This window comes from Micromys minutus, assembly GCF_963924665.1.
Source record: "Micromys minutus genome assembly, chromosome: 3".
In the NCBI taxonomy this organism is placed as follows: Eukaryota; Metazoa; Chordata; class Mammalia; order Rodentia; family Muridae; genus Micromys; species Micromys minutus.
In genome coordinates, this window is record NC_137972.1 from 89,542,268 (window position 1) to 90,017,889 (window position 475,622).

Below are 475,622 nucleotides of genomic sequence, written 5' to 3' on the forward strand. Positions count from 1 at the left end.
TTTTACTCTAGTTGCGCTGAGCATGTATCCGTGCACTGATTTTTCACTTCCTTCAAACCTAAAATAGAATGGGTGGTCCTCCTCTACCTAGAATCAAACCCAAGGCCTTTCACATGCTTGGAAGACACTATTATTGAGGTATATCTCCAGCCCTTTTGGATCGAGGCAGTGTCTCATTAAGTTGCCCAGGCTGCCCTACTTAGTAGCTGAGGAAGGTCTTGAATTCGTCATCTTCCTGCCTCAGCCTCCCAGATGGAGCACAGTCTGGCCTCACACCCACAATGATTTTCCTACCTCAGCCTCTGGAGTTTACAGGCATATTTTGACATCCTATTGCTGAATTATGAAGGTTTATATATATGAATAAATATGAAGTTGTTATATATATACAACTTTTCTCAGATATGGAATTAGAAAATTTTTCTCCCACTGTGTGGGTTGCCTTTTCACTATTTTGGTAGTATTTTTGAACTGCAGAATTGTGTTACCGTGATGAAACCATTTGCCCATCCCACCCCCAACTTCAGTTCATTCTTTGGTATCAAATCTAAGAGGCTAATATTTGATCCTCAGACATGATGTTGTGTAGGTTTATCTCTGACACTCAGAGATATGCTTTTGGTTAATATTTTTAGATGTGTTTATTTTCTTTTTACGTATATGAGTGGTTTGTGTCTGTAAATGTATTTAACCACATGTGTTCCTGGTGCCTGAGGAAGTCAAAAAATGGGGGAATGGAACTCCTGGAGTTAGAGTTATGGATGGAAATGAGCCACCATGTAGGTGCTGGGAGTGGAAACCAGAACATCTACAAGAGCTACAGGGAACTGTGGTCCTAACACATACTTTGAATATGAATGTTGCATTGTCTCAGAACTATTTATCAAAAAACTACCCCCCCCGCACTAAATTTCATTGGCCCCTTTGTTGCAAATCAATTAATCGCATGTCTAATAATTTCTTTCCAACTCTTGATGCATTTGCATTGGTCCCCACATCCGTGTTGCTGACCTCACCATACGGACGGCACCACAGCACTGTAACCGATTCTGAAGGAGGAAAGTATGAACCTCTCTGCTTCATTCTCTCTCAAGATCGTTCTGCTTTGTTCCTTTTTTGTCATTTGGGTCCTGCTAGTTCTATATGAATTTTAAAATCAGCTTTCAAATTTTGGGCTGGTAGGGGAAGCATCTGGCTTCTGAAGGCATTTGCACTGGAGTGAGCAGAACATCTTCAGAAGCACTGCCACTTAACAATACTGAGTCTTTCGATGCACAAACACAGGGCACCCATTTACTTAGGCCTTCTTTCACTCCCCCTAACAATGTTTGGTAATTATTCAGTGTACAAGTCTTCAAGTTCTTTTGTTAAATCTATCCCAATTTTGTTATTTTTCAATATGGCCCTAAGTGGAATTGGTTTTTTTTTTTTTTAATTTAATTTTAGTATTGTTATACTAAATTTTCTTGAGGGGAAATTAGTTAACAAAAAGTCTGTAAGCCTAAACTACACAACTCTCAGATTGCTCAATTCCCGTGGCGAGCCATGGGCTGGCTAACCTGCAGTAGAAGGAAGAAGGCTGTGACCTCTGAACTCTCACCATTGTAGACAGCATCCTCTCCAGTGGCTTCTTCCCGTGTGGCCCTGAAGAACAGTCGACCAATAAGGACCTCCCAGAAGGCAGATCAGGGTCCATGGAGAAAAATGAATAAAGGACTATTTCCCAGTTGCCTGGTCTAAGGCACTTGGTCCCCTAGGAGGTTGGGAACCCTTGCAATTCTTGCCCAGTGGGAACCTCCTAATTGTTATATATTTTCCATTCTTCTTCTCCAAGCGGAACCTTTAATTGCGGTTGTCTTGGTTCACCCCCATTGTATGTTGCACATGGGTGGCTGGCTGGAAGGGGTGGGCATGGAGACAACCTGCCTTTTGATTATGTGCCACTAGACCAATATCTGAAGTTCATGTAGAGATCATACAATCACCAGGAGGGCCCAGGCTTTGAGCTAATTGCAGTAATGAGTGGACAAAACCAAGTGGGCTTTGAACCTGGGGAAGGATTAGTATATTGTATGCAAGGAGAGAGAGTGTGCAGTTATTTAGGCAGGGATCACTAACGTCAGTATACATATTCTTCTTTCTCGTTAGTGATGGAATATTTTACTGGACGTATTGATACCAGGATGATATTGAAAGAAGAGAGATATGAAAGAAAAGAGATGTCCGGTCATGAGGAAATCTAATCTCCTCACACGGGGCACCAATGATGTGTATATAAAAAAGAAAAGATGATATCCCGGGTTTCAGCACCAATGCTAGGAAAAAGATGAAGAGAGTAGGGGGTGGGGAGGCTATGGCTCATGGAGGTGCAGCGAGGCCTGGGGGGCAAGGGTCTCTGGGGGACCCATGTTACGAATCCCTTCCCCCTGGGGGTCAAGCCACATGACGGTATAGTACAGAATAGAATTTATTCAGGTCATGGGGGGAGTTAAGAGGGTAGTAGAGGCAGAGAGAAAGAAGAGAGGAGTAGAAAAGTAGAGGCTGACCATGAGCATGTGTGGGGGGAGGGAACGGGGAGAGGAGGGGCAAAGGGCTGGGAGAGCAAGAGACCAAGAGGCCAAGAGAGAGAGGAGGAGGCAAGCATATGATTTTACTGCTTTTCTCTGTCCCTAAGAAAAATTATATTAACTGCTTTTTAACATCAGTGGAAGGCCTTGTTCCCCATGTAGTCTCTAGAGATTTACCTTTTCGTTTATCTGTAGCATCTTTTGATATTTCATTCTCTCTGATATTCTATTTATTTATACCTTTCTACTCCTTGTGATAAGACACCGTGACCAAGGCAATTTATAAAACAGCTCATTTAGCGCACACAGGTACAGGGGGCTACAGTTTGTCACCATCATGGCTGGGAGCACGGCAGCAGAGAGGGACGGCATTGGAGTTTACATCTCGAGTCATACGCATGAGGCAGCGAGAGTTAACTGGGACTAGGTGGGCTTTCTAAAGCTTCACATCCAGTCACACACCTCCTCCAAGGACATCCATCCTAACCTTTCCTAAAACACTTCCACCAACCGAGAGTCAAGTTTTCAAATGTGTGAACCTATGCAAGGTTGGCTAAGGTTCATCCACATTGTTTCATGTTATTGTGTAGCTCATTCGATTAACCTAGAATATGTTCTATTGCTTGAGTATACCGCAGTCTTCATATATAAGCCATGGAAGCTGATCTGGGGGAAGAAAAGGGCCGTGAGTCCAGAACTGTTGTTAAGGGCCCTGGGGCTGGGCAGAGTACAGGCTTAGGGGGTGCTTAGAGGGAGGTGAAATCTAGTTTCTGAGGTATTTGAGGCTATAGTGACCATAAAGTCTCCAGGGATACATGTGGCATGAATAGGTAAGGCCAGACTGACAATAATGCCCAGAGATGAAGGTGAAGAAAGCCAGCGGTCAGAGTAAGGATCCAGGCCATTTGTCTAAAATACGCCACTAAAGGTTGGATGCAGCTGGAGCTGTAGTCTTCAGTAAGGGAAGCAGCATGGTATGTCTAAGAGACTGGTAGAGCAGAGAGAAAAAGATGGGCGTGGCCAAGCTGGACGGGGGGGGGGGGGGGGGGGGTGGTCAAGCTGGACGGAGGGGCGGGGCCAACCTGGACGCAGTGGGAGGGGGCATCAGTGTTGCAACAAAAGTAGAGGGCAGGAAATGGCACCGGAAAGTGACACAACTCCACTGAGGTGCAGAAAATGAAGGAATTAACGCCTCTGGAGTGGGCCGCATGGAGGCAAAGGCTCAAGATCTGTGGAGAAATAAGAGGGAGGGATCCAGAAAAGGAGGCAGGCAGTCCAAGCAGTCTCAAGTGGCGTGGGAGCGAGGCTGATTGAGGTGGGAGGGGAGAAATCTTAAGACTCGGGAAGGCCTGTCTAGTGCCTCATCACCAGACAAGAGGCTCTACATGCATCTCACAGTGCGCACGGCTGCAGAAGGGTTAAGGCTCAGCAGCCCTGGTGTCCCTCTGGCTTGAGGAGGAGGGCAGCCATGAACTCATAGTTCTTCCTGAGTCCACTGCTAGTGTCGGGAAAGTCAGTGTGAAGATATGTCTTCTCAAGTTGCCTCTGATCCACTACCATCGTCTTCTAGTCAAAAGCTGAGGAGACGGGTGCCATATTGGTTCTGAAAGTTTCCTAAAAAGAAAGATATTTAGAAGAAAAGAGAGGTGAAGCCACGTAAGAACCAAGTCAACATCCAAGAAAGCCCTGGGCCTGCCTGCCATTGTTTTTTTAAGAAAGAAGGGGAAGGTCCATCCCATAGTCAGCCTGTGTTTCTGTAGTCTGAGGAAATGTTTGCTTTTGAAATTTTCCGGTTGGGCTCAACTAATTATGCATCATGAAAGGGTAGGAATGGGGGTGTGTGTGTCATTAAACATGGCCGTGCAATTATTTTCTGCTGCAGAGTTGTAAGAAGACTCCACCTCTCTCACATCCCTAGGACCCAGGATTACTAAGCTGGTGCTCTCAGTCTCTGGCCCTTTCTGTTCCTCCCTGGGGCACTTGTGCCAAGGAGGAGCTAGGTGACCGTACAGGCATGAGCCACTGTGGAGAGGAAGGACAAGAGGTGCCTTGCAGCAGTGTCTCCAGAGGCCTTCTTCATGTGGTTTGGGGTAACCTGAATGCCTCTGGCTCCCCAACTCAGGAGAAGAGGGAACTATCTACTGGGCTACCCTTACACCAATAAGGCGCACAACTGCTGTTTTCAAGGAAGCCGGGGCAGTGATTTGTATCTTTCTACAGATCCAGCATTCACAGGCCACCTGGCTAAGGACATAACCATGGCCTTCTCTCTGTAGGAGATCCTGCACTGGGCCAGAGACTCAAGCCACACACATGTAGAACAGTGAGTCTACTTGAGCTGGCTAGGGTTTTTTTTTTTTTTTCAGACTGACATAAGCCAGGGTTATCTAGGGAACTGATCTGTGGGCAAGCCTGTGGTATATTTTCTTCATTCATCATTGATGTGGGAGGCCCAAGTCCACTGTGGGTGGTGGCAGCCCTGGACAGATTACATAAGCAGGCCAAGCAAGCCGTAGAGAGCAAGCCGGTAAGCAGCACCCCTTCACAGACTCTAATTCAGTTCCTGTCTTTAGGTTCCTGCTGAGTTCCTGCCCTGGCTTCCCTCCCTCATGGATTATAAGCTGTAAGATGAAGTACACCCTTTTGGTCATGGTGTTTATCACAGCAACAGAAAGCAATCTAGAGTCTGGATATGAAAGGGAGATGAGAGTCTCCTACGTGAGGCAGAGCTGCACAATTTGTCTGACCACACTCAGCAAAGAGATGGCTACAAACGGGCTGTGCCAGTGTCTGTGTGTGGGTGTGTGCCCATGGATGCAGGTACCGAAGAGGTCAGAGAGGTCAGAGCTCCTTGAAGGTGGGGTTATACAGGTGTTCTGAGCCGCCTGGTATAGTTGCTAAGAACCAAAGTCCAGTCCCCTGTACGAGAAGTAAGTGCTTTCAACCACAAAAACCATTTCTCCAGCTCCACTGTGAGAGAAAAGGTAACATTGTTAAGGGGCCAACTAGCAGCTGTGCCACAGGAGACCCCATGGGTACAGCACACAGATCCTCATATGTGTCTGACAATGGGTGGGACAAAAATCTGGAAAAATACATCAACATATATCCCTGGCCAGAGAGCCTGGCCTACCTCTGGTCACATGGTTTGAGAGGAGCCCATAAGAAGTCCTTACAAACTTTCTAACCAAACCCAGTGACAAATGATAATATTTTCTCTCTAGTCATAAAGCCATGAGGATGTGACCCTGAACTGGGTGCCATGGTTATTTTTCTCTCTAGGTTGGGAGGGATGCGTAGCCCATCTATCTACAGAAGAAAGGGCACAGCTAGCCCCTGAGACACGTAAGGAGAAGATGCAGAAGGGGTGCCCTTGCCAGTGGGTTGGCCTCAGCCTCCCATCCTTCCCCATCCTTGCCCCACTTGAGGAATTACTCAAGACGTCTTTTCCCCCCAAGCTGATTCAAGTTGAATTGGGGCCCTTTTCAGCCCAGAGTCTTGCCTTAGTACTGAGAGTGGTGTTTTCCCCCTGGAGGAATGAATGGATTTGTGGGTTGAGAACACAACTGACACTGAACACAGGATAAAAAGCTTGTGGGTTTCCCCAAGCTGACTCTTCTTGCTGCCTGCTGGCCCCACCGCACCTTCAAGTTACCACAGAACACACGGGTGCAGGGTAGGCTGTTGGGCCTCTCTACACTTTCCCAGCCAGCCCTGCTTCCTGACAATCAGCCCCACCCTCAGGCTTGCTCCAGCAGGCCCAGCAGTGAGGAGGGGGCGAGGAGGGGCAACCGTCAACAGGGACTGTGTTCTGCTGACTGTTATCAGCTAAGCCCGGGCTCTGACTCACCTGCCTCTGTGGGCAGCCTGTGGCTGTGGGTGGTGTTTGATTTGCCTCAAGGTTTCCCTTTGCCAGGACCTGCTAGTGGAGGTGGACGCTAAACAGAGGCCCATTGTTTCTTTCCCCTCCGGAGTCGGGCTCTTTCCAGGACTTCCCTGAGCTGTCTTTTGTTGCTCATCCTCCTCCCTCTGGCCCCCAGCCCTCTGGCTTCTGGCTTCTCCCTACGAGTTCCCCTTACCAGCAGCTGGTGAAGGCAGAAGCTACCCATGGGGTGGATGTCCAAGCAGTCAGAAGGAAACATCTGAACCCATGACCTTTGGGCTCCCTGCTCCCTTGAATCCTCCAGAGTCCCCTCTACCTGCTGTAGATAGGAGGTAGGATACATACCACAATCTCCTTTCTCCCTTGCAGGGGCTGGGGGTGCTTTTTATTTTAAAGCACCATCAGTGTGGTTCCGCATCTTCGGCCATCTTTTAAACTCAGGTTGTAGATCTATGGACCTCCTTCTTTGCTGCACTGTTCTGGGTCTGCCGCTGCTGCTCCAGAGCCTTTGGTTGTATGGTCTGTTTACCTGACTGAGGTGAAACCAAGGATACCTCCATCTCCAGAAAAGAGCAAGCCAAGAGTCAGAAAAATAAAAAGGAATGATTCTTTGTGTCTTATGTCTCTGAAGAACATTTGGTCTTTGCCTCCTGAAGGCCGTTCCCATCACCCCCTTCTTCTGAGAAGAAGCTGGCTCTCCTCTGAGCACCAGTCTCAAAAACAAGCAGACTTGCCCTGATCCCAGTCCTACATTCCACCCTTGCTGTGGATTGTCTCTTTCCTTAAATAGATGTGGGACAGTCCAGTTTGGAGTTGGCTCAAACAGACATTTAGGGCCAACCTGATCATAGGCCGAGTCTTTCTTTGCGTGTGCTCATGTGCAAGTGCGTGTACATTTAAATTTCTGAAACAGGGCATTGTATGGTCTAGACTGGCCTTGAACTCACCGTATTACCTTGAACTTCTGATCCAGGAAGTGGCTGCCTCCACTTCCTGAATGCCAGAGTCCCAGGTACGCACCACTAACCACACTCAGTCTCATGCAGTGCTGAGAATCTAATCCAGGGCTTTGTGCACACTAGGCAAGCACTCTGCCAATTGAGTCGTTGCTCCATCAGCTAAGGAACACAGCAGACTGGTGGACTGGGCCAGCGGAGTTACACACGTTCAAAGAAAAGCTAGTGAGGCTGGATGATAAGGTGCCCTTGGGCACACAGAAACAAGCAAGGACTGGGGGGAGAGTAGGGGGACCGAGAAAAGCAGAGGATTAGTGAGACATGTGAACAGAGGCCCGTGGAAACACTGCCGCACTGCTCAGGATCAGGCAGGCGATAACACCACATCCCGCCAAACCAATATTTGCTTACTGTCGGTTCCAATTCTAACATGAAGGAAATGATTTCTGCCTGCGGAAATGAGGGCGTAGACAGAGAGGAGGGCGCCTGCTGACTCCACTTCATCCCCTCGGTGAAGTTCAGCTGCCCCCCCCCAACCACACAAACAAAACCTCTCTAGAACCCGCTGAAGCCCCTTAGAGATCAGCTGTACAGTGCTCCTTTCTTGCAGTGGGCTATCTGGCCCATGGCAGAGTTCCCGACATGATTTTTCTTCCTCATCTTACATCACTAGTGGGTCACAATGTCTCACAGAGTTGGCGTCTGCCTGACAGTGACTACAGAGTGTTCCGTCTCGCTTCATCACCCCGCTTCAAAATCTCTAGTCCTCCTGAGGAAACAGAGGCCGAGGACAGTCGAATTTCATTTCATCCATCTTGCTCCAAGGCTCTGGCTTTCACTCCCCTTGAACATCCATGAGGAGACAGGAAGACCATAGTGCCGGAAGTGGGACCTGTATGTGCGGTATGAGGTCACAGCAAGAGCTATAACAAGCCAAGTCAGAGACACAGTGACAGCAAGGAGAGAGGCCGGGGACCCCTCCCTCTAGAAAACAGTGCGAGGGGAAAGAAGAGAAGACACCGGTGTGGGTTCCCCGTATGTGCAAACCGAAGCCTTGTGGAAAACTGAGAGAAGTCTCAATGCAGCCAGGCCAGGACCCCTTCTCTATGTCACACACTACACGCTAGGAGGGGCGCTGCTAGAGCAGGGGGAACCTAGGTGTGGAAGAAGCCTGGGGACCTTTCCGTGTGTAGTCTCTCCTTCTGCACCGGAGTGGAAGCTGCAGGAAATCACATGGGCCAGGTGAACGTGGAGCTCAGAAGCTAACCCTGAAGGCTCCTCTTCTTGCCTCCTCTTCCTCTCAGCTCAGCATCACAGACTCTGGGGGCTGTTCCTGACTCGACCAGCAGAGGTCTCCAGAGCAGAGGGTTAGAGGGTTTGGGGGCAGGGCAGACTGCACCCAACTCTGTTCACAGGTGTCCACATGCATGGGTGGTCTTTACTCACGCATAGGTGTGTCTGTGCTTGTGTGTATTCTTGTGGGTGGGTGTAAGATGAGTGTATCTGTGTTTGTGGGTGGGAATCTACAAACAAGACCATGATTGCTGGTCTGCATAGAGGCGTCCTCTTTGCACATGTGGGCACTGTGTGTGCACTGGGTACCTGTATAACATGTGTATAGTCCTGCATGCTTGGGCTTGTAAGCAAAGGGGGAAAATAAGTAACAGGAGTTAGGTGTGGTGTGCACGCCTGTAATCACAGTACTCCAGAGGAAGACGCTCATGGTTTCAAGAACCCTGTCTGGGTTAGACCCCTCCTGAGAAGCAGAGGAGAAGCAGGGTGTGGTGTGGTGGTGCACACCACTAATACAGGCTCCTTGGAGGCAGAGACAGGCAGACCTCTGAGTCTGAGGCTAAGGTTATATTGCAAGACTCCCTTGTCCCCCAGTCCCCCCCAAAGGAGAGGGGACAAAGGATTCTGACATCTCAACCCAGCCCCTGAGTTTCTGTTAGAACCCCTTAGTCAGCAGCTTAGGCAGAGCTCCGGTCCATTCTGATTCTATCTGCAATCTGTAGCTCTTGCTCTTTGGGAACACCAACTGTGGGTAGCCACTTCTCTGGCCTGTGTTAGAGTTTTACCAGGGTTGCTGAGACAGGTCAGACTGGTGACTCTCAGCCTGTGGTCGTAAGCATGTCTGGCCCAATGGAGTGAGGGGGAGTCTGGGCCCCACTGCAGGAAGCTGAGTTAGTGTCCAGAGCTTCTATAACAAATTCCACAAAGAGGGGCTTGCGACATGTCTCATCACAGCCCCTGAGGACAGCTCCCAAGAGCAGCATCCTTGGACGCAACTGAAGAGTCTGCAGGGCTGGGTATGCTGAAACAAGGTCCCTTGCCTTTCCCAGGTTCTAGGGCAGCCACACTAATGTATATGCTTCTTTCTCCTGCCTTCAAGTCAGCCACAGGCAGCACAGACAGATGGACACACACACACACACACACACACACACACCACTGCTCCCAAGAGCCCTCCCTACAGCCTTTGCTTGCTGCCCTCTCTCTTCTGAGAACTTTTATGAAAACAGGGATCGCCCCCACACACACACATAATCTTGACAATCATCCTATCTTTAGAGCCTTACTGCTGCAATTACACCCGCAAAGTCCCTTTTGCCTGTAAGGTGACATGTACATAAGTCCTGGGAACTGGGACAGGAACAACTTTCAGGTGGAGTTTATTATTCTGAGTATCAAAGAGAATGGCTAACAGAATGGGGTGACTCTTCTTCTTCCTCCTCCTCCTCCTTCACCTCTGCCTCCTTCTCATCTTCTTCCTTCTCCTCCTCTTCCTTTTTCTCCTTCTCTCCTTCTTTTTCCTTCTTCCTCCTCCTCCTTCTCTTCCTCCTTCTCCTTCTTCCTCCTCCTCTTCTTCTTCATCCTTCTCCCCGATCTTCCTCTTCTTCCTCCTTCTCCTTGGAGTTAATAGGCATTGAACTCAAGACCTGATAATACCAGACAAGGGCACTAACACCTGGCCTATATTTAAAGATGGTCTCACTAAGTTGCCCAAACTAGTCTTGAATTCACTACGGTAGCCCAGGCTGGCCTTGAATATGCAGTCCTCTTACCTCAGCCTCCTAACTAGCTGACTGTCACAGGCTTATCCTGACAGGCCTGGCTGGGAGTTGGAAGGGGCAATTCTTTTAGATTTAGTTTTTAAATGTTTAGTTGTGTGTCTGTGTCTGTCTGTGTGGGAGTAAGTGCATGTGAGTGCAATCAACCACAGACACAAGAAGAGGGCAGAAGATTCCCTGGGCCTGGAGTTACAAGTGGTTATGAGCAACCTCAAATGGGTGCTGGGAACCCAGCTCAAGATCTCCCTAAGGACAGGCTCTTAACCACTGAGCCATCTCTCCAGTCCTGTGACATTCCCTGAGACACTCTTCCAAGCTGAGAACACCCCTTTGTTGAGGATTCTCTGACCTTTGTGGGATTGTGAGCAGCAGCCTGGTTCTCCGCTGAGCTAAGACTGGAAACCCCGGAGACCCTGAGGGGGCAGTGGCATTTCACCTGATTCTCAGGCACCTGGCTCCTATCATTAGCCACAGCCCCACATAGATTTGTAGCCATTAGTCACCTAAGGGCAACGCCCCAAACCGCTCCACATGTAGAGGATGTGACCACAGGTCACATAGGCTCAAGACAGATCTCCATTTTAATGAGATACCTAAAGGCCTGGAGGCTTAGCCAATAAGCTTCCCTTCCCAGACACTCCTTCCTGCAAAAGGTATTTAACCTCAGGTCCACCCTGAGAACAGGGGTATGGTTCTATACATCCACCTTCCGCCATAAAAATTAGTGTCTTAAAACCATGGCCTGCCTCTTCTCATCGGGATCCATTGTGGGGAGTCATGGAGAAGGCCTTCGCCTACAGAGCTGCCACCTAATCTCCTGTAGAAGGCCTCTCTGTGCTCCCAGCTGCGGCTGCCACCAAGCCAAGCCCAAGCTTCAAGCCCTCAAAGCAGGGACTCATCCCCAAGGGACCAGCCAGAGCTCTCCCCGCTTTTCCCCTCAGCCCCAGGCTAGATCCAGCCCATGGGGGAGGAAGCACTCCATTCTTGGTTCTTTTGTGGCTTCCAGCAGCGCCTGGGTGTCCGAGAGCCTGAGAACCAAATTCCTCCCCCCCCCGCCTCCACCCCCCCACGCCCCCCCCCCCCGTCTCATTGCAGGCCTGGGAACCCCACTTCCACCCCTGACTGTCCCATGCCTCAGATTGTGCTTCCCCACCCCTGGAGCGGTGTTCTAGGGCTTCCCTACGGCCCAACACCCATCCAGCAACAGCGTCCCGCCTCCCCAGCGGACAGCGCTGTGCTGGAGCAGACCTGGGACCCACAACCCTGCAATGCTGTCTAGGGAACTGAACTGGCCCGAGCACTAGGAATCAACTCTGACCAGAGAAGAGCCTTCCTTTTATCTTGCTCTCCAGCAGCCCAGGGCCAGGAACTCATTATTACTAGATATTCACTCTTGGGCCCCCTCTCCTTCTCTCACCCCTACCAGCCCACTCCATACCCACCCCTACTGGGCCTGGGTCCACATCCTTGGAGTCCTTTATTTTATTTTATTTTATTTTATTTTATTTTATTTTATTTTATTTTATTTTATTTTTGTTAACAGCTTTGGCCCCTCTGACCTGCTGTGCTAGGCCACCTCTAGCCTACAGTACTGAAGCTGTCTGGCTACACCTCTCTCCTTATGGTAAAACCCACCTATCCCATGGAAAACCCAACCACATAACTCAGCATGAGGGGGACATGCATGACAACATGGGTCAGCACTGGGGGGCCATGGAGTCCCCCGGCTTCCCAGATGCTTCCCAAAATGAAGCTCCCCAGCCCAGTCAGTGCCACATCTGGAAGCAGGCTGGAAATTCCAACCATGCTCCCCTGCTAGGAAATGTGTCAAATCCTCCCAGAGACTTCATGGAAGCAGGAAACACTGGTGAGGGGGGGCCGGCTCTGCAGGACCCTAAGAGCTTTGGAGAAATCCAGATGTCGCCAGGAGTCCACAGTCCTTAGCCCTAGTCCCTGCCTGCCCCCAAGGAAATTAAAGAGACCTGGAGCAAATGACAGAGCCTGTGTCTCCTCGGGGACCCACAAGCCCATGTGTGCGTGTGAAACGCTGAGTTCTTGATACACACTGAGTTATTTTTTCCTGGAGAGAAAAATGTTGACATGCCTTTGGAGGGTTATTTGCCCAGAAAAATCTCTTGATGCATGAAGAAGGCATGGTCTCTCTTCTCTCTGACACACGCACACATCTCCCAGAGGCCCCAGGGCATCCATTCCTCAGAGCTGGGCTCACTAAAATTTGGCCACTGGCTCCTCTTGCAGCTCTCAGCAAGTGTAACTCACCAGCGAGCGCTGTAGCCACAGATCAAATGGCTGGAAACAGCAAGCACTGGTTCCCCTCCAGTTCCGGAGGCTGGAAGTTCAGATTCAACACCACTGGCCAAAAGTTGGGCGTCTACAGGCCGAGGCTCTGCGGCGAGCCCACTTCCTTGGCTTGCTCCGTGTCTAACAGATGCTTGTATACCTTGGCCTATGGCCCTTCCTCCACCTTCACAGACCACCTCTCATCCCCTCCCCTTGTCACGACACCAGCCCTGTCCCTCTTATAATAAGGCACTGTGATTAGACTGGACCTGCCTCATCAGCAATGACCACCTCAAGATACATAACTCGGTGAAACCCTTAAAGTTCCTGTTGCTGTGAGGATAAGACTTGCACAGACGTTCAGGTCCAGCCGTGCCCAGCAGAGGCCCCTTCCTGAGCATCAGGTTTCTTGTTCTGAGCCTAAAATGAAGGACCTCTTTCCTCCAGTTAAATGGGCTCGGCCTCTCTGCTCCCTGCCCAGAGCAGTCTCTGAAGCTCATGTCGCTTTCTTTCCATTGCTGGAAGTGAGGCTTCTCTACCCTGCCTTCGGTACCCGGAGGCCGTGCCCCATGAAGGGCTCTGTACCTACACCCAAGCGACAGCCTCCACCCATGAAGAGTTTGCTCTCCTCAACCCGTGTGTAGTTTCGGATCTTAGCTCTAACTTTCTCCGGGGCTGGCCACGCTTGCCCATCTGTTGTTTGGGAAGAAGAATCCCGGAGAAGTAGGGAAGACAGGTGTGTGGGAAAGGGAAGGGATGGGTGAGGACACTCCCCTCCTAACACTGTTCCCAGTGCCTTGGTCTCCCAGGACTTTACCCCCATCTGGTCTCCTCTGCACTGTGCTGAAATACCCAAGAGCCCTTGGAAACCTTGTGAGCTGCTAAGGCATCCAGAGGGCCGAGGCGGGTGGTGCTGTACTTTAAGCCCAGAAACACTAGAATTTAGAGGCTATAGCACAGGCCTGTGAGGAGATGCAGCCACGACTTAGTCCATACATGGTCCTTCCCCCAGTCTGTTATTTCTGACTAACAAGCCACCTCCTGCGAAAAGCGTCCCATCAAGTCTAAGGGAGCTAAAGTTTCTTGATGCTTCCAGAACTGTGGAATGGCTCCCTGTGTCCAGAACAGGTGCTGATTCCATCCTACAGGTGTATATCCCCCGCCTTGGAGGGGCTCAGAGGAGAGGGGTGGCATCTGAAGAGATGGCTTGGAGCTCGGCTCAGCCTGCCCCTCCAAAGGAACCTCTCCTCTATGTGACTGCGGGATTTCAAGCCAGCTTTCCACAACCTGGAATCATGGAGAAGGGGGGTCTCAGTTGAGGACTCTCAAGGTCAGGCTGGCCTAAGGGAATATGTGTGGAGGGGTTGTCTTTATTAACTGAGGTGGGAAGACCCAGCCTGGATGCAGGAGGCTCTGTGTCACAAGCTGAGCCCCACAGTGGATGAGTGACGAAGGCTGACTAAGCAGAGCAGCCAGCAAGAGCGGATCTGTGCATTTCTCTCCCTGCTCTTGACTGTGGGTGTGTGCTTTTATGTTCCCTAGTACCACGAGTTTCCTGCAAAAATGGACAGTGACCTGGAAAGGCCAGCCAAATAAGTCCTTTTTCCCTTTTTATGTCATATCTTATCATAACACCCGAAATGAGAGTGAAACACTTTACCTCCAGCAACAGGGGGATGTCCCTGAGTTAGTTAGATTTCCATTAGAGTGACAGAAACCAAACACAAGTCCGAGATGATCAGCTTGAAGGAGAAAAGTGGTACCTTGCTCGTGGTTTCAGGTCTCCATCCATGGCTGGTTCAACGCAGAGGTCATGGTAGGAGCATGGGGCACTGAAGGCTCCTTTGTGGGAGCCAAGAATCCAAGAGACAGGGATCCCCTTGCTGCTTCGGAAGACATGCCCTCCCAAAGACAAACTTCCTTCTGCTAGGCCCCGCCTACTGAAGGCTCCATCAACTTCCAATGCTCCTCAGGCTGGATCCAAGCTTTCACCACAAAGCCCCTTGTGGTGAGAGGTTGTCTGACTCCTTCCTAAAGTGAGGTCCCAGGGTGCACCAGCCTCCAGACCTAGGACAGAACAGATCCAGACATAACACCCGGAGGCAGGACCGGCACATGGCTCTCCTGGTATGCTTGCCGCCTACTGTCAGTGCACCATACTGGAGCTCCAGACCTTACCAGAACTGTTCAGTGGCTCTCACTACCTTCTCTCCCTCTGTCCCTGCCCACCCGTGAGTTAGTGATCACATGCATTTCAAGGGTTTCCTGCCCTACTGAAGAGAAGTACATTCAAAGTTCTTATAAGGTCCTTGGGTGGTGGAGTGCCTGACGCCCCACAGATAAAAACAAAGGAACCCTGATCTGACCCTGGCCTCTCCAGGGACAGTGACGGCTGCCTTCCAGCTCGCTCTCTGCTGCAGCCTCTCGTGTCTACATCTCCACCTCAGGACCCTAGCGCCTCCTGCCCTCTCTTCACACTGCCGGTGTTCATTTCAATTTCAGATTGTTTCTAAAGAGGAGTGGGCTTCAGCCCTCAGTCTAAATCAAAATCCTCTCCACCCAAATCCCCCTGCAGAATTGTGAGTCCCTACTCTTTCTGCCTCTACTCCTTCCTCCCCACTTCTTCCTCCCCCTCCTCCACTCCTTCCTTCACTCCTTCCTCCCCACTTCCTCCTCCTCCACTTCCTCTTTCACTTCCTCTCACTCCTTCCTCCACACTTCCTCCTCCCCCTCTTCCACTTCCTCCTCTACTGATTCCTTCACTCCTTCCTCCCCACTTCCTCCTCCTCCTCCACTTCCTCTTTCACTTCTTCTCACTCCTTCCTCCACACTTCCTCCTCCCCCTTTTCTACTTCCTCCTCTACTGATTCCTTCACTCCTTCCTCCCCACTTCCTCCTCCCTCCTCCACTTCTTTCTTCACCCCTCCCTCCTCCACTTCCTTCTCCACTCCTTCCTCCCTAACTCCTTCCTCTCCCTTCTTCCTCCTCCAGTCCTTTTTTGCTTTCTGCCTTGTCTCCGCTGGGCTATAATATCCATGAGGAAGACCCCTTCTTAACTTCTTGGCTGTTAGTCTGGTACCTAGATTACCATTAGGTCCATGATACTATGGCTTATATGTGAATGTCACCTCACAGAGTGCCACTGTGTGCCAGGAACTACTGCGTACGTGCACACACACATGTACATTTGTGTACTCAGGCATGCAGAGGCCAGAGGTCATGGTGTGTGATATATGTGTCAGTTTGGTCATGCACATGCCACAGAGCCCGTGGAGATTGGAGGGCAACTTTCAGGAGTGAGTTTTCTCCTCCCTTTTTGAGATGGGAGTTTCTGCAGTGGACTTCAAGATGGCTGTGCTTGAAAGCTCCTGTGCGAAGCTTCCGGGCTTCTTCCTCTCACCTCAATAGATGAATGCTGGGCTTATAGATGCATGCAGCCATACAGATGCATGTGACCATGTCTGGCTTTCTCACACAGATTGCAGGGGTCAAACTCAGGTCATCAGGCCGTGTAGCAAATACTTTGACTTGGTGGAGCTACCGTCTCAGCTTCACCTTGATTTTGAGACAAAGTCTCTCATTGGCCCAGAGCTCACCCAGATAGGCTAGATTGTGCAAGACAATTTGGGTGCAATATTCACTTTCCTCTACTTCCTTTGTTCTGGAATTACAAGCATGTGACACACATCTGGCTTTTTAAGATGAATACTGGCAATCAAATTGAGGTACCAATGCTCGGACAGAAAGCACTTTGCTGACAAGCCACCTATCTAGTCCAAACTCTGTACTTTTGGGGGAGGGGACTCACTATGTAACTGTGGGCAGCCTGGAAATCACTCTGGAGAGAGAAGACTGCCCCTGCCTCCCAAGTGCTGAGATTAAAGATGTGTACCACTGTGCCCACCCAGTTTCTGCTAGCTTCACCTAGACATGCCTCATCTGCACAGGAACATCTGGGAGAGGATACAGCAGACACCTGGAGGTAGGAAGTGTCTCCACGGATGTCTCGATCTGGCCTCAGACTGGCCTGATCCCTAAGAGAACACTAGGACTCCACGCTGTTGAGAGAAAGGCTCTGGGTCTCTTGTCTGTGCATGTGGTCATTTCCTTCTCTGGAAAATCGGAACAATAGCTGGACACCCCTCCCAGGTTTGTCTCAAAGACTAAGAAAGATGAGACCTGGGGTCCTGACAGAGATGACAGTATTAATAAGCATTACTGCCACGCCATTGTTTTCCATTCCAGCTGCTTGCTCATTTTTAAGGGTCTGGAATCAGGAACAAAGTCTGATTAAAAAGAGTCACACCCATTCAGTTCAAGACTCCCAACGAGATTCTAACTGATCAGGCAGGGGTGTTCTGGCTAGTTTTACGTCAATCCGACATAGGCTAGAGTTATCTGAAAGGAGGGAAATGTCTCCATGAGATCCAGCTGTAGGGCATTTTTTTAGTGATCAGTGAGGTAAGGTCCAGCCCACTGTGGGTGGGACCACACCTGGGCTAGTGGTCCTGGGTTTTATAAGAGAGCAGGCTGTGCAATCCATAAGGAGCAAGCCAGTAAGCAGCACCCCTCCATGGCTTCTGCATCAGCTCCTGCCTCCAGGTTCCTGCCCTGCTTGAGTTCCTGTCCTGACTTCCTTTGATAATGAACTATGATGTGGAATTATAAACCAAATAAACCCTTTTCTTTCCAACTCCCTTTTGGCCATGGTGTTTCATCACAGCAATAAGAAGTGACTAAGAACTGTCCCAGAAGTCTTTGTTTATTAGTATATATTTTAAATACATCTCCTTATGAGGACATGGATTGATTGGTAGAGTCTTGCCTTGCATTCAAGCAACCCTGTGTTCAATTCCCAGCACCACATAAACCAGGCATGGTAGCCAGCCCTTGGGAGGCAGAGACAGGAGGATCAGAAGTTCAAGGTCATCCCCAGCTATGTAATATATGACATTCTGTCTATAAATAATTAATAAACAGACCTCCTAGGTGGCCCTGGAATTTAGAGCCTTGGAAACCACTAGAATAAATGATGCAGAAGTTTTATTTTAATCAAAGCCAGCTTGTGTCCTCCAACTAGAGGTCCAGCTTGAAGGTACCTGCCACTAGTCATAGAAAGTAAGGCCACTGGTTAGCAAGGGGAGGCTGGCATTCTCCAGACAGTCCCAGGGGAAGGGACAACGCCCTAGTCCCCTCCTGCAGCTGCCTCATCACTGTGGCCAATGGAGCTCACCATGAAATCAGTTCTCCATACCTCCCAAAAGCCAAACCAGGAGGCATCAAACTGACGTCATGGATCCCACCAGAGGAGAGGCCTTTGAGAGCCAAGGGAATCCAGCCACCCCCTCCACCCAGCCCAGGTCTCTGCCAAATCCTGTGCCCTTCCCTCCTGATGGGGACACTTCATTTGGCCTAAGGAAGCTCCTGGCTCTTACATTTCCCAAATTAAACCAAGGCTGCTAGCCTGGGTGTGGGAGATGGCCACAGCTGGTCCCTTGAAGCCTGGAACAGAGTCTCTCTGGAGTGCAAGAGGAAACTGAAGATATAAAGGAGTCAAGGCTGCCATTGGTGAGCCTGGAAGGGGTGGGTCTGACCCTGCCTCTGGTGACCTGGCCGTGATACCCACAGGGAAAGTGCATCGGGCAAGGCTGACTGAGGAAGAGGAAGGGCACAGAAAGATAGTACCAACCTCCAGCAAGGACTCTGGACTTTGTTGATGTGGGAGAGACAGGTCCACTCAGCCGTGGTCTGGCTCTGGTCCATGGTGAGGAGGAAATGGTTTCCACTAAAAAACAAAGTTGAAAAACAGTTTGCAGAAGGGGAATGAAATAGGAAAGGGGGAAAGGGAGGGGAGGGGAGGGTTAGCTCAAACTGTCTGCTCATCAGAATCACCTGGGCAGCTGCTAAAAACACAGATTCCGAAGGCCTTGCCAAGTCAGTAAAATGTTATTCTTGGTAGCCTGGCTTTCTCTTCCTTACGGTTTAAAGGCATAGACTCAACTTAACCAGCTTGGAGGACCTGGGGTTGGGCGTGCCAAGGTGAGGGGCTGGCTCACAGTCCTTAAGGAAACGCCGAACCAAAGAGATCCAACCTGACTCAGGAAACCCTCCTGAAAGCTCTCCACTCCTCCCAGCCAGCCTGGGGCTCCCCAAGCTGAAACCCTCTCCTTGCTGTTATTTGTGTTCCCAGGGGAGGGTCTCCAGGACTCTGCCAACACCTTCTTCTTGCCCCTGCCCCCCCCCCAGCCCCTGGCTGCCTGTGGAGGGCTCAGGCATCTCCACCTTGCAAGTCTCCTAACGGAGGACTTTGCACTTTGCTTAATGAGGGACCTGGATTACCCAGGTGGGGTGTCTTTGTAAGAGGTACAAATTGGAGTAGAGAGAACAATAGGATGAGGAGGAGAGGTCTTTGCAGATCAGGGGCCACAGACCAAAGGACACAGCTCAGCGTGAGACACTGGAGAAGCAAGGAATGATTTCTCCCCAGATCCTGCGAGAAGGACCTGCCCTGGAGCCACACTGATTTTAGCCCAGCAACACTGATTTGGACCCATAGCCTCCAAAAAGAGTACATGCATGTTGTTCCCAGCCACCTGCTTTACAGAGCCCTGTGTACCCAACTCCAACAGGCACCCCACTTCACCAACCAGCATGAGGGACTGCAGGGTCCCCACAGTCCCTCAGCACCCAGCCTTCTTCCGAGCCTCTCTAGACTCCTCAGGCATGTTTTCAATATTCCTCTCAGCTCCCTTATGTTTCAACAGTCACTACACTGCCCTTCTTTTCTCTCTGATCCCACCTTGGTGTGGTCATGTGGTCAGGGTTCCTTTGTCTTCTGTTACATTGACTCCAGGAAGTTCTCCCTGACTGCCATGCCATTTGCTCAGTGCAAAAAAAAAAAAAAAAAAAAAAAAAAAAAACTGGGGCCCTGGGGTTAGCGGATCAGCTTTTAAGGAGATAAAATTAACCCACTGATGGTTTCCAATTAGATGGCACTATGGAAAGGTGGAGGCAGCTATGGAGGTGGGGCCTGGATGGAGGAAGCGAATTACAGTTCCCTTCACCCCAGCAGGTTCATTCGTTCATTCCCACAGGGCTACTTTCACACTTCACTCAAACCTCTCCGCAAACCTGTCAGCCCATCTACTAGTTACCTCCCCATTAGTAGGCTCTATCTTGTTCCTGGTCCTTCAGTCTGCCACGAGGGGCGCTCTTACGCTCCCTACCCAGCATCCTGTGCGCCTGCCATCCTGCTCCAGCTCACTGGAACGGGCAAACAGCAGTGCAGCTCAGCATAGATGACATCTCCGAGACCAAATAAATGCTTCCTCCATTTAAATTGTCTCTCTCGGGTGTCTATCACAGCAACACATCTGACGAACACACTGAAAATTCCTTTTTATTATATTTGTAAATATATGGAGGTGGGGTATGTGCACATAAATACAGATGCCCAAAGAGACCAGAAGAGGGCGTTGGAGCTGCCTGACATGGATGCCAGCAACCAAACTGGGGTCTTCCGGAAGAGCAGTACGTGATCTTGTGAACCCTCTTTAGCCCCTCAAATTTACTTCCTTCCTTTTCTTCCTTCTTTCTTTCTTTTCTTCCTTTCTTCATTTCTTCCTCCTCTTCCTCCTCCTTCTGAGTTTCGCTTTATTTTTATTTTATGTGTATGGGCATGGATGCTGTGCACCACGTGTGTGCAATACCCGTAGAGGCCAGAAGAGAGCATCAGAACTGGAACTGTTACACACAGCTGTCAGCCACCCTCTGGGGACTGGGACTCAAACCCAGGACCTCTGGGAAAACAGCCTGTAGTCTTCACTCCTGAGCCGTCTGTCCAGTCCCCAAGACCTGCCATTCTTCTTGTGCTGTTTACAAAGAAAACTCAGGTCCTACCCTGTATATGTTTGCATATACATGCGCATAATATTACCTAAATTTTATTTAAATATGTGGGTATATGCTAATAATGGGTGTCTCATCTCCACGAAGTGTGATGATTATGGGGTGTGTTTTTCAAGATTCATTTTATTTTTATTTATGTATGTGCACCTGTGATCTCTCCAGTGTTGGTGCTGGGAACCAAATTTAAGTCCTCTGAAAGAATAAATGTCCTTAATCACCAAGTCATCTCTCCAGCTGCAGATAAGGGTCTTTTGTTTTATTTCATTGAAACTTTTAGATGTTTTAAATCTTATTTATTTGTTTATGAATTCATTTATTGGTAGTGCTAGTGTTGGTGGTGGTGGTATGTGTGTGTGCACATGTATGTGTGTACATGTGTGTATGTGTGTGTGTGTGCATGCATACGTGTGTGCACTCTTGGTACATGAGAGTGATGGTGAGCATACCATAGGACAGCTTTGTGCAATCAGCTCCCCCCTTCAACTTTTACATAGGTTCAAGGATCAAACGGTCACCGAGTTTACCGAGGACATGCCTTTACCCAATGAGCCATCTCTCCAGCTCCCAGTGTGTAGCTGATCTTTGCTACTCTTCGGGTTCTTCTTTTCCCTTCCCTCCAACCCTGTTTTCAACCCTGATCACTAGATAGGAGAGAGGGAGAGATAAAGATTCCTGGATTTAATCTCTTCCCTTTTGTTTCATCTTTGAGCACACTACTAACAAACCACAGCCAACTCCCCTGAATGACCACAACCACCAGCCTTGCCTATAAGGGTACATTTATGTACCCTCTGAAGAGTTCCCAGAATTCCAAACATCACACAACTGTAGAGACTATCTAGACCCTGGACCCAGCTCAGCTCCAGCTGCAGCCTCATGAACAATCTGACGCCCCACTCTGGAGTAGAGTGCTTTCAGGTGTTTCTCCTGGTACTAAGGCTGTAAAGAAGGGTGCTGCTCTTTGGAGGAGTTGGGTACCTAGAGGTGTACTCCAAGCTGGCTTTGAGACTGCAGCCCTGGGGACCTAGCTGTATCTACAAGGGCTTTGGTGCCAATCTCCGAGGGTTGCTCAGGCCTCTCCTTGAGCACACACAGCTCTCCCTGATCCTGTGACTTTAGCCCTTGTTTAAGGCTGAACACACAATGCTTTGGGAACTCTCGTTGACCTTAGGGCTCTTATCCTCAGCTATCCAGAACTCACCTCCTAGCACCACCCGCCAACAACTTTGCCTCTCCTTCCCACCCACAGTGTGGGCCCTGGCCCCAAGGTGGCTCTAAACATATGGCTACCTGAGGGCCTCTCTCCTGAGACACAAACTGTGTTTTCACACTGGGTGGTTCTCCTGGCTTTCAAACAGAGCTATCTCCCTGCCTCAGCTCTTCACTGATGTAGGGCAAAGTCATTTAACCCCCACAATTAAGCAAGCCCAAAATAGTGATTCAGGGGGAACCTGGCAAGGGACAGAGCCAGTTCCTCAGATAAGTACTTTCAGGAGGTTGGACAGCCCTAGGGTCCCAGACAGGCCTCAGTCACACAGGGCCTTCCTGACAATCTCAGTTCTGAGATGCCCCAGGCACTTACTTGCCAGGAATATGAGTCTGGCCTGGTGGCTTGTGAGGGTTTGTGGCTAGAACAATCAAAGCCACTGTCCTCAGCTCCCTCTCCACTTCCTCCATGGGGCTCTGGTGCACAGAGAGTGTCTACACCGCTCCTTCACACACACCCCTGCCTTGTTTCCATCACCTCCTGCAGCCCAGGGCACTTGGGAGGGTAGGACAAGCTTTTCTATACTCCTGTGTCCTCTCCTGCCGCAGAGACAGAAGGCAAACCTCCTTCTTCCTCCATGGCCTCAGGGAACCTTCTTAGACAGGTGTGGGTGGTAACCCCACAGACAGCCTGTCCCATTCCAGCTATGACTGATTTCTACATGTTTCACCATAATGGCAATCTTGTAAGTAGACAACAAAATGCATTCTCCATTTTGGTCAAGGGCAAGCCCATCCCTTCTGCCGCAGGGACGCAAACTCTTTGAGGCACAGCCCTGAGGTCTTTCTCACAATCCAAGCAGTGGATTTCGTCCACTGGATCCCACCATTTCCCAGAACCCAGCCTCCTCACCTCTTTGGCTGCCATGTCTCAACACCCCATTGTGGTCTTAGTGGGTTTAGGGTAGGGAGGGCCTGGCAGAGCTGAGTTGGCAGGTGATGAAGGAAAGCCAATACTACTCCAAGGGTAGATGATGCCAGAATCCCCTATGCTGGGAGCCTGCCTGCCTAGAACTGGTCTCGTCCTATCTTAATAAGAAAAGAGAGGGCTGGAGAAAATGGTTCCGCAGTTAGGATCACAGGTCCATTCCAAAGCAAGGCTAGGAAGAGGCCGGCCATCCTACCCAAATGAGGGCTGGAGAGGTCTATGGTGCAGAAGATGCTGAACATACTCACCCAGCAGAAGGGGCATCAGATCCCAGGACAACTTCACAGCACAGGCCAGGGGACCAGCCAAGCCAACAGCATGTACTGACTAGGTGTGAAGCCAATAGCCTTCTTCGGCACAAATGAGCCTGACGCTAGCCAGGACCTCTCCCCAGTGCAGACCCAGGCTTCACAGGTCCCACCACCCCACAGGGGTTTCTGTTCCTTTGGCCATCTTGGATATCTGCCAAGATTCTCCTCCTTTTGGCCATTCCTTTTGTAGGCTAGAAAGGGAATGTGGATAAGAAGGGAAAATCTACTCTGAACCCAGCCAGAGCTGCTTCCAGCAGGCAGTTTAACCCCTCCCCAACACTTAACCCCCCCCATCCTACCCCACCAGCCCATCCCTGCTTCCAGCCCTGACTCAGCCCATAAATTACCTAGAGATGGTAGCTGACTCAGCCAGGAAGCCCAGCGTCCCCAGCCCCAACCCTAGGCCTCAACCCCACAGATGGCTCTCATTCCCAGAGTGCAAGCCCCTCCTCTCAGGAAATTCCTGGAAAATATCAGGCTTCTTGGAGGGGAGATCTCCTAACCACAGCGCCAGCAGGGACTGAAGCCACCACAGCCCATCCATCATTCTGGCCCTGCCCCTCCTCCCCCAGCCTGTGGGTTTGTGTGGGGCTGAATGTGGAGGTGTACCACAAGTACCAGACACACAGTCCTGAAGGGAACAGGGTGCAGAGTACAGCATGGGGTGGAGCATCCCAGAGTGCTTTGGGGTGGCAAATGACTGGTCCAGAGCAAGGAAAGATGTTGAAACCTGATCGGTGAAAAGGCTTGAAGGGTGTTCTAGGCTCCGAGGCAATGTGAGCAGGCTGGGAAACACACTAGTGTGTGTAGGGGCAGGGAGGGAAGGAGTGGTAACCAGGTGAAAGGGCTCCTGGGAAAGGGATGGGCTGGTGACTCTAAGAGCCAGGGTGCCATCAACATTCAGAAGCTGCAGCAAGTCACGAAGGCAAAGGTCCAAAGGTTCTGGGGGACTCAGGGACACAGGACAGTGATGGATTGGCCAAGGATCTGAATCATCTAGTCAACAAACCCAAGGGAAACACGGTCCTGCCAGCAACTCAGATGGTCTCCTTAGGCCTGGGGGACAGAACATAGCCCCTGTGTCATCGCATTAAGTCAGATGGTGAGTACGGTGTTTTGCCTGCTAGGAGCCCAGACAGAGGCAAGAACATGGCCTCTGGGAGCCCCAAGCTGCAAAGAGAATTAATCACTTCCTTAGGGCATGAAGAAAGATTTCCAGGTTCTTTTCCCTGGGTCTTAGGGTTCCTTGAATCCCTTCCTCAAAAACCCCATTCGTTCTGTGAGGGAAATCCAGCCCAGAGAAGTTTCCCTTACAAAATAGGTCTTTAAACTCTGGAAAAGCCTGGCCTACTTTCTCCATTAGGAATGCTACAGTCATAGAAGAGGGAAACAAAATGAGGGGCTCACTTGAGGATGGGCAGTGTCCAGAAGCCGTTCTGCCCGAGGCCTATTCTATTGGGAATAGTAGTTTTCCAATATCTTGACCAGGTCAAAGACAGCCAAAGACACAGCCCTCCAGACAAACCAAAAACGATGTAAAGAAAAAATAGTGGCCATGGGTTGAGATACCATGAAAGCAAGGTTCTCAGTGTGTCCTTAGCTTTGACGGCTGATGGGTGGTGTCTTTGTAAGTCCCTCCTTGTATCCAGCTGAAGTCAGGCCTTCCACAGCCCCAGCATCAAAGCTTTAAAATACACCATGGATGCTCCCAGGCTACCTGTTGAGCCACCCAGCTCTGAAAGAGCTTTCTGTTTGGGCACTGAGACAAACCAGCCCCAGGCAAAGTCCTTCCAATGTACTTCAGTTCAGCTTGTAAAACAAAGATGGAAGGAGAGAGCGGGAGCAATCCAGAAGCTTTGGCCTCGAGAGGTGACCAGGGTGACCAGAAGAGCTGACCCTCCTTCCTATCCTGCATGAGGCTCTGTTCAGTACCTGGGGCTGAGGGACGCTTCCCACTGTGTTGGGGTAGGTGAGGACAACTAGAAAACAGGGTGGGGACATCCTGCCTCATTGTTCCTGGTCCACTTGTTTTCCAAAAATCGATCCCACCATTCAGAAGAGTAAATGGTGAGATCAGGGGCCTCCTGACTGGGCAAGAGGCTGGCTCAGCCCTTAGACAAAAATATGTCAGGAAGATCTTACAATGGAACTGGGACCACCAACACCATGCTGGGCCAGGCCACGCCCCTGTAGGCACAGCAGAAATTGGGAGAGAAAGGCCTGGGAATGATTGGACTCTCCATGGGCCTTTCGAATTCTGGCACCAATGAAGACTGAAAGTTATATGTTTAATCTAGGGCAGTGTTTTGATGGTTGTGCCTATTTATGTAGATAACTAGCCTGCCAGTAGATCCAGTGGCATAGGAAAGTATCCATTGCTGTGAACAGACACCAGGACCAAAGTCACTTTTATAAAGAACAACATTTAATTCGGGCTGGCTTACAGGTTCAGAGGTTCAGTCCATCATCATCAAGGCAGGAGCATGGCAGCGCCCAGGCAGGCCTGGCCCTGGGGGAGCTGAGAGTTCTACATCTTGTTCCAAAAGTAAATAAGAGAAGACTGTCTCCCAGGCAGCTAGGACTAGGATCTTAAAGGCCATGTCCACAGTGACACACTTCCTCCAACAAGGCCACACCTATTCTAATTAAGGCCATGCCTCCAAATAGTGCCACTCCCTGGGCCAACCATGTTCAAACCACCACAAAAGGTGTACGATTATTTTTCTCCAATAAAGTACTATCTATGCCATTCTCTGCTCAGCACTAGCCTCAGGGGTGGCCATTGCTTTAGCGAGTGGTCTTTCACCCTGATACATCAGTCCCCTCTTGAGGACTCTCAGGGCACACATAAATACTCCCATCTTCAAGAACTCCTGAGGAGACCTAGCTCAGTTTAGATGGTTTGTTATTTCTCAAACATATTTGACCACAGAACCCCTTTGTCACAGGATACATAGTTATGAAAATGTCCCATATGTTTTGGGAAACATTACATTCAAGTTCTTCATAGGTAGTGTTTGTTCCTGTCCAAGGCACCCCAAAGGGAGCCGGAGGAAAAGAGGAAGAAGGAATGGTCTGAACTCTGTGTGCATTCTGAACATATGCACCCCATTTCAATCCGAGGATCCTTTTTTTCTTTTCCTATGAGAGTCTGCTTTGAGTTTCCAACAATGCATTTTTTACTTGATGAAAGGACTTTGATGCTAAAACCAAGACTGAGGACTGCTGTGGTCTGTACGAAGATGTGCCCCTGAAATTAGTTCCCTGACCAGATATCTGGCTGTCCTTCCCCAGCACCTTAAATTTAAGAGAACAGCTGCTAATCACAGGAGGCTTCCAGATTCAGGGAGGAGGCAATGGTGGCCAGCACAGAATCAACACGGAAAGTCACCTGTGCCTCAGTGCAGAAAAGAGTCCTGGGTGTGAGCTGCAGACAGTCTAGAGAAAGTCAACTGGGGAGCAGAGAAGTGAGCACTCGCTGCAGTAAATACTAAAAGGATGTTTTAACCTGTTATTGGACCGGAGGTCTCACTCCAGGGACGCCACTAGTGTGGAGCCAAGCACACAAACTCTGTCACTTGGTCCGAAAGCCACCCTGTCCACTCGGTTCCCTTCCCAGGCGGTTCACCCTGCCCGCCCTGTTGCTTCTGTCCCCAGTGAATGCAATTGGCCCAGGTGTGTTCCATTCCTTCAACGCCCAGCATAAACGTGACTCAAAAGCCTGGTAGACTATCAAAGCAGGTTTATATATTAAATTCTCAATCCACAAACCTACACAATAAGCTTATATCCAATGGACAAAGATACAAACTGCTCTTCTATATGAGATAAAAAAGACCCATATCTACCTATCGCCAATTAAGACCACCTGGATCTAGATCCTCCTTCTCCAGCTCCATCTTGATTCCTTTCTGAATCTTCCTTCTATCCTCTTCCATTTTCCTAGCCTTTTCACCACCTATCTCTCCACTGTCCATTCATGTATCACCTTAGCATAAATCTACACATAATCCTTTCTGTTTACTTCTGTAAAAAAAACTTTAACTTTAAATGTAAGCTGTATACAACAACTATTACCACTTGAAAATATTCTAAATGACTATGTTTTCTCAAAGTTAATTATCTTGGATAAGCTATAAAACTAAATTAGTCTTCAACTCTGTCAGAAATCTGAGAAGGACCAAGTATCTAAAAACATAAGAAGTCTAGCACAGTTTCCAGCAGTCCCCTGTTAGTAACATGTGAAAGCAAGTCTTCAGCCTTCTGACCCGGGATCACTGACATATTTTGAAATGCAGTAATCTTAAAGGGCTGATAATTTTGGCTCAGCAAAGATTATCAGTCGACTATTCTGCATAATGTGTCCCTTTCTGGACAATATTAGTCTGTAGATAAAATCTGAAGTTTCTGCCCAGTGGCTGCCTAACCACACAGTATACCTCATCTGGAGGTAGAGATGCTCAATTTCTTTGTTAAATTCACCAAAGAGGAACTGTAAGGAGCAAATATGTCTCAACAAAAGATAAATAACATTAAATATCATAATTTATGGATTTCTGATGTTTATTTTTTTAAACCATCTAACTACAGAAAGCATTTCTGAACTGTTAAGTCTTGACTACTCTTGGCCATTTTTAACTGAAATATCTCAACATTACTCAAATTACTGCAACAGGCGCTACCTCTGTGCCTTCTGGAATAGCAACAATATATGGCCCAGGCCCCAGCTAGTTCTTCTTTGTTTCCTTTACTTCCTTTTTAAAAAAGATTTATTTAATGTATATGAGTACACTGTAACTGTCTTCAGACACACCAGAAGAGGGTGTCAGATCCCATTACAGATGGTTGTGAGCCACCGTGTGGGTGCTTGGAATTGAACTCAGGACCTCTGGAAGAACAACCAGTGTTCTTAACCTCTGAGCCATCTCTCCAGCCCCCAAATAATCTTATGGTTGAGTTTCATGACAAGGGGTCACAGCATTAGAAAGGTCAAGAACCAAGACTCTAAACTATTTCTTTTTTGGCAGTACTGGGTCTTGAACCCAAGACCTTGAGCATACTAGGCAAGCACTCTGTCACTGAGCTGTGTCCTCAATCTCTCCTTTACTTCTTGGAGTTGATCTTTTGTTTCTCGGCTACAGAGATGGCTCAGCTGTTAAGAGTGCTTGCTGCTCTGTCTTGAGGACTGTCATTCTGTTCCTACTTCACAAACGCCTGTAACTCCAGTTCCACGGGATCTGGTGCCTTCTTCTAGCCTCTGTGGGCACTGCACACACATGTGCAGAATCACTCACACAAGCACACATGCTTGCACACACACATAAAAATGAAGTAGATCTTAAAAAACGAAGAAAAAGGAATGTTTGATGATGTTGCTCTGCAGATCTCGGTTCTTTCCAAGAGCACATCAGGAACTCCGCTCAGAAATGGCTGCATCTCCTGGTTTTCCTTCCAGTATTCTCAAATGCTCATTCCTACCGTCTATGCATTTACCTCCTTCTGCTTCATCTGTGTGAATCCTCAGACCCTCTTTCTACCTCTGAGTCACCCATCGTGTGGAAATCTCCAGTTATCACTTGCTGTTTGAGGATTCAATAGTCTGGCCTTTGAGATTCAAACTCCAAGAACTCTTAAGTCCATTTCTTAAAGTAACAAGTGCTGGGGGTCATACTTGGGATTGCCAGAGTCCATGGGCTGCATGAGAGTTCTGATTCTTCTAACACCCTTGGGTGGCCCCTGGGAACCAGCCTAACCCTCACTAAACCTTGGTTACTCATGTGAGGCTGTGCCACTCAGGAATCTGGATCTCCTCTCTGGTCAGTCCTCTAAGCTTCCCTTCCCTTTCTATCTGCCTTTTCTTTTCCTTCCCCTTCTCCAGTGAGGGGTCTAGGCTGCCCCATGCCTGGGTCTAGATAAAAACTGAACAATGGCTGTTAAAGCTGAGAGCTAGGGAGGCCGTGGGAACAGCTGAGGTTCTGGAGTGAGGGGCCGGAAAGGGGGAGGAGGAAATGGGCAGTTAGGCTGGGTGTCCACCTCCAGCCCTGCCCTGGAAGCCCCACATCCGAAGCTGATGGAAACCAGCCTGTTTCCCTTGGATGGCTCCCGCTGGGCCTCTCATTCATTTAACAACTATTTACTGGACACCTACTAGGTACCAGGCTCTAAGCCAGGAACAACCTTGTCCCGGGGGACAGTCCCTTAAACTCTGAAAAAACATTCCCCATGGCTGGCCCTGGACTCACCCCACAGCAGCAAGGCAGAGGTCAATGCCTCCTGACAACTCAGAATGGGGCCCAGCCAGCTGCCAGGACTTCTGCAGGGGCTCACAGCAGGGCTGGCTTTGTCTCTCTCTGTCCCCAAGTCAAATCCCCTGGGCATCTTCCTTAAAGGCCATTAGCAGAGGTTACTTTGCCTTCCTCTTTCCTTCTCCCTCCCCAAGCTTAGGCTTCTCATATTTAGGACTCCAGGGTGGTGGAGCAACCACCTTTACCCTGAACAGTTGTTCTAGAAGCTTTGCTGCCTGTAATCAGCTAAGTTTTACTACCCTTCAGCCTTCCCCTAGCTTCCACGAAGTTCCCAAATCTATCATGGCAATTGCTCAACTTTCCGCTGGATGGCCATTGGGACTGATTTGCCATTATTGCTGAGAGGCAGAAAGGCCTGGAAAGTTTGATGAGTGATTTTTCTCAGAAACTGCAAACTACATGCTTTCAAATCCCGCTCCGTGAGCTGGCAGCTGGCTTCTGCTGGACTCTGGTCTTTTTGTTTGTCTGTGCTTCACGGGGTAAGTAAATCGGACTCGAGAAATTCCCCGTTTCCATCAGGAAGAGGAAACCCAAGAAAGTGACAGGGCTCTTTGCTTTAATTGTCCTGTAATGCCCCTACTATGAGCTGTCTCAAATAACAAGGTCACTTTGCGTCATCGCTGGCCCTGTTCAAAATCAGTTGGTTACAGAGAAAGCTGCCAGATGGTTCTTCAGAATACACATATCTTACTTAGGTCACATGCACATACAGAAGGCACATAATCACTCTAGACTACGATTGGTTTGGTTTGGTTTGGTTTGGTTTGGTTTGGTTTGGTTTGGTTTGGTTATGTTCAGTTCTGTTTGGTTCGGTTTGGTTCTGCTTGGTTTAGTGAGACATGGTTTCATACACCCCAGACTGCCCTTGAATGTAGTCAAAGATGATCTTAACCATCTGTTCCTCCTGCCTCCAGATTTCTGGGATTACAGGTGTGATGCCATGCCTGGTCTATCAGAATGGGTATTGACTCTTGGGACTCTTGTATGCTAGGCAAGCGTCCTACCAAATGATTTACATTTCTAGCCCCCATAAAATCTTTTTTACATGCTTCCCACAGACAGTTATGCACACTTCATATATGCATGCTAAATGAATACATAAACATCCATGTTCTACAAACATACCTGCTATATGCCACATCTACACCATGCCATCTTTATTCTATATGAACATTCACTTTGGAGATGTACTATAAGTATGCACAGCAATCAAGGGGCTGGAGAGATGGCTCAGTGATTAAGAGCACTGGTTGTTCCTTTGGGATTCAATTCCAAAAACCCACATGGAAACTCACAAGCATCTATAACTCCACTTCTAGGAAATCCAGTGCTCTTCTCTGAGGGCAGCGACATACAGATTAACATTCATGCCAACACACCGACACATGTCAAATGAATGATTTTTAAAACTAAGGAAATACCCACACATTTTGCAAACATACTCTCGTTTTCTGATTAAAATTCTTCTCAGAGTTTGTAGTTCTAAACCAGATAAGATCCCAGCACTCAGAAGGTAGAGGCAAGAGAATCAGAAGTTCGAGGCCAGCCAGCTATGAGGTAACCTTAAATCTCAGAACTCGGGAGGTAAAAACAGGCAAATTCTATCTGAGGAGGGATGGGGCTAGAGATGGCTCAGTGGTTAAGAGCACTTGTTGCTCTTTCAGAGGACCTAGGTTTGATTCCTAGTACCCCCCATCGAGGCTCACAAGCATCTGTCACTGGGATACTGGGAATCCAATGGCCTCTCCTGGCCTGCAGTGTGCTCACGTGTCACAGAGCCGTACATGCAGGCAAAACATCCATGTACTTAAAATAAAATGAATGATTCTTAAATTTTTTGAAGAGTTCAAGGCTATCCTCAGCTACAAAGCAAACATGAGGCTAGCCTGGGCTACATATGACCCCATGATACAACTCATCAATTCCCCTCAGTCTGTTTTCTACATTTTTTTTTTTCTGTTTCTAAAACAAACAAAACAACCAGCTTTGCTCCTTACTACTGATAAGTAAATGCAGCTGGGCATAAATTTCTTAAATTCCAGAAAAACAAATGGATTTGGGGGTGCCTACCCTTCCTCTTTCTCTTGCTCATGCCTTTGTTTGCGTGAGGCCAGGCATCAGATGCCTGGAGACACCTGCCTTCCATTAGATGTTTGGCCCTGAGGGAACACACAAGATTTGTCATGGTAATGGGAGTCATTTCTCACAGAATGTTGGTCCTCCACCCACTGTTGGGGCACAGGATATCACAGAGGGTGTAATGACGTGGGGAGAGACAAGGCTGTAGCACGCATCACTAATTGATCATACCATCTGTCTGGCTGAACTTGGTTTTGGCTCCGTAGTCTTCTGCAGAGCTCCTACCTTACCAGCTACTTGAGGCTGGCAAGAGAGATGGGAACAGTGTGACCCCAGTGAGCCCCATGCCCTCATTCTCTCAGAGGTGATTTTTGTGTGGTCATACTCCACACTGCCCAGCCGAAATAAAGAGACCCTCACAGAGGCTCCTGCCCACTGGCCTCCGAAAGGACAGGCACTTCCTGAAAAGAAAAGTCACAGGGCACCAATGTTGTTAGAAGATGACGTCCCAGGTTTCAGCACCAATGTTAGGGGAAGGATGAAGAGAGTTGGAGGCATATGGTCCATGGAGGTGCAGCGAGGCCTGGGGGCAAGGGAGATGCCTCTGGGGGGCCCATGTTGGGAATCCCTTCCCCCTGAGGGACCAGCCACACAACAGTATAGTACAGAATAGAGTTTATTCAGGTCATGGGAGAGTTAAGAGGGTAGTAGAGGCAAAGAGAGAGAGAGAGAGAGAGAGAGAGAGAGAGGAATAAAGGAGTAGAGGCCAGCCATGAGCACGTGGAGGGAGAGGGGGAAAGGGAAGGGAAAGAGAAGGGGTAGGAGTGGGAGAGCAAGGCTGCAAGAGGCCAAGAGGCCTAGAGAGGCAAGAGAGGAGGGGTCAAGCAGCCCCTTTTATAGTGTCAGGTCACTGGGGCAGAGCATACCTGGCTACTGCCAGGTAATTGAGGGGTGGGGTTTACAGAATCCCAACACTTCCTGTGAGAACAAGAAATGAAGACACAGGAGGCCAAGCAGGCCTGAAACTCTCCAGATATGGCCTTAGTGACACCTTGGCCATTTTCACTAGGATGAGCTGAGGGCTTCCACTCGCTTCATGCACAGGCCTTCAGACCCTCAACACCAGCCCTCTGGCCTTCAGGATCAAGGTGGGATTGGGCGCCCTTCCGAGGCTCATGCATTCTCTTCTGAGCTGATTATCCTTACTTCCTCCCATTCCTCCCCCAAGCTTTCCCAGGTCTACTAATCTCACAGCGGCAGCAAGTGGTTATCTTCGTTGTGGAGTTATTCTCCTGAGACCTATTCCTGATAGTCTCACTTCCGTGTTTCCAGGAATCTCTTCCCATCAGAGGCAGAGACTAAACTGATTTCTAAAATATATCATGACTGAGTAAGTCATTTCTTGCCTCTAGACTTTTTGAAAGAGCGTGTTGCATTTTTATGATCAGAAAAAAAGATACCTTTTGTGTATACTAATCCTTTCTACCTTATATCCTGTCCACTCACAAACTGAATGATTCGGGACAAGAATATGGCAGGTCATGTCTGCGGGTGGATCTAAGCCGCACTCAGCAAGGAATGAAGCCAAGTTATTTCTGCCAGTGCCTATCAGTGGTGCATCATGGGACTTCGCTCCACCCTTGGCCCAGCCCATCAGTGTTGCATTGTGGGACTTCACTCCACCCTTGATGTTAAACATCGAGAACCAGTTTTACGGTTGGAGATCGCCTCTGAATTCATTGATGATGGTGATGCTATCCATAAGCAAGAGGGACCTGAACATCTGTTGCCATGGCAATTACCATACATCTACTTCCCACCTCTACCTGTGAGTGATTACATCACAGCCTAAATAAAAGGCAACCCTTCCTGACCTTCACCCCTTTTTCCCTCTCTTTTTCCCCTCCATCACTCCTTTGTCCTCCTCCCCAATAAACAAACCTCTTTCATGTAGAACTGTACTTGCCTGGTGTGGTCTGTCCACACACAAGCCACGATTCTATCACAACATTGGTGCTGAAACCTGGGAACCGTAGCCACCATTCTGGGACCTCAAGCCACAGCCCCACGAGGCCACCGCCACCCAGCTGCAGACCACTACTGCTTGCCACTACAGGACTCACAGACTTCCACCTTGTAAACTGCTGCCACCACGGGCCACCACGTGGGCTAGCTTCTGCCACGCGGATCACTTTGTTGGACAGGCCCCCACGAATCATACAGTTTCACGTTCCCTGCTCACAGACTCAAACATCGGCAGATTGGTAAGGTTTTGTCCTCAAGTTGGCGGAGAGGGCCTCAATTTCCCAAATAGTGCCTGGCCAGCCTTTATGGGCTAAGGGGTTGGTGTTTCATGGCCACAGTCCTTATAACCAGCCTCCTAACTGACATACAAGATAGGACTTTGATCCTTGGGTGACTGCACACTCAAAAGCAGCTTCCACACCATTTCTTCCAGCTGCTGCAGCCATTCAGGAAACCCTAGGCCTAGGTAGAGATGATTTCTGGTGAGTCTGGGATTCACCATGTAGCCTCTAGAGGGTCCAGGTAACAACTTGGACATCTAGCCTGGCTCAAATTTTGTTATTGAAATTATTCTCAGGACACCAAAATAAATAATCCAATAATCCCCCAATGGGTGCTTCGTTGTCTTTGAACGTACCTCCAGGCTCCCCACTGGGATATCTCCAGAAAAATCTCAAATCGCTAAAGTTAATGCTCGACTTGAGGGCAGCAGAACTAATCCACTTCTGAAATAAGGTCTGGACTCAGTAACCATTAGACATGGCTCCAATGACCACTTAACGGCACACTAGATCTGATTATTTCACGGGATCTTCATACATACTGCCACCATCTTGGCGAATGGAAAGAGGTTCCCCATGCCCAAGCTTTTACCTGTCTTAACTCTAACCCCTCCCTGTGTTCTTCTTGTTCCCCAACCCAACTTCTCTTTGCCATGAAACCCCACCAGATGATGCTACAACCCTCAATCCAGCTAATGAACTGCCTCTTTTCCACCACAGGCCTGTTTCCACACCTCCAAAAACCCAAACCACCGCCTCAGTTTCTCCTTCTCACCAGGCTACCCTGGAGTCTCCTTGCTTGACCTCTCCAGACCCCTCCCCTCCTCCTGTGCCAGCAGCAGGCTGCCCCAATCACCCTGCATTGGCACCTACCTTCACCCCCCCATCACCCTAAGGCCACAGCCAAACCCCAAAGTCCTTCTCTCCCAGGAACACCTGACCCAGCTTCGGTCCTTCCTTTAAGGGAAGTTGCTGGAGTAGATGACCTTGTCACAGTACATGCTCCTTTCTCGCCGAGGGAACTTTCTCAAATAGAAAGGAGACTGGGTTCCTATACCTCTAACTCCTCTGTCTTTATTAAAGAGTTTCTACGCATTACTCAGTCTTATAGCTTGACTTTCCACAATGTACGTATGATCCTTACTAATATTTTACTTCCTGACGAATGCAGGTGAGTTTGGGAACAAGAGAGAACACATGTAGACAAGACTCTTGAGACAGATGGAACATATCCAACTGGATCGGAGGCAGTACCTGACCCAGATAGACCCTCGATGGAATTATAATTCCGCAGGTGGTATGTTAGCTAGAGACAGATTCATAACCCACCTTCTAGCGGTCTCTGTAGGGCAATCTTAAAACCAGTAACTTTTTAAAAATTCCAAGAGGTCACCCAGGACAAAAGGAAAACCCATCTCAATTTTTACAATGGCTCGAAAGGCTTTATTATAATACACTAATCTGGATCCTGAAAAGCCAGAAGGTAAGCAACTTCGGATGACCTACTTCTTTTCCCAGAGCTACCCAGACATAAAAGCCAAACTTAGAAAGCTGGAGAAGGAGTCCTTAACTCCACAGGCAGAAGTTTTGACACTGGCCTTCAAAGTATACCATGAGAAAGATTAAAAATAAAAATACTATATGCTGGCAAAGGCTGTCCAACCAGCCCCAGCCACTGGCCTGGACTCCTGGTCTTCTAAGGCTCAGAGACCACCAGGCTCCTGCTACAAATGTGGTCAACAAGGTCACTGGGCAAGGGCTTGCCCTAACTTCAAACCAAAGGGGCCATGTCCTAGGTGCCATCAGAAGGGACATTGAGCTGTCGATTGCCCTCACATTGCACAGGACAGAGGGACATCACTTCCAGTTAACCCTCCAGCTGATCTCCTAGGCTTGGCTATTGGTGGCTGAAGAGGCCCGAGCTCCCCTGACCTGACACTGCCGTCACCAGCAGGGAGCCCTGGGTAGTCATCATGGTATGTGGGCGACCCATCTCCTTCCTCTTGGACACTGAGGCCACTTACTCCATCCTGATGGAGTTTTCGGGACCCACTTCTCCCTCTTGTTTCCCTGTTGTCAGGGTAGGAGGACAACTTTACTTTCCTCCCCAGACTCCACCACTTAGTTGCATTTTTAGGGGTGTACCTCTCACCCTTTCCTTTTTGGTAGTGCTGACATGTCCTGTCCCCTTATTGGGAAGGGATCTTCTAGGTAAGTTGGGAGCCTCTATTTCCTTTGCTCCCCCTTATTTGCCTAAACTGAGCTCACCCTAAACAACAACCCCTCTGCTCCTTCTTCTAGCCAGTCAGCCTACTAACACAAACATGTTGTTTCTTTTACCAGCTTCTCAGGTAGACCCCTGAGTCTGGGGCATCCAGAACCCCTCTGTTGCTCAATATCATTCTCCTGTTGTCATCCAATTACTGGACCCTACCAGGACCGTGCTCCATTAAGCTCCAGAAGATGTCGAGACCACCCACCTTGTCCCCAATCCCAGAAAATGAGACTCCACTCTGGCAGCTACGCTCAACTCCACTGGATTTGACATGGGCTTCTTATCCTCCCCCTGCTGTTTGTTTCTATCCTGGGTAGCCCTTATATCTGCAGATTCCAGGTTCAAGAAATCCCCACAGATAGCAAACAGTCTTTCCAAACAGGGTCAGGAAACTAATCCATAGCCGGATATCAGGAACAGATCCAAATTGCTGTCAACCCTGCATCTGTTGTCCCATCTAAATATTATGGTGTCTTTGCTTGCTTTCTCTTTGACTAGACAAAAGATGATTGTTAAAAAAAAAAATGGCCAGACAAATATGAGGGCTGCCCATATTGGTGCTGTCAGATACACATGCTAGGATCACGGACTCACCACTTCTACCAACAACACAAAACGCTCGTTTTCTACATAGAAGACCCATGGGATCCCAGGTGGGAGACAGGAGCTGTGGGTAAGCTCTACTGTAAAACTCAACCTGGGTCTGCAGTAAGTCCTATCTGCACCCAGAGAAAATACGTCTCAATTGCCAAACCTCTAGATATCGGAAGAAGTAATCAAACACTACTTCAAGGCCCTTACCTCCTTGACATCCCCTCTCATGAATGACATTAACTTGTCACTTCGCCTGTTGCTTCAGACCTTAACCTCAGCATACCAACTCCTTAGTGTCACCAGACCTGATTGTCTTAAAGATTTCTGGCTATGCATACCCCCTGGAACGAGGTCACAATCGCCACTTATAGCCTCTCCGGTGATACTGCCAAGTAACCTTACCTCACCCTTTGTCAGCTGCCCTGACTCTGAGGTCACCGTGACTCCGTACCTTTCGGCTATCCCTCTCCTTGGCATGGCAAACTGTTTTAAGACATTCAGGACACGGTCTGTAGGAACACTGGGCTCCCTAGACTGCAATGGAACCACAGCCCTTGATACCCCATCTCTGCCACAGTGCCCTGCAGTCCAGAACACGTCAATGCTCTGTGGCACACAGGTATACCACTGCTTGACTGCCAGCTGGTCAGGAGTTTGCACATTGGTTCTCCTTCTCCCTGAACTAGGGGTAGTCCAGGGAAACGAGCCCCTGCCAGTCCCAGTTGTGGGTATGATGGCTGCCCAACATAAGAGGGCAGTTCAGGTCGTGCCGCCCTTGGTCGCTGCAGGAATAGCCGTAGTGCTGGCACTGGGATAGCAGGGATAACTACTTCCATGACCAGATATGGTAAGTTCACCTCCAAACTTAGCACCAGTTTTCAAGAGATGTCTGAAACCACGCTTACCATCCAGAAACAGATCGAGTCTTTGGCAGCTGTGGTGCTTCAGAACCAACATGGGCTAGATGTCCTGACAGCTAAGGAAGGCAGTCTTTGCCTGTTTTTCCAAGAAGATGCTGTCTCTACGCCAACCAATCCAGGATAATGAGAAGTAAAACCCAGGAGCTATAATCAGACATGCAGAATTTCAAGGTACATGAGGCCTCCAATTCCTGGATTTTCGAAAATCCTCTATGGAAGTGGGCACTCCCCTTCATAACGCCTTTCCTAGTCATCTTCCTGGCGTTATTATTTGCTCTCTGCCTCATTAATCTTGTTTCTACATTCCTTCAATGACAAATATAAAAACATTTCTAACCAAGCTATTAATCAGTTCCTGTTACAAAGTTACCAGCTGCTGTCCACAGAGGAGCCTGATGTGAACGTTTACCAAGTGGGACCCTGTCTTAGTCAGGGTTTCTATTCCTGCACAAGCATCGTGACCAAGAAGCAAGTTGGGGAGGAAAGAGTTTACTCAGCTCACACTTCCACATTGCTGTTCATCACCAAAGAAAGTCAGGACTGGAACTCAATCAGGTCAGGAAGCAGGAGCTGATGCAGAGGCCATGGAGGGATGTTACTTGCTGGGTTGCTCCCCCTGGCTTGCTCAGCCTGCTTTCTTATAGAACCCAGGTCTACCAGCCCAGGGATGGCACCACCCACAATGGGCTGGGCCAGGGATGGCTCCACCCACAATGGGCTGGGCCCTCCCCCCTTGATCACTAGTTGAGAAAATGCCTTACAGCTGGATCTCATGGAGGCATTTCCTCAAGGGAGGCTCCTTCCTCTGCGATAACTCCAGCTGTGTCAAGTTGACACAGAACCAGCCACTACAGACCCCAATGGTGAAAGTCAGCTACACTCTGAGATTGATGATGCCCCTAGACAGGAGGAAAGAGACACACAGTTTAAGTACACGACACCCCTTTCACCATCTGCTTCCCATTCCCCCCTTTTTTTCTTCTCTTTATGATAAGAAAAGGGAGGTGTGTTGGCATTAAGAACCATCTTTACAGTCAGGAACCTGCTTTGTGGTTGTAGATCACCTCTAAATCAAACAATGCCGGTGATTTACTCCCTCTCCTGATCCATAGTCCAGCAAGGCCCCTCAGTGTCCTCTCTACCAATGCCTCTCCATCTGCACAGGCAACTGTTCTAGCCTTAGGGTGCCTCTCCCTGGCTTAACTTTTATGTAAATGGAGTCCTACACATATCTTTGTATAGTTTCCATCCTTGTTTTTTAAAGGTTTGCCCGAGTTGGCATTCTTTTCTTATTGCTGTGCAAATTTCCATCTTATAAAGAGATGTAGTTTGTCTAGTCCTTCTCTTGTCGGCGAATATTTGGAATTGCAGATTAAAACTGCAATCACCAAAGAGCCAAAGTGAAATAAGTTCACATTACTAAGTATTGGCAAATATGTAGCAACCGGAGCCCTCACTATGTGGGTGTGGGTGTGTGCAATGGAGAAGTGTCAGAGCATCAACTCAAAATGAGCACACACTCCTCTGAACCCAGCAATCTCGTCTATACCCAAGAGAAAGGCAGCTTGTGTCAGCTAAAGGACATGTGCCAGAATGTCCTTGGCAGCTTCATTGACAATTCCACACTGTGTGAACACCATACAAGTTCTCCATTGTGTGACTGTTCCAGTCTCTCACGGAGCAGCATCAGCCCTATAGGAGGAGGAGGAGACAGGGTGTCCTGGTGCACACACCTTGTCTGAACTCACTATTTTTTCCTCGGTGTCAATTCCCAGAAGCGACTGACTCCTGTCACAGTTCTGAAACTTCATTACACATTACTGAGCTGCTCCCAGAATCCCCTCCTCTCCTCTTCACCTGTGCCTGGTGGGGGGAGGGGTCCCAAACTCCAAAGCCACCCTGCTTAAATATACCCTGCCCCCTCCCTGGGACCACACAGCCCAAGCTTCCCTAGAAGGGAACAGAAGGAAGGTATGGTGTTGCTACACTGAAAACACCATGGCCACAGCACCCAGGATTGGGCAGCTGCGTCAGCAAGGCCTCCTTCCTTCTGCTGCTGACACCAAGCTTATCCAAGTAGCCCTGGCCAGAGCATCTGTCTACTGGTGCTGGCAGCCTCTGTCCCTATAGTGTCCCCACAAGCCAGGCACAGGAAGTGTGGCTGAAGCATCAGAGTGAGCAGCTGCATGGGCCTGGAGATGCTGATGAAGGCCTGACCAAAGGATGTCAGCGGGTCGGTCCGTCGGTCTGTCGGAAGAGCAGCCAATGCCTCCTCTTCACAGGCCTTGGTTTTCTCCTTTGGTCCCCAGCCTCTTTCAGTTTTCCTTCTACAGTGCAGAGAGGATGTCATGTCCCCATGATGTTCAGGCAGGCAGTGGGGGAGTGGGGGTAGGAATCAAAACAGCCTAGTGTCAAAGGCTTTCCTTCTTTGAGATCAGGGCAGGGTGATGTAAGGGACTCTGAGAAGCCCTCTGACTTGACAAGTTTCCCAATCTTACCAGTGGCAGTGCCTGAAATGTCCCCAGTATACCCCTGCCTTTGTGCTGGATACGGCTCCACCCAAGCTGGCTGGAGGCAGAGCGGCCAGAGGGAGGGAAGTTATAATCAGAAAAGGGGAAGGGAGGCTTCCTGCCTCCCCAGCTTCCCAGCCCAGCTGCCCTGGGGTGGGTCAGGCCAGCTGCCCTCAGCCCTTCTAACAACCCAGTCTTTCTCCAGATCAGGGGAAGACCAAGACTTCATGGCCTCCAAGTTCTTTGCTGTCAAGTGTCTGACCTCTGCCATCAAAAGATACACACACACACACACACACACACACACACACACAAACAAAAAACAACAACACACAACACAGGATGGCAGGAAACAAACCTAGTCAATGGCCGGGCAGTGTCAAGGACATACTATGTATGAGTTTGGTAGAGGAACTCAGTCACTGACTTGACCCAAAGGTTGGAGAAAAAAAAATTTTTTTTTAATTTTAGTCTGGGGTCATGGCTGACAGTTCAGAGAGATGGGACAAAGAACTGGCTCCTGGGGCCAGAATAAAGAACAGAGGGAACAGGGCACCCAGACATGGTCCCTCTTGGTCCCTTGGTCCCCCACCTCTCATCCACATAGAGATCTTGACCTTCTCCAGCCTCACTTCCCAATCCCACCCCTCGAGCTCAACCTTAGCCCTGGACCCTGGTGCCACAGCAGCACCACCCCCTGCCCAAGAGTTCTTCCCCGGGTCAGATGCAGAGTTAGGAAAAGCAGGAAGCTACAAGTTCTATTCAGACTGTCCCAGGGAGCTAAAGGCAAAGGGCCAGGAGATACCCTGGGTCAGAACGGGGAGAGATGGGATGGGACTGTTGGGCCAGGAGCCCTTTCTATGGGAGAGAGTGGCCATGAGCATCCGACAGTCTCCCATGCAGCTAGGGTGTGTAAGTGGTCACCACAGCAACCATTGTTCCACCTGGATCAAACTGGGGAACCCCCATTTGGCCAGCTAAGTACCAGCCTTCATACTCAAGCACCCTAACTAGAAAGGATGAGACCTTTGTCTCCTGACAGGATATGGAGGCCCAGAGAACACAGAGGCTGAGCCCAAACCCAGGGCAATCACAGGGGTCTTGAACTTGGGCCATTCAGTCGAGCCTGACCTTCTTGGTTCATGATATCTGTGGCTGCATACGCTGGCATTTCTGCACAAAGAATCCACAGTTCCACGGAGTCTCAAAGCCCAGAACTAAGCTTGCTGGTATTACCATCTGTGTGCCCACTGATAAGGTACTGCCCAGTCAAGGGGGTGCAGTCCAGAGAACCGGGACCGGCCATCTCCAGATCCCTTCCCTCCAGGGCCTGACGAAGAACGCCACGGGCTTGAAGGGGAACGCAGCTGGCTTGGCACCCAGATGTCGAGTTTAGCTTTTCTTATCTGGAACTAGGGGTAGGCAATGCCTTAGTCATCCACAGAGATGGGGGGGGGGCTAGGATCAAACCCCACAAACTGTCAGAGAAAGATGAAGCATCTATCCGTCCAGTCATCGTTAAGAAATGGTAGTCTAAATCAAGGAAAATAAACCAAGGAAGAAATCGATCCCTCTAAGTCGGCGAGCATCAGAAAGGGCTTTCAGGGTGGGCCTGGCTCTGGCCTCACCACACTGTCACCCATGCTGACCCTGGTTGGCCTAGACAGTCCCAGATCAGGCAGCCTGCTCCCTTCCCATGGCCTTTCTGCCCACCATCTTTCCTCAGTCACCCAGAGCTGTTTCCAGGGTGACACCGGGAGCAGAAAAGGGCTGGGACAGGGGGCTGAAGACGCTGAAATCCTGAACTAGGGCAGGGCTGGGGCAGCATCTCAATGAAGCTGCTGAGAGATTCCAGGCCTCCCGCCAGCTGCTGCGTGCAAGACCTACAAGGGGGACCTTGTCACCTCCCTGCTCCGAAAGCAGCGGGAGGCTGAGCAGCTTGAGAGGCCTGCGGAACAGAAAGCTGGAGCCAACCCTGAATGCAGGGCACCTTGTGCTCTGCTGGGGGTGGGGTTGGGGATGGGGTCAGCAGCAGCTGACTGAACCCAGCCTGGAGGACACCGGTCAATCTTGTGTGTCTCTGCTCCAGTTCTAGCCGCTCAGCCTAGTATGCCTGAGGGCCAGGGTCCTTTCTGCTCTTTGGAGTCATCTAGACCTTAGAAGTAGCCCTGTTTTGGCGTTCGCACTGGCTCTGCAGTGAGTAGCCAGTGTGGGACCTCACTGGATTCCTTTGAGAGAAAAGGACCACTGCGCTTGGACAGGCCTCAGAGAGCTCCTTGCTGATCATAGGTTACAACGTATCAAAGGCCCTGAAAACAAACAAAAACTGCTTTCCTGTAAAAACTGTTCAGGGGTGGGAGGGTGCGCATGCGCAATGCGCATGCGCAATGCTAGTCCTATAGGGTGTGCACAATGCTATTCCTATAGCATAAACAGAATTTTCCTGAAATCATCCCCACGGTGAATGGCAACGTATTGACTCAAATTTGCTGTTCTCGCCACATGTGTCCTCGAAATACTAACTCAGAAGCTCCAGAATATCACCAGAAACTGGAGCCTGGGGTCAGCTGGCCTGCTCTGCACACAGTCTCCTGGCTACTCTGTAGTTTGCTCTGAAGTCCCCTGCCATGCAATAGGCCTGCCCCTCCTGCTTCCCATAGAGGCTGCCAATTCTCTAGGTCTTCTTTCTTTCCAAGTCCAAATCCTATGGTCATCAGCGATCAAGGCCAGCAACACAGTTTCCCTAGCATGAAGAAGGGGGTCATTTCTTCCAGGCCCGGGCAAGAGCTGTTAGAGGCTAGAACACATGACCTCCGCCTTTTGGGGGGTTAGTGATTCAAGCTCCCTATCAAAGACACTCGCAGCCCAGGAGAATTTCAGTGTCCATCTTGGTTTGAAAAGCTCTAATTTGAGGTCACTATATCCCCGCAGCCCCTGGAGTTGGTGATACCTGAGTCCCATGGTATAGACGGATGCAAGCACTTCTGAGTTCTCAGAACCTGTACAAAGATACGTGGGAAAGTCCCGTCGAGTACATTTGCTTTTCTCTGGCTAAATCTAATTAAGACGAAACCTGAGCTTTCTCAAGAACTATTCCATGTCATTGGGCACTTCTTAGAAAAACCAAAACTCACCTACATCCCTCAGCACCCCTCTCTGGACTCTTCTTTCAGCAACAAAATCCATGTCTTCCCACGAGATAGATGGGAAGGCTTCTGTTTCCCAGTGAACTTAATAAGCAAGAATGGCCACCCTACCCCCACAAGCAGGCTCTCTCTCCACTGTCACCTGACATTCTTTCTCATTTCCTAGGAGTCCAGACAAAAGGAAACCAATCAGAACCAGGGTGTGTGAGGGAGGGCCCAGGGGCCCAGAAAACACTATGGGGATGAACAAGGCCAGTCTCACAAGCAGAATTTGGCCCTGCAGGCAAAGTGATGGGAGTCGGGCAAGGATCACGTAATGCAGTGGAGGGCACAGCAGGCAGCAGGCCCGCACCCCAGAACCCAGAAAGGCTGACACTGCAGCTTGGCAGAGTGACCATGCACATGGCAGGTGATTCCCATTTCTCCCTCCCTAGTAATTCCACATGGCTGCCATTCTCCCCACTTTCCAGATGACTTAGCCAAGGCACAGAAATGCTAGTTAGCTTGCAGAGAATGGCACATTTCGTACCTGGTCGAGACAGGATCCAAACTCAGGCAATCTGGCTCCAGGCTCACTTCTCCACCACACCACACTCGAGTACACAGAGGCCACCAGGGCCTGCCATCAGATGTTCAGATTGCCATGTAAAACTTAGTAGCTTGATGCATCTTTATCACCTCCCGAGTCTACACTGGGCAGGTCATAGTGAGAAGGTGTGACGGTTTGTATATGCTTAGACCATGAAATGGCACTATGAGAAGGTGTGGTACTGCTGAGGTGGGTGTGGCCTTGTTGGAGTAGGTGTGTCACTGTGAGTGTGGGCTTTAAGACCCTCATTCTAGCTGCCTGGAAGCCAGGATTCTGCTAGCAGCCTTCAGATAAAGATGTAAAACGCTCAGCTCCTCCTGCACCAGGCCTGCCTGGATGCTGCCATGCTCCTGCCTTGATGATAATGGACCAAATCTCTGAACCTGTAAGCCAGCCCCAATTAAATGCTGTCCTTATAAGACTTGTCTTGGTCATGGTGTCTGTTCACAGCACTGAAACCCTGAGACAGAAGGATTAGTTTCTGCTCCACAAGATGGTGACTCTGGACTACTCTTCTGCACATGGGAGGATCCATTTGCAAGATGGCTTACATGGTTAGCAAGTGAAGGCTGGCTGTCAGCTGGGAACACAGCCAGACCTGAGAGTGGGAGGCCTCTTCCTCCGCACAGGCCTCTGGGCCTCAACCAGCTGTGGCCAATCACTTGGACTTCCTCTCAGCATGGTTTCTTTGTGCCAAGGGTGAGAAATCCTACTAGACTGGAAGTGGACGTTTAACAGTTTCTAAAAGCCTAGGTCTGCACACAGCATCTCTTTCCCCAAGGGTATTAGTCAACACAGCCATAAACCCCCAGGCCCTGCAGGAGAGGATTTGAGACCCATCTTTAGATGGAAGAAATACCAGAATATTTCCCCATCCACTCACTTTCAAATTCCCTCCCCAAACAGCGCAGAACTTCAAGGTGACTTTCCTGTAGCACCTCTTCTCAGGCCAGGACCCTGGTGAAATTTCTTTGAACCTTCTTGAAACATTGTCAGAGCATGCTTCCAATTTCGGCCGTCTCCACCATAAGCAGAAGAACAGCACAAGGCCCCCAGCTTTCTACACAGCATTTCTATTTTGGTAGAGTTTTACATTTAAGGGGGCAATCACGAAGATGGTAGGTTCCCTTTCTGTCCCTAGGTGTCACCTCAAGCTGGCAGGGCTCATTTGTCAACATCTCATGAGCCAGTGTGGACACATCCTGATCCGATGGGTGATATTATAAACAGCGTTACTAACTATAAGTCCACTTCATTCCGTCACCTTACCTCCTTCGCCTAACATCCTTTTCTGTTCTGAGAGACCCTCTGAGTCATCATGTCTCCTGAACTGGGACAGCTTCTCAGACATCCCTTGTCTTGGCGGTTTTAAGAACTGTGGATCAACCTCAGCTAGAACTTGTCAAATTTTTTCTCATGGTTCAACTAGACTTCCAGGTTTGTAGAGGAAGATCACAGAGGTAAAGTGTCCTCTTACTGTGTCACATGGAGCACACATGGAGCGCACAGCGTGGCGATGTTAGCGCTGACAACTGGCTAAGGGAGGCTATGCCTCTCTGCCGGGATGAAGGTCTTCCTTCGTCTTTGAAATCTGTGCTCACTGGAAGTCACATGGACAGCCAGTTCTGAGTTCTCTGCCTCAAACAACAGCAATTCTGCACTGGGGCTGTCTATCTTTTCCCCAGTTTGTCTGTCCTTCCTCTATGCAAACACGATGCTCAGGTCTTGTGTTTTGGGTAGCAGTCTGGTGCTGTTGTGACTGTGTGCATGCATCTGGCTTTAGCCAGGGGAGCTTTTGCGTGACTCCTTTGTTCCTTTGACATACTCCCCCTGTTTGTGCGTTTGTAATTCCGTAACATTATGGTTCTAGAAGATACTCCAGGATGCACTGCTGAATCACTAACCTCACCAGGGAAATTAGGAGTTTCATGCTTCCACTGACTGAGCTAGCCCAGTGTCCCAAGAATGAAATCAACAACCAAGATCTGGACATTAGTACGTCCATTACTACTGTCTCCTACCAGACTCTCAGCTGACAGAGCTTGGAAGTGCAGTGGGCATACTAACTACTCAGACACACAAATACACCACTGCTTCTGTAGCCATTCATCTGTATAGATATAAAAGAAGCCCCGATCTTAAGGGCTTTCGAAGTTCTAGGTCACCGTCCTAGGGATCAGGATAACCTGGGGTCTTTACTTCACAGCAGCCTCTCACTTCCACAGTGAGAGACCGCACACCTGCCATTCACCATCCATTTGCCTTATTCAGTTTCTACGCTCCTGCACACTGGCTTTGGACCAGCTAATCCTTGCTCCAAGGGAAAGTTTTATCAACCGGAGACAGCATAGGCGTGGCTTCTTTTGTCACCGGTCTTAACACATTTCACTCATTTTCAATGTCGCTTAGGTCAGAACTCACACTCGTGTGCACATACACACACATTCACTTAAATGAGGCTGCCTCAAATTGATATATATTATTATTATATTATATATTATTTATTGTTAATATGTGTATGTTCTTCAGTTAATTCTGTTCATTTCTGCAAACATCATCATCTAACCATCTAAGTCATTCTTGAAATTTTCATAAAGTCTCACTCCTTGCGCTACAAAATACTGTGGGTTTTTTTTTTTTAATTCACTTTATTTTTTATATATATACTGTGTGTGTTGGGAGGAGGGTGTGTGCCTGTGTGGAGGGTAGGAGTGGGTTCCCTCCTCCCACCATGCTGGTCCTGCACATTAAACTCGGGGAGTCATCATGCGCCCTGGCAAGCATTCTGAGCCACCGAGCCACTGAGGGTTTTCACAGATGTTGGCGAGCACGAACAAGTGTCTCATATCATGTCACAGCAATGCAATGTAAAATACTTACCCTGGCCACAGGAAACTCCCTCCCCTCCCCCTTCCCTCCCATGTGTTTAAACGTTTACTTCAGAGCTCCTCTTTTGCACACGGTATCAACCGCCAGCGTTGGGAAAAGCAAAGAGGTCCAGTCGGAGAAAAGAACCGGTGCTCCGAAGTGCAGCAGGCTGCCTCGTGCCTCTCAGCTGGTAGCTCCTAGACCAAGCCTGAGACACCTGAGCTCTCTCATTCTGGTTCTGACACCGAGTGGCTATGAGTCAATCACTTCCCTTGGCTGGCTTACTTGTCCCTACGAGACAAGGTGCTTCGGAAGGCCATATGTCTAGCTGGTTGTGTCTAGCTGGCATGGTGCTGACTTACGTGCAGGGAGATTTGAAGGGCTCACCAGAAGGGAAGATGACTGGGAAAATTGGGCCCGAGAAAACTTCAGGACTTGCAGAAGCAGGTCCAAGCCCAGTCAGTGGTGCACTGCCCAGGAGTCAGGGTAGATGCACCCAGGTAACATCTAACCCTGCCCCATGTGTAATGAGCACACAGAAACTTTACAGTCCATTCTGAACAGCAGTCCCAAACCCCACGGCCTATGACTTGCCACTTTTCAAAAGCAGAACGAAGAAAAGCAAACGAAAAAGCCAACCGAGGGGTGAGAGGCGCCTGGATGGGGGAGGGGCAGGGATATGAAAAGACTCAGATCCAGTCGGAGTTTCCTGTCTTTGGTCCTATACAGAACCTCAGCATTTGCCTGCTTCCCCGAGCCACACAGCATGGCTTAGGGAGAAAGGTCCAGAGTAGAGGTTGCCAGGGCTCCTGACCCAAGCCCACCTCACTGAGGCTAGGCACACTCAGAGATAATCTAAGCAGAGCCGGGCTCCTCTGGATTTGTCAGTAGTGAGCTGGAAAGAAGTGGAGATTAGCCATCAGCCTCCTCTGCTGCCCTGATGTACTACATGTAGCCAATACCTCTCCACGCAGCACTCCGCTGGGGCTCTGAGCATCCTCAGGTCCTACTATGACTCCAAATGTCCTGTTTTCTGCCTCCCACCTTCTCCTACTCTGTCCAGGTCGATGTGAGCTTGCCAGAGGTCATACCTTGCTGCCTATTTCCTGTCTCCTGATTCAAACACCCACAACCCTACACTAGCTGGTGATTTACTACCTCACAGCAAGCACGCGAACCATTTCTCCTCAGCCACCGGGATATAAAGAAGCCCTTGGTTTCCCCTCACAGAGGAGGATCTTACTTTTCTGTGGAACACACACCACCAGTTCATGCCGAGGGGCCTTTCCCCAGGACTGACACCTGTGTGTTACCTATGGTCTGTTTGTTCAAGGATTCCCATGTCGGAACACCCCTGGCAGAGGGAACAAAGACAGGAAAACTGAAGGGTGAGGACTTACTATAGCCCAGGTTTTCTCACCAGCTTTTTCCTGCTGCTATCCAAATGCAAGCCAGGCACCTCTCAAGCACCACCAAGTATCCCAAAAGACCCACATGGCCGCCCTGGTGGGAACCTGCCTGCAAGCCTGTTGGGTTCATTGCCCTGGAAATAGCACCAGAGCTCACTTCAGGGTTTCACTGAAATGCCACGAACTCAGAAAAGTCACCATACTTACCTGGTTCCCAACAGCTCTTTGCATCTTTTCTGAGTGTGCTACCCCATCTAATAGCCCGGCTCCCAGATTTGTTTTCCCGTGGCCTCCCCAACTAGAACACAACACGGCGATCTTCACACCACTGTGGCTTTTTTCAGCCACTGAGAATCATGCCTGGCACCGAGCAAGTGCTTGGTATGTATTTTCGGAGAAAAACAGGATGAAATTCTGCTGAACCTGTTGCACACCTTTAATCCTAGCACTCAGGAGGCATAGACAGGTGGAACCTTGACTTTGAGGCCAATCTGGTCTACAGATCAAATTCCAGGACAGCCAGAGATACAGAAAAACCTTGTGGGATGTGGGAGTGGGGGTGGGGGTGGGGCTCTTGGGTCCTAAAATATCCAGAAGTAACCAACTCATGGCTTACCCAGCATTCTTTGAACATGGTCTCCTACTGAGTTCTAAACAATGTCCAGATCCAACAGTGGCTAGAACAGACTCTCCTTGGCCACCCCAACTGAGGCTGATGGCAATTGCCTCAATGCTAGGAAATGGCCACCATGGAACCTCCAGGGGCTCTCTGCTATCCGGTGAGCTCACACACTGCAGTAAAAGCCTGTCTGTGTGCGCACACACCTTCCCAGTCCAGTTTGCACACCTCAAATGCTTCCTTCTAACTTGGAGCTCTCCTCACTGGAGGGGGTCAAAAGCTCCACCCAAGGCCATTCACAAGAAAGCTGGGCCCCCAGAATAATTAGTTTCCCTCCTCCCCTCCTTCCCTCTCGTCCTGGGAATTTAACTCACACACTTATTTTGTATCCCCAACTCTCCCTAGGGCTTTTCCGATTTCCTTCCATTTAGGAGGATGGGCCTCTGCAAGGCCCGAGGGACACCTGGAGCTGCTGGGCCAGAGCAGCTGAAAGTCAAGATAGTAGTAGGGAGAATGGATCCCCAGATTGGGGAGGTTGATCCTGGCGTGAGAAAAGTTTAGGGGACAGACACATTAAGCCTTAGAATGGACAGCTCTAGATGGGAACACCTAGGAAAACACAGACCAGGGAACGAGCTCGGGAGACACATAGATGGAGCAAAAAAGAAAAGAAAACACAGATGGAGAAAGAAAGGAAATCAGAGCAAACAGTGCGGCGTCTGCGCTCAGCCAGACAAGGACAGGCAGAGGTCGCCGGCAGAAGACACAGAGGCCCAGGGTGGCAGAAAACGCTGAATCGCCCTCTGTTCTTCGAGCCTCACTGAGGGGCTTTCTTCGCGGCCGTGGGAAAGTGGTGGGCGAGCGCGCGCCCCGACTGCCCTGTGGACAGTAATTAGCTGGATTAGGGAACTGCGCGGCCCTGCAGGCCTGGCCCCGGGAACAAAAGGCCCCTTTGCCCTAGCAAACATGGGTCATGGGGTCATCGGGTAGGGTCCCCCAGGAATGGGGCAAGGGGACACCCGCCTACAAAATAAGGTCTCTGTGCACCTGAAGAGGAGCATGCTGGGTGGGAACCCTTTAGGAGGCTGCTGCCCAGCGTTGGGGTTCCGACTTGGGGACTGAGAAGAGAAGAGGAGGAAAAGAGACACAAATATTGTGAACAGGGGGCAGGAACCTAAACCACCTTCGTTATAGCTATCAGGCTGTCTGCGATTTGGAAAATAATTTACACCAGGTGCCCAAACCTCCCCCAACCCTCCACCCCAGACACACACACACACACACACACACACACACACACACACACACATCTCATTAAGGTTCTTGGAAAGGCTGTTGTGGTGCCAGACACCTGTAGTCCCAGCATGAAACAAGAGGACTGGGCATTCTAGACCAGCCTAGGCTACTACTAGTGAGACCCCAGTCCCAGTGTGACCCTGTTATAGCCATGGATTTTGCAGATGATCAAGGTGGGGTGCAAAGAGATTTTACTGAAGGAAGGAGTGTCTTAGACACCCACTGACACACAGTAGGCATCCAGCAAGTGTGTGCTGGGTGTGTTACAAGGTTGGCAGTATCTGGAAAACAGCTCGATGCATAATGCCTTCCTCCCTGGTCACTTCTAGCCTGTGAAGTTTGGGCAGTGGAGTCTCCAGTTCATACGAGGTCTCTTACCTTCCAGGACAGGAATGGGTCAGTGCTTGCACCCACCGGTGACAATGTAGGGACACCAGAGTCAGGGGACAGGGGGTGGGGTGGGAAACGGGACTAGTTTTGTTTCATTCTGTCTCGAAGCTCTGTGTGCAGCCATGAAGAGGCCCCTGCAAGGCACGGATTTAGGGCTCAGAGGAGGAAGAACGCAGCCTTTTCCCTCCAGCAGATCCAGGGGATACTGCAAGGAGCAGCCAAGCTCGTGGATGCTGTGCCCTAGCTGGCCGAGAATCTCTCCTCACAGGCGTCGGGCACCAGCACATGCCTGTCCATAGTAGCAGGGAGGTGACAAGAACGGCACTGAGGACTGTGGGGACTGAAGGCTGCGTTGCACGTGCCATGGGTCAAACCGATCAGATATGGGCTTTCTCAGAGAAAGAAGAAACCTGGCTTTTCAGGTGAGATGTCCAAGCAGGAAAGAGGGAATGTGGGTCACGTTAACATAGGTGAAGTTCGGTTCTGCCTCCTTCTGTATTCTGAGAATGTCCAGGGCCCTCCCGCTAAATGCCTCTCACCCTTGTCAGTGAGAGCAGGGTGTTGAAGTGTGTGATGTTGGATGCCAAGCCCTGGCCAGGTTCTCTGCATCCTGCTCTAGGCTGTCCCAGTGCAGAGGACACTGTCTGGGTTTCTGTGGTGGATGTACAACAGGCATCACGCCAGGCAACAGATCCCACTGAGGGGTGGGGAGCGAAAGGCCACCTCAGAGCGGGAATGAGATAGGCAGACAGACAGATGGACAGATGGACCGAAAGACAGAGAGACAGAGTGAGAGAGCTAGCTGGCTGAGAAGGTGGGGGCCTTTTAAAAGTACACATGCCACATCTGTCATGGCTCTGAGGTACTGCAGGCAGGCTGGGGCTAACATAGTACCTGCTCCGGGATCTGCAGGCCAGACGGTGTTCAGGCAGAGGGTTTCTAGATAACTTGGCTCACAGTCGGGAGACAGAGATCCTGACACCCATCTCAGCTGGGGAAGCTCAGCAAACCACGGAGGTCTGTCTGTCTCTTGGGAGAACACCGCTGGCCTGGCAAGCTTATCCACTACCCACCCTTCCTCACACTCCTCTCCTCATTTGGTCCCTCCATGCTATCCCTTTTCAAACCTAAACTTCTCCCCCGGTAGCTCTTTCCTCTAGCCCAGTGGTCCTCGGCCTTCCTAATGCTGTGACCCTTTAATACAGTCCCTCAGGTTGTGGTGACTCCCAGCCATAAAATTATTCCATTGTTACTTCATAACTGTCATGTTGTACCTGGCTGGATGGCTGGAGGATGAAAGGCTGCTGGCCTTGGGCTAGTTATGGCTAGATGTCAGTCTTCTCTCTTCTAGGAGCCAAAGGCCAATGAGAGGCTTAGCTCCAGATTGCCTCTCCTCAGAGGAAGAAGTTCCCTCTCGCCCCACCACCATTGTACCCCCATTTTCCACCCCCTCACAGCTACAGAGAGGAGGGTGATTGGGAGCTTGAACTGTGTAAAGGAGACTATGACAGAGAGGCAGAAAGAGCTCGGGCTACTGCACCAGCAGCTGGTGTGGCCTCTGGGACTGACTCTCCATCTCTTTGCAGAGGTTCCCCCACTCTGTAGTCCTTGACACTTTCAGAGTCGGCCAGATCTCTAGTCATGGTGAATGCTTGCTTCCTGTCCCAGCCCTAACCCACAAAGGTGGGGGCAGGAGTTTTCCAGAGAATGTCCTCAGAAACGTGGTATGTCTTAGCTGACTCTGTCCCTGATCAAAATTTTAAACTCTGTTCCCAACCAGGCCTGGAACAGGGACACCGTCAATGGGAGTCACACACACACACACACACACACACACACACAAACCACACCACACACCAAACACACATTTTATTTTGCAAACAGCCAGCAGGTAGCTCAAGTTCTCACTATTGAAGCCCCAGGCTGCAGCCCAGCTCCTTCCTCCCCTGGAAGAAAAAATTGTATTCCAAGAATCTTGAACCATGAACATTTACCCAAACCTTAAAGGAGAATCACCCAGAATGACTCCCCTTCCCCCACCATCAGCACCTCCAAATTCTACTTCATCTTCTGGGTCACAGGCTTGTCCCTGAGCCCTGGCTTAGATACCTTAAGTGACAACATGGGTACACCAGGACAGACCTGAGTTTATGTAAGGAGGGGCAAGCACAAAGAGATACTGGCTCATCGGTTACTGTTATGGCACCATTGGGGGAAAAGACAGAAGTATTCACTCAAAGCACAATAGGCGGCAAGTTTAGGCAGATCCGAGTGACCAGAGTGTCCTTCTGACAGGACAAGGAGAACACCAGAGTGTGCAGCAGGTCCCCTAACTGAACTCAGAGACTCCTCGAGGGACAGTGGTCCAGACCCCCAGCAGGGCTGTGGATGTCGTTCTGTTGGTAGGAGGCTTGCCTAACTATGACTTAACCTGGATGTAGTCCATGCCTGCCCTAGTTAAACTCAGGAAGCAGAGGCAGGAGAATTAGCAGCTCAAGGGCATCTCCAGCTACATAGCAAGTTCACGGCCACTACATAAGACCCTGCCTCAAAAACCTAGCAGTGGGCCAGAGAAATGGCTCCTGGGTTCGGGTGTGTTCTTTGGGAGAACCAGGCTATATTTTCCAGCACCTATGTACTGTGACTCTTAACTGCCTGTAACCACGGCTTTAGGGGGTCTGACCCTCTCTTCTGTTCTCTGAGGACACTATATTCACATGCACATACTGCCCCTTAACACACACACACAGTCTCACACACACATACACACATATACAGTCACACACACACATACACAATATATACACACATACACAATTATACACACACTCACACACTCATACATATACACTTACACATGCACACACATACACACATATACAGTCACACACACATGCACAATTATACATACACTCACACATTCATACACATACACTTACACATGCACACACAGATGCACACACAGTTTCACACACAGGGAGAGAGAGAGAGAGAGAGAGAGAGAGAGAGAAAGAGAGAACAAAACAGATGGTCTCAGGGATTCCGCCCTGGCCGGCTACGCCCATGCTGACTCTGCTAAAGCATCTTACTTTGTGTTACTGTTGTTTTATAATATCGGGAATTGAAACCAAGTTCGGCAGGGCAGGTTCTCTATCACTAAGTTATATCCCTACAACCCCTACTTTTTAACATACATATGCTTTCATTATGCAACATGGTCTCACTTAAGTTACCCAGGCTGGTTTTGAACTCATTCTTTAATCCAGACAGGCCTGAATTTGCAATCCTCCTGCCTCAGGTTTGTGAGTAGCTAAGATTACAGGTGTCTGCCACCAACCCTGTCTTTATTCGTTTTTATCCATCTTCTGACCATCTACAACCCATGCCTTTGGGACTTGCAGTAAATTCGGAGTCCTAAGCCCTCCATCCTGCTCAGTGAAACCCAGAATATGCATTTTTAGTACAGTCCAACATGACTGTGAAAAGCTCTCAGATCTCCTTCCCATGCTAAGCCCTCTTGCCAGGATCTGCTTCTCTCACAGCAAAGTAAGCCTGGGGGCTGGGAGGACCCTCCCTGTTAGAACCCCCACTGCCCCAGCTTTCCTCCTAAGGGTGAGGACCCTGCCCCTATAAATGGCCTTGTGAGATTTTAGAAGAGAAAGACAAACCAGCTTATATATAGCAGAGCAGTGATGAGGGCTCTGGGTGAGGACATAGGCTGAACTTCCCAGACAAAGAACAAGGCTTAATCATATTGCCCAAGGGCTATGATCCAGCTCTGGCCAGAGCCTTGGAGAGACTGAGAAATAAGCCATTTGTTCCTCTTCGGCGTGGGAAGAGCTCTGGTTAGAGAGGCAGCCTGGTCTGAGCATAAGGCTCAGCTCAGCCCCCCTCCCGCCCCGCCCCAGCTGTAGGACCTTGAACACTGACTTCATCTCTGATGCTCGGCTCCCCCCAAGACAGAAAGCATTCCTCACACAGCTGATATGAAGAATAGACACACAATGTAAGGACCACTCCAGGCTGTTGCCTGTTGAATGTGTAAAATGGAGAAGTAAAAAAGATTTGGTGGGGCTGAGGAGATAGCTCACCAGTTAAGAGTGCCTGTTGCTTTTGCAGAGGACCCCAGTTTGGTTCCCAGCACCCACATAGTTCACTATAATTCCAGGAGAGATCCAATGTCTTCTTCTGGCTTCCAAGGGCAACAGGCATACATGTGATATATGTACACGCAGGCACTCATTCACACACATGAAATAAGATGTGAAAAAGTGGGTAGATGGATGGATGGATGGGTGGATGGGTGGGTGGATGGGTGGATGGATGGATGGATAGATGGGTGGGTGGGTGGATGGATGGGTGGATGGATGGGTGGATGGATGGATGGATGGATGGATGGATGGATAGATGGGTGGATGGATGGATGGATGGGTGGGTGGGTGGATGGGTGGATAGGTAGATGAATGGATGGATGGATGGATGGATGGATGGATGGATGGATGGATAGATGGGTGGGTGGGTGGATGGATGGGTGGATGGATGGATGGATAGGTGGGTGGGTGGGTGGGTGGGTGGGTGGATGGATGGGTGGATGGGTGGATGGATGGATGGGTGGGTGGATGGGTGGGTGGATGGGTGGATGGATGGGTGGATGGATGGGTGGGTGGATGGATGGATGGATGGATGGATAGGTGGATAGGTAGATGGATGGGTGGATGGATGGGTGGGTGGATGGGTAGATGGATGGGTGGATGGATGGGTGGGTGGATGGACGGGTAGATGGATGGATGAATTGATGGACCATTTCTTCTTTCTTGCAGACCATCTTGCTCTACTTCTGAATTGATTATTTTCACCTCATGTGGGAGCATAGTTCTCTGACATTTAGCAGATGTCAGATGTCCCAATTTGGAGTACACAGCATACCCTGTGAAGGGAAGATGAATGGAAAACTTCACCTCTTTCTCTGTTGCAGTCCCTCCCAGTGTCCCTCTCCCCCACCACTGTGCTGATGCCAAGGCATTCTCCTGTGGCACCAGGACTGCTACATGCAGGGTACACATATCCAGGACACAGCAGCAAGCTACTAGCTCAGCTTGGGACACCTTTCTGGCCAGTATCTAGGCACAGCCCTGTCTGCAGACATGTGTGGAAAATCAGTTGTGTGGGTGGGGCACAGATTTGGGTCTTGAGATTCAGAGTCTAGGAAGAAAAGGAGGAGAAAGTTATCAGGTGGCCATTGCTAAGCAAGAGAAAACAGTCCTATGTGGAGTATCTGGAGAAGATTCATGAGGAGGTGACTTCTCGGCCTTCAAGAATGGGTGGATTTGGAGCACCCAAGCTGGAGCACCCAAGATGGAGCCCCCAAGCTGGAAGAAGAGCATTTGAGAGAACAACCTAAGCAAAGGCGGGAAGGGTGGAAAGAGGTAAGAATGTCTGGTAGGAGCAGAGGTAGGAAAAGGGATTCGAAGTGACTTGGGGGGCTATGGCACAAATGGGGAAATGTGCAGGCAAGAACTGACAGATGAGGTTTCAAGCAGAGCTCGAGGCCATGGTTAAGGTCTAGTGTCTCCCACCCCCTTCGAATCGCAGTCCACAGCCACTTTCAGATCCTCTTTCTCCCTTCCCAGCAGGTGTTGGTGAGCCCTAGACTGAGTGAAAGGGGTTATTTTCTGGCTCTTCAGAAATTCAGGATATGGGTTGGTCTCTGCTTTTGGCAGCCATCAGTATTTATAAAGCTGCAGAGACCATCACTGATTAGAAAGGAAGAGATGAAGGCCTTGTACACCCCACTGTGGACTCCGCTGGTGTCCATGTAAGAGCAAGGTGCGCTCAGACTCAGACACATGCATCTTCTTCACTGGTCACAGATTCCCTTACTTCCCGCAGCCTGTGAGTGGCGGGTCTCTCCCCTCCTCTGCACTTTCCCCAGCTAATCCAAGCCACACAGATCACTGCCAGCCAGCGGGTCTTATTTCCCTGGAATGTTGGCATCGAACTCAAGATCGGAAATGAACTCATTATCTGATTATTTTTATTTATGAAAATATAGCTGGTCTGGGAGAGGCCTTTCTTGAACAGTTCTCTGAGTGGATGAGTGATCTCTCCCCTTCACAGACACACACTAAAAGCTTCAAATGTTCAGAGCCCTTTTCATGTACACACATCTGTACTCCTACACATAGGAACAAGTACATACACCCATACACACACACAGAGAGAGGGGGGGGGGAAGAGAGAGAATAGCTTCATGTTGCAGCAAGAAGTTGTCTTCAGGTGCACAGACATCACATGGAGACATGTTCTGGCATACAGTAATCTCTGAGGTCAAGGACTTTGTCTCATCTACTCACTGTGGAAACCCCAGTGGTACATAATAGGCAATTAGTAAATACTTGCAGAATGAATGAACGAATAGCTAAGTAATAGGTGTTTGTATACACAGAGACATTACTCAGACACACGCTTACAAGCATGCTCACCCAGCCTCTCTCCCTTCCAGGAACAAAGGCGGAGAACCCTTCATTTCACAGCCTGAGGTCTTCATACCATGAACACAGTTGAAAGTGAGCCATCCAGAATCTTCCAGGAAAGTTGTCCACTGTCAATTGCTGGGAGGCCAAGACAGTGCTTCACCTGCGCCACTAAGGTCTCCCTACAAGCTCAAAGCCATCCGTGAGCCTCCCAACCTAAGACCAAATGTACCAGTCTTGCCAAGAAAGCCTAAGGGGTCTAGTAAGGGCAAACAATTTTCCAGGAATGTTCTGTGAGAGCTTCCTGCCCTCACCCAGGCTTGGCTGGCTCACAGGCAAGTCACCACCAGTCCCCTAGGCTCCTACTTTGTCCCCTAACCCTATAGCTCACAGTTATGACCCAGGAGATCCACAGCCTACAACTATCTTTCTGGGAGCAGACAGGGCCAGCGGAAGGGCTGGAGGCAAGGCATGGGAGGCAAGCCTATAGAGGAGCTATCTGGAGGCTAATCTGAAAGCAGACTATCCATCTAGCCATCTCCAGAAGCCTCCCCTGTAAAGTCAGCTGAAAGATCTCTGGATGAGAAGGCTGACTTAAGGTGACATTCCTGTTGATCACATGACTTCAGACATGTCAATGGCCCTGGAGCTCCAGCTGGCTTCAGTATCTGGGACAGTTTCATCTTCCTGTCTAGGGTCCTCCCCTTCCTAGACCCTAGTGCTTTCTGACATTCTTTCCATTGAGGAAAAGAATGCACAGCTCAACAGGGCCTGGTAGCTTTAACCCAGCACTAGGGGGTGGGTCAGAGGCAGTCAGATCTCTGAGTGCAAGGCCAGCCTGGTCTACAGAGCGAGTTCCTAGACAACCTGGGCCACACAGAGACACAGAAACCTGTCTTGGAAAAAATAATAATAAAAGTAATGAAATCCACAGCTCTTTCTTGCATATTTTAAGCCTTGTCTAATGATCCCTTAAAAAGATGAGAGCACTCTGGGCCTTGTCATCCAGTTCTTCACACCCATCAATGTGAAACTGCCACCTGACCTACCAAGAAGCTACACCTAGTGAACACTGAGAACAGTGCTGACACCACTCTGTCCCAAAGCCGAGCTAGCGAGGACTCTACTCCACATGTCCTGTACCCACAAGAAACCCATGTCCACGGGTAGGTGTGGACACGGATGTCTTAATCATAGAGGTTCAAATTCGAACATCCCAAATACCTGTGCACAGTGGGTGGTTAAACCAACATCGATGTGCTCATCCACTGGAACACTCCACAGTGATTAAAACAACAAAAAGCATCAGCCAGAGAGACTCTCAAAGGCATTATGCTGAATAAAATAAGCCAGACACAGAGCCACCCTCTGATACCATCTGTATGAAGGTCAACAACCTATGTTGGTAAAAGTCGGACACCAGGGGTGGTCTTCTCTGGAGAAGAGCACGAGGTGGTCTTAAAATATTTGATGTCTCGGTCTGTGCTTATGCAGGCATAGACGCATGAGGGACAACCTAGCCAGATGTGCAGCAAAGCTCAGTGAATGCAATTGCATATAAATTACCATGAGGAATGGATCCAGTCACATAGGCTCTAACCCAAGCAGAAAAGAGGTCTGGGTTAAGGGGAAGAAGAGCCGAGAGGAGCAGACAGTGGGAGAGCTAAGGTTCAGGACTGGTGGGTCGCACAGCATAGGGCTGGCCGTGTCACTCAGGCCTAGAAAGGGAGGAGCAGCCGGAAGAACAGCAAGGACCTGGTCAAGTACCTTCAATGGGTCTCCGGCACAGGGCTGGCATGTTGGGAGCCAAGGCAGAACCAGCTTCCAAGCACGCTGTCTGCCCACCTCTTTTCCCCCGTTCTTACAGCTGTAGAACAAAGGAAAGACTGAGCCCCGTGTCTTGTCTTTTGTTCCAAGTAACAGTCAAACTCAATTTGCTCAAATGCACTTGAATAAAAAGATGCAGGGGAGGGCCTGAAGACATGGCTCGATTGGGAGAGTACTTGCCTTGTATGTGGGTTTGGTCCCCAGCACCACAAAAATCAGACATGGGGCACATAGTATAATTTAAGCACTTATGAGGTTGAGAGTGCAAAATCAAAAGTTCAGGCTTGGGGCTGCAAAAGTAGCACAGTTAAGAGCTCGCACTGCTTTTGCAGAGGACCTGAGTTCAATTCCCGACAGGCAGAGTGGTTAACAAACATCCCCACTTCTGGTTGCAGAGGATCAGAACCCCTCTCCTAGCTGCCTCAAGCACTGCACACACATGGAACATTGGATACTGGTGCACATAAAATTAAAATCTGTTATAGTCTTAAGAAAATTCAAGGTCATCCTCAGCTGCCGTGAGTGTGAAGCCAGCCTTAGCTATCTATGCAAGAGCTAACTCCAAATAAACAAAAGGCGTGTAAGGAGTGAGTGTTGTTCGCTTTCTCTCAAATGAGAGCTCTGGACAATCTGTCCTTAGAGACTATTCTAGAAAACTGCAGGGACCTTGCCGTTGTCTAGGCTCTGTTGAAGGTGGCAGGTGAGCCTATAAACAGAAGAATGAATGTCTAGGTGTGCCTCCTCTTTGTTCTGTCCATTACTTTGGGGTTCTCTGAGCATCTTTACACCCCTCAGAGCTCCCCCCCCAGCTGCTCTTGTGCAGCACTGCTGACCCGTTCTGTTGTAACCTAGCCTTTCCACTGTTCCTTGACCTCTCGCCTTGGACCTCAGATCTAAGTGAGCTTGTTACAGCAATCGCAGAGATCGAATGCTGTCCTTGGTAGATTTTTTTTTTTCTTAAGAACCCAGAGAAGGTGAAAACCAAACCCGAGGAACTGCTTTCAATTCCCAGACCCATTCATGTTATCCCACAGTGTGACGGGGGCTAATGGTGACATTGGGGCTCAAAGTCAGAAAGCTGGGGGTCCGATAGAGGGCAGAACTGCAGGCTCCCTGAACCTGTGTGCGGTGGCCAAGCTATGGGAGACTGAACATCTTCTACACCATCATCCCTGGGATGATGGAGGGCACTACAGGGACCTTAGAGTCAGACTCAGGTCTGTCCTCCTCCCTTACCTGGACAGTCCCTGCTGCAGCCACACTGGTCTGTTCCCATGAAGCCTTCCCCCTGCCCCACCCAGCACAGACCTTTACTACACAGAACCCCAGTGACAGGTGAGTCAGTCACACACACACACACACACACACACACACACACACACACACCCCACCCAGGAGCTGCACATCTTTGCTCAATCCCCGGGTGAGGAAATCTCGGTTGAGCAATCACTGATGTCTCTGGAAGCACATGGCTGATAACCAGGGGATTTGAACTCATTCCCTCAACTCCTGACCAGCCCTGCTCTACAGCCTGACAAAGCAGCTCCAGCAACTTGCCCTAGAGTGTGCTGACCGAGATACAAGCTGAGATCCAGGACACTTGGGCTCATGATCCTAGCCCCTTTCCTTCCTAGGGAGACTGCTAAGCCCATCAGCAGTCTCTCCGTCCCCCCCTCTGCACCATCCAAACTCCGTCCCCCCCCCTCTACACCATCCAAACTCCGTCCCCCCCTCTGCACCACCCAAACGGGCTGGCATTAGAGGAGGCCTCATTGTTGCTTACACAAGTTCTCATGGGCAGTCAAGTCACTACAGACCCCACACGTGGCCCAATCTGGATACGAAGAGCTGGCGAAATGTGCAAAGGAAGGTAAGCTTTCACAGAGCCTGCTCCAAAGAGAGCCACAGGACCAGGAGGACTAGTGCCACACCTCTACCCCTTCACGATAGCCTGTGCATGCACGTGTGTGCGCACGCTCTCTCTCTCTCTCTCTCTCTCTCCCTCCCTCCCTCCCTCCCTCCCTCCCTCCCTCTCCCTCTCTCTCTCTCTCTCTCTCTCTCTCTCTCTCTCTCTCTCTCTCTCTCTCCTGCTCACTCTGGACTCCCAGCCTGCACACCATATATTTCATCTACACCCTTGAGTGAACCCCTATCAGAGTCTCTTTCCTGGATCCCAGAGTGTGAGTACCCCAGGAACAGGGGGCTTATTGTCCACATCCATGTCTCTCTGGAAGCCCCTGACACGGGGCTGCTCCCCATAGCAGGCCTTTAAACCACCCTGAAATGGATGGGGCTGGATTTAGGGGCTTTAACCGTACAACTTCAATATCAGGCTTTTATGGAGGAAGAAAAGGAGTGGGCGGTGTGAGGGTGAGGCTTCGGATTTGGAGGCAAATATGCAAACCACTGTGCAATGACATGCAGATGTTCGTGCTGGGTTTGTGCTAAGGGGTCCTGTGACTTCCCCATTCTGGTTCTGTTGGGCTTTGCCCTCTGAGGGGCTCTGTGTCTGGAGACTTTATAATCTCATGTGGCAATGACAGACATGGCTGCCACAGGTCATCCTGGTGCCAACAGGAATCTTTCCTCTGTGAGGCCGCTCCCCTCCCCCACCCCCAGGGCGGATGAGCTGAGACAGAGGCTGCCTTGAATGAGGGCTTGAGCCTAGTCAGAGCTGGGGGCTTCTGGGTTCTGGAGACACTCTTGGACAAAGCAAAGAGCATTCCTAGGCTAGTTTTAAGTTTTCAGAGTGCCCCGTAACTTTGTGCTGTAACTCCAACTGCACACTGCCCACCAGTCCTGTGCCCCAAGCAGGCAGCAGACCACGGTCCCCAGAACACATAGGGCCTCCCCAGCGTTGATAACTACCATGTGTGACACCTGTGTGGCCACTTCAGGTGCTTCACCAGGTTGCGTTATTTAACCCTCAGCAGATCTAGGCAGTACTGATAAGTTTTCCACTTAATTAAGAGTAATTAATTTAATTAGTTAATTAATGACGATATACAGGCCAAGGCCACTCAACACAGTGGAGCTGGAATCCAAGTTTAAGTCCGGCAAGACTAGTGATTCACATCCTTGTAATTCCAAGGACTCAACAGGCTGAGGCAGTGGACTGCTGTGATGGGCTACACAGCAATGCCCAGGCCACCCTGAGCTGTACGGTGAGACCCTGTCTCACAAAGCAAAGAAGCTGGGCTGCTGCTGTGGCTCTGCATGAGCACTTTCCTCACACCTGACAGCCTACGGCTAATTCCAAGGTAGGAGAGAATGAGTCTTCTCAGGTTGTCCTCTGGACTTTACATACCTACCATAGTACTTGTACACACACACACACACACACACACACATACTCACACTCATACACACTCACACACACACACATACACACTCACACACACATACTCACACACATACATACTCACACACACACACACACTCACACACACATACACATGCACTCACACGCACTCACACACTCACACACACACACACTCACACACATGTACTCACACACATACACACACACTCACACACATACACACACTCATACACACTCACACACAGCCTCACACTCACACACACATACACACACACACACACACACACACACACACACACACACACACACACCAAATCTGCCATACTCCACAAATGGCCATCTTAACTACTACCTGCCCTCACGCAGTTCTTCAAAGCCACTGAACACCCATCTCCAATGACAGTCACAGGGAAGAGAGCAAAGTTCAAGTCCAGTGCAGTGGCTGAGTCTCCTCAGTGTAAGGTCAGTTGGCAGGCACTGAACCCCATCCTCTAACCTAGCTCTCCACCCAGTGCTACCTGTTACTCCAGTGCTAGAGTCCCCTGCCTTTGGGACAAGCAGCTGCTTTCTGCACCCTCCTAGATTAAAACACAGATCCTACCGGAAAAACAAAGAGACCCAAGTCAGCCTTCGGACAGCAAGGTCAGGTGCACTCAAAGGTGAGCTTAGCCAGCAAAGGGAGCCATCTATTCAGCCATGGTGTGGCCTGAAATGATGACACTGGGGACAATGCCTTCCCAGGGCACCTCGTACACTTGTCAGTAAGTCCCAGCAAGAGACCAAATGGATATTAGTTATTCTATAGCAGCAGTAGGTGGGGAGTCCTAAGGTATAGAAACAAACCAGGGTCCAAAGGGAGTATAAGTCGTCCAGAACTGATGGAACCAGTTCAGTTGGAGACGAAGGTTACATCTTCAAAGTCATGCTAGGTAGGAGGAGGAGGAGAAAGCAAGAAGAGGAGCCAAGAGGAAGGCCCAGGCTCCTGGGAATCTCCAAGGGGCTTTGCAAGGCAGCCCACAAATGGGGTTCCCACAGTGGCAGGTGGGCATCAAGCAGGCCAGGCCAGGCCTGGCACCAGCATTAGCAGGGGAGAAGGTGCCAGCTCTCACCCGGCAGCCAGCCTGCCAGCTGGTGAAGCTTAATTAGAATTCCTCAGCCCTCCAACCCATTTCCTTCCTGGCATACAGGACAGCTAATGGCTTCTGTCGCCTGCTGCCAGGGTGAGCTAGGCCGGGCTAGCTGCTCCAGGCTGAACTGGGGGTGTGGGTGACCTCAAACAAGCCCAGAATCATTCCTTTCCGCTGCCTTGGAGTAGGGAGCAACCCCTAATGTGACTTAACGTTTCCCCAGGTCAAGAGCCCACCTGCCTGACTCTCTGTCCATTCCCCCAGGGCCCAGTAGTTGCTGAGTACAGACAGAGAGACAGGGCTGTGGGAAGCGTTAGTGATTAATGGGTGATGAAAACCAGACTCCAGCAGGATGGGGGTGGGAACAGAGAAGCAGAGAGAGGCTGTCTGTTTCACACTTGGCTCAGCTTTGAGCCCATAGTGGGGGTAGGGGCCACAGCTGAGGGCAAGGCCTGGCCCTGGCCTCCAAGTGCCAGTCTGAAGAGAAGGCCCCTCTATGGACACCAACCAGCACCAACTTAGACTCGGCCCTCAGGGGACTCTGGGAGTTTGCTCTTAACCCCCAGAGACCTGAAGTTACCCTTAAACATCCTCTTCACCCTTAGATAGATCCTCCACAGGTAAAAGGCAAGAAGAGCAACCACACACACCCCATTCCTTCCTCTTCCTCACAGGGGACAAGAAGCTCCCCCCAACCTTACTCAACACGACAACTGCCATGGCTTACACACAACACTAAATCAACATTGTCCCTGGGGCCCAGCCTTCACCTGGTAAACTCTGGGAAGTTTAATTAAAGTGAATTCCCCTCCGAAGAGAGACTGGACAGGAAAAAACTTCTCTAAGGCCCCCAGTGATGAATATAGACAGTTGAGACTAAAGAAACCGAGGCACGAGCAGGGCCTGTTACTGGGGTGCTCACGGGCCCAGCACATAGGCCCTCGGGGATTCTTAAAGCCTCACCTTCCTCTCGTATGCCTAGGAATGTCACATTGGATACCTGTCCCAGTACCTAGGAGGACACTGTCAGCTCTGGGTAACCCTCTGTACTGTAAGCATCTTCCAGGCTCTCTCACCCAGCCCCTCCCAAGGGCCTTGAGATCTCACCAGGAAAACCTAAAAGAAACCAGCTACAGACAGAAGTGGTTTTAGGAAGGACGAGAACAAGGGCACGTGCTGGTTGAAGACTTGTTTCTGACTGAAGGCTTGCCACTCGAGAGATTGAAAATTATTTTCTTCTTGTCAAAAAAAAAAAAAAAAAAAAAATCTCCTGGATGGCGGTTACAGACCCACAATCCCAGCACTCAGACTGAGGTACAAAGCATACTGACAGGCTAGCCTGGGCTACTTAGCAAAAGCCTGTCTCAAAAAAAAAAAAAAAAAAAAAAAAATGATGAGGGCAGCCTTCTTCTTTCTCATCATGTGTTTCTCTCTGAAGCTACTGAGGCTATCTGCCTCCCTCCCCCAGAGGAAAACAACACAATGAGATGCTAAGTCTGGCCAACTCAAATCCTCTCCTCTCTGAATCTCCACCCTGCTAGGGGCTGGGGAGAGAAAAACTATTCACCATCTGGGAAGTGTTAGAGAGTTCTAGAAAGGGTCTGAAGTGGGAATGAGAAAACCTTTGTTAGGGTCTTTTAATCAGTAAAGCAGAAACATAAATACAAAGGAGAAACAGAAACAGAAATCCCTTTTGTGGATCCTCAGGAGACACCTGATCATGTGCCCAGCAATTTGTGAAGGAGGCAAGCAAAAATGATTTATTATTGTTGTTCTTGTTATTTCTTCAGTGTGTGTGTGTGTGTGTGTGTGTGTGTGTTGAAGGGCGGGGCAAGATCCACAGATTTGTGTGGAGGTGGGAGGATGACTTGTGTGAACCACCTCTCTCCTCCCACTGCGTACATTCCAGGGATTGAACTCAAGTTGTTAGGTTTGGCATGGAGTGAGAGCCTTTCCCCTCAGAGCATCTCACTGGCCCAAGCTCACGGTTTTAAACATCACCCATCCTGCCCAATCAGAGCCAGGGTGGGGGAGGGGTGAACTTTACTGAGCTTTGGATCGCAGTTCCTGTCTCTTGCCTTCACAGAGCCCAGACTAGTCATCTGAGAGGAAGAGGGAGGCTGGGGGAGGTTACTCCCCTCCTCACAGCTCAGCTCTTCCCCAGGGAGGTAACTGGGCTGGAAGAGCCTTACATCCTGTAGGCTGTGGTCTGGATGTAGCTGAGGGGGGTCGTGGGGGAGGGGTCCAAAAGAGAGAATGTGAGATGCTAAGGGCAGGGGACAAGGCACCTTTGACTAGAGCCAGTGTTTGCGAATGCTGGGACTAGCTGGCTGAGGCCAGATTCAACAACCAGATACCTGAAGTTGTCACTAGCCCACCTGCACCCTGGGAGTCCTCAAGCCTCCAGGACCCTTCTAGGCGACTGTGAAAATGTGGGAGAGTGATCCCTGTCTGTCGATATAGGACAAATTACCTACAAGTTAGCCACTTAAAACACCTGTTTATGCTTCTCAGCCCTGCAGCTCAATGGTCCAGGTGGGCCCACCGGGCCGGCCGCGCAGATGGCAAAGATTCGGGGCGCTGGGGCTGTTTCTAGAAACTCTGAACCAACTTGCGCTTGGCTGTGGCCGAAATCAGCTTCTTCAGTGAGAGGACAGAAAGTCACAGCCTCCTGCTGGTTTCCTCCATGTCATTCCTGTCTTCAGATCTCACCATCAGATTCCTGTGTTGGTAACCAAGGACCTCCTGTCCTGCTGGGTAGAGATCTCTGCTTCCGAGGGGGTGGTGGGGTGAGATTTGCCATCCTTTCGCGAGCTCACCGTTTCGGCTTTAATTACATCTTCGGCATCCCTTTTGTTTCCTGGTATCCCTGAATTATGGGTTGCATCTTGTTCTGGGAAATCTCAGGAATCGCAGTTAGAATTCTCCCCTGACAGGGAACCAGAGTGCTGTCCTGGCTACAGTGCTAGACCAGGAATTGTATGCCTGGCTTTCCTCCACCCACCCAGGAACTCAGAGAACAGGACAGGCCCTTGATCTCCTCCTGAGCCAGCCTCTGGGCTTCCTATGACAGGAGAAGGAACCCCACTTCAGCACCCAAGGACTTTGTGTCCCTCACATCAAGGCTCCTTCCATCCTGACTGCCAGCCTTTCCTTTGCGCTCCCCAGACACCTTAGAGCTACATGCCTTCTCAGCCATACACACTTCCTTCCCACTGCTGGTGTCTGGTGTGAACCAGCCCTCAGCCTTAACCTGCTCTCTCCCTTACCCTAGTGGGCACCAGCCAAGCCCCGTGTCCCAGGCACTACCGTGATGGCTGGGGTGGAGTCTGTTTTGGACCCTGCTCTGTTCCCAACACTTGGCTCGGGGCTAGGAGTTTAGCGGACATTCTAGCAAACTAATTTGTGGTTTCTCTGGGTTTTATCTGTAGGGTCCATCCCCTGACAGTCTTACCACTGTCCTCTCGGCCTGGAAAACCTGGGTCCTGCTCTCCTTCAGACTGGGAACAAAGTAAGGCTGAATGCGCAGTCCGACGGGATGAAAAGTTGCTACATACCCTGCCAGCCCCAACTGTGCATCTCACACGCACAGAGAGAACATACACTGTGTTCTCTCTTGGTTTGTGGCTAGGCGGGCAAGAGCTACCTCCTCACAGCTTGCATACCTGGGACACCTTCAGTTAACCTCTATGAGTTTATTCTGCAGGACTTTCTCATTCCATCCCTGAATTTGGACCCGTGTTCTCTCCCCCAGTGACCCACCCACTTCCTCTTGGAAGACAGTGAGGTTTGAAGAACATTTTAATCCCAGCTCCGAATGGACAGAAAATGACTAGAAGCCCTGGAATGCAGAACCTGCTGCTTCCTGCGGGGCATTCTGAATGAAACCCAGTTTCAGGGAGACAAGAAGCCTCAGAGGGATGCCTCCCAGACTCCAACCAGGCGGAAGCACACAGCAAGCAAGCAAGCTCTTGACGAGGCCTACGCCCCAGCACCCTGGCGACCGCCCTTCCTGACACCAAGCACATGTTACTGTTGGTCTTATTTAAATCCCCCCATTCCCAACACCTAAGTGAATGGGAAGGAGGAGACACTCCCGCATACCACCCTCAAAGAGCACTCCAGATGCCCCTCTCTGTCACCCCAGAGCAGGGCCCCACGTCACAACTCGGGTCACACCGTTTCAAGAGAAACACCAACATGCTTCAACCGTCTCCGGAAAAGTCGAGATACACACTGGTCTCGAAGGCACAGCCCCATGGACTTGTGCCCCATCTGCATGAGGCACAGAATATTCCCAGAATGCCCCCCGAAGGTCCTCTGGGGCATCCTCTTGTGGGTGTCATCTCCCTCTGGGTGACCACACAGATTTCTCTTGGCATTGCTTCGCCTGGTTTTGAACTTTGCTCTCGTAGGCTTGCAGATGTTACCTGTGCTCCTGTGCCCGATTCCTGCTGCATATCTCAGACCTGCCTCTGGGCTTTCCTTGCCCTGGGTGAGAGTCCTGCCTCTGCGAGGGGCCTTGCCTCCTGTTCACCTTGACTTCTTTCCAGAGCTGCAGCCACAACATCCCCAGGTCCCCCCCCCCTCCCCCGGGCCTGAGCTTCCGTCACGTTCCCTTGGCACTGTAAATATACATGACCTTGTGGCCAAGGACACTTTCCTACTCCCCTCTGATCACAGACACACTAATGGTCCTTTGGCATTCACTGTTGCCCCAGATGGATATGAGGTCCACTCCTTGTCCATTTGATATCAAACTCATTTGATTGATAAGGAAGCTAGTTTGTTATCACATCATGAGGGTGTGGGCCAATTAACTCAGGAGCACTAGGTGTCGAAGGAGAAGGTTTGGGAAGAAGAGACTCATTCATCTAAGTTAGAACGGTTACTAAATGGATCCTAGGGCTGGAGAGATGGCTCAGTGGTTAGAGCATTGACTGTTCTTCCTGAGGTCCTGAGCTTAAATCCCAGCAACCACATGGTGGCTCACAACCATCTGTAATGGGATCCAGTGCCCTCTTCTGGTGTGTCTGAAGACAGCTACAGTGTACTCATACATAAAATAAACAATTCTTAAAATAAAAAATAAAATGTGTCCTAAAAACCAAGTTCTGCCTTCATCACTGGTGGAGGTCAAAGTTCAATGCTTTAAAAGTTGGTTCTTAGCTCCCACCTTGTTTAAGGTGGGGTCTTTTTTCTGTTCCTACCATGCTGCAAACCCTAGGCTAGCTGGCCACTGGGTGATCCTCCTGGTGAGTCATGACCCAAGCCCAGCACTTGTTTCTTAATAGTCTGCAATTTTATGGTAAAGCACACTTGGGCCAGAAAAATGGGTCAGTGGCTAGAAGCACCAACAGGCAGGCCTGACAACCTCAGTTTAATCCCACAACTCCAAAGGATGACAAGAGAGAATGAATTCCCAAGAGTTGCCCTCCGACCTCCATAGGTATTATACACATACATATACATATATATGTATATATACACTCAAATACATATATTTACACATAATTACACACATATATACATATACACTCATACGCACATACACACATACATGCATGTACATACATACACATAGCACACATAAATATACATATATACATATATGCATATATACATACTCATGCACATACACATACATACTCATGCACATATACACACATACATATATACACAGACATACATATACTTATACATATATACACAGATATACACACATACATACATGCACAGATACACATACATATATACATATATATAATATACACATGTGTACACATATACATATATGTTCATACACATAATTCGCATACATACATACATACATACTCATATACATACACACAAACATATACACGCTAACTAAATTTTTAAAAAGCACACTAAGTTCAATGTTTTAAAATTAGCCACAAACACACATTATCTCTCCTTGCACCCTAAGTGGCTGAGCCGATTGCTAAGATTGTCTACAGATCTCACTGGGGGGCAGGACATGTCTCTCATGGCGCTGTAGGCAGACAGTAATTGCAGGTATCTAGAAGCTTGACCCAGACTTAAGTTTGGCATGCTGGCCAGGACTCTGGAAGGTTAGGCTGCTCCTGCATGAGGAACTCCCTCTCTCCACAGAATCTTAAGGCCTCTCTCCTCCCTCGGCCTTCCTGGTCTCCTCTCTATGTGGATTTCTCCAGGAGAGGAGTTACCGTCCTGGACACCTTTGGTTAGGTGAGTCAAGTCTCAAGCCCGGGCCGGTGGAGAGCTGGGAGAGTCAGGAGTTGACCAGTTGGCGTCTTATTTTCACTCTCCCACCTGATTTCCCATTTGGTTTTCTCAAACAAGGACTTTTGTAGCCCAGATGGCTTCAGACTTGCTATACAGCCAAGGCTGGCCTTGAACCCCTGATCTTTCTGCCTCCATCTCCTGGGTATTGGGACTACAGATGTATATCACCACACTCAGTCTGGTGTTTGCTGTGTAACTCAGGGTGGCTCAAAGTTTCCCAAGGACTTGGATAATGGGTGTGTGACTCTGTACACGGTCTCCAAGTGCCCAACTAGAGTGTGCTTAAACTGAAGGCCATTTCCACAAACTCTCCAACAGAGGAGTTTTTTTGTGGCAGCGTTTCAGACTGGCTTCAAACTCAGAGGCATCCTCCTGCCTTCGTGTGTTGCACGATAATATCCGCCATTACAGGTGTTAGTTCTCCATCTGGCTCTGAGGTTTGCACAGCCTTATGGAGCTCTGGGTTTTATTCTTGACCTGGAGCCTTTTCTTACTTTGAGCATATTTTTCCATTTGTGGAGGCTGAAAATGAGAAACAGACTCACTTTCAAACCCCGCAAGTCCTTGGCTCTGTTATAATTTCTATAAATTTTATTTGAAAGTTAGCTTCCTTTTTAATTCATTGTTCTCTTCCCTGCCACATGCAACTCAGTAATCCACACTTCCAAAGTCCATTTTAAAGCCTCTTTAGCTTAGCTGGGTAGAGTACTTAATGCCGAGTACTTAATGCCGAGTACTCAGGAGGCTGAGTTAGCCAGGTCAAGGGTTCAAAGCCAACAAAACCCTGTCAAGACAAAGTCTCCTTAGCCCAAACCATTAATTCCTCAGACACATTTTTTATGACACAAGTCACTTCAAGTGACAATTCTGTTAAGCTTTCTTCTACTATCTAACAAATATCCCCCATTTGCCCTCCCCCATGGCTTCCAACGACATCTCCCTCACTTCCTTTTAATCCCTTGCCTGTACGTGCCTAGAAGACCATCCAGTTTCCAGTGGGAACAGTAGACCTTCAAAGCCCAGAGAGCTGCCCACATCCCAGCCCTAAAGCCACAATTAGGTTTTGTTACTGCAGCAGGTCTGCCTCCAAGAGTCTGTGACGCTTGGCTTATTTCTGTGTGCCCTAAAACACCGTCCCCAAACAGATGCTTAGAACAATGGCAGCCATTTCTTTTGTGTATGGAGTTGAGTGACTGGGCTAGCCTGGAGGTCTGGGGTTTGAGTTTTTAGTCAGGGGCAGGAAAAACTTGCAGGCCTTCTTCCTTCACACACTGAGGGCTCCATCAAGGCTGAGTGGCTCAGGCTGGGTGACCATGGCTGTTCAGGCATCTGAGATTCTGGGTTGCTGGCTTTTTCCTGTGGCAACTGAAGAATCCCAGTGTGATTGTCCTAACAGAAGCCACTGATGAGACTGGAGGTCACTATGTCACTTACTACATTTAGAGAACTTCTGCTGTATCCAAATCTCCATCCAACTTGAAAAGAACAGAACAGACATGGTTTCTCCCCACCCCACCCCCTTTTTAAAAATTATGTGTTTATGTGTCGCAGCGGGGGCACCACTTTTATGTGTGTACCTAATCCCAGAATAAGGCATCGGAACCCCTGGAGCTGGGGTTCTAGGCAGTGGTGAGCCTAGATGTGGATGCTAGAATCAAACTTGAGCCTCCTTCCAGACCACTCTCCAGGTCCAGATCTAAGTGCTTGATGGTAGAGGAGCCAACCTGATAAACCATAATAACACGTTTATTAAATTCCCGTGGGGGGGGGGGTGGCGTTGAACAACTGAGCCACAAAGGCAGGAGCCATGGCAGGTCTAAGGAGCTAAATACTCTCCTCACTACAACATTCCCATTCAAGCAAACATAGCAGCATTTCCCAAGCTCCACCTCAGGTCAACATTCCACCATCTTGAGATGAAGAATCTTAAGGTGGGGGTGATACTACAGTACACAGCAAAGGCCAGCGAGCCCGGTGTGTGCCGTGAACAAGAGACACAGCCAAGCCAGGTAGAAATGAAGCTTACACCTGAGGTTTCCTCCTTCACATATGTGATGTTGTGTGTAGACACACACACACACACACACACACACACACACACACCGGCACATGCATGCCTGTACACACGTGCGCACGCACACACCGGCACACACAATACTACAAGGCAATACTTTTCTTTTGCTTCACTTCATCACATCACCTCACAGCCTCTGCAGTGTTTCAGGGGTGAGCGACTGCTCTTGCCCTCGGTGACCGTCCTCTAAGGAGAAGAATGTGAGTTTGACTCTCTGAGCACTAACAACACTGTTACACAAGAACTTTGGTGAGTGGCAAATGTCCCCTGTAGCTGCATCTGGAGGGAGGGGTAAGATGGCTGAACACCCAGCAATCTCCTTTGTGAATGCTCACATCAGGCTGGCCCCTGAGGAGTCTGTGGGGAAACCATGACCCGTTGGCCTTCCTGGAGACACAAATCCTAAACAAGTTATGGAATTACTGTAGCCAACTCTCAGAGCACTGCACAGCTCACAGTTGGAACCTTTACTCTGGGGACCACCCTGATGCCCATGGGGACTTCTTTCAGAGGGCTTGACCTGCAATTCTCATGCTATTCAATCCTGGGCTCCGCCTCCTCCAGGGAGTCCTCTCTGACCACCTCCCTCCTTTCTGGATCTCATTTAATTACATCTATTTTCCTTCTCACTCTCCTTGTCCCTCTCCCTCTCCTTCCTTTTTTTTTTTTTTTTTTTTTTTTTTTTGGTTTGTTTGTTTGGTTTGTTTTGTTGTTTTGAGACAAGTTTTACTATGAATGGCCTGGAACTCATTACATAGATCTGGCTGGCCTTGAACTTACAGAGATCTTGCCTGCTTCTGCCTCCAGAGGGCTGGAACTAATTGCATGCTGGGCCAATTATACCTAGTTATATCTAATTCTAGTCTCCCTAAATTGAAACCACAGTAAGGGTAAAACTATCTCTAGGTCTTTTAAAATTACATTTACTTAGAGTGAGTGAGTGTGTGTGTGTGTGTGTGTGTGTGTGTAAAGGGAGAACAACTTTCAGGAGCTAGCTCTTCTCTTCTACCATGTGGATCCCAGGGATCAAGCTCTGATCATCGGGTTTGACAGCAGCCACCTTCACCCACTGAGCCGAGCCCAACCCAACATGGTACCTTTCAACACTTAGTGTGGCAGACTCTTAGAAGTCTAGAGAAGAGGCTTGGAGATGAGCCAGCAGTTAGGTAGGCTGCTGTTTTTTCAGAGTTAGGTCACCAGAACTAACATAGGCAGCCTTTGCCTCTGACTCTGGCCCCTAGCTTGCTCTATATCCTCAAGTGAAAACTACGGTGCGTACACAGATATGCTCTTATGAAGCAGGGGAAGGGGGCAGGCACACCTCCATCCTGGGAGACTTCTCGAGAACTTTCCGTTCTAGCCATCTCTTTAGCTTGCCTTTCTTACGTACTTTAGAAATGGAGTGACATCTGGATGGTAGCATGCACCTTTAATTTAGAACTCTGGAAGACGAGGTAGATGGATCTCTAAGCCAGACTCATTCATCTCCAGAATGAGTTCTAGGACAGCCAGGTGTGTCTGGGAAATCAACAACAACAGGAATGGAATGAGAGGGGTAAAATAAAGCAGGATGGTTGCATAATTAACCCAAAGCACACCCAGAAGGGTAGTTGTTTTGACTGGTTTTGTGTGTCAACTTGACACCAACTGGCATCATCAGAGAAGAGAGAGAAATGCTTGCACAAGATCCAGCTGTACAGCATTTTCTTAATTCCTGATCTATGGGGGAGGGCCCAGCCCATTGTGGGTGGTGCCATCCCTGAGCTGGTGGTCCTGGGTTCTATAAGAAAGTAGGCTGAGCAAGCCATGTTGAGCAAGCCAGTAAGCAGCATTCTTCCATGATCTCTGCATCAGTCAGCTCCTGCCTCCAGGGTTCTGGGCATGCCTGGGAGTGAGGGAGTATCTTGATTGGGTTAGCTGAGGTGGGAAGTCCACCCTAGAAGTGACACTACTCACTGTGCTTGGTTCTTAGCATCAAAGGGAGAAAGCTAAACTGGGTTAGTGGTGGCACACTCCTTTAATCCCAGCACTCAGGAGATAGAGGCACAAGGATTTGCCAGTTCAAGGCCAGCTCAGTCTCAAGAGTGAGTTTCAGGCCAGTCAAGGCTAAATAGAAACCTTGTCACAGAGAAAGAAGGAAAGAAGGAAAGAAAAAAGAGAAGGAAGGAAGGAAGGGAATAAAAGGGGGAAAGCCAGCTAACTCGAGAATATGTTACTTTCTGCTTCCAAAGTGCCGAGTGCCCAGCTGCCTCATGCTCCTGCCTCCAGGAGCTCCCCACAACAAACTGTAGCTGCCTCCAGGAGCTTCCCACAATAAACTGTATTTGCCTCCAGGAGCTCCCCACAACAAACTGTAGCTTGGAACAAACCCTTTCTTTCTCGAGTTGCTTCTGTTGCTTTTATCCAGGTATTTTATCAGCAGTAGGAAAAGTCACTAAGGCAGCATCCAAGAATGTGATCTCAAACCTGATTGTGTGGTTGCTTAACTTAGGGATGGGGGCCCTGGGTGGTAAATGAATAAATCAGTAAGACAAGTAAGGGTGTTTGTAGAGAAAAGCACACAGTGCCATTGAAGGTCTGCACCCTGAGGGTCAAACATAACAGGAAGCTGAGGCTAAAATCCTTTCTGAAGGGCCTGAGGAATATATCAGGGAAGGGTGCTTACCTAGAATGAGCAAAGTCCTGGGTTCAGTTCCCAGCACCACACACAGACAACAGCAACATCAGTGACAACCACACTTGGAAGTATCACTAGCCAGCAATCCTGACTGTGGGGGGTGAGGGAGAAGGTTACAGGCAGGATTTATCTGTAGCTGGTGAAAAGTTAGCATCCATCACTGAAGGGGGTGTGGGCTTTGATTAGTTCTTTTTTGCACATCGTAAATATATCACAAAACTTAAAGAACACGCTGAGAGTTTAAAACACAATGCTGCAAACGGAGCGGGAGATGGCTCCGTGGGCATGCGCGCTCCCAGAACAAGCACAGTGACTTGAGTTGGAATCCCCAGAGCCCACCCCAGGTGCTTGTATCCCCAGTGTTAAGAGACAGAGACAGTAAGATTCCCCAGAGCACACTTACTGGATGTCCAGCCTGACCCAAATGGCAAGCAGAAGGCCCCATGTCAGGGGACTGAAACAAAGGGGGATACAGGAAGACACCTAATGTCCTCCTCTGGCTTTCATATGGGTGTGTGCACTTGCACACACATGAGCACATGTACATATAACACACACACACACACAGAGAGAGAGGGAGGGAGGGAGGGAGGGAGGGAGGGAGGGAGAGGGAGAATCCTTGGAGCTGAGGCATTAGATCACCGGCTCTCCTAAAGAAAAAAGAAAGAGGAAGAAACCCTACAGTGAGATTTCATGTCACAGCGGTTAGAACAGCTGAGCTCAGAACCATTGACAACGCCAAGCCCTGACACAGATGGAGAGTAACTGGACGTCCAACACACTTCCCATGCGCTGAGACGCACAGACTGTATGTAGGTGCTCGAGAAATTAAGCCAACTGCTTTCTCTTTCAAGTAAGTGCCTTCCCCACGACCCAGAAGCTCCACTTCTAGATATTTCCCCAAAAGACACACATAAAAACGTGTATCACAGCGGCTTTTCTTACAACAGCCACAACACGGACTCGGTCTAAGTGTCCACTAACCTGCAAAGGAACCGTTTAAGAAAGGAAACTTGCATATACCCTGGACGGACCTCAGCGAGAAATCAGAGATAGAACACCACAGGCTGCGGGAGTCCGTGGGTCCTCAATCCAAAGCCACAGGAAACTTAAGGGGCATGTCACCATCAGCAGAGCCTGGAAGGGTGGGGGTTGTTAGTCAGGGAACATTCTGGACTGATGATTGTTCTGCCAGTCTGCTGCGGATGACACAGGGTATCATGTGCACACAAAAGAATAATAAATTTCGATGCTTTTCAAACAACTTTAATATACATTTTGTTTGACTATTTAACGCTAGGTTTAAAACAAAAAAACAAAACAAAACAAAAAAACAAAAAACAAACCTGTATCCGTGGCGCTTAAAGAATACTCTGCACAAACTAAGACAGTCCTGAGTGTCACCCAGGAATCTGCACTCTGAATCGGTTTCCAACTTTAGAGCCCTAAGGTCCAGGTCCCCAGGGGTAAAAACCACTCGCCCCCTCCCCCACTTTGGTCCCGGACACTTCCAACTGGGCAGGCTTGGCATCCCCCACCCATCCCAACTCCAAGCTCCCAACCCCTCTGCCTAGTCGCCCCTAGCAACCAAGAAAGGACTTGCAAATCCTCAAAGTGCAGCCGCCCGGGGAGGGGCGGCGTGGTGTCAGCGAGACAAGGACACATCCAAAACGCTGGGTAATTGCCGGGCTGCTAATGCTCGGCCCTTTGTGCGTCGGCGCGGAGCCGGCGGGCTGCGCTCCCAAGCCCCGGCCTTTCAGGGCGCGCAGGGGGCCGGACGGCCGCACTCCCGCGCTCCGCGGCGCATAATTAATCGGCCTTCACAGAGTCGGGGACAAAGGCGCCCATTCACCCCGCCGCTCCTCCCTCCCGGGGATATTGTTATTGCAAAAAACTGCAGCCAGCTGGGCCGCAGGGCAACGTCAGCGCCTTGGGAGAATGGACCGCAGCAAGGAGACCCGAGTTCCCTCTCCTCCAGAGCTCCCTAGGGGGGATCAGAGCGGCCAGAAGCCAGGGTGGGCAGGACGCAGGGTCCCTTCTGCAGGCTGCGGGACCCTGAAAGCCTCGAAGTTTCTCTGGGGACGGGGATGTTATGTGGGGGAAGCCCAAGAGCTGGAACTATGGGACTGGGAACAGCACGTGCCTAGCTGGCTACTAGGAGAGCTTAGATGGACAGGATTGCTAGGGCTAGAGCCCTACCTGAGTCAGCCCCTCCTCAACATCAAGAACGGGTCTGTAGTTAAAGTCCGGGCTGCCCCTTGAAGAGTGTTGGGGGAACCCTGCCTGGGCCCCCTGTGCCTTCATCAAATCTATGTTATCATAGATTATCAGGGGATAAAAGTGCTTGCTTTTAAACCTGGAGACTCCACCCAATCCCCGTAACCCTTACTAGACACGGGAGGAGAGTCCTCCATATACGCGCACCTCCCCTCACGCACTTCCCCCAGCCCAGGGTAAACAAAATTGTTTTTTAAATGAAACGGTAGCCTGGACATCTATCTGTGTTTCCTTGTTCTTCGAGTCCTCTGAGGGTAGCCACAGAAGTGGCTGAGTGCTGCACCCCAGTTCATGGGTCAAAAGACTGTCTACAGTGGTGAATGGGCTAGCCCAAGGTCACAGAACTGGGCTGGCACTGGACCCTGGGCACTATGGTTGTGTAACAAGCAGAGCAGAGGACTGTAGAAGCCGCTAGAGATGGGGGCTCTGGCCTTCCTCAAGCCTAAGCCCTTCCTGACTTCGAAGTCCTGGACCAAGTGTTTTCCTAAAACCCTGACCTCTCCTTGTACTGTAAAAGACTCTGGCATGCTCTGTTCATGGATCCTCTGGGGTTTCCCTACCAGCTCCATCAGGGGCATCTTTGAGACCAGGCCTCAAAGCTTCAGGGCTTTGTCAAGTCCACTGCCCACTAAACCTCAGTCATGGCTGGCCATGGCAACAAAATCTCACCATTCATAGGCCCCGGCCTGAGTGCTCCAATCCTCTTCAAAGTCAAGTGTCCCTTCAGGTCCAGCAGAGGCCCTCGTTCCAGGTTGGCAAGGCTGGGCTTCACCTTTCCCACTGAACCCAAGGCCTCAGGCACCAGGCCATTCTTCCTCCTCAAAGTAGCAACAGCTGTGCCGAGCCACCACGGTTTTCCAAAACCTCAGTGTTCTGAATGGCTCCCAGAACAAGCAGGGGGTTCCAAGCCCTGCCTGCCCAGCTCAGCCCAGCCCAGCCCAGCCCGGCCCAGCTCATCTCTTTGAGACATTCTGTCCCTCAGTTCAGCTCTGGAAAATGTTTCCTTTGCCTAAGACTTCCAGTCTTGAGCAGGACCACAGGACAACAAGCCAGACACCATAGAGCCTCAATCTTCTTGGCAAGATGGAGCTGGGAAACCTTTTTTGTTAGTTATGGAGCCCATTCTAGCCTCCAAGTCACAGAGGGTACCCGACCGAGCTAATTCTGTAGCCAACATACCATGTTAGACACTGGAGAGCCAGCGTCATATACCAGTCATATCTGTGGGTGGGGAAATGCACAGAAAATTCTAGAACAAAGTGGAGGAAAACAAAATGAAACAGTTCAGCCAAGGCCCAGCCAGGCCTCTAAGAGTACAGGCCAGCTGTCCAGCATAAAGCAAATTCACGTGGGACTCCTGAGGTCAACACAGTTCTGACAAGACTTGGGGCTTAGGCATTCCCCAGTGGTCAGGACATCAGCACAGTATCACACAGAAGGATGGCCTAACTGACTCCCACAAAGTAAGCTTTATTTACAACCTGGAATAGCCCTCCAGTGTCTGGGATAAGGCTTAGCTGAAAGGAAAGCAGGCGGTATTAAAGAACATCCTTGAAAATATATGCCCTGAAGTAATTAAAGTAAAAAGGTCAAGATGCCTAACTTTTCCTCGGATGTTTTTAGAAGCATGAATAATGGGTGAATCTGGGGAAAGGCTCTTCAGTGATCCCTGTGCTAGCCTTCTGAAGTTCCTGGGCACCCGTACGTACCACAGCGCCACATTCCACACTCAGGCACCCACCGTGCCTGCTCTCCCGTTGCCTGCAGCCCGATCCCCTAACACATTCCTGCTCAGAATCACCTGTCACTGTCTTTTTGTGAACCCCAAACTGGTTTGACAATCCTAAGGGAATGTCCTGTGTCACTGGTCAGCTAATGGCCTTGTGAATATTGACCGTTCCCTAACCCTGGGATCCAGTCATTTGCCATGGCTCCCAGCGCTGAGGGACAGAGAACTAAGAAGGGAAATGATCAGTGGGAGACTAAACAGAGAAAAACAGGAGGAAACGAACAAACACCAGGTGTGGTGGTGATAACACCGGGACTCAGGATGAGAAGGCAGAGGGATCAAAAACTAAGGGTAAGCCTTAGCTTCACAGCAAGTTAGAGGGCCAGCCTGAGCTACAGAACTTTACTCAAAAAATAAAATGACAAAAGCAAAGCTAGTGGAGGTCACATAGGTTTTACAGTCCACATGTCAGTACTACATGTCAATACTACATGTCAATTTACATGTCAGTGCTACATGTCAGCACTACATATCAATACTACATGTGAGCAGTACATGTCAATACTACATGTCAGCACTACATGTCAGCAGTACATGCCAGCACTACATGTCAGCAGTACATGTCAATACTACATGTCAGCACTACATGTCAGCAGTACATGTCAATACTACATGTCAGTGCTACATGCCAGCACTACATGTCAGCAGTACATGTCAATACTACATGTCAGTACTACATGTCAGTACTACATGTCAGCACTACATGTCAATATACGTCAGCAGTACACGTCAGCACTACACAAGTACCCCACACTCAGGCGAGAGCTAAGGGTTTTCTTTATCCAAGGCTGGTTAGTGAGCAAGCAGTCAGGCCCCCTTAGAGCCCCACGGTCTGAATCTTACCATGTGTGCTTCAACAGGTGCGTAGCTCTCAAGCGCACACTTCTTAGCACTTGCCTCTGAGTGTCGCAAGTTGATGAGATAAATAAGACGGGAGCCTCGCTTGCTCCTACCTTCACCTGGATGTGCTCACAGCTTGGGAGAAACACTGACCCACATGCCAGCGAACCCTGAGTAGCCTCTATCCCCATGAGGACTGGAACTGCATTGTCTTCCCTCCGGCACTTAGCAGAGTCGCTGACACACCACTGGCACTGAGCCTGAGTTGGGTTAAGGTGAGCAGCTGTCCTCACCGGGCCTGTTTGACCTCAGATGGCCAATGGCAGGGTTAGCACCCAGGAGCCCTTAGCTCCAACCTCAGAGCAGGCCCTTCCTGCTAAGGCTTGGAGAAAGGTCATGGCCCGGCCTCTGTGGCTGCTGTAACTCGCCCCATGCTGGGGTGGGGTCTTCTCCTGGTCCTGGGCACAGGACCCCCTCTGGAACAGCAGCTCTGCCCAAGCACGGCACAGTTCTGGTGGGGTAAGAACCCTCTGTAAGAGTTCTTGGTTAAATTGATGGTTGCCCCATCCCTACCCAGCACCTCCCAGGCTCCAGTGCTTGAGCAGGGAATTCAGCTGTCAATAAACCATCCCAGTTTGGGTGTTTTATGATGGTCACCTGAAAGTCCTAAGAAACAGAGGAGTCTGGCCACACTTTGGGGGAGACGCCCAAAGCTTGCCCCCTCTGAGCCTCTGTCCTATGTATCCCTCTGTCCCTTAAGGGGCAGTCACCACCTGGGCCTCTGAGGCAGTGGGGTGTGGGTCCAGCACATTCACCCATTGCTTCCAGCTGGTGGAGGGCTCCTCCCCCTTTCTTTTCTTCCTCCCTCTTCATTCTGCCCCCTCTCCAATCCTCTGGCTGTAAGAGCTTCCCAAGTTTTGGTATGTGGACCCAAATCAAACCTTTGCCCTCAGGCCCCTGCTGAAGCCTTTCTGGCTGACTGCCTGCCTTCCTCCCCCAGCTCCTCCAGCCAGCCTCCCTCCAGCCTTCCTCACCCCACCCCCACCCCCACCATTCCTGTTTGCGGACAGCTTTCTAAATACAGCCAAACTTCCCCTTTCTGTCCATAGAGCCTACAGAGTAGCTACAGCAGGTCACTGCCTCGGCAAAGATTCTCTTGCAAAGTTTGGCTGAGAACCACACCCTCTAGTTCTAGCCACAGTTTCCCCATCCAGGCTCTGGAAGAAACCGTGCCCTCCAAAAACAGTCCCCTACCATCTGCCCATCTCATTCAGAGAAGGGCAGAATCTACAGACAACTCGCTGAGGGTGATTGGGTTGTAGAGGAAAGCAGACCAGCAGTTGAGTTGGCTTCTCCCTGCTGCTCCTACCTCCCTGCCCCTGCCCCTGCCTCTGCCTCTGCTCCCTGTCCCCTACCTCCCTACCCCTGTTCTTGCCCCTGCCCCTGCCACAGTGCTGGGAGGCCCCAGGTGGTTACCAGTTCCTTGTAAAACCCTCTTGTTTCTGAAATGAAGGGCTAGTGTAGTTTTTCCTGGCCCCTTCTCTTTCTTGGCCGTTGCTCCCCAAGGTATTCTTATCCAATGACTGGAGAAACCAGGTTTGACCAGGACACTCCACTACCTGAGGGTTGTCACCATTCCAGGCACAGGTGCTGTATGTACCCAGTATTCTGTGTGGTACTCTTCCCTCAATCCTGGCCACAGATCACCTGGGAAGATGTTACACCCCATCCAGTCCTCAGGCACACGGCACATCAAAGAAGTCAGTCAGTCTGAACGGGTCAGGCATGAAGGCCATTGCAGAAAGGCTCCCAGCGGCTAAGACAGTGCTGCGAGCCAAAGGGAACACTTAGCCACTGAGACCCAGAAGCCTCTAAGAATGAGGTAGGAGGTCAGCTTCCAGGCTGTGGTCAGCAGGGGGGGGACCATGTAGAGATTGAGAAAGGTAAAATAGAGAAGGGAAACCGAAGCGGGGCAAAGGCTGTGGGGGAGATCAGGGCAAGAGGAAGGAGATAGGATGAAGGAGTCTGTGAACATGTGGACATCAGAAACCCTCCATCCTCTCTCACTGTCTCCCCTCCATCAATCACTCCTGGTGAAAAAAAAAGCACTTAGCCAGCAAGACAGAGGATACAACACCCTGTCAGGATCCAGGACATGTCCCACCTCCAAGCCTGGGAGCCCTGCATGTCTTTGTTGAGCCAACCCCCCCCCCATATACATCCATACAGAGATGCTGCCAGATACCCCCACCTCAGTACACCAGAACCATGGTCCCTTGCAGATACTGAAGCACAATAATGTGGCCATCCCTAGGCCAAAGGAAATGTTAAGTCAGATGCCAGAGACACCGGACATCAATCACATCAGGGGCCCCAGATGCCGCTGTGGTTGACTCTCTCTGATGGCGACCTCTCTTCCATGCCTCTTGATTGTCTCCTCTGCCCTCTGCCAAGACATCATGTCAGGGGAGGAAGGTCAAGGACTGTTGCTAGCCAGCTCTGCAGCTGTTTCCTCACCTATCCAGTGAGTGAACAGACATGATAAAGGAAGACTACAGAGAGCACAGCACACCCCTGGAATATACCACTCATCTCAACTCTACAAGGGCTGGCTGCCCTTGGCAAACTTAAAGATTTAACCTCCATAGAAAATATATGGGAAGTGCGTTTGGTTAGCATATTTCCCTGAGATGCCAAAGGAAGAGCAGGAGGTAAAGGCAGAGAGAGAACTGAGCTGCAGGTGTGTGCAACAATGATCAGATCCAAAGGGATGCATGCAACCTGGAAGCTATGGAGGAAGCTCACCCGAGAGAGGTTGTCATCAGAAAGTGAGGTCCCAGGCATGTTCTCCATCGAGGGACTTTTATCTTCCTCCCTTCACAGGACATTTGACAATATCAGACTATATTTCTGGTAGTCTCTATGGGGGGGGGGGGAGCTGCAGCTACTCACACAGTAAGAGCGACCAGGAAGCCTGTTTAATGGGTTACACTGCACAGGAAAGCCCCAAACTGGCTGGCTCTAAAAAGTCAGCTGTGTAAAGTGAAGAGACTGTGGCCTAGATAAATGGATAAACAAACAGATCTACACAGTCAGACAATTAAAAATTGAAGGGGAGAGGGCTGGCAAGATGGCTCATCAGGTGAAGGTGCTTGCTGCCAAGCCTATTGACCTGAGTTCAGTCCCTTAGGATAGGAGAGAACTGACCCTCAAAAGTTGTCCTCTGACTACACACACACACACACACACACACACACACACACACACACATTTGCATCATATACCTCTACATACAAAAAAAAAAAAAAAAAACTTGTTTGGTTTTTTGAGACAGGGTTTCTCTGCATCTGGAATTCACTATGTAGACCAGGCTGGCCTTGAACGCACAGAGATTCTCCTACCTCTGCCTTTCAAGTACTGGGATCACAGTCATATGCCACCACACCCAGTGTTTTATTTTAAAAGAGGGAGTCTTGCCTGGGTAGTAATAAAGTTATATCAAGAGCTAAGGCATAAAATTAATTTAAATAAATAAAATGAGAGTACAGTCAGAGCAGCTGTTAAAGAAGCTGTAGCCATTCTTGGATCCATCTCAACTCCTTCTGCTCTTTGCTCCAGCACCTATCTGGGGTCTCAGGCCAGCCTGAGGGAGCCCTGTCTCACCCAGAGAGGGAGGAACCATTTTAGTACATAGCTTAGCAGGCACCTCTGCAACCAGACAGAGAGCAGGATGAAAAAAATGTTCTCAGAAAGAAGGGTGGGTGAGACGTTTGCAGTGACTAGGAAGAGGAAGAGAAAGAGGTGCTGCAAGTTTCAATGTTTCACAATGTAACAAAAATACCAGACAGCCTGGGGGCCACAAGGGACAACTTCAAGTTGAGCAACAGCTGAACTACTGCTTCTAATCCATGGAAAATTCCCTTTTCATTAGACCCCCTGCTAGAGCAAAGCCAGACCCTTCATTACCAGTGACTGAGAGAGAGACATTTGTCCCATAGCCACCAGGCCCCTCCTTGTTCTCCCACACATCCAGGTCAATGCTCTGCCCTGACTGAGCTTCTCGGGATGTCGATCACTGAGGTTCACTGACCACCACTCCCTCACCACCACCCCCCAACCCCCTGTCTGGCTTCACTGAACTCCAGAAAAGGATACACACAAAAGCATCCTTAAAACAATGTATGTCTGGTCAATGTCTGGGGGGAAAAAGCCATCTCCCTCAAATGAAAGCCCAAATGGTCCTCTTAAGAGTCTTAAGGTAAACCTCAGATTTGCCTGAGGTTTCCTGGTAACCCAGATGAAGAAAAAGTTGTTGGGCATCAGCCTCACAAGTCTTGGGGTCTGCACATCGGAATCCCCTGCCCCCAGTTTGTCAGCAGATGCAGTGTTCTGCTGGAATCCAGAGTCCAAAATGTCTCATGCTCACAGTCTGAGGGGAGACCATCTGGAGAAGAGCATCCCAAAGTGTACACTGCTGGGGGACTGGATTCCCTAAGTCATAAGGGACGGGTGAATAAGGATTCTCTGATGACCAAGAACAACTCAGTTTCCTGATCCTCTGACTGGCTGTGGGTAAGATCTGGAAGAACGGATGGAATGTGTGGCCTTTAAGTGACCCCCCCTTGAACTGTATTTCTCCCAACTGAGCCTTTGATAAAACTCAAGCAGCAGGAGGCAGTGGGAGGGTGTAACCGCTGACTATGGTCTTGCACGGGTACCCTGGCATGAGGCAAGGGTGGAGCCATGGGATCCTGGCACCTGCAGAGACATCATTCATGAGTTGAACTAGTCACAGACTCCCGGAAAGACCCAGAGCATTGTGCTCTGGTGAAGTCCCTAGAAGAGGTAGAAACAAGACAGAGACCCCGTGGGAACTGTGAGTCCACACTCCTCTCTGAGCTCCCTTTTCTTTGGGTTGTCAAGAGGGTAAAACCACTCTGACTTTACACTGCTCAGACACTATGCCACTGTCTCCAGTTAATCTTCACGAGCAAGCTATTAACCCAGTTCTGTGCTTGTGTCCATTTTTCAGAGAGCAGTTTGGCCAGGTGCGAATCAACTGTGAAGACTCTGTTGCCTGCTCAGATCTGTTCAATTCCAAAGATCACATCCTTTCAAGGGCTACCCGTGAGACTCTGCCACACAGAAGAGATGAAGCCTGTCAGGAAAGGGACAAGGTTGTTAATTCTCATCATGAGACAGAACTCAAGAAATAGTGATGGGGGGGGGGGAGGTCAGAAGACACAAAAATCCTTCTTCCGCTTGTCCCTTCTGGTTCCAGGACTCAGATATTCAGAGGGATCAGAGCCACAAGGTGGGAGTCTGAAATGCCTGAGTCCTGCCTGGATGAAGGTTGCCTGCCCAACCAAAGCATCTTAAACCTTTATGAGGAGCAGAAGCACTATGTGCACCCTAGGTTTTGGAGAAATTATGCTATAATTAATAATAATAATAAATTGGTGTGTTATGGTTTGGGTAAGAAGTGTCCCCCTAAAAAGACTTGCTTCCCCAAACCTGTCTTCAGAGGTGGAGTTTTCAGGAAGTAGTTGAATCTTTTTTTTAAAGATTTATTTTTTTAATGTATGTGAGTACACTGTATCTGTCTTCAGACACACCAGAAGAGGATATCTGATCCCATTACAGATAATTATGAGCCACCATGAGGTTGCTGGGATTTGAACTCAGGACCTCTAGAAGATCAGCCAGTGCTCTTAACCACTGAGCCATCTCTCCAGCCCCCAAAGCAGTTGAATCTTGACAGTGCTAACCTCATCATCAGAGTCTCCATTGATGGATTCCTAAGTAAACAAACAACCTGCTGGAGATGGTGGGAACTGTGAAGCTGAGCTTTACTCTGAAGATGTTGTTGAAGGAGTGTCTGCCTCACACCTGGCTGCCTGGAGGTGAGCAGCACTCCTCCATCATCACACCTCTGCTTTGTCATAGACATAAAAGCAAGGGAACCACCTGGTGCTCCCTACAGAGACCCCTCCCACGTGCTGTCCCTTCCTCATGGAACATCTTAGTCTTCCCCTAACCTCTTCTCAGATCTGTCACTTCAAAAACTCTTCCTGGGTTTCTGGACTAAGTGGCTGGCATTCTGCTATGGCACAGAGTACTGCTATGCTATACTTGCTTGCACATAGTCCCTCACAGGGTAGGGCCTGTATCCATTCTGCTTGCATTATGCCCAGAGTCTTAGTCTGTGTCCAACACACAGCAGAACCTACATGAGAAAGAATGCAGGCATCTAAGGACTAGAACTGAACTCTAAGTCCTCACAGTCCCCAAAAATTGTTGTGGAGCTCATAGCATGGACAGTTCTCGGCTTAGGAATTTTCAACGATGGTGCAAAAACAATATGCTTCAAGTTTTGAATTGGCTTGCTCTGGCCACAACAGCTGGCCCCAGGGTGGTTGCTATGAGGATACTCTCCAATAATGCTGGTCAACAGCACTGAGCCGCCACTACCTGTCAGCCTATGGATGGATAGCTCTCTCTCTCTCTCTCTCTCTCTGTGTGTGTGTGTGTGTGAGAGAGAGAGAGAGAGAGAGAGAGAGAGGGAGGGAGAACTATAGAGTATTGACTCAGCAATTACGGAGACCTGCAAAATTTAAAACTTGGAGGACTAATATCTGTTTAGTACAAAGTAACAGGCTGTTACAGGACCATGAAGAGCTGACATCTCAGTCTGAAGGCTGCCTGATGGGGGGCTTCTCTCTTTTGGGGTTAACCTTCTGTTCTATTCAATCCTCCCATTTACTAGATAAGCCCCACCCACCCTTTGCAGAGTAATCTGTTTCAAAGGGTTTAAATGTTAATCCTATTAAAAACACCTTTATAGAAACAGCCAAGATATTTGGCCGACTATCTGAGTACCCCAGTGACCCTGTTGTGTTGACATATAAAGCAGAGCTGACAGAAATCATACAAGAACAAAGATGTGAGGGGCTTCATAAGGATGGGAGAGCAGCGAGCCACTGAGAGCAGGGTAACATGGGAGTGAGTCACCCGCTCATTCCAAACGAATTTATCAAATGTCCATGATAAGATCCTCAGCCCTGCAACAAACCACTCCTAAACCTAATGGCTTAAAATAACACGGCTATATTTGCTTACAGTTTTATAGGTCAATAATTCGGGAAGGGCTCAGCTTGGAGCTCATTCTGTTTCCGGTCACTTCAGGTTGAGTTAGCTTGAAAAGGCCACAGCGAATGATCTTGTTCCCACACTACGTGCTGGGTGATCTCATGAGTCTACACCTTCGTCTTTTTGGAATGGTGGCTGTCTCCCCTGAGAATGTTCCAGAAAGACGGGTATGGGGAGAGGCAAGGCTTATCAGAACTATTCCCCGCCATAGTTGCCATGTTACTAAAAGCAAGTCACATGTTCGTGGAGGAACAGAGCTATAGGAGAATTTGTATCGAAGGGTGTGGTTCGCTGGGGGCTGCATACACCTCTCATCCCCAGGACACAACAGACTCTCTTTCCTCCTGTGCCCCAAGGATCCTGAGTCCCCCGATGTCAACACCACTTAGGACGCAAACAAGCCCAGCCGAGTGTTCCTGGCATGTTCACAACTCTGTAAGAGCAGAATGACACGGCATTCATAACTTAGCACTTTCTCTTGAATATGTCTGCTTTCCTTCAAAATATCAATTTAACTTAATTTTTGAGACAGATTCTTTCTTTTGATTTTTTTTGTTTGTTTAGTTTTAGTTTTTTTTGTATTTGTTTTGTTTTTTCTTTTTTCTTTTCTTTTTTGTTTTATTTTCTTTTTGATTTATTTTCCAGGCAAGGATTCTCTGTGTAGCCCTGGCTGTCTTGGAATTGAATTCCTTGTTGCCTGATAATCTGAGTTCAATCCCTGTATACTGCTGAGTTGTCTAAAAAAATACTGGTACTACTTGTATGTACTTGTGGGAAAATACCTAGAGATTAAAATGTTCTAAGTGCTGCTTTGGGGGAAAAAATGTTGTTGGTGGAGGTGATACAGGCCTTTAATCCCAGCACTCAGGAGGCGGAGGCATACAGAACCCTGTGAGTTCTAGGCCACCCTGGTCTTCAGAGTGAGTTTGAGGACAGCCAGGGCTACACCAAGAGATCCTGGGTTTAAAAAACAAAGACAAACAAACAAACAAACAAACAAAAAAAGGAAATTGGATTCTGTTTCCTGGTGGGAGGAGACGGAAGGAAGAGGAAGTTTAGGAAAGAGGCAAGAGGCACAGATTTCCAGAAACTTCCTCATAGCTTCCTCTCAGACAGCTCATCCTGTCTATGCCTACCCTTCAGGGCAAAACCCAGCTCTGCCTTGCCTAGTTTTCTCCTTCCATGCCTCCCTCCCTCTCCCCCTCTCCTTCCCTCTCTCCGTCTCCCCCTCTCCCCTTCTCCTTCTCTCTCTCCCTCTCTCCCTCTCTCCTTCTCTCCCTCTCCCCCTCTCCACCTCCCCCCTCTCCCCCTCTCTCCCTTCTCCTTCCCTCTCCCCCTCTCTCCCTCTCTCCTTCTCTCCCTCTCTCCCTCTCCCCCTCCCCCCCTCTCCCCCTCTCCCCCTCTTCCCCTCTCTCCCTCTCCTCCCATTCCTGCCCTGGTTAGGTGCACGGTGGGCCAGAGTCTCTCTCTCCTCTGTGCTCCAGGTCCTAGTCTCAGGGCAGGTTGCTGAGAATAGAAGAGTCTGGCCAAATTCTCAACACTGCAGGACAAGGATGTTCAAAGGCCCAGCTTAGCTCAGGAACCCATCCAGCAGGATAGCCAGTCTTGGGGAAGACCACAAGACTACTCACTTCCAGCACCCACACTAATCCACGCCCTCAGGTCACCCTCTGCCCTCCATATTTCAGCATGGGCAGTGCTGGCCTTCCCCCACCCCACCCTGCCACCCCAAACCTCTAGGCTTCCCCCTCAAATAGTCCTCTTACCCTCCCCATCACAGGTCTGGAAAGAGAACAAAGAGCCCCATGAGTTTGGATAAGGATGTGTGTGTGTGTGTGTGTGTGTGTGTGTGTGTGTCAGTGTGTGTGTCAGTGTGCATTTGTGTGTATGTGTAGGCACTATTACTAGCTTTTAACTTCGAGTCTGCACTTCCTGTCTATGTGTAGGAAATACTTACGATAGACACAGATCACTTTAGACTTGTTGCTGACCTTTTAAAAAGCTTAGCTCACCACCGCTGCAGAACAGCCACCAGTTAAGAGTTGCTCGAGGGCAGGTGAGATGGCTCCGTAGTTACTGGCAGGTAATGCTTGCTGCACCAGCCTGATACCCCGAGTTGGAACCTGTCATCTTCCTAAAATGTGGTGGCTCAAGTCTGAGATCTCAGCGCTCCTCTGAGGGCACAGGAAGCAGAGATAGAGAATAAATAGTTTGTGGGCCCTTGTCCTAGAGAGTAAGAGTAGGAGGAGACAGAAGATGAGGGCGAGAACGGACTCCAGCAGTCATCCACTGGCCGGCATCCTGCCGCCAAGCCTGATGACATGAGTTCAAATCCTGGAACCCATATGACGGAAGGAGAGAACCAAACCCCTCAAGCTGCCCACCCACTAACCTCTACAGAGTGTCAAGCACACACCCACACACTCAAAAACACAAACACACACACACGCACACTAGATTAATAATAAATAAATTGTAAAGTATTAACCAAGAAGAACCTCAGGGGACAGGGGCTGGAGAGATGGCTCAGAGGGTAAGCGCACAGGACATGGGCTCAATTCTCACCACCAATACCCCAGCAAACACATATAACACCAATCTCAGGGGATTCCACACCTTCTAGGTTCTACAGGAACTGCGTGTGTGTGGTGTATAGACATGCATGTTGGCAAACACCCAAGCATATAAAATTAAAGGTGAAAACCTTTTAAAAGAAACACTCTCCTATTCTCAGAGCTGGCTTCCTGGTTGGAGGCCTGTGTTTTATTCACATTGTTTGCTTTAACATGTTTGGAACAAACTCAGAGAAGGACCCACAGTTCTCCCCAGATCTCATAGGGTCCAGAGTACACGGAGGTCAAATTCTAGGTTTGTGTGGTCAGCATACAAAGCCACACCCTCTGAAAGTGTCCCCTGCTAGCTTTGCATTTCTGATGTTCTCGAGATGGAGAAGCTTTGAGGGCCGAGAACTATTATGTAACACGGCTCTCTTGGAATGAATGTCCACTCGATTTACCACTACAGTATGACTTGGCATTTGCAAACCAGGCCAGTCTGCTTCCAGAGCCTCCTGGAGCTGCCCTGACCACTGTTTATGGAGTATATGGACCCACCAGGTACACACTGTGAGCCTCGGTGTGAGCCACACCCAGCCTGAGCCAAAGAAGGCACAGTCATCAAGTACAAACTGACTGGAGTGATCTGAGTTGGCTGGCTGTCTTCCACTTCTCCATCACCCCCTTACCTCACCTAGGTGTGGACGAGGAAGCTGAAGGACGCTGCCTGGGTAAAGCGGAAACAGAGGGGACCCACGTATTTATATCTGTGGCAAATAATAAATAACTTTTTAACATAAATACCTCCCAAGTAATATTCAAGACATGTCTATCCTGAAAAAAAATTGTGTGGTGTCTGTCAGAAACCTGCTTCTTAGGTGCTGCACCAGGTGAAAACCCGACGGAGCCAAGAGAGCATAGGAAGTAACTAAGAAGAGCTGAGCTCAGAACCATTGACAACGCCAAGCCCTGACACAGATGGAGAGTAACTGGACGTCCAACACACTTCCCATGCGCTGAGACGCACAGACTGTATGTAGATGCTTGAGAAAGGAAGCCAACTGCTTTCTCTTTCAAGTAAGTGCCAGCCAGGGATGGAGGAACACACCTTTAATTCCAGCAGAGTTCAAGGATAGCCTGGTCTACAGAGGGAATTCCATGATAGCCAGGGCTACAGTCCGAGAAACCCTATCTTGAAAAACAAAGTAAAACAAAAAATAATCAGAAAGTAAACAACGAAAGAAAGAAAGAAAGAAAGAAAGAGAAAGAAAGAAAGGAAGGAAGGAAGGAAGGAAGGAAGGAGAGAGAGAGAAGGGTAAAGGATATTTCCTAAACCAGCACAGCCTCTGAACCCAGTGCTCCTGGCGAGGGCAAGCCTGTGGATGCCTTCATTCCACTGGCATCCCTACAAGACTTACAAGTCTGTCAGAAAGGACCCAATGGCCATTTCCTCAGCACATGTGGAGACACCCTCACTTAGGGAAGTTAGGCCATCAGATTGTTAAACACGCGCGCGCGCGCACACACACACACACACACACACACACACACAGAACCATCCCACAAAGGCGAGATCTGGGCCCATACACCCACACCAACACCCACGATGAGCTTGCCCACAGCCTCACTGGGTTATACGCTTGTCTCACACACACATGCTCAAACAGATCACGAACCACAGTCGCCCACCTACACACACTGACATGCACAGCCCCTTAACGTGACTGGAACTCAGCCAACCCTAGCTGTGTCCCCAGATATGCCACACCTGCAGTTTTCATCCTGAACCCAAGTGCCTGGAATGTTTCTAGACCCATCTCGCCCAATGGCCACACCTCAGGATCCCCAGAGAAAGGGCTTCGTTTCTCACTCTAAGCAAAAGCAATAGGTCACCTTAAAACTTCATTCTAGGCAGTGCCTTGGAGGTCCCTTGGATCTGGGTCATACTTCAACAGTGTTTGGATGGAACAGACCTGGAGACTCCCACTTTATTAGCTTCCAGTCACTTTACAAGTCTGTCCAGTTGTAGCCTCCGGGAAGAACATCTTGTGGCCTCCGGCTCCTAGGACCAGCCAGTACCGGCTTCGAGGTTAGCCCCGTGCTCCGGATCAGCCGTGACCTCTCAGATTCGTCAGGATTATTCCACCGAAGTGGAAACTGCTGTGAACCCCCTGGTCAACTTGCACCCGCGGGCCTCTTACACCTACCTCTCTCTGGGCTTCTTTTTTGATTGGGATGACGTGGCTTTGGAGGGCAAAGGCCACTTCTTCCGAGGAGAAGCGCGAGGGCGCCAAGCGTCTCCTCAAGTTGCAGAACGATCGTGGGGGGCCGAGCACTCTTCCAGGATGAGCCGAAGCCGTCTCGAGATGACCGGGGTAAAATCCAGGAGGCCATGGAAGCTTGGATCTGCATGCCCTGGGTTCTGCCCGAACAGACCCGCATCTCTGTGACTTACTGGAAAGCCACTTCCTGGATAAGGGGGTGAAGCTCATCAAGAAGATGGGCGACCACCAGACCAACCAGCGCAGACTGGCGAGCCTCAGGCATCTCTTGGGGAGTATCTCTTTGAGCGCCTCACTCTCAAGCACGACTAGGAGGCCCCTGTGCCTTCCAAGGGGCTCCTCTGTTCTGCACCAGACTCCTCAGGACCTCCACCCGAATGAACCTCTAAAGCCACTAGGCCGCTTTGTAACCGCCCTGGAGCCTCTCTCAAGTCTTGGACCAAGTTAAAATAAAGCTTTTTGAAACAGAAAAAACAAAACAAACAACAACAACAAAACCCTTCATTCTAGGAACTGAAATGGCAACTGTGAAGACTATAACACTAGATTATATATTATATATGTATATATTGTGTGTATATATATCATAACCACATTTGCCAGCATGTATTAAACACCAGCTACACACATACTCACTCACTCACACACGTGTGCACACACACACACACACGCACACACACACACACACAGAACTATGCTAAAGCCTTCCTTTACCTTCCCTCCAACTCTCCCAACAACCTAGAGCATAGAAAGTGTCAGTAAACTCATTTATGGATGAGCAAACCAAAGCTTTGGGGAATTAAAGGTTTTTTTTGTTTGTTTGTTTTTTGTTTTTTTTTGTTTTGTTTTGTTTTGTTTTGTTTTTCCTGTATATTACAGCATCTAGCTCCAGGACTGGCCCCAGAACATTCCCTGACCCACAATGCCACGGAATAAGATCCAAGGACATTGGGCCTATTCCCATGCCTCACGTACATGTATGCTCCTCGCCCTCGGGAGATGCTGTGGGACTTAGCTGTGGAGACTGTGGGAGCAATGTCAGGGCAGCTTGGCTTCCTTTGCTTAGTCAGGTCTGGGCCCTGGGAGTAGACTTGGGGGCGGCCCTTTGAAAGGCAAAGCAGGCTTGAGTCCTCACAGGGAGGTAGGTGCTCCAGACCTTCATGACTTGAGAGGATGAGAGAGCCTCCCTCCCCGCACCCTCACATCTCTGCCTCTCCTTTGGAGCACCACCCCCAGGAAATGGGAGCCAGGCCCCTACAGAGTTCTCCATGGGAGACAGCATCTTCTGTGTGGGCACCAAGAACCCTGGACTGCCCACACCCACCTAGAACTGTGCAGAAGAGGGTTGTATCATGAGGACTAGCCTCTAGGACACTCCAAACTCCAGTTACAGGGGGATGCCTTCCATGGCCCCTGCTGTGGCACTGGGGCCCGGCCAACAGCTGTTCCTGGCTGAAGACTCACTGCCCCACCCACCCAGTCAGTTCCTAGGAGACGTGCAAGCGGCTTTGATGGGCTTGTCAAAGCATTCTGACAGCTGTTTCCCTGGAGGGCAGTTACTGCCACAACCACCTCCCACTTCTGGCTACGGGAATAGTGCCTCACCCACCAGCAGGCACACAGGGACAGCCGAGGACCTCAGCCCGTTGGGACCGAAAGGGGTCACTCCATCCCCATTTATAGATGAGGTCAGGCACTATCTGCTCCCCAGGGCTGGCCACACTACCCTAAGGACTCTAATTCAGGTCTGGATCCTCTCCTTGGCTCGGGCCCACCTCCACTTGCACAAGCCACATTCAGACCAGAAGTGTTTCAGGGCACCCAGAAGTACAGAGGACAAAGAAGGAACGGTTAGAGTGGACTCAGAGTCCTTGCTCTGTCCTCTCAGGGAGTGATCATGTCTCCTTTGGGACCTGTTGACCTTGGTCACTATAGTAAAAATACCAGATCTGAATTTATTTCAAGCAGCGTTCATAACCTAGTTCATAACCTATGCTGTTCTTTGTGCCTCGTGGGACAGTTACTGCATCCCTGACATTTATTCTAAGATGTCGTAGCATCCAGCCCCCACCCACATCCCCAAACGTTATCAATAGACATTGCTAATGTACCCCAGGGGCAAGACCACACCAATCAGATGACCTTAGGATTACTTTAAGTCCAAGCATTTGTAGAGCTGAGACAGGAGAACAGTAAGTTCAAGACTAGCCTGAATGTGAGGCCAGTCTAGACCATGTGAGACCCTGTCTAAAACAAAATGACACCTATGATCTGTCCCTTGTACCTTCCCGGAGCTCCAGGAAAAGAGGCAGCTTTTTTCAGTACAGTGGTCTGAGCTTCTAAAGATACGATCGGATAACATACACAGCACAATGCAGTATGTGTGAGAAGTCCTGCAAAAGCCTGGGGCCATCTAGGAAGGCTTCCTGGAGGAAAGGGGCATTTTTATTTGGCTGTAAAGAAAATGGTGTAGGGGAAGTCTCAAGAGCAGTAAAAGGTGCTCACGCTGGGGTGAGTTTGCTGCGGCTTCCCCAGAGGCGTTTGGAGTGTCTGACAGAGGAGATACACAGGCAGGGCTGAAGGTCACCCTGCCTTCTGCTTCCAGCTACTGCAGATCTGATGAGGGCCAGGCCCGGGGTAAACAGGGACGATTCCTCGTTTTCCTCAAGCCTGCTCCTGTGTGATGTCCCGCACCAGTCCACGCAGGCTTGGGCTGGCAGAGACTTCAAAGACCCAGGAGCCTACTAAACTTTATCCTGGGGGCCCCAGCTCCCCAACTCCACCCCCAGCCTAGGCTTTCGGAGAGCACTTTTGATTTAAAATGGTCTTCCAGAGGGCAAGACCCCACCCGGGGTCAAAGTGAAGGAATGTGAGGTTCGGGCTGCCCACAGGGAGCTTCTGAGAGAGCCCGCCAGCAGGGGGCGCTGTGGACTCAGGCACATGGCCCAGACTTGGGGAGGAAGGCGGCAGCCACATGGTTGAAACCTCTGAGCCCAGCTCCAATCCAGGGAGCTTGCCTGCCTGTGCTCAGCAGGGTGCCCTCTTCCCTGCTTCCCAGGCTCACCCACCTTCCCCCCTCGTCTGAGGAAGGAGAAGCGACTCTGCCGACCATTTGGCCGATGATGAGACCAAGGTCAGAAAGTGCAAAAGACCAACGGGAGACGCAACAGCCTGCAGCAGATGCAGGTTGACCGACACGCTAGTGTGCCTGCCCCATGCGGTTGCGGAGACCTTTGCACCTTGTTGGCAAGCCTGCCCTGTCCTCACGCTGAGGCTAGCGTGGACAACCCCACGTCGTGAGAGGAAGTGCTGGCCAGGGGGAAGATGTAGATTCAGGCCCAAGTCAGATGGAGCAGAGTGTACTCAACTCAGCAGGCAGAGAGTGACAGGACACTGTCCTATGTGAATTCTCTCTCAGCAGTTAACTCTGACAACAATAAGCCATGGATACCATACAGATGTGTGCACGCGCGCGCGCGCACACCCACACACACCCACACACACATATTGATGTGTATGTGCACACATGTGCACACACACACACACTGCCTGGGGAGCTGGGTGCTAAGTTGAGTACCCATCTAAGAAGCAGGTGTGGCTATGAGCCCATTTGACAGATGAGAAAATGAAGGCTCAGTAAAAGTAGCCTTGGAGAGTTTCTCAGGCTCCTAGGCGGAAACCGGCACACCCCAAGTCGGCCTGGCACTGGTAGATCTAGAGGTCTAAGTAGAGAAAGTATGGAGCCTAGCCTGTGGTCAAGGCCATGGCTGAATCTGTGGCTGAGGAGGGTACCACTGAGGATGGAGGGGAGAGGACAGAACCTCCTAGAGACCCAGGGAAAGAGCCAAGCAGGCCACCTGGCTGTCTCTAGTCAGAGATCCTCCTGGAGGTGGGCAAGCCTTGAACAACAAGGCTAGATTCCCAACAGGCTGAACAAAGACAGACCATCGGTCCACACCAGCCATTTCCACTGGGCCCCTGGCTTGCTGGTGCCCAGCAGCGTCCGGGTCCAACTAGAGAGGAAGGCAGAAGCTGCCAGAAAGACAGGGTACCAGATCTGTGGGTTCCACTGGCCGTTCTTGGTAGATGCTGACTGGGCTGTTAGGGAAATGAGGAATTGGGTCTGGAAGCACACACCAGGTTTTCCCTACTCAAGAGGCTGAGGAGGGGCAGGGGTTGAGTTCCAGAGCACTTGGGCAATTTAGAAGTCTTCTTAAGATAAAAATAAAATAAAATACATTTTTAAAAGAAAAACTAGGGATAGCAGGCATGGTATTATAAATCTATAAGCCTATAAAATAAAATTAGTGTTTGCTTTTGTTTCTTAAGACAGGGGAAAGAATTCAAAAGACAGGCAAACCCAGGATGTGCTCTTGCCAACGAAGACAATCAGGGTTGAGTAGAATCCAAACCAGGTCTGCAACCAAGGAAGGGGTAGAATGGTTGGAGCCCCACGAGAGCTGGCTAGGGTTTGGGACTAGAACTTGGAAAAGGATCCAGAGGACTGGGCAGACCACAATCAAGAGTTCAGCAATGGTGGCAAAACCTGAAGGAACATAGCTTCCCGGGAGCATTGGTGAGAATTCAGAGGGCAGAAGGGGCTTAAGAGCTCTGAGGCCTAGTCAGGTGGCCTTAACCCAACTAAGGAGTAGACTTTTCTCTGAAGTTTCAGCCACTGCAACCTCTCAGGGGCTCCGTGTGACAAGGGAGCGCTGGAGTCAGGGAGGCCGCAGCCTCCTGTGGGGCCACTGCTGCAGAAGAGACAGGAGGGGAGACAGGGGGCTCGTCAGAGCTTGGGGCTCCGGTGCACCCGACTGCTCCTCCTCAGCTGAGGGTGAAGATAATAGAACCTAAGTGGTGGGCTCTCTTGCTTTTGTGGTTTCCTTTTTCCACCTAAGGAACAATTTCTTTTGTTCCAGATAGCTAAAGGAAACGTGGATGTTGTTTAAAAGTCTGTACTTGAGGGGCCGTCTCGTGGGGCTCCCCAGAGGGTAGGTTGGTGGGCTGGCATTTCCCCCTGCCTGTCTACTCACACCCCCCCTGCCTCCTTGGCCTGCCAAGCTCAGGTCAGCCTCCTGGCATGGGGGAGGGAGTGCCTCGAATGAAGCTCTCAGCTCCCTCTTGTTTTCCGGGTCCATTGACAGGGAAGACAGGTGTGGACCCCTCCCCCATCCTGCCTCTAACATGAAGTCCTGCGTGCTGCTGGTCACTGCTCTACTGATCCTCTGGTTCTCCCATATGGACTATCCACAGGTCACCTTTGAGAACAAGGACAAGAAGGAAACAGATACAGAGCTGACCTCAGCTCCCAAGAGGCTGCTGGCTTCACATGGGCAGGGGAAGCAACAGTAGGAACCCAGTAGTATGACTGTCCAAAGGCCAGCAGGATGTCACAGTCTGAGCCTGGGTGAGCTAAGAGACCCAACAACTCCATTCCAGAAGCACCAGGCCAACACTAGGCCAAAGTTGTAGAACCCAGGCCTGGGCCACAAGGTGTGGGATTCAGGGTTTCCATCCAAGAATGCGATTGGAATCCTTCCTGGGAGATACTCAGCTGAGGAAAGAGGGAATAACTATGGAGCAGGTGCAAAAGGGCCTACTGTGCTTAATCCCAGCTCGGTAGCTTATCCCTATTGGTAGGTGGGGATCTACACAGCAAAACCAGGGCTGAGCTGAACCTCCAAGAGGCCCTGGACCTCTAAAGGCCCCTGTGGAGATACCCTGGTGGCCTTACAGGCCATCTCTCCCAGGATACGCCAGGGCACTAGGCTATGGTTCGGTGCTGAGAAGACAGAGGTGGGTGATGTCACCCAGGAATGAAGCAAGCAAGGTTACTGATAACATCACCACTTGGGCTCACTGTGGGCAAGGTGACTCATCCAGACAGCCACAGCCACCAGGACATTGTTGTTGTGCCCAGCCACTAGGGCTGGGCGGAGTGGCTCCTGCCGCTGGGACAGGTCCCCACTGAGGCCTCTGGCGAGACCTCAGAACACCGTGTCCCCAACCTCCATTACCCCACCAGCTCAGGAAATAGCCCTCCCCGGCGGTTACCATTATCTCCATCCCCAGCATTTGGTGGGTGTCTGTGGGGTGTGTCGGGTGATTTCCCTACCCGCCCACTGAGCACAGCAGGTACCAGAGATTCTAACAGCACACCAGTTGCTCCCCCTGGGTCGGACAACTGTCTTTAGAGACAACACCGGATGGTAAACTGCTAACCATAACCACGTGGCACTCTCATGGAGGGTACAGCCTGTTCCTCTTGCTGAAGACACCTTAGGCCTTCCCCTAACCCATGCGTTCTTACTACCTCAGAGCCTGCTGAGGCCAAGGCTGTCCTTCCCCACCTGTGGGGAGTACCACGGACTGCTGTCCATGTTGAAAACTGAACAGCTGGACAAGGAACCATTGAGGTCACATGACTACACGTGGTGGCCTCGTTCTTCTCGTTTCTAAAGTACTTCTCCTTCTCCTCAGCTTGCCTGTAGTAACTTTACCCTCCCCCTGAACTTTCCCCCACTTAGTTGTTGTCTTCTATAGCCAGACTTTCTTCATTCCTTCCTTTACCCATCCCATGAGACAACAGCTGAACTAGCCACTCATTTAAGCAAGGAACCAGATAGACAGGACCTCAGAGGATCTTATTCTAGCTGGGCTAGAGTAATGAGAAAATTAACTGCATGGGTAAACTAAGCAGACAGCCCTGGTGGCACAGGCCTGTGATACCAGCTACCTGAGAAGCTGAGGCAGGAGAATGGGCCGTTCAGGTCTTGCCAGGGCCATAGTGTAAACTCAAGGGAACCTATGGGGAACTTGCATCCAGATGAAAACATTAGGACACCCTGGATGGTGGTTCCCAGCTTAAATACCCCCCAACACACACACACACACACACACACACACACACACACACACACACACACACTCAGGAAGCAGAAGCCTGCTGAAGTCCTGGGATGTTTGAGGCTAGCCTAATAATCTGCATCACAATTTCCAGGTTAGCCAGGGCTACCCTGTGAGACCCTGCCTCAAAAGAAAAAGCAACAACAAAACCAACAAAACGAACAAAAAAGGAGCCAAGGAATGTTGCTTGAAGCCAGAGTATTTGCTTGCCCGGTGCATGCAAAGCCCTCAGTGAGGTCCCAGATACTGAAAGAAGCAAACCAGACCTACAATGTGGTGGTAAAAGCTAGACAGAGGGCAGAAAGCGTCAGGTCCTGCTCAGCTCAGGCTTTCTGAGGAGAGCCCTGAGGTAGTCCTCAGGGAGCTGGGAGCCTTCCCAGCAAAGCCCCTCCCACCAGGTTCCCTTGCCAAGGAACATTCTCCAACCCACTGAGGTTCTGCCAGGAGCCCATAGCATAGCCTGGGGCACTTGCTTCCTTCTCAATAAACAGGAGGCCTCTGAGGACTCCTCCAGGATGAATGAACTCTCTTACCCCTCTACACCCCAGCTAGCAGGAAGCTGTCAGCCTCCCCGCCCCCACCCCCAGGTGGGAAGGCCTGCTCTGCCCTGTGTAAGTTACAAACCAGGCAGGGTCCTAGCTTCACTGGGATGACTTCCTCACTTGTAAAAGATGAGGGTGTCATAGAGATCTGACTATGAAATTACCTAGCCCATAGTGGGTGCAAAACAGTATTTCCCAGGGTGGCACTGGGGGGAGGGTAGTCACGATTGGGGGTGGTAACGATGGGCTTGCTGGTCACCCAGAGTTTCAGCCAGTACAACCTGGTGCCCTGGTCACTACCCACCAGTGGCTGGGGAGGGACGGGGTGGGGGGTGGAGAGGGTAGGAGGCAGGCCTGAGGCCCTGGAACTATCACACCACAGTCTAGCTCTGACTTCCCCTAGGCTGGGCACCAGCAGGCAGCCTTTTTTCCCAACCTTCTGCATTCAGAAAGAGTTACCCACCCTCCAATCTAGTGCTGGGTTGGGATTTGGCTCCCTAGACCACAGGGGGTTGGGAACAGTATGCTCAGATCCTGGGGGCAGGCTATGACAGCCAAATACTATCACCTGGCGTTGCCTGTGCTGTGGGGATTCTTGTACCCTTCACCCTTGAGGAGTTCAGGGCCTCAAGGAATAAAGGCCATGGGTTTCTGGCATCAGAGAGGCCTGGCAGGGTAGATGCTTGGAGAGAGGTAGAAGCTGGGGCCATGGTAACAGGACCAGCCTGGGGCTTGGTGCAGAGAGTCTGGGTGGGTTTCTGTCCCAGACGATGAGATGGAGAAACCCTGTCAAGCTCCCACCCCTGTGGCACCAGGTTCCTGTGAGGTACTAGAGCCCCCATGGGAACCCAATGTCTTAAAGGTTTGCTGGCTGGGGCTGCTGGGCCAGAGCTGAGAGGTCATGACGAGTCTCTTCTAAGCCTGTTGCCTTCGAAACCCACAGTGATGACTGCTGTCCCTGTACGGTAGACTTCAGGGGGCCTCACAGAGCTCTGCAAGGAAGGAATGACACGGAGAGGCCAGGTGGCCTACCTCAGGCCCTGCAGAGCTGATACTGAACATGGACCCTTCCTCCCAAGCGCCCCCCTCAAAGCCAGGAAGGCTGGAGTAGAAAAGGTAGCCTGCAGTGCGCATCAACCTGGGGTAGTCTGGAGCAGGTGAATTTCCAAAAGCCAGGTGGGTTTCTGAGCATGCCCTCAAGCTGGCCGCCATGGGCACTCGCCCCTGTTGAACATGGAACAGCAAGCTGGGCCCCACTGAGCGCTAAGTGTGGAAGCTGCCTATGGGGAAGTGGTTTTGACATGAGAAGGCAAAAGAACATGCTTCCCCCCCAAGACCAAAGCTGATAAGCAGCCGGGTACCCTCTGTGAGGCACAGAGGACCAAAGGTGGAAGTTCAGAGGCAGGAAGGTGCCCCAACCGCTTCCTCTATCTCCCTGTACTCCAGCACGGTTGGTGCCAGGTGCTGTACCCAAGGTCTCGGGGTGGCCGGGCCAGAGCAGTTGTCTGTCCACATGTGCGTGCACATGTGCATGCTGGACTATGCAGGAAGCACAGGAAGAGGGACTGCTGCTCTTTGTGTGTGTGTGTGTGTGTGTGTGTGTACACATGTGTACGGGATCTGCTGTCACCCCCACCTGCATCATAGCCTCTGAGGACAGGACGCTCTGTCTCTGGTCTACACCAGGGGCTCCAAACCACAACCACGTCAGCAGCACATGCAAACGTCTGAGAGGTGGGGCCACCTCCACAGGGTTCATAGCTTGGCACCAGCTTGCATGCACAGGGTGGTATGCAGGACCGGCACACCCCCATTCTTCTGCCCCCTCCCCTCCAGGCCTCACTAGGGCTTTGGGAAGGGAGATCCGCATTTGTACACTGAGAGCTCTCTCCTCCTGCTTCCTGTCCAGGTAGCAGCAGACTCCGGAACGCCATCTGTGGCCAACAAGGTTCTAGATCCCTGGTGACACCAGGGAATGGTAATGCTCCCTGAGCGCAGGCCCTGTTTATGTTAGCTAGAGTCTAATGGGACTGAGGCAAGAGTGGCCAGTAGCAGCAGCAGCAGGTAGACCAGATAGCCCATTGTGAAAGCGCCATGTTGATACTTTGGGAGAAGGAGACATACAGGGTGTGGGGAGGATGTTCCTCCGAGCCAGTGTACTACGCTGCTCCTTTCTTGCTTTTTCTCTTCCCTCTCTCTGCCTTGTGAAGGTCCCACTGGTCTCCCAGCACCTGATGTCACCCTCCTGGCTCCTTCTCTAGGACTGACTCAAGGGGTACCTCTGAGCAAGATGTCCAAGCCACACCAGCCAATGAAAGACAGCCCCGAGTTTTCTCCTTTGCTTCCTTTACCCCCACCCCTTGCCCCACCCCTTACCCCCCACCCCTTACTTACTCTCTATCAACTGTTTCTCTAAAAATGAACTCTGGAAAAACAGCAGTAGTTGCTGTCTATGGTCTGCTATGATCCCTGGCTTCTGGAATGGTGTCTGGGTCAAAGGATTCAAGAACTTTAGGATGGATGGATGGATGGATGGATGGATGGATGGATGGATGGATGCAGGTAGGCATCTATAAAGCCAGGCCAGGGGACAGGAGCAGGACCAATCCTGAGCAAGCCATCTCTGTCCCAGGATGTGTTGTCCCCATTGTTTCCTTACCATCACACACAGGACGGTTTTTATTTTACAGCTAGAAGCCTGAGGACCACACAGGTCATGACCTAGGGTTGCTGGGCTGTCTCAGCCCTCCTTCCCCTCTCTGTGAGGAAGGCTCTTCTTTCCTCAGAGCCAGAGTCTGCTTCTTCTCCCTCATTTCCTCCCCACTGCAAGGCTGGGGGCTACCCTTGTGATCTGCTGCAGCCAATGGAGTATGGTACTCCCATTGCCACTCAGTTACAGGTGTAAAGCCAGGCTCGCACACACACAAGTCTACACACACCTCACAGTCACATGCACACACATATACACTCACATATACACACAGGCACTCACATGCACACACTCACATGCTCACATATACACATTCAAATATACACTCACAGGCATGCACATTCACACACACATGCTCATATGCACACATACACTCACATATACATATATACACACAAGCATACACACTCACATGCACACACTCACATACATACTCACATAGACACATTCAAATGCACACTCACATGCACACACTCACATACATACTCACATAGACACATTCAAATGCACACTTACATGCACACACTCACATACATACAGATACATTGCAATGCACACTCACAGGTACACATACACACATGCTTATATACACATATACACTCACATATACAAATATATGCACAAGCATACACACATACACACACATGTTCATACGTGTATTCACATGTACATATACACATACACACACTCACAAACACATGCTCATATACATATATACACTCACATAAACACATATACACAGAAACACATACACATTTACACATACAGATTATTACTATCTCATAATATCCCATATAAATTAAAAATTTTTAAATACTCCCATACTTATAATCTCAGCACTTGGAGGTAAAGGCAGGAGCTCAAGATCATCCTTAGTTACAAAGCAAATTCAGGGCCATCCTGGGACACACGAGAATCCATCTCAAGAAAGAAAGTGGGAGGGGGAGAAAGGAGGGAGGAAGGGACAGGGAGAGGGAACTACTTATTAGCATGAGTGTTGTCCCTCAGCTTTGTGTATACCAATGGCAGGATTTGATCGGTTGGTTGGTGGCACTGAGTGCTCAGCTAGGGTATGACACCCTCTGGGCAAGGGCTCCCCTCCTGGGCTGCACTGAAGTCATTTTCCAGTTTTATTTGAGGCAGTCTCCCTAAGAGGCCACTCTTTAGCCCAGACAGGCCTTGAACTCTCAAGATTCCTATCCCAGCCTCCCAAAGAGCTGGGGTTACAGGCCTGGCTCAGCAACAGCTTTAAATGCAAGAGCATGTGTGTCCTCTGGGGATCCAGACAGTAACACGGTGACCAGCTGCCGAGCTTCCTTCTCCTACTTCTGGAGGGGTGGCAGAGCCATGCTGACTCCTGGCCTGGTCTGTTCTTATCCATCTACCCGCAGATGAGAAAGAATGGAAGGAAGAGGGGAGACTGGGAACAGGTCACCCTCGGGTCCCACCCTCCCCTGCACCACCAGACTTTCTGAGACAACGTCCTCCATGTATAGACTACATGAGCTGTCCCCAACCCTCCCTGAATGTCAGAGCCATGAGCAAATGAGTTTCTCTTTTGAGCAACTAAGTTTCTCCTCCTCCTCCTTCCTCCTCTTCTTCCTCCTCCTCTTCCTCCTCTTCTTCTTCCTCTTCTTCCTCCTCCTCTTCCTCCTCCTCTTCTTCTTCCTCCTCTTCCTCCTCTTCTTCTTCCTCCTCTTCCTCCTCTTCTTCTTCCTCCTCTTCCTCCTCTTCTTTCTCCTCCTCTTCCTCCTCTTCTTCTTCTGTTCATTTTTGAGACAGGGTCTCATGTATCCAGACTGGCCTCATCTATAGCTGAGGATGACTTTTTTTTAAAGATTTATTTTAAAACACTAAAACACATAATAAAAGAAATAAATCTAAATTTTAAGGGGGGGGGGCTTAAGAGGTTGCTCAGCAGTTAAAAGATGTATTTGTTTTGCAGAAAAGGTGGCACATACCTTTAGTCTCAGTATTTGGGAGGCAGAGGCAGGTGGAACTCTGAATTTGAGGTCAGCCTGGTCTACAGAGCGACATAGGTGACCCTGTCTCAGGTAAAAAACAATTTTTATTATATGAGTATTTGCTTAAATGTGTATCTGTATGTGTGTCTGGTACCTGTGGATCAGAAGAGGGCTTCAGATTCTTTGGAACTGGAGTTATAAATGACCATACACTGCTGTGTGGGTGTTAGCAGTTGAGGAGGGTCCTTTGAAAAAGCAGCCATTGCTCCTAACCACTGAGCCATCTCTCCAGACCCCAGAAACTTGAAAAAATAAACAACAATTTATTAATTATGCATATGTGTTCTGTTGTTGCTGCTGTTGTTTTAAAATAAGGTCTTGCCATTGATGTCCTGGAACTCATAGAAATCCACCTGCCTCTGCCTCTTTTGAGTGCTGAAATGAAAGGTGTACCCAGCTTGTATGTGAGTGTGTGTGTGTGTGTATACATCTGTGAGTAGTGTATGAATGTGCATGTGTGAGTGTATATGCATGTGTGTATGCACATATATATGTGCATGTGTGAGTATATATGCATGTGTGAGTGCATGTGTATGTATGTGCATGTGTGTATGTGCATGTGTGAGTTCATGTTTAGGTGTGTATAAGTGCATGTGTATGTGCATGTGTGAGTGTATGTGCATGTGAGTGTGCATGAGAGTATGTATATATGAGCATGTGTATGTACATGCATGAGTGTGTATATGTGCACATGTATATGTGTGTGCATGTGTATATGTATTTATGAGTGTATGTATAAGCATGTGTGTATATATGTGCATGAATATGTACATGTGTGTGTACATATGAACATATAAGTGGGGGGAGCAGAGAAAGATCTGTAAGACGTGATGCCATTTACCATGTGAGTTCAGGCTTGGCAGTAAATGGTTTTTACACACTGAACCATTTCTCCAGTTCCAGCCTAAAATTTCTGGTCCTCCTGCCTCCCCATTGTAAGTGCTTACGCTGTTCACTGGGCCTGGTTCATCCGGTTCCGGGGATTGAACCCAGCCAGGGCTCTATGGCATATTAGGCAAAACCTTTGCCAGCTGAGCTACATCCCCAGCCCTTTAGCTACTAAGTCTGTGACGGTTACGCAGTGGGTGGCTGATACAGGGCTTAGGACCTCGGCCTCATTCGAAGCTGTTTGGTCCAGACCCCAAGTTGCTGTTGTGCTGTTGACTGACTGTCCCTTTGCTTCCTCCGAGTCTTCTCCCTGGTGACTTTATAAGTCTGAGGTTGAGCTGAGGCTAAATGTTCCCAGGTTTTGACAAATCCAAAGGATTATTAAAGCATGGAGTCAGCCATAGCTGTCCTTGGCGTGCGGAACAGGGGCTTGCTGGGAGGGTCAGAGCTAAGGGCAGTCCACTCTGTCCAGACTGAGCCTGGGCCCAGCCGGGCTCCTGAGCATCTGTTTTCTGTCCTATGCACTGAATGAAAGCAACTCTCCTCAGCACCCTACCCCGACCCCACCTTCTCCTCTGCTGACCCTGCAGGAAATACTCAGAAGTCTGGCAAACAGGGTGTGGGCCCCTCTGCTGGGGTAAAGGAGAGTCTGGGTGCAGAACCAAGCTGGGGTGTTCTCTTCCCCTCTGAACCAGAGGCCTCCCTTGGAGAAAGAGCATGATTTTCCTCAGCCAGCATACTTCTGCTCCTACGGATGAGCTCAGATGATACTTCTCCCGACTCCATCTCAGGCCTCAGCGATGTTTTTATGACAAGAAACAGGAGATGCCTATTCAATGTCCTTGAACAATAAGGAAAATATATTTTCTCAAAAAATAAGTTCAGAGGAAGGGCTGCATTTAAGACAAGTTGACCTGGGGCTCAGCATCAAGGGTCCAGGTTATTTCCCTTTCCCTGGCCACCTTAATCTTGGCTAGCTCACTTTAGAGTTACAAGATGGCTGCTACCACCCCAGACATCACATCATCATCCAATAATGTTCACAAGCAAAACAAACAAATAGCAGGAAGCATCTTGCCCTCTGTCCACTGTAAGTATAAGGAAGTCTTTTTCCCAGAAGCACTCAGGAAACTGACCTGAGTAGACACTGGCTAGAATGATGCCGAATCTCACAAGGGGGATCTTGGTACTATGGTTGCTTCAGCATTGACTTCTAGCTGAGAAGGGAGACAGATGCCTGGAATAATGTGGACTCCTAGACATCCAAGAGAGTCCAGTGTGGGCAGGGATCACTGGGGAGTCCCATCCACTCTGTGCAGCAGGTCGGCGAACAGCACCAGATGACAGGCTTCTACACAGGGAGTCCAGCTTCTCCTGTGTCCCAAGTGTGATTCAGGGGCTGTGCTCTCCTGAGAGATGTAAACCCCAGGAGTATACAAAAGCCTGCAACTGAGGCAGACACTCATCTCTCTTTCCCTGACCATGGACTTTGTCCTTATGAGCATTGGTGTTGAAGTTAGGCTCAGACGTGTTTTCCGGTTCTTTTGTTTTTGCTGTTTTGTTTTGAGACAAGGACTGTCTCCCTTTATATTGGATCTCATTATGTACCCCAGGCTGGCCTATAATTCACAATGTAGTACAGGCTGGCCTGGAGCATGCCACGATCTTCTTGTCTCAGCCTCTTAAATACTGGAGTTTCAGGAGTGAGTTACTGTGCCTGTGGGTTCTGAACTTGCCTTTTTCTGTTCTTACATTTTAGGTTTGGGAGTCTTGATTTCAAGATTCTCTTGCTTCTGTGCCTGAGTGCTGGGATTATCAGAAATTCTTTAATTATTCTGTACCACCATTTCTTTGTATGAAAAATAAAGGTTAAAAATACCCAACTAACTAGGCACACACCTTTAACCCCAGCACTTGAGCGACAGAAGCAGGTGGGTTGCTGAAGTTGAGACCAGCCTGGTCTACATGGCGAGTTCCAGGACAGCACAGAGAAACCCTGCCTCGGGGAGGGCAGAAAGAAGGGCGGCGGGGTGTAAGGAAGGAAAAGAGGAAAGCCACTAGGACTGACCTAATCTGGCATTTGACTGAGTTTCCCAATCCATGGAGCAGGAATAGGCCGCCCCGGGCAGGGCTCAATGTCTGCTCATGCCCACGGTGGATTATCAGGATTCAGGAAGGTTCTTGCTCTGATTCCAGTTCCTTCTACACCGCCGTTCTGTCCTGGAAGTGTGGCTGTAGTCCTGAGAGAGGGAGGACCAGGCAGGCTCAGACAAGATGCTGGGACCGGGGGCCCTCTGCCTGCTCCCCCAAGGATACATTCCTTCAGCTCCTCATCCCAGTATGTCCTTTGAAGCCAGAAAAGATGGCCAAGAATTAGTCCCTGAGGCTACTAGAGCTGCAAGAGCACTTGCCTAGAGTGTGACAGGCCATGGGCCTGGGACTTTGTCACCAGCACTAAATGCACAATTTCTTTTCCTCCCACCCTCCCTTCCACTCTCCCTCCCCCTTCCTCCTCTCCTCCCCCATCTCCATCCTCTTCCTTTTCTCTCTCTCCCTTCTTCCTCTCCCCTGCCCTCTCTCCCTCTCTCTCTCCCTCCCTCCCTTCCTCCTACCTTGTTTGAAGCCTGGTCTCATTAAGTAGCCCAAATCTATTAATGCAGGAGAATTCAAGCTGTCCTGTACGAACCTACTGAGTACCAGTGCCTCAGACCTATGCCACCACATCCAACTTCATATGACTTTTAAATCCTAACTATATCTCTCTTTTGTTATAAATCTGGTTGGAAAAATCAATAAATGCATATGTAATAGAAGAAATTAAAACAAATGTCAGAAAGGATGGACGGACAGATGATTGACAGGTGCCGTCTGTAAGGAGAGAGACTTTAAGGAGGGCACAGACAGATGGAGCCAGATTCTATGGGAGTGTGTGAGGAGTCAGGAAGCTCTCCCAAGAAGCCTAGAGCACTGATAAGGCTCAGCAGAGGGAAAGGTGGGTTGGTGGGTTTCTGTCCTGGGAAGGCTGTCTCTATCCCTGACCCCACTGAAGCTCCTTCTAGAGTATATTTCAAACCTGGAAAGTCCCAGGTACCGCCAGGTACCCAGTAAAACCAAAACCAAAAAAAAAAAAAAAGAAAGAAAGAAAGAAAAGAAAAGAAAGAAAAAAAAGAAAAAGAAAAAAAGAAAAAGGATGGATGGACAGACGGAAGGACGGATGGATGCAATGCAGTGTTAGTCACCCCTTCTCCACAGAAACCTCCCTTCAACTCAATAACTCCCTAGGCTGCTACGTCCAGCTGTGCAGACTGCTCACTGCCCGGTGCCACACACAGTCATGTGAATAATGCCTCCTAACATGGGGGATGGGGTGTGATTACAAAACACAGCTTCTTCCTCTTTTGAGCTCAGCAAAAGCAGAGTCGCATCAAGAAGAAAAGGGGTCAGGGAACCTCCCCAATTCAGTGCCATGCATGGGCTTGGGCTCTTCCTGATTTTCCTCTCTGGCTTCCTCTAAAGCCCCAGCCTTTGCTTCTTTCTAGTCTGGGTTTGAGATGGCTTTAGGTCAACAGGCCAGTGCTCTGTTCTAGACTTGTGAGCCCAAGGACATTGCTGCCTCGCATGCAGGAAGCCCTGGGTTCCACACACGTGCCAGGCCCCTGACCCTGTGTCTTTCAGCCACAGAGCAGCCAGCCTTGTCAGGGGAAGCAGTCTGATGAACACTAGGACTCAGGGTGTCAGTGCTGGGAAAGATGGGGTTCCTGTGATCATACTGTGAAACTGTTTTAAACAGATGGATTTCTCTCTTGCCTGTTTTCTTCATTTTAAAAGGAAACAGCTCATTGTTGGAAGAGTCAGATTAGGGAGCAGAACAGTGCTGAGGATTCAGGATTGGAGCCATGAGAATTCCAGGCACCTGTGCCTTCTGTCCTCACTGTGCAACCCAGAGGAGTGTCCCAGCACCCTCCTACTTGGTGGGCATCAGAACCTGCTCATGTATGTACACCTACACTCATGTTTGTTAGTCTCCACCCACTGATGCTAGTCTCCACCCACTGATGCTAGTCTCCACCCACACTCCTGCTAGTCTCCACCCACACTCATGCTAGTCTCCACCCACACTCCTGCTAGTCTCCACCCACACTCCTGCTAGTCTCCACCCACACTCCTGCTAGTCTCCACCCACACTCATGCTAGTCTCTACCCACACTCATGCCAGTCTCTACCCACACTTCTGTCAGTCTCCACCCACACTCCTGCTAGTCTCCACCCACACTCCTGCTAGTCTCCACCCATATTCCTGCTAGTCTCCACCCACACTCATGCTAGTCTCCACCCACTCACTTCAGTCTCCACCCAGTTTTGCTAGTCTCCACCCACACTCCAGCTAGTCTCCACCCACACTACTGCTAGTCTCCACCCACACTCCTGCTAGTCTCCACCCACACTCCTGCTAGTCTCCACCCATATTCCTGCTAGTCTCCACCCACACTCATGCTAGTCTCCACCCACTCACTTCAGTCTCCACCCAGTTTTGCTAGTCTCCACCCACACTCCAGCTAGTCTCCACCCACACTACTGCTAGTCTCCACCCACACTCCTGCTAGTCTCCACCCACACTCCTGCTAGTCTCCACCCACACTCCTGCTAGTCTCCACCCATACTCCTGCTAGTCTCCACCCACACTCATGCTAGTCTCCACCCACTCACTTCAGTCTCCACCCAGTTTTGCTGGTCTCCACCCACACTCCAGCTAGTCTCCACCCACACTACTGCTAGTCTCCACCCACACTCATGCCAGTATCCACCCACACTCCAGCTAGTCTCCACCCACACTACTGCTAGTCTCCACCCACACTCCTGCCAGTCTCCACCCACACTTCTGCCAGTCTCCACCCACACTCCTGCCAGTCTCCACCTCTTCCTAGTCTATATTACACAATTAACAAAGTCAAACACAGTGGAGGTCTATGCAGTCCCACTGAGCTGCAAGACTGAGAGGCTCAGGTGGGAGGAGTCTGAATCCTACCTGTGCTTAGTTTTAGCTGGATAATCATCGCTCCTCTGAGCCCAATGTCACCATTTTCATAAAGAGCATAAAGAAACCTCGTGCAGCTGAAATAGAAGGCAGAGGCACACTTTTGACTCCACCCCTAACAGCTGGACCTAACTAACTAACTCTAGTTCTCTGACCTTCCTTCTCAAGTTTCACAGAAAGAAACTGGCTTGAGCAAAGGCTGAGACGCAGCTTGAGTACTTCCTGGCCTGACTGAGGGCTTCCTAGAAGAGGAGGTGGAATAACTTATCTGTCATAGTCAGGGTTACTAGTGCTGTGGTGAAATATCATAACCAAAGCAACTTGGGGAGGAAAGCTTATTTCACTAACGGTTTCATTTAACAGTTTATAATCCAGAGTCGTGAGGACAGGAACTCAAGCAGGACAGGAACGTGGGGGCAGGAGCTAATGCGGAGGCCATGGAGGAATGCTCCCCATGGCTTGCTCAGCCTGCTTTCTTATAGAACCAAGGCCCATCAGCCCAGGGATGGCCCTGCCCACAACAGGCAGGGCTCTTCTCCATCCAAGACTTCTCCATCAAAGAAAATGCGCTATAGGCTTCCCTCAGTTGGATCTTATGGAAGCGTTTTCTCAGTTGAGTCTCCGTCCTCCCTCTGGAGACTCCAGCTTGTGTCCAGTTGATTAAGAACCAGCCAGCACATCACCAAAGAGGATTTCAAGCTTGTCTTCCTCCTATGAAGAGCTCTTCAGCAGAGGAAGGTTGCTGCGAGGTGGTCGCCCTGGTGCTGTTTGTATTTTGATGTTAATTCTGCTTTCTCAAGAGGGGCTGCCCCAAGGAGGAGTGGATGACATACTCGGGTGATCTCATGTGAACCTTCTCCCCATTCCAACTGGTCAAATAAAGGCTGGAGCTGGTGATTGGGCAGTGGAGGGGAAAGGAGGGGTGGGAGGTTTTAGAGGGTAAGGGAAGGGAGAAGGAAGGAGACCACGGAGGATGAAGCAGAGCCATGTGGCCTGGAGAAGCCACAAGTAGCAGGGGTCTCATAGCTGGGGGACAGGTTACTGTAACGGTGAATCTGCCCCATTACTGTAAAAAACACTATAAGTAAAGCTTATAAACATAATACCTAAGTCGTGTGCTTTCTGCATGGGCTTATTGGGGTTGGAAGTTTACTGCAACAGAGGGCCCACTGTCTGGATTCTGTATGTGTCTGTATTCTACAGGGAATGGATTCTGGATACAGCTCAGCTCTGCCGAGCATCCCAAGACCATCAAAGGCCAAGGACCCAAGTGACTAAGGACTCTGGGCCAGGCTAGATCTCCTTTAGACTGTCCTCACTGGGGGACTGGATATGTCATCTCACTACGCAGTGTGTGGGGGAGGATTTAGGATCAGGAAGTCTCCGAGCTGGCCGCAAGGGATGCTGTAAGGAAGGGTTCATGGGCATGGTACACTTGCTGAGTCCCGGAGAGCTCCACAGCTGGGCCTCCTTCAAGGCACCAAAGCCTAGGAGATAGGAGGTGGACCTGCAGATGTGAGCGGGGATTTCCCCACCTGATCAGCAGATCTGCAAAGCCTCAGTCCAGCCCACCCAGGTGAGTGAGGCCCAGAGACTACTCATCCACCCGAAGGATGAGATGCCTGCGTGGCAGACAGCTGTCCTGGCCGACACAGGTTTTCTCTACAGGTCTGCTCCCTGGGTCCTCTCCAGCAGCGGGCACCTGAGCAGGTGTGCAGGTGGGGGCTACAGGCTGACACTTCTAAAAATAGAGTCCCAGAGCCTGGGAGTCAGTCAGGTGTGTCTGCCACACACACTTTCCAGCACAAACACCCGGTACAGATCCAATGGCCGCTGACCTGGGTCTGGCCCTGTTGATGGTTAGGCCCTGTTATCCAAGCCCCCGAGGTCTCCCGAGGACATCAGCTGGGTTCAATCCCCAACACTACAAAAAGCTGGGTGTGGTGGCTTAAGTCTGTAGAAGCAGGAAGATCAGAGGTTCGGGGTCATGCTTGGCTACATAGAGAATTTGTAACATAAGACATTTCATCTCAAATACATTGAATCAACAATGTATGTAGGTGTCTTTCCAATCATGTCATGGGGTCAGCAAGTTGGTTCAATGGCTAAAGGCACGGGCTGTAAAACCTGACTACGTGAGTTCAATACCAGGACCTGTGTAGAGAACCAACTCCTAAAAGTTGTCCTCTGACTGTCACATGCCAACTAACTATGGCACCAGCACACACAGGTGAACACAATAAATGAATATAATAATTTTTAAAAATTATCTCGTATGTCCATGAAGGTGTTAGCTACATTTTACAAAATGTCAGCTCTCCAAAAGTGTGTCCATAACTACCAGTTACTTCCTGGATCCCAAATGTGTCACTTTTCCATGTAGACTGGCTCCTGAAACATGGTATGCAACTGTAACACCATCCTTTAAGACCCGAGGGTAGAAGGCTCAGAAGGTCAGGTTTAAGATCCTCCTCAACTACACGGACTTCTAGGCCGGCCTGAGGCCACATGAGACCCTGTCTCAGAAAAAGAAACAAAGAGAAGGCTGAAGAGATGGTTCAGCAGTTAGAGCACCCACTACTCCTCCAGAGGAGGTTCCCAGCACCCACACTGGGTCGCACACAACCTCCTGGAACTCCAACTCCAGAGGATCCGACATCTTCTGGCCTCCATCGGTACCTGCGCTCACGGGCACAGACCCCCACACACATAATCCTGCACATACACAAATAAAAATAAGTCTCTTAAGAAGAACAACAAAGAGGACCCCTGGGTCCCTGTTCCTACTGCACTGTATGCTCAGCACTCCCCAGCCGTGACAGAAGGGCACTAACACCCGGATCCACGCAGCAAAACAAAGTGCAGATCAAGAAAAAAACTCCTCCATTAGAAACCGAATGTCACCCTGGCACACGGTCTGTGTTTGGAACTCTTCAAAACCCTAGTTCGGGCCCTTTTGGGCTGCCCCTCTCATCCAGAGTGCAAACAGCTTCGGGGGAGGGAGGTGTACCCAGGAAGCAGGAGGGTTTTGGGGAAGCAGCTTTGATCCTGTGTGAGATGAGAGGATGCCCACATTTTTGACAAGAAAAACCTCCCTAACCAGACGCACTCAGATCAAATGGGTCTGAGTGGTAGGAACTCCAGCCTGCTTTTCTACCATTGGCTCATAACTTTAACCGGTGGGACCTAAGGGTGCCAGGGCTCATGGCCCATGGCTGGGTGGCCAAGAAGGCCCTTGGAAGAGAAGAACCGCAAATGCAAAAGACCACAGAGCTTTCTGGAAAAGGGATGGGCATAGAAGAAGTTGTTGTTGGATAGGTGTTTCACTTTGTCGTATTGTGACTGCCTTTCATTTCAGAGCTGACCAAGGAGCCCTATCTATGCTGGGGCCTCGTGACACCCACTAAGTGGGCCAGGACTGAGCATCAGGGAAGAGGAGGATGTTGCCGTGACCAGGGCCCAGTCAACCCGTCAGGCCCTGATCTCATTTTGCACTGGATGACTGGAGAAAGGTGTGCACGAGGAAGCTGGTGAGGAAGAGGAAGGAGCCAACAGGCACCACTGGACTGATCAGAATCAACTTAAACACTGCAGTCATTGAAGGAAGCCACGGCAGGAACCTGAAACAGGGCAGGAACTTGGAGGCAGGAGCTAAAGCAGGGACCCTGAGGAATGATGCTTACTGGCTTGTTCTCCACGGCTCCCTCAGCTTTACTTCATCATGCAGAAACTCAGGACCACCTGCTTTAGAGGTGGCGCAGGCCATGTGGTCTGGGCCCTCTTGCTTCGATTATTAATAAAAGATAATTTCTCACAGACCTGCCTACAGACCAGTCTAATGGAGTCATTTCCTCTGCTGAGGTTCCTTCTCCCTTGATGACTGCAGCTTGTATCATGTGGACATAAAACAACACAAAATAAAAGCGAATCAGTACAGCGTGTTTGGAGTTTGCGTACAATATAGGTGTGTGCATGTATGCACTTGTGCATGCCAGTGAGTACAGACACATGAGTGCCATAACACACACACACACACACACACACACACACACACACACACTAAGAAAGTGTCTTCTTCTGTGCTATGCAAGCCAGGCTAGCTGATGCATGGACTTCCAACTGCTGTTTCCTAGAGGCACCCACTGGCATCACAGCCCCCTGCCCCTGCTACATCCAGGTTTCTGTGAGTTCTGAGGATCAGAAGCAATGCTAGGGTTCCACAGCAAGTGCTCTGCTCACTGAGCCATCTCTGTCCCGCTCCCCTCCTGCTTCCTAGTCAGCGTGAGGTGAATGTCTGGGCTGCCAAGCCTCCCACCATGAGTCCAGGTAAACCCTTCCTCCCTTTGTCAACGCAAAGGGAATTCTGACTAAGACAGGCGGAGGTCGATCACCCCCAGTTTCCCTGCGTGACACACAACTGGGCCTCCAGAATTGTTTGTTGACCAGATGAAATCACTGGAGCCATAAGTCAGTATGAGCAAGAGACCCAGGCTCTAGTCAGTGCAGGGAATCCCCCCAAGAACGCCCAGGCCACTGCATTCCAGGCCCTTAAGCCTGTCTGTGCTATAGAAGTAAGGCTCGCCTGGGCCAGACAGCGGTGGTGACAGCTGTGTTCAGCCAGGGCTGGGGTCCATGTCTCCTGCTCTCCCTGCCTACCACACCCTGGGAAGGACAACACTCCTCTAGGCTTTGGGGCTAATAAGGTCCAGGGTAGGCTCTCTGCCAACTCAGCAGGGAACTTTGGATTTGCTGACAGTGGTCACTCTACCTATGCCAGAGCTGTGCACCAGCCCGGGCCTGGGAATAACTGGATGTCAACAAGGACCAACACACACGTGCATGTGCGCGCGCACACACACACACACACACACTATGAGGCGTTTGATTATTGTAACGACCCTATGAAGGAGATAGTGTTCCTGTGCCCATTTAATAGTTCTGGAAACAGAGCCAAAGACAGATGAACTAAGTCACATGGTGGGTAGTCAGGTTACTAAGTCACACAGTGAGTAGTCCTCTGGTTTCAAGCCCAACTGCCTGCTTCAGGCTACATTTTTGCTTTCAAGTCTTAGACTATGCCGTCAGTAAGCTTCAGCTTCTTCTTCTTCTCCTCCTCCTCCTCCTCTTCCTCCTCTTCTTCTTCCTCTTCTTCTTTTCCTGATTCTTCTTCTTCCTCTTCTTCTTCTTCCTCTTCTTCTTCCTCTTCTTCTTTTCCTGATTCTTCTTCTTTTTCTGCTTCTCCTCCTCCTCTTCCTCCTCCTGTTCTTCTTCCTCTTTTCCTCTCTCTTCCCCTCCCCCATTCCTCCTCCTGAGACAAGACCTCACTGTGTAGTCTGGCCTGACACACATTCTGTAACCTTGCCTTACCTCCTCGGTGCTGGGATTACAAGCATGTACCTATCTGTAACTGTCATGTCCCAGCTTGTGTGGCCTGTGTATCTGTGTGCTGTGTATGTGTTGGATATGTGTGTGGTATGTTTGGTATGTGTATGTGTATTGTTGTATATGTATGTATAGTGTATGTGTGTGGCATTTATATGTGGTATGTGAAGCATATGCTGTGTGGTATATGTATGTCATATATGTTTATACAGTGAGTGACGGTAGGTGTATAGTTTATGTGTGTGTGACCTATGCATGTTAGGTGTGTGTGTGTGTGTGTGTGTGGTGTGATGTGTAGTATATATGTATGTGTGTTGTATATATATGTATATATGTGTATGATCAGTATATGTGTATGTGTGTGTGTGTGTGTGTGTGTGTGTGTGTGTGTGTGTGTGTGTGTAAAACCTCACCTATGTGTACAAATGTGGAGATCAGAAGTCAACACTGGGTGTTTCTCTCTATGGATCATGTCCTGGCAAGTTTTTTGGGGTTTTTTTGTTTGTTTGTTTGTTTTTTAAGATTTATTTATTTTATGTATGTAAGCAAACTGTGGCTGTCTTCAGACACACCAGAAGAGGCATCGGATCCCATTACAGATGGTTGTGAACCACCATGTGGTTGCTGGGAATTGAACTCAGGACCTTTGGAAGAGCAGTCAGTGCTCTTAACTGCCGAACCATCTCTCCAGCCCCATCCTGGATAGTTTTGTGTCAACTTGACACAAGCTAGAGATATCTAAAAGGAGGGAGCCTCAATTGAGAAAATGCCTCCAGAGATCCAGCTGTAAGGCGTTTTCTTAACTAGTGATCAAGGATGGGAGGGCCCAGCCCGTTGTGGGTGGTCCCATCCCTGGGCTGGTATTCATGAGTTCTATAAAAAAGCAGGCTGAACAAGTCATGGGGAGTAAGCCAGTAAGCAGCACCCCTCCATGGCCTCTGCATCAGCTCCTGCCTCCAGGTTCCTGTCCTGCCTGAATTCCTGTCCTGACTTCCTTTGATGATTAACAGCCATGTTGAAGTGTAAATCAGATAAACCCTTTCTTCCCCAGCTTGCTTTGGTCCTGGTGTTTCAACACAGCAATGGGAGCCATGACTAAGATCTCCACCTCACTTTTGAAGCAGGTCTCACTGCCTAAGGCTGCTAAGCAAACCTTAGACCTGCCTGAGCTGTCAGCCAGTGAATGCATTACCATCTCTCTATAGATCTTCCTGCACAAGTCTTAGATTCTCCTCGGGGCTTGTGACTCCAAGACTCAACAGGTAAATTTCTCCTCTTTGCCAGTGCCCCAGCAGCCCCACCTCCTCATTTTGCTCAACTCAGCTGCCTGGCAGCTACTGCTGTGCCCACATCATGGTGGGTTCTGGGAGAAAGGGCAGGGAACTGACCTGGCTTTAAGCAATCTGGTCTAGAAATGCCATATGGACTGGTGAGAGTGATTAACAGTAGTTCTCAATGACCATCAGAAAAACAGACATTTACATTATGATTCCTAATAGTAGCAAAATTACAGTTATAAAGTAGCAACAAAGATAATGTCATGTTTGGGGGTGGTCAGCAGAACATGAGGTTATAGCATTAGGAAGGCTGAGAGCCACAGGATTAACAGTAAGGGGGGCTGCTGCCAAACCTGAGGACCTGACTTTGATCCCTGGGCCCCATGTGGTGGAAGAGGAGAACTGATTCCAAGTTGTCCTCTGACCTCCACACCCATACTGGGACGTATGTGACCACACACCCTCTCACAAGCTCACACCCAGTGGTTCTGACAGTATGAAGTGTCCTGCCGTGGGCCTGAGGCAGCTAGGAAGGAGAACTGGGCTACTTAAGAACAGGGTGAATGAGACACAGCCTTCTGGGTTGGTCGCTCACAGCAAGCTATGCTCTCCCAGATGCTGAGGGGTCATGGCAAGGGAACTGTGGACCCTTTCCTGGGGAAGGCAGCAATTCTGCATATGTGCTGGCCTTCAGTGGTTTCCCGTCTCTCTCCTCTATACATACCCCTAGACCCTCTGTGACCCCCTCAGCACCCCACTCCAAGGCCTGTACAAAGACCATCAGGGCCAGAGAGATAGCTTAGTGGGTAAGGATATTTGCCACCAAGCTGGACAACCTCGACGTGATCTCCAACACCTACAACAGTAGAAGAACACAAATGAGTCACAAACGTTGTCCTCTGACTTGCACATGTTTGTTGTGACACACACGCACCCCCGCACACGTGTAAATAAACAACAACAAACAGCTAAAGAAAGGTTATCCAACTGTCTCAGCGTTAGATCCTCCCTCAGCCCCACAGTCTGGCAGCCAGTTTTAGAGGCTGTCCGCCCTGGAGAGCCCCACTCTGCCCCAACACCACTACCTCCGTGTGCTCCATATGCCTTGAGCAGTCCCCTCCCGACACTATTCCCAGGGTGGCAGGCTCATCTGCCTTTGAATTCCCTTGTTTTTTCCATGCGCTCTTTGCTGGGCCCCAGACAGCTCACGCCCGCCCACTCTGCCATAACATCATACGTTGTCACCCGCCGGGCCCTCTGCCCTGAGCACACTGATTCATCAGCTTCTCGCAAGGCTTGAGAAGAAAGTATACCAATTACACTCATTGTTTAGAGCCTGAAGCCGGGTGGGGATGAAGGGTGACACATTTCTACCACCTGCTACTCTCCCAGGGTTGCTTTGGGTATTCCTTTCCAAGGACTCTCCCTTCTAACCCAGCATACACCAGGCAGGCAAAACCTTCCTCTTCCAGCCACCGCCCCCGAAGGCACCTCCTGTGACCCTGTTCTCAGAGACCTCTGCCTTTCTCTCTATGATACAGACTTGCACTTGATCTCAGCCAAAAGGCCGAGAATTGAGATGGCACAGACTTGCAAGAGCTAGGTTTGGGCTTGATCTGAGTCACCACCCACCTGCACCAGCATCGAGCTAGCAAGCTGACCCCACACACCTGTCAGACCTTCTCCAGACTGTGTCCTCACCCCTGCACAGCAAGGCCACATTACTCTGTTCTTGCCTTGCTCTATACATTATGAAGGGCAGCCATTACTGGGCTCAGTCTGCCCAGCACCAACTCCCTCCAGTTACCTCCCCAGCTCAAAGTGGCTTCAGCCTGACCCAGCACCTGGTCACCTATTTGGGCATAATTAAGTGAGTCTGGGACAGTGTGATCAATTGGGGATTCTGTCAAGTGTCACATGCCTACCCCTGCGTTGCCGGGTGGCTACAGTAGTAGGTTTTGTACATCACAGATGGAGGTATTTTCCAACACAAAGTGTGGGCTTTAGCCCACATCAGAATGTAGTAGAGGATGACTGCGTACTTGGCCCATTGCGCCACTGATGTCCCGAGTAGGAGACTTATGTTCAGGCAGATGTCCACTGGCTCAAGGTTGCGTAGAGAGAGACTAGAACGGGGCCTCCTGGTCTCTACAGGTTGTGCTGTTTCATGTCAATGGGATCAGATGTCACGGACTGGAATATGTTTAATTTCATGCCCTGATGTCAGCAGTGGGGATGGGAGGGGCTAGGAATGAGGGGTGGAAATAAAGAGGTAACAAAAGTGAGGCCGATGCACAGACAGGGAGCTCCCTCCCGCTCCCTCCCAAGAAGTCTAGTCAGGTGTGGCAGGTGCGGCCAGGTTCAGAACCCAGTGCCCTAATTAACTCCTGGTGACAGTTTCTAGCTTGTTATCACCTTGGGCCTGTTGTCTTTATCAGAACCAAAGGTTGATTGGACGCTCTGGCCAGGGCTCAAAGCAGCTCTGGTTCCACAGAGCATTTGTGATTACAGTTGAATGAACAGTAACTCTCTCTCTCCCAGACGCAGCTGCCTCCCAGAAGCCTCTGTTGGCTCCTCAACTCGATCACTCCCTTAGAGGACCAAGCCATTCTTTCTTATCTTGCCACTGGAGAACAGCAGGGCCCAGGCTGAGCTGGCTGGGACCCAGATTCCTGATGGCTACATGCAGCATCCCACAAGGGTGCCCTCAGCCATGGACGTATCAGAGGCTTCCAAACTATCCCTCGGTGCATGCTCCCCAGCCTGTCTCGCTGGAACAAAGGTTCCGGGCCTTATCAGCTGAGAAGTAGAACATTAATCTGGCCATCTCTGCCCCAGCCCTGACCCCTGATGGCCGGCCACTACTCTGCAGAGGATGAGTGTCAGCACCTCAGGCTGACTGAGATAGATAGATGACCTGAATCAGACCTTTCCTGTCCCTTCATATCCCTGTTTGGACCCAGAATCTGTTAGCAGAGAGAATACCTGAGTTGTCTTTCTTGCTCATCCAGCCTCTCTACCTCAGCCCTATGTCAATCCCATACACCCCAGACCTCTGCGACATCAGCACAGGTTGTGTGATCTTTGAACTGTGGCCAGATCCTTGTTCCTCTGAGACACGGCCCCTGAGCCAAGTGATACCTCCTCTCCTTCCGTAGACCCTGGGTAGAACTCAGGGTTTACACCCACTGAGCCCCATCCACAGCTTCTGGTCCAGAGATCACTTGGTGAAGCAGGGGTGCCCTTGCAGGGGTGTCTTAGAGACCTCAGCAGAGGCAGGTTCCCTTTCTTGATCCTTTCTAGGAACGTGTGTTTGTGCATGTGTGTGTGTGTGTGTGTGTGCGCGCGCGCGCACAGGTATGTGAGCCCGTGCCTACAACACCCTCCGGAGACATTCACTGTATAAAGTATCACAGTCCGTACACCAGGCGGTTGCCTTTATGGCCAAGCATAAAAGGTAATCATTGACCACTCAGATACCACCCTGCACGTCAGTCACCCAACCTCCACCCTGACAGGCCCTGGATTATTTTACAGTCACATAAAAGGAGCCTCCAGACTGTTTGTTCCCTGAGGACTTTGGCCCTCAAGGGGGTGGGGGTGGGGGAGTGGTTCCTTGGAGACAACCCTTTCTTATAATATTTACTTGGCCAGAGAGGAGACCCATGCCTTTTAACAAATACTGGGATTGTCTCAGCACAGCCCACTGAGCCACACAGCCTAAATACACCTGCCTTCCACCACCCGCCTCTTCCCAAAGGACCTTACAGAAGCTCAGACCCATCTGGCAGGGCCCTGCCCACCCTGGAGCTTAGGCAGAGCTGGGAAGTGTCTCCCTTTGCATGGAGTGTCTCAGTGAGTCCTTGCTGACCTGTGAGATAGGCAGAAAAGCCTGGACTCAGAGAGGTCAAGCGACATGTCCCTGTCACACAGCTTCGAAAGAGCCAACCCTGACAATACCACTGTTTCCAAACCCATCTATGTGCTGCTACTGTTGAAAACAACTCTTACCTGGGCTTTAATCTGTGTGTCGGCCTGTACTCATAAAGCATAATGTCAGCACCCAAGTGCCGATGCGCAAGCCAGGTCAACCCAACTCCACCCTTTCCAGTCTTCAGAGAAGTCTGGGCTCAACCTGGGAGGGAAGACAGGCAGGTACCATGCTATGAAAGGACATTCCCATAGAAGAAACTACTGAAGCAAACCTCAGCTGGCACCGAAAGGCAAGGAGGGCTTGGCCCAGGAGAAGCCCCGGGGACTCGGGTAGACAGAGACTTTCAGCAGAGGCTAACATTGTCTGCCTGACAGTGTCAGACCTTGTCCAGACTGTTGCTGGGAGCCACAGAGTGTCTGTGACTAGAAGTATGACTTTACCAGAGCTGGGTTCCAGAAACTTCTCCCTAGCTGCAGAGAAGAGGATGGATTGCAATATTAGAATAGTATTTTCCGAACTTCTGAACGCAGCTCCTGGATGGGGAAGGGCGTGAGACCAAAGGCTGGCTGGGATAACTTCCCCTCTGTCTCTAAGCATCCACACTGGATTTACCAGCTACCCAGCCCTGGATGGGCTCTGCTACCTCCGTGGCTTTGGATTCTCACCTACACATGGAGAGGACGGCAGTTCATAACCCATAGCTACCAGGCAGAGCCGCTGTAGCACCTCCGTCCTAGTTACTGAGATGCACCACGCCCTTCACTCCGCTTGGTGGTTCAACCCAGTGCTTCACACCCGGCTCACTTTCATTCTGAACACCAACATTCTTTCTGCTTTTCCCTCCGGGCTTGCCCGGATCTGGAGAGCAGAGCCCCGTTTTCAACACGGACAGATCTCTGTCTAGTCTAGGATTCCGAGTCTGAAAAAAAGCCTTCCACAGGGTTAGGAGCCTGGCTCAGTTGGCAGTGTTCTTACATGATATAAACATGATATAAACCAAGCCCTGGGTTCAGTCTGAATAAACCGTGAAGGAAGGTGCTCACTGGCAGTCCCAGTACTAGGGAGGAAGAGGCCGAAAGATCTGAAGTTCAAGGTCACTGTCCGCTGTAAATCAAATTGGCCAATCTGGCCACTTGAGTTTCACACTGAGAACCTAAGTAAAGGTAGAAAAAAAAATAATTCTAAAGTTGTTCTCTCTCTCTCTCCCTCTCTCTCTCTCTCTCTCTCTCTCTCTCTCTCTCACACACACACACACACACACACACACACACACACATGCACTCATACACTATGTATACAGACACAAACACACAACCCAACTCCTTGTGAATTTCAGCGCACAGGAATGTCCACAGCACACAGTGTGTCCTTCACTCGCTCTCTGCTCAGAGCGAGGAAGGGGAGGACCTTGGGCACCTTTAAGCAAAAGGTTAGAGGCTGATGGAGGGGGAGAAAAAAAAAGGCAGAGGTTCAGACAGGAAGTTGCCCAGGGAGACATAGGCAAACTGACAGGGTGGACGCTGTCCAAGCTCAGGAACGGGGGGGCAGTCAGAAGCAGCACAAACTGGTAGCCTCCTGCTTACCCATGCCTCAGTTTCCCACAGGTTTCAAAAGGTCAGTGCGAGCCTGAAAGTCACAAGGCTGCTGTAGGCATGAGTGCGCTTGTAATAGAAACTAGCACAGGCTTGACCTCAAGGTGCTAAGTAGACAGAGCCCTGCCCTGCCCGCTAAGAAGGTAGCTGGGCTTCCTCTTGTGCTGGGGTAGGCAGGGTGTGGTCCAGTGAGCAATCTTTACTGTCTTGGCCTGTGTGGTCTGCAGAGATGGGGACAGATGTATCCAGGAGAGTGGAGTGCTGATGAAAATCTGCTGCCTAGACAGCAAAGCTCAGGAAGAGCTTGTCTGGTCTCCTGAGCTCTGCTCTCCTCCCTGTGGTCCGCCTCTCAAGACTTTCTGGGGCTTATGCTGGCTTTCAGAACTGGAGGTCCTAGAGCCAAGTAAAGAAAAGAGCACTGTAGGGGCTCCCAGGCTGGTACAGAGAATAAAGGGGAAGGGCCAAGTGGAGGCACGGAGGTGTCGGAGCCGGCGTGCTGTAGGGTTGGAGAGGGTGTGGGGTGCACTACGCATCAGAACTGTGTCCACAGACTGTGAAGCAGGTGTGTAACCATGAGGATGCTTCAGAAAAAAAAAAAAAGTGGCTGGGCTGGCTGTGGCACCTGAGAAGCTGAGATTTGGATAAACAGAAGAGGCCATGTCTGGTCAGCCATGGGTGGGACAGTTCTGACACCCAGGTAGTCGTGACCAGTGTTAAGACAGACACCGGGGATCCAGCATGCTAAGTTCACTAGAGCAGCCACCACCAAGTGCAGACACCAGCAGCAGCTCTAGATCAGTTCCTAGCTCCTCTATCCAGCATGCCTGGGGGTAGTTCCCCACCACCATCACAAGCCTCGCCCCAACTGTGTTGACAAATGGGCCCTTCCTCCCGCCCCATGGAGCTGAGCCGTGACATTGTGAAGCTGGAAGTGAGTCATAGGAGTTCTTTCCTTCCTTCTCTTCCTCTCTTTCCCCTTTGCTTACAGACACCCCTTCCATTTCTATTCTCTCAGCCATCACACCCCAGCTTTTAAACCCACACACTATATATAAGCAGCCAGCAACATAAATGCCCCGATCCAGGCTGGGGGTACTGAGGGGCTTGTCAAGGGCTCTGAATGTGGGGTCTGTGTACAGTGTGGGGCAGCAGATGTCTGATCTTGTGAGCCTGCTGATGTCAATAGGGACATGAGACAAGTCTTTCCAGGAGGTTATGGTTGGGGCAGGAGTGTCTGGGGGCATCGTTGGAACTGACACGCTTGTCACGTGCTCTACTAGTGAAGGGTGCCCCACGTGTGTCCTTGTGACCATCTGAGACGTGAGTGTGGGAGAAGTGGTTACCCTCTGTGGTGCAGGGGACCCTTAGAATGTTTCTGTCCCTGGGAAGGGAAGGGGATGGAGATGCAGGGCTGGGGGTCTGTAGCGAGACAGCCTGCCTTGGCCTTTGGTTCTGCAGGATGCAAGCGGACTGTTTTTGGATTGAGCCTAGCATCACACCCTACAGTCTTTTTCCCTCGGCAAGGCCAGAGTGTCAGTCAGTGGTGTGGTTGGAGTCTGTGTCACTTTCCCAGGGGATTGAGGCAGGTAGGGAAGCTCATATCATATCCCGAGGTTCTTGCAAATACCACCCCCCTCAGGCCTCCCTCATCAGAGCTCCACGGGAGAGAAAGGTGACCAAAAATGTGGGACACCATCCAACAGGACCTTTCTCCTCACTGCCTCAGTCTCCCCCAAGTAGAAAAAGCAGGACAGTCGGGAGACCAGCACTGAAGACATGTACAGGAAGCATTTTGCTACATGTACTTGAGAAGGGTTATGTGGCCCTGTCTTTTCCTTCAACTATATTCTAAAGTATCTACACACAATGGCCAGAGTCACCAAGTGTCCTGCCAGACAGATCGCAAGCACATCTACAGACAGCTCTTACCTGCCTGGAGTCAGGGCCTGCAGGGCGCTGAGCCCAGCAGGTGAGCTCTCTTGTTTTACACACCCTCTCCTGAAGAATTTTATCAACGACTCCCCTGGCTGAGTGCTGCAGGTCCTTGGGTTATCTCCAGGCAGTACTGACAGGCAGCCAACCCAAGCCTGAACCTGTCTAGAAATGAAATGGAACTCTTAAAACTCATGGCAGGCCTGGGGGAGGCAGAGAGGGGCTTAAGGAAGTTCACTGGGGCCTGGCAGGGTCTGTCTGTGGGATGTGTAACTTCTGACATCCCACTGGTCTGAGGAAGACCAGAGGCCCTCTAAGGATAAAAGCCCAGGGTAACAGGGGCTAGAGTCACAGCATCACCTTGTCCCTGGAGGCTGCCCTCCTGGGGTGGTGGATGGGATACAGAAGTTGGGTGTGTGTCCTTTCTCTCTTCAATGCTGATCCGTCAGTGATCCAGCCATCTTCCACCTCAGCCCCAGGGGCTGGCAGCAGGTCCACTGATAGAGCCACCCCATCGTCTCTCTGGAGGACTCTCTAGCCTTCTAAGCATGGCTGCTGCCTTTTCCTGGGATTTTGCCCATGGTACCTAGGGTCTTTAGAACAAAGCCAGCCACTCCCCAGGCTAGAGCATCCCTGGGTGTTAACATTGCCACAGTAGTGGCAACTCCAGGGTCTGTATTCTGAATTCCGTGGGGGGTGGGGGTGGGGTGGTCTCAGAAGGAGTCGCTCACCCCTGCACTGCCCATTCATAAAGGGCATCTGTGCCTAGGCAACACCCTCCCACCTGGGGCTGCTGCTGACACAGTAAGGCAGCGAGAGGACAGACGTGCCTGTGTGGGCCTGGCTGAGGTGCAGAGGGAGCAGGGCTGGGGCGAAGTGTTAATGGCCTCCTTCCCGCCTAGCCTGAGCCAGCTCTCCCCGACTTGTTCCTTCTCCCCAGAAATGCCTCTTCCTCTGCCAGGTCCCAGCACGCTCCCTCCACGTCCCTGGCTGCAGATCTGTCCTACTTTGACAAACATCCCACTCAGTCCTTGGGTTTATGGCTTTGCCTAGCGCCTTCCTTTATGTGGTTGGGAACCTGTACTGTGGTCCCGGCAGAGTGGAGGATTCTGGGATGGGAACAGGGGCTGGGTCCGGCCAGCAAACCACAAGAGGAGGGTTGGGTGGACAACATGGAGAGACACACTTGCTGGGCTAAGCTGTGTTTACGGACAGAAGGGGAAGTCCCAAGAACGTGCTGAGCCTGAAGGGTGGAGGGGACTCTGGAGACCATTCCTGAAAGGGACAGCAACGGCAAGAGTTGAAGCCAGGTTGTCATGGGTTGGTTTGTTTGCTTGCTTTGAGACAGGGTCTTGCATATTTTAAGCCAGGCTGGGACTCACTATTACAGCCAAAGATGACCTTGAACTTATGACTCTGTTCCCTCCAGCTCCCAAGTGCTGGGATTATAAACATTTACCAGCACGCCTGGTTTTATTCTGTGCTGGGACTCAAACCCAAGACTTCATATATACCAAGCAAGTACTCTACCAACTGAATTGCACATTTGGCCCTTTGGTTTGTTTTGAGATGTAATGTTTGGTAAGTACCTATGTCTCATGGATTCTTTATCACATGTCCACAAAAAAACTTGTAAGGAGAATCAATGCCCTTTTGCAGATGACAGCACAACACTGGAGCCCAGAGAAGTGAAGTAGGACATGTGTGTTGTAGACGTGCAGACGGTAGAGCTGGTTAGCGGCCAAACAAGCTCTCAAGCTCAGGCAGGTGGCTAAGGAAATGCACGGTGCTGAAGAAAAGCCACCACACTGCTCAGTCTTGTCAGGAATTGTGAAGTGTTCCCGGAAGGCTAATAAAGGCTCATCCTATACCAGAACTTTCTGTATCCTTTGCTACCCCAGGGTCCCTGGGAGCCTTGAGTCTCTTAACTGTCAGCATCTTCCATGCTAATTAATGTCTGCCACACAGGGTCTCACATGTTCAGAGTACATAGAAGTTACTGGATAGAATAAACACTCTAGGGTGGGGGTGGGGGGGCTCAATTAGTGGGGTGCTTGCCTAGTATCCATAGAGACCTGGGTTTGGTCCCCAGTGTCACATAACCAGGCTGGGTGGTGTATGCCTGAAATCTCAGCTCTTAGGAGGTAGAGACTGGACAGTAAAAAGTTCAAGGGCAGCCTTAACTACATAGGGAGTTTGAGGCTAGCCTGGGCTTTATAAGAGACACTGCCCCAAAAATGAGTAACTAAATGTACCACTTCAAATGTGTTGCTCACTTCATACCCTGCGCACAGCTCTTTCAGGATGTTGAAGGAACCTGGTCTGTTAGCCATGCTCGCTATGAAAGAGGATTTTTAACGTAAGGACTCGGGAACCGCTCTACAGAGCAAGATACTGAGGTAACACTTGGAGCCACGTTTCGGAGCAAGATGGGGTACGGTAGGAACAATCGGAGCACCTGGGGCTCCTTCTGGGTCAGGACAATGGAAACAGCCCGGCTGTGGTGGTACATGCCTGTAATCTCATGCCAAGAAGGTAGGAGAAGCCACACAAGCTTGAGGCCAGGCTAGACAGCAAGAAGCCTTGGGGGGGGGGGTGTTCTAGCACTCAGGAAGCAGAGGCAGGAGAATCCACTTAAGTTCAAGACCAGGCTAGTCTCCATATAGAGTCCCAGGCCAGCCAGGCAAACATAGCAAGACACTACCTTGAGAAGGTATGGTAATATAGAGGATATGGGGTGAGGGGGTGGGAGGTGGGGGCTGCAGCGGGAGGGAGGGAGGGAGAAGGAGGCATGTCATCCTATCTCCCAACAGAACAAAGACAATTCCAGAAACCAAGCAGCTACTGGACTCATCTGCCGACTGTCTCTTGTTTCTCACACTTTTTAGGAGTCTAACGTGGCCAGGTTATCGTTTGCGGGTCTGCTGTGTAAGACATCGTATGGAAAGACGAGAGGACCCCCCCCCCCCCGCTTTCTCTCCCCACTGTGTGCTGGACCAGTTTATGACCCCAAAGGGGAAAAGCAAAAGAGAAAGCCTTTTCAAACACCTACTGCATGTCCAGTGCAGTCTTCTGTGTTTTCAACTTTGTTTTTGTGGGTTTGGGGTTTTATGTTTTTTTCGGGGGGGGGGAGCCACTTTTTTTTTTTAACCCTTGGCAACCTTGTAAAGGGAATAATCTGAGGATTCCCAATTTTACTCGCAGGACTCAGAAAAGGCAAAGCAAACTCAAAGGTGGAGGTAGCCCCTCAAACCAGAGCTGGGGGCAGGGCGGGAGGAGAAGGGCTTGGCCGGGAGCATCCTCCTGCGGGCCTGCCTTTATTGTTCACAGAACCACAGAACCGAAAAAGTGATGATAGCTTTCCTTCCTGTCTTTAAGAAAACAACAGAATCAAAACAAACAGAGAAGGGGAACTCCCCTCCTCCCGGGCCCTGGCAGAAAAAAAAAAAAAAAAAAAAAAAAAAAAGGAAGCTCTCCTGCCGGCAGCGACCTGCGCTACTTCATGCTGGGACAGAGGCTGCTAAGCCAGCTAAGCCAGTACCCACACTCAACCCCAGGGCTGCCTGGTTCCCTGGGTACCGAGTCTGGTCTTAACTTACCTCCAAGATAGGACACAGGCACACAGGAGGCACCTGAAGCTCCCAGGAAAAGCTTTGTAAGGCCGGGGCAAGGAGGAAACGGAAATGTACAAGTCCAAGATCTAAGACCAAAGGCTCTGGAAATAACCCCCAGTTAGTTCACTCCCCTGCCTCATTTCTCAGTGCCCAAAGTACCCACACTTAATGAATTTGGAAAAGGAGAGTCACCCCTTAAGGTCACATCCTCCCTGCCCTGCATTTGCCTGTGTGTGCCTCCATGACTTAGAACAGCCATAGGTAAGGTAAGATACCCTCGCCTCACCCAGATCTCTCCTACTTGGCTCTTTTAGTCCCAGATAACTGGTTGTCTAAAGTCACTGACAGCCAGAGTGATTTCTGCCTCTCCAGGCAGAGATCCGAGGCCTTAAAAGGTAACGGTGTCACCATTAATAAGCCCACAATGACAGTGTTTTCACAGTACATGTCCACTGGGTCAGCCTCTGCTTTACGAGGTGCTCTAAGGCCATCTGTGCCCGTTGAAAACTTTAGTTCAATTTGTCTGTGGTCAGGGCTCACAGTGAACTGGTAGCTGAGAGAGTGGTTATTCTCCATTGAGGCTAATTAGTCTCAGGAAACCATGAGTGACTATTGCATTCCACACTCAGGCCTTTTACCTGCACCTTTGGGAGATGCTAGCCTTCTCCCAGGGCCTGAGAGAACCCGTGGTGTGTGGAGTTTCTCCCAGAGGGAAACTTCTCAGGGGCTGGACCAGGTCGACGTTGCTGTTGTTGGACAATTGCTGCTCCCGACCGCCAGCTAGCCTGTTCCTGTCTCAGTCCCGCACTTAATGTCCCTGGGTTGATGTCAGCTGAATGAACGGCCACTACCCGAGCTTCACTGGCAGTGGATGGCCAGAGGTCAGAGGTCAAGGAGGGGGTTGCTCTTTGAAGACCAGGCCGGAGCAGAACTGAAGCTGGGACCTTTCGAGGCACAGTCTCTTTCTTGGCGTCCCCACTGCCTGAGGCCACTGTTGCCTGTTCTCTTTCAGACCTCATCTCCCTTCCCGGTCTCTTATCAAAGCTAGCCGGAACCCTGCCCCCCTCCGGAAACCTGCCCTCCCCAAAGTTTTTGCTGGCTCCTGGTTGCTCGGTGGATAAATTCTGGTCCTGGGATTGAGGGTTAACGTCCACTTTCTTGGATCCCAGTCCCTGCCCTGCAGCTGGATAGGCACATGGTTGGAGGGCGGATGCTCTGGGATAGTTACCCTGCATGTTGCCGCCTCCCCAAAGGCTCCGTTCCAGTCACTGTAGGCATCTGTCTTTCCTGAGTACCGTGATGCTAGAAATTTGTGTATACTGTGCAAGCCACCCTGAGGTTATAGACCCGCTGTGCAGCCCTGACCTAGCGCTTTCGATAGAGCAAGCTAACCTCACATTCACAGAGATCTGCCTCTGCCTCCAGTGCTGGTTAGAGGTGTGCACCACCCACCAAGTCTGGTTCCAGGTCTTTTTTAAGATAATTACAAATCTATCTATCTAGATATTATATATAAGTATACTGTAGCTGTCTTCAGACACACCAGAAGAGGGTATCAGATCCCATTACAGATGGTTGAGAGCCACCATGTGGTTGCTGGGAATTGAACTCAGGACCTCTGGAAGAGCAGTCAGTGCTCTTAACCACTGGGCCACCTCTCCAGCCCTCCAGGTCTTTTTTTTTTTTTTTTTTTTTTTTTTTTTTTGAGACAGGGCCTAAGTTTCCCTAGCTGGCCTTGAATCCTCCTGCCTCAGCCTTCCAGATAGCCTAAGCCTAGCTAACACCCAGCTCTCTCTACCGCCTCTAGAAAACCTCCCGACCCTCAGGCCTCTCGGCATCCTCCCTGCAGGGTAGATAAGGCTCTGTCAGGTCAGGCTCTATTGTAGAGCGGTTATCTGTTCTCACAGTTGGCGCTCCAGATCCCGGGCCTCCCCAACGCCCCATTTCTGGAGTCTGACTCAGTGGCACCCCAGGAAGCTTTGCATGAATGAATCAATTTGCTCTGTAACTTCTCCTCCTCAGATTCCCTCTGCCCGGCAGTCACCAAGAGAACATTCTCTCCTGGGTAATGGGGTAGAAGTGGCTGGCCTATGGAGGGCGGTGCAGGAAGCACTGGGGTAGAGGCTATGCTAGGCATTGGTACTGTATCCTCATGTGGCTCCGATGGAGACCCTAGGACTACATGGAAACGCATGTACCTTGACAATTCTTTATTATATAAAATATTTATGTTATTATTGTTGCTGTTGTTTGAGACATAGTTTGAACTTGCTTTGTAAAGCAGGCTGGCCCCAAACTCATACCTGCCCCTTGCCTCCCTGAATGCTAGGATTCAAAAAGCACCACCGCCACCCAGTTTTGAAATCTTTTTAAGAAGTGTAGGGGTGTATTTCACAGGTAAGGCACTTGCCTGGCTTGCATGAAATCCTACATTCCAGCCCCAGCACCAGATAAGTAATAAGTAAATAAATACATAAATAAATAACTCTAAACAGGAAGTCTGTTTCCCGTTTAGGGAACGTGTCAGTGATCCTCCTACTGGATCCGTGAGCTCCAGCTGTTCCTCACTCAAATCCCCACCTCGATTAAAGGGGTTTCAAGCACCACCCAGCAGAGCCTGGGATGGGCCCAGGAGGAATCCTGGCTAGCCACCCACCTCCCACTGCAGCGTTGGTACAGGCCACTAGGTTTCAGGTTTCATTGTTTTCCTGTCTAGGGCACTTTCTATTTTTCAATACTTTTCCTATCACAAATAATAGAAAAAGGAAATTGATTGAACTTTCTAAAGACAAGGGGGTAGGGTATCAGGGGGCAGTGGAGGGAGGGGAGGAAAAGGGGGGGGGAAGGCCAAGCTAGCTTGGGAAAGGCTGGAGGCAGGGTTGCTGGGTACCACTCCTCCCTCCCTTTCCAGGCTGACTCACACCCACTTCTCCTTCCAGGGCTGACTCATTGTTTCCCTACAAACAGCAGGCCTGCCAGGCCTGGGTTCTTTCTTAATGAACAGCCCCAGAGCCTGCTGGATGTCATTCTGGCCTCCCAACAGCTGGGCCAGGCCCAGAGCAACTGAGTTATCTCTGCCTGCACCCACTTCACGAGGGACAGCCACTTGGTCCCTCCAGGGACAGAAGAGAAGGGCGTGGGCAAGGCAGTGTCCTGGGAGCAGCGGTCTAACCCGGCTCAGGCTTCTCAAAGAAGGGGGTGAGGGAGTGACCGAGCAAGTCCCAGGCCCCCCATCTGTAAAATGTTTGGAATAGTAATTCCTCATCTTAGGGGTGTTTGGTGAATCAACAACTTCATTTTTATCCCTTTGCATGTACAATGTGCATGTGAGCATGTGTGTCATTCAGGTTAAGCCTTGTGTTCTGCAACCTGACCCTAAGGATAACTAAAATTTCTCTTTTTTTCTTTGTGTGTGTGTGTGTGTGAGGTCTCATGTAGCCCATAGCATCCAGAATGGCCTTGACTTCCTAATCCTCCTGATTTCACTTCCCAGAGTGCTGGAATTACAGAATGACACCCCCCCCCCCAGTTTTATGCTGCTCATTTCTAAGAGATCTATATGTGTGTTACAAGCTGGGGGTGGGAAGGTGTGTGGGGAGCTAGTCCCAGGCCTAGATCAGAGGGGCTATTCAGCTGTGGGGGTGGGGTGAGAGTGAGGGGTTACTCCAGGTCCCAGCAGGCCCAGCTCCTTCCCTCAGCACCCCTTCAGTGAGAGCATTGATGGTTCCCAGCAGGATCTACCCAGAGCCCCTAAAACCCCTTTCTCATGGAAGCTGTGGTGGGCAATCCTCCTGAGAGCTAGGCGCCAGCTCCAGCTGATAACCTGCCCACCTGGGCCACTGCTGAGGTGGCTTTGGATTTCCATCCAGAGCTTTTGAAATTTCAAAAAAAAAAAAAAAAAAAAAAAAAAAAAACCCCGATGGGCCCACTCAATGGGTGGGGGCAGTTGCAGCCCCTACTCTAACAGTGAATCATGGCTTATTTTGTTCTCATCTGAATTAACCATCCAAATTGCTGGAAATTCACCTCAACAGAGGTGTGTTGGCCTGGCATGGCCAAGGCCCTGAGTCCAACCCCTAGAGTTATCCAAAAAAGGAAGGGAAAAAATGAGTGGAGTTGGTATCCAATTTCTCTGGCTGGAGTTGTTGATGTGAATTGGGCTGGACGGTTCCAGCAAGTTCTTGCCCATCTCTGACCTTCCACTTCCTTGTCTGCATTAAGAGTCCTTGCCTTGAGCGTTAAGACAAAAGAAGGCTCAGCATTTACTTTCGCTTTACTTAACAGTTTTCCCTTTTATTGGAAACAGATTCCTTTCTCATAACAAAGTAAAGGGTGGGAAGGATGTGGGAGGAAGAGAGGAGGAAGGGGAAAACGAGGAGCAGATTTGGGTATGGGAGGAGATGGAAGAGATGTAAAGAGAGTCAGGAAAATGAACAGAGGTGTGTAGCAATGGGGGATAGGGAACGGGGATAGCCAGGACCCCACGGGGATGAGATTAGCTGAAATACCCCACAAAGGGGAGGAAGAACCTGTAGAGACCATATCCAGAGGCTAAGCACTGCTCCTGTCTACCCCTGGTTGAGGGATGGGGCCACCAACCCATCTCCAAAATTTTAACCCAGAATTTCTCCTGTCTAAAGGAAATACAGGGACAAAGAATGGAGTAGAGACTGAAGGAAAGGCCATCCAGAGACTGCCCTAACTGGTGATCCATCCCACATCCAGACATCAAAACCAGACACTATTGCTGATGCCAAGAAGTGCTTGCTGACAGGAGCCTGATATAGCTGTCTCCTGAGAGGCTCTGCCAGATACTGACCAATACAGATGCGGCTGCTCAAAGCCAACCATCGGACTATTCACAGGAATCCCAATGAAGGAGTTAGGAGAAGGACTGAAGGAGCTGAAGGGGCCTTATCTGGCATCAGTGGGAGAGGAGGCTCTTGGTCCTGTAAAGGCCTGATGCCCCAGTGTAGATGAATGCCAGGGCAGGGAGGTGGGAGTGGGTGGGAACACCCTCCTAGAAGCAAGGAAAGGGGAGGTGGTATAGGCAGTTTGCAGAGGGGAAACCACAAAAGGGGATAACGGTTGAAATGTAAATAAATAAAAAATCCAATTAAAAAGAAAAGACAAAAGAAGGCTCACCAGACACAGCTAGGTGGCTAGCCCAATGCAGAAACAAGCTTCTTCAGTTCAGCAGGCTTCCCTCCCTTCCCCAGATCCTAGCCTTGTGCCTCAACCACACTCACCCTCCAGCTGTTCACGGGTCACAGTTTGGTGTTTATGCTCCTCTTCCTAGCCTGACTCCATTCACAGGGGCCCTGTGTCCTTCCACCTGCCTTATCTTTTTGACTGAGTTTTGGGCCTGCGAGGCCTGGCTTCTCAGGCCTTCTGTGTGGCTCACTTCATGGGGCCCACACTACAGAGATTAACAGTGCTCAGCTGGCTACTTATTTATACCTTTAAAAAAATTATTATTTTATGGGTGTTTTTGCCAGAATGTATGTCTGTGTGCCATACGCGTGCTCGGTAGCCAGAGAGGGCATCAGATTCCCTGAAACTAGAATTACAGTGGTAAGCCACCATGTAGGCATAAGGAATTGGAGCCAGGTCTTATACAAAACCAGCCAGGGCTCTTAATTGCTGAGCCATCCTTTCAGCCCCAAGACCTATTTTTAAACTTTACTTTAGAGAGAAGGTCTCACCTACTGTGTACCTGACTGTTCTAGAAATTGCTCTGTAGAGCAGGGTAGCTTTTAAACTCAAAGAGATCTGCCCGTCTCTCCACCCTTCTGCTGGGAAGGGTGGGCACTGTTGGTAAAAGATGATGTCTCGGGTTTAGGCACCAATGTTAGGGGAAGGATGAAGAGAGTTGGGGGGATATGGCTCATGGAGGTGTGGCGAGGCCTGGGGGCAAGAGAGATGCCTCTGGGGGCCCCACAACGGTATAGTACAGAATAGAGTTTATTCAAGTCATGGGGGGGGGGTTAAGAGGGTGGTAGAGTCAGAGAGAGAGGAATAGAGGAGTAGAGGCCGGCCATGAGCACATGGAGCAGGGGGGGGGGGGAAGGTGAGAGGAGGGGTGGGGATGAGAGAGCAGGAGAGCAAGAAAGCAAGGACACAAGAGGGCAAGAGAGAGAGAGAGAGAGAGGAGGGGCAAGCAGCCCCCCTTTACAGTGTCAGTTAACTGGGGCAGAGCATACCTGGCTGTTGCCAAGTAACTGAGGGGTGGAGTTTACAGTATCCCAACAAACACTTCAACATGTGTGTGTGTGTATGTGTGTGAGAGAGAAAGAGAGAGAGAGAGAGAGAGAGAGAGAGTGTGTGTGTGTGTGTGTGTGTGTGTGTGTGTGTGCACCAGAGCAGGCCAGAGAGATCTAATTCTCTGATCCTCCAGAGCTGAAGTAACATGTGGTTGTGAACCACCCAGTGTGAGAACCAGGAACTAGACTTAGGTCCTGTGAGAGAGCGTAACCTACTGAGCCACCTCATCAGTCCAACAATGGCTAATTTAGGGCCCCAGAGATTAGGGTGTTGTCTGGGCTTCTCTGTTGACTAGCAGTGCAATCCCACACAAGTCCTGATTCATCCTGGGGGCCGTGGTGAATGGTGCACGTCCAGGTGAGGAGCTCTGAGGGAGGGCTTGGTCAGCCGCACCTTGTCTCACACAAGACCGAAGCTCCGACTGGCCTTAAGCGAGGAAAAACCCATTCAGTACATTCTGAGAGCTCCCTCCAGTCAATGGAGAACTCTCAGCACCAAGCCACATGCCACAAGGGATGCAAGCTAAAATGCTCTTGAGCAGTGCATCCAAGTCACAGCTGCCTGGGAGAGCTCTATGTGACCAGAGTAGGGTGGCCTTGAAGGGAGTTTCCTAAGAATCCTTCCTACACTGCCACTGACGAAGACCAGCGTCACAGGACTTCCTTGGTTTCATTCAGTCTCTTTTCTGTACAGTGGAGGGGCCTGTCGGTCCTTCAGAGTACCCTGGGGACAAGCTAAGAGAACAAATGTGCACACGGAAGATTGGGGGGGGGTGTTGATGTCAGACCAAACGACCAGAGAGAAGCCTGCCATTTGCTGTCCTCTAGGGACTCCAATTTAAGGAGAGGGGTTCTTGTTGTCAAGTATACACATGCTGTAGTAACTCGGAAAATAAAGAGACTGCTGTCCACAGTCTAACCCTGCTCATGCTAAATCTACACTTGGTCTTGCTTTGGGGCTACGATGGAGCCTAGGGGAAGGGTGACAGAGATACAATGCCTCCCAACCATGACATTCCCTGGACACACACTGTGGAGTGAATCCTGATCCCAAAGAAGTAGTAATTCTTGTTACAGCCATCTGAGGCCTCTGTCTGAGTTGCAGGCTCAGGTGGTGGGACTACATGGGAGAAAGATAAGCAATAGGAACTCCTCCCAGCCCATGACAGCTTCTGGAGGATCCAGGAAGAGGCCACTTCCCCAAACCATGGAGATCCCACTGGACAGAGTGGGGGAACACATCTCAAGGCCCAAACCCTCTGGAAGGGGATGGCACAGGCCCTATCTGAAGAGGCAGGGAAGGTCTGGGCTTGTCCAGATCAAAGCAGACTCCACGGTCTTTGATTCTCAAACAAGCCCTGTAGGAGGGTGCTTCAGGAATTGGAGACCACTGGCCTTGGGGCCCAGGGAAAGTGGTGAGAGATTGGTCCTGGCCGGCTCTTTTTACATAACAGCTTGGCTGCCTAACAAAAGGGCAGTCCTTAAAAAGGCCGATAGGGTTGTTAAAAGCGTCCTGGTAATGGTTTAATTGGGGGCGATTTAAAGTGTCCTCCTCAGGAAGGCTAGCCCTTCAAAGGCTGGGCAGGCCTGGCTGTCCTGTCCTCAGCATCCACCGGTCCCCCAGAGCTGGATCTGTCCCAGCCTGTCCCTCCCCCAGCTCCCTGCAGACCTGGCAAGTCAGTGGACAGACCCTTTGGCCAGCCTGTCTGAGGGGATTCCGTCTTGGCCCCCGGGCCAACAGCACCATTTGTTCACACAGTTTGGCCTCGTAGCTGGGTCTGGAGCCTGAGGAAGAGAGGGAAGGCTGAGCGAGACACACACAGGAGTTGGGGTCACTCAAAACATCTTGCCTGTCTCCCCTCTCGCCACCCCCTTCCCTGCACGCCTCTTCTCTCGGCCACAGTTTGGAACTTCATGGCCACTGCTGGGGGTCCCGACTCCATGTTAGCCCTTAGCCTTCCAGACATGACATCTGCTGAGCACACTAACTGGATGGTCTTGATGAGTCAGAAGTGACCAGACGTAGACCAGACCAGTGGAGAGGGAGATAAGAGGCAAAAGCCTTAGGGTGTGAACCGCACAGTGGGGCTGCGAGGGAGGGGCAGGGTTTCTGGAAGCACAAAAGGCCCGGTGTTAGAATACGACCAGCTCTGTAGGACCATTGGCCAACCCCCGATGTTAACAGCAATACCGCAGCCATCTTGATGTCCTGAGAGGGGATGTGGAGGTGACATTTAGCCTAGAAGTGTCCTTCTGAGAAGCACAGCAACAGAACACACAGGACCCAAGTCCTTCCTCCTTAACGATCAGCTGCGCAGCCACCTCCTTCAAGGAGCCCCATCTGCCTCCCCTCCAAGGCTTGCCTCCCCCTTTCCCATCGAGGGATGTTCTGAGCGTCCATACCCAGGCTCAGGAAATGCACAGTGCTCAGGGCTGGGAAGCGGAGACTCCTACCCTCACTGGCTGTGTGATGTAGCCATTGCCAGTGTATACCTGCATGGGGACTAACTGGAGCATGGGACCTCTGCACCCTTGCAACAAGCTGTGTCTGGGGACTCTGTGATGACACTTTTCGTCCCGCGCTCCAGCGCATCACGGCTCCTATTCTTACAAACATGCCGCACATAACTCCTTCTGACTCCCATTCATCTTTCAGGAACTTTCCTCACTGACTCACCTCTGAAGCCTTTGCTCATCCTCAGCCCACGCTGTCCTTCCTCCTCATGCCTCCAGCCTGCTCACCCTATGACTCTGACCTCCTAACCTTCCTTACTAACACTGCCTCTCATGTCCTGGTTCAGCCCTGGAGCCTGGTCACCTTTGCTCCCCCTAAGGCAGGAGAGGTTGACTGTTTGTTTGTTTGCTCGCTTTGTTTTGTTCTTCTTCCCATTATCCCTGCAGCCTAGTTTGGGACATTAATAACCATTTGATTACCCGAATTAAAATCAGCTCCACAGAGAAGAGCATCATCTGAATGGAAACATTTCTTCTTTCATCTTTGCGCCTTTACGACTCCCTCCTCCCTATCTGCTTTCAACTTTGCACCTTTTATGGTGACTGCCCTTTTCTGTAGCTGGTCTCTCAGCCGGTTGCTACCTCAGTCTTCCGTCTAGAAAGCACTTCCTCTTACGCTCACATCTCCTGCAAATCTCATGACAATCCTTCAAGTTGCGAATGCATTTCCTCATTGGGAGAAGAAGAAACTGAGGCTCAGAGAGGCTGTGGGACCTGCCTGAAGTCACGTGATGGCCTGGAAGAAGACAGCAGGCTTCTTCGGAACCCTCATACTTGAATGGATACCACTCCCAACCACTGGCCCCCTACAGGAGCCCCTGGGTTAGGAGATTTGGGGTTTCAAGGGGGATCTTTCTACTGTATCCATGCCCTTAATTACCACAGAAAGAGCCACACCAGGCTCTCCAAGACCATGGGTGAGCCTCACCCAGCCAGCACCCCCAGCCTAGCCGGGAAAGGCGAAAGAAATCTGTGGATATTGTTCCCGAGGCCTGTGGTTACTGATCTAAGGACAGCCCTGTCCTCCCCAGCCAGCCAGAGAGTTAATGATTAAGGAGGGATTAAATATTAACCACCTGTCGGGCTGTGGCGTAATGTCTCAGTCTTGTACCTGAGCCTATCTAAAAATACCTGCCCCTGCTGCGGGAGGGCCCCACACGGGGCCTCTAAGCCCCTGTGGCTGGCTACCTCCTGAGGCACCCCATCTGTAGCCCTGAACCTGCCTTTAGTCACCTGGTCCTAGGCTAGCTCAAACTTTCCCTCTGCATTCAGTTTACACACACAGCAGCTTGACACTGCTTCATACTGCCCAAGGCACTCCTGGTGGGCTTTCTGGAAGGGCCGGCTGCCATTGTTCTAGGAGGAGGGTCAGTAGGTTACATTCCTATGTGGGACCTGGTTTATCAGCATCCTTATCTCCTCGATCCCTCTGATCTCCACATCTCAGGCTATCGACTGAAGAATCACAGAAAAGCTCTTCTTGACCTTCTTCTGGAAGTCAGGACCTGGGTGGCTGCCTCAAGAAAGTTCCTCATATCAGCTCAGGGCCTCGGGTCTCTGTAGAGCTCATTCTCTAGGTTTTTAGCTCTGAGAGACTCAGGGCTGCTCAGCTGCAGGAAGCTATATCTGTTAGAAGGACCCTCTGAAGTTCAGTTGAGCAGCCTGGGAGCCTTCCACAGATTAGGGACAAGACCACCTGAGCCTGAGGCCTTCAGTGGCCTGCTTCCCCACAGCAGGAATAGCAGGGCAGGGTACACCCGGTCTTTTTCTAGAAAAATGCCCTCTTATTCAAGTACTGATGTCACACATTAGCTCTTCTGTGCCCTGGGGAGCCCTAAGGGAGCTGAGCAGTCTCAGCCACCCTCCCCACCTGAACCTATGCAGCAAACCTAGTTAAGCTGATGTTACAGATCATTTGGAGAGGAAGCAACTGAATCAGGCAGGGCCTGCAGGACTTAGCTAATTTTGAACAGCCAAGAAGGAGCAGAGGCTAGCCCATCTGACTGGAAATCCCTAGGACATTTAAAATACTGAAGCCCTGCCTCTCCCACAGCTGCTACAACCAGACTTGGCTCCTCCCCTTAGCTCCCAGGTCACCCCTGCACTCCATCATTGTACTCTTGATCTCAGTGCCAAGTATGTGGCCTGAGGACAGACCATGTGGAAACCTAAGGGCAGAAAGATTTGTGACTTTTAGATCCTTCACTAACCCCTGGACACTTCTAAAGGACCTACTGGGACCTGAAAGATGGCTCAGCAGTTAAGAGGATGTTCTATTCCAGAGGTTCTGGGTTTGGTTCCCAGCACTCATGACTGGCAGCTCCCTGTAGCTCAGCAGGAAGAGGGGTACACAACATCTCTGGCCTCACAGCTACCTCACAATGACCTCTCTACACACAATTAGCAAGGATAATAATGCATCTTTACAAGGTTCTCTGAGCCATTCGGTGGTGGCGCTCACTTTTAATCCCTGCACTGGGGAGGTAGAGGCAGGTGAATCTCTGAGTTCAAGGCTAGCCTGGTCTACAAAGCAAGTTCCAGGACAGTCAGGAGTACACAGAAAAACCCTGTCCTGTAAAGAAAGAAAAAAGAACTAAAAACAACAAAAAAAAAAAAAAAAAAAAAAAAGCAAAAAAGGAAAGAGAAGGAAGAGGAGGAGAAGGAGAAGAGGACAACGACAAGGAAGACAAGGAAGACAGCTGTAGTGGGGAAGCCTCATTGGCAAGCCTCTCCCCCTCCCCCGAGAGTCACTCCAAGCAATATTGACATTGGACAAAGGATGGTTTCCAGGTAGCCCTGATGGACTATTCCTTTGGAGTCACGGTCTTGTATCTCAGACTCAGAGCTACCCCCAAGTTTATCCTCACAGCTTTAAGTTGCTCCCCTCTGCCCCTGCATCCTGGCAGTGACTCCAAGGTTTCCAGAGCTCAGGAAACATTTGTCAGCCTCCCCATCCCCTTCCCCTCATCCAGTCCCCTCCTCCCCACTCACTTTCACCAAGTCACAAGTTCAGGTGACTCAGGCCAAGCAGAGAGGGAAGCAATGCCTGAAGGTAAGTTGGTTTTTGTCCCAGATGTCGAACTTGATTTTGGTATACATTTGCACAGGCTTTGCTGAATGTTCCTCATTTCCCCAGGAGTACTGAGCGGTCCCCTGGGGGACACTGAGGCACAGCAGGGTCTGGGTCAGAAATGAACAGAACATCGGTTCAGTGGGTCAGTGGGGAACGAGGGAGACACAGTAGCATTTAGCCTGTCTGGAGGAACCTTCTGGTGACATGGACTCCTGCTCTGGATACCCATCTAGCCACAGACTACTGCCCAGCCAGACTAGAGGTAGCAGGCATGGAGTTTTTAAAGGTCAGAGCACGGTCAAGTCTAGCTCAGGGAGGTAGAGATGAGGGTGGGGGCAGAGCGAGAAAGGAAAGGAGCCAGGGCCTGGAGCCTATGGGGTGAATGGTGGCAGTGCAGGTCCAGTGCTTCCTGCCCTCTGGGCAGTGTCGGTTTAATATTCCTAAACTGTAGAGAAGAGTCCGGGTGAGCAGCCTTCTCACCTGGCTGTATACCCACCCTTATTGGAGAACCAGGGCAAGTCCCTTCTTTCTCTAGGCTTAGCCGTCTCTCTAGTAAATGAGGAACAGGTAGGTGGCATTCAGCAGGTACTCTTGGGCCCAGCCTCTCTTTCCTGTAGCTCAGGAAGAATCTTTCACATCTCCATCCCTTGGATCCTTGCTCCAGCTTCTTTCCTTCTTTCACTGGGGTCCCCGTTATAGCACACTTGTCCCCCTGTAAGGACAGCTTCACGGACATGCTTACTGGGTAGGCTCTTGGGATCCCAGGCTAGAAAAAAACACAGAGGCTACTCCTTGAGCTTCCTCAGCAAGTACTCTACTGCTGAGCTGCACCCCGCCCCCTCTGAAACATGGGAGCAAAGCCCCAAACACTCTGTCTTGTTCACTCACACTGTTTAGTTGACATTTTAAATTTTTCTACGCACGAATTTTTATAAAATTCTTATCTGTTTGTTTATTTATTTACATCTTGAGATCAGGTCTGATTATGCAGCCTTAGCTGTTCTGGAATTCACTGTGTAGACCAGTCTGGCAGGAACTCAGAGATCTGCCTGCCTCTGGCTCTCAGCTGCTGGGATTAAAGGCGTCCTCTAATCCTCTGTTTTCTATTTAGTATGTTCACTCTGGTAGTTCTCTCCCAGAACTCCTGAGGTACACCTCCCTGTGGTGTCTTCACAGATCCTTTGAGGATCTGACAGCCTGCCCACGGTAGAAGCAGAGGCCCAGAGCACCACAGGCTCCGCCTTACGTTAATTGGGACAAATGCCCAGAACTGTCAGGAGGAGTAGAGAAGAGAAAGGGGCTTTCTTAGGGGATAGGGCTTCTGCTAGAACACCTCAGAACAGAGGCCAAGGGACATCACAGGAAGGTCATCACAGGGCGAGCAGGACTACTGTGGTGCCTCGGGCAAGCATGTTTTCACTTTCTTGCCAGAAAGAGGAGAGATCATGTGGCTGCGTCCCTGTGTCCCTATGTCCACTGTTACCTGCAGAATGTTCATGTCAAGGCACCCCTGTGTGTAACCCCAAGTGAAGTGTCTCTCTTCTACTCTCCACTGAGCACAGGTTACCTCTCCACATTGCAAGGCACCATCTTTCAATGCTCACCTAGTGTTTGCAACCTTCTGGCTGCAGCTGCCCGCCTCCATCTCCATGGATCCAGAGGCTGGGCTCTAAGAGGCAGAACCTGCCATTCTTTATACCGCATGGTCTCTAGGGGCCATGTGAATGGTTCTCCCCCAACTCCCAATGACCTCAGTCTCCCTTAGAGACTCACCTTTAGAGGCCAACTCCAGACATGCAGGGGCTATGAGCCTATAGATAGATCCCAGGGAATACAGGCCTTAGTCTGTGTGCAGGACCCCTGAACCTCCGGAGGACTGCAGTCAGGTTGGGATGGGCAGACTCTGTCCTAACTAGCTTTAGAGGATCCTGTCCCAGTTGCTTCTTTAACTGCACCCTGTCCATGCCTCGTGCTCTCGCCTCCCCATGGGCCTTTGTTACAGAAACACCCTCACCCCCTTTCCAAATAACTCTATTCATCCTCTGAATTCTGACCAAAGGACATTTCTCCCTGGCACCTAAGTACTCCCGTGTACTCCCTGATGTGGGTACTTAGCACCAAGACTCTGTCTTCAACCTCAGCTCAGAGCTTCCTTGGGGCAAGCAGGGCTATCCTTGACCAGTGGAACCTGGGGTCTAATCTCTGAGTGGGAGGGGCATCAAGGCTGAAGGAAGTAAAAGGTGGGGGCTGGTAGGTGGTGTGGGAGAAAATGTACTCAGGGTTGCCCTTTATGAACCCAGGCCCCCCAGGAAAGCTGGGTCTCGGCTAGACAAGTGGCCAGTAGGAAAGTCTGCCCACAGAGGGAGGTGATAATGTTCCAGGCCTCAGCTGCCTGGCTCAGACACAGCCTTCGGGAAGCCAGGGCGGACCACTCGACCACTCAAAGGCCGCAGGTCTGAGGATTTGAGTATTTACGGTTTGCTTCCATACTTGCCAAGCTAATGCCCCCCCCCCAACCCACTCCCTCTTGAGTGGCTCCCTTACCACCAGGCCAACTGGCTTGGTTCAGCTGCAGAAACGGCCAAACGGTCTCTCTGGAACCCAAACAGGAAGCTGAGGAGAAGGGGGCCAACGGCTGGGGATCTTTGAGCCTCCTCCAGGAAACTGTGGGAGACAGGAGGGACAGGCTCGTCTCTTACCCCAGTGCTGGGAGTCCCCCAGGGTCCCTTGCTTCCTCAGCTTTCCCCAGTAGCCATCCCCAAATCCAATTCCCCCAGCCACAGGGACCAGGAAACACTTCAGATGAGATCACACTGACAAACTGTCACTCAAAGTCCATAATTTACACTGGGGCTCACTGTTAACTGGTGTAGTCTGAGGTCACTGTGGTACCACCATGCAGAAGTTTCCTGCCCTAAAAGCCCTCTGGGCTCACTTGCTCGGTCTGCCTCTGCCCTCAGGCAGCAGCTGAGAGTTGATCTCCAGGGTCCTTTCCCAGAATGCCATGCGGCCAGCACTATGATGTAGCCTTTTCAAATGGACTTCTTTCACTTGTCAGTATACAGAAAGCTAGGTGATGGAGAGGTGGCTCAGTGGTTAAAGGCAACTGTTGCTATTCCAGAGGGACCCAGGTTCTATTCCCAGCCCTGACATGTCAGCTCACGAGCATCGGTAACTCCGATCCCAAGGGATCCAATACTTCTGAATTCCAAAGGGCCCAGGCACACATGTAGTGCACATATATGTGCAAGCAAAAGACTCATACGCATAAAATAATACTTTTTTTTATGTATTGAAAGGAGATGGAGCTTCTTCTTTCAGTCTGATAGCTGAGCAGTATTCCATTGATGGATGTACCATGTGACGCCTTGAAGAACATCTTTTCTGTTTCTAAGTTCTGGCAAATAAGGATATAGCTGCTTAAACCTTTATGTTAGGTTTGGGGATGGCTATTTTCTCCATTCATTTGAGTAAATGCCAAAGAGCACTGTACGAACACATTTCCTTGCATAAGGAATTGACAAGCTACCTTCCAAAGGAACTGTCCTACCTTGTACCCTACCAGCAATGGATCCTTGTATCCTGGCTAGCATGTGATATGACTGCATTCTGGATTTGGGCCATTCTAATAGGTGTGGAGTGGTATCTTGTTTGTTTTGTTTGTTTTGTTTTATTATCCTTTAAAAATATGTATATGGCCAGATATGGTGGTGCAGAGGCAGAGGCGATGGATCTGAGTTCAGAGCCAGCCTGGTCTATGTGCCAAGTTCCAGGTCAGCCAGAGCTACACACTAAAGACCCAGTCTCAAAAATAGATAGACGATGGATAGATAGATGGGTAGTTACATAGATACATACATAGATGGGTAGATGATGGATAGATGGATAGCTACACAGGTAGATAGATGGTAATTAGACGGATAGATGATAGATGGATAGATGGATAGTTACACAGGTAGATAGATGGTAATTAGATTGATAGATGGATAGATGGATAGTTACATAGGTAGATAGATGATAATTAGATGGATAGATAGATGGGTAGATGGATAGATAGATGGGTAGATGGATAGATAGATACATAGGTAGATGACCAGCTGTATATGTTGAGTGTGGGCCTGTGCATATGAATGGAAAGGCCTGAGGAGGTGAGAGGAGGGCATTGGATCACCTGGAGCTGAGTCCCTGGGTGGGCAGGTGTTGCTGGGCTCCTGACTCATGCGGGGATTGAATTCAGGTTTTTTGCAAGAGCTGTCTGTCTGTCCTTATTGCCGAGCGATCTTCCAGCACCTTCTTATGCTTACTTTTTGTGGTGCTAAAGTTGGACCCAGGGGCTTAGAGATAAGCTTTTTATACTAGGTACATCTCCCATCCCCCACACATCCCAGCCCCATGACACCCCAGCCCTGCTGTTTGCTTTTTTACTACTCGCTCCTCTCTGCCCTGCTGGGGTTTTGTTTGTTTTTCTTTTCTTTGTTGACCCAAGATCTCTTGTGGCCCAGGCTGGTCTTGAACAATACACTATGTAGCCAAGGATAATCTTCATACCTGCTTCTTCAGAGGTTCTGGAATTACAGGTGTGTGTACCACCATACTGTTTTTGTGGTGCTGGGGATTTGAACCCAGACCTTTGAGTTTGATCTAGTTACTAAATACTGTACATACTAACTGAGCCACATGCCCAGCCCTGGGGCCTAATTTTTGAATTCACAGTTCCAGAGTTACGTTTGAGGTTATCCGAGTCCTTTCTTCTTGGAGCACCCTGGACGCCGACACTTTAGGTCTCAGGCCTGGTCTAGCCCTAGCTCACCCCTGGCTTGATCATCACTTTCCATACCTGGGCCTCAAGACTCTCAGCTTATGAAGAAGCACTCTCATTTGGGAGTTGGGGTGGGGTCTGCCCTCGAGGGATGTCAGCAGTAACCAGGGACACGGAGATTGTAACCAGCTTCATCTTGCTGGGCCACCGAGGACAGCAAACTAGGGATGTGGGCAACCAGAACTGAAGAGAAAGTTGGGTGTGGCAGCTGTAGCTTGTCATCTCCCACACATTCAGAAGTCGAGGCAGGAAGATCTAAGTAAGTTGGATGCCAGCCTGGACTTACAAGTGTGTCTGAGACCATTCGGAGCTAGAGAATGAGACCCTGTCCGCAGAACACAGAACCAAACCAACCATTCAAAACACAAACACAAAACGAATAAAACAAAGCCGGAGGGGGGAAGAGGTCTCAGGCCCCAGGGTTTTCCCCATTGTTGGTGGGGACCTCAGATCTACCACAGAGATGTGGGACAGGACTTGGCACAGGGGCACCTGGCCACTGTCCTCAGGCAACACCGACCAGGGGCTCAGCAGGCACAGACAGGTAGTACAGCAGGTCTGAGGCATGGGGATGGGACCTGCTGCCAGGTGGAGGTGGCACACAGCTTTGATCCCAGCACTTGGGAGGAAGAGGCAGGCAGATCTCTGAGTTCGGGGTCAACCTAGTCTATAGAGTGAGTCAGGACAGCCAGGGCTACACAGGGAAAACAGGCAGACAGACAGACAGACAGACAGACAGACATGGTGCCTGGTTCTTTCCTCATAATAAAGGAATTAAAACTCCTGGAGGTACAGCTCATGCCTGAGAGCAGATCTCAGAACCTAAGGCCTGCCCTGAGTCCCTGGGAGACCGTCCCAGCCATGACTAAGAGAATCAGCTAGGTGGGACTATGTCCTCAATGTGCTGGCTCTTTCCAGCCCCATCCAGGTCCCTCCAGCCTCTCACCCACAGGCAGACTCTCCCTGTCCTCAAGAGCACTATCTGACAGAAATCACACTCCATCCTCACCAACTCTCAGTTCCTGCTTCCTTTCTGACTACAGAGAAAGACCAGAGAGACTCAGATAGCATCTGTTGACGTTTAAAAACAGTAAAAACACACACGCACGCAGTGAAACAGTCAAACAGAGGAGAAAGGTTTTGAGTAAAAGGAAGTATCTCCCTCCTGCTTGCCCAGCCTCGATTTGAAGGGGACCAATTACCAGCTTCTAGGGTAGCCTGCTGGCAAAGCAGAGATGCCTACCCTGCAAACCGGCATGTGAATTGTCTGTTAGATGCATGTCTTCTAGCACCAAGTATCAAAGCCCTGCTGGAACATGCTGTTCTTCCTTCATTCTTCTTGAGTAGAGGCCCAGACACCCTCTACTCAACACCAACAGCCCTACTATTCCCTGCCAGGAACCCATTTCACACTCTAGCTGTGGGGGCTGGGCCCCTGCAAACAGGCCTCTGTCCGGTGACCCGAGAGAGTATTTTAAATGTCCACTTACCTCTTTCCTAAGCACCCTTGGGCACTTCTGGGTCAGAATCTAGTTGGGCCCCTCAGAGCCCAGAAATCTGAGCACAATTAAAGCAAGACATGCAGAGAGTCCCTAAGGCATGTGCCCAGCAGTCTTGGGAGTGAACCTTGCCTTACTGGATTCTGGTTCCACCTCTGTAGCTTGGGGCAAGCCATGAGATTTCAAACAAAATAGTTTAGTGAATGGGCTGCTAGACCTTTCTGGAACTTACTGGCTGTTTGATGAAATCTGTACACCTGTTTGTAGAGACTGGCGAAGGCAGGTGGGGAATGAAATCTGTGGAACGTACCTGAGGACGCAGAGTTTATCTCTGGGAAGCCAGAATGGAAGCCAAGCTGTCAGGATCCAAGGCTACATTCTGAAATGTTGGATGGGCAGTTCTGGGAAGGCAGGAACATGCAAATGTGCCCAGGGATGGCCAAAGTTAGGAAAGCGGGGACAGCGTGTGGACGGGAGTTAGAACAAGGCATGGACATGTACCCCCATATCCCCCCAAACATCCTCTCTCCCAACAGGCTGGGCAGAGTGAGATGTTCACAGCTTTCTCTAGGGGCCAGGAGGAGTTCTGTGGAGTCCAACTGCAGGTGAGAAGTGTCAGTAAGGTTTGTGGGGGTATAGCCCCATGGAGACTGGGGAAGGCCCCCACATATACCTTACCCTTAAAAAAAAAAATCTCTGCTTACAGACTCCTGATACAGGTTAGCCATTCTAGTTCCCGGGCCATAGCCTGCTTCCAACACAAAAAGCCCTTAAAAGGGTGTGATTGTGTGGGCCTGGCCGTCCCAGAGGAATAGAGGAATGAAGACAGTGTGGCCTGGGTCCCCAGGACCTCCCAGGCTACCAGCCCTGGAGGATGCTTCATCTCAGGACCCCGTTCAGGGGCTTCCCCTTGAGCCCTTCCTTTCCTGGTGCAGTGTCCAGAGGGACCACAGGGGTCTTCTAAGTCCTTGTCACAGTCTCAGGACCCTGCTCAGGTCACTTGTCATTTTCCAGCTCTCTGGCTTTCACTCCTTTGCCTCCCTGCTTTGGAGGTCTGTGTTGGCAAAGAGAATTTGGTTTTTCTCTCTCTTTCTCTCTCTTGCATTAGAACCTGAGCCTTCTCAGGGAAGGGCTCACAGTGAACTGTACTGGGAACCTCTGGCCCTCATTTTTCTATTTTTATCCTTTTTTGGCTTTTTGAGACAGGGTTTCTCTCTGTAGCCCTGGCCATCTTGGAACTTGCTCTGGAGACGAGGCCAGTCTTGAACTCAGAGACCTGCTTGCCCTCTGCCTCTTGAATGCCGGGATTAAAGGTGTGTGTTGCTGCTACGGTGGCCACTGCCACCTCCACCAGGCTGCCTTTGGCTCTCTTAATGGCCCCAGGATGGAGTCTTGGCTGCAGGTCTCAGAGTCAGAATCCAACTTTCCTGGGGCCAAAAAGGCCAACTGAATTACAAGGTGCCATCTCCTACATCACTCCCACAATGCCCTGCCACAGGATTGGCTGAAGACTTCTTTGAGTTCTAGAGAAAAGCTTAGGCCTCTTCTCTTGCTCTTAGGCTAAGCTGGTGGGAAACAAGAACCTTGACTTCCTAGGGGTGGGCTGGTCCTTATAGCTAACATGGTACCTCTGAGATTTGTCCCAAGAGAGGGGAGGATAGACTATGGCAGGTGTAATCCCAGAAGTCTTCCTGCAAGAGGCAGCATGGTTCAGGTGACAGCATCAGGAGGTTGTTGCTGTCAGAGACACTGGGGCAGGAGTGGAAACAGTTGCACTGAATCCGACCATGGATGGATGGAGAACCAGCAACCACTCCTTCAGTTGCTTCTAAAGCATCTACTTTGTGCAGGGCTGTTTGAAGAAATTGGAGGGCAGGGGTGAGGCTCAGTGGGAAGAGGGAGCACTTGTCTAGCGTGTACCGGGCCCTGTTACTGCTGTGCAGGATTGCGGCCAACAGGTTGAGAACCACCGCTCTAGGAGCTCTTGAGAGGACCTATTCAGGGTGTCTTGCCCATCAGCACCCTGGAAAGGACTGCGCCCATCCCCAGAGCTGCAAAACAAAGTACTGGGGACACAGTAAAAGAGATCTCCCGGCCTCAGCGGTTAAGAGCACTGACTGCTCTTCCAGGGGTCCTGAGTTCAAATCCCAGCAACCACATGGTGGCTCACAACCATCTGTAATGAGACTTGATGCCCTCTTCTGGTGTGTCTGAAGACAGCTACAGTGTACTCACATACATTAAATAAATAAATCAGAGATCTCCCTCTCTCCTGGGCGCGGTTCTCCTCTCCTGCCCCTGATATTTTAAGTGGAAACAGACTTGAAAAACAAACGAATGGCTAAAGTATGTCACGCGTTAGGGGGTAGGGGGGAGCGAGAGCCAGGAGGGGAGAGGTGAGGGGCAGGGGTCGAGATAGCAGGTGCAGAAGCAGGACTTGGCCAACCAGGAGCAGCACAGAGGAGACCTGTGGCTTTCAGTCCTTTCCAGGGTGGGCTGATGGGTAAGACACCCTGATGGGTACTCACAGCCTGCCCTTGAGGGGTAGCGCATCCTTTATCCTGCATAGTGACATTTACACTGTGGTTCACACCAGTAGGGACGCTGTAGTTGTGGAACTGCAATGAAGTAATTTTATGGTTGGGGGCTCACCACACTGAACGGCTTCTATTGGAAACAGTGGGGGAGCGCACTGGCTAGCCTCATTTTGCACTTGAGGAAACAATCTCAGAGACACTTGAAGGGAGACAGCGTTGGAACTCGACTGTTCTTTACACGCCATTCAGATGTGTCCTGCCCCATCCCCATCTCCCCTCCTGCGCAGACCAGTCTAAACCGGGGCCATGTGCATGGTTGGCAAGTGCTCTACCATTGAGCCACACCACCACTTTCTCCCTCTTGAGAATAAAAGATCTCGGCTACCTACTAATCACAGAGTTAGTCACAGCCTCCGAGAATATAGAGGCCAAAGAGATGGGCCTTAGTCAGGGAGGGCAGGCCTGGAAAGAATTTCCTGCCTTCATGAGCCTGTAGGTATGAGGACCCTGGGGGTTACCCACCGGAGCTGCCAGCCACTTGTACAACTATGGCCATGTAACCATGGTGTCTCCGTAGGGATCTTGCGCACACTAGCAGGAAGTGCATTGGTAGGGTTGGTGTGAAGACAGCCTGCTCTAGTGAGGGCACTTCCAGGGACTGGGTTTGGCTGAGCACGGCCATTATTATTATTATTTAGATTTGTTTATTTCATGAGTACTCTGTAGCTGTCTTTAGTCACAGAGGGCATCAGATCCCATTACAGATGGTTGTGAGCCACCATGTGGTTGCTGGGAATTGAACTCAGGACCTCTGGAAGAGCAGCCAGTGCTTTTAACCACCCAGCCATCTCTCCAGCCCCCAGGCCATTATTATTAAATGAACAGCTGGAGAACCAGGACCGGCTGGGCAAGGCTAGATGTGGGCTTCCAGAGGTGCCCAAGGAGTTCAGAACACCGGTGGAGTCTGTGTGTGTGTGTGTGTGTGTGTGTGTGTGTGTGTGTGTGTGTGTGTTTCCAGGGCTGCAGCCTACATACAGCACTGGTTTCTGCAAGGGGAGGCCTCAGGTGTACCGCCCAGGGGATGGAAGGGAGGCGCCAGGCTGGGGCAGTGGGAGCTGGGAGGAGACGCCAGCCTGCCCGTGTTTGGGAGAGATAGGGTGGGTAGGCCCCGGGGGGTCACAGGTGCAAATGGGTGAGCTCCGGGGTCACCACTGCTTCATGCAGGTCAGTGAGGTGATTAGCTCCAACGCTGGGGACAGGCCTAGTGACCAGGAAGCCCCAGAGGCTTTAAAGAGAGGCTGTAATCAAACGCAGAACTGCAGAGTCTCTCTGACCCTTAGCCTGGACCAGAGTACCCAGAGCAGCCCTCGGGCGCTTGGGCGGGGGAAGTAGGGGACAGGAGGAGCCTGGGTGTCCAGGGCTGCCTGCGGGAGGGCAGCTGGAGAGACCGGGCCTCACACTGCCTCTCCTTTCCCTCCCCAGGTGCCTGCCGTTACCCCACTGTGGTTTGGTGGCCCAAGGGAGCGCCCTCGAATTATGCAATGCTGGACACAACCGCTCCTAAAACATGCACATTCTCACAGGTCACCACAAATGCTGCCTCAGTCGCCTGACTCACACCACACTCGCCTAAGCGCAGCTACACACACCCTCTCACAGGGTGGCAGCAATGTGGCCCTCAAAGATCTGTGAGGTGTCTTTCCAGTCTTTGTCCCCTAGGCTCCAGGAGCCCCCAAGCCCAGTGAGACAGGTGTTCCCAAGGCAGAGGCAGAGAAAGATCAAACAGACGCCAGGGTGGTGAAGTTGTCCTGTAGACTCCAGACCTACAGGGAAATGAAGAGGAAGGGAGAATGGAGGGGGAGGGTAGAGGAGAGGCGTGTTTGAGGCACGAGGTTAACAAGGCTCTTTTAGGAACTGCTATTCCAGGGTCTTTGTTTTTTTGGAGACATGGTCTTTTAAAGTCCAGGCTGGTGGATTTGAACTCAGGATACTCTCGCCTCCGCCTTCGGAGCGCTGAGATTACAAGCGTGGCTCTTGTGTCCTGCTATTGCTTGCCCCCCCCCCCCCCCCCCCCGGCCAGGCTTTGAGCTTTTGAAAGCGCATGCGCTTTGCATTACAGCCGCAGAAGCCTCACCTTGAGACCTGGCATAGCAGGGCGAGAGCTCGTGAGACCCTCGTGCTTGCATTAGGGCCGGAGGTACAGCTGCGCAAGCCCTACCCCAGTTATACAGGAGAAAGCATTGGAGGAGGGGCCAGCGAGTGTCCGTCTCCAGAGTCATCATCCTAAGCATGGTGCCACAGTGAGAGCTCTCGCTTGCTCTCCTTCCCTCCTTCTCTTTGTGTGTGCTTGCCTGTGTGTGGTGTGTGCGTGTGGCTGTGTAAACACAAGGAGGTAGTGGTGGAAAGAAGACTTAGCAGTTAATACTTCCTGCTCTTGCAGAGGACCAGAGCTCAGTTCCTAGCACTCAATAATGGGAAGCACATAACTAACTGCCTGTAACTCCAACCCCAGGGGATCCAACGCCCTCTTCTGGCCTCCATGGGCACCTGCACTCACGCGCACACCCCCTCCCACATATACACATAATTAAAAATAATAAACTTTTTAAAAAAGGTGGCAGCATCGCTCTCAAACCACATGACTGCCAACTTCCCTCCTTGGCTGAGCTGAGTGGGGTGATTATGTATAGAATTCAGTGTTTGCTGTCTGAGACATGAGGAGAGAAAAATTGTATGTTTCCCTCTAGTGAAGAGCTACCCTCTCTGCCCTCTCTCTGCGTCCGTGGATGGGGGTCAGGGGGCTTCACCGTCCCTGAGTTGAAACACTTTGGGCAAGTGTCTCCCCCTCTGAGGTCCTGAGCCAGCGTTGGAGTAGGGGTGGGGCTAGTGCTATCACGTGGTGTTAGTGAAGCGCTGGGGTGGCGAGAAGGAATGCAGGGCGCTTAGGAGGAGCTCACAGGCTGGAGAGAAACACAAGCAGCCGCCATGGACAGGGTGATGGAATCCCAGAAAGGCGTTCGCAGAGGGTCAGGGCAGGCCCTATATAGGAGTGACTTTAGAAACATGGTTCTGGTAAGATCTAACCAGGCAGAATTCAAGAAAAAAGGGGGGAGCCCCAGGATCTTAGGACCCCTGGGTTGCATGGTCAGCCAAGAGAGAGGCTCGCAAGCAACTGGGTCTCACAGGATTCGTTGGAAGCTTTGGTTTGAGGTTCGGAGACTAGCAGCTTTCAGAGGGTGCCAAGCATCGAGCACCACCCTTCTGAACCTTGCTTCAGGAGATCACTGGCTCCTGGCTCTGCCACGCTCCAGCCCAGCACAGGGAGGCCTGCCCTGCAGAGGCAGCAGGAGCAGAGAGGGGGAGGGGTGGAGTTCTGGCACACAGGACAAAAAGGACTGGAGGTAAAAATGAAGAGTGCCAGGGACCTCGGAGGGGCAAGTGCAGAGGGCGTCTGGAGAGAATCGCTCAGGTACTGCATGGAAACATGACTTGCCAGTAAAAAGCTGATGGCCTATTGGCTGAGGCAGGAAAAAGAAGGTGAGACATCCGGGAAAGAGGGAAGACTCAATCCAGACTCTTGGACACATGAAACTGAGGAGAGGTAACTAGCCATATGGCGGACATACACTAGAATAAATGAGTGAGGTATGTTTCAAGCTAGTCAAAAAACGAGCCAAAGCCAATGGCTTAGGCATTTATTCATAAATAATTAAGTCCCAAAGCCCTTATTCTGGGAACAAAGAGACCGGGTAGAAAAGCTTGAGGATACAGGCGTTACACACGTGGGCTGACAGGTACAGCCCAGGCTGGCCCCTTCACGGGACAGCATGGTCTCTGGGCTGAGGAAGTGGGGTTCGAGATTCTCTTGGACAGCAGGAGAATCACCGAAGGCTTTGTGGTTGTGTCCCAGAGCGTGCTGTGACGAAGGACAGTTGTTCAGAGGCAGAGTGACAAGTTACTGTTTGCACCTATTTTATTTCTTCCTGTTTGCAGAGCTGGGGTTGAATTCAAGGCCTCAGACATGTCAGGCAAACTCTCTACCACTGACCCACACCCCAGCCCCCACCAAGAAACAAACCAAGTTTGGTTGTGCTTCGAGGCAGGATCTCATGCAGATTAGGCAGGTGTTGAATCTGCTGCATAGCTAAAACTGGCATTGAATTGCTAATCTCCTGCCTGGGCCTGGGATTACAGGTGTGCACCGGCGTACCCCACACTTCATTTAAGCATGGGGAACTGCTTGGTGTCAAGCCTCTGGTATAGATGCATGCTCATGTGTACTAGAAGTGCTTGAGTTTGTGTGTGTGTGTGTGTGTGTGTGTGTGTATGTACAAATGTAATTTGAAAAAGTAAAAAAAGGAATCATTTAGGTAACCATGTATAAGAATTTGGGGTACATGTCATAGGTCCTTCCTGACACCTCTCAAGTTGGATATGGAAAAAAAAATAAACCTAGTGATTGTACCCCAGTTTTTCTAGGTTGGTTCTTTTCCTGAACCTTTTGAGAAAAGTCAGGGTCCATTGCTGTGAGGAAACACCATGAACAAAGCAAGCTGGGGAGGAGAGGGTTTATCTGACTTACACTTCCACATTGCCGTTCATCTTCAATGGAAGCCAGGACAGGAACTCAAACAGGGCAGGAACCTGGAGACAGGAGCTGATGCAGAGGCCATGGAGGGGTGCTGCTTACTGGCTTGCTCCCCATGGCTAAACAGCCTGCTTTCTTATAGAACCCAAGACTACCAGCCCAGGGATGGCCCCGCCCACAATAGGCTGGGCATTCTCTCATCAGTTACTAATTAAGAAAATGCCTTACAGGCATCTTCTGGAGGCTTCCTCCCTCTCTCCCTCTCTCTCTCTTCCTCCCTCTTTTCCTCTCTCCCCGTTCCCCCCACCCCCAACCCTGCCTTTGTTTTTTGATACACAGTTTCTTTGTGTAGCCCTGGAACTCACTCTGTAGACTAGGCTGACCTTGAACTCACAGAGATCTACCCACCTCTTCTCCTCAGTGCTGGAATTAAAGGAGAGCTCCACTGACTCGAGTCATTTTCTTAGTTGAGATTCTCTCTTCTCAGCTTCCTCTTAACTTGTGTAAAATGGACAAAAACCAAACAAGCAAACAAACAAAAAACCAAAACAACCATCCAGCACAGGCCCTGACACTCAGAAAACCAAGGCACAAACACAGTAGTCTGGTTGGCAAAGAGATAGAGACTCCCACATTGATCAGGAACAGAGCTGGCTCTGCCCCAGGTGGCCTGGGCTGCTAACCACTGAACTCTGTAGCTGGGATGCTAACGGAGGATTTGGCTAAACACATTACACTTGGAATCTTATTTTGACCTCAAGGGCACTTGGTTCCAGTAGGCCTGCATGCCCCCTGGTCAGCAGGAGGAAACAGGCTCAGAGACTGGTTGGAAGTTACAGGGGTAGGGAACAGTGTGGTGATGTTTGGATACAGCTCTGTGACAGCCTACTGAAAACCTAGGCCTCCACAGCACAGGTGAGGCCTCTCCCAGCCCCCCAGCAGCTGAGGGGTAGTCATAGACCTGTGATAGCACGCTCTGCCCACTGGCCCACCGGCTACCCCTCCCCAAGCCGGGTCCCTGGACAGAACACATAGATGTAGTCAGAAGGGAGATGTGATGTGGAGATCCTGGGAAGACTTGCCAGGTGGAGCTCGGGGGTGTGGGGGGTGGTGGTGGGGCTAGCCTGGCCTACATAGTGAGTTCCAGGGCAACTAGGTTACACAGTGAGAACCTGACTCAAATAAATCAGTAAATGATAATCATTGTTGCAGGATTACAAACAAATAAAAACCCCAGCAACAACAATGACAAAAAAAATCCTAAAACCTCATAGGAATAACCCGTGAGCTGACCAACCAGAGGAATGAACCTAGACCTGGAATATAAGGTCATCTCTGGCTACATATGGGAAATCAAGGGTAGCCTGGGCTACATAAGACCCTTTCTCAACATAGAAGAATGTTTTGTGAAACTGAGCACAGTGCACCCAGAGAGCTATGGCAGAGTCAGCTGACTCCGTGAGGACAAAGCAGGGATCCCCTGAGGTGGTGCCTATCTCCCTGTGACCTCCACAGCTTCTGGGAGCGTTTCCTCACCTTTGAAATGAGAATAGTGACCCAGCCCCAGTTAAGGACCTCAGGAAGAGCGTTATTAACATATGTAAAGCCTGATTTAGAGCTGTGCTTCTGTAAGTCCATGGAGGGAGGGTGCTATTACAATTCCCAAGGCCTTCCAAGGCCTTTCTGGAGACTGATAGACTTGAGGTGGGGGTGGGGAGCAAATCCAACACCCCGGTATTACCTCCAGCAGCTGGCTGGTCCTCTAGGCGCCCCGTCACTGCACGTAAGCACCTATTCATTAACCCTGAGAGCAACTAAGGATTAGTACAATTGGAGAAACCGAGGCTTTAAGAGACTTCTCCAGGTCATCCAAGCTGTCTTGGCAGCACCTGGGGCCCTTCTCCTGGGTGGCGGGGAGTCCCAGCTGTTCCCACATGCAGTAAGTTCTGTGCTCTGGGACGAGAGGTCCAAGGAAGCCCTCTAGATGGAGGCGGAAATTATTTCACACGTGAGTGCTTATCTGCGTGTGTGTGTGCGTGTGTGTGTGCACCACTGGTATACAGTGCCCCTGGAAGCCACAAGAGTGCACTGGATTCCCCAGATCTGGAGAATTACATACAGGCAGTTGTGAGCCACCATGTGGGCGCGTTGAGCCCTAGTCCTCTGAAAGAACAGTCAGTGCTCTGACCACTTAGCATCTCTCTGGCCTTGTATTTGTTTTTAAATTAACTAGTTAATTATTTTCTTTTGGGATTTTTGCTGTTGTCCAGGCTGGTCTCAAATTTACAGCATGCCACAATTAAAAAATATTTAATTATTACTACTATTATATTTTATATCCTTTATGAGTGTTTTGCCTTCACGTATAGATACGCACCATGTGTGTTCCCAGTGTCCTTGGAGGCCCCACGAGGGGTCCGATTCTCTAAAACTGGAAGTCATTAATAGATATTCAAGGTGGTTTTTTTTTTTTTTTTTACCCCAAGACAGGGTCTTATGTGGCCAAGGCTAGTCTCAAACTCACCATGTAGCTAAGGATGGCCTTAAATATCGGACTGTCCTTCCTCTGCCTTCTAGAATGAGTGCGAGGCACCACACAGGATCAACCCCAGGCCGAGACAAGCCCTCTTCCCAGTGAAGTCCATACTTGGGTTCCTCGTTCTACTTTTTGGTTATTAGGAATAAAGTTTAAAAGTTCTCTTTCTTGCCTCCTTCCCTCTTTCTTAGACCAAATCTTGTTTGTCCTGGGACTCAGTTTGTAGCCAAGATTAACCTTAAACTCATGGCCTTGCCCCTGCCTTAGCTTTCCGAGTGTACACCTGGCTTTTCAAGGCAGGGTCTCTCAGGACCCAACCTAGCCTTGAACTTGCTATACGGCTGAGGATGCCCTTGAATTCCCGATCTTCCTGTCCCTATCTCTCAAGACCAGCTGAAGTGAGTTCCAGGCTAGTCAAGAAAACCAGCACAATAAAACCATTCATAAAATACCTAATCTGGCTAGGGATGTAACTTGAAGGTGGAATGCTCCCAAGCCTTAGACCTCAGTGCCACCGAACAGCCCAAATGAACAAACAACAAACCAATCTAACCTATTACCTTGAAAATGATGTGGGCGTTCCCTTGAGTAGCCATGAACCTGGGGGTGTGGCTCAGTCGGCAGTAGAGCTAGGTCCTAGCCCGTGAGAGCCTCTGGGGTTGATCAAAGGTGGTATGGTCCAGAGATTCTACTCACCCGTTTGCCCCACAGGGCTGAAACCGCACATTACAACAAACCTGGACCTGTTTGTTGTACCATGAAACACTACGCGTCCACGGGCTCATGACTGGTAAACGGATTGCTGGGTATCCATACAAAGGGATTCTTCTCAGCTACAGAGGGAATAAGGTGTGCGATGTTTGATATCATCCATGGGCCAACCCCGAAACCCTCTTTTGTACTTCCCTAAGAGCAGGAGCTAGCGCCCACTCTTTACCACACACTGGTAACTCTGTGTGGGACGAAGGACAGGCCCCGCCCCACTGCCGGGTGTCCAGTGGGTGAGTCACAGGCCGCTCTGCCTCTCCCTGTGTGTACACTCTACAGGTGTATCTCTCAACCATTAACACAACTGGTGGCTGGGCATTTCTGCCGGGTTCCCGCCCACCTCTGGGCCGGGCTGGGTGGAGAGGTACTGTAGGTGTCCTAGGATATTGATCTCCCCGATTCTCAGGGCTCAAGGGTCTCTAGGTCCGGGAGACTAGGTAGAAATGAATATCATTGTACCTCCTCTACCCCGCGCCCCTTTTGTAGTTTGTTTTGAGACAGGATCTCACTATCTCCTGAATCTTGGTGTCTATAGAACTGGCGGCCTTTGAATTTACAGAAACCTGACTGTCTCTGCCTTCCGAGTGTTGGGACTAAAGCCAAAAGCTAAACACATCCAGCCTACGTGTCTCTCTTGAAGCGGGCCACTGCCCACGGTGTTAGTGGCACTGAGGGTGTCTGTGGATTGGGACAGGAGCTTTCCAGTTACCCCGAGGAGCCTTAGTGCTGGAGATGGGTTTGGTGGCAAGCACTGGCCCAACACTGACCAGGCCCTGGGGTTCAGCAGCAGCACAGTAAAGTGGCAGCAATAACAAAGTACTCTGAGCTTCCTTTGGAGCCTGCCTTGGCTGCTGCATCTTGCAGACCAACCAGACTCAGTACTCTTCTGGATAAAAACGGGCCCTGAGCCCAGTAGAGGGGACACAGGCTGCCCACAGCTGGCCTGGCCTCCTGCAGAGGGTCATTGGGAATCCTGTGTTTCATCAAATATTGCTGGGCTACAGAGTTTTATTTGAAAATAATTTTAATGAGCCGGAAACTAGGCGTTTAATAAACGGAAAACAGAACTTTCCAAGGCCACAGTTGGGAAACAGTCGCTTTTTAAAATAAAATTCCGCCTGGCTTTCCAGGTCAGCTAAGCACCCTGACTGAAGGACCCTGAGCCAGACAGATCCACAAAAAAACAAAGCTTATTTTTAGAGAAATATTTTAAACTTGGTTTCAGTGATCTCAGGAGTTTCCCTCCCTATCCGTCCTGGGTCCTTACATCTTCCCTCTATTTTGGGGCGACCTCTCTGGGTGAAGAATGAATATCTGGCAGGAGCTATTTCTGCCCAGATGAAAAGGAAAGGCCCCTCCCTCAGCCCCCAGAGAATGAATTGTTGCTAAAAATGTCCCTGCAGACAGCAAGGGGCCCAGGAAGCCCTAGCCTTGGCAGGTGTGCCCAGCAATGAAGGTGGCTCTGGGGTCCCTGCAAGCCTGGAGGCAGTGGTCACCCTCCCACCGGCCTCCCTTGTGTCCCCACCCAGCAGGAAACGGAGGGCAGTTACTTCCGGGTTTTGAAAGCAGTTTTTAATTTGAAAGAGGCCTGATAAGGAAGGCTGCTTTTCCTTTGTAGGTGTAGGTGCCCCTCCTCCACCTCCACCCCCAACTCCTCACCGGTGAAGACACACTCCCACACCACCGCTAACACACATAGGCCTAAACACAAGCTGAACATTCCTCCTCATACACTGCAGGCCCACAAGCCTGCCCCTACAGCTGCAGCCGTGTATACAGACACGCCCAAACCCACATTCACACACAGAGCAGGGCACAAGGGCACACCCACTAGAGCAACACATACACACCCACATCACGACACCCATACCCTACCAGAAATACCCACAGACCCCCCCTCATACTCTGAAACCCTATAACCCTAAGTACAGGGCACAAACCCAAATCTACACTGGGTCACACACTGATCCACACACCCTCCTCAGGCAGTCTGAACATCACAAGACACACACTCAAGACCCGGAGACCCTTATACTCTGTGTATTTATACCCTCCTATAGGACGTATGGAAACACACCCCCACCAACCCTTCCTGGATCCGTTACACGTAACGTAGACCCTGAACACTGTGCAGAGCCCAACACCCGTAAACACCTGTTCAACCAGACAACCCAGAACGTAGAGACACAAATCCACCGCCCGCATGGCACCCCCACACCTTCCTTCAGAGATGCCCTGCCAAGCACAACCCCAAACACGCTCGTACTTTCTGGCTCCTCTGGCTGTCTTCCTGCCTGTGCCTCAACTTCCTCTTTTCTTCTTTTTCCTCCCTCTTTGGTTTGCAAGCAGCTCAGATCAAGAAAGAACTGCCTGCCCTGGGTGTCTAACGCTCACTGCAGCCTCCGGGATAAAAACCGGCGAGATGAGATTTACAACGGGGCGTTGTGCCGCACACCTGTAGTCCTAACTCAGCTGGAGGCTGAGGCAGGAGGATCTGCTGTTCCAAAGACAAGCAGGCAAAGGAACAGTGGTTAGGAGCTTGCCTGGCCTCAGTCCAACAGCTGGTCAGCTTGAAAGGGCTGCAGAGACCCAACTTCCGGCTTAAAAAAAAAAACACTGGGTGCGAGTCAGTCATATCCGCTTTCAGCTTTCATGTCACCATAAACTAAGCAGGAGGGCAGAGGTGTGTCTGCAGGTGGCTTTTCTCCTCGGGTTTAGCGTTCTCCAGCAGGCTTTTCTGAAGACACCCACTCCAGGGCTTTCCTGAGACCCTTCCTCAGGAGCAGACCTGGCAGTTCCAAGAGCCTGCCCAGCATCTGTCTTCCCTGCACCCAGGACCACCCAGGCTTGCTCACAGTCTTCCATATCTCCTTACAGCTCAACGCAGAGCCTCTCAATGGTGTGTGCTGCTTTCTACACATAGCCGGAGATTCAGACAGCAGGGGCGGAAGACCTGTACGTGTATACATTGCCCTTCCGGGATGATTTATAAGGTGGATTTATACTATGTTGGGTTGTTTGAAACCCACCCAGTCTTTAAGCCTTCAGCAAAAGGGCTTCTTGGAATCACCAGGGTCTGGACCCACAACCACCCATGACAGGTCCCATCAAATTCCCCCTGCTTTTAGCCCCATGCTGACGCCTGTGACGGCGAACCCTACTTTGTCCTTACTTGGACGTTTTATTTCTAGATCCTGGATGAACAAGAATACCGTCGTAAGGGTGACCAAGTAAACGTTGTTCATTCTGGGCGCTGCAGAGGCACACTAACGCATTAATGCCTCCACTGATGTATTAGAGAACTTCTGAATGGCCACCTACCTCTCCAAGCCCTCCACGCTCCAACACATTTCAAACACGAAACTTCGGGGCCCTAGCTTTGGGCTTTCAGAACAGTTTTTAAAAATGAATGTGGCTTACCCCAGAGAGGAGTCCAACATTCCAGCTGATTCAAAAGTACTTGTTTAGAAAAATAAGTTTGAGAATGAAGTGGAAACAAGGTCTTTGAAATGAAGCCGGGCCTAAATAGCTCCACTGAGGGGCCGTTTCCTCCCCACTGCATTCTTTATGGCCGGGAGGCCACGGAGCTGCAGGGGCTCCTTCCAGCCCCAGGCCTTCTTGGCCTCTGGCTCTCTCCACCCTACAAGGCCCAGCATCTGGGACAACTTTGAAACCGTTTGGCAGCAAGTACCCCACCCCCGCAAAAAAAAAAAAAAAAGTACGCTCCAGGGAACGCCAACTCCATCTTCCTTAACTGGAAACAGCTGCCCAGCTTGGCGCATCCCTCAGACAGCCTCCCCAACCCCCCACAGCTGCAAGTCACAGTAGACCCTGGCCAAGGCAGGGCCAACCAGAGGGGGCCAAGGATTGGCTGATAGAGCCCGGCTGTTGTCGATAAGAAAGCAAACTCTTGCCGGGTCTCTTGCCTACTTTGAAAAAGGTGTCTTAACTTTATGGGAGTGGGGGAGAAAAACCTAACCGTCCCGGAGTTTAAAAGATTGCTTTAAAATGAGCAGGGTAAAAGCAAACCATCCTCAACAAAAGAACCAAAAGCAACAAATGACTTTACTATTTCTTAAGCTTTGGGAACCAGGCAGAGCGAGGCAGCCTTGTTTGCCTTTGGTAGAAGCCTGGATGAATTTGCTTTCTGGCTTCTTCCTTCTGCATAAATAGCCTGAATGTGCTCATTCCCAGAGGAAGTTGTCTGTGTAAACAAACATCACCCAGATAGAAGTTTAACCGGCCTAATCTTCCTTCCTCCCACTCTGAAGGACATAACCCAGCTTCCCGAAGTCCAAGAAAAATCCTAGTCGAGCTCCCAACAGCTAGCCCAGACCTCACTGTCCGGGCTCCCTGATCGGGCATACTAGAGAAAAATCGGACCTTCAGCAGCCAGAGCAGCCACGTGACCTGCTGGGTGACTCACAGGCCGGCCACACCCCTTGCGGTCTCCCGCCGGGCCTGCCACCAGCCAGTCGGCCAACACAGGGATGCATCTTATTACCAAAGGGAAAGGCTAACAAATGCCCTTGACAGCCAAATCATTACTTTCTTTCAGCTGAAAGGACTTGCCATGAAATAAATACAGGTACGAGTGGATGCAGGTTCTTCTGAGACCTGCCAGCCCACCTCCCTGACACACCCCTTCCCAGACTTGCACAGACCACGGGAAGTCAAGAGACCTAGTTTAAAACAAAAAACAAAGCAAGTCTTTTTTTTCCAAAAAATTTTATTGGGGGAAAACTACAAAACATTTACAGTACAATGTTTACAGTCATATTTGTAGTGAACTGATCCCCAAAATATATTACAACTCAAGTTGACTTAATCTTGTTACATTCAAAAACCTACTTCTGTCAAAAGTAGTCCAGAGTGCACGCGTGGTGCTCCAACTGTACCTACACATAAACTAAGCGACTGACTGCTCACTCATCTGCCGTCCTGGAGAGCCGGGAGACATTCCTGCCTCTTTCCATTGAAAAACAATAGTACAGGTTCTGGACTCACTAAACAAGGCATATCATGTGCCACCAACACTTCGACGCGAAGACCTGGTCTCTTCACTTCATAGTTATAGTAAAGAAAAGTGGTAAAAATCTTTTCCTTTTGTGCAGGTGAACCCATCCGACATTCAAACTCTCAAGCACTAATGAAATACTTATTTGGTTGAGGAAGATTTAAGGCATGTTCGGGCCCTAGGAAGGCACTGAGACCATCTCCCCATTATTGCTACGTGTTTTTATATTCAATGTCACAGTAGAGCTGGTGGAATCAGGAAACTTTCTTTCCTTGCTGGTTCGTAATAAAGCTGGGACTAGAGAAACCACGACCGCAGTCTGGTCACTCTTCTCGTTAGAGCTGGATAGGCTGCAACCATTATACATTCTAAGAAAAACTCAAAATGTTCCTCAAACTACTTCCACAGCATCAAGATAGATTTCTGTAAAGAAACCATGCAGTCTTTCGAAATTTACGTAAACACAAGGAAAGAAATTAATGAAATAAATATTACTTACAATCTCTTAAATTAAGATTTTTTTCTTACTCATTTACAATAAGATAGCCGAGTGAAGTTACAAAAGGCATATATTACTGTGAAAAGAACACACTCCACATTTTGCCGATTAATAAAGGCAATTATAATTTAACATAATAAAAGAATATATATCTATTGCTTTCATCATACTCGATAAATACAGTATGAACAACATCCTCAATGTATACTTTTCACAAGATAATAAATAAGTTAAATAGTTTTTCATATTGAGTTGTGGTGCGGATCAACTCAAAACAGCTAAAAATGAAGCACTTACTTCCCAACAACTATGAACTGAGCTCTGCCCAAGGCTTCCAGAGAGCAGAGGAAATGGTTCTAAGCTAAACACCCACTGAGTGCTGGCAAAGATACAGTTACCAAACTTTGGAATGCAAGGGCTCCCCCACCCCAGGCATATAGAACTTTGTTAAAAAAAAAAAAAAAACAAAAACAAGGTAAACAACCACCCAAGGAGGCCGAGAGCTACTCCTATCAAGGCATGTTCTTGGCATTACTTTTAATTCTAGAAGCTTATGGTTTAGGGAGGTGGCAGCCGGCTGGCTCACACTGGTCTTGGAACCCCTTTCAAAGTAAGAGTTCTCACATCTGGACTGTAACTAAGGCTTTCCAGTGAAAGAGGAGATGGAATGGTGGTTGGTAGCTGCTGGTGCTGGGCTGATTCTTTTTCTTTTAAAGAGAGTTTCAAACTCATCTGAGACCTAAACAAGTGTTTGGTATCTTTTGTTCTTTCTGCATCACAACCGCCCTGTTGTGGCTATTTTGTTCATCCATACGAAAAGTTCGTTGGCTTTTATTTCAACAAGAACGAAACTTTGCAATAATAATAATAATAATAATAATTATAATAAAAATTAAGGAAAAAAAAAACAACGAGAAAACCGAAAGGGAAGGGTCCCCTTCCGGCAGAGTTCGAGTCCAAGTGCTCGGAGGGGCCTGCAAGTGGCCCGGGGCAGTGTCACCCCCCTAACCGGTGCCCCCCGTAGCGCCTCTCCCAACCCCTCGCGGGCGCCCCCTTGCCTCAGTCGTCGGAGATGGAGAGACGGCTGAAGATGGGCAGGCGGCGGCCGGGGTCCAGGCTGGGGGACTCGGAGCCGCTGAGGCTGCCCGAGCTCAAGGAGCCGCTTAGGTAGCTGTCGCGGTCGGACAGCGAGTCCGGGGGGCTGGGGGGCGCGTCGAACACGGGCGACTCGGACAGACGGCGCGGCAGCTGGAAGCCGAAGGGCGGCGAGGGCGGCGCGGGGGCCGCGGGGGGCTGTGCAGGGGGCGGCGCGGGGCCCGCCAGGCCCTGCTGCTGGCTGCGGTAGTAGGCGGCGGCCGCGGCGGCGAAGCTGTGGGTCTGGATGGCGAGCGGTGTGATGAGGTTGCTCAGCTCCGGGCCGAAGGTGAAGGCGTTGTTGGCGCACGAGGTGGTCGAGCAGGTGGCGCACGGCGCTCCGGGGGCCAGCAGGTCCTCCGCGCCCCCGGGGCCGTAGAGCAGCGCGGCCGCTGCAGCCGCCGCCGCCGAGGCGCAGCACGTCGGGGCGCCCGAGGGCGTGGAGGCCGCGGAGGCGGAGGAGCAGGAAGAGGCTGACGAGGAACAGGACGAAGCGGAGGAGCAGGAGGGCGGCGGCGGCGTGCGCGACGTGGGGCTGTCGAGCAGCAGCGGCGACTCCAGGCTCCCCGGCGGCTGGTGGTGGCCCGACGGGAAGCCGGAGAAACTGAGGCTGTGGTGAAGCTTGGGCCGCGGCTCCCGGGCAAAGCCCAGGTGCAGCGCGTCGCGCGCGCCGAACGCCCGCAGGTCCCCGGAGGCGCCCCCCGACGGCGCGGGCCGGCGCTCGTCTGCGTTGTGGATGAAATGGCAGCGCGGGCCGTAGGGGCAGAAGCCGATGGTGTGGAAGGTGCGGCACAGCTCCGTCTTGTACTTGGGGTGCCGAGTGAGGCTGCGCAGCTCGTGGAAGCCGTGGGCGAACTGGCACTTCTCGCCGTACTTGCACGAGCCGCTCTCCTCGAAGGGCCGGCACAGCTCGGTCTTGTAGCGCGTGGAGTTGACCTGGGAGCCGCTGCCCCCCTTCTGCTGCTGCTGCAGGTGCAGGAGGTGCTGGCTGCGCTCGCCGTTCTCGCTGAACGAGCGGTCCCGGAACTTGCTCTCCTTGTTGACCAGCGCCGTGCCGCCGCCCCCTGACGGCTCCTTGAGCTGGCCGTAGGACGGGCCGCCCGCGCCTGCGGGGCCACAGCTGCCGCCGTTAGGGGCGCCTGGGAACTTGGGCGAGCAGCTGCCCGGACTGGGCACGGGGTGAGCGAGCGCGTGTAGGTTGCTGGCCGAGTGGCGTCGCAGGAAGCCCGGAGTGAAGCTCGAGCTGGGGGAAGCAGCCACGGGCGTCCCCACCGCCTTCTTGTCCAGCATGTTGTTCAGATTGAGGTTTGCCAGGGATTTCTCCGTCTGCCAAAGGGAGGGGAGCGGGGATGGGGTGAAAATCGGATGGGGCAGAGTTGGGGCGAACTGCAGAGTGAACGCCTAGTCTCAACTGCCCACTTGTTGGGGTTTCTTGTGGGTTCCAATTCGGCCTCCACCGCTGCACTCGCAAAACGCAGGCCGGAGGGAGTAGAGGACGCCCACCCCGGCCGCTCCGGGGCTAGCCATGTGATCCTGGGCCCGTAGCCACGGGGTGGGCGGTGCAAACACTGTCCGGGAAGTCCCGGCAGCGTGGCCGCGGTCGGCTCGGGAGGAGCACGGCTGCTCCAGCCGCTACTCGTTCCCTCCCTGCTCTCCACGCCCACAGTTGCAAGCACATAGTCCTGCTAACTCCAGGACTTCCCTCCACCCGCAAAGTCAACTTGGAAGGGTCCCTCCCGCCCCAGCCCGGCCCGGCTCGGCGGCCAAGTCTCGGAACTCCAAAGGGTTCCAGGCCGTCCGCCATCCTTTCCCGCTGCCGGCTTACCTTGCACAAGAAGTCGATATCGTAGAAAGCTGATAAGAGTGTGGTCGACATTTTTCTGGGTCCTGTAAGGGTCGGAACTGCAAGCCGGGAGGTTGGGAGGAGCCCTCGGTGCGGCTCAAACCACGACGAATAACGGGCGAGGGACAGGGAGGGACGGAAAGTTTGCTTGCGGGGCCGAGGAGGAGAAGAGGCCGCGGCGCGGAGTGGGGGGCAGAGGAGAAGCGAGAGCGCAGCTCGGCGCCCCGGCCTGCCCCCCGCGCGAGCCGTAGGCAGCTCGCGGACTAGTGGAACTCCGAGACCCGCGAGCGCGCGCCCTATATACCGCCCGGGAGCCGCGCGGCGGCGGGGCAAAGCGCTCCCGGGGAGGGGACTGAACGCTGACCGGTCGGGGTCTCCAGGCAACGCCGCCCGCTGGCCCGCGGACGTCAGGCCCCTCCTCGGCCTCTCATTGGTCGCCGCCAATTTTTCCCCTTCGGAGGCGGGGCGGGCAGCCTGGGCGTCCCGGGCGGCGTGGGGAGTGCGGCCCCTTCGGGTGCTGCTGGGTGGCGGCGGCGGGAATATCTCGCTCTTCTCCGCCTCTTATTACGTTGGAAAGCACTTTCACGTTCTATCTGACCCGGACCGGGCTACCCCGGACGTGCCCTTTCCCGCCCGACCCTGCTGGGCGGACTGGCGCAGCTTTTATCTCCCACTCTAGTTTTTGTTTGGCGTGCGGGAACTGCGAAACGCAACAATATTGCAATGGTGCGCGTTGCCAAGTTGCTGGGGACCGGGGGCGGGGGTCGCGGCCTGTCTCGTAGGTGGCAGCTCGGGCCCGTCTGCACGTGGAGACGCCGTAGGGGTGGGGGCGGGAGCGGCCAGCCTGGAGGAGCTTTGGCGCGTTTCTCCGCCCCTCTCCCCGCCCAGGCTCAGTAAACAGGACTGGAGCGCTGCGGCCTGTGGGGCAGGGCTGAGTGTCTGAGGACAAGGCGCTGGCTTTGCTAATCACATCACAAGACCTTGAGCCTGAGCCAAAGGCACGGAGTGGCGCGCGGGGTGTCCGGGGCGGGAAAGCCGACTCTGGGGGACTAGAGGGAAGTCGGGGGAGCAGTGTGGACATGGAGGAAGTCACTTCCTTCACCGTTGTGCCTGTTGGTTGGCCTGGCCTCTCTACCAGTCTCAGGGATGGGGTTGCAGCTGCTAGCCAAGGGTTCCAGCCTGTACAGCCTTGGCCTGTCGAGTCCTGCAACCCTCCTTCGGCTGTGGGAGGCACCGCATTGAATCTAAGCTTTGTGCTGGCTGCCGGAGGCTGTGGTTGCTGAACCACCACCCAGGTTGGGGGGAGAGGTCCTTATTCTGTTGCCTTTAGCGCAACTTCCACTAGCTTTCCATAGAAAAAGTGTTTCCAAAAGGCCCAACTCTTTTTAAAAGGGGGAACCCCCCCCAAACCTAGCGCCCAGTGAGGCTACCCTCCACCCCCAGTTTTACTCAGCCGATCTTGTCAGGTCCAGAACCCTTTATCCCTCCCTACACTGAGTTTATAGTGGCTGCCAAAAGCTGGAGTTGGGCCCATGATTTCACCCAGCTGGCAGTCCAGGCTGTCCTGGGTGGAAGGCCCAGTAGTTGCCAGGGAAGGACACTTGACCAGCTACATCCTTCCCACGTTGCTCTTCCTGTCTGCTTGCACTCAGCCCAGCGTGCACTTGGGCTGTACCAGTTAACCTGGAAGCTAAGGAGGTAGATCTGTCACTCAACAGGCTCCCGAGTCCAGGCGCATTAGGCTGCATGCTGCCCCTGTAGGTGGAGCCCACGGCGGAGCTGGAGACTGTAAGGTCAGTAGTGCTAAGTGGGCTCAGTGGTTCATGCCGATAATCCTAGCAGACAAACTAGTTTTAGGCCACCCTAGAACAGCTTAGTGTGAGAGTGAGACCATACCCTAATAAAGGAAAAAAGCCCCTACCATCTTAGATATTAAAGCAAACTGGCTTGTGGCTGTAGTCTAAGCCAAGGGGCTGACGTTACACAGTAATGAGTCAGGGGCCACCCAAATCTTAGCATCCTCAAGAGTAGTGACTTAGGAAAAGATGGCTGCTTCACTCTTCCCACCTATGTCGCTCTTGCCTCTAGTACTGCTGGGCAGCTGCGGCTGAAAGGACCCCACACATAAGCATGGTACTCTGTGTTCTGGTTTCTCTCAGGATGCCTCAGCAAAGCAGTCGTCATTCCCCTACTGCCAGTAGGGTTTCAGATACAAACCTGTGCAAGTATCCATCCTTCCTGCCCTCCCAGGCCCATGGCCAGCCAAGATCCAAAGCTGGGGTAATTCTCAGCAAACAGCGTGGAGAACACTGCTGGGCAGACTTGGAGATAACATAAACATGGTACATGCTTTGGTACAGCATGCCTGCTAATGTGAGACGGTTTTATTGTTATTTAAACGCTTTTATTTCATTTTAGATGAGATGGGAGAGGGAAGGTTGGGCCCTGATCAGGATTACTCTCACAAGTTTATCACCACATTACACCACTAGCCCCCTATCAGCAACTAGATCTTAAAATAGTGTAATGCTGGGTATAGTGCTGTGTGCCTGGGATTCTGGCACTCCAGAGGCAGAGGCAGGGGGATTATCACAGGTTTGAGGCTAGCCTGTTGTAAATAGCAAGCCTGACTCATTAAAATAAAAGCAAAACCCCAAACAAACTAAAAAACTAAAAGTTTTCAACTTTTCATCAGTGGTGGGGCCACACACACCACAGGGTGCTGAGTGTTTGTAGGACCATGTCAGCATGTCCTGTTCCTCTTCATGGACAGGACAGACATCGCTCCCACCTCCCCTCTTCCTTTGCACAGTTCCTCACTCCAGCAGAGCTGTGTTTTTGTGGTGTTGGATGGTTTTCTTCTCAGACCAGTTACATGTGAAAGGTCAGATTCTCTACAAAAGACAATCGCACGTGAACTGCCTCTCTGATCTGCACACTCAGTCCCCTTCCCATAATTCTAAGTGACTGCTCAGCTGAGAAGTATCTGAACATGTGCCTCACTGTGGCTGGCAGGGCCTCTGGATAACTAGGAGTGTGGGTCACACCACAGTAGCAAGCCCACGCCATGGATTTGAAGGCAGGTGTCTGGGTGTACACTAATGGTGGTGAGCTGGGTCCCGATGCCATGGCTCAGCGGACAGAGGTGTCTGCTATGCAGGGTCTCCGGAACCCATGGAAATGTGGAAGAAGAGCTAATGTAAAGCCGCCCCCGACTTCCTCAGATGTTCATGCTGTGGCCTGGGTGCCCCCTATCATGCACATGCTGATAAACCAAATTTTAAGAGTAAGCGGAAGAGCTAGGCCAGCAGCATAATGTGTGCAAGAGCGCCACCTGCTGGTGCCTAAAGATGCCAGCTGAGTTGGGCTTGAAGTGACAAAACCCTTAGGGTTTCTAGATGGAATTTCTGAAGTGAGGAAATGTGGTTTTTGGCACCTGAAGTAAAGATGGTTTTGTCGTTTCCACCAATCGCAGGGCAGTAAACAGTGAGGCACAGTGAATTAAGTGTTTGCTTAGGCTTCTCTTCTCCCCAAACTCCTTCAAATAGCTGAAGCCAGTGAGGGGCGACAACCAGGTCTCCTGGCCTTTGCAGGCATTTCTGGAGAGACAGGAGGGACTCTTAGGATGGGCCCCTGAAGGACTTAGACAGGCAGATAATAAAACACAAGAATAATAAAACGCATGTTGTGAATTCTTAATTTTTCCAGAATCTAACACTTGGAATATATTTTTTCTTTACTAAAATGGAATAAAAGTTTAGAAATATGACCAAATAGGTATTTGCTAAGTAATCAGCATCTATACACAGCTCAGACAAAACCAAAGAAAAGAGCACTGTGTGTGTCTGAGTGACATGTGATGAAACTCAATTCAGTGTAGTCAGTGTGAGGGGAGATAGGCTCTGGCTCTGGGATGGAAAAGGCCGACTGAGGCTTGCGGGTGGCCTGCACCTGGAGACGGTAAATATTCAAAATAGCGGCCTCACTTCCTAGGTAGCTGCGATTGATTAAGCTGCCTTGAATGAGTGTGCTGGAGACAAGGTCCTCTGTAGGAAGGGACAGAGGGCTAGACTCCCAGAAGTGGGAGGTACCAGAGGAAGAGTCTCACAGATGTGCACCCGTGTCTTGCAGACCTGAGTAGGGGGCTTCTGTCTTCAGCACGCTGCTTCTGCTCTTGGGCCCACTCCTTGTCCCCATTCCCTAGGACAGTCTTCTGTCCGGAGAGCCTCCTGTCCTTCCAGGCAGGCCAACAGCCTTAGGACGGCCAAAGTCCTTTCCTCCTGAATGCGCAGCCTTGTGTATTCCACCGTCTTCAGAAACTCAGCCGAGAGTGGGAGTTCTCTGAAGAGTTGAGAGATTAGCTGACGCTGCTCCGATGCTGTCCTCTGCAAGTGGCAGAGCTTCTGGGCGTGAGGGGACGGACAGCCAGATTGGCAGAGATAGGAGAGTTGCCTACACAGGTATTTCACGAAGGTGAGAGTCTCAGCCCAGAAGTTGACTTCTGATTTCTCAAATATGTGCTCTTCTTCCACCTACAGCAAGTGAAAAACAGCCAAGGTAAGCCTCAGTCCTGTGGAGCCAGCGCAGCACTGGGTGTGGGGGCTGTGTGTACCCTGACAGAGGGCCACTTGGGCCTGTCAACACCATGTCACAGCACCTGCTGTCACAGCACCGGCAGCTCTGAAGGTCACCTTCCACTTTGCACCTCTCTGCCGGGGAGGCGTATTTCCCTTAGCGCAGTGGAGCAGCTCCAAGCCAAGGTATTTGAAGTGGGCCTTAGGTTTTAAGGTGAACCGAGAAAATTCGGAGGCAGCACAAAGGAAGGGTGGGCAGCAAAGAGTTATTGGGACATGTGTGACAGCAGCCTTTAGAGACCAAGTTTCTAGAATGCCATGGGTGTTCAGGGTCATTTCATCAAAAACACTTTATTACACCTCTGTTTCCTAGGCCCTGACTGGGTTTTGAAGAGCTGGTCTGCTCAGGACACTAAGATAGCTAGCAGTCATCTGTGGGGACGGACTGCTGTTTTCCCAGTGTCCACGTTACCTACGCAGTCTTCAGTTTCCAGATGTGTGTGACTGCTCCCTATCAGGGAGAGGGGTCAGGTGCCATGTTCTCAATAGTCAATGTGCATTTTCAAAGGGCCCTTCCTAACTTGTACCTTACGATCAGGAACCCCAAAGTTCTGTGAGCTTCTCCAGGAGGTTTTTTTCCTAGTCAGTCTCTACTCAGCCAGGGACACACTTCTTACTACGTAGAAACTCCTCAGGCCCTCAGGGCTCCATCTCGGGGATCGGATGCTCTGTCAGCCCCCAGCTCCCCAAGTAACAGGGATTACCTGGTGTGGGCTCTGCCCAAAGCCACTGAGGTCATCAGTCTCTTCCAGCATCCATCCCAGAAGAATGGGCAGTCCTGGCCCCAGCTGGTCCCACTGCCGGAGCAAGTCACACAGAACGGCTAAGGCCAGGGTCAGAGCAATGGAGGCATCCACCTGGCAGAAGGCAAATTCTGTAGAGACAGGAGTGAGGCAGTCAGTGAGTGTAGCTTAGGGCCAGTCCTAAGAAGAGGAGAGGGAACCTGTCATCTCAGGGCAGAGCGGCACCACACTTTACCTCATTTGTTTTATGTGATCCTGATTCAAGCATTATAGAGACAAGAAAGACGGTGGCTGTGTGCCAACAAAATGCTATCTGTGCATGCTGCCTTCCAAATTTCACATGTAAAAACACGTTTCCCCTTTCAACTCCCCCCCCCCCAAATACAGGGTCTCATGTCTGGCTGGCTAGCTTCAAACTGGATATTGTCAAGGATGACCATGATGTCTAATTCTCTTGCTTCCTCTTAGACACGGGGTTACAGACATGTGCCACCATGCTTGATTTGTAGCCAAGGATCAGCTTGAAGGTTAGATATTCTCTGCCTTTGTGTACCAAGTATTGGGACTCACGGTGTGTGGTGTCAAGTCCCTCCAGTTTAGGCAGCACTGGGTAAGCACTAGCACCTGAGCAGGTCCCCAGCTCCCACACCAGTGAGAAACGTAAAACCGCACAAATCTCACAGTCGCAAAGGCAGGGGGTGCACCGGGTACTGGTCCTAATTTTTATGTGTCAGGTGAATTCTCTACCATTAGCCTAGGATTTTGCTGACATTTTGTTGCCGTTGTATGAGAGTGAATTCCTTCTTTATCCTCTTGACTTCCTGGCTTTCTGAGAGTGAAGTGCTGAAGGAGCAAGTAAGAAAGAGGAAGTAGCTATCTTGGGGACCTGTTTATTTGACTGTCTGGCTCAGGCCTAAATGTGGAGTTCTGAGCATTGACACTTTTACCATTGCTCTAAGCCTTCTCACTTCAGAGGGAGCCTGAGCCTCAAGTAAGGCTTTCAACTCAGAGTAAATTTCTGTGGACACACGGGTGCCTCCATTTACGGATGGACTTCTACGGAGTCTTCCTATCTCCCAAACCCAAAGTTCCAGATCAGCCCAGAGAATGTCCTTGGCCATCTGACGACCAGTGGAACCTGCTCAGCATGCTCAGAAAGAACTGACATGTGCACTACAAGGTCATGTTTCCAGGTGGTAGCTGGGGCTATAGAAGGTCTGTGGTACTTCTAGCCCTACTGAGTGCTTGGTCTCCAGTCCTTTCAGGAGCTTTTTTTTTCTTTTAGTGGTGCCAGGGCCTTATGCATGCCAGCCAAGTGCTCTGCTACCAAGTCACATCCTCAGTCCAGCCCCCAGCATCTAAGGACTGGGTGTTACTAATTCTTTCTCACACACAAGGATATCAGAGCTGAAGGTACTACTGTTCAGTCACAGAACTCCAAGTAGATCTGAGGAAACAGAATTGCCAACAGTTTCATGTCACATCTGAAGCAAAGACTAGGAGATCAACAGGAACTTGCAGAAGCATGATTTTTTTGTTTTTGTTTTTTGTTTAAAAGGTAAGATAGGCAGGTTAGTGGTTGTCAAGCATGACCAGCACTGCTTGGAGGGAACAGAGCAGTGCTTCGACTCCCTCAGACAGGCACAGAGCTGATCCCTCAACTCTCAGAGCCTTGACTGTCTGTTCTGCACACTTCAGGGAGGGGGGAGAGAGGTGGGGAGGGGTGAGGGAGAGGAGAGGAGAAGAGAGAGAACACTTCTCTGAAGTCGGTGGAGGTGAACATGCTGGCCTTTTCACTTTTACTCATTAAAAAGGCATGCATTTAAACCTGTATTATGGGATCAGCATTAGGTCAGCTGATCTTGAGATTTCAGAAAAATTTACCCTCTGTCTGACTTTTCTGCCCTCCTCCTCCTCCTCTTTCTCTTCCCCCTCCCTTGAGTCCCCTCCTATCCCCTTGATCTTAAGGCAAGGACTAAAAACTCTGCAGGAAAGATAAAAATTTTCCCTCAGGTCAGGTATAGAGGTACCTATCTTTAATCACAAGTCTACACAGAGAGCCCAGGCTAGCCAGGGCTATGTATCATTAAACAAAATTCTCTTACCAGTAAAATCTGTGATTTTAGCTTAGATGACACATCTGTTGGGTCTAATAAAGAACACATGGGTGTGAGCGGACATGCCACCAGAAGGGACAGGCTGTTACACTGACAGCCAAATGGCTTCCCCCTGTGCCATGAGTCATCTTTAGGAAGGGGTAGGAGAATGACAGGCACAAAAAGAATGTGTGTGGGGTGGCTGGATATGAACCAGGAGAGGATCACAACCACCAGGGAGGATGCCAGGAAGGTAGGATGCTGGCCAAAGCTATGGAGATCAAGGCAATGCAGAGAGAGATGGAGAGAGGGAGAATGCGTTTGTTTGTGCACACACGCATCTGTATGTATGTACATATGCAGGGACTTGCAGAACCAGAAGAGGGCACTGGCTACCCTGGAGCTGGAGTGACAGGGTTATGTCCTGCCAGGGGATGCAGTCTATGTAGATGGTCCTGAAGCTGTTGTATTTTAATGTTAACTTCACTTCCCCAAGAAGTGCTGCCTAGTCATGTGACTCCAACTGAACCTTCCCATTTTAATTACTAAAATAAAGGAAAGACAGTGACTGGGCAGGGCAAGGGAAGTAGAGAGGGCTGAGAGCTCTGAGGAGGTCAGAGGACGGAGATTGAAGGCCATCGTGACAACATGGAGTTTCCCAAGGACCAGCTAGACCTAGGTGATATTAATTGGCATTAAATAGCTATGAACATTAAGGATTTTATAGGTCTAGCATCTTATATGAAGGGCAGTTTGTATCTTTGTCTATTTGGTATAATCTTGTTGTGTAGAGGGTTTGTGGATTGAGAGTTGAACATATAAACCTGTATAAACAGCTATTGGGCTATAGAGTTGTGTTTGTGTGAAATTCTGGGGTACAGAAACACCCTGGAACAGAGGCAGAGAACAGGTGGTAGTAAACCTCCAAGGGAAGGGAGTTTTGAGTTGGGCCGTGGTGGCTTGGACCAGGCTCCAGAGGTGTGCGTGGCTCCGTATCAGAGTCAGGCCTGAGGAGTGAGACCTCTGGGCCGGTAAAGAGATAAACCGATTTTTCTTTTTTAATATTTACTGCAACAGTCTAGAGTAAGGCTGGGTGGCTTTCTTTCTCACCCTGCCCGAGAGGTCAAGTAAGCAATGGAGTGCTGCTCAGTGGTGACAGCCTAAGTTGTTTCTTTCTGTAGCTCTGGAGAACCTTGTCTGAGGCATCTGTGGGAGCTTGTATGAGCTTTAGGGGAGTGGCCAGGGAGTTGGGGGCCCTGCACATTAACTACCTCTATTCCCAACCCATCCATCTAAGTAATTTCCACTCACAAATGTGTACTGATCAGCTGCTACGTGAGGAACAGAGAGACACCAGAGGAAAACCCAGGCCCATTCTCAGAGGGGGAAATGCTCAGTCTGAGGGAAAATGACACATTAGTCTGGTGTGTGGGGAAGAGCAGTGGCCACGCCTCATGGCAGAGAACTGTGCACCCTACTTCTTGCTCCCTCACTACTATTCACAGGGGTGTGTTCTTGCCCTGTCCATTTGTACAGTTGGCTACGTGATCCTCTGAGGAACAGCAGGGCTCCACGTCAGCCTCACCATGACAGGTGTGGCCACCAAGACCTTCAGTCACAGTCCTTGTCTCACTTCCTCCTTCTCTTCAGCTTCAGTCTGCTCCATCTGCTATACTTTTTCTCCTTCTTACATTAGTCAGAAGTGCCTCAGGACCCTTACAGTGATTACCAGTGGAAAAGGGGATTGATCCATGGCTGAAGCCTATGGCTCTGAACTCCCTTCAGCTGTCCATTCAATCGTTCTAGGGAAGGGCTGGAGATGTAACTCCATGGGAGGAGGGCCTGGGTTCAATCCTTAGGACTTAAAAAAAAGCAACTTTATGTCTATGTCTCTTCCTATAGATATGGATAGATAATATATGGAGAGAAAACATGCTTGTGTATACTGGGTTTCTAACAGATACCAGCCATTACTGTTGGATTACAGTCTCACATAGACAACCTGCTTGCTTTGCTTGTGTCTCTCTAATGGAAAACTCCTAGACGGCAGTGCTGCCACCATCTGACCCTGGAGGAGCAGAGGTGGGGACCGCACAGGCAGCAGGTAACAGGCACAGCCCAAGCTCTGCCTCCAACCAGTGCCTTCTTGCCCTTAGATTTGTGTTTTGCCTTTTGCCCTGCCTGATGTCTCGGGATCTTGATCTCTCTGAGTCTATTACCCAGGTTTCCTTGCTACTGGGCTTCCAGCTGGATTCCTTCCCTGGGAAACAAACTCTGGGATGTCAGAGGGGAGGAAGGAGGAGAAACTGGGAGTACCTCCTGTCTGAGCCCTTCTCCATGACTCATCAGGGTCTGGTGGTGCCTAGGCACTGGCTCTGCCCTCCCCACACCAGCTCTTCCAGGCCCCCCTCCTCTCTGTGTGAGGGACAGCCATATTTCTACCATTGCTTGTTTCTGGGCGCCTCAAGTTTCACTCCTGGTTCTCTTAACCCAGTGAGCTCCCCTCTGGGGAGGAGGCTGCCTGCCAGTTAGGAAGTGGTGCTGTTTGCATGTGATGAGGTAAGAGAGTTAGGGATGCTGTTAACATTCTGTAAGGAACATTAGTGTCAGCAGGGCCCAGAGTAAGGTCTTTTCCCCACCCACAATCTCACACAACACTTTTACTAAAGTTTATCTTAGTATAGCAAATAAACAGCCAAAGTGTCTTTAGGGTCCCAGTAATGACAGGTTAGGTCTCCAACTGGGGCAGATATGGAGAGGTTCCCCCTTTTCTAGAAGGCATCCCCCAGGACATGCCCTCTATATCCTTTGGAGAGAAGGAAGTAATAGGCCACAAGCAGCCATTTCCCTGGAACAGCTGTCTGTAAGGTTCTTTCTGCCCAGAGGAGGAAACGTGTCCAGGTCTGAAGGGTCTCATACTGCCAGTATTTTGACATTTAAAACATATGTGGTACAAAAACATTTTCAAATATTACACTTTTAATTTTGCCTCATTTTCTACTTTTTAAAAAAAATATATTTGTTTTAATGACACAAATGGCCTAGGTTCCCAAAAGTTTCTGCAGTCCCTAGTGTGACCTGCATAGATGTGCTGATCTGGCATTACATATATGGCTGCCCAGTGGGAAAGGCTTTGTTTTTAATCTGTAATGGAAACCAACTGCCCTAGCAACCCCTCCCTCCTCTTTTCTTCTTACTGTTTTTTGTTTTGTTAAAGACAGGAGCTCACTGGCTCAAACCATTATGTAGATAAAAATGGCCCCAGGCTCACGATTTTTCCACCCCCAGCTCTAGAGTTGGGATTACAGGTGTGGTCTATAATGTTTGGTTTCTTTAATTTTATTTTAAAGACCAGATTATTTAAAAATGATTTTAAAGAAGATTTACTCTTATTTATGTATGTGTTTGTGAATGTGTATGTGTGTAAGTAACTGGGTGTGAGTGTGTGTGCATGTGTATGTGTCCATATGGGATTTAAATTGTAGGCAGTTAGAGTTAACTGTGAGGGCCCAGCATGCTCTGGAAGGCTGCATGTGGCTCAACCATTGAGTCACTTCTCTAGCTGGCTCCCTGACAACCCTTTAAATGCTGAAATAACAACTTAGAAAAGGCAAGTTAATTGTAAACATCTGAATACGTTCATTTCCCCTTCAATTTTATTTATTCTTATTTATTTAATTTTATTCTTTATTTTTGAGACAGGATTTCATTGTGTTGCCCTGAGTGATCTGGAACTTGCTATGCACAACAGGATCACCTCCCTCTGCCTCCAGAGTGCCTCTCAGTGTAAAGAAACAGATGCTGGGCTGGAGAGATGGTCCTGGTAAGCAAGGGACTGAGCCAAACTCAGAATGACTGGGCCCACATGACAGGCAAATCTGTCTTGAATCAGTTCACCTCCTTCAGGTGACTATCAACTACTCAACCTCTGGTCACCAGGCCTGCTCCTTGGTGGCTTCCTTCTGTTGAGAACGCAAGGGTCATGCCTGCAGCTCTGAGGACGGTAGATGGCTTGTGATAGGCTACTCTGCCCAACAGTGATGTCCCTGGAGGGCAATCTGACCCCAACCTCATGAGCCAACAAGGGCAAGCTAATGTTTAAAGACCGGGAAGCCCTTCCTGTAGGATGCCAGGAAGACTTGGGCTTCCTTCTCGTTGGCTGCCTCTTGCCTGGCCAGGACAGAGCTCAGTGGCTCTTCACACACAGTCTACATCCCTCATTCAACAGATACACTGACATATTTCTTTCCCATTCCGTGAAGTCTGTTCCATGAGTTCTTTAGCTGATTTCACAGTCTGAGCTCTTAAGACTGAATGTCTCTTAAGAATTTGCAAAGCCTCTCTGCCTCCAGTGTCACTAAAGAGCCCTTGTCTCCTTGACTGTCACACAGGCACACACATACTCACACTCTGGAAATAAGTGTAATAAAAGGATTTAGAAATACGGTTTGAAATGTGAAATACCTACGATTCTGGTCTCTGGAAACCACTGCCCCGCCCCCCCTCCAGTTTTAGCTAGAGTTTGTAGATGTTGGCAAGTGACCCACCACTAAGCCATATTCTCTGCCTTAGGAATCTTCTATTTTGGAACAGAATTCATGCTCATGCCCTTCTTAATAACCTTATCTGTCCCATGTCACCCCCTATTCCTAGCAGCTGCCCTGAAAATATAGTCTCCCTCCCTAAGGCTTGGTGTCTACCTGCTGACAGGGCCCTAGGCTGAAAGTCTTAGGAGAGGAAGAGAAGGAAGGAAGACATAAAAACCTTCTAGAACAAGACATGAAAGAAATACCAGTTCAGAGGAGGGCAACAATGAGGCCAGCTGAGCAGAAAAAAGGGTCAAAAGGTTCAGGGTGCATGCGTGTGTTTACGTGTGGATGTGCTGTGGTGTCCTCCCCTTCCCCCACACGTGAGATCCAGCTCAGCGTTCTCAAGGGCTACTGCTTGAGGCTCTGGCCGTAGCTGCCTAAGACCTTGTGTCATATGTAAATTAATCATACCCTGCTTTAAGGATGGGTTTAGAGTAAGAAGGGTTCAGACACTGCATCCAGTGAAATGTACCCCTTCTTCCTATACTGCGTTGAGAGAAGCAGGTTGTTTCTAACTGCGACCATGGCACATCACAGTCCCAATGACCAGAAGTAATTTTTTAAAAGATTTATTCATTTATTTTATTTATATGAGTGCACTGTAGGTGTCTTCAGACACACCAGAGGAGGGTATCAGGTCACATTGTAGATGGTTGTGAGCCACCTTGTGGTTGCTGGGAATTGAACTCAGGACCTCTGGAAGAACATTCAGTGCTCTTAACCATTGAGCCCCAGAAGTAATTTTAATAATGGCAATGAAGCTAACCATAGCAGTGTGGACCCAGGGCTGACTTGGTGGAAAAGAAAATAATATAAGTCAGATACAGTCCACAACTAGGAGCGGGAAAATTGTTTCTTGACTACAAAATCTGACAAAGATAACATTTTCCCCTTACTGAATTTACACACAGAGGAGGTGCTACTTAAGACTATGAGAGAAGACCTGAGATTTGGTCTCATTTCTGTTCTCTATAGAAATCTGATCTAGGAGTTAAATTGGCCTCATGAAGTTATGATGAGAGTCATTTCTTAAAATTACTTAAAAAGTAATCCATGTTAGTATAATTCAGGTTATAATTTATTTTGATGAAGTCACAGTATTGTCTAGGTCAGTGATGAGGTTGAATTCACTGATGTTATTCTGGAATGTGTGTAGGCTTGAAGGAGGGAGGAGGCCAACTTTGGAAGGGGCAGCCTGGCCTGCCCCACAGCCCTCCTGTCTTGGCACTCAGGACTGCTAGGCTCTACAGGTGCTATTTGGAGCTCTTTGGGACTCTCCTAAGCCCTCGCTTCTACTGCCCTTTGATTTGTTCTTTCCGTGCAGTGGCAGTTTCTTTTGTCCTGGCCGGTGTGTTTCAACAATGAGTGCTCCGCAAACTCTGCAGGCGTGCCCCAGCTGTCTCACTGAGGCTGCTTTGCCTCTTCCTTGCTCCTCCTGCTCCAGGAACAATGCTAGATTCTCACCAGCTTCCTGGTTTCTAGATCAGCCCCCTTGACTCAAAACTATTCCCTTTCCTGTCAAAGTAGCCCTGACCTAGCTTGTGAGACTAAGGTGGGAGTACCAGGAGTTCAGGGCCAACTAGGGTTACATGAGACTACCTCAAAAACCAACCAACCAACCAACCAACCAACCTCAAACCCAACCCAAACCATCCCATAAACAAAAGCAGCCCTGAGCAAATTATGCCTCACTGAACGTCAGTGGCTGCTCTTACTATGAAACTGTGTTTGTAGCTCTCTGGGCTGTGAGCCCGTCTGCTGCTCAGTTCAGCTCCTCTGTCCTAGTCAACCTCTCTCCAGAGACTGCACATCATCTCAGCGTGCTGCCTCCCACCTCTGCCTTGTCTCTGCTTACTGTCATCTCTCTGGAGCTTTTTCACCTAAGGAGATTTTGTAGCTTGCCTTTAATCTTTCAGGTTCCTCCTAGATCTAACAGTTAGGACAGTGTGTTGACTCCCAGTGTTTAGGGGGTGCAGAGAGGTATGTGCCTGCTGTGCTTTGTCAGAGCTGACTTATAGAGAATGTCCATGGAAAACGACATCCAGTATCCTGCAGTAATTAAAACTGCCATATGATCTGAGACTCCACTCTCAAGTACATACCCAGAAACCTGGGACTTAAACAACAGTATGTACAGGGACAGTCAAAGAAACACTCTTAACAACCCAATGTCCATTCATTGGCAGATGAATATATAGACAAAATATGGAAAAGCTCTACAATGGAATATCACTTAGGCCCAAAAAGAAAGTGCTTGATTCAGGCTACAAAATGGGTTTGCCTTACGCAAACATTCTAAATAAAGCCGAGCACGAGTGCGTATTCTATGGGTCAGCTACATGAAGTGTCTAGAAAGTAGACTCACGGAAACAGGAAACAGACTGCAGGCCTTTAGGGACTGCTTAATGGCTGTATTTTTTTCAGAAGAGTGATAAAAATATTTTGGAGCTGGACAGCAGTGATGACTGTGTAATACTACAAATTCATACTCTTACACGGTTAATTTTGGGCTGGTGAGATAGCTCAGTGGATAGAATGGCTTGCCTTAAGCTTGACAACCTGAGCTTGATCCCTAGATCCCACATAAGGGTTGTCCTCTCCTCTCCACACGCAGGCTATGGCCTCAATAATAAAGAAAAAAAATTTAAATGTTTAATCAAAATCATATTTTAGATTTAATTTTTTATTTTTAAATTATTGATTTATTGTATGTATATGAGTAATCTGTCTTCAGACACACCCAAAGAGGAAATCAGATCCCATTACAGATGGTTTTGAGCCACCATGCAGTTGCTGGGAATTAAACTCAGGACCTTGGAACAGCAGCCAGTGCTCTTAACCGCTGAGCCATCTCTCCAGCCCCAGATTTATTTTTTAATTTTACATGTATGAGTGTTTTGTCTGCGTGGACATGCACTGCATGGGTACCTTATGTGTTGGCTCCTTTGGAACTGTAATTTCAGATGGTTTTGAGTCACCATGAGGGTGCTCATAACGGAACTCGGGTCCTCTGCCAGGACAAGTGCTCTTAATTGCTAAACCATCTATCTCTCTAGCACCTAAAATGGTTATAATTTTGTTATGTAATCTACATCTCAAACAAAGAAAGGAGCTGTAAGGAAATGGGAGCATGGCTAGAAAAGAGAACTCCAGGCGATTAAAGTCTGTACCCTGAGACACTCAAGGAAAATGGGTGTGTAAGAAAGTGCCCATCTAATGAACACTGCTCCTTAGGACAGTCCTAACCCTCAGACGGTACAGATAGGGCTAAAAGGCAGTAGTCTGGGTGTAGAATTTAGAGGTAGGGTCTGCTTAGCAGGCATGATATTCTAGATTCTATCTCAGAACCAAAAAAGAAATAAAAATGGGGGGGGGGGTGGGAGCATGTAGAATAAGCTAACCCTCCTCCTTGATAGCCAGGACCTGGGCTCAGACAAGAAACAAAGTCTAGCGGTTAGAGGGACTAGAGTGTGTGTGAGCCCGGGGGGGGGGGTAGTCTGCATAGCCTGGAAGCAGAGCTGTTTCACCCCAGTCAGGAATAAAGCAGGGCTTTCACATCTGAAATCACCTGTGTGGCCAGCCTCAGGTGGAAACGAGCCCCGAGGAGTGGAGCTCCAGGCAGAGAGCAGGGTTGAATCACAGAGCTGCAGGGAACAGTCAGTCAGTTCTCCCGGACGGTGCAGATGCACTTGTCTGGTTTCTATCTCACTGCCCCACTCTGCTGGACAGCTGGCTTTTTTCATGGAAGCCTGTAGGAAGACTATTGCCTGACGTCACACACACAATGTCTGAACACAATTTTGAGAGGCAGCCTTGAAGCTGGCTGATGTCAATTCTTTTCCTTTAGAGCCATCTGCTGCTGCTGATCCTAAGCCTTTGGGTCCTCCCTCTGTCACATTAGGTGTTCAGTAGCCTTCATCTGAACCACACTGAAGAACTGCATGCTTCAATTCAGCCAGAGTCCTGTGAGTAGGGCATTCTCCCTCTATTGGCATTCTCAGGAGTCCACTGTTAAACTGCCTTTCCACATCCTAGTTCACTCTGCTTTTAGAATGTCCCCTGGCCTAGAAAACAGTGATCTTAGAAGGTTACTATTACACAAGAAGGCTCACTATTACACAAAAAGGGCCTTTGCTTAGCATGTGTGAGGCCCAGGTTTTTATCTCAGGGTGGGGAAGGGGGAGCACACTATGAAAACAGTTCTCAGTCAAAATCTGTTCTGCTGGGAACACATCCATTTCTTTTATCATCTTTTCTGTGTGCCCCCTTCCTCCTGGCAGAAGCCACCTTACTCTTAACTTTGTAGTCAGGGCTGTATCTTCTTCTTTTGGCCTCTGGTTTGGATACCCTGGCATTCTTTTTTGGCCATTTTCAGACAACCCCTCTTCCTTTGCAATCCACTCTAAGCTGGACTCTTTTGAACCTGATCAGCAAACCTTCCTCTGTAAGTTTAGACATCCGCATCAGTGTCTTTAACATCCTGGAAAATACCCTGCTGGCTTTGCTCTCACCATCCCTCACCCTTTCAAATCCAGTATTCTCTCCTCCACTTCCTGTGCTCTCAGTAAGTCCTTCGGTGTCTCTGTGCTCCTAGTGACCACCATGGAGTCTGGATTCTGTGTTCCCAGAATCAGAGCACAGTCATGGTGGCTAGGTTGTTTTGGTTTATGGTCCCAGAGGCTTAAAGTTCCCAATATTAGGGCACACCAGTCGCTAGCGGATCATAGTTTGCTGGCACAGCAGGAAACAGGGAAGTGGCAGTGGGATGAGGCTAGCCCATAGGGCAAGCCCTTCCAGTGATGCACTTCCCGTTCTAAAAGCTCTATAAGCTCCCCAAACAGCATTACCAACTGGGACCATGCAGGAGCCTCTGTGGAGAAATATTTAAATTTATAAATTTTTTCACAACACTGTATTCGGTTTCTTGTTGCCATAGGCTTGAGACCATCTCATGATGCAAAATTATTTTAGTCTAACTTTAAAAGTCCCCAAATCCTTTAACAGCTTCAATTCTATTCAAAGTCTCTCTTAAGTCTCAAGAGAATTTCTTGACTCTAACCACAGTAAAATTAAAACACAATGTATGTGATCCTAACATAGAATGGTACAGAATATACATTCCCATTTGAAAAGGAAGACAATGGGGCAGAGTGAGGAAGAGCTTCATGTCTGGTGTCTGGGGCTCTGGTTTCAAAGGGCTAGGTGGCTTCTCCTCTCCATCTTTGCTGCCTGGAACATGTTCTCTTGGGCTGGCCCTATCACGCATGTAGCGCTCCTTGGCACAGGTCCTATAGCTCTGGCATCCAGACTTCACCTTCACAGCTTTATGCAGTGTCCTCTCCTGGCCTTGCAGGGACTCCAGCCCTGCTACACATAGGCCCTAGCTGCTCTTGAAACCGTGGAGGGAGAATCTACAACTTCCTCGTTCTTGGATCTTTTAAGCCTCCAAAGATGGAGACACATGGACAACACTGACATGTTTGACTTGTCTCTTGGGATGAACCTTCATCTCTTCCAATCATCCTAGCAGCTAGCTAGTGTATATACAGTAGTCTGTAAAAGCAGAAAACCTTTCTTATTGTCCCAGTACAGCAGGGAGCAAGCACAGACTGTCTCCCAGCCGTCTCACTGCACCGTTGAGCTCCAGTGTCTTTTCCTCTGCAGGCTGTAGTTTGCATTTTTTCCTGTCCCACTCACCTACTCAATTTAGACCTGCAGAAGAGTCGTCAGTGATGGGCAAACCACAGACTCAACATTATCATGTTGGGATTTCATTAAGAATATTAGCTCATTATATTATTATAATGCTGACATTTCATTAAGGACATTAGCTCATTACATTTAAATTTTTTCAAGTAAGTTCTTAGTACACGGGCAGAAAGCAACCAGATTCTTTGCCGCTAGTCTAGTTGTGAATAAAAACCTGTTCTTGTCTAAAATCTCTGCATCACTCGCAGCACAACTAGGCTGGCCTGTTAAGACAGCTTTTAATTGCTTTTTAAATCTACAGTTCCAAAATCTTACCCATTCCTCAAAAACATAAAAACAAAACAACACAACACAACACAGTCAAGTTCTTCACAGCCACAACCCTGCTCTCTGGAGTCAACTCTGCCTTACTTTTTCCTCTGCTGCTGTGATATAACACCAGAAGGAAGAGTTTGTTTTGCTTTATGGCTGCAGAGAATTAGAGTTCATAATGACCTCCATAAGCTTGTGTATTTTCACACTTGGTCCCCTGTTGCAGTTTGCTCTCTCTGTTCTCTGGTGTACCAATGAAATGTGGTCAGCCAGCCCTCTTCTGCTCCTCTGTTCTCTGGTGTACCAACGAAATGTGGTCAGCCAGCCCTCTTCTGCTTTCTCTGTTCAGGTTCAGCTCTAACATACTCTCTTCTCTACCGTCCTCCGATGACAAAGGTTTGTCCAGCAAACTATACAAACCGGGATCCCAGGTTCTACTGCTGCAGAGACCAGGGCTTCCAGTACACGCTCTTCCTCCTCAGTCCCCAGGGCCTGGACTGCTCTCCCCACCCTCTCACTTATTCTGGCTTCCCATGTTAACAGCCACACACCACACGACTTCTGCAGTTAGCACACTGCTTTGCCTAGAATGGTGGTAGATTTTTCAAATAAAAATCTACTACTGCTGCTACTACAACTACTATACCAAGAGCTACTTACTACCACAACTACTAAGGCCAGAGAGAAAGGAGAAAGAGGCATGTGGCCTTTTTCCTACGCACTAATAAACTAGGCACTGTACAGTGGGAAGTGTCAGATTCCTCTCTGAAAACAAGTTTCAGTTTAATGTAGGTGCAGGTTATTTTATATAAACATATAAATATCCTACCTTTGTCTGAGGTGCCTATTTGCTCTGCACAGGGGCCATTATGAATACAGAAAAGTATTCACTGTTAAATATGGCATGCTAAATGGTTTTGCTTCCTGGCACAGCTCCAAACCATAATTATTAAGGGACTACAGCTGCTGAGAAATTCTTGGTTACAGTAGGCTTTGATCCTAATCTGCCTTCTACCCCCAGCAGGAATTTTCACAGGTGTGGCTGTTGCCTAATGCAGGCACTTTGGAGGAATTGGTCAGGGTTAGTACTAAGTGTAAGGTGAACAAGAGCTTTTCTCCTTAGACTTTGACCACCAAGAGAAAGCTCTGCTGCCCATTCGCCATGCTGAGACCCTGTAATCAAGAGGATGTTCAAATGAGTCCTGTGTGGGAACTGGGATGCTGTGGCCTCTTCCCTTCGGATTCCCACACACAGTGGCACCTTGGGTTCTCAACCTCACTCTTAGTTTCCAGGGAAGTGGAGCACTAGCCCGCTATGTAGGACTTTGTTCAACAGGAAGCCTTGGGCTCCCACTGAGTCAGGTGGTCATTTTATTCTCATCAAAGGCAAGAGAGCTGCTGTCAGATTCTCTAGGAAATATGGCTGTTTGGCAAGAATGGCGCTCAGATTTCCCCAATGCCTCTTAGGATCAAAGCGACAGCTTGTGACCATCACAAACATCAAGTCACTGAAATACAGCGAGAAACTGAAGAGCACACCTAGTCTTTCAGCCCCTTCAACTCTTTCCTGCCTGAAAGAGACAGGGACAAACATCCAGAAGTCCCTAAATCCACAACAGAAACAAAGGAGACCTCCAAAAAGTATGTGCTGAGGATCTCCACTCAATCTAACAAACAGGAGTTTACAACAAATAGAAAAGCCTTGACCTTTCAGCATTGACAGATACCATGTGGCATTTGGATTGGAGAGGGACCCTGTTTATCTTTTAATGTTTGTTTTTTATTTGTGTTTTAATGCAGATGTTCTGTGAGATATGGAGCCACCCCGTTTTACAGATGTTTAAACTGTAAAATGATGCTAACTAGGTCAGAAGGGAAGTAACTTCTGACTGCAGGTCAGTATCCTGTCTCCATGATGGTAGCACTCTGCAAAGCTCTCCTACACTCCCCTCCTCCCTTACAGTCTCCACCTCCACCTTCCCCAGTGGCATCTGTTCTAGGAGATGCACATGAACTCACCCTGGATATGGAGTATTCCTTCCTGCTCAAGGTGAAGGTCAATGACTCACATGGCTAAAAATGAATCGAAGGCCGCTTACCAAAAAAAAAAAAAAAAAAAAAAAAAAAGCCACCATGCTCTCAAAAAGTTAGATTCCCGTGTCAGTACAAAATCTTACCTAGTAATTATATCCAACACTCAAATATGTACATTTTAATTGGGAGTGAGGGCAAAGTGAGGAGAAAGGAGAGGTGAGGGGAGGAAAGGCAGGAGTAGGGCCTGGCAGCACCCTAACAATCCTTCCTGCTGCTGTGGGCCTTTTCTTGGAAGCTTCCAGAGAAAAGGGTACTAAGTACAGTACAGGACACTGAGCAACATTTGAGCTTTAGGTAAACAGTCGCTATGGCTGTTCACTGGAGCAATTCAAGTAACACCAGGCCACGCTTTTCACTGTTTCTCAAATTTACCTGTTTCCAGTTTTACACAATCCATGAAAGACTGGACACTTGGGATGACTGTCACAATGACCAGGGCAGTTCCCACTGAGGGTCGGGGTGATGTGGTTTATGAGTGAATAGAAGCATCCCGCCAAGACATTTTACTAAGTTGTGGAGAAATCAAGTCAGAATGGGGACAGGGTGGATTATAAACCTCCTGCCGTGGTCCTCTCAGACAGCTCTTGGTCTTTGAAGACTGAGACTTCTCTTCAGCTGAGACTATTTTGTTCCCAATCTTTGGCAGGGGTTACAGAAACTAAAACTTAACTCTATAGGCCTCCTACTGGACTCTAGGGAACATGGCCCATGGAGGCTTCCAGAAGGTTTTGGAGGTTCCATGGTAGGAAGTAAGGTTGTGGGAGCACAACAGAACCCTCAACACTAAAACAAAACATTGTTCCTAAGTCCTAGGGAGTTGAAAAAGGAGTTTTAACTTCGATTTGGCCACCACGAAGCTTTCTGAGTGGAATGGCAGAGGAAGACTTCAATTAGTTGTGACAAGTTCACCCCCCACTTGCTGAGGACTCACAGTGATAGTGACATGAACACTGAAATTTGTTAAGGTGCCAAAAGAGGCTGGCTTGAGACTGTTCATGAACCCCAAAGTCCAGGGAGTCTTCACTCATGGTGGCTGGCTAGGAAAACCTGGCAAGGTCACACCTCACGATTGGCTCCAACTGTTCACACCTGTGATGGCTACAGACCCACGTGTTTGCACTCCTTGTTAGGCCCCTTCAGGCAGAGGGATGGGGATGGATGGTATAGCTTTCTACATGTAGAAAACACATACCAATTAACTGTCATTACAGCTTAAACTAGAGCCATTTTAGATTTTGACTTCCAAACTAACTCTCCTTTCACTTTCTTTTTTTTGAAATTAAAAAAAAAAAAAAGAATTGCCTTTATTTTGTGAGCATATGTGGATGTGTGTGGAAGAGTGTGTGCTACATGCATGTGTGTGGAAGCAGAGGAAACTTGTGAGAATCTGTCCTTCTACCACGTGGGGGCTGGGATCTGATTCAGCTTGTCAACCTTGCTGGCACATGTGTTTCCCAATGAGCTGCCTCACTGGCTCTACTCCTTTGTTTGAGCCGAGTCCAGGCCATCCTTGAACTCGACCTCTGACTTCTGAATGCCAGGATCACAGGACTGAGCAGTGCTCAGCACGCTCTGTTCCATTTCCCAAGCAGCAGTGTTAGTTCATAAGTTACTCCATCATTTTAGACAGGATTACAATTCATGTAATTCTTTGATGTATACTTGAGCTGTTTTATCTAAGCAAAACAATGTTAAAAGGCATAAACTCTTAGATATACTCTTGTACATGAGTTTAAAACTCTATTTCTATAGGGTTATTTCTAAATGTTTGAGTCCCAGCTCACTTGGTACACACTGTAAATTTCCAGAAACACTACTAAATTGCCTCTAGAAATGTGACCATTTTCAGTTCCCCTGGGTCTGACTGGTATTGTCCTAGTTGGCACTGTTGTTAGTATGGGTAAGGCAGGGTTTTCCTCTCATTTGTACTGCTCACATCGAGTCTGGCTTTACTACCTTCTTCTTAGTGTGTGTGTGTGTGTGTGTGTGTGTGTGTGTGTGTATGTATGTATACAGGCAGAGACTGATGTTTGATGCCTTCTATTATTTTTTTAGTATTACATGTATGTATGTGTGTTTAACTATGTATGTATATATGTGGGCATGTGCATGTGCGGGATCAGAGGACAACTTAAAGGAGTAAATGCTCTCCTTCTATAGTGTATACCTCAAGGATCAGACTCAGGAAGTTAAGTTTAGTGGCAAGGACCTTCACCTGCTCAGATCTTGACAGCTCCACCTTATTTCTGAGACAGAATCTCTAGTCTTTCAATGAGTCTAGTGCTCACTGATTTCTGATCCACTTCAGTAGTAGGATTATAGGTGGGTGTGCCATGCCTGGCTCCTTACCAGAGCTCTGGGGACCAGAGTTCAGGTGCTCTCTCAGGCTCGCACACAATCACTACTGACTGAGCCACTTCCCCATCCCCTGATGAATCTTTTTCCATCATTTTCATTTACTGATTTTTTTCTTTGTGTGTTCTGTATAACATGTATTACAAGTGTTTCCTCTAAGAAGAGCTTCACATATTTAAACCTTGTTGCTAGAGATGGGGTCCTACCTTGTTGCCAGATTAGCTTTAAACTCATGGGTTCAAGTAATCTCTCAACCTGAACCTCCCAATAGTTGGGACCACAGGCTCCCATACTGTGCCTGTTCACCTAATTTCAGTATTGATGGTGTTTTCAACTATTTGGGCCTCGAGGGAGTCTTTAATTTTGCATGTATGCTTGCATGCCACGGCTCATGCCCCATGTGTGGAGGATGAGGTCAGAGGGCAAGGTTGGGTGTCAGTTTCCTTGCACTGTGTTTAAGACAGGGTCTTTGTTGTCTTTTCCCACCTCACCGGTGGTATTTGGTGCTGAGACTAGAACCCAGGTCTTTTAGAACAGCTAGTGCTCTTAACCACCAGTCCATTTCTCTAGCTCTATTACTCTTCGTCTTACACATTGTAAATCTGTGAAAAGTCTTCTTGGTAGGGCAATACATCACTGTGATCTGTGAAGTCAAAATGAGATCAACACCCTATTTCTACCTTTTGAATCATAATCTCTTCTTCCTGTTGCTACTCACCTGGAACAGTTCTAAGCAGCCCTTTATTTCTTTTTTTCTTTCTTTCTTTCATTTTTTTTTTTTTTTTTTTTTTTTTTTCTGAGACAGGGTTTCACTCTGTAGCCCTGGCTATCCTGGAACTTACTCTGTAGACCAGGCTGGCCTTGAACCCAGAGACCTGCCTGCCTGTGTCCCGAGTGTTGGGATGAAGGTGTGCCACCCAGTGCCCAGCACTTCTCTTTATTTCCAGAGATTGTGTTACTTAAGGAGCATCTCTTGTATCAACGTGACAGGAAGGCACATGTGCACATATGTTCCTGTAGGAAGATTAACTCTGGGTAATATGCCCAGCCCATGTCTTCCCATACCTTGTAGTTAAGTCTGGCCATGCTATTAAGTGGTAGCTGATGAAACAAGTGATATGTGCCACAGGACTCTGGGAGACTCCTTACACAGGAGAAGGTGTTTGCTTTCCGATGTTTTTTTCTTCTCATGTGCAATGAGTCTGGCATGATTAATGCTTCTAACAGCAATAGTGGTTCAAACAGTAACCTGGTAAGGGGGATATTACGTGCCAGAAGAGTAAGGCAAAGAGAGAAAAAGTTTGGGTTCCTCCTGACAGAGGGTCCAGTTAGTCCTTGTTGCCTCACTGTGAGTCATTGTTTGATTTGTCTATTACTTGCAGATATCAAGATTACCTAATGCTGTATCAAATTCTTAAAAAAAAAAAAAAGGCCCATGTTTGTGATGTAAAAATGATCAAGAGGCAGAGGCAGGAGACTGCTAGTTTAAGGCTCGTCTGCTCTTCAGTGAGTTCTACTGGAATGAGACCTTGTCTCAAAATAAAAAGAATCCGAATCCTGGGATGTAGCTCAGTGATAGAGGCCTCGCCAAGTACACATAAGATCCTAGATTCAATCCTTGATAACAAAACCCCCTAACCTTAGAGTCCAAGGGATTTGATACCCTTTCTAGTCTCCATGTTGCACTTTACTCTCTCTCTCTCTCTCTCTCTCTCTCTCTCTCTCACTCACTTTTAAATGTATTTTTAAAAACTTAACAAATCTGATGAACAAGTATTTTTCCAAGATTACTCCCACTATTTTTGAGACAAGGTCTTAGTAGCTAAGGCTGACCCTGAGCTCCCTGTGTAGCAGAAAATGACCCTGAATCATCCTCATACCTCTACCTGACAAGTGCTGGGATTACAAGCATTGTCTACCACAGTAAATCCAGGACATCTTTTTAGGGTCTTGCCACACTCTTTCTACTACACTGAAAGAAGTTTTATGCAGTGTCTTCCTCCTTGCAATCTAGAGAGGTTGGAAAGCCAGCATGTGGGCTCTGGGCATACTGTCCAGTTGGCAAGGGTTACATGGAAGCATGAGAACATGGCCTAGACCACTGGGACTTAGATAAAAAGTTGGGCACAGTGGCATTCACCTGTAGTCTTAGAGCTGGGGACAGATAGAAGACTTCCTGGGGTGAGCCGGCACAGCTGAACTGGGAACCTTGTTTAAGTAAGGTGGGGTACCATTGAGGAAGACAACTAATGTCAAACTCTGGTCTCCACATGCACGACCCCTCCTCAAAAGACAGAAAGAGTAGCTGGCCGTGGAGGTCCACACTTTTAATCCCAATACTTGGGAGGCAGAGGTAGTCAGATGTCTGTGAGCTCAAGGCCAGCTTGGTCTCATCACAGGTTCTAAGACAGTTAGAAATACAAAGAGTACTTCTGTGACTGGGTTACTGCACTCAGGATGATAGTTTCTAGTTCCATCCATTTGCCGAGGAATTTTATAAAGTCAGTTTCTAATAGCTGAGTAGTACTCCACTGTGTAAATGTACCACAATTTCCGTATCCATTCCTCTGTTGAAGGACATCTCGGTCATGGTATGCACTTACTGATAAGTGAATACTAGTCCCCCAAAGCTCTGAATATCCAAGAAACAATTCACAGACCATATGAAGCTCAAAAAGAAGGAAGGCCTGAATGTGGATGCCTCAGTCTTTCTTAGAAGAGAGAACAAAACACTCACAGGAAGAAATACAAGGTCAAATAGAGGAGCAGGGATTGAAGAAATGACCAATCAGAGACTGCCTCATCTGGGGATCCACCCCATATACAGCCACCAAACCCAAGTACTATTGCTAATGCCAAGAAGTACTTACTGGCAGGAACCAGATATGGATGCCTCCTCAGAGGCTCTGCCAGAATCATACAGATACAGCTGAGGATGCTTGTAGCTATTGGACTGAACATGGGGACCCCAATAAAGGAGCTAGAAAAAGGACTGAAGGAGCTGAAAGGGTTTGCAACCTCATGGGAAGAACAACATTATCAACCAACCAAACCCTCCAGAACTCCCATGGACTAAAACACCAACCACTGAGCACACATGGAGAGACCCATGGCTTCAGTTGCATATGTAGCAGAGGACAGCATTGTCTAGCATCAATGTGAGAAGAAGCCTTTGGTCCAGTGAAGGCGCGATTTCACAGTGTAGGGCAATGCCAAGGCACCTTCATGGAAACAAGTGGAGGGGGAGGGGAGATAGGAATGGGGACCGGGGATAACACTGAAAATGTAAATACAGAGATTATTTAATAAAGTAATTAAAAAAATACGAAGAGTGACCTGTTCTGGGGTCAGGGGAAAGACTGACAGAGACAAAGTCAGAGACATCATGAAGACCATTCTTTGGCTGAGTCTGTATCTCTCTCAGCTTCCTTTTTCTTCCAACCTGCTCCAAATTTACCCTCCTTTCATCTTTCCTCTGGTTGATTCAGCAGGGAACTAAGATGTACTCTAGCTCATTAGAACGATGTATCCCAAACTAAGTCTTTCATTTTAAATATCATTCTTGTCTCTTCAAATCACCAAACCCACCAAGTCCACACCACTGTAAAATATAAATAGTAGGAGTTTAATTCCCTATTTTCCATGGTAAGAGCCAGCAGCACCCCAGACAAACCCTTTCTCTCCAGGTGGCTGGCCTTGAGTCTAGGAGGCTGTGTCATTGGGCATCATGCCTACTGGGTACTCATTTAAAAAAATATCTGTGGTTTCTGGGGAATAGATGTTGTGAAATGGAGTGAAAAGAACTTGCAGTCTGAACTAGTGGCCTTTCCCTCCCCTCATGTGTGAGTAAGGACTCCCTGACAGAGCGGCTTTTTCAAAGATGAAAAACAACTGAGATTTATGGACAGTCCTGTTAAAGAAAGGCCAGAACTTCTGTAGCCAAGGTGGAAGGTCAGGTGATTCCTAGATCTCTTCTAGGTTGGCAGATAAGGCAGACGGGAAGGAGATGAGAAGAGACAAGGCAAGAGGCCAGGGTGGGGTGCAGGGTATAGGCAGGCTGGCCCACTCAGAGACTTCCTATGAATACTTGAGTTTTATGCTAATCTGAACATAACCCCTATGTCCAGCATAAGATGGCCAGTGAAGCCTGTGCTTACTTCAGGGTTATGTGCACACAGTGAGGAAGATGGAGATGAGTGGATGGAGAGAAGGAGCATTTTCTCTGAAACAATTCTGCTTCTGAGGGCCCTGACTACTCACTGTGTTTGAGGAAGCCACCATAGTCAAATCCAATTTTTGGCCAGAAGCCTACTCATGTTTGGACCAGTGTCTTACTGAAGGGTGAGGGACAGCTGGAGGCACACACGGCCTAAGGGTGACACTGCACATGACTGTGTCCCGAGCCCTGTGAGAGTGCAGAGCCAGTGATTCCATGTGTGGATTTTATAGGTATAAAGTAGAGTGTGGACTATCAAACAGGTCTCCCCACCACTCCCAGGCTGGAGAGGTCAGAGGAGTTACGTCACTGTGGTCTAGTGGCAAAGGTTTATAACACTAAGGATTCTTACTTTCTGATCGGACAGGACTGAAGCACCTGGGGAGCCTGGCCAAGTCAGTTTGACTTAACCCAGTTCTTCACAGCTCGCTCACAGGGGGCCCTTGGGTTTACTGTACCACCCTGAGGTCCAGATCCACAACCAAAGAGAGCTGCAGAAGCCAGGACACAGTCTGATGAAGCCACTCCAGTGCTAACATGCCAGCTGCCTTGCTGGTGCCACAAATCTCTGTTCTTTAGCTTCTGGTGTGGGTGAGTGGGTGAGACTCCTGACCAACAAACACCAGAACTGAAGAAGGTGGGTGTGACCAAAGAAGTCAGAGTGCTGATGTCTAAAAGGCTATGTGGAAAGGAGGTCCAAGCAGCTGGCTGGGTGTTAGAAACCCAAGACTAATGGGTTGAGCTAGCAGAGGCTGTGACAACACTCCCACAGACATGGAGTAGGTACAGGGTGGTGACTCTAAAAGGACCTGCAACTCTCTCTCTACTCAGTCTTGGGTCCTTCCAGGGTTACTCTGCCCTGTCCTTCCATTCTTTAGACTCTCCTAGGTACTATCACCCAACCACTTCTCTTCCCGTCAATTCTGACTGTATGCTGACGTAACTGCAAGGTGTGCGGCTGGTCTGCTAAGGAAGCCTTTACATTTCAGGTGATAGATGGGGCCTAAAAATGTAACATGGGTCCACAGTCACATTTTATTTTATTTTTTTAATTTTCAAGACAGGATTTCTGTGTAGCCCTGGATGTCCTAGAACTTGTTCTATAAACCAGGCTGGCCTCAAACTCACAGATACCCACCTGCCTCTACCTCCCAAGTACTGGGATTAAAGGCATGAAAAGCGACAATCCGTCAATCAAAAGTCTCACATTATTTTCTTTTCTCGTATACTTGGCTATGTGAGTTGCTATGATGAAATCCACATGGATGCAGTGAGGTAAAACCTATCTGTGAATGGCACAGCACTCACGAGCAGGGGTTCTTTTTTTTTTTTTTTTTTTTTTTTTTTAAAGATTTATTTATTATATATACACACAGTTCTGCCTGCATGTATGCCTGCAGGCCAGAAGAGGGCATCAGATCTCATTACAGATGGTTGTGAGCCACCATGTGGGTGCTGGGAATTGAACTCAGGACCTCTGGAAGAGCAGTCAGTGCTCTTAACTGCTGAGCCATCTCTCCAGACCCACGAGCAGGGGTTCTAAATGACCAAGGCCAGGGGCTCATGACCATCCATGTGTGAGCCCCAGCTGCTACTGTGAATGCACCTAGCTCTCCTCAGCACTAGAGCATTTAAGAACAAGAGGATGGCAAGTGAGAAGTGTGCTTCTATCTTCTCTGTAGACTCCTCCTGTCATGCAGAGAAGGAACTTTTTAGCTGAGCATGTTTCTCCTTGGCTCAGATGGACAGTTCTGGGCCTCTTCTGAGAGCTGCGGAACACGAGCAGCTCCTGGTTGCTAAGGTAGATGTAACGTCTACAGTGGTCTTTCCTTCCTCCTAGTCACCAGACAGTGCGCATGAAGTGCAGCTGGACAACAAGAGGAACAGCACATACTGAAAGTGCAGAGCAGTAGGAAATGTGTGGGTCCCCTGATGACAGGGCCATCGCACAAGCCTGCTGTGTCTTCTGAGTTAGGGAGAACAGCTGCTGACTTGTGTAAATGACTACGAACATGGTCTATTTGCTACAGACACCAGTGGTTTCAAGCTTGAAGCTGGAGTCCCTCTCAACACAGGCCCTGCTGCTTCTACTCTGGTACTGTGGGTACTCTTGCTGGAGGCGTGGGGGAGGCAAGATCACAGTGGAAGAGAGGAGCACAGGGAGAAGGTCCTGTCAAGGTTGGGTTCTGATTCTCACCTCCTGTTTTCTGCCTTCAGTCCTGAAGACCAGCCTCATTCTGTTTCTTTTAAAGGCAGGCTCTCGCCATTTAGCTCCAGCTGGTCTGGAATTCAAAGATCTGCCTGCTTTTACCTCCCAAGTACCGGGATTAAGTCGTGTGCCACACCACACCCATTCATTTTGACAAGCTCCCTCAGAACACTCACTGAAGATTTCTTGCCCTTTAGACATGATGGACACTTCTTGCCTCAGAGAGCTTTGGGATATAATCTTCTCAGTGATCACACATAAAGACATGCCCAACTGCTGTCCTGTGTTCTGTTCAGACACCTGAGAGGCATTAGATTTCCAACACAGCACTCTACCTGAGTGCCACACGCTCTCCCAGCATGGGCCCAGGTAAATTCCTCTGCACCACTTTCCCCTATGCTCTGCTTTGGAGAGCTCCTGTCATGTGGAATAAGACAGCTTAGGCTAGCCCACTTCAAAGAGAAGCTCAGAACAGGATTCAAAGGATCTTGTGGGAAGGATGAGGGTTTCCCAGGTCTCAGACAGACCCTTGTACTCTTACTTGGATAATGGTAGGATGCTGAAGAACAGGGGCTCCATTAGTGGCCTATGCAGGCCTACTCTTGGGCTAAGCTCTTGCCTTGCAGAACCTTTCAGGCTACATAGTGTCTGACAACTGTGTGTAGTTAGTATTGGTAGAAGCTACCTGGGGCCATATAAACACACACACGTACACACGGGATGTGTAGACCCTGAGTAGGAACCGAGGAAGAGTTACTCACCAGTAAGCTCCTTAGTCATCTAAGCAGACCAGGAGTCAATGAGACCATAGCCCGGCCCCTTCACTCTAATTTCCTCACTCATCTTAGTTTCAAAGAGGAAGGCTTGGGAAAGGCTCAGCCAGTAAAGTGCTTGTTATGAAAACATGAGGACCTCAGTTTGAGCCCCAGAACTCACCTGAAAAAGGTGAGCATAGCAGCACAACCTGTAATCTTGGTACCGGGGCTTAGGGAGAGAGAGGTCCTTGGGGCTCAGGGGTGAGTCTAGACTAAGCAAGTAAGCCCTATACTGCTAGTGAAAGATTGTTGTGGACGGTCCCATGCCTGCAAGCAGACGAACATACATGCACATACAGAAGGTGACTCCCCTAGTGAACTGATAAATGGTGCATCCTGTGTAGCCCTAGAATGACAAATGGAGGCTTCCACATAGAAGGGAAGCCAGGAAAGGGGGCTGATCCTTCGGGTAGGGCTACCCTTTGCTAACAGGGACAGTGAGACCCTGCCAGCTGCATCAGCACTAGATGGCTAGGCCCTAGACCAAGGGTTTATCACCATCCACAGAAGTCAGTCACCTGGCGGTCAGTGAGCTTGGTTATCAGAAACAGTATTAGTGAAGGCAAAATGATTCAAAAATGGATCTCATGTCCTTGAAAGGGGCTTGTTATTGTCTCTTTGGGGCTTAGTTACTGGGAGGCCATGGAAACAATCCAACCATCCCAGTAAAAGGCTCAGCTAGAGTACTCATGAGGCCTGCAACCCACTCCTAGATTTAGATGTGAGCATTAGTTTGCATCGGTTTCTATACAGCATGGAGCCAACTGTTGGTGACACGCTGGCTAAGCGCAGGTGTACGTCTCGGGACGAGGCTCTCTGGGAACAGTGACAGTTGGCAAAGGCAAAGCAGTTTGTGGTCATTGGAGCTTCACTGTGACAATCCCCCACAGGGGATTTGGGGAAGGGGTAGAGACTGGTCTACCTTGACCAGATGACTGTGACTTGAAGTAATGAATGAGGAGACAAAGACTATTTCTTCCCTGGCAGATCACAATTCCAATCTTTCTGAAAATAGAGAGGAATGCCCTGATAGCAATGGAGCAGGCCCAGAGCTGGCCTTGGGGTGGTTATATGGAAGGAGATAATGGCTTCATAGCACAGTCTGTTCTACCCAGTGCTGCTGGAGTTCCGCCAAATTCTCTTCCAGGCAGTATTTTTCTTGTGGCTCAGCTCCTCTGTTCCAGGAGTCTACACTGGCCTTTGAGGTCATACTTACATTTCTGTCACTTCCTCTATGAGAATCAAGGTGTCTGGAAGGGGAGTGAAGTGCTTTCTTGAGCTCAACGAGACCTGTGTTTCAGATCGTACTTCCCACTAACAGTGGGATTCAGGGTCTCTTACCTGCCTTTGCTCGGAGATCCCTATCTGTGATCACAGGCTGTGGCTCCTCCAGCCCTATGTGGTCCCCTCCTTCTAGGAAGGGACCCAGAGGGTAGGAACACAGCAGCAGCCTTTGGTGCAGGAACGTGTGCTATTCCTGGAAGGGACACTGCCTTATCATCATCCTCTCACTTGCCTCGGCTCTAGGCCCCCAAATCTACTTTCTTAGCATATAACTTTAGTATCTTCTATCAAACATGCTAAGTGGAATTTGGATATGGTGGCACATACCTATAATCCTAGAATTCTGAAATGCCAGGGAGAGGGGAGAAGATCAGGAGTTTAAGGTCATCCTGGGCTACACAAAGAACCTGAAGCCAGCTTGGACTACAAGAGAAACATCTCAAAAAAAAAAAAAAAAAAAAAAAAAAAAAAAAAGCCAAAAATAAAAACAAAAATAAACAAACAAACCATGACAATTCAGAAAATCTCCACCATCCCCTGCACTATCACACACTCCTGTGGTCTGGCTTGGATTCCTTTCACTGTCTCAGAGGGTCTGAAAGAGCAAAGCTTCAGTCTTCACAGGGTCCTGGCTCTAAGTTTCTAATCCTCATGGTCCACAGGACTTTGGACACATTCCTAACTGTTCAGAACTGTATGAGGGAAAGCATAGATGTTCTCCCAGCACTGAAGGATAATGTGGAACGTTCAGAGGGCAAAGACCGTACACTGCATCTGCTCAGAAACAGGAGACTTGAAGGACATGTTCCCTCACTCAGAACAGCTGCCACTGAAGTCCCCAGGAGGATGTGTGTGCCCTTAGTCCCTAAGCTCGGCCTTCCCAGGGTGTGCAGGGTATGTGTGTATGTGTGTGTGAAGCTGGAGAGAGGGCTTAGTAGTTAAAAGCACTGGCTGTTGTTTTTGCAGAGGGTATTGGTTACTTATAAATGAATATTAACTTTAATGACTTTATTTTATTCTTAGCTATATGGGTGTTTTGCCTGCACATATGTATGTGTACCATGTGTGTGCAGTACTCTCAGAGGCCGGAAGACGGTGTCCAGATCATCTGAAACTGGAGGTAGAGAGAGTATTGAGCCACCGTGGGGGTGCTGGAGGCTGAATCCTGGTTCTCTAGAAGAGCAGCCAATGAGGGAGTGTTCTCTCCATCCTCATAAATCTTTTTTTGTTTTGTTTTGTTTTTTGTTTTTTTGAGACAGGGTTCTTAGTTGTCCCTCTGTAGACCAGGCTGGCCTCTAGCTCAGAGATTCATCTGCCTCTGCCTTACAAGTGTTAGGATTAAAGGCATGTGCTACCACTGCTAATAAGTCTTAAAGGAAAAAAAAAATCCATCCTGCTTGAGAAAGGAGGGAATGACAAGGGAGGGAGCAGATAAATCTAGATCTGTCAGAGGTGGGACTGAGTAGGTGCTCAATCAGTTCCTTACTAGTGTTTCTAAGAAGCAGTGGCCCTAATGTAGCTTACACAATCGGCTACAACTTAGATGTCCCACCTTAACTTTTTATCTTTCTCTCTCCTTTTTTTAAAAGTTAATTTATTTTATGTATGTGAGTCCACTGTAGCAGTCTTCAGTCACACCAGAAGAGGGCATCAGAACCCATTACAGAGGTTGTGAGTCACCATATGGTTGCTGGAGATCGAACTCAGGACCTCACAAAGAGCAGTCGGTGCTCTTAACCACTGAGCCATCTCTTCAGCTCCAACTTTTTCTCTTTCTATCCTTTCTTCCTTTTTTTTCTTTCTTTGTTAGCCCTGGCTATTCTAGAATTCCCTATGTAGACCAGGCTGATCTTGAACTCACAGAGCTCAATAGAGCAATTTCTTAACAATTTAGAATCTAAAGGGCTTTCCTTCCATCTCTCCCACATGCAGTCAGTGTTGAAAACTCCAAATCCTAATTATCTGAACTATTTAACTAATACATTTTCCCATTTATTCATTCATTCAACTGGTTACACAATGATTTTTAGTGGATGCCAGGTTCTAAAAATTAAAGCAGTGAACAAAGACAAAAACCCTACTCTATACTGCAATTGGGAGACTGAGAGATTACCAAGAGTTTGAGACTAGCCAGGCTGGGCTACAGAGTGAGAACTCTCAAATTAAAAAAAATGTAGGATCAGTAAGATTGCTTAGTGGTTAAAAGAGCCTGCTGACATACTTGATTGTTCAAGTTTATCCCAGGTAGAAGGCAAAGAGCTGACTCCTGCAAGGTTTTCTGATTTCCACCATGTAGCACACTTACACACACACACACACACACACACACACACACACACACACACACACACCATGAGGGCAGCAGGGGAGGGTCAGCCAATGACTGGGTGCTCGGCACAGTCAGGGAGGCCAGGCAGCCGCGGCAGTACTGAGGCTAAGATGGGTAGGTAGAAAAGTCCACTGCAGGAGGAGTAGGCACACACAGCCTGTGCAGATGCCAAGGTCCTGAAGCTGCCGTGACAGAGCTAAGGGAGACCAGGTGAGAGCAGGAAGAGAGAGAGGCAGGCACAGCAGGTTCAGGTTGGTGTGCTTTTGGTGCTGCTGAGGGAGTCTGGGTCTTAGAGTTTGGGAAGTCAGGGTAGGGAGTGGGCGGAGCATGGAAGGCACTCAGATGAGCTTCTCAGGAGCCCATGGACAATCCGCCTGGAGGCAGGAGAGGAGAAGCAGCCCAGGAGAGATAATGGACTCCAACACAAGCATGTGAAACTCGAGGACAGGGCTTTGTGAAGGCTTGGTGGACATGTCTCACCTCTGTGCCTCACACTTGCAGATGCTCTCTTTGCCCCAGTGCTTCTTGGCTTTTATGGCCCTCCTCCTTCGATTCATTTTATTGTTAATTACATATATACCTGTGTGTAATACGTACACATGACTGTAGGTTCTCACGGAGGCCAGGGGTGCTGGATCTCTCTTAGACTGGATTATGGTAGTGAATGGTGCTAGGCATGGATGCTGGGAACTGAATTTGGATACTCTGCAAGAGCATTCTTGCTCTTAACTGCTGAACCATCTCTGTAGCCTCTGGTCTTTCCCTGGTCTTCAGAAAAGACAGATAGTACTCACAGAGGACCGAGTCTGGGACTTAGCAGAGGCTGATGGGCAGCCTTTGAAGGTTCTGGAGGTGGAGCCGTTGGTGGCCCAGCATAAATCCTCACAGGCCTGAGGCTCTGCTGACTGAGCTCTCACTAGGAGGCCACTGTGAAATGTCACCGTGACCTAGTACTCTCTCCTCTCCTCTCAGGTCTTCCCTGATTACTCAAGGCTTGGAAAATATGAGGAGTGTTCATACTTTCTGCGGGCTCTACATAGATGGCCATGGTGCACACGTGTTCTATGTGTTGGGTGGGGTTGAGCAAGTGTGGGTTTCCCCTCCTTTGTTGCTCAAGGCTACTGGGCTGCCTGAACTTGCTTTCCAATACCACCTGCCCTGCTCCGGTCTCAAACATTCACCTCATATTTCCTCCATCCCACATACGCTTCCATTATTACACTACCACTCACTGCTTTCTCTGCCTAGCTCACTGTAACTCCAGTTTTTACTGTTACAACAAGCCCAGGAGGCTTTGTTAGTATCTCCTGGCTAGCCTGTGTCCATGGCCTCTATTACCCCAGACTAGCTCCCAGCCTCACAGTCTGAGCCAGGTCTGGAAGGAGGACAGGACCCAGGACAGAGCCGGCAAGCTGCAGGCAACAGCTTTGTAAGTCAGTGCCAGATGGCTCTTCAGCTGCTGGTTTCAGAACGGCATTCTCAATTTTTATAGGCAAATGGATTGGCTGAGCGGAGACCGAACCACTGGTGAAAACGGCGCATTCTCTGTACACTAGTGGAAGACATAGTGGGAGCTGGAGTACACCAGTGAGCTGAGCACTCAGGAAGTGTGGACCAAGAGTTCAAGGTTAGCTTTTATAAGCTAGAGGAGATCCAAAACAAACAACAAAACTCATTTTAAAAAAAGCCAACACCATAAAGAAGAGATGACCTCTAAGCCATGGCTGCCTGGACAGAGACTCATAGCATGCGGAAAAGGAAATGGCTGAAGAAAAGGAAGGCCAGGGTAATTTGGACGACACGCTCTGAGGAGTCTGGAGGCAGAGGCGGTAGGTGCAGTGCACTACAACCAAATGTACTCTGATGGAGGAAGATAAGGTCTTATGTGATCCTTGGTGGCTCAGAAGCCTAAGAGGGTTAGACCAGAACTAGTGCTCTAGAGAGATGACAGAGGCAGGCATATTTGCCTCTGTTTATACTTCTCTGTCCCTCTGTTCCCTAAATCTTTTTAAAATTAGGTCATATATGGCTCTGTATGTCAGACTGGCCTGCCTCTGCCTCTTCAGTGCTAGTATGAAAGGCATGTGACTCCATGTCTGGCTCTTTACTAAATGGTTTCTACATTTTTTTTCTAGGTATAGTTCTCCTGAGCCTTCTTGAATCTAAGCACACAGTCTCCTTAAATAGCTCCCCTTTCTTATCTTCTATCAAGGCAAGCAGATAACAGAATTTTCTTTAAAATCTGACATGTCAGTCTAGAGAGAGCCCATGTGATCAGGAGGGAAAGCCTGAGTAAAGCTGAGAGGGTAGAGGATGGCCCAGCCAGGGGAGAACGGCTCAGGACGCCAGCCCTTGTCTACTCCTGACCCACAGCTCCTGCAGCTCCCCAGGAACCTTTGTTCCCACCCAGAATGCTGTCTAACTGGAGTATCAGACAAACTTGTATTTTAAGCTTAAATATTGTTCCATATGGAATCCAGTCTGGAACATGCACAGGTGAGAGTAGGCTGTCAGGGTGAGGAGCTGCGAAGATGGCTCAAGGTATCTCTTGGGAACTAGAGCCCTTTCTTGTGCATTCCAAGATTCGTCTCTTCATTTTTTTATTTAGTTTTTGCTTCTCACGGCAGTGTTCTTTGTGTAGTCTTGGCTATCCTGAAATTTGCTCTGTAAAGCAGGCTGGCACAGAAAACTCAGAGGTCCATCTGCCTCTGCCTCCTGAGTGCTAGAGTGTGTGCCACCAGTAAGAATAAAGGAATGAGCGAGGTGTGGTGGAGCACACTTTTAGTTCCAGCATCCAGGAGAGAGAGCTAGCTCGTTCTTTCATACCCGTGTAGGCTGGGTCTGGCACAGAGTGGAAGTTAGAGGTAGGAGGCCTTGCTTTCAGACCTCTCTCTTTTTTTAAATTATATTTTTAAAGATTTATTTTATTTATATGAATACACTGTAGCTGTCTTCAGACACACCAGAAGAGGGCATCAGATCTTATTACAGATGGTTGTGAGCCACCATGTGGTTGCTGGGATTTGAATTCAGCATCTCTGGAAGAGCAGACAGTGGTCTAACCACTGAGCCATCTCTCCAGCCCTTAGGACCTCTCTTAAGTTCATATTGTGAAGGCTGAAGGAGCTCTAGGCACTGCTGCCGGCAACTGAATTTCGTCTTTCAGGCAGCCCAGATGGAGTGCTGCAGATAGAGAGCCAAGCAGCCTAAACATGAATGTCTCCAGGACAGCTATCCAAACACTGAGTTCTGTGCTCTGCGTTCCTGTTCTCTCCTCCTCCCTCCCTCCCTTCCTTTCAATTTTAGGTGATCGAGAGCTTCTCTGGCCTGCATATATGTCTGTGCACGTTGTGGAGGCCACATAGGGTACTGGAGCATCTGGAACTGAAGTTAAGTTACAGATGGTTCTGATGCTGCTGTAATCAAACCTACGTCCTCTGGAAGAGTCAGTGCTCTTAACCACTAAGCCATCTTTACCAGCACTCTGAGTTAAAATTCCTTTTGGGCCTTCCAGAATCATTAACCAATTCCTACTACAGATCTCCACATAAGTGTGAAGGGCATGAGAAGGTGCTGTGGTGTGAGGGAGCAGAGAGATCCAATGGTAGGACTGTGCTGTGCAGAGATCAAGCTAGAGTCTGGGCACTTCATCTGCTCCCACTGAGTGTGACAGTTCTGTCCTTCCCTCCTGTTCCTAGTGCTAAAGAACACTTCGTTCCACATCAGTGCTTTCCCACCACAATGGTAAGGCTGAGGATGAGGCTAAATGGTTAATTAAAACTTAAAATATTCACCATGTGGCATCTTACGGGAAGTTTACCAGCCCTGGTTATGGAGCAATACGGTACGGTACAAGGTGACAGACAAAGTACCTGTTGACTGGCAAGTGTTTCCTTGTGACATGGCTGTTGTCACAATTTCTGTGGCTGCTTCTCTGACGGGTTGTTCCTCACTCTGCAGAAGGGTGAGAACACACTTCCAGAGAGAAAGTGTGTCCTGCAATTCTGTGAAGAAAACCAAAGGGAATTAATTCATGTCAGCTGTAGTACCAGCACTAAGCATGCAGAAACACTGCTTCAGACTCAGGTGGGAGGAAGACATTTATGACGAATCGACGACATTCTTTTTTTTTCCTTGGTGGGGTGGTTACTGTAAGACTGGAATAATACTGGAACAGAGAGGACTCCACTGGGGAAGTTCTCTCTCTCTCTCTCTCTCTCTCTCTCTCTCTCTCTCTCTCTCTCTCTCTCTCTCTCAAGAAAGCCTTCTGTAGTCAACCAGCCTTAGGCACTCCAGAAGGTGCTGTCTGGCCTACAAGGCTCTGGGCAGCTCTCTCCAGTGTCATGATTTATGCAATAAAAATGTTTGTCATGTCTTTAATCCCAGCACTCAGAAAGCAGGCAGATGTCTGTGAGATCAAGGCTAGAGGTCGACATACAGAGTTCCGGGATGGCCAGGGCCATATAATGAGAGCCTGTGTCAGCAAGAAAAGACAATGGAAGGCTGGTGGACATACAGTTGTCCCAGCCTTGGCTATGTAGTGAATTCAAGGCCAGCTTGAGCTACATGGGGAGACCTTGTCTTAAAAAACCAAAGTGAGCTTTGTACTTTGCAGAAACTAGTTTAGTGTTTGAGAGATTGTGAGAACTTATCAATTACGGAAAGCAAAGTGTTAATATGTCTGGGGACAAGAATCAAAAGTGGGAAAGGCACATGGAAAAGGGCCACCCTCAATTACATGTCTCTGGGGCCCGCTTTTGCTACTGTTGTCTCTTAGCACCTCGTCTGCAGGTTACCATGTGGTACTGATATGGACAGATGGAAAGATGGGATGTGCTCTGAGCAGCACCAAGGGCAAGTCAAGTAGATTAGTAAAAGGTTAAAATGGAGCCCAGTGCTGCAGGAGCCGTGGGGATGGGCTACAGAGAGACTTTAGGAGAGAGAAGCAGCAGAGATGGCGAGGGCAGGTCTGTGGAGGGTCTTGTTTGAGGGCAGTGGTGGAATCCACCCAGCATGCTTCTAAAGGCAGCAGTCTGAGCGCCCCGCCCCCACAAACAGTGCCATCTAAAGTAGCTCTCTTCACCTCCCAGGTCAGGCTGTAACCTTTACAGACTCTACACTTCTATCCTTTTAATTTTGAGACTGGGTTTCTAGCAGCCCACGGTGGCCTCAGATGGCCTTGAACTCCTGAAATCCTCCTGCTCCTATCTCCCAAAGGCTATGACTCCAGGTGTGTGCCAAAGAATCCATCTTGAGTTTTGTCTGTACCACGGGCATCTGACCCCTAGACTCCTCTCCTCAGTCCACTTCGGCCTGGCTGGTTGCAGTTCCCCATGTGCACACGGCCACCCCCAGGACCAGATGCTGACACAGACACAACTCAATTCCACACAAAACTTCAGGTCCTTTTACACAAATTTACTTGTTTGAGTGACAGAGTAACCAAAGTTGTACAGGAAAATGTGCTGCAAGACAGCATTGCCCTTACTGAGAATGCTTGACCCAAGAGAGAACAAACTGCCCCCGAGAGAGGAGTTTCACCGCGCTGTCTAGGCCAGTTCTCTGGCCTCAGCCTCTCAGGCAGCTAGCCTGACCTAACCAGAGTCTGTTAGCCTTTTCTCCCATCATTAAGACATAACAGGAGGGTCGCTGATGATGTCACTTCCCAGACAAAGGCTGCGCTTCGTAGGTCCTGACTGTTCATGCTTGCTGTTCAGTGTTAACACCTGAAAACTGATTCTTTCCCCAGCCCTACAACAAAACTGAAAGCTCCTTGGAGCTGGCCCTGCCTGATTCTTCAGGGTAAGCATGGAAGCATAGAGAGAGACAGACAGTGATGAGCTGATGGGAAGTGAGCACCTCATAGTAAGTAATGAGTCCACATGCAGAAGAGGGTGGGGTCTGTGCTGGAGCTAGCTCTGTTCCTGGTTTTCCTTTAACTAACCCTATGTTTATAAATCAAAATGACTCCAAAGCAGCACAATACAGAAAAATCACCCCCCCCCCCCCCCGTGCATCGTCTCCAAGGCTTTCCATTTTCCTCAGCATGGTTGGCACAAAGCTTTCCGCATCACTGCTCTCTGGGTATGGAGTGCAGTGAGGGAGGAGCCAGTTTAGAAGCCATACGAGAGCTGCACAACACCTGACTGAAACAGTGCCTTTTATATTGTATTTCAGGGCCGATTTCAAGTTCAGTTCAGCAGCAAAGGGACCCAGCAGCCTACAGGGACATCAGTTAGAAGCCTGAAGTCAGCATCAGCACCACAGAGACTACTGGACAGTACTTCCTGGTGTCTTTCAAGGAAGTCCTTTCTGGCTTCCTGGAAGTGGCTATGTTTTGAAAGGTAAACAAGTCAATCAAGCAGGGGTTGTTTATAGAGAACTGATCCCTACTGAAGACAAATAGGCCCGAGGAAGAGATAAATGATGAGGCAGTAGGGTGGGCCAGGGGTAAAACAGAAAAACAGAAAGGGCCTAGTGAGCCATGTTAAAGGATGTGTAGGTGGAGCCTGAGACAACAGGAACCCACTCAAAACTCTGCAGCAGCCGAGCAGGTTGGTGTACACTGATAATGCCAGTACCTGGGAGGCTGAGACAGAAGGAATTTCTCAAATTCAAGGTTCTCATGGGCTACATAGTGTCACTGTCTCAAATGAAGGTTTTAAGTAATGGTCTACCAAAAGGGTCAAAATTACAGATAGGAAAGACTGCAAAACTCATGGGTGCTCTGAAAAAACTGTATGTAGAATGGCTTGAGTGGTAAGAGAAGGCAAAGAAAAGAAGCAGCCATTGGTAAGAAATATTCAGAGTATGAACTACATGGATAAAGTACCCTGGAAACATGTAAAAGCATCACACATGATACCATTCCCTGCCCCTTCAAGACAAGGTTTTTCTGTGTAGCCCTTGGCTCTCCTGGAACTTGCTCTTAGACTAGATTGGCTTCAAACTAATAGAGATCTTCCTGCCTCTGTCAACTGAGTGTTGGGATAGAAGACATGCACCACCAGCACCTAGCTAAGCACCCCTTCTTTTAGCCTGAAATCTGTCTCTTCTTGTGTTCGCTGAGTTGGGTGCAGGGGCCTTGCTTAGCACACTTACCTAGAACAGGATAGGGACTGGTGAGGAACAGGGGTGTGGTACTTGTGAGGACTTCAGCAACAGCCAATCTAGATGCAGTAGGAAGATGGTCTCCACAGGACCAGACAACCACCTGGACCCACTGCCTTAGCTCAGGAGCAACTGAGTCCTTGTTCTGAAAACACAAAAGGAGAGAAGGGTTCCATGAGTGGTACCTACAGCCCCAGGAAGCAACAACATCCTAGTACCCACTGGGAGTAAAGCCCTACTGTTTTCAATAACAGGAGCTTTTTTTTTTTTTTTTTTTTTTTAAAGATAAAAACATTATTACATTAAATACAGGTTTGTTGGGAAGCTGCTCTTGGGCGGGCAAGTTCACTGGTTCAAAGGACTGAGGCTAGGGAAGTGGCCAGGGGGAGAGAGAAGAGGAAGTGGGAAGAGAAAGAAAGGCCACTAGTGGGGGGGGGCAGAGAGGGAGGGAGGGAGGTGAGAGAGAGTTAGTAACAAGAGCTTTATTGGTGCATAATGCACAATTTTCTTTTGCACCTCTGACTGACACCTCAGACTGAACGTGTCTGTGGCACCTCATGATGCTGATTTGTGGTTTGTGTGATGTTCAGGTCAGGTAAGCACAGCGACTTCTGTAGTCACCTTCAGAGCACTTACTGCCACTCCCCATCCTCTGTCCCCTTAGCTCTGGTCCTTATTCTCTGTCTGGCTCTATGGGTCTGCCTGATTCTGTGATCGTCTTTCTGTGAGTAGCTTCTTTTTTACACACCGATGTCTTCCTTTCTTCTAGAAAGATCTCATATAGCACAGGCTGGTCACAGACTCTTTATTCTGCCTTCTGCCTCCCAAGTGCTGGAATTACAGGTACACCACCAACCCAGCACTAAGAGTTCTAGGCTTTATTTCTTTTCAAGGTCAAATAAGATTGTACTCTGAATTTTGGCATTTGGTTTATTTTCAGTGCTTACACTCATTTTTACACTCACTTTTCCTAGAGAGGAGATTCTCATTTCATGTGACTTCCTGGAGCACTTTGGAGGTCATGCTGAAATCAAACTGCTGTGGTGACATGCTCTTGAGAGTGGAGCCCTTGTGAATTCATGGATAAATGCTGTCGTCTCCAGGCTGGGCTAATCATGACAGGAATGGCTCTGTTGTACAAGTCAATTCTCCCATCTGTTTGTCTGTCTGTCCCCTTTCTTCACACGTTCTCACATGTACCACATTCTGCCATATCTACGTCTTATTAGGCAGTGAAAAGACCCTCTATGGAAGTCTCAAAGTGGGAGAAAGAAATGTTTTCATTCATTAAGTCCACCACAGGAGAACAAGAGAGCAGTATTCCAAGACACTTAAAGGGAGCTGACGGTCTTTAACTGTACCACATGAGCCTACGATTTCTCTGACTGCTCTGGAGCAATGCCTCTATGGGTCTGAGCTGAGGTTCTCAGCTGCTGACACCAGCTCCCTCCCCAGAGCTTCAGTGTTTCTCCATGTCTGTCTACTGTTCTGTGGATTTTTCTCTCCCTAGAAAATGTTCTCAGTTTTATGGGCTAATACTTGATTCCAGTTCCAAGCAGCTGGATGTAGACACAAGTGTGGAGAGGGCTGCAGACTGCTCTCTCCAGCTTTGCTTCTGTGTCTGCACTGCTGCCTTAGAACTCGGGTTTACTGTGGTTTGCTGTTGCAGTTTGTTTCCTGAGACAGCATCTCTCTGTGTAACTGCTTTTTGTGGTCTTTATGCCTCAGCCTCAAGAGTGCTGGAATGACAGGGGTAGGCTTTTGTTTTGTTATAGTGCTGGGGAAGAAACCTGGTGCATGCTAGGCTACTTTTGCTACTGAGCTATAGTCCCAGATCTCTTTATCTTTTAAACAAATCATGTCTTTCCATATCTCTCCTACCATTCCAAACAGGGTTTCTTGCTTTTTTTTTTTTTTTACTTATTTATTTAAAATTTTTTTTATCTCCTGTGACCTAGGTTTGATTCTTGGTCATGCCTTTAAATGACAGAGCTAAGGAGTCTTGCTTGCTAATGCTAACCCTGGGGTTTTACCCTGACCCAACTTTGGGCAATCTGATCTTAAACAACCTCCTCTCTCCAGTGCTCCTCAGCCAGCAAGCACTCCTTCCTTCCCCTTGGGTTCTGAGTCCCGTCCTTTGCCACAGTGACCCAGCAGTCTCTTTCTCTCAGTAGCCTGTGCATCTCCGCATCTCCAGCATGTGACTTGGTGCTAGCTTCCCTGTGACCATGCAGAACCCAGGAACACAAGAGACGAGGTGCTTGTCCTGCAGACTGGCCACTGTCTACTTCTATCCTGAGACTGAGCTCTCTTTTTAAATTAATAATTCAATAAATTATTAATTTAAATTGATATAATTTTCTATATAATTTTATAGGTGTATATAATGCATTCTTATTGCTTTCATCCCACTCTCTCTCTTCTCCTTCCATGTTCTGTGCCCCCCCTTCTTCCCACACCTGAGATTTGTTTTATTTGTGTTCCCCTGGGTTTGATCAGTACCATCTGTGTGATCTTAGTACTGAAACTATCCACTGGAGTCTGGTGGGTTCACTGTGCCTACACAACTTAAAATGAGTCTACTTTAAAAAAAATTAATTAATTTATTATATGTAAGTACACTGTCACTATTTTCATACACACCAGAAGAGGTCATTAGATCTCATTACAGACGGTTGTGGTTGCTGGGATTTGAACTCAGGACCTCTGGTAGAGCAGTCAGTGCTCTTAACTGCTGAGCCATCTCTTCAGTTTATGAGTCTACTTTCTCAGAGTCCATTAGTAGCCTATGATTCAAGGGATAGAGCCCCTCCCCTACTCACGACTGGACTGCTATGAGGACTTGTTATGCAGGCCTTGGATAAGTAAACGCAGCTACTGTGGGTTTGGAATTCTACTGCTGTGCTGTGTCTGGAGAATGGGTCTTTCCTGCCTTCTGTCTTGCAGCTCTTACATTCTTTCTGCCCCTATTCTGCAATGATTGCTGAACCTTGGTACTATGCCTCTCATATACATGTATGCATTTCCTACAAAGCTGTTTTGCTTACTTTGGCTCCCCTTCACCTTCAAAGAGCATGTGGAACAGGTAGGACACACGTGGAACCTGGTTCAAATACTGCCCAGCTACACAGTAGGACACCTACCCCACCTTCAGCCAGTGTAAAATATCATCAGACTTATTAGTTTATAAATTGTAATGCTAAATATTCTTAGAATTGACTCTATGAATCTGAACTGAGGTTCTCAGCTGCTGATACTAGCTCCTGAGTACAGTCTAGTACAGAAATGGGGAGGAAGCAATGGCCGTGTGTGTGCTGGGGACTGTCACTCTGAAAGGCTCTAGTCAAAAATGGCTAAAACAAGAGAGAAAAAAACATAAGTTCAGAGTCCTTGCACGTGATTCCCAAAGTAAGACTTCAGCACAAGTGACATTTCTACGATCATGCCTACTAGGATTGTTACCTTTTACTGATACCCTTGGGGTAAAATCCCAGGCCTCAGGACAAGTACAGAATTAGCCTCACCTTCTCACAACTCTGCACATGGTAGGCAATTATTTTGGAGGCAAGCCTCAGAGATACACCTTGGATTTCAGATCTGGAAAATAGAAGAAAATTAACACATAGGCACACACATGCCCACAAATTCTCAACAACTACCACATACACAAGTCAGGTAAAACACTTAAGATGAGAAAGGGTATTACATAACCCAAACTAGCCTCAGACTCATTGTGCACACAAGGCTGACCTTGGACGTCTGATCCTCGAATCTCTACCTCCCTCTGTACTGGGATTGCAGGTGTGTGTGCTACTACTCTGATTTTTGTGGTGCTAGGAGTTAGCTAGGGCTTTGCAGATGCTAGATAAGCACTCAGCCAACTGAGCTATATCTCCAGGCCCAAATTTAACACATTTTATGTACAAATGCTTATGTGGACAGTTCATGATATTTGTAGATTTGTTTCCTGCTTCTACAACAGCTTATACTTTTTGATTCCTAGTGTGAAAACCTGACACTTCTGTCAGTAGAGTTTAGAACACAGCTCCTAGGCTGAGGCTTAGAAGGAAGCTCAGTATCTGAGCTCTTAGGGAGTACAGTGAGCAGGCTCCCTGTATAATGACTGAAGGGATATAGTATACCAAGACTGCACAAAATCCCTGGGGCAAACCTGTCATTGGAAGCAATATCCATAGTCCAGATCAGGAACTCCTTTGGGGAGAGGTGAACATAGCATTCTGTTTGGGGAAGCCATTCACTGGGATTCAAGTGATAGAGAATCTTCAGGACCTATGAGTCAAATGCAAGAAAACAAGGTAAAGAAATACACCGGGGAAAGTCTTGTGCTCCTAAGTCAAGATTGCTTTTAACAATAAGGAAGGGAGATCTAGGGGGAATCTATTTTCAGAAGGCCACCAAATTTCACTGACTTCTTTCCTTCCTAACATCTTTGAGAAACTGAGGAAGGGTAGAGCAATGACAAGCCTGAGGGTCCTTGGTGACCCAACATCAAAGATAGCTGCCCATACGGTCTCACATATGCTAGAGCAAACAGATTTCCTTCCCTCCTTTTTACTATTTAATTTTGAGACAGGGTCTCACTAAGTACTCAGGCTACCTTTGAACCTTTGAACTTGTAGCTCAGTTATCTCCCAGTCTCCTTAATATCTGAATTGCACGTTCATTTTAACTAGACTTTCCAGGTAGCCGTCTGCCTGTAAAAAAGACCCCTGACCTGTGTGCAGCTAATGAAGGCCAGAGATGGCATCAGTTGTTTCCCTTCACCATTCTCTGTGGTCTCTCACTGCCCTTGGTTTGGCCAGTCTCTCCAGCCAGCTTTCCCCAGAACCCCATCTTCATCCCCGTGTGCTGGCATAACAGGTGGGCTGCAAACCCAGTTGGCATTGACATCGGTGCTGGAGATCTGAATTTTGGTCCTCAGGCTTGTGTGGAAGCACTACCCACAGTACTGTCTCTTCACCCACACAGGCAATTTCCAATGACTTTCCTGAAGGCAGAGTGGTTTGACCTATCACCAATAAATCTTTGTAAGTACCACTGGCATCTTAGGGCTCTCTATATAAGCCAAGCAATGTATAGAGCCCTGATCTTTGGGATGCTAAGCTACTCTCTGTTGCCCCAGATAGTACAGGCCTGACTTGATCTCATTTGTATCTTCCTGGTGGTTTCTAAAATGTAGGACAGACGGTGTCAGTGCAGCAGAGAGCCTACCCTGCAGAAACATCCTGGGTGGTTTTCCTTCATTGCCAGCAGCAGGAACTCCTCTCCCATACTGTAGAGCAAGGGAGGCGGCCCGTTCTGTCCCTGTTCAGAGGATGTTGCCCTCTCCAGCAGAGCATCCAGGGCTAGCAGGCGCACTTCAGGAAAGGAAGACTCCAGAAGCTGAGAAAAGGAGAGAGGAATGGCAGTTGCCTGCCCTTGAGCTTCAGCCAGCGATGCCCACACTTCAGGGATGGCTAGTTTGGTAAGACTCTGCAGGTACTGGGGCAGGCCTGGAACCTTGAATGTCCAGGGGAACCCCGTAATCAGCTCTGATTCCAAGATAACTCTTCTCACATCTTCCCAGAAGCCAAGACTCTCCAGAGCTAGAAGTAAAAAAGCAGAGAAAGAAGTAGTAATTTCATTTCTTTTCTTTTCTTTTTCCAGAAAAGGATACACGGGAATGGGAACCATCTTAGAAAATGATCCCCCTGCACCTCTTCTGGACACCCAACAAATGCAAACCTTAACTGAAAGCCCCAGAAATGCCCAGGGGAAAAGTCCAGACTTCCTGTAGGACTTGGGTTCCCCTGTAATGCACCAGAGGCTCTGGGTTGGATCCTGCAGTGCCCTGAAGCTCACAAGACAGCACACTTCACTATTAGTACCTGTCACACAGGTTTTTCTAGGACTCCACAGAGTGGCCCAATTGTGCCCTTTTCATGGTAACCCTAGAGGCATCTGAACACCATTATTTTACTCTCTCTGTGTTCTTCAGATGAAAATCTCTATTTCCTTCCCATCACAGGGGACTCCCCTTCCTGTTCCAGCTGCACTGTGATGGGCAGATCTCACCCTCTTCTAATTTGGAGCACAGAACTGTCATATCCTGCATTATTTATCCAGCAGGGCCGTTAGCATCTCTGGCTCACTGTTGAGCCTGATGCAGAGTTAGTAGAAGTCACAGACTCTCCCATGACCACCGAGAGGGGAGCTGCCTTGTATTTGGGGCTTAAGTCAGCTTGTTCTTTTTATTAATTTCTACTAAACCTTATCTACCTGTTAAGTTTTATGTTCTGCTTTTTAGTTGTGAAGATTAAGAAAAGTCTATTCAAGTGCACTCTGAGTACACCCAGGAATGAAGACTAGAAGGGCTGGTCACACATGAACTGGCTCTGGGTGCATGTGAAGTAAGGTACAGCTCTCCTTTAGTAAACTGTCAGGAATAATCCCTCCCTCTTCATCCACTGCACTGTGTGGACAACATTTCACTGACTAAAGTCAGAAGCATGGCTCAGAGTTCTGCTCCTTACAAGGGCTGAGACAGCTTAGAGAGAAGCACATGCTGGTCATGCAGAGACCCAGGTTTAGTTCATAGCACCTATATACAGGCTGGCTCACAATTTCAGTTCCAGGAGCATCTTCTGACCTTCAAGGGCACCAGGCACTTATATGGTGTACATACATGCATGCAAGAAAAACAGTCATATGCATGAAATAATCAATCTTTAAAAAGTGTCATAAGAACTAAGTTGGTAGTACTTGACTATCATCCCAACAGGCTGGAGGCTGAGGCAGGAGGACAGCAAGGTTCAGGCCAGCCTAGGCCACATAGAAAGATCCTCTTTCAGAAAACCATACCAAACCAGTAAACCCAAATGTAATTAAAACCCAGATCTGCTTGGACCAACTTGTATAATTTTTCTGAGTAATCTACTGTCTGTAGGAGATGTTCCAGGCAGAGCATATGGTCTCCTGGCCTGCAGAGCGGGACACACAGAATCAGCTTGCTTTCCCTGGGGTCTTGAGAGGGGAACATGTTTGAAGGTCCCTTGTGTACAGACACTTGGTGTTCCATGGAGCTGGTGCCCATGGAGTACTCTGGGACATACAAAGATTCAGACATGACAAGGAAAACTATCTATTAAATAATATACATACAGTATTTTATAATGATAAAACTACATGATAGGCAGTATGTACCATGGTTCCTATGGTTGACTCACTAGCAATTTTAGGACAGTAGACATCTGAGACTTTTTACAGTTGTCTTTTGCATACTGTGTGGACTGTGGATAAAATCTGCTATAAAGTCGACACTGGTGGGTGTTCCCTACCCATTTAGCAACTCGTGAAAAAAGCAGCACCACTATTATCATTCCCTTTTTACAGATGAGTCAAGACAGAGGGTAAGTTATTTGTCCCAAGTCATCAATGAAATGAAAGGTAATAAGCTGGTTAGTCTTATGTCAACATAACACAAGCTAGAGTCACTGGGAAGGAGGGACTGAGATTGAGAAAATACCTTTATCAGATCCAGCTGTAGGGTATTTTCTTAATTAGTGATCCAGAGGGGAGGGCCAAGCTCATTGTGGGTGGTCCCATCCCTGGGCTGGTGGTTGTGGCTTCTCAAAGTAGGTAGGTAGAGCAAGTCATGAGGAATAAGCCAGTAAGCAGCAAGGTCCTGCCTCAGCTCCTGCTTCCAGGTTCCTGCCCTGCTTGCCTGTCCTGACTTCTTTTAGTGATGAATAGTGATATGGAAGTGTACATTGAATAAAATAAACCTTTTTCTCCCCAACTTACTTTGGTGATGGTGTTTTATCACAGTAGTAACCACCTAAGATGGGTAAAAAAGCATAAAAGCTGGAAGAAAGACCAACAAGAGTGTAATAGGTACTGCCAAGAACAGTATTAAAAGTATTTAAAGTATTAAAGTATCTTTCAGGGCTGCAAAGAGCATTTGCTGTTCTTGCAGATAACCCGAGTTCAGTTCCCAGCACCCACGCCCTGGATGTGGATCTGAAACCCCATTTTGGCTTCTACAGGCACCATGCTTATGTGCCCACACACAGAGAGGCATACGTTAAATAAAATGAGAGCTAGGTGAGAACAGATGGAAGGAGGTCTCTAGGACCAGCCAAGGGTCCTGCTTTAGGTCTGTACTATGAGGGAGAAAAGCATCAAACTGTTCATGTCACACATTCTCTAGACTGCTGCTTAGAAAAAAATAATATGTGGTTCAACAACTATGACAGAAGAAGGCTTTCCTCAGATCTCATTTCCCTTATTACCATGTCTGGGTGGAAATGCACAGGACACCAGTGGAGCCAGAGGACAACTGTGTAGAGATGACTGTCAACGTTCACATTTACACAGGTACCAGGGATCAGATTCAGGTCTGTGAAGCCAGCACCTTTATCCGTCTTTGTGGCCCAGGCAGAATTTCTGAAGCACAAGTGTGGTTCCCCTGGAGGGATCAGACTTACTTTGTTTTAATAACCAATTAATTAGCTAATTTCTGAGATAAGGTCTCAGGTAGCCCATACTAACCTTGAGTGTGCACAGGGCTGAAGATGAGCCTAACCCTTCTGACTGCTGAGAATCAGCATCCTTGGGTTATGTAGTGCTACAGCCTGAGGTAGCGATTGCCTGAGGTAGTGTAGGCAAGCCTCTACAAACTTAGATTTAGCCCAAGCACATTTTGGATTATCCCTAAAAGGCCCTGGTTGGCCTAGATCTTGGTATGTATCTCCAGCTGGCTATACATTTGTGACAATTCTCCTGCTTCAGCTTCCCACTAGAATCACAGGTGTGAGCCACCATGCCTGGCCAAACCACAGACACGATTCTCACTGAGGAAGTCACCCCTCTAGCCCTTACAGGTGCTGCTATAGCAGTTGCTGACGCAGGCATTTTGAAACCACAGCCCTCAAGCACACGCACATGGTCCTAGTAGGTTTGGATTCTGCTGGTCTCAGGTCGTGCAGATTTCTGGTTTGTTAAGAAGCTGACAGAAGACCCTGCTCCATGTCCAGGCACAGTCACACTCTGGAGAACTCTCCCAGGGTTTTCTGGGTTTAAGATTGGGTAGGTAGAGACTGCAGCTAATGCTGGCTTAGTATTTCCCTATAGGGTAAAGGAGGTTCATTCACCATTTTCTCTTTAGGGAAGACACTAAAGGAGTGTGTTACCAAGAATCCAGAAGAATGAACAAACATGTTCAACTGCCACAGGCAGGCAGGCAGGCAGGCAGGCAGGCAGGCAGGCAGGCAGGCAGGCAGGCAGGCAGGCAGAGGGGCCTTTCATAGCATAATGTTGGCTCACCATATATAGTTCTGTTCTTGGTCTCTTTTAAGTCTCAGATGTAGCAGAGAATTAAAAAGACCAGCTTCTACTTGCACGGAGGTCCCATGGGTGCAAACTGTAAAACCACCCTCCCCACTGTGCTCCAGAACCCAGTGAGGAGTTAGGGGGGCCTCCAGGAGCAACAGGAGGCTAAAGGGAGAGTGTGCAATCTTTTAAATATGAGCAACTGCAGAGATAACATGGAATTCCTTTCCTACTGTGGTTCTCAGCCCAGGGGGTGTGTGAAAATCATCGGGGAGCTTTAGGAAAATGTGTCTAATTTTGAAGTGGCCCAGGTCACTCTGGTACACACCTGGGACTGACAGCTACCAACGGTGCTTCCACATGCACTACAGCACTCACCTCAGGGTTTCCCAACAGGATTTCTCTGACAAAGTGTGTCAGCAAATTCAGTTCAAAGTCTATTTCAACATATGGTAACTTACATTTTTGTTTTTTTTTATGGGTGCCTTTTGATGGCAGGGCACAAAAACCTGATAGTAGCTTCCTGGTCTGAAACTTAATAGCTTTCTCTAGCAGGCAGTAATTTTAAAACTAACTTTTCTGTTTGTCACCTCAAACCTTATTGGGTTTTGCCTCAGGAAGTCATGGTCTCACTGAAAGGACCACGTCCTTGTTTGATTGGTCCCACTGTATTTGTACGAGGGTCAGATGGCTTTGGCAATCCAATTCTGCCTGTGGGGAAGTCTTCACACATTCCCACGAGCACGGTCTGCTCAGTCTCTGAAGAGTGTGTAACTGAGTCTCATGTTCAATATGAGTTCATCTTCAGATGCTTCTGTTTGTTCTTCTCAGCAAAGTACATTTCTAGTCTTTAAGATAATGGCTTAATGGCTGGATTCACATGGAAGGAACTACCTTCTGCTGTGCTATGTCTTGCCTCATTGAAGAAATAATACCCAGAAAAATATTATTGGGTCTGGTGGCTCATACCTATAATCCTGGCACTTTGAAGGTAGAGGCAGAGGGATCACTATGAGTTCAAGGCTAGCTTGGGCTATACAGTAAGACTGACTCTTAAAAATATAAAACAAAATCATAGGTAATGGATCAGACAGTTTTTTTTTTTTAAAAAGATTTATTTATTTTCTGTATGTGAGTACACTGTAGCTGTCTTCAGACACACCAGAAAAGGTCATCAGATCCCATTACAGATGGTTGTGAGCCACCATGTGGTTCCTGGGAATTGAACTCAGGACCTCTGGAAGAGCAGTCAGTGCTCTTAACCACTGAGCCATCTCTCCAGCCTTGGAGCAGACAGTTTTAAGTTACCAATTTAAGAAAGGTATTTATATCTTAAATTATGTGTAAATATGTCTGTGTTGTGTATGTGTATATGAATGCCTGTGTCTGAGGAGGGTAGAAGTGGGCACCAGATCCCACAGAGCTGGAATTACAGATATTGTAAACCACCAGCCGTGGTGCTAGGAACCAAACTCAGGCCCTCTGGAAGAGCAGCATGTGCCTGTAATGGTCAAGCTATTGTTCAGCCCTGTTGCCAAATATTTATTTTGCAAGGTAAAAGTGTTAAAAAGCTATAATCATCCAGGTGTCTATTGGAACCCCCATGCTTGGGAGTAGGCAGGAGAATCAGGAATTCAAAGCCATCCTGGGTTATACCCTGTCTCAAAAACCAAATTGAAGCAAGTCAAACCAAACCAAAAGTATAAAACTCTACTGTTATCTGGTGGCTTATATGTATAATCCTAGTACTTGGGAAGCTAAGGCAGAAGAGCTCTAGGCCAGTATGAGCTGTAGAGTAAGACCTTGTCAACAAAGACAACCAAAGCACAACTACTCCCACCCCATCTCAGAGACGAGGAAATGGGACCACACAGTGCTGCGCAGAGAGTTTTCCAGTTCCGGGGGTTGGACCTGGGGTCTTATCCATGCCAACCAAGCAGATTACCACCAGGCTATAACACCATACGTAAGGGAAATGCAAACAGTTTGGCTTTTAAGAAGGCACCATGAAGTCATCGTGCTATGATTTTACTACATTAAGGCCTGGTGGAGCATCACCAGGACCTGCACTAGGAATGACAGCTCAGGGGAAGCTGAGATAAGCTTCCTATGGGTGGTCCATCTGCAAAGATCAGCTCTCTTGAACATACATTTCTCAAAGTGGAATAAAGGAGTCCACCCCATGAGTCATGCTTGTGTCACGACTTAGCAGCCATTTATCCTGTGTCCTCTTGTGAGCTCAGGTGCACTGTCTGAGTTGGTCTCAGAAAGTTCCCAGGCTGAGGATTTCAGTATTACCTCTCACCCAGAACAACAGTGCCTAAAGTCAGCTTAGAGTCTCAAATCTGCCACTTTTAGCTGGCCAGTCAGGGGCACTGACACCACTAAGTTTCTGAAGGATAAGTAAGCAGCACCTTAAGCAAGTTTGGGAGGAAGAGCTCATCTTTGCTTGCAGACCATCAACATGTCTGAGCTACTCAAAAATGTTTACCAAAATGCCCTTGAGATGGATGTTTCCAAGGTTGGCCTTGAGGCCAACTCCTTCTTTAGCTTCTCAAGTACTAGGATTATAGCTGTGTACCTCTGCCCCTGGCTCAAAGCTTCTTTAAAGTCAGTATAAAGCTGAATGTGGTAATACACACCTGTAACCTCAACACTAGGGAGGCTGACACAAGAAGATCATAAGTTCAAGATCAGCCTGGGCTCCATGGCAACAGCTTGTCTTAAATGTGTGAGTGGATACTGCGAGAATGTGTGAAAACACACACACAGAGACACACAAACACACACAGACACACACACACAAACACATTTATCTTATATTTTTGAGGTGCTGAGTTCACCCCTTCTACCTGAAATGAACCCAAATCAAAGATGCACATTAGTTTTAACAAGGAAAAACTGTGGCTGACATCACTGCCACATAATTATGGATATAACGGGAAGGGGGAATGGAGAAAGAGAATGAGGGAAGAAAAGGAGCAAAAGAGAGAATGAGAATGAATAAATGAGAATACAAACAATTAAAAGACAGAGGTCCAACCCTCTCAGAAGGCTAACATCTCAAATTTTAGCTGCTCACTGCAGAGTTTCTGATCCAGCGAGACCCTGTCAACATGTTTTCTAACAAATTTTTAGGTACTACTGACGTTACGGAGTGGCAGGGGCCACATGCACTTTATCTCTGCCCATTTGAGGTCATTCACCCTTCTCAGTGTCAAAATGGTATCTGCTTTTGCAGTGTACCCTCATTGGAAGCCAACGTCTTTATCTAGTTCTCAGCAACAGAGCTCAGGGGCATTTACAGTTCCTAGTCTTCACTGTTTTGACACTTAAAGTAGCCCAACAGTGCTGGCTGAAATGTCTGATGCTTCCTTGGTGCTGCTGGAGATGGTTATAGTGCAGTTCTAGCAGTCTACTGACAGCAGCAATCACAGGCATAAATGGGAAAGGATCCTCCTTCACAGAGGAAAACGCCAACAAACAGAACGGAGGCTCGGAGTAGCTATGAGCAGATCCCAATGAGACTCACTGTTACTTTGGGGGCTGTCACTGAACTTCAGAGGCTCCTATTCCACTTGCCTCCGTATGTGCTGCTCCCTCACCGCAAACTGAATTTGTCTTCCATATTCTGCAAAGCTCTGAATTCTCTCACACTGCTAAGTTAGTACAAGTTTGCAGACTGGCTGGGGATATGTCTCTGTTGTTAGTGTTTGCCTGCCATGTATAAGTTCTTGGATTGGGTCCTCAGTTCACATATACTAGGTGAGGTGTGTACTCCTGCAATCCCAGCTCTGGAGAGGTGGGGGTAGGAGGATCATATGCTAAAGGTCATTTGACTACAAAGTGGGTTCAAGGCATCCTGGGATACACAAGACCCCTCTCCTGCCAAGTTTGCAGACACAGTAGTTCTAAACTTTCTTCCAACATTCCTTAAAAGAAGGGCTAAGAAAGTCTCAGTGTACAGTGGGGCGTCCCACCTTCTCTCATGTCAGTGAGATCCTCAATCTGAGCCAAGTGAAGTTCTTATCTCAAATGGCTGATAAACTGGGTCTAAAAATAATCTGCCAATAATCTGTACTCTGTAAATGTTAATGTCTTGTTATGCAATTTCTCAGTTTAAAAAAATAATACTTGTACAGAAAGGAAACCATAGGAACTACAAAAACAATTTCAACTGATTTATTAATTTTTGGCTTCTCCTTATCAAAAGGAAATTCCATTCTTCTGTTTAATCCTCCACCTTTCCCAATAAGCTGTAATCCTGACCCCAGAGGCCCTTCTAGTTACAAACATGAAGAAGAACTGGAAGAGGACCTGGAGACAGGTCTTCCCTGAGCTGATCTTGGCTCGCTCTTTCTTGCCAGATTTTGCTTTTAGTTCTCTGACACCTTCAAAGATAAACACAGAGATCCCCATCACCTATATATCCCCCTCTTTCTTTATATCCCCTCTAGTAATATTGTGACAGTTTCATATCAACTTGACACAAGCTAAAGTCATCTGAAAGAAGGGAACCTCAATGAAGAAAAACCTCCATAAGATGACTGTAGGCAAGCCTGTGGGGCATTCTATTAATTAGTAGTTGGTATGGGAGAGCCCAACTTATTGTGGGTAGTGCCATGCCTGGGCTGGTGGGCTGGTGGTCCTGGGTTCTATAAGAAAGGAGGCTGAATAAGCCAAGGAGAGTAAGCCAGTAAGCAGCACCCCTCCATGGCCTCTGCATCAGCTCCTGCCTCCTGTGTGAGTTCCTGTCCTGGCTTCCTTCAGTGATGGACTATGTATAATGTAGAGGTGTAAGCCAAATAAACCCTTTCCTCCCCAGCTTGCTTTTGCTTGTGGTGTTCCATTGCGGCAACAGTTGCTCTAATTAGGATACTCTGGTTGTCAGAATGCTCTCAGAATCTCCCCCCTCATTCCCCCAAATGTCATGCTTTAGGCTGGCATGGAACTCACTCTGTAGCTGAGGATGACTTTGAACTTCAGACCCTCTTGCCTGCATTTCAAGTGCTAACATTACAGGTCTGTACGCCAGGGCAGCTCTGAGACAGGTGTGTTTTAGCAAAGAATCTTTATGTGCTGCAGGGGATGAACAGAGGATGCCCTTTAAGTATACTATTTGAAGAATGCCTTCTTAAGCCATAAACTATGAGCATAACCCTTCTAACTTGTGAGTCAGAAGATTCCAAAATGGATGAGTGCATGGGGAGGGGCCAACATTTGAACTACCTCCTTCCAGCTCTGGCCCACCTAGCCTTTGCTCAACACAGGGAGCCAATCAGGAAATACTGCAGGCAAACACAAGGACAAACTGAAGACACAAACTTGCAGTTCTTTCCCAACATAGACTGCTTCTGCTTCAGAGAACTGCCCTGCACTGCAAGATTTGGAAGGGATTAGCACCATCATAAACCCTGGCACTTGCCACTCTTTAATTTAACCTTTTCCCACAAAGGATTTTAGGTTTCTCTGATGTCTCCAGGCAACAGGAGACACCATGAAAGCACTCTGAGGACTATACCTGGATGAACGTGTTGTGTTAAATATAAAAAATGTATTAGCCTTTTAATCTGTGCTAGGGCTGGCTCCTGTGGAGCCACATGGCACTGTGGAGTAGCTCTCTAACTTTGCAGCTCCATGCCGCCTCTAAGAACTCAGGCAAGGTTCATTCCACCTGACCTTGCGTGTTGTTTTCACTTACTTTCCTCCATCTCCCGCTGGCTCCTGTGGGGCCAAAAGGATGTTTTTGAGATACTTTAATTAGAAATGGCCAGGAGTAGTCACAGCTTAACTGTTCAGAAATGCTTTTTGTAGTTAGATGGTTATCAAAAACGTCAGAAATCCATTAATTATGGTATTTAATGTTATTTATCTTTTGTTGAGACATATCTGCTCCTTACAGTTTCCCTTTGGTGGGTCTGACAAAGAAATTGAGCATGTCTACCTCCAAGTGAAGTATACTTTGTGGCTAGGCAGCCACTGGGCAGAAACTGCAGATTTCATCTACAGACTAATACTGTCCAGAAAGGGACACATTATGCAGAATAGTCAACTGATAATTTTTGCTGAGTCAAAATTATCAGCCCTTCAAGATTTCTGCATTTCAAAATCTATCAGTGATCCTGGGCTAGAAGGCTGAAGACTAGCTCTCACATGTTGTTAACAGGAGACTGCTAGTGGAGATTTGTCTCTACAACCTGTCTAAGTTCTGGAAGCTGTGTTAGGCTTTCTATGTTTACAGATATTTGGCCATTCTCAGATTTCTGACAGAGTTGAAGACTAATTTACTTTAATAGCCTATCCAAGCTAATTAACTTTGAGAAAACATAGTCATTTAGAATATTTTTAAATGGTAATAGTTGTGCACAGCTTACATTTGAGAGAAAAGTTTTTTTTTTTTTTTAAAAAGTAAACAAAAAGGGTGATGTGTAGGATGTCATTATACAACAAAGTGAGTCAAGCCTATCATTGGATGAGAAGGAAAAGTAGGTAGGGAAAAGTCTAGGAAAGAGGAAGAAGAGGAGAAAAAAAAAAAAGAAGATTCGAGAGGAGGCAATATGGAAACAGACATAGATCTTTGTGTGTGTGTGTGTGTGTGTGCGCGTGTGCGTGCGTGCGTGCATCTCTAGATTGATAAGGTTGTTATGATTATTTCTAAGGGCTTCTATGGGTCTATTTATCTTAACTAGATGGGCAGTTTCTATCTTTGTCCACTGGTTGTAAGCTTATTGTGTAGAGGGTTTGTGGATTGAGAATTTAACTTATAAACCTGTTTGTTAAGTTAATGATTGTAGAGTCACGTTTATACCAAGCAGTGAAGGAAAGTGAGTGAAAACAACATGCAGAGGCGAGTGAAGTGAACTGCACCTGAGTTCTTAGAGGCAGCATGGAGCCACTAAGTTAGAGATACCCTGCAGTGCCATGTGGCCCCACAGGAGACAGCCCTCGTGTGGAATAAAAGGTTAAAATTTTTAATATTTACCACAACATGGACAGACTCCTTTCAATACCTTGGCCTATTTTTGTTGCCTCACTACCATTGAGAGGGACTGGGATTAACCAATCTTACCCCCTTGTCAGTATTACAAGACAGTCTGGAGAGTGTGCCTGAGCTCTAAAGTATATACTTTAAGAAACAGAATCTGGGGGCTGGAGAGACCACTTAGCAGTTAAGAGCATTGACTGTTCTTTCCCAACAACCACATGGTGGCTTACAACTCTGTAATGAGATCCGATGCTTTCTTTGGTGTGTCTGAAGACAGCTATGGTGTACTCACATACATAAAATACATAAATTACAAAAAGAAAAAGACAAAGAGGTCTCTGGTATTACTAGATCGCAGACAAACTGCAGGAAGGAGTACTGCAAGGAGGGGCTCCCAGCTGGTGAGCCCAACAGAATCTGGTTGGGCTCCAGAAGCAGTGTAGAAGGAGGAGTTAAGGAACTTCTTCCAGGTAAGCAACAGGAGGTGAGCCTAGGAGGAAGCATATCCAGGGCTACTGTTTGAATGTGTCCACTAAAACTCTAGATAAGGCAGTGAAAGGGTGGGAATTCACACACTGGGTGATGACATACATCAGAGAAAGCTTCAAGACTGAGGCTCTGATCCAGAACAGCAGTTTTATTAGAAGAGGGGAGACACCTGAGCCAGGGCGCTCTCAACACTGTTGCCCTCTGCCAAGGATGACACTGCAGGAGGCCCTCGCCAATGTCAAGCAGATGCTGACATCACATTCTTTCCCTGCTAGAATGGTTAGTGAAAGAAATCTGTTCTTTATAAGTTAGCCTGTTTATCATGTTTCTAGCACAGAAAATGGTTTAAGACACCCAAAGATCAGTGCAAAAGCTCTGTCTCCATGTGATAACTTCCCTTCTTTGCTGTCAATTAACTTCCAGACAGCTATGTTTTACAGCCTTAGCTTTCTTCCCTTTATGATTTTTATTGGGTTTTCACGATCTCTTATGACTCTACCTGATCTGAGGATATTGCCTTTATTTTATAGGTGAAGAACTGAAAGAACTAACTAAGAGGTGTTGTCATAAGCCAGAGAATGTGATTTTGCTTCTGTACTGTTCTCTGCAAGAATCACTATCAACCATAAACAACCAGGAACTGGAAAAGCCATGCCATTCTTGTTTTTACACACTGGATATGGGCAGAGCATATCCCCATGGACAATCCAAAGCCCTAGCACAGGGCTGAATGATGAGATTAGGGTTGGGAGGGCCAGGCTACATTCAGACAGTGAGATGCATTTCTGGAGAGGAAGTGCTCACAGAGTGAGGGCCTGGTCATCAGCACAGTTGCAGGTCGAAGGGTGGTGGGGTCTGGGTGCACATCTCTGTATGTAGAAAGAGAAACTCCAGAGGGCATGGAGGTGAGGACAAGAAAGCCACAGTGGGCTGAACAATTCCTTATGTTTCCCAAGCCTTGTCTTAGTTTTGCTTTCCTAACTGTCCTGTAGACTTTGTAGTGTGGGGACATCACATATATAACAGAGCCATCTGCTTTAAACTAAAGACTCTTCAGACCAAACTTTCCAGGACAAGACTAAAACCACTCCTCAGAAGATGGAAGTGACCTAAGCAACAAAACTGTGCTGAAACAGGTGAGCAACAAAGGGCCAACACCTCCTAGTACAAAGGCAAGACTTTCTGTATTCAACAGTAACCAGCAGGAAAAGAAGTAGGGACATTCATAACAAAGAAGCAGGTGCAGAGATCATATGTGATGAGAGGCATGGCCATGTGGACATCATATTAAATATGCTACGCATGGTGAGGAGTAGAAGACAACTGAGCCTGAAGATGAATGCAGAAGCTGTAAAAGATCCAAAGGAAACTTCTAGAGATAAGCAGCACGGTGTCTGAGACAAAGACACAGTGGATGGAATCCACAGCAGATGAGAACACAACAGAAAAAGACTAGTTAATAGTTATCTGTAGGCATAGAGATAGAAGCTGTGAAAAATGGAATGAAAAGAACAAACAAAAAAAAAAAAAAAAAAAAAAAAACCCTAAGATATGGGGTGCCTGTAGGAAAATTTCAGGTGACCTAACACATGTGACAAGAACCCCTGAAAGAAAGTGGGCAAAGGAAAAAAAGAAAGTGATAATAATATGAGACATTTATCTCCTATCATATGGGAGTTACATAGATGTAGGTCATAAAGCTTTAGAGCTGAGGGTGAGGCTCAGTAGTTGTAAGTGCATGCCTAGCAGGAGGTCCAAGGCCTTGGGTTGATCATAAATCAACGAACCAACCAGCCAGTTAGCCAGCTAACCACCCAATGAATCAATCAAATACAATCCCACTAAGCTTTAGAAGAAAATATGAAAAGAATATAGTTGTGACCGTGAGATAATAACGACTTAACTAGGGTGCAAAAAGTGTTAAATACCCACAGCGATAGTGCAGACCCATCATCCCAGCATTCTGGAGAAGGAAGGATGATAGTTTAAAGCAACCTGGACTCCACAGTGAGTTCTAAACCAGCCTAGGCTATACAAGGAGACCCTGATTAAATCAAACCAAAACTGAACAAAAAGCCTAAGTCATTTCACAAAAATAAGAGAAGAGAGAGAGGGAGGAAGTGAGTGAGAGAGGAAAAAAAAAAAAAAGACAAAAGGGCTGGAGAGATGGCTCAGTGGTTAAAAGCACTGACTGCTTTTCCAGGCAACCTGATTTCAAAACCCAGCAACCACATGGTGGCTCACAACCATCTGTAATGGGATCCGATGCCCTCTTCTGGTGTGTCTGAAGACAGCTACAATGTACTTATATATAATAAATACGTCTTTAAAAAAAGAAAGACAAAAGAAAACAATCAATTGGACGTCATTAAAATTAAGAATGAGGGGCTAGAGAGATGGTTCAGTGGTTTGGAGCACTGGATGCTCTTCTAGAGATCCCGAGTTCAATTCCCAGCAACCACAGGGTGGCTCACAACCATCTGGAATGAGATCTGGTGCCCTCTTCTGGCCTGTGGAAGTACAGGCAGGCAGAATGCTGTATACATAATAACTAAAACTTAAACAAAACAAAACAAAACTGTTGCTCTTCAAAGACACTGTTAAGGAACTAAAAATGTAAGTCAAAGACAGGGAAAAACTATTCCCCAAATGTTTATCTCTATAAACTCACACATGAAATAAGAAACAAAACCTCAGGCCTACAAGATGACTAGGTGGGTAAAGGCACTTGCTGCCAAGCAGATAATCTTAGCGGATTCCCACAACCCACGTGGTAGAAGGATTCCTACAGGCTGTCTTCTTCACATGCCTGAGGGCACATACATGTTCTCATCTCCACCCTGCCCCCACGAATGCACCAAGGGAACTTATAACTCAATGGTAAGTCAAACATCAACGTATAGGAGAACTGTGTAAAATGTTGAATAGATACTTTGCTTAAGATTGCAAATACTGCAAATGGAAAGATGTTCAACCTAATCAGGGAAACGTAACTTCCAGTCAGGAGACACTACATACACTCACTCCAACAACTAAGCTGCCAATGATGATACTAAGTGTTGGCTAGACCATGGTGCAACTGGACCACTCTTCTGTTGGGAATGCAAACTGGGCAGCTCTTTTCATAAACATTCTGGCTGTTTCTTTTTCCTTTCTTCCCTCCTTCCCTTCCCTCCCTTCCCCCCTTCCTTCCTTCCTTTCTGGAACAGGGTTTCTCTATGTAGCTCTGGCTGTCCTAGAACCTTCTCTGTAGACAAGACTAACCTTGAACTCACAGAGATATGCCTGCCTCTGCCTCCGTACTGCTGGGAATAAAGGTGTGCACCCCTACTGCCCAACAGCATTTGGTTGTTTGTTGTTTTTGTTTTGTTGCTTAGGTTTAAACACACACACACACACACACACACACACACACACACACACACACAAAATCAAAGCATTTAACCAAATAATTCTTTGCAGATGTTCAGGGTTCCATCTCTTGACATTCTCTAAACAAAGAGAACAGCACAGGGGAAGCAGACGCAGCGACTTTATTCAAACACAAACCTTTTTCCGTCGAGACACTATCATAAAAAGTGAGAAACATCCCCTATTTCCCCAGAATAGGAAAAAAGTTACAAGTATGGATAGTTTACAAAGGATTGAAATCAAGAATATTATAATTTTCACAAGTATAAAATATAATTAATCTAATTTTAAAGTGGGCAAAGGATGGCTGGAGAGATGCCTAAATGTTTAGGAGCACACGATGCTCTTCCAGAGAACCCAAGTTCTGCCCTCAGAACACACACAGGCAGCTCCCAACCACTATAACTCCAGCCCCAGGAAATCTGATAACCTCTTTTGGTCTGTGAGGACGCTCATGTACATACAGAAACATAGACACACATAAATAAAAATAAATCTTTTAAAAATTGGCAAAAAGTCTGAGCAGACATTTCTATAGAGACGAATAACCAATGAACATCAGGCAAGGTGACACATCCCTAGTCAGAGGGAAGTCAGCACAGCCAAGGCCACTGCACACACAGCACAGCCAGGGCCACTGCACACACAGCACAGCCAGGGCCACTGCACACACAGCACAGCCAGGGCCACTGCACACACAGCACAGCCAGGGCCACTGTACACACAGCACAGCCAGGGCCACTGCACACACAGCACAGCCAGGGCCACTGCACACACAGCAGGCCAGGGCCACTGCACACACAGCAGGCAACTGTGCTCAGGCAGTACCAAGTACTGCAGAGGAACTAGAACTAGGAGCCTTGGGTGTTTTGGCAGGAACACCTCAATTCCTCCAGAAGCTGATATCCAGTCCTCTCCTCCCTTCCCCTCTTCTCTACTCCTCTGTGCAATTTACTCAGAAGAACTGAAAAAATGCCCACAAATATTTATAGAGACGTTATTTACAAAAGACCAAATGTAGAAGCCAACCAAATGTTCATCAGTTGATAATGACTAAAAAAGTGATGCTGACACCGTGGAATACTCTAGCCATAAAATGAAGAGAGTGCAGCTTTAGGCTATGGCATGGATGAAACTCGAAAGCACTGAGTGGAACAGCCAAGACATGAAAGACCACAGGAATGCTCTCCATTTATGCAAAACATCCCGACAGATCTGAAAAAACTGTGCACCGAAATTTAACATACAGGTCAATGAGCTTCTCATATTGTTGATGAAGGGCTGGAGAGAGGAGAGGCAGGAACCAGAGTTCTGAGATCATCCTGAATATTTGAACAGTTCTTCTTCTGGGGTAGGAGTACAAGTTGGAAAGTTTTAGGACATGGTTCTGTCACGGATGCAGACACTCAGTCCAAGTGTCATACCATCACCACCCTTAATTTGAGTCACTGATATGACAGTTGGGTCCTTTGCAGTGACCAGCTGCATGGCTGAGCAAGTCACTCCCTGGGAGAGTCTCCATCTTCCTGCCAACTAGACGATAGGAGGCCGTAGTTCCTAGAGTGGCCTCTGTACAGGGCACTCATCCAGTACCACCCTGCTCTGCTCCTCTGCAGAAGGAATCTACCTGCTTAATGTCAGAGTTCCCTGGGAAAAGCAACAGTTCAGAACACAGTCCAGTGTCTGCCAAAACCAACTAATCCCTTGATGGCAAAACTTGAACAGTTTCCTTGAAATTTCATAGGTGCAGGCTCAGAAATCAAAAGTCCCCAGAAGCCTCTCAAACCTGTTCTCAATTCTTCCTCTCTCTCTCACTCCAGCCGGGTCACATTAGACAGGTCTCCATGCACATACTAAAAGCATGCCGCTGAGGGACAGTACAAATCATGTTCAATTTGCGCAGATGGAACTGGTTACATCTGACCTAATTAGACTGGATAACCAAGGCAGGTGTTTGTAGGCTGCCAATGTTTTTATTCTCTGTAACTGCTCAGCTGCATTTCCTAGGCATGAAGTAAAGGAAGTTCATAGGTCACAAAATCATGGACTGTATTTCTTTACATCATGCATAGTGTTCATTAAAAAAAAAAAAAAAAAAAAAAAAAAGCATTGCTGAACCCGTCACACTGACGTCACCATTTGACCACCCACAGCACCTAGGCTGGCTAGAGGGAAGGCTGGTATCACTCAGCTTCTAGTCTACAAACCTGAGCTCATTACAGAGTGGCCTGTGTTCTTACCCAACTATGATCTACAGAGCATACTGCTTGGCAGTTAGAAGTTAGGATTCTAATTCACGCTTGTGAACTGGTCACTTTTAGGGCATCTAGAAGGAAAATAGTAACAATTATAAAGTAAGATTCCAGCTGAAGGAGTGATTATTATACTTGGTAGAGTGATGAGATCTGACCTATCAATTCCAACTAACACAGAAACTACAGAGCAGTCCCCAGCAGCCTGCTACTGGGAAGTGTTGCTGTGGCGGCCTTAAATATGTCTATTTTGAAGGCAAAAAGGGCAGGTCTGCCCAGAGTGGCAAGTGCTCTCTTTCTAGGAATACACTTGAGACCAGCGCAAATCTAAGACTGTCCCACACTCTCTTAGGAAAGACACTGTAAAAACTGATTTAGAAGCAGCAGCACAGGGAATGTGGCCTGGGTTGTTGCAGGGTCTGGACGGCGGTCTTTCAGACACGCCACCTGTGGGAGAAGGAGAGCTTGGGCTCTAACATCTTAGGAAGCTTACACATGGCTCTAGATGGTTTTCTCTGCCTAGGTGTGAGCAATGAAGAAACACCAGCACCTCTTCCATTCATGCACATGGGATGCTGGTACTTGACACAGAGCTAGCCGTCAACAGCTGGCCGCCATCATTAACCATGACAAGTAAGATGAAACTAAAAATAATGCTTTCTAAAACTGAGAGTAGAACAGATATCCTCATACATGCTAGGTTATCTTGGTCACGGTATCTCTTTACAGCAATGGAAACCGGACGACAATGGGTGAGAATCACACAACCAGATGGCACAAAGTAAAATGGGGTTGGGTGATGGAGCATGCAGGAAGCCAAGTTCAGTTTTGAGCCTGGCTCAAAGTCACCCTTGGTACATAGTGAGTTTGAAGCCAGCCTGGGCTACATGAGACCTATCTCAAAAAGAATGGCAACAACAACATTCAGAGAATGAGACCCTGAAAAAAAAAAAAAAACAAACCTACTCATGAGCTCACCAAGAGAGGGAGGGAGGAAGGGAGGAAGGGAGGGAGAAGAACAGGGAGAGAGGTTAAGTATGGTATTTATTTAAGTATGTAGTAAATAAACTCATTAGCTGTGAAAAATAAAAACAAATTTAAGGAGTGGGTCTACAGGCAAAAAGATTGTCTCTCAGAGCAAACAGGATAAGTATTTAGTAGGTCCCAGAGAGTTATTTTAGCAAATAGATATTTTAGTGGAAAATTTCCTGCCGTAGAACAAGTAATTGAGGTTAGATTTTAGATCAGAACTGAAGTCCTGCCCTTGCACACCTTGCACAGGCCTGTACCTCGGTCACCAGGCTTCTAGATTTTCACTGTCTCTCAGCTCAGCTGGAACTAATTTTCCCTTTTGAGGGTGACTGATGTATGCTAATGATGACAGGAAAGGAGAAAAAAATACAGAGGACTGAGTGTTCTTGTGGGTCTAAGTCCCAGATTTAGAATTTTAAAATGCAGTTAGTGAGTGAAATAGCCCAGACTGATTTAGAACTAAGATAACGTTGACAGGCATGAAGCATGTCATAGGGCAGTCGTTCTAGTGTTTGTTTTCTCACCATGTCCCCAGCCCTTCCAAGGTACTTCTAAGGCATTTCAGAGTTAGGAATGGCCATTCAATGCCACCAACAGAACAAAGTGTGAGAAGAAGGGCAGAGCCTCTTCACGCAAAACCTAACCCAAAATCGCCCTCAAATCAGTGCTTTATTTTAGCAATTAGTCCAATTTATCAATACATTTACTATGTAAATGTATCTGACAAGCAAGGTGGTTCAGAAAGTGAAGGTGTTTGCTCTGAAGTCTGATGAGGTTAGTTTAATCTCCAGAACCCACAAGACAGAAGAGAACCAACCCTAGAAAGTTGTACACACACTCACAAAAATGTAATGAAAATGTATGTTCATACACAGGAATGAAACTGAGGTATGGTATAAAGTTATTAAAATGGAAATAAAAGGAAGAAGTCTCTCCTACCTAAACCCCCTGAGCTATTTTTAGCATGGCTACCTTTCATTCTGGTCTGGGCCCCATTCCCGGTTATTAGGATAACCCTGACATCTGTGAATGAGCTTTCTCTAATGTTAGACTTACTAAATTAAGTTCATTTGTAATCACAGCACTTGGGAGGCAGGGCAGGCAGCTCGCTGTGACTTAAAAGTTCAGCCTGATCAACATGGCAAGTTCTAGGTTTGCCAGGACTACTTAGTGAGATCCTGTTTCAACAAAAAGAAAATGCAATCTGGCAAGATGGCTCCGCAGGCAGAGGCACCTTTGACCAAGCCTGATAACCTAAGTTTGATCCCCAGAGTCCATGTGGTGGGAGGAGAAAACCAAAACTGGAAAGCTGTCCTCTGACCATTTGTACACTCAGGTTGGCCTCACACTTATTATATAGTTGAGGATAACCCTGGACTCCTGACCCTTCTGTATCTACCTCCCAAGGGCTAAGATTTACAAGTGTGTGCCACCACATCTGGCAAGTCTGTATCCTGACAACAAATAGGCTATTTTAAAAATCAATGAGAACTGCATTTACTGCATTCAATAGTTAATAACCACCTTTCATGAGGCCTACTATATACTAGACTACTGCACTACTACAGATACAGTGCTTAGCCAGGCTACAAAGAACCCAAGCCAAGTTTCATCCCTCCAGAAGCCTACCAGAGGAATCTGATACCATGATAGGATCCTGAAACATACTAAATTTGCAGTTTAATAAGGGACCACTTATTTGATGATAGGTTTACCTAGTGTTCAGATGCTGCTGGAGCTGGAAACAATCCATGAATACAAAAGCAGACTTCAATACTGTAAGGTCATTGGTTATACCCTAGAGAGAGCTATCCAGTCTAATCACTGTTTGTTTGATATTTGGTTAGTTATAGAGACCCAAGAAGGAAATTTACTATTTATTGTTTATTTATTTATTGTTACATGAGTATTTACTATTTATTTTTGTTACATTTATTGAAATTTACTATTTATTTATTTATTTATTTATTGTTACATGAGTACATTCTATGAATATAGCGCGCGTGCGCACACACACACACACATACGTGTGTCATATACACAGACATCATGTCTTTTTCAATGAGTAGCTGAGGAGAGATCTTCCTGTCTCTACCTCTCCAGTGCTGAGATACAGATATGGGACACAATGCCTGGCAAACAGGGTATATTTCCCATAAAGCAACATGATCTTATACTTCTGGGTATGGTGAGGATTATGTGTTCTGATTACCTCTGCATGGCCACAGGGACTGTGTGGACTAATGATGTACATTAACCTGAGGGAGGCAGTCTCAATGCCCTTCCCACAGAATACTTTAAACTGGTGCTGAACTTTGACACCTGGACAGATTTCCTGAAGGTAACAGCTCATGGTCAAGTTAAATGTAAGTGAGGAAAGGCCTGACTTCCTCGTCCCCAGAACCTGACTTTGCTTGTATAGCGTACTTAGACATGCCTAATCAGTTAGGAGAGGCTTAAACCAGTTGCAGGCTCATTGTCCTGCATTCCAGTTTGGATGGGTGAAAATCCATTTCAGCCTGAGGCCTGGAACTCATGTACTATACTTCCTGAGATCTCCTATATGAACATACCACATTATTTTTATTTGGGATGCTCTTCCTTCTTTAATTCTCTTTGTGAGTCATATAGAACAATTATATGTGGATCTATAATTAGATACACACATGGCCTAGGGACATATATGAAGTCAGAGACTGAGGGAGGAACTCTTCCATGAAGTAATGAAGGGTAGATTATAATATACCCTTATATATTATAAGGGACTTAAATATACAACAGCAAATGAGCCAGTTCAGCTATCTCTGTACAGAAAATGATGACATTTTCAAAGAAAAACACAGAATAGCAAAAGGCCAAGGTCTTCAGAACACAGAGGGTATCTGAGCTGAGTTCACTCTTTTCTGGATGACCAAATAGAGCATATTTGATGGTAAAATTTCAAGCAAACAAGGAAGGGCCTCATAGATTCTATTGGTCAGTCTCACACACTGAGCTGTGGATGAGCATGTTGTAGCGCTGCTCAAAACTCTACAACGTTCCAGGTAGAATTAGAATTGCCAGTCATACCTGTCTGCTTGCCTTCTTCAGGTCTGTCCAGGCAGCTAGTCAGCAGGAAGAGAATGTCAATATATACAGCTCTGGTCACCAAGCATGGATTCTGCCTAGAAAAGTAAAGAGTTGAGAGTAAACTGCCTGGACCTTGGGAAAGAGAAAATGGGTGTTTTCTACTAGGCGTGTCATCAGGTAGCTGTAGGATACTAAAAATGACTATTTTTGGTGGGAAGAAAATCAGCAATCTGTAAAAAAGTGAGTCCATGAGCCTGTGACAGAGGCTAGGTCTGTGTCTTCCATCGCTGTGAAGAGACACCATGACTAAGGTAACTCTTATAAAACACTTTTTTATTTATTTACTTTTTTAATGCATATGAGTACACTGTCACTGTGTTCAGACACACCAGAAGAGGGCATCGGATCCCATTACAGATGGTTGTGAGCCACCATGTGGTTGCTGGGATTTGAACTCAGGACCTCTGGAAGAGCAGTCAGTGCTCTAACCACTGAGCCATCTCTCCAGCCCCAAAGAAAGTATTTACTTGGAGGCTTACTTACAGTTTCTGAGGATTAGTTCATTATGGTCATGGCAGGGACCATGGCGGCACTAAGGACAGTGTATAAGACCTTTACATCCTGATTTGGGCCCTGTGTGGGCTTTTAAAACCTAAAAGTGACACACTTCCTCAAACAAGGTCACGCTTACTTCAACAAAGCCATGTCTCCTAATAGTTCTAATCCATCTCAAATGACTTGGCATTCAACTATAAGAGCTCATGGGCCATCACTCAAATCACCACGGTCTGTGTGAGGACCAGACAGACAAAAGTGTGTCCTGCCATGCTCCAGATAACCTAAGATGCCAATGTCTCTATCCTACTGACGTGAAAACAGGGAAAAGGCGTCATGAAGATATAGTATTTCCTCTTAGCTAGAGGAAATGGGCTCCCTGATAGCACTCACTGGTTATGAGGTTCAGGTGCCAACTGAAAACAGTCACTGAACAACAGATCAACACACACTGGAGCTGAGGTCCCAATGGGTGAGATGCTTTTCTTTTTTCAATGACTGGCTCATTTAACCTTGGACCTACAGGTAAGGAGCTTAGATTTTCTTTTTAAAACAGTTCTTGAAGAGCCCTGGCTCTGAGCCCTAGTTCAGACTGAGACTATATAGGTCCAGATTTGCTGTGCTAAGGACCCAGCACCTGTGGTAAACTCAGTGGCATAGTGGGGTCTGATAGTTTGTGCCATTTGTTATCTCTGTGACCTGAGCAGACATCACTGTCTCCCTGTGAGTCACTGGAGCATTAAGATGTCACAGTGAACTGGAAATGGCATCCAAGGCCTGGCAGGTGGAGACATCTCAGGGTGGAGTCGGAACCTGGCCTTCCCATCTGTGCACTTGTTCCCACAGCTGCCTCCACCTTTGTCCTAAGCTGCACACATCCTTTTGTTGTCAGACTCTAACATAAAAAGTCCCATCACCAGGTATGGTGTACACACCTGTAATCTACATGTATGTGCAGAAAAGGTTGTTGCCAGGCATCTTTCTCAACTACTTCTATCCTTTCATTTTTAATTTATAAGTATTGTGTCTGCATGATATGGGGGTGAGCAGAGATCATTTGTCTCCTTCCTTCCGCCACCCCGGTTCCAGACATCGAACTCGGGCCATCAGCCTTGGCAGCGAGTGCCGTTACACACTCAGCCATCTCTCCAGCTCCCCTTGCTATTATTTAAAAAATTAAAAATTGTTATTGTGTGTGTTGCTCATGCATATGATGCGCACCATGCCACAGTATACATGAGGTCAAAGGACAGCTCTGTAGAGGTTGTTGTTGTTGTTTGTTTTTGTGGATTCTGGGAATTAAACTCTAGTCACCAGGCTTGCGCAATAATTTTTGCCCTCTGAGCCGTCCCTTTGTCTCTCTAATGTGTTTTGAGACTGGGTACTCACTGAACTTGGGCCAGCAAGTTGCAGTGATTTCTCTGACTCTGCTTCCACAGCACTGGGATTACACACATGCCCTGCCTTGTCTGGCTTTTACATGAGTTCTGGGGTCTAAATTCGGATCCTGACACTTGGGAGGCAAGTGCCCAAGCACCACCCAGACCCTTGTCGTTCTTTCCCAATCTTGCCCATCTTTGCGCTTGTCTTGTCTCTCTAGTTTCTCAGTCACAAATCCTTGCTCCTCTTCCTTCGACCAGTGACAACTGGGATCCATCCTGCCAAACAACTACTCAGGGAACAAAGTCAGAAAATAGGCAGGCAGGCTTGGACAGAAAACTCAATGAACCCCAGAAGCTTTGTGCTAGGGCAGGGAAGAAGAGACAAAAAGAATGGCATTAGGCCTCTGATTAGTTACACAGGGACAACAGAGATCCTTAGATAAGACCCAAGGAATGAAGTGGGAAAATGAGTGGACAGGAGAAATGGCAACAACCTATAAGAATGTCAGTACACTCTGTTTTATTTTCTCTTGTCTTTTGGGGGCAGTACTGGGGATTGAACTTAGGATGTCAAGCATGAGAGGCAAGTGCCCTATCACTGAGCTACAGTCTCAGTCCTCATAAATGAGCGTGGGCAGGGTAAGGTGGGAAAAATTCAGATGGACAAGTTGACCAGAGGGCACTTTGAAATTTGACACCACATGTGGAAGGGGGATCTGGTGGGTCGTAAAGAACCTGGCATGTGCAAGGAAAACAAATGAGTTGCTTCAAATGGGTAATCTTAATGTCCTAAGTTACTGCTGGCTACCATCCTCTTGGTATGGCCTTGCAGTCACAGCTTCTTGCTTTAGTGTTTTCTGGACAAGCTTGTGGGAAAGTGGTTTGCTTTTAAAACTCAGTGAATAATAGGCTTTTACAATGAGACTTTTAGATAAGTTGATGTCCTGTTGTATTATTATTATTATTGCTTATCATTAACAGGACATCACATAGCCCAGGCTGGCCTTGAACTTCTTATGTATCAGAGAATGTCTTTGAACTCCTGATTCCCCTGCTTCCACCTCCCAAATACAGAGAATATAGATCCGTGCCACTGTAAAACCTGCTGGTTTTTTTTTTTTTTAAAGTCAAAATTCAGTATGTAGCCCAGGCTGGCCTTGACCTTGCAGTGATTCTCCTGCCTGGGCTTCCCAAGTGCTACATGCAGCAGCTAACATCCTTTAAAACATTCCTAAATGAACAGAACCCCCTGCATATTTCCTAAGCACACACTGGCTACCACATGCACTGGCTTCCTGGGAAACTGCAGACAGGGCACTCTGGCTGCTTCACTTCGAGGCTCTGGGCCACTTTAGATCCCATGCACAGAGACTCGTGGTCACGACACTGCTGTTCTGGCCAAAGCAGTTCATGGCTCCACCCTCCAGAACAGCCACAGAACAGGCCCATGTAGGTCAGAGAGTTGGGTTTTCTCTGACCTGGCTTCTCAGTCAGAAAAATACTTTTGTCTTTCTTTCTCACTCACTCTGACTTGGACACAGTATATGTGAGTTCAGGGTGAGCCAGAGGTTTGTTCCTGGTCTGTCAAGTCTCTTTGATGATGGGAATAAAACCCCAAGGAGCAGCAAGCCAGCTGGACAGGAAACAAGCCACATGGCTTTGGGGGGAGGCTGGGGATTTTTTCCTCTTTAACATCCAAATTAAAAAAAATCCTGGCATGGGCATTGTCTAATGAAGATTTATAGTGTTTGAAAAAAGTCAGTAGTTGTCGGGGTCTAACAGATGAGCTAAACCCAGCAGAATAGTAGTGTTAGAAGGTGCAGGAGTCAGGCATGAGGACTAAGTTTACATAGAAGAGATGAAATAAAGGCTCTTTTGAGAACCTTGTTTTTCTCCCACCAGTCTTTCTAAAACTCATTTGTCTCTTTACAAACACCCACCAGAGAACCTGATGAGGGTGTCTTTGCCTTGGGAAATTTCTGAACTCCATTACACCTTCTGCCCTCTGTCCTGGAAGCTGGGGGCTGGAGACGGAAGGCAGGACTTATCCACAATGGCCCTAGTGTTTAGAGGATGGCAGGAGCTCTTGGGAAGCCTGTGATAAATTATTTACCTCTCTTGGTCCTTCCGGAATCCCAGAGGCTGCCGATCTGTTCTAACTGAGGCCTATTCATTCAGAAAACATCTACTCAGAAGTTAGCAGGAGGTAGGAAGAGAGCCAGAGTCTGATGAAGATGACACAGCCACTGCCCTCAAGGAACGCAGAACCCTGAGTAGTGGTTCTCAAACTGTAGGATATATGTCCACTTCACCAGCTGTGAAGTAAAGTGCTGGATCCTGGCCAGTGACAGAGACAGGATGGAGACAGCAAAGAGGTCGGGAGAGAGACAGTAAACTCCAAGGGTATTCTAGAAGTTCCAGTACCTTTGTTACAGGACTTCCAGAAAGTTTTTGCCCAGAATGATTAATCTTGTATATCTTTAAAAAAAGATATAATTAATGAAATGCAACAATTTTAGGTAAAATTATTAAATATTTTCCCTAACTTTTAAATTCTTCTTCTAGGTAAAGATATACCTTCCATTGCACTGAATGCATGGTGTCAGTAAGGTTATGGGTATACAGAAGGCTAACATTCCTGAAAACAAATCTGCTGAGTCTTAAGAAAACTGAATTAGATTCCATAGGTGTGTGTGGGTGATGGGGGCATTTTAGTTAGTTAGTTAGTTAGTTAGTTTCCAAGACAAGAGTTTCTATGTGTAGCCCTGGCTGTCCTACAACTAACTATGAAGACCAGGCTGGTCTTGAATTTACAGAGATCCTCCTGCTTCTGCTTTCCAAGTGCTGGGATTAAAGTTATGTGCCTCCAAGCCTAGATGGTGTCTGTGTATTTTTGAGACAGGGTCTTGCTGTATAAAACTGTCTGGCATGGAACTTGCTATGTAGACCAGGCTGGCCTTGAGCTTGTTATAATCCTCCTGGTTCTGCCTCCCAGAATCTGTTGCAGGTTTTTAGAGGTGAGTGTGCAAATTATAAGCTATCGTTCACAATTTCAAGTCATACTAGATTTCACAAGTCAGGGTATATATCTAGTGTATCCATGTGTATCCGTGTACATAGATAGATGCACGCACACATGTGTGCGCGCACACACACACACACCAGCCAACCTTGTAAAAGTTTTTTTTTTTTTTAAAGTGGGGGTATGGTGTTTTGGCTATTTAAAACAAAACAGATACTTGAAATCTATTAGTTAGGTGGGAGAAACATATAGCCTAGCATAGGATGGTGGCTTGAAAGAGGGATCAACAGATTAAAATGAAGGCTGCTAGGAGAGGAGAGAGGCCTGGTGAGAAGTCTGGGCAGCAGGCTGGCACTGACATCCCCAGAGAAAGTGGTACACCTAAAAACTTGGGTCCCCAGCATCTCTGGAGAATGCAGTGTTGAGAGATGAGAAGAGACCAGAAGGGAGTGCCGTGGGAAGGACACAGGGGCCGGGGGGAGAGCTTAGAGCAGAGCTGATCAACTGTAAAGAGCTCTGAAGCCTAAAAGGCTGAAGTGGATCAACCCATCAGCTTGGATGGGTTGGATGTCCACTCAAAACTGTGAATCCACAGGGTCTCTAAAGAGACAATGCACTGTGTTTATGTAACAGCAAATTCTTCCGTAAGAATCCATGGTTATGTGCAGAGAGGGATGGAAACAATTGTCCTGCTTCAAGCTCCTGGTTTTGGTATTTAAGTCTTAGGAAAGCTGATCTAGACTTCCCAAGGAACTGTTCCCCAAGCTCTGGGTGGATCCAAGGCTAACCTCTACTGAACACTATAGGGGTATCCTGCACAAGGATAGGGGGAGGGAAAAAAACAAAAAGCAATGAAAAAGAATCTCATGAAGGAGGGAGGAGGTGCCAGACATATATCAGTTATAGTTGACATGTTTGACGGGATCTGGAGTCTCAGCAAGTGCTCATCCCGGTCTGAGAACTTCAAATTGTAGATCAAAGAAGCCAGCAAAGAGGAGTAGGGGCTTCTGGCTGAAAGCGAGGAGAAGTAGTCCTGCCTTCAGCAGGCCCACACAGGGGCTGTGGTCATAGGGAGGGGTGGCAGGGAAGAGCAACAAGGGCCATCAGATCAGGGAAGAAGGAAGGTGGACAGAGCAGGTGCCAGAGGAAGGAGAGGAGGCCAGAAAGTGGCAGAGAACGTACCATTTATATATAACGTCTGCACACCCTGTTATGACTGGGATCCTGACCTGCTGTGCTGGGCCCTTTATTTAACATTTTTCTCCAAGCTTGTCCTCTAGGGATGCCTTTCCTGACCAGCCTCAGAGGAGCTGTTGTGCTGGCCGACATTCTGCCAGTCCCTGAGTTTCCCAACGGTTCCTCTCAGCAATCGCAGAAGCTCAGCTCGATTGTGGAGGCTGTCCAGAGCTTGTCTGCGCACAGAGCTGCTGTGGCTAGGACGTAGGATCTTCCTTTGATGCAGGCCACACTAAGCCATTCTCATCCCCATCGTTACCATGGCCTGAGCAACCAATCAGCAAATGACACTCGAGAAACAAGTGGAGATTTGTTTAAGCCACGATGCCAAATGGTCATGAATTGCAGAATATGTCATTTTAAACAAGCTACTTCCCTCCATGGTACCAACTAGGATTCAGATTGGCATGCAAGCCAGCTGGCAGCAACATGTGGGGTTGGCAGGCTACCCAGTCCTGAGATTACCCTGCCCTCAGAAGGGGGTGGTGCTGGTGGGCTGAGTGATTACTGCAACTAAAACCACCAGTGCTTTCATACCCCCAATGAAGACACTACCATGTAGCTCTCCATCTTGGGCTCTTAAAATGAAGTCTTTCCCCAGCGCCCTGTTCTGGTGTGGATCAGCCTTCAGGGCATCTGCAGAAAGACCCTACTTTGGAAGTGTCTGGGAAAGTAACAAGTAACAAAGCCATGTGCTTCCTGGGGGACCAGCTTTTCTGAGGGGAGAGGATTCAGGAGTGCTGAGGCCTTTGCCCTCTGACAGGGTCCCGGGGAGGTATTCCATAAGCCCCACTCACAGTCTGTGGAAGGCACTGGGGTCCCCATCTCAAGGTAGGTCTGGGAACACAGCCTGCTCTGACTCCCCTCAGCCACACACAGGGGGAACCATACAGTTGCTTGCCATGGCTTCCCCTGGTACTGCAGGGAGGCTCACCTGGTCTGTAAGGGCCATTAGGGACCCCTTGTACTCGCAGAGACTTCTGTGTTTTTCCATCCTTCTATTATTAATACACTAGTATTCAAGCTGTGTGCAGAGAATGATGAAAAAGAGACCTTGTGTGGGTTTTGGGATTTGTTCAAAGCTGGGAAATAGTTTTATGAGAGATGCATGTTTCCCTCTGTGACTTGTTTAAAAGCAAAGTTTAATATGCTGCCAGAGAAATTGCTGGTTAATAACTTAATAAGCTATGAGCTGGGAATTATGGGAGAGAAGTAGTGTCTAAGAAGACCTTATTTGTAGTTTGGTCTTGGAGGCTGCATAGCATTGAGTATGGGATAGCATGCTAACAGAGCCTCTATCCTTCCAGCTCACTTCCCAGCAGCAGACAAGCAGGATGGGGGGTTTTCTTCTGGCACGTCTGACAAGCTATGGTCATATAAAGTTGGCAAGACTTAGGCTTGGACCTTGGTTCCAGCAATAAGAGCAACAGAATATCAGTATATCACATTCTATGAAAAAGTTATCTTAAAATATTCTTCTTTACTTTTATCTTTTTACTAAGAAACATAGACATTATTTTTTCCATATTTCAGAATCAACAACACTATTCATAGAGCTCGAGTGACCTCCCCAAAATCAGGGCAAAGCCAAAAATAGAGTCAAGGTTTTCCAGACAAACACATTGTATTTATGTCCCAAACACAACCCCTGAAGACAGCGTGCCAAGCATAAAGGGCATGCTGGAGTGCACCCACACAGCCAGTGTTGGGCCTCTTTGCCGCATGCCTGACACGCACCACAGATAAGCTCTCATGTGCTTGGCTCCCACACTGCGGCACCACTACTGCCATGTCTTTTCTAGCCTTCTCCACGTTTACCCTAACTTCTAGTATTTCTTTTTTTCTTCGAGACAGGGTATCACCATGTAGTTCTGGATGGCCTAAAACTTACTCTGTAGACTATGCTAGCCTCAAACTCACAGAGATCTCCCTACCTCTGTCTCCCAAGTGCTGGGATTAAAGGTTTGAGACACCACATAGCCTTGTCCTAACTTTAGCTTTCAACTCTAATTGGAGTTATAGATAGTTGTCAGTTGCCAGGCAGATCCTGGAAACCAAACCCAAGTACTCTGCAAGTATAGCAAGTTGTCTTAAACCACTGGACCATCTGGTTAGCATCTTCATGTGGTTTCTGAAACAGGAGCAAAGCTTCCATCTTTTATTTATATTTTGGCTTTAGAGACAGGGTTTCCCTATGCAGACTAGGCTAGCCTTGAACTAAGCAGCAGTCCTCCTGCTCTAGCTTCCTGAGTGCTGGAATTATAAGGCCATAGCACTGTGCCCTAGAAGTACCATTCATTTTACATTCTCCAGCATGCCACCACATTGTTCTCTACTGTCTGAACTGGAACCGGCTTGAATTCACTGGACATGGGTCAAGAAAGATGCTGCTTTATCTAAGAGACAGAACTTGATGCACATTAAAAGGAAAACAATACTCCACTGTACTAGGGCTTTATGAAGTCAGACCATGACAGTATTTCACAAATCTTCAAACAGCAACATTCCACCCCATTCTCCCAAGGTTAACGGCAATGAGTGGAGGAAGTTATTTCTGTGCCTTCAAATGGGCTTATTACGAACTCCAGGGAGGGGCTGCAGATTTTGGTATTTAAAACGAATAAAACATCTTAAGTTGGGGACTGAATGCCTGGTACACGAATATGTGAAGAGACGATCTCTCACTTTCCACTGCAGTGTGAAGCCCCAATCCTGGGCAATGTGATTTAAGGCTCAGTTAAACATACTAACTGCACCGACTGCTTTACCCTGACTAGCTTGCATAAGCCCAGCTGTCAGCAAGAAATGCTTTAAACTTTTTACACAGCTTGCTCCTTGTTACTTGCAAAGTAGTATTTAATGAAGGGGATGTTTTGTACCCTGTTTCACAGGTTTGGGTTGAGATATAACCTGTTTTAAAAATATAATCTCCTCTCAAGGTGTCATGGCCTTAAACATTTCTGAGATGTCTAAAGGGAAGTTTGGGTCTAAAAATGCACCAATTCCATCTCTGCTACTACTCACCTCTTCACCAGGTTGAAGGTCACTTCAAGTAGGCTGAGTTAGAGGTTAAAGAAGAGTCTTAATGGAAGTCTCTTCTCCCCACAGACAAAAGAAGGGAGGGGAGAGAAGGGTGAAGAATAGAGAAAAAAAGAAAAGGAGAACAAGCCCAGCCCATCCTACACACAAAAGCAAAGCCTTGCAGTCTTGGCAGGGACTACAGGTGATAGCCTTAAAATGCCCCATGATCACTCAACTGCAACAGCCCCTCTGGGCAGGACTCCTGCCAGTGGCACGGAGGTGGGACAGCAAGCTGCAGCATGGCTGAGGGCTGACGCCACATTGTTTCTCAGGTCACTGCAAAAGAAGAAGCTATTTCCTGTGGAGCAGAGCAATCTAGAACACAGGAGACTGGGGAGGGGCTGGGACCATGGGAAAGGAGCAGACCTAAGCCCCAGCCTATCTGTCCTGCCAGTATAGTCTCTCCTGAGAATAAATTTGGTGGGTAGAAAAGAAATGCTGTCTTCAGCTGTTGTGAAGAAATAGAATTCTAGAGCAGATTCTGTAGCTGGCTAGAGACCCCGGGGGAAGACCTGAGATTGCCACACACAAGCAAGTCCCAGCTTCATCTCTATAAGCACATTTTACTCACATTCTTAAACCCATAGGCCCTTAAAGAGAACAGTACTCAGTTTCCTGGGGACTGGTGAAGAAGAACACACATGGTGGCAGGATTGTTCAAAAGAAGTTAAATAGGAAGGGAACCAATGTTACAGTTCCTAGTTTACAAGTCAGAGCAGGCTTGAGGGACCAAGTACTAAAGCTGGCTTCAACAAACACAAACTCCCACACCTATTCCCTTCATCAACACCATTTTACTGAAAACACAAACACACTGCCAACACATTTCCAAGGCTTTCTTACTAACCTTGAGACCTATTCTTGTATTCTCAAGAACCTGTTTTTCTCATCACACTATCAGACTATTATTTTACAAGATGATTTCAAATATCCAACTGCAGGCCAACAAAGCACTGGTCCTCCCACAGGCCCTGAGGCCACAGGGATGGCTGCCTGGACCGAGAAATGTAACTCTCTCATAGTGTCCTGGTACCATGCAGCCCTGATACCTTTGGTAGTCTGTTCCTGCAGCCTAAGCTTCTGCCCAGCAAGGGAGAATGAGGCCATGAGGGCAGGAACATTCCTAACTGGGTTATACAATTACAGTGACTGATGCCTTAGCCTTTGCTAAGCTCATAAACCAAGAACTATGGCCTCACCTGGAGCAGCCCACGTATTTAGGTTCACAGGCCCTACTTCCATTCGAATTAATGACTTCTGAGTATACTTTCTTTCTGAGAAGCTCTATTCTAGACAGAAAGTCCTGAGTTCCCAACATAACAGTGTCTGGACAGATGGAGGCAGTAAGATGGGAAAAAGCTTGACAAAGACTTGGCAGCTGAGTCCTCAATAAATGTTAATTTTCAGTGAGGTCCACTCCTGGTCGGCTATGTGAATGAATGGACTCTCCTGATCTCTGTGGGCTACAGTTCTCCACATGCATAGGGTCAAGGAGTGAGGTTACATTGACTTCGTGGGTTTTCCACATTTAAAAGTCCAAGCCCAGAAGCCTGCATGAAATCTTTCTTTTTTTTTTTTTTTCTCCACACTGAAACTGTGGCTTTAAGGAATAGCTGCAGTGCTAAATACAAATAACGTGACTTGAGTATAGTCTATTCTACTTTAGCCACACCTTAAAAGATGAAAATGTGGCTTGACCTTCTGGGACAATGACCACATGAAGGTCCCAGGCTTCAGTGGACTTGGGAAGGCAAAGGCATTTATTTCTAAAGCAGAGCCTCTTACAGTAGGAGTCAACACCGGTAGGTTTTAAATCTTTCCAGGTAATTCTAGCATTTTAGCCTGAGCATCAGGAACTATTGTTTGGAATGAAAACTTACTACCAGCCAACTTGGCATTTGGTAAGTGCTAAGACCAGGAGTCACAGTCTCCTGTGGAGATCCTAATGGGAGAAGTCCCTGAGAGGACAGCAGTGACGTGTACAAAGCAAGCACTATTGAGAGTGGTGACAGGAGCCAGAGTGGTAGTGTGCCACTGTCATCCCAGCAGCGGGAGAGCTGTGGCTAGACAATGGTGTAACCCGAGGCTGGCCTAGGCTAAAGATCAAGACTCTGTCTCAAAGTAAAATTAAAACAATCACCATCCCTATCCCCATTCCCCCAGAAGGCGGAGAACGAGGCCGGAAATGCAAGCAGGTAATACAGGGAGAAAAAAAGTTCTCATCTTGCCAACAGGATCTGAATAAGCTGTTAATCTGGTACCTGGCAGAGCACACAGCAGGCCCAGGCCCTGGTGGCTCCCTTGGAAAGCCCAGGGGAAAAGCCTTATGAAGCAGAACAAAAGTGTGTTCGTTGCTATGTCAAAACATTAAAAGTAAAAGTTGAAGACGTAACTATACTTTGTTTGACTTATGCCAAACTAAACTAGTGTTAGACACAGGGCGCGTCTCTACAGGAAAGTAAATCTTCTAATACCAAGAGAATTCTGAGATGAACTCATGGAATCAGATATACTGATTGCTTCATCCAGAGCTTGGTACAAAATAGACATTTCAAAAATAAGTTTTAAAAACCTTTAACTTTTGGCCAAGGTCTCCATGTATTGTTTGTGGGAAGAGGAACTTACTGAATGGCAGCTGTACCACAGTGATCTCTCAAGAGACTCAGTCTACTTAAGGCCAGAATTACAGACTGACTCCATGCACACATTCTCTCTCTCTCTCTCTCTCTCTCTCTCTCTCTCTCTCTCTCTCTCTCTCTCTCTCTCTCTCTCTCACACACACACACAGTTTTTTTTTTTACTAGAACATTATTTAGGACATTAAAAAGTAGAGCAATGAAGCCAGTTATAGTGGCATATGCTTTTAATCCCAGCACACTCAGGAGGCAGAGACAGGTGGATCTTAGTGAGTTTTAGGACAGTAAGAACTATATAGTCAGACCCCATCTCCAAAACCCAGCAAAACAAACAAACACAAATAAACAAACCCAACCACACACATACACAGAGAGACAGAGATAGGAAGAGACAGAGAGAGATTCTTAAGCCCACTTGTCAACAAAATAGTCTTTTCCTAATTAAAAAAAAAAAAGCAAAGTTGTTTTTTGTAGGATGGGTAGTGGTAGGAAGACCACCCCCTGTCTCCCACCCCCTCTCCAAATTAAAAAAAAAAAAGACATTGAGGAAATAACAGTACAGAGATTTTTGTTTGGAGTACTTGCTATTTTTAGATGTTTTAAGTATAAAGTTATGATGTTAACCCCAGCACTTCCATCTGTAAAGCTAAATCCTGTGCCATAAAACGACAGGTCTTGGCTCTCCCCTGTCACACGCTGCCAATGGTAGCTCTACTTTCTGTGTCTATGAATGATCCTCTTAGCCCAACCCTCTCTGGAGGCACTACACAGGTCAGCTGTACCTTGCTGGCTGTGGTAGGGCACTGGCCTAGCATGTGCAAAGTCCTGGGTTCTATCCCTGTCACTGGGAATGGGAAATTTTCTTTTAAAGATGAAATAATATCACCATATGTATATGCCATATTTTGCATACACTGGTGGCAATGAGCATGGCTGTTCTGTGGCTTAGTTACCAGGAAGAAAGATGCTGTGAGCATGATGGCAGAGCTAAGTCTCTGCTTTCTCTTCCCATGTACTTAGAGAATTGCAGGATTATATACTGATTCTATTTTCAATTTTTAAGGAACTGTGATACCATTTTCCACAGCAGCCATAAAGTTTTAAGTAATAATAATAGCAAATATTTTCATATTGCCAAGTGAAAAAAAGGAAGCTATAATTTTTATACTTAGTAGAACCTTAGATATGTTAAAAAAAAAAAAAGGAAAAAAGATGGAGTAACCACATAAAACTGTTAACCAATAACATGGTTTCCACTGGACTGTGGTAAGAGTAGATTTAATTTTTATATTCTTTTTCAAATTTGTACTAGACTGTTTTTCCTTGATATGAACTGATAGCCAAGGAAAACCATGGAAGAAGTTCAGAAGACTGAAGGAAACACAAGATAACAAACCACTTCTGAAAAATGTAAGTCCAATATAATTGTAATCCCAAATCCCAACCAAAGTAAATAAGCTGTATCCTCTTAGTCCTGCTTGAAAGAGCTTTTCAAGGTTCTTCCTGTTGGGCAAGGCCTGTGGCTCTGCTAGGACAGCAAGGGCGGCAGGAGGGCCATCCTGGGGGAGTAGACTTCATCCTCCTGTGGCATCCCTAGACAACCTTCCCAGAATGGGGCTCATTATGATCCTCACTTGGTTCCTGACCTGGGTGGGCTTTCTGCCCCACTGGGACCTGGTAACTACTGTCCTCACACCAGGGAAAGGCGGAGAACTGGACTGAGAAGGTAATACTGAGAAAAGGGAGAGGATGGGAAGGGTTAATGAGCTGATTTCTATGAAGACTCTTGACATCCTGGAATGAAAAGCGACCTGGAAGAGCAAACACCATGTCCTTTATTCCCAGCTAGCCATTTATCAGGTATAAGTCCCCAACAACTGTGCTAACCAGCTCATATAAATAAATCCTTAGTAATCTTGCAAAGTCAAACCACAAATGTATGACAAAAGTCTGTGTGCTTTCAACTTCAAAGTCCAAATTTTAAAATTTAGTTGATTAGCCATAGCTCCAATATTTTTTTTTTAAAAGAAACCTTTTGGAACAAAAGGACAAATAAATGGCCCATACCCTAAAATTCTTGAGCTTATTGGACTGAATGAACTCAAGGATTGAACAAACTACAGTGGGAAAAATGTGTTACTGCTAGAACTTAAACCAACAGTTTCTTTTCCCAGCAACAGTAACTAGAGAGTTATAGTGTCCTCAGTAAGTCCCAGGCACATTTATCTTTCATGTGGAAATGTCCAGGAATATTCAGGGGCTTCTTCAGCAGTTGACTCTGGAATACTCCCACAGTAACATCTTTATGGTAAAGCAGGGAAGAAATTCAGAAAATGTTTGCTTTGACAGGTGACTACCATGACCCTAAATGGGCTCATCTGAGCATACAGTTGACTGGTGTAGACAAACACCTCCCACAGCCCTCAGAGATAGGCCCAGGACAGATGATGGTTTCATTACGTACACATATTACCTACGGTTTCCAACTCAGCCTGTGGGTGTTTCTCAATAATGTGGATAATACAGAATGACTCCTGCAGAAGCTCTGGAATAGCCTGAGCTTCTGCAGCAGGATTTCCTCCCAAACTCTATTCTAGGTTCTTGTAAAAAATGCATAGGAGTAAGAGGAGGCCTGGCATTAGGAGCCACCCACTGAGTGGAAGGCTCACACTTGGATAATAGAGAGCTGGCTGTCAGAAACAGAACCATGGCTTTCCGGCACTCTGGGCAAGGAGGTAGAACCCGTGAGCTCATGTGACTTAAGGCTTTATTTTCTAGGCTATGACTAAGGAAATCAGAGGAAAAACTCAGATGTAGGTGGAAGGGATGATGACAACGACAAAGTTGATTGGACAACAGTGACAGTGAACATGGGGATGTCTGCCAAGGTACGAAGGCCCTCTCCAGCTGTAGGTAGAAGTAAGGTAGGTAGAAGTAAGTAGGTAGGTAGAAGTAAGACTTCGCCAGCCATATTCAGGCACTGAGCAAACTGAGGCCATCAAGAGCTGCCGTTCCTCCATCCTTTTTCTCATGCAATAAGAAGGAATGGACTGAGAAAGTAGGTAGACATGACTTCTGCTGAGCCTGAGCAAAAGGGACGGGGACTCCTCCCTTACAGAAGCCTCAACACCAAGGCTTAACTCTTGGTGAGGGAATGGCTAAAATAAATTTCAGCAGATAATTCTTGGAGAACCTCCATTTCCTGATCTCCAGAAGATCTTGGAAGCCTGATCTACTACTTGGTGAAAAGCTAAGGCACAAATGTATCTCCAGGTCTCTGTTCTCTGGAACTATGTCTAGAGAGGCTGAGGGCAATTGGCTGCACAGAAGGCAAGTGATATCATGCTTAGGAAAACCACTTAACAGTTTGCTATAACCTCAGTGGCAATTCAGACAGAGAGGACCCAGCCAGTGAGCGTGCCCACAGTTAATACAGCTTGAGACAGTCACTACACACCCCATCACAACACCCACCACTGTGGGCAGTCACCAGTGGCTCCCGTCACTTTCAGTGTGGCCCGCCCAGTTTCCGCTGCCTCATGGAGGGCTATCACATCACTTCACAGGGCTATCTTAAGTACCTCTGACCTTTTTTTTTTTTTTTTTTTTTTTTTTTGCAAGACAGGTTTTTTGTATAACAAAGCCCTGGTTGTCCTGGACTCACTTTGCAGACTAGGCTGGCTTCAAATTCATAGAGATCTGCCTGCCTCTGTCTCATGAGAGCTGTGATTAAAGGCATGCACCCCTACCACCCACAACTGTCCTCTTTGTAACTGCCATGGCCATAGTTAACTCATTCAGGGGCCTTGAAGAAAGACTATCCCACCAGTATCTGGGGACCTAAACAAAGATATTGAACAGTGTTAAGAGTTTTCTCTTCATATGATAAAATGGAAGATTGTTTTACTCTTTATATCACTCTTTATCCGTTGTATCCTAAGTTCCAGAACAAGCACATATAAGAACGGCAAAATGTAAAAAAAGAAAGAAAGAGGCCCCTCTTCCCTCTGCTTTGGCTGATATAACCCCACTACCCACTGAAACACTGCAATGTTCAGTTCCCTTTTCCACGAAAGTCCCATCTTCTCTTTAGTTCCTTCAAGTCACCCAAGGTAACTTTTAGGCTGCCATGGCTCCTAAGGGTTTGTACAATGCAGACTAGACACCAGGGTTGGGTGGGTTCTTGGTGAGGGTAAGAAACATCTATCTGACTATCTAACTATATCAAACCCCTGACCCCAAAACTCAGCAATTGTAGAAAAACTGTCAAGAAATACTTTTTCCCACCACAATGCAAAGGTCTAAAATATTTTAAAAAGTCTAGAAACTAATATGAATTCTTAAAACTCCTCACAATTAGAAACAGCACTTGCTGAACACACCACTAACCCAATGATGCCTCCTCATGTGGAGGGCTTTTACATACCTCATGGCTAGCCAGAGTCTGGCTTTGGTACAAACAGTGATGTCACTTAGCTCCTGCAGGAAATCTGCATTTGTTCTGTGTCTGGAGTCTGTAATGTAGGCTTGTAACAAATGAAAAACCTGAACAAGAAAAGAGAAAAAACAACATTCGGCTGAGAAAATGGTTGTTCATAAATGCTCAGGCCCTCCCTTTTAGATTTCCTCAAACAGTCCCTCAAAGGAAACAGACTCTGTTTCCACAGGAAGGCATGCTGAAGGCTGCAGGGCTGAATGCTGCAGAGTGGGAGGCAGCCCAAGGCCTGGCCAAACAAATCTGTGCTCTGTGTTGCTCGCTCCCACAATTCCCCAGACCGGGATCACTGTGACCACATAATCATCAGCATCAAGAGCTTCTTAGGTAGAAACAACCTATATGCTGAGTTCAGTCAAGAAGTGGAATTACCTTTATGTCAGCAATCTTACAAGAAACTGATCTCCAAGTATGCATGGGAAGCAACAGAGTCTATGTGGCTTAGACTTAAATCTGGGTTCGTTAGGGCAATGTGGGCTAATGAGGTAGGCACGGCACAGCACGCCTATGCAGAAGCAGGAAGTAGTGTCTGTAACAAATCTTTCAGACTTTTCCTTAGCCGTGAGAAGGGACAGCAATCAGATGTGGTTGTACACTTCTGACACTTACATGGCAATGATATACCAGAATTAAAAGCAGAGTTTGGTGTCTCTCTCAAGTGTTTATATTTATGATGGTGGCATTTATGATGGATTGCACACAAGCAATCCAGACCATGGGCAAGTGTGTGTGGGCCTCCTCAGCAATGGCACCTTCTGTGCCTCTGTGAGGAGCACAAATCTTTGGGGAAGAATGAACGAGGGGGGGGGGGCGGTTCTCTGGCCTGAAAGCCTCATGGCACACAACTCTTTGATTGGTCGGTCACCTACATAAGCAGCTCAGGATGAAGGAAACAAGGTGCCAATAAACACATTAGAAATTAAAAAAAAAATCTATTTTAGTATTTTCCCTTTTCTGTGTATCTTCTGTTAGGAGTGCTGGGATTATAGACACACAAGCTGCCACATCTGGCTTTACGTGGGGTCTCAGGATAAGTCCAAGTATTCTACTCATGGTATCATCTCCCCGTCTGTGCATGGTCTCAAACTCCCTATGTGGCTGAGGATGGCCTTGAACCAGCTGATCCTCCTGAAACTGAAATTACAGGTGTATGCCCTCACACCTAGTCTTTACTTTTTTCCTGAAGCCCTTATATGAGCACTGAACACTTTCTCTAACAAAGGACCTGTTATTTCAGAAGCACTAGTCAGATGCTGTCCCCTCACCACAGCCTGCAGGGACCAAACCACCAGGCAGAGAGCCTGGAGAACCGGCTGGCTGGAGCTTCAGTTCCTATGTGGTGACTGCCAGAGGGAAAATACCTCCCTCGGCCTCAATCCCCACTGTCCCGAAAGAGCTGGCAAAGTCACTGGACCTTGCTTTCTTTTCTCCACAGCTGCACTAACCCAACCACCAGGGCTTTCATGTGTCACAGCGCTGTAATTAATCAGCAGACACCAGCAAAACACACGACTGTGGAATTTACTTGTCAAGAGAGCTGTGAGGGTTCAAATGCTTCTCATTTAGAAGCAATCACTTCAGAAATAACCCCCTGTGGATGTTTAAGCCCTGGTCTGTATTTACTCACCTTGCTTGGCAAAAACAAGACTGTTTTTGAAATGCTTGGTAGCTTTGGCTTATGAATGTCAGCCTACAGGCCCATCAATTTTGTCACCCTGGGCACACACCAGACAATTGTAATCCTAGTAACTCAAAAGGACAGAGAGTGGTCTGTCTGCACATGACCATTGTTTACAGAGGGGCATGTAGGCAAATCTGGTACACACAAGCAAGAAGAAGAGGCAGCGCAATACAAACGGAGCACATGTCAGAGAAGCAGCGGACAGAGCAAGGAAGGAAAGGAGAAGACAAAGCAGAGGGAGAGGAATGGCTAGCAAACAAACGTAAAATAGATTAGTATTCCTGAGAAATTTAATGAAACTATTTGAATACACAACCATCCTCACAAGACATTTGAAAGGCTGGCTGGACAAGAAACCTGAGGCAATCGCTGAGTGTGAAGTTGAGGGAGGTCTGGAAAGAGCCACTTGTCTCTCAGTTCTTGAGCTGGCAGACACAAGGCCACTCTTCTGCATTTGCCTACAGTGCTGGAACTGAGCGTGCTTAGACCCAGGCCTGGGATAACTTGCAAACAGCAATCACAGAAAATCTTGAGCTGCCAGGCCAGTGAAGGACACACCAAAGTGCCGACAGCCATACTGCCAGTTTAGGGGCCCCAAGTTTACAACAGTGTTCAAGCATCTGGTCCCCAAATACTTAATCAACAAGTGTTATTACCACATAGTGTTCTGGGAGCTGTGGCAGAGACCAAGTAGTCTTCTCTCTCCCTCCCCCCCCCCCTTTCCCCTCTGCTCCCTCCCTTCTCCCTCCCCCTCTCCCTTTCCCCTCTTGCCCCCTCCCTTCTCCCTCCCCCTCTCCTTTTCCCCTCTTGCCCCCCACCCCTTGCAGCTTGTGTTCTCGTCATGAGGACTAGAGTAGAGGAAACCGCAGCCTCCCTGATGCTGTATGTCATTGGCATAACCTTGGCTTCACATGGTCTGACGTTTGTGAGTCTAGTACGTGGTAGGAACTCAGCAGTGCTGAATGAAACATATGCTGGTGTTTAGTGTCTTTATTGACAATAAATGTTTCAGGATACATTCCCATGGCGCCTGCACACTGGAGCAGCTACCAACTTTGTGTTCAGGGTAGACACACAGCTGAAAGATACCATTCTCCTCAACTCCCAGGACTCCTGATGTGATGGAGACAGCAAGGCTAGACAAATGGTAAGACTCCAATCACATGGCACACACTCTGAGGGCAAGCAGACATGGTTGTAAACCAAGGGACTAGCTATGTATATCTTTTGATCAACTAAATTAACCTCTGTTTTCCCATGTTAAATATAGTAAGAAAGTCTCCTCTTTCTTTTCAATTGATTATTATTCAAATTGAGTATGTGTGCACCCTTGTGCACATGCGTGTGTGTGTGTGTGTGTGTGTGTGTGTGTGTGTGTCAGTCATGCATGGTACATGTGTAGGGGTCAAGGGGCATATTTTAGAGATCAGTTTTGATGATGGAACTTAGGTTGCCAAACTTGCATGCCAAGCACTTTTACTGGCTTGGCTGAATCCTACTGTCAGGATAGAATACCTCTTTTGGCATCTACAGGCACTGGACACCAACCCCTGCCCATATACATACATACATACACACACACACACACACACACAAAATCCTCAATAGTGGTTAGTCAATTAACAAGTTACCACACTAATGTAAATATTAATAGGAGAGCTTGGGGAGAGGAATAGACATGGAAATCCTTGTGCTACCAACACAATATTCTCATGAATCTATTACTGTTTTAAAACAGTCTTCTAATTTAAAAATGTATTGGGACTGTTCAGAGATCAGCATAGTGTTGGGTCAGGAAGAGAAAGACCTCAGGGCCAATGTGATGGAATCCATCCTGTCATGTGGCCAGCAGAGCCTTCAAAGGGAAAACCAGGGAGGGGATCTGTAACTTGCAGGGAGATGTCAAAGGCTGTTCCAGATAAGACAGGGGGTCCAGACCATGGCAGAAGTCCAGTTAAGAGGTGGTATGTTGAACCAAGGGTTAAAGACTAATAGGCATGTGGGCTACATGTCCTCAAAACATATACAAAACTTCTGTAAAAACATTTAGAAGCTGGGCAACATCATATCAGCCTCATCGATATTTTCAACTTCTTTTGAAACTGAGAAGATCCATTTGTAATGGACCTAACAGCTCAAAAGTTACACGCCTACAGCTAAAAGGTAGAAGTCACTTACTGCCCACTACTGCTCAGGGAGTACTAATGCCATCTGTCACTGTCATTTTTCTTAACTTTGGAACATCAAAACAAAAACAAAATCTTTACAAAGTGCAAGACTGTATCAAAGGTCTGAAATCAAAGGACAGGCAAGGAGGGCATGAGTTTAAATGATTCCTTTAGGTTTTGACCAGGACACATTCTGATTTTGTGGTACCCTCTAAGAACCATATCTAAACTCTAGCAGCAGTGGTAGAGAGGAAAGCTCCCACAGGAGGGCCTTTCTTGGGCTGCCAGGTGACAGCTGGGACAAAGTAGCGGTACATCAGAAAGATACTCTTAACTTGGGAAGTGGGTACCTTTCAAGATCAGATCAGAAAGACATCCCCCAGCAACTTGAGAATGATAGATGGGGACTGGATTGGTCTGGATTTGGGGTGGGGACATTTCTGTGACGCTGGTTTCTCTAGTAAGTCATTTGTTGAACAAAGCAGCAGTTCTATTGAAGCCTAGAGCTCTGCTTATCCACTCTAGAGCAGAGGACAGTCTACCTCTAGCACAGCAGGTCCCTAAATTGGACTCAGAAGTGTCATCAATGGAAGAAGAGAGACAGCGCAGCTGCTTGATGACTCAGAGGCCCTCACTACACCAACCTGTAAGGTGAGTTCAGAACCCAGGTCACAGCGGAAGGAGAGAAGTGACTCCATGAAGTTATTCTCTGACCCTCCATATGAATGCTGTGGTACCCCAGACCGCTAACATCACACATACATGCAACAACAACAACAAAAAGAAAGACAGAAAGAAAGAAAGAAAGAAAGGAAGGAAGGAAGGAAGGAAGAAAGGAAAGAAGGAAGGAAGGAGGAGAGAAAGAACAGTTAGAAGTCTGCTTCTGTCTGATCACAGTTGGCAGCAGCATGCCCTGTCTATCAGAAGCATGGCTGGTCAGCCCTGCCCTAAGGGGTTGCACTGAATGAAGGTCAGGGGATCCTGTATTTCTTACACGGAAAAATAGGTTGTAATGAGACACCACATTGAGAACCTGGAAACAGTTAGGGTCACCCTCTACCCAGACTCTGAACACAGAGACTCTGGGGGTGGGGTGGGGGTGGGAGTGAGCAGGCATCTGTGGGAAGCAGCTCCATATTACCAATGTAATGCATTCTGAATAAATGTCATGCACCTAAAAGGAGTCATGAGGCAATGCCCTGAAAAACCTCACACTGCACTCATAAAATGTGTCTGGCTTTGCTGCTTTACTAAAATAGTGACTTGTGTGGGATAAGATCAAGATGATATACGGCTGTTTGGGAAAGCAATGCTGAGTCGGGTTTCTCCTTCACAGAGCATGGCTTTCAGACCAGTTCCCTCCCTTTAAAATCAACAGCAGCTGAGCTCCAGAAGTCAGCAGGCCCGAGCAGTCACAGGCGGGGTTAGGCAGGCTATGGAAAAGGCCAACTCCAGTAGGACAAGAGACCGTTGCCTCAGAGGTCAGAACTAAACGGGGTGAGTGGATGCAAGCATCAGTGATCATAAACTCTGATGATCAGATGCTAGTCCATTCACTTTTACAACTGGATTTTGCTAAGGCCTTTTTTTTTTCTCTCTTGCAGCACACAGAGTTGGGGAGCACTCTGGCCAGTACACCCACCTTTCTGCCTGCCTGCCTTCTTCCTGCAGCACTCTAACCCCAGCTAAGTCACTGCCACAGTTTCCAAACTCAATGTTTACACAGGATTTTATTTCGGCTGCTAAAACATCTGCATTTTTTAGGGACTTAAATAAATGATCTATGCTGGGAATGCACAGTATAGGGTGATGTCAGCCCCCTCTCCCCCTTTTCTCAACTCACTGGTTAGAACAGGCAAAGATTGTTTCAGCCTGTACTGGGAATGTGAGTATTTATCCTGTCAACTTAATTCATACAAACAGAACTAAAGACAGGCAGGCAAGCTGAAGTATTTTATGGCTTTAAGTCAGACTGAAAAAGGGGATAGGAGAGGAATGGTTGAGAAAAGAATCTAAACTTTCTAATTCACAGAAACATGCCTCTTCACAAAACTGCTGAAGTGGAGATAGCAAACATTTCAAAGGCAGACCACACACATGTGCGTGTGTGCATGTGTGTATGTGTGTGGGTACATGTGCCTGTGTCTTGGGAAAGCCAGGGAGAAAGCCCAGTAACATCTGTCAGTTCCAGTCACTTTAAGATCGGTCAGGCTGCAGGACTGGTACTCTGCTTCAGGGGTACTGACGAAGCCTCAGGTGGACCAGTCTCTCAGGAGCACACTTCCTGCTGCTTGGGCTTGTTGGCACATGTACTTGCTTACGTCATTTGTAGAGTCCAATGACTGGGCTCTTATTGCCAGTAACACTGTCACAGACCTTGGAGGAGTATGGGCTCTAGGCAACACCTTAATGACACTTGAGTTCCTTAGCTGGGTCATCCTCAAGGAGTTGGGCTTGTGTCACCCACAATTATCCCACAATGTCTCTATTAGAAAGCAGGGCAGGAAACATTTCAGGCAGCTGCTCCCCAAACCTTGGTCTTGTTTATGAGATGACAGAATACATCCCTGTGAAGTTCTTGGTAAGTGGTATCTCGTGGAAGAGGACACTAATCCCAAGTGAAGCTACTTTTTGCCTGAGCAGCCTAGGGAGTGAGTCACCGAGAATGCACCATACACTTTGAAGGACTGGAACATACAAACCCATCCAATCCGTGTGTGGAGATTTATTGTGCCCCTCCTTTTTAGAATTCTCCCATCAAGCTGGTTGAGAGCCCAAAGGCCTTGCACCTGGATGATGTCTTTCCTCCAAAACTTATTTTGACATATGGCTGTCAGATTTCCTACAGGCAAGCTGTGAGAATAATGCTTAAGTGTTGTTAAAACCCTCTTCAAGAACTAACTGGGCCCTGAAAGCTTGACCTACATTTCAAGTTTTACCTTCTACCTTCTCTATGTCAGAAGCCCATTCTGTGCCCACAAGAGATGAAATCCCACTCCTGACAACCTGACCATGCTACTTGCTTCAGCCTGGCCCTTCCCATGTTTTCTTCTACTCTTCCAACTGGGCTACCAGAATTCTACTCAAATCATAGAGCCAACTTCGAACATTTCTGGGTTTGCATACTGAGGTCTTTTACTCCCCTAAGGCTCTAACTTCCTTTTTAATGCCTTACAGTCCTGTCTGCACCCCTCCCCGCTTCACTGAAGGGATCAGTGTTGAGGTCTGACCCAGAGCCTCTGCATGCATGCTAGGCAAAGCTCTTAGTTACTTAAGCCACATGTCTAGCCCTCCAATCTGTTGTCAGTTATCAGTTTGCAATGTGCTTTCCTAAAATAGAGACCTTTGAAGCAAAAAACTGTGTCTTATTTGTCTCTACAGCTTCTTGGGGGTCCTAAGGATACAAGATTTTGTTTGGATGAAAAAGACTCACTAAACAGAGGGACTTGTTGATGTGGAATCTACAATACTCACTCAAATGGAGAGGGAGCTGAACTTGAGATTGCATTTGTTTCCAATCATCATGGTGGTGCTACCAATGTTACAATTTCATTAAGAAACCTCAATCTCAAAAGCAGTGCCATAGGCCCTGAGCTTCTAGGTACTGGCAAAGTTTAGATACGGAAGCTACTCACTCTATCTGTTCAAGTAAAAACAAAAACCTTTATCTTTCATTGCTGAGAAATGTGTAAAAATTAAAAAAAATACAGATAATTTGTTTGTAAACTAAATCTTTTAAAGACTCATTTGGTAACCAAGGCTGGCATAGTACTTGCTATGTAGTTTAGGCTAGTCTTGAACTTGTGGCAATTCTCTACCTCAGCCTCTTAAGTTCTGGGGTTATTGGCATGAGTCATGGTGCTTGGCTAGAACATTTAAAATTTCTGTATAACTGGATCCTTAAAAATTTGAGATCAATAGTAAAGTCTGTGATATAGCAACACTTACCAAAAAGCAACCAAGCAGGGTCTGGAGAGATGGCTTAGTGGTTAAGAGCACTGGCTAGTCTTCTATAGGACATGGGTTCAAATCCCAGAACTCACATGGTGGCTCACTATTTGTAACTCTGGTTCTAGGGGATCCTGTGTTCCCTTCTGGCCTTCTGGGTACCAGTTATGACTGTGTTGCATATACGCACATACAGGCAAAACACTCATACACATGAAAACAAAACCAATACCAACCATCCAAACTGAAGTAACTAATAAAAATAACAGATAATTTGTGCAGTTATCTGAACAAGGAGAGAGGTATACTGGTGGTAGCATAAATGAAATAAAATTAATCAAGAATGAGTCATTGCTAAAGTCAAGTCACACCACCAAAGATTCTTACATTATTCGTTTATACCTGAAAAAGAAGTGGGGGTGGGGAGAGAAAGCACTTAGGAGGCTGAGGCAGGCAGATCTCTATGAATAAGAATGACTTATTCAATGAAGTAACAGAAAAACAACCAACCGGTCCTTTGTGATATGCATTAGTTGGATCCCTACCTATTGTATTGGGGACAATACAAACCCTAAAAAAACAAAAAATGCAAAGCTATAATAATATTGGTAAAAATGAGGAATTGAATTATTCTCTTTAATCAAAGGTGTATTTTTGCTGATCTTGTACTTTTTTCCTAAGGAACAAAAAAGTCAGTAACAGGATAAGGAAGGTCAGAATATGATATACCCACATAAAAAGTGGAAACTAAAAATTTTTTCACATTTATTGTCATTTTTAATTAACTTATTTATTGCAGCAGTATGTGTGTGGAGGTTAGAAGACAACTTTCAGGAGTCAGTTCTCTCCTTCCACCCCCTGGGACTCGGGGCTTGAACTCAAGTTGGACAACTTGGCTGCAGACACCTTTAACAGCTGAGCCATTAGCCCCAAACTGGGAATTTTTATACAGCAAAAACTACAGTGATTGAACAACAGCAAGGGAAAACAGGGTAAAGTATTTGCTAATTCATCTCTCATTAACAAAAATGAAAATAAAGAAATTAAATATGGGGTGGGGCTATGGCAAGAAACACTTTTAATACTAGCACTTAGGAAGCAGACGAGGCAGGTGTCTGAGTTCTCTAAGTCAGGACTTAGCCAGAACTTCACAACAGACTCTGTCTCAAAGAAGGAGAGGGCTAGATTTCCAAACCTCCCTAATTTACACACCATCAGTACTGCCATCATTTTTCCATGGTGGCCTCTAGGCCAAAGGGCATATCTAATGCTTTGAATTCATTAGGTAGGTAGGTAACAATACACACAGTCTGAAAGGGCTGGTCTGACTGCCTTCCCATAAGGCTGCAATTCTTAGTAATGGATGTATGTGCCCAGCCTACAACTTCCCATGCCCTGGGCCCCTCTTTTCACTGTTGTTTCCTGTTAGTTTCTTATGACACTTTCTATCATGTTGAGTTTAAAAAGACAGGACAGAAGCTAGTATTTCAAACTGTTACTCTGAGCCAGTAGTCCACATGTCTGACAGATGTCCAGTATCACAGTGCTTTCTCCCTCAGTTTGAAAACACCCTATGCCTTGGCATACCCCTTTGGGAACAGCAAATATTTAGCAAAGAATATAAATAATGTACAGATGACATACAAATAGCCAATAAACATATGAGAAAATGTTTAATCTCATTATGGTTTAAGGACATGCGTAAGCATGTTTTAACAGAAACAGTGGGTTCACAAGGGCACTGCTATGTCCTTCCATCCTGCTGACTCATTACCTCCCTCCTACTGTTGTCTACCTCCTGCGCCCTAAACAATGCATTTTTAAGCCAAAGTAATTTCACAGAGAAATTTTTTGAAAGGGTAAAACTCAATAATTAAGAGCCATGTTTTGCATATTGATAACTTGTTATACTTCGCAACAGGAGCTGGGCAAAACAAGTCCACACCAAGCTTGGCAGTAGCTTTCAAAATGGAAAATATGCACTATCTTCAGTCTCACAATGTCCTAGGTGTTTCTAGGTGTTTCTTTTCAACCACATTTCCATGTATACATGTTCAAGAATGATGATTAACAATATTGACTGTAAGAGGAAAGATCAGGAATTACTGATACAGAACAGCAAGAAAAGCTGTGGCATATTCCTGTGAGTACCATAGCCAAGCTACACAGACATTACAAACTGTGGATTTCCATGTACTTAATTGGAAACATCTCTTAAGTCACACTGTTAGACAAAAAAAGAAGCTATAAATGCTACAGTCATATTTTTATTACTGTCAAATTATCCATAGTGGAGCCTGAAATTCTATATTCAATATGGTAAATTTCTGCTGTCTAACTAATCTAATCTAATCTAATCTAATCTAATCTAATCTAATCTAATCATCTATTTTAGTTTTGGGGGACAGGGTTTTTCTATGTAGCTTTGGCTGTCCTGAAACTTGCTCTGTAGACCAGGATGGCCTTGAATTTAGAGATCTGCCTGCCTCTGCTTCCAGAGCACTGGGATTAAAGGTGGTGCTACCACTGCCTGGACATAAATTTCTGTAGTTTATAAAACTTTAGTAAAAATGTTACTTTTAAAAAGTGTTTTTCTTTTGAAATAATTATAACCCCTTTGTTTGCTAAACAGGGCCTGTGTACCTTCTGCCAAGTTTCTTCCAATACTAACAATTCACATAATTGTCTTGATACCAAACCCAGAGATTGTATCAGAGTCTACAAACTCATGAAACAGTGCTCCTAACCTTAACCAAGTGGTTAGCATTTTACTTGTGCCGAATGTATGAAGGTCACCTGATCTCAGGTGGAGATCTGCAGAATCAAGTGACAGTACTGTTGGCCTGTCACCATAAAGGAAATGTGCACTACTCATGGAGCCAGAAACAATGAAATCAAAATGTATCTAAAAAAAGGAAAGAAAAGAAAGAAATCAAGTGCTCCCCAAACCTACACTCAGAACCAACCCCGGAATGCTAATTATTGAGACAGGTAGCCATGTGGTATTTTTAACCAAGAGATTTAAAAAAAAAAAAATCAAAGGAAAAGAAAACATCTCAAAGATTCAGAACAGGAGGATCTTCAGACAGTCTTAAGACTGTAGCTGTGAGGTTCTCTTCACCTTTGTTTTCTTCCGGATGGCTCAAATTCACTATGTAGCAAGGCTGACCTTGAACTTGGGAAGTTTGCACCACCCTTGGCTCCTGGACTTACCCTTTGACCTTTGAGTCCTATGCCCAGTGGTACTTGAAAACAGGTCAGGAAAAGCACAGAGGTGAAAGGTGATCATAGCATTCTGGAGAGCTACAGTGGCATACCCAAAGTTGTCTCTTTGGTAAGCAAGGCTAACAGAAGTGAAAAGCTGCTCTGTTAATATATGCTCTCTGGACTTTAAAGCAGTGATACCATACCCCTTTTAAAGAGAACTTGTGTCAGAGAAAACAGGTTAGTATTTATTGTCTAGTTTTTTGGGCTGATTAACGAATATTGTCCAAGCCACCCAGTTAGGGAACTGGACAAACTGCCGTAGGAATTCCTAGAAGGCCTTCAAGCCGGCATATGGGCCAGAGCTGAAGTCAGTGTCCAGAGGCTACTAGAATCCCTTGTCCTGTGGTAACAAACAGATTCCTCTTTTTGAAAACTAAAAATAAAATTTCTTTTTTTTTTACATGCTCTCAGTTGCATTTTATTTCAAAAAGTCATCAAAGCAAACAAAAGGGAGAGGATAAATCTTTAAAAGTCAAAAAGTGACAACTGTTTATAAAGTGACTCTCCCATGGAAGAAGGAAAAATACGATTGCTCTAAGCCCCCAGGAATGGAGCTTCAGGCAGCTCCACAATACCCCAACCCCCAGGTTGTTAGCTTCTTTGCCACTCAGCACCTCCAGCAAAGGGAACATCGGCAGCACCACTCTGGAAAGTCCAGCCAATGGCAGGAGTCTGCAATAACCAGGTACTCTGAGCCTCTGAGCCTTTTCACTGACAACTGTGCCTCCACAATCCTACCAAGCTGGGTACTAGCTCAAGTCACACAGGCAGACACAGTGAGTTTTCTCTACATCCCGAGCCCATTGTCACTGGAAGACACTTTCATTTAGAGGTATCCTGTGAGATCTTACTAAGGGAAAGGTCATTGCAATGGATCCCTGTGTGTCTCCTTTGATCTCAAGTTATCAAATTTGACCGAGCTGACCATGAACTCTGGATGGTCAGCATGAGTGAGCTTACATGGATTTCAACCTGTTCCTGGGTGACAATGACACCTGGATGGCCTTGCAATAACCACCCAAGTGGCACTGCTGCATGAGTTAATCAGGGTGCGATCCTCAGTTTAGTATAAAGGCTTCCTCTTTTCTTCTTGTTCATAAAGGGTTACTTCCCTAGCTTCGTCTGGGAAACTGTCCCTAACGATGCCAGGTCACAATCACCTTCCCATCCTCCTGTTCCCTATAATTTATTATTTGAATCACTCACGTGGCACCTAGCCAGTGTTGCCTTGATTACTACGTATCCTTTTATTTAAACCATCTCCAACAGTCTTCCAGGACTGAAAAAGATTTGATTTTCAAGCTAAGGCAATTTCCTTACCTTGTGACTGAGGAAAGCAGAACTCTCACAAGGTTAACTGCAAGTCTTGCTACATGGTGGCACACATCTGTGAGTTCAATGCCAACCTGTGTTACATAGCAAGGTCCTGTCTCTAAAAACAAAGAACAAAGAATCTCCAAATGGGACAGAAGGTAAGCCCGCAGAACTGCAACATACCGTGTGATGGAGAACCCGGCCCATTCTCCTGGCTTGCGGACAAGTCATGCTATTTACCCTAGATCCGCTTTGAGGATATTCAGAATCTTTTCTCTGAATCTACTTCAGCATCCGAAGCTGTTATCTTGGTATTCCTTGCTGGATACAGGGCTGAGGGAGCACGGCTGACTAAGAAGGTATCACTTACCTCCCAGCCCTAAGCATTAGCTCTTCTGGCCTTTTTCCTGTCATTGCTGGGAGGCTGTGAGGACCAACTTGGGAAAGGCTTAATGCTAGTGCAGATTTTTACATAGACAAGCCGTCTCAGCCAGTTATTGGGGCAGACTGCGATGGGGACAAGAAGACATCCTTCTTGGTTCCCAACAGATTCCTACTGAAAAACCTGTGGCTTTGAATCAGTAGTCCTAAATCTACCATGTTACTCCTGGAACATCTGTTCCTGTCTAGGGCATTTCTGGTTGTCATACCCTGAAAACTACCAGTACCTAAGGGTCTAGGGAAGGGATGGTGGTAAAATGTGTCACAAGGCAAAGAAAGCATAACCTTGTATAAAAAACTACCCAGGCTAAAATGGAAGAGCACAGAGACAAACAGCTTTGGAGAACTGTCAAATCAGAGGCTCAAGGCAAGGCCAGGCAGGTGACCTAAGAAAAATGTCTCGCCTTTGAACTTTACTTTTCTCACATATAAAATAGAGCTTGGAAGGCAACTCATGTCATGGGGTAATATGAGCTACTAAAAAGTAGCTGATGTGAGAAGTTCTTGGTGACCACGCTTTAACAAGTGAATCTTTCAGTCAACAAATGCCACACAGGTTTAATTTTTCTGGCAACATATGACTCCTTTTGAAATAGGTATGAAGAGGAAACTGGTCCTACCCCTGGTCACTGCCTAGTTGCTGCTTACTGATGCTGGTCTGTTTTCCTCAGCAGGGATAGGGACAGCAGACTTGTTGCATGCTGACAGTTCCCAAGACATTATGTTTCCAGCCAATCATCCAGTCATAGTCTAGTCAAATGTATGACAGAGGCACATAACTGTCAGTCTGTCTGTCTCCCTCTGTCTCCCTCCCTCCCTCCCTCCCTGCTTCCCTCTCTCTTTCTCTCTGTCTCTCTCCATAGCTAACGTCCTATTAGGCTGGGTGGAAACAGTTAGGCTCTTTCATTTAAAACGTGGAAGAGAGAATGTAGCGTGGAACTGTGTGTGAACACTTCTCAGTGTTTCCCTAGTGTACACTTTGCATTCTCTGATTACAGAAATTCTCATCTACCTAAGGTACATGGTGCTGGAGAGATGATTCTTGATTATCTTCCAAAGGATCTGAACTCTGTTTCCAGAATCCATATCAGACAGTTCAAAGCTTCCTGAAATTCCAGCTCTAAGGGATATGACACACTCTCTCTTCTGGTCTCTGTAACCACACATACACATAAATGAATTTTGCTGTTGTTGTTTTCCTCCAAGACCAGGTTTCTCTGGCTGTTCTGGAACTCACTCTACAGAGCAGGCTAGTCTTGAACTTAGGGTTCCATCAGTCTCTGCCCTAAATACTGGGAAAAAATGTGCCATCAAGCCTGGCTTAAATAACTTTTTAAAAGTATATGGTGAACTATGCATTTCCTTTAGATGACAGATTAACTAGTCCTATAAGCGTGCATTAGTCAAATATTCTTAAAACCCCATCTTAGCCTCTTTTAATTAAAAAGGAAAAGACAACCAGCACTGGATGATTGTAGAGACTGAGTGTTACATGATGCTGAGACACTAGGATTTCTACGTAAACACTAAAGCACATTTACTGCTCTCTTGTCTCTACTGCCTGTTGCTTGGGTAATGACTGACTAGAATCCCTTGTGCTGAATCTACTCAACTGTTTACAACTACCCCCCCCCCCCAACACTTTCTCTATCCTCAACGCCCACAGGTCAGACAACCCATCCATTCCAGCTCTTTCTTCTGTAACCCATCTCTGTAATACTCCAGGTGTTCAGCTCTGGAATGGAAGTCACACCATCGAGATAAGGGTGTCATGGGAGCAAGAGTTTATGTGCACCACTGACCTCCTTGATCCTTAAAAGATGTGTCATATACAAGGAAAATTATTAATGCCATCTCTGCCCATTTCCACAGTGTTTTCTTCATATCCCTTGATCCTGGCCACGAAACACTGTGTTACTGAGCTGTCCCCTGCACCCCTGCCCTGGGTGCTCCAGCCAGCTGCCTTTAGACTTGGAAGTTTTCCTTTTGTCTGCCAAGTGGACACCAGGAGCTATTTCAAAGGCTTCCTCTTTACTCATGGCTCTCTGCCGGCTTTCCACATGAATGAGCAAGGAACACCAACCCTCCCTAAGGTGGAGCAGGTTTGGGGTGGAAAATAAGTAATTAAGTATAATCTGGGAGAGCTTTCTGTCCACACACTGTTCGGATATGGAAACGGCAGGCTTTTCTCACTGCTCTCTGTGTCCCTTCATCTCCAAGAGACAATGCCTACATGTGCATTAGCTGTCACCTTGGACTCAACACAAGGTATCCTCTGTCTTTACATTAACTCAGGTTTTTACAGAGTTCCCCCCTTTACTTCACCTTTTCCCACACTTGGTATGACAAGCACCACTTAAGTTGTTCATTTAAAAAGCAGATACTGGAGTCTGACTTCAGTATGGCACAATCAAAATCTTTAGGAGAGTAACTTGAGACTGTATCTTAAAGCCATGCCAGGAAAGTCTGGGAAACATGACAGCCTACCAACTCTTACAACTTTTCCCCTGTTCTAACATCACAGAGGCCTGAATATTTACAGGGCTGGAAAGATGGCTCAGTGGTTAAGGGTACTGACTTGCTCTTCCAGAGGTCCTGAGTTCAAGTCGCGGTAACCACATGGTGGCTCACAACAATCTGTGATGAGATCTAATGCCCTATCCTGGTGTGTCTGAAAATGGCTACAGTGTACTTATATATAATAAATAAATCTTAAAAAATAGAATTACCACTACAACAAATGTAATATTATTAATATTAATTGATAACTGAATAGTAAACAATTAAATAAAATTGTAACTACATTACATTGAATCAGACAATTTAGTGTTTCTACTTACAACGTAAAATCCCTTCAAAGTGCTCAGTGAAAAAAGTGTGTGTCCGTCAGTATAAGTGTTTAAAAAACAGAGTCCTAAATATGAAAAAAATAATAAGAAAAAATTTCTAATGTATCAGAAATCTCTTCAAATAAAAATCTATTTGAAGGAACTAACATTACTTCATACAGTCAGCAATGAAAGCAGAACAGAGCAAAACAAAAATGGGCTCAAGGTAGTTGAGTGCTTCAAGTGTGAGACTATATCCCCACAGCAAACAGCAAACCCACCAGAGAACGTCCACATGACTATCAGGCAGTTTTTCTCTCTAGAACCTGAAGATGATTGGGAGAGTCACTGGTAAGGAACACCACTGAGGAAGGCAACTCTTTGGAGTTCCAGCATCAGAATCAAACACGTGGCATAGACAAAACATCAAAACAAAGCTAAACTCCTAAAGCAGCAACGGGATTTCCAAGCTAGAGCCTTACCCTTTCTAACAAAGGATATGAGAGCCACAGGTCCTACCCTCTTACCCACCCAAGTTAACACTAATACTGAGTTGGGTAAGTGGCTTGTCACAACTGGAGACTGCTCTGCTCTGCTCGGTTCTTCAGGGCTTTTATATCACCAGAAAGTAAAGTGGCCATGCACACTGCATCCTGCTGTGTCAGTGGTCGCCCACCACTGTGACACAAGAGCAGCCGTCTAAGCAGCACTTACACTTGCCACCCTTTGGCCAGGAAATACCAACACCCAAACTTTCCAACTGAAAAACAGGGAAGAACTTTCATGACCTCTGATTACTCTACAACAGCATTAGTCTGTTCATTCATTCACTCTGACAGTGTTGAGTACTTAAGGTTAAATGCTATTGGAGTATGCTCAAGAATCATGAGTTTACCTTATTTTAAATGCAGTAGACAACATACAGCTTAAATAATAAATGTTGACCCCACTGTCTTAGATCAATTTGATTCATGAAAGGATAGAAGCTCAAGTGAGACAATGCCTTCATAAGAGCTTGCTCTTAGGGCTTTTTCTTAATTAGTGATTGATGGGAGACAGCCCAGCCCATAGTGGGTGGTACCATTCCCAGGTTAATGGTCCTAGGTTCTCAGGTAGCAGGCTGAGCAGGCCATGTGAGAAAGCCAGTAACCAGCAGCCCTCCATTCTAGTAAGAGGCCCCTGAATTATCTCCGCCTCCAGATTCCTGCCCTGTTTGAGTTCCTGTCCTTACTTCCTTCAGTGATGGACAATGGATGTGGAAGTGTGAGCCAAATAAACCGTTTTCTGCCCAGTTGCTTTTGGTCATGGTGTTTCATTGAATCAACAGAAACTCTGACTAAGATAATAATTCAAGAATAAGGACAAGAGGCTGGAGAAATGGCTTGGTGGTTTGGAGTACTGACTGCTCCTACAGAGGACCTGCATTTGATTCCCAGCAACCACAGGGTGGTTCACATCCATCTAATACCCTCTTCTAGACTTCAGGGATACCTGTATGTCCATGGTTAACAGACATACATACTAACAAAACATTTCTACATAATAAGTAAATAAATACATACATACATATATAAATAAATAAATCTTTTTAAAGTTTAAAAATAGTATTAAAAAGAAAAAGAACAAAAGCCCAACAGGTCCAGCATTCCTATGAAAATTCTCAATTTAAAAAGACTTGGGGTTTGGGAAAATATGTTAGTAATAAAGTGGTGTGTTAAAATCCTAAGGGTTCTAGGTTTGTTCTCCAAGATTGCAATATTTTTCCTTTTCAAAACCTATTTTTTTTTCTAGATATAAATCACCTGAAGAAAATACTAGTAAATTTAATACATTAAAAGACATGGTATAATACATTTTTGATTGGTCTTACACTGAATATGTACAGTAATTGGAAAAAGGAGTAACTAACCTGTTTAAAGCCTAATTTTCACCAAGGTAAAATTCTTATTCTTTGTAGAAGAATATAAAATGAAGAATACAAAATGTTTCCTTGAATTCACTAATTAATAAAGGGAAGCACTAAGATGCAATGCAAGGTTGATCCGACACTGGTAGAAGAATGTAATTCACTATTATCACTCAAGCTTAGGAAGTGAAGGTCAGGCTGGGAAGGCAGTGCAGGTGTAGCACTTGCCCACCACAAATAAGGGCCCTAGGTTTGCTCCAGACCTAGGCAGAGGAAGAGAGAGAATGAACTCATTGGCTGTGGAAGGGCAGCTGACAAGCTCAGCATCACCCTCCTTCTGCTTCGTTTCTGTCAGACTCCACCAGACTGCCTGGGCCCAAGTCTGCTCCTGCCTCAGGCTCCTGGACTGGCTCCCTTTTGGACAGAAAGGACTGGAGGCTGGGATGTGAAGTAACTCTCCTCCCCATGTTGTTTTTGGTCATGGTGATTTTACCAGGGCAGTAGAAACCCAGGATAAATGTAAATTTATAATGAAAAATTCACAATAAACTTGAAGTACAATGAAAAATTTTTGACCTGATGAAATGTATCTAAGAAAAACATGTAGCTATATACTGAGGAAAGACTGAATGCTTTCTGCTATGATTAGAAAATGCAATCTTGTTCATTCTGACCACTCCTACTCAATATTATACCGAAAGTGATCAACAGTTCAGTAAAACACAGTAAGACACAGCAGGAGATAAAAGGCATAGTAACTGCAAAGAAAGAAAGAAAGCGCTTTCATTTGTGGATGACACAGTCATCTAGGTTTTAAGGGACACTGGACTAGTAACTTGGCAGGTCACAGCACAAGGTCAGCACATGAAAATTAATGCTACTCCCCATCTAAGCAATGACACTTAAGAGGTAAAAATAGGACCATTTCTAGTAACACACAAGCCATTAACCATTATGGGATCAATCTATCAAAATAAATATGTATCAGACTCATGGATTCTCTTAGGCAGTAGACAGCAAAGTTTTCCTACGAAGGGCCAGAGAGAAATACAATACAAATGTTGGGTCGTTCTTGAAAGCATAAGCAGCTATAGAAAATATGTTTTTTTTAAAAAAAGAGGCAGAGTTTTCAGTAAAGCTTTATTCAAAACAGGATGAGGGCTTGATGTGGCCTTAGAATTACAGTTTGGAACCTTGTTGCAGAGGAATGTACCTCTTGTTGCTAGTACTGCAAACTCGCAGGCTGCTGTGGAATAGAGATGGCAATAATGTCTGCTCAGAGCAGTCAGACAGACAGTTGTCATCACCGAGTGCAGAAACCCGAACATTTATCTGTAGATGCACAAGTTTTCAAGTGTTCACTGAACTAGCCATAAAATCTTTCTCGTTCCTTTATTAACTAATGAATTAAATAAAACTTTGTACATATTTATTTTATATTTGTCTGAGTAATGATTTTATTTATCCATGTATGTATTTTTTATTTTTTTTATTCTGGGGCCATCTATCTATCTATCTATCTATCTATCTATCTATCTATCTATCTATCTATCTATCTATCTATCTATCTATCTATGTATTTGTGAGTGCTTGGCTTTTTTTTAAGGTTTGATAGTGTGCATTACGATCTTACTAGCTACAATGAGCATAAAGTACACATAAAACAAGATGTAACCTGGAATTAGTCATTAGTATTCTCTACTTTCTCTTCTAATAGTTTCAGTGTACCTGGTTTAATGTAGAGATCTTTGATCCACTTGCACTTGAGCTTTGTACAAGGAGATAAGAAAGGGTCTATTTTTTCATTCTTCAGCATGGACCAACACCATTTGTTGAAGAGGCTGTCCTTTTTCCATTGAATGTTTACAGCTCCTTTGTCAAAAATCAAGTGACCATATGTGTGAGGGCTCATTTCTGGATCTTCTATTCTATTCCATTGATCCACGTGCCTATTTCTGTACCAGTACCATGCAGTTTTTAACACAATTGCCTTGTAATATAGCTTGAGGTCAGGGATAGTGATTCCCGCAGATGTTTTCTTGTTGAGGATGGATTTCACTATTCTAGGTCTTTTGTTATTCCGGATGAAATTGCACATTGCTCTTTCCAACTCTATGAAGAATTGGGTTGGAATTTTGATGGAGATTGCATTGAATCTGTAGATTGTTTTTGGTAAGAAGGCCATTTTTACAATGTTGATCTTTCCAATACATGAGTATGGGAGATCGTTCCATTTTCTGAGATCTTCCTTGATTTCCTTCTTTAGAGGTTTGACGTTCTTGTCATACAGGTCCTTCACTTGCTTACTTAAAGTCACACCAAGGTATTTCATATTGTTTGTGACTATTGTGAAGGGTATCTTTTCCCTAATTTCTTTCTCCACATGTTTGTCCTTTGAGTAGAGGAAGGCTACTGATTTGTTTGAGTTAATTTTATATCCAGCCACTTTGCTGAACTTGTTTATCAGCTGTAGAAGTTCTCTGGTGGAATTTTTGGGGTCACTTAAGTACACTATCATGTCATCTGCAAACAGTGATGTTTTTACTTCTTCCTTTCCAATTTGTATCTCTTTGATTTCCTTTTGCTCTCTAAGTGCTCCAGCCAGGACTTCCAGTACTATGTTGAATAGGTAGGGGGAGAGTGGGCAGCATTGTGGAGTCCCTGATTTTTGTGGGATTGCTTCAAGTTTCTCACCATTAAGTTTGATGTTGGCTGTTGGTTTGCTGTATATTGCTTTTATTTATGTTTAGGTGTGGGCCTTGGATTCCTGTTCTTTCCAAGACTTTTAACATGAAGGGGTGTTGAATTTTGTCAAATGCTTTCTCAGCATCTAGTGAGATGACCATGTGGTTTTTTTCTTTGAGTTTGTTTATATGGTGGATTACATTGATGGATTTCCTTATATTAAACCATCCCTGCATTCCAGGGATGAAGCCTACCTGATCATGGTGAATGATTGTTTTGATGTGTTCTTGGATTCGGTTTGCAAAGATTTTGTTGAGTATTTTTGCATCAATGTTTGTAAGTGAGATTGGTCTGAAGTTCTCTTTCCTTGTAGGGTCTTTGTGTTGTTTAGGAACATGGGTTATGGTAGCCTCACGAAATGAGTTAGGTAGTGTTCCATCTGATTCTATTTTGTGGAATAGTTTGGAGATTATTGGTATTAGGTTGTCAATAAATGTCTGATAAAATTCTGCACTGAACCCATCTGGACCTGGGCTTGTTTTTGGTTGGGAGGCTTTTGATGACTGCTTCTATTTCTTTAGGTGTTATGGGATTATTTAGATGGTTTACCTGGTCCTGGTTTAACTTTAGTATCTGGTATCTGTCTAGGAATTCATCCATTTCCTCCACATTTTCCAGCTTTGTTGAAAAGTAGTAGGATCTGATGATTTCTTGAGTTTCCTCAGTTTCAGTTGTTATGTCTCCACTTTCCTTTCCGATTTTGTTAATTTGGATACTCTCTCTTTGCCCTCTAGTTAGTCTGGCTAAGGGTTTATCAATCTTGTTAATTTTTTCAAAGAACCAGCTCTTGGTTTTGTTGATTCTTTGAATGGTTCTTTTCTATTTGGTCTATTTCTGCTTTAAGCTTGATTATTTCTTGCCGTCTATTCCTCTTGGGTGTATCTGCTTCCTTTTGTTCTAGAGCTTTCAACTGTGCTGTCAAGTTGCTAGTGTATGCTCTCTCCAGTTGCTTTTTGGAAGCACTCAGAGCTATGAGTTTTCCTCTCAGTACTGCTTTCATTGCATCCCATAGGTTTGGGTATGTTGTGTTTTCATTTTCATTGAATTCTAGAAAATCCTTAATTTCTTTCTTTATTTATTCTTTGACCCTGCTATCGTTTAATAGAGCATTGTTTATTTTCCATGTGTATGTGGGCTTTTTGTTGTCTTTGTTGTTGTTAAAGACCAGCTTTAGACCATGGTGATCTGAGAGGATGCATGGGAGTATTTCAATCTTCTTATATCTATTAAGGCTTGTTTTGCAACCAATTATATGGTCAATTTTGGAGAAGGTGCCGTCAGGTGCTGAGAAGAAGGTGTACTCTTTTGTTCTAGGATGATATGTTCTGTAGATATCTATTAATTCCAATTGGTTCATAACCTCTGGTAGTTTTACTGTGTCCTTGTTCAGTTTCTGTTTCCATGATCCATCCATTGGTGAGAGTGGGGTGTTGAGTTCTCCCACTATTATTGTGTGGGGTGCAATGTATTTTTTGAGTTTTAGTAGGGTTTCTTTTATGAATATGGGTGCTCTTGTATTTGGAGCATATATCTTAAGAATTGAGAATTCCTCCTGACAAATTTCCCCTGTAATGAGTAAAAAGTGTCCTTCCTTATCTTTTTTGATAACTTTTGGTTGAAAATCTACTTTACTTGCTTCTTGGGGCCGTTTGCTTGGAAGGTTTTTTCCAACCTTTTACTCTGAGATAGTGTCTGTCTTTGTCTCTGAGATGAGTTTCCTGTATGCAACAAAATGCTGGGTTTTGTTTATATATCCAGTCTGATAGCCTATGTCTTTTTATTGGGGGAATTGAGTCCACTTATGTTAACAGATATCAAGGAATAGTGGTTGCTGTTTCCTGCTATTTTTGCTTTTGGAGGTAGAATTGTGCCTGTGTGTCTTTCTTCTTTTGGTTTTCTTGCTTAGGAGTTCTCTTGTTTTTACTAGGATGTAGTTCCCCTCCTTGTATTGGGTTTTCCACCTGTAATTCTTTGTAGTGCTGGGTTTGTGGTCAGATATTGTGTAAATTTAGTTTTGTCTTGGAGTATCTTGGTCTCTCCATCTATGGTGATTGAACGTTTTGCTGGGTATAGCAGCTTGGGCTGACACTGGTGTTCTCTTAGGGTCTGCATGATGTCTGTTCAGGCTCTTCTAGCTTTCATAGTCTCTGTTGAGAAATCGGGTGTGATTCTGATTGGTCTGCCTTTATATGTTCCATGATCTTTTTCCCTTACTGCTTTTAGTATTCTTTCTTTGCTTTGGGCACTTGGCGTTTTGACTATTATGTGTTGGGAGGAATTTCTTTTCTGGTTCACTCTATTTGGAGTTCTGTAGGCTTTTTTTATACTCATGATCATCTCATTCTTAAGGGTAGGGAAGTTTTCTTCTACAATTTTGTTGAAGACATTTACTGTGCCTCTTAGTTGATATTCTTCGCCCTCTTCTATTTTTATTATCCTTAGGTTTGGTCTTCTCATTGTGTCCTGGATCTCCTGGACATTTTGGGTTAGGAGCTTTTTGGTTTTTGCATCTTCTCTGACTGTTTTGTCTATGTTTTCAATGTTGTCTTTGGCCCCGAGATTCTCTCTTCCATCTCTTGTAGTCTGTTGGAGATGCTTGCATCTGTGACTCCTGATTTCTTTTTTAGGTTTTCTACCTCTAGCGCTGTCTCTTTTAGTGTTTTCTTTATTGTTTCCATTTCCATTTTAAATTCCTTCATCTCTTTGGTTCTGTTTTCTTCTAGTTCTTTGAGTGTTTTTCTTGTTTCCTCTTTAAAAGCTTCTAATTCTTTATTCTTTTCCTCCTGTTCTTGTTTAAGGATCTCTATCATCATCTTGAGGTATGCTTTCGGGTCTGTCTTCTTTTTCTGGAGTGTTTGGCATTCCGCTATTCGCTGTGATGGGAGAGCTGGGTTCTGGTGTTGCCAGGTTATCTTGATTTCCCTGGGGTATGTTCTTTTGCCATCTTGTTGTTTGTGATTATATGTGGTCTTGTTGTCAGTGATTGGTTCTCATCTCTCCCTTGTACCTGGCCTGTGTCCCTGGATCTCTGCTGTGTCCCGGCTGGAAACAGACACCCCAAAGCAGGGTACCTGCTTCCCTGAACCAACCAGGAGGGGGTGCACTTTCCATGCGCTCAGCACAGACTTCTCTGTTCCCTGGCTACTCAGAGCACAGTCTCATCAGGCCTGTGTCCCTGGATCTCCACTGCTCCTGGTGGCAGATGGCCTGAGCGCCTGTTCTGCACACACAGGCCGCCAGCTGGAAACACACACCCCAAAGCAGGGTTCCTGCTCCCCTGAACCAATGGGGGGGCACTTTCTGCGCACTTGGCAGAGACCTCTCTGCTCCCCAGCTACTCGGAACGTCCATGTATGTATTTTTAAATTCATTCTGTAATAAATAATTTTATAATGGCATTTTAAGCTTATCACATCATATTTATTGTTATTATGAAAGACAGTTGCTAGCCACCACTGTATTTGCAACTTGCATATAGAATAACTACTTTTTAACTAAAAATATTTGTTTATTTACTCCTTCTGTATGCATACATGTCTGTATAAGTGTATGCCATGTGCATGTGGGTGCTCAGAGAGCAGGAAAGGCTGGAGTTACAGGCAGTTATGAGCAGCATGACATGAGTTCTAGGAACCAAAGCCAGGACCTCTGCAAGAGCAGCGAGTGCTCTTACCCACTGAGCCAGCTCTCCACACCACAGCATCTCTTTTCACAGCAACAGTGCAAATTATAGTGCTTTCTATATCAAAGGACAGGCTATTGTTCAAAGCCTGTCCTGTGTCAAACATCTAGAAAGCAGGGGAAGACGATGTCAAGTCCTCTTCCCATCATACAGTTCTCTAGTTACAAGGCAACCCAGTGCGCTGATGGCGCACAATGACGACAACGACATGCAGTGCTAAATCTCAAACTAAAACCAAACAGGAACACAGGAGTCACAATAAAACGCGCCAATTCCTCTTATAATTTAAAATTTCAAAACGGTAAATACTTAGGGTCCCTCCCTGATTTGATCTTTATCCTTCCAGTTCTTAGAAGACAACAAATAATCTATCTTATGTGAAATTCTTTCAAAGAGTTGTTCAGATGAAGTTCCAAAGAATTCTAACTGAATTTTATACAATGCTTTCCCACTGTTTACACACAAATCTCCAAAGTGGGCCACTGAAAATCTGTACCCTAAGTAATATAATACTGAATATTTTGATTTCCCTCTGTTGGCGATAAGCCTCTTGAACTTCTATTTTTGGTAGCTGTGGTATCTCTTCTGTCCTGTCACAGAACTGCTGACAGGGTGACAGCAAAGGAAGCAGGCTGAGAGCCTGTCCCAGCCAAGGCTCCAGGAAGAGGAAGAAAACAAAGCATAAGCAATCAAATCATCCTCTAAGAGTTTTGTGATGTCTGTGTTAGTGTTCACAGCGCAACTCAAAACTCATCCCTGTGCAAGCTACTGAGGAGTCCATGGCCAGGTCAGCTCTGGTGTAGCCTAGAGCCAACATTACAGCAAGGTTACACTTGTACCTGTAGGAAACACAGCAGCCCTTCTTTAGGTCTGCCTGTTTCCTAACCAGAACACCTTTGGTGTGTGGAGAGACCACCGAGAAAGCGCCTGTCTTTGCCTGCTTCTCTCTGCTTTGCTACATTTAAACCGCCAGGGTACAAGTACTCTGGTGCACAGTCTTGAATTCAGATCCTTCCCAACGAGCTGAGACAACCTAGCTAACAAGTTTTTTTAAAAGTAGTGTCAATTGTTTTTCAAAAATAGCCCTTCGTTTGCTTAAGTCATTTTCAAAGTTCTCTTTGATTTTATAATGAAAACCATACAGAACGAATATCTCTTTCCAAATTAAATTTGGTGCTAGAGGTTTATTGGTTGTTCTCAGACAACTCTCAGTCTCTCTCAGTCTCTCTCACTCTCTCTCTCTTTCTCTCTCTCTCTCTCTCTCTCTCTCTCTCTCTCTCTCTCTCTCTCTCTCTCTCTCTCACACACACACACACACACACACACACACACACACACACACAAGGCCGATATTCTAAATGTTCAGCTCATCCCTGAAGGCCATGTGTTAAGTATGTGCAGTCTAATTCAGTATCACTTTGAAGCAACACAACTTAACCTTGCTTGGAGTCAAGAGTTAGCATTCTGCTGGCTGTTTTCTGATTGAGCCCAGGTGCTACCACCATGAGAATAAAGTCAGATGTTGACGAGTAGGAATGCCCAGAAGGTCTCGACAGAGGCTCCAGCAGCCTAGATATACACAGCATGCCTACCTCTATTTACTTCTACTTCGAGAAAGAAAGCCTGTTCCTCTAAGTGCAAGGACCCGTTTGTAGGGATTGTAGGGTTGGCCAGAAAGACCTTGCTCTGTAGTGGAGGTGAGTATGATCTGTATCATACTGAAATTCACTGTTATATAAAATTAATAGACCCTAGATTTCTTGCTACTTAAGTGAGAGGCGACAGATGAGAAAGTAAAATAGAATGGGCTGGGCTATGCAGTACTGCACTGGAATCAAAGGTATCAGTACTGGCTCCTACTGACTTAATGCAGATGCAGACTTATATAGAAAAATTATGAATGTGGGTTTCCTAACTCTATTTAAAGAGCACACCTAGAAACAGTGGCACCTCAGTAGCAATGAGTATTGTGATTTTGGTGTCTAATAACATTTGCCAATAAAAGGAATCAGGTATTCTTGGAGCGCTTACTAATTCTAGACCTAGGTGAGCCTAAAACATCTTGTAATGCCAGAAAAGAAAAAGCAACAAATCAAATTATGGAAGTGTGTCAAAGAGACAAGAATAAACATGAGTTTACAGTGACTGGAACCAGAGACACCTGGGCAACAAATAAATTATGAAATATTAAATTAAACCTAAATAAAAAGATAATACCCTATATGACATGTATGCACATGTACATATATACAGGTACACATGTGTGTATATATTTGTTGAACTATTGAAATAATTATAAAACCCCTTTAGGAGAAAAAAAAGATAATACCCATTGGGTCCATATTGGCATAAATAAATGGTTGAAATGTTAATTAATGAAGAAGAGACAGATTTTTCACTGTGAATTAATTACCCACTAATGGAGATATCTACCTCTAAGAAATAAAAATCAACTTCTTCTCCTCCACTCCTCAGTTCTGGCTGCTTTCCTCACTTCCTCCCTAAGAGTGGAAAGGGGGGGGTAAGCCTGGCAAGAACCACCTCTGAGCCGTGCTGGCAGCATGCTTGCTATGACACAATACAAATGGCAGCCATCTTTGTGGCCTGTCTCAAACTTAATCCCTAGCTCAGCCACAAAAATCCAAAAGACAGACAAGTTCAAGTGGAGGAACTTTCTGAGCAGCTGTCTATATGTAGGCCATTAGAAACAGGACAGTGACAGCGGGAAGAGTGGGTGGCGGGTGGCAGGAATCCTTTGTAATGTCTGCACCACTTTTTAGTAAACCTAGGCCTAACTCTAACAAACAAGTTCACCGTGAGATTAAACATAGAAACAAGATTAGATCTATGCTATTTAAAGGGCAACTAAAAGTGGACTTTAATAAGAGAGGAGGGATGAACGTTGCGTGTGGGTTTATATATGTACTTAAGAATCTAAGGCAGAAGAAAGTCGTTTAAGCAATAGCAACATTAGACAAAAGTAGCATATAAGCCAAAAAGGTATAAATGGGGATTAAGAAGACATTAGTGATAACAAAACAGCTTAAAAATCATGAAAATTTCAGACATTAAGAACATTGCTTAAATTTTCTTAAACAATGCACATTGTTAAAGTGTTTAGGATTAAATAAAAACTAGAAAAAATATATTGCTTGTCATTTTCAACTCACTTTACCATAAGGCAGGAGAAAAAGAATGTGTAATATTATTGTAGAATAGCCTTCAAAGTAGACAATTCATGAATAATCATATTATTGTAACTCAAAACTGACCTCACTCAATCTCAGAAAAGAGAATGTCACCAGAGATGTCCTCTGAGCATACAGTTCATATTTTAAGAAAAATTAACAATGCTTTTACGTAAATGTTTAATCTTTTAAAAATTCAAGTAATACATTGAAGAAAAAAAAAAGTCATAACAGAAAGTTCCAAATATTTAGATCTGGGCAAGAACGAAAGTACCACACAGCGATGATGTAAGACGGAGCGAAGATGGCATTCAAGGAACACATATGGCCATAAATGAGCACATCAAAAATCAAATGTTAATAAAATATTCACTTAGCTTAAGAATTTAGTTGAAGAAACCATAGAATGAGCTCGGGAAAAGTTTAGAAGAGAATAATACAGATAAAAATATATACTAACAAAAATAAAATTAAATACCACATAGAACTTATCAAGTATTAAAGCTGGTGCTTGGAGCCACCAAACAAAGCTAGTGTTCAGCGCTGGGTGTTTGGGAGATAAAATACAAGGAAAGAGTAACTTGCACGAGCTCATTATTTTCTGGTTGTGCTAGAAGATGCGATGAAAGTCAGCAGCAGCAAACCAGCCTTCTGTTGGTCGTGTGAACAGCATCATCAACACTGCATGCTGGCTTCAGGGTAAGCACCTACCTACAGGGCTGGCCTCCAGCAGAGCATAGTGAAAGAGGTTCGTGTACACTGACACTATTTTTTAAAAGACAGATTGCTGACACTAAACCCTCTGTGCCCGAGAGCAATCTTGAGCTTCTGATCTTCACACCTCCATTTCCCTAATGCTGAATCATCAGCATTAGGTGTGCACTGCCACTTCCTGTTTATAAGGTGCTAGGGATCAAACCTAGGACCTTGCATATGTGAGGCAAGCGCTACAGACTAAGTGACAATCTCTAGCCCTGGACAAGTACCTGCCACTGCAAACAAGCTCTGGGAATCTTGTGACAATGCAGGTTCTGACTCGGAAGTATTAAACTTCTAACAGTTTCAGTGATTTCCAGGACTGTGGTTCCCCTGAAAACCTTGAGAATCGTGAAGACCCTTCTGCAGAAAGTACAGTGTCCCTGTGCAGAGACATGGAAGTCCTGGGAGAGAGGCACAGGGCAGAAGACTGGGGTGAAGAAGCGTTGCTATTGTTTTCAGAAATCTGCCACCTTGTGAGTTATGTTATATCTCTAATTCACTCCACACTTCCTGAGAAATACATGAGCTTAATTTCTGGTGCTAAAGTGTGCGTGTGCCAGCGCATACCCACATAGAGTTTGTATATTCAATCATGAATTTTAATATAAACCACTACCATGTATCTCTGTACTCTAAACCTCTGAAAATCAGACCTGATGTGAGGTGAAAATTTCTTGTCTCTTTAGAGACTCAGTTGCATCATGTGATGTTTTTCTAGAAATTGTCTTATGAGAGGATACTTTTGCTGAAGCAGTCATGTGGAAAGATGTTTTGCTGAGGACAGACATATTTTTCTAGAGGCAGCCTAGAAAAGGGGTATGTGATGTTTTATTAAAGCAGATACTTGAGAGAACACATGATGTTAAAATACATAAATATAGCCAATGGACACTGGACAGGCTGGATGGTACTGGTACCCTTGCTGTCCTTTGCTGGTCACCATTGGGCTTTGCCGATGCTAGGCCCCACTGCTGACACTGACGGCATTTGGTGTGCCTGTCATTCTTTGTTAGTCAACATCTGTCTTGAGTTCACAGAGAAAAACGCACCAAAAACCTTGTAGTGCTCTTCTGTCAGCTTCTTGCTGCTTCTGTGGATTTGGGCCAATTGGCAGAACCTTGCAGTTTCTTCCTGATCAACCTGCCATTGCTGATTCATAAATGATGCTTCCGAGTCCTGCTATTACTGATTTAACAACGGTGTTTACAAGTGGATCTAGCTGCTGCTGCTGATTTGTGTAAACTGTACTTTTAATATCCTGACAGCACAGATTGCATTTGTCTCAAAGAACTCTTTCTGAACAGGCCCACCTCCTCCTTTGCTCTATTAGCCTTTCCTTTCTACTAGTGGTGGGTGGTGGAATAGGAGATGTTAAAACATTTTCTCAAATGAACTGATCAATAAATACTGCCTTCCAGTATAATAACAGTATTGAAAACAATCAGTAATTAACCAGGAACTGATATTGTATATCAGAAACTGTTGTCCAAGAAAGAAAAAATTATCTGCCATAAATGAGCACAAACTTACATGTAAAACCCTTCTCACTGTCTATAACCTATCAAGTCTTTCAAAGACTTAACTAGTGGGGGTTGGGTTGTCAAACAACACATTGAAGTTGTTAATTATACTGATTTCTTTGAAGATTAACAAAGAGGATGAATTCTCTGGTATTTATAAACTCTTCAAAGTCTCTCACACCTTAAATTCATTTCATATAAAGGTAACTCAAAGAAAACAATTTTAGAGCCCTTTGTAGAAATTCAATTCACAGGAAAATATCTGCTTTCTCCAGAAATTTGAACAATTTCAAAGGTACTGCAAATAGCAAGAAAACCAAGATCCTAGTGAGAACCTAAGTACGACCCTTCCCCATGAGTGTCACTCCTCACACACCTCACAGCAGCTTCAGAGCACTGCGAATATAAGCAAGTAACCCATCCATTTGTAACATCCATTTCCAAGCCTCCCCCTCCCCCAACACACGAAAAGCAGAGAACGAAGCAGGAAGCCACTCATCATCTGGCAAACAAACAAATCCTTTAAATATTTCCAAGTACAAATTCTTAGCTCAATTAGCAACCTCATTTACACGAAGTTTTCCAAAGCAGGAACCTATCCAAAGTAAAAGGTCTATTATGCTATGTGCAGGACCTCCCACCTTATGCAGCATTAGAGGGATGTACTTAGAGGCACAGACAAGCTTGGCTGCTGCTCACCCATCAAGTTAACATGCCCAGAACTATCCAACTCTAAACACAAACACACAGAGGGGAGAGACATGCAAAACTATTTGACAATTTCTGAATGAGGTACTAATAATGTATGTTAGCTGGGTGCTTGTGACCTTTGATTCCCAGCACTCAGGAGGCAGAGGCAGGAGGATCTCTGCGTTTGAGGCTAGCCTGTTCTACAGGGCAGTTAGTGCTATTCAGAAAAAGCCTGTCTCAAAACAAAAACAAAAACAAAAAAAAAAAAAAACTTTAAAAGAGAGGAGGGAAAGAGAGGGAAAGAGAGAGAAACAGAGAGAGAATGGGAGAGAGAGACAGACAAAGGAAAGGGGTGAATAGGAATGAATTTTAGTGTTTTAAAGTCTTATTTTCATATATCAGGACATTTTCAAGAACCACGTTACCAATTTACTACCCCCACCATGTATTTTTAGCATCCTTACCTAGACCACTCGTCTCCTATTGAGGTAAACATCTGGGAATGTTTAGGTCCAATTTTGATGTCCTGGCTAAGTTTTTAGCAGAACCTCTACTCTTAAGAGATTTACCAACATGGTTCCCACCTCCTACCCCTAGAAGCTCAGTGAGGTAGATGTTAATCACACTCAGCACTGCAGCCATGCTTCGAGCACAGGAAGTGAGAAAATTTTAACTGTGTTCTTGTTCCAAAGCTCTTCCTGGAACTAGAAAAGCACCAAGATCCCTGAGTCTGGGAAGAGCAAACTTCAGTTTCAAGAAAACATGGTTCAAGTGGACCACAGACAGGCTGGGACAAACATGAAGTAAAGTTTAAAAGTGTAAAAGGAACTGGCTTGTATGCTCACAGCACCTTTGTATGTGTGGATAGGTGGGGGTGGAGGGGCAAGGCCAGGAGGAAAATCTGGAGCTTCCACTGGGGTTTCCAGTCCTACAGAATTCATGCAGTCTGCTGAGCTGCAGACTTTTCCTAGGTCAGGAGTGGAGCTTTCATGATCATGGGTATTTAAGAGAGCTGTACCCAGTCTTGTCTCACAGAGGAGTAATGGAGGGAACCCACAGGTACCACGGAGCAGAGGCTTTCAACGAAAAGCAGATGACCAGAAGGGGATAAAATACAATAGCAGTGTATTACAGAAGAGTGTTTTGACAGCCACATGCTTTAGATCAGGAAATGAGCTTTATTTCCTTGAACCTTTCTTTGTCCCCTAGGCTCACTATACTACACTCGGCCTCTAGGACAGAATGCTCAACCTGTAAGTCTCAACTTCTTTGTGGGTCTCATATCAGCTAGCCTGCATATCAGATTTATGATTGGGGGTCACAACCACATGAAGAGCTGTATTAAAGTGTCGCAGCATTAGGAGGGCTGAGAACCAGTGCTCTAAGGTGACTGCCAAATTATCTTGGCATTCTCAACCACATTGCTTTTAAAAAGTCAACCAATTCCTTAGTAACTCAAATAAACTGGGCATCCTAAATGAACCCAAGGTCTATAGAACAAGTAGACATACTGTACAATTCCTAAATACTGCACCAACAAAACCAATGAGCTGTTACTTTTTGCCTACTAGAGTGGCATCTTCTAAAAAAAAAGCAATAAATAGTATTTTTACTGGATAGGAAACACCCCAAATTTCTATCACTGAATGGGCCCGTAGATGATGAGCCCCTTGATAGGAACACTAGGAAATGACGTCCCACATTGTAGACAGTGCGGCACTTTGTTCTGACGGGTTTCTCTCAAGTATACTCAAAATTATCTTGAGTAATAAAATGTCTCAAAAACAATAACAATGGAAGGACTGGGAGAGGCTGGCAAGATGGGGATGAAAAATGACCTCACAAAAGTACTAGATTACTCTATCTAGGCGTATTCTGTATCTCCTTTCACTTTATGAACTTCAATTTCTCCTCTTGGGATGGTCAAAGAGCTCTTTGTCTGAGACAGTGTACCAGTGTTCGTTTCCAGATTCATTGAGTTTCTGATGGAGTCTGAGGGAAAGGATGTAATTCCAAACAAACCAGGTGTACAGGATAGCAAGCCGATAGGCAGGATCTCCTCTGGAGAAGCAGTGGGAGGGATCCTGGTTCCTGTGAGGGCAGGGCTGACTTAAGGACCCTCTGTGCAGCACAAACTCTCTCATGTGCACTCTCAGCAGACTAGTAGGAATCTGCACATGGTCTACTATTATTTCAATGTGCGTGAATTTTCCTAAAACAGCTATTTTAAAGCTCAAAGCTCTCATATCATTTTTAGTGTTTCACACGTTGACAAATACCTTCCCTCCAATCTTAATCTCGATGCACTCCTAAAAGCACTCATTGGCCAAGCAAATGATCCCCCATGCAAATACTTTCTTACCTGGTTTACCCTAAGCCCCAATGTTTATGAAGTCTCTGCCCTCACTCCAACCCATATTCCTTTGGCACATATCATATGCGGCCACATAACTTCTGCTGCGTAGCTTGCAAAGTGGACAGGTTATTTTTTAGGGAACATCACAGCTTCTTGAGGGTGGGGACCATACTATAAACTAACTCTTCTTTGTGTTTTCTACGGTACCTGCCATAACTGTTTATACTTAAAAACTACTCAGTAAAAATTCACTAAGTAAAAGCAGAGATATTTTCCGGCTCACTCAGGGTCTATCTCACAAGACCAGGTAAAAATAGCACATGAAAGGCCTCACTGGAGGACAGAGGAAGTGATGTAATAGTCACTGTTCTCTTTTCTGGACCCAAGACAGGCCTGACTCTCTGTGATCCTAGAGGGGATTCATTTTAGGTGCTTCTAAAATTGGGTGTCCTTCCTAGTCTTGCTCATCCATTAAACTCACTTTTTTGGTCCTTCTCAACAAAAAATGATCTCAGACACACATCTGGCATATCTGCTTACAAATCTATATGACCAGTGCAATTTGAGGAGAAAAGGTATTTACTTTCTAGTACCTCCTTCAGTCTCAAACATTATCACGTCAACAATGACTGCTCTGACCCTTCATTAATTGCTCCCATTTGCCGTCCTCTCTTGCTTACTCTGACTCCTCAGTCTGCCTGCTCTTTTGGGCCAAAGCAATTAACAGCTCCTAAGAAACTACATAATTTACCTACTACATTGTCTATAAGCTATAGTATTATGCTATTATTTAGTACTTTATCTCCCCCCTACTTCCCTGCTATAAGAATATCAGCTCCATGAAAGGTGATATTTTTGGTTTTGTTGGACTTTGAGACAGGGTCTCATGTAGCCCATGCTGGCTTTGAACTCACTATGCAGCTAAGATGCCCCTGAATTGATGCTCCTGTCTCTAGCTTCCGTGTGCTGGGACTGCAGGTTTTTTCAGTGCTGGGGATTGAATCCAAGTGCTCTGAACATGCTAGGAAAGTACTCTGCCAACTCCGCTCCATCCTCATCCCTGAGAGCAAGGATTTCTCCTTTCTTTGATGAATCTACTTGAGACAAAGGTGGCATTAATCAATAATGCTTGAATAACCCAACAATGCCCATTTCCCTAGTGGGGACCCCAAAGGCCCCACAGTGACTGTTTTTTCTCTAAGAATTTTCTTTTCCTCATTCACAGAAGTAGTACACAACAGTACAGTGTAACGATGCCACATGCGCGCGTGCGCGCACACACACACACACACACACACACACACACACACACACACACGTAATACAGCACAGTACAGTCTAAGACTGTAAGTTAAGAGCACAGCTCCAAAGTTTCACACAAGCCTAGAACTGAATCCCTGACCCATTTGCCACCATTTATAGTTTGTAAACCTTTGGGAGGATCTCAAACTCTTTCAGTCTAATTTTTTTTTTCTTATCAGTAGGGCAGGAGTAACACACACCTTTCAGAAGGGCCTCTGTAGGTACTCAGTAATTAGTAGCCCATCCAATAGATGTATCCTACCCAGCAACCAGGGGAAATATAGGCCTACCCTCTACTTTTCACCATCCTGGCTGGCCTCATTCTAATCCCTGGGGAAACATGAAGCAATCATCCTGTAAATTCAACATAGCCTTGACTTATATTCAGCCTCCCTTCAGAATACTGAAAAGCCACCGGAGGGCATTGCCAGGGGCACAGTGACCATGTATGGCAGGCAGTGCTCTGGGACTTGATAGCTGGGAGATACCTTCCAATACTTGGAAAAGGCTAGCTAAGTAACACACACCAAATAAAAGCTCTTGAATGTTTATAAGAAAGGGATTAATTTATTCCAGAAGTAGCATTTTAATTTAAAATGACTTTTTGGGGGTTTATATCCAGAAAGCAGTATATTGCCAAAGTATATTTTAACAAGGTCTGTGTCTTTAACTCTTACAAAAGAGCCCAGTGCCACCCAGTGCTTTTCGTAAGTCAAGGCAACAGAAAGTCATTGCTCTGCTGCCCTGGGTAAGCCAGATGCCTCCCCTCCAGCTTGGTGACAGTCTGCAGTCTGCAGCTCTCTCTGCCAGGTTCAGCAAAGATGTTGACACATTACAGTCACACCATGAGACACACTGCCACAGCCCTCCTCAGAGTGGGGAGCAACTTTGTCACCCACACATTCTCCTTTCCCAGGACCACATGTCCGCACGAGGGAAGAGACCCTGACTGCCTACCAGTCACAAAGATGAGTGTTTTCAGTGACTGACTCACTCTGGAAACAAACCACACTGACAAGTAATCCACTCAGCACTGACCCTCATCATGTCAGGATTTTGTTTTTCCATCTGAAATCGTATTTTCTGAACATAAAGTAAACAACAGACACAGGGCACCAAATGCGATCCATCAAGTACATTGCTATTTCTAGACAACTTGAACATTTTATATTTCACAATTCTGTACTGTTGAGAAATACGAAAAATATATTAAAATTCTTAAAGCAAAGACTGTCTACCATGGGTATGCTTGTAAAAGATGAAAATAACTCTTATATTCAATTGTTAAGTAGTCCTGCAAGGCTGTCTGTCCCCTGGACTTTCTACTTCCTTCTATTGCTTGGGTCTGGGAAAAACAATGAAGGATGGCTGTGTGATCCCAGCTTCTCCAACAGCAGCGGCTTCACACTTAGGTTAACATTTACTTCTCTCTAGGTGTCTGCTTTTCTTTCCACGAGAGGAATCCAAGACCACCTCTAGGCCAGTTCTCAAGCTGTCCTTGCCAACCCAGCCCACTCTGCTGCTACGGCTTTGTGAGTTCCGGACTCGAGCAGAGACTACCTCTCGGTCTTCTTTCATGGCCGTCTGTTTTTCAGCTCAGCTTCACTCACTCACCCCTCTGCCCCTGCCCAGAGAGCTCACTGAGCTTTGGACCTAAAGCCTTCCCCCAACCCCTGTCCTGTTGCCACTGGGAGGAAAGAACCCCATGGGACAAACTACTCCACTAACTCCAGCGCCCCTAGAACAGGGCAGGCATACTGTGTTTGCTGAATTAAACTCAACTGCCACCACTTCCTTGTAGCCTTACCATTTTCTAGACCCACAACTCCTGCTCAAGTCCAAGGTTGAAGATGAGAGGTGTGAGCACTGACTGAGCACTGAGAGAATCCTGTTGCTCCAGCTAGAAGACTTGAGTAGAAAAGCAAAGAGAAAGGGAAAGATTAGTGGAGGGAGGAAAGGTCCGATGTGTCTTTTCTGTTTGTCCTCTGACCTTTAGTACCTACCCCCAATCTCTAACGCTGGTGGTCTCTCTCTGTTTCCAGTGCTGACTAATCACAACACACTCAATTTAAGGAGACAAACCAACCAGGAACAGATAAAACCAGACAAGAGATGGACTCCGGGCTTAGTCTAGTCACGAAAAGCTGTTACTCTCATCAGGTGCAGGGAGGAAACACATTATGAAGAGAACATAGGCTTGAGAATGAAGTACACTTCTCCCCGACTGGAAGGGAATGCATGAGCGGATTCCTGTCTTGCTACTTTGCACATTTGCTAAGAGCATGGATAAAATCAACGAATGCTCCAAATGTTACCTTTACTTCCATGGTAAACTAGGCTGACTCCCTAGGCCATGTGAAGCCATCTATGGTTAATACATTGCACCACACAAGTAGGCAGCACCATCACCAAGCTCCATGGACAGGAAAGACAACCTTCTCTCTCTTTTTAAAACTCAGAATTCTCAAGGTGGAGAAATAAAGTCTCTAAGCTGGGGAGAAAAAGAAAAGAATTGAAATGTTTGGTGCATTGTTGGAAAAACGGAATGAGCAAGTTGATGTCAATTGGCAGGGAACTCAGGGTGGGCTCTGGCCAAGGGATGGTGGTTCTGGAGTGACTATTTTGATTCTAGACATTTCATTTGAACACACAAATGGTTTTTCACTTTCCAACAAGCTACATCAACTTATGAAACAGCTTTCTTTCAACTTTTACATTTTATATTATACCATCAGAAACTTGCCCAAAAGACATGGTAGATGAACACAAACCCCCAATTCAAACTCTTCCCTCAGATGCTATACACTTCTTTATGAAACATCAAGATGTTAGATAAACACACAAGGATCAGAACAAAGTTTTCCTCAGGCTTGTTAGCCAAACTTGGTCTCAACAAGAACTTTCTGAATGCCACTGCAACCCCTTAGGAGTGGTAGTGACCCTGCTACTAACAGTAAGTTCCCGACAATAAAAACAGACGGTTAATTCTCCTTCAGAGATGGGCGGTCCTGCTGGTGCTGCTCTCGGTGAGGTGGTCCATGGCTCTGCTGGCCGGAAGTCACTGAGACTTCCTGTGGCTACCTTGGGTTTTTCAGAACCTGCTGTATAATCTTGCCTTCCCAGTGTGCACCACTCCCATCTACCTCAGCACTGCCATTGCGAGCCTCTGGCTTTGAACTATTAGGAAAGGAACTCACAGGTTCTTGTTTTGCACACCCTATAGTTTGAGTCTTTCCCAGACCCCGAAACTCCGGGATCAGCACATTTTTGTCTTTAAGGTATACAGAAGAAATACTCTGAGGTTTGATATGTTTATGTTAACATCTTCAAAGAAGTCAATGTATAATTCAAGAAAAATTCTGTGAAAGAATTTGTTTTCTGATTACAAAATGATTTCCTGCTCTTGAAGAACTAACAGTTTTGTATTTACTTAGCTGGCTCTGAAAGTCCCATAGAGAGTATCGCTCCTCTCAGGTCCTTAACATCTCTTTTCCAAGTGCAAGTGTTTGCTGGTTTCAAAGGTAGCTCTATGTGTAGAAGAATCTACAAGACCCCTCCCTGACTTAATTAAGCCTATAGGCACTCACTGATAACACGGCAGACAGACCTAAGGACCCAAGCACCTTTGACTCTTTCTCCACCTTAGTAAGTACAGGTCTGTTACACCACACAGTGAACAGTCAGCACCCACACTGTGACTCCCTCCCCCAATAAGCCTTTCTTCCACTTGGGGCAGACTGGTGCAACAGCCGGGGCCTGCCACGGAGGGGGCATCTAACTGAAGGGGCCCATTAGCACAAGTAAAGAAAGAACGGGGAGGAGTGGTTCCACTGACACTGCTTCTGAGAGAACTGTACCAGCATGACTGTAACCTTTTGTGCTTTGGCATCCTATCTCCTACAGTGTTCACTTTAAAGATTCCGTTTGCCAGTTTCCTTGTCACTAGTTTCCTTGTCCTTTGTCTGTTTCCTTTGAAACAGCAGCAGAGTTCATGTGGTAGTCTCTGTGACTTTCACCAGTGTATCTCTCTCTCTCTCTCTCTCTCTTTATAAAGATTTATTTATTTGTTATATATAAGTACACTGTAGCTGTCTTCAGACACACCAGAAGACGGCGCTGGATCCCATTACAGATGGGTGTGAGCCACCATGTGGTTGTTGGGATTTGAACTCAGGACCTTGGGAAGAGCAGTCAGTACTCTTAACCGCTGAGCCATCTCTCCAGCCCTCACCAGTATATCTCAACCAGGGCCAGAAGGTACAGATGGTGGTGGTACCACCTATCACCCTGATCTTCAGAAACTTGCAAAATAGGCGTGGCTCTGTGACCCAGTAAGTGTGGTGATAGAGGGCTGGGCTTTGATGAGTACACAAACCTCATATTACATGATGTAGAATAAAGTGTTCCCAATCAGAAATGATCAAGCATGGGAAAAGTTGAGAAGGCAGTTTTAGTATTTTTAAAGGTGTTGCCTATTGGGAGCACAGTCGGAAACATTTATCAATATTGTTTTAGAACTCCTTATGTTGTTATCAGGCAACAAAACATGCTATGAGATTGTTTTTGTTACAAAACAGGAAGAAAGAAGAAAGAAAGAAAGAAAAGAAAAGAAAGAAAGAAAGAAAGAAAGAAAGAAAGAAAGAAAAAAGAGAAAGAAAGAAACCAACTAACCTAACTTGTTGGACTAAACCAATAATGACTTTTAGGCCTTTATACCTGCTTCCAAGGCTACGATAACCTGTGCTTCTCTTTAGCATAGGAATGAAGAGAGGACCCAAATGGTGTAAGTGCTTAAGGCTTTATAAGAAGAACCACATGAGACTGGAGAGATGTTTCTGTAGGTAAAACACTCCCCACACACGTGAGGAGCTGATCTGAATACCAGTCCAAAGGTAGAAATCTAGAGGTAGAATGTGAGGCAAAGAATCCCTGTGAGCTTGCAGGCCAGCACCCTGGTGTACAGAGCAGAGATCCTCTCAAACAAGGAAGAAGATGAGAACGAACTTCTGGGGCTGTCCTCTGATGGCCACCTGTGTGCCTTGGAATACATCCCTGTGCTCAAACACTTCTCCCCTCCCAACAAAAACCTGTAATGCACACAACACAGGGCAGATGATCTGAGGTCCACTCTGACTTGAGACCCCAGCATATGTGTGTAATCTTTCAGGAGGCCCACAGGATCAAGCTACTTTAAAATGACACTAAGATGCGTTTCTTTCACTTTTCCTTTATTATGTGCAGGTGAGCTTACTGGGTTTACAAGGATTGTGAGAATATCTTCTTCCCTGGTGATAAAAGAAGTACATGCTTTGGGTTCTTATGTCTTGATATTATCTCATTTTTCTAAGTAAATACTGAAAGGTAAAACCTGCTTGGGACCCTCATTAACTTCAAGTGTGTAAAGTGCTGAGAACCACTGAGGCAGACTTTCAGTGTGACCCAGAAGTTACGTTCCCAGGCATGCTGCCTTCCCCTCCACCTTACTCTACGATGTTCTTTCTGCCTAAGAGACTCCTTCCCTATGTCTGATTACTACCTGCTCTGTGATGCTTGCCTTGATTTCCCCACCTTAACCTGGATGGCCCTGCCATGTCTCATCACCTAGCGAGCTCCCCTGGGACTGCCTACTTTCTGTTCCTGACATCATCCAGACCAGGAATAACGTAATGTTCTGACTACAACACAACAGTGTACAGTAGGCATTCAGTAAACCTTTAACAAATATAAACATCCAAGCCATGAAGACAGAACCACAGACCTACTTACATGTCATCTATGGGAATACATTTGCATCACAGGGCGGAGTGCATATCTTATGCAGAACCAGGCAGTTCATCTCTGGAATTGACACCATGAACCATTTCATACAGTCCTCCATGTTAGTAGTGTAGACTTCAGGTTTACAGTATGTAAATATCATTCAAGGCCAACTCTCATTCTGCTTATAATCTAGCAGCATGACATAAGCTTAAATCATGTCCCTACTCATCCAAGAGGAACATCCACTATAGCCATGTAAACAGCAGACCTTACTAATACAAACCATTGCCAGGTTAAGACTGTTAATAGGACAGTTCCAATTAGTTCTCATTCATGTGTTGTACTTAAGTAAAAAGAACAATACAATTCTATACTTATTTAAAACAAAAGCCAGCGAGATGGCTTGGTTCTCCATTGTGTTGATGAATGCTGTGACCAAAGCAATGGCTGGAAGAGCTTATGTGAGCTAACGGCTCCCGAGAGCTAAGAGTCCTCGATAGCAAAACGAAGGCATCAGAAGACAGGAACAGGAAGCTGACAGTTTATATCTTGAGCCACAAGCAGGAAGCAGAGAGGATAAACTGGAAATGGTATGAGTCAACCTTCCCAAACAGTGTCGCCAACTGAGGACCAGGCATTCTAATACCCAAGACTCTGGGTGATATTTCTCATTCAAACCGTCACAATGTTGAGTAAGGAATGGCAAGAACATTCTATAAATACTTGATGAAAAAGCATGTTGCAAAATTTAATGCATAGGATAATCTGCCAAGTCAGTGTATACTGGTTCATACTTGAGGTGCATGAAGTCATATTTGAGAGGTATCTGGTCGTTAAGAAGTAGAAATAAATAAGTTATACAGATAAACTTAAAAGCCTATGTTATCATGTCTTCACATGCTAAGAATACATAAGAACCAAAATTTCATCTTGTGATGTGCTGTGGAAGTCACAGAGTCACTGTACTTACTTGCAGAAGTGTCCCATGAATATGGTTTTGTCGGAAACACTGCTCAGTGCTGTTGGGGAGTGAGTCCAGCAGAGCATGAAGGGTACTTGGTATTTGGTCTATCATAATAAAGGGGACCAGTGCACGAGCTGCCATTTCACGTGAGCGGTAAATAGGAGAGTGACCACACCTAGGTAGAAATAAAGACATATCATTCAATGCTTGTTTCCACACCTGTATCATTGTACACGTTTATTTACAGGATCAGTAACTCATTTGAAATGATTGTTTATATAGTTCCTTATTCAAGTGATGTTTTTCTTTGTATTTATATCAATTTTATAGTTTACATTGTTTTTGGTGAAAATAACACTAGAATATATAATTCTATCACAGGGAAAAAAAGGTAACAGGTGATAGCAAAAATGGCCTGCTCCTGAATGAACAAATATTAACTGGACACCTACGAAGAGCAGGAAGTGCTGTGTTTAGTGCCATGAATAGCAAGACTATCTCTGAGCAGCCTGTATGCTGGTTGGAAAGACGAGACACATATTTGAAACAAGGAGCAAATCCAAGGCAATCTGTGATCAGAGAAATAATTATGTTTATTTTTACAAACACACACACACACACACTGCCATTTTTTTTGTATGAACAGAATGGCTTAAAAATTCATCATGTGTGTATTGGGACCCAGGGTGACAAGGAGAGAAAGAGCAGAAGCTGAGTAGAAACCACAGTCAGCCTATCTGTACATGATACAAACTGCACACACAGGAAAGACAGTCAAGGCCTCAGCAGGTGCCTGTGAATTTCTTTCCAGCCTCTGGGATGTGCTTTGACCCTGAGGGCCTTGGGAAACATCTTTCTCTCCATCTGAATTTTAACTGGGCACAAGCTCTTTTGTCAACCTTGCCGTAGCACCTCTGGTCAGAGCCTTTTGCTTTCACCCGTGTGCAGTTATTACAAGTCCACAGTCCTTGGTGTCATCACACAGGAAACATCTCATTTACCCTTCCTTCCCACAGCAACCCTGCCCCTACCTAGCCTACTACAGTAAACGACATTGAGGACAGACACTTGAGAGCATACAGGACAGGAGTTAAGAGCATGTTCTGGAAACTAGCATACTTCAGTGTAGATTCATGTACTCTCACTAATGTGGGTCTTAGGGAAAGCCAACACAGTTTCTAAGATTTACTTACCTTTTGAGGCTACCGTGAGCTTAAATGCGGTAATGAATGGATAGCACAGTGCCCACCAAGTGAGTGGTAACCAGGTATTACTATCTGATAGGTAGGATCACTTGAAAACTTAAAGCTGATGTGAACAAGTCTACTCTGTTTTCCTCTAGTCTTCTCTGTGTCAAAACAGGAAACAGAGCCTCGCCTGTACCAAACATATTTCATGTGCTCACAGAGCCCCACCCTTCACTCTCCATCCAAATACGCTGCAAAGCAGAGAAGATGCTTCAGTCTCTCTGGGCCCCCCAAATGATCTCACACCTTTATTCTGCAGGCCTAGAGTGCAAACATATGTTCTGCTCCCCCCACTGCCATTATACCAAAGATGTTTTCCACTGAATGCTGTCCCAAATCTTGCCTTCAGAAAAAGAATCTGGGTGGGCATGTGTGTATGTATAGAAGAGAGAAATATTTAAAGAAAGTTTGTATTCAAATAAATTTAAAATTCTATAATTTGTGAATGTCATCTTCACATTCCCAAAGCGTTCAGTGGTGGTCCAGGTTAACAGGTCTCTCTAGAACCCTAAACCTGTTCCTGATTCACTACTGCCAACTGCACTGGCCTTTTCCTGCCCGCTCATAGTGGTAGCCAGGACTTAACAATTGCACTTACACCCTCAACTCAGTCCATCATGCTTTCTCCATTTAATATATCAAATATAAAAAGATCAGGACTTTGAGTTTTGGAGTTAAAAAAAAAATCCTTCCTTTGGATTAATGAGAGAGGGTTAAGAATAGTAGATACTTGCTAAGCTAAAAACTGCACATTGTCAGGTCTGATGAACAAAAAATATCATGTATCTACAGGGAAGTGGGCAATTCTATGTAAATGAACTGTGATTGACATATCAAAACCTTATGAGTAAATAATAAGCCACAATAGAACTTAGAGAACTACAATGTGACCACTTGGGATAAGGCCAATGCCGGCCCAAGCCTGGGCCTTAGAAGATGCATAATTCTGTAGTTACCTGCTCTCTGCTGCTCAGTTACCAGGCCTAACCCAGCTGCTAATTTTTAAATTGAAGTGGCAGCTGCACATCCATTTGGCAGCACCCAGCCACATCATGTGGCAGAGGTAACAGTGGCTGCTTCATCTTTACCATTCTTGTAAGTGCTGGGCAATGACACAGGCAAGTTCCCCCAAAAGAAGGATGGAAGGGCAGGGTGGAGTATTTAGGTCTGAAAAGCTCTTAGAACAATGCACTTTCATTATTCAGAATTACAATTACTTCTTCAGTAACAAGAGGAGGCATGGCTTTTAAATGCTAATTCCCAGTTCTCTGCTCTTACAAAGATAGAGACAAAATATAATCTTCATATTTCATCTAAAATTTCATTTAAATCATTCATCATTTTTTTGCCAATAATGAATAACATTTGAAACTAATGTTCTGAAATTCCAATCAAGTGTTTTAGACAGCTGGGAAGATTTTCTCTGTATACTGAAATACAGTTTCCCTTAGTAATAACTCTTTCCCAACTTGAGAAAAATGCTTTACAAGAATGTCCACACAAAGACACTGGACACTTCAGACCTAGAGATTTAAGGAAAATAATTTCAGTCTTACCCAAAATAAAAATGAAGTGCTCTAAATATCTAAAGACGTAACAACGGACTGTCTTCCTGCCATTCCATCTGGGAGTTCAGCTCTGAACTGGACAGTGAGCTGCAGCTTGCTCTGGCGTCTCCCTACAACAACTGGAAAAGCATTCTCAGCTCTACCTTGGAGACTCACAGGCTGGAACGAGCTCTGCAGAGGAGCTGAGGATGCAGGTTCTGCAGACTGAGTCAGCAAGCTTCACAGTCCTCTTAGAGGCAGAGCTTTTCCTGACTGCCCTGCTGTCTACAGGGACAAGAAAACGGCGCACCCTCAGGTTCTTTGGTGGTTCTGCACATGTGCTTATTATAGGGAATGACTTTCCAGGTCATAGAGGACTTTGGGACGAGGAACAGCCAGAGGGCCGACTGGGAGGGTGATAATGACTGAATTGTAAAAAAAAAAAAAAGATTAAAAAAATACTGGTCCAAACTCAATAAAAATAAATGCAATCCCCTCCTCTGAAATTCCCAGCCACCAGATATGGGTGCTGAGAATCAAACCCCAGTCCTCTAAAAGATCAATACTCCCAACCACTGGACCATTTCTCTAGACCCCAGGAATACATTTTTGATAATTGTGGGTAAGTTTTACAACATTTCAATACACATTTCTTGCTTTTAAAAACAAATACCTTATTCAGTTGTATTTGTTTTATGTTTATTTTATACTATAGAAAAGATGTTAGAGCAGATTTGAGTAATCTTACAGAAGTCAAAGTGAGTGATAAAGCAGTAGAGATAACTCTCAATGTCAAGAGAGAACTAGACAGAAACTGCTAATGAGTGATGGTCCTACAAGTTTTGCAAAGGAATGGATAACCTTAGAAGTAAGGAACAAGCAGAGCTTGCCTTTGAGAGTTTATGGTGACCAGCTGATTGCAGTCATGGGTGCTGAGCCACAACCACATGAGAAGTTGCTAAAAAAAAAACTCAACATGACCCTTCCAATGTTTGTCTGGCATTTGAAGCACATTAGAAAGGTGAGCTCTCAGTAAATGAATACCCCCCATAATGTTCTTATTTTGTGCACAACAGTGAATGGGTGATGAAAATGGACTGAATATGATAACTAGTGTCACTGAGCCTGGTAATCCAGCTCTGGTTGAATCACAAACCTGCTCCAAACACTTCTCCAAATAAGCATGCACAGAGACTCTCATGGTCACCAAGGTCTGTTTCCAGGCTGACCAACCACAGCATTTAGCATTCCAGTGAAACTCTTACATCTGAGAAGTATGTCAGCTAGCAGAGGAGATGTTCCAGAAACGGCAACTAAGGGCCCGATTCTTCTCCAACAGCCCTGACCAGATGTCACAACCAGTGCTTTAAAGAAAAAATAAATTGGCAAAACTGGCAAAAGAAGTTTTGCCTCATCTGCCATAGTCATCTGACTTCTTGCCAACCAACTACCACTTCTTCCAGGATCTTTACAGGATCTTCCAGAATCTTTCTGTACTTCCACAGCCAGCAGGATGCAGAAAGTGCTCTCTAAGAGTTCATCAAGTCCTGAAGCCAAATGGTACAGGATAAACACACTCTTATTGGCAAATTTGCATTGATCATAATAGTTCCTATTTTGATTAATCAGTTTAATTATGACTTAAAACTCAGTCTAAAACTAAAACTCCTTTTGCACCAAACTAATAAAATTAACCTCTGTATGGAGCATTCCACAGGACAGCTTCAATGCTTTTAAATGTAAACAGCTTGAGTAATTTCCCTTATGACAAGAATTTGTTATGTTTCTGAAAGATTCCAACGCTCTTGATTTATTTCATTGCTTAATCTCATAAGAATATTGATGCTGATAATAAAAATTTTATGCTTAGACCTAACATCACTCAACTTTACTATAGTCAGAGCCAGTTCTCTTGGGCTTGGGCCTCTGTCAGACTTGAAAACAAATGACCAGTGTTTGCTACAGAGAAAAGCCCTTCATTAACTATTGGAACCCTGTCATTAAAGCAATCCTCACTCCTTCCAAGGCCACAACAACCCCACGACCTCTAAATCATCTGGATTCTCTAAAATCTGGTTAATTATTTTGCCTTACAGAGAGCTAAATGAATCTGCCTTACAATACCAACTAAACGCTACTGCTGAAGGGAAGTGTAGCTTTTCTTTTAATGATCATTGCCCTACAGAGATTGCAGTTTGTTTCTGCTAAAGCTAATTAATGCCCCCAAATAACCTTCCTTTTATTTCCTAGCAACGATTCAAACTAAAAATCATGAAAAACGAATCTTTAAAAAAAACAAAAGCACATGGCAATGCCTGAAATTTCCAGAAGGCTGCATATTTTGGCCTAGAGAAATGGTGCAACACAGGAAAGGGACTGAGATGTTAGTTACAAACTCATCTGCAAGAACATTAATTCCAAAGATGAAACAGAACCCATTACACATGAGCATGACCTGGCAGTAATAAAGGGTATACTCATGTTACGAGTATACAATCTCAATTGTGGTTCAGAAGCGTGCTACATCCTTGTATCACTAAAGTGCTCTACTATTAAATTGGGCTACTAATTATCAGGAGATCTTATTACCCACAAGTCCTTCCTTTATGTGACCTTAGCTTTAATACATTAATTTTATGGAGATTGCATTTTTAGGTGAAGGAACAATTTCATGTCAATGAAAAATACTAGTCATAACGTCTAAAATAGTCAGGTATCTTAGACTATACAGCATTTTAAAAAAAAATCACTGCTAATTCTCACCACTAGTTTTAATAAAAACTCTTTTATAGTCTAAGAGAAAGTAGTACTAAATAAGTCTACAGAAGACATGCAAATGCATGTCAATGTCCCTCTTTATTTTTACTCCAGTTACTCAATTCATAAAAGCGGCTTTAATACAGGATCATTTATTTACTCATTTCCTTTTTCTCTATCAAAAATAAAAAAAAATAGTATAGAATGCCTGAGTCATTCTTCAATTCTGCCAAGGACATAACCTTTAACCCCAGATTAAAAATAAAGTAGTAAGTATGAAACCCAACACTGCTTGGCTTTGGTACAGAAGCCTAATAAATGTAGCATTTCAAAAGAAATCAAACAAGCTGGACCACATCCACTCACTTGCATGATTCGTCAATATATTTGCTGGTAGGATTTGGTGTCACTAGTTTACAATCTGAATCACCAGTTTGTACAAGGCACAGAAATACTCTCTCCTCACTCCCTCATAGACTTTAAGCACTTCATTTATTTTCCCAATAGTTATCATGACAAAACCATTAGTTAAAGAGGAAGCAAAGGGATCTACTTTTTTTTTTTCTTTTTTAAAGAAGTCTCTGTGTTTTCTAGGCTCTTCTTAGAAAAATACTAACTTTAAATATGGGAAAGATATTGCTAGAATCCCAGTGACTATTTTGTTACCTTCAAATGATGACAGGGATCAGGGAGGAGAGTAAAAGGTATGTGCATAGAGATACAAGAGCTGTCTTGTACAGTCTAAAAGACAAGGGCTCCACCAGGCATGGTGGCTATAGGCCAGCCAAGGCTACCGACTCAAAGTAAGACCCCGACTCAAAGAGAAAAAAAGTTTTCAAGGTTAAAAAGAGCAAGTGTCTCACTATTTAGAATGAGCATATTCCTCCACCCCTTCCTGCCTTCCTAAAATTCATTACTGTAGTTTTATCACCAGATACCATGTTTATAAGGGTTGAGGTTTTTCTGGTCTGACAAATATGACACTTTAGTCCTCAGAAGCTATGACAGGAGCACCCCTGGGAGGGGGTGTGAATCAGTTTGCAGTTGTCTTATTAACAAAGGAAAGCTATGCTCTGGGCAGAACCTTGCAAGACAACATAAGATCAGTTTCAAATTTTCTTTATCAATAGTAAGGAAATGTGTTTGGTGACTTAACAGTTGCCAGGTCCCATAGATGGTGGCAAGTCATTGCACTCTTCCCTAATCATTGATGGACACTACTCATCCAACTGTGAGAACAGAGCGCTTTCTCCATTGGTTTATCTGTAGGATAGTCACTATGATGGTTTAAATAATCCTTGTAAAGATACAATAGTCTCTTCCAACCCCAAACTTCTTAATACACCCAAGGCAGAGGTTCACAACCTGCGGGTCACAACCCCTTTGGCAAACCTCTATCTTCAAAAATATCTACATTATGATTCATAATGGTACCAAAAATATAGTTATGAAAATAATTTTATGTTCTGGGGTAGTCACCACAACAAGGGGAAGTATATTAAAGAGCTGAATAAAGCATTAGGAAGGTTGTGAATCACTGATCCAATGTGATAGGAGCAAAATGTTCTCTTCACGACTTGGGTTTCTTTAAGTATTAAATATCCATAGTTCTAGAGTTCTTAAAAGGTTAAATAATTTCATACATGCAACAGTCATCATATTCATATTAAGGTGACCACACAGCCCTATTACATTATATTTCCTAGTATGACAAAGTACTAAAACTCTCCAGAAGCAGACACTTAAGGTGAAATACCCCAAATAAACACTCATCAGTACAGCCATCTCATTATGTAGCCCTACATAGCCTGGCATCAAACTCAAAGATCCATCTGCCTTTAACTCTCAAGTGCTCAGACATAAGGAAGATGTCCCCACACCCAACCCAGCCATTTTTAAATGTGTAGATCGATGCTGTCAAAAAGACTTGCCAGGTAGTTTCATTTTTGATTTAACTGGCCTCTGGCCTCAATGTCTAAATATCCTACTTGATATTCACAGCTTCAGATAGAAGCTATTTCCAGGCAACTTCCTGACTAAATCTTCCTACCAAAGCACACAAGTCTGTCCCTTGAGGTGGGGAACTAACTGTTCAAACCAAGCATTTGTCCCTTTCTTTCCAGATGGAAGATAGAGACCTTGATCTTCTCTTCCTTGCCACTAAGACTTTCTGAAATGAAGGAACCCACTATTCCCTGACCTTTGGGAGCTTTACAAACTTTAGACTGCACAGACAAGAAACTGTCCAAGAAAAACATGCCCCAAATGAACAGGATATAAACAGAGCTGTAAGGAGGTAATTAACGGCAGGGACTTGCCTCCTCACTTGCATCTCTGATAACAATCTAGCATTTTATCAGCAATGTCTTTTATCTACAAGGACTCAGTGTGTTCTGCAGCTTGGAACTATGTGGGGAGGACAAAGACAAGCTTTCATCTAGAAAAGGAAACAGAACTACTTCTCTGAATGGCAAGGAAGAGTCAAAGCTGTAAAAGGCTCTAGTGATTTCTCTGACAGAAGAGAGGTAAATGAAAAATAGATGTTACTCAAATCATGGGAGCCAAGTCTGGTGGGAAAAGGCATGGCGGTCCTCTACTCGACCATATGCATCCCCACGCTGCATCTCTGCCAAAGCCTCCTGTCTTCCTGTTAAACCAAAGACACAAACCAGCTCACAGTTAATGACTTAAGAGTCTGCCTCTCGCTGTTCTAGAAGGGATCATAACTACATACTAAATAAATAAACGTATGTCTGGGAACCCCTCAAGGCTCAGCTCAAGATAAAGGTGGCATCTAAGTATCAGGTGGACAGTGGGCACTGTTTAAGAGCATGACTTCCATAGATTTCCACTACCCTCAGAGTGAGCTGGTTCTTGCTAGGGTCTGCAGAAGCTCAGTAACACTTCAGATAGAGTCACTCCTAAGAGAAATGGGGTGGTTACAAGAATAGTAGCTAGTAGCAGAGAGTTCTCTTACTGCTTTCCAAACTCAGTTCACTCCATGGATTGGTTGTGTGTGTGTGGGGGTGGGGGGGACTCTTACTTAGAACTCAGGAATATTTATCTAAGGTTGAGTCAGGGTAGCCATCCATTCTAGAATGCACAGCCTGGTGCTTCCAAACCAGGGCACAATTGCCCAACAGCACTAGCTACCTTTGTCAGGCTGTTGTGCCATCCCATGGAGTTCTCTGGGTTCATATCCAGTGCCTTGTGACATCAATGTTTTAGAAAAGGAAGGCATAAAAGAGCTGTTCCATAGGCTGGTTTACAATGCAGAACTCTATCAAGCTGTGATATTCTAAAGCTACTACGTTAGGGACATGCTCAACCAGACAGCAGGGTACAAATGCCATCCCCCTCCTCTCAGGGTCTATGTAACCCTACTATTCTGAAACTCACTATGTAGCCTAGCTGGCTTTATATATCGGAAAAGCATCACCACACCCAGGAGAAGTCCAATTCTTTAAAAAGTTTCTCTTAATTAATATGGGTTATAATTAGTATCAAATTAGATTTTGCATGTTTATTATTTTGTCCACATTCAAATGAAGCTATACCTTATAGGGAAAAAAATGAATGAACAGTCCAGTAAGAAACAAGCCAATAACATTCATTTATCACCAACAAGAAAAGCTCAAGGGACTCTCTTAGTGCTTTGAAAATATTTCCTACCTTCTATTTGTAAATTATATTTTTGTCTATGTGACACATCTTTCACAGTAACAACTCAGCTTTTTCTTGGCTATTTGAATATATTCCCATGGTCTGTACCAGAGCAGATGGCCTTTTCCAGTAAAGCTGCAGTGATCAAAATTGAGTAGGCTTGCTTACGTGGCAGTGCCTTCTAGACACAATACCTCTTATTGATGCTGTGAATGTTGTGGGAATGAACATGGGGTGCCCCCCTACCCCTGGGGCACCAAACTATGGTTCTGTGATTACTCAGATTAGACTGAATTTAGCCAGTGAAAGACAGAGGTGGGACTCAGTAGAGACATAGACTGACCAGAAGGGGTTCTAACCCATCTCACAGCTTCATATCCACCAGCAGCTCCTGTTAGATGCACTGTGGAGCAATGCAACCCATTTACACACCTTATTCATCCACACGGGCCTTTTCCTGAGCAGGTTCAGGACTGTCAGGTAAGAAGGTATAGGCAACTAAAACAATGGGATGTGCACTGACAACTGTGTGGGTCTGCTCTAAGACAGGAAAGCTGAACAGAGCTGCATGGAGGAGTCCCCAGGCTTTCCTTTACTCTCAGAAACCCAAAATCCAAAACCGTCTAAGTCTTAACAGTGGGAACTCAGGATAACACAAACTTTTTGAGCGCACGTGTAAGCAGCAGCCCACAAGTAATCTCCTCAGGACGATATGCACCTCAGCTCAGGCCACAATTGCTCTTCACCGAAATGTCCTACAACAAGGACACTTTCTTTTGTAAGAAAGTCTCAGTATTTCTCAAGAATCTCAGGACTTCAGCAGAGCCAATTTTATTTAGCAACCTGCCCCACGCAGATGGGCTTAACTGCATTTTTTCTTCCCTTAGTGCTGCTTTCAGATTAGGAAATGCGAGCATTGCCAATGCCGTGCCCAGAGGAGAAACACCCCCAAAAAAGCAGGCCCAACACCTGGGAGATAAAACTGGAGGTTACCTGCCTGTCATGCTCCAGAGACAGTGCATCAGAAATAGGTGGGTGGGAGAGTGTGTTGTTGGGTGAAGAACTAGGAAACCCAAGGCAAATGTGCTCTGGAGCCAGGCCCTGGACTCAAATCCAAGTCTAGCTCACACTATCATATGGCCTAGGGCGGATCTCCACGCCGCTCCTTACGGTGATGGTAACAGCAACAACAAACTCACACTGTTGTCTTGATGATTAAATAGGTTAATATGTAGAAGGTTCTAGAATAGTGCCTTCTCTACCATAGAGCTAAGTATCATTTATCACTAATTAGGATGGGAAAATCTGAACAAAAAGAGACAGAAACATCATAGCCCAGGATTCCTCAGCCGACAAAAGCCCTGTTCAATTCTCCATCCTATTTTGGTGCCTCAGTGGTCTCTGAACATTTCTGTTGAGTGAACAAATAAACAAACTAGTACCTGACTCTTAAATAGTCACAAACTGAGCATGCATTAGACTTATTCTCTCCAGGGCCGGCCATAAAGCGCTGCTACTTGTACTACAAACTAGTATTGATACGTAATGAAAAGAGCAAATCATTTCTAACTTACTACTTGGCTTTCAGAGGCAATGCTCCTGTTAGTGAGCAAGTGTGAACACAGTCAGATCCCTGACACTACACTCGATCCTAAGGGAGGGCTGCTCTGTAGGCTGAGACAACTCCAAGTCCTGCCCTCTGGAGTCTATGGCACAGGCAGAGAGTGACGACTGCTCTAAGAGAGTCTCTGATGAAAGAATCAGAGATCAAGACTGAATCCTTAGTGTAGGCAAGTGGCAAGCCCAGGGAGTGTAAGGGAATGCATGGAAAGGCTGAGGGCAGGGGCAAGAAGTGGAGAATGTTTGAAGAGCAGCAGAGAGGGAGAGTGGGGAGGAATGGGAAGAGGGGAGAGAAGCAATGGCTCTAGGAAGACTCTGTGGAAGTTAGAGTTAGCAAGTGCATCAGTTCAAGATAAAATCAGAGACCACTGCAAAGCATTTGGGGGCTTTCGAAACTAGATGTAGTTTCAGTGCCTGTAGTGGGTCAAGGAGTGAATGGGGTAGGGCATGAAGTATGGAACTATGAATACCAAGTTTTCTCCGAATCCTCACAGAACATGAGACAGCTTTGGGCAGGGAGAGTGCCTCTGTGGAGAGGCACCAGTGGTCTCTAATGGCTCTTATAAACACAAGCTGATCAAGTCGGGGTAATTAATGGGTCTCACATGAGCACAGTAGACTTTGCAAGGAGGGAAAAGAGAGATGCCAACATGAATGGAGAAGACAGGGAAGAGTAAGCAAAAGCATGGAAGTCTCAGTGCCTTCGTGCGTGGCCATGACCAGTGCAGCTGCTACAACCAGACTGCTGTGGGTCCTACTTACCCTGAGATCCACTGTCCATGGCTTCAGTGGAAAACCTGTGGCCTGAAAGTACTTGGGAAATTTCAGGAATAAACAACCTATAAGCTTTAATTCATATAGCATTTTGAGTAAAGTGGTTAAATCTCATACTGTCCCGGCAGTCTCCAGCTCTGGCTCAGCTAATCCTCAGCACACATGCTACCCACCTAGGAGCCACATTAGCTGTCTTGCTTATTTTACTGCTCAGAGAAACAGTGGTTGGGTTCAAGTCACATGTTACCAAATAATACCCCAAAGACAATAGTAGTGATAAGGCTGGTAATTCAGACCTGCCAAGGAACAATTACAACACAGCAAGCTGCAGCGAAAAGGTGAAAACTATCTAGTAGAAAAAGAGGAAAACTCGGTGGCAAACCTAACATTCACAATAAAGACGAGTTTCCTATCCATGCAGCTGTACCAGGGGTGGGGGATTCATGGGGGTTTTAAGGTTGTGCATCAAATACAAAAGCTAAACCTCTGTTGTACATGTCTTCAGTTTTGGGAACAAATACAGTGCAGGGTTCTCAATACTAACTGTTGCTTCATGCAACTACTGGGGATCTAGGAATACATCCCTAAGAAAGATCGAAAACTGCGGTGTAAGGTAAAAGTCAAGGCCCAAAGGCAGAGAGGGACAGAAAGAGGGAAAGACAAAGGGAGGGGCAGGGGCAGACACAGAAACAGAGACGGGGTGGGGGTGGGGTAGGGGATATGGTTGGGGTGGTGAGCAGGCTACAGTGTCATTTTCCAGATCTCTTTACTGTGCTTTATTAGATTCTTACATGCTGCTCTGTTCCCAGCTTATACTTTCTGCCTGAAAAAAAAAAAAAAAATACAATTTGATGTCAAAATGGTCCTAGTACATATAGAAACCAGTGCACATTAACCAGCATGGGCAGGGGCTGTGCAGTCCTTCAAGTTAGCATTAAAAATATCTATTGGCACCTTGGCAATTATTTTTGAGAAAATATTTAGGACCAGAAAAATAAAAGCCTTATATGGAAAAAATTATTAAAGTATTTTAAAATGTGCAATGTTTGTGAATTAAATAAAAAGTGCAGCCTCTGAGGCAAATACTATTCTTTACTAAAGTTTCCAAAGATTTGTAATCCGTCATTTCTCCTGTTAAAAATGCGAACCATTGTCTCTGCATTTCCTGGGTCACTCTTAGTTCAAACAGAAGCAATGTTCCACAGTCACTTGAGTAATAAGCCTAGAGCTACCATAGTTTCATTTATTCTTGCATGAGATCACAAAATAAGGGCCCAAAATGGCAAATTGAATTTGCCTGAAATCTTATTTGTCCAGCTTCTTGGGAAAGCCTGCTAGATTTCTGCACCTCACTAGCCCCAGTACTTAGGGCATGTATCATATAACAACGTGGTTAATGTACACGCAATGGCAGGGTCACAAGCCTGCACCTTATGTCACTGACCTTATAGCAAGCTCTTCAAGGATAAAGACCCCCTTTCCTTCCAGCTCACACAGCTCAGCACACGTTAGATACATAACAAATGTTTAACAAGTACTTGGCTCATCAATCAACTGATTGGATTCTAGCTTTTCAACCAAATGTCACCAACAGGCTATGGATAACGATCACTGAATTTTCACCTATGAATGAGACTGTTTGCAGATCCAATCGCTTGTTCTAACATGACCTGAACTGGCCCGCTGAAGTAACAGATAACACTGAGGAAAAGCTGTCCCTACACGTTCTGTTTTCCTAGCTTGCTTTGTCAATGCATTCCATGAGAGGTGAACTCCTCATTCCTGTTGCTTAAAACATACTTGGAAAAAAAAGTCTTAAAGAGCTCTAGCACCCCAGACTGAGTTGGCCAGACATGCTCTAGGAATTAAGAGAGAAAAATCAATGAATATTAAGGGTGGGGGAGGCATACAAAAGACAAAACATAATTTCATTCCACATGTTCAACTTCAACTACCTCTGGATAGAATCTGCAAACTTCAAAGAGCATAGAACAGCGCTCAATAGAGCTAGATGGCATCACAGGAAGTAGGAGGCCAAGCAGAAGGGTATCAACCCTATTTCATCTTTGCTACAAGGCCTCCATATGAGGCCTAAATTGCTCCCACTAGAGTCTTGGGAGTTAGTTATTTCACATGTACATCTACATATCACAATTAGCTCAGTGAGTTAACCTGACAGAGAGGAGTGGACGCCAGTCTGGTTTAAAAACAAACGGGACAATGAGCTGCTGAAAATGCTCTGAGCAGAGGCAAACCTCTGTACTCTGCCATCTTGTCCAAAGTCAGATATGGCGTCTACAGTTAGTCATACCAGTAACACCAAAGGGAGAGAGTTCTAGACAGACAGGGCAACAGATCCCCTAATAACCCAACTGCCTGCAGATTAGGGTGCCAGGAGTCTTTGTCCCTAAGCCCCTATGAAATTCAGTGGTAAGCAAAGGAGGGCCAGGAAAGGGAAATTCTTCATTTGCAGTTTCAACAAGGCCCAGTGTTTAGGTGTTTCCATGTGCAATGGGCAAGACTTGGGCAATGCCTCTCCCCAGGCATCTCTATTCAAACAAGACCTTTGAAAACTAGGACAACAAACAGTTATTTATTCCAGCCATTTTAAAAAGGCCACTGCTGGCTTTTCAAGACTCAGATGTTCCTTATACTTGTTAGAAAACAAAGGCAACTTAAGCCAACATCTGGAATGGAAGAAATACAGCAACCACAGAAAAAGATAATTAAATCAATAAGGAATGCTTTTCAGACATAACATCACAAAGGCCAAAAGAGTGTTTTCAGAACCATCCAGAACAAAATTACAGAAGTTACTTAGAAGCTAAGTTTAAGTGGACTGATTTCTGGAGGGCATCACTTTGGAGTAGACCACCACAACCATGTGGGCCATGCCAAGATGGCTCCCCAGTTCTCTCCTTAGTAAGACTGAGGAGCATGTAAGGATGTGTACATGGTTGTGAGACATTTACAGGAACACTCACTGTTTTACTCGGCACTCATTTGGGAACTGTGGCTGAGATACTCAGGGTTCTGAAACAAGACATCCCATACAGACACTTTGACAGTTATCCTGCCCAACCTCAGACACATCAGAGAAATCCTTTGGGAAACATGTCCAACACAGGGTCAGTTTTTCTCAAACACTTTCATTGCTGGGCAGCCTTCTATGAGAAAATCTATTCGTGTCTTTGATGGAGAACACTGCCTTTCACAAAACTCTTCTTTGTCTTCAGAGCTGCAATCTCTCCTACGTTCCCACTGGGAGGAAAAATGACAAATTGTGTGCCTTCTGCCATATGGCAGCCTCTCAGAGTATGTAAAGACCATTACCATGCTGGCTTTACCCAATCTTCCCCAGTCTAACTGCTTCCAGATGTCTAGCTTCCTCCACACTGTGGTCACTGCCCCAAATAAATATTAGCCTACCAATGACCCTCCTAAAATGGGGGTCCCAGAGCAGAACAATAAACAGAACAATGTGGGCCTGGCCTGACCCTTAGAGTTCAGGAGGGCCATGGCAAAACTCTGCTCTCTGACAGCAGCAGTGTGTCACACTGCACCCTGTGCTCACAGAAAACACCATTCCTAAGACTTTCTTACACAAAATGACACGAAAGCAAACACCCTACATTCTAATCAGATATAAATTTTATTTATTTTATTGATATGAGTACACTGTAGCTGTTTTTAGACCCACCACAAGAGGGCTTCAGACCCCATTACAGATGGTTGTGAGCCATCATGTGGATGCTGGGATTTGAACTCAGGACTTCTGGAAGAGCAGTCAGTGCTCTTAACCACTGAGCTATCTCATCTGTAGTCTCACGCCACTTTTCTAAGGCTATTTGGAATATATATGTTAAAAATGAAAAGCAACAAAGCTTATTGTGTGAACGTTAGAGGAGAGCTCATACAAGTCAGTTTTCGCCTCTTATCATGAGGGTCTCAAGGATCAAAACCAGGTCATCTGTTAGGCTTGGTGTCAGGGTCTTTACCTGCTGAGTCAATTTGCCAGTCTCTATCTTCAATCAAGAACTATATCAGACTTATATAAAAACATATAGGGACTAATATGGCATTCAACCATCTGTCCAGAACTAACCATTAAAAAAGAAAATGCACATCGTAAATAAAATTCAAGTTCTGAGTTCATGGCTTCCCAGTTGCCTCCATTCCCCAAGCTGCACAGAGGTAATGGGTAGTGTGGATTTATGTTAAGGCAATATACATGATTGGACAGGAGACAGATAGGCTGGAAAGGTTGAGGAGTAGAGGTGGAGAGTGGGAAGATTCGGGAAGGAATCAAAATGGAGCTGGAGAAGGAGGATCTAGATTCAGGTGGTCTTAATTGGTGATAGGTAGATACAAACATTTTAAAGGGATTCTATAGGTCTTTTTATCTCATATAGAAAGTTTGTATCTTTGTCCATTGGATATAATCTTATTGTGTAGAGGGTCTGTGGATTAAGAATTTAATACATAAACCTGCTCGAAAAGCTATCAAACTTTGGAGTCATGTTTGTGCCGGGCAGTGAAGAAAAGTAAGACGCCGGGGCAGGTGAATCCACCTGGGACAGAAGCAATGGGCACCAGAGTTCTTAGAGGCAGCCTGGAGTGCCAAGTGGTGTGAGAACCGCATGGTGTGTGCTTGGAGTGAGACTGTGGGGGCCAATAAAAGGTTAAGCCATCCCTTTAATATTTACGTAACAGAGTAGGGCCTACGCTTGCTTTGCCACCCTGATTCCTGAAGGCTTTGCACTTCCAGTCGTTTCTCTATGTCACACACACTTTCCAAGTTGCAATAGAGTCTGTTTTCATTTAAGTGAGTCAAATGCTGACTGAAGTTACACTTCGACCAGCCAAGGAACGCCATCAAGCAATGAGGTGACTCAGACATGACTTACTCTTAGGGAATCCTTACTAATTCTCAGCAAAAACAGCACAGAGCATTTATGAGTGATACATTTAACGAGCCACTTGAAAATAACTGATATCAATACAACTAACCGGTCATTTAAAAAATTGTTTTCTGCTGCTGTTGGCAAAATATTTCCATGCCCCATGGTCCCCAAAGTGCTGGCATGATCGTGAGCTGACTTTTGGTCCCAAGACTGTCAGTTATTGAGTTCCGGGACAAGCTCTCACAGGACACAGTGCTCTCTCCCTAGAACCCCACCTTCATCTGGCTTCAGGGTTTTCCTTCTAATTTATTGGCAGAAACTCACCAAAAAAAAAAAAAAAAAAAAGTGCTTAAAAAATGCCTGCTGTTTCTGAGTGTAAATGTTCTCAACCCAAGTGATGACAAATGTCTGAGGATGCAGTTACACTGACATGTGGGACACATTATACACATTCACTGAAAAGACGTACTGTTACCTGCCAATCAAACATGTGCCGTTATTATATACCACTGGAGATGAGAGAGACAGAGTCTCTGTGCAGTCCTGGCTGTCCCGGAGCTCTCTATGTAGACTAGACTAGCCTCAAACTCACAGAGACTCTCCTGTTTCTGTCTCCCAAATAATAGGGCTAAGGTGTTAAATGGTATGTACCATTGCCTGAAGTCTTAAAATTATCCTTCTCTATTCTCCTATTATTGACTGTCAACCTCCTAGAATTCCATCACACATAAACTTAGGAGCAGTATTTTGTAAGCTGGACATCTACACTGATGCTCTCTTACCTGGGTTTTCTTGCTGTATTATTAGATGGCTTTCCTTAGATGTCTGGCTTCATTATCTGTATGAGTTAAAACAGAAAAACAGTACTTTGTTGCTTCTTCTATCCTTATCTATTCAGGCTTCTCTCCTTTGACACTAAATCAGGCAGCAGGGTACTTTCTACAAGGCAGACTTTTACAGGGCTTCTCTAAAGGACAGCTGGAAAGGAGTTCATAATCCAAGAAGCTCCCAAGCTCATGAGGCCAGAGAGAACCAAGGTAACATTCAGTCCAAGAATTTAATTTGATCAAAACTTGTTTGAAAAGGAAGTGGAACGTCAGAGAAGTGAATCACAACATAAGCAAATGTCAGAGCTCATATGAGAACAGAGACTTCCTCAAAGGCCAGGTAAAACCTGAAACCCAGCTGAGGCTCCTACCTATATAAATCACAACCGTGGCTACATGTGGTTCCAATAATAAAGGACTGGAAGTCCTTGAATAATTCAGAGATAAACAGATCTGCTCACACACAAAGTTTTGACTCTGTTTTATTTTTACATTACTCAATTTAACTCAGTGTCCAAATTAGGACTAGGTGGGGGGAAAGTACCACAAAACAACAACGCCTGTAGCTGTTTGGCATGGAAGGAGATTAGTTTATGCTGGGGAGCAAGCACTGAGCACGGCAGTACTGTACAGTAGTGATGGACGACAAAGAAGGAGTGCACTTGGAAGAGGAAGGACAGGACTTCCCCCTTGGTGGTCCCAGAGCCACTCTGCTTGCCTTATTGTCCCTTTAAAGCAAGTGTTGCCTTCTGTTTATCTAAAAGGATTTTGGGAAGTCAGAGAAGGTACAAATAAGAGATGGATGGATGGATGGCACATAGGTTAGTTGAAGTCCTGAGTTCCATTCCTAGCACTTCATAATCTTGGCATATTGGCACATGCTTATTATGTGGGTGCTTGGGAAGCAGAGACAAGAGGATCAGAACTACAAGGTCATCTCTGGCTACATACTGAGTTCAAGAAAAGTCTGGGCTGTATAAGACTCCATCTCAAACCAAAACCAGGCAAACACAAACAGACAAGTAAATTCAAAAAACAAAACAGCGCTTTACCGCACAAACTTAAAGGCGAGCTCTTGGTACCAGAATCTAAAGGAAGGAGGAACTCATTACTGTTTCCTGTAAGAGCCACAATACCCAAGCACAGAAGACATGCTGCTTCGTTCCATAACCTGGAGAAGGTACAACGTTATCATCTACATTATATAATTAAAGGGAAACAAGACCAGAATCACAATATTTCCCAACTATCAGAGGACCAACTCTGAGTTGTTCTATTTCCACCTTCCTTTTTGATACGATTGATATAATCCTAAGGGTCCTGAAATATTTTCAAATACATGAAACATAAGCTTTCCTATTCTTTGATTGTTGACTAGAAATTTGTCTGAATGTGAAATGCCCACCCCATAGGTGAATGATTTCTACACGTACATATTTGTTTTGTTATTTGTACTTGTTATTGTCAGGGAAAGAAAGCAAGTAGATTTCACTTTAAACAAAGGAGAACAAATAAATTGGGGAAGAGAGGTACTGAAAACAAATTAAACTAAGCTGGGAGAAGAGGATGCTGAGGGAGGGAAGAAGGACACTTTCTAAGTGCCCCAAACAGTGAAGTGCAGTGAGGAGATTTCTCCCCTGGTTGGTGAGCTGCTGAGCTCTCGCGGGGGGGGGGGGGGGGGGGGGGGTGGGGTGGGGTGGGGGTGGGGGTGGGGGTGGGGGGGTGGGGGTGGGGTGGGGGGGTGGGGGGGTGTTACAGCAGGAGGTACTTTTATTAGATGCGGCAAGGCCCTCCAGAGCCCAGTCTCCACAGCCCAGACCCACAGTCATGGCTAGGAAGCTTGGAACCTGCCTGTGAAAGGAATTGAAAGGCTCCTGGCCCTTTTAGTCTCAGAAAAGACTTTGACCCTTTAAACAGACCACATGCTAGCGAGCTGTAGTCACGTGGTGTCCTGGGCTCTGGAAAGCACCAGCACTCTGCTTCATGCTGTCACAACTGCAGAGTGAGCAGCTGGATGTGAAAGGCACTGCACTGGAGAAAGACAAAATACACAAGACTTTAAGAACTGTAAACAAGATGCTGCTGGGGCGAATACGAGCATCTCTGTTCCCAAATGTGTAACAGTCCTAACTGTGCTCACACAGACCACAGAAATTCAAATCAGTGTAACTTCTAAGATTCAGGCTGGCAAAACAAACAAACAAACAGTAACAGAGAAATAAGCTTTTATGTGTATAGGTATTCTCCTTTCATATATATATATGTGTGCACCATGGCCATGCCTGGTGCCTGTGGAGGTCACAAGAGGTGGCTGGATTCCCTAGAACTGACATTACAGGCAGTTGTGAGCCATCGTATGAATTCTGGAAACTGAATCTTTGTCTATTGCAAGAACATAACTGTTCGATCATCTTCCCGGCCTCTTGAGCAGACTCTGAAATCCACAGGGCTGAGGATGCAGCCCAATGGTAGAGCTTGCCAAGCTACCAGCAAGGCCCTGGGTTTGATCCCCAACACTGTGAAACAAACAACATAAAATAAACCAGCCACGCTAACCCAGACACTGTTCTGAGTACCTGCTGTACATCCTTGCACAGCTTAGGTCCTGGAACCCTAACTAGGTGTAATGAGAAAATGAGGAAAGGACAGACAGACATACAGACACAGAATATATGGAATCAGGTGGTCTAGACTCTTCATAGAGAAGCTGTAGTGTACTGGCGTTCAGTGTGTTTATCATATATAGTTGAACAGGGAGGTGAGGGTGTTTGTTGTACACAGCTTAGCTGAAGAAGGAAGCAGGGTTACTATATACAACTGAAAAGGAGATAGGATTAGCTAATCTTAGTGGGAGTAGTCTTTCTTTGTAGGGGAGCAATCTTTAGGCCATGAACTTGGGCTCACAATGTGGTGGTGGGGAGCAGCTGGGAACACTTTCTGCAAGCACTATTACTATCCCCCCACATGGGTGAGAGGAAGGCTTTGCCATTCTTCTGAATCTTACCCAGGGAAATTTCACCCATGGGTCTGAGGTACTAGTGTCACTGACATGGTCATGCCTATGTCAACAACAATACTTACTAAGGACTTCACTGCTCTATACAACCTGATTTCAGGGTAACAGTTAAATCTCTAATACAGTAATCTTCGACTATCTCTTAGTGCCATGTACATACTCAGATTAAAGTAGTCCATTTAGAAGGGTATTTTCAATATAGCAACTTCCTGTTTCTAGGAGCATCAGATAACAGACTGTTTAGGAAAATTCTCTGCAAAGTGAATGTTCTCAACATAGATGATGATGGTTCACAGCATATCTTGGTCTCTAATCTTGCTGATTCTGTTAGTACTTTTCCCCTTTTATCACCTTCCTGAACACACCGAGTAGCTGCTCCCCCACCCCATATGTACAAGTGTTCATGAAGGAAAACACTGTTAAGCTCTTGAAAGTAAAATTTACCACCCAAATTTCTAAAATGAATCACCAAATCCTGGAGGAGGTAGACGGTAACTTTTTATCAGGAAATAAAACCCAGTCCAGTGAGTCACCTCTGTGATCACAGATAGCACAGCCACAGCCCAGGCTTGGTGGCAAACAAACGGCCACAGCATCACATGTCAGAACCGTGTTTCATGATTTCTCACATGGAAATGCGTAGGCCAGCTATGTGAACCCAGGAAGTAGAGCCCTGGATGCTGCACAAACAACGAACACCCCCGTTTCCTGTTCTTCTACTGCTGATCCAAATTTCAATTTTCAATAGATACATTAAAGGCACATGTTAGCCAAACACTAAAAGGTGACCAGAAGGTGACAGCCACCTCACAAGAGGTAACAGAACCTTTGGTGATACTCCTGCAGTTAGTGTGCACCCGCCTGCAGTCTATGCTTTTGGACCTCTTCTTGGCACCCCAAGTTTGAAAGAGAAGGTTAAGTGGGACAATGGGCTAAGTGGCAGAGCCATAGGCATAACAGTCCTGGTTGCTCTGACTTCTCCAGAGTCAGGAGCCAGGTGCCTTTTAAACCGTAGAGGAGGGAATACATGCTAGAATCAAGCCTGCCCATCATACCTGTGTTGGTTGGCCCAATACTGTTCAATACAAACCATTAGTGGTGTTTTCAAAAGGGGTACTTGCTATCAACACCACACACCCACTAGCTGGTCTCCAATGAAAACACTACCAACACATCCACAGGCTAAGCACCCTCCTCTGAAGCACTGGAGACCAGTCAGGAGTGATAGCAGAAAGCTTCCCTGTCTTGCTCTCACACAATGACCTCCAAAGACAATTTACCGAATGTAATTCCCCAAATAAGAACAAGATAGAGTATTTCTCTCAAGTTCCCTACAACATGACACTACCTGATAATGAAGGGGACAAAAGGGGCCAAGCTGAGTGCAGACGACGTGCCATCCATCGGAGATGGGTAGAGTCTCTCTAGCAGCAGAAGTAAGAGGAACGTGCCAGGGTGGCGGTCAGGCTCTCCCAGGTCACTGAAAGGAAGTCATTACACAGAACAGATTTCAAACTGAAGAAGGCAGGTGCTGCTTTCAAACACATTTGTCACTATCTCCTACTTCACTTTAATGTGCCTGAGAAGTCTCTGGCTAAGCAAGGCTTCTGCACATGCTCCTCTTCTGAAGCCAGTCACTCGAGTAGACTGTATTGTCCAGAGTAAGGAATGCGAAGCTCTCCGTGTCCGATGAGTTTGAGAAAGATAAAATATATCAGGACAAAAGCTCACTGATATGTATTCATTTCCCCATTACAGTTTATATGCATTTGCACCAGTACAAAGACTGCCGAAAAAGAAAATGGTACATTTTCTAAAATAGCCATAGTAAAAATTCTACTGTCAGCCTCAGAGTAAGACTGAACAAAATGATTGCATTTTTCACCACCCCAGGGAGACTCAAAGCCCTTATATGACTCTGCTTTGTGTTTCCAAAATTGTTGGTCCTTGTTGCTCAGAGACCCACATTTGATCACTGGCAACTCAGCTGCTGCAATCAAAGCAGCAAGCTACAACAGGCCAGTAATAAAGAATATTAAGAATCCATTAAGCAAATGTAGTATGTAAACAGAGATTTCAAAAAATAATGAAGACCAGAAGAGAATATCAGAGCCCCAGGGACTGAAATGACATGCATTCTGAGCTGCCTTGACATGGGTAGGAAGAGCAGCAAGTCCTCTGAGTCACCGAGTAATGTAACCTGATGGTAACCTGCAGGTAACCTATGCCATCTTCCAGTCACATGGGCACCCACGTACGTGTTCACACTAACATGCAGACAGACACATACATAAAATGAAAACTTAAAAAATGTTTATTATGATATATTAAGTATTCATAGTGATGGTTAATATAAAATTTCTGATTCTCATTTATGCCCTCCTACTGTGGATCCCCTTATACTTCCATGGCGTTTTTTAAAGTGACCCATAAGTTTCATTACAGTTGCTTAGAGATTTATAGGTAAAAGGTTATTTATAGGAGCATGGGTACCTTACCAATGGCTACACCACTGCCTTAAATCCTCAGGGAGGAATGGAGCCCCTTCACTTTGCTTGGTTTGGGTTTTTGCCCCTCCCCCCCCCGTGGTGGTGGTGGTGGTGGTGGTGGTGGTGTGTGAGCTGGTTCTCTACTTCTACAATCAGGTCTTGGAAATCAAGCTCAGGTTGTCAGGCTCAGCAGTGCATGTCTTATCCCACCGAGTCATTTCATCTACTCAGTGTTCATTTTAAACTTTTTATTTTGCAGACATTTTGCCTGTATATATGTCTGTACATCTCATTGCACCTGCTGCTTATACAGGGCAGAAGAAGGCACTAGATCCTCTGGCACTGGAGTTAGACAGCTGTGAGCTGCTATGTGGGTGCTGGGAAGTGAACCTAGGTGCTTTGGAAGAGCTGATAGTGTTCTTAGCTCCTGAGCCACCTCTCTACAGCTCCCCCTCTCCCCGTGTTTGTTTTCTGGAGATGGGTCTGGTGATGTAGTCCATACTTTATAGCAATCCTACCCCTATCTTCTGAGGGCTGCCATTACAGGCCTAAGCCACCCAGTTTGACCTAAAATTGTGATTAATAAAATACTTCACATTGTGACTGCCCTTCTTCCAGTGCAGTCTCAACTTACCTGTCTACTGTATTGGCTACAGTTTCCAACTGTTTGAGAAGAAAGGGATACAGTTCTGGGAAACGAGAAAAAAACTCTCTTCCTGTCATTCTGTGGAGAGAGAAATAAAAAAGAAAACATTACCTTTAAAAACCTCCTTTAAAGGAAAACAGATATTGAATGTAATAGTTCAAAAAAAAAAAAAAAAAAAAAAAAAAAAAAAAAAAAAAAACCCTAACATCTTACACTCATGGTCAACACAAATGATGTACAGTTCCAGTGCTTTTGCTGTGTGGACTTATTTCCATAGCTAAGGTGAGAAATGGTTACAAATATTTGATATTAACTTCAGGCAGGAAAGAGGATAGATACTGTGAACAAGCCCAGTTTGCACAACTGATTTGAGCTGTGAGTGCAGACAACTGAGAGACTGACTCAACTTCAGTGATGAAGGATGGACTTTAGAACAAGGCTTCCTTCCCAACCATGTAATTTTGGTTGTAACTGTTAAAGAAATGCTCCTAGCCTGCTTGTGCTCCTGTTAATAATGTCCCAGCTTGTTAAGCAGCGGCAGCATTTCTGCAGACAGCAAACTGCCAGTTAGTTTTCACACACACACACACACACACACACACACACACACACACACACACACACACACACACACACACACACCCCACCATTCAGACTCACAATCTCTCATGAAGCTCCTTCCCTGGCAAGATCCTGCCTCCCCAAGCAACCACTGGTTTGGTTTCTATTGCCATAGTTGAGTTTCATCTATCTTAAACTTTCACAAAAATGTAGTGGTACATTTTATATTGGCATAAAGTTGCTGAGACTTGTCCACACACTGGCTACAGCACCAGTTTGACTTTTTTCTGGTAAGCAGAACCCATAGTGTGAACTCCTAAGTTTGTAGTTCATTTTGTTGGTAGATATGGGTACCTCTTATTTCGGGGAGGGGGATCCTGAATACAATTGCTATCCTGATATCCTCAAACAAGATTTTTCTTGATCACATATTCTTAATGATTGACGATGTTGAACAATCTTTCTATGTTTTGGCCTTTGTGTGGCCTTCTATTCAAATATTTTAACCCATTTTACAAATAAACTGTATTTTTCTTTACAGCCCCACACCCTCCCCATAGCATATATTCTTTCCTACCGAGTCAGCTTACTTTCATAAGAATGTCTTTAGATGAGAAAAATGCTAAATATTTGATTAAGTCCAGCAATTTATCAGTTTTTCTTTCTATGATTCATGCATTCTATAACCCGAGAAACCTCTGCCTCCTCCAGAGTTTTGTTTTTTATTTTTTTTTCCTGGAAAGCTTTATGGTTGGCTTTTCACACTGAAGTCTAGGATCCAGGTCCATCTCACATAACATTCTGCATTCACACTTGATTTCTTTTCCTTCCCCCCCTTCTTTATTCCCTTTCATTCCTTCTTCCTTCCTTCTATGATGTGGGTTCCAGAGATTGAACTCAAGTCTTTAGGTTGGCAGCAAGAGCAAACAAACAATAATGATATAATAACTGATACTAAGATTAAAATGGAATCTTACCTTCCTGGTATATACAAAATTAAATTCTACTGACTCTAAGGCCCAAAAAGAGTCATAAAAATACAAAATAATAAAAACATGAAGTTTTTTATTATTTTAGTTTGATTTTTGCTGTATACTTCTACATAATGGTTCATCACTGCAAGAAGTCAAGACAGGAACTCACAGAGAGCAGAAATCTGGAAGCAGGAGCTGATGCAGAGGCACTGGAGAGTTGCTGTTTACTGGCTTGCTTCCCCTGGCTTGCTCAGTCTGCTTTCTTACAGAACCCAGGACCTCCAGCCCAAGGATGACCTCACCCTCAATGGGCTGGGCCCTTCGCCGCTCATCACTCATTAATAAAATGCCCTCCCTACAGCTGGATTTTCTGGAGGCATTTTCTTATAATTGAGGTCCCCCGAAAATTGACATAAACTAATCATGACACTGACCTATGTTGAAAAGTTGAAAAAATTTTCCTGGCTATTGCTGGCATGATGCTTCAGGCAGCTCAGATGCTACAACTTCTATGTACCTAGGCCACAGGGTAATTAGAAGATTCACAGTTAATTCTGTTCAATGACCTAAACTCTAGCAATTAGACTATGGCCAGTAGTCTGATAGTACTGCATATTTTTCCTAAGTAAAACAGTCATAGTGGAAAAGGTGGAAGATTTTATATGAGAATGAAGTGTTCTTCTACTCAGCCCTTCTAGACAATCTTGTTCAGACATGTACTGAGGGGAAGTGAAGTCACAGCCACTGAAATGAGACAGACGCTGCAGTAGCAGCAGCAGAGCAACCCTAGGCCAGGAGCTAGAACAAAGGCTAGAAATGTTTGCACTGCTTTACTCCCCAAGGAAGTCACTTTGTTGTGACCCCACAATCCTAATAATGGCCATGTCTGTCCTCCTTATGGAGAAGATTCTTTAAGCACAATCCGATAGCCTTGTTCAGACACTGGGATGGGTAGGGGGAGCTGGAGAGATTGGTTAAGACCATTTGTTGCTCTTCTAGAGGCCACGGGTTCAATTTGCAGCACCCATATGGTGGCAACTACAGTTCCAGGGCACATAATACGCACATAAACGCCAAATGCACAGAACAGAAAAATAAGAAAATAAAACGTTTTTTAAAGCCTTAAAAAGTCTGTTAGGAAACCAAATGCAATGGCCCTGGACCCAACACTTCTCCTCTCTGTGCACAAGACATCTTGGCATCTCTGGACATCTTCCCTTTCCCTGTACCCCTAAACAGTTATTGCATGGGGCTGGGGATATGGACAAAAGAGGACAGGCTACACCAACTACCCATACTCTCTAAAACCAAAGCCTGAAATCAGTGACAGGACAGGACAGGAACTGTGACATTAAAGTTTACCAGCTGGGCTTTATGCTATGCTAGAGGCAATGTAAACACATACTTCTCAACCAATATAAAATAGTCCTAAAATCTCAGACAAAAGCTTCTCATAAGGCAACACCATGCATCCCCTTGGAATTATACTTTCTTCTGCCTTTAATTTGTTTCCTTCCTCAAAAGTGATGCCTGGAATATTAGCAGTAGAATGTGTAATCCTCTGAAAAGCAGCTGAGAAGATCTATCTGAGATAAGGCTATGTTTGGTTAGTCACAGAAACTTCTGTGAAGAAGTAGCCCAACTTTTGTAAACTCTGCAGTCAATTACTTCTACTGTGAGAAAGATCACAAGGCACAACACACTGCAGCCAGTTTTAACTAGAGTAATCAGCAACACGAAGGTCACTTAGGTCTGCTCTAAAACCCAAGGCAGAACTATTACGCACAGGAAATTGTCTGTGGCTTCAATCTATAGGTTAAGATAAAGACTGTATAATCACGTATACTCTTTGAAGTATCTGGATTAATGCCCAAGGCTAGATGGAAAGGTAGTATAAAAAACCACTGAGAGCCTTTTGGTTTAGAAAATTTTTGGTGCAAATTAGATCTCAGGTGCTAGAGGCTGCAGCTAACGTTAATACTGAAGGTTGTATCCATTTCACTGACAGCAGTTTGAATTAATTAAACGATGTAATAGACAAAATGCATGCATGTAGTCCCAATTTGCCAGTCAGATTGATGAAAGGAACGGAGAACATAGCAAATTAGGAAAACTCACCAAAAGTCAAGGCAACATTAGAAGTAAGAGCTGTGGTATGCATGAAGCCCTGGGTTTGGAGCCCAGCACCACATGAAACTGCATATATTGGTACAAGCCTGTAATCCCAGGACTCACTAAGTGGAGGCAGAAGGATCCAAATTTCAAGGCTATGGCTGACTATATAGTGAGTTGAAGGCCAGCTTGGAGTTCATGAAATCCTGTCTCAAAAACACAGCACCACTAAAAGAAAGCAGTAAGCGATGGTACCATTGGGACACAGTTGTCTAAAAGTTCACAAGACAAAACAACACACACAGCGAAGGAGCAACTGTCCTTTCCTATAAAGCATCCGCTTAGGGATGCTCACATAATGAAGAGCCCTGGGAGGCACAGTGCCTCCTTTCACAAAAGCACTGGCTCCTGCTCCTAATTTCTCTCCTGTGAAGCAACCCACAGCAGATACAAGTATCTGTTCCTCTTTAGATTATGCCATGCTCACTGGAGCTCAATCTGGGCACAAAATTGCTGATCCCTAGTTACTGGCACTTGCTAATACAGAAAAGTAATACTGGACAATTAACTTAAAAATAATCAGCAATGATGCTGCTATACATTTGTAATCCTAGAACAAGGAAAACTAGGACAGGAGGATTGCTATGAGTTTGAGGCCAGCCTGGTCCAAAATATACATACAGAGTTCCAGACCAGCCAGAGGTACATATTTAAGATCTTGTCTTAAAATACAGTGATGATGAAGAAAGAGAACACACACACACAAACACGGGGTGGGGGGAGATTACCCATATCATAATCAGAACCTAAATATTTCTACTTAAAGAAAAGTTAATCTGGATGTAATCAAATTTGTAATTCTAATGCCATTTTACTAGAAATATGGAGGCCCAATAGAAAAAGTTTAACAATATTGCAAGACCACTTAGAATTTTTGAAACTGCATAGGAAAAAACCAAACTCTACAAACAAGCCAAAAGCAGCAGAAGAATATAAAGTTTTACAAAAATAAAAGGTTTTCAAGACTAAAACATTCAAAGAAATGAGCTAAAGCAGACTAACTGCAGTGTGCAGAAGTTGCCTTGTTCTTGGTTCTAATAAGTCAACTACAGAAAGGCCGGTAGAACATTAAAGGAAGTCTGCATATTGAGGAATTAACTTTGTTAGATGTAGACACATGTCCTGCAGAGGACCCAGTTAGTCCTTAGAGCTCTGACCTCTCTTGGGTGAGTGACAAAGACAAGCAGTCTCACTTACACAGGCCACATGCCTGCGATCTAGAAACTGTCCTGGTAGGTTGCTGGGCTCTGTTGCCTATAAGGTTGCTAGACAATGACTGCTGAACTACCTCTTAATGACGAAAGGTTTTAATTGGATTGAAGCTAATTGTCCCAAAGAACAAATTATTCATTCAGTTATCTTGGGAAATATTTACTAACTAGTATGTTGTGCAGATATAAAGTATATGACCTTAAAGCTAAATATTTTGTAAACACTTTAATTGTTCTGTTTCTTGGAGCTTAGTAGTTTATTATATATTTTTAAAAATACGCAATTGTCTCTCAAAATGGGAGAAAGGGCTGGCTCCAGGACCCCTGGATAAGAGAATTTATAGATGCTCAAGTCCTTTACACAGAGTGACACAGTATCCATTAAGTCATCCCTATAATACTTATACCCACACAATATAACTGCTTTGTACATATTGTTCTATTGGACTGTCTAGGGAATAGTCATAAAAACAGAAGGCTGCTTCTGTCCAAACATATGCCCTGTTTCTCCAGTACAAGGCGCTCATCACATTGTCAGTGCTGTCATCCTGCTGTATGTCTATCACCTGTTATAAAAGCAAATACTTTTATTTTCTAAACAGATACTGGACTCTGAGAATTAAAAAATAAAATGTAGTTTCTAATGCAGCTCACTTAAAGGACCAGGGTTCTAATGGCTACCAACACAAAAGACCTGAAGTATTCCTAAAACTTTCTTTGAACCAGACATTCCTACAGACTGGGCTAAATATCTATATAGTGTACCCAAAGGGTATATAACACTAACAATTCATATGCGTTGTCAAACAGAGCTTCGAGAACAGGGGGCAAGAGGGATAAAGTAATAATCTAAAATCCCAACCCACCTTCAACTCACTGCTGACTCAAGTCACTTAGGACCCCAGGTGTCAGGTGACATGCTGATTCTCATCTCCAACTTGTCACACTATCTGAGTCTTTACAGACATACTGACTGAGGAACTACCACTTAGAATCAAGCCTTACTATGTGGAAGTAGGTCAAAGGTTTTGGGATGCATGTATTAGAAGTTTATTTAGAAGAAGAGGTTGAGACAGGGTTTCTCTGTATAGCCATTGCTGTCCTGGAACTTACTCTGGACTAAGCTGGCCTCATACTCAAGAGATCTGCCAGCCTCTGCCTCCCAAGTGCTAGTATTAAAGGTTTGAATCACCACCTCTCAGCTAGAAGCTTATTTTAAAAGACCAAATCCACACACCATTTTAGACCACAGCTGACGTTCTCTTCTGTAAATTCTAGCATGTAAGAGGCTTATCTCTCATTTGCTACACAATGACAACTACCAAGTCACTGAAGTAGACACTTTTGAGTTCTTTGGAAAGTCGGTTGGATGGTGCTTTCCCGAAGTGGACACAGGTGAAAGGCTAAGGCAGACTCCTGAAGGAACATTTCACTGAAGCAGACACAGGTGAAAGGATGTTCTGCTAAAGCAAGCACATGAAAGAGCACGTGATGAAGAATTCTTCACTAACAACACATATGTATTGGTCTGCCTTACACTGCTTAGTTGATCTACATCTGTCAGGACTCCACAGATATGCACCAAAAAAAACTTCTGGTGTTATGCTGAAGTTTCTTGCCACTTCTATGTATTGGGGCTGATTGGCAGAGTGATGTCAGCTGAGACAGATGCACACGCTGAGCAAGACAAGACCCATGGAGGACACATGACATTTGGAGAGAGTATGAACAGGGCTAGACGACAGTGATGGAAGTGGAGCTGGTAGAGCTAGCTGTGCAAGACTTGTTGGTCTCACATCTTCACTTCCAAGAGAGAAGCACTGCCGAGAACTTCTCCTGGCCTCCCTCCTAGTCCCCCCTGCTGACTTGCGCTGAGGCTGAGGCCTGGCTGTCTCTGCTAGGTAGTCCCACTGATTCGTGTTTGCTATCCCAAACTGAACTACTGGTGTATCCGTGAAGTAACTTGTGAAATGAACTCCCGATTTCCAGACAAGGCAGACAGGCGTTTCTCCAAAGAACCTTTCTAAACAGGTCCACTTCCCCAGAATCCTTTCTTTTCCACTACCTCTGGTGGATGGTTGGCTACAAGGGGGATTAAAGTGTTTAAGAACCATCATTAAAAGTAGGTTTTGAAATAAAATTAAAGTTACATGTCTCTTTTTTTTCTCATCAAAGTGGCAAATATCTTTATAAAATTAACTGCTCTTTACAGATTTCTTGCAGAAAAATCTAAATTCATTAACGTGATGGCTGACTTTTTTTTGACATTTCTTTCTTTTCCCTCTTTATAACTAGCCATATAGAATGTCTTTTAATGCCATCAACATTCTGTGCTCTTTGTAGCCTACCCATTGTGCCAAACTTGTACCCTTGCTGGGAATACATCTTCCATGTTACCACCAATTTTGCCAGGCTTATACCAAATGAACTTTTTACCGTGACTGAGGCAAGCTTCTAATAGGACATCATCCCTGTTATCTCAAGTCTAAGGCCGTTTTGTTCACCAAGAGAACAAAATACCTGAGGTTGGGTAGCTAGACGAAGAAAACAAGTTTATTTTGTTCACAATGCAGTAGGTTCACCAGTATCAGCTTGGCTCTGGTAGGACATCAAAGCAGATGTTATCACATCTGTTGAACGTGTAGAAGGAAAAACACATCATCAGACAGGAAGCCAAAACAAATAATAAATCAGGGTGTGCTGGATAGTTTAATGTCAACCTGACAGAAGCAAGAGTCATTTTGGAAGAAACCTCGCCTGAGAGAATACATCCATGAGAGTAGCCTGTGGGCAAGTCTGTGGTGCATTCTGACTAATGATTGATGTAGGACTGGTGGTAATGGTGCTGTAAGAAGTCAGGCTAAGCAAGCCATGAAAAGCAAGCCAGTAAGCAGCTTCTGTCTCCAGGTTGCCTGCCCTGTTTGAGGTCCTGCTCTGATTTTCTCAGTGATGGACTATATTGTAGAACTGTAAACTGAAATAAAACCTTTACTCCCCAAGTTGTTTTTGGTCATGATGTCTTATAATAGCAATAGAAGCCCTGATAAGACACAGAGCTATTCTTACAACTATTTGCTCTTATGAGAACTGACTCAGGGCCCCATTTCTTTGCTCCCTTCAAAGGGTAGTACCCCCAATGGCCTCCCAATGAAGCTTTAACTCTTAAAACATCCTCTTTGCAACAGCTCCATTCAAGAACTTTGTGGGGTTGGCAAGATGGCTGGCAGGGAAAGGTGCTTACTGCCAAGCTTTGTGACTGAATTCAATCAGAAGTAAGAGAGAACCAAGCTCCTCAGCATATTGTCATCTGATCTCCACACATGGTGTACCATGACACAAATTCATATACACAGGCTTTAAAACAAACAAGACATATCCACACCAAAGAATGTGGGTGAGTTATGTTTCCTTGGTTCTTTACTACGACCATGTAGCACTTACGGCAAGTCATTCATGAAACTTCCTAATCACCTGTTCTTTCACCAGAGACTACCTTCCCAGGCAGAGACTAAAGCTATCTTCTTTCTCCTAGTGTATCACAAACACTGCATATGTTTCCCAACTTGCAGCTAGTGTCCAATAAAGTTACAGGGCTGGGACTGCAGCTTGGTTCTAAAGCTCTACTTGCCTAACGTGTGAAGCCCTGAGTTCCATTCCTCGTACCAAACCCCCAAGTAAATGAAGAGGAGTTTGACCATCTGAAGACAAGTAGAAGCCCTAAGAGCTTGCTTGTGAGAGAAGCAAAGGAACAGACAGACAAGGACAATTGCAACATTGCACCACTGTGATAAAGAGAGTAAAGGCTTCTATACCTCACTGATTCCATGCTGAGAGCCTGGCCAATGTTCATACACAAAGCAGGTAGGTAAGAGAGGTTTATTAAAGTAATAGAATGTCTGCTTAGCACCAACTGGCTTTATTTTAAAAGTATAATCAAAATTATGCCAGGCCTACTTCTTTAAAAAAAGATTTAAGATTTTTTTTTAAGTTGGAAAATAACTTTATTTGTTCTAAGGCATTGATCCAAGACCCTTAGAACTTCTGAAACTTCTTGGTGCCAGCAGCTTTGGTGACCTTGAGCACATCGAATGGAACAGTCTTGCTCAGGAGCCTGCACTCTCCAACAGTGACAATGTTGCCGATCTGGACATCCCTGAAACAGGGGACAGGTGCACAGACATGTTCTTGTGACGTTTCTCAAAGCGGTTGTATTTCCGGATGTAATGGAGATAGTCCCGGTGGATGACCATGGTCCTCTACATCTTCATCTTCGTCACGACGCCAGACAGGATGCACCCTCTGATGAAGACATTACTGTGAAGGACATTTCTTGTCTACGTAGGTGCCCTCGATGGCCTCCTTGGGCGTCTTGAAGCCTAGACCGATGTTTTTGTAGTACCGAGGAAGTTTTTTCTTGCCGATTTCTCCTAGCAAGACATGCTTCTTGTTTTGAAAGATTTTAGGCTGCTTTTGGTTAGCACGCTCCGTCTGAATGTCCGCCATCTTCCTGGCAGCCTGAGAAAAGGAGAGGCGGGCACACTCCCGGCTTCCTTACTCACTTCCAAGATTAAGATTTTTAAAATGTATTTTATGTATGTGTATCTGTATTTGCATGCATGAGTTTACATTGGACATATACATATAGCAGCTCAGAAGAGGGTGTTCGATCCCTAGGAAGTAGTTATGGGTACTTATGAGCCTCTATGTTGGTGCTAGAAACTAAACTCAGGTTTTCTACACGGCAGCATGTGCTTTTAACTACTGTGAGCCTTATTGCTTCTGTCTGTTTAAACAGGTACACTATATAACCCTAACTAGCCTGGAACTTGTTATGTACACCAGGTTGGCATCAAATTTCAGAGATCTACTTGTCTCTGCCTCCTGAGTGTTAGGATTAATCTGAGTACCACTATGCTTAGCCCTACTTTCTTTATGGGAAGAATTTCATATAAAAATATTGCATAGAAAAATCTAAAACACAACTCCTGCCCAAGTCTAGCCACCAGTCTTAAGTGTTGACATCTGCCCATCTATAACTCTTGTTATATATTATTCTATGATCTGATTTTTTTATACTTACAAACATATCAAGGGTAGTTTCAGCTGGCTATGATGGCACATTTCTGTAATTCCAACATTTGGGAGGTGGAGGCTGGAAGATCATGAATTTAAGGCCAGCCTAGGCTACACAGTGAAGCCTTATCTCAAACAAAACAAAATACACACAGTTCCACGCTCATCTGAAACCACCTTACAAGAGCAGTGTCTGTATGATGTGCTCTGCTGAGTCTCTCCCCAAGGTGTCAGAAGTTCCTAACCAGGAAACCGTGAGCTTACCCTCTTGGCTGACTGGTGTAGACAGTGGTTTTGACACCAGTCATGTTCCGCATGTGACTTGGTTTGTCTACACATCCCACATCTAATCATGGTATGCTGCAGATCTAGAGCTTGAATTTTGTCAAATCACCCGAGTTTAGGCCACTTGGTACACTCTGAATCCAGCCCAATATCTAACAGCTTTAAAAGACTTGGCCTGGGATTAGGAGCTATTGCTGCTCTCCCAGCACCCAATTTACAATTCCTACAACTAAAGCTGGCCTGAGAGTGTACCCACATACACATAGCATGTACTTACACAGACATATATACATAGATAAAAATTTAAACATTTTTATAAAATCAGTAAGAACATACATTGTACTTATAGAGGACTTAAATTTGGTTCAAAGTACTCATATCTGGCAGCTCACACACACCTATAACTCTGGCTTCAGGAGATCCCAGATACCTCTGACCTCCTTGGTTACCTGTGCATCGCACACACTGAGATGACAAAGTGTATAAAAGCACTTGCTGTGCAAGCCTAACGACCTGAGTTTGATCCCCGGAACTGGCCAAAAAAAAAAAAAAAAAACCAAAAGTCGGACGAAGAAGTACTTGTCTGTAACTCCAGCACTGATACCATCAGATGGAAGGCAGAGACAAGAAAAATGCCTTTTTGGGTCAGCAAACTTGGGAGTATACACAGCAGAAATAAGAGAGACCCAGCCTCTTGTGGGTAAGAATTGACCCCCAAAAGTTGTCCCTCCATACATACATGTTCCCCACAAGTATTTCAATTGAATCAATCTCTCTTAGAAACTCTACAGTTAAGATCTGCTACGTATAGGGAAAGACAAAATGCAGAAGTCTGTCTTTTGGACCTTTAACAAAGGCATCCCTCTGCAAACAATAATGTAATGTAAAAGGGCTTTTAGTTAAAAATGTATTCAAGAAAATGAAGTTATCCCTCAAGACCCTCCCCCCCCACAGCTCACATCCTTCTCAATCATCTCAGAACAGGGATCAGTACAGTAATGTACAAAGGACTAAGAAGAAAATGGAGCCAGGGCAAGCTGAAGCACGCAGGCCTGAGGAGCTGCAGGGTAGACAGCAGCGAAGGTGGAAGCTCTGCCCAGCTTTGAAAAACAGGACTTAATCCCAGGCCATGGAGCAAACACCATAAACTATGTTGTTATGTGGAAGTAAACACTGAAGGCAAAAACATGGAGGTTTGCAGTTGCTGTTTTAAATGGAAACCCAATAAACTATTAAAACAGGGCTGCTCCCTACAGTCTGGCCAATAAAACCAGCCCAGAGGAAAAAATTCAGCTAAGAGTCCGCCTCCTTACCATAGCAATTGCTGATAAAATAGCGAGCATATCTTTAAAAAAAAAAAAAACAGCGTCTTCAAAAGGAAACGAACGGCAAAGAAGACAAAGCATACACTCGAGTTTCAAAGGGTATGATCAAATGCAAATCAAAAAAAAAAACACAAATAACTCATTAAAAAGAGATCTGGTTTAGGATCCCATCTGGAGTTGTTCAAGGTCAGTGCACGAATGAGCGCATTAATACAGTAATTAGAGATAGAACACTGGGTGTGACGGCTGGTGCGCGCCTACAGTCTCTGCATTCAGAAGGTAGAGGCAGATCAATCACCAAGTGTGAGACCATGAAGACCTACCTATATTTTGTCTAAACAATAACAATAACATCAAAAAGAAAAAAGAAACAAAGGTTGTCACAGAGTAACCATCTAAAAGTCAAGGCCAAGGGCAGGAGTAGAGCTGCTGTCTGGCATCCATGGGAGGAGAGGCCCTTGTTCCTTTCAAGGCTTAATGCTCCAGTGTATGGGAATGCCAGGGCAGGGAGGCGGGATGGAGTAGGTGGAGGGGCACCCTCACAATAGCAGGGGTAGGGGGGACGGGATAAGTGGTTTCTGGAGGGGAAACCAGGAAATGAGATACCATCTGAAATGTAAATTTAAAAATCCAATAAGAGAAAAAAAAACAAACAAACAAACAAAAAAAAAAAAAACAGCAGAATACCTGTGTAGCACATATAAGGGCCTGGATTTGACCCTCAGCACCACCAAAGCAAAACCCTCAAGCCTCTGCAATCCCACAGTGGTTCTAACAGAACCAAAGGAAAGCCTTGGGCTGCAATGTGCTTGGATCACATCTCCCATCTCCTCTCCTCTTGTCTTCTGGAGACAGCTGTCGATTCTTAGACTTGCTGCTTCTCTGATCCTTTCAGAAGCCACTCAGGAGACAGTTCCCTCACGGCCATCCTGGCTATTAGATTACTCTATCCAGGGAGATAAGTCTTGGTTCTAAGTGTCACTGGTCCAGGAGTGGGCTTGGAAGCACATTTCTACTTGGTTTACTGCCAGGTGCGTCAGTATGCCTTTCTTACGCTCCCAGTAAGTGCGAGGTTCCTTTTTAGCAGTAGAGCCTTTCTTTTCTTCTTTCTTCCTCCTCCTCCTCCTCTTGTTTTCTTTCTAAGAGATTGTTTCTTAGAATTTCTTTCTTGGGCTGACAAGATGGTTTAGTAGGTATAGGTACTGAGTTCAATCCCTAGGATCCAGGGAAGAAGAGAACCAACTTCCATGAATTGGCCTCTGATTTCCCCATGTACACAAGAGCATATAAGTACCTACCTACCTACCTACCTACCTACACACACACACACACACACACACTTTTTTAGAAGACTATGTTTCTTGTTGAAGCCTATCATCTCAAAATTCTCAGAACCAGGTAATCAACTGGCAGTAGTTTGATTCTGTAATCACTTTGCAATCAATCTGTGCTAGACTGTTTGCAGAGATGAGCAGGCTCCTCCTTTCTCTTGCGAGTATGTTTCTCCTTTCTTTTAAGAGTAGGTTTACTTCCCAAATCATTGTCCCCATAATGCCTTGTGACTTCCTTTAATCAAAGGTCGCAGAAGTGGCACTGGGCTGGTCTGACTTTAGGCTTTTGAGAGGCAAGGCCTGCAGTCATTACTGCTCCCAGGATTCAGATGACATTTCAGATGATGTTACATGGTACAAAAGAACTGTAAGGCTGAATCCAGCCATCCCCTAACATTGTGGGAAATTATAAGCTGCTATTTTAGCCCCTAAATTTTGGGGTGGTTTGTTGTGCGGCAAAGTGCTATAATTAAAGGCATTGAATTAGGCTGTGGAAAAAAGTCAGTAACAAGGAACATACTAGCTCCTTTATTATGTTGAATTACTATGTTCTTGAGGCTAAAAATCTGAAATCAGTACAGATAGTGTTAGCAAGGTCCCTTAGGAGGCTTTGTAAGAGAATTCTACCTTTGTCTCTTGCAGTTTCCAGAAACGGCCAACAGTTCTAGGCTTATGGCTATACTACTCCATTGTCTCTGCAGTCACACTGGTTTTTTCCAATCTGTTTCTTCCTCAGGTGTCTAAGTGACTTACAACACCTCAGTACAGATCACTTGCTGCTCTTGCTTATAGTCTAAAGTGCTTCTGTCCAAAGAATCGTGTTAAAACCTGACTCTAGCTTCTCCAGCCAGACATGGAAAAAAGTAAGTGTGTTTGTGTGTGTGTGTGTGTGTGTGTGTATGTATGTGTACTGAAAAGGTAAGCCTGCATACCCAGAGAAGGCTCATTCTTTTAAAGACTTGAACATAACTTGTTTACCTCAGGCTGATTCCTAGCATAGGCATATCCTTCAACAATCAGAATGCCAGCCCAACCAGCAGCTCTAAGGGATAGGGAGGATATGACTACTAGACTTACACTAGATTAAAATATACAGAGTTGAACAGAAAGAAAAGTCATGAGGGCACATAAAGAATCTTAGAGTATCACCCACTCACAGGGGAAAACCAGAACAAATTGTCCCTGTGGAGACCAGTGTGGTGGACTTGCAGGACAAAGACTTTAAAACAACTGTCTCAAAGGTGTTTGAGGAATTAAAGAAAGACATGGAGAAAGTCAAAGTATGTATTAACAAAACAGATTACTACAGAGAGAAAAACCTAAACAAACAAGAGACAATATCCTAGAGCTGAAAAGGAGAATAACTAAAGTGAAATCACTGTCAGGAAAGGAGAATAATAATCCTGGTGCACACAGGACAACTGAAGGTCTGTGTCTGAGGAGCAGAAACCAAGAGGTAAGAAATGCTGGCTGAGCCTATGGGACCCATGGGGCAGCACCAAGGAGATCACTATAAACACCTCAGCTTCTAAAGGGAGAAAGGGCAAGGATAGGAGCTAAGGGAAAACTATGCAAAGTTTGTAAGTTTGAATAGAGATGAATATCAACATAAAAGCTCAGCAGGAAGAAGCAGCAAACTACATACTAAACACTCCTTCACCATGAAAGGGAAGCAGGCCTTAACTCACAGGAGCCTGAGCCAGAGCCAACAGACACTCTGGAAGCCAGAGTTACCAAAAGCTGAAATAAAACCATTAATCAAGAATCATGTTGTGTAAAACTGTGACTTAAAAGATGCCTTCTTCTGAATATAGTCACAGTGTACTCATATGTGTAAAATAATTAAGTAATTAAAAAAAAAAAAGTAAAGGAGACCTAGGGGGTGATGACATTTCCTTCAACTAGCACCACGCATGGGAGACAGAGAAGAAAAATGACTTCAAAGCCAGCCTGGATTTCAAGATTCTGTCACCAAAAGATAAATAAATTAATTAAATAAAATATTGTGGAAAACCAAACCAAACCAAACCAACCAAACAAACACAAACCAAAGTACACTTCTTATCCTGAGACCTGTCCTGCAGGAATTGCTGAAAGGTACCCTATAGGTTGAAATGAAAGGGTACCCTCACTTGCTTCTGAGAAGCCCAGTAGAGCTGGTACTGGTTGTAGGGAATGCGTGTGAGCTGGCCCCAAAGTTGGGAGTATGGGAGGGCTGGAGTTGTCTTCTATGCATTGTGAGGGAGAGATGCCCTCCTTCCCAACACCCTCACCCCTTGTCACCAATGACAGGTGGGAGAGCTGGTCCCAAGCTCATGAGCATGGGGGAGCTTGCCAGCCCCACAAGACCGTATCAGAGAGAGAAGGCTCTCACTGCATCTTACCTGGGTAGTACAATAGAGCTGGCCCTGCTGGTCTGGGAATGTGTGAGCTGCCCAGAGGGCATGAGAGTGGGAGACCTGGCTCTGTGACCCTTGTAGGCTGAGGCACTGGGTGAGCTACCCAGAGCAATGCTAAAGAGTTCAGTCTGGTAGTGTAGTGCAGAGAGCTGGCGAGCTGACCAACTCAATACCACCCAGGTCCAGAGCCAAGTGTTTGAGTTGGCCATCCTAACACCTACCCCATCAATGAACCGCTAGAGTGAGTGCAGGGGCATGTCATACAGGTCCAAAGCTGCAGGATCTCCATGACACAGGCAACAACAGAATAACTGAGAGGAGTCCCAGCAAGGATCCAGTATTGAGCACAAGCCAGAGACCTTAAGTAAGATCAAATACTCATTGCAATGAACATCTCCAGTATAGAATAGGGACAAAAAGGTGTAATGGGATACACTTGACACATGACTGCTTCTACAATGAGACTGTTCTGTTTTGCTTCAGAGAGGAGGTTGCAAAGGTAAAGGGCAGGTAAGAAGGGATGGGAAGATGAGTGGGACTGTATGCAGAATGTGACATTCACAAAGAACCAGTAAAAAGTTAAATTAAAAAATGACAGAAGCTGGTATTGAACAGGTATAGAAAAGCAATGAAAAGCACCAAGAAAGACCTAAGTCACAACAAGAAGTGTCAGGCAGAAAGCTATATTGGCAACCAAGAAAGCTAACATTTTTGAACTTTATGACTTCACTTTTCTTAAAAAAAATTATTTTTGCATTTGAGTTTTCTTCACTTTGGAATGAGATGTGTAACAGGTTCAAAATTTTGGTTCCTTTTATAATCCAAACACCTTTAAAATGTATACTTTCTTTTTGAGGTTATCACTGTCAGCCTAGCCCTGAACTCAGAGATCCTCCTGCCTCTGCCTCCCAATGCTGTGATGTAGCTCAGCTGGCTCAGTTGCAGTGTGCGCTTGGGTGGGAGACAGCTGTTTTCCAGTGGGGAGGAGAGTCAGAGACTCAAATCCTCCTTGGCCACATGGTGACTTTGCCTCTTAAAAAAAAAAGTGTTAGGTGCTAAAATTGCTGGATTATAAAAGAGAAATCATAAAAAGTCTACCGTCAACCAAGGAATGCTAAGAGTAGAAGAGTCTTTCTCAGAGAAGAACACCTACTGTCACTGAGCTGTACACTTAAAAATGGTAGCTGTCATGATAGTGTGTGTTAGTACACTGAAACAAACCACAGCGCCTCTGCTGAAAGGAGGGTTGTGATGGGTAAGACTCAGCTTGGTCTCCCTTTTCTTACAAAACAGGCCCTGCAACCATGAGCTTCGGGGCACATAAGACTGTAGGATCTGTAGGACAGAATGAGATGGAGAAGCATTCTCTGCTCCCTCCCTCCTCACCTCCCACCCCCATATTTCCAGCTTGTCTGGCTTAAGCAGGATGCCACTCCGTCTGCCACTTTCAACTGCTCTCTCACAAGCTTTAGGTACCACACAATGGAAACAGTGAACAGTTTTTATTGAAGCATTTTCCAAAACGTTGTCATCACTAGAATGTTGGTTCCTTGAGATTCAAAACATCCTTGTTTCTGCTCCAAACCCAGTATCCAGAAGGGCAGACAGTATAACTGAGGCAATTAGCAAAAACTGTTCTCCTTACTGTTGCCTTAGCAATCATTTTACAAACTCTGTCCCAAGAGTGAGCTGTCTTGTCAATCTGAGGGACCCAGTCTCATCCTCCTACCTCTGGATGCACAGAGGATCAATCTGTAACTTGGTAACTGGACTTGCTATTCAGATCCTACTCCAGGAAGGCCCTCAGCACAGACTTCCAGGGGCTGAATCATTTAGCACACTTTCTATTTTGTTCATTAAGACAACAGGTTCAGGGCTGGAGAGATGGCCTAGTGGTTAAAAGCACTTGTTGCTCTTACAGAGGCCCTGAGTTTGGTTCTCAACACCCACACAGTGGCTCATAACCATATCTAACTCCAGTTTCAAGGGATAATACACTTGTTTGACCTCCATAGGTATCTAGTACACACGTAGTGAACATATACATATGAAATCAAAATAACCATACACATAAAATAAAATCTAAAAATTAATTATAAAAAAGAGAATAGATTCACATAAAACAGTATTGTTGTCATATTAAAATTCTATTTTTTTACATTTTAAGTTTATTTCTTAAATCATACAGAAATTTTCACTATGGTTAACACTAATTTTCCAGTTGAAACCAAGTAAGGGAAGAGAAGGTACTACCATAATCCCAGAATTCAAAGACTATGCTAGCACTAAGAACTTGAATTATTAACCATTAGAAGTTAAGTGAGCCTCCCAGGATGGAAATACATTGGGCGTGATTATGAACTAGGCACCCCATCTTTTCATTAAGCTGGTACCCCTACTCCATGCCAGGCAGCTGCTTAGCAAGCCAAGGACAGACTGTGACCCAGACAGGTCAGTTTTCAAAGGACTTCATGCCCCGAGGTTTGCTGTCAGTCAGCCGGGTCCAGTCAGGTAAAAGTCCCCACCTGAGCTTCTTAGTTGTGTGCTCTGAGCCAGGACCACACACTGAATCTAAACAGGGAAACCAGCAGCCAAACTAATCTGTAAAATTCTACTCATCTGCTCTCACGGAGCATTTCCAGGGATCACTGGACCACAGATAACTCCATTTGAAATTAAGAGAATCTGCCAACACACTAAAGTAACTTTGCCTTCCCTTGTTTCTCCCCAAACTTCTATCTTTCATGCACATTAAGTCGGAAAAGGGCCGGAGCATGAATTTGCTCAATGCTTTATTTTCCCCAGTAGGTATTTAAAAAAGAAAGTCTAGGGATTCAAAGACCAAGATTTATTTCCAAACAAGCAAAACCCAAAGCAAACTAAAAGCCAAATGGACACCAGGTAAAAGCTGCCCTACTTCACTGCTGTCCATACCTAGTAGGATGCGATGTCTATGGAGATAATTTCCCAACAACCCAGCAAAAGGCAATTCAGAGTATTCATTGTACAGCATGCTTTTCCTCTGCCACAGAATTACTCAAGTTCCTGCTCAGTGGCGTCTATCTCAGTCCAGAGAACTCCGTCTCCCCACACACCTGTCTGTAAGTGCCCAAAACATGGGATAATGGTCCACAGATTAGCTAGATCTCTAAACAAAGGGAAAAGGCCAGTGTTTGGCAGACTTGGAGAAAGAACATTGTTAGGCATTTTAGCCATTTGGTTTTGAAGAGCCAGAAAAATAATCAGGAATAAGTACAGCTCATTATTGTTATTATTATTGAAAATAAAAAACAAAAATGAAAACACCTAAGCCCTGGCTGGGAGCAAGAAGCAGGGTAGGTTTTTAAATGCTAATAAAATGTATGACATTAGAGATTCTCAGATCAGAGTTTTGTGTTTGCTCTTCTCGTGGGAGTTGAGTTTTTAAAGTGCTCTGAAATCTGGCTGCCGCCTTGTGGATCCCAGAAAACCATCCACTTGTCCCTAAAGCAGCCTGCCTGCCCATTGAGATCATGCAGAGCCCAGCATTGAACATTCTTTATCTAACTAGAGCCATTCTGTTCCCATTCCCTTCCATGTCTGTTTCCCCAAATAACCAGACCCCAAGTCCCTCAAAGGTGGAGGCAGTGTTTTCTCTTCAGCTACATACCACAGCATCCAGAGAAGAACAGGCAAACCATGCATTTCCTACAATTTTTTTTAAATAAAAGAAAGAATAAATCAGGTCTCTTTTCTCTTCCCCTAATTTCCTACTAACTACAATTATTATCTGCCCATTTTTAAAAAGGTAAGAAACAGATAGAAAAACGTCAAGTCTTGCTTATTATAGAGATCCATGCACACATGGATCCCGTGCACACATGCCGAACTGTAGATACACTATCTTCTGCTGTTCTGAAGGAATGGCAAATATAAACCAGTTAAACAATACTGTTGGCCAAATTATTTTAATTGATGTTTAGATGCTATAGTTGCTTTTGACTCAATAGCCCAGCAAAAAAAAGGATTATCTTCCTTGTCCTTACTTAAAACACACATTTTTAAAAATAAAAATATTCTTTTTTATCTTCAAATTTGGCTAATAATTTTTGCCAAATATGAAAAAATGGGAATAAAATTATATATCCTCAGAATTTTAAAGATATTGCTTCATTAATTTTTTTAACTAAAAATTAATTTCCATGTGTCCTGTCTGTATGTCTGTGTACTATGTGCATGCTTGTGTTCATGTTGGCCAGAAGAAGGCCTGGGACCCTACAGAAGCAGAGTTATGATTGGCTGTAAGACATCACATGGGTGCTGGGAACTAAACTTGGGTCTTCTGCAAGAACAAGGGCTCTTAATAGCTGAGTCACCTTCTCTCCAGCCCCACTCCATTTACTTCTATGGCTGTTGCTGTGCGATGCTTCCTTCGCAGTGTGTAAGCTGTTAGTGGTTTCCTCACCACCATTATCAACTCTAAATGTCCTTGGTGTGTGTACTGCCTCCTCCTCCTCACTGTGTAGAGACTCACGCTCCTCGGTCCTGGGAGAGTTTCTTGTGCTGTATCTGTCATAATTTCTTGTCATTTTATTCTCCTTTCTGAATTCTTAAACTAGATGTTGAATCAACTGGAATAATTTCCTCTTTTTCTTCTCCCCCACCTTTCTAGTTCAACCTCTCAGAATTCTCTCTCTGTCTTTGTGAACCTACTGAACTTTTGCATGAAGAACATATTTTGAAATCTGCACTTTCTTATGTTCACATTGCTGCTTTTAAACTCTTTCTAGGTCTGCATGGTGGCACCCGCCTTAATCCTAGCACTCAGGAGGCTAGGGCAAGAGAAACATGACATCGAGTCATTCTGGCTCAGCAAAGATGGAGGAAAGATGCAAAGAAAAAAATCATCTTGTTCTGTTTCCTTTTGGTTCCTGACCTCTATGCATATTTCTGATCAGTTTCTTTCTTAACTTATTCGTTTGTTCTATTACTGTTAACTTTAACTGAAAGTATTTTTAGTATTATTCTAGTACTCATTTCTCCTCCCAACGTATCTATCCACATGGAGGCACCCTGACCCTCCCTCCATTCCCTTTTCACAACCCAAAGCAAACCAACAATAATTCTTTCAGTTAGAAACAGAAACACTAAATGCTATAGTGTATCAAATACAAGCCAAAAATCAGGTTAACAACCACAGAAGGACTTAGATGAAGACCACCCGAATAAGCAGCACACAGCACAGTGTAAGGGTAATCATTAAAAGTTATGTTCTAGTCTAGTCTAGATTTGTCTACACAAATTATCTGCTACGTGACTCAAAAGAACACCTATTCTAAGCACAAAATCAAGTTTTCTTTTTCTTTTTTTTTCATCCCTAGCCCAAATCAGCCATGATTCCAAAGACATGGAGGACTAATAGGAGGGAGACAAGAAGTCCTTCCAGAGAAGCAGGTCTTACATACTGACCTTAGTCACAATGGTATGACTGTATGAGTCTTTCTGACTTCATGACTGGTTACTGAGCATCACCTGTCCTCACTGAGGTCTGGTAGAGGAGCCACGTGCATGCCAAGAGTGCTGCGCACTGCCACTTACCCTTCTCAACAGAGACTCAGTGACACTAGGAGTTTAGTGACTCAGTATACCCAACCTTCATAGGCATTACCTGCTAAATAGTCTAGAAAGACTCCAATCATTAAAAAAACATTCAAAACTCACAAATGTTAAACAAAACAACCATTCTCACTAAATAATTATATTTCATATAAAATGCTATGAGTTCAGGCAAATCTAATAACAAGCCACAAAACTAAGGCAGTTCAAGTATTATATCTGTCTATATTAAGCCTATTCTAATGGCAATTTTTATAAATAATGTGAAATTTTTTTTAGAAAAGGCTGCTACTAACCAGGGAGTAAAATCTGAAACTATGTTCCCTATTTTTTTTATCTGCATTGGGACAGAAATAGGGAAGCATTTGTGGAAAGGCAGCGAAGCCTGAGAGCCAGCCAGCATGGAGGAATAACGGCTCACTACAGCGAGGCTGGAGTGGGCTGCCCATCCTCGCCAGGCGCCCTCCCATCTGCTTTCTGTGAGACAGGAACAGTCATGCCTGCTCCGTGGCATTTCTGCGAGAACAGAGACAACATATCCACAAATCTAACTTTGTTCCTTCTCCACCGATTATAAACCAGTCTTTGGCCTTGGATCCCACCGCCGCCTGGCCTCTTCCCCTTCCTCCCTACTTTGAAGAGAAGATGAAAGGAAGAAAACAGATATTAGTGTAAATTATCATGAAGGCCAATGTACCAGTGTCCAGCAGATCAGAGAATACAACTCACTTGTTTTTACAGTACAGAGAACTTTTCAAAATACATAAAATATAAACATTGAAGATATGATTACAATTTAAGTTTGTCATAAAATTTTACACGGCATTCTGAAAAAATTAACACCTATAATTTTCAGGGATCAAATACTAAATTGTTTTACTCAACACTGAATGTATTAAGTGCTAAAGGCCAGAAAAGGGAAGCTACCAAATGAGGTAGAGTTAAAACTTAAGAAACATGGACACACAAAGACAGACTCACAGACACAGTGACTAAGAGACAGCCATGGTACTCTATGCATTTAATGCTGCTTGTACATGCTTCTGTCTATGAATTACCAGAGAACAATGTTTCCTAAAGACACTTCTGTGTCTGAACAGGCATATAAAAAGGTACAATTATGGTAATTCAATGAGTGTTTATTTTACCCTTGGAAAAGAAAACCATTCTTACATTATTTTATAATTACAATGGACTGACTACCATCTGAGTTTACACTGAAATAATTTGATGTATCACTTTTAAAAGTATTCCAAAATTAATCTCATATTTGTCAGAAAAAAATGGCTTATATAAAGACTAAACAAACAACTAGTTAGTTAAAAGAACAATTTCTGCTAGCTTTAGTATGGCACCTCCTTTATTTGAAATGAACTCTGCTGACTTACTGTCTCATAGGTCAGGATTTTGTGACACACCAACAGCACTGTTTATGACACCATCACAGGGAGTTTCTAACACATTTTTCCTTTTGTCTAATTCAAATCACTATTGCGAAAGTTTTTCCCTCCTTAATTTTGTTCTTATTATTCACTTCCTGTCTACAAAAATTAAAATAGCTATTAAAATCTATTCTATTCTTTCTAGAATTTATATGTACCAAATTTAATCTACAAGTATACCAGGGAAGAGATTTAAATTTTAAAAAATGTTAAAAACAAGACCACGGTGACAGGCTATACCACTGTGCACATTCATATGGCTTCACTGTGAAAACCATCCTCATAACACAACCCAGAAGGATGGCCAAAGCTTATCTATAGGAGCAGCTGAGGAGGAACTGAAAATACAGCTGAAAAGCCACCTAGTACCCTCTGGTCTACTTAAAAGGTTACTCAAGTTCACAGGTTGCTGATGCAGGATGCTGAAAGATAAAGATGAACCATAACACATCACTAAAATCCTGTTTTAGTCTAAGGAAAAGTCATATATGTTCTGACTTAAAAGATATGACTCCTAAATAGGCCAGGTTTTCCTTTTCCTTTCTTCCCTGAAATTGTGAGCAACACCAAAACAATGTGTTCATCTATTGAATGGTGGTTTAGTTCTGCTATTCATCAGATATGTGAGGTAGTTCAGCTTTCCTACTTCTGAATCCAGTTTTCTCTTTTATTTAACCGGGATAATCACTCACCTATACACCCTTTCTAGTTAACACTGGGATCAAATAAAGTAACACATTAGAAAAAACAGATACACACACACACACACACACACACACACCCCTAAATATTTTTAAACTTGGGGTATGTTCCTATGATGAAATACCATTCACTATGCAGTTTAGTGTCCTTCTTTAGCAAAATGAAAGGTTCTACTGTGAAAAAAATTCTATCACACTGAGTCTCAATTAAAACAAATGAACAAACAAACTGCTGGTGTATGGAATCCCCAAGCCTGACTTGCAAAAGTCTATACTGTTCTAACCCGCAAAAACCACTCAAGCAAACATACTGATCTCCCAGCTTCGGCTTCGAGTTCCAATCCAGTTAGTATGTCTCCATTCAGTTGCCAAAATGATCATCTAAAACAAACCTAATCCTTTTAAACCCAAACTTTAGAGCCTTGCGTGGCTCCCAGACCCTCAGCTGGCTGGCCAGTTCTCCATTCATCCCGAGCTGTGCTACTTCATTTGGCATATTTTATTCCATGCTTTGCAACCAACGTTCCAGAGCCTTTTTGCTCTGAGATTCTCCTGATCTCTCCCCACAAGTTCAGATGACAAGAATCTGTGTACTCTCACAGCCATACTTAAGGCGTCCCTGAAGACCCTCTTTCATACATCAAACACCAAACTTCTGAGCTGCACCACACACACCTCCAGGAGTTGATGGCCCACTAAGAGAAACCAGAGCACACTAAAAGCCAAAATAACAAGAAGCCAGTGTTGTGGTGCGCACTTGACTGGAGAGTTAAGAGAAGATCAAGACTTCTGGGCCAGCCTGGACAACAAGAAAACCTGTCTCAACAAAGTCAAAATAGAACTGTTTATCATGGTTTCCCATGAGCCTCCCACTAAAAATACCTCCTAGAAGGAAAAACAAAACAAAACAAAAAAATCCCCAAAAACTGAAGAATGAATATTACAGCAGCATCACGGATGCTATGTCAATGTGAGACTCTCCGTGTGCACAAGTCTACAATGGCTTATTAAAATCCTTCTCACTCTGGTGTAAATAGCTGTCTGAAGTCTACAGCATGCTGTGCCCGTAACAGGAGGTCATTCACTATTTAGACCTGGTTTTGTATTTGGCACACGCTGTCCTTTTACCAGTAATTTTCAGATCAGATGAGTTAAGCACTGCTGTCTTCAAAATCCCAACTTGGCAAGATACACAGCTTCCTCAAACTCATAACACAAAATTAAAAGAAAGCCAGCTCCTTACACAGTCTGACTTCTAGGACAGTGGCTCTGTGCTGTCTATAAAATGCTAATACTGGACAAGTCAATTACCGCCATGAACAGGAACCTTGTCGGATCACTGTCAAGATACAATCCCACCTAAGTTATCACTCGCTGAAGTAAATTAAAGTCAAGAAAGCAAATACTTTATGAATATTCACTTGCCCTTGGCCCAAGAAAAGTCTTAGAAACAAGTTTGCCTTTAATTAAGAATAAAAATAACCCAGAAAGCTGAAATAAGATCTGAGGAATACTAGCCATGGGTCAGCCAGTTAGCATAAGGAAGGGTTGGCAGTGCCCAGGGGAACTCGCTCCAGTGTGTGACGGTGACACCATTCTGTTCATGTGAAGATTTGGAAATTCGGTGTTCTGGACTGAATTAGGTCTAGCTTGTCTACTACCATGCTGACAAGCCAAAAAATAACCCTGGTACAAAGGTGCCCAGTGGTTCTGAAAATGGCTCACTCTCCTCTCACACACTACAAATACATTAAGCCCTGGCCCAAGACACAGAGCCCATAGTCAACAAATGACAGATAAGTACTAATGTAAATGCTCTGGAGGACACTGCTACACACAAGATAATTCTCACCTCATCTCCCAAAAAGTTTAAATCAGATTTACAAAACAAGACAAAAAGCAGAGAAACAAAAGGAAAAAAAAAAAAAAAAAAAAAAAAACTACTGAGAAAGAGAGTGGGGGAGAGGGAGAGGGAGAGGAGGGGAAGGGAGGGGAGGGGAGGGGAAGGGAGGAGAGGAGGGGAAAAGGGAGAGAGTGATAGTATGGTTATGGAGGCCTGAGCAGTGGGCAAGAGCCAAAGAGAAGCTCTCCAGAAAGGCTAGTGTCACATGAGCTGGGATAAACCAAGATGCTGTCAGGCTTCCAATGATAGACTAGACCACACACTGCTTAGATGATGCTTGGTCTTAGAGGTCAGCAAGAATTTACCTCTCCTAGTACTGTTGGGAGGCTGAAGGAGGAAGGAAGCCTTTAGCAAAGGGTATAGCATAGATGCCTTTGAGACCTAGATGCCTTTGGCTTGCCTGCAACAATGGATGGAGGTGGGGGGTAGATGTGGGAGGTCTGAAATGCCAAGCTCATGGATCTGAACTCTTAGTTCTCAAATTCTGGGAAGCTCCCTTAAGTTTGGGCCCAAGTTGCTCTGAAATGTTTTAAGCAAGTATATGGTGGCTACACAAAAGTGGAGAGAGATTTTTTAATTTTATTTAAGGCTGGGAGGAATGGTGCCACACACCCTTAGTCCCAGCATTCAAGAGGCAGAGGCAGCCTGGTTCACACAGGAGACCCTATCTCAAAAATAATATTAAATTATACTTTTAAAGAAATAATTTTAAGTGTGTTTGAGTGTGCTTGCATATCTCATAGGATGTTGGGGATCAAAAGAAAACCTGAAGAAGTTGGTTCTCTCTACCATGTAGGTTCCAGAGATCAAGTAAAGGGCATCACACCTGCTGGTGTCTTTACCCACCGAGCCATTGCACTGGCCTGAGAGAGTTTTTGAAAAACAATGCACTATTAGTTAGAAATAAACATATTTTCATAGTTATCTCTGAGACTGTTTTAGATCATAGAGTAAATCAAGTCACTTGACCAAGTGCTGGAAGAGCAGAAAGGTCCACTTGAAGCAACCCTGCAGTCTACTGTCTACTGTAACACCCTCCTCCTTAATCCTGTAGTTTGCTTTACACACTACAGATTTCCTTATGTACCTCAAAGGAAGAACTGTTAGTCATCAATCTGGATGGTGTAACTTAATAGGGTCTTTGTTCAAAAATTTAATTACAGGCTTGAGCCCGGAATGAATGTAAAATAAAAACACTGGAGGGGACTGGCAGGATCTGTCAACTAGGCAGCTCCAGGGTCCCCCACCTCTACCCCCACCATCCCTGGCACATCTGCTGTGGCAGTTTCTTCACTGGTATTTGCAGCATGGCCCATCTCTATAATTGCTTCTGGCTCCTCTGGCCTGGTCTCTGGCTGTCCACTAACAACTAAGGCTTGAAGATGCTCAGACGTGATTTCAGCCTTTTCCTACCTCTTAGGAAGCTTCTGCCTGAATACAGGCCATATATAGCCTTACAACTGAGCTAGTTTGTGCTGGTTCCTGGCAACCCCAGAGCTTTCCAATCTTTACTCCACAACAAGGTTCTACAGGAGAACACAGTTCAAAACCAAGCTTTAATCCACTTTAACATTTACCAAATAATTTGGCTCTGCAAGTCCCCAAGGGACAATACTGCAACAGGGCACCTGGGGATTACTTATACTCTGCTGATGAGCAGAGACAGCAGTATTTAAAAGCTATACACCACAAGCCCAGCAAACTGCAATAGCAACCATTGCAAATACTAGATCTAGAACTCTTCTGGGCGGAAAGCAAAGAGAAAACCTATTAGTAAAAGGCCTACTTTCTAACCCTGGAGCCAAGCACTGGCACCCTTCCACAGAAAAACTGAGTCACGCCAATGTTCCAGGAGGGAAGAGTGCTGGCCCAGATGGGTAGTGAGCATGAAGAGGACTTGCACACGCATGGAGAGCCCCTCTGAGGGCCTGAAAACCCACCTGCCCTCCGCAGGCATTGTTGGGTGATGATAAACACACAGGGAAAAATCTTTCTAGTTTCAAACAAAAACAGAAGTTACAAACTTCAAACATTAAGTTTCCTAGAGGAAAGTAATATGCAAATGTAATTAATTCATAGGAAATGCTAAGGCAGCATTTAATTAAAAGGAGAAAAGAAATCCCTCAGAATAATTATTTTGAAGGCAAGCACTGCATTTTCTCTTCCTTTCTGTCCTTTCGCTCACTGAAGATTATCCTTGCATGGGGGCGGGGGGGGGGTGGGGGGGGCTTCAGTATTCAGTTCCCCTCAGTATCGGGGAAACTCTAAATCAAAGCCACAGAAGGACCCACTAAAATGCTATTCTGTTTTGAACATGGCCTTAACTGTGAAAAGGCACAATTCCAGTTCAAAATTCAAAGGTAGCTTTCCCAACAGACAGCTGGTTATTTGGATGGAGACATGTGATAAACACTCCCTAAGGAAGGAACAAATGAGAAAGGGTCAAAGGCAAAGGCATGGAAGGGAGAGCCTGCACCGTCTCAGCAAGCTGCAGTCTGAGGGCCCACAGCACTGCAGAAAGAACTGCGGGATAAAGAAACCTCAGTTTCTCCAGGGTGATATCTGTTCTCTTCTCATAACAGCAGCTCAGCTGAGTTAGAAAAATACTCTTTTCTAGAGTTGTTGGTGCAGTTACATGATTTCTCTTGAGCCCTGGCTTCCCTGTGTTTATTCTGCACATCTGCTCTCCAATACCTGATCACACAAAGGTATCATAAAGAGCAAACCAACAGGTATAAAGAGACCAACCCTCAAAACAGATCAAAGCAAACAGCCTGTGGAGTGCTTTGGAAATCTTGGCTGGCAGCTCTTGTAAATAAAAGTGCTTCTAAAGCAGAAAGCATTCAACTACCGTATTTATATAGGGCGTGATTGACAGGTCAGTTATTAACTTCATAAAAACACAGGCAATGTTAACTAGCAAGAATGTTTGTTCTAGCTGTCCTATCTGAAGGAAAATGAAATCCAAGATAGAATGGCTTGCTCTCTGTTTCTTTTAAGTATTTATTTTAGAACCGTGCAGTATAAAAGAATGTTTTTTCAAGTCAGTGAACTTAAGCTATTTTGCTTACTGTTCTGGAATTTAAGTATGTTGTTATAATTCTTTAGAAAACAAATGTTACATTTACTAAAGGCAAATTCCAATGGTGCACCATGATCTTTTGAAGCCCTCAAAAGATTTTTATTCTTCTGAATTACTAAAACTAAAGAAATTTTACATTAAATAACCTCCCTTCCAGTAACTAAAGTGGATCAAGTCAGAGAATCAAAGGGCAAAAAGACTTCCTCTTGTGCTCTGGACTCAGGCATGTGTCCCTTGAGTTACTTAGGCAGCCAAGTAAGTAATTTAAGTAAGTTCTGCCAGGAAGAGGTAAGAAAAAGTTGATGTATGTTTACTAATATTATATTGATATTTTTCATTGTATTCTTTTTTTTAAATTGAAGAACTTTATTTTAAAAAAACAAAGATAAATGTACAAATTTTAAACATTTTTGCATAAAAGTATACGAATACATTTTTGTCATTGCTTGGATTTTTTTTTAAGGTTTGATAGTGTGCATTAAGATCCTACTAGTTACAATGAGCATAAAGTACATGTAAAACAGGATGTAACCTGGAATTAGTCAAGGTTTTCTTGGTGTGTAAGGAGTAACCATAATTTTTTTTTTTCTTTTCTTGAACTTCACACAGTATGTGAGTTTTCACTGTATTCTTAATATACTTTATCACATACAACATTTACCAAAATATTACAAGGTAGCATACTTTATTTTTTAAAATTCTTAGGAAATATTGTCAGCAGCATGCAGATGTTCCATCGGGAAATCCTTTAATACTAAAATCCAATTTTGTATGAAATCTTTGTTTTTCTCTCTCTCTTGAAGTTAATTTAGTTAGCACCCATGCCCACCCCAGCAGGTCCAACCAGAAAAGGCAGCTAACAAGCAAATATGTTTCTCCAACTCAAAGCAAAACTTTTTAAGTAGTAGTCCCGAGTATTTACATAATGAGGGAACCTAAAAACACTTGTGTTTATACAATCTATACTCTTCTTCATTTATAAAATAATTTTTTAATGTAACAAACAAATGGAAGAAAAAGTTAGAGGGGGAAAACAAGTTTTGCTTTTTAGAATCAATAATGAATACTTTTAAGGTTGGAGTCATATGAAGCTGGCATTTCCTAGCCAAAAAAATGCTTATGAAATGAACTGGTGTTTCTGTGAGGATTTGTTTATGTGTACTTAATATCCTCAGGCCTCAGAGTTTTTTCCATGTAAACATAAGTTTTGTTAAATACCGCTTACATTTAATTTAAAAGGTTATTTGTTATCAAAACCTTTCACTTAGAAAAGGCTGCCATCCTATGAGCAGCATCAAACCCAAGAACAGCCCCAGGTCCCCAGGAAACCCGTCCTTGCTCACTAGTACATGGATGTGCCACAGCCCTGCTTCCTTCAGCACTGGCAACAGCAGCCTCTCAGAAGAGAATTCTTATGAAATGAACACTCAGCCTCAGAGCATGCCCTGGCCTCCTCTGCTACCACCCCCCCACCCCCCGCAGGACTGTATTTTCAAACTAGAAGATTTGTTTTGACAGACTTCTGCTTGCTTAATTCTCTGGCAAAGGTTTACTTGTGCACTCCTGGCCAGTAAGAACATTTTGCCAAAAATATGCAACTCTTGGCAGGACAAGAATAGGGGTGAAAAAAACCCCTGCTGGCAGAACCTTCCAGAGTTGAAGAGAAAGCAGGTACAGTGGATAAAGTGAATCCTTTCCCTAACATATTATAATTTTCTCTGTTTCCCTGCTTCTCCTATCATGGGGAGAATGTCACCTGGCAGTTTTACATATTTTCTCTGTACTATGTAAAGCAATGGAAACGACTCCTCCAACCTTTCTAACTCAAGAACTGCTTTTCTAAATGAAAAATGTAGGTTAGCTAATCCCACTCAGAGAGCAAATCTCCCCAAACAATTTCTTAATAACAGTTTGTCTAGAAAATTAAAACCCATTGAACATATTTAATCCTGAGGATACTTTCGTTATTTCTCCAATTACATTTAAGGACTTAACACTCAAAACCATAACAAAGCAAAAAGGGTTCGCCTTCCCCACTAGGTTCCAATGGCTGGGCAAGGAATCAGCAGGGTCCTGGAAGAACACTGAGAGAGTGGGAGAGTAAGCAGCCCCCTCACTAATACCCAGTCTCAGGATGAATAGCCCAGGAGCACATTTCCTCCATGGGTGACTGTGCACTTTGCAGGAAAAAAAAAACTCACTGATCTTAAAATACACAAGCACACATGTCCCGTCTCCAGATCGGATTACTGAAACAGGCTATCTCTGTTGAGAGATTCTACCATATACCTCATTTAACTACTGACGCCTCCTGGATGCCATTCTCAGCTCTTTGGTGAGCCTATTCACTGAGCCATGAAATACCATCTACACATGGAAGACTCCTTTGTCCAAGCCAGGCCTTGCTCCTGGGATCCAGTCCCTGTGTCTATAGCTGCTATGTAGACATGCTTCATTGGATCTCCTTCTAGCAACTCAAGTCTTGTGTCAAAAGTGAACTTTGGAGGCTAGAGATGCAGTTTAGCTAGTACTGTGACTGCCTAGCATGCAAAACCAGTACCACACAAACTGCTTGTGGTAACTCACACCTGCAGTCCCAGAACTTCAGTGGAGGGAGGATCAATGTCATCCTTAGCTACACAATGAGTGTGGAGGTAGCCTGAGGCACAAAAAACCTGGGGCTGGGAAGGAGGAGGAAGGGAGAAAGGGAAGGTGAACTAAAGGGAGGGAGGGGAGTTAAATAAAGATGGAGAAGGCAGGCAGTTTATCACACAGCTCTCCTCAACACCTCTATAAATGATACTATTAGACAACCGACAGTTTTCTTCACTTGCCTAACTTCTAAGCTCAGACCCTGACTTTTACAGGAAGACCTCCCTAACAGATAATCTTCAACTATACCCTGCTTCCAAACCCTTCCCTACAATGGCTCTGAAGCTGGGGATTGCAAATTGGGGTATACCTGCTCTAGTTGACTCTGAGAGTCTTTTTTTTTTTTTAAAATATGTGACTGTGCCTGAATGTATGTATGTGTAACACACCCATGTCTGGTGCCTGCAATGGCCTGAACAGGGCTGGATTGCCTGGAACCAGAGTGAGCCATCAAGGTGTTTATGGGAACCAATCCTAGGTCCTCCGTCAGAAGAGCAAGTGCTCTTCCCCAATCAACCATCTCTCCAGCACCAGACTCTAAAATTCTTAAAGCTAAGGACTTAAATGCTCAGCAAATTACTCTGCACCCAGCAAGGCAACCCAGTCCCCTGAGTAAATGTTTCTAACAACAGCGAAGTGTCCTGTGCTGGGCACTCTTTCAGTGCTCTTCTTATACCTGAGGTGTGTCCCGTTTGATGTGTGAAGGTGCTGACGCAGGGGGGACTGTGCTCCTTACTCCTCTAGTGTGAGCTGATGCTCTTATCGGCAGTGGCCTGAGTAATGCCACTCCACCTCTCAGGAAAGAGGACATAATAAAACCACCAGCAGAACTCTGTTGCTTTTAGAAATAGTGTGCATTAGTCAACAGGAGTCATAACACCAGCTCTGAATCACACCAGATATGAAACATGTAGCAAATTAATCACAGAAACTCCCAAGAATGCCATCTGGAATGGAGCAATAATACTTATCCTACTGGGAATGCCTGGGAACGCATGAGATAAGGTGAAGACAGTCTGTAGGCTTTCTATAAAGCTGGGTACACTAATGTTATTTCAACCAGGAAACAACAGAATGAGAGGACATTTGCTCTGCACACAGCCAGTACCTACAACTGGTCACCATATACTTTTATTTTGATTTTCTCTTTCAAGTAATTGGGAAGTTTTCACAATTGCATAGATTTTTCTAAAAATCTCTGGTAAAGGGAGCCAATTACAGCACATCTGTTTTAAGGTTTTCAGTATGAAATTAGAAAATAAAAAAATACTGAGTACTAATAAAAGTTTGAGAATAGTTTCAAAAATAATACAAGGAGCGACACAGGAAGGAAAGCACCCACACTACAGAGACTATCCATACCCTGTCACTAGTGGAATCCTATATAACGCAGCCAGGGCTCTGACCTACAGACGACAAGCAGTTCAGTAGATAAATCTCAGTAAGCCTCTACATCAAACAGACTGGAAAAATCAAAAGAGCGCTGAGCTAGGCCAGACTAGACTGGTTTACTGGCTGACTGTTATGCTTGGAAAGGCATAAGGCTTAGCTGTGAGGCTTGAGGTATAAGGAAAAAGCACTGTCTTTAATAGGAATACTAATCAGAGCTGGTTTAAATTAAGTGAAGATCTTCATCCAGAATGGTTTTTTGCTGTTTACATTTTAAGTAAAGGAAAGTATTGTGTCACATGGTGACTGGCCTTGACTCACCATTTCAGCTTTTTGAGAATGGTTGAAAATCCCAGGTGTGAATGAGGGAGTAACAGTGCTGTTAATCCAATCACAGGACACTTCAAAGGAGCAGGAATCAGGTTTCTGCTTTCATTTACAGCTTCTTATGGTATTATTAAGCATGGGCTCCTCACAAACATTAGTGAATACAACCCTTTATGGAAAAGTAAAGTCCGGTGCTTTAATTTGGATCCTTTTAGGACCTTCTATAGAATAACTTACTCCACTTGGCTGAACGAGCATCAAAACTCAACATTTATTTTTAATGGAAAATACAAAAATGAGCACTTTATTTAAAAAACAAACAAACAAACAAATACAACACGATCATGTAAATCTGAAAGTGTTAACTGTTTCAAGCTTCCATTTTGGATCATTTAGAAACTACACGAGTTTGTTCCCAGCTTATCCATCACTAGTCTCTACTAAGGAAAATGATTCTAAAATTTAACATGGTTTTCAGTGTTTAAAATCTCATTGTTTGTAGAAAAGCCTAGAAGGGTCAATAGTACGCAACAGCTTCAATAGGTAAGCTAAAGACTCTTAGATATAATCAACTTCACCAATGTCTGTCCAGGTCTGTTTAATATTTACAAGGAAAATATACTCAGCATAGTTTTTTATAAAATAGCAAGTAGAGAACAGATGTAGGAGATGTAGGAGGGAAAGAGAATTTAGAAAGTCTCTTCTGTAACTTTTCCTTCAGAATCTCAAAGAGCACCCATTTCCCTTGTGCTCCTTGAAGCTTTGCACTACACAGGAACTTTTTCTCAAGTCCACTTGTGTTAATGCCGCTCATGCTTGGTCACTGGACTCCTTGCTCCCGTCAGACTCCTGGGTCCCATTTGTATCTTTCACTTCAGAATGTCTATGTCAGTGAATGGTCCCAACTGCCTTATCAGGATCAGGTGTTTTGCTGGCTCTGGGAGAACATTCTCCTGGTAAACTACAGTAAAGGTCCTTGGCTCTGAAGCACCTTCCTTTCACGGCTTCTCAGGCCGCTCAACACTACTGAAGCAGTGTCTACCGTGTGTTGCAACTCACACTATATCCAGAATGCATTCCTCTCTTTGGTATTTATTTGAGAATACGAATTAATTTATAGAAGACGATATACCATGAGTAAGGTATAAGAATGTGGCAATGCTGGCAATGTATTTGGGAGACTGTGGCTTCATGCCTCTCCTGGAGCTGCTACAAAAGGGAGATGCAGACCAAGTGACAGGGAACAGGGAGCACGGGACCTGCATCAGGTCTGCCGCAGTCTACCAGGGAAGACTTCCCAGAGAGTAAAATGTGACCCTGAAGCTGAAGGACAGAAAGCACATCGTAAGAAAAAAGGGACAGGCATTTTAGGGGCAGAAAACAAACAAACCAACCCCACACAAAAACTGGAGGTGGTCGCTCAAAAGAAAAGCATAACATATTCAAAAGAACATTGACAGATTGGTCTGATTAGAATCTATGTATCTGTTACATGGGAGACGGCAGCCCAAGAGTTTAATAAATATTTGTGAGTTTGAATAATAGGAAATAAGGTGAAAAGGTCAGGTGCAAATTATAGAAGGTCCTGAAAGTGAATCTGAAGAAAACACAATTAACCAACAAATAAATGTGGGCAAATGTTCAATCTCCCACTAATGAAAAGCAGAGAAAATTGAAACAACATGGCCATTTTCCTACGACATTCTCTTACACATGCATTGCAAAAGAGAATCACAGCCACTACTGAGAACATTATACATGCTGCTAAATTTGTAAATTGATAAATCTCATTAAAAAAAAAACTTGGCTACAGTTTCATAAAATGTTTGCAATTCTTTAACCCAGTATTCCCATTTCTAATCATTTATTCAAAAAAAAAAAATCCCCCCAAATGGGAAAAAAAAGTTCCAAGAATAATTCTCACACCATGTTTTATTATGGAAAAATGAGGCTGTAAGTGCTCAGTGAATGGCAGGGAGCAGGCAGATCATGGAGCAATTAGAGGAGCAGAAACCGTAGAGACTAGTGAGAGAGATGGCTGCTGTAGACGGGTCACATGGAAACTGCTTTCCAAGATCAAATATTTAAAAATATCTGACAACTACAAACAATCCAAAGACAAGTAGTGTGCAGGGTCCTAGAAACTACACAGAGACGTGAGCTAGAGAAAAGCACTGCATATATTAAAATACTTCTGAATTGATGTCTTTAAAGCCAGCAGGAAAGAAATATTTAGCAATAGAATTATTTGCAAGGAATGGTAGCTCAAGCCTAAAATCCCCGTACTCAGAAAAAGCCGAGTGTCGAGAGCTCAAGGCCATTATTGACAACACTGGAAGTGTAAAGTCAGCCCAGCTCTTAAAGAACCTACTGTGCTCATGCAGTGCGTTAAAAGCTGTCAAGCCGACCTGGGTTAACAGCGTCGCCATGCACACCTGCCATTCCGAGTCCGAGCCTCAGCATTCACAAGGGAAAGAGAGCCGACCCCTCCAGATTTGCAGGGAACAAAGAACACTGTAAGCATCACTCATTACTCCCCAAGAAAGGATACAGGTACTGACCATTATGGATTGTCTGGATTATAAAGAACACATCCAAAGGCCCAGGGATGAAGTGCAATTGTGGACTGCTTGCCTTACATGCACCAAACCTTGAATTTGATTCACAGCAACTACATCCCTCACACACCTCCCCTTAAAAAGGACATATATCAAAATTCACGCTGTCCCTCTAAAAAGTAGCCAAATCTCAAGTTGACTGAGCACCAAATATACATAAATCATAGCATGTGCGTCATAGGAAGAATATGTAAGAGTCATTATACACTTGCCTCCAGTTATTCTAGAACAAGAATATAACTTGATTCTTAATTAGCAAACATTTTCTCATTCTTAAAACTATCATCATTTCATAAGCTAACACTTACTCTTCCTTAATTATTTTGCCTACAATTTTGTTCGAGCTTGTTTTATTGCAAGCACATTTTATGTTCTGGTATACTCCTTAGACAGATGTGTGATGCTTCTTCACACATATTCATCAATGGTATCCGATTATGTGCACAAAGTTACTCCAGATGAAGACAAACTGTTACTGGGAATTTTAAAGTTGTAACGAATAACATTACATACACATATAAGGCTCTAAAAAAATCATTAAATTTTAAATTATTGAGAATAGGAGCAAAAGGGAGTTTTCAGAGAAAGAAACACCACAGAAAAATACAATGGGTTACATAGAATTCAATTTTCCTAGACAAGCCAACTGGCAGTTAAGTCAGAGAAGTTCTGAGGGCAGCCAGGGATGAAAACAGGAAGGACAAAAACAAGTATTTAAAAATGATCAGTCTGTCTGTGGCAAGACTACATAACAAGTGAGAAACAATCTCAGGGATACTCACATTATTTCATGTTATGTATGGTCATTTCAGGCACCCCATTTGAAATGAGGTATTTCACTATTGAACCATTATATTTTTATAATGATAAATAGCCAAACCAAACTGTGACAGTCAGTGTTAAATGCCCAGCTTGACAAGACCTAGAGTCCCTAAGGAGCTGAGCCAAGCCTCTGAGTGTGCCTGTTGAGGGACTGTCTTGACCATGATGACTGACACAGAACCAGGCTGGTCTCTGGCAGCACCCTGAGCTGTGTAAATAGAGGAAGGCAACCGAGTAGCACCATAGCTTCATCGGCTGTTTCAGGTTCCTGCTGCCCTGATGTTCCTGCCATGATGAACTATACCCTAGGGGAACTGTGAACTAAAATAAACCCTTTCTCCCTTAAGTTGCTTCTGTCGGACTGTTCAATCATGGCAACAGGAAAAGACATTAAGACATTAACTTACTGGTAAATAACCAAAATGAGAAAGTACCAGTCAAAGAACTTCTTTTATGTCTGGAGTGCTAACACTTTAGAGAAAGTTTAATTAAATCATTAAGAAAATAAAGATGATGGCTTATACCAGGTTTTTATCTTGGATTTTGTTTTTTTTTTATTAGTTAATTTTTGTTTTGGTGAAAATGGGGCATTTTCTAACTGTACTATCTGCAAAGACCAGTGACGTTGTTTCTTGAAGTTATCACTTCATTTTCAGACATAACTCTGGAAGACAGTGCCAACACTGCTCTGTACTTACTCCTTATATCGCAGGGTAAGGAACTTGATACAGAATAATAGTACACAGGAAGAAAACACAGAGAAAGAAAAGAGTTCAAAGGATGTAAGCTTAAAGACTAGGGCTGTGATCTGCTGGAGGTGCGTTTGGTCAGAGTGCAGAATTACAGTGGGACGGAGACAGAGCCAGAGTGTTCCCTGCTGTGTAGAATTAAGCGGAGGGAGCAGTCCATGGTGGGTCACACCATCACTTTACTTGTCCTTAAATTCTGATCATACATAGAAGTGTCTGAACCTCGTCGGTGCCCGTAGGCTTGAATGGATGGTTTGTAGATATGGTCTCAACTGTGATCGGGGTTGGTAAAGGGACTCAACTGAATAAAGGGGCAGAAATGACACCTCTTTGCACCCGAAGACTCAGATACCTCAGTAGTCACAGAAATAAGTGAGCAAAGATGAAGATGCTACCGAGCTGATTTCACAGAGTGGAAACTCTAGCCCTCCCACCAAGATTCAGCAGCTAGATCAGACCCTATGCAATGCAGCTGGTTTGCCCTAGGCCAGACAGCTCCGTGCCCCTCTATAGATGCAGTTTGTATAGAACACATAGTTCAGCATTTACAGGACAGAAAAGAAAAACCTGGCTGTCAGAAAAACAGAGATTACTCAGGACAACTGGACTAATTTGAGCCAAGGGGCTGAAAATGTCAGATTAAAATACCACATTCAATTTAAAATGAATGGGGATTTGGGACCCAGAATTAAAAATAAATTAAATACCAATTCCAATAAACTTGTATTATTTGACTTCACAGTTTTACCTCCCAACCAAAAAAAAAAAAAATTCCAAAGTAAAATCACAGTTTATAATTAGCTTATAATAGATCAGCAATTGCCTTCCTTTCTTTTCTAGTGCTATGCTAAGGTACCATGACCAAGGGAACTTATAAAACAAACATGTTATTGGAGACTTACAGAGGGTGAATCCATGATAGTCATGGTGGGAACCATGGCAGAAGACAGGCACGCATAGCCGTAGAGCAGTAGCTAAGAGCTTACACACTGATCCACAAGCACGAGGCAGAGAGAGCAAGCTCACTGAAAATGGTGTGGGCCAAGCCCATCTCCAGTGACACACCTCCTCCAACAATGCCGCAGCTCCTTTTCCTTCTCAAACAGCTGCACCAAGGAGATCAAGCATTCGAATATATGAGCTATCAAAGTCGTTTCTCTACAAACCACCACAGCTATGAGGTTGGAAGACATTTCATTTTGCAGAATAGCATTTCCAGTCTCAGAAAGTAACTGTATCACAGTCAGAACCTCTATTTTAGTGTTTCCCACACTATTCACCTGAAAAGCTGTACTTTGTTTCTGGAAGTTAAATACAGGACAGATGTAGTTTGTCCCTCAAAGGTACATATCCTGGAAGTCTGGTGCTCAACATAACAGTTCAGACTGTTGGAGCCAGTATGAGAAGGTGGTAAGATTAAAGGACCATTACACAGTCATGAGTGGACTATGCTGTTTTGAAGGATGGACCACATGGAACAGAGGAGGCTATAATATAATAAGGCTGCCCGTGTGCTTAGCCCTGCCATATGTGGTTGTCTTCCTTTGTCTCTGCTCTGCTGTAAATGCAGACACAGGGAATTCTCTAGAATGCCAAGTTCATGATTTTGACCACTTGCAGCCACCAGAATCGTAAGCCAAACCTTATGCATTACCTAGTATAAGGTAATCTGATTCAGATACACAAAATGTACTAAGACTAGACGGCACTGTCTTTAAATGCAAGCTGATTACAAAAATGATGCAAATAAAATCAAATAAAACAGCACTATTTCAACATTTTATAACTATATGTAGAAAAATAGAATGGGAAAATAAACTTTCCTATAGGCTAAAACAAAATATTGCACATATTATCTTCCAATATTAAAGTCACTATTCTTTTTGATTGTTCTTTTTGTTTTGTTTTGTTTTGTTTCAAGACAGGGTCTTACTTACTATGAAGCTCTGGCTGTTCTGGAACTCACTATGTTGACCAGGCTGACTTCATACTCAGAGATCCACCTGCCTCTGCCTCCATGTGCTGGGACTAAAGACACACACCACTATGCCTATCACTAGTCTTAATAAAGACATTTTCAAAGCTTTGGAGATGGCCTAGATTCTGGACCCTAGAAGAACATAGCAATTGACATCATTAATTACTTAATAAATATTTATCCCCCACCTCGTAATTCCTATAAGTGGGACTTAAGTTTGGTTGGAAAGCCGCCCCTCTCAGAGCAGTTACATGCTTCAAGAATGGCCCAAAGCCTATCTATTTATCTCAGAGATGGCCAACACTGTTCCCGGGCCCATCTGCTAAATTTTTCTCATATAGACACACACAAATCCATGACCTGATCAGGCCCTCAGCTTTCTGATTAGTTCATCAACAATGCCATTACAACTACCAAAATTAGAACATACCAAAAATCAAGACTTTGGGAAAATGAAAGGCATCTCTTTCTAATAAAATGGCTGAAAATTCTAATACAAAATATGAAGCTTTTTCTCTCAAAGCACTTTAAATGTTCACAGATTTGCACGGGCTGCAGTTCATGAGGGACTGTCCAGGGGCCTTCATTGTGTTCTCCAATTCTACCAGAAGTCCCTTGTTTCTCAACAGAAAAAAAAAAATTCTGTCATGAAATTTTTTGATACAAAAGCTTCTGAACAATTCCTAATGCTGTATAACATTCAAACAAACCCTGATATGTTTACTTATAAGCCAAGTGGCCTATCTAGAACAGGTGGCCAACCAATCCTTGTCATATGAACAATGACAACATCTGCCATACCCTTTCTGACCTAGGCCATTCCTCCATCCTTATGTGTACCGTGCAGTACATCATTCATTATGTGCCATATAACACCACATGTAATAATCCCTTCTCCTCTCATATCCAACCCTAGCCCTCCTTTCCAGTCAAGAATAAATTGAACTGCTCTTTGGAATGGCCTCTCCCTCCTCTAGCACTTGTCTCTGACAGTCAGGACTATAAAGTCTAATAATCACATTTATTGGACAAGCTCAAATTGGTCTTATCTTTCACTAAACAATAAGATCCTGGACGTCTAAGACCACGTCATGAGCAGCTTTTGTATACACTACATGTCAAGGTACACAGTAAGTAGTCAATACAAATTTTATTAATTATATTTTAAAAATTTAGTGTGCAACAACATTCAAGGGATTTCAAAGTATCCAGTATTAAAATTACTTGTTTCAGAGGCTAAGTTTAGACCAGAAGGGAATACTTTCCACGCCCTAACAAGGCTGCTCGCTCAGTGTTAGCCTTTTTGACTTGGTCTTCTCATCTGGAAACTAGTTCTGTGGTATGTCTCTACAGGTGGTGAAGGAACAAGTACAGCCTGTAACCCTCCTGATAATTGAAGACTTTATCTCATAGGCCCAGAAGCAACCCTGACAACTTAAATTATATAATCTTGGTATTATATTATATTATATTAGTCCGGCTCATATAAAATTTAAGCTACAAAAATACCAAAGCAAAGAAAAAATATTTACTCATGCTTTTCTAAGATACAGAAAGAGGATGCATGCATTGTCAAAATTCCATAGAGCATGCTCTAGCAAAAACAACACTGCCTTAGTTATTAAAGAAGGCAATGGCCTAAAGCAGTACTCAAGAACCAAGGTTAGTTAGTTAGTCCATGCAAGAGTCAATATTAAGAACACAATGACTAATTCCCACTTCAAGTTCATGAACATATTAATTGTCAATTTAAGTTAAAATTTTTATTTGTGGTGTTCTTACCTAAAAATTCTTGAACCCAAGAATGAACAGTAACTTAAGACATGGAGCTCTACACTGACCCAAAAGGTCAGCACAGACTTCACTCTAGTTGTAAGAGCGACTCAACAACAGCCACACAGGTTGTGAGTCTTATTTCTCAGTCATCATCGGCAGCCACTTCTCTTCTCTGGCTAAAAACTGATGTCTGTAGAGGATGACTAGAAGACACCTCCAAACCATATCACAACATGGGGCTCTTAATTTTTAATCACTGTTTAAAAGTCTACAACAAGTGAAATACCTTCTTGGAAGAATAAAATTCTTATTCTACGAAAGAATCACTGAATCCAGTTTTGTATTATTGTTACTACTAGAAAAATCTGCAATTAAAAAAATGTTCTAGTCAAGCTAATGTGAGCTAAAAATAGCCATTGAATTTTATTGCTAGTGCTACTTGTGATCGTGAACAAATCTTTCCTGTACCTCAATTTTCACATCTACAATGTGTGAAAAGCACTGATTACTTCTTAGGTTCTTAGGATAAGACCAACCAAAAATGATGACTCTTACAATTAAGACTGGCTTTAACTAATGACATAAATGGACTATAAAAATATTTAGTTAAGTCTAAAAGAAATCACATTACAGGAAAGAATTTTTATAAGCCCCCAAATTCCCATCCTATAGCACCCGACTATTGTCAAACATAAAAGTTTTATAGAGTTAATTGTAAAAATGGCAAATGTCTAACAGCAACACTGACACCTGGTTCGGGCAATTTAAACTGAATCCAAGACTTCTACCTTTCTGGTTCTGCAGCATGACACTGGAATCTTTGATACTAAAGCCTGTTCCTCTATTCCTTCCAATAGGCAGGAAGTAAAGGGCCTGGTAAGACCTAGCATGGACCAACACAGAAAGCGTACTGGGCACCAAGGGAACTCTGCCTGCCCTTCAACAGAGACTCACATAGCAGATAATCTTCATCAACCCTTCAGTTTTCCCAAGGACATGGAATATTTTTTGTTTTCTGTGTACATATGATAGGAAGGGGCAGGAGCAAATGTGGAGTTCAGGGAAAACTCTGTAGTCATTCTTTCCTTCAGCTTTCATTGTGGGCTCAAGAGATTGAATTTACATATTCAGGCTTGTGTGACGCATGGCTTTACTGGTTGTGACAACTCCCTATCTCCCCTCTCTCTCCTCAAATTATTTTAGACAAGATGTCTTATAACCAAGGCTGGCTTCTAATTTTAAAGAATATTAGAAATTTTATTATTTTATGTGTAAAAGAGTTTTGTCTTCATGTCTATCTGTGTACTGGTCCTTGAGGTGGTAAGCCTCCGTGCAGGTGCTGAGAATCAAACCTGGGTCCTTTGCAACAACAACAAATGCTCTTGACCAACAGGCCCTAGTTTCTAATTCTTAAGAATGAACTTGAGTTTCCAGCCTTCCTGTGTTTGCTCGTCAAGTGCTGGGACTTTATGCATGCATCACCCCTGGGATGTATGTGCTACTTAAAGCCTGAGCCCAGGGCTCTGTGTACACCATGCAGGCCTTCTACCAACTGAGCTTCATCTTTAGCTGATCCCTGTCTGTATTCTAGTACCTGGCCCAGAGTAAGGACACAACAAATGTTCATTTAGTGAAGAAAATGAGAATTCTTTTTTCTACAGATATTGATATAATCCTGGCCACAGTCAAAGAAACTGTTTTCAGTTTGGCCAAATAAGTACTTGCTGCAAGCTACTACACAGTTCAAATCAAACAAGCTATTGTGAATTCTAATAATTACATTTTCAAAAACACAAAAGCCCACATAGTCTACAGCTCTCAATTTTAGTTTTGAGAATCCAATTCTTTCCTCAACAATGGAGTAGGTAACCACAGAAACTTGTGGAATCTGTTTTCCTAGAAAACATGAAAAACAAAAGCAGTTCTGTCTGGCAACTGCTTCACTCTTGGAAGATGCTGGCATATCTGTCCTACCAAGATAGTTAAAAAAAAAAAAAAAAGGACTAAAATGCTTCTGTCCTTTCCACACTAGAAAGTAAAGTCATGCAGTATCTTCACAGTCACTGAGATCACGGTATCTGCATCTAATAATGCTTATATGAACACATTTTCTTCCTATACTGTACGAAATCTTCCTACGCTGTTTCTTTGACTATGCATTTCTCTTTAACAAGACAAAAATTTTTTAAGTACATAGCAATAGATCAAATTTTTTCCTTTTTAGATTGGCTTTCTCTCGTGTACCCAAATCTACTGTGCCTTTTAAAGAAGCTTTCCCTTCAAATATTCCACTTAGTGTTTCCATTTATGAATATCTACCAAATTCACTACTTGTATCATGATATGTAGAAATTATGGTATATATTTTCTATTTCACCTGATTCTCAAGTCTCAATCTTTGTCTCCTCAGCTGAACTGTAAGGTTCCTGATTACAGGCCAGGCTTCAGACTCTCACGTCGACTCTCCCTGTTAACACTGCTAACACTGAGTTCAGAGTAGGTACTTGCCATGCGCTCAACACTAACACAGGAACGTGCAAAAGCTACCCTAACTCACTCTCACTCTGCACTGCACATGGATGTCACAAGGTCAAAGATGAAGCTTTCAGACTGTTACCACTGACATTGGTTATAATTTGAAAAGACTGCTTGAAGGTGAGTTGACACAGGAATTCAATCAGGGAAGACCTGGAGTTAAAGACCACACATACTTTGCTTTGGCTGTAAGAAATGAAGAATCATCAAGGAAACCCCCTCCATGCAGATGGGGCGGTTTCAGAAAGCACGGCACAGCCTGCGGATCAGAGCTCTGAGTCAGGCTGAGTTTTAAGTTTGTTAGATGACAAGAAACACAAGGAAGTGAGTTTTAGAAAATCTTAATAAAATATTACTCATGAACACACAAGTAAGGGACTGGAGTGATGGCTCAATGATTAAATAAGAGTATTGGCTGACCCTCCAGAGGAAATGGATTCTATTACCAGAACCTATATATATGACAGCTAACAGCCATCTGTACGTTCAATTCAAGAGTACCTGACACTTTCTTCTGGCCTCAGTGGGTACTACATGCACATGTAGCACAGACACATGTGCAGGCAAAACACCCATACACAATATATAAATATGAAATATTAAAAACTTGCCACTCAGTCCAGTGAGGTGAAACTCTGGTTATATACATATATGAATGGTCATCACAGTTTTATTTGTAACAGACCAAAACCACAAACAATACAAGATATCCTTCAACAGATGCACAGCTTAAAACATGCAGACAAATAAAATGTACCAATTCTTCATAATGCAAAGAACACATATAAAACAAGGCCAATGGGCTCAAAAAGTGCATTTATTTTAATCCACTTACAGAGGGAGATGGTCCCTTCACTTCTTTATCTATGAATGTAGGTCTGTTTGTTTGTTTTACCCTGTGTGGCAGCTGCTGCTGGTCTATGTACTAGGAATAGCACTTAACCAAAGTTGCAATTCTAGGAGCTTTATGGGAAGCCTGAGTTTAGGATTTTAAGCAGGACCTAAGGGGTACCCCAAGAACCCTCATTTTACAGGAGAAAAACTCAAGGCACAGAGAAATCAGCTAAACTTGTTTCAGTCAATTGTTACAGACATTTGGGAATGGAAAAAAAAATGTTTCTTCTTCCACCAAAAATTGGTTTATTTATTAAGCAAGTGTGTCTGTTAGTCTTCTACATGCAAGACAGTATGTGAGGCACCAAGTATGCAGAGAATCTCAAGAGACGGACACTGAACTTTTCTCAATGTTGCAGCAAGAGCGCAGGGTCAGGAGGCAGAAGCAAGAAAGTGTGTGTGCAGGCCTCCAACGCGATCAGAGGAAAGGACAGTCCAATGCCTTGCTCTGTGCTCACAGTGACCACCAAGGACGCAGCCTGGGTCTTATATCCCTGGGATAACAGTGCAGAGTGGCTAACGAGTCTATTAAGGTCATTGCCAGTGGCAACAGAAAACCTAGAGACCAAGTTGTTTACTCCAGAGACAGGATTTTCAGAGTTGATGAAAAAGGCAGATGTTCTTCTCCTGTCAACTCATTCCTGACAGGAGACACATTTGTAGTTCTCTGGCAGGGCAGTGACACTGTGAAAGCAAACGTCACCATCCTGTGGGACGTTACCAGGTGAGTTTAGTTACCCAAATGCAAAAAAGAAAAAGGAAAGAGAAAGTGAAGCCATCAGTTCCAGCGGATACCAAACAACAGGCGAAGAGGACTTAGTAAGAACGAGCAAATACGCACCGCAACAGAAAGTGACGCAACTGACTACACCTCAGAGGCAATGAAGGTTTTAGAGTGAAAACCCAATGACGCTGACAAACCTCCACAAGACAAAATAAGGCTCTTACCGAAAGTGACTGTCACATTGAAATAAAGAATCTATTTCCCTTTCCACTGCGCTTCGCCCTCTCTAGGAAAGTTATCATTTCTTCCCCTTCCCCCAAAGAGAACGGATCACACAAGGTCAATGTCACTTTGGTAAAGCCATGCTTGTCACTGCCATATTCTTTCGCCCTCCTGCAACCTGAATGAAACAAATCTCATCATTTTCTCTAGTACAACTATAAGGAGAAATCAATTATCTTCACTCGTATACATATACTTGTACACATATACATGTATACATAGTCTCACATAGATGCACACAGAGAAATTTAAAAAAAAAATAGTCCACTATTGTCACCAAATTCTTAGGCCATTCATAATCACACTCAATTACCTTCCTTTTAAGTAGATAATGAATTTCACAGGGTGATAAATAGCTTTTTAAATTACACCCCAGAATGACATGAAGTGTCACTGACAGTATATAGCTCACAACATTTTTTTTGAGACATGGTTTCAGTCTGTAACCCAGGCTAGCCTCAAATTCACAATCCTCCTGTCTCAGCCACTCTAGCACTAGTATTACAGTGGTGTGCCACAGTGTCACAGTGTCTAGCACAGTTTTTTAATTCCTAAGACTTAGTTCTATCACAAAAAAATATACTCTACAAGAAATCAGCCTAAAACTTGGGACATGGCAACCTTTTTAGATGGGAGGGAAAATTAGGCCTGGATTTACATATAGATTCTCAAGAAAAAGAACACTTAGCCAACCAAACTGGATCCTAAGAAATGGCATGGGAGCAACTGAAGACAAAACAACAGTGACATCTAGTGTTCGTAGTTAGACAAGCAACTCCTCTGCAGTGAAACAGTGCCCTAGTTAAAGCTTCTCTTCTTTAGAAACATATACAACTTGTTCAGTGCATTTAAATTGTCCAAAATCAGAATGTGTGCATAGGTTCATCAAGGATATCTTGTTAGGAGAAAAATATCTGAGGGCGTAAACTCCCAAAAGTCAAAAGCACTGACTCTTCCAAGCAGCCAAGTGTCTAACTTCTCCACATACAAAGAATAAGGAAAGGGGCACAGTGAAGAGACACACAGACGACGACATCTCTACCTGGACACCACAAGGTGACGTGCTGAACAGCATTTTAAATACATCTAGACAGAGAAATCGGGGGCATTTCAGCAATACTTGAAGAAGATAAAAGGAACAGACAGAAGCCTGGCTTCTGTACCCAGATGTGGCCAGCCTGAACTACTGCCCTGCAGCCCAGCCCTGCCCATTCCACAGCTGATCTGCCCAAGAAATAGAACCAGGGTCCTGGCTTAGCTCACTGTATCATTTCTACAGTTCTAGATCACTGAGGAAGGTGAATTGCAGCTATTTAGTCTGGGCAGTCTGTGTAAAGGTGAAGTTGAACTGAGCTTACCTATTTGTTTTAGAAAGTTCATCCTTTCCCCTTTTAACTCCAAAAATTCTTGTGATCAAGGAACTAAAGAGAAGTGTAGATGAATTCCTCACCTAATGTAAAAATAAACAGAAAGTAATAGTTAAAAAACAGTTATGGCATGAAACCCATTTATAATGTTTAAACGAGATATCAAAACCATTATCTAAGTGGGTATGGCAAGAGAAAATAAGGTTTGTGTTCATAAAAAAAAAAAGGCAACTGAAAAAGAACACTTTCTGATAATTCATTCAATGACGTCATCTTAAACTGAACCAGCTGTGCAAATCCAACCACATGCATACAACATAATGTTTCTAACGCCAACTGTTTCTTGATGTATGTGTATACTTCTAAAGAATAAACCGGACTTCTGTATCTCCACATCCAGACAATGAATACACCAGGAAAGACCTAAGCTCCTCCTTTTATTTGTGAAATATACTTGTGAACGATTTAACTTTATAGAATTCATATAATTAAAACATCCAAGACATCAGTTAATATTCAGGATATTATTTATTAATTTTACAATGCCAATAGCCCACTCAAGTAATTTAACTCTGAAAATTTACTTTCTTTGTTTTTAATTTATTTATTATCCACCCCCCCCCCCCCAAGATAAGGTTTCTCTGCATATATATAGTCCTGTCGGTCCTGGAACTTCCTCTGAAGACCAGGCTGGCCTTGAACTCACAGATCCACCTTCCTCTTCTGGTATTAAGAGTGTGCACTACCACCACCCAGCCTCTGAAATCATTTTATGATAATTGATTAGTAAGAAATAAAGCAACCAGTCACGGTAGCACAAGCCTGCAATCCCAGGATTTGGGAGGCAAATGCAGGAGAATCATGAGCTGCAGGCTTGTTTGGGTTATATAATGAGGTTATATAATGCGTTTAAAAGAAAAGGGAGAGAAAATCATGGAGAGATGGCTCAGCAGTTTTACGACTGGGTATTTTTGCAGAAGACCCATGTTCAGTTCCTATTATAATTCCTCACAACCAATCACAACTCCAATTTTAGATCTAATGCCATCTTCTGACTCCTTGGAAACCAGGCAGGCATGTGGTGCACATATGTACAAGCGGGCAAAACACTCACACAAGAAATAAACCTTTTAATAAAGAAAAACTTATGAATAAAGTGTAACTATTACTCCAACATACTAACAAAGCCTATCTTTACTAAGCCATCCTGTCAAGATCCTTTGGAATCCCACAAAAATCTTCACTATCCTAATATTAGCCTTCCTCAATTATCTTATCAGAGTTATACCGGAACCATGAAGAACACTCAGAATCAGAAACTTAAGACTTCTATGACAAAAGCTATATTAAAAGTAGGCATCATCATAATGTATGTCAAGTAATATAAGCTGAGAGATTATCAGAACTAAAAATGTGAGACAGCAAAATGGCTCAACAGATAAAGGAGCGTGCTGCTAAGCCCGAGGACATAAGCTATATACCTGGGACCTATTTGTTAGAAAAAAATGCTATTAAACATTTTCCCACATGTCCTCTGGTTAGGGTTAGGGTTAGGAGAAATGTATATAACTTTTAATTGGATTGTCATTTTATTACTGAGTTTGAAATAATCTTTATTTAAAAACCAGGGCCTAGTACTCTATCACTGACCCATAACCCCAGCTGTTACGTTTTTGTTGTTTTGTTTTTTAGTAAGTTCTTAATCACTATAATGTGACTGACTGCCACACATAAGCTGTGCAATTGCACATGCACACACAGAAGTGCAGTCCATGTTCTGAAGAAGAGTGAAAGCATTAGATCAGAAGGCAGCTTTCTGAAGCCACTGCACTAAGAGCTACAGGCTCAGCTGTCCAGAGTGGTGACAACAGAGACGGCAGAGCACAACGTCTAGGCCAGTGAATAACCAGCACAGGCTGACTAGTGGCCCCAGGGAATAGAAGGCCAGTGTTGCCAGATCTGTGTTTTTCAAGGGAAGCCAGAAACTCCAATATTTATGTGAAATCTCACTATTTGGACATGTTGGCAACAAATTAAAGCAAAGCGAGGCGCCATCTTATAAGCCAAAGAAAGCACAGCAGTGGAGCACATCTGCTCTAATGGCCACCCACTGTCACCTCTGTTCTAGAAGCGTGAATTGCCAATTCATCCATAATCACCGGGAAAATGGGCTTTATAGATATATAAGCACCATTCACAATATAGTCCCCAAACTGGACAGAGATCTACACTCAATAGTCAGTGAATAACAGAGTCCTTGTCATTGTCACCTAATGTCCCCAACCAGCAGCCCACCACTGGTGCCCACCTGGCACTTGCATTACATACAAGTCAGACCTAGATTGCCTAAATACTCAGCGCTGCTGTCGTCACCATTGTCTTTAAATTTTAATGGATGGTTTTGACTTGTTTTTCCCTAATGACAAAATGCTATTAAAAACTTCTCCATGTGTCCACTGATTGCTTTAACACCTTCTTTAGAAAAATGTATGTACCTTTTAATTGGGTTGTCTTTTTCTTTCTGAGTTTGAAATAATCTTTATTTAAAACCCAGGGTTTTGCTCATACTAGGAAAGTATTCCATCACTGACCCATAACCCCAGCTGTTATTTTGTTTTGTTTTGTTTTTTAATAAGACAGGATCTTGTTATGTGACCCAAGCTCTTGTTTCAGTTTCTCAGAGATTGGGATTATTGATATGAACCTGCCATACTTTGGTAATTTGAACATGGTATTAAACAGGGGTTATATAGTTATACAGAAAAAGTTTATTCTGGCCTACAGTTGCCATGGTACAGAAGGTGGTGACAGGAGTGGAAAACTGTTTGGTCACACTGTATACACTGTCAGGAAGCAGAGAATGAAAAGGAAATGGGACAAGGCTATAAAGCTTCAAGACCTGCTCTCAGTGACCACTTTCAAAGGCTCTACCCTGTGAAGTTTCACAACCTTCCCAAACAGTGACACTGGGAGAAGATTCAAATATTAAACACATGATCCTAAAGGGGACACTTCATTTCCACACTGCATGAGGGAGGTGGGGAAGGGACGCAGGGGAAAAAAGGTAGAGGGTAGCTTACCAAAACCAAAGATGTATGAAAAACCTTTATGGAAACCCACCATTTTGTAAGCTAACTTTTAAACTATAGAAATAATTTCTTTAAAGAATTCTGAGCACAAGAAGACATGGGTTATTAAAAATCTCAGTTCTAGGAATAGGATATCTCCCTGTGTATTATTGGTCAGAAGGGCCACAGAAGTTCCCCTAACAACAAAGGTTAGTGCCATAGTTCTTGGTTGTCTACCAGGGCAAAAGGGAAGTCTCTACTGCTAAAGGAACAACACACTTTAGTTAAAGGAATCCACAGACTCTGAAAGATATATTAAGATATTAAGAGTTGTTCTTGAATCATTAATAATTCAAGAGCTAAGAACGCAGCCTTGCAGCAATCCTTGGTATTTAAAAATCATTATGTTTAATCTTTACACACCAAGAGAACTTTGACTATTTCCATGTTACTTTTTGTTTAATATGTACATTTGAAACTAGTAAGTTTTCAATTAATACTATCAAAACTTAAAAAAAATCAAGTACGGACAAAAAATATATTCATATAGTTTTATGCAAAAATGTTTTTAAAAATCTGTACATTTATCTCTGTGTTTTAAAATAAAGTTGTTAAAAAAAAGAGAAAGAGTTGTTCTGTTTCCAGATCATTATTACTAATCATTTTGGAAATACAAATCAAAACCAAAATTGGAGGAACTAGAGATGGCTCAGTAGTTAAACGTGTTGTTGCTCTGACAGAAGAGCTGGGTATGGCTCCCAGCTCCCACATGGTGGCTCAGATGGTCTGTATCTCTGCTTCCAGGAGACCCAATGCCCTCTTTCGACCTCCACAGGCACTAAGTGGTACCCAAACACAAAATATTCATTCACATTTAAAAAAAAAAAAAAGTCTGAAGATTTTTTTAAAAGCCAGAATGGAATCCTATTTCACACTTGTTAGAATGGGCTTTCATTAAAACAAAAGGGAAGAAGTAAGTGTTGTTGATGATACAGGGAACTGGAGCTTTTCCATGGTTGATTTACAATGGCTCTGCTACTATAAGAAATAGGTTCCTACAAAGTGAGGCAGAGTTACCATGGATACACCCACCAAACTGAGAGCAAGGACTCAGACACTATTAATTGCTTCATCATTCACAATTGAAAACTTGGAAACAATCTCATCTTATCAATAGAATAAGGAAAATGGTGTATTGGCATACCAGAATATTATTCAGCCTTAGAAAGCAGAAAAATTATGATCCATGCAACAACACACCCGAAACACCAAACACAAAGGGTCATATGCTTCATGGTTTCACTTATTTGATGGGCCAGTGCAGGCAGACCCAGAGGGAAAGTGTGGGAGGAGCACAAGGAAGGAAAGAAGGAAAGGCAGGAGTCAGTGGACAGTCACAACAACCCTTCTGTTTGTAATGAAAAGTCCAGAAAATTGTAGATTGTCCTAAAGCTGTTTGTATTTTAATGTTAATTCCACTTCCCCAAGAAGGGCTGCCTAGTCATATGACTCCAACTGAACCTTCCCATTATTAATTAGTAAAATAAAGGAAAGCCAGTGACTGGGCAGGGTGAGGGAAGTAGAGAGGGCAGAGGAGGTCGTGGTAACATGGAGCTTCCCAAGGACCAGCTAGAGCCAGGCGGGATTTATTGGTGTTTAAAAGCTATGGACATTAAAGATTTTATAGGTCTAGCATCTTATGTGAAAGACAGTTTGTATCTTTGTCTATTTGATGTAATTTTGTTGTGTAGAGGGTTTGTGAATTGAGAATTGAATACATAAACCTGTATGAAAAGCTATCAGGCTGTAGAGCGGCATTTGTGTGGGATTTTGGGGTACAGAAACACCCCAGGACAGAGGTGGAGAACAGGCGGTAGTAAACTGCCAAGGGAAGGGAGTTGCACAGACGAGTTGAACTGTGGTGGCAGCTCAGACCGGGCACCAGAGGAATGTGCGGCTCTGAACTAAAACTGGGCTTGAGAAGTAAGACCACCGGGCCCGTAAAGAGACAAACCATTCTTTATTTGTTAATATGCACTGCAACAGAAAATAGGCAATGGTGCTAACACCACTGTACTTGATGCCACTGAGCTGTGCACACTTACAAATGGGAATAGTGGTAATTAAAATGATAATGGACTACTGAAAGAAGTAACAGCCTAGTGTCAACTCACTGTACACAGCAAAGAAAAACGTGTGCAGCGGGAGCAGCCCAAAGATGAGAGAAGGAGATGCACACCCGATTAGTAAGTCCTCACACGTTAGATGGTTTATGTTAAAGACACACCAATGCCAAAGAAGCCACAATAAAATCACTATCAACTAGAAGCCAACAAAGGAAATAAAATGGAATAAATGTAGTCAGATCTAAAACATCCCCTGAAAAAATTACAAGCTTATAAAAACCTATTATTTAAAAACATAATTAACTCAATGGGGACACATGGCAAGAACACTCACTGCCCAGACAGGTGATGTAAAGCCCAGAATTGCAGCCTTAGCTCCACCAGCAACATAAGGAATAATGTTTTCTCCCAGACGTGTATCTCTGAACAAGGCTCTGAGGATATTCAAAGCATGAACCTAGAATGAAAAGTTTAAAAATCAGTGGTGGATTTAAAACTATGACAATTCTACACACACACACACACACACACACACACACACACACACACACACATACATATATACACACATACACACACACACACACACACACACACACACACACACATTATGAAGTATATTGGCACACCAATACACTTAAGACCTGAAGACCTATGTAAGGAGCTTATAAAATGGAGCAATGCAACCAAAAGAGTTTCATCCATTGAGCACATGTAGAGTTCTGTGCCTGATACATAGCAGCAGGGTCTTTCCAAAGATACCAGGATAATTTAATTTTTAAAAATGATCCTAAACCCAGCCACAAACAGAATCTCAATAAATATCAACCATTGCTATCTTGTAGATAGATTATGCCCTGATAACAGAAGAATTGGTTAGAAATACTGTTTTAATACTTTTAACATGAATGCATTTTATTTTGCTTCTTGTTTCCCACCCCTCCAAGACAGGGTTTTGATGCATAGCCCTGGCTGTATGAGAGCTTGGTCTGTAAACTAGGCTAGCCTCAAACTCAGAGAGACCACCTGTCTCCCTAGTGCAAAGGCTGTACCATCACCACCAGGCTGAAATAAATACATCTTAAAACGCTGTACAAGGTACTGGAGAGGTGGCTCACAGGTTAAGAGCACTAGCTGTTCTTGCAGAAGACCCAGGTTCAGTACTCACAAGGTGGCTCACAACTCCAGTGACAACTTGTCTAATTCTAGTTCCATGAGATTTGACAGCCTGTTCAAATAAGAACCAGGCACATACATGGTACATATACATGCAGGCAGTTGAAACATACATACACATAAAATAAATAATTATTAAGTCTATTAAGCAATATTCAAATTGTTTTTAACATTTATAGTTGAATACTACAAAGGCTTCTATACATTGACACTGTACAATGTACTAAGTGAAGCTTAAGAAAAGAAACATATACTTTAAATGTATATTTTCAATGGTCCTATTTAAAGAAAATTAAAAAAAACAAACAAACAAATGAATGCTACATGTTCACTTAATATGACAGTAAAACAATACTCAAAACAAAAGGAAAATAAAGTTTAAATCATTTTTAAACAGCAGAATCAGAATTCAGAGCTAATGAAACCTCTGTGGCCAAGAAGACCAGATTCAGGGCTTGCATGCACTAGTAAAAGGCTGGGCCACAGAGCTGCATCCCACAAACGAAAGCTGACTTTTAAAATCAGGTTTCTCACAACCCTAACAAGGAAGAAAGAAGTCACAAATACACAATATTATTGATAAAGAACCTCATTATTTGTCAATGTCCCTATAAACTTGAGTCTTTTTAAAGTGGCCATCCAAGAAAATATAAGTGGTTACATTCTCCACATTCCAATGAAAAGTGTCTTGATGTGGTCTCTTTTTCAAAAGTGATTAATAACATGATAGTTACTTTTTCCAAAGTTATATTTTCCAAAGAATTGTGTTATAGTAATTGGCTGCTGTGTACACTTCAATCAACACTAGACTTTCCCAGTCAGCCCACATGATGGCCCATGGCACCTGACACCACCTAAGACTTACAATCATACAGACTTACTTCTCTTTTCTGTAAACTATAGCGATGTCCCCTACTGGGCATAGGCCTCCCAGTGACACAGGAGCATCCTACTAAAAGGTATTTACTAGAGGACAAGATGCACATATTATCTTCTATCTACTGGTGGAGAATGGTTGTGAGGAGTGTTTGACCCAATCACATATACACGGTAATGATAAGAAATTAAAATATTAAAGTTAAAATATAAAACACTAAAATTCCTACATTACATTTTTAAAGATTCAATTGTTCAACTACAAAATATACATCAACTCAAAAAAGCACACACAAAATGCAAGTGTGACTACATACTCATTTTCAGATTTTTAGGCACAACGTAACATTGCGTAGTACTTTGTCAAATGATTGTTTTCAACAACTTTGAAGATGTCCACTTCCATCACTACATGTCAACCACGGCATGTTTATTTTGTGGAGAGGGAAAAACAAAAAAGCAAAACTAAGCCAAACCTCCTAAACCACTTCCCAGTGTCTTCAGGAGTTCTCTGTCTTCAGCAGGTACTTCAAAGAATAAAGGCAGAGGAGATGTAACTCCTGCCCTCCATCCTTACCTGGGGGACTCTGCCCTTGGAGTCATCTGCAGACAGAGCCAAGGAGATCAGCTCCCTCATTGTTATTCTCAACAAGTCCATTCTACCCTTCTTCGGTTCTGAGGCCAACAACGCCTATGGGGAAAAAAAAAATCCCCAAATCAAGGGGCTTTTATTTTGCACACACCTATTTGTTGGCTTTGGAATCAATCTCCAAATTTAAAATACCTTCTATTAAAAACAAGACTATTGAAGTAAGTGAATTAAGCCAGGCTGCTTTAACAGGTAGCTTAACTTCTCTAGCCTGTTCATGCATAAAATTAGGTTAAGGTGAGATCACGTGAACTCCACAGCCCCTTCTGTTTGGCGGTTAATGACAGAGTAATAAGCAGCTGATGAATAAATGGTTCTGATTGACCACTTTGTAAGGACCAAAATTAGGTAAAACATCAGATACAGTAAGCGAGGCACTTTCAGAGGCAATTTGATCAAATAAGAAAATTTTATTTAAACAATGACAAAAATATACTAGATTAGATTTTGTCTAAAGGTTTACAGGCCCTCTAGAGACTGATCAACAATTAAGAGTCTACTGAAAGTCTAATCACACCACAGCATTTTACACACCACAGGACTAAAAGAAGCTTTGCAAACTCCAAAGGGATTGTGCATTTGGATTTCAAAGAGTGTCTTATTTACTGTGTGACTAGTATCCCACAAACATAATAAGCTATCAGCCCACAGAGGCAATGTAAAAAAAAAAAATGAACCAAGCACTGACATATGTGACAACATGAAGGAACTCTGAAAATACACTGCTAAATGAAAGATGCCAGACACAAAAGACTGAACCCTGTACCATTCCATTTACGTGAAATGTCCAGAACAGACAAATCCAGAGACAGAAAGATTAGTAGGTTGCCTAGGGCTGGGAGGTGGGGTGGCATATAAAGTTACTGCTAATGGGTGGGACTTGGGAGATATTTCAAAATTAGATTGTGCTAATGGTTATCGAGCTCTGAAAATATACTGGAAATAAATGTGTAGCACGCATTAAATTCATGAACTGTCCACAGGTGACTTATATCTCAACAAAGCTGTCAAAGAAAAACCACTTCAGTCACATTCTTGGACTCTCTTCCTTCACATCTGTGTCTAATAAAATGTTGCTTCTGGCTTCGAGAGCCAATGTCTGCAGCTGCTTTGCATCTTCGAAATCAGTGATAAGCTATGCAACAAGAATATACAAGACAAACAAGTAAACAGACTTAAATTCATCATACTTCTGCTCAGAAAACATGGTAGTTTTTTTTGCCACAGCTAACTTTAAACTGAAGTTGTCAGCAGAACAAAAGGTATTACTTTATTTGTAAGTCATGTTAAGAAAAGTAGGATCAGGTTGGAGAGATGGCTGCTCTTCCAAAGGTCCTGAGTTCAATTCCCAGCAACCACATGGTGGCTCACAACCATCTGTACTCTTCTGGTGTGTCTGAAGACAGCTACAGTGTACTCACATACATTAAATAAATTACTTTTTAAAAAGTAGAATCCTTTTGAACATTTTTTCTGATAATTAAAACTTTATTCCACCAAGATAAAAAAGAAAGCTACATTCAATGACTGAGAGGTATTGTTCCCAGACACTTGACTCACCTTGGTCCCACAGAACTGGGCAAACAGTATGGCTATGCCGCCTGCTGGGCTTAGCAAATGTACTTGCTGGTCACTCCATAACTATGACCACTGGGTACGGGTGGCACAAGGTGACTGACTATCTCAGCAGGAGTAAGCACAGAGCACACAGACTGAGCAGGACATTCAGTTGCCTGACATCTGTCCTCAGAGAAGAAGGCCCCATGAGCACAGGTCTGTAGGAACTGCAGAGAGAAAACTAAACCACACTCAACCAAAGTAGCTCAGCTCACTTCTCAGGTCCTACCTAGTAATCTCAAGTCAGTCACTTCTGCAACTGGGCATCAAAAAGTCACAAGGAGATTGGGACTGTGAGAAAGAAAAAACTACAGGGAGCCAAAAGAGGCCTACCTTCCTCCCACTGCACTCACTGAACTACCCATTTCATGGATTGTGTTTTACTATAAACAAGAATGGCAGCTGGTTTAGTACTGTGAGCGCACTGGTGTTTATTCTTCAGGATAATAACAATGACAGTCTCTAGCTTTCTAGCCTGTAATGTATAATTACTTCAGAAAGCAAGAGGTGGAGCATGTTTTCATCTGTGTTTCAGAACAGTATTCATATATAGTCTCACATGAAGATGTGGTCAGGGGTCAGATGGACCAGGCTTAATCCTCAGCAAGGTTGACATCCCTGTGGCCTTTGGCAAGTCACCTCTATATCCTGAGTCTCATATAGAATATTCTTCTACGATAGCTGTACCTATCTCATAGAGTTCAAATAGGAATTAAATGACGTAATAGACAAGACATAGCCACGCTGACTGAGAGCTACTATTGAGATGGTGATTTTTCAGGCTGTGTGGTAGTAGCACACTCCTTTATTAACAACAGTCAAAAGGCAGAAGCAAGCGAATCTCTTGAGTTTGAGGCCAGCCTGGTCTACAAAGTGAGTTCCAGGATGACCAGGGCTATACAGAGAAACTGTCTCAAAAAACCAAACCAAACCAAACCAAAAACAAACAAAAAAAAATATGATTTTTTATAATGGATATTTAATAGAAGGACTCAAATATGGACACTTCCTAAAAGTAAGCAATCACTGAACCCATAGTGATTTCTGAGAGCTGACTACTCAGATGGAAATCCATACTACCCTCTGTTTATATTACAAGGCTGATCTGCTCTACAAACAGATCTGACACAGAACATACCGTCCGCACATTAAAACAAAGTCACCCAGAAGACAGAGCATGACACGGCCAGTAATGATGCTCAGCACCAAATGTTAACAACCTAGATTCAATCCCTGGAATCTGTATGACAGAAGGAGAGAACCAACTCTAGAAAGGTGCCCTCTGACCTCTATGCGTACCAGAGCATGTAACATACCTATATACACACATAAATAAGTAGATTAATCAAATATAAAAATATGTCCCTGTATGTAGAAAGGGATCCCAGCGCTCCTCCTGCTATTAGAAGAGAAAGTACCTGTATGTAGAGAGGGATCCCAGCACTCCCCCTGCTATTAGAAGAGAAAGTACCTGTATGTAGAAAGGGATCCCAGCACTCCTCCTGGTAGCACAGAGTTTGGATGAGGCGTCGCTGCTTTGAATGTCCTCCAGAACACTGCACAGCCACTGCTCTGGCAGCCTTTGCAGACTCTCGTTAGAGCACCTAAGAGGTACAAGGAGTAAACGTTGGAATTATCAGGTACTAAGAGGTAAAAGTGCACACTAATGAGATACATTAACACTGTTAGAAAGAATAAACATTCTATACTAAGAAGACTAAAACTAAAAAGTGTCTTACTACAACCTATTACTATACTACTGCACATCTACTGTATCTGTTAGTCTCACTGTCAGCCTGATGAATCTAGAATCACCCAAGACTTGCTTCTGGGCATGCTTGTGAGGGATTACCTTTACTCGGATGGGAAGATCCATCAACTGTGGACTTGGGAAGAAGTGAGCTCAGCACAGACATCCATCCCTCTTTTCTTTCTGCCTACTTCCTACTTGCGGCTGCAGCTACTTGCAGTTCCTGATGCCTGGCCTTCCCTGTCAGGACATCTGTGTCCATAAACCACATAGACCCCCATCTCCATTAAGCAGCTTTTTATAGGATATTTCAATCACAGCAACAAGAAATGTCCTAAGACACCCTCTTTCCTATGTACCTCAAGACTTGAAGCTACTAACAGTCACAGCTGCTGTGTAAAGCGTGCCCTTGTCTACAAGTGAGCTTGATCACAACGGCCTGCTTCCACACTCACAATGGCTGAGGAAAGCGTACTAAACTCTTGCAGATATTCCAGACTTCAAGACTCAAAGGTTCCAACAAAAACATCACATACAGTTTTCTCTAATTTGTTTTTTACTTATAGAGATTACACACAAAGTAAATACATTTAAACTTACATTTTAATAATTATTTGTATCAGATTTAAAGTGTAGCTTCTCACAAATAATTTTTTCAAATCTGTATTTGAAAAATCACAAATGAAATGTATCTGGGAGCAGGCAAGACAGGTTAAAAGTTTATCTGAACACTATCAAAGGATGTTCTTAAAAGTGTGTGTGTGTGTGTGTGTGTGTGTGTATGAGAGAGAGAGACAGAGACAGAGAGACAGAGACAGAGAGAGAGAGACAGAGTGTGTGTGCTTGTGCATACACAAACAGGCAAGGATGTCTTGTAGAGCAGTCAGAGGACAACTCTCAGAAGTCTCCCCTGCTACCTTGAGGGAGCTGAGGATCAGTTGTCAGGTCTATGTTTAAGCTCCTCTGGCTGCTGACCATCACACTGGCCTACCTGAAGACTTTTGCCTATTGTGTTAGCATCAGCCGAATAGGCAGCTCAACGGCAGGCAAACAACCCCTATGGAAAGAAGGCATCCTGACTTAAGGGAAACGAAGCTAGAGGTTAGACATGGGTTTGAATGCAACAGGCAAAGACTCTTCTGCTGAGCTGGATCCTAAGTCCTCTTCCAATTCTTGTTTTGAGAAGAGGTCTCAATAAGTTGCCCACCCAAGCCTGGAATTTGGCAATCCCATGACTCAGCCTTCCCAAGTAGAAATTAAAGACCAGGTCCTGCTTAACTCACATTAACACAGTAAAATAAACAGGTGTCAAGTTAGAAAAATGCTTTTATTTTAAGCAGATGAAAAAAAGAAAAAAATCATCAGAAAAACACCTGGCTATAATTTGAAGCAGGAGTTACACCTTAAGACACACATTGGGGATTTGTTTTTTCTTTATTCTGTTGAAGAACAGTGAATTTCCATTTCTGACTAAATATTCCAGATAGCAACCAAAATTTAAAAATTCATTTCACAATGACTTAAAATAGAACTAATATTACTTTAAATGGGTGATTTTAAACTTGGCATGGACACATGAGGGGAAAATCTGAATCCGTAGACTAAATAAGAGCCAAAGGCTCAACAATCTCCAACGTGACAGCCTTGTGTAGACCTTGATTAAAACAAATAAAATGTAAGAACAATGCTGCCAAACACTATAAAACTGTGTTCATACTCCAGACACAGCAGACACCCAGGACGTAACAGTGGCACTTGGACATGAGGAAGGTGTCCACATTTTAAGGGACACATACAGAAAGGCCCAGGCATAAAATTCACAAACTGAGATCAATTATTTAATACTTCACTAACTATTGTGTAAAGGTCCAAAGCACATGTGGCAAAGGATCTGCGCAATGAATAAAGGCAGCTTGATCTATTATTCTCTCTACTTTTAAGCATGGTTTACATGTATATACATACATATACACATTGCAATACATATACATATTGCAAGGACTAAAGGTACTTCTTTCTCTATTATTTTAAAGATAAATATCCTATGTTGGCAGTACTGAGGAGGAACCCTGGGCCTCCCTGACAGGTAGTCTTCCAGTAGCTTCATTTCCAGCCACAGCTAGCAATTTCTTTAGCTTCTATCAACATTACCAACTCAGAAGCCCAAGAATGGCTCAGCAATCAAGAACATGTACTGCTCTTATAAGAAGACCTGAATTCAGTTCCCAGTACCCATGTCGGGTAGCTCACAATCCAGAGGGCTCAGCACCTTCTTCTTACCTCTGAAGACACCTACACTCATATGTACATACTCACACGTAAACACAGAAATAAACATTAATAAAACTAACTTGGTATTATCTTTCATTTCTCTACCAAAACAACAACAACTCCAGATTCCACAAATCAATTAAGTGCTAACAACACAGTTAAAGATCGAACTGCTGCCTTCTCTAAGCCCTTTTCATTATTAAAAACAAGAAGAATATATATGAGTTAATTTCACAATAAGTAGGCAAGGAAATTTTTAAAAACTAAATCAAAAGGTAGCATGTCTGTGTGTGTGTGTGTGTGTGTGTGTGTGTGTGTGTGTGTGTGTGTGTGTGTGTGTGAATATGTTGGAGTTACATACAGAAGTTAAGAAAGTCACTTTTACAGTGACGATGTAGAATTATCTGTGAATATCATTTCCTTGCATTTTCTGCTCCATTAAAGAGCTGGCTTAAAGGCAAAGCTGCAGTCTTGTATAGGTGTAGTATCCTGATAAAACCCACTACACAGAGAAACAAGGAGAAACAACGTGCAAAAATGACAGGAACTTGTGTTCCTATCAAATCACTGAAGCCACAGTACACAGCACAAGCACAGCATGTGCTCTGCCTTCCTGGGCTGGCAAATGACGGCCACAGAAGCCAGGCAGGTCTTCAAAGCAGATCAGCCTGTGAACTGACAACTGTTCTACACTACTAACCAAATCTTGATTTAAATGAGAATATTCTCCTTAATTTGAACAGTCATATACAGCTTTCATACTTTAACTACACCAATTCCTACCCAGACACTGTTTTAATAAGGTTCTTTGTCTTTGCTGGCTTCTACAATAGCATACAACACACACATCCAATATGCACACAAGCCCATATTTCCAACTAAGCACCAGTCATATTACAGTCTCTACACACGCTCCTCCTCATCAAACGTGATAAACTTTTCTAACGTGTACGCAGGTGTACAGAGGGTCGGTGTCATGGAGGAACAGGACAGAAGCTAGACTGGGAAAGCTGTTTGGAAGAACGGTGGAGAGCCTGCAGGGTAGGGTGCAGAAAGCAGATGACCAGGCAACAAACATTAGCCAAGGTCCCAAAGACAATTCCCTCATTTAGATTCTTGGCTATTTGAAGTGTAAACATTTAGCCAGGCCTATTTATTCCCTTGGGTATTACATACTAAGGACCAAATGTTCCTTATTAATTTGGGGATTTCCAAAATAGGACCAGAAGAATGTTCTACAAGTTTATAGCTGGCAAAGTATCCTCAAAAGATCTTGTGCCCACTGAAGACCCAGAAACCTCAGGAAGGAGCTCCAAGAAATGCTAAAGGCATTCCCCCCTGCCATTCAGTCCAGACCTTGTTCTACTCTGGAATTCCCCAGCACCGAGCCAGCTTTTCTCAAGAACTCTCTAATTGGCTGGTTTCCAGTCTGGGCTTTGCTGCCTAACTATATCTTTGATTCTCTTGCTTCCTAGCTCTGCTTCTCTCTAGGACCAGAACTCCCAACCCCAACTGCATATAGGAAAATCTGATTTGACAAAACTCTCACTTATAATTTAAATAAAACATTGAAAATAGGTTTGCCTGCTCCAGTGAAACCATGTACTGCATGTCTATTATGCATGTAGCACACCAAGCTCACATGAAATCATGTATTGAATGTCTATTATGCATGTAGCACACCAAGCTCACATACCTGATCTTGCACCATTTCCTTGTAACAAACGCATGAGCAGACAGTCTGACAGATGAAGGTGTGAATACAAAGGTTGTTCACAGACCACCAACCAGGGAGTCAGTCAGGGTAGACTAGTGGGTGTTTAGGAATGTCAACTATGGAGCCAAGTTATGAGGCAAATCCTGTCTGTGCTACATAAAAGCTATGTGATCAAGGATAAGTTACAGCTGTACTTCCCATTTTTCTCTTCCATCACATAAATGTGGTTACAAATGAGTTCACCCTTAAGTTCTTTAGGGGCTCTTTATAAAAATATTACCTGATTACAAGAAATTTAAATTAGATACAACAATTGACTTACATTTGAAAAGGTATCTTCCTACACTGATACAACACCCCCTACTCCTAACAACCAAAATACACAGAGGGAAGCCTTAAACCAGTTCAGCTGAAGAATGAGATAGCCACAGGGAGTCATAAGACATGGGACTGCTGGCCCATGAAAGGCTACAGCACAGATTTAGAAGCAGCAGTGATAGCCACAGAATCAGCTTCTGTGGGGTAACCAACCAATCTCTCCTTCAGGGAAGAGAATCTCTGTGGCTTCCTCCCCCATGAGAGAGGTCAGGGCTAGGGCTAGAGACAAGAAAATTTATAAGCACAGGGAAACTCTGAGCCAGGCTGTCTATCAACTTGTTAAGTTACATTTGTGATATTGCAGTGGGACTAGGAGACATGGACCAAAATGACAATATCTGATCTATCTCCTCAGAGAAAGAATCCAAATAAGTAACAAAGTAATCAAATGGTTCCTAATAATAGGCAGTAAACCAAATCTCACAACACTAAGAATATAAATACATACACACACATACATACATACATACATACATACATACATACATACATACATACATACATATATATATATATAGTAAACTGACTCTAAAAGAAAGCAATTTTATAGGGAAGATTGACAAAGACCTTAACATAACTCGGCTTTAGTATGCAAAAGAAACACTGTAGGAATGGTGTCTTCTGAAGCAGTGTGGGAGCTGGGGATGTAGCTCACTGCTAGAGAGGGCCTGCCTAGCACTTGTTAGGCCCTGGGTTCAATACCTTATGACAATGGAGAAAAACACAAAAGCATATTCACCTGCCAGGTATGGTACACACCTATAATCCCAGAACCTGGAACGTAAAGGCAGGACAATCATAAGTTCAAGATCAGCTTTGGCTACATAGTAAGTTGAAGGCCACCCTCTGCTACAAGAAACTCTGTAAAAATTTTTTAAAATACAAGTAATTTTGAAAAACAAAGTGTTGGAAAAAGAAAACAGGCATATATAAAAATACTAGAAATATCCTGTATCAACATATAATTTCATAAAGAATGACATCAATGCTAAAAAACTTACATTGTATCAAAAATAAGTTTCTTGTTATAACAAGGAACACAGTATATTTAAAATGCGGAAGAATAATTAACCATTGTAGGGTATACACACCACATTAAACTATATTCAAAAGTAGAAGCTAAACCTAGATTGTTTGAGAGGCATAAGGAACATGTTGGCCAGGGGAACTAGATGTCACAGTGGGACCTATAAGGTGGAAAGAAAAGTCTCCTGCAAGTTATCCTCTAACTCTCACATACTCACAAGACAGATGGACACACACACACACACACACACACACACACACACACACACACACACACACACACACACAGAGTTAGCTAATTAATCAACAATAATAATAGTCTCCCAGGGACTCTGAGCGAGAGAAATCCTATAAGATGTACTTTAGCAATTTACTTAAAGTAAATCCAAGTAGTGTGTAAAGAATAACAAATAACTTTCTTCTAGAACTCAGGTAAAAAATCTTGGCATCACTGCTTCTAGAAAGTTTCATATCTAATCTGCCAATACCACGGACATTTTACTTTGAAATGATGCACATCCTGGTCAGGTTCTTCTATCTCCACCATCTTACAAGCCACGGCCACCATCTCTTTTTGAATTAAAATCATACTGTAACTTCCTAAATGGTCACTCTACTCTTACCAGTACCATTTATTCTCAACACAGTATTGTTAATAACCCTTTTAAATGGCCAGATCAAACTAGGTGTAGTATAATTCTAGCACTTGAGAGGCTGAGGCAAAAGACCCTGAATTTGAGGCTACTTTGGGCTAAATAATAAGACCCAACCTTAAAAGAGACAATCCACAAACCCAGATTCTTTCTCAGTCATGTCTCGAATCTATTTACAAACTACAACTATGCATCCCTAAAGTCCCCCAAGGTATAACAGAAATCTTCATTAGTCTTAATCTTGCACAGTCTGTTTACACCATGTTAGTTACACATGGCTTATCCATGTTCCTTCATTTCAATCAGCCAACTACTGTCCCTCAGACTTTTGCAAACTGGGTTTAAAAAAAAAAAAAAGCAAATCAGAAAACAAGACTTCAGCTTAATAAGAAAGCATTACTTCAAAGGAGCTGACGATATTTTTCATTATAATCCTGGCTTGATCTGGCTAGTGACAAGGACACTACCAGCTATTATTATTCTGTTATCTGTTTCAGTTTTCCCTCCCAAACAAACAAACAAGATAAAGCCCATGAAGAAAAACTAGCTGGTTACGTTCCCTGGAACCAAATTCCAAAAGACATTCATTCAGAAGACACTTCATGGTGCACTGTTATGAGAAAAGCGTCTTCCTAAAGATAAAGCAGGAATTATCTCCCGACTCAAGTTTCATTCAGACTGATTTCGCCTCTGAACACTCATCATCAGAGTTACCGTGTTAGTGCTGTGGTCTGGATGCAACAGGCAGAACGCAGCCTGGCAATCAGGATGGCCTACAGAAAACCCGAAGGACCCACTGTGCCTGGCGTGAAGTGAACTATGTCTCAACCGTCTGGAAGCACTCCAACTCCCCGGGAACCTGGGGAGACTTATTCTTGCTAATACGCTACTTTCTTATATTAACTGAATCATTCACAATGGCCTGAAGAAACTTTCACCAGCAAACAGAAAGCAACCACTCTTGCAATGAAATATGAAGAACTCGAAAGCTAATTTATGAAGCAAATTCCCAGAAATGCACCAAGACATGTGCTGCCAAGAAATTAATCATGTACAAGCTCTCTGGCCAAGGCCAAGGCTTGTACCTATACCTTTGTTTACCAAATAATTCACTTACCAGGCTACCATCTCTAAGGACGTTTAGTACAGAAAGGAAGCCCTTCCCCGTGCTCATCAACAGAAAAGTGAAAATTGTCAGACTTAAAAACAGCTCTAAATAAGTTATCCAGTTATGCTATCAATAAATATGAAAATATGTACACAGGCTGATGAAGATAAATTTTCACACTGCCACATCCCTTTACTCCTCTTTCCTTCATTTACCTTTGAAAATAATTTCACTAATTTATTATGCAATGCCAACAAAAGCTTTGAAAAGTGTAATTTGATATAAAATAAATGGTATGTGTTGGTTTAAGTTCAGCATCATCATCTACTCAAAGCAACATGTGAAGGAAAACACAGATTTCAAGACTAATCCCTCAGACCGGCTATTCAGAATACTAAACTTTTAGACCCTAAAGCACTGTGCAAAGATACACCCGGTGTAGTCATGTTGCAGGCCAGTGCCAGGTATCCTCTCCTGGATGCCTGTATAGCAAATTTACTTTGAAACCAAAACCACGCACCTCCACATGCATTTAATCCATTATCAGGCCTTACAAAGCCTTATGAATTTGGACAACCTCATTAAATTTCATTTTATCCATTTTTCTCTCAGGTACTCAGGTACTTATAACCAGTTCATTCCCAGAATTCTGCTGCTTCCACTTTTTCCGATTCTTTCAAATACTATTTGAGTCTAAATGAAAAAAATTACCTTTCTCTACCACCAAACTTTATCACGTCAAAATATACATTATAAATGGGGCTTGGAGGTACACACCTTCAATCCCAGCACTGGAAAGTGGGGAGAGAAGATCACACGTTTAACGGTATCCTCTGCTAAACAGTGAGCTCAAGCCTGGGCAATATGAGGCCTTGTCTCAAAACAAGAAAGGCAGGATAGCCCAGTGGGTGAAGCTACTGCGTTTGCAAGCCTGAACCTCAGCTCTCTAGATGGAAGGAGAGAACTGAGTCCTAAGAGTTGTCTTTTGATCTCACAAGTGCTATCGTGCACACACAGGGCTAGTTAACAGTATGCTATGACTTTCTAAGTGTCCTTTAAAATAAAAGCTTCAAGGAACCAAGGAAATAATCTCTCTCATCCATTTTTAACTCTCAATTACCTACAACAGGGCCCAGCACCCAAGTGCACAAGTATTTGCTGGCTACGTAATCAACTGTGCTGAGCATATCAATCTACTAAAGCAGGCTGACAAAGGAAGCGAGTGAAGAGGATATGGCGACTAGCAGAGAAGGAATGACAGGGGTCTCTCCTGGATGAGGGGCACTGCTAGAGCTGAGCATGTGACTCGGCACTCACAGGCAGCCTATCAGCCGCAATTCTACTGCCTAAAACTTGCCCTCAAAGAGAAGCTTCCTCCAGGGTTCAAGAACAAAACCAAATCAAGTTCAAAATGAAGACCAGTGCATTCTTCTGGAGCACTGTCTAACTGTTGCTGTACATGTACAAGTGGGGTAGACACTGTGCTTCACATGACCAGTGTTTCTGAGTTTTAGCAACAGGTAAAACATGTAAAACTTCCCTTTTAAAGGCTCTTTAAGAGAACTTCTCCAGGCAAGAATTGCAATTATTTCCTGTTTGATTAATTTTCAAACATATGCTCCACCAAGAGTAGCTAACTCCCCCTATTGACATAGCACTGGCTGTATTCCCATAATGCTCAACTTCCAGTAGCAAAAATCAGAATAGTTCCAGGTCCTTCATCTCCAACTCCAACTCTTCTCCCCATCTCTAGACCTATATCCCAACTATCTGCTATCCCTCTAGGCAACCTCCCAACAACCACTTCACACAACAACCACTTCACTCTACAAAGCATTGGACAGTCTTCACCAAGAACTTCTCTAGCTTTTATTGTTGCTCCTGTTGTTAATTGTTCATAATTATTCTTCCCATCAACAAACTGATCTTGGTCTTTAATTTCTGTCCAGTAAATCCTCTACTTTACTTACCTAATCCCAAACATTAAGCTGCTAGGTTGAAAGTTCCTCTATTGGGTGAGGACTTGTCAGTTGGTAAACTGCTAAGCCAACATGAGCACCCAGAACCATGTAAAAGAGCCAAGTGCTCTCAAATTCTCAGCATTGGGAAGGCGGAGAAAGGGAGATCCTTGGGACTTGCTGGCCACCCAGCATAGCCTACTAGGTGAGCTCTAGGTCAATAAGAAACATTTCCTCAAAGAACAAGATGACAGTTCCTGAGGAATGATACCTTGTTCTGCTACATGGTGGGCCCACATGAACACATGCTACTCAAATGCAGCTCTTTTAGTAGCAAAGCTCACACTTTACCATAATTTTACGCTCTACTAACAGTCTCGTGTCACAATTCCCTACATACAGGAAGGATCGATAAGCGTCTCCTCCAGTGTAGCCAAATGAAATACTCACCCTCTCCCCATTTGTATTTTAGTCCTGGTTTTATCAGCTAGTTGTGTGGCAATGAACAGTGTTTAAAAAAGAAAGTCATTACAGAGATGCTTTGAAAAGTCAAAACGCATGGTGGGGTGAGCAAGCTCTTCATCTCAGGACTCAGGAGGCAGAGGCATGAGGACCTCTGAGTTGAAAACCAAGCCTAGTCTACATAGCTCCACCATAGTCAGGCCTTCATAGAGTGTCTCAAATAAGTATTCTTTTACTTCTGTAGTGACTGCTACAAATTAGGGAGGTATCACCCTAAATATATAAAGTACCTAAAGGTCCTGATAAGAACTGCCCCCAACACCTTACCATAACCTCACATAAGCCTTCACACCCAGACTACGAAAGCTCTCTAGGTTCCCAGTTACTCCAGCCTAGGACATCATATTTTCAGTGTTCCAAGGAGCTTGTTCAGTGCAGCATCTGGCACACAGAAGAAGTTCTAGAATCCTTGTTAAATGATTGAATAAAAACAAACCAAACAAGCAAGGTTGGTGACAGTTGCTGCACATTAGCTGTGTCTTCTGGGCACAAAACTGCACAAGGCAGGTGTAGGAAGGAGAGGCTACTTCTCAACATGAGGTCATTCTCAACTCAGTGGACAGAAAGTGAAAACCCTCAAGTTCTAGCTCTTCAATGGGTCTTCTGTCCATTCCCCAGCGAGAGAAGGTTGCTTTATAAGGATGTAATTTCAAAACACCAGGGATACCATTCTGATAAGTATTAAGTAAGAAATTGCCAGGGGGAAGGGAAGACTCCCAAGAACAATCAGCAAATTCTAGTTGTTTGTTTTGGTTCCTCATCATACAATCCAGGGGCAGTAAGGAAAAGGGAAAATATCCTGAATGAAGACATGGTTTCTGCTAACGCTGTGCAGTCACCAACCACAGACAAGGGAAATTCCAATGTCTTGCTTCTGTCAACAAATGCTTCCCAATTAAAGATTAGATACCAGCTTTGTCTGAGGACTCTGTTGCTTTGACAACCTGGTCAAACTCATACTAAACACACCCTATGTTCTTAGCCTCAAAAATATCATACAATTTTAAGTTCCTTACTAAGAAGGGTTCAAGTCTCATCAAAAATAAATTTAGTAGCTAAATATTGTTAATTTACACATACACCTATGAAATCAGTTTACCAATTCTAAAGGAAACTTACAAAAATGTCCCCTATTTTTGACTGTAGAGATGGCTGAGTGTGGAAAAGTATTTACCACATAGCCAGCTCCTACAAGTTATCCGCTGATCTTCTCACACACACACACACACACATACACACACACACACACACACACACACGATGGTGTATACACACCCACACATACACACCACTCGCAAAACTAGAAGTGATTTTTAGAAATGTATCCAGTTTCCTAAACTCTTTTTTTTTTAATGTGGTTAGAAAGTCACTAAAATTTCTACCTTTATATATATATTGTCTATACTTCAAACCAAAGTGGCTAAAATCAAGCCAGGTGATTTTCTTCATTACAATCAAAGTGGGGCCAGAAGGAGGTTTTCATTGTCGTTCTCTTCAAGTTGTATGGCTGAGCCCATACTAAATGTAACAGAGCTGGGCTGCATCTCAATTGTACAGCACATGCCCAGAATGCTAACGCTTGAGATTCAATATTAAGTACTGAAAATAGTAATAATTTTCAATGTTTTTAAATTAGAAAAGTAGTAGAAATGCACAAGGCTGGGGTTCAGGCCTCTCTGTTATTGTGAGCAGAACACTGAAGCTAATTATTGTTCCATAAACAGATTAGTTCAACTTCTATCCACAACTTATCTCACTCCCAGTAGACAAGTACCTTACAATAAGCAAAAACCGCACAACACAAGATCAAATTACATGTCATATACTCCACTAAGTGGTCATTAGGCAATTTTGTGCCAATAAATCAGATTTGCTGAGTACAAGCAGCTTTCCAAGTGCTTCTTCCACCCACCTATGTCCACCATGGCTATTTCCTTGATGAGTCTGAATTTTATTATATTACTTATTAGTTGTTGCTAATCGAGATACTTAACCTCCTGAAACCCTTTTGGTAATCTCCAATTATTTCGTAAGTGAAACTCTTTATTTATTCTTTTTTCAGGTATTATGTTTATTATTTAAAGGTTTATGGTTTTTTTCTTTTAAATAAACTAAACAATGACAGACGTGGACAGAAGACTATATGCATTACAGCAAACTTTCAAAAGGGAACATAACTCTGAAGTATGGAGAAACTTTAAATCTGAAGAGGGATTTGCATATATGAAAGCTGGTAAAAAAGTGACACCATCAACAGAGGACATCTGACCTCCCTCAGCAGCATCAGAGACTGCTGAAGGTTACTGCAGGGACACATCAGGAGACTATTTTGGCCTTCACTACAGGCACAGATGAGTAAAGAAGCCACAGTCAGAATAAGGACGGACTAAAGTGATGGGAAAGAGTGCCCAAAGAGCTGGCTCTCTGTGTTTTTAATATCATTTCTCCGAGAACAAGGAGAAAATCCTTAAGACTTTATTTTTAAAAATCCAGGCTACAGATTACTCAGTGAGAACAAGGTTCTTCTGTTCATAATCTGTTGTTCATAAATGAGAACATATTATGAAGACTTTGAAAACCAGTTATACTTTACAGAAAAAGGAGTATGATCTGTCCAGCCCTAGACATCTGCCTCACAGAGGTTACAGTCACCTCTTTACTCTTGCTGAGGGTGTAGGTGTGGTTCCTAGCACCCACAGGGAGGCTCACAACTGTACCTCCTGCTCTAGCAGATCTGATGCCCTTTTCTGCCCTCTGTAGGTACTGCATGCACCTGGGGAATTTACATGCAGGCGACCCCAGTAAAATAGACATGAAAAACAAAAATTTAAAGGTAACCTAACAAGTCAGTAACACACAACGACTTAGGAAATAAACATTAAGACATTCCAGTTCTCACAAAATCTTTTAAATCCACTAGAGAAATAGAAGAAAGGAGTCAGCAGAGTGGCACATGCCTGTAGTCCCAGCACATGCGCAGCAGAGGCACAGCATCTCTGTGAGTCCTCGGCCAGCACTGTCACACTGTGAGTTTTATGGGCCCTGACTCAATATGCCCACCACTCTCCCAGTTCATACGGCTTTAAAGAGAGATTTGTTTAATTATTTTATGTATGTGAATACACTGTCCTTCTCTCCAGCCCCTCATAACTTATTCTTAATTTAATCATTCACATTTCAAATAAAGTTCAGTGGACATTTAGTTAGCAATAAGTATCTTGTTAAGGAATACTTGTCAAACAAAACATAAGTAAAAGTTTATACAATACAATGTTAATCAAAGTTGAATAAATTTCTTCCCCCAATATATTACACTTAACGTTATATCCCAGCTGCTCAAAAGAGCTTTCACTTTAATTTGCATCATGGGAGCTAAAATTGAGTGGTAGAAGATTAAATATTTACATTATTTCTGACTAATTATTGACATCACAAATCATCACTGCTACTTTGTAACTATCTGCTAGCTCCCAGCAGTTCACTCAGAGGTCAATAATGTGAGCATGGCTACAATCACCAGAGGTTGGTTGCAGAAGGGCCACCTTCAACACACAGAGCAGTTCCCACATGAAGTGCAAGATATCACTAAGTCCTCACAAAAGCCCCTCCTACACACTTAGAGTTCCAGCCAACAATCCCCCCTGGACTTGGATAAATCAAAGTCCTCACTCTAGTTGGAAATCTTTAAATCAAAACAAACATCTTCAAATACAAAGGAGATTTCCATGTATGAATTTCACCAGAAATTTGAATTAATTCCAAATTTAAATACACTTAACCACTCCATTCAAACATTTGGGTAGCTAACTATGTACAGGAAAAAAAATTATAGCTTTAGTGTGTTTTGTTGTTGTTTTGGTTTGGGAGAGGGTCTTGTATGTGGATCCTCCTGCCTCAGCCTCCAGAATATTGAAGTTACAGGTGTACACAATCATACTTGGCAGTTATGGTGTTTTTAAAGAAAGTCTGCTAGTTCATCAAGACCCAAAAAGAACTCACTCTATGAGAAAATCAGATTACAGAAAATTAACTCCACATTTATTGTGTTATACATATAAATATTAATTTTTTAAAAAATTTTCAGAAAGAATAATATCTCTCCCAGTCTTGTTTATCCCAGATAATTGTTTAATAGTAAAGTCAGTTTACATTTGAAGACATTTTGAATAATTCTATTAAAAATCAATTTAAATGATATAGTTCATGTTTAACTCTTCAGTTATTTGCCAATTAATCTTTTTAAGTGCCTTCTTCCTTACCACAGCTGTAGCGCAAAGGGTAGCCAACAACCGGCCTTGATTTCTATGGATTCTCGCCAACACCCAGATTTCTTGCAAATGCTTTCTCAAATGCTCCCTCAATGCCTAAGCAAGTCTGCATGCCTTAAGCACTTACAATCCCTTCCCACAAAAAAAACCTAATGGAAAGAGATTTTCTTTTAAAATTAAAAACAAACCAACACCCCCCAGTCCCCCTCCCACCAAAAAATTGCTACATATGATAGAGATGCTCTGTATAAAACAGTCACATTTGAAATGTTCCTAAAGGGATCAAAACCACTGGACTAAAAGGCATCAGATGAGATCTCTAACAGATAGGTTCTACTCCACCAGCAATGGCCATGAGGTGCTCTCTAAACAGACAAGGAGAGGCCAATATACCAGGCACCTTTCTTCAACTCCCCCTCTCATCTCCTGGGAATGGCTTCTACCACTACACAGTAGTTCTGAAACCGACACCAAGACTTGGCATTTCATTTCATGCTCTGGCTCACACAAAGCCTCTGTCCTTTTGTCCATTCCTGCTCTTCCATCCCTACTCCATAGCTATGTTGAGTACCACTACCAGAATAGTCCATCAATTTTTTCAGTTCTCAGTCGCTGCAGGAAAAATAAACTTACTATTTTTTAAAATTATTTATTATGTATATAGTGTTCTGCCTGCATGTATGCCTGTAGGCCAGAAGAGGGCACCTGGTTACATTACAGATGGTTGTGAACCACCATGTGGCTGCTGGGAATTGAACTCAGGACCTTTGGAAGAGCAGCCAGTGCTCTAACCGCTGAGCCATTCCTCTAGCCTGCATCAAACAAACAAAACCAAGTTTCTCTGGCCTAGGTAACATCAGTTTCATTTTTCTGGTCACTTATAATCAGAGGAACCATCACACCTGCATTCAAGATCACAGATTCAGTTCCAGAGCTGGACACAGCTTCCACCCACATATATTTCCACACAATATCTTGCCACTGTGCAATCAAAACGTGAACTACATCCAGAGAATGTGTCTGGAGCAATGCTGTAAGACTTGTCAGGCTGCTGGGCAATAAAAGATCTTATAGCTTCTGCCCAGAAATTGCTGCTATGTGGAAGTGGTTCAGCTCCCTCAAACAGGTCCTGCAGAAAGAGGCTACTTGTGGTCCCAACTACCAGGTCCAAAGGAAACTCCAATTCCCCAAACTCCAAAAGGCAGTTCAAATATCCAGAATGAGGTTAATCTGGATTATAGGTAGACTTCTGTTAGATAAAAAGCAGCATTCCTCAGAACTTATAAAACTGGTCCTCTTTGCCAAAAGGAGTCATTTCCCTTACCCCTGGCAAAAGGGACACGTACGTGGCTCTCCAATTAACCTCTAAGCACATCAAGGTCCATGCTAGCCTCCAGGTCCCCGCAGTCCCTACTTACAGGTATCTATCTATTCCACCTTTCAAAGCCCATCCCCAGCTCTTCACACTGTTCTCAGCTCTTGCTCACTACTCACAGCCCTAGTTAGCCTCACGACACGCTCAACTTTCTACCCCTGCTCATCTCCCCTCTCTCACAGGCAGCCCTGGCCCTGTCCAGTCTGCTGGCCATGCTTAGTGTACTTCTTTCTCTCTCTGCTCTGGACCCTTCCTAGTTCCTCTGGATATGTTCTCTTATTCTCATTCACAATAAAAAGCATCCGCTTAACCATATGAAGGAATGGTCATGTTGGCAGTTTATATATCCGATACTGAACACTGCAGAGGGGCACAGACAGACCCCTTTCCAAGGGGTACAGCCTCCCTAACAACCCAAGCTGCTGACTTGACTTTCCTAAGGTAAGGATCATTTGTTTCTGTCACCCACCATAGTCGACTCAAAATGTCTGAGTCCTCAGCCTCTTCCTCCCTCCACCTCTTCTCCTCTGGTACTCAGGTGTCACCTTAGAGCTGCTGTTGGAGCCTACTACTACTTCAAAGGCAGCTTCTCTTGCCCTCTGGGTACATACCGCATGGAAAGAGATGCCTCTCCTTCTCTCTGACAAGTCTCTAGCCCTTGCTCCACCCACCTGCCCCCCCCCCCCCACAGACCTGGTTCTGTCCAGTCTGCAGACCATGCCAAGTCTACTTTATCTCTCTGTTCTAGACTCCTTCAGATGTCTCTGACTGCTCTTTCTTGGATCAATAATAAAGTCCTCCGTACCATGGAGTAGTCATGTCCCCAGTTCATAAACCCAATGAGTCCATCTTCTAGCTGTCCCCACTACCCAAGGGGCCAGAAGTGTGCACACAATTAAAAGAAGCCCGCTTACCACTTCATCTGTGAAATGAACAGCAAAATGGTACCAATTAAACTCATTCCTTGCCCTAATTCCTATCTCCTAAAACCAAAAACTGTAATAAAATGTCCACAGTTTTCCTTTATCATTCAATAAGTCATGTGTGGAGTTGTTTTGTAGAATTATTTACATGAGGCCAAATGTTAAGTGAAATAGCCCATCTTTGTTTCAATCTCACACAGAGGAAACTTCCATTACCTCAGTCTTGATTGAGTCTAAGATCTCCCTAATAGTCATCCAAACCTAATGAGCTGAATGTTCCAACCAGAGACTACAACACCTCACACAGTCCTGAATCAAGCATCAATCTCACAGTATAAATCAATCTTATAGTATCTTACATTTGTAGGAAACTATATAATGCAAAAGAATGTTCAAAAATAATTGATTTGCTCTATATAACAGACGCTAGTGAGATCTTCAAATGGCTCTCTCGTTAGCGACGAAGAGCTCAGGAGTGAAAGGGTTAACTGTACATTCTGGCAGCCAGTGGAATGGACAGACACACAACTAAGAGCTTGAATCAGATTGCTGGGTTTTTTTTTTTTTTTTTTTTTAGATTAAAACAAAAGAAAAAAACAAAAACAAGATAATGCCTCTCCCGTTCCTACTACAGCAAATCTAATTGCATTAAACAGAATAATTTGGTATAAATCCATCAAGTTCAGCAACAGCAGCACTATGGAAGTCCATCTGCCTAGTAAGTCATCTTAATCTAGTGTCTACATTTTCTTTTCTTTCTTTTTTTTTACTTTGGTTGTCCTTCTTCTTGAGCTTCATGTGTTCTATAAATTATATCTTGGGTATTCCGAGCTTTTGAGCTAATATCCACTTATCAGTGAATACATGCTATGGGTGTATTTTTATGATTGGGTTACCTCACTCAGGGTGTTATTTTCTAGATCCAACCATTTGCCTACAACTTTCATGAACTCACTATTTTTAATAGCTGAGTAGTACTCCACTGTGTAAATGTACCACATTTTCTGTATCCATTCTTCTGGTGAAGGACATCTGGGTTCTTCCCAGCTCCTGGCTATTATAAATAAGGCTGCTATGAACATAGTGGAGCATGTGTCCTTATTGTATGTTGGAGCATCTTTTGGGTGTCTACATTTTCTAAGAGTCACACCTTTCTTCTCCTGTCCTTAAACCTTTATCAAATGGTTCGCAATCACCTGTACTTCCAGATTAAGGGGATTCAGTGGATTTTCCAGCCTCTACAGGCACTTGCACTCCTATCCACACACCCACAGACAGACAGACAGAGTTAGAAAACACATGCACAATTAAAAATAAAATATATAACTATTACCAGTTTAATGTTAGGAACCTTTTTAAAGTACCATCTAAAGAAATTCTATAAGCCTATAAGACATTTTAGAAATGTTTTACCAGGAGTGGGTGCACCTCACAAATAGACAAGATGTAAATCTCTTACAAAATAAAAGGTTTGCTGAAGCTACGAGACTGGCCACGGCCACTTCACTTCCACATTTCTAGGCAACAGAAATGTTTTCCTGAAAAATGCTACCTTTTCTTTAAAGAATGTTTGCCACAAATACTTAGTCACTAAGTAACTTAAGGTTTTCTTACAAGTCATTTAGAGGAAATCCACTATATGAATGAATGAAATTATCAGTACCCATAAAGTTAAAAATACACATTTGGTTAAATACGAGATTTATCTAAATATTTTCCCCAGGTAAGATGAATTATGTTTCTTTATTGTTATTTTAAGATTTTTCTATAAAACTATAAAAAGATCTTTATGTTATTCCATGAAACACACAACCCAAATTTATTTGATTCCAAATGCCAAGTTACTTTCAAACAGACATCAGAGCTATTTGTGACAAAGTCTTTAGGTCCCTCCCAATCAGCCTTCAGTGCGAGAGCAGCGTAGGTAGACATCGAGTCAGCCTTCTGCAGTCTGTCACACAGAACCTAAGACAGCCGTCCCTCACCAGTGCTGCAGCCAAGCAGGCTTCACTCTCTCCAACATTAGAGGATACAACATCTATTCCATGCACATGGCCTGTAGTCTGCTCTTAAAAAACAAACAAACCAACCAAAACCTACACAGAAGGATATTTACCTGTTTAATATTTCAGTGAGTTTCACAAAACCAGTATAAGCCAGTTCAAATGCTCCTCTGTGTCTGGACTGCAAAAGGTGTTGTTTAAAGTAATCTCCTATTTCTTTAACCTTTAAAAAAAATGGAAAAAAAACATTCAATTTATGCATAATTTATAGATTCATTAATATATATCAGCAATATAATTCAGACCAATGCTTTGATTTACTGCGACTTAACATTGATTTACTATGTAACAAAGCAGGCTTTAAGCACCTTTCTGTTGTTTTTTGAGACAGGGTCTCTGGTTGCTCTGGCTGGCCTTGAACTATGTAATCAGAAATATCCCTAAACTCTTGTTTTTCACACCTCCAGTGAGGATGACAAATTTGTGCTACCACGCCTGCCTTAAGCCTTTTAATACCATAGTGAGCAGCTGCTGACACTATCCATGCAGAGCTTCCCATCTTAAACTGAGACGCCACATCCATTCGCCTTGCGTCCTAGAGACACACTAAGGCTACAAGTGAGGCTTAGTAAAAGGCGTGATCAAAGTCATGAGACACTCGTAGGTCAGACCATGGGCTCTGCCAGAGTACCACACTGTCAATTCCCAACTCGCTGCCTTTCTCTAGGTAAGGCAGAACACAGCATACCAATTAATTCTAAAGACAACAACTGAAAATTAGTTGAGACTGCTGTGCTGAACAAAAAGAGCTGCGGAGCTAGTTAGCCCAACTGGGCCTTATGTTACTTGGTAACAGATTTGGTGGCTGTTGACTTGCTTACCCAGAAACTCATTCATTCACCTCAGCAATGACTGCTGGTGCACTGCACACATCAAGGCAGACCAGAGTGAGCAGTCTCTCGCTCTCCCTCTGGAGGCTGAGAGCACTAATGGCACTTGCCTCATAGGTGATTGTGTTTAAATAAGTTAAATGCCAAGTTCAGAACAGACCAATTATCTATAACCTAATTCAGTTCAATCTGAGCTATCTGTTCTACAGAGAGGGATCTGTTACGAAGAGTGTACTCAATGCAGAGAGAGAATCAGACCAACAAAGCAGCCCTTGATGAGTTTTTAAAAACTATATCCTTCAGCTAAAGCTGGTTTTTTTTTTTTTTTTTTTTTTTTGGTCAAAGCATCATTTCTATCATTACAAAAGAAGGCATTTCAGAACATAGAAAATAAAGACAAAAAAAAAGAGCCTTTTTCCTAAAATGGGGTACAGATATTGTGACATACTCCAATAAAAACAAACTGCTCACAAGGGACTTCTGAGGACTTGCACAAGCCTATCTTGTCCTTGAGCAGACATCATTTCCATTGCTTCTTTATGCTAACTCCCTTCAAGGTGTAATAAACAGCACAACATAAACCCTCAACCCTAGGTAATTCTGACCATAGGAATCAGAACAAATTTCTAAGGACGAGTGATATGTAAACAAATTTTCTTCATATTTAGTCTCCAAACAAATGTGAATTTTTGCCCTTGCTGACTATATAAAATTACTGTCAAGTGTTTTTGACATCCTGTCCAATGCTTTTCTGCTTACTGCTGGGGCAGATGAAAAAGCTGAAAAAAAGCCGTGTGCCCTCCATAGGCTTCAGTGGAGAAATGTATGCTGGGGAGTAATGACAGCTGCGCTGAGATTAGAATGGAGTTCATGCTCACATCTCACACAGGACTTAGAGGAAAGCAATTAGCATATCAATTGTAGCAATTAGGCTACAATAAGCAAATAAACTTACTACATAGCTGCTATGGACCAGATACTTTGCTGGGTCCAGATCTAATCCACACAGGCAAGGGTTGGCAGATTCAGATGAATAACATAGAGGCTTTACACTAGACAACAGTGAAAGCTGGGCATGGCAAGGAGGGATGACTCAAATTCCTAATGGTGGCAAACTGAGCAGAATAACGGGCCCTGTGTGCGGGCAGCTAGACAGAAGGATCCTGCGGACACCCTCTCAGTAGATAACCAGACTACAAAGAACAGAGGTGACAATCAAAAACCATCAAATGTATTCATTTGTGTGCTATGTATGTGTGTGGGCTGCCTATGGAGGGCAGAGGGCAGACTGTGGAAGTCCATCCTCTCCTTCAAGGGTCCCAGGGGGCAACCCTGGCAGAAACCACTGAGCCCAAAACTTCTCAATTTAATTTTTAAAATGAAAAGGTCATCTGAAAATACAATTGTTTCATTAGAAACAGAGTTTCTGAAGGTCAAAAAGTTCTCTTTTTCAGATTTTTTTTAAACAAACTTTTAACGTAAAAAAATAGATTCTCGGGCTGGAGAGATGGCTCAGTGGTTAAGAGCACTTACTGCTCTTCCAGAGGTCCTAAGTTCAACTCCCAGCAACCACATGGTGGCTCACAACCATCTGTAATGGGATCTGATGCCCTCTTCCGGTGTGTATGAAGACAGCAACAGTGTACTCACATAAAATAAATAAATCTTAAAAAAAGAAAAAGTTCAAAAGAAAGAAAAAGAACAGTTTTAAAAAAAAAAGATTCTCCCAGAATATTTTATCATTATTTTTAATTGAGCCAGGATCTCATTCTATACTTCAGGCTGGCTTCAAACTCACTACATAGCTGAGGCTGGCCTTGAATGATCCTCCTGCCTCAGCCTCCAAGTACTAGGATGACAGGCATAAGCCAGCACATACAGATCTCAGGTATTTTGAAGAAAACCAAGGCTAAAGTGAAAAAAAAAAAAACTGATTTCTAATCTTGAAGTTAAACATGGCACTACCCTTTAAATTTAACATCTCCTACTTCTGATTTTTTTATAAAACTCTAAAGCACTCTTCCTGTAAGCGGCCAGAAGTGACCTGTAAAGATGGTTCGCTACTCCCTTGACCCAGAAACCCCACAAAATCATGCAAATCCAGAGGTTCAAACCTTTGTGTTCATTTTAAGAACACCCGGGAAACTGCCCAGGCAATCAAGGGTATGCATATCTGTAAAGCCACCAAGTATCTGAAGGATGTCACTTTAAAGAAGCAATGTGTGCCATTCCGGCGTTATAATGGTGGCATTGGTAGGTGCGCCCAGGCCAAACAGTGGGGCTGGACACAGGGATGGTGGCCAAAAAAGAGTGCTGAGTTTTTGCTGCATATGCTTAAGAATGCAGAGAGTGATGCTGAACTTAAGGGTTTAGATGTAGATCCTCTAGTCATTGAACACATCCAGGTGAACAAGGCACCTAAGAAGCGCCGGTGAACCTACAGAGCTCATGGCCGAATTAACCCATACATGAGCTCCCCCTGCCACAGTGAGATGATCCTCACTGAGAAGGAACAGATTGTTCCAAAGCCAGAAGAGGGGGTTGCACAGAAGAAAAAGATATCCCAGAAGAAACTGAAGAAGCAAAAGCTCATGCACGGGAATAAATTCAGCATAAAATAAATGGAGTTAAAGTAAAAAAAAAAAAAAAAAAAAAAAAACTCTAAAGCAAATTGGCATGTTTTACAGATTTATAGGTCATAAATCCACAGGGAAAAACAGCTACTTGCTATGTCTCCAGGCATCTATAGCCTACCATCAGATAAATTAGCAGTCTACTTTTGGTCTGATATTATACTATAAAATAGTAAGCCTTAATTTAAATCCTGAGATTAAAACAGAACCATTTCTTATAATGTTGAGATTGTCTACAGCTGGAAGATTCTAATTTCATTTATTTACATGGGATACTCCACAGAATTTTTATTAAGCCTTAATAAAAATAACTACGCTTAAAACCAACCCTTCTCCATTATAATGATTTCTTACTAACAACGAGAATTTCTTCAAAATCTAAATATTGTTCCTTTATATCATTATAAAAGTTTTCTGGTGTGCAAACACAGTCTTATCAGAAAGTTTATTTTTCTCCTTGTAGCAAATTCTCAACATATACCATTTTAACTGTTACCCTCAGGCCTGAGTTTTCCAAGTGACTCACTGCTTTGTTTCATTAGGGTATAACTCAGCTCTTTGAGATCAGAAAACCACATCTGAGTCTTCTTTATGGTCCCATAACACCCATGCAGTAGACAGTCAATAAATAGGCGACTAAATGACGTGGTCTCATCTACAGTTCACTGTAAACCTTAAAAGTGAGAACTTCTGCTCATGAGAGTTCAATAGACTTATTTACAGTTCCTAAAACCTAAATAAAACAGGCAGTCCTTTGTGACTTATGAATACTAATGAGTGTAAACTCCATTTGTAATCCATCAGCAAAAAAAAAAAAAAAAAAAAAAAAATGTAAATAATGACACAGCAGAGGAAATGTACCAAACCAATCAGAACCACTGATCACCCAAGCAGCAACAGAATCTAAAGCAGAAGTCTTCTACTAGCTGGGAATGTTTACTCGCATGGTTTCTGTGGGAACAATTACTAGAGAGTATGAGGTAAGCAGGAATGTAAACTTACCCAAAAGCCTGTTTTTAGAAATATTAAGTGAAATCTATAAAGAAACTGATATTCAACAGTGAAGCTGCTTTAAAAATCGGTAGGCATCTAAAGATCAGTGTCAGCCAACACACTGGAAAGAGGGTCAGCAAAGGATCAAGCTAGAAACCTAGACACACACCAGTAAGTCAGGAAACAGTGTGATAAGCTTGTATGTCCTGCTTACTCTTGAAGGGTCTCAGCTTACAGCCATCAAAGCAGCTTTATCTCAGCCACCCGTACAAGACACTACAAAAGAACCTTTCATTGTGTGATTACAGAGCAGGAGGAAAGTCAGACATGCCACCAGGTGAACAATTTCCTCTTGAAGAAGCTGGGGAGAGCATACTGTTTCACTAGAAATGCTCTGCGGGAAGGATCAGGTACTAAAAACTCCAGTAGAAAGTTACGTTTCATTGGTCTTTCATTCCTTGAGAAAACTGGCTTGGGTAATGGAAAGGGAGTTGTGGGGGAACCAACTTACAGAAAGCCTAAATGAGCCACTCAGAACAAAAAGAGCACTGTGCCACGTGAATCCATGAGGGGAAGAGAACTGGGTTCCTGTCTGAGGGAGGCCAGAAATTAGCTTTGTGATCTTTGTCAAACCAGGTAATGAAAGGATGCATTTCCTCATATCTAGGGGAGCTGGGGAGTATCACAGCAATGCTCCTTCAATGAACCAAGCATTTAAAAATCAGAATTACAAACAAGCACCATAGAGCAACAAAGTCCCCAAATTGTCAGCCTGTCTCCTGTCAGCCATTGTAAATCATACTCATGTGTGTGCTATTTGAATGGCCAGCCCTTAACAACCGTTAGAAAATCTGGGTGATCTGGGTGAGAAGAGTAACAGTACCTACAGAACTTAGGAGTGAAAGGTGATAAGAGACCTGGGCTGACTGTCAGGGTTTTAGCTTTACAGAGGGAAGTCTGCTAGGTTCACACTCACCTGGTGAGGTTTGTCAGCATGTTCAGCAAACAGCTTTGCCAGGTGACTATTACCTTGAAAGTAGGGTTTACCTTAGGTACAGCCAGTCACCCTGATGCAAACTAATGTTCTCTGTCATTTCCACTTTTAACTCTTAAAAGTATTAAGTATATGGGACTACTTTTGATTCACAGAAGCAGAACTTAGAACCTGCTGTCATTTGAGCACTTGGAAGGCCAGCCTGGGCTATATGACAAGTCCTTGTCTCAAAAGCAAGTGCGTAACATGAAGAGCTGGATGAGCAGTTAGGAGCACAGGTTCCTCTTCTAAGAGAAGCCAGGCTTCAGTTCCCCGTACCTACACAGTGGCTCACAACCATCTAGAATTTCAGTTCCAGGGGATTTGGTGCCCTCTTCTGGCCTCCATAGGCACTGGGCACACTTCTGATGCATATCTATAAGCAAGCAAACACCCATAAAACAAATCTGAAATGTTTAAATAAAAAAACCTTTATGAAAAGAAGCAATTTTATGTCTAGAAAAGCAGAAATCCTATAGTAATATAAATGACATTACTTTCTGGGTGACAGGATTTTCATGGATTAAATGTTCCTAAGCTAAGACATCAGTTTAAAAGCCAACAAAACCAAAAATAAAGTATTCCACAAGGAACAGTTTCTGTGAGCACACAGCAATTACATATACTCCCCTTTCCTCAAGCCCATAATGTCTTCTCACTCTGGCACACGTGAGGCTGTCATGTAAAAAGCACACTGGAAGACTGGGAAGCTCATGAGAGTGATGCTTTTATGTTAGTGGGCAGGAGTCTGTTCATCAATGCAAACAGTCACTGAAGAATTCCTTAATTTATAAGTGTGTGTATTTGCTATTTTCATTTTCTTTAAAAATGTTCTTTTATATTAGTTCTCAATTTTAACATAGTTATTCCATTTAATTTCATTACAATATATAATCTCTCGGTGTGGTGGGAAGGGGGTCAAAGCAAAACAATTTTCGTAGAGAACTTTCAAGTTTTGCTCATTTACAATTAAAAGCAAAACGTATGTATTTCCTTTCATTTGTCCTTGAAAAGAGACGTTGACAAGTCAAAGGACTTAGCATGTGTTTACTTCATAACAACATGGGGGATTCACACCAATGAATAGCTGATCATAACTGGATTCCTCAGCAAGAAGCAGGCATTGGCACTTTGGTCAGTTGGAATAATGGCTCCAAGTAACACTGGGACACCAAGGCGTATTTGCTCTGGAAGAGACGGAGGAACATGCCGCCCACAATGTGCTGCTTGCCTTTGCCCTGTGCTTTTCCAAGGCCTTGCAACATCACTGGGCCAGCTGTTAGCCAGATGTAAGACATGAGCCAGAGTGTGAGAATAAAAATATTAGCATTATTTCCATGGTGCTAGTCATGTGGTCATTGTAGGAATAATCAGCATTAGCATACTACAATGTTTGTTTTGTTCTCAAATGTTGTAATACCCTGGAGGGGGGCATTATTTTTATTTGAAAAGGTTAAAAATGTAAGCACATACTATACATCTTTGCTGGGAAACTGTGGGAAATGGATTTGTTGGAACCATATGGAAAGGAAGAAGGAATCAATTAAAAGCAGAAATCTAATAAATCTAAAATATTTCCAAATGAAATGCTTGTGGTAAGCTAATTTCTTGTAAACACTGCACTCAATCCCTTGAACAGTTCCAGATGCTGAGCAAACTTTGTGGTCTTAAATGAAAGTCAGCCAAAAACACTAAAGTGACTACAACTTTATTGCTAAAGTAGTGGGAAACACGAGAGCCATGATCAGCTAATGTTACTTTTTATTTCTTTGAAATTTTTAAGAGACCTGTACAGTCTGACAAAATAGACAATTTCAGCTAAAATTCAAATTTATGTATGTTAAAAGAAGAAATAAAAACCTGAATGATATTGCAGTCAAAAAATGAGATAAATCTATAGTTACTGATGTAAAGATAACTCTTAAAATAACATATTTTAAAAATAAAGTGCAACAAATACAATCCTAACATCTTCACGAACCTTTCTCAGTTGGCATCTGTAAAATAAGGTCTAACCCTCTTTTCAAAGCTGCTGTACAAATAACAGCTTATGCCTTGGCCGCAGATGACACCTGGAAGTAAAGTGACCCGACTTACCTGCTGCACTGTTAATAGCCCATTAGAAGGTTCTGGCACGGGCTGCACAGGGAGAAGCTGGCAGAGCGTGCCGAGAAGTAGAGCCACTTCCTTCATGCTCCGCCAGCAGCACGCCAGGACCATCTGAGCAGTTACATCACACGCCTTTTCTTCTTTACCTTAAGGAATAAAAGAAAAGCTACTGCACATTTAGGGCTTCTTAAAGCATCACTTCCCCAAGACTGTCTAAACAAACAAACCTGTCACATGTTCTGTTTACTCAGAGAATACAAAACAAAACGAAACACACTAACATTTGTAGAGCATGCTATTGAGCATGTTGACTTCTTGTTACTTTCTAAAAACATTAAAATGAAACACAGTAATGCCTCAAAACTTGGACTAATATTTGAATGTTAATGAAACAAACTTTACAACTCTCTGTTACCCTTAAAGAATTACATGACTGACTATAAAGAAAGTATTTGATTACTCTGGTGAGAACGGCTGTTTTATCAGTTGAGGAATGGAGAAAGGTTGTATCTCAAACTCATTCCCAACCCTCCTTCCCAAGCCTCCTGAGTGTTAGGATTACAGTGTGGGCTCCAGAATTAGCTGACAGGACTTTTTTTCCTTTTTGATAATTTTATTCACTTACTTTATTTAGTGTAGGGGATGTATACCACATGTATGAGAACACATACATATACACACACAGCTGGAGCTGGCCACTGTGAGCCACCTGACATGATGAGTGCCGGGTGGAAACTGAACCCAGACCCTTACGGGAGCAGCTGCTCTTAACACTTAGCTGTTTCTCCAGAGCCTGGGACAAAACTTTTAATCAGTCAATCTTTCTTTTTTCTTTTAAAAGCAAGCTTTACTTGCATGTATATCTGTGCACATGTGTGCCTGGTGCTCACAGAGGCTAAAGGCAGGCACTAGATTCCCCCGAAACTAGATACAGATGGTGGCAAGCTAGTGTGTGGTGCTGGGACTGAACTCAGGTCCTTCAAAAGAACAGTCAGTGCCCTTAACTGCTGAGCTGTCTTAAGCTCCAACACAGAACTCTTAAAATTAAATACAGAAAACACCAACTATCTTTCAAAATATATTTAAATAACATGGCAAACAAGCTACACATGATCCTACTTATTCTCTTGTCCAGTTTCAGGTATGGTTACTAATATTTACACAGTTCCATCGAGGTAAAATAGAAAGTTAACAAAAATGTATTCTATCTTACTTGCTTTTATGAGAAAAGCTTACCAAGCTACAGGAATAAATGTCCTTACAAGTAAATACACAGCACTCACAGAACAGCTCATACACAAAAAGGGGACAAGCAGAACTGGGGAGGAATGGAGCATGACTTTACTTTAAATCCATATTTCACTGTTACAGTGAAAACATATTTTTTGTAGTTTAAAAAATGGAACTGCAAAGAAAATTTGTTTTACAAGACAATAACCCCACCTTGTGAAGAACATTGTCAGAGGATAAATCACTAAGAAATTACTTCTAGTGATAAATTTTTTCAGTAACAACTGATATAGTAAGATATGCACACTGGAATTCTAGAGGCTTAGTTGTCATGAGAATCTTGATTGATTTCTTTAAAACCCCAGGTGTGGGATATGGGGCTGCTTCACATTGCTCACAGCAGCTGCCTATGACTGGTCTCACGCTCTGGCAGGGGTGTGATTTTGCCAGCTGAAGGTAGTTTATATTTGGAATTCTGGGGACTCTTCAGAGGATATATAAATGCCAGAGTCCTGAGAGGGGAGGCAGCTACTGCTCCACCCTGAGGCTGCTTTGGCTGGTTGCTGGCTGGACATGTCCGATTATGAAAACTGGACTTGCCCCTAGGAACTCAATGCCTTAATCATCAGGAAGTAGTCTAAAGAGACCTATGCCCCTCTCCCCTCTTTCTTCTCCCAGTGTTGGGGGGTGGAAGGGATTGGGGAAGAGAAGGATTGTAGGTTGTCTTCATGCAGGTGAAGGCAGGCACAAGATAAAATAAGGCCTGTCATTGGACGAGAAAAAAAGGTAGGCAGGAACAGTTTTAGAAAAGGGGAGGGAAGCAGGAGAGAGAGAAGCAAGAGGGGGGATGAAGATGAACCATCTCCACATGGCTCTGCATAGCTAAAGATTGTTATGAATATTTAATAAGGAATGGATTTGAGTAGGACAATTTGTCTTGTCTAGGAGGGCAAATTGTATCATACCATTTGGCTGAGTTTATGGTGTGGATGCATGTTTTCTGGAGTGTAAAATATACTGAGAAAATCTGAGATAAAACCATTGCTAAATTACAAGTTTCCGGAGTTTGAATTTGATGGGCTGGTAGGAGTTGTGACGGTGACCACAGGGGGTAGTTGTAAGGAATGTGAGTAGGGTCCTAGACAGGGAGCTGCTGAGACCAGAGGGAACCACAGAGCCATGGGGACACTGGCTGCTGCTGGGCCCTCTAGTCTTGATTTTACCGGGTTGCTGGAATTGAGGCTGGCGCTCTGCCAGGAGAGAAACTAGCCAGAGGACAGCCGCTGCTGGAACCGGCCGCCCTTGAGATAATATGCCCCAATGATGCCACATGGCTCAAACAATGCCAGCCATAGAGAGGGCTGGCGGATCATTTTAATATTTACCACTACAAAGGATAGTAGATATTAGAACCCAAATTAAAATTGCCAAAAAGTACAGTGATACTTGCTTTAACACAGAAGCACGCATTCTGCTCTGCTCAATAATCAGGTTTTCTTCAGAAGGATGCTTACTTCAAGCATTTCCCAGCAGATACCAGTGAATAAGGAAGCAGGGAGATGGTGATACTGCCCAAATCCATCACCAGGTGTCCCTGCTATTCCACCAGCTGGGCTTATGCCCAAAAACTTCGTCTTATAGCATCATCTGTGTTGAAGTAAGGCATGCCATTTTCTTGTAAGGCTTTTTCTTATAAATTCATTCCAAAACCCAAATTAAAAAGAAAAAAAACTTTGTTTTCCAGAAATGTTCTGCAAATCTGCACTTTCTTATATTATCAAACGGGCTTTGTGAGGCTGGAAAGATGATTTAGCAGCTAAGGCCATGTACTACTCTTACCCAAGTCAGGTTTGAAGCATATACATCAGACCACCCACAACTGCCTGTAACTTCAGCTCCAGAAGGTTCTGATACCTCTGGCCTCTGCTGACACCTGCACTTGGGTGTGTATACATACACATAATCTAAAATAAAACAATTTTTAAAAAGAAAAGTCTGTGCATTTTACGTTACTGAAATACTGTGGTCTCCTGGTGTACAATGGTACAGGCTCATTTGTACAACCCTAGCATAGTATGCCTGACAAGGTGCCAACACCACACACACACACACACACACACACACACACACACACCAATGACTATGATATCAGTTTCATATGTCTTACCTTTGATTTCTGCAGAACTATCGATATTTGAGACACTGGTACTCAAGCCCTCCAAATCAAAGCTATCACATTCTTTGAGTATTTTGGCTCGGTTGAAGTAATCATTAGTATCCCGTGGCTGAATCTCATTGAGAATGATGTGCAAACGGCTTGCTGACTCTGAATAAAAGATCAATGTGCATGAATGCCCAGTTCCTGGTCATGCAGATTTTCTCAGACCAACTCAAAGTTGCTGTCATTTTCAACAACAATCAGCTGTCCTCACAAGATGGATAATGTGAATGTTACTTACACAGGGTCTACAGGATACTAGTGTGCACTCTTATGAGCGTACACTGAAAACATGACAAACAGAAAGTCCAAACATCCCCCGCTCCAAGGCTGCCATCGCTGTTTCAGGTGCAGTGCTCAGTCATGTGAAGGAACAGTAGAGCCTATTCCCCTAGCACTCCACATAAGATAGCAACACTGAAAGATAGAACTGTTGTAATATCTAAGACAACTTCTGTAACACAGGTATATAAACATCTCACATTTACTTTAGAAAAGGCCCGGCCTTCTCAGCACGTCGCACAGTGCTAATGTTCTGTGAAGTGTCTCCTTTACTTGCCGGGCACTCACTGGAAAACAGCCTCTGCTCACTGCTGCATCCCCAGTGCCTACAGTGAGCCTGAGTGAACGGGTGATGGGCAGGTAGTAAATCATCCAGGCTCCAGTTTGCACAAAGCACCGACAGGCAACAGAGCACATGGAACCAACACAAAACTCTATTCAGGCACTATGGGAAATACACAGGCTCTAACTCTGTCTGCAGGCACTGAACCTGTTTGCTGCTTCCTTGAAAGTCTGTCAAAAAAGCAAACAGCCAGGAAAAAAATACTACTACCCCCTTGCCATCACCTCCCACAAAGGCCATGAAAAGAGCACAGGGAGAAAAAAAAGAAAAACAACACAAATAATAATAAGAAAACCTCTCCTGCATGATCTACAAATTCCATCCACATTAGGAAACTAAACACCCAAGCTCGGTCATTCAGAATCTACAAGTACTTGCCTGAGCCAACATCCCACAAGAAGCCTGTATGTTCCTTAGACCTATGTACTAAGTAGAAAGACTAAAGTATGAAAATTTGGGATTTAGAATAATAAGGACAAACTAATTAACTCTACTTTAGTATCACAAGACAGGAAAACAGAACAGCGACACCCAGTGCTAATGTTTCATTCCATGTGAAGTTAGTTCCATGAAGGGCAGCTCTTGGGAAGAGCATTAGAAGGCTGGACAGCAAGACTGCCAAACCACTCCAGGACATGGGGGGGAGGGCACCACAGTCTCAAAGTGGGACAGAGCAAAAGGTTAAAGACTATGTGTCATTCAAATGATAAATTATATGATTAGGAAAAAGAAATTTAAACATTATTAGAAGGAATGCAGGGAAATCCATAGGAAAGGATCTAGAATAATCTAAGAAAACAAAAAATTACCTAGAAGCTACAAAGGAAAGGGAAAGAGATGTGGGAGTTTTTAAGAACAAATGGAAGTGCACTGGGCACGTGAGGGACTGCCAAGCAATCCTAAAGTCCCCACCTGCAGGAAGATCCAGGGCAAGGACATATGCAAAGAAGGAGGAGGCAGATGAAACTTCCTCTGTTCAAGTCTGGATAACTATTTCATCCCCTTTACTCCCATCCACTGCTCTTTGTCCATTTCACATTCCCAGCAAGCTGAGTTTTCTGAGCAGCCCATCAGCAGCCCACCTCATAGATCTGTACGCCTGCTCTGAAAACAGTACCTAAATCCCAGCTTATCTCATCCATTACCTGGCCCTCTGGAGCTTGGGGTCATTTTATACACAGTGTTTGCAAATCTTTTTATTATCCAATAGATACTGCTTACCCATAATGAGTATCCCAATGCCTGTCTAATTTTATAGCATGCTTTGACCGTATTCACCTCTCATTGCCCTCGCTTGTCCTCCTTACTTCTATCCACCCCCTTATTTACCCCAACTAGTCCCCTGCCTATTTTCATGTCTCCCTCTCTTTTTCCTTCAGGAGAACTCTATGGATTACACTGAGTTTGCTTACAGGGAGATGACCGAGTCTCTTGACAGAACAAAGGCATCTCACCGGCCAGATTGCCACGGAGCAGTCTCTCCTGCAGGGCTACTTTTGAAAGTTAGAAAGATCACTTAAGAATGAGAAATAGTGGTGGGGATAGAAGGAGCACCATGTCCGTGGAAGTCCCCGAGGCAGCGTCGGTGGAGGGGCGAAAGGAAGTGGAAGACAAAGTGACTAGTCCAGAGAAAGCTGAAGAAGCAACGTTAAGAGCACGGTATCCTCATTTGGGACAAAAGCCCGGAGGTTCTGATTTTTTAAGGAAAAGATTGCAGAAAGGGCAAAAGTATTTTGATTCTGGGGACTACAATATGACAAAAGCAAAGATGAAGAACAAGCAGCTTCCTGCTGCAGCCAGGATAAGACAGAGGTCACTGGTGACCACATTCCCACTCCACAGGACCTCCCTCAGCGGAAACCATCCCTGGTTGCTAGCAAGCTGGCTGGCTGATTAAAAGAGCTGAACTGCCAAAAAAAAAAAAAAAAAAGAGAGAAATAGCATGAAAAAGACTCTTTGCTGAATTTAGTTTCTGTATTTCTCCAGAGAAATGAGAGAACAGATGGAGACAGAAGCACACTGGCCCTTGCCTGCTAACCTGAGTCAGTGTCCATAGGAATGAGGCCTTCAGGGGACGAACTCTGGATGACAGGAGACACCACAGTGGACAGCCTGTAGGACAGCAGCAGAAGCTTCTCCAGCACTGGCTTCCACTCACACACGAGCCGCAGGCCACTGTAGCAAACACAGTACAGGCATTTACACTAAATTCAGAACTCATCTGAGAAGGAAAATTAACACAAAGAAGGGCCTGAGAGAACTGTGGCTGTGTTGTATATGAAATATTAAGAACTTAAAAATATGTATATATGGGAAGATAATCAAATCTAATTTTCAATTCTTTTTAAGGCAATGTACTGTTCTCTTCCCAAGACACACACCAGTAAGAACCTAAAGGTAAGACACTGAGTATATTTCTCAAACAGGATATAGCTGTGGACAGTCTTACTTCAGAGGCAACTTCTGAAAAGCTCTTGTTATGCAGTGGACTCTCCCATACATTGGAAATGAAGACGCAGCCTGAAGCAGAGAGATCTCAGCTTGAGATATTTCATCCTCAAGGTTTTCCATCAAGCATTTAATTACTATAAAAAGCAAGCAGAAAATGAAAATAGCCTCAGTTATAAAACACATTTATAATTCATTGATAGAAAATAATACACTCAGCTCAACTAAAAGTTACATTAGAGGTTTTGTGTGTGTGTGTGTGTGTGTGTGTGTGTGTGTGTACATTTGCATGTGTGTATATCTGTGCAAGTAGAAGCCAGAGGTCAGCGCTGGGTACTTTCTCCAGTCCCTCTCCACCTTATTTTCTGAAGTCACGCTCTTTGACTGACCCTCCGTGGGCTCACTTATTCCACGGGGCTAGCTGGCTGGTTAGCTGTGAGAAGATGGTTTGCCCCGCCTAGCTTGATGCTAGTAATTCCAACTCAGGTCATCAGTGTGCACGGCAAGCACTGAGTCATCTCCCTAGTCACTGTTTCAGAGGTTTTGAATCAAAGATTTTTCAGGGGTATCGGCCTGTTACCAAATTTTTTAAAAAAATATTTATTTATGAATATTTGTTGTAAATATAGATGTATTCACATTTATATGTGAGTACACTGTCACTCTCTTCAGACACATCAGAAGAAGGCATCAGATCCCATTACAGATGGTTGTGAGCCACCATGTGGTTGCTGGGAACTGAACTCAGACCTTTGGAAGAACAGTCAGTGCTCTTAACCACTGAGCCACCTCTCCAGTCCATTACCAACTTCTAATTAAAGCAATGTTAATGGACGGAATGCAGTCCCTTAATTCCAGGAGTTAATGATGACAGGCACTCTGAACCAATCCTTCTAGATATCCTCTACCTGGGTGTCAAACTCCAGGACCATGTAGCATGACTATGTGGCTAAGAAATAATTTAGTATAATCAAGACATAGTTCAGACACCATGCAAGCCATATGTATACAAGTTGGGTCAGTAAAGTGGCTCAAGGGCTAAAGGAACTTTCAATCAAACCTGATGACTTGAGTTAGATCCCCAGATCTGATGCAGTGGAAGAAAAAAATTAGCTGCTAAAGACATATAACATCCACATGGTTACACACTTGCATGCACACACACACACACACACACACACACACACACACACACACATACACACACACACAACACATACAAAATGCAACAAAAAATTAAGAGTGCACAAGTCAATAAGTTTTTCTATCATAAGATATATGCAAACATAAACATCATTCTAGAACATTTTCACTATCCGCTGACTCAATACACACACAAAACTGAAACAAAAAGCTTTAACCAGCAGCAGCGGTCACTCCCCTACAGTAGCTGTACCCATCCTCAGTTGTAGGTAACCACTAACTTATTTTGTGCCTATAGATTTTCCTATTCTTAGCCAGGTGTGGTGATATGCACTTGTAATCCTAGAACTTTGGTAAGCTGAGATGGGAAGATCAGGAGTTCAGCCTGGCTACATAGCAATTTGGAAGCTAGCCCAGGCTACATGAAATTCTGTCTCAAAAACAAAAACAAATAAAACCAAAATAAAAACAACAACAAAAGGCTGGAGAGATGTCCCAGTGGTTAGAGCACTGACTGCCCTTCCAGAGGTCCTGAGTTCAATTCCCAGCAGCCACATGGTAGCTCACAGCCATCTGGCTCATGCCAGTAATCTCATCACTCAGGAGAAGGCAGGATGAGCAGAAGTTTAAGAGACTACAGAGCCAAGTCTCAGGCCAACCTAGGCTACATGAAATCCTATTAAAAATAGGAGGAACAGGAAGATGGGTGCTGGAGAGTTGGCTCATTACAGAAGCATAAAGACCTTAGTATGAATCACCCACTCTGACACGTTTGTAATTGCAGTGGTGGAGTAGGAAACAGTGACAGGCTGGAGGTTCTCTGACCAGCCAGCCCAGCAGAAATAGCAAGCTCTAGGGTCAATGGAGAAGCTGTCTCAAAAATGAAGGTAGATGGGTGGAGAGACAGTTCAATGATATCTTGCTGTGCAAGCATGTGGACCTGAGTTCAAATCCCAGAGCTGAGCATGGTTAGGGACTGTGGAAGATAGACTGGAGGATCTCTGCATCTTGCTGACCACTAGTGCAGCTCCAGGTTCAGTGAGAGACCTTGCTCCAAATGAAGAAAACAGTGACAACACAGGACACCAAATAGTCTCTAACCTCTGTGCACATGCACAAAGGTCCTGAGTTCAAATCCCAGCAATCACATGGTGGTTCACAACCATCTGTAATGAGATCTGATGCCTTCTTCTGGTGTGTCTGAATAAAGATACAGTGTACTTCTATGTAATAAATAAATAAACCTTAAAAGAAAAAGAAAATGTGTCTTATTAATGTACATTTGTCTCCTGTTTTGAAACAGGTTTAATCAGGCAGTGTTGGCATACACCTTTAATCCCAGCACTCAAAAGGCAGAAGCAGATGGATCTCCAAATTTGAGGCTAGCCTGGTCTACAAAATTAGTTCCAGGACAGCCAGGGCTACTCAGAGAAACCCTGTCTCAAAAACAAAATGAGTGGGAGAGAGACAGACAGAGAGAGGTGTTAAAGATGAGTAAACTTAATTTACATGAAGGATACAGGTGTTCTCTTGTGTGCTGGTAAACTCTTAAAGTAAAAGCAAGTGAATATTAAGCCAGTGAGTGCTAACCAAATAGAAAATGAAATAGAGGGTTTGGTAAGTTACAACCAAAGGTCACTTTCTCAATACAAACCCACTAATGTGTTCCTTTCCACCACAGCAGACTTCTCTCTGCCTCCCTGTGGGAGTTGCTGTGCTGAAGAAGCAGACAGGGAGGCTGGCAGAGCATCCTGCCATATCAGCAAGTTGAGCAGGTAGGAGGCTGTCACACAGTCATAAGGTTTGGTGCTGGTGCTGAGCTCCAGCGCTGCGTGGAACAGGTCTTGCAGCTTCTCGGGATCCTAGAGATGAGCACAGTCTCAGTCACCATGGCAGAAAGTACCCTGAAGGAGCCGTGTGTGTAAATCCATGCCCAGCACATGGCTGAGACTCAGTATGAACAGTAATGGTCATGGCCTGCTTTTCTCTATGAACATAAGCTGCTTCTGTCATAGAACTTGGTGATGATCACTGATCACTTCAGAGATAAACCTTTAACATAATTTCAATGGGGAAACTCAATAGACAGATTTTCCCTGACAATTTGTTGTACCTCCAAGTCACACCACCTCCATCATGCTGCCTTGTTTCTGTCTGTGTTGTATCTGAGCACCACATCCCTGTCCTTTCTCTCTTCCCTTCCCACAGAACTGGCTGCTTGAATGACAGAGCCTTAATAAGGCTCCTCGTGGAAAAACTCCATGCAGGAGTGGAGAAGAGAGGACCAAACGGGATTCAGAAATCCGGCATCCAAACTCCTACACCTGTGTTACAAGTAAGACCGCAGAACAAGAAAAACGCTCTGTAACAGGGAACGGCACTGGATTGGCAACAGGAAACATGGATCCCAGTCCCAATCCCACAGCTGACAAACCACGTATTCACTACTCTGGACATCAGTGTTCAGTTGATCAATAATAATATGATCCTTTTTAAATTGTTCCATAGCTATCTAATGGGAGGGGCTAAAACCTGATCTCTGAATTTGATTATTAGTACAAAGGCATTTAATGGTGTCTAATAATTTCAAGACAGGAGATAGCAAATGTGCTGATTTTAAAGTTTATTTCTACCTAATCTGTTTCTACTTGACATTAGAGTAAATCTTAAACTACGCCACCTATAAATCAGTAAGAAAAAAATTTAAAAGCCTTAAAACTGAGAACACTTTTATTCCACCTAGATCAAAATATTAATACAATGAACCCTTGAAATGGCTCAGTGCTTAACAACTGTAACCTACACTGGGGAAGAAGAATCAACTTCCATAATTTGTTCTTTGACCTATACACAGACACACACATTCCACAGAAAGATGGGAAGTAAACCAGATGAATAGTAAGGATACATATCAAAAGATACTGCATCATGGACAAATATTATACACTGGGATTAAGCTAGTGTTAAAGTATTGTTCAAAAATTATGTACTATACAGAATAGAGGATACGAGTTTGAAAATACCTAGTCAATATCTTAAAAACCTTTTTTTTAAGTAGGAGGTGATTAATTATTTTATTTTAACTACATTTACTTATTTAGGGTGTAGGGAGCTAAAGAGACTTGCACAGATAGGTAACTTACATGGAAGTCAGGGGAAAATGGAAAGAACTGTTTCTTTCCCTCTACCATGTAGAGTTCAGAGACAAAACAGGTCACAAGGCTTGGTGACAAGCACCTTTACCTACAGAACCATCTTGCCTGCCCTATTTTCAAGTCTTAAATGTTTATGTCAACCATTTTACTAACATGCAACAAGACCAGATACTATAACCAAAATCTTAACTTAAATCACTCGAGGCAAAATAATTCTACAGTATCTCTGTTGTAGTAAGCATGTGTTTATGAAATTAAAAGTGCAGAAGGCCTCTCCAGGTTCTGTAAGAATCAGGCCTCTCTCTAATTTACCTTCTCAATGCAGATCCTCTCAAAAATCATTTGAATAACCAATGAGGCATAGCTAATCTATATGATAAAAGGCTGCATGTGATAACCAGTAAAGGAAATAATGCTGATAGAAGAAAAATCTAAATTAAATTCTTTAGAGGACACAAGAGTTTATCAGCGAGAACCAAAAACCCTCTGTTCACTAAGGTACCCCCAAAGACTACAGGTACAGGTAGATACTGCGCAGCCACTCCTAACCTGGACCAAATCAGATCAGTTGCCACCTAAGATGCTACAATGCCATACCAAAGACACAGAGACAACATAGTGCCATCTTTACATCACTTCTCCTCTGAATCCTACACCTATAAGATGATGTCAGACTGTTCGGTCATACTCTAAATATAACCTAACAGCTGCAGTCCCCGCAGGCCCCCTGGCCTCTAGAGAGTATTAATGAAAGGCTAAAACAAAGCTCTACACCCACCATGCCCCTGCTTGCCCAACATTACCAGAGTAAATTAAAAGGAAAAAAAAGAGAGGTTTAGTTAGGGTTCCCCTGAAGACCCACTCAACACTGGGCCTTTACTCCTACCATGGCAGAAGGAATAGTGTCAGGTGGAGGACTGGGGCCCAGCGTCTCAGCAGAGAGCTGCAGCTAACCTCAAATATTCTGAGGTTTCAGTCTTGGTTTAGCAATTGCTAACTGGAAGACCAGAGCACATTGTCTACCTCATTTACACTCTACTTCTCAGTCTATTAGTCAGGAAAATTATCTTTAAAACCTCAAAATGACTGTAAGTGATATGTTTTGAACAAGTATTACAAACCCAAGGGAACTATGGAGACCACATACCTGAAACCTACCAATGAACTTGTAAACAGTAAACCTCCTGCCTCCTCCACCTCCCCTGCCATCACAGCAGCTTAAAAGCATAGCTCAATGGTGTGGATTTGGACCACTTCCCATGCTTGCAAGAGCAGAGACAGATAGTAACTGAAAGTAGTATTCAAAAGATCTAAAAGGCAAAGAGCTGGAACAATCCTGACTGCTTTCACTAAGCTAAAGTAAAAGTTCTGCATTCACACACATTTACATAGGTAAAGTCCAAATACCTGGAACTGCCCAGCTGTTACTGACGACAGCTTCATTAGAAGATCAAATGCTAAGGTTTTCACTTCTTCAAAAGTACTAGTAAAACACTCCATAAGTACTTGGAAACGGCCAGCATCAATATCGTGACTCAGCTGATACACAGTCTGAATGTTACCTTAAATTTTAAATAAACAAAAATCAAGCTGCTCAAAGTTGTATGGCAAAATATTTATATACAATCAATGCTTCCTGCTTCACCTACATTCAGATTTTGCTTTGTACTTTACACAACACACACTGTGCACAATAGCATAAAACCATATCTCTTCAAATGACAAAGAAGTACTACAGCTTTAAAAATATGAAAAGTGATATGTTTTGAGCAAGTATTACAAGCCCAAGGGAACTAGAGCCCACCAGTGAACTTGCAAACAGCAAACCTCCTGCCTCTTACACCTCCCCTGCCATCGCAGCGGTTTAAAAAGTGTAGCTCACTGGTAGATTTGGACCGTACATTTTTAAAGATTTAAAAACATTTTATTCTTTTTCAAAAGGTTTGAAAGATCTCTCAGTTACTTTTAAAATAAAAATAAAGAAATAAATTTAGGTACACATCTTTTAAAAAATCCTTTCTGGCACTAGAAAGATGGTTCTGTAGCACTTGCTGCTTTTGCAGAAAACCCAGCACCCATATCTCATGGCCAACTATAACTCCAGTCCCACAGAAACCAATGACATCTTCTGGCCTTGGTGGACACCAAGAATACAGAAGAAACATAAATGCAGGTGAACATTCATGTACATAAAATAAAAACTTAAACAAACAATTTGCCGACCTAAGATGCAAAGTCTAGAGTAAGTAGGTACAGAATGAAGAACATGAACATCCTGGGACCCAGTCCAAATTCCTAGTCATCGTGTACGATTTTTAAGAGTTTTTTTATGCATATGAGTGCTTTGCCTGCATATATGTATGTGTAGCACACATGTTTCTAATGACCACAGAAGTCAAAAGAGGACATGCTATCCCTTGGACCTAGAGTTATAGATGGTTGTGAGTTTCCATGCTGGACTAGAACCTGGGTCTTCTACAGGAGCAGGAGTTTCTTACCCACCTTGGAGATCCTCCAGCCTGTGTACCATATGTTTAATACACTGCTGGGTTTTGTCTGCTGTAGTACTTTCTCAAAGCTTTTACATTTGTATTAATAAGAGATATTGGTGTACAGTTTTCTTATAGACCCTTTATCTTTACATTTTCGTTGCATTTATTTCTTTCTTTGTTTGTTTGTTTGTTTATGGGGCCTGAGCACACATATGCAATGCATGTACAGAGATCAGAGGACAACCTGTGGGAGCTAGGGAGTGAACTAGGGAGTGAACTAGGGAGTGAACTAGGGAGGCAGGCTTGGCAGCAAAGGTCTTGCCCACTGAGCCATCTTACAAACCCTCTTACAAAACCATATTTGCTTTTTTTCTAATACTTGATAGAATGAGTTGGAAGGTTTTCTGTTCTCTTCAGTTTTCTGAGACAGTGAGAAAGATAACAGTAAAGATTTGGTGGGATTTATAGTAAAGCCATTTGTCCTAGACTTTGCTTTGTTAAAATACTTTAATTGCTCATTTTGAGACAAGGTCTTAGCTATGTAGAACAGGTTGGCTTCTAATCTGAGATCCTCCTGCCTCAGCCTTTCAAGTGCTGGGATTAAAAGCATGTATCACTACAGCCACCTGCTGGGAGGTTTTGATTACTGTTTTAATCTCTTTACTAATTATAGAATTATCCCTTCTTTCCTAGTTTTTTCCTAGAATTAATGTAAATTTCATATAGAGAATTTAATTTGTTGGTATGCAATGGTTTTTTATTATTTTATATCATTTCTAAAAGAGTAGAAATCTTCAAGTCGATTCATATGCAAGAAACTACATTTTAACCACAAAGGCTCATTCATCTTATATATTAAATATGAGAAGCCACATGGTTTTCACTTTACACTTAAGAGATAAAGCCCTTACTTATAACAGGAAAAATAAACGTGGCAGGGGAGTATGGGCAGTCTCGGTGTGGTGAGCAAGAAGAGCCACACCAAGAACCCAGGTTTGGCATGTGCTTGGCAACAGTGATGAACAAAAGGAGACAGCTCTCTCTCATTTTCCTTCACTAGCAACTTTAGTTATGTACAAACGAGGACTATATATTAAAAGAGAATCTACAGACAATAAAATTCAAATTTCAAGTAAAGTAATATGCTAACAAAGTGTATGTTTCGCAGACATTGCTGAAGCTTACCTTCTGAAACAGGAAACACTTCAGCTACTGATCCTAAAATGGTTAAAGCTGAAAATCTAGTTGAGTAGGAAGATCCAGGAAACAATGCTTCAAAAAGAATGTTGCAAACAGATGACATGAAATTCTAAAATTAAGAACATATTACAATTAAGCATAACTAAGTTAACTGGCAGCAGTCAGGTGGGTCCCTTCAGGAGTAAGCGCTTCTGCCACATCTGACAGGGAGAAAGCTGTTGAAGCTGTCCCTGCTGTGTGGTTGTCCTGGCTGCCTGAGAGCTACTACAGCTTGGACAGTTTATCCCCACAGACTCATCTGCTTCATGTCTGACCCCAGGAAGACGGTATAACAGCAGCTAGGAGGGGCTCTAAGAGGCAAGGCCTGGAGGTGATTCAGTCTACAGGACTCTAACTCAGGGGAACCGGTTAATTCTGTCCCGGGTGAATAGTTACTGTTAAACTATTTGTTCCATGCTGTGACTGTCATGCTACGCGTTTGTTTTCTCAGCATGCTGTCTTGCCTTCACTCCTAACCACAGGCTCCTTCCACACTGTGCCCACCACTCCGCTATTGCAGGACATGGTCAGAGGACCCTTAACTCTTGCTGTTTGGTCTTTCTGCCACTAACATTCTTCTTTATAACCCAGATCCTCTCAAAGCTCCCTCCCCCAAGTATCTGATACAACAACATAAAACAGACAGTACTCAGTGCACAAACTACATCATGACCTTAATAAACCCTGTCTTCACAGACTCAACAAGGTAAACAAACATAGTTTGAGAAAAAAAAATGAATTTGTTCACCCTGTCTATGCCAGGGCTTTATGAATCCCGACTTCTGTGGACTTCGGGCATCAAAGGTATGCAATTTTCCAAGGTTTTAGAGTAAACAAAGACTACTAAACTGACTGTGATAAAATTTATACAAATATTGTTTTCTATTTGCCTCCTGAGATCCATACTCTACCATTCTATTTATACAAATGATTTTCTTTAAAGAAAACTTTTAATCAAAAAAGCAAGATGGCTGCTGGACATGCAGCTCTGAAAACAGTGCTTTCCTAGTAAGCACAAAGCTCTGAGTTCTAGCTCCACTCCACATCAACCAGGCGCCATGCTGCACCCCTGTAATCTTCACACTTGGGAGGTAGAAGCAGATGGATCAGAGTTCAAAGTCATCTTATGAGACATACTAAGTTCGAAGCTAGTTTGGCTACACAAGACTTTCTTAACCCCTCGTCTCCAACAGTAAGGTACTACTTCTTTGTTGATCTTCAACTCTTCCTCCTCTAATTTAAAAACAGTATTCCCAGCATAAACTACAGAAAAGAACTAAAAGCTCAGCAGTAACTGTCATGCATCCTGATACTGCTTTACCCTCAGCAACTGGGAGGCAGCCAAGCCCTAATGACAGTCAAGAACACAAGACCCCAACTTTCATTTTTCTGGTAGGCATGCAACCTTAAGAGATTTGATCTTGAAGCCCCTGAACCCTAAGAATTTGTTGATGAGTTTATAGTTCTCTGGGGTGTCAAAGGACTAGAATGACTATCCAAAATGCCTCTATTATTAATATTTTAAATATTAAGTAAAACAATGTTCACATTAAGTCTAATAAATTATGAAACCATATTTAGACAGCAGGGTCCCCAGTCGTGAGCAATATTCCACACATTTGCAAGAGGTAATGTGTGCCTCTGTCACAGTCTTGTGTATCTTAGTCTGGTTCTGCACTTGCTGTGCAGCAGGGTGACCTCTATTTCTTACCCTCCTGCTTCTGCCTTATAAGTGCTGAGATTACAGGCATGTGCTGCACTTCCAGCTTGTGTAACCCACATAACCATGTGTTGGACCCCACACCCTGCTTAGTATCCAACAGTCTACCACACTCTACCAGAGTGACTCAGATTAAGTCTCTAAGGCCTAATGCTCAAAAAAAATGCCTATCTGTTGGACATGGTACACATGACAATAATCACAGCTCTTAGAAAACTAGGACAGGGACACCAGTTTGAGGCCAGCCTGGGTTACACAGTAACTACCTTGTCTCAAAGGAGGGGAAAAGGAAGATCCATAAACAAAAACTAAAATATAAGCTTTTATGAAAATTTAGAATCTCTATCCACACGGGAGGTTTTATGTTCCTAAAGGCTTAAGTGACATTTCATGAATACCATGTCACTCCTTTCAGAAAGAAGTGATAGATAGATAGATAGATAGATAGATAGATAGATAGATAGATAGATAGATAGGCAGGCAGGCAGACAGACAGACATTTCCTCAAATCCAGCAATGATCTAAGAGAGGCTAATAAACATCATACTCACACATACAGGGCAGGGCTCATTATACACTCTAAACCGCTTTTAATGGCTTAGTGAGACTTTTTAAAATTTTTTATTAATAATTTATTTATTATGTGTGATTTCATACATGAGCAGCACATGTCACTGTGCCCATGTGGCAATCAGATGCCAGTTTTCAGGAGTAGGCCATCTCCATATGGATTCTAGGCATGGAACTCAAGACATTAGGCCTAGCAAGCCCCTTTAATTGATGAGCCAAGTTTAAAAAGGGTTTTCTTGGGCTGGAGATGGTTCAGTGGTTAAGAGCATTGACTGTTCTTCCATAGGTCCTGAGTTTAATTCCCAGTAACTACATGGTGGCTTAAGACCATCTGTAATGAGATCTGATGACCTCTTCTGGTGTGTCTTAAGACAGCTACAGTATACTTACATATAATAAATAAATCTTTAAAAGAAAAGGGCGGGGGTCCTCGTTTAATCCTCAAAACCGAGTTGTTTGGAGTTTTTGTTTGTTTCAGCAACTCTGACTCATCTGTTTGAGACAGAGCTCACTACGTAGCCCTGACTGACCTATATAACAGGAGGTGAGGAGGATGGTTAAGTAAATGTAGTATTTGCTATATAACCACGAGGTCTTAAGCTGGATCTGTAATACCTGAAGCCCAGGGTTGCAATGCACACCTGTATCAGTCCTGCACTGGAGACAAGAGGATGCTTGGGGCTTTCGGCTAACCAATCTAGCTCAATCAAAAAGTTCCAGGTTCAGTGAGAAACCTGTTTCAAAAAGTAAGGTGGAGAGTAATCAAGGAAAACACTTCCTATCAACCTTTGTCCTATACACATACACACAGAGAGAGACACAGAGAGACAAGGAGAGAGAGAGAAAGACGAGAGAGAGAGAGAGAGAGAGAGAGAGAGAGAGAGAGAGAGAGAGAGAGAGAGAGAGAGAGAGAGAGAGAACTGAAATGTGTCGATCTGAGCCATACATAGCCCAAGCAGTGTCTTCTGCCACACGAAGAGGTGGAGTTTAGAGACACTACTGAAGTGAGTCCAGTCACGTCACTCTGTCACAGTGCTCGAGAACTGCTGTGGTCCCACAACTCAGGCTACCTCCAGTAGACTAGCCAAGGGTTAGAGGGATATACAGCTCCCAGCTTGAGGGAAAAGTACAAGGCCACGATTCACCACGAAAGTGCTTGCTGTCTGCTGCCTTCTGCTCACTCACAAGTGTGTGTGTTTCCATGGCCCTGCATGTCTGCACATCACCTACCTGATACTGCTGTAAAGAGACAGAAGGCTGCTCTCTGACAGCCCGGCTCTCTGAGTCAGCGGTGGATCTCCTTTGCTCCAGTTTATAAAGTACCTGAGAACTTTCTTGTATCCTACAAAACAACTTTTAAGGAAAAAAGGACATTTTTAAAAAAATATATATGAACCACACAGTAAACTTAAACATCAGCCTGCAGGGACAATTTAAGGCTAAGAGAATGTGAATTTTCTAATATTGAAATACGCAGTTTCTTTCTGACATAAAATCAACATTTTATAGTTTTACCAAAAACAACATGTTACTGCAACCAGAATTAAAGCAGTTTTCCAATTTCCTTTAAACTGGTATGAACCTGCAGATGATAGTCTTTTCTATACCTTACCAATTCCTTAGCATAGACCTACTGTATGACTGATGCAAGATGACTTTCTCATGAGGTCACCATTGCAGGGTTCTTCTTTCCCTCACCACCACACTTTCTTCACACCACCTACGTGCTCAGAACCCAGCACTGAGCAAGGTGGGGATCGGTGAGTAAGGCTTATCACCAAGTCTAAGACTCTTCCCAGGATCCACAGGCAAATGGAGAGAACCAACTCCTGCAAATTGTCCTCTGACCTCCATAACTGTACCCTGGGATACATACCTGTCTTCTAAATAAATGAGTAAAATGTTTAAAATTATATTTTTTTAAGAGGTCAGGGTTGAAAGAACTGTGTGCTGGGCTTTAATCCCACACAGGTAAGCTTGTTGAACTCAGACCTAAACACTGAAGCCATGAAGACAGATGGTAGCCCAATATCACCATTCCACGCTCTCCCCAAACCTGAGACCTTTTTAAAGATAATTTCTAGAGAAATTATTATTTTCCAATTCTGATGCAAAACTCTACCTTTTTAAGGAGAGAGCAAATCTGCTGCCGGACCCCTGGAGACTGGCTGTTGAGATTGTAACTGAGAAAGAACTGAACCCACTGCATTTCTTCTGCAGTGACCACTTCTGTGCTCCGATTACTTTCACAAAGCAAGCCCAGAGTATCTATCCGCACCTAAAACACATGAAACAATATATTAATTTTTTTCTCTGAAATAAGAAAAGCCTAAAATACTTATAATGTGTGATATTTGTGTAATCTACCAAAGGAAAAAAATAAACTTCATGTTGCCCACATATACCATATACCGCAGGAAGGTTTCTTAATCAAAACACCTTGTAGTTATACCCTTGAAGCCGTCTCATTACATGTACAGAACTGAGGCCTGTACAAATGCAGAAGCCAAAGCCTTACTTACGTAGCACTCTGCCCCACTGCCTTCTGTCTTCTTAGTGCTACCTTACTCCAGACCTCCGCAGCTCCCATGCAGCTCCCACCAGCCATACACCATGCACTCTGCCAGGCTCATGGAAGCCTTAGCGATAAGCCACCTGATCAGGCACACTGACGTGTGTGTTGTAGGTTCTATGTGGGCATGGCACAGATGGAGTACAGAAATGACACTTTCTCCTTAGGGGCTCCTGACAGTGCTAGGTTCAACTCAGGGGCCTCTAGCCAGAATCCTAAGCAATCAGATTGATCATTAGGAACGATGTATACAACAGAAGTTTCCTTACTTGGCAGTGTTGGTGAATTAAGCCTTGCTTTACCCTTGCACTACACACAAGATTCTCCCAGGCATGAGTTGCAGACTGAAGATGCCCATGAGCTCTAGCTGTTCGTAGACATGCCATCAAAGCTCCCAGAGCCCCTCTGTGATTACAAGACCCTAAAGTGAAAAAAGACTATTCATGTTCCAAAAGCACAATAGCGAAGACTATTCCTATGCTATGCAATGACTATGACATCAACTTTTATGATCCAATTAGCATTAAACTTTAAAGTTTAACATGAATTAAAGTGCTATTTTAAAATAAAAGTGACTGAAAAATTATTGTTCATGCCAATAATTCCAAGTAAGCACAACTATCTTATTAATTTAAAAAAATCATGACTTATTTTCTAATACTTTTACTTTTGGACTTAACACTTAAAAAAAAAACTCACCATATGTGAATTAGAAGAAATAATCAAGTTATAAACAATTACACAAGAACAGTAGAAACACTGTAAAAGTTCAAAGACGATTTTATTCTTGAAAATAAAGAGTAACCCTTAACACGTCTTTGAGTTATTCTCATTATAAAGAACATAAAATGTGGACTACAGAGACCTGCTGATTTTAGCAGAGCATTAGCTGCTAAGAAAGGCACAGGAAGCTGTGGCTCAGGAACCTTAACAAAATAGAAATAAGTACAAGCTAGCATCAGAACAGGTTCGGATCTCTGAAGCCTCAAGTTGTCACTCAAAAATGCAAGAACAACTGTTAAAAGACTATTAAATAATAGATTGGTCTTTGATAAAGAAATCAAAATTTCCTCTCAGAACTAAGTAGGTTCAAAGTTTCTTAAATTGCATACAAGGACATAAATTTTCTCTTTATCAAAAAAGATAATTTTAATCTATCCATCTATCTTTCCATCCATCTGAAGTGTCTGTCATTAACAGCTTTCTTTAACACTTACAGAAGGGGAGAGGGGAGATATTTAAACTAGAAGATGACAAACATCTGCCCAAAGGTTTACATTTGAGTATCCTAAATAGAAATTAAGAAAACAAAAACTATCTTACCAGTTTCAGTATCAATAGATGCCTGAAGAATCTGCACCATGTAGTGCAGGCTCTCGGGACTGTAATTCAGTAACCGTGGCAGGTAATAATCAATCACATAAGACCTCTGATCCAAGCTTCCTCCACACAGTACAGAAAGGACAGGAAAAACCCAAGTCTCATGCCATTTATTCATCCAGGTATTGGTGACAGTATGGGACTTCAAATGGCTCTTATGATTTTTAAACATGGTTTCCAAGAGGTCACTTGCATAAGGTACCAAAGACTGGTCTCCCATCACCTCTAGGATTTGAGATGGAATAGTTTTATCTATTGCCAAAATATGTTCAATTCCAAGACTCTCAACCAAACAGCCAAGGCAGGCGTACTTCCCTTTAACATGCCATCCCAGCTGCAGAAGACTCTTAGTCAGCTCCAGAAAGAAGGGGTCCGTGAGTAAATCTGCCCCTTCCGTAGTAAGCCGATGCATTTGCAAAAGATTTCTGAATATGACTTTGGTCTGGTGTCTCAGAGCGTCTAATGGATGCTCCCAGTGTGTACAGACATATTCCAGAAGTCTCCTAGGTATGCCTGAATCCCCTTTCAGATGATTCTTTAGGCTTGGGGAACTCGATTCAAGGATTTGTATGGCTGAATTGGTCCAAGATGCCAAGATTCTAGACAGGAACATTTCTAGTGTTGACTCCTTAATCCTGGAGAAAAATAAACCGTAATGTGTATTATTATGAACTTCCAAGGAAAAGAAACTAATTAGCTATCACAACTTTTAAATACAAAAAAATGAACAAAATATTTAATTAATTTTACAACAACAACAAAACTACAAATAAGGCCAAACTGAAAGTAAAATTTCACATAAATCTATTTACCTTATAAAATATATTTTAAAAACTGAATACAAGGAAACCTTTGCGAATAAATGAAATGTTCATTATCTTCACTGTGATGATGGTTTTATGGGTATTCTAAAGTATGTGTTTGTGCTTGTGTGTGTGTGTGTGTGTGTATCTGTCTGTCTGTCTGTGTGTGACAGAGACAGAGAGGCATTCAAGTGAGTACACATATGCAGGCACAGAGGCCAACAGGAGGCATCTGGTGTCTTCTCTTATAACTCTTTATCTTTCCTTGAGACAGTATCTCTTACTGACCTACAAGCTATTCAGCTAAGATGGCTGCTAGCAAGCTCTCAGGATTGACTTGTCTCCACTTACTAATGCTGGGGTTACAGGTACATGTGCAGCCTGAGATTTGAACTCGGGTCTACACACTTGCACAAAATGTGCTCTATGCCCCTGAGCCATCGCCCTGGCTTCTCATGGAGATTTAAAAATAACCTGAGGGTCCAGTTGAGAAAGGCTGGAGAGCCATGTTTTGGTCTTGGAGTATCTACTGTTTCAGCATGATGAAAATATGAGAGACAGGTCCCACTAGGTAATCTAGGCTACACTCAAGCTCATCTTCTGCCTCTGCCTCCCAAGTGCACCATCCTGAACAGCTAGGAAGATGGAAACATTCTGAGGTTGACTGTGGTGATGGTTGTGCAATTCCATGAACATACTAAAAGACAGACTTGTGCCCTTTACATTTGTGAATTTACAGTATGTAAATTGTGTCTCCAACTTGTAAAAATTATTTTAGAGCTTTTTGCTTATCATAATAGTAATGCTTTACTGCTATTAAGTTGTATACAGTCTGACTTTAAAAACATTATTATTTATGCATAATTGATTTATTTATTTCATGTGTACACATGTCTGCCAAGGTCAGAAGTAAACTTGCAAGAGTGAGTTCTCTCTTCTATCATGTAGACTCAATGAATCAAACTTCAGGCTTGGTGGTAAGAGCCTCTAACAGCTAAGTCATCTCACCAGACCCTGTCTGACATTTTAAATACTTGCCCATTTTATCCATTATGGCCGAACACCAAAGAAACTCAGCTCTATAAAGCCCTTACTACAGCGTGCTCATCAGTGAACATTTACTGTCTAAACCTCACTTTATTCATCCAATAAACTAAGTTTTTATAACACTATGTGTATAACACATTATAACCTAGAATTCATGAGACTCATAAAATAGGGTCATGTTTTTTGAAATGGTAGCAGGAGCTGAAGATAGGCTCAGATTTAAGAGTGCATACTGTGTCCAAAGTTCAGTTGCCAACACCCATGTCAGGCAGGTCGCAAGCACCTGTAACTCTGGTGCCAAGGGATCCACTGCCCTCCTCTGGCCTCCATAGCACTTCATGCACATGCAAATACCCACCACACATATGCACAGAGTGAAAGAAAAGTACAAGGTCTTATAATGCTAGCATAACTAGTGGACGCCTGTCATGGGAGGAGAGGCGAGAATATCAGGAGTTCAAACCAGCCTTGGTAAGAAAGAGCAACATAACATGAGACTAACCTAAAACAAGCAAAAGACAAAGCTAGCATAGATACCGAATGTTAGAAATCACTCCACATCAGCCTGCAGCAGTAATTTCTGTTTTCATCATCTGCTTTTTCTCAAAGCCTATTTTATTGTCAGTATCAATTTTAATTTAGGATTTAGCCTACCACAATTAACTGAATTAATTTTTTTGGTTTAGTTGTATCCTTCAAATGTCTTATAAGCAAAACAAAATAGGAGATAACAAAACCAAAACTCACTGTGAACTCAAGGTGAACAAAACATGCACAGTATCCAAGAGCAAAGCCTCGCCGCTTGGGCCCATGCTCCCATTCTGCCAGTCCAGCATAGCAAGTGTTCCCTGACACAGGAACAGGGGAGTTGAGGCCGGCACGTCCGCACAACAAAGGCTCCTACAGCTATTCATGAACCACTCAGGGGTGTTGGTACAGTCAGCTGACTGCAGAAGCAAGCTGTTGATCTAGAAAACAAGAGATGATAACATTTGTCTCAAATACAAACTTGAAATAGTCTAAGAAAACTAACGGTAAAATAGCACAAACACTGAAATTATTATACTAACTTTAAAAGTGAGAACAACTCGATCTAAGCACACCCATCTTTTTGCTGCTATGAAAGGTCAACATCCGAGGCAGAGAGGAGGGTGCTATTAGAGGAGTTCTGACCAAAAAATTCAATTGTATTCAAGGATAATTATTTTGCATGATCTCAGGATACAGACATGTTTAATATAAATTGGGTTAAGAGACAAAGTGAGTTTCTAGATAAGATACTGAGAGGAGGGGAGACTGCTAGCAGCCAATACAAAGATTGTGGTCTCCATTACCAAATCATACTCTCCTTAGAAATCAAGTTCACTAAAAGTTGACCCTCACATGCCTCTTGTATAACAAAGAATATGATTAAGTATGTTGCAAAGTTATTCTCACAGTGCATTTAAATGTCACCGTCATCGCTCAATACAGACACACAGACCTGCAAACAGACGCAGTCACTCTGAGGAGCGAGGCAGTGACATGCTGGCAGCCATACCCTCTGCACCCCTGACTTCCAGGCAGCTGTCCTCACCCTGTGCTCCCTGCCCCACTGCATTTGTATATTTAGAATTCTCATTGTAAGAGAAAAGACCACTGTAAAAATCCCAACTATGCCAAGTAAACGTTTTAAAATTCAGCTAATATGGTTTTAAAATTGAGGGGCAAGTAAAATGGTTTAGTGAGTACAGTCATGTCAAATCTAACAATCCAAGTTTGATCCCCAGAACCCACATGGAAGAAGGAACAAACCAACAACTACAAGTTGCCCACTGACCCATACATACGTGCATGAGCACACAAACTGTGACACATGTGTGCCCATACACACACAAATAACTATAAGATAACAAATAAAATATTTCTAAAAAAAAGATTTATTTATTTTATGTAAGTACACTGTAGCTATCTTCAGACACACCAGAAGGGGGCATCAGATCTCATTACAGATGGTTGTGAGTCACCATGTGGGTTCTGGGAATTGAACTCAGGACCTCTGGAAGAGCAGCCAGTGCTCTAACCACTGAGCCATCTCTCCAGCCTGAGTCTGCATTCTTTTATCAATCCACCATAAGCCTCTTGGTCCTCCAGAACCTGTCAGCTGTCAGTATTAGCTGCATGTTATAAGTGATAAACTTAATACCGTAATCAAAAACAGTTTACAGCCCACAAATAAAATATTTACATTTAAAAAACTGATGTCCGTCTAATTCTCAGTGACGAAAAATTGTAAAGAAAGATGCACTCACCAATTCAGGAAGCTTTTCAGATGGTCGGAACATGGTCTTAATGAAAAGAACAACAGCTAATCCAGATGTACTCTGAATAGTCTGCAGCAGATCGTCTATGGGGTGGAGGGTAGAGCAAGCATCACATTTTAAAGGATGAAGGGTCTGGTGTGGTAGAAACAGCAAGTGATTTGGGATCAAGCAGGCCTCACTAGTTCTAGCCTGACCATTTCCCAGGCAACGAGATCCCAGACACGTTACTTCACCTCCTAGGAAATCAGCTTTTCCTTTTTTCTTTAATGATAAAAAATAACTCATACCAGACAGGCTGTCATAAAGTTTAGAAGAAAATGAAGAAAAAGGCTAAATCCAGTGCATAGTAACTTCCTTCCTCTTGTACAACACTTTATTCTTAACTTCACTATCTACATCTCCGACACACCTAATAACACCATCACATGCCCCATTCCACCACTCTGTATTCCAAAACATTTTTCTTAGAGAGCATTGAAGGTCTATGTGAAATCTATACTACATTAATTAGAAACCTTGCTGACAAAGTGACCAGACAAGTTTAAGTTGCTATCTTTTTTTTTTTTTTTACATATTACATTAGCCTCCAGTGATATGAATTATTCAGCTCAGACTGAGAAGTATGAGACACTATAAGTTAAATATCCCCTCTGCCCTCCATCTCTTGGAACAAAACTGACTTGGCATTTGCTTAGCCAAAAGCAGGACGCTTGCTTCCACAATCTTCCTCGCAACTAAAGGCAGATCTGGGTTTAGTTCAGAGCTTACAATCATTTACAGCTCTAACTCAGACGTCCTCTTCTGGCCTCCTCAGGAACCCACATACACACATATTCAGATACACATACACATAAGTTTAAAATTCTACTTAACAAAAAACAACAACAACAACAACAAAAATATCCCAGGCATAAGGGATGGCTCAAGGTTAGAGCACTGACTGCTCTTCCAGAGGTTCTGAGTTCAATTCCCAGCAACCACATGGTGGCTCACAACCATCTGTAATGGGATCTGATGCCCTCTTCTGGTGTGTCTGAATAGAGTAACAGTGTACTCATATACATCAAATAAATAAATCTTTTTTAAAAACCCAAGTATTTAGTTTCCTTTAAATTCCAAAAAGCCCAAGGTAGAAAGAAAAGCAGAAATACTAATTAAACAATAAAGATGACTTTTCCTAGTTGCCATTGTTAAAACAATTACCCCAGCAAAAGCAGAGTAAATCACCATTTCTTACAAAGAAGAGTCTAAACAGGTACCCAGGTTTTGTTTTGGTGTGTGTGTGTGTGTGTGTGTGTGTGTGTGTGTGTGTGTTTTCATATGCACTCCACAGTATGTGCGTGAAGATCAGAGGACAACTTGTAGAACTCCATTTTTTCCCATGATGTGAGTTCCAGGGATCAAGACCAAGTCACCTAGTTTGGTAACAAAGTCTTTACATACTGAGACATCTTGTCCAACCAATGTGTTTTATCTGCATGTGTGAATGTGCGTCTTGTGTGCACAGTGTCCAAAAGAGCAGAAGAGGGCATAGGATCCCCTGAGATTGAACTTATAGATTGCTGTGAGTAGTTATGTGGGTACTGGGAATTGCACCCAGGTCTTCAGGAGAACAGCCAGAGCTCTCAACCAGAGCTATCTCTCTAGCCACATGTTATTAGGTTTTAGTTACTGCTGTTGTTGTTTTGGCTTTTGTTTTTGTTTACTTGTTTTTTAAAAAGATTTATTTATTGTATAGGAGCACACTGTCGTTGTCTTCAGATACACCAGAAGATGGCACTAGATCTTATTACAGATGGTTGTGAGCCACCAGGTGGTTGCTGGGATTTAAACTCAGGGCCTCTGGAAGAGCAGTCAGTGCTCTTAACAACTGAGCCATCTCTCCAGCCCCTTGTTTGTCTTTAATTTTGTTTTTTTATTTAAGTTATATTCTTACATACATTACCACACAGAATAGCAGACAAAGAGAAAAGATAATTTAACCTTTTCTGTAATACTTAAATGTCATATAACCCTTTTTTGATTTTTGTTTTTTTTTTTCTTAAAAAGACGTTATAAATACATATATAGTTAAATAAGTTATGGGAAATGACCATGCTTGAACTCATCATCAGAAAAAGAGAACTTAGCTTCCTGGCCCAGACAATCTGTCCATGTACCTCATTTCAACCATAATTCCCTTTCAAACTCTGAGTAAACAGTGTTCTGACTTTCCCGTATTCTCCAATAGCCTTAACAAATAAGTATGTATTTCTAGACAGGGCAGCAGCCACATCATTTTAAAATGTCTTTTAGTTATCTTACATTTCTCTTCTATCTGTCTTTATCCTTTCATGTCTGATGAGAGACTCTGGCCCATTTGACTTGCAGAGGTTTGCTGGTGTGTTCCTGGTATGTCCTCTGTCTAATTCAGTGCAGTCTTCTGACCCTGCAAACTGACAGCTAACCTTAAATTCACCACTCTCAAACTCATTCCCTCTGGGAAGACGACAGGCAGCAGCTACAGGAATCTAAAAGGTGTGTTTTGTGTGGTTTTCTGTCTCTGTGATTACTGCTGCCTGATACCACCCACACCAACCACCAGGGTTACAAAAGGCAACAATCTATTGAGTTACTTCACTTTAACTTATTAATTAAATATTCTCGTAAAGAGAAACTTCTTCTCAGTTAGCTTCCTAATGGTATAGTTCTCGTGAACATAAGAGATATAGTGAGGAATTAAGCAACCAGGCCCACAACCAACAACTAGTGTCATTATTTGAATATAATACCACTAAGAGTTCAGCTCAGCTTTCCAAATCTTCCTTAAATTTGGTAACTGCATCTAAAGAACTTCCTTTTATATCCTAAAGTCTGTGGCTTTGCACCTTGAGGTTATTGGTTTTTCTCCTTTGTACACAATAGACATGCTGATACATACATATTCACAAATGGGAAAAGTTCTTCAACTTCCCGTGCTGAACTCATATATTTAAAAAACAAAAACCAAGCAAACAAAAACCCACTAACCATGAAATTTAGGCTCTTTCTCCATTGACTGACAGAGAAGATCCATATCTAGATTACATGCATCAGCAAAAGCTGACTGGCATGCTGTTAGAACCATTACTTTGAGCACTACACACTTACCATCATTCAAAAGTTTGGTAAAAATGCTCAGCAAGCCACACATACTTTGCCAGATGGGAGAGCTGGAATCATTCCAAAGACTGCTTTGGGGCCCCTGTATCTTCTGTACTAATGTCATGGCAACTCGAACACCTACCAGCAAGTCATTCATTAGCTGTGTTTGAACAATATGATTCCCGGCAAATTTTCTGCAAAGAAGAGAAGATATCAGAAGAAAATTCAAATTTAATTGTCACCACCCTTGCTGCCCCACCAAAACCAGCATGTTCCAGCACCTGTCTACTGGGGATCAGAGCAGACTTAAGTCTCTATCTCTCATTTGCATAAGCATTCCAGTTACACAGACACTAACTGTAAACCCCCATACTCTTACCTCAATGAGCCCTTCTTCCTTAATCACACTAACCTTATTTCCTATTTTAGGGCAAAGATAAGAAACGTCTGAAAAGAAGAACTGAAGTTGTAATGAGACAACTACAGATGTGAACACTCAATCTGCACATTCTTTTCCCACCTGCCTTCAACATGCTCTCCTAGACTCTGTCCTCAGACATATGACTAGATAGTTCACTTTTCCCTAAACTACTTACCTACATGTCTGTTTCTCTCCTCCCTCTCATACCTTGCCCCCTTCTCTCTTGTGTGAAAGACCAACCCCCAGCTTCAGGTGCACTAAAAAGATCCTCTGACAGTGAGATACAGTCCCACCCTGCCCTACTCTATGTCAAAGCTCCCAAGATTCAGCTCTTAGCTCTCGGTTAACTATCTAGTTCTCTCCCTTGGTGCTGGCCTCATATAGCTTTTAGGCTGTCAGTTATATTCTGTATGTTTACTATTGCATTTCTAACTTCCTACTCACCATCTTCATTTGGGTATCTAATAGGTATCTCAAAATATATGAATTTATACTTGACTCCAAGCCCATGCTACCTCCTAGGATCTCTATCTCTAAAAGTATTGTAATCACAGTTACCTCCTAGCCTCTACCCCATCTCTACGAAAACCTTAGTTCTAGCTTCAAAATATATCTGGACTTACACCGTGTCCATGGCTACTATCAATCTGACCTGGACCATTCTCATGTCTTTTTTTGGGTTACAATGGCTTCCAACTGGTCTCCCATCCTTTAACCTTGACCTTCTTAGGCTATTTTCAATAAGAAAGAACAGGTCCTATTAAAGCTCAAGCAAGGGAAAAATAGTTGTAACTTCCTCAAAACAAAATTCGCAAAGGCCTCAGCTATTCCACTCCTAGTATATAATTCCAGGAATTGGAAGCAGAGCCAGGGATGGGAAGCACACAGCAGGCTGAAGCAAGAGAAGTGCCCCAAGTCTGAGACCAGCATAAACTATAGTTGCGTTTCCAGCCAACTGAGGCAACAGAGTAAGATCCTACTTTATGAAACAAATAAATAAGCAGAGGGGAAAAAAAGAAAAAAAATTAAACAGAAACTAAAACTCTTGTACACACCAATGCTTATAGATGCATTATATAGCAGCCAAAAGGTAGAAAAAACCAAAAAGCCAGGAGATGAATAGACAAAATGTGTCATATATACTCAGTGAAGTATTTGGCTATGAAAAGGAATAAAATTCTGCTACATAATACTACATAAATAGGTCTTGAAAACATCCCAAGTGAGGTCAGCCTGACCGAAAAGGAGAAGCAGGCTCAGTATGATAGTACAAAGAAAATCATAAAGTCAGTGCCTACCTGGATATACTTACATCGCCCAAATATATATAAATAATGAATATATATATGTGCAGATATATAGTGAATATTCATATATGATATGATTTTATTTATATAAAGTATTAAAGACGGACAAATTTAAAGAGTCAGAAAGTAAGGTGGATATTACCAGGGTCTGTGTCATCTTGAGACAGTGAATTTTTTTGTTTTTTTCTTTTTTTTTTTTGCAGGGGAGATACACTGACTTAGAAGCACCTAAAAATAGCCAAGTCAAAATGACTAGGAACCAACTGAATATTGAGTCTAATAAAGAAGAGATCTAACTGGAAATCCCAAATATTATGTAGACACTGGCTGAACCAAAGAACTAGACAACATAAAACAAGAACAGGATAAAGTACGGGGTTGGACTGAGGTCCATCTGATAAACCAAGAAGTCTAAAAAGGAAACAAAGGAGCAGAAGACCTCAGGTTAAAGTGGGCATAAAGCTATTACGTCTACTCCACTGCAGAACTTCCCTAAACCAGCCAGCAACCAGGGCTTAAAATACAAACAGGCATAAACAGATGCATAAGGAAGGAACAAGGTTTTAACGTCAATATTTTAGAAGACACTGCATATGAATGACTGGCTACAGACTTAACAGAAGGAAAGATAAAAACCAAGACAGAGAATAAACCTGGAAATAACCAGTTACAACTCCAAAAGGCTTTAAAACCATGGGCACTTAGGGCACTTATCGCTGGCTTGACGTGAAGTAAACGAGGGCAGAAACAGAAATAAGTAAGCACTCTAAACCAACCTTTAACTCTAAGCCAGCAGACAACTGACTTCCTGGGGAGGGTGTAAAGCAAGGCTTGAGCCAAGTGCAGCCTGAGCTCTCTGCTAAGAAACAAATAATCCAGCAACTGTCTGTCAGGAAAACAATACACACAGATAAAGCAGCTACGCCATAGTGTAAAAAGGAGAAGTAGGTAAATGTATGTGCAGTGGCCATCAAAAGCCAAGGTGTCTCTCAGCTGGCTTTATGCCAACACTCAGCGATTAGATTATTAAAGCAAAGGCTTGATGATGTTGCCATAGATCTATGCCCCAGGAAACGGTCCAGCGATCAATCCCACCTGGGTACATAGATTTGCATCGATTTTTGATGACCTGTTCCTGAAAAGGAGTGCTCAACCAAGGATCACTAGATTTCTGAGCAAAGTTTCTTGTCAGACATACAGTGCGTAAACATAACAAATGGGGGAGGGGAAAGGAGGAAGAAAACTTAAAAAATAACTATTATACTTTTATTAATGTCTTCAGAGTGATAACAAGAAATTTTACCCATAAAATATCACACACTCAAAGGTAAGAGAAGTCTGTTCCTTGCTGCTGGAGACAGCACTCTGCCAAGGGTCGGTGAAGTATCCCAAGATGGCTAGGTGTAAACTTGCTCTAAAAACCATTGATTGGTTATCTTTTGTGGAGATCATACCCCAAAACCAGAAGACAATTGGAAACGCCCTAAAGTCCTGGAGTGAGACCCTCCACACCGGGCTGGCTAGTCTGCCTGAGAAGCCACCAGCAATTGACTGGGCTTACTACAAGGCCAATGTGGCCAAGGCTGGCTTGGAGGATGATTTGAAAAAGAAGTATACTGCCCTGAAGACTCCTGTGCCCGAGGATAAATACACAGCCCTGGTGACAGCGAGGAGACGGAGGATGTGAAGAACTGTGCTGAGTTCCTGTCTGGATCCCAGGCCAGGATCCAGGAGTACGAGAAGCAGCAGGAGAAAGTGAGGAACATAATTCCCTTTGACCAGACGACATTGATGCCATAAAGGAAATCTTCCCAGAAACCACGCTAGACAAGAAATACCCGTACTGGCCCCACCAGCCCATGGAAAACCTATGGAGCAGCCCAGGAGGAAGCCCCAGCTGACATAAAATAAAACATTTACATAGTGAAAAAAAAAAGGTAGGAGAAACGACTTTCCTGTTTCTTGTTTATTCTAATAATAGTGTATTTGACCTTTAAAGATTAATTATCATTTGAATATGGTGGTACATACCAGCACACAAGAGGCTATGGCAGGAAGATTACAAGTTTGAAGTTAGCCTGGTTTACACAGTGAGATCTTGTCTCAAAAAATAAAAATCAATTAAAATTTAGAAAAAAAATACATTCTAAATTTTATATAAATTTATATGCACACATTTACATATGATTATTAAGTATATTATATAAAAATATATTTATATCACATATATGCCAAAATTTTTAAATAATCAATCCAAATGTTGAAAACAGCACATTCTGAGACCTTTTAGAAAACGTTCTTTGTACAGAAAAATTTCCAAATGTGCACAGAGATGCGTGCACAAGCATACAAACATGCAGCACTTGCCTGTTTTCTTCCAGGATCTCAGTTAAACTCTGCTGCAGAAAGCGGAACACTGAAAGAGAGAGAAGAATGACAACCAGAACGCCACTGAGGATCCGCCTCAGCACTGGAACATTCTAACACATCTACCACAGTGATGTCATGACACACGGAAACCTCAGCAGCATAGTCTACTTTAGTTATGTGGAGTACTCTAGTATTGCCCAGAAATTTAAGGGAGTCAGTTCTAAAATGACTCAGAGAAAGTGTCACCCCTCAAAACAAAAGAAAATATGAAGACTTACCATTTTTAAGCAGATTAACAACACTTGCTCTACCTGCAGGTGGGAAAATAACAATACTAAGGGGTTTTTGCCAAAATGAACATTAAAAACAGTAACGTAATCACAGATGTAAGTTACCCAGGAAAGGCACTGAGGAAGTGCTGGCTTACCCAGGTTAAAGTTCTCCATGCAGGAAGATATGTTATCGATTACTTTTCTGTAAGAATATAAGTCAGCAGTATCTAATTCTTCTTGAAGATGAAAAGTAAAACTGTGTGTAGCCTCAGTTAGAAAAAGCTCAGGTAGGCCATTGAGTGAGCTGCAAAAAAGAACCAAAGGATGCAAAACCTTACATCATTGGGTTAAGTGTAGAAGGCCAGAACCATACAAATGTTAAATACTGAACCACACCTGTAAAATACAGCCATAAAATTATAAGGTCACAGTTATTATGACCTCACATGGTTATTATGACTTCATAGTTATTATGATCTAACAGTTATGACTTCACAGTTATTATGACTCCAGTTATTATAGCCTCACAATAATTATAACCTCACAGTGTGACCTCAGTTAGTATGACCTCAATTATAACCTCACAGTTATTATGACCTCAGTTGTTATGACCTCACAGAGTTATTATTACCTCAGAGTTATTGTGACCTCATAGTTGTTATGACCTCAGTTACTATGACCTCACAGTTATTATGACCTCACACTAGGAAAATCACCTGGCCTATCATTTCTCCCCTATCTACCTGACTCCATTTTGCTATTTCTGACCCCCAAGCTACTCTCAATGGAGTAGCCAGAGCAACAATACTAAAGTACCATGCAGTCACCATTAGAATGGCTTTACCACATAGTGCTGGCTTTTCTATTTTCCCCTAAGAATGTAAGATTCAAAAAGAAAAATCGAACCTATTTTATTCATTTAACCCCAGTTCCTAGAAATGTGCTTAAAGCACAGTTAAGTGCTCAGCAAAAATTTTCTTAATATAAAAACTAAACTGATGCCTAATTTAGTCCAGTTAAATCAAAACAGAGAAGCATTTTATATTTGAAAAGTTCATTGCTTTTCTAGAAGAAATAAATCTCAAAACTGGAATATCCTGGAAAAGAAATCTCAGAAGAAAGCAAACTCATAGGCTGGAGAGACGGCTCGGTGGTTAGGAGCACTGACTGCTCTTCCAGAGTCCTGAGTTCAATTCCCAGCAACCACATGGTGGCTCACAACCATGTAATGAGATCTGATGTTTGAAGACAGCTACAGTGCACTTATATACAATAAATAAATAAATCTTTTTTAAAAAAGGAAACTTATTCTGTAATTGAGTCATATTACCAAATAGTTTATGAAAGAGTGGTATTAGTTAAAAACATGCACAAGTATAAAACAGCCACACCTATGTTTATATAAAATACATAATGGCAACAAATATTCCAATATGAAGGGAACTACATGAGCCAATGGTCTGGGGACAGAGGGTCCTCTGTGAAACAGGAAACTAAACTGGATCCCTACCTTACCTACTACTCAACACCAATTGTATATGGATTTGAAGACTGCACAAAGGTAGTGAGACAAGCAAATAGCGATCTAGAGTTAGAGGAAGTGTAAGTAAGCAAGGCGAAAGTTTAGAAATCTACGTAATGAGAAGTGTCAGTAGAGTCACGGTCTTTTATGTCTATAAGACAATATATCATGCACAAAGTGAAAAACAAGACAATCCATTGGACACAATGAAAATATAGGTGATAATTTAACAGATAAACTCCACACCTTATAAAACGTTCAACCATGAGCTGGGGATGAGGCTCAGTGGGAGAGATCCTAACATTCAGGATCCCACAGGGAAAAACCCAGCACCAATAAAGGTCAACACTAATAATCCGGGGAAAGTGAATGACAATAAAGAAGCATTTCTCATAATTAGATTTTAAAAATATAAAAACTAGTATCATCCAGTGCTGGAGAGACACAAAGAAATAAGCCATGTCACCCACAGATGTGGAAGTGTAAGTAAATAGCGTAGGGGAAGAACCGTCAGTGACGCCTACAAAACAGGGCCAGTGGCCCAGAAATCCCATTCTAGGAGTCCTGACAAATGATTACACAAAATCTGTGTACGATAAAGAATATAAATCATTATAGCACTGCCAGATAATAAAATCTCTAAGACATCAGATATTTATCGGTGCCAAGGAGATTAAGTAAACCAAATAATACTTATCATGATACACATTTTGTTATAGTCACAAGGTGGACTATGTGTATAAACATAACCGCAGGCAAACACTCACACACAGTATAAGGTGGGGAAGGTTGTTTTAAAGGTGCTATCCTGACATGGAAACGGCCCCCTTGTTTGTTTGCTTGTTTACCACCGTGCATGGAAATAAGATAGCCTGCAGCAGTCGCTCTCTCTACCATTACCTCGGGATGTGAGACTTGACAGATAGTACCCAGATCCATACAGCCTTCTCACCAACCCTCCAGGATACACTTTAGTAAAAAAACTAATTGCAGAGTATGCAGAATATAATCACATTTATGTAAAAATATTAAAACTAAACATAGTACACATATCGTAAACTCAAAGAAAAGGATTTAAAAACCAAAACCAAATTTAAAGTGGTGCCCTTTCCTACAGACAAAGAGGCAGAGCAGAAATAGGGGAATTCCGGCCCTACCTGCTCTTGTACACTAGTGTATTAAACATTTCATATCACACATATGCTCCTGCAGTATCTGTGTTAGGATATAGGGAACAGAGAGAAGCAGCAAAGATGATGAACTTAATCTCCATAGAAAAGAACTGGCCCAGAAGCCAAGGAACTGTGGCCCAAGAGTAAATGCACAGCTCTTTTGTACATCTTATAACCTAACGTTTTTACTTTCTAAAGCCCCTCAGACAAACACAGGACAGACAGTGTAGATGGAACAGGCAGCAACAATAGACTCTGGCCTGATTTTACCAAACCAGTGTTGAAGTTTACTTGCTTTTCCTTTTCCTTTTAAGTGCTGAGAAAGGAACCTAAGGCCTTCTACCTGCTAGGTAGGTCAGCATACCATCAAGTGTGTCCCTAGTCCCTGGCTATTTTTTGTAGCTTTCAACTTATCTTCCTTCTTTTCCTTACCTTGCCAAAACTTTCTTCAAGGGGTTCTTCGGAGTCAAGGAAAAATAAATGCTTGCTAAAATATCCAAACAACTTTGAATAATGGGATCGCACACACCATTTTTAGCGACCTTCTCCAGGAGAGGCACAATCTATAATTAAAAGAAAAAAAAAATTCTAATGTCAAATACATCAAGCTTACATGACTACAAATATTGTTTTAAGTCATTTTTCTTTTCTTTAAAGGGAAGAGGGATAATCATAACCTTGAATGTTTGATCTCCTTACTCCTCCCTCCTCAGAGTTGAGATTACAGGCATGTCTGATGTATGTGGTGCTGAGAATCAAATCCAGGGCCTTACACATGCAAGCCCTCTGCCAACAAGGCTGCATACCCACTGTGATTCCAAGATTTATAACCCTTTAACAAACACCTCCCTCTTTACTTCCTGAAACACTTCCACTGAGTCATGTGCCTAATGAATGGCAACACAGAAAATCTATAGAATTCTTTTAAAGTGAGTGATATATTTAACTGGTTTCAAAATAGGTATGCATGTGTGGAAAATCTAAATGCTGAAAGACAAACAAGAACAACCTATACTCTAAATTAACTTTAAAATGTGTCCACTAAAAAACTTTAAGGATTCAAAATTAATATAAATAATGCTTTAAAAAATATCTTCACAAAAATTTCACACAGTTGTCTCCTATCTATTTATAATCCTGATGTCAGCAGAAGCCAGCACCTGTTTCTATTACTGCTCTGAATAAAAGGACATTATACAATGAACCATCATTTGGTGACAAATTAACATTAAGTAACTGCAACCAAAACTGTCAGTTAATCTTTAAAATCTATACCAGCATAATATTCGAAACACACCCATGAATAAAATCTCAGCTTTACCTGTTTAACAGAGTGGATTTGTGATACTCCATCTGTGAGCTGTACACAATGTAACAGCAAAGAGGCTAGATTCTTTCCTTCCACATCAGCAAAAGCTAAGAAACACAGACAAAAATCTCAATGATGTAAGTACATACAGATTAATAGTACCTTTCATACACATTCTGTGAAATTGAGAATGATAGAAACCAGGGCAGTGAGATAGGTTAGGAAGTAAGGCACTTGCCACCAAGCCTCACCCTGAGTTTGACACACAGACACACACACAGAGCCCCAGAACCCATACAGTGGAGCAGAAAGCCAACTCACTGTTTGTTTTTGTTTTAAGATTTGTTTATTTATTATATATGAGTACACTATAGCTGTCCTCAGACACACCACGAGAGAGCATCAGATCTCACAACAGATGATTGTGAGCCACCATGTGGTTGCTGGGAATTGAACTCAGGACCTCTGGAAGAGCAGCCAGTGCTCTTAACCACTGAGCCATCTCTCCAGCCCAGAAAGCCAACTCTCAAAAGTTGTCCTTTAACCTCTACCCCTGTGTCCGGCCAAGCACGTGCCCATATACACATACTGTCCTGGTTTACATTCTATTTGTGTGAAAGACCATGACCAAAAGACGACTGGGAAGGACACGGTTTATTTTTATCTCATAAGTCCCAAGTCACAGTCCCTCGCTAAGGGAAGTCAGAACAGGATCTGGGGGCAGAAACCAAAGCTAAGATGATGGAAGCAACACTGCTTACTGGCTACTCCACATGGCTTACTAAGTCTGCATTTCTATGCAGCACCGAACCACCTGTTTATGGTGGCATCACCTATGATGACCTGGGCCCTCTCACATCATTAATCAAGAAAACTCCCCCTTTCACAAATATATACACAGACTTGCCCACAGACCAATCTGATAAGAGGTATTGTCTCAGTTCAAGTTCCTTCTTCCCAAATGACTCTAAATCCTGTCAAACTGGCCAAAAAAAAAAAAAAAAAAAAAAAAGACAAAAAAACAGCATCCACACATAAATAATAATAAAATTAAAATAGATATAGGGCCTCTAATGCTGAAAACAGTTGCTGTTCTTGAAGAGGACCCAGGTTCAGTTCCTGCATAGCAGCTCACGACATTCCTTAACTACATTCCTGAGGATTTGATGCCCTCTTATGACCTCTGTTAGCTTCGGGTGTGCACATGGTGTATTTATATACATAATCTAAAATATTATTAACAAGTATAAAGACAGATATAAACCAAAATAACAAGTAGAACTCAGTCTAAAAACATAAAATATTCAACAAAACTATTTTTTACCCAAAACTAGATGCAAATATATATATATATATATGGAAAAATTAAACAGAAAGAATTTCAGCACTATAGTCTATAGGTTCCAGAGATTCAAACACTCTGCTTGCAAACCTGCAAATTTGTTCACTGGACAAATGAAATTTAAAAATCACATACATCTTAAAGTTTCCAGGTCCTGGTGACAAACAGTCAGTACAGCAACCTGCATTTCTCTTTTCTTCTTCACACCCATCTTAACAGGATGAACAGCAGTCTCTGTAAGAGAGAAAAACTTAAGGCAGTGGTCCAGTGGAGGGTTTTTCCTGCAACATGGTGACATTTGGGGCCATGTGACTTGTTGAGGATGCTGTGCTCTGCACTATAGGGTGCTTAGAGCCTCCCCAGTTTGCACACCATTAGATGCCAAGAACATCTTACTACCAACAAATTAGGATGACCAATAGATGTCGCCTAACATTGCTACTATTAGAGGGCACAACTGCCCAGGCTGAGTGAGAATCGATGAGCTGAGGATATCAGGTTTGCAAAACAAAAACTGTAAGTTTTTTATTTGCTTGTTTGTTTAGTTTTTACTACTGCTGCTAGGAATAGGGTCTCACTATGATGGCCTTAAATTAGAATCTTTGAAGGAGAGATTTCTTTTGTCCCACTGAAGAATTAGAAATTCAGCAAAAGCTTTGAGAAGACAGATTCCAGCTTAAGTCAAAGGAATGACTACAGTCCAATGAGGAATGGACTACCTTCAGACTCTCTCAGGAAGAAAATGACTCAATATAATTTACTTCAACTCCTGACATAGCTTCCTAACTGCCCCCACTTGCCTCTGAAGAATCCATTGTTGTCAGTCATCAAAGCAATCTTTAAAAAACACTAACAAAGTCTAACCATGCACTTGTTTGTAACTTCCCAAATGTTTCCCCTTGCATTAAACATAATTTATTAATTATTAATATCCAAATGTGGGTATTTGGCCTGAAAATAATCTGGCCCGGGTTTCCTCTGCCATTCATTTCAAATGAATCTGTTCTGTCGGCTGAGACTTCCAGATCTGACAGATAATGCTCTGTCCCACATATATAACAAGGTTTATGTTTTATTATCTGGGGTTTTGATTTAATACCACACAAGAGCTTTCTGTAACATTACCTAAACTGCCATCACACTGATACATTGCATTCTTTCTTTCACAGAATGTTATTACTATCTAAAAGTGCACTAACTTGCACACCTGTATATTGCCTGTTTTTCCTAGCAGTAAACTCCAGAAAGTTTGCAATTATTTAATTTAATGATTGTGATCAGTGTTTTAGTTCTCAGCTCCTTAACCGTTCAGGTAGGTAGCAAATGCTTTATAAAATTTTGGTGCACTAAACCAAGGCGTTCTTAAATAATATTTGCTAGAGATATTATGGGAGAGACATATATACTTTTAATAGAAGAAAGACGGGCTACCTGCTACCTAAAAAGACACGGGACAGCGAAGTGACAAACTGCTCCTGAAACTAAAGAATTTATAGTCCATTTGGGCAGCAAATAAATACACTAACGGTAAATGAGCAGTCAACCAAAAAGTTAAGAATGAACAAAGCTAGGCAGAGAGACAAGAGAAGAATTTGAAGTTCTGAGTTAAATTTAGGGAAATAATTTCCCAAACGAACAGCCAGCGTACAAAGAAAGTACTGAGAAAGTACTGAGGACAGAGACTGAAGGAACACTTCTGGTTTTAAATGGCATGTTTACAGCAGTGTTTGATACCGGAGTCCTGGGGACTACACAAAAACAGACTCGGTGATTCTGTGCGCTCGAGGGATAAACGTGTGTCCTGGTGCCTCCCCAGTGCCGAAAATCCCCCTGTCCAGCCTGATGGGCATCTGCCCGTAGGTGCCACTTGCTGCTTCCCTCCCATCTACATCTCCCCGACTCCCACGTGGAGTCCGAAGACTGACAGATGACTGACAATGGTTAAAGGGCTGTCTCCATGGAGACCTCAGTGCCCAAAGCCACGGGCTGGCAACGCTGCAGGGCCACGGCTGGCACCCTCGAGGTGGCCTGCAAGCTGCCCCGGCCGTGCCGTGGAGAGTCGGTCCCACGCGCCCGCGCGCCAAACCTCGTGCCCGAGGACGTCTGCAAAGTGTCGCCACCTCTGGACGAACCCCGGAAGCCAGACAAGTCTATGGCGTCCCGGTGGCTAGTAACGTGGTGCGCAATCCACAACCGGTCCGGACGAAGGGGAGGCAGGTCGGGGAACTTGGCAGGGAAATATCGCGAGAGTAGCCGAGTGCTGCTGCTCCTCCAATCAGAAGTACGGAGTGGTCGTGATGTCATCAGAGGGCGTTTGCGAGGGGATTTGGATGAACCGCGATAAGTCAGGTTTTGATAAGCGGTCCTGTGGTGAGAGCTGCGCACTCCTCACCTCCTCTACACCCCTATGCGTCAGGCCCACATTTCTGTCTCAACCCAGACTTTTTCTACACTCTCTGTGCCCAACTCAGAGATAAGCAAAAAGTACTCAGGATGGTTGTGCCAGGGAGTGAACTGAAGCTACGAGTGACGATCTGAACTCCACTGTCCGAACCTTTAAGCTGCCTTAAAGGCTGTAGCTTTTACACAGCTCACAGTCCAGTCCTTTAAAACTGAGTAAGAACTGGAGACCTATCACCTCAACAAGGAGCTGGGGCAAGGGACAAGGTTACAGAACTGACAAGATGCTGAAAAGGCCAGTGTGCTGGCCTGGGCTCTGAGGTGCATAGTCAGGGAAAACAATGGAAATTAGGTTCATCAGGTGAATGGCTTCAAGCCTTTAATTCGCTTCTCGTTTTTATGTTACTGTGCTTTGTATTTCTTGGTAATTTTGTTACGGGTGTCACTAAACAATAGCCTGGTTGATTTTGTGTGTATTATCCACCGATTTGCATCTTTTAGCATTGCTTTTCTGGTCACCCACCTAAAACTGGGTGATAATAGATAATCTTTGACTCACTATTAACGTAATATGCTGTTCTCTACTGTGCTGCATTTGTGCTGGTGTGTGTGGACATTTGCGCTGGAGAATTTCAGAGCAGGGGAACAGGCGGGGAGGAGAGAGAAACTTTCATGGCCAGGAATGAGGAAGCAGAACAGTTAAAGAAACGTGTAGTTTATAAGGAGGATGAACAGCAGGGAAGCCTGTGAGCTGGAGCATCTTGGGAGGTTAGGGTAGAGGAGGACGAGAAAAGGGCCAGGATATTAGTCTGTGCTCTGAGATGCCTAACTAGGACATGTGGAAAGGGACCCAGAGAGTTTGGAGGCTGACTCCCAGTCCTCATATGCTATTCAGCTTCTTTAAGATGTATGAAACTTATTAAGAGCTCAGCTGGAATTGTAGTCAGATTCATTCTCTGAACCGCCAAATGACCTTGGGTCAGCCACCTCCTGGGGACCGTTTCTAGGTCTGCAAAACGAGGGTATTGTTTGACTCAAAGCAGGGCCAAGTAGGTGAGGAAGTTCCACATCCTTAGGTGTCTTCCTCTTCATCCCCTCCGGGTCCAACTTTGGCAAGAGACCTTCAATCCAGAACATCGCAGCTCTACCTCCAAAGCTTGCAAAAGTGACAACCTGCTCTCCTGAAGTGCTAGGATGAGGGTCTTTATAGCCCATTCCCACAGTGACGAACCTACTCCAACGAGGCCACACCTTCAAATAGTGCCACTCCCTGGGCCAGACATACATAAACAATGACACCAGTCATCTTCACCACCATAACTGCTAAGAGCATCAAAGTAGCTAGTGTTGTCTCTTAAATAAAGGTCCCTGTGGATAATGACAGATGGACCATATCTTGGACCTCAGACCTCTTAAAGTTAAGACTGACCAGAGCATACTAACCCAGAATACAGAATCCCTGTTAGCCTCAAACCAGGATGTAGGAACTCAGAAAAACTGGATGGTAAACTATTATCTATTGGCTAGACTTTTGCTCTCTTATGCCCCTTCCAGGGTAGAACAATATGGGTCTGGGGGTGGACACGAAGTCAGTAAATCAGGTTTTGGAGAAGACTGGCTAGAAAAAGGATGTCAGGGATTACAGTGTTTATGCCAAAGACAAGGACACCATGTCCTCCAATCGCCTGGCTGCTTGTACTCACTGGCTAAGGGTCCTCCTCCAACACTGGAAAGTCATACTTCACTTCATGTATGTTATCCCCCAGGTAAATGACTGTAACGAAGAAGAGGAGAGAACTCATATTGGTCTTGTCTCAATGTTAGCAAAAGACAAATGGGCCCCAATTCTAGTCCTGATCCTAGAAGGAGCAGGAATCGCCAGTACAGCTGCCATAGGCACCCCAGCCTTGAATGTTGGAGAACCAAAACGTTAAGGAACTCGGGTTCTAGTTGGATTTACACCTAAATCATTTGGGGAAATTCTGTTCCCAAGTTGGAGAGCCAACTTGACTACCTTACGGATGTAGTCCTAGAAAACTAAAGAGGCTGGACCCCCTTTCTATAAAATAGGACATTGCATGGCCTTAGGAGAAACTTGCTGTTTATATGCCAGCCGATCAAGAATAATTAGAGAAAACTTTGCCATGGTCAAAGAAAACCTCAAAGAGGGGGACAAAATAAAAAAGACACCAATCAGGTACATTAGCATCAGTCTAGTGTTTACTTGGTCCCCATGGCTGACCACCTTACTATGAGCATTGGACATATTATTGATTCTTAGTCTGACCAGGCTAAAAGTTGAACTCTGCATTCCCAACTACATCACAGAGAATAAACTCAGTTAAGCTACTGGTCCCTAGGACTAACTATGCCCCCTAGAACATAACAAGTCGATCATTTGCCTCATTCCTATAGAACCAATGGGGAATGTGACAGGGCAAGACAGTGCAGAGACTTACCAAACTATCCTAGAACCCAAGGTGAAGATGCCCCAGCTAACATAGCTTCTGCTAAACTGCTTGCTTGTGCAAAGACCCCAGAAACTTCTGAGTGAGACGCCGGGGCATGGTTTCGGCCTTTTTGCTGTGGACATGTGGTCTACACTTAGGACCCAAACACCTGCATGCAGTCCCAGCTGGCTAGAAAAAGACTTTCAATATACTATAAACTGTTTAAGTGGGCTGCCTGTAACATACATAACTGAAACAAAAATTTTCTTGAAGTATTAATTAAGAACTCTCTGAGGCTTTGTTTTCTTAATTCTGATGAGCATAATTTTTATCATTTTACTTTGTAGTATAGAGGATTAAACCTAGGGCCTCTTGCATTCTAAGCAAACACTCTTCCACTGAGCTACATCTCCAGACCTCTTGCCTTGTATTTTGAAATAGTGTCTTATAAAATGTCTGGGTAACTTGTGGTCTTGCTGCTATTGCATCTGTGCCATTAGTTCTGGCAAGTGTGTATTTTAATGTAGTAGTCTGTGTATACCACAGCACGTAAAGGCTGGAAGCAGAAGGACCAGGAGTTCAGGGTTAGCCTCAGCCTCATATAGACTTCAAGGCTCTCCTGGACCACATCAGCCTCTATTAATGCTGATTGTCAACTTGACAGGGCCTAGAATCAACCAAGAGACAAGGGCATCCCTATGAAAGACCCTCGTTGAGAGGACCTTTAGCTGAGGAGACCCCAGGACTCAAGAATCAGCCGAGACCACTGGATGCAAGTTGTAAGAGGGTTTCATTGGTCACAGACGTCCGTGGGCGACAGCCTATTCAGAAGACTGACGCGCCGGACCAAGGGACAGTTTCTTTTTTATAAGGTCTGGGAGGCAGAAGCGAGGTACAGAAGCAGAAGCATAGTAACAGGGTTTTAATTGGCTAGTTTAAATGTGGCCAGGGAGTGAGTCCAAAAATATGGCTCCAAGGACACAGTTCCTGGTACCAGCTGGGACTGAGGCTCCCAAGAATAGTTAGTTGCCTTGGGCTTATCTAAGTGTGGGGGACGGTGGCAGAAATATGGCTCCAAGGACACAACTCCTGGTTCCAGTCGGGGGCTGCAGCTTATCTGAAAGCTGGGCTTGTCTGAGTGTCTCCCTTTCTTTGTCTATTGCTAGCTGGCCGCCCACCGGTATCTTGCTTGGCCACCTGGGACCCTGACCTAGCCTGCCCCGTGTGTGCACAGCCTTACAGAAATGGCATTTATTGTTGCCAAGCGGGAGGGGGGACGGGGGGTCTTTCACCTATAGGAAAGGGTGGCTAGATTAGGTTAGCCTCCTGGCAGGGTGTTGGGATTGTCTAGATTAAGCTAATGGGGGGTGATCCCCCTTAGTGTGGGTGACACTGTTCTGTGGTCCAGGAAAAAGCGAGCTGAGCACTAGCACCCATTGCTCTCTGCTTTCTGACAATGAAGTCTGTGTGACCAGCATCACCAAACTCACTGTTGTGACTTCCCAGCAGTGAGGGACTGAGAAAGAATCCTTTCATGGGGTGTTTTGTTACAGCAACAAGACAAGTATCTGTGGAGAGCTTTGGGGGCTGCTTGGCAGGAATTTGACATTGGCTCAGGCAGGAATCTGAGTTTTGGTTAGAACAAAGAAATAGGCTTCAGGCAAGAATGTGACTTTGGGCTAGGACTGGGAAGTAGGCTCAAATATCTTTGTCATTCTAATAAGCCCTTAGAAACAGTGAACTAGGGATTCTGTCTATTATCTTCCTTGTTCCCTTAACCTAAAACTAACCTTATTAATTGCATGTAATTAAAATGGTATAAAAGCAGACTAGGAAAAAATAAACCTGCCTCAGCCTCTGAACAGGCTGGGTTGATGCTACAATGTTGTCTAATTGTCTTTTTTTCTTTTTAATCCTTTCTCCTGCTCTGAGGACCTGTTGACTGACTCTGCTGGCTTGGTCTAGTATCTAATACAACTCTGTCTGGGCATGATGATGCACACCTTTAATCCTAGCATTGGTGAGGCAGAGGCTGATGAATCTGTGAATTCAAAGCTAGCCTGGTCTACACAGTGGGTTCCAGGACAGCCAGGGCTATGTAGACAGACACTATAACAAAACAAAAAACAAACAAACAAACAAATAAAAAACAAATTATAAGACCCAAAACTTATTTAAATGTGTGTTAATATGCATTGCTTCCAACCCACTATAATAAGTATATATCTTTTTTTATTAAGATTTATTTATTTAATGTATGTGAGTACGCTGTAGCTATCTTCAGACACACCAGAAAAGGGCATCAGATCCCATTACAGATGGTTGTGAGCCACCATGTGGTTGCTGGGATTTGAACTCAGGACCTCTGGAAGAGCAGTCAGTCCTCTTAACCACTGAGCTTCTCCAGCCCTGACTATATATCTTTTATGGATCCCAAACATTTTATTTCTTGCTAAAGTATTTGAAACCATAAAACAGACATTGTGATTCTTCTGCCTACACAATGGGAGGTACTGTTATAGAAAAGAAATAAATGGAACTGAGCTAAGATTGTGGCAGAGCTTTGTTGCTGTTTGAATAGATTAAGACAAATAAGAATCACTGAGAAAAAATTTACAAGAGATGTAGACCCCAGGGGGACGAAAGCATTCCACACAGAGAACAGGCAGTACAAAGTCCTAGGGCAAGCACTTGCCTGTTGGGAGACCAGCAAGGAACTTCGCTGTTTGGAGCCAAGAGCACAAAGTTAAATTCTAGGAAAAGAGATTAAGGAGTTCATATGATGTAAAGCCTTCAGATCACTGTGAGAACTTGATCTTTTTGTGTTAAATGAAGAGTCATTCTGGGCAGAAAAGTAATAAGATCCAATTTACATTTCAGATGAACTGCCTGGTTTGGAAGAAGCCTTAGTAAATTCAAGAGCATCAGTAGAGTGGCTTTCCATGAACAGTATTAGTATTAGTGGCTCAACCCACTAGTTGGTTGAATGGGAATAATTGACAGATGCCCGGTAAAATTTAGTAACACTAATAGAGCTTTTCATAGGATAGAGGTGGGGTTGGGTTGGGTAATGAGCTTAAACAAACAAACTAAACTTTGTAAGGTTTCTGGCCTGAGCAATGAAAAGATGAAGTTGCGTCTACAGAGAGATTTAGGGCAGAAGTCTACATGGAGCAAGTTTAAATAAAAACAGAGAAACAAGAGGAACTATCCAAACAAATCAGAGGAGAAATCTGCACATTCAACCAACTGCAGATTAAGAACATTTTGGAAGCAGGAAGAACAGGTCTGCAATGGACTCGTACACACTTTTTATTGTTCCCTAAACAATGCAGTATGACAACCATCTGCATAGCATCTATACTGGATTGGGTATTATATGTAATCTATAAATGATTCAAAATGCAAGGAACAATGTACTTGGGTTATACTGAGATACTACCATTCTGGATTCTAGATACAGAGCACTTGAACATCCTAAGATTTTGATGTTGTTTTGCAGTAGTCCTAATGTGATTGCCTTATAAATGGAGGAGTGTCTCCTAGAGGAAGTGGGGAACAAAAATTGTTGGTTTTAAAGGTTAAGATAATCATTCATTAGGGGGAAATAGTCTTTTTTGGGGTGGGCACAAAGCTGCTTTTATAAGTTGTAACCGATTTAAAGTATTTGGATTTTTCAAAACATGATGGCATAAATCTGAGTCATAAGTTTTTGTTTTTATTTTTTTAATAACTGAGACCAGAGAGATGGCTCAGTGGGCAAATCCCACATGGTGAAAGGAGAGAACCAAGTCTCAGAATCCGTCCACTTCTACATATGTTCTTGTGCGTATGTACACACAATAATAAAACATTAATAAAAAGATAACTATTTTGTTTTAAACAATCTATTCCAGGAGAATTTTAAAGAACTTTTAGGAGTGTTTGTAATATTAAATGAAAATTATGTATATATAGATTACTTTAATGATTTTTATCTATCCAATTCCACAGTGCCATTTAAGTTTGTTTTCATCTAAACTTTAATATGTAAACCAATTAGAATTGCTGCATGTCTGAGGCCAGCTTGATTTACACAGTAAGTTCTTCTGGGCTATACAGAGCTACATAACAAGACTGTCTCAGAAAAGTAGAAGAGGAGGAGGAGGAGAAGGAGGAGGAGGAGGAGGAGGAAGAAGAGGAGAAAGAGGAGGAGACAACATCAGCCTGGAGGTTTGGGCTCAATGTGGAACATCTGTTCAGAATGCTTGAGGCCCTGGATTCCAGCTTTAGACAATCCCTTTAGTTAGAGAAAGGAGGTTTTTGTTGTTCTTTTTTAAAATAGTAGAATGTTTTCAGATACAATTAATTCTGCATACAGAAGGGTATTTGAATAATGAAATTCAGCATTTACAGACCACAAGGAAATGTCTTAATTGCCAACACAATTGCGACATGTAGTTAAGGCCAACCTTGAGAACCAGGACAACTGGCCAGCAAGGCTCTCATACAAATAATTATTTCTATACAGAAAGCATAATAAAGCTTCCCAGTTTTGTAAACATCACTGTCATTTCCTCAGATGCAGTGATGGGATGAGAGCCACACCCAAGCTGTGCAAACATGGGCTGAGCCCAACGTTTCCTTCTCTGTTCTAACCACCCCCAGGCCCAGGCTTGGACATTTCTAGCCTCTGTACAATCTAATCTTCCAGGCTGACTGATTCAATATGGCTTTTCTCCGTTTCTGACTGAATTGTTTCTCCTGGCCTCTTAATAAGTTTGGCAATATGTTCTAATCTTTTGGCTCATTCTCATTCTCTGGCTAGTTCTGTCTTGACCTGTGTTTAGCTTTTTTTCTCTGCAAACTGTTTCTGTAAAACTGCCATCCACACACCACATACATCACATATCACACACCATAAACCACACTGTCTTTCCTGTGCTCATGTGAGTTGGGCGTATCCTGTCTCTGACTCATTCTGTCAAATCTTTCTCTCATTTGTCACTTTGTCTGCCCCTCAGTTAGACATCACTTTCAAACATGGCTGCTTGCTTCTACAAACTAGCCTTACCTTCGTTGTTATGGATTAAAGGTGTGTACTAAGGGCATGTCTGCATTCTAGACAGATCATACTAACATGCAGGGAGTGTCTGCATTCTGGCAGATCATATGTTTGGATGTAATCCCTTGACAGAGCAGCCATGTGGCTAGATTAAAATGACAGTAACACTGTCAACTTGGAAGAACTCCTCAACACTCCTGAAGGCACGGACTGCTATAAACTTCCTCATGCTTGAGGACAAGGCTCATCACTTCTTGAATTAGATCCAAGGAAATGTTCCGCTCCTTTTGTTGTTGTTGGTTTATTTCCTCAGAGCACTGCCCCTTTGTTAATATATAGAACTTAGTTCTACACATTCATTGAGCCTCCTGCTAAGCTAGGGTTTTCCCAGTACAGAGACCATCCTTAAATCCCTGGGGACTGAGCTGTGCCAAACATATCTAGCTCCACAAACATCATACTGAGTTAAAACATGGCAGGCAAGCTCCCTCCAGTTTTAGTGCACAGAGATGTCTGCCTTCACCACTGTGTGGCAGCAAAGCACAGAATTCTTGCCCTTTTAACTTGCTGTCAGCCAGCATGAATATTCAAGTTGAAGACACTGGTCCTTGTGAGAATTCTTTGGCTGACAAAATGTGAATAACATCTGTTCCCTTCTTATAAGGTCCCAATGACAAACAAACGTCCCATTTCCCCCAAGTTCAGCTTGAGAACCAAAGGATCGCCTATACTTACAAAGCACAAAGCGTGCTGGTTGTTTTTTTGTCAACTCGACATAGGCCTAAGACCTAACATATCCGGGAAGAGGGAATCTTGGGGAAATGCCTCCATAAGATAGGCCTGTAGGAAAGTCTGTAAGGCATTTTCTTCATTGATGATTGATGTGGGAGGGGCCATCCCTGGGCAGATGGTCTTGGATGGCACAAGAAAGGCCGAACAAACCTGGAGGAGCAAACCACTTCGACATCACTGTCCATCATCGAAGGAAGGCAGGGGCCGGAACTGAGGCAGAAGCTGTGGAGGACTGTGGGCTTCCTTCATTGGCAGACTGACATGAAAGTTCAGTCAACAGCTAGAGAGATGGCTCAGTGGTTAGAGCACTGACTGCTCTTCCAGAGGTGCTGAGTTCAATTCCCTGCAACCACATGGTGGCTCACAACCATCTGTAATGGGATCTAATGCCCTCTTCTGGTGTGTCTGAAGACTGCTACAGTGTACTCACATACATAAATAAAATAAATAAATCTTAAAAAAAAAAAATCAGTCAAAACAAACCTGTTCATTCTGGGGCTGTTTTGGAGTCATGGTGTTTGATCGCAGCAGAACCCCTAAGGTAACACAATGAGGGGCTACTTGCAGAAGTGTGGGTGACCCCAAAGCTGCCCTACTAGAAAATCTTCACCCAGCATAGTTGATGGCTTTTTCATGGCTGCATTGACACAGCCCCCTTCAGGTGACTTCCCCTAACCAACGTGCCGTAGCATCGTTTAAGACCCATACAGTTAGGGCAGAATTGCATGCACATGGTTGGGGGAGCAACCGGACCCTGAGGTGAGGGTCCAGTAACCCACCCTCCCTCCTCTATGAGGGAGTATCAGCAGTCAACAGGCCAGACTGTGATGGACTCTTCGGAGCAGACACAGTGAATTGCCATGGTTATTACCGACTGTCCTTGGAGGCCCACACTCCACAACACCGGGTTTAAGAGAATGAAAGTAGAGTATGCTCTCACCGTCAATGTGGCTCTGTGCTGTTTGGATGAAATACTTGTTTCTACAGATAGGTTTCACTGTGTAGCCCAGTCTGGCTTCAAACTCTGGATTCTCCTCCTGCCTCCCATCTGCCGAGATTATAGGCAGCTAATAACAACATCTTTCAATGTGAAATACAGCTTTGGTACCATAAAATATATAAAATAAATATTTATTTTATAAAAGACTTTAGCTTACTTACCTCCTACTCAAATGTATGCAAGAATAACTTGTCAACTCAGTTTAAATAAGGACAGAATTGCCTGGCCTGGTGGCATAGCCCTTTAGTGTCCCCCCCCACTTGCGGCGCAGAGGAAGGCAGATCTCTGAGTTTGAGGCCAGCCTGGTCTACAGGCAAGTTCTAGGGCAGCCAAAAATACACAGAAAGTCCTCTTGCAAAGAAAAAAAGAAAAGAGAAAAGAAAGAGATAGAAATAATATGTATTATGAATAATCACTAGGAAATAAAAATTCAGAAAAATTGTTTTCTAAAGTCATGAATGTGATTAGACTTTTTACCAAAGCAAATATTTATACCTCATAAGAAAACAGTAATAAGGGAAATATAAATAATATAGTCTGAAACTATTAGAAAATGAAATTATACATGTAAATCACAAGTTCATAAACTATGGCTACTATGACTGAGATTTGAAAAGTAACATGTTGAGAACAGTAGTTTATCAGAGTGGTAACACCTTAAGTTAATTATTTGTATTCTTAAGTTTTAATTTTGTAAAACTGGTTTAGAGAATATAACTTTGTTCTTTTCTAAACAAGCACAACACCCTACAGGATCTCATGTAGCTCAGGCTGACCCTAAAGTCACTATGTAACTGAGGATGGTCTTGAACTCCTGCTCTTTCTGTCCTTGCCTCCCAAATGCTAGGATTTAGTCATGTGCTGCTGTGCCTGCCCAATGAGCTTACTTTTTAAGGCCCTTAACCAACAACTCATTGGTTAGGAGTGCTTGCTCTTGCAGAGAACCATAGTTTCCTCCCATCACCCACATTAGGCAGCTCTGTAACCCACAAGATACACTATGACCTCCTCTGACCTCCTCTGGCACCCTTGTACATTTAGCATACAGATATACATTATCTGTATGCATACACATAAACTAAGAAATAGTGATGATAATTTTTTTTAAATGTCCATTTTTGTTTGTTAAGGTCTCACCCCAGTTGGCCTGGAACTCATTGTGTAGACCAGGACTCAAACTCAGAGATCCACCCAGATGTTGGGATTAAAGAAGTACATCACTGCTCACCAGCAAAACCTGTTTATATATAATTGCTATTTGTGGATTGATGTTAAGGTGATATATGATTGGACAGTGGAGAGGTAGGTGGAATAAAAATAGGAAAATAGAAGAGGAAGAGATTGGGAAAAAAAATCAAGATGGAGCCAGGGAAAGCAGACTTAGATCCTGGTGGCTATAATCGGACATAGGTAGATATAAATATTTAAAGAGATTCTATAGATCTTTATTTCATAACCAAGGGTAGTTTGTATCTTTGTCTATTGGATGTAATCTTATTGTGTAAAGGGTTTGTGAATTGAGAATCTATTATATAAAGCCGTTTGAAAAGTTACTGGACCTTGAAGTGATGTTTGTGACAGGCAGTAGAGAAAAGAAGATGCTGGGGTGATAATTTCACCCGGGACGGAGGCAGTAGGGCAGGTGGAGTGAACCGCCTGACAAGGGAATCTCGTGGAGGGTGCAGCTAAAGGACCGAGTGACAGAGTCCATGTGCACGGCTCCACACTAGAGCGGCGTCCACAGAGTGAGACCACGGGTGGCGATAAAAGGTTAAGCCTTTTACTTAATATTTACTGCAACAGCTTTTGAAACAAAAAGATATTTTAAGTCACTTTTTACATATGTGATTGTCATCTTAAAGGTAGGAATGGGTTATGAAAACACGCACAGATTTAAAACGCACAGCCTTAAACCAGTAGGGACATTGCCTATCTACTGCAATCACAATTCTCAGTCCTTCCTCCTGGAGAGACTAGCACATAGGGCTCCATTTGTGGGATAGAGTTGTGCAAGATTCCTGAGTGTATTCACACCCAGATTAACAGCACTGTGACTAATAAGAACAGGCAGCAAGGCGCAGTGATCCTTACCCTCCAGCACAAAACAGCTGTGTCAGTGCACCACATGTGTGCTTGGTGCCCATGGGAGGAGAGAAGAGGGCATCAGGAACCCTGGAAATGGAGCTGTGGGTACTTGTGAACCACCATGTGGTCTTCTGGAAAAGTGGCCGGTGCTTCTAACCACTGAGCCATCTCTCCAGCCCGTAACTGAGGCATTTTTAGGCTTCAGTTAACAAAGTTAATTAACACTTTTGATGTTTCAAGGCAAAATCCAATTCATCTCTTAGGACATGGGGAGAGGTGGAAGCCCTGAGCGTGTGATGTTCGAAGTGAATGTGTACTGTTGACGTGAGGCAGCCATGTGAAGGGCCATAGCTCCAGACCCATGGGGAGATGGAAATCTCCACCCCTCCACACTGACACACATACATGATGAGGCTCAGAGGAATGGCAAAGCCTTCCTTTGGTCCATGTACACACAGGATATCTCCACCATAGCTTTCTCTCCCTGGATGTTTATGGCTCGAAGACTGCTCCCCTACAGAGACCATCCTTACCCAGAATTGCTAAAACTGCTCCTATGTTCAGCTGTCTGCAGTAAGCCCAGCTCCCTGTTCAGTTGTACATAACAAACACACTGAGGTTCTCGAGTGCTGATGCTTCTCCATCAGAGGGCCCAGGTCAGCCAGACTCGGGTGTGTGTGTGTGTGTGTGTGTGTGTGTGTGTGTGTGTGTGTGTGCCCTGTCCTTTTTTTGCTACCTCATCAGGTTAGGCAGGTCCATTCCTCGAAGAAAGTCTATAAAGCCGGGCCACTTTATTTTAAATTTAAGTATCTTACAAAAATCTTGTCTTTCTAAGCAATTGAATGCTCTACTGATTGGCTCCTGACACTGTCCCTGTGGCAATATTAATTTAATGTTGTCAACTTAATTTCAAAGCTCACACTGGCATCTGCCCACGTTGGCTGGATTGTGCTTGGACTGAGTGGGACCCCACATGCCAAAACGACCAGGAATTTTGAGCCACGAGGTCCCAGGGAAAGATGGGGCTGGCAGACAGTAACAAAAGCAGCTGGGCACTCCTGGGGCACTTATGAGCATCACTTTACCCATCGAGACTTGTCATCTCAGATCCCACACAACCCCCGGGCCACTTACTGTCTCGTTTTGCAAATCAGAAAACAATTTGCCTAGAAATTCAGAGAAAGAGTTGAATAATCTAAAAAACATCCTAGCATACTTATAATCCCAGTGCTGGGGAGATGGAGGCACATGAATCTCGTGTTCACTGGCCAGAATTCCAGGCCAATAAGAGACCTTGTCTCAAAACACAAGGTGGATGGTGCTGGGGGGTGCAGGTATCTAAGGTTGTCCTTTGGCTTCCACATGCATGTGCATGTGCACACACACACACGTGCACACACATCCACACACATAAAACACCTTACCACGAAATTTTCATACTGGGTCATAAAATGTTGACCTTGACTTTTAAAAAATCCTGCAAAGCTGTGAACAGTGGCTGACATATTTGGGAGCAAAGTGGGAAGAGGAGTTCAAGACCATTCTCAAGTAGAATAAGTTCAAGGTGACCAGTGTATGTGGGAGCCCCGTCTCCAGTAACTAAATAAGATGATAAATAAGTGCAGTGGGCTGGCAAGATGGCTGGGTGGGTACAGAGCCTTCTTGAGCTGAGAGAGAGTTCAGCCAAGCACCTATCTCTCCTTCCTCATTACAGACCCACAGAGCCCCAGAGTTCTCATCTTGTGGACAGATGAAGATACAGGCTAAAGGTGCACAAGGACCCCGGTGCTCAGGCAAGGTCTCTTTCTAGTGTATTCCACACGCGTCTCTTCTTCTAAATGCAAACACGGCTGTCTGTAGCAGAGACACATCCCCATGAAGTGAAACGAAGGCATAATTACAAGGGCTTGGGAATTAATGGTACTAAATGGGTAATTTGGGTTTCATGTTAAATCCCGGAATGGATGACCCAGGGTCAGAAAGATTGGCTTTCCGGGTGTCACCCCTGCCATTTGGTGGTCAAATGACAATATAACCACAACAGCTGAGCATCGATACTGTCATCACTTAAGCCATACATGACCTTGGGGGTCAGGGGAATAAATTGAGTGTGAGATCTGACTTGGAAGGCCTGAGATGACAAAATAAAAGGTTAAATATACAAATAAAGGTTAAATGTTTTCACAATACTTCAGCTCAGCGTGAGAACCGTGGAAGAGCCCATTCATTTCTTCAACAAATATTTATTAAACGCTGTCTTCGTCGGTTTCCCTGGAAACAGACCTCAGGCAGAGACATGTATGAGGGCGGGTGGATGGAGACTACTCTTGAGAGCGACCCTTGTAAGGGGTTGGCTGGAAAGAGTTGAACTGAGATGAACTTAAAACAGAAGTCTGGGCCAGTCCTGCTAAGAGCTGTGAATCTGTCTGGGCAAGCCGACGAGCCTTGACATTTCTGTATCCTGTATCCAGCCATCATCAGACTAGCCCTGTGCTACCGCCCACGATGTGACTGCCCGAAGGGGAAGAAGAAGCTCCTTGAACCTAGCAGTAAAGCTGCACCATAGGATCTTCTATGGACATCAGAGGGGACATGTGCTCCTCTCTGCTGACATAAACAGGAAAGAAAAGACCCTCCCGGAAATGCCCCTACAGAAGGTTAACCACAGCCTGGGGGATTGGCTTCCGTGTTCATCTGTAAAAGAGCGTGGCTCCCTTGTTCCCTTTGGCTGTACCCAGTCCATTGCCTATATCTTAGAGCCCCAGGAGTTGTGTGCTGTTGAAAAGGAAGGTCGCCTATTGGTAGGTGTCACTCCTGGGGGAAGGCTTGTGCGGATGAACCGCTTTCCCCATCGGGAGTGCTTTGGTAACTCTGGCTCCTCGGGTCTGTGTATGTGGATTCTGAGAAATTGGCAGCTCTCTGCTCCTACCTGTTCCGTGTTCCCTGACCTGACTGTGGCCTGTCATTCCTTCGTCTGCTTCCCTTCCTTCTGCCCCTTCTCCCACCGATGTAACTGTATGTCCTCTCAAAAACAGCAATTCTCTCAAGGAAACCATTCTTGTCTGTCGCCACCAACATGACAGTGAACACTGTAATTTTAGATATAAGCTTAAATATTTAAAATGGACAAAAATATTTCTGCAAGTCAATTTTTTAGGAAACCGTTTTGGAACTTAAAATAATCCAATATATAAACGTATAGCATAATGCATAATATATAATTTAGTGTGTGTGTGTGTGTTTATGTGTGTGTGTGTGTGTGTTTCTTGGGGCTGGTTGAAGCACTCAGGAAGCAGAGGCCAGTGGATCTCTTTGAGTTCCAAGACAGCCTGGTCTAAATAGCAAGTTCTAGGCCAGCCAAGGTATGTAGCAAGACCCTACCTCAAAAAACTAAAAAACTAACAACAACAACAACAACAACAACAACAGAAGCATTTCTTCTCTCTAGCTTCTCTGTAGGCTCTATTCTCTAAGGTAGGAGAGGTGGGTTGGCCTGAGTTCTTGATGGCAGAGGGATGGATGACATCCTGAAGTCCTTGTCTTCAGAGCTTGCTGTCTGGATGTCCTGTCTGAGGATCTCCCTCTTTCTGCCTTTCCCTAGTCAGTGTTCTCTGTACTACCTGGGCCATAAACAAGAGAAAATTCTGGAAGGCCTTTTCCCTCTACTCCCTTCTGGCTGATGAATCATCAAGTTTTAGACAGCTCCACCTTTTTGATTGCTGTTCAATCTTTGACAGTGAAAATTTTCCTCCCCACGGGGGCTCTGCAGCCTCAGTAATTTTGACATTTCCTTCTTTCTTTTTTTTTTTAATTGAAAATCGATCTTTTTTACAACATATTCTAATCATGGCTTCCCTCCCCCCAACTCCTCCCAGCCTGAGAGCACGTGTTTCTGGCACACGTGTACAGCAACGTCAGAGCTTCAGCACACGGAGAACTGCTCCTGGAGAACCATCCTCATGCCGGGGTCCTGCCACACTAGTGCTTTTGAAAACCACAGGATACTTCTTCGCTTAAAACTCTAGTGGATCCAGGCTTGGTAGCACATGACTTTAATTCTAGCACTTGGGAGACAGAGGCAGGCAGATTGCTGAGTTTAAAGCCAGCCTGGTCTACAGAGTGAGCCCCAGGACTGCCACAGTTATATAGAGAAATTCTGTCTTGAAAAAAACAAAACAAGCAAACAGAACCACGGACTCTTTAATAGGTCCCCGTGGTGTCAGTGTGCTGATGCGACCTTGGCTTCCCAGCCTTTTCTGTGATGGGCATGCATTACAAAAGAAACTTGGGGTTGACTGACTCTTCCAGGGTTCTGAGACTCACATCATCTGGCACTGCCCTGAGAAGTCTTTTTTAAATTTACATATATTAATTGTCCATAAGAATGAGTTTTACTACGGCACTTTACAATTGTGCATATAAGGCACCTATTTTTATTTTATGTGTGTGTGTGTGTGTTTGGGGGGTGTCCTTCCCCTTGTGTGTGTGTCTCTGCTCTTCTAAAAGACACAGATTAAATTCCTAGTACCCATGTTGTAGCTCATAACTGTCTGTAACTCTGCAGACAATGCATTCAACCATGTGGTACACAGACACATGTACAGGTAAACGACTCATACGCTTAAAATAAAAATAAATATCTTTAAAAAATTAAACGTAGGTAAGTAAAATTTTTAAGAATTGAGATAGAGTCTCACTGTGTCGATGCCTGGGCTCCTGTTAAACTTCTGAGCTCTGTTTTGCCTTGACCTCCCCGGTAGCTGCATTATGGGCATCACTGAGTCACTCCTCCAGCCCTACATTAATGCTTCCACAATCTCTGTCTGCTTGAAAAGTTTCAATAAATCAGTTAAGTTTCTTACTTCCAAAATCAACTGAAGAAACACTCTCCACCATGAAAAAATAAAAATAACGCCAAACTTCAAAGCACAGGGCTACGAAATGAAGTCGTTTAAAATTGGTTCGGATAGCTGGCCCCTGATGTCATGGAAAAGGGATGGAAAAAAGAAAGTCAGGGGACAGAGCAGTCTGCAACCTGTCGTGGAAATGATTAGACATCTTACAGGATGAGGTCAGCCCAGATTCTGGAATAAAAATATTGCCCATCAAATGTAAAAGAAGCCATATGGCAGCAGCTTTGGGCCCTAGTCCCCCTGAAAAAAATGCATTCCTACTATATTTCACTACACTCATTTCTATTATGCAGATTGCACACTTTTCAATACTTTAAAAATACATTCTTGGGGATAGGAAGACAGCTCAGTGGATAAAATTACTAGCACAACGTGAGAATCTGCGTTAAATACCAGCACCAGTATAAAAAGATGGGTGTGGTCTCATGTGCGGCTATAGCCCAGCACTGTTGGGAGAACAAGACAGGCAGAGACAGGAGAATCGCTTCGCTGGGGCTTCCGGGCTGCCAGCCTGGCTCCCGAGGTAGAGAGTGATAAAGCGGGACCCCTCTGGTCTCCACATGCACTGGCATGCTTGTCACTCCTCATCCTGTGTGCACTTAAGAACCCACACATACATATGCACACACACATGCACACATATATACACACACGCACACACGCACATGTGCTCATTTTAAATAAGAAAATGTACACATCACAAAATCTTTTAGATTTTTACTTTATGTGTATGTGTGTTTTTTGTCTGTGTGTACATATGTGTACAACGTCCATGCCTGGTATCCACACAGGTTAGAAGAAGGCATTAGGTCACATGGAACTGAAGTTATGGATGACTGTGAACCACCATGTGGGTGCTGAGAACCAACCTCAGGTACTGTGCAAGAGCAGCAAATGCTCTTTACTACTGAGCCATCTCTCCAGCCCCTATGCATGCTTGTTAGAGACTTGAATATGACATACTCATTTACCACCATGACTGTGTGTTTATTTTTAAGGGGGAAAAAAACCATGTCGATAGAGAGATCATGCTATCCCCCAAGTGCTGGGACTACAGGTGTGTGTCCATGTGTCCCAGTTTTGAATACAGATGTTTCAAATGTATAAAAAGGTATCAAAGCTGTAGAGGTGACATCATTAATTGTGTACGTTTAGCAGTTACGGGGGTGGGGGAAGGTTACAGTGAAAAAACAAGGAAGAAAGTGAGTCTTCTGTATTACGATAATCCAGAGAAGCCACCCTCCACGAGGCTGTCAGGATTTTAAAAAAAGAAAGTGATCCACCAGCTGAAAGCTCCTGCATTCCCAACAGAGCAAACAACTTGCGGCAAGACCAAACCGGAAGGTGATGCAGAGACCAAGCCGGAAGCAGGAAGCAAATCAGCGGGTCTGGGGAGGCGTAAGCCTTTAGGTCTGGCGACAACGTCTCGACTCGATGCTCGGGAATTTCCATAGATGATTCTCTTCGTGAAATATTCTACACTCTTCCACTTTTTATCCAGATGAACTCCTGGTCTTCCTGTCTTTGTGGAGATGCTGCATTGCCTCAAGTCTGAACTTGCTGAGTCTGTCAGGGGTTGGGGGCTGTTCCTCACTCTAGTAGTTTCTCTGCCTGTCATAGCACCGTTTACACCAGTTTTTAGTTGAAATGTATTTGTCTGTGTTTTCCCCTGACGTAAGCCTAGCCTCTTTAAAGGAAGGGCTTTGTCACCACTGGTCACCAGCTGTCAGCAGGGTGCTGAAGGTTTTCATCCCCAGTGTAGGGGACTGCCAGGGTGGTGAGGCTAGGGTGGGTGGTGAGTGGGAGGGGGAGCAGACTCGTAGAAGCAAGCGGAGGGGATATGGGAGTGGGAGGGACAGTGAAAGGGAATAACATTTGAAATGTAAATACATAAAATATCCAATAAAATGAAAAAAAAGAAAAAGAAAGAAGAAAACAAGGACCTCAGGCTTTAACTCAAAGGTAGAGTATTTTGTAGCATGCATGGAGTACTAGATTCTGTCCCCAGCATGGTAAAAAAAGAAACCATTACTGAATGGAACAGATATGGTTTGTGGAAGGAATATGGAACGAATAGATGAATATTTCCAAATTCAGCAAGAGTTTAGAGAGCAGGCCTCTCGAATCCCAGTTATTCAGCATTATTATGTGCTCTCCATTCTGAGGCACCAAGAATGACAGGAAGGGATGGAAGACAAAAATCTCATGAAGGTTGAGTTTGCAGTTCATTTCGTAGAATGTTTGGTCCAGCATACATGAGGCTCTGGGTTCATAAACTAGATAAGGTGGCACACAGCTTTAATTTTAATGCATGTGGGAGATAGAGGCAGGAGGGTCCGGAGATTAAGGCCATCCTCTACTCTATTATACACAGTGAGTTTGAGAGCAGCCTGGTACATGACTCCTCTCTCTCTCTCTCTCTCTCTCTCTCTCTCTCTCTCTCTCTCTCTCTCTCTCTCCATTCAGATAGAAAGAGTAATGATAGACCAAGTCCAAAGGAGAAGGAGATATTTCTTAATCATACAGGAAAAGCAGGGAAAACGTAACTGAGAATGTTATATTCCCTCATTCATAATTACTAGGCAAATACAATATTGGTAACATTATGAACAATACTTTTAAAAACTGCCCCAACATGGGCTGGAGAGGTGGCTTGCATTTAAGAGTACTAGTTGCTCTTCCATAGGGCCAGAAATCTCCCGCACCCACATGGCAGTTCATAACTACTTGTAACTCTGGTATCAGGGTTTCTGTCACATGCCCTCTCTGGCCTCTTCAGGCAATGCGGGCACATGCTGCACTTATAGACACTCAGGCAGGCACACACACATAAGCATAAAATAATTAAGTAAATTAACAGTCTTTTAAAAACATTTCCACTAATGTGGGTCAATGCTGTGTTAGTTACTTCTGCATCACTGTAGTTAAATACCCGACAAACAGCTGGAGGAAGGAAAGATTTATTTGGGCTCACGATTTCAGATATTTTAGTCCACTGTGGCTGCCTTCATTGCCTTTGGACTTGTGGCAAAGCACAAGATTACAGCAGCAGAAGTATGTGAACACGCTTGTTCACCTCAGGGTGAACAGGGTGTAAGAGAGAAAGAGTAAGGGTCATACATAATCGTCAGAGACACATAGCCATTTTAAACTATTTCCAACGATCTATTTCCTAGTATTCAGAATCTCCCAATACAGCTCCACTAGCTGAAGACCAAGCTGTGCACATATGAACCTCAAGGGATATTTTGAATCTGAACCACATGTCGTGGCTTCTGGGTGATGTCATGAACAGATATTTGCTAAGCCTTGTTATTTTGGCTGCCTCTTTAGGTCTAGCAAATCATCACAGGTTGTATAAATTGACTCTCTATCTTATAAAGCTTCCCATAATGGTCCAAAAAATTTCCTTGTTTCTAGAGCATTTAAGAATAATAACTAACACAAATAAAATGTATCAGTATAAATTCTACCAGTACAAATATTGGTTGTTAACCAGCAGGCCTGAGCAAGAACAATTAACTCAGGTATTTGACAAGGTTAGATATCAGGCTGAAGATGTGGCTCGGTCTCAGTTCAATTTCCAGCATATGCATAGCAGCTCACAACTAGCTGTAACTAGAGTTCCATGGGATATGACACCTTCTTCTGGCCTCCTTTGGGCACCAAACATGTACAAGTGCTTAGGCATGAATGTCATTAAGATACTCATACCCATAAAATAAAATAGTATTTTAAAAGTATACAATCATAGAATTGTATTTGAAATAATAGATTTTACCTGAGTACAAATTGCCTAAGAAGAATAAGTCTTGTCTTTATTGTCGTTTTTATTTTTATATTCTAAGATTAGGATTCCAATGCTTTGATTTAATTGGGAATCTGAATGTCCAAACACTGAAGGTCCTTGTTCCCAACTGGTTTTTGATTGATAAATAAAGACGCCAGCGACCAATGTTTGGGCAAAGGGAGATGGGGCAGAACCTTGAGACCATGGCTAGAAATGGAGAGAGAGAGAAGGAGAATCACCAGGTTTCAGAGGGAGACAGATCAGATTTAGAGCTGCAGAGGGAAAATCATCTGAAGTGTAGGTGAGAAGGAATGTAGCCCCTGGAAGATCTGCCCAGAAGCGTCTTGGGCAGCAAAGACTAGAGGCCCACCCAGAAAGAACAGGGCAGCAATGATAGATCATAGATTTAGAGGGTGTTGAGTCAGGAGTATCAGAGGGAAATCTATGATAGCAGGGGAGGATTTGAACTGCCCAGCCTTTGAGCTATCCAAGGCATTTCATAAATAAGCTAGTGTGTGTGTGGGGGGGGTCTGTCTTTCATTTGTGGGCCCGAAGAGTTCCTGGGCAGGGGGCTGGAAGCACTCAACCTGCAAGCACTGAGTAGCATAGCAAACTCACTGCTACAGATGTCCCCAACATGATAGGTGAGAACTCACTACTAAAAATAATTTAGAGATTCTTTGATGCATCAACGCTTGGACCTGCTGGGAGCCCCTGCTGTGCAAAGAGGCTGGTTGGCTCCCTGACTGGGTGCTAGGAGGAAGACCGTGAGAAGCAGACAATAAAAGCTGCCTGTCTCTAGCCACCAGATAAATTAAAAATAGAGATTTATAAATGTGATTTAATTGTTTTTAAGGATAGAAGGGATAATTTAGGTAGATTGATTGAAAAAAAAGCTTTAAGGAAATTTAAGAGTCGGTAGGTGCCATCAGTGACTAGCTGCTTTTGTTGGGTACCATCAGCTCTGGCCTTCATTGCCTGCTGCCACCAGGATCATCAGTGCCTACTTGTCCCATCCTGAGAGATACCTACAAAATGCACACAACCTAGTAAGTCACATAGATGTATAAAATAATGAGGCTTTTGACCTTAAATTATAGGTTGAAACGCAGGAGATGGTGAAGAAGCACTGTCTCAGCAGTTAACATTTGTTTATATTGTTTTAATTTTCAAAATAAATATAATTATGAGTTTGGTGGTTATATTAAAATTCCTCTGGGAGAGGGGTTATTGGACCAAGAGCATGCTACTTTGGGAGAGAGGCTCTGTATTTGTGTTGACAGGAAAGGAGAGAAGGCTCTGGATCCATTACAGAGTAATATGGATCAGATATAACAGGGGAAAACCCCCTGAAGGTCTCAAAAAATCAAGAAAATCAAACAGGACAGGAAACTTGATCTGCCAATTCCTCGACATAGGAACAGCCCAGTTGCTGGCTTAGACATAAAAATGTCTTTAGCCAAAACTTAAGCTAAAATGAAACAATAAATATTGTTGGTCATGGAATCCTTAAGATTCTTTGCATCCTCCTTCATATGGCATGAATGAAATTTTATTATAATTAGTTATTGATAAAATTAACTCATAAAAAGATAGTTGTCTTTAACCTGCTCAAACAAGAACCAAAATTTTATCCTTAACTGATCTGTGCATTCTCCACAGTCCATATGAATATCTTTTTTTCTATATATTTCATGTATGTGAATACAATGTTCCTGTCTTCAGACGCACCAGAAGAGGGCATCAGATCTCATTACAGATGGTTGTGAGCCACCATGTGGTTGCTGGGATTTGAACTCAGGACCTCTGGAAGAGCAGTCAGTGCTCTAACCACTGAGCAATCTCTCCAGCCCCCATATGAATATCTTAATGGCACTAAATTTTTCGTTTTGAGATTCATGTATTACAAAATGTACAGCTTTGACAAGATTCATTTTTTTAAGATATATTTATTTATTTTATGTTTGTAAGCACACTGTCACTGTATTCAGACACAGCAGAAGAGGGCATTGGATCTCATTACAGATGGTTGTGAGCCACCATGTGGTTGCTGGGAATTGAACTCAGGACCTCTGGAAGAGGTCTCTTAACACTACTGAGTGTTCTTAACTACTGAGCCATCTCTCCAGCACTGACAAGATTCATCCTTAGAGATGCTAAAATGATGAGCTGTGCCAGCCCCCTGCTTCCTGATGCTGTCCAGAGACTTGCTTCCAAAACGGTTTTAGGATTGCTGTTGATTTCAGGTCATGTTGCTTCATCCAACCTTTCAGATGGATCCAGTCAGGACTTCAGTCCTGAGCCTTCTAAGCATAAAGAGACAGGATAAAAGATGCTGAAGTCTAACCCGTTTTCCACGGAGAGTTCTCAGACCAATTCCTTGGGTTTGGGGGTCTGGTTATGCTTATTTTTACAAATACTTAGGTTGTCATTTTAAGGGCTAACTTGGAATTGGTCATCATTTTGAACAAGAAGGAAATAGTATGATTATTAATTTTATTCCCGAACAAAGCATTGTGTAGCCATAATCTTACATTAATAGAAATCTTTATAACTGATGCAAAATCGAAGTTATATTTTTACATTGGTGCAGAATTTATGTATTGATGTAGAATTAAGGTTTTTGCTGTTATAAATTAATTATATTGATACTAAGTTTGAAATTAATATTGTTGCTCTTAGATAGGCATTGTGCCTATGTAACTTACTTAAGAATGTGAGGCTTTTAGCCTTCTAATGGCTGCTATTACTAACTGTTTAGGATGATTAAGTAACATAAATTAAGGGTCAGATAGTAAATTCATGGTTATGTTAGATTCTGATTTAAATATAATAAAGTGATTCTAATATTATTCAAACAGAAATAGCTAAGAGTAGTCAAGATCCAACTTGACTGCTACGGTTTATATAGATAGTCCTCAAAAACATCAGAACTGCACAGAATCTGACATTTAATCATTTAATCATTATTAGAAACTTTGACTAGAGACATGTCTGCTCCTGACAGTACCTCATTCATGGTTCAAAGAAGATACTGAGCATCTTCACCTCCAGGCAAGGTTTCTTAATGTGGCAAGGCAGCAACTGGGCAGAAATTGCCTATATCACCTGCAGACCAAATACTGTTCAAAAAGGACAAACAGATGTGGCTATAGCTGCTAATCCCTGCCAAGATAGGCTAAGCTAGTCTTTCATATTCCTACTTCTTTTCAGGGTCTACCAGATGACTCTGAGCCAAAAGGTTGAAGACAGATGCTTGGACATTTTGAGGAATAGGGGACTGTCTAGACAGTCATTTGCCTCTACAAAATAAGTTTTGGAAGCCATATTTTTGTGCTTCCTAAACATTCAGGTACTATTTAATTTACTCTCAAATTTTTGATGGGGTTGAGAACTTGTTATAGTCTCATAAGCAAACATAAGTTGTTTATCATTTAGAGAGTTGATACAGAGTTAAAAGGATAGTTTTCAGATGGTGATACAGGCTAAAATCAGAACATAATTCAAGTATAAAATTATAGCTCTTTAGTTAGGATAGATAGTATAATACTTTATCTAGTTGACAGATGTGATCGACTGGATGTTAATTGTATATCATATTCTTCAATTTACATATTTGTTATGGTTATATTCAATTTATTCCTGAGAGAAGAGCTTTTTTATTTCTTTTTTAAAAAAATTTAGACAGAAAAGGTAAGGTGTTGGGCATTGGTTCTAATGCTTTGATTTAATTGGGAATCTGTGTGTTCAAACACTGAATTGTCCCCAATTGGTTTTTGATCAATTATGCCAGTGGCTAATTATTGGGAAAAGGGAGATGAGTGGGACCTTGAGATTTGTGTGGACTAGGGAGGGATGGAGGGAGGGAAGGAGGGAGGGAGGGAGGGAGAGAGAGAGAGAGAGAGAGAGAGAGAGAGAGAGAGAGAGAGAGAGAGAGCAAGACAGAGAGAGGCAGGCAGTAGAATCACTAGGTTTCAGAGGGAGACAGATCAGATTTAGAGCTGCAGGAGAAAAATAATCTGAAATGTATGTGAAAAGGAATATGACCCCCGGAAGGTCTGCCCAGAAGCGTCTTGGGCAGCAAAGACTAGGGGCCTGCCCAGAAGAAACAGGGCAGCAAAGATAGATCATAGATTTAGAGGGTGTTGAGTAAGGAGTACTAGAGGGAAATTTATGATAGCAGGGGAGGATTTGAACTCCTGAGCCTTTGAGCTATCCAAGGCATTTCAAAAATGAGCTAATGCATGTGTGTCTTTCATTCATGCAGCCAAAGGGTTCCTGGGCAGGTGACTAGAAGCAGTGACCCACTGGGGGCACAAAGCAGTGTAGCTAAACTCACTGACACATAGGAAACAAACCAACAAACTCCCCTATATGTGTTTTGTTAACCTCCAGAGAATTTTACACAAATTCAATTTCTACACTCTTTTCCTGTATTATGTTCCTTCTTCTGTTTCTCTTTTCTCTTGGTTATGTGAGCTATTATGTGAGCCCAGAGCCTGTGCATGCTAAGCAGACATTCCACCTTTCAGCTACACCCACCCTTAATTGTCATATTTATTAAAGGAAATCAGCTTTCCTTTGTTCCAGAAACACAAATTTTTTAAGGGAAGTGAAGCTCAAAAGCTGCTTATTAAATATAATTTTAACAAATTTGAGGAGGCAGAAATATCCTAATATTACACCAATAAATAACTAGGTATTTGCATATGTATTTGCATATTTAGTGAGTTTTATAGATTTAAGCAACAGAAGTAACTTAAATGTACACTTTGTATCAGTGTTCTATATTTCTTTTTTGGAAACTGTCTTTGCATTCAAGTATTATCTAATTGCCTAATTATTTGTCTGAATATTCTACTTTAGTAACACATAAATACTTATGATTTGTAACATAATACAGAGTTTGTGAAGTTGAACCATTTTAAGCAGATGTCCCTCCCCATCTTGTTTAGCTAAAGACAGTTTTAGATACATCATCATGGACTTAGTTTTAGAAACAGTGGAGATTTATTAAACTCATAAAACCACTGTAAAAGAATTGAATCATAAGGTATTTGACCCTGACCTTGAACAAACTGAAGAGTTTTGCTCACGTGTCTTTTATGTAACGAAGTAATCTTAAAGACACTCAATCAAGACAAAAAATTATTTTCTTTTATCTTAGAATGAAAGCCCCTCTTCCCTCTTCTCTCTAGCTGTTAGATGAGCTATTATGTAAATATACTATTTAGTGTCAATAAGAAGAAACGCAGCTTAATAACTATTTTCTTTCTTTCAGATACTTTGACTCCTTATCTAGCCTGTATTTCTAGAGGGAGCCTACAACTAAATACTTTTAAAAAGCAATTAATCTTTAAAGTTTCATGAGAGAAAGGAAAACAAGAAGCAAAAGAAAAGAAAAAAATTTGAAGTATTCAGGTTCAAAAAAATATAAAATCATTTTTGAAAAAGGTTAATTATGTTCCCTTTGCAAGAAGAGGAAAGAGTTTTAGAAATAGAAAAATAAATACTCCACATATACACACAAAAGAACTCAACATGCGGTTGGTTTCGACATCATTTGAGTTCTTGACAATTTTATCAAGCCATACAATTACAATGTCAGTTCTTGTTAATTTCCAAGTACAAAAAGCAGAGCAGGCCTTACTTCTGAGGTTAAACAGAAGTTTTTACCAAGACAAGCAGGACAACAATGTGACAAAGTCTCAGGAGAGTGTCTTCATTTTGTTCTAATCCACTTCTCGACTTCATTCTTGTTCATGTCAGAATTTCCCCAAATGGCAATAGCATTTCAAATTCTCCCTGAAAAAAAAAAAAAAAACTGTGCTATTTGAAAAACTAAGGGTATATGTTCTCATACACTGAAACTATAACAATGAAGGAGACAGGTGTTAGCCTGGATTGGGCAGGGCTGTATGAGACGAAGAGTCCCAGATGGCCTGAGAGGTACTTGCCTTGGTGTTTTAGGAGTCTGGCCAAAGACCAACTATTGCTGATCCAAAGATGGATAAAATCTTCTAGTTCAGTGCAGCTGGAATGAAACAGAGCATTTCTCAGGAAAACAAAGACAAAGGCTGTGGATGAGCCCTTATAAGGGCTTTTAAAGTAACTCATGGAGACATTTATTTAAACTCCAGACAAATTCTTTCCCTATTGAATCTTGCTCTTACAAATAAATACTTAAAATCCTGGTTGGTCAGGTACAGGTCAAGAGAACTAGAAAGTCAGTTTACCAAATAATAAAATTATTTGATAACTTTATGTTGCTCCAGCAAGATGCCTAAGAGAAATGATTTAGAGCCAAGAAGATTTATTTTGGCTTGTGGTTACAGCTTTGTGGGCCTAAGGGGAAGCCAACTATCATGCTGGAAAAGAATAATAGAAGAAAGTCCCTCTCCTTCATGGTGGCGGAGTGGGAAGGGGACACAGAGAAAAGCATCTCTCTAAAGCACCACCAGCTGGAACCAAGGACTCTGTATGTGAGCATGGGGTGAGGATGGCAGGCTTCATAGCCAAACTATGAGAGACACAAGTCTGGTTCCATAAAGAAATAAGCCTTCTTCCAACAGGGGTGGTGCACACCTGCACTTAGGAAGCTCCTTGGAAGGCTGAAACTGGGCAAAGCACAGGGGTTTAAAAACAGCCTAGACTATGAAATGGCATGCTGTCTTGAGGAAGGAGGAAGAGAAGAAAAGGGAGGAGGAGAAGGGGAAGAAGAAAAAAAGGGAAGGGGAAACGGAAACGGGAACAAGAACAAGAACAAAGAATCATTATCCTAAGGAACTTTATTAGTGTGAGAACAAAATAAACCTAACTCTGAGGGGTGTCAGTGAAACTGACCAGAGTTCATTTCAGCATCTGCATATGGAGACACAAAAGGTCTCAGATGTGTATACCGTTAGCAAGTTGAGGGTCATGATCCAAAGCAATAAAGACTCAAATGGACTTTGTTAAACTTCTATGTATTTTTAAAATTGCATTTATTCTCTCCCTGTCTCTCTTTCACTCTCTCCCTCTGTCTCTCTGTTTCTGTCTGTCTGTCTCTCCCCTCTTTGTGTGTGTGTGTGTGTGTGTGTGTGTGTGCGCGCGCCTGTCTATCTGTGTGTTTGCTAGCTCCTAATCTTCAAATATGACTTTGTAACCTGGAGTGACTACAGAAACCAGGAAAGTAGAAGAGGAAACCTGGGGTGGGGGAAGAGGAATGTTAGAGACGCATAGCAGTGTTTAAGCAACTTGACAGTAGAAATGGGGAAACTGGGGGGAGGGGCTTTACTTAGGGAAGGGTAAGAAATTAATACAAAGAATGAAAAATAACAGTAAGAATGTCTGAAAAAGTAACAAGGAACCAAAATATGATCTACCTACCCAAAATTGCATGTAATATATGTATAAGTCAGGATGTGCATACGCATCTATGGTTTAAATGAAAATCTCCTATCTGGGTAGACAGTGTTCTCCCAAAGATGGATAGACTATGTAACAAAATCCCAACACAAGGCTTCAGAAGCTTCCTTGTGAGTTGTTGGTCAGGGTTGTCCATGAGACTCCCAGAACATAGGCTATTGCTGTTGCCTTTAGTTGCCTCTCAGAGATGAAGGTAAGCCCCTACTGCTGAGATACCATGCACTCTGCGCACAGGACCCAGGGAATCTGAGCTGGGTCTGAAAGCCTCCTCCCTGAAGACTAGTTTACATGGTCCCAGAAAGCAGTAAGCAAGCTTCCAAGAGTGGGAAGAAACCAGTAGTCCTACCCAGGAATGACACCAATGGATTAAAAAATGACAGTTGTGGCATAATATTCCCAAGGGTGTGACACTGGTACACATACCCTGACTGTAACCAACAGCTCTCTAATTTAGCTCAAGGCCTATTCAACAAGCAAGAAGTCATGCTTGGTACTGGAAACAGCCAACTTCCAGGAGCGAGTGCAGCCCTGGCTCTTAAAGGGGAGCTGCCACGGTCAGTTTATTAAACCAGAGTAATTCCCAACTACATTCGATATACTTGTCTGAGCTCCTTCTGAAGAAGTGTCTTCTTGCAACGGAGGTCATTACAGAAAATCTGTAATGACTGATGAAAATACTCAGGCCGTATTGCCATGTGGTGTTCAGACCCAGCTAACCTCACCCCTGCATTTAGGGACTATGGCAGAAGGGCCTCAGACAAAGAATCACAGACACCCAAGAAATGTTGGGAGCATAAGAACTAGTTCCCCAGGGAGGAACCCTCAGATTTGCTCATACCAAATGGTCAGCCTTGAAATCTTATGCAGGCAGCTTTATAAGGACTGAGCAGGTTGTGCTTATATACTTAGGAAAGCATATGCATGTGTATGTGTGTGTGTGCGTGTAAAACAATAAAAAATAGAGCCCATAAATTTGAGAAAAACAAAGAGGTTGCAAAGGAATGATTGGATAGAAGAAAGGAAAGGGGGAAACAATGTAATTATAGTTTAATTTTTGAAATGTACATTTACTTTGGCTGAATGGTTTTTTAGGGATAGAGTCTTTCTGTGTAGCCCTGCCTGTCCTGGAACTCATTCGTAGAGCAGGTTGCCTCTGCCTTCTAAGCACTGGGACTAAAGTCATGCGCCACCATCACTTGGCTAAAAGTGTGCATTCTTTAAAAAAGTAAAGCGGGGAGGCGGGGTGCACATTTAACCCCAGCAATCAGGATTCAGGTGGAGCTTTATGAATTTGAGGCCAGCCTGGTCTACAAGTGAGTTTCGGGATAGCCAGGGATACACAGAATCCCTCAAAGAATTTCAGCCAGTGGGAAAAGGGGGGAGCTGAGGCAGGAGTTTAAGATTGGCCTGGATAACATATCATTGTTCTGTTTCAAACAAAAAAATAAGACAAAATAAGAAAAGCACAGACAGTTCTGTGACTAGATACCACAGGACTTCTTACTGGAAAGGTCAGAAGACTACGGGGATGCCAACGTGAGGTCTGATGAAGAGGTCACTCTGGTGGCCAGGAAAGGTGGGAGGAGCTTCGGGGCATTTTGTTTGTTTGTATTGTGCTTTACAAAATTGTGAGATAACGTTTTCATTTGTTTTGTTGCATTGATTTTGGTTTCATTTTATCCAAAGAACATAGTGATCTTGCTTGGTACTGTTGTTTTGTAGAATGGTTACTGTCCAGCAGGCCACCCAGGACTGCCTGTGATACCTCGTACCCTCTCCTTAACACCCCGATCGAACTGTAGTGTCAGACTCACACGGAGATCTTAAAATATGTTTTTCTCTGAAAATTTCACACACACACACACATATAATGCATTTTTATCATATATACCAGTGGCTTTCTACTTGTGGATTGTGATCCCTACAGGGGTCATATATCAGATATCCAGCATACCAGATATTCATATTATGAAGTAAAAATGAAATAATTTTGTTGTTAGGGGCCACCACAAACACAAAGAGCTGTTTTAAAACACAAAGAACAGCATTAGGAAGGCTGACAGAGGCTGATACACACCTTCCCTGCTCCCTTCAATTCTTCCTGGGCTGCCTCAGCACATTCTTCTTCCCACTGTCACACTGCTTCTCCCTCCTACCCTTCCTCCTGCTCCTCCTCCTCCCAATACCCCACTGAGTCCAATTCATGCTGGCAATATGTGGATAAACATTTACTAGAAACTCTGTGGACCGTAGGCAAGCTGCCAGGGATAACATTCCCAAGGGAAAGATGATTCTCTGGAGCTCCAGAACCAATACCTTCTCATCTAAGGAGCCGAGCCTTGCGAGTCCCTTTCCCTTTCATGGAATTTTGACTGGCTTGATCTTGTGCAGGTCTTGAGCAAGCAGCCATAGCTGCTGTGAGTTCGTGAGTGTAATGGCCATGTCTGATACAGAAGGCAGCGTTTCACAGCACCGCCCTGTGCTCTCATATTCTTTCGCCCTTCTTTGCCAAGTCTCCCTGAGCCTTTCACGGGAGACTGCTGCAGACATTTAAAGTTGATCGGTCACTTATTGTCCACACTGTTGTGGGGCGGCAGGATCCATGGGAAGCAGGCCTAGAGATGAGTGGGGTTGGGGTGTGTTCAAAACCCATATATCTGATCACGAGTTCAGCAGGAGTAGGATTACAACACACCTCTAACCCCAGACCTGCCCAGTAGCCAGGTTAGACTTTCTTGCCCTAGTAAGGTTCCCTTTAGCAAGCACGTGGAATTCTTTCTTATGCAAATGAGGCATCTCCAGCACTCTGATTCAGAGCTTAGATGTACACTCACCCAGATAGCCCCTACTCAATTAAACCAGATGCTCAATGAAGCCTGTCTCCCAATAAGTCTGTTTCTGGTCAAGCTCACCCACCGCTCCCCCTCATCCCGCCGCGCCCCGCTCCCCACTGTGTTCCAGCCTTGGTATCCCTGCTCCACCGCTCCACCAGAGCAGAGATGGTATCCTATGACCAGACATGAACCTTTGCATTAACCTCTGCCCAACAATCTTTGACCAAGGCTGAGGGCAAAACTATCTTATTAAATAGTATTGAGAAGGCAGTGTGACAGTGTGGCCATTTAGCAAAAAAACAAAAAACAAAAAACAAAAAAAAAACAAAACAAAACAACAACAACAAAAATCCCCCACCAAGTTCCTTGCCTCCCTGACTTCCCCAATCACTCTCAGATTTCCAGAACTATCCTTGTCTTTTAAATTGAGGACACTCATGCCAAACGATGTTACTTCTGCAACTAAGGTAAAAGAAAACAAAAAACCCCCAAACAAACAGACAAAACAAAAACAAAAATGGAGGGCAGCCCTGAATTCTAACCATGTAGCTGGAGGCTGAATAGAAGGAAGTCATGTTCAGTCATCCAGATGAGTCTCTGCTGGTTGGGCTATATGAGGCTTTAGGAAGAACTGGAGGGCTCTGTGCTGGTTTTGGTTTGGTTTTGCCTGCACCGGCAGCACACACCATGATCCCAACACTTGTGCAAAGAAGGAGGATTAGGGGTTTACAATAGAATTCTCTCCTCTAACAGGAGTGTCTAGTCTTTTGACACGGCAACATAATGTTTTCATCTACAAGGTTCCTGACTCACGTGCTTCACAACTGAATTACAAAAAGCTGTAAGAAATCCTATCCTGTTTTAGAAAAGCTTACAGTTTTTTGTTATGCCGTATTCATAGCTGTTTGGTGGTGAAGTGTAGCCTGCTGGCTTCAGACTGGATGAGTCTGACAGTTTCCGATCCAGTTAGACTTAGAACCTAAGTGAATGCTCTATTTCAATTAAGGCTTTTCTTTTCAATAACATTGATACAAAAGGCAAATAGTTGCTTCTTAACATAATAACCTAACATCGGAGTAACAACAGAAATGTCAAATATATGTGTTACTGTGGAACCCTATGGTAGACAATTAGCAAGCCATTTAAAATGTTTTCAAATAATACTTCGAGACAAGGGAAATACTTGCAATAATGTGTAAAAAGCAAGACAAATATGTAACTTTAGTCTAATTTCATATTAAGAGAAAACATGATATATGTATAGAGACAAAGACTTAGACGCCAGAGGTCATGGCTCAGTCAGCAATGTGCTTACCATGTACCCATGAGGACCTGGGTACTGACCTTGGACACCCACATAAAAAAGGGGGGATGTGTGGCTGAGCATGCTTTGACTTCAGAAATGGGAAGGCAGAAGCAGGGCATGACTAGAGCTTGTTAGCCAATCTAGCCAAATGATAAGCTCCATATATACAGCCTCAAATGACAGAGAGACTGAAGAACACACTGATGCTTGGCCTCCACATGCGTGTATACGTACACATACACACACAGACACACTCACACATACACACACACACACACACACACACTATTTGCAAATGAGGGATTTAAGGTAATTTCAGTTTTCTCTATTTTTACAGGTCCCAATGAAAATACATTAGTATTATTTTTATAAACAGGAAATAAAATATTAACAAAATGTCAGGGGTCACTTTACAATATTTTTATACCAATGTAGGATGTAACAGAGTCTTAGCGCTGAAGTTTCAACTATGAATATGGCTAGCTAAAGGAAAAGGCGTTAAAAACAAGATGCAAATGATTTCTTCATTTCAATTGTTATGTCAAAATGTGGTTGCCAAGTCACCCGGGGTTACTTTGCAGAGCCAGCCTGTTGTGTTCAAGCACTGACTCTCCTGTGCTTCTCCACAGTCCTTTCTTACGGTTACTTTCCCTCTCTCCGTCTGCCTGTTCCTCTGAGATTTTCCCACTGTGCATCTGCTACTTCTAATAATGTTTCCTGCAAGCTTCTATCAAGATTCTCACTTCTATCAAGCACACTAGTGCCATTCTTGAATCTGATTGGTGGGAGTAAACACCCTTTTATTCCACTTGCAAGTTACTAAAAGCTTCCATTGTATAGTCCACAGACACTAGGGTTTTTAACTGGGGAGTTAGGCTGAGGTGGCTCTTGCTCAACACCCCAGTGTTAGCTGTTAAGTTTGAGATTCTCAATGGATGTGACATCTCAGAACCTATGCAGAAGGTGGTACAATCTCCTTTATAGACATTACCACAGCCATCACTGGCTCATTTACACATTCATGTCCATAGGTGCATGCCTGTCTCCAAGACTGTAGTAACAGGGCCTATGGTGAACTGTGATACTGTAGTAACAGGTCCTATGGTGAGCTCTGGTGCTGTAGTAACAGGTCCTATGATGAACTGTGATACTGTAGTAACAGGTCCTATGGTGAGCTCTGGTGCTGTAGTAACAGGTCCTATGGTGAGCTCTGGTGCTGTAGTAACAGGTCCTATGATGAACTGTGATACTGTAGTAACAGGTCCTATGGTGAGCTCTGGTGCTGTAGTAACAGGTCCTATGGTGAGCTCTGGTGCTGTAGTAACAGGTCCTATGGTGAGCTCTGGTGCTGTAGTAACTAAACTTGTTCCGGTTCAGGTCCCATCCCCTCACTTGTTAACATTCCCCCTGTGTTAAGATCCTGTCCACTTTGCAGTTATTACACACCCCATGTTAATGTTCTTTTAACATGTCCCTTTCTTTGTTCATCTTTGGGGACACTGTGGTCAGTTTTGTTCTGTTTTCTGTTCTTTTCCTTCTGGCATAAGCTGTCATGTTATGCAACACAAAAACACAAGGGAGGGTTTTAAGTTGTCAGCCAGAACAAACTCCGCAGTAGAATGTGCTGTGTGCACATCTGTGTGCATGACAGACACGTACAGAGCTCAGAGGAGGACAGCTTTGTGGACCTGGTTCTCTCACTCTGCCTGTACATGGGCTCCAGAATTAAGCTCAGCTCACCAGGATTGTACTGCAACTACAGGTAAAGTGCCTTTACTCACTGAGCCATCTTCCCAGCCCCACATTTGATACTCCTGTTCCACTGGGGCGCTAGTTTCTTATGTGGCTTTCATATGCAGTATCTTAAAACAAACAAAAACCCCACAAACCAAGCAACAAAACACCTTTATGAGGTCTTTCAAGAGCCCACTAAACTCTCATAAGCTCTGAAAGTTTCCCTCTTAGCCTGTCACCACTGAGAAGTGCACCCCACAGACACGGGGGTAAAGGGGGATATAGATCACCCAATGGGGTGAGGTCAGAGAGTTTTGTCTCCATTGCCACCCAAGGATTGAGAAAGTCATCGTGCCCTGGGCACTGGGGTATGCTGCTCTGCTTTGGTTATATTTGCTCCTCTCGAGTTCATGAGATAGAAGCTTGGCAGCCAGTGAGGTAGTGTTGGTGTCATGAGATCCTTAGGACATGCAGCCTGGGGGAAGGTCATTAGGTCACGGAGGTTCTTCCGTCATGAATGAATCTGTACTGTCTAAAAGAGGGACAGGCTTATCATGTGTACATTTGTTTCCTTGAGGCAAGTCGCTTTTTAGACTCTGACATTTCCCTGGTCTAATGCTGTCTTGTGCAACTTCATCTCCCATCACACATTCCCGCCATGTGTCACCTGCCGTGTTTTCATGCAGCAGCAGGAATTTAAACTCCTTTCTTTAGTAACATCAGAAATGATACACAGACGTTTTATCACCAAAGTCCAAGATGGAGTAAGATTTACACCAGGCAAGCTGTCTTCCTTGGCCACCATCCCACTGGGGGGGACCTTGTTGGTTGTCAGGGACCCTTTTTTTCCCAGAGGCTACTTTTTATTTTAGGATGGCTCACAACACACAGTATTCTGAACTCCTGAGACAAGGGATTTGAGGGGCACATGCAGTGTAGAGCGCCAGTATGGGCTCGGAGGCAGGGAAGTGCCACCCAGGTGAGCGCGCCCAGAAGCACATCAGCTTCTTCCTGCTTTTGGTCTTGACTGAATTTTTGATAATTACACTTTCAGAAATCTTTCACTGTTGCCAATTTCTCTCCACCTCCACATTTGGTTACATGAATCCATATGGGTTGTACCCCACAGTGCAAGGGCTGTCGTAAAGCGAAACCGTAGTTACGACATTCCCGTACAGTGTGTATCCCCTGGGCTTCTTAGTCCCCATACCAGACCATGGATCCTAACTCTGTTCTTTAATCCCAAATCCGGTTACACTGGGAAAAGCCCTTTCTTCACAGCTTTCCTTCCAGCCCCTCTGCTATTCTTCCCCCTCTCACGTGCTCCTGGTGCCCTGTCTATGACCTTCAGTCTCCTCAGTATGTTAGTCTCCTCTTAACCACAAAGCCTGGCTCTTGCTGTTTCTACCCACAATGCTCTTCCTATCATCCCTCGACTGTTTCTGGTTAAGTTTCTCGGACCTCATCTTAAAAACAAAACAAAACACAAACAAACAAACAAAAAACAAAAAGAAAAAAGAAAGAAAGAAAGAAAGAAAGAAAGAAAGGAAGGAAGAAAGAAAGAAAAAGTCAAGAAAGTCATCCTGACTTCTGCACATGGAATATCTCCGGCGTATCACTCAGCTGTGTGGTACCATGGGCATTTCCCTCACAGCACTAGTGGTGTATGTGTTTGGTGAACGTTCTCCTTCTTCCTAGGACGGAACCCTATGAACACAGAGGATCCAGATGGATGGACTTTGCCCCCCTTTGTATTCCATATAGTTAGCACAGAGCTTGGAAGACCACAAGCAGCCAATAAAACGCATCCCTCGTTGCCTTCGCCCATAGTTCGGTAAATATCGATGGCGCATCTGCTGTGTGCCAGGCACCGTGCTACAAGCGGGGCACACACGAAGATGAGAAGCAGTGTTTCTGCTCTCACGTCTCAGTGAGAGGGAGCGGGTATGGCATGGCCACTGAAAACAGACTGCAACTACCAAGGCAAGTAGGCAACTAAGGCACACACAGCTATGAGCGGATAAGCGGGCTGATCAGGGAATAGCTATTTTCTTCTACTTACTATAGACTACAAAAGCGAGAAGCCACACTTTCTTTACGGTGGTGGTGGCGGTGTGTGTGTATGATATATCCACGTGGGGCTGTGGGTACGTGTGAAAACACATACATGCTTAGATGGAGGCCAGAGGTCAACAGAGAAAGGAGTCTCAGTTGAGGAAATGCCTCCATGAGATCCAGCTGTAAGGCATTTTCTCAACTAGTGATCAAGAGGGAAGGGCCCAGCCCATTGTGGGTGGAGCCATCCCTGGCCCAGTCCATTGTGGGTGGTGCCATCCCTATGCTGGTAGACCTGGGTTCTATAAAAAAGCAAGCTGAGCAAGCCAGGGGGAGCAAGCCAGTAACATCCCTCCGTGGCCTCTGCATCAGCTCCTGCTTCCTGACCTGCTTGAGTTCCAGTCCTGACTTCCTTTGGTGATGAACAGCAATGTGAAAGTGTGAGCTGAATAAACCCTTTGCTCCCCAACTTGCTTCTTGGTCATGATGTTTGTGCAGGAATAGAAACCTGGACTGAGACAGCTGACAATGATCTTGAACCTTCTACGTCCAGCTCCCAAGCTCTGAGATCGCAGGCTTCGCAGCTCCCATTTCTTTCTAGTGCTGAATAACATTCCATTATATCATGTGGAGCTTGGAGTTTTTGGTTGTTTGCCTTCATCTTGTTTTCCACAGCCAGAAACAGGAAGCTATTTCACTTAAAAAAAAAATCATAGCCAAATTCAGTTTGTCATGTTTCTAGAAAAAGGTGACTGTAAGTAAATGTTGGCTAAGCTTGACAAGGATGGCAGTCATGTTTGGAGAGCTGCTTTTTATGACTGAATTCACTCAGCTCACTAGTGTATTTAGTATTTCTGACTCACAAACGGAAGTGATTCTATTTTGGCATCCTCCGTCTTTCTCTAGCTGGGTCTCTACTGACTTGCTGTGCTAAATTATGCAAGTTACTTTAACTGTTGATGTAACTCCCGCATGCTTTGTAAAATGAGCCCAGTCCAGCCTGCTTGTTTGCCAAGGCTGTTTGGAGACAATTTTTCATATGATATGCATCATCAGCTCCCACAGAAGGCAGAAGGAATTTGACGTGTGGGGGTTGTCTGGGATCCAGTCCAAAATTAGTGCTCATCTGGAAGAAACACGGACGCCGGGTGCTTGCTTGCTGGTCTTACTTGTTTTCACTTCGAGGGCTTGGTATCACTTTAGTGATTTTTTTCCTATATACGGTTGACTTTTCCTTTTGTAAAAAGACTGAAGTGGGAAAAGCCTTCTGATGGCTTCTATTAGTTAACTGTATCCAAGAGTCATTTGTCTGACCCAGTTTGGTAACCTGGGGAAGGATTACCTCTAACATCCAGAATTTGTCCCTCCCCTCTGCTTCCTCCCCCACCCCCTGTCCTCTCTGGTCCCTTTGCCGCTCCCACTAGGCCACTGCTTGGGATGGGAAACCACCCAGATTTATCATTCATGTGCCCATGCAATGTGCTTTTGGGCGATTTGCAAGAGAACATCACAGATCCTCCCTTTCCAAAGCTCGCTGGCTGATGGTTGCAACAGTAGGTCAGGACAATGTGCAGGCCAAGAGCGGTAAAAGCGGGAAGGAGACTCTTCAGAAGGAGACTGTCCCTGGGCTGGGAGGAGAGATGGAACTTTTAAAGGAGGGGCAGGAAACAGCATGTCAACCTTCCCAGCTGGACTCCTCAGGCCTCAGACACAGTCACCCGAGGTGTGAGACGCAGCTGTGAAAACTAAACTTGCACATGTACGAGGGAGGATCTGCAGGCAACACACGGAATCTGTTCTCGGCCATTTGAGCACCTGGAAGACAATAAAGGCCTTTGGCAAAGTGTACACTTAACACTAGTAAATGTACAAAGACGAAGGATTGGCAAGAGGAGAGAGTTCACGCCCAGAGGCTATGCAAGAGGGTGGTCCACAGGTCCAACTGAGGCAAAGGGAATGGAAAAAAGATGACTAAACGCTTCTTCGGGCCTTGAAGTCTAGGTGTGGGGACGGCAGTCGGAACATCTCTTGGGTCAGAGCTCCCAACTCCGAGGGGGCACCGGGAGGAGCCAAAGTTATAAACACCTCCTCCAGTGACGCCAGGTGGTCGGCTGCGCCTTCCGATTAGCCACTCGGGCCGCCAATCCCGCAGGAGGCGGCGCTGTCCCGGCCGCTGGGGCACCGAGTGCGGCCGGCGCGGGCTGAGAGCCGGGGAAGCCGGCGGAGCCGGGTGGCAGGCGAGCCGGGGCATCGGGCGCTGCCGCAGAGGTAGGCAGGTGGGCAGAACTCGGGGTCCAGCGGCCTCGGGGACCGAGCATCCCGGGTCCCTCGCCCCGGGGACCACGCCGTCCGGGGTCGCGGGCAAGGAAGGGGGCGGCGGGGCCGGCGGAGAGGGACGGGGATGCAGGGCAGGACGCCGCGAGCCCCGGCTCGGCCGGGGTCTGGGGTCGTCCTCCCGAGCCGGCTGGGGACGACGGCTCTACGTACTCTGGGCTCCTGTGACGTTCTGTTAGAAAAGCCGGGCCCGGGCTTGTGGCACCGCCGGGGTTCGTCGGGCAGGGGAGCTGCGGGGCAGCTCTGCGTCCCCGCGCGCCGTGGGTCCCATCGGCGATGCTACAGTTTGGCCTGCGCTTCTGATGAGCCGTACTTTGAGAGGACCCCGGGACCACAGTTTTCCAACTTTTCATTTTTAACACCGCCGCTTGCCCGACGCCAGAGCGCCCTAAGGTGACATACCCTGAAATGAAGCTGCCCTCAGAGGAGTTGAGGCGTTCTGCTTTGCAAAAACTCTCCTCGTGCCGGGCTACCTGCGGGTCACTGGCTTCTTTGTGAAAGTGCCAGTCTTTGCAAGCCTGGACCTCACGCTGTGTGTGTGTGTGTGTGTGTGTGTGTGTGTGTGTGTGTGTGTGTGTGTGTCCGTGTCCAGGAGCAGTGTGAAGCGAGGAGTAGGCTGTTCTGGGCAGTGCCACCAAAGGACAGGCGTGGCCCAAGTAGGGCTAGGTGGCGGTAAGGTTCTTTAAACAAGGCATGCTTCAGTTTAGTTAAGAAAGACATCTTTTCTGCATTAGGAGAAAAAGACATAACCCACAGCCCAAACTGTTCTAGAGAATCTATGAGGTTTAGAGGGTTATCCAAATTTCATCAGTGTGTGCCCTCCTTCTTCCTTCCCTAATTCCTTGTCCCCCTCCCTAGGACTTTCGTCTTTTTAAACCTCCCCCACCCCCTTTTAGGATTTGGAAAAGAAACAGGAAGTCAGAGATTCAGAGAAAAGAGCATTCACTCCACACTATAAACAGTTTATTTTGTGCCAGTAAATATTTCCGAAGTCACTGGAGGTCTTTGGACTGCTCAGCTTTTGTCTGCCCCCAGCAGAGAAGGTAGATCCCCTTAGAGTTCAAAACTTAAAACAGGACAGTTTTAGAAGTGGCTTATAGCCCCAAAGCCATACAGTTCTCACTAGGGACAATGAAACTGTTGAAAATTCACATTCCTAGCCAGCCAAGGTGCTCTGCTGGGTTACAGCTGCCTTCTACCCAGTGACAGAATTGCAGAGTAACCCAGAAAATGTCATGTCTAGACCTGGAGCCATCACAAAACCATACTGAAGTCTTGAATTTTTTTTATTATGACTTAATTAGCATGTTTGGTAGTCTTAAAGCTTCTCTACTTTATCATAAAAATGTATAATTACTGCAACTGAAGACAAATGTATTTCGTTTTGAAGTTCATAGCAAAGCTCGAGGTAAGAGATGTGCACCATACTTTTCAGAGTTGAGGCTAACAGTTGCTTCTCTGTTATTGGAGGTACCAGTGAGATTCCTGGCGGGGATAACAACAAATAAATGGTTAAATCTGTACATTCGGGCTCAGTATAGACCCATTCTTTGCTTGTATATGTTCTTTTACATTGAGATACAATCACGCACCATGAAACCGACCTTTGGCAGTGTATAGTTTAGGGGATTTGGGCATATTTGCAAGGTTGCGCAGTCATCACTCTCCTGGCCTAGAACGGTTTCTTCATCCTCACTCTAGGCCAGTGCTTCTCAACCTGTGGGTCCAGACCCGTTTGAGGTGGAATGACCCTTTCACAGGGGTCACCTAAGACAATCAGAAAACACAGATTTGTAACGATTCAAAACAGTAGCAAAATGTATAAGTAGCAACAGAAATAGTTTTGTGGCTGGGAGTCACCACAACAGGAGGAATCGTACTAAGGGGCCGAAGTTTTAGGAAGGCTGAGCCAGATAGGGGCCCAACAGAATGGTATCATAATTTTGATTTTTTTTCCTTTTCTTTCTTGTAGTGAAAGATGCAGAGAGCTTTTTGTGTGCTTACTGACCATCTATATATTTCCTTTGGAGAAGCATCTGTTCTAATTGTGTGTTTGTTTGTTTGTGTGTGTGTGTGTGTGTGTGTGTGTGTACTAGTTAGCCTTCTATTGCTGTGATAATTACTATGACCAAAAACAACAGTTTAGAGTCCATCATGAAGAGAAGTCCAGACTGGAACTCAGGCGGGGCCGGAAGCTGTGGGGCTGAGCCGGAAGCTGTGGGGCGGGGCCGGAAGCTGTGGGGCGGGACCTAGAGCAGTGGCCTCCTTCGGCTGTGCTCAGCCTGCTTTCTTGTACAATTTAGGAACTGTCCCGAGGTGTACAGGGCTGGGCTGTGGGCTGGGCGCACACTGTTTGTTTTGTGTGTATGGTTTTTTTTTTTGTCAACTTGACACAAAACCACATCACTATTAAACCGTAACCTTTCCTCTTTCCTACATCAACCATTAATAAAAAAGATGCCCTACAGACTTGCCTCCAGGCAGTCTGAGCGGGGACAGTTTTCTCAGTCGGTGTTTCTCTTCCAGATAACTCTACCTTGTGTCAACTTGACAAAACCCAAGAACACCTTGTCAAGTTGACACAAAACACATCACTATTAAACCATAACCTTTTCTCTCTTGTCCCCAAGACGTCATGTTAATATTAAAATAACAATTATAAAACATTCCAACTTCTAAAAAGTCCCATAGTCTTTAAATTTTTCCAACAGTTAAAAAAACCAAAACCAAACCAAACCAACAAAAACCCAAAGTCTTTTAACTGTGGGTACCTGTAAAATAACAAAATGTTATGTACTTTCTTATTCTAAGAGGGAGAAGAACTGGG

At 45.2% G+C, this 475,622-nt stretch overlaps 2 protein-coding genes and 4 pseudogenes across 7 annotated transcripts; 3 read left to right on the forward strand and 3 right to left on the reverse strand.

The window, feature by feature from the left end:
• Positions 1–162,073: 162,073 nt before the first annotated feature.
• Positions 162,074–164,361, reverse strand: ZFP36L2 (ZFP36 ring finger protein like 2). Its single transcript, XM_080913770.1, has 2 exons — positions 164,083–164,361; positions 162,074–163,583 (listed from the first exon to the last, which is right to left on the reverse strand). The coding sequence occupies exons 1-2, from the start codon at positions 164,131–164,133 to the stop codon at positions 162,183–162,185; spliced, it is 1,452 nt and encodes a 483-aa protein (XP_080769896.1). The 5' UTR covers positions 164,134–164,361; the 3' UTR covers positions 162,074–162,182.
• Positions 164,362–167,947: 3,586 nt separating this feature from the next.
• Positions 167,948–432,881, reverse strand: THADA (THADA armadillo repeat containing). 2 transcript variants are annotated; one of them, XM_080914535.1, is made up of 37 exons: positions 432,787–432,881; positions 431,322–431,416; positions 430,433–430,563; positions 427,462–427,610; positions 427,313–427,345; positions 427,032–427,080; positions 422,943–423,130; positions 419,802–419,896; positions 418,258–418,478; positions 415,604–416,295; positions 414,550–414,701; positions 413,831–413,986; positions 412,939–413,061; positions 409,365–409,488; positions 407,095–407,249; positions 404,187–404,394; positions 401,391–401,526; positions 400,980–401,116; positions 398,266–398,424; positions 394,857–395,014; positions 387,324–387,433; positions 368,730–368,862; positions 365,570–365,683; positions 363,275–363,397; positions 357,738–357,829; positions 311,568–311,657; positions 309,793–309,924; positions 288,096–288,264; positions 247,502–247,620; positions 231,164–231,258; positions 209,828–210,201; positions 208,767–208,885; positions 208,120–208,192; positions 204,587–204,740; positions 201,358–201,489; positions 169,439–169,608; positions 167,948–168,632 (listed from the first exon to the last, which is right to left on the reverse strand). In XM_080914535.1, exons 1-37 carry the CDS (start codon positions 432,860–432,862, stop codon positions 168,255–168,257), a joined length of 5,814 nt encoding a protein of 1,937 aa, XP_080770661.1. In that variant the 5' UTR covers positions 432,863–432,881; the 3' UTR covers positions 167,948–168,254. The 2 variants fall into 2 exon arrangements, with proteins under 2 accessions (XP_080770661.1, XP_080770660.1); XM_080914534.1 differs by having other exon boundaries at positions 414,550–414,717; positions 415,596–416,295.
• Positions 320,530–321,000, reverse strand: LOC308418641 (small ribosomal subunit protein uS17-like; annotated as a pseudogene). Its single transcript has one exon. The product of its transcript is annotated as a small ribosomal subunit protein uS17-like (transcript).
• Positions 390,153–390,721, forward strand: LOC308418332 (large ribosomal subunit protein uL22-like; annotated as a pseudogene). The gene has a single exon. The product of its transcript is annotated as a large ribosomal subunit protein uL22-like (transcript).
• LOC308419008 (cAMP-regulated phosphoprotein 19-like) lies at positions 400,497–400,834 on the forward strand (annotated as a pseudogene). The gene has a single exon. The product of its transcript is annotated as a cAMP-regulated phosphoprotein 19-like (transcript).
• LOC308418333 (ATP synthase subunit d, mitochondrial-like) lies at positions 426,058–426,565 on the forward strand (annotated as a pseudogene). The gene has a single exon. The product of its transcript is annotated as an ATP synthase subunit d, mitochondrial-like (transcript).
• Positions 432,882–475,622: the final 42,741 nt, after the last annotated feature.

What these genes read in the sequence shown, in the direction of transcription:
- THADA (XM_080914534.1), bottom strand. Translation starts at nt 432,862, where the DNA reads ATGGGTGTGAAGAAGAAAAGAGAAATGCAGGTTGCTGTACTGACTGTT. An exon ending in GAGATCCTGGAAGAAAACAG is followed by an intron (nt 423,131 to 427,031) that starts GCAAGTGCTGCA and finishes TCTTCTTTGCAG; the next exon opens with AAAATTTGCCGGGAATCATA. An exon ending in TCTCTTTACAGCAGTATCAG is followed by an intron (nt 409,489 to 412,938) that starts GTAGGTGATGTG and finishes TCTTAATTTTAG; the next exon opens with AATTTCATGTCATCTGTTTG.
- ZFP36L2 (XM_080913770.1), bottom strand. Translation starts at nt 164,133, where the DNA reads ATGTCGACCACACTCTTATCAGCTTTCTACGATATCGACTTCTTGTGC. An exon ending in ATATCGACTTCTTGTGCAAG is followed by an intron (nt 163,584 to 164,082) that starts GTAAGCCGGCAG and finishes TCCCTTTGGCAG; the next exon opens with ACGGAGAAATCCCTGGCAAA.